The sequence below is a fragment of the Myotis nattereri genome (genome assembly GCF_964212035.1).
Source record: "Myotis nattereri genome assembly, chromosome: 2".
Classification (NCBI taxonomy): Eukaryota; Metazoa; Chordata; class Mammalia; order Chiroptera; family Vespertilionidae; genus Myotis; species Myotis nattereri.
The window spans coordinates 170209248-170707858 of NC_138076.1; the positions used below are offsets into that span (position 1 = coordinate 170209248).

At 39.4% G+C, this 498611-nt stretch overlaps 2 protein-coding genes and 1 pseudogene across 4 annotated transcripts; 2 read left to right on the plus strand and 1 right to left on the minus strand.

Moving 5' to 3' along the window:
* Positions 1–32028: 32028 nt before the first annotated feature.
* On the plus strand, positions 32029–69163 carry DBX2 (developing brain homeobox 2; the record flags this gene model as incomplete). Its single annotated transcript, XM_081082699.1, has 4 exons — positions 32029–32958; positions 49103–49198; positions 62851–63038; positions 68837–69163. Exons 1-4 carry the CDS (start codon positions 32538–32540, stop codon positions 69161–69163), a joined length of 1032 nt encoding a protein of 343 aa, XP_080938825.1. The 5' UTR covers positions 32029–32537.
* Positions 69164–82853: 13690 nt separating this feature from the next.
* On the minus strand, positions 82854–83266 carry LOC308513945 (oligosaccharyltransferase complex subunit OSTC-like; annotated as a pseudogene). Its single transcript has one exon. The product of its transcript is annotated as an oligosaccharyltransferase complex subunit OSTC-like (transcript).
* A 76379-nt stretch (positions 83267–159645) lies between these two features.
* NELL2 (neural EGFL like 2) lies at positions 159646–487333 on the plus strand. Of its 2 annotated transcripts, none has more exons than XM_081083919.1 (21): positions 159646–159822; positions 160536–160621; positions 161060–161188; positions 211024–211174; positions 249401–249574; positions 249678–249774; positions 252075–252147; positions 252318–252400; positions 253262–253390; positions 254869–254971; positions 303343–303434; positions 306663–306765; positions 316013–316141; positions 340691–340816; positions 395717–395839; positions 398778–398873; positions 463547–463687; positions 473637–473830; positions 475005–475181; positions 476709–476933; positions 486610–487333. In XM_081083919.1, the coding sequence occupies exons 2-21, from the start codon at positions 160567–160569 to the stop codon at positions 486658–486660; spliced, it is 2451 nt and encodes an 816-aa protein (XP_080940045.1). In that variant the 5' UTR covers positions 159646–159822; positions 160536–160566; the 3' UTR covers positions 486661–487333. The 2 variants fall into 2 exon arrangements, with proteins under 2 accessions (XP_080940045.1, XP_080940044.1); XM_081083918.1 differs by lacking the exon at positions 159646–159822 and adding an exon at positions 159967–160143.
* Positions 487334–498611: the final 11278 nt, after the last annotated feature.

Consider the following 498611-nt stretch of genomic DNA (forward strand, 5'->3'; position numbering starts at 1 on the left):
AAATTCCAACCTTCTTTAATCAGACAACTTAGGGGGAGCCAGAAATTGTCCGAAGAAGGTTAGTGTGCAACTGAAGATGTCATCTGAGACCAAAGGAGAAACCTTAGGGTTCTATTGATCTCCTTTCATTGTAGGATGGCAAGCATTGGTTTATTATTAGACTAATAAACTGTTACCTAGGAAACTAGAAAAGAGAAGAGGTGGGGAGGAGAGCTAAGTGTGGGTGGAGGATAAAGTTAGAATTTGTTATCAGATAACTTGGGGTAGACAGGAATCCTCAGGGCTGAGCATGGAAAATTGGCACAAACAGAGCCCACACAATAACCCCATTGTGGTTAGGATGCTAGGGAGACAATAAAAGAGACCAAGGGCAGCATGAAGAAATGTCCTGAAGAAAAGCAGAAAGTCTCAATGACCTCAAAGATTTATCTTGGCTATATTGTTAATCTACTAGCTCTTTGAAGAATTTGCATTAATACCTGGAATTATTCTCCTGGGTTCCTCAAATATCCACTGTATTTTGTGTGTGAGAATATAAGGATCAGGTAATAAATGGCTACTTTTGTTCTTCTGCCCTTCAGCCCTCCCCCCAAATATTACCTTCCCCTTACACAAAGAGGATTCATGGTGGCTAAATACACAATGCTACAGCAGAATTGGATGGAAACATACTTACGCCCACACTAATTCACCCTTGCCCAGAAGTTAACCCTGACAGTGGTGAAACTGACATGTTTTTGGACTAGGGTATCCAGATTCAGCAAAAACATCCCATTAAATTTGAATTTCAAATTCAAATTCAACTCAGTGTTCAGTATTTTATTTTGCCATCCTATTTTGGAACTAATGAAGAGTATTATTTTTCTCATACAGGAACTTGTCATATTTATATAGAAAGCACTAAAACTAGTCATTGAAGATTCAATTTATGAAACAATTACTTGGCACTTCCTCTTTGTGAAGTATTGTGGTAGGCTGTGGGGAAATCAAACATGATTAAAATATAGTCACTGGTTCTCATATGCTTATAATCTATGGGAAAAACACTTGTGTAAATAACCATCAAAATACAGGGCAGAAAGAAATGTGCCAAGTAGATTGTATATTAAGACTACAGAGGAAGGGGTGATTAAATGTGAGAAAGAATCTGGGTAGGACTTTGAAGAATACATAGGATCTCTATCAACAGAGAGTGGAGCTTCGAAGGGGTCAGGGGGCAGAAATGGGAACAAAGGCTTGGAGGAATGAATACTCATGGTCCATGTTTGAGAAGTGGTGAGTAGACCAGCATCTGGAGCACAGAATGTGCAGAGAAATGGGATGAAGTCGATGCTGAAACAGGTAGGTTAGAGCTAGATGGATAAGGGTCTTGAACATTATGCTAATAGTTATGACTTGCATGAGCAAAGGAGTAGAGGCATAGAAAGAGCCGACCATTTTCTAAGATGGGAAGAGCATAATCCATCCTGTGGTGCAGGGTGACAAATCCATCACGCTGTAATGATGGACTGGTGAGGCAAGAGGTTAGAGGTATGAAGTTGGTTTAGCAGGATCACTGCAATTATTGTCAAATGAGGATTTATACTCATTTTGGTAAAAGTTAACCATTCACTCTTTAATGTAGTAAAAAGCCTACTTTCTGGTTTTGAAGTGAAGAAGAGCCCCTTCAATGGCCCTTCTGTTGCTGGTCCTGGCCTGTGAGGTCACACTTGGCCCAGACTTGCATTTCTCTCCCTGTAGCTGGCAGCTCTATGCATTGAAGGCTACAATATTCCCCTACATACCTAAGAGGTGCCCAGGACAGTTCCTTGCATAACAGATATCCTTTACTTCTATTGATCGAGAACTTGGACTCACCACTCTCTTCCCCAAAGTGAAGGGAAGTGCTTGTGATGGTTACAGGAATTGGGAGAGGCATGCACAAATTACTGAGCAAGGACTTCTTCCCTCCACAGATTTGTGATTTTCTGTTCTTTGTAGAAAGGGTACTTTTATTTTACTATTACATGTATAATTTCAGAATAATGGTAATGCTATCTTCATTTAAGTTGAATTTCTTTACTGACCACATTTATATCTGTAATTCAGAGAGGTTAAAAAAATCAATACCCATAATTATAACTAAAACTCATTAACTATTCTTAAATACTGAAGATCTTCTAGTAACTGCATTAAGCACTTTACATGAATTATCACATTTAATTATCCCATTAACCCTATAAAAGGATCAGATATGTTTGTTTTAATCCTCACCAGAGGCTATTTTTATAGAGTTTTTTTTAGAGGGAGAAGAAGGGAGAGAGAGAGAAACATCAATTGGTTGCTTCTTGTATGAGTCCAACAGGGGGTTGACCCCACAACTTGGGTATGTACCTTGAATATGAATCAAACCCACAACCTGTCAGTGTACCAGACAACACTCCAACTAACTGAGCCACACCAGCCAGGGTGGATCAGACATGTTTTTTTTGTTTGTTTTTTTGTTTGTTTTTGTGGTTGCTGTTAATCTTCACCCAAGGACATTTTTTGCATTGATTTTTAGAGAGAGTGGAAGGGAGGGAGGGAGAGGGAGAGAGAGGGACAGATAAAGAGAGAGAGAGAGGGAGAAACATCGATGTGAGAGAGACATATTGATCAGTTGCCTCCAGGGATCAAACCTGCAACTCAGGTAGTGCCGTTGACTGGAATCAAACCTGAATCCCTTCAGTGTGTGGGCTGCTCTCCAACCGCTGAGAACACCGGCCTGTGCCAGATACCTTCTCAAGAGGCAATTCATGTGAGAGCAACGAGTGAGTCATAAAAATGTTAAAATTATCAGCGGTGCATCAGAGACACACACACGTTTTCAAAAGATGCCATTTTCATTCATTTGCTATCGATGAAGCAAAGAACACCACGTGCTGGTTCCATGTAGTCTCATGGACCAAGGGTAGGAAGAAAATTAGTAAGACTTTTCTCGAAGTCCATTTTAGGAAGTGAAATTTTCATGGCCATGATCTAGAAATTATATATATATAATGGTATAAAGATGGTATATACAGAATATATATATATATATATATATATATATATATATATATTATATATATATATATAATGGTTTATAATTATATATATACACATATGTAAGGATTATGGTATAAAGATGTTTTCTATAATATTATTATTGGGAAATGAAAAAGACCTACATGCTAATAATAAGAGATTTGTGAATTTTTAAATTTTAGCACAAGGATATTTAGTTAGGATGATGGAAGTTGATGACTTTTTGGTTTATTCTTTAATTTTACTTGGGAAAAGGATATTAAAACACTTTTAAAATGCTCTTCATATAACTAAGACACTGCAGATTATAATATAACTAGAATTTTAAAGAAATTATTTAAATTTCTTAATGTATTATTCTTTGTAATCTACTACATACAGTGGAAGAATAAACATGGTTTAGAAGTTTAGCAGTAAATCTGTCTTTTTAATTAGCAATTAATATTCTCCAAAGTAAAAATTTAAGTAATTGTTATTATATAGGAAATCTTGTATGTGAACTCATGTAAATCAGCCCATCAGATAAGTTTTGTCATATTATTAATGATTTTTTTTCCTCTTTGAGTTTTTCTCATAGACTTGATTCTGGCTGTAGTGAGCCAGTGTTTTTGTTTGTTTGTTTTGTTTTATTTGGAATTTGTTTTATTTTTGAAAGAGAAAAGGAGATTTAGCACCTACCTAAACCATGAACTCTTTACTCCCTGTGTAAATGAAATACCAAATACATATGTGAGCTCCATTGCTGTTTTAATATGCTCCTGTCAATTCTTTAGATAAACTTGGTTTCACTTAGTTTTTCCTTAGCCTAGTAGGCTCTCTGTCTAAATTTTTCTATCCACCTGACAGTCAAAAGAACTCCTGATTTCTGTAAGGATTAAGTCAGGAAGCAGTTTTTAACTACAACAAATTGAAACGTTTGCACAAGGAAGTGTTGCTTTTATAAGTGATGGGAAACTTCAAATTTGATTACAAGCAACCTTTGGCTTCCTATCTGTTCAACAATAGGCCATGTTGTTAAGGGCAATTTCCATGCACAGCATGTGGGTCCCATTTTTTCATCCTTAGACATGGTTGTTTACTGTTCAGCACTGTTTATGCATTTTAATCAGGCTTTTTCAGTCTCCCTTAATAAATCACTACAAAGTGAATGTACCAAAACAAGAGCTGTTATGCAGTATTGGTTGCCCTTACACACTATTTGCTGCCCTGGAGTTTTACTTAGCACCCAAATTAAAGAAAAAAAAAAAGACAAGTAAAAAAATCCATAGCCAACAGTATTATATTTAGAATTGCAACATTTCTGGGTAAATACCCTCTTTGAGTTCCAGTCTTTTAACAGTAGGAGACTGGCTTTAAAATTCAGTTCAAGCAAGAATGACTTAACAATTGGAACCTGCCATCCGTCCTTGGGACTGAAAGTCGTTTTGATGGGATGAAGCTGACAGCCTAGTTCCTGCTTGGCAGGCATTCATATGAAATGAGCCTGTATTAGTATAGATAAATGTTTAGACAGTCAGGTATCTTGCTGTCTGAGAAGAGCATTACTGGTTAAGGCAATAGTAGGCAAAGAACAAGTAGTTTTCGGGCATTTATGCTTGAGTGAGAAAAGACAATGACTTGTTAGCATCACTGGGCAAGCAGGCAAAGAAACAGTTTGACCTATCTCTCTTTCCCTCTAAAGCTAAACTTTTATTTGTTTTAAAATGAACTAGCAAACAGTACATTTTTTGCCTCCAAGAATACTTTCTGATTGTTGAATTAAGTGGATTTTCTTAAATTTGGTTTCTAGCATCAAAGACAGATTATTAGAAGTTATAATATTTTAAAGCCCAGGAATGTCCTCAAGGGAAAGGAAGACAAGATACATGGTACAAGGTAGATTTGCGTTCTAAAACACACATTTCAAATGACAGCACTTAGAATTTAGATTCAATGATCCACACTGACATATTTTAGAATAGTCACTGGGAAATGAATAGCATAAATACAGGATGTCCCTAAGAAATGTATACACACTGTGAATGATTATAAAGTCAATGTTTTTTAACGTACAGTTCATTTTCAAAATTTAAAAGAATCTACACAAAATGAATAAATTTTTTTGCCGATGCCTGTTTACAAACTGATGACCGTTCTTGTCCAGGTACTGCTGATAACATGGAGCAATGGAATCGCAAACATCAAGAACCATTTTGTTCGATACTTGCGTGCCCTCAATTTGTCAACTGTTGTGATTATGTACTGCAAACTTTATCTTTTATGTATCCCCATAAAAAAAGCCCAGTGGCACTTTAGGATAAATTTTCTTTGTTCAAAGCTTAGCCTGGCTTCACCCATTATTTCAAATCAGTTAAACCTGAAAAGGAGTGAAAATTAAGTGAGTTATCAGGTGTTCAAGCGTCCTTTATCTAAGTTGATATAAAAATGTGTTACTGACCAGCCTGTGCACGGCTGCTTGGCGGGGCTACTTTGAAGAACTGCTTTGTCTAATGACTCCTTGTTAGCAATGACTGCTTAGTCTACAATAAGTTCCCTCCTATATACCTGCAGACACTCATGTCTTCTTCCAATTCCCAGCACCCACGGAGGTCCAGCTCTTGGCAAAGGAGCTGTGACCCGACAGGCATTTAATTGACAAGTTTTCTAAACTGTTTCAAAATGCTCAGAAATTCACCCTTCACCTATTCCTTTTTGCCTACAAATTTTTAGTTCTTTAAAAAAAATTTTTTTTCCTGTTTTTCTTTAACCCAGGTTCTCAAGATTTTATTTCTTTCTTCATGATGCCCTGTTTGCTACTGGTTGAGTTAGGGATAAAGTAACCTGGAAAATATTCTTTTCACAACAACTTAATTTCATTTTTCAGTAAGTTTACTACACTTCTTATTTCTTAGTCCATAGTTCTTTGAAGCATAGACTGTTAATTCCTACAACTGACTTGCCCCATTCTCTTCAGTGAATGAACTAATTTCAACTGGGCACATTTTGCACAAGTAAAGGACTAATACATTTCTCAACCCTTTTTATGGCTAGGTGTGATGATGTGACTATATTTTGGCCAATAAGATGTTAATAAAAATATTGTGTGGACCCTTTAAGAAGTTTTCTTAAAAGGAAGGAAGCATGCTCTCCTTCACTAACCCTCTTACTCACTGTCAAGTCCAACTGCCTGTAATATAGATGGGATGTTGGAGCTCCAGCAGCCATATTGACCTTGAGGATTAGAATCATGTCCTATAAATAGCAGAACAGTGAAGTGGAAGGGTCTTGAATCTCTGATAACTTTATGGAATTTGTCATTCCAGTCCTGAGCAATGTTAGTTTTCTCTGTTATATACAACTGAGATAATCTGCCAAGGATGTTATGAGAAAGGAAAATGAAAGGTCAATCTTATTTATAAACATGGATGAACACAGCAAACCAAATCCAGCAGTATCTAAAATGGATAATAGATGGATTATATCATAAACAAGTTGGGTTTCCAGGAATTCTAGGTTAGATACAGTTTGAAAATATATTAATGTAATTTGTCACATTAAAAAAATGAAGAAAAATTATATGATCATTTCAATAGATGCAGAAAAATTCAATCTCCATGTATAATTTAATAAACCTTTTTAGTTAACCAGAATGGTTTACTGGTAAAGGATTTCTAAACTATCCTATAGAGGCCATATGAAAAAATGCTCAAAGTCACTAATCATCAGAGAGATGCAAATTAAAATGACAATGAGGTATCACCTCATACCTGTGAGAATGGCTACCATCACCAAATTGACAAATGACAAGTGCTGGCAAGGATGTGGAGAAAAGGGCACCCTAGTACACTGCTGGTGGGAATACAGACTGGTGCAGCCATTATGGAAAACAGTATGGAGTCTCCTCAAAAAATTAAATGTGGAACTGCCATTTGACCCAGTGATGCCACTTCTAGTAATATATCCCAAGACACCAGAAACACCAATCACTCCTATGTTTATGCCAGCACAATTTATAATAGCTAAGATCTGGAAACAGCCCAAGTGCCCATCAGTAGATGAGTGGATAAAAAAAGTTGTGGTACATTTATGTTATGTAATACTCTGCAGCAGTAAAAAGGAAGGATCTCTTACCTTTTGAGTCAGCATGGAGGGACCTGGAAAATATTATGCTAAGCAAAATAAGCCAGTCAGAAAAAGACAAATATCACATGATCTCACTCATGTGGAATCTAAAGAACAAAATAAACTGACGAAGAAAATAGATCCAGAGACATAAAAGCATGGAACAGACTGTTGAATCTCAGAGGGAAGATGGGAGTGGGTGGGAAGAGATTAACCAAAGAACTGTATGTATACATGCATACCCATGTTCACAGACAATAGTGTGGTGAAGGCCTGGTGGGGGGCAAGAAGGGCTAGAAGGGGTCAATGGGAAAAAAGGGACATCTGTAATACTTGTAACAATAAAGATAAATTAAAAATAAAATAAAAATACTCCATGGATGTCATCACGCTTAATGGTGAAATGTTGAAACTTTCTCTTGAAATAACAAGACAAGAATATCTGCTATCATTGTATCTATCTGACATTGAACTGGAGAGTATATTAAGATACTTTTATGTGCACATTATCAGAATGCCCAATTAAATACCGATTAAATACTGAGGAATTTTTTTGTCTCCATAACAGGAACTCTGGTAAAAAGCTCCCACATTTGCCCAGTGGCTTAGTGATGTCATCAAGGACCAAAGCACTGGTTGGTCCTTGGGATTGTCCTTGTGCAGTTCACAAGGTGCCTGCCACAGCTTCAGGCATCAGAGAGACAGACCAGCATTTGGCCAAAGAAGAATTGCACTGCCTCCTATTCTCTATTTAACATGAAGGGAAACCTATCCTAGAATATCTCTGGCAGACTTTCTTCACATCCCATTGGACAGGATTGGATCATAGGCCAATATCTAACTTCAAGGGCAGCCAGGAGAATAGTTGGTATTTTGGGCCTCTGTAGGGGTGTGAAGGCTCTGTCAACAAAAAAGGCAGAGGAGAATAGGTAGAGAACGTCTTTTGTATAAGGAACAATAATGCTTGCTACAGACAGCTTAAGTAACTCACCCAAGGTCACTTTTCTTCTAAGTGGTAAAGCTGGGATTGGAATCCAGACTGTCTGACTCCAGAGACCACACTCGTGTATGGCTTTGAAAGCAGTGCAGTTTAACTATAACTTAATTCTCCACCCAGAACCCATAGAATAATCTGGGTACATTCATTCTCAGTGCCACTCTCAGTCTTTGTGGTGCTCTATTACAGTATTCACAGCAATTAATTGGCAATCATTGGAAAAGCTTAAATAAGCTAAAATTCATTTGTTTTCCACAGAAGAGTTTTAATTTCACATAGAATTATTTTAGAAATAATTATTTATAGCATTTTGGAAATTTAAAAACCAATCTACTATGAGTGTTTGAAGGCATGTGAGAACAGCTCATCAACTTTGAAAAGCAGTAATATGCATACGAGTCACATGAAAGATTTATAATAATAAGATTAAATATCACTAGGCAGAAAAAGAAACACAAAATAAAAGGACACATTTAAAAATAAAAAAGGGAACATCTTAAAATAAATTTTTCAGCAAAGTTAAAACAGTAAAATATGCTTTTGTAGGGGAAAAGTTTTAAAATTGTGAAATTATATTTCACTTCACAGTGCCTTTAAAATTATATGCGTATTATTAAATGACATAACAGAATACTTATACCTATTTTATCACCTGTTGCAATAACAGCAGGTATAGTGAATTGACTTTAAATATACTTAGGTAGTTTTAATTATAAAAAGAAAAGCTAGTGTTTTATAAGCTTGTGATGTGTGTGTGTGTGTGTATTTTGCATTGGTAAACAAAATGTGAAATTAAGTTACCCTTGGCTCTAATCATTACTATGAGACCAGAATTTTTTGGCCTCCATAGTCCATAGTTGTATTTTTATATTTAAACTAGAGGCCCAATGCACGAAGTTTGTGCAAGGGGCTTGGCCCTCACATCCATGGTGGCTTGCCTTGGCCCTTGCATGTCTGGAAAGACATCTGGAAGGTCGTTCAGCTGTTTGGTCTAATTAGCATATTATGCTTTTATTATCCTATATAATAAAAGGCCAGGGACCATAAGCATAACGACTGGAATGACCGCTCAACCAGTCGCTATGAGGTCCATTGACCACCTCTCTGTCCCTGCTGCCCCTCCCCGCCCAAGCCCCGCCTGCAAGTGGTGGTGGACTGTGTGGCAAGAGGCGGCAGGGCAGAATTGGGGACTGGCTTGCAGTCTGAACAGCTGACCTCTTGGTCCCTCCCTGGCCCACAGGCTCCAATGGATCAGCGATGGTGAATGGGGGAACTGGGATGGTCTGGCTGTCAGGCTGTTGGGATCCCCAGCTCATCCCTGGCTGCTCAGGCCAGCAGAAAAGCTGGCACTGGCAACTTCACCTCCATGCGCGTGTGCCGGGATGGCTGCTGATGGAACGTGCTGCCTGCTCGGGGCTGCTCACGCAGGCATGCCCGCGACCTACAGCCCCGGCGGCAGAAGCAGCATTCGGCCTGGGGACTGGCAAATGGGCAGAAGATGGCCCTGATCGTAGGCTAGGCCTAGGGACCCTACCCGCACAATTTCGTGCGCTGGGCTTCTAGTTGTAGATAAAAAACATGTTAATGATAAGTTGTCTTTTTTTTTCAGTTTTCAGTCCAGTCTGGGCAGTACTTTACTTTCACATATTGTGTGGGTACAGACAGGTGCACAAATAAAAAATGCTAATTCACAGTCCTATGCTGTGTATCCCCCAATGGCACTAGCCAGGTTGTTTAGGACCGGGGAGAGTGAAGTAGAGGGAGCAGGACCACCTCTACTTGGGTCTTCTATGGGTAATCTACCACCATAGTGGATATAGTGCTGAAACCTGGAGCCCTCAGTGTGAATAAAGGGGAGAATTCAATTTCTGTAATTACATTTCTATTGGCCTTTGATGACACTTCTAGGTACTAAGGAGAACAGGAGCCACCCTATATTTGCAGTTTAGGAGCTCATAGTCTATTGTGGGAGAAATGATTATACATACTAGTAAATGAATAGGTAACTGGCAGATACATTAGGCAACTTCAGAGGTATGTAGGGAGATGAATAATGACTAAGAATGTAGGGAAGTTTCTTAGAGGAAGGAGGAGAGAGGAGTGATAAAGCCATACTATGAAGAGGATCAGTTTGGAGCAACAGGTATATCATTGGGTGGGAGATTTCAAATTGAATATGTAGAAGATTTCAGGGAAGTGTGGCTGAGGTCAGACTATAAAGGCAGAGGTCACATTCTCTACCAAATCCCTCTTATGCCATATTTCCCCACAGAAGTCATCATAAAGAAGTCTAAGCCATTAAGGTCTTCCTACATTACCTGGATCCTTATTGTCATTGTACATTCAATAATCTAACCCAAATCCCACCTCAGGTGCTGGGAGTGTTCCTCCATGTTCAAAGAAGGAGTAGTCCCATTACTTACTGAATCTAAACCAAAATCTCACACCCCCCAAAGAACAGAGAGAGCATCACTTATGCCTTCCCATGTGATGGCTGTCCCCACCCCCATCTCGAAAACCATTGGGCCTAGAAGTGCGATAGTTGCTCTTTTACTTCTTTTTGTTTTTTCCCAACAACCATTCTTACATTCTTGTTTTTCTTTCTTTTTTTAAATCCTCTTTTTGAAGAATTATATCAGGCTATCACCCTTCATTCTACCATATTACAGGCATCCATAATCCTTCTGATCACTTCTCCTTGTTCACTGAAAATATTAGCACATCCCTTACTGCTTTTGACATGATTACATAAGACATAATGACCTGTCATCATTCTTGGTCATTTCTGTTTCCACGTGACTGCTTCATCCCAAACTCTGAAATGTCAGTTGTTCCCTGACCTCCTTCCCTCCTATTATCTTGTTCTTCACTCCACCCCGTCAACCTACCTCCATAGATTAAAATACTGTTAAGGTCCTTAAAAATCTCACTCTTGCCAAATATAAGAGTCGGTTTTTTTAAAAAAACTTTACTTAAAAATTTTAAATGAGAACTATGAAGGAGAGTTTGGTCTAGAAGAGCCTAGCTATTTGGTGGAATCTCTGGCCAGCAGTATCCGTTTTACCTGGGGTCTTATTAGAAAGGCAGCATCTCAAGCCCTATCCCAGACTTTGGGCAACCTCTGTTTATCTCAGCCTGTTTCTCTCTAAAATGGGTAATAGTCAGTTCTTGGTCCTCATCTTACTCAGCCTCGCTGCAGCGACTGATTGATTCGTCCTTCTTCTTGAGTTACTTTCTTTTACTTGGCTTCTGGAATACCATATGGTCTTGCTTTCCCTCTTTCTACTTACAACTCTTTTTTAGTCTCTTTTTGCCGGGGTCCAACCCCAGCAGGTCCAGGGGTTCCCAAAGGCATAGACGGAGTCGGCGAAGAAGGAATGACACGGAGACAGCATTCAGTTGATAAGCAGCCTAGCCAGGATCTCCAGCCAAGTTCTGGTCTCGATCTCCAGAGAGGTTCTGCTTAGGATCTCCAGCCAGGTTCTGTGTCCATGGTCTCTTGCTAGGTTCTCCAGCCAGGTTCTGTCCAGGTTCTCCAGCCAGGTTCAGTCACCAGGTTCTAGTCAGGTTCTCTTGCCAATTTCTGTAGTCAGGTTCAGTCCAGGATCTTTTGCCATGTTCTCTCGCTAGGTTCTGTCTCTAGGTTCTGAGGCCAGTTTCTGTCCAGGATCTTTTGCCATGTTCTCTCCAGCGAAGTTCTTCTGTCTCTAGAGAACGTTCTGTGTAGGTTCTGTGCCAATTTCTGTCTCTCTCTCTCTGTCTCGTTACATCCGTATTTATATCAGTTGATTCAATCCTATCAATCTCTATTACAAAGGTTAGGGCGTTTCTTATCTCCATTCCAGGGAGTAAAGATTATGTAGCTTAAGCATGATTGTTCGTAGTTAAAGTGATTAATTACCCGCCTGGCACTTAGTTGAGGGGTTTTATTCCCTCCCTGACTTCAGGGAAAAATTCCTACCTGGGGAAACAACCTTTCTAGGAGAGGCATCCCCTCCCTGACTTCAGGGAAAAATTCCTACCTGGGGAAACAACCTTTCTCGGAGAGGTGACCTTGGTTAAAACACACAGCGCTAAGAGGAGCAAACATATTAAGAACAGTATGCCATATATGCCAGGTCCCTTGAAACAGCAAGCAGGGACCGGCTCCCGGCATCTTTTGCTAAATCCCTCTTCTATTTAATGATCTCTAAATGTTGATGTGACCATATACGCCCTTTTACTATAGTCTTAACCAGTTTACTATACAACAGTTTTAAATTTTTCCAAGATGTAATTTCAGGAAGCTCTGGGTCATCATCCCTAGCTTTAGGCAACTTTATCTGTTTGCCTCTTCAAGCATACAAACATTGTAATTTTCTATGTGGGCCATGACATGAAAAAGATTGGAAAGGACTATCCTGGATGATCCCACCAAAATTCATGGTTTCAAAGACCAATTATATATTGATGATTTCCAAATTTGTATCTTCAGCTCCAACTATCCCTGAATTCTAAACTCCTGTATCCAGTTTCCTAAGTAACATCTTTACCTGTATGTCTAATAGGCATCCCAAACTAAAAATACTCAAAAGTTATCTCACAGCATCTCATGGCATTCAAGTAAAATTTAAAAAGGAGTAATCCTTGAGTCCCAATCCATTAGCAAATCTAGGAGCTAAATTCAAAGTAGTTCCCAAGTATGACACCTTAATGCCTCCATGACTTCCACCCTAGTCCATGTCACTGTTACCCTCACTTGGACTCCTGCAATTCCCTTCCAACTCCCCTAGAGACTGGAGTGAATATTCTACAATGTAAACCAAATCACGTCATTTCTCTGCTCTTGACCTTCCTCTGATTGCTCATAACACTTAGAATAAAACTGAAAGTCTTTTGGAAGACCTATTAAGCTATAAGTGATCTTGTTTCAGACAATCTCTCCAAAATCATCTCCAATCTCCTCTCAGCTAAACATGCTCCATCCACACTGCACTGGCCTCCTACTGTTCTTCAAAACACTAAGTGCACACTCACTTCAGGCCTTGTACTTGCTGTTCCTCAGCTTCTAATCCATTTTCTTAGGTATTTTCATGACATGTGTATTCACTTCATTCAGATTTTTGCCTAAATATTATTACCTCCTTAGAAAGGCCTTTTCAAAAATCCTGACCAAAATAATATTACTTGACACTCAATCTCCTCACTCAGCTTTATTTTCTTTATAGTAGGTAATTGAACCTGCCAACACAATTTATATTTATTTTTTGTTTGTTGTCTGTCTCCTCTGGAGAAAGTAAGTTTGATGAGACATGGGGAGTACTTGTTTTGTTCACTCTTGAGTTCTTAGAACCTAGAATAATACCAGGCATACAGATACTCAGTAAATATTCATTTAATTAATTTTGAAAGAAGGCATGTTGGAAATGCATGCTATATTGGCATGGAGAAAACAGCAGTTAGAAGCACAGAAATTGGCTGAGATACTTTTGCAATAATTCTGGTCAGAGATAAGAATCAGTGCTGAAATAGTGCCTTGGGAATAATTTTCAGAAGAAATAAGGGGGGAAAAACAAGTTAAAAAACCCAAGAAGAGTCATTTTGATGCCCTCTTGGGAGTAACAAGTAGAATGAGGTCCAATCAATCATGGTGGAATGACATTCTGGTGTTAATTAATCATTTTATTTAGCATATATTTCTTGGAACCTATATGTGGCACATATGGATATAGAGTAATATAAGTTCCCTTTTATATAAAATCAGAAATTTGAGTGTACATATTTCTCCTCATGCATGTGGAGCAGTTCGCTCACATGAACAGAACTGACTGACCCAGTCGCATACACATGGAGCTTATTCAGTGGAGAGGAGAGCCATTCAATTAAAATGATATAATTTGAAAATCCTTAAAGAAAATCCTCAGGGTACTTAGAAAGTGAATAACTTGGGAGTCTGACCTTGGCTGGCTGTGAAATTGGGGAATCCAGGGAAGGTTTCCTGAGAACAAGTTATTTGGGCGGAGACTAATAAGACAAGTGCAGACTTTCCAGGTGAAGCTGGACAGAGAAGAGCTTTCTGGCAGCAGAAACAGCATGTGCAAAGGCTCAGGGCTGGGAAGGATTATAACCTTAGGATCTTCAGGTAACAAAATTACTGATAGAACCTATAAAATAAATATTCTTAAATTATTTAAAACCACTTAAAAAGAATTAAAACATGGAAAAAGATCAATATATTATTAAAATGCCCAGGAATATTAGAAAAAAAAACTAGTAGAAAATCTAAAATTAAAATAAAAACTATAGTCATTTAGGTAAAAATTCTACTAATTCAAATTAATTAGCAAATTAAACAGCTGAAGATAGAAATACATTCTGTAATCCATATAATGAAAGCCTAAGCAACTGTTATGGCGGAATGACCAGAACAACCGGTTGCTATGTTGTGCACTGACCACCAAGGGGCAGACACTCAATGCAGGAGCTGCCCCCTGGTGGTCAGTGTGCTCCCACGGGGGCTTGCCGCTCAGCCAGAAGCCAGGCTAACACCTGGTGAGCGCAGCGGTGGTGGCGGGAGTCTCTCCTGACTCCACAGCAGTGCTAAGGAGCAGCGAGCTGAATAGTAAGGAGCAGCAAGCAGGCGGGCAGTAAGGAGCGAGGGGTCTTGGACTACGAGAAGGTAGTTGTTCAACCAGGAGACCAGGAGTTCAACCACTTGCTATAATGTGTGCTGACCACCAGGGGCCAGCAGGGAACATGGCGGGCGTTGGTGACAGTGGCGCTGGCAGCAGGCAGCTTTAGAGGCACTGCCGGCCCTGATGGGCCCTGACAAGAACGGGGCTGCGGCAGGATGGTGGAGCAGGTGAGCGGGTGGCACCAGGCCAAGGCGGGTGTGAGTGTGGGCCCAATTGCCCTGCTGATCACCTTGCAGATGGCGACCAGTGGAAGTGGTGGGGGGTGGGGCTGCTGCCCAGCTCCCAGGCGCTGAAGGAGCCAGGTGGGGGGCCTGGCCCGGATCGATCGCCCCGCAGGTGGGATGGTGGAACAGATGAGGGGGTGGTGCCAAGCCAAGGCAGGGTGCCAAGCGGGGCTGTGGGGCTGTGAGGCTGGGGTGCGAGCTGGGGCCCGATTTCTGCAGGCCACCCCAAGGGACCCCACCCATGCATGAATTCATGCACCGGGCCTCTAATATTTATATAACAGCTTGATGTAATGAATACATATAGCATGGACATAGGAACTGTTGAGAATTGTTTCCTTAAATAGGTCTAATTCTAGAGAATCTTCCAGTCCCTTCTTGAATTGTTTTATTTATATTTATTTGTCTCATAATTTAATTTTATTTTTCCTTTTTATTGAATTTATAATAAAATTATACAGGTTTCAGGTACACAATTCCACAACATATCATCTGTAGACTGTATTTTGTGTTCACTACCCCAAGTCAAGTCTCTGTTCATCATTTTTTTATCTCCCCTATATCTTCTTCAACCTTCCCTCCACCATCCTACCCCACATTGTTGTCCATACATTATATTAGTTTCAGGTGTATAACATAGTGATTAGACATTTATATAACTTATGAAATGATCACCCCAATAAATTCAATACCCATCTGACATGATACATAGTTATTACAATACCAGTGACCTGGTGCACAAAATTTGTGCACATTCAACGGAAGTTAATTAGAGGAAATATTTTGATATTGCTATTTGCCCTTTCTCTATAACAGAAGTGTCAGAGATGAAAGAAAATTAGTAAAATGTATATGACAATCTTCTTCCTGTCAGTCTGGAATGCACCATGGGAACCAGAGTCAAGTCCCTGCCCACCCACGTGTGCCTTGAAATCATGCTAGATCCAGACCTGGCCGGCCCCACCCCTGTCAAGCCCCGCCAGGTGGGGGGCATGGCCTCAGGTTGCCTGACCTGGCGCCAGGGCAGGGGGCGTGGCCTGAGGTCCTCCGGCCCGGCCAGGGGGTACACCTTGAGGTCCCCTGTCAAGCCCCACCAGGCGAGAGGTGCAGCCTCAGGTCCTCCGGCCCAGGACGGGGCAGGGGGCATGCCTTGAGGTCCCTGTCAAGCACCACTAGGTGAGGGGCATGGCCTGAGGTCCTTCGGCCCAGGCCAGGGCCGGGGGAGTGCCATGAGGTTCCCTGTCAAGCCCCAGGGCAGGGGGCATGGCCTGAGGAGCCCATCAAGTCCCACTGGGTGGGGGACATGTCCTCAGGTTCCACAGCCCGGCGCTGGGGTGGGGAGTGTGGCGTGAGGTCCCCCTGCGTGGCGCCGGGGAGGGGGGCACAGCCTGAGGTCCCCCTGTGTGGCACTGGGGTGGGGGGCGTGGCCTGAGGTCCCCTGTCAAGCCCCACCGGGCGGGGGACCCAGCGCCACACAGTCTCAGGTCCCTGCTGATTGCTCGTTAAGGCTTGTTATGGGAACTCAGCCTCCGCTGTGGGCACAGCCATCTTGACTGTTATGACTTGATGGCCAATTTGCATATTCCCTCTTTATTAGATAAGATAATATTGACTATATGCCCTATGCTGTACTATACAATCCTGTGACTGTTTTTATAGCTGGCAATTTGTACTTATTCCCTTCACCATTTTCACCTATCACCCCAAGTCGCCCCTAACTCGCAGCTACTGATTTGTTCTCTGTATCTACGAATTTGTTTGTTTTGTTTTTTCATTCTTCGAAATGTCCATTCATAGACAAATGAATAAAGATGTGATATATATATATATATATATACACATACATATATGTATATATATATGTATGTATATATATATACACATATATACATATACATTCACACACACATACATACAATGGAATATTACTCAGCCACTTTAAAAGAATGTAATTTTGCCATTTGCAATAACATTGATGGACCTATAGGGTATTACGCTAAATGATAATAAGTGAAATAATGCTAAGTGGAATAAGTCAGAAAGAGAAAGACAAATACCATATGATTTCACTTATATGTAGAATCTAAGAAACAAAATAAATGTCTCATAGTTGGATGTCTATTTTTCAGAGCCTTAAATACTTTTGTACAGCCACTGTCCTGACAGATGACTTAAACGATTACAGATAAACACAATTAAATCATATCAATTAATGCTCAATCCAAAAATTAGATCTCTACAAAACATATCTCTAAAGAGAATCAACTGTGTTAAGATCTGGAAAAATCCGTGATTATCTCTTCTAAAGCTCTAGATGAATGAGAAACAAAAGGGAGAACTGAGAATTTTAAGGTTTTCACAAGCTTTTTCTAAAAGTGATTGTTCTGTAACCATGGTAACAAGTAGTCACCTAAATCAATTTTTAAACTGTTCAATAGATGAACAATAACTTCCTTCAGTGAATACGCATTTGCAAGTCAACCAAACAGTATGAGCAACATGATACTAAAAGTCAGTAAGGGACAGATTCACTCCAAAAATGTAATATATTTATAGTGTCAACAAATCAACCACTGTCTTACCTGAGAAATCATATGTCTACAACTACAGATATCAACCCACTTATACCTTTGAAAGTACACCAATCCATGATTCCATATTGCCAAAAGCCTTAGGTATGATCAACAATCTATTCTTCTTTGAGTGACTATGCCTCACCAGAAATAAATTCAGCTTTGTCTTTTTATATCTGATATTGAGCAATGGTTTAATTATGCTTTGACAAATTGAGATCCTCATTTCATACCATACACAAAAACTATTCAGTTAACATCATGGATAGGCTCTGTGACTTTGAGTAAAACAACATATAATGAAACCAATTTTACCATAGACTAATTGATATAAACAAGAGTTAAGTTCTTACTGCATTTCATGAACATTAAATGAAATGACATTACTTGAGGACCTGCTGTAATTGCAGATGAATTAAATATTTACATGTGAAAAGCAAAATTTTTAAACTTTTGAGGGAAAATATGAGACAATATTAATAAACTTCATAAGACAGGTTTAAATCATAAAGGAAAATAATAATATTTTGGTCATATAAAAATTTAAAAATTATACAGTAAAAGACATTTTAGAAGTAAAAATAAAAGCTATGACCTGGAAGGAGAAATTTTAAACATATACAACTGATTCAGGAACAGCATCCTAATCCATCTAAAAACAATTAAGGAACTTCTGGTCAAGATGGTGGTGTAGGTAAATGAGGTACTCGAATCCTTCCATGACCACATCAAAATTATAACTAAACAACAGAACAACCATAATTCAGAACCACCTGAAATCAATTGAATGGAAGTCTTACAACTAGGGAATTAAAGAAGTAGCCACATTGAGATGGTAGGAGGGGAGGGGACATGGAATGAGCTGGTCCCATACCCACATGTAGTGGTTAAAATCAGGAGGGATATTTCAGCTGAGAAGATTCCCTTAAGGGGAGTGAGGGGTCCCAGCCCCATACCAGGCCTCCCAGCCCAAGGTTCCAGTGCAGGGAAGAGAAGTCGCCATAACTTCTGGCTGAAAAAAACAGTGGGGATAGAGGCTGAGGAAGATGGAGGATGCTGGAGTCCCAGGCAGTTCCTCTTAATGGTCTCATGCACAGACTAACTTGGACTAACTCCCTCTGAGCTCCAGAGTCAGGTAACAGGTTGAAAGGCACTAGAGTTATATGGGGAGGAATTGAATTGTCCAGTATCAGGGAGAAAGTGCAGGGCACAGCTTTCTCCCAGACAGAGGCACTGGCAAAGGCATTTTATTTTTTTTATGAGCTCTCCTTCCACATAGCAGGCAGGGACTCTATCAACCTGGTTCACACTGTTTGCCAGTGGCTTTTCCATATAAATGGCCTAAATTGGATCATGCTTCAGATTTTCCAAAAATCTCTCAAAAAAGCAACATCTGGCCTCAGTGTACACTGTACCTCTCACTAAGTAGCTCCAGGCACAGCACTAGTAGCAGCCAGCTTTGGTTCATAGTTTGGCCTTGCCTGGGCACCTCCAAGCCCAGCACAAGTATCAGCCATATGCAGATCACTTTGTAGCTCATGCCCATTGGCCCCAGATAGAACACAGGTGGTGGTTGACCTTGGCCTGCACCTCCCAGGAGGCCCCAGAGCCAGAAAACCCATTGGACAGCTTCAGAAGACATGAAAGCATCACCATCCAATTACCTCCACAAGAGACACACTCAAGAGGTGAACCCAGCAGCACCAGAGCCCTGCTGAAGTAAGTCCTGCTCTGTGGGGTGGGCCCCAGCAAGTTGATCCTCCATGGTGGTTGGAGGTCAGTGGTCAGTAATTGCAGCCAGTCCTTGTAGCTGATTGAACTGGGGGTAAATCTCTCTCATTGCCATGCCAACAACAAATCAAGGCTCAACTGCAGGAGGAGGGTGTACACAGCCTATACTGGGGGGAGGGAGGAGTGGTGTACACCTGGAGTGCCCAGCTCAGGTGAACAGGGAGGCTGTGCCACTGGATCCCACAGGACACCTACTACATTAGGCTACTCTACCAAGCCTGGGAGACATACCTAACATATAGAAACAAACACAGGGAGGCTGCCAAAATGAGGAATCAAAGATACATGCCCCAAATGAAAGAACAGAACAAAACCCGAAAAAACAACTAAACAAAATGGAGACAAGCAATCTACTAGATGCAGAGTTCAAAACACTGGTTGTAAGGATACTCAATGAACTTAGTGAGAACCTCAACAGCATAAAAAAGGACCAGTCAGAAATAAAGAATACACTAGCGGAAATGAAGAATAATAATTTATAGGGAATCAACAGTAGAGTAGATGAAGCTGAGAATTAAATCAGAGATTTGGAATATAAGAAAGCAAAAAACACCCAATTAGAACAGTAAAAAGAAAAAGAACCCCCCCCCACTCCCCCCCCCCCCCGCCCCCTGCCGCCAAAAAAGAAAAATGAGGAGCCTTTGGGACAACTTCAAGTGTACCAACATTCACATCATGGGCTGCGGGGAGGGAGGGGGAAGAAGGAGAAGAGAGTGCACAAGAAATTGAAAGCCTATTTGACAAAATATTGAAAGAAAATGTGCCTAATCTGGTGAAGTAAATAGACATACAAATCCAGGAAGCACAGAGTCCCAAACAAGATGAACCCAAAGAGGCTAACACCAACACACATCATAATTAAAATGAAAAAGGTTAAAGTTAAAGATAAATCTTAAAAGCAACAAGAGAAAAGCAGTCAGTTACCTACAAGAGAGCTCCCAAAAGGCTGTCAGCTGATTTCTCAACAGAAACTTTGCAGGTCAAAAGGGAGTTGCAGGAAATATTCAAAGTGATGAAAAGCAAGGATCTACAACCAAGATTACTCTACCCAGAAATTCTATCATTTAGAATCAAAGGACAGATAAAGAGCTTCCCACCCCTTGACAGTGTGGCTAGTGGTTGAGCATCAACCTATGAGCCAGGAGGTCAAAGTTTGATTCCTGGTCAGGGCACATGCCCAGGTTTCAGGCTCAATCTCCAGTGTGGGGCATGCAGGAGGCAGCCAGTAGATGTTTCTCTCTCATCATTAATGTTTCTATCTCTCTTTCCCTCTCCCTTCCTCTCTGAAATCAAAACAAATATATTTTTAAAAAAGGGATAAACTCTCTGTCTTTATAAAACATAAATTAGAGTTGTTATTGCAGTAAAATCAACTAAAAATAATCAAGGCTTGGATTAGAGTGTTGTCAGATGGTGATAAAGTGAAATCAACAGATTGGAGAAATTTTCAAAAGATGAAAATCAACAAAATTTAGTGAGTGATCGGATATGGGTGTGCGGGACTGGGAAATGTCAAGTGTAACTTGAGGATTCTATTCTGAGTGTGGAAGGATGGTGGCACCATTTCCTAAAATGTGAAACACTGTCTGCCAACATATTGGGATTTATAAACTGTACTTAAGTCTAGCCTTAAATACTTACATTAGAAAGAAAGAACAAAAATTAATTAGTTAAGCCCTTAACCACCAAATTTAGAAAAAAGTATACCGGAATAAACACAAATAAAATAAAAATTAGAAAAGGATCCTATACAATAAAGAGGTAACATGCAAATTGACCCTCACACCCTCACAAGATGGCTGCCTATGATGAGGCTGGCAGGGGGTTAGTGAGGGATGACCAAACAATTGAACAAGCAGGCTGCATGGGGCGACCAGGCTGGCAGGGGGTTTAGTGAGGAATGACCAAATGACTGAAAAGCAGGCTGAGTGGGGCAACCAGACCAGCAGGAGGGGACAGTTGGGGGTGACTAGGCCAGCAGGGAGGACAGTGTGGGTGACCAGGCCAGCAGGAGGGGCAGTTAGGGGCAACCAGGGCAGCAGAGGGGGGCAGTTGGGGGCAACCAGGCTGGCGGGGGGGGGGCAGTAAGAGGTGACCAGGCCGGTGGGGGGGCAGTTAGGGCACCCGGCAGTTAGGGCACCCCAAGGGGTGCCGGATTGGAGAGGGTGCAGGCTAGGCTGAGGGGACCCTCCCCCTCAATGCACGAATTTTGTGCACCAGGCCTCTAGTAAAAATATAACTAACAAAAAATAGAAACAACATAAAATAGGATTAAAAAAAGCCAAATTGATATCTTGTAAAAATTAATAAAATTGACCAACAACCTTTAACAAGGCTATTCAAGAAAAAGATAAAAAGAACAAATAAACACTATTATGAATAAAAAGAGATATAATTAGAAATGCTGCAGAGAGTAGACAGAAACATTTATTTTTTTGCCCATAAATTTAAAATTATTAAATTTTTAGGAAATTCGACTTACTAAATTCAAGGAATATATAGAAAACCAGAGTAATTCTTAATCTTTAAAGAAATTGAATCAGTAGTTAAAATCTCTCCTTCCCCCACTAAACACCTGATCTATTAAGTTATATAAAAAAGTCTTCCAGAAACACTGCTAAAACATAATGCCAATTTCATATAATCTCCAGAAATGAGAAACTAAAAAGGACAGCATAGGAATGCAAAATTATAGGCCAATCTGACTCTTCTAAGTCATGTGCCATTTAACAAGTTCATTGCTGAATGGCTAGTCATGGTGTTTAGGTTAAAGGAAGAAAGTGTAGCTAAAGCAGAGGTGTTGGAATAGGGCTGGGGGAGATTAGAAGGTGGACTGATAGAGTGAAATATATGGATAAACCTGAAAAAAGGGATGGTATTTGAGTGACATAGGGAATGTCACTTGAGAATTACACAATTTAAATGGCTCTCTGTCAAGCAATACTTACTTCAGAAAAATGTGTAATATTACTCTAGTTTCCAAATAAAGCTATGAAACTCAGTAGAGGACTGGGGAACTAGAGAAAAATGTCTATGGGTTAATTTGTGTTTATTTGCCTAAAATGTTTATTATATTTTACATGGGATAAATTCTCAGCAGATAAATGACACCCCAAAGCAAGGCAACTAACACATCTAAATTTGCCATGAAGAGCCTGGATTCATAACCTTACCACCAAGCTTCACAGGCTCTGTGTGTACTTCATGATTTTGGCAGTGGATGTAAAAAACCCAATGTTCATCTGAAGGGACTATTTTGGTGTAAACATTGGGGAATGTGACAAAATTCATAATGCCATGTGCATCCCCCCTTTTGTTCAAAGCAGTAATTCAGGGCAAACCAAGAAAACATTGTAGGATTTCAATATGAATGAGAGGCACCTGTGACTTTGAGGACACAGATAATGAGAAACGGTTGAAAAGACTGCTGCTCAGCAGCATCCAGAATAATTTCCTCAAAATCTTTCAGTGGTCTCACATTTCACGTTGGCCAAGCAGTACAAGTGGAAAAGTGGTTAGAAATGATCAATGAGCAAGTAATGCCAAAGAAACTGAATGGCCTGGAAAGAAACTGGGAAGTCTCCCAGTTACAGAAGAGTCAGTAAAATAGAGCTTGAAGGTAGAATGCAGGGCACGGAGACAAACAATGCCGGAGGCATGGCAAAATAATGCACAAAGAGCCAACAGGGCCAGCCAGAAAAGACATGTGCAGGAAAAGTAGGACAATGAGCATGAGTCCTGCCAGATCAAAATCGAGAACATATTTATAAAAGTCTTTCAGAGGTAAGCCAAATTTTTAGAATTTATTTCAAAGCCCCAGGAGTATTTGGGGATGGGGTGGGCTGGAGGGAATGGGAAAATATTTAAGTATAGAATTGGTTAGAATGTACTTGAATAATGATTATTGAAGTAGTTGAATGTACCTAACTCTTAACATATTCCTCTACTTGCCTTTAAGATAGATAGTTTTTCCTCTAATTGGAGGATTAGAATATAATCTGTCCAAAGCTCCGAGTTGAGTGGGTGTTGGACCGTGGAGAGAATCTACAGTTAGCAGTTACTGGGAAATATTTGTTGCTTCCTGAGTAACCCTGCCCCAGCCAGATTTCCAGTGGTTACTAAAAAGGCTACAATGGTCCCCTTGAATCTTCTTCTGTCAGTTGAGAACAGAACCTCGCTCCTCCCCATCACATCTTCTTTTGAAAGATGTGCAATTGTTGGAGCAGGTGAAGAGGCTGACAATGAGAGGTCAGCAGTTCATCCTGGAGTCCTCCATCCAAAGTCCATATTACAGGGGCTTTGAGAAGGCTTCTCTCTCCACCAACCACAGAGACTCCTGCCCCAAAGGGAAGAATTCAGCTGGTCAGGAAAGAATAGGGAAGAACTTCTTCAGACTCCATTACAGAAGTCCAATTCTTAGTGGAACTACTGTAAGCATGTGTGTTTAAAATAAAAAAGAATTTACTGTTTTGTATTTATTACTTATAAGATTAGAGGAAGCACACTAAATGGGTACACATACAACAGAACCATCAAAATAAACATAAAAGATCTAAAGTGAACTAAGGATAGGATGGAGGTGAGAGAAATACAGGTCAAAAGAGTTAATGCAATCAAACTCTAAAATTAGCTCAACTTCTTGCCATTCCAATCACATCAGCTAACACAAAGAATTATATAGCTCTCACCAACCACATTAGTTCCTCAGGGGAGAAAGAACTTTTTCAGATTCTCAATTCGTAGAAGAATGGATTCCACCTTCTAGATATCTCTCAGATATTCCTGTTTCTTTCCATCATCAGGCCATAAACCCAGCCCAAACTCACAGCATCGTCCATCTAGATTGTTTTAATAGTCTCCAATCAGTCTTCTCCAGATCCTAGCATAGTTTCCAGACCACAAGGTCTTTTAAAATGCAAATATAAGCACATCTAATTTCTTTAAGTAGAAAGTCCAAACTATATACAAGGCACTGCCTGGTCCCACCCTATTTCTCCAGCCTAATGACAACAAAGGTCTGGGCATATGCTCTACTTGGCAGGCTTTCTCCTCTCCTCTCCACTTCTCCTACCTTCTTGAATAGCTAATTCACATTCCCTACTATTTTACACCTGGCTGCACAATAGGCTTACCAATCTGACCCTAAAGGCATTTGAGTTTGTGAAGATGCTCTTTCTTTGGACCAGATCTCGGCATAGGACAAAGTGGTTCTCAAGAAATGAAGATGCTGCAGCAAAATGACTTGAGCCTCTTTGGTCATTCACAATTATTACATTCTTTTTCATAAATATCTGTACCTTCTAAGAGCTAATTAAGCAAATAATTGATATAGAGCCATCCCAATAACCCCACTACCAGGTGTGAAGCAAGTGTTAGACTGAATTCTACGACAGTTTTCACCATTTATGTGCAAGCAGTTACAGAGAGTTACTTATATTGTAAACTCGTCCCTCAGCCCTTTCAAGTTCACACCCCGCATGAAAGACTCCCTTGAAACATGATGGTGATCCAGTCCCGGGATGTGCAATGAGTTCTCCAAGTCAGTGAAGGCAGAGGACTGGTTCAGAATTAGGCCTTAGGGCTCCATTCTGGAGAGTATAGATAGGCTTTCACATAAAGGTGAGAATGCCTTCCTCCACACCTTAAATACCACTTATTTATGTGATGAAAAGTAACTTACAATGTCTACTCTGCTAACTAACACACCACACCATCTAGTGTTAACTGAAGATAAGGGAACTGCCGGGAAAGGCAGTCTCCCATAAGAAGTCTTTCACCCTCAGTAGGCCGCATAGGAATGGGCCTTGAACCTGGAATAATGGCATACCTAGAGGTAAAACTCCACACAACCTGAACTGAACTTATCTCCTCTTTGTAGTACCACAAGGTCTTTTCTCTCATCTTATGAGCATATTCATGTCTTCTCTTAACTTCGGACTCCTTTTAACTTTTCCTCTGTGTTTCTTCAACCTCTACTTTCCCACTCCCTTATCTCCTATTGATCACCCATCATCCAAACTGATTCCATTTGTTTCCAATGAAAAGGCTCTTGCCCAAGTCACTAAGAATCAATTTACTGTTTTGGTTTGAGGCTTTTACAGAATCAGTAAACAGGGGCTAGCAAAAGTAGGTTTCCAGTTGTGAGTACTTGAACCAGAGTTTACCAGGTGTACCAGTTAATAATGTGAATTTTTGTAATCAAAGAAAACATGATAATTTCAAGAGAAACATCAAAAGTACTTTATTCAAAGTAATGTCCATTACTAGCTACACATTTCCCCCATCTTTCAGGTAATTTGTGGATACCGTCCCAATAGAACTGTTCTTGTTTTGAGGCAAACCATTCAGAGACCCAATTTTCCACTTCTTTGTACGTTTTGAAGTGCTGCTCAGAGCCATCGATAGGAACAAGCAGTAATCTGAAGGAGCAAGGTCTGGTGAATACAACGAGTGGGTTAATACTTCTCAGGCAAGATCTTTTAACATGTCTTTTACTGGTTTTGAAGTGTGTGATGGTGCATCATCATGAAGCAAAATTACTTTGCCGTGTCTCCTGGCCCATTCCAGTCATTTTACGATCAAAGTGTGGTTCAAATTGATTATTTCTTGTCAGTGGTAATCAGTATGAACGGTTTCACCTGGTTTTAGAAGCTCATAATATACCACACCTTCCTGATCCAAACACAGAGCATTGTCTTCTTTCTGAAGCGATTTGGCTTTGCAGTCGATGTTGATGGTTGACCTGGATCAACCCATGATTTTGTGCATTTGGGATTCTCAAAATAAATCCACTTTTCACCACCAGTCACAATTCGATGCAAAAAAGACTTTCTTTCATGCCATTGAAGCAACATTTTACTGATGACTTTTTGGCTTTCCATTTGTCTTTCGTTCAGTTGATGTGGCACCCATTTTCCTTCCTTTAAAATCTTTCCCATTGTTGTAAACGATCAGAAATTGTTTGCTGAGTAACGTTTAATCTTTCTGCAAGTTGTATTTGAGTTTGACACGCATCTTCACCCAATAATGCCTGTAATTGTTGGTCTTCAAACGTTTTCGGTTGACCTGGACGTTCTTTGTCTTTCACATCGAAATCATCACTTTTAAAGCGTTTAAACCAGCGTTCACAAGAATCTTGAGATGGAGCATGTTCACCATAAGCTTCCCAAAGTATAATATAACTTTCCGCAATACTTTTCTTCAAAATAAAGTAATGAATTAAAACTTCCCGCAAATGCTCTTTTTTTGGGCACAAAATTCGACATTTTTAAGCGTAAAAATATCTATGATGTTAACACCTTCAGCAAATTTGACATATGAAGTTTTGAAGCTTGTTGTCAATACAACAAAATAGCATACATATCAAATTGCATCTATATCAACATATGTGTAACTCCATCTATTGAAAAAAAATCTTCATTATTAACTGGTACACCTAGTATTCTTGTATTGTTATTAATTGTATAAATAATTATTGTATTAATTTACATTACAACTGGAAACATGCTTTGCCCACCCCTGAATTAATTAAGGCAGGTGAGGACATGCTGTGGAAACCAACTCCTAGTCTTAATGGCCTTGCTTCACGAATGTTTATTTTTCGTGTATGTCATGATCTACTCATGTAAATATTCATCTTTGTTGGCCTTCCAGGTGGTGATTCGGGGACTTTGGCTCCTTTCATCTGTGGTTCCACCATCTCCTCAGCTGGACCTCTGGATCAGGCAGCTGAAGAGCACAGTGTGGACGGCTGTGTGGGTTAAGTGGCAGAACTGGAGAAATACACCACTTCCATTTATTTTTGCTAATTCTTTAGGTTGTTATTTTTTTCTTTTTTTTTTATTATTAGTTAAGGTATTACAAATGTGTCCTCATCCCCCCCATTAACCCCCAACCTCCTCCCCACCCCCGCCCCGCACACTCATGCTCCCATCCCCCTGTTGTCCATGTCCATTGGTTTGGCTTTTATATACATGTATACAAGTCCTTCTGTTGATCTCTTCCCCTTACCCCCACCCTCCCCTACTTTCCTTCTGGGGATTGACAGCCTGATTGCTGTTTCTCAGTCTTTGGGTCTGTCCCTTTTCATCAGTCTATGTTGTTCTCTATAATCCACAAATGAGTGAGATCATGACACCACTTCCATTTTTATTCCATTGGCCATACACATCCTGAAGGGAGGCTGGGAAATGCATTGTAGCTGTTTGTCCAGTTGGAAAAAGAAACTTCTGAGCATATAACAGTTCTTTACCAGAGTGTGGCAGGCATTCCTACTTTCTGAAACTCCCCCTCCTTTCTTTTCCATGACACCATTCTCTTGGTTCCTATCTTCCAATCTTGACTGCTTCTTTTCAGTCTCCTCCTTAGCTTTTCTTTCTTTTATCCCCTACTGTTGGTATCACCCAGCATTCGTCTCGACTCGTTTCTCTGACTACATGATTCTCCCTGGAAGATTTCATAAATAATCATATGTTCATATTCAATGTAAAACCTGCTTCTGGTTTTATAAGTCCCCATCTAGATAAACGGGTGTCTACACCTGGAAGTGATCCTACATTCTTCCCTTAGCCTCTACAACCAAGGGTTCTCAACCACCACACTAATGACATTTAAGGCTGGATAATTCTTTGCTGTGGGAGCAGTCCTGTGCAGTATAGAATGTTTAGCAGCATCCCTGGCTTGTAGCTAAATCCCCCACCTCCATCAAACTATGATAACAAACTCTCCAGACATTGCCAAATATCCCCTGGAGAGGGAGGAGGTCACCCCCAATTGAGAACTGCATCCTTCAGTCCTATAGATTCAACCATTGCAATATTTATCCCCTCCATTTTCCTGCCATTGAGTTTATTAAATTCTACACCATTTTGTGTCTGGATTTCACCAATTGTCTCCTGTCTGGCTGTGGCAAGTTGGCTGACCCAACAGTTATTCCTGACTCAAATCTTCACTGTCACCTTCTGCTAAAGAAAAGTGAAATACTTGTTTTTCAGCCTCCCTTGCAGGGTCAGGTGACACCATTTTGCATGGCAAATCAGGTGAGGAGGGTAACAGTTGAACTTAAAGGTTCCAAGGCTTTGGAATTATCCAGCCTTGGACTGTATCTCTGTCTCATCATTCTGGAAGTTGTGTAGCTTTAGGAAAGTTACTTAAATTCTCTGTGCTCCATCAGTAACTCTGGCGTAACAACAGTACTGACCTTATAGGATTATTGTGAAGATGAACGAGTTAATATTTATGAAGTGCTTAGTACTATACCTGGCTGACTATAAACACTAGATAAATGGTGGCTGTGATAGGGGAATGGCAGTGATGGCATAATACCTCTCTTCCTTGCTAATCGCAAAGGTGACTCCTACACCTCCTATCACGGACCACTGATCACATTGGAAGACACAGTTTAGGGGAGCCTGCCTCTGAAGTTTGCTCACACTGTTCCTTCCACATTACAAGCCCGTCCTCAGGTGTTACTTGTTTTTCTCCCTCACTAGGCTCTGAATGTCTGCCTACAAGGCAAGGACCAGACCTTTCTACTCTCTTTATTAGCGGTTCTCAACCTGTGGGTCTTGACCCCTTTGGCGGTCGAATGATCCTTTCACAGGGGTCACCTAAGACCATCCTGCATATCAGATATTTACATTACGATTCATAACAGTAGCAACATTACAATCATAAAGTAGCAACGAAAATAATTTTAGGGTTGGGTCACAACATGAGGAACTGTATTTAAAGGGCCAGAAGGTTGAGAACCACTGCTCTATATCTTCCCAGGATCACGAGTGCTCGCTAAGTGTTTAATACTCAGTAAAGGCCTGTTGATTAAATCAATAAGTGAATTAACATGATTAATACACACCAGCCTTGCAAACAACTTCCTTCCCACTTAGCAGCATATGCAGAGGGTGGATGTTTAAGAAGCTTTGGGTATATCTAAGGTCAATAAAACACGTATCAGCCAGGTGAATTTTTAAAAGGAAATTTATCTTTGGCCTCACACCTCCAGCTGGCTTTTAAATAAATTGAAGTTATGGACCAAATTATTCTTAGGGTAAAGAGAAAAATTATGTGTGTGACCCCAAACATTTCAGACAGATTTTAAATGGGGGACATCTGTAATCCTGACAATAAAAATATCTTAGTCTAAATCAGTGATGGTGAACCTTTTGAGCTCGGCGTGTCTTCATTTTGAAAAACCCTAACTTAACTCTGGTGCCGTGTCACATATAGAATTTTTTTGATATTTGCAACCATAGTAAAACAAAGACCTATATTTTTGATATTTATTTTATATATTTAAATGCCATTTAACAAAGAAAAATCAACCAAAAAAAAAATGAGTTCGCGTGTCATCTCTGACATGCGTGTCATAGGTTCGCCATCACTGGTCTAAATAAATTTGTCTAAATTTGCACAGGAGAGTGGCAATGGAAAGTGCCAGTTTTAACACTCCATTGACAGAGACACTTTCCAAAATTAGGAGCTCTAAAGGTTGAAAAGTCAAACACCTTTCCTACCTGTCCAGTCTCCATTTAGCAGGCTGTTAATAATGGAAATATAATCATATTTCTAGGGGGGGGGAAGTAACTGTAATCCTAAGTAATTCAGTGTTCCCATGCATGTCTCATTTTTATACTGCCAAGTACTTAAAAATACTCTCTATTTTTTGAGTGCTCGGGTAGGATTTCTCTTGGAAGAGTCCTTCATGTAAGCAATATTCCATCCCAATTGTTCCTGAGCTGGCTCCTATGGGGCTGAAGGCAGAGATGAAACTGCCACACACACACAGAATATCCATTCTGGTAAGCCCAGGCGCACTTGTGTGATAGAACAGGGGGGAAGACTCTGATGCCTTCAGGGCCTGGCAGGTATGGTCCAGGGGTAAAAAGGTTAAGGCCATGTGTAAGAAAATGACCAGAGGAGTGTGAGGGGAGCAGAGGTGAAAGGACTTGAATTCAATTTGTAAAAAACGCTAAGGTTTTTTAACCATTTAACATGGCCAGCTGACCAATTGAATTATCTGCCTTCTTTTCCAAGATTCTTTTAAATGACAGTAAAGAAATAAAAAAAAAAAAAAAAAGGCAAGAAGCCATGAAGAAATCCTGAGAGGAGACACTGGCAGAGAACCATTTTAAGACAAGGCTAGGAAAAACAACAGAAACGGGAAGAAAGTAACAGTTCCAGTGGAGGAAGCTACAACCTTTGGAAGGTAGGGGTTGGGTGTATAACCAATGGATGGTGGAAACCACCAGTATTTCCCTTCCCCACAGCCAGGACTCTGTCTGCCCTCAGCCTTCAAAGTGTCCCCTGTGAAACTTAACTGGAGAGGCCGCAGATGTAAGGGCGGCACAGCTCAGGATGCCCATGAGGGTGAGCAGGGACTTGAAAACAGCTGTTGAGTCTCAGTATAAACTCTGCAATCAAAGGCCCCTCCCTCTCCATCCCAATTCAGAACATTCAATCAAATCATTAAAAAGTAACTGGAAGTGAAATACTGAAAACTGAGAAATTTCTTATAAGGTCTCTAAAAAAAGTTATTTCCTTTACCCTTGTCAGCCGATGGTCACTGGTGCCAATTCAACACTAACAGACTCCCCAGTTTGGGGTGTGTCAAAGAAGGAAACTCAATTCAGTGCACACAGCTCAATTGTGATACAGCACAGCTCTCAGAACAGCACCGCTATGGAGCAGTTCAATAGTGTTACAGCTCCAACACAAAGCAGCATGGCCGTGAAACAGCAAGGCTGTACAGGCCCTGTGGCGAGGTCCCTCTCCAGCTACACAGCTCCCTCTGCTCTGGCCAAACATCTTTGGTATTTCAGCTCCAGCCACTGAAAAGCAACTCTTAGTGGAAAGAGAAAACAGTCTCTCTCAGCCACAGGAGAGCTGACTTATATAGAAAGCAGCCCCACGCCCCTGATTCCTGATTGGTCTGTCTTCATGTAAAAGAGGTTTCCAAATCCTCTCAATTTGATTGGTCCAAAAGGCACTGATTAGTCAGAATAGAGCCATTCTAATTGGTTTGTGAAAATGCTGGATGGGAATATAGCTGCACAGCTCTGATTGGACAGGGCATGCCTCTACCCTATTGGTTGAAATGCATTTCCAGGAACTCCTTTTGGTTGAAATACATTTCTATTGGTTGAAATACATTTCCAGGAACACCTTTATACTAGTAAGGATTGGCTCAGGTGGCAAGAACCCATTGCAGGCAGTGCTGACTGTTCCCTAAAATGTGGTTTTGGTGAGCAGCTCCTGTTTAGAATTGGCTGCTAAGCTGTTTTTGTTTTGTTTACATTTTTAAAAAAATAAATTTGAGCTCATCTAAGTCACTGAGAGTCCTTCTTAGATTATCCTTTTTTTCCCCCCTCAGAGTTCACAGCCTAAAACAAGTAGGGGCCACATTTAATATGCAAAAAGCCCATTCTTTAAAGGTAACTTTTCAAATGTACTGCCACAGCAGTCTCAGTGACACTTGTGACTTTGATAACTACTGCCCTTCCAGACACGAACAACTCCGTGTACTTGTCCTGGATGTCCCTTGGTTCCTAAAGTGACAACAGGAGAGCCAGAAGTCGCCCAACAGGTGGCACGCAGATGGGCCACAGACCACAGAGACTCCTTGCTGGCGCATAAGCGACTTCACGCCCCAGGAGCTACTCCGGCTCCAGAGCAGCTCCCAGAGCTCGGCCTGAGAGGGGGGCCAGGCGCGCCCCGTTCACGTCGCCTCCACGCCCACCTCCTCCCAGCTAAACGTCCCCTCCCCTTGCCAAAGCTCGGACTCTTGGGGTTGCCCGTATTGTTGGTCGCGTCTGTCACTTTGTGGGCCGGGTGACATGAATGGATGAGCTGGACACACCTTCCAGCTTTCTTTAAAAAAAAAAAAAAAAAAAAATCCGGTCCGGATCTGCATAGAAAGCGGGAGGGACGCCCCCCTGCGCCCCTGGAGCCTTCACCAAGGGCCAGGAACACGCTCTGCTTCCCCCTCCCACACTCACTCCTCCCATCCTTTAAAGAAACGCCCGATCCAAATAAATAATACCGTCCCCAGTCTACCGCGTCCTCGGTGGCCTCTCCTCCTTCCCCGGGGTGCGCGAGCTAGAGGCGGGCGTGCGACCAGCCCGCGGGCGCCACCATGCTCCCCAGCGCCCTGGCGGCGCACGCCGGCGCGTACTGGGACGTGGTGGCCTCCTCCGCGCTCTTCAACTTCCCCGCAGCGCCCGGCTTTGGCAACCTGGGCAAGAGTTTCCTGATCGAGAACTTGCTGCGGGCTGGGGGCGCCCCGCCGCCGGGGCTGCAGCCGCCCCCGCCCCACGGCCCGGCGGCCGCTCTAGCCACGGCCACGGCCACGGCCACGGCCGGCGCGCAGGTCCGGCCCCTGCCGGCCAGCCCCGTGCCCCTGAAGCTGTGCCCGGCCGCCGAGCCGGTCAGCCCCGGCGGGGCGCCCTACGGCACGCGGTGGGCTTTCCAAGTGCTCAGCCCCTCGGCGGACGGCGCCAGGCTGCCGGGCCGGGCCCCGGGGGACAGAGACGGCACCTTCCACCCTTCGGCCCCAGGTGAGTGCCGCGCCCAGGGTCCTGGGATCTGGGCGCGCCGGCCCGGCGCCATCGGGGAGCGCGCTGCGACCCAGTGCGCGGCGCAGGGATCCGCTCTGGCCCGGAACGTGCCTAGAACATCCCCCTTAGCCACTTTGGGGGGAAGGAGAGTCACCACCGCTAGCTGTGATTCCCCCCTCCATCCGCATCCCATGCCACCAGCTTCCACTGCGTCCTCTTCTTTCTACAACTTGCCGGGCTCCCTGGATTTGCAGGCCTTTGGGAGAAACCCTGAAGGCACCCGGCGTTAGCCCTAGTTTCATGGGATTTCCCAAGTTGGGCGTTTTTGGCCGCCCTCTCCTTCCCCGGGGGCTGCGAAGCCGCTCGCTGGGAAGTTCCTGGATGGGAGAGCTTCGCGTGCTCCGCTTTGGGGGCATTTGCCACTTAAATGGTTGCGACGGTCGGGGCCTTCAAGAGCCTTAGCCACGATGTTTGGAAGGAGAGTTGGGCAAAGTTTGGCTTTGGCTCACTAAAGCGCAAGGAAGGCAGGTCGACTTTTTCTTCGTGCCGAGTCGATACAGCGAATTGGCACCTGGAGTAGGAAGTTCACCGATAAATGGAATTTTGCCAGAAGAAGGGCATTTTGGGTTTGTTTTAATTCCCGCATGAAACCTAAGTGGTGTGAGTGGGAAGAAGATGGACAATTTAGTCCAATATGAGCTAAAGCGTATGGAGGGGCTGCCGAAATTGGCAGTATAAAAGGGGGAAAGCCTTTTAGAGACTCAGAAGCTGAGATCCAGTTGGATTAAATTTTTTTGGTCTCTGTCCTTAGACGATCTTAACTCATTCTTTTAATCCCGATGGGTTTGTCCAGAATGACTAATAGATGCTTTTTCAGCAGATTGTATTGTCCCAGTAAACTGCCGGATCAAATGTATCGCTAATGGCTTTATAGACTTTAACATGTTTAGAACCTGCCCTGGTCTTCCAATTTGAAATGGTTGCTAACGGAATGGAACATATAGAATTACATGAGCACCGGTCTCATTCACATCGTGTAAAAACCTACATTCTAGGAGGCCTTTTTGCACTCTGGGAGAGGAACAAGTACAGTTAAGGCGAAGTTTATAAGCTTTGGAAATTTGGGCCACTCTGTTCTTTTTGAAGTGGTAGGAAAATTAGAAGCATATAAAGCATGTTCAGGTAGACAAAGTCAGTAAATGTCTCATAAAAAGGACATTTTCAAGAAAATGTAGCGATTGCATAACTTTTGGTGGTTTGGCATTATGTTCATAAAAGTGATTTTCCAAGGACCCTTATATTGCTCCTGATCATGATTTGCTACTCAGCAATGGAAAATTACTTAATTTTAACCTTTGTAGATTTTACAGATTAAATTTAAATAGACCAAATGCTAATCAAATGCAGGTATGTCAATAACTCTGAAAAATAATTTTATATACCTTTTTGTTTCATTCAAAATATTGCAATTTATTGGGAAAAGGGTTTCCTAGCTACATTCTTTTAATTTTCAAGAACATATTCACTCTTGTATGCTTTTTAAAGTGTCAAAATGCAAAAATAATTTTTGGAATAATTACGAGTATAAGAATTTATATTTTCCTTTGAAGTATTCTAATGTAGTTTAAGCATATCTTTTTTTCTAATATTTTATCTAATCCTCATTGAAGATTTTATGTTCTCTTAGTTAATTTTCATTTGGACAAGTAACCTTTTATTTCAAAAAATTATTCTTGTAAAAAGTGCATTTAATTTTTGAAACTAGAAAAAATATCCCAAGAAGAAAATTAAAGCCCTGTAAATGTGTGCCCACAAATATATTGCTTAAAAGGAGCATTTGTGTTCATTTATTTTCATAACTTGACAAAGGATGTAGTTTTTTGAACATTGCCCAGTTTTATTTAAATGACAGATTCTTGCTTTATCAAATATTATAGGAATTATTTTATACTGTGTGGAATTATGGAGTCCTAATGAGCACCGACAATGTTACTTTTCACCTGAAAATTAGATGAGGATGAAAGTGATTATGTTCTATGGAGAGTAGAGAGCACATAGAAAAGCTACTGTTTTCAGAAAGAACAGTCTTTCCGCAAAGGCAGCGAACAACCAGTTATGATCTATTAGACACTAACTTGGGAGTGGATTGCAAAATGTGATTTTTAATCATTTCAGCCTATTGACTACTCATTTTTTTCTCAGCCTTAATTTGTGGAGTGCACCCATATGAATATTGAATAAGAAAATCACAGAATTCTTTTTAAATGCATTGGTGAAATGCAACACTGTTTACCTAGGGGATTCATTTCTGCTTCATTATTTTTGTTACCCACTATTAATTATACTATTAATTATATATTTCATTCATTCAGCAAATACTGTCTTCCATGTGTCAGGCTCCGTTCTAGGCCATTGGGATAATCAGTGAACAAAACAGGTAACTGTCTGCCCCGAGGAGCTTATATTCCATGTTCTTACTGCTTTATGGTTCACCAAGCATTTTTTAAAGATTGTTAGCTGCTTTAATCCTCACAAGAAGCCAATTATTTTTCTACAATGATTACTTCACTTCCTAGTATTGTTTTGGTTTGAAGTATCAATTTAAACATCTGTGAACATGGGGAAAAAAAGAAATTGCCCTAATCTTCACATTCCCTAGATTAGTCTTTCACTGAACATGGGAAACTAATGAGGGATAAAGAGATAAGCTATTACATGTATCACAATAATAAATCAGTTGTGATTTGGTATCTGAGCCTATAAAAGAAATGGGTTTAGGTTAAACAGTAATGCTGATTTATTTACAGTTATGGACAAAGGTGTAGCTGTCAATGCCTTGTCCCTAAAAATTTGCAAGTCTGAGTATTTAGTGCAAGAAAAGGAACACTCGATAGCTATATGTTGCCAAGTTGTTCATATAGAGTAGTTTAAAAACTTTACTTTAAAAATCAAAGGACAGTCCTCAGGGGCTGAGAAGGGCGTATTTAGTACACTAGTAGGTAGTAAAAAGGCTCACCTCCAGGGGTTGGATCTGGGGGACAAAAAAAAGGTTTGGATCTGTTATAGTTCATTAGTGGACACCAGGAGGGTTTGCAAGTAAATCCTAATCATCAGAGACCCTTCCCCAGAAATTTATTCATGTTATTATTTGGTGAATCTTGTGCTAGATGAAAATATTCATCTTTTTGTGTATAAACTACAGTCTTGAAATGTTAAAAGCTGAAAGATTGAAATTTATGTTGGTTATGCCACCAGTTATCTTCAAAAGGGAACAAATGGCCTTGCTTTTTAATAACATTGGTTATTTTAAGCATTTTAGAAAATGTTTGACATAAAGATAATTCATTGAATATAATTTATTCTTTATTAAATCTACTCCTTATGTGGTATATAAAAGAATTAAAACACAAATGTTTATTCTGGATAGGTGAACTGAACGGTTCTTTTATTTTTTTTTCCCAAGCAACTTTGTTAAGTAAATTGTACTGTATAGTACAGAAATGGAGCCAGGTGCCTAGTATATTTTTTCTGGCACCATAAGGATTGTTTCTTACCATTAGTACTTAATGTGCACTCTAGTTTTTTTGTCCAGCCCCCACTCTCAATTACTATTTATGTATTAATCCTTGATTTTGTCTTAAACCTATGTTTTGTACTCCAATTGGTAGTTTTTCCACTTTCACTGAGATACACTGAAAGTGTGAAATAAAATGGCTTTGCTTACATTGTAGGCACTTGGGGGAGGGAGAAGATGAACTTGTGCTCCAGGTGGGGATTCCAGTTCAAAGGAAGACTTATGATCTGATTATTTTAAGCCAGAGTATGTCACTTATTTTTTGTTAACACTGTTCCATAGATTTCTTTTGACAAATTGAAATCGTAGCATCTTGAATGTTGATAATGCTGACCCAGGACAAAGAGAATGAGGAACCCAAATAATGATGGAACCCATTCGGGTGGTTCCTTGCTCAGGTTATCATCCCAACCATTTTTTTGTTGTTGGAATTTGTGGATAATATCGAACCATTACTTACTACATCTGAATATTCTTGTAATCTGATTAACAGATATTTGGAGTTATAGTAACATGTTAATCGTTTCTACATGGATCATGAAGTCAACTCCTTCAGGTTCAAGCAGGTGTTCTCGCAGTGAAGAGAATCAAGAGGGCTCTCTATAGTCCCTTTATTTCTGGTACTGATTGAGTAAGCCACAACCCTTACAGAGTAGTGTCTGAGCTGAAACTACAACAGGGTAATTTTTGAGCATTTAATTTGCCTCTGACTTTCCCAACCCCTAACCCCGTGGTCGGCAAACCGTGGCTCACAAGCCACATGCGGCTCTGTGGCTCTTTGAGTGTGGCCACGAAGTTTCAATCACACTGTACGTGCGCGCCCGCACGTGGTATTTTGTGGAAGAGCCACACTCAAGGGGCCACAGTTTGCCGACCACTGCCCTAACCTATGCTTCTCTACTTCACCTGAACAACAAGGGATCTCAGTTTGTTAACATATGTTGAAGCTATTGAGGTTTAATAATGAAACAGGAGTGAATCCAGAAGAATGGTTTCAATGCCTAGAAAATTGCATATGGAATTATGCAGAAATAAACTTAGGATTCAGAGAGTTCAAGGTGACGTGCAGGAGGCCAAAGTGTGCCGTATGTTGTGGGCAGTTTAAAAGGCTATGTCAACAATGATTTTATCTACATTTGTTTGCTATAAATGTAGCTCAGATGTTGGAAGCAGAGCTGTCTATTGGACTCTGTTAAATTCCTCTATGAGCATGTCACCTCCTTCCTGTTCTTGTTCCCAAGAAAAAGTTCTCTTTTTTGCTCCAAGAAGACATTTTATGGTTAGGTTTGCTGCTGAACAGGGATAGAAATGGTAGCAACTTGAAAGTAAGAGGGTAACATGGATGTGTTCATATAATACTTTGAGATTCTTTGCTATGAAAGTTTTAATAGAAGTGAAGGTTATCTTTAAAATATATAAACAAATGTGTCCTTATGTTAGGGTGAGAGGGGTGTAAATGTTCATTAACTCCCCACTCAACCTACTTTCCACCACCTGTTTCTGTTGTTGATATTGTCCATAATTTTGGAATCCTTCTTATTTTGTCTTTTGAGGGGACTTGATTTGTAGCTCTTAATACAGTGTTTGTCCACTTAATCTTGGATTAACAAAGACTCTCAAAGTTTTTTCTTTATTAACAGTGATTTTTTTTTGGTAGTGAATGTACACAATTTTAAAATCAGTAAATAATATCAAGTTTTTATTCATATACACCTGGAGTTTGTCAGGAATAAAAAGGCAACTTGTAAAAGAAACAATATTATTTTTATCTAGGACTACTTGTTAGCATCCCTATTTAAGACTTCATTAGATCATGCTTCTATTTTATACTCTCTTAGTGGAAAAATTGGATTTTTGCCTTAATGTATAATATGCTTACCAGACTCTTGTATATTTTATTCCAAAATATTTTATTTTACTATCAGTAATGTTTTCACTTTTAATGAAATCTCTCTCTTTCATTCTTTTTAGCCTCCAGTCAATACTTGATTTGGCAATGCTGAGCGGTTCATCACTTTACTGATTTTATATTTAATAGCATTATTCATTTTGTCAACCAGCTATTAGTTGGGAATATTTCAGGGGCACATTTTTTGTGAATTATGTGAACAGTAAACTTACGGCATTAAAATTCTCTCTGAAGTCAAAGATCAAAAAGCTTCTATAAGTTTTTAGACTTTTGTTTCAGAAACAAAGCATCCATGAAAAGGAAACAAAAAAAATATTCAAATCTTTTTCTGTATGTTGCTGAATATTGAATTGCCTTCTTGTTTATAAATATTCTAAAGATGAACTATATGTTTCACTTTTCTTTTACATGTTCAGGCACTGTGTGATAGCAAAATTAATTCTATTAAAGCTGGCTCTTTAAAACTTTAAATCTCGGACACTTTTCTTTTAATCCTCATCTAAGGCTATGCTTCCACTGATTGTGAGAGAAAGAGGAAGGGAGAAGGAGATAGAGAAAAGAAACATATCAATTGGTTGCCTCCATACATGCCCTGACCAGGGATTGAACCCAAAACCAGGGTATGTGCCCTGACTGGGAATCAAACCCGTGACCCTTTGGTGCACAGGACAGTGCTCCAACCAACTGAGCCAAACCAGTCAGGGCTAATCTCTGACACTTTAGATACAGATATGTGAAGGAGCTAGTAAGCTATTCTTTGATAGGACTTATGTACATTAAAAGAGAATAAAGATCATGACTGCTGGCAAGATTTTTAATAGACTTAACCTCAAGCTGGATTGAGTTTAGGTGTGTTGAACCAATTCTACAGTTACTGGTATATTGGGTGTGAAGCCAAAAGACAGTCTGATTCTTCAAAGCAGGAACAATAACTCCTATTTGCCTATATATTTTCTATAGGTGCCTTTGCACTACACATTGATCATTGCAACAAACACTGTCTGGCCTGCAGAGCCTAATGTATTTGTATCTGACCCTTTATGGTAAAAGTTTGCCAGTACTTTCTCCAAAGCATAAATGGCAAATTTCAATATACTATATATTTTCTTCTTTTTTTTAAAACATTGTACAAGTATACTTTTTACTACATGGAGGTGGAATAATGCATTTGTGTTTTTTAAAATATATTTTTATTGATTTCAGAGAGGAAGGAAGAGGGAGAGAGAGAAACATCCATGATGAGAGAGAATCATGGATCAGCTGCCTCCTGCAAGTCCCCCACTGGGGATCGAGCCCATAACCCGGGCATGTGCCCTTGACCGGAATCGAACCTGGGACCTTTCAGTTCATAGGCCGACGCTCTATCCACGGAGCCAAACCAGCTAGGGTTACTATTACTATATTTTCTAAAACGGTTTTAGCAGCACTTCTTTAATTTTATAGCCTAGATTCACATCTAAGGTCTTTATATTACTGATTATGCAATCCCAAGCGATTCATGTAATCTCCTTGAACCTCTGCTTCTTCATTTCAAAATGAGAACCGATGTTAGGGTCAACATTTGACTTTCAAATACACATATAAAAAAATACACATAGCAAAAGCCCATATGTAACATGCAGGGGAAGATGTGGAAGACTCCTTTCCATCATTTCACCATAGGTAAAACATTGGTAAAAGGGTATTGGTGTGTAAGAAACCATCTCCAAACTTAGAGGTTTAAAGGAACAATTTATCATTTTCTCTCTCATTTTGGTGGGTTGTGCTCAACTGGATGGTTCTCCCTTTGATTCTCATTGCAGTTAAATGTAAGCTGGGGCTGCAGCCATCTGAAGGTTCAACTGGCTGGATGTCTGAGATGGCCACTCACGTGGCTGACAGAGTTCCTGGCTGTTGACTGGGTGCTCACCTGGAGCTGTTCCAACACCCATACTTGGACTTGCAAAGTGTTTTGAGCTTCTTATAGCATGGCACCTGGATTCTGAAAGGGAGATTTATAAGAGCACATTGCAAGAAACCCAGGCTGTAACTCAGTGCTTCTTATGACTGAGCCTTAGAAGTTGAATGTCAGTTCTTTTATATCCCTTGGTCAAGCAAGGCAGCAAGACCACCTCGAATATAAGAGAATGGGAAATAGGCCCCACCTCTCAGTGGGAGGAGTGCCAAATGATTAGTGGCCCTTTAAAACCTGCTACAGGGTGAAATCAGGATAACCACTTTTAAACATAATTCCTGCTGGGACTGGGATAGCTGGGAGCTCAAGGAGTCTTCATTAAGGCGTTTAGAGTTTTGAGAGCTACAGATGCTATTCGCTATTCTGTTATGGTATTCTCTTCTGTGACATCAACTTTATAATAAAAAGACCAACGGATTTTCTCAAATTTAGTTCATTTAAAAAATAATGTTTTTATTGATCTTTAGAGAGAGAGGAAGTGAGAGGGATAGAGAGATAGAAACATAGAAACATCGATGGGAGAGAAACATCAGCAATAGGCTGCCTCCTGCACTCCCCCTACTGGGAATCAAGCCCTCAACCCCAACATGTGCCCTGACCAGGAATCGAACCAGTGACTTCTTGGTTCATGGGTCATGCTCAACCACTGAGCAACACCAGCCTGGCCAGCTCATTTTTTCAAGAGGTGTCATGGAGATTCCTTGAAGGGAGAGCAGCAGAGGTAGTGACCATCTTGGATTACTGCAATGAGCTAGGGCTCCACAGGTTGAGGAGAAGCCAAACCCAACCCACCTGTTGGTGTTGTAAGGATATAGGAGAAGATGGTAGTGGGTGTGTCGTTGCCTATTGCTACAGCAAATTGTTAGGGCAGTGGGATCCTCCCATTTAGTTCCTCCTTATTCCACCACATCCCATTCACTACTGCCAGGTGAAATTTTCTAAAATACAGCTTTCATCATATTACCAAGCCACTCACAAAAACTTAACCATCCCCATCTAACTATCAGATCAAATAAAAATATTCAATCTGCTCTTTAAGACCTTAATTCCCACATCTGCATTTAGCTCCTCCAACCATATTGCTTAATGTTCACGCCTTTGAGGTCTCCTTAACCTGCCCCATGTGGCACCACCCTCCTTGCCCTCTTTCCTCTTGTCCATGCCACCTTTCCTTCCTGGCATGCATTCTTTTTTTCTTTTGCTATTCTAAATACCTTCCAAATCAAGGTCCAGATTAAGATGTTTTTCCTGCTTAAAGCCTTCTTTGACAAAGCCTTCCGAAAAATATTCTTAAAAAAAACCCCCCAAAACAAAAAACCTGCTGCTGTATTTCAGTGGAAGTCTGGACCATGCTGCCTTTTTTTTTTTTTTTAAATATGTTCTCTCTTTTTTTAAGAGTTGATCTCATATTACATAATAAAGAGTAAAGGCAATTTTTTTTCCTGTGTTCTTTCCAGTGGTCTCATCCTGGCTATCCATTATAATCACTTGTGCAGCTTTTGAAAAAATGCTGTGCTAGGGGTCCACTCCTGGCCAGCTTGATTTAATCCAATTGGTCTGGGGCGTGGGCATCGGTGTCTCTGGAAAGTACTCCAGATAATTCCCATGTGTGTTAGGGTCGAAACCACTGGTTAGGAAAGCACACTGTATGAATTTCACTCCTTGGGGAATGCCTCATAGTTGACAAAACAACATTCAATTTGGAGTATGGAGAAATGTAAATGTTATTTATTTGACCAGTGGACTTAAAATCTGTAAGTGAAAGAACATTAAACAATATAAATTCTTTCAGGGAGGGAAACTATCCTTCATCTTTTTAGTCCCAACACACAGTGAATTATGTGGCACTTGATAGATTTGCAATAAATATCATTTGCACGGAATTAAAAGTCCGAATCAAACAAGTAGACACTGCATGTGATTTAACTTCTCATGACCTTTGTTTTTCTATTTCTGAAATACTCGAGGGGAAAAAATGCTGATTTCTGTTGTTTTCTGATAAGCCGAAAGGTCAAAGATGAATTTAATTAACTTGCTTTCCCTTGTGATTAAAGGTAAGTTTGCATGTTGATCACATAAATGAATTATTTACAGGTTGTGTGATAAAATAAATAACACATCATTGGATAACTGATATTTCTTAGGCCTTACTACTCAAGACAGATGGTTGCCATTCATCAGTCTCAATTTTGGATTCATTTTACTCCAGATAGTTTGTTCAATTATGTATTATTTTTTAGGTTAGAAGTTTAGATTTTTTACTCCTAGTGCCCATGTACCCAGTACTTGAAGAAGATCATTAAAACCATCCTTTTGAAATTATTTAATTCCCTATTCCTTCCCAGAGGTATTTTTGACCCTTTGGTTACCTTAGACATCTCAGGAATTTTGCTCATTTTTCCTCATCCTTTTTAAAATGTCTGCCCAAATGGTGTAGCATTGCAGTGGGCTCCTGAAATTTATTTAAAGATTTTATTAGTGGTCGTTAGTATTTTTTCTTTGCAATGTCAGCTCAAGTCAGTACCACGGTTTGCTTTGACAATAAATGGTACCCCCATTTAGATACCTGTTGTTCCTCTTCATCAGAAAAGAAGAATGACAATTACAAAAACAATTTATTGCTTTCTAGTCAACTGAATTTTGAAAATAATTTCTCTGTAGCTAGGATTGTAACCCGTCCTAGCTGTGGGATACTTAGATCACAGAACCATCTAGTTGGTTAAATTAAAAAACAAACAAGCCAGTTTATCATTAAGTTGGCTCTAAGTTCCAATCTTAATTAAATATTCAAAATCACTGCTAGAGATTTGGATTCTTTGTCTTCAGAAAAGTCAGAACATCTGATTAAGAAGTGAAAAGTTCATGAAGTTTTCTGTGAATAAGAGATTTAGTCACTTGGCTTTAGACAATTTAGTTCCAAAATTTTTAAGTCACTTGTCTGTAAGTAACAGTTTCCCACAGCTAGATTTGTTGGCAGTATCCTGAAAGTGTGGAGTATCCTGAAGTGTTGTACTAAGAGAACCTAATACCATGCTGTAGAACCCGACAGTGCATCGTTTCCATAGGAAAAGCCAGGTGTTTTTCTCTTATGGCAAGCTTGGGAGATGTGTCCATTTTCTGGGCTCCAGCTCTTATTGAGTAACTGGCAGTCTCTGTGTATGAAATCGTTACCCCTCGTGGCTAATAGCTAAATATTATGCTAAAATATGGATGTTTCTATTGTACTTAAAAAATTTTGCCGAGAACAGTCAGCATTACATTCCAGATGCAGGTCCATGTGAGGTTGAATATTAATGAATACATGAGATAGAATGTGTTAAATTCATAGCCAGTTCAGTGCCTAGTGAATGGTAGGTACTTCTTAAATATTATTATCATAAATATTGTTCAGTAAGCCTATGATGAATTTTCCTAACATGATAAATGATACAGTGACTGCATCTAGAATGCATTGATGGGCTTCGAAGTGCATATCATCCAGGATGAAATTGCCTTGTTTTCTGCCCTTTTCAGAGCATCTTCAAAGCAGTTCCTCATGGCTTACAAAAGTTTTAACACATCTGTCAACTTGTCACTTGGTTTTTATCACACTGAGTTTCCTTTTTTTGCTCTTTGCTTTAAAAAATATGTGGCTTGCGACTATTTTAAATTATAATATATATTTTCCAATGCATTGCGTTGCTTTAAATGGTTATTTCCTAACACCATTCAACACGCCTGCAATGACATGCTCGGCTGGATTGGCAATGTCAAAGTAGGAGCATGTAAAAAAATGGAGCACTTAATTGGAATTTCACAGTGATTTCCGAATAAACCAGCTTAAACAAGGTGTATTTATGTATAGAAACCAGGAATTGACTAATCTCCTGTGTAAATGTATGTGTTAAAGAGGTGATTTAAAATGGTGAAGAAATTCTACACAATAGGACTTTAAGCCTGGTCACTTCACAGGTGGTTCTTAAGCCACTAGAGTTGTCACTGTAGATAGCATGTCATGCTGATTACAGCTTTACTAGTACTTTACAAAGAGGGTAATATACCGCAATATAAAAAACTGCTCAATTACAACTTTATTCCTGGCTAAATTTAACACTAAGAAATAGATCTTAGAATCTCATTGATCACACATGAATTTAATTGATCATTTGTCTAAAATGAACCATTCATTTTTTTTATTCTTTATTTTTTCATTTTTAGGGCTCTAGGGTTATCCTGAGAAAGGTGTTGGCTAGAGTAGTAAAATTTGTAATTTGTACATATCCCACATCATTATTTCAATGGTATCAGTAGTACTTTATATCGAGCAAAAATATGTTTATGCATTTCTAGCTGTCATGATAAATGCAATATACTGAGTCTTTTGCAATATTACTGAGTCTTTTTCTTTCATCTCAGTTTTTAAAATGGCAAATAACACAATAGCCATAACTTAATTATCTATAGAATGTTTACTTTGGAGATAGAATAACTTAGCTAACAGATGAAATAACTTAGCTAACAGAAATTCTTGGGAATAAACACGATGAGGCAAGTTTTATGCACAGAATATATTTCCATTTTTCTAAGTACTTCATATATTCATAGAAATAATGGAAAATGTAACTCTGCCTAAATAATGTCATGCTCTTGTAATATAATTTAAGATGTTAAATTGAAATAAAATGACATCATTACTATGATGGTGCTATAATCAATATTAGAACAACTTTTTTTGTTTTGTTTTGTTGTGTTTTTTTGTTTTGTTAATTCTCACATGAAGACATTTTTTCCATTCCTTTTTAGAGGTAGTTGGAGGGAAAGAGGGACGGAGGGAGGAGGAGGAGAAAGAGAAAAAAACATTGATGTGAGAGAGACACACTAACTGGTTGCCTCTTGCACGTGACCCCGACTGGGGACGAGGAACGGACCAGCAACCCAGGAACATGCCCTTAACTGTGAATTGAACTTGAGACCCTGTGGTATGCAGACACTCTAACCACTGAGTGCACTGGCCAGGGCCGAACAACTTTTGATTATAATGAAATTTAAAGATGCTTTCTGGTGTGGCTCAGTAAGCATGTCCTCAAGTGAGGATTACAAAAAATTTTTTAAAAGTTTTATTGAACTTTTTGCACATGCAAAATAGGTACTTTTCTTAGCTGCCATATTTTCAAATATGCATTAAGACATTTTCTTATTTGAAAATCCAGATATTCAAAAATAAAATATTAATATTGACTGATTTCCATTATATTTTAAAAAAAACCTGAATTTGTGATTAAGTTGCAAGTTGAAGGCATTAAGGAACCTGAGACTAAAATTCTTACTGGGAAAGAGACTTATTCTGATACTAGTGGCCAGGAAATTAATTAGAAGAAATATTTTAATATCGCTATTCGCCCTTTCTCTCTAATAGAAGTGTCAACCAAATTCATGATCGACAATGACAGATCAAAACATATGCGTGCGATTGGTGCCAGAGAGAACTTTATATGTATCACGCATGCGCAAGTCAACTTAGCCTTTTATATTTATATATAGAATAAACTTGCTTAATTAGACCTGCTTTCTGATTTAGCTAAACTTTTTCCAGCCCAGTGAAGCACCCCAACTTCTCTTTCAGGTAATTGTCAGGAACACAGCAGTAAATATCAACACGAAGCAGATTATTATTGTAGATCATGCAGGGATAAACAAAGGGTAAAATATTTAACTGCAGCAGTGTTTGACTATATTCTGCACAGTGAGAAAGCCTGAAGTCATTTTCAAGGGGCACCATTTCTTACTTCTTTTTAGTCGGGTCAAGTTTCTAAGCTTTCAAAAATCTCCATTTTCCAGCTAATGAAAAGAAAATAGGATTCTGCGGAGTCTCCTATCTACCTACTCCAGGACTTCTGTGAGGATCAAATGAGATGAGTCACGAGAAAATGCTTCACAGACATTTGGCTAAACTGTGAAATGTTTGCACCTGGCTATAAAGCAAGTCGTATTCCTGGGCTGAAGAAACTCCAAGGAGGCTAGTTGCGAGGGAGAGGAAGCTGGGCGTTGCTATATGATGTCATTACCCGGCACCCACAGCAACAGTTTCTGGACTGGGCTGGGCTGTGGGCTGCATTTTGCACCATGGGGTCTTGGCAGTGTTGGCTGCGATTTGGTGGGCTGTTGCTTTGTTGGTGCCAGGTCCACGGGGCTGTTTCTCTATAAATGGCCAGTGTGTGTCACAGCAGCTCCTGCATTGAGCGTCTGCCCCCTGGTGGTCAGTGCACATCATAGTGAACGGTTGGATGGTCGGACACTTAGCATATTAGCCTTTTATATATATAGATATCCTTCAAAGGCATTGGTGAAAATAAACACATACTCATTAATTGATTAAAATACAAGTCTGAAATTACTGTGTTCTTAAAAGAAGGTATGCATTTGTATCAAAATAATTTTTACTATAATTGAGAAAAGAGGTGCCTGTGGAGAGCAGCTCAGTGTTTGGACAGGTTCAAGCCTTGGACTAATAAGAGGGCACGGTCCCCTCGTGGCAAAGTCATGTGCAGGTCCCAGCTCGGAGGACGAAGCCCTCCCAGCACAATTATAGCCAAAGGCTATGGTTGTAAGCTTGACCTTATGGTCCAAACCTGTGGTTCCAGGTGGCTGAGTGATGTGGGCTGTGGGAGGTGCAGCAAATGCTGCCAAAACAAAGGTTTATAGAGTTCTCAGGTGCATGTAATTAAGTAGATTCGAAACTCGGGAGAATATTGGAAACATCTTGACCACACCCTTGCTTTGCCTCCTGGGATCTGACTATAAAATAAAGACTTGGCTTTCAGGCTGGGGCACTGTCTCTCCATCTGAGAACATTTCCAGTGTCCCAGCTGGCCCCAGCTGTATTCTTTTGTCTGTCTTCTTTAATCCTTCACCGCCCCTCCTCAGATTCACCACTGGCCGTGCTGGATGTGGTTCAGGTGCCATTGGGTATGAAGGGAGAGTAATAAAAACATTCATTTTGAAGTCATGTGTTAGATTTCAAGGTCATCTGTTATAGAAGATACTGTATTTCAGGTAGTGTCAGGGGAACAGGGATGGGGTCAATTCCTGATCCTCTTTTTTTAAGGCCCCAACATCCCAGTGTCCATGTCCATTGGTTATGCTAATATGCATGCATACAAGTCCTTTGGTTGATCTGTTACATCCCCTCCCCCACCCTCCCCTGCCTTCTCTTTGAGGTTTGGCAGTCCATTCAGTGCTTCTCTGTCTCTGGATCCATTTTTGTTCCTCAGTCTATGTTGTTCATCATATTCCACAAACATGTGAGATCATGTGATATTTATCTTTCTCCAACTGGCTTATTTCGCTTAACATAATGCTCTCCAGATCCATCCATGCTGTTGCAAATAGTAAGAGAGTTCTTTCTATTTTACAACAGCATAGTATTCCATTGTGTAGATGTACCACAGTTTTTTAATCCACTCATCTGCTGATGGCCACTTAGGCTATTTCCAAATCTTAGCTATTGTAAATTGTGCTGCTAGGAACATAGGGGTGCATCTGATCCTCATTCTTTATGTAAGACGATAGGAAGTTTCCAATTTCTTAGATTTGCAGATCATTTATTCAGTTAATGAAAATGTATTGACTCTTTAGAGTGTGCCAGGTATTCTGCTGGGTGTGCCCTAGTAAAAGGAAATTTCCCACCTTCAGGAAATCCCATCCATATTTACATTTATATTTAAGGTACTTAACCAAAAGCTGGCATATAGTAAGTGCTCAGCAAAAAAGAGTTATTAATGTTCTATGACATCCTCTATAGCTATTTTTCATCTACTGAGAAACAGAATTTAAAATTTCATTATTTACAAGGATAATGACAACTAGCCCATGTATATGTATTGAATATATTAGGAACAGCACAGTTTAATAAAATGAGCATAACAGAATTATATGGCAACTCTCTATACTATAAACATGAATGCTTTCAAGTTAACTAGATTTCTCTTGTGATAAAATGTTATTATTCTTCTCAAACACTTTTAAACACAAAAAAGTGATCAGAAAAAAACCCCACTTTTGTTGTAGAATTGCTCAGATTCTGTAATTTATTATTTATAAATTAACTATTATAAAGTTTGGAATCCAACTACATATTTCATAGAACCTTTTGAAAGTAGGTTAAAGTAGTATAATCTCTTTTAGAAATTAAACTCAGCATTCAGATTGTTTCTTGGCAAGTATTATATCTAGAGCTGTGCTATTCAATATGATAGCCGCTAGCCAGATGATCCTACTTAAACCTAACATGATTTAGTGAAGAATTCCCAGGCATGCTAGCTACATTTCCAGTGCTCAGTAGCCCTCTGTGGCAAGTGCATATTGGACAGTGATGCTATAGGACATTTCCATCACCACAGATAGTTCTCTTGGATAGTGTTGCTCTAGGATCATTTAAGTAAGGGAATATTTGCTGCCTGATATATACTACTTACAATTAGGACTACATGGAGATAAACTGTTACATTTGGTTTTGATCATTCCAGTCTTTTCACCACATCTTCCAAATCTTGATTAAATTATTTGGCAAGGACTTTGACAGATAAGGGCTACTTTAAATTCAGTAAAAGGAATAACTAAGTAAAGGCTCGGGAAATGAAGGGCTTTTACTCAGTGACTTGGGAAACTTGGATTTTGAATATTGTCTGAAAGAAATGGCTAATGAGTGATATCAATGCTTTCTCTGCAGCGCCTCCCAAGCCTTTTTTCCTGACTGCCCCGCCATTCTACTCAGCCTGCTGCGGTGGGTCCTGTCGGCGCCCCGCATCCCCCACTGCTTTTCCGAGTAAGTTTTTATGCCTCATCAGCAATGCCTCAGTTATTCTGTAAACCGAAGCAGCAGGATTTAATGTGCTCTGGAAAACCAATTGGTAATGCAATGGCAAGGAGCTAATTCCTCACTAAAAATCACAGCGATCCTATTCAGGAGGCTCCCAGAGATTTATCAAACCTCAGCACACTGAGCAATTGTGAGCAGTTTCTAATGGCATTGAAACCCAGGGCCGACACCAAGGAAAGGACTTGTTTTCCATTGGATATAAAAGATCTCAGAGGAACCACTTTGGCTCATTCTGAAATGTGTAGCAATACCCATTTAAAGAAGAAAAAAAGGAAGGCTAAGAAATTGTGCTGTGCAAAATTTCCATTCAGCTTAAAATGTGACACAGAAAGCCACTAGGTGTCCATAGAAAATAATTTAAAATCGTTAAGATTGTAAAAAGAAAGAAATTCCTCCTCTTCTTGATCTTGAAGAAAGCCAACCAGCCTCATAGGACATATTTGCAAGAGAACTTGTCCTCAAACATTACAAAATTTCAGTCAATTTCAGGGGTGGAGCGAGAATGACAGCTTCCAAAAACTTAAAGAGTGTGCACACACACGCAAAGGAAAAATGGCTCCCTGAAAGTCAGTGGAGTTCACCTTGGTCTTAGATTTCTAAACTAGATAGGAATCTGGAGGCAGAGAATTCGAGTTTATGATAAAGAAGTCCAGGGGAGGAGTGCGTTTATTGCAGCTGCCCAAGGTAAACATTTATGCAGGTTCACCACTCCGTCGGGTGAAAAGTGAAATAAGAGTTGAGCTGGGCCAAAGTCAGAGCTCCATCGTGGTTGAATTCCGATCCCTGCCGCCTCTCTGCGTGTGTTTTATGAATGTTTCAGCGGAGCCGTGGCTCAACAGACTGATTCCTGACAAGTGAGGCAGCAAATGCTGGCCGTTTAATGAGCTGCAAGCTTCTGAGCAGCTCTTTAGGGGGCCGACACTTTCCCACAGAGCACTTTACAGGGCTGGGACCCAGCCACAATGGGCGACAGACCCGTGACCAATCGTCACTTTCACTTGACTCATCCACACGCGACCTCACCACGATTTTTCACTGTGCGGATGAACTTTAGGAACCATTTCACACGGAAAAGGCTTGGGCAAGGGTCAGTTGCCCTTTTGTATGGTCATAAAGCCAGGCTCTGTGTGCCAGTCTTTTCTCCTGTCTCACATTCCAAGTGAATTTCTGGACACCATTTAAGGCACTTGACTGAAAAAATAAAGCAGTGAATGAAACTGACTTTTATAGACTCATTCTAGCTCATCTTCCCATATAACCCTGTCCACCTGAAAGGGGATTTAGTGGATGAGCTGAGTGCATGCAGGACTTGCTGAATACATAGGGCCCATGATCAACTGTGGGGATTGTTTATTAACCAGGACTGATGCACTACTATTTTGGAAGTGACCTATTAATTGTCCATTTAACTAGAGTGTATTGATTCAAATAGAAAAATAGAAACCATGACTAAACCTTTTACTCGCTCCTTCAAGGTGGTCTTCATGAGGGCAATTGAAAACTGTTGGGCGAATTAAGGAGACATTTATCACCATATATTTGAGTATCAGGAAAAGACCATTGGAGCAGAGACTAAAAACCCAAATACCTGATACCCTAGCACAGTGGCATCTCCGTGGAATTAAGTCTTTGGTGTTGTGTTCCAGGGGTGGAGATTAGGAAAGGTCCCATGCCTAGTTTTGGTTACTTCACCTTGATGGAACACAGAGTTCTTCTGCTTTAGAAAACCTCTAGCAAAGGAGCTTAAGTAAGTGGAAATGGACAAAAAATTCCGTGCAACAGGTGGATATTCGTGTATGTGTCAGTGGATGTTTGTATTCATTCTCTAGGAGTGTTTTATTAATGAGTCTTTATTTTTTATTTATTTTTTAAAAATATATTTTATTGATTTTTTTACAGAGAGTAAGGGAGAGGGATAGAGAGTTAGAAACATCGATCAGCTGCCTCCTACACACCTCCTACTGGGGATGTGCCCGCAACCAAGGTACATGCCCTTGACCGGAATCAAACCTGGGACCTTTCCGTCCGCAGGCCGACGCTCCATCCACTGAGCCAAACCAGTTAGCGCTAATAAGAGTCTTTAAATCATGAAAGTACTCTAGTGCCCAGGCCTGTTTAATAAAAAGAGCACATTGAAACTGTTCTAAAGACAGTTCCTAGATAACTTCATCTTCTCAATGGCTTGAACATTTACTTCAAGCAAGTTTGATTTTCTTCTATCTGCTTCTCAGCTCTCCCCACTTTATGCTTTCGGTGTAACTGTTGTAAATTGTGTCGATCTCTGGGGGCTTATAAGTCTCTTGTTTATCTTTTTTTTTTATTTAATAAAGCAGCTGAGATTGAGGATAGAGAATGCTGCACTGGGTTTGTTTTTATTTCTAAAGTTGCATTTTAAAGCAGTTTAGAGATGCCACAAGTGTTTTTAAATAACCTTTGGTGTCTCATTAGTTATAAATCTGAAATGAATTCCTTATTTTCTTGCTTATAATGTTCATTGTATTGGCAGCAAATAATAATGAAATGGTGGATTTATGTTGTCAATAAAGACTTTTACATAAATAACCATGAGGCCAAGGAGCAGTTAATAAGGCTTATGTCTGCACAGTAATCATTTTTATTTAAAGCATTTACTAGATCCCCCTGATTTTTTTCTCTTTTTAATAATAAGAGCACTTTTTATGCCCAAGCATTTAAACTTTTTCCATTGTACAAAAGGAGGAAAATGAACTGTCCAAATAATCTCATATTATGTTTCAGGTTGGACAGCCAAATTTAAGGTTTATACTAAAATGTTTAGTAAGCGATGAAATCAACAGCCCTCATTATTGTTTCACAGTATTAACTTCACTATTTCCCAAAGTGTAGGATCAGATCAACACACCCATAACTAGCAAGTGAAATATCATTTTGACTCTTTTAACATGACTCGGTTGTTTATAGTTGATTTACTTTTTCTGTTAACTTTTAGATTTATGATCAACTCATAGCAATGTGGAAACAATCATTCATCCAGCGCCCTTCCCACATATAATAAATAGTTTAATAGGCTATTTAAGCACAACCCTTACAGTGGGGGAAAATTAAAAGGCAGCAGTAAAAGTTCTCCCCTCCCTCAAAGCAGTGTAAGGAAAATCTTTGATATTACATCCATAAGTTTCTTTTAAAAAATAACACATTTCTCAGCTAAAAGGAAATGGAAAGTTTTGGAAATTATGCAGAGAATGACCTTCAGAAAAACTACCTGAAAAAAGTTCAGGGAGTCTTAATTATGTAGGATAGCTAATTGAATTCATCAGATAATTATTTCTTTTTGTCTCTGAGTACCCAACTTGAACTTGACCTTTTTAGAATTTTTTGCATTAAAAGACAAAGTTTAGATGTGGAGCACCAGTGTAAAAATATGCGCAGGGAAATATTCTGGGACAAGCTGCTCTGCCTTTTTTATTGGGAGATGACCTTCATTGTCTTCCTTTGAGATCATTTTACTCCCTTCTCTTCTTTGTTAAAACTTAAAAGAACATAATACGCTCTCCAAGTTTGAATTTAAGACTTTGTGGAAGGCAGCAGGGAAGGGACATTGCTGTTATTGTGCATGTAGGTTGGTCTGTGAGTGCTGCTGTCAAAGGGGTTAATGCTCTAGTTAGTATTCTTTTTTTCTGTTTAAATCCTCACCTGAGGATATGTTTTTATTGACTTTAGAGAGAGGCAAGGAGAGAGAGAGAGAGAGAGAGAGAGAGAGAGAGAGAGAGAGAGAGAGAGAGAGAGAGAACATGGATGTGAGAGAGAAATATCCATCAACTGCCTCCCTTATTCACTCTGACCAGGGATCCAATCCCACAACCTAGGTATGTTCCCACACAAGCTTTTGGTGTATGAGACCACGCTTTAACCAACTGAGCCACCTGGCCAGGCTCTGGTTAGTATTCTTGCCACCTGATTTGGCTGTTCTCAAAGCTGGTGTGGCTGCAGAAACTGACAAGACCTGTGGAAGTCCATTCAAGGCTGCATAAAAATTTCTTTTGTAAAGATTTCTCTTTAGCACTCTGATATCTTCAGAGGGATGCAGCATTGTGTTCAAATAGGGAAGGAAACCTAATTATTTTGTTGAGAACATAATTGAGTTTGTGCAATAAGTTGAATGTAGGTTTTGACTTCTTGGTAGTGACGGGAGGGGTACTCCATAGATAAATGACACTCGGTCAACCAGGAAGAATGTTTCAAGGAGACAGAGACTCAAAGACAATAGATTTTCCAAGTCGATGGCTCTATTCAGCGTTTCTACAGAGGCAGTGAAAGCATATGAGTAATGTTTCTGAAATGGAGTTCTCTTCTCCCTAAATGTTCATAAGTAGTGGGGGGTGGGGGTGGAGGATGCGGGAGGGGAACTAGTTATTAGTATAGCATGCTTGTTCCTGACCTTGTCTATAGCCCTTGCCTGAACATAAAATCTAACAGGGCAGTGAATAAAAGTCCTGATTTCAGATTTCCCCCAACTAATGCACAAATACAGAACAGGGGAGCGAGCTAATTGGGCGGATAGAACAAAGTAGGGGAGGGTTGTACTTATAGCTCAATGTGTGTCTACAGAATGATGTGGGGATGTTGGATTGTGCTTTTGGAAGTAGACTATCCAGAACAAAGGGAGATAATAGTCCTGTTGGACCCTGTAATGGTCAGATTGCCTACATCTATTCAGTTCTGCAGGTCCACGTTAAAAGGCACGTGGAACAGATTTGCATATAAAAACCAGGTCAGGAGGTAGTCAGCAACTAAAATGGTGAAGGAGCAATATGCCTGGTCAGGAATTTTTTAAAGCAATTGAGTATGTTTTGCCTGGAGAAGAGAAATAATAACATGAAGTTATCTTTAAGTTAGATATATTGTATTTATTACAGATATAAAGGAAAGATTTGGGGCCAAGTGAGTAGAATTTAATGGAAATTGAATTTGGGCTGAATATAAGGGAAAATTTTTTAGAAAATCAAACTGTGTGATAATGAAATATTATTATATAGCGTTCCCAAATTCTAGGTGTATAGAGATTGGAAGATAACTTCCAGCTTAAATAGGGCGGGCTAGGAAAATGCTGTATCTTTTCTCTTCAGGCCTCAAATCCACGAGAATTGCATAAAATGCATATGCATACTCCACAGTTGAAAATAAGAAGGGCCAGGAAGCTCTTCACGGGAGAGAAAATGAGGAAACCCTGGCAGACAGGTGAACAGAACTACAACTGTTCAAGTGTTGTTGCAAAGATGAGTCCACAGAGAAGCACCACTCTATGTTGGAGGAAAGCAACTCTAGGAAGGAGACATGCAGACCCATGGTTCAAAATAACTTACGTTTGAAGAAATAGTTAATGGGCCATTGGCATCCTAGCTGCCCTGGTGGAGAGGCCTGCATTAAACAAATGATCTGTCTCTTTGAGCTCTGAGAAGCTACTATTGAATCTGTATAGAAGGATGAAGGGATGTGCTTCTGAAACGTTGGTTGGTAATCTCTGATGAGCTATCCTGAAATCATCATCATCACCACCACCACCACCACCACACACACACACACACATTTAATCCTCACTGGAGAATATTTTTTCCATTGATTTTTGGAGAGAGTAGAAGGGAGGAAGGAGGGGGGGAGAGAAAGAGAGAGAGGGAGAGAGAGAAACATTGACATGAGAATCAAACCCATGACCCCTTGATCTGCAGGCTGATGCTCTTAATCACTGAGGCAAACAGGCCAGGGTTTTTATATTTTTTTACTAAAAGCCTTAAGTGATGTAGATTCATTGTTGCTTCACAGATGTGTGCTATAACTTTTCTTAAAGTCGCAAGGATATTGGGTCATCACTGAATCTTTAATACAGAGAGCCTGTGTAAACTCAGAAAGAAAACCTGAAACAGTATAGCTTACGAGGAGTGGCCATCATATAGCACTTTTTGAGTTGCTGTGATCCCAAGGTAGCCCAGACTGGGGGTAGAGGAGAACTGGAAACAAGGCCAGTGCCATGGCAGGGCCCAGGTACTTAGAATGGAGCAAAGACATGAATGGTCCAAAACCCTTCACAGGGCTTCCAGAAGCAATAAGGTGAAAGGATATAGGACAAAGGAAGTTGTCCCATATGGGATCAATAATCCAGAGATGCCAGTGAGTCTAAACAGCACACGAAGTCCCAGTACACTGTTCTTGGGAGAGTCTATGTTGGGTTGCAGGGGTAACAGTCAGGGCAGAGCTACACTTCTGTGCCCTTGGGCTGATGTCTAGAAAGTGACCTACCGGGTGCCCTCTTGTTCTCTACGCTTGTTGGCTGTTATAAATAGCAATGCCTGACTTCAGAGTTCAGACATATTTTTTGGAGGTTAAAGCAAAGGGAGAGGCAGAGTTTTCCACTAGTTTATCTAATGCTGTGTCTCTCTATTGCTCTCCCCACCCCCACCCCACCCCCAAACAATATCACTCACCACAGTGCACCTCCATTTGCAGTGCCCTTCACTACGCACATTACACACAGGGGTTCCGGGGGATGATGGTGTGTGGAGGTCATCTCAGGATCTAGGGAATCATGTCTTTTTTAAAAAAATATATTTTATTAATTTTTTATAGAGAGGAAGGGAGAAGGATAGAGAGTTAGAAACATCGATGAGAGAGAAACATTGATCAGCTGCCTCCTGCACACCCCCTACTGGGGATATGCCTGCAACTAAGGTACATGCTCTTGACCAGAATCGAACCTGGGACCCTTCAGGCTGCAGGCTGATGCTCTATCCACTGAGCCACACCCCTTAGGGCAGGGAATCATGTCTTTGAAAACTTTCCCAACAGGTAATTCTGCCATTTTAATTTGACTCTTCCTCACCTCCTGACTTCCTTCTATGCCCACCCATAATGTCCACAGTCTTCGGTATAATTTTAAAGAGCACTGATTGGCCTCACTCTGCTTTGATGTGTGACCTCAATTGCCCGAGTTTTTTCCTGTGGAAAACGGGTGATAATATATAACCCTGGTGATTGTTGTAAAGATTACATGACATGCTGTGTGTAGTTAGCACATATATTAGCACATGTTGAGCCCCAGATATATATGGAAGCTGCATTAGAATATAATCATCATAATGATATCCCAGAGTCTGTATGTAGCACCTTGAATTGGTGGCCCTGGTTTTTAATGCCTCTTTTCTACTCCATGCCTTAAACTCTGCATTTGTTTATTTTTATACTAGAGGCCTGGTGCACAAAATTCATGCGTGGGAGGGGAGTGTCTCTCAGCCCGGCCTGCACCCTCTCCAATCTGGGACCCCTGCAGGATCAGGCCTAAACCGGCAGTCGGACATCCCTCTCACAATCCGGGACTGCTGGCTTCTAACTGCTTGCCTGCCTTTCTGCCTGATTGCCCTTAACTGCTTCTGCCTGCCAGTCTGATTGCCCCCTACCGCTCCCCTGCCGGCCTGATTGATATTTAACTGCTCCCCTGCCGGCCTGATCACCCACAACTGCCCTCTCCTGCTGGCCTGATCACCCACAACTGCCCTCTCCTGCTGGCCTGATCACCCACAACTGCCCTCTCCTGCTGGCCTGATCACCCACAACTGCCCTCTCCTGCTGGCCTGATCACCCACAACTGCCCTCTCCTGCTGGCCTGATCGCCCCCAACTGCCCTCCCTGCCATGACCTGCCTCCTTCACCAGTACCTGACTCCTCTGTGTGAGGTGGTGGAGACACTGGGACCGGCCTCCTCCGTGCAGCATGGAGACACGGGACTCCCAGGCCTCACCACATGAAGTGGCCGCTGGGCCCCACCTTCGCTGTGTGCACAGCCATCTTGTGATGGCCATCTTGTGATGACGTTAGGGCATGATGCGTGAGGGCGTGACACCACCTAGGCTATTTTTAGTATAGATTATTCATTTGTATATTTATTTTTTGTCACCTGGATGTTTCCATACCAGTCAGACATTTGTCATGAACTCAGAAATAGTCGGAGGTATTTGTTGCTTATAAGTTTTCAGTAGCTTCTGAGAGATTTCTGAGTCACCAAGTTCTTGAAGCCCATGTTTGTTTTGCATGTATAAATGTGAGCACATATTCGTAGTTTTAGAAAGTTTGAAAACACTGTAGGTGCATCAGTGTGGTCAGTGCTTAGATCCAGAGAGAGCTTATAAAATCCTCATGGGTCCAACAGGGGAAGGAGCATTGGTGGGAGTGCAGCTCCTTGTGGGACCCGAGGCACATCACTGTGTGAACACAGGCATGACATGTGCATTAACCAGGCAACTAGCAATGAAAGGAAGACTGTGATATTCTTTATCTTTACCATAGTTTTTGCTTGTTCATTGGCTGTATTCGTGTTTGTTATGGACACTGAAAGCTAAGGGCTGGACCCAGGAGTTAGCTCTTTGGCCCTAAAACCACTCCAGGTCTTTTTTTTTCAGAGAATGAGGTCTGGTTTGGGTCCATGACCCCCAAAATGTTAGTAAGTATAACTTATTTGTAGATTCCCTTGATGGGGATTTCCTTTCTCTTGGCTTAAAAGTAATTCATTAAGAAAAACCTATGGGTTTCTGTTTTAGGGGCATTTAAATGTGTTACTCCATTATTTTATTTAAACAGATAGATCTTGGTGAAGAAGGGGCTAAATGAGTAGAATAATGACTTCTACTTATAAAAACCTCTACTTAGAAAAAAATATATAGATTTTTTTAAAAACTAGCCATATAGGTCCATACATTTGTTTTGCATTTCTACATAGATATAAAAAGTTTTATAAACTCAGAAAATATTGGCCTTTTTAAAATGCTAAATTGGTCAGGTCCTACTTGAAAGGCTCTCCCTGTATAAATTATAACCTGGCTCTAAGCTACCTTCCCAGTTTACCCTCTGTGTCTCTCCACTCATACCCTGCAATCTGGAGACACCGGGCTGGGCGAGCTTCCTAGATCCACCATGTTTCACACTTGTCCTCGCCCCACTCACGTGTCTGTGCTGCCTGCTTTGTCTAGACGGCCAGCAAGGGGAGGTGCTGTTCTGGCTGCTCTTCTCACAGGACTTACTCTGTTGGCCTCCGGAGTAAGACTGGGTCAAAACTCGGAAGGAACATGTGTAAGTCCGTGCAGCATGGAGACACGGGAAGACTCAGTGGCTTCTTATCTGGCGGCCTGAATGCTGTCGCTGCTGTGGTCTGTGGGTGTTTATCTCGCGGTGCTGCGACTGCCTGTGTTCTCCTTGGACCTCTTCTTATCAACTGTGAACACCCGAAGGATGGATTGGATTCATCTTCAGTTGCCACTCAGCAGCAACTCAACCACTCTGCCAGATTATTCCCCCGAAGATTGCTCGATCGTTTGCTGTTTTCTTCAGAAAATAGAACCAGACTTCAAATGTAGAGTGGAGATGAATTATTTGTCCACAACTCTCCAACCGTAGCCTGTCTTAGTGTTTATTTTTGCCTTTTCAGTATTTTTCCTCTGCATTTTGCTTAGTTGTAAGCATAGTCTATATCTTTGCTGCTGCCTGATCTTCAAAGTCCTCATCTTTAATGATTCTTTAACATTTCACCGAGTGGATATAGCATAATGTATGTTCCCTTTGAATATTTTGGTTTCTGTCTCTAAGTTTTAATATATATGGCTCTCATAATGATAGAGTGGATATATTTACAAGCTAAGAATGCCAGAATCAAAAATCACGTGAGCAGGCCACACAGTGAGCAGGCTGCACAGGACATGCCCTGTAGTCAGGCTCGCAGTCCGATCATCAGGACAGGGTGCAGGGCCTGTGGCCACAGACAGGAGCGCTGGCTGTGTTTACACATGTTCCTTCCGAGTTTTGACCCATCACGCCTTAGGAGAGAAGCTCTGTGGGCAGAGGAAGGATCCGAGCATTGGGATTCTGAAAACCTTGTTACCAGCTGAGCTCTGTGTCCTCTGGGCAGCATTGGACTTTACCTGCTCTGAACACTTCATCTGTACAGAAGACGTCTGTGGCATGTGATTCTTATAAAAATCAAAAGCTATCCAACAAGGGGGACAAATAGATGTGTGGGATTTTTGCTGTAGGATTGGCCCTGAAATTTTCTTGTGCTGTTTCATCAAATCCTTAGAGCAACCCTGTAAGAGGAGCTGAAAGAGACTAACTTGCTCCAAGTCACGCTGCTAAGTGCTGAGATCCAAACCCAGTTTGGAATTCTGTCCTCCCAAGTCCTTTGTCCCGAAGCTTCCTAGAGAGACATCTCCCACCAGATACCTCTGTGCTCTGAAATCATGCCCAAGTGCCAACCCCAGGGTCTCTGTACCGAGGCAAGTTCAGGGAAGAAAAGCACTTAGAAAAAGATGGACATATTGAGCTGTTTAGAATATTTTTTGTTATTGACCAATATTCCGTTAAACTCATTAAATCTCTGATAAAGAAATAGTGAATACAGTTGCTAAAACCTGACTTCAAGATGTGACCTTGGCATGAGACAGGCCAAAATAGGTGGTTCTATAAATGGAGAGTTGACTAAGACCCTGTGAGAGGATGCATGGATGGGGTGGGTATCAAAAAAGCAGACTTTGTAAGGAATTGGGTGTGTTACATCCCAGGGCTGTGGCATTCCTAAGGAGATGTGAATGTTACAGAGCTGGAAGGAAAGAGGGAGAGGCCAGTGGTTCTTCTGGCAACATGAGAATGAACCAGAATGAGAGGTAACCCAGGGCTAAAGGACTTGCTGGGAGATGTTTGCAGCCTTCTAGACAAATAGGAAAGGGAGCTATCGCATTACAGATGTAGAATTAACCAGATCTATTTATTTATTGGAATTCTCTTTCTAAAATACTTGTCGAAATGTGTGAGTATTGTGTAGGGTTAGGGGCCTTTGATTTGCAATGGGTCTTTCTGGGTTTGAAGCCCTAGCCCAGTGGTCAGCAAACTCATTAGTCAACAGAGCCAAATATCAACAGTACAACAATTGAAATTTCTTTTGAGAGCCAAATTTTTTAAACTTAAGCTATATAGGTAGGTACATTGTTATTAACTTAATTAAGGTACTCCTAAGGCTTAGGAAGAGCCACACTCAAGGGGCCAAAGAGCCGCATGTGGCTCGCGAGCCGCAGTTTGCCGACCACGGCCCTAGCCCATGTGACCTCCAGTAAAGTTACTTAAGTTACCTAAGTTTCATTTTATTTATCTATATAAAATGGGGAGAACAATAGTAGCATTCATAGCATTGATTGGTTGGGAAGTATCCTATATAATAAAAGGCAAATTGTCCCCTTGGGAGTTCGACCGACCAGGAGTTCGACTGCTCGCTGTGATGTGTGCTCACCACCAGGGGGCAGCGTGGAACTAAGGAAGGTCTCAGCCAGCAGCTGGAAGGCCCTGATCATTCCTGATCGCCGGCCAGGCCTAGGGACCCTACCCGTGCACAAATTTCGTGCACTAGGGCTCTAGTAAATGAAATAATGCATTTCAGTGGCTTCAAACAGAGTAAGTATTAGATCTTCACTGCCTATTGGATGATGTCCCAAACTCTTGTAGTCATCTATGATCTGGCCCAGTTCCACTCCATAATCCCTATGCCAGAGGTCCAAATGCCTTCCAGAGCCTGGCAGGTAAAATGCAAGCTAGGGGAGGTGATGGCAAACTGGGGGCCATGTGCTCCACCTAAAGGAGCACCTGCTGCTCACTCTGGTAGCCATTAGCTTTGTGGGAGAGAGCCCAGCGTGGTGCCCTTTGAAGGGATGCTGGAAACCTGGAATTTACATGAAACCTCCCAGTTATTACATGTGGACAATTAAATCAGAATCCTTAACACTGCAACACGAAGCAACACCCATGGGCAGGCTGGATATGGTTGTCAGCTTGCACTCCCTGCTTCAGGCCCCTCCCCAGCCTTGCAGCCGGCTGACTCGTCCTTGGACAGACTTGATTCCCTTGGGCATAGTGCTTTTAGATGTGCCAGCCACTCTGCCTGGATTGGCCTTGGCGCTTTCTCTTCTGAACTGGTTTGTTCTTTTAGACTTGGCTCAACCTAACTATTTTCTCTGAACTCACCATTTCCTCCTTTGTGATGCCGTAGTTCTTACAGTTCATTCTATTGTAGTACTTACGTCTGTAAGCAATGTCTACTCATTCGCTTGTTTATTTAGAAAAAAATAATTATGAAGCACCAAAATGTGTACCGGCTACAGCTGTAAACGAGAGTCCTGCTTCCCTGGTGTTTCTGGAGTGATGGTCATGTGTCAGTCCTCCCTTAAGAGGGTGAGGAGCTCCTTGAGGGCCGGGACCATGTGGTAGTTGTCTGGTTTCCTTAGCAATTAGCCCAGGGAGTCTGATACCCAGTGTATTAGTGTCTTCTTGCCACTGCAACACATTTTCACAAACCTAGCATCTTAAAGCAATACCAACATATTACCTTACAGGTTTGGAAGTTTGGAGCCTGGAATGGTCTCACTGGACTAAAAGCATGGGGCTGGCAGGACGGCATTCCTTCTGGAGGCTCCAGGGGAGAAAGAACCCGTTCCCTTGCGTTTCCCAGTTCCCAGTGGCTGCCTGCATTTCTTGGCTGTGGCCGCATCCTCCTCCATCTTCAGAGCAAGAAGCGTAGCACCTTCAAATCTGTCTCCATGATTTTTTTTTTTTTTTTTGGCCTTCCTCTCTTGTAATCATCTTGGGCCCACCTGGATATTCCAGGATACTCTCCCAATCTCAAGGTCATCTGATTAGCAACTGTAATTCTATCTGTAACATTCATTCCCCCTTGCCATGTCATGTAACATATTCACAAGTTACAGGGATTAGAACATGGGCATTTTGGGGGAGACCGTTATTCTGCCTACCACAGCTGGGAAGATGAATGAATGAATGAATGAATAAATGATGAATGAGACTCTCATAGGGTGGGAACTAGTGTTATGCTAGCCACAGGAAGGCAGAAAAAGTAGTAAAAGTCTCAGACCTGACAGAGTTGGTGATCAACTGAATTGCAGCTTGTGGTGGTGGCTGTGATTGGGGGTTTTCCAAACCTCCCTTCTCAGATGAACCGTTCTCTGACTTTTACAATCTTTCTCTGACATCCCGGAGTAAGATCAGACCCCTTGTTTTGTGCTCTTAAGGTACCCTCCTTCCGCATATTTTATACTTGTGCTGCTAGTTCAATCAATGCCTGTCACTAGATTTCACAGGTAATGAGTGGGATAAGACATATCTGTCTTCTTTCTCAGGGTATAGTATTGAACAGAGTGCCTGGCATATGGTCGGTGTTGAAAAGTTTCTGGAGAGAATAAATGAATGAGTGAATGGGGAAGTAGAGAAACATGAAGTGTTTAAACCACCTGCTTCTTGTTCCGCATGGGAGCTCTGTTACCTGGGACCGGGGACTTTCTGACGTGGCACACAAAGTCGGGAGGGAAAGCATAGGTACTTTTTCCCCAGAGGGGGGCAAAGAGCCTCGATCAGAGTCTCAACAGAGTCCACGACCAACACTTGGGAAAGGAGCCCTGCGCTAAGCGTGCAGAGCTCAGAGACGAGGGAATCTGGCCACCGTACTGACAAGGAGCACACTGACGGGAAAGACGCAGGCTTCTCTGATAACGCTAACTGGGCTTTGCATCTTTTTCCATCTCCAGATGAGGAGAGTGTGCTGCCTCTCCTGGCACAGGACTCTAACTCCAAAGCTCGGAGGGGCATTTTAAGAAGAGCCGTCTTTTCTGAGGACCAGAGAAAGGCGCTGGAGAAAATGTTCCAGAAGCAGAAATATATCAGCAAAATAGACCGGAAGAAACTTGCCATCAACTTGGGACTAAAGGAATCACAGGTACTGAGGAGCAGGAAGATGGCCACTGCTCCCGATTTCTGAGTGAATACGAGAGGAGCCATCCATTTGGCAAATACTTGTTGTATCAGGCTGGACCCTGAAGCATTATTGAAATGATTTTCATAAGTTTTTTAGTGGGTGCAAATATAGGTCACAATTCCTGTTTGGAAATGGATTCTTTTGCCAGAGGTCTAGGTTTTTGCCTCATTAATTCTTGTAAATGTAATGTAAATGCTAAGGATGTGGCATTTACTTCATTAAACTGTTTGCTCTGCTTTTATTTGAGAAAAGCAGGCTACTTAATTCCCTACAAAAACAGGAACCAAGTTCCCTGTCTTTTTCTTAATTTTTAATCCAAAACCAAGGTATGAATGAGTGACTCATAAGTAACTCTTAATAGATTTCATTATTTTGTATTTTGGGTTTATGACAAGTATAGTTAAGCAATTTCAAATCTGCAACACTTGCAAACCTTTCTTGCACATTGATGTTTTATATAATTTTGGATGAGTCTTTGTGGCCTTTTGGGAGGCACAGAATACTCCATTTAAAGATTGGCCTGCTAATTATAAACAAGAGACTAGCATTGACCGTATCACCATATGAAATTAAGCACTATAATCATCCACATTTGATAGGTGAGGAAATGTGGAGAAGTAAACAGAGAGCCAAAGCCCCACCCCAGGCAACCTGACTGGAGTTTGCATTCTCCTAGGGCAGCCGTGGGCAAACTATGGCCCGTGGGCCGGCTGGATCCGGCCAGTTTGAAATGAATAAAACTAAAAAAAAAAAAGACCGTACCCTTTTATGTAATGATGTTTACTTTGAATTTATATTAGTTCACACAAACACTCCATCCATGCTTTTGTTCCGGCCTCCGGTCCAGTTTAAGAACCCATTGTGGCCCTCGAGTCAAAAAGTTTGCCCACCCCTGACCTAGGGCCACTGTGTGCAGCTGTGAAGGGTGTTCACTGCACAGGGCACTTGGCTAAGGGGGACGGCAGCGGCTGGTTCTCTGCTCTCCCAGCTGGCTTTCCTGGTGCAGGGCTACATCCACATGAATTTTTTAAATCCGCATAAAGGCACTGAAGAGCTAGCAGAGGCTCTGCTCTGTTCTTCCTTTGATACAGATGACCTGGTTGCTAACTTTGGCTTTTATTTCGACCAGTTATCTTTGGATGAAATTCTCCTTAACCCTGCTTACTTTCCTTAGGGAAGTGATCTGTTTGTTTCCCCCTCCCCACCCCAACTTTTTCTCGTCCCAGGAAGCAGTATGCGGTGTGGTAGAGGGTCATTGGCCTACATCAGCCAGGCTGTGTTTTGCTCATTGTGTGGTACTGATGAGTTCATTAACCTTAACTAACTGCTCTGTATCTCAGGCTCTAACTTAAAAAACAGGGGGCAATGTAGAAATTCTTTCTATGTCACAGGAATTTTGGGTACGTGACAGATAAATCAGTAGCTATGTCTTGATGGTCTACTGTATGCAAGACATTGTGCTAGGTAAGCAGTAAGAGGGAATATCCGTAAGTACTGATTTAGATACACCACTCCCACCCTCCCCTCCCCCCACCCCCAACTGGGAATTCATACAACCAACTGGGAAAACAAAGCAGAAGCTCATTAACAATGTAAGACCATCGTGTGGGAGACATCATCTGGTAGGTTAGATATACTGCCAAATAAAGGAGGGCGATCAGTGGTCCTCAGGGTTGTATCTCTAGAGCCTCACAGTAATTCCCATCTCTGGAAAGGATAGCCAGATGGCTGGTCTGCATACACGTGGGGAGTTAGTGATGGAACTGTCTGATCCTCAGAGGAATTGTGGGGCTTGAGTGAGGAATACAGAAGGGTGAGTAGGCCTGGCCTGCATCCCATTGCTATAGATAAGAAGCTCCAGAATCAGAGGGGAGAAAATGTGCAGGTTTGGGAGGTCAGGGACCTCTGGTTAAATAGGAACTTGAAGTAGGTATCAAAAGTGGCTAGGTTTGCCCTAGCTGGTTTGGCTCAGTGGATAGAGCTGCAGACTGAAGGGTCCCAGGTTCAATTCCAGTCAAGGGCACATGCCAGGGATGCGGGCTCAATCCCCAGTAGGGGGCATGCAGGAGCAGTCAGTCAATGATTCTCTCTCAACATTGATGTTTTTATCTCTCTGAAATCAATAAAAATATCTATTTTAAAAAGTAGCTAGGTTTGATCTGATGGTGCTCTGAGAAGGGGTGAAAATCTCTGACAATACATATGGTCTTTTTAAAAATTGACTTGGAAAAAAGAATGCAGCAAGCATAGCAAAGAATTTTTTATGAGGGATGAGCATAGTCTCTCCATTCAAGAAGACAAACTGTTGTTATCATCCAGTTCCCATCCATAAGCACATAGTTTTACACAATTGATTACACTGTTTTTAAAATTCAAGTACCTCAGGGATGAATGCTTTTTATTTTACTGAATTTGGTGAACATCTCAGAAGTAATTTAACATTTTGTTACTTGCACATACACCTAATTACACATTTAATACATGGCATCTCTATAGTAAATTCAAACAAAAGAGAAATTGGAAAAGTTAGAAATGAAAACTCATCTACTCCCCTAACAATCCAACTGCTTGGTTACTACTGTCATTTGTAAATGGCTCTTGTTTGAGTTTATTGACATGTCATGTGTTTTGTTTTGTTTTAATATATATTTTTATTGATTTTAGAATAGAAGGAATAGGGAGAGAGAGATAGAAACATCAATGATGAGAGAGAATCACTGATCAGCTGCCTCCTGCATGCCCCCCACTGGGGATCAAGCTCGCAACCTTGACCTGACCGGAACCGAACCTGGGATCCTTTGGTCCGCAAGTTGACGGTCTATCCACTGAGCCAAACTGGCTAGGGCATGACGTGTCATGTGTTTAAAAAAAATAAATTTGTATGTGTGTTGTATATGCACTAACATTGTGTAATGACTACCACGTGCCCTTATATTTGATGTCGTTATCCTGCCAATGACTCTATGAGATAGTTGCTTTTATTATTGCTAGTTTACAAAGGAAGAAGCTGACACCCTTAATGGTGTATGTATATTTTTAAATAAAAATGGGATGATACTATGCAGATAATTTGACTTTTTCTGAAGGACAGTATAAGCCACCTGTATAACCAGCACACAGATTTCACAGTAGAACATTACCTGGGCCAGTAACCTCTGGCCTATCCCCTCCCAGTCACTACCTGTTCCTTCCACCAGCCTAACAGCTAACTGCACAGATCAAATTTGCCTGTAAATAGAATCATTCAGCACATATTCTTTGGTCCATGGCTGCTTTTATGTAACATTATGTTTGTGAGATTCATTCGTGTGGTGGCGTGTAGCAGGAGTTCATTAGTTTTCATTGCAGTGCATCATCACGCGATGTACCAGTTCGTTCATTCTAATGGCAGGCACTTGGATTGCTCCCAGTTTCTGGCCATTATAAAAAGTGCTGCTGACAATGCCTGTTGTTTGGCATTTTGCTTTTTCTCCCCATTCAATGTCACGGATGCATCCTTCCAATGTCATACGTACAGACTTACTTCATTATTTTTTAGTATCTCATACAAACAGTTGCATAGCTATACCATAATTCATTGAGTCATTCTCAACTTTTGTTTTATTTTATTTATCTTTATTGTTGAAAGTACTACAGATGTTCCCCTCCCCTCCATTAGCCAGTCTCAACTTTAAGTTACTTCTAAGTTTCACTATTGCATATCTTCATGCACTTTTAAAATATTTCTGTAAGATAGGGAACTAAGATTGGAATGTATAAGTTAAAGTGTATGTACATTTTAAATTGTGATAGATTAAAGAATTCCTTTCCAAATATATTATTGTATCAAAATACTGAATTATATTTGCACTCTTAATAACAGTTTCTTTTTGCAAATCTTCCGCTACTTATAATTTTTTAAACATTGCCAACTTCACTGGCAATGACTTTTTAAAAATTTTCCTAATTACCAGAACTTGAGGGCCTTTTAATCATTTTATTGGCTATTTTAACTCTTTGAATTGGCCTTTTCATGGCCAAACCATTTTTTTCTATCATATTTCCTTTTTGTTGATATATAGCAATTATTCTGGCTGTTCATCAAAATTTTGGAATATTATGGTTAGTAACATTTTCCTGTTATAGCTGTTGCAAAAATCCCTCCAAGTTTGTGTTGTTGTTTTTTGTGGTTAAAATATACATATCATAAAGCTTACCACTTTAACTTTTTTAAATGTACAATTCAGTGGCATTAAGAACATTCACACTATTGTGCAGCTATCACTTACATTCACCTCAAGAACGTTTTTCATCTTGCAAAACTGAAACTTTGCACCCATTAAACAATGTCTCCCCATTCCTCCCACCCCCAAGCCCCTGACAACCACCATTTTACTTTCTGTCTCTATGAATTTGACTACTCTAGGTAAGTTATATGAGCGGAATCATACTATATTTGTCCTTTTATGACCGGCTTATTTCATGTAGCATAATGTCTTCCAGGTTCATTCCTATTCCTATGGGAGTACATATCAGAACTTTCTTATTTTTTATACGTTCAGTAATATTTTATTGTATGTATATACTACATTTTGTTAATCCATTCATCAATGGATACCTGGATTTCTTCCAGTTTTGGCTTTTGTGAATAATGCTGCTAAGAACATAGGTATACAAATATCTCTTTGAGTCCGTGTTTGTTTGTTTTTTAAATTATAGGTGGCATACACTGTTAGTTTCAGGTGTACAACATAGTGATTTGACACTTGCATATTTTACTATGTGATCACCACAATAAGTCTAGTAACCAGTTGTCACCATGCAAAGTTACTGCAATATTATTGATTATATTCCCTGTGTGTACACTCAAAATGGCTTTTTTACTTTTTAGCTGGAAGTTTATACCTCTTATTCCCCTTTACCATCTTCACTTATTCCCCAATCTTGATCTTTTTTGCTCAGGCACAGTTGGCTACCCTATAGGTAAAGAGGGAGGTTCATAGAAAAAAGAGACTCTTATAGGGTGGTCGGAAGGTATGGCTCAAATTAGAAACCACAATCATAAGTACTTTTAGGTTAATTACAATCAATTATTATCTATTGAGCCTAATTATTCCAGTTTGATAAATTCTGGGAGTAATCAAACTTGGAAACTGTGTAATGCCTGAAGTTTATCAAACCATTGTAAAATATATTCTTAATTTAGTCTCCAAAAGTTCCTGTTGAGATCCAAATGCTTATGAGTCTGGGCACTAGAACGGGACAGTCGTGTATTCTAGTCTAAGCACCCTGTGACCTGGAACTGTTTATCGCTCTGAGCCTCAGTGCGCTTGCATGCTAATGAGGACTTCTTGAAGACATTCTGAGGATCAGATTCCGTAACCCATGTAGAGTGCATGGCCTGACCCTGGTGCAAAATAAACACTCAGATGCTATTACCAGTAGGTAACATTTCCTTTGAATAAATAATTTAGCACAAACTTAAATGATGTAAAATATTGGAGAGAGTTAAATCAGTCTTGAAAGATATTGGACTCATATGATGTAACCAATTTACCACAGTTGTCTTGGTTTTTAAGTATATGTGGGGATATTGTACTAAAGTACTTTCTCAGTTATTTTTGGAGGAGCCCAAGTCAAAAGCCACAAGGATTTTGCTAGGCTGGCTGTCACGATAAGGTTGTCTGTAGAAGGCCCAATAGGAGAAATGAATAGTGTCAAATGCTGAAGTGAATGAATGTCGAATAAGTGAACATTTTATCCAATTATCTTCTCAATAGGTGAAAATTTGGTTTCAGAACAGAAGGATGAAGTGGCGGAATTCCAAAGAAAAGGAAGTGCTTTCCAACAGGTGTGCCCAAGAAGTAGGCCTTCAGGAGGACCCCCTCTCGCGCTCCGCTCTGGGCTTCCCTTCTCCGTGTCCTTCCCTCTGGGACAGCTCCCAACAGCACTCGAGTCCCAGGTGGAGGGAGAATTTCCCAGAACCTCCAGAAAGACTAATCCAGGAGCGTTCGGGGGCACAGCCCCCAGAAGCCAATTCGCTGCGAGGTGCCTTATGTTTGTGTTCAGAAGAAGAAGCTGGAGAGAAGGGCGTACTTACCGTCTGAATGGAAGAGTTCCTTCACGTTAATTTAAAAGAACACTTAACTCATAATGTTTGGACTCTAAAGCCAGCTAGCTTGTGCCTCATCAGTGCCTAAAACCTAACACCGCTGGAGTGATGCAGGAACTAACGCTTTAGGAAACTTTTTCCAGTGTTCTGTTATTTGGGTCTTAAGACTCAGACTTAATTTGTAAGTGGAATAGAATCTCCCAGAAAGTATGATGGAAGTGAAAAATGAGAGTGGTAGTTGGCTCAGTCTAAATATGTGTATATATATGATGTGTCTCTATGTGTATATGTATATAAATAGTCATTGAAATACATTAGTAGAAACACCAGTTCCTCTTTAAATACCGCGTTGAGCAAATTCATCTCCTTTTACATGAAGAAAAACCAACCATTGACTAAATGTTATTAATTTTTAAACAATACTATAAAAGTTGGATTTTAGTCCAAATTTGTATATCATCAGAACATGTTTTTAAAATTTTTCTATTTTCTGGTTTCATTCAGGAACCAGCTGTAAATGAGTTTTAATAACTCAGCATTCCCAATCAAATGAGCCACTGCTGGATACATACATTAAAAGTGTATGTTTAAAATTAATCCAACAGGCAAACTAGAAGAATTTCTGAATGTACCTATTAGTATTCTTAATTTCCAAGTCTCTGGATTTTATCAGGCCATCAGTGAGGGAGGTACCCATTTAACCAATGATTATCTTTTGAGCTCTTTTCTCTAAGGATGGGCCTTAATCAGGGTTTGCAAAGTAAAATGCCTCTAAGGGCCTGTCAGATTAAAAAAAAGGGGGGGGGGGACATGACCCACCTAAAGATATTTGAGTTTTTTAAAATAGTGTGTTGGCCAAACAAACCATCTGTGCCAAGGTATTTGTGACCTCCAGCCAAGACTTGAAGAAGTGTCACAGTTTTTTAAATGTTCCAATTGGACTTCAGAACACAATATCGAAGGAATCTATAGTGATTTCTCTTTGCACTTCTACGTGTATAGACTTGATTTTTCCACTTAGGTGGTATACACTATATATATTAGGTTATTTTTATGTATTAACAAACACCATACAGATGTTTTATGTTTCTGAAGTACCCTGAAATGGTATTATTATAAAATTGCCTTTCTGGTAACGATTTGCTTAGTTAATCTAGAATTTTTATTCCAGGTCCAAGAAAAAATTATGTTTTACTTTGAAGGAAATGAGGCAGAGAAAAGGAAATGATATGGTTTGAACTAGGTTATTATTAATCTGCAGACAAGAAACAGTATTAGAAGTTCGTGATGTGGCATCTTGTTAGTGAGAAAGCTGCATAAAGAGAGTGGCTTCTAATTTGCTTATGTTTTTAACTATAGACCTGGAAGATTTAGAAAAGAGTCTTTCACTGTGCTGTACACCTGAAACTAATATAATGTTGAATACAGCTGTAATTGAAAAATAAAACAGTACAAGAAAAGAAAAGGTAATATTTCAGAAGATAATAGTTTTAGTCAGCATCAGGAAATTATTTTCTATGAATGGAATTTGAATTGGTGTGTGCTGGCTTGTGTCTTTATCACAAGATCTTTTATTTAAAAGTCATCTCAGAAGAAGCTTCTCAGTGCCTCTTTGCGGGAAGTAGAGGCAGCGATCTTCTGACAACAACGTACATTTTTAAATTAAAATGCTCTTCATTTTTAAGTTATTAGTTTCAGGTGTACAACATAGTGATCAGACATTTATATAACTTACGAAGCAATCACCCTGAAAAATGATTTATAGTGTGGTTTCTTTTCTTTATTTGATGTTAACCTCATTTACATTTAATGGGTCCTTTCTATGTGCTTTGCCTTTAGGGTGGGTTAACTCATGACAATAACCTTATGAGTAGGCACTGTTACTATCAGGATTCCTGTTACCCAGACAGGGGCCTGAGGCAATGTGGTTAGGGTGATTGCCCACAGTCATGAGGTTAATAATTGAAATTTGGACCCTGAAGTTTCAAATCTTGAAATCTTACCAACTACGTGGGGGTGCATACCTCTCTGGGATGCATTGTAAGACGTAACATTTTGAGGATTGTAGTGAAATTTATTTTAAAAATTCAGAACCACATTGGACTTTACAAGCTCTTATTTGGGGAATGGTTTTCCTTCAGTATTCTCTTCTCTATTCATTTTAAAGCCGTGGTTCTCAACCTTCCTAATGCCGCGACCCTTTAATACAGTTCCTCATGTTGTGGTGACCCCCAATTTCATTGTTACAAATTGAACATAATTAAAGCATAGTGATTAATCACAAAAACAATGTGCAATTATATATGTGTTTTCCGATGGTCTTAGGCCACCCCTGTGAAAGGGTCGTTCGACCCCCAAAGGGGTCGCGACCCACAGGTTGAGAACCGCTGTTCTATAGAGATTAACTCCATAGGAGCATAAAATGGAATTTTTTTTTTTAAATCACTCATTGCTAATAAGTACTTATCTACAGTCCATTTCTATTGAGAATACTGGGAAAATCAAGTGAGAGAAACTGTCATGGCCATTGATTACTCATGTTTTAGAAGGAGGCTAATGGTACGTAAGTGATCTGCCCCCAGGTTTTACCCCATGCTCAGACTCAGCAGAGGTTTCTTTTTGTAAGATTGGCTTGATATTTGAATATACAAATAAATCTTCTAATTGGTTTCCACTTTGGAATGTGTTAGGCTTAGGAAAGTACTCTTTGGATTAATATATTAGGAATACCTAGGAAACACAAGCATATACACATGGTACACATACATATGCCCGCTATACCTTTAACTTGGCCTTCACTTACCTGAATTGTGGGAAAGAACTGCAGAGCTTGATATTCTAATTGAACAAGGGTCTCCCTTCTCTCTTACATTGTGCTCTGTTAGCCCTCCATTCGCCTACAGTGTACTTACAGGTCTATTTTCCTCTCTTATCTACATGCTATCCTTTTCTCCATGTGATCACACATTAGTATATTTGTTGCTTCCCAGACAAATACTGCTCTAGTGAGCACCAGGACCATAGAAGCCTGGAGGCAAAAGTATTTAAATTTTTTTAAGGAAATTGTCAAATGGATCTTAAGCAGATTAGAAGGACAAAATGGTGAGCACCATCCTCTAGCATCTATCAAGTGGACTACTTTATAAAGCTAAATATAAAGGGCTGGATGTCTGTAAGCAGGTACGGAATGAACACTGGATGTGAAGACAGAGAACACCACAATTACTGATGTTTAAAAGGCAATTCTTTTCTCAGTAATGAGGTGGTTTGAGTGGGGAACCTAGTTATTTAGGCCAATGATTCTTAAACTTTAAAAATCCAGACGCATGAACAGGCCACACCTTCCAATCAATTTTGAATATGTGCTCAGATTTGGACATATATTTCATACACACTCTTCAACATCCACACCTCCCTCTCTACCCCTGAGGATCATTATGCATATAATTTTTTCCACTTTTAAAATATAAAATCACAACTAAATATGCTTGTCCAAACCATACATGTTCCTTCTGGCTTCCCTCATTCCCCATTCTAATGCATCCTTTTATTTTCTTTTTAAATTAAATGTATTGGGGATAACATTGGCTAATAACACTATAAAAGTTTTAGGTATACAATTCTATAATACATCATGTGTATGTTGAGGCATCCTTTTAAAATGTACATACTTCCCAGCGTGCTCCACCACTCATCCCTTGATGAGCAGTGATTTTATCAAGGCCTGCTAGCCTTTTTTAAAAAATTGATTTTATTGAAGTGACATTGGTTAATAACATATAGGTTTCAAGTATACAATTCTATAATACATCATCTGTATCTGCTGGACTTTTAATGCAACAAAGCTCATTACATTTTGTTCATAAGCTTTGTGTTAGATATTGCCTCTGCAGTCATCTGAAATCCACAAATATATTTTTTCTTTCTGGACTTCAACACTTATTGGGCATTGTCCTAGGCTCTCTGTAACCAAATGAGGGACAGCATGGTTCTTCCACTCAAGGAATTTATAATCTAGTCTCCTTGTCAAACAACATTTGAACTGTTCCATGCCACGGGTAACTAGAACCAGTAAATTTGGGGCAAAAAATAATCTCACATCCTCCCAAACACCCATTTCTTCATTTACAGTGGTGGTGGTAGTCATGATAGGGTTAAGTACTCCACTATTCAGAAAAATACAAGCTACTTTGCATTGCTGGAGTTCTATGCTATCCCTCCTCCATTCAGCTACATTGGTCAAAAGAGGAGTCACGAAGAGTCTGGGGGAAAAATTCAATAACTTTCTTTTGTTCATAGTGCACTCTACTGTCTAATTCTTTCTCTCTTCTCAGCCTCAGATCAACCTGTACTCATGGTGGTTGGGAAGAGTGAAGTAAAGGTAAATAACACAAGTAGGGGGATATAAGGATGATGAGTATTCTTGACTATACAAGGAAAGTTTTTCAGAATTAATTTATATATTTTATAAACCATTTCTGAAATAAACAACCTTGTTTAATACCACAATTAACTACCTTAAGGACATAGCAACTAGTCCCACAAAGATGGTTGTTAGCTTCCAGGTTTAGTTGGGTTCCATTACATTATTATTTTGGTTATAAAAAATTATACATGCCCATTATAAAGAAACACACCTGAAAATAGCTAACAAAGAAAAATGTATGTGTAATTCTGCCATTTGGAGATAATCAATTTAGCTCTATTGTGAAAAGTTTTCACTTTTGAATGTATGCATATGTAAATATGTGTGTCTAAACAAATTGTCCTGCTTTTTTAAACTTAACTTTATACAGAGAACATTTTCCCATGCCATTAAAAATTCGTTGAAACTGTTTATAATCGTTGCATAATATTCCATTGTTACTCCTTCACTTCTTGAGGTGGACCAGGGGATGAGGTCAGGAAGTGGGAGGTCATGGAAAGAATGATCATGGGCTCCTGTACTATAAAATGTACTGAAGAATAACAATCCGATGCTTATTATTTCTTTTAACTCAATAAAATCTCAGCAAACATAGAACTATGAAAATTGAGGGAACTTGGGCTTATACTCACAGTGGCGTTGAATATCAAGGAGTACCAAACATACCAAATGGAGAGCCTCTTCCAAAAGATCACTGTAAAGTTGATCGAAACAGCCCATTAATTCAAAATCCAAGGGAGTGGACACACTTGGATTTCAGTACATAGCCAGCAGCAAACATACTAATGTAGGGTAATATTCTACCTCTCTTTAATTGTGCTTTACAGTCATTTTTAAAAATTTATCTTTATTGTTGACTCCATTCACCAGGCTCCCACTCTCCCCCCCCCCCCCCCCCGTGCCTTCACTGCACTTTAGTCTGTGTCCATGGATGAGGCATGTCCTATATAATAAAGAACTAATATGCAAATGGTCATCACACCCTCACGCCCTCATGCCAGAACGGCTCAGACACTCAACACTGGGGAGAGAGGAATGGGGACCAGCTAGGCACAAATGAGCTTGCGAGAGAGGAATGGGGACCAGCCAGGCTGTGGCCCAGGAGAGGGACAAGCTGCCCGCCCCACGGTCCTGGGTGCCAGCGGCTGCACTTGCGCCTGTGGCCCGGGAGAGGGACAAGCCACCCGCCTTGCAGTCCTGGACACCTACGGCTGCAGTCCGGGCGAAGCCACCTGCCCACAGTCCCATGTGGCTGCAGCTGGTCCAGGCAAATTTGGCCTGGGTCCTGTGTGCTTGCGGCCAGCCAGAGGGAGGGAATCCTGGGTCCTGGGTGCGGGGCGAGGCAGAGGCGGTTAGGGGCAATCAGGCCAGCAGGGGAGCAGTTAGGGGCGATCAAGCAAGTAGGCAGAGAGGTTAGGGGTGATCAGGCAGGCAGGCAGGTAAGCAGTTAGGGGCCAGAGGTCCCGGATTGTGAGAGGCAGTTGGACATCCCCCGAGGGGTCCCAGATTGAAGAGGGTGCAGGCTGGGCTGAGGGGCCACCCCCCTGCACAAATTTCGTGCACCAGGCCTCTAGTATGTATATAAGTGCTTTGATTATTCTCTGCCTGCCCCTTGATTTAGCTTTTCCAAGTATGTATTCTTGTTCACAACATGTGCAGAAGTCAAGCAAACTAATGGGCATGCCACCATTTGAAGATGGAGATGGTATGGCTGCTTTGCCTTTTTAGTCTAGACTTCCTCAGATGTCACATCTCTATGGATATTCTCTCAAAGTTGCTTGAACAACTTTTGAAATTATGGGGAGAGTTTTGGGGATCAGAACATTCCAACATTAAAAGGGAGCTTTTAATGTTATTTAAACACAAAGCAGAACCAACAAGTGCTTGATTCTAATCAAAAGCAGAAAAATCAGGCATGTCAAAGTCTAATAAAACATAGTGATATAATTAATTCATGATATATAGCTAATTCTATTAGTATGAGTTTTCATTGTAGTTTCCTAGGGCTGACATAACAGATTACCACAAACTGTGTGGCTGAAAACGACAGAAATGTATTTTTTCATATTTGTGGAGGTCGAAAGTCCAAATTTAAAATATTAGCCCAGCCATGGCCCCTCTGCAGACTTTAAGAAAGTGCCTCTTCCAGGTTTTGGTGGCTCTACAAGTTCTTTGGCTTGGGCTGTGTGACTCCAATCTCTACCTTTGACTTTATATGGTCTTCTTTCCTAGGTATCTTATCACAAATTTCCCTTTGCCTTTCTCTAAGATCACCTGTCATTGGATTTCAAGCTGACTCTAAGTCCAGGATGATCACACTCAAAATCCTTAACTTACTTGCATCTGCAAAGGCCCTTTTTTTCAAATAAGGTCACAATCAGAGGTTCTGGGAGTTAGGATATGCACATACTTTTTTGGGAACTACTATTCAACCCACTATAACTGTATTCTACAATATCATAGCAAAACATCTAGAATAAACAAAAACAAAACACTTCTGTTTGCATTCCCTGTAATGGAATTTGACTTATATTGCTTTGGCTTAAGCTTTTGTACAACCAAGCGATGTACTACTCGCAAGACTATTTGGAGCAGAGGAAGTTTTGTAAAAACTGCCTCCTTTTAGGATTTCTTTCTACACCGGGAAAATTTAAGAAAATAAAGGACTAATTTTTTAAAGCTTTCACATGGATTCCAGATGTTGAACATTTAATCCAAGAAGGTGTTTCCTTATTATACAAATGTGGTGCACATCAAGAAATTGGCATTGTTTAATTTATGACTCACACGTGAGCCATTGTTTTTTGTGATATAGTTATTTTAACTGATTCATAAACTAAACAATGTCAATATTTTGGACACATACCATATTTGTATAATGAGGAAACACCTTCTTACATCAAATGGTCGACATCTGGGATCCATGTGGGAATTTCTTTGAAATTTTAAATAAAGACAAATTAGCATGGTATACATTTTCTCAGAGATGCAGTTAGTTGGTAATCAAAAGACCCAATGGACTTGGTACTACATTGTGGTTAAGCAAATAGGGGTGTTGTTGATAGAAACATTTAATAATGCTTTTACAGCACTATTTTGGGGATGGGGTAAATGGAGGTGTGTAGTGAAACACAATATGAGCAATTTTGAATCAGGGATAAAAAATAACTCAATTAATTGGAGTGTAAGTTATCAAAAACTTTCTGGAGGAAAATTGATAGCACACACAAGGTGGTAAATGAGCCTACTCCTTAACCAGACAATTCTGTTTACTGGAATTACCTTAAGGAAATAGAAATGTGCCAATAGTTTTATATAATAGGATGGTCATCATAGCCTATTAGGCTTTACTTTTTTAAAGCAGTTTTAGGTTCACAGCAAAATTTATATGCTCTCTGCTCCACATACACACAGCCTCCCCCTCTAGCAACATCTAGCACCAAAGTGATATCTTTGTTAGAATTGAAGAACTTACATTGATACATCATTGTCACCTAAAGTTCATAGTTTACATTAGGGTTCACTTTTGCTGTTGTACATTCTATGGACTTTGAAAAATGTATAATGGCATGTATCCACCATGATAATATCAAACAGAGTAATTTCACTGCCCTAAAAGTTCTCTCATAATTTTTTTTGATAACAAGAGGAGATTGGTTAAATCAATTTTAGCAAATTTATATAATGAAGTCCTATGCAGCTATTGAAAATAATTTTGTAGATGAATGGTGAACTATAAAAATGGCCATGATTCATTGTTAAAGGTAAAATTAGGCGATTAAACAATATGTTAATAGCCAAAAATTGTGTATTTGTATGTGTGTGTGTGTGTGTGTGTGTGTGTGTGTGTGTACAGGTTTAGAGGCAAGGCTATACACCCCTATATTAACAGTAGCTGTCTCTGAGTTGGGGTTAAAGATGATGTTTGCTTTCTTTTCCTTGTTCTTTATTTTGCAAAATAATCTGTAAATCATATTACTTTTAAAATTAAAAGCCAGACATTTTGACATGGTTGTCTCACAAGCATCTCAGATTCAAATGAGCTCTTCTGTCTTTTTTTTTCCTTTCCCCCCAGGCTTATAAATATCACCTCAGAATACAATAACTGTGCTTGGGGGCCTTTTATGTAGCCTCTTAACAACTTGGTTCTTCATATGTGATATGATTTTTGTTAGATTACTCCTACGATACCTTTCAGAATAAATTCTTAATTATAATGGTGAACTCTCCTAGAGCTTAGTCAGAACAGCTATTCCTATTTCTAGACCACAGGGCGTTAGAGCTTAACTCCTTAGATGAGCAATTGTGTAGAAGGGATGCCTACACAGAATGCCTTAACCCCTGGAGCCATTTTGCCTAGAATCTAGGACCATGTGGTTCCAAGGCCCATTGCAGGTAGGTGGGACTCGTGTTTAAATCGCTATCAGTTTAGGTATTGTTTTTCTTGATGCCAATTCACATTGTATTTTCAATTCTTCCTGAATTTATTATGTCTGTTCTTCCTTTTTAATGTACACCTCAAATCCCTTCCATTTTTCTGTTTACCTTTTAATAAATAGTTCATATACAGCACAATATTCAGATGCTATATTATAGAATTGTACAACTGAAACCTGTTTAATTGTATTAAGTCATGTCACCCTAATAAATTCAATAAAAATTTTGCAATAGAAATTGGGTACAAGAAATTAAGTATGAGCTCTTATTTCACCTCAAATATTCACTGGTAGTTCCTTCTTTCAATAAATTGCAAAATAAGACAACCAGTTGCAGCAACATGGGAGTCAGCTGGACACTTTCCTCCTCGCTCCCCTCTTGTGTAATTACAGCAAGTCCTCGAATAACTCATTTCATTCAATATCCTTTGTGTTGTAACACTGAAAAGAAAACAAATGCTTCCTGGACAGTCCCAGGGCCACTGTTTGTGTGGAATTTGCAGGTTCCTCCACATCTGTGGGTTTCCTCTGGGGACTCCAGGTTCCTCCCACATCCCCAAAATGCGCTCGATTAGGTGAATTGAGGTATCTACATTGTCCCATTCTGAGTGCGTGGGGGCAATGAAGGGGTCATGAAGATTCTGAGACTCCTGGGTTAAGCAATAAGATGAACAGTGAAGGCATCACTAACGTGGTGAAGTGTGAGGAAGGAGTTTGAATTAGAAATATAATTTTGGACTCGTTAAACTGATCAGTCACTCAGCTGCACGTTGGTGAAAAATGGGTAAGGGTATCTGGGCTTGAGAGGAGACATCCATATTGAAGGTATTGATTTGGGAGCCACCTCAAACTATTTTAAAATTATTGAGCTGGACTGAATAATAAAAGTGTAGGGAGGAAAGAGGAGAAGAGGGCCCTGCGGGGACTCTGAGGAACACCAACAAACTGAGTTTGCAGAAGAGAGCGGGAAGGAATAAGCGGTGAGGTAAGAGGAAAAGCAATGTGTTGTGTCAGGAAGTGAAGAGAAGATTATTACAAGAATGAGAAGGTTAAACGCCCCCTGGAATGCTGCTGAGAGGTAAGATAGAACAGAGAAAAGTTCTTTGAATTTGACAAAAGCAGCCTTAACTGGAATGGTAGGGAGTGAAAACCAGACCGCAAAGGGTTGAAGAGAGAATAAAAAGTGTGAAAGCAGACAGTATAGAAAAAGTCTGAAGCAATTTTGTTGTGAAGGGAAGTGGGGGGAGAGACTGTGAACCTGGAGGGGTTTATCCAATGAAGTGAGTTTCTTTCTTTCTTTCTTTTTCTTTCTTTCTTTCTTTCTTTCTTTCTTTCTTTCTTTCTTTCTTTCTTTCTTTCTTTCTTCCTTCCTTCCTTCCTTCCTTCCTTCCTTCCTTCCTTCCTTCCTTCCTTTCTTTCTTTCTTCCTTTCTTTCTTTCTTTCTTTCTTTCTTTCTTTCTTTCTTTCTTTCTTTCTTAAGTTGGGGCTACTTGAGAATTAAGAGGATAACAGTGGAGTGATTTAATTGAGAGGGAATGATGACAATGCAGAAAAGGAGAGAAGGAGCCAGCCTTGATGACAAAGAGGGATTGGATGAGGAGATAGATGTGGAGGGGGGCCTTCCTTTAGGACAGTGGTTCTCAACCTTCTGGCCCTTTAAATACAGTTCCTCATGTTGTGACCCAACCATAAAATTATTTTCGTTGCTACTTCATAACTGTAATGTTGCTACTGTTATGAATCATAATGTAAATATCTGATATGCAGGATGGTCTTAGGAGACCCCTGTGAAAGGGTCGTTCGACCGCCAAAAGGGGTCGCGACCCACAGGTTGAGAACCGCTGCTTTAGGAGGAGAGGTTACTTTCTCTTTTGGACTCTTAGAGGAGGGCAGTGCAGAGGCAAGTCTGTTTGTAGGTAGAGAGCAAGAAGAGTCTTTCCCCATTTATGGCTTCTCACTGACGTATGAGGCAAAGTCATCTACTGAGAATGAAAGTGAAGGATGAGAAAGGGTGTGGAAAGTTAGAGAGAAAAAAAGAGAAAATGAAAGAGGGATGGGAAAGTGAATCTATCAGACTAAGATTTCTGGGTCTTTTAGAATACCCATTTTTGGTCTGTGATATGAATTTAAAGTGAAACAAATAAATTTACATATATAATTTTTCTCTACCAATTTTCAGATGCCAGATTAACAATCATGGTTTAGCCAGGAGAGTAGTATGGAGGGATAAAAGAGTAAGAGAGCTCAGGGTCTTTGGAAAGCGTGCAATTCTGATGGTGGACCATAGGATTTGGCTAGACGAGGAAAAGGATGAGGCAGGCAAGGGCTAATTGTGAGAAAGTGCTGGGATCAGTGTAGTGGGCGTTTTGGTGAAGGTGAAGGTTTGTAGCTGTGGGGCTACATGAACAAGTGATCTGGTTATTAGAAAGTGTAATATTTGAAATTAAGGTTTTAGAAGTGATGTTGTTTCTAGTACTGATGAAGGATAGGATCAGACCATGGGGATGGATGGCTGGCAGGATGGAGAGAAAGGTGATAAAGAGGTGAAGGAACTGGAAGACTTCCCATTGCTCTTAGGGTGAGGCTGAAATTCTTTATTAGGGTGCACACAGATCTTTGTGAAAAGGCTTCTACTTAATTCTCAACCCAGCCTTATCATTCACCACCATCTCTTCACTCAAGACTTTTTTTAATTGCATCTTGCTCTTAATACTCTCACTGTTCCTTAGGTCTTTCTTTGCTTCTGTTCTTTCTTTCTGCCTAGAACACTCAAACCTCATTGCACTCCACTTTCACTCCTCAGATATAGGCATTTAAAAAATTTTTCTAGGTATTATTTCACTCGCTAATATGTACCTGAACATAACATTCTTGGTGAGACAGTCCCTTTTTTTTCCCTTCTTTCAGATAGACTCTGTACTTCTTTAATAATTACAAGTGTGTTTCCACAATAATCTGTACAATAGTGATGTTTGAAAATCCTCAATGGAGGATATGTTTTTATTGATTTCAGAGACAGAGGAAGAAATAAAGAGAGAGAAACATCGTAGGCATCCCAATCCAGGATTGAACCTGCAACCTAGGTATGTGCCCTGTCTGGGAATTGAACCCACAAGCTTTTGGTGCACAGAATGATGCTCCAATTAAGTGAGCCACCCAGCCAGGGCTACAATAGTGGTTTTTAATATTTGTTTAGACTTGTTTATATCATAGTACACGCTCAAATATCAAAATTTTTCCATTTGTATTTTGACAAGAATATTGGATGCAGAGTTCTATGTATTCCCTCATTTATTTGTTTATGCATTCATTCATTCATTCATTTATTCATTCTTTAACAAATATCTACAAAGTATGTACAATGTATGTGCCAGAAACTCTTTAAGGCACCTGAGATACATCAGTGAACAAAACAGACAGAAATCTCTTCCCTACGTTCTTACACTTTGGGGGAGGAAGGCAGATAATAAATAATGAATATAGCATATAAGTGAATTAGAAGTATGTAACACTGATAAAGGCTCTGGGGGAAAAAGTAATACAGGAGGGCTTGGGGTGGTTTTCTTCCATTGTAAATAAAGGGGTCATGGAAGGATTCACTAAGTAAATAGCATTTGAGCAAACACTTGAAGAAGGTGAGGTATCAGGGAATCATTTCAGGTGGTGGGGACAGGAAGTGCAAGGATTCTAAGTGGGAAGACAGACTACAGAGACAGAGATGCTGGTAACTGGGAGCTTGTGTGCTCTGTTCAAAGGACAGCAGGGAGGCAGTGGAACTGGAGGGGTGCAGGCAACAAAGAAAATAATAAGAGGTGAAGTCAGATAGTAAGAGGTGCACTTCATTATCAGGTTTTTGGCTTTTACTTCGAATGAGATGAGAGTGGGAACAGGGAAGTGACATGATGTGATTTACATTTTCAAAGGGTTACTGTGGCTGTGGGTTGAGAACACACTAAAAGGGAAAAGATAGGAACAGGAAAGTCAGAAGACTAGTGTAACAATCCTCAGGGGAAATAATGATGGCTTGGACAATGGTAGTGGTATGGTAGTACAGAGAAGTGATTGAATTCTGGATATAGTTTGAAGATAGAGCCAAATTAATTTTTTGACAGAATAAAAGTGGTCAGAGACAGAGGGGATAAAGACTACTCCACATTTTTAGGCCTGGGCTCATAAAGGAATGAAATTAAGAAAGGGAAGTCTATGAGTAAGTTAGGTTCTTGGGAGGGAGATCAGAAATCTTAAACATATTGAGTTTGTGGTTTTTTTATTAAAACATTATTTATTTCTATTTTTTCCATATACCTTATTGTTCAGGAAACAGTGTTACATACATATCTGAAATAATACACACTTACACTCTGCTTAAAGGCAAAGCAGCACAGGTAAAGCTGATCAGCTGTCCAGAGTTCTCAACCTTTGGGATCTTGGTTTTTAGTTTTACATCAATTCTTAAAAGTCAGGAATGTCATCTCCAAAAAATGTTAAGCGGTTTGCAAAAAATAATCACTCTGTTAAGTATTATATTTGTATAAATGGAATATATTCTCTTTAATACATGAAAAACTGAGAAGAGAATGCCATTTAACATCATTGGTATGACGTATAGGACCAGGAAAAAATACTGTGATAAGCTTGCCTCTATGATACCAAGAAGATATTCTAGTCTGAGCTTAATATGCTTCCCATGTTTTCTACTAGATGCTTCTTTCCTGCTACTTTTCATCCTTTTACATATTTTATATCAGAGGTTTGGTACAACTTTTAAAACTTGATTAACAGATGCAAATCTAGTATCCAGAGATTTCTTCTCAAAAGGCACTCTAATTCATCAGATAGCCCAGCAGGTTCATTCTCGTGAACATTCTAGCCATGAGAAGACGTAGTAGGGCACAGATGAATCCAGTGAGTAGAAGAAGAAATCTACTGAGTTTTGGAATGTTTGGTGCATTGGATCAGTCTAGGATTATGAAACCTAAACTCCCATTGTGAACAGAAAGTTGGATGTGAGTCCTTCCATAATATATTGTCCATTTACTCTCTAGGCCAAAAAAGCCACTGGTCTCTGGAGGTTCAATAATAACATCATAAATTATTCTTCCAGGGATCAGAAAGTAAGACACCACCAATAGAGCATACACCGTCATGGCAGAGGGCATGTGCCCTAGAGTGGCTTCTTCAGCTTCCGCTTGGGGCATTCGAGCACTAAGAATGGGACTTGGTACAAAGTCTCCATATTGGTGGTGGCAAGGCGAGTTCATGTTGTTAATGCGTTCTTCAAGTGAAGATGTTCAGTAGGTAATTGGATATACAAACTTAGACTTCAGGAGAGAGGCCTGGCTAGAGACATACATTTAGGAGTCATTTTTATATAGACAGCATTTAAGCCCTGAGACTGGATGAGGACGTCAAGGGAGTGAGTATGGGAAGAGAGAGAAGAGAAGAGAAGAGAAGAGAAGAGAAGAGGAGAGGAGAGGAGAGGAGAGGAGAGGAGAGAGGAGAGGAGAGGAGAAGAGAAGAGGAGAGGAGAGGAGAGGAGAGGAGAGGAGAGGAGAGGAGAGAAGAGAAGAGAAGAGAAGAGGAGAGGAGAGAAGAGAGGAGAGGAGAGGAGAAGAGAAGAGGAGAGGAGAGGAGAGGAGAGGAGAGGAGAGAAGAGGAGAGAAGAGAAGAGGAGAGGAGAAGAGAAGAGAAGAGGAGAGGAGAGGAGAGGAGAGGAGAGGAGAGAAGAGGAGAGGAGAGAAGAGGAGAGGAGAGGAGAGGAGAGGAGAGAAGAGGAGAGAAGAGAAGAGGAGAGGAGAGAAGAGGAGAGGAGAGGAGAGGAGAGGAGAGGAGAGAAGAGGAGAGGAGAGGAGAGGAGAGAAGAGAAGAGAAGAGGAGAGGAGAGGAGAGGAGAGGAGAGGAGAGGAGAGGAGAGAAGAGGAGAGGAGAGAAGAGAAGAAAAGAGAAGAGAAGAGAAGAGAAGAGGAGAGGAGAGGAGAGGAGAGGAGAGGAGAGGAGAGAAGAGAAGAGGAGAGGAGAGGAGAGGAGAGGAGAAGAGAGGAGAGGAGAGAAGAGAAGAGGAGAGGAGAGGAGAGGAGAGGAGAGGAGAGGAGAGGAGAGAAGAGGAGAGGAGAGGAGAGGAGAGGAGAGGAGAGGAGAGAAGAGGAGAGAAGAGGAGAGGAGAGGAGAGGAGAGGAGAGAAGAGAAGAGAAGAGAAGAGGAGAGGAGAGGAGAGGAGAGGAGAGGAGAGGAGAGAAGAGAAGAGAAGAGAAGAGAAGAGGAGAGAAGAGAAGAGGAGAGGAGAGGAGAGGAGAGGAGAGAAGAGGAGAGGAGAGGAGAGGAGAGGAGAGGAGAGGAGAGAAGAGGAGAGGAGAGGAGAGGAGAGGAGAGGAGAGAAGAGAAGAGGAGAGGAGAGGAGAGGAGAGGAGAGAAGAGGAGAGGAGAGGAGAGGAGCGGAGAGTAGAGGAGAGAAGAGGAGAGGAGAGGAGAGGGGAGGAGAGGAGAGGAGAGGAGAGAAGAGGAGAGGAGAGGAGAGGAGAGGAGAGGAGAGGAGAAGAGAGGAGAAGAGAGGAGAGGAGAGGAGAGGAGAGGAGAGGAGAGAAGAGAAGAGGAGAGGAGAGGAGAGGAGAGGAGAGGAGAGGAGAGGAGAGAAGAGGAGAGGAGAGAAGAGGAGAGGAGAGGAGAGGAGAGAGAGGAGAAGAGAGGAGAGGAGAGAAGAGAAGAGAAGAGAAGAGGAGAGGAGAGGAGAGGAGAGGAGAGGAGAGGAGAGGAGAGGAGAGAAGAGAAGAGAAGAGAAGAGGAGAGGAGAGGAGAGGAGAGGAGAGGAGAGGAGAGGAGAGGAGAGGTGAGAAGAGAAGAGAAGAGGAGAGGAGAGGAGAGGAGAGAAGAGGAGAGGAGAGGAGAGGAGAGAGGAGAGGAGGAGAAGAGAGGAGAAGAGAGGAGAGGAGAGAAGAGAAGAGAAGAGAAGAGGAGAGGAGAGGAGAGGAGAGGAGAGGAGAGGAGAGGAGAGGAGAGAAGAGAAGAGAAGAGAAGAGGAGAGGAGAGGAGAGGAGAGGAGAGGAGAGGAGAGGAGAGAAGAGGAGAGGAGAGGAGAGGAGAGGAGAGGAGAGGAGAGGAGAGGGGAGAAGAGAAGAGAAGAGAAGAGGAGAGGAGAGGAGAGGAGAGGAGAGGAGAGGAGAGAAGAGAAGAGAAGAGGAGAGGAGAGGAGAGAAGAGGAGAGGAGAGGAGAGGAGAAGAGAGGAGAGGAGAGGAGAGAAGAGAAGAGGAGAGGAGAGGAGAGGAGAGGAGAGGAGAGGAGAGGAGAGAAGAGAAGAGAAGAGAAGAGGAGAGGAGAGGAGAGGAGAGGAGAGGAGAGGAGAGGAGAGGAGAGGAGAGGAGAGGAGAGGAGAGAAGAGGAGAGGAGAGGAGAGGAGAGGAGAGGAGAGGAGAGGAGAGGAGAGAAGAGAAGAGAAGAGGAGAGGAGAGGAGAGGAGAGGAGAGGAGAGGAGAGGAGAGGTGAGAAGAGAAGAGAAGAGGAGAGGAGAGGAGAGGAGAGAAGAGGAGAGGAGAGGAGAGGAGAGGAGAGGAGAAGAGAGGAGAGGAGGAAGAGAAGAGGAGAGGAGAGGAGAGGAGAGAAGAGAAGAGGAGAGGAGAGGAGAGGAGAGGAGAGGAGAGGAGAGAAGAGGAGAGGAGAGAAGAGGAGAGAAGAGGAGAGGAGAGGAAAGAAGAGAAGAGAAGAGAAGAGAAGAGAAGAGAAGAGAAGAGAAGAGAAGAGGAGAGGAGAGGAGAGGAGAGGAGAGGAGAGGAGAGGAGAGGAGAGGAGAGGAGAGGAGAGGAGAGAAGAGGACCAAGGGCTAAGCCCTAAGGTCTGAGAGAAGATGAGTAACCAGGTAGAAACTGAAAAGGACCAAGCATTGGGGTAGGAGGAAAACCAAGTGCATGGGTGTCCCAGAGGCTAATGAAGAAGGAGAAAGTGATCAAGTGGATCGGTGCTAACACCAGCATAGTAAGATGGGAAATCATAAAAGACCATTGGATTTAGCCATGGAAATCTCGACAAGAACAGTTTCAGTGGAATGATGGGTGGGAAAGCTGGACTAGAATAGGTTGAGAGTACCAGATTAGAGGTGTTGGGAGACTGTAGTTATAAGCATGGAGGAGTATTTGCAGGAGAGGAGGGGTCATGCTAATGGGAATGTGAATAGGAATGATGCATCAGAATGAAACAGGAGAGAAAGGACTGTTAACCAAAAGAGGGAGGGGGAGGATGGGGTCCAGGGCACAAGGGCGCAGACTGGCTTTGCATTGACGCACAGACAGCCCATCAATAATAAACATGGGAATGCAGAGTATGGGTGCAGAGGTCAAGTGGGTCGATGTGGTAGAGGGAGTCTGGAGAAATTCATACTGCTTACAATTTTTCAGTGAAGTAGGAAGGAAATCAATTGAGAGAGCATATAGGAAGAAGTTAGAAGTTTACATAGGGGAGTTGGTGTAAAATATTTTATTAGAGAGTGTATTGGATGGACAGAGTTTGAAATATATACTATGTACATTAGATAGAGCTTGATACATTATTACCAAATCTTTGTGTACTTATTAATTTAGGGTTTGTTTGATCCAATTACTGAGAATGTTATGACAAAAATCTCACTGCAACAGGATTTGTCAAGTTGCTATATAGTTCTGTCAAATCTTGCTTCACATATTTTGAAGTTATGTTATTAGTACATGTAAATTTAGACTTGTATTCCCAGTGAATCAAACCTTTTGTCATGTAGCAAACCTCTTTAGCTCTGTTGTTGTGATTGTACTTGGAGTCCCTTTTGTTATATCAACTCTTCCTAGAGTAGTATTTCAGACTTATATTTTTAACCTTTTTATGTCCTTATGTTTTAGGGGTCTCCTGAAATAGTGTGTAGCTAAATGTTTGTTTTAATACAGTCTGCGTGGGGTAGGCATAGGCAAGAAAGGTGTGTGTGTGGGGGGGGGGCACAAGAGAGATTGTATTTCATCAGAATTAGATTTGGAAAAGAAAAAGAAAAAAGGAAAAGATGTGGAAAAGAATATCAAGGACAGTCGGTGGTGGGTTTTGAAAGGAAGAGGAAAGTAGGCTAAAGCCATGGATTAGTTGGCTAAAGGAAAGCAGAGCATAAGAACTATCTCATAGCCCACAAGGGTTCCAGTGGAGGTGATGAGGATACTTGAGATGTTATATGCCTTCAAGATCACCTGTGACTTTCACATGGGGTCGAACCTACAGGGAGCAAAGAATGAACCGACTGCCAATGAGTCCAAATTAATGGTGTGGAATAGACTTACTGGGCTCTGTTCTTCTTGAGCTGGATCTCAGAGGCATCAGGCTTCCAGCAGACAGGCAGAGAAAATCAGAACTTTGGGAGGGAGTGATTGAAGGAATGTTTCACTCTATGGGTCTTTTAATTAAGAATAAGCCCTCACAGATGCTGTTGGTTTCACAGTGCAGTTATCCAATCATCAGCCAAGTATGTATGGATTACACAAGTCAGGCACTGTCTTTTTTGGTGGGGAATCAAAACAAGATGAGCAACAAACCTTAACAAACCTAGAAGGTTTATAACTCCCTTACTTTAAACACAGTCCTTAGACTTTCTGAAGCCATCAACAATTGGGAGATCTTAGTCAAAGATTTTTAGAAAAACAGATCTTTAGGTTATTGCAATTCTCAGAGGGGAGGATGGGATAGGGACACCCATGGATCTGCCTACACAAGAATAACACCAATGTGTTTCATTTTGGGGGGAATCCCAAAGGCCAGACCAGTGTGCTTATCTATGGGGTACACTGGGGAGGTGATTAGGACTCTTGTTCTACACACTAAAGCAGTAGCTCTTAAGCTGTTTGGGAATCTGATAAAAACAGTGGAGCCTCTCTCTACATGAGTGGTTTTCCAGGGACATTTGTAATAGTTGGAGACATTTTTGATAGTCATGGTTGGGGCTATGCTAGTGGTATCTCATGGGTAGAGGTCAGAGATAATGCCAAATACCCTACATTACATAGGACAGCTCCCACAATGAAGAATTATCTGGCCCGAAATGTCAATACTGCCAAGATTGAGACACTGTTTTCTGGAAAAATACATGTCGGTACATATAAAACTTTGAGCACAATTCCAGGGACTTTCTGAATCTCATTAATAGACCTACTCTGAGTCAGTCGACCTCAGGACAAAACTATCCACTGGAAAGTTCTATGGACAGTTGACCCTTGAGGAACATGGGTTTGAACTGTGTTGGTCCACTTATATGCAGATTTTTTTTCAACAAATACGTACAGTACTACAAATGTATTTTTTTTCTTTCTTATAATTTTCTTAATTACATTTTATTTTCTCTGGCTTACTTTATTGTAAGGATACAGTATATGATACATATAACATGCAAAATATGTGTTAACTGACTGTTTATGTTATCAGTAAGCGTCTGGTCAGCAGTAGTCTGTAAGTAGCCAGGTTTTTGTGGAGTCAAAAGTTACAAGCACATTTTTGAGGGTCAACGGCAGCCCCATATCAGAAAGAAAGATAGGCTTCTCTGAGCTTTATTTCAGACAACTGAATTAAATTTTAGAACAGTATCAAAATGTGTCTTATGGTTTACATTCTTTGAAATAAAACACACATTTTTACACAAACTTTCCACTTTATTTTCAAATCAATGTATATTTTAAGTCAAACGATGCAGATGTTTTTTATTCATATACTAGTACATCAAGATGTTATTTTGTATGGTTAGCAATGTTGGGCAACCCTTCTTTTTAGTAAGTCTCCAAAGGGTCATTTAATTTTTAAAGGTGGGAGGTCATATTTTTCCATTAGAAATTGACTAACAGGGTTCAAATCTTGTTCAAGTACACAGTCCCATTAGGATCTGGAGAAAACAAGTAATCTCTTCCTTATTTAATCATGCTTATCCAATATGTAAGTGCTTGGGGGATGACTTAAGTGATGGCTAAATGGATTTTTGTTCTATATATTGCCAATAAAGTTTAGGCTTTAAGCTTCTTTGTAATTTTTGCCTCATTACAACAGTTAAAAATCCCAGAAAATGGTGTAAAGTTCTTTGGTGAACAAGTATGCTAATAATTTTCATAAAAATCTCACTATTTGAGATTTATAAAACTTTCTGTTGCAGTCTAGGGATTCATTAAAAAGCTGATTATATCAGCCTGCATATAAGTTAAAAAGCACATTTTATTGATCATTCAATAATATGCTCTGACTTCAGAAATGTTTTATTAAATACATGCTTTACTTTCATTGTATGGGATTGAAAAGCAGACAAGTTTAAGAAAAAGGCACTCCAAATCATTGAGCAACCTTTAAATTTTTAATGCCATTGAACAACATAAAAGCCACTCCTTGTGCTTTTAACTTTAATTTGTATGTGTTTTTGGTTGAACATGAAGGCATATTATTTGTAGCACTTTCCCTTCTGAATATGGAGCTTAAAATGCTGGGAATGATGATTATGAATGCAGTTAAAATGTTCATTGATTATATTAGTGCTTGAGAAGTGAAAATGGAATACTTGAGAAGGCAATTGTTTGGGTTTTCATTCATTTAGTCATTCATTCAACAAATATTTATTTACTCTAATAAATAAATTCTTAGATTATGCTAATCTAAGAATCTGGGGTAATATAAAATGAATTGAACAGGGATCATCTCCTCAGTCAATGAACTACTTGAGCTGGGAGATAGGATAGGCAATTAATTTACTCATTAATTTGACAAACGCTTACTGAGCACTTACTATGGTACAGTTCTAAGTTCCAGGAAGCTATCAGTGAATAAAACAGCCAGGATCCCTCCCTTTTTCCAAACTTACACTTAGTGAGGACAGTATTGGGAAGATCAGACAAGAGAATACTGTGAAGAAGGCTGTGAAGGAATATGAGCCCTACTACTAAGAACAGCTCTTGTTGAGCATCTGCTATGCACCAGATGCTGTGATAGGCTCATTTAATTCTCCAACATCCACTAAAGCAGGTGTTATACTTAATTTTATAAGTGAGTGAACTGAAGCTTAAAGGGACTAGGGTTGTAAGCTATATGTATTATTGACTGAATCGAAGAGAATTCTATCTGATTATCTTCAGACTAAGATGCCTCTGCCTTATCACATGACAATTGAGGAGCTACCCGGCAGTGCTTTAGGAAGTCCAGTTTGGCAGTATATATAATATAAATAGCAAAAAGGACCCGGCAGTGCTTTAGGAAGTCCAGTTTGGCAGTATATATAATCTAAATAGCAAAAAGGGATGCAAGACAGTTGCAACCTCACTACCTACAAATGTTCTTCTTGATAGTGCTCTACAAGACAGTGTCTGATATCTATGGCACAAATACAATTTGCCTTCTGCATGTTGGCACATGAGTATAAATTTAACTTTACACTTTTTAAAAATGGTATCTTGTAGATACTTCTTTGAGAACATTGTCATCTTGAAAATTATGGAAAAGATCTGTGATCTTATCTGCCTATCATTTCTCATCATATCTGTTAACAAATCCCATCCGTTCCTGGGGAGAACTCATTCCATGTGATTTGAGCGGAGACTCTATCTTCCAGATGCGGAAGAGGACGCATGCCCCACGCCTGACTAATTAGAGCACCCCTGTCCCTTGGCCATAGTGCTTAGTTAAGGAAGAGCTGTCCCTGGTAATCATCTGCCAGAACTACTGGGAAAATTGCTTCATTTTCTGTGGGTGTTTTAGACAGCGTGATGTGGCTCGTGTGGGGTACTACTTCTACTAATAGTAGAAAAGCTGTCCAACATAGGAAGAGTGAGAGCCGTATTTGAGCACTGATATTCTGCCTGAAGATAGAAACCTTCAAACATTTCATTTATGGAAGCTCATGAAATCTCTATTTTGTTGGACTTAGTTTGAGATAGGGTTTTATTACTAGAAGTTGAAAGAGTCCCGACAAACAGAATGACATGACATTCATTTCCTTTCTATCATTTACTGTGCCCTTGACTACAAAATACTTTTAAGTTGGTGAGGTTGAAACTTACTGAACTCAAACAGTTAAGAATACATAGAAATAAATGCAAAATACTTGAATAGCTTGAACAACTAACTGTCTTAGTTAAGTACTTACTTCATATATCAGGGGGAGATATTATATCTGAAAGTTCCCAAGTAATGCAGGACATGCTGGTAGAATGTTGTTGCTTCTAAATAAAATGCTGGTTTTGGGTTATTGAGGCTACTCTAATACTGTTTTCCCAGGGAAATCCAACAAGTCAGCTACAATAGAAGCTTGATAGAAACAGCAGAACTTAGGTTTATTATAAGCAGCTTAGGGTGTTCAGATTTTGAATCACAGAACATTTTCATTCAAGGCAAAGCAAAAAATAATATCTAAAGAACCAAAAATCATGTTGAACTACAGAAATCATAACACCTGATGAGGGATCAAGCTGTGATACTGTATTAACACACTGATGATACTCTGGGATGAAGCAACAGAGGAATACTGCTTTGGGAACTGAACATGTTTACATAAAGCCATTGCCTTTTAACACGCACAGCAGGGTAAGCATTGGGCAAAACCTATTAGAGATCCCAGGAAAAACTGAACAAATATCCTAGGGCAGGGGTGGGCAACCCCTGGCATGCGTGCCAAACATGGCATGCCAGTAACTTTTGCTGGCACGTGAAACCCTCTCTTATAATCTTCCATTTACAGTTTTTTTCTTAATATCGACTTTTTATTTTTCAGATAAATTCAGTGTAGGTGCATCTTAGATAAATAAATAATTTTACATAACAAGTTATCTTAAAGACCATAGACATGGATTGACGAGAGAGGGGAAGAGCAATTTCTATGCCTCTGCCTTAACTCTCCCTGCCTTCCTAGACCCCACCAGTGTTTTGTTTTCATGCACATATGCTTGTGAATCTTTGTTCTCAGTGATGAATTTTGTTAAGTCTCGTAATAGGAGTACCCTGACGGATGAAAGTAGTAGCTCATGCATATCTCTGAAGGTCACGAAATATAAACCTGATGTAAAATCTCTGTCATCAGTGGTTTAGCAGCAAAAGTCCCACTGATAATATCAAACGGAGTCATAAAGTTTTCTGTCGGACTATCAGTATACATGTATACATTAAAAAATGTATTTTTCATCATCATATATTGTGTTTTTGTCGCTCGAAAGAATTTTATTATTTCTTCAAGGTTCTTCACATACGTACACCTTAAGAGATATCAAGTAGGCGTAACATGTTCTCAAAAAATTAGGGGTGGCACGCAGAAGAATTTTGAGTCAGAGATTTTGCTGGTTTTGACACGCACTCACAAAAAGGTTGCCCACCCCTGTCCTAGGGTCTTAGTAGGACTGAGTGAACTCCACCAAGAAGTTCAAGAACGTTTCCATGAACTCAGAGACCAGGGCTTTGTAATTAAGAGTGAAATGCCACCAATAGAAGGTTCTTCACTTTCCTGGAAAAAGAGCAGAAGTTTCCTCCACTTATTATAGTAGTTAAGGAGTTGGCAATATTTTCATGTAATTTATTTTTCTCTCATCTATTCTATTCCCAAACTATGGTATATGTCAATGACATATTATTCTTTAAAAAATCATGATAGCTATTGCTGTTCTATACTTTAAACACCTTAAAATTATTCCCTACCCCAAGTTTATATCCAATAGATCCATTAGAAAGTTTTCTCCAGTAACTGCCTTTCCATTATATTTATTTCATATTTCAATTGATAGACTATCCATCTTTGTCCTGTAGTTCCCTAATTTAACCAGACCTTACAATTGCTCTTCAGATGTTTCAGAGTTTGGGCTACATTTAGGGAGTTTCTGGGGGTGGGGTTATACAATAGAGTTGATACTCTGTATCTACTTCCAGACAGATAATTCTAGACCTGAGTTTATTCATTGTTTGCAGTGTTTTTTAAAGTTTATTTTTAAGTTTTATTGAGGTATAATTGACATATAAACTACTAAAATGATGTTTTGAAATATTTATATACTCATGAAAACATAACCACAACCAAGATAATTAAAATATCTACCTCCTCCACCAGAGGTTCCTGAAGACTTTGATGAAATAAACACACAAATAAATTGAAAGGTATTTCATGTTCATGGATCAGAATTAATATTGTTAAAAATGTCACACTACCCAAAGCTATCTATAGATTCAATCCAATCCCTATAAAAATTCCAATGGCATTTTTTACAGAAAATAGATACAACAATCCTAAAATGTGCATGGGCCCCACAAGACTCCATATAGCCAAAGCAATCTCAAGAAAGAAGATGAAAGCTGGTAGCATCATGCTTCCTGATTTCAAACTATATTACAAAGCTATAGTAATCAAAAGAGTATGGCACTGGCATGAAAACAGATACATAGACCAATGAAACAGAATTGAGAACCCAGAAATTATTTATATATATATATATATATATATATATATATATATATATATATATACAGTCAACTAATTTTGACAAGGGAGCCAATAATACTCAGTGGGAGAAAAGTAATATCTTAAACAATGATATTGGAAAACTGGATATTCATATGCAAAAAACAAATCTGGACTATATCTTGCAACACTCACAAAAATTAAAAATGGATTAAAGGCTTAAACATAATAAATGAAATCACAAAATTCCTAGGAGAAAACATCCAAATGGTCAACAGGTATATGAAAACAGGCTCAACATCACTAATTATCGTGGAAATGCAGATTAAAACCACAATGAGATATCATCTCACCTGTTAGAATGGATATTATGAAGAAAAGACAAGAGATAAATGCTAGGAAGGATGTGAAGAAAAGAGAACCCCTAGCACTGTTGGTGGCCTCTATGGAAGCCAGTATAGAAGTTCTTCAAAAAGCTAAAAATATAATTACCATATGATCCAGCATTTTGTTTCTGGGTATATTTGTGAGGGAAAGGAAATCACTATCTCAAAGAGTACCTGCAGCCTCATGTTGACAAAGCTTTATTAGGTACATCAAAAACACGATCCAACCTGGACAGCATTATGCTAAGCGAAATAAGTCAGTTGCAGAAAGATAAATATCACATGATCTTACTCATTTGTGGAATATAATGAACAACATAAACTGATGAACAAAAACAGATCCAGAGACAGAGAATCATTGATCAGGCCATCAAACCTCAGAGGGAAGGCAGGGAGGGTGGGGGGAAGGAGGAGAGATCAACCAAAGGACTTATATATAATCATATAAGCATAACCAATGGACACAGACAGTAGGGGAGTGCGGGCACAAGTCGGGGTGGGGAGGTGGGGGAAAAATGGGGGGATAAGGACACATATGTAATCCCTTAATCAATAAAGAAAAATAAATAAATAAAAACACAATCCATTTTAAAAATCCATAAATTAGACTCCATCAAAATAAAAAGTGTCTGCTCTTCAATAGATACTGTTAAGAAAATGAAAGATAAACCACAGGCTGAGATAAAAAAAAAATTGAAAAGCATATATCTGTTGAAAAATATTTGTATCTAGAATATATAAAGAAACTTTATGCCCTGGCTGGTTTGGCTCAGTGGATGGAGCATTGGACTGAGGACTGAGGGGTCCCGGGTTCGATTCCAGTCAAGGGCACATTGCTGGGTTGTGGGCTCGATCCCCAGTTGGGGGCATGCAGAAGGCAGCCAATCAATGATTCTCTCTCATCATTGATGTTTCTATCTCTCTATCCCTTTCCCTTCCTATCTGAAATCAATAAAAATATATTTTAAAAAGGAAAGAAAAAAGAAACTCTAAGCTTTAAAACACAAATAATCCATTTTTTTTTGTAAAGGTGAAAAGGTGCTTATCCAAGGAAGATACATGGGTGGGAAATAAGCACATATAAGAAGATGCTCAACATTATTAGTCATTAGTCACTAAAACCACAATGAGATACCACTACATATAAACCTTCCTTATGACCCAGCCATTTCACTCTTAGGCGTTTACCCAGAGAAATTAAAGTAAATGTCTATACAAAAACTTGGAAATACACATTTATAGCAACTTTATTTATAACAGCCCCAAACAGGAAACAACTGAGAAGTCCACCAATAGATGATAGATAAACTAATTGTATTATATCCTTTCAATGGAATACCACTCAACAATAATAAGGAATGAACTATTGATTTTCTACAACATGGATGAATAGGAAAGTAATTATGCCGAGTATAAGAAATCAGCTCCACCAAAATATATGCGGTATACCATGTAACTAATGTTTAGTGGTGGAAGCAAAACATGATATTTTTGGAGATTGGAGCAGGGAGGGATAGGCAGAATGCGTTATAAAGCCATGTGAGGAAACTTTTAGAGGATGGGTATTTTTACTCTTGATGGTATTGATACATATCTCAAAACTCATCATCAAGTTGTGTATTTCAAATTTGTGTTGCCACCCGGCCAGTGTGTCTCAGTGGTTGAGCGTCGATCTATGAACCAGGAGGTCAATTCCAGGTCAGGGCACATGCCCAGGTTTCAGGCTCGATTTCCAGGGGGTGTGCTGGAGGCAGCTGATCAATGATTCTCTCTCATCATTGATGTTTCTCTCTCTCTCTCTCTCTCTCTTAAAGAAGTTAAAAAATATATAAAAAAAATTGTGCTACCTTGTATCCTGTATCCATAGGCTTGGTCCATAACTACTGGGACTGTTTTCTCTAACTCCTTTATTCTATATATACTAAAAGGATAAACACCCATCAGCCAAGTAACAAGAGATTATCTCTATATTCTTTGCTTCAAGACTCTAACACAGTCGTCTTTAACAAAATATGGGAGGTGGATTCGCTAGGTTAGGCCTATTATGCTGTAATAACTAATGTACAACTCCCAAACCTTAGTGGCCTAACACTACAGCTTATTTCTGGTGGCATGCCTTTCATGGGCAATTTGAGGGTTCTCACCTGCTCCAGGGTCCTCTCTCAGGACTCAGGCTGAAGAAGCTGCTCCAGCTGAGGTTGCTGGTCACTGTGGCAGAAAGACAGACAGCTGGACACTCTTTATTACTATGAACTGGCTCTTGAAGTATCTGCTTGGCTCTTATGCCCACATTTCACTGGCCAAAGCAAGTCACACGGTCAATGTAACTTCAAACATGCCCCAAAGCATATCCTATTAGGTGCCCAAATATTTTGTGGACATCACCAATAGTGGCCACAAAAGGAAGGGGACACCTGGATGAAACCAGATTATTGTGATTTTGAAGCCATGGGATATTACCATCTTGAGTATTCGTCCAAAACTGGACCATGGCTGGGAGTGATGTAGAGATATTATTTTTCTCGAAACAGTGCTTGTAGGTTAATATTTTGTAAGGAAGTTTATGATTAAGCTTTCTTGGGTAACATATTCTAGGGGACCAAGGAACTTTTGCTGTGATAAATTAGAAAAACTGTGACCATGTGGAAATGTTCTATTTTCCTAGCTCAATGAGCTGTATAATAAATTTTAAGTTAATCCTTGATGATCTTTAGGTTTTGAAAACGCAGCAGAGTGGCTACTGCTCTGAGTTATGTTGAAAAAAAAACACAAACAAATTCAAAGGGGATTTGATTAAATAACCATTTTCTTCCTTAAAAAAGTCTAGCACTGATTTAGCACTATATAAATTACATCATGAAGAATTATTGGGACATTCTAGATTTAAGCAGGTACTTCATAGAAGTATCATATATTTAAACATTTTGGAAAATGTCTATCATGTGAAGATCTATGGAAATTATTGTAAGATCATATACAGCAATAGAGTAAAACTAGCTGTCAGACATATTTAAAGTCACACAATAAAACAGAAATTCAATAATGATTATGAGAATTCCAATGTGGGGAAAAAATGGATCTTGTGTTTTTCCACTGTTCAGAATTTAAAGAATAAAGGATTGAAATTATATTTTCCTATTTTCAAATGGAGTTCATTATCATTAAAAGAAATCATGACTTAAGTAATAAATGTGCCTTGTATCTTTCGCAGGTCCTTCACTAAGAGCAGTCCTCTTTACCGGGTGTGCCAGATGTCGCTGGATGTGGCCACCCTGGCATCATAATGTTTTATACTAAAAAATTCTTGGCAGGACCTCAGTCCTTTCTTGTACAGGAGAACTGTAGGGAGAAAATAACAGAAATCAACTTCTAAAGACTATAAATCTTCAGTATTTTCTGCTTAATTATTTTAATACAAATTACCCCCCTCTTACCTAGTTGCTGTACAGATTACAAAAAAAAATTTTTGGAACTTTAATCCTTATAAAAAGCCACAGGAATATCATGGTTAAGCATTTCAAAGCTCTTCCATTAATACAGGAAACTGTTAGAGTGCTTTGAACATTCACTGTTTAGTTTCCTAATTATTTCAGCTTGAAAATTTGACCAAGGTTTACTTCAGCTTTGAAAGTTCACACAAAAGTTAAAGGACACAATTTGCCTCAAGATTTATGAAAGCCAGTAATGATGTTGGATATTGCCATATCATTTACAAAAACTTTCAAGTTGATGATAATTCAGCAAATAGATACTCTGTTAATGTTAGTCTGGTTATATTTTTAAAGTTACTCATATAGATCTGTGAGTGGCTCCCTACTTTTATAGGATAATGAAAAGCTTTATAAAAAATGTTTTCATTTTGAAAAATTTCAACGTTGAATGAACACTTGTAGCACATTGCCTAGGTGCATCAGTTGTTAGCACTGCTACTTTTATTTTCTCCTTCACCTCATATATGTATGTATGTTGGTTTATTTTGCAGAATGGGTTATATCTGCTTGGCCATATAAGAGGGAGAGATTCCTTTCTCTTTGCAATCTCTTAGTGCATTGCCCATTGAACATTAGATTCTGTTTTAATGCTTATTAAAAAATAAAAGTATTTTCTTTCTCAACCATCTGGGTGGAGAAGGTTTTGGGTTGTGAGAAGATTGTGTTTTAAATTATTTTTTCACATCAATATATGTTTGTGCAATTATCTATATATATAAAAGCTTAAGTGACTGGCTGACCGGCCAACCGGCTGGCTGGTAGCTATGCGACACACTGACCACCAGGGGCAGACGCTTGACGCAGGAGTAGAAACCACAGGCATGGAAACATGGAATAAACTGATGAATCTCACAGGGAAGGGGGGTTAGGGGAAGGTGGGAAGAAATAAACCAAAGATGTTATATGTATACTAGAGGCCCGCTGTACAAATTCATGCACCTGTGGGGTCCCTTGGCCTGGCCTGCTGGGATCGGGCCAAAACCGGCTCTCTGACATCTCCTGAGGGCTCCTGGATTGCAGGAGGGTGCAGGTCAAGCTTGAGGGACTCCACTGGTGCACAAATCCTTGCACCGGGCCTCTAGTATATACATAAAAGATAATAGCATACCAATATTCTCAGATGAATGATAAGTGCTGAAAAACGTCTTAGATGAAAGATAATATGAAGAGGGGCTTGGTGAGATGTTATCTTCCTTATATTTATTAATAATATTTCCTAATAAAAAATACTCAGATTATCCAATATAGGATTTAAAGATACACAAAATAATTCATTGTTTTCCTTGACATCTAAAATAATAATTACATTATCTATGCATTTCTAACTTTGTAAAGAGGCTGTCTCTTGATTTAACTGACAATAACATTTTTGAAAAGTGGAAGATAATCCAAAACAATTTAAATATCAATTAATTTTCTCATAATAAATAAAGAAAATGAGATTTGTTGTACTAGATTTAATAAATGAATTCTAACACCTTTTCTGCCATATTGTCCTATATAATAAAGAGGTAACATGCAAATTGACCCTCACGGCCTTGCGTCACAAGATGGCTACCCCACGTCATCACAAGATGGCCGCCCCCATGTCGTCACCAGATGACTGCCCCCACGTTGTCACAAGATGGCCATCAAGGGAGGGCAGTTGGGGGCAACCAGGTCTGCAGGGGAGGGCAGTTGGGGGCGATCGGGCTGGCAGGGGAGCAATTAGGTGTCAATCAGGCCATCAGGGGAGTGGTTAGGGGGTGATCAGGCTGGCAGGCAGAAGCAGTTAGGGGCAATCAGACAGGCAGGCAGGTGAGCAGTTAAGAGCCACCAGTCCTGGATTGTGAGAGGGATACCCAACTCCCAAGGGCTCCCAGATTGAAGAGGGTACAGTCTGGGCTAAGGGACACCCCCCCCTCCAGTGCATGAATTTTGTGCATCAGGCCTCTAGTATTAATATAAAAAGCATTAAAATTAGTTTGGGCTACTATAACAAAATACCACAGACTGAGTGGTATGAAAAACAAATATTGATTTCTCACAATTCTGGAGGTTGGAAGTCCAAGATCAGAGTACCAGCATAGTCAGGTTCTTGGTGAGGACCCCCTTCCTGGTTAGACCCACACATAGGCTCTCCTTGGCATATAAACAGAGATCTTGGGTCTTTTCCTCTTTTTATAAAGGCACTAATTCCATCAACTCCAAAGTCCCTACCTCCAAATATCATTACATTGGTGATTAAGGCTTTAATATAGGGATTTTAGTGGAACACAAACATTTAGTTCATAGTACCCATCTGAGGCAAGTAGAGTAAAAAGATCAAGATGTGGGTAATAATGTGGACCCACAATAGTGTGGTTCCTCCACTTCTTTCTTCTTCCTTTTAATATCCTTCCTATCTCTCTCCTCTTCTTTTGTCTCCTCTGTCACCTCTGCTTAGGGATTCGGGCCACATGCTGTGTTGCTTAAAGGAGAATGACTAAGCCATCATCAGGTCTCATTTTTTTCCTGACATGGAATGTGTCTTAGGGACAACCATTGTGAAATTCAGCATGTGGCTTTAAACAATGGCCATTTGTGAATTGTTGGGACTTTTATCCTGGTGGATTGGCAGATAATCAGGTGAGCCTGAACTGGCTTGGAGATGAACACGGTCGTTCAGCAGGGGCACTGAGGAGCATGCATGGGTCTCGAATGTGTTAACAATTTAGAATAATCTGAAAGCAAATCAGACTCTGTCATTCCTTAGCTGCATGATTTTGGACAAAGTGCTGAGCCATTCCATGGCTTACTCGACTTATTTGTAAAGTTAGGGGAAGCCTAATTAGAAAACCCTTATGGACTGTTGAACTTTTTCACTATTGATGCTTCAGGCTTCTTCACAGCACAGCCTGTTGTACACTCCAAAGGCTCTCCATGACTCAGCCTCTAACACCATGGTCTCCAAAGACCAAGAAATCCATCACCATGGCCAGTTGCCTCCTGTGCTTTTTTATGCTTACATTGATTTGGCTGATATATGGCAGGAGGCTAAAAGGCGATACCTTAACTCTGGATCTTCAATTCATAAATAAACAATATATTACTCAATGACATCTCTCCATGTGAGGGTACATGATTAATTCCCTGCTTGAGTCTTCTCAGCTGCAGCCAGACTCAGGAGTATGTGTTTGGCATGCCTGTCATGATGTCTATGTTTTATTACCCTTGTCTTATAGTTTATCAATGGAAGAATGCAAAGAATAAGGCACATAGATTAAGTTCTCCATCCAAAAATATCAACTCTAGCCTGTCAGCTGCTGATATGCAAAGGCCATCATTGTGACATTTTTATTAGACATTAATATCCCAGCATCACCGTTTACTAGCTTGGAACCATGGGCAACTAATTTTAACCATCTGAGGGAAATGTAAGAAATAAGTATATCCTCAGCCCTCCTGTAATAATTTCCTTCAGTCTATTAAGAAAAAATCCTCTGTTAAAATGCTACTATTCTTAGTCTGAAAAATGCAATAATCTAATTAGGCATTAAACCTTAGGCCAAATTTATCAGAGCCATTCATTGGGAAGCAATGTAGCATAATGGTTAAGAGCAGCAGGCTTTATATCTTTAATTCATTTATTTCTTTTCATTCTATGGCCACTCTCATTGTTACTATTGCAATAGTTTCCAAACTGGTCTCTTTTCACTTTTTCCTGAGTATTTCCAAAGTCTAGTCCTAATAGGAGCCAGGGCAATTTAAAAAAACAACTTTTTAATGACAATCGGATTATGTCTCTCTTTGTTTAATTCTTTTCGTAGTATAACTAGAGGCTCAGTGCACAAAATTTGTGCACTTGAGGTAGGGGGATCCCTCAGCCCGGCCTGCGCTCTCTCGCAGTCAGGAGCCCTTGGGGGATATCCTACTGACAGCTTAGGCCCACTCCTTAGGGGGAACGGGCCTAAGCTGGCAGTTGGACATCCTTAGTGCTGTGCTGCCACGGAGGTGGGAGAGATTCCTGCCACCACCACTGCACTCACCAGCCATGAGCCCGGCTTCTGGCTGAGCAGTGCTCCCCCTGCAGGAGAGCATTGACCACCAGGGAATAGCTCCTGCGTTGAGGGTCTGCCCCCTGGTGGTCAGTGTGTGTCATAGCAGCTAGTCGTTCCACGTTTGGTTGATTTGCATATTAGCCTTTTATTATATAGAATTTTTTTTTATATCAACCAAGTTTCTCAGTATTTCTTCCTTTACTTTCATCTAATTCAAGCAGATGGTGGTTAGTTTTGTAATCTTTGTCTCAGAGAAAATATATGGCATGAAAGAAAGTAGAAACGTTCCTCCTAGGTTTTGATATCATGCTCATTAAGGAGAGTATTCTAGATGCCTCCAACATGACAGAGAATGAAGAACTATACAGTGGAGAAAGGTTGCTGTCTTTTCCCCATTACAAAATGATTAGGTCAGAAAGGGTGGAGACAAAGAAGACTTACTAAGATTAGAAATATCAGTGTGTTCTGAATAGATGGGTCCTATGCTTTGAGGTTAACATGGCAGAACTATTCTTTAAATAAACACATCTCAGGGAGTGTTTATCAGTCTAGGAAAATATGCCTGTGCCACAGCATAGCCTGTACATATGCCTGTACAAAACCAGCAAAAACATTTCCTTATACATGGCAGGCAGTTAGCAGAGTCCCTAGATCAGTGATGGTGAACCTATGACACGCATGTCAGAGGTGACACACGAACTCATTTTTTTGGTTGATTTTTCTTTGTTAAATGGCATTTTAATATATAAAATAAATATCAAAAATACAAGTCTTTGTTTTACTATGGTTGCAAATATCAAAAAATTTCTATATGTTACACGGCACCAGAGTTAAGTTAGGGTTTTTCAAAATGCTAACACACCGAGCTCAAAAGGTTCACCATCACTGCCCTAGATCAAAAGAATAAGGGAGAGTGTCACAGAAGTAATTTTGTTGAGAAAGAACCATGGGGAAGGGAAAATGAGGGATAGTGATTGAAAAATCAGCTTCATTGAAATTAATTTTCCACCTTTATCTTAAGCCTGGAGAGAGGAGGCTTCAGTAGGACTATTCCAAGAGCTTGAAATCTATCTCCAGCATTTTGGGAGACCCAGAACTGGGGTCTGATTGCCACAGAAGATCTTATTGCAGGAGAGACCAGGTTGTGAGCCACTCTGTGGGAGAGTGAACACAAGCTGCTGGCAGGGAAGCAAGTGCACTCTCTCCTGCTGTGTGTTAGATGAGGTGTGAGTGCTCCTGGTAGACAAGGTGTGTCCACAGAGCAGAGAGAGCTCTCACTAGAGCTCCTGGAAGTCCTGTCCAAGGGCATTTCCTGGAAGAAACTCAATGGCCATGGACTGAGGGGAAAGAGGTGAGGGGAAGGAGATGTGCTGTCCCATTCACTGAATTTACAGCTAGAGTGGCCCAGCAGAGGAGCTTCTGATGAACTTTCAAAAGCACTCAGAAGTGAAATAGTCATCTGTAAATATTTTTCTGGTCCAAAGAATTGAAGCAATCTCACAACAGAGGTAGTTCAAAATCAAACAACATATCCCTTGTTTTCCCTGGGTGGGAAAGTATAGGATTGGCCCAAGCTGGAGGCAGGTGGACCCAGGACCAGAATAGGGAAGTCTTGGAAAGTAGGAAAAGTACCCACAAGTAGAAGAAAGGCATGGCTAGCGAAGTTACAAAGACAACCAAACAAACTTGACCTACACCCTTATTTAATTAATTATTTATCAAAATTTATTGAGAGTCTACTTACATGACATGGACTGTGTTGAATGCTGAGAATACAGCAATGAACAGGGTACTCAGGGAGCTGCAGCTCAATCTAAAAGGTAAATATATATATATATATATATATGTATATATATATATATATAGTAAATATATATATATATATAGTAAATATATATATATATATATATATATATATATATATATTTGCCTACAAATGTCAGGTGGTCATAATATATTGCCAAATTATTATGACCACCTGACATTTGTAGGCAAATTAGCTATAATTTCACGCTGAAGTTGCTAGAGAGCCAGACCATTATAAATAGGGAAGCAGGTTGTTTACCACAACAGTAGAAGTGATTTTTTTTCTGAAGATATGGGTAAACAATGTGATTTAATAGCCTTTGAATGTGGGATATATATATATCCCACGTGGAGTGTTTATATTATATACATAATAATCTGTATATATACTAAGTGGCCAGATTATTATGACCACCCCATCAGTACTTCGTTGAGCCACCTTTTGCCTTCAATACTGCAGCAATTCTTCTTGGCATTGACTCCATGAGATGTTGAAAGTTGATGCGAGGAATCTGATACCATGCCTGATGAATAGCACTGTCCAGTTCTGTGAGATTTGATGGTTGTGGAACCAGATGCCTGATGGCTTTTTTAACTTCATCCCACAAATGCTCAATTGGATTGTGATCTGGTGATTGTGGGGGCCACCTAAGCAAGGTAAAGTCTCTCTCGTGTTCTTGAAAGCACTCCTGCACAATATGAGCACCATGGCATGGTGCATTGTCTTGTTAGAAGAAGCCATCTCCACTGGGATACGCCATCAACATGATAGGATGAACTTGATCAGCAATGATACTTAGGTATGTTGTGCTATATATATATATATATCCCATGTTCAAAGGCTGTTAAATCACATTGTTTACCCATATCTTCAGGAAAAAATCACTTCTACTGTCGTGGTAAACAACTTGCTTCCCTATTTATAATGGTGTGGCCCTCTAGCAACTTCAGCATGAAATTATAGCTAATTTGCCTACAAATGTCAGGTGGTCATAATAATCTGGCCACTCAGTGTATATACTAGAGGCCCGGTGCATGAAAATTCATGCACTGGAGGGGGCGTCCCTCAGCCTGGCCTGCTCACAGTCCAGGAGCCCTCAGGGGTGGGAGGCGACCCAGCCATCAGGGGAAGGTGACGCCCCCATCACACCTCTGCTGCTGCCACTGCCGGCAGCGCAAGCCTCAGCCGGTCCTGGTTACCTGAGCCTCGGGCAGCCCTGGGCAGGTGGACAGCCGCTATCTGAGGCTTGCCTGTGCCTCAGGCAGGCCCTGGGTGGGCTGAGGGTGGGTCTGGCTGCACCATGCACCTGCTGTCCCCCTGGCTGGGCTGAAAGGACTGTGGGACTCTGGCAGCAGGAGCAAGGAGCGGCCGGACCCACCTGAGGGTGGATCTGGCCGCACTGCGGGCCTGCCACCCCTGGTGGGGCTGAAAGGACTGGGAGACTCCCTTGGGGCTGAGGGGATTGGGCGCCTCCATCTTGTGGCTATGGCACCACCATCTTTTGTGATGGTGTGATAGTCAATTTTCATATTCTGTCTTTATTAAATAGGATATATATATATATTATATCCTATTTAATATATAATATATATATTATATTATATATATTAAATAGGATATATATATATATATATATATATATATATATATATATATATACTCTAGTTTGATGCCTTCACATACTAGATAGGATATTCAGTTATTTTATTCATCAACTGGTAGAATCAAAGTTCCATCTTTTATAATGATAAGCCAATAATTACCCAAGTGCAGGGCTTTCGGGTGAATCTGGAATGAGGGAATGTTGTTTCAGGTCTGAGGTTAGAACAGATCTTCCCATTTTGGGTTTCTTGTAGTGAAAGGCCAACCTGACTTACCTCGCAGACCTAGGTTGAAAGGCAGACATATCAGTCATGTGCCTGAGGCCCCAACTTGGGGAGCTTATTGAATGCAGTCTGGTAGAGCTAGTCTATGTATTTAGGTGTGAATTTACACATTTACAAATCAGCCAGATTTTAATCCATTATGAGTATGTATTTGAGGTCCTACATATTTACCTTTTTGGCTAATATTTATGGTGACATTTCTTCATATAGTTTAATATGTACACATATGCCATTGAATAAGGGATAAATAAGAGACTTATTTTTGAAAGCTGCCTAAAAGAGGCCAGCTCTCACCCTCCCTCAAACATGCTAAGCTCCCTTCTGCATCAGGGGCTTTCTTCTGCCTAGATCCTGTGTACCCTAAATACCTGTGAGATTCCTTTTTTCACTTCCTGCACGTCTCTCCCTCCCTACATGTTGACTCATGAGTAATGCCTTCCCTGACCATCTGTATAAAATCACACTTCCCCATTCCCTATATTTCCCATCTCCTTAACTTGATTTATTATTATTTTTTACCTCTATAGCACTCATCACCACCTGACATTCTATTTATTTACACACTTATTTGGTTATTATCTGTTTATTTACATATTTATTTGGTTATTATTCTCCTTTGAAGAATGTAAGCTCTGTGAGGGCAGGGATTTACTTTGTTTTGTTTCCTGCTATAAACTCAGTGCCTCGGTCAGAGCCTGGCACATAATAGGTGCTTAATAATTATTTTTACTTTCTGAAAGTAAAATTATGTTTACTGTAGAGAATGGAAAAATATAGAAAGATACACAGAAAGAACATGCATCCTCTAAGAGACATCTACTGATAGCATTTTATTGGATTTCTTCTAGGCTTTTGAAAGAATAGATATAATTTGAAATCAGAACTATTCTTTAAATAAAGTTTATATCCAGCTTTTCAGTATAATATGTTGTGACAACTTTCACATTATGCGTGATCTTTGGTTTGTTGCTTTTCCTGCTAAATTATAAAAAATTTGGTTCTGTTATGTGTTTATCATATCGTCCCAGTGTATATCACCATTTAAAGAAATTTAACATTAAAATAAAAGTTTTATTCTTATGGTACTAAATACTTGAAGTATAAAAAAAGTTGACCAACATAATTTTCTAAAAATATAATTTTCTAGAGGATGCTTACTGTGCTGGAATGTCAATATTTCAGATGCTAGGACTACAAGTTTGAGCTGAAACACTTTAATATTGCTTTATATTCAGTCCGTGGGTTGTTGAAGCAGCAACTTGCTTTTGGTTGCCTAGAAAAATGTATGCCATTAAAACACTCTTTATATGCAACCCTGGAAACATATCCCATGCATTATGTATTCATAAAAAGTTAATTTTATTTACAGCTTGTCACATAATATGGAATAAGGAAGCATAGTTCGGATACACTTCAATTGAATTATGCTTCTCTTTTTGACAGAGTGGGGAAATATGTTTGTAAGAATGAATAAACACACCTTGAACTGCCTACTTTTGGAGAAGGAGGCAGAGGGAAGCACATCGACATTATTCTGTTATTAAAACATCTATGGAAATAGACATTTTGGAAATTTAATAGCTGCTTGTTTTCTAAATTGGGTGCCTGAAATAGTTTATGTCAAAACCTGATGACAGTGACTCTAGGAAGCAGGGAACTCCTAGAAAAATATTTTCCAGAGTTGCAGTTTTATAATGTGAATATGGGGAAAGAAATCTGTTGTTGCCTTTTCTGGCATCTGATTCTTTGATGTTTCATTCAAAGTAATTCAAAGATTAGTTGCCCTAATTGGCTGGTATTGCTTATTTCACATGCAGATAGAGACAGCGCTTGCATTTGTAGAACAGAATGTACCAGCACAGCATTTGAACATTATCTCATATTAATATTGACAAACATCCACCCAGAAAGATTAATTTCTCCTCCTCAACAAATTCATTAATTTACAAATCATTAAGAACATAAAACGTGGAATGCTAAACTGAGATAGGAGAGGAAATGAGAGGCCTATAGTACTTTAAGATGAATATCTGTGTCCATCTATGAGGATGCATTGAGGTCTAAGTCTAAATTGTAGTGTTATATCTGTGTGACCCCTTTATTATCCCTTGTAATCCTTAGGCCACTAATTAATTCCTGTATTACTCACCTCCTACCTTGCTATCCTGGAAATACATGTTCCTGGTCACTAAGGGTTCCAGAGAAGAAAATAGATGAAACAGTGGGAATCCATAATTATTACAGAAAAAAAAAAACCATGAGAAAAAAGAAAAAACCCAGCCAGGACAAAACTCTAAGTACATGCTCTGCCATAAAGGGATTAGACAAAAGCCACCATATTAATTAATAATATGTAGTTATTGTGTTTAGACTATATTCTTGATTAGAGGATGGAGAACGCTTTTAGTAGTCAATTCTGTGTGTTTCTGAATTTTTCCTTGATAAGAATGTTAAAAGAAACTAACTAATGAAATCAATTGACCCTATGTGTTTAGCCACATCCTCTATCAAGAATCTTATTGCTAGTTTGGTGTCTCCAGACAACTACTCTAGCCCTCATCTTTTCTTATAGAAAATACTGCAGCCATAGCTACCTGGTCTGTAGAGAACTATTAGGGAAAAAGGAACAATCTGAGATTAAGATGGGGATATTGTGCGGTGAGGGCTGGGGAAAACTGATGCTAATAAAGAAAGAGACCTCAAGTTTAAAAATCTAAGTTGAAGGTGAAACAGTTTAAAGCCAGGCTGAATCAGTGCCCAAGGGTCCAATGTAAAGACAGATGGGAGGGGGAAACTTCTGGGTAGCATCAGCAGGGGGGTTAGAATCATTAAACAAGGTGCCAGATGTGCCTGATGTTGAGATGTTTAAAAGCTGAAGTCTAGGTACAGACACCAATACCAGGCAAAGGGATAGGCAGAGGTTAGGTAGGTAGGTTGCCACTTCCCACTCCATTTCCTCCCCACCCTGCTGACTCTGGTGACTGTAATTCAGGATGAGGCTCTGGAATGAAAGTTCTCAGACGTGCAGTTGGAAGTCCCTTTCAACATATTGGCTACTACACTAGGTGGGGGCTTGGATAGATGCAATTTGATGACTATGAGAACAATTAAAAACCTGTGCCCAGAACAAACTGTTGAACCTCAGAGGGAAGGCAGGGAGTGTGGGTGGGGAGAGATCAACCAATGAACTTGTATGCAAATATGCATGACCCGTGGACACAGACAATCAGGTGGTGGGAGGTGGTGGGAGGAGGAGGGGAGCAGGCTGGAAGAGGGTAATGGGGGAAAAAAGAGAACCTATGCAATACTTTCAACAATAGACAATTTAAAAAACCCCACCAAAAACAAAAACCTGTACCCAAAGTACACAACACAGTAGGGTTTGGGAGTAGTAGACTTTCCCGAGACATCTCGTGTTTCGCCAGGTCTGGCTCTTATTGGTCTAGCGTCTGGGTGGATTTTTATTAAAGGTAGCTGGGGACAGTGCTGAGTAAGACATCCCATCCAGCGCCTTGGAGATTCCAACAGTATTGTTAAATAAAATGAACAAAACAAGTAGTACAACTTCCTTTTATTGAATATACTAGAGGCCTGGTGCGTGAAATTCGTGCATTGGGGGGAGTGTCCCTCAGCCCAGCCTGCACCCTCTCCAATCTGGGACCCCTCGAGGAACCCCTATGGGATCAGGCCTAAATGGGCAGTTGGACACACACAGCACAATCCGGGACTGCTAGCTCCTAACTGCTCACCTGCCTGCCAGCCTGATCACCCCCTAACCACTCCCCTGCCAGCCTGATCGATGCCTAACTGTTCCCCAGATGGCCCAATCGCTTCCAACTGCGGTCCCCTACAGGTCTGATTGCCCCCAACTGACCTCCCCTGCAGGACTGGTTGCCCCCAACTGCCCTGCCCTGCAGGTCATCTTGTGGTGGTCATCTTGTGGCCACATGGGGGTGGCCATCTTTGACCACATGGGGGCAGCCATCTTGTGTGTTGGAGTGATGGTCAATTTGCATAGCGGCTGCACCTAATAAGCATATTAGGGCTAATTAGCATATCCCTATCTTATTATTGTGTTGGAGTGATGGTCAATTTGCATACTGGTCATGACTAATTAGCATATCCGGTTGTGACTGTGAGGGTGTTGTGACCAATTTGCATATTACTCTTTTATTAGTATAGATTCTATTTTTGAAGCACCGTCTATACCAGTGATGGTGAACCTATGACACACGTGTCAGAGGTGACACGCGAACTCATTGTTTTGGTTGATTTTTCTTTGTTAAATGGCATTTAAATATATAAAATAAATATCAAAAATATAAGCCTTTGTTTTACTATGGTTGCAAATATCAAAAAATTTCTATATGTGACACGGCACCAGAGTTAAGTTAGGGTTTTTCAAAATGCTGACACGCCGAGCTCAAAAGGTTCGCCATCACTGGTCTATACCAAGCATGTCTCATTTTCCAGATAAGTAAAAGTGAAGATTAGAGAGATTACATATATTATTTACCATATTGTGCTTGTAAACAACAATGTTTGGATTTGAATACAAGTCTGTCTGATCCCAAAGCCTGTAGATAGTCTGTTATTTTCTAATTGTGACATGTAAGTTTTCTCCTTTAGGGCAACATCTCTGGACATGTGCAAAAGGCTAGAAGCTTCTAGGAGGGAAGTTTTCCCAGCTCAGCATGGCAGGCATGGAGCCTCAGGAGGCATATGCATCTCCTCTAGCTCCAAACGGTTCAGCCTCAGTGCCCAGTGCCGGCTGATGTTCAGCATGAAACCTTCCTCACACCTCGAAGCCATTTCCTCCCGCAGCCCCAGAGGGCAACCTGCAGCAACTCGCCCCTGAGCCCTTCAGGGGTCGCCAGGAAACCCCACCCTTCGGGATCCACGTTCCCAAGATCATTTTAAAAGCTCCAAGGGTGTTGCTGGGGGAGCAAGGCCGAGTGACACCGCCCAGAGCCCCCCCTCAGCTGCCCTTCAGGTGCCCAGCAGCCCTGCCCCTCAGGATGGCGCCTCAGACCTGCCCAGTGCGCACTGTCGGATGCTGCAGGGTAGGTCCCATCCCTACAGCTCAGGAAGAATCAAACACAGGTATCTAGAGGATGAGGCAGCAAGTCCAGCATTTATTTCTGTGTGTCCCTCAACATGCACAGGGTGATTTATTTAAATAGACTTTAGAAGCAGCTTGGGATGCTTAGACTTCCCCCAAAGTAAAAATTCAAGTAGCTTCTGTAATGATCTTAGGTTATATGGGGTAGTATGCGTAAGATTTTCTGGGATATTTTTTGGTGATTCTAATATAATTATGATGACACAGTACATTAGTCATTTCCTTATTGTCAGTTTAATATAACAACTGTAGATTATTATTATTTTGGAATATATATATGTTTTGGTTATCAAATATAGATAACAAGTATATCTCTATGTCACTGCCTCCACTGGAGCTTCTGATATTATGTTATTATGTTTAAAATAGACCAATTTATTTTGAAAAAATTTTAAAAAGGCTGCTGCTTTTAAATGATTGCAACAGAAAAGACTTTGTCGCTATGACTTCATGGAAAAAGATATAGATTCTTAATAAAATAAGAAATAACATTTTATTAGGAATATTCTGTTTAAAACCACCCTGTTATTCCCTTAACTATTTCAAACAAATCAAAGCAAATTTGATTTGTTGAGAAAATATTTACAGGGTGATAGTGCAGCGAAAGTTCTATATAGACATGTTCTAGATAGGAATATGAACTTTGATTCCTATCTTCAAAGTTCAAGGGCAGAAGGAAAGGCAAGTGCCCGAGTAATAATTATTATTAATTTAAAAGAATTAACAGTGGAACTTCATCATCTTAACAAAATAAACCAATAATTCCAGAAATAAAAAAAGAGAAAATGTACACTTTCAATGATGCTGGCAGTACTGCCTGGAGCGAGCACTGCAGGAGCACTTGACTGTGTGGTTTTCCTGGACAGTCTCTATTCTGGGGGCCTCTGAAGTGCAGCATATCACTGGGCTGAGTGTGAGTCTAACTTTTAAAGGTAGGCATGCATGCATTTTTCATATAAAATGGACCCTCAAAGCAAGCCAACTGCTTCATCTGGTGCTCAGCCAAAGACACAGGAATCTGTTCCAGTGTTGGAGGAAAAAGTGGCTGTGCCAAACCAACTCATGGTCTCCCTGGGAGCGCCTGTCAGGGGACTTTTCCAGGGTAATTATTCATGATTTTATTTATGGTTTTAGAATCTAAGAGGTGTGACTCTATTGTAAGATAAGTATCGTCAGAGAAATACACACAGCCTGGAGGTGCTTGAGAGTCAGTGGTCGGCACACTCATTAGTCAACAGAGCCAAATATCAACAGTACAACAACTGAAATTTCTTTTGAGAGCCAAATTTTTTAAACTGAAGCTATATAGGTAGGTACATTGTTATTAACTTAATTAGGGTACTCCCAAGGCTTAGGAAGAGCCACACTCAAGGGGCCAAAGAGCCGCATGTGGCTCACGAGTCGCAGTTTGCCGACCATGGGTTAGGTAGTTTGGCTTTATTTTGCCATCCAGTAGAATGTTAAAGATTTCTGAGTAAAGGAGGTCATAGCACTGGGTTTGGGGAGACTAATTTGGCAATAATATTCTAGATGGACTGGAGGGAGGAAACTGAGGCAGAGAGGCAATTAAGAAGCTATTTTGACTGTAGAGGTAAGAAGTTAATTGTCAGACCTAGGGTGGAGACAGAGTAAGTTAACCTTTTTAACTGACTGGATGGATTAAAAATGGAGGTGTTAAGTTGCAGTGTCCGTGAGATAAGTGGCTTCTTTAATCAGAATTGGGGAAACCAGGTAAAGAACTGTTTTTGGTTATGAAGATGGGAGTGACTTCAGATGAAATGTGAGGTGACTATGGGACATTCAGAGAGATGTGCAGGACAGAAGGCTTAACATGTTTGGTTTGGAGTACATGCTGTTTAGAAGAGACAGCTGAAACCACTAGAACAGATCACATGGCTAGTAAAGATCAACCAGGGCCACAGCAAGAGTTCTTGCCCGAAAGTCATCAGGTTATTATCCTAATTTAATGAACAGAATTTTAATAGCCAAATCAATGCCGGCACTAGAACCAGAATTTTTGGTGGTTCCAGGTCTTCAATTCAGTTGATTAACTTATTTGCCTCCCAGGTTGAAATACAATAAAGAATAAAGTGTGGCTAAATCACAAGTTTAAAAGGCATTCAAGTGGAAAACTGTTGAAAAGGGTAATAAAATAGCATCTACCAAAAAAAGCTCCCTTTGGCATTTTCAACTTTACCTCAGAGCTGCTAAAGAACCTAGTCTTGTCTTTTTCAACAAGATCTCAAATTTTTCAACCAGCTACTATGAGGATTCTTGTATGGGTACAATTGGATTTTCTTTTTGGAAACTAATTTTTGATAAATACCGAACAAACTAGACTATAGATGGATAATTCTGTTTTATTAAAATCCCAAAGATGACACTTTGAAAAAACTCATATTTTAAAAATATGAAACAAAATTGTTCTTATCTCCCTTCGAGGTTTTGTGTATAACACCAACAAGATTTGAGTACAGTTTGTCTATTTAGATCTGGGTTTTAATGAATATTGTGAAAATTACAAGTTTGGATATGCAGTATATACCAAACCACACTAAAAATAACAGTGCTAATAATGATAATTACTTTCTACAGAGCAACAACTGAAAATTAGCTATTTACGTCTGTTATATCTTTTATCCCTTATGATGACTGGATGAGGTGGTGTTATTATCCTTCACAGGAAGACACTGAGATTCAGAGAGGTTTAATATATTGCCAAGGAAATGAGAAACATGCCCACGGTGTCTTATTTCCAAAAGGAAAGGGGAAGGAAACAATTAAGTACCAGATACCACGCCCGGACCTTCGTATAACTGTCTTGTTTAATCAAAAGTAGGAGTTCCAAAATAGATTGTAATATGAACTTCATGCTTAGCACTTTGTAGTATTACAAAAGTACACGTCTGAGTAGCATTTTAAATGAGAGAACTTTGCAGTGCATTATAATGACTTTTCCGCATTTCGGCATTACATTTTATAGGCGATGCTTAAGTCCTTGACCCTATAAAGAGCTAAAGGAATTATTTCACATGCAGACTTTTCCCCTCTTACAGGATTTAATGACTGCTGAAGCATTTCTTCTTTGCAAACCAGCTTGTAAAACCATTGGCTTCCACTTAAAAATAGAGATGCTGGGAATTAGGTTCTTGCTCGGTGAACACATGTTGCAGTCCTAGTGTTAGCCTTCCTTAGTTCAGCTTCCAGGCACGAGCAAGGGCAGGACACATTGAACTTGTTTAATGGTAGCCTCTCTAGAGAGCTTTACTTCCATTTTTTGTTAAAAGTTGGTGAGCGAGTTCTGTTTCTTTTTGCAGTCATGTGACTATCTTGAAGGGAGTGCCTAAATGTAGCAAAGTAAAATAGAAATAAAAGTTATTCAAATAAAACAGAAATTATATTCCAAATTGCTGTTTGTTAATGATTTATAATGAATCCTCTTCCTGAGGCTGCTGCTAACTCTTCTGTAATCAGGTGTTAATATTTTAGGTCAGGGGTGGGGAACGTCTGGCCCGAGGGCTGTATAAGGCCCCCGAAATCATTGGGTCTGGCCCTGCCAAGGCATTAGGGGTGAGGTAATTAAATGCTTGACCAAATATACCAGGCTAATTTTTAAGTTGATAGTTTTGTATGGCCCACATTGCCCTTGGCAGAAAAAAGGTTCCCCACCCCTGTTTTAGGTAAAGAATAAAATCCAGGTGGAGCATCGGGTGGGAACTAAGTTGAGAGAGGACTGGTGAGGAGGAGGGAAGCTAGTGCAAACATACCACCCTGGGAAGTTTGTCATCTTCTTCGGTAATATTGATTTTTCTTCCTTTTTTTCTTAGTTCTCTAGCAGTTAAGCAATCCATCGCTTTAGATTTTTGTTTGTTTAAAGAAAGAAAATTTTAGAAAAAAAATCATCCCAAAGTTCTCCACCCCCAAATTAAAAACATAGATACAGATATAGAGACAATTTTTTTAAAAAATTAACTGTCCTTGTTTGTTCAGGAGATGGAATTTTAAAAATAGATTCAGAGGTTAAAGACCTAAAACAAGAGTTTGGTAAATGACAACCTTGGAAATATCCCAGCACCACTCATTCTTTGTGCTGGTCTGGGTATCTTAAGGAATACCTTCATGATTCTCATCCCGGAGCATGTATCATTGTGGCCAAGCACAAACACTATCATCTGTACCAGTGGTCGGCAAACTGTGGCTCACGAGCCACATGCGGATCTTTGGCCCCTTGAGTGTGGCTATTCCTAAGCCTTAGGAGTACCCCAATTAAGTTAATAACAATGTACCTACCTATAGTTTAAGTTTAAAAAATTTGGCTCTCAAAATCGTTGTACTGTTGATATTTGGCTCTGTTGACTAATGAGTTTGCCGACCACTGATCTATACAAATAAAAGGGTAATATGCTAATTAAACCCAGAGACCTTCTGGACAAGTCATGGTGGTGGGCCGAGGCAGAGGCAGTTAGGGGCAATCTGGTCAGGAGGGGAGGGCAGTTGGGGGCAATCAGGCCATCGGGGGGCCATTTGGGGGCGAGCAGGCTGGCAGGGAGGGCAGTTGGGGGTGAGCAGGTTGGCAGGCAGAGTGGTTAGGGGTGATCAGGCAGGCAGACAGGTGAGTGGTTAGGAGCCAGCGGTCCTGGATTGCGAGAGGGATATCCGACTGCCAGTGGGATCGGGCCTAAACCGGCAGTTGGACATCCCCTGAGGGGGTCCCAGATTGAAGAGAGTGCAGAATGGGCTGAGGGACACCCCCCCTCCATGCTTGAATTTTGTGCACTGGGCCACTAGTACAATATAATTGATTTAACTCAATGAACTTGTGTCGAGTGCTGAATATACACCGTGGTTAGTGTTAAGTGTAAAAGAATGAGTAAGACAGTCTTGATTTTCAAAGAGCTTGTAGTCTTAGTAGAAGCAGGTGGGTAAATAATTATTAATGATTATTCATAGGCAGTTAAGTTTCATATTAGGTTATGAATAAATTGTCATAGAAGCACAAAAGAAGGAGAGGGTATTTGACTCTACACAAAGGACATTCTGTACTCTGCCTTTTGGGGTTTGTATGGTCTACACAGTAGTCTGTAAAATACTTTGAGAAGTATGGCAGGCACAAGGTTCACCCATTTGGGTTTCACCATTTGGTTCTGTGGCAGTGGTGGGAATGACACCAGGTGTTAAGAGCAGTGGGGTCAGTCAGAACCTGGGTTCAGCAACCTTGGTACTTGATTTCTGGCTAAGAAAGAATCCAGAGTCGAGACTCAAACTACAAGAGCACATTGATTTAGAAAATCACAGGGTAGAAGTAGTAACTTGTAGAAGAAATGGGCTTAGAGAACAAGTTGCAGAGGTAAAGGAAGGGCTCTTGGAGCTTGGGAGTGAGGAAGGTAAAGGTGGCATGCCTTGGGGAAGAGGAAGTGGACAGGGAGGGGAAGGCCAGGGCATGCTGCTGTCAGTGGGGAGAGCACACTGGGTCCTCTGTCCTAAGGGTGGAGATTTTAAGGGAGGTCCCCAGGGAGGATCTCAATAGACTATTCAGCAGCTTTCCAGGTGTGCCCTTTCAGGGTCAAATGGTAGGCACCAGAGCAGGGGGTCATTATCTAATGCTTCCAGCCCTGAGGTCAGCCAAGGTATTGCTTGTCTGGTTTTGCTGCTTTTCTGGGCCTGGAGCTGAAATACAGTTGAGGCCTAGATGTTACCTCTGGGGAAGAAAGGTCTAAACTGCATGACCAGCAATATGCTAGGGGAGGAAAGGTCACGCTGGGGGCAAGGTCTCACCCCACAATTGTTCCTTGCTAGGCACCCGGGCTTTCTACCCTGGTGACCCTCTGTACCTGGCCCATCATCCTTGCTCTGCTCACGGCTGTCTAACTGCCCACCACAGTTCTATTCACTAATTTGGGAGCATGAGTGAAAAACCTCTCCTTTCTCTTTTCCCTCGAGGTTATGCTCAGTGTCCTGCAGATGGCGCGAGCTCCCAGACTGGTCTTCCTGGGTACTTCCTCTGCCTTGAAATGACCTGTGTCCTTCACTCATCTCTTAAGCATCTTGAAGAAGGGACTGTCCATCTCTTTACTCCCCGTGCTTAGCAAGTACTTGGCACATTGTCGCCTCTCAGTACACTTTGGTAAATTGCACTAAGTAGAAGAAATGAAGATATATATGAGGCTCTGATTGCCCCCAGCCAATCTCATTTCCCCTCCTACCTTCTTGACTTATTCCCTTCTTCCTGATTATGGATATTAAAGGAAATGCTTCCTTATTGAGTTCTTGAGAAACTGCTGCAGTCATGTTAAGGATTTCCTTCCAGTTTGAAAAGAAGGATGGAGAAGCCAAGACCCCCAGCTTTATTCTTCTCCCACCCCTCACCCTCTTTTCATTCCTTCTTTAGTTCTGGGCAACCTCGAATAAAGATGTTAATTTTATAACACAGACATAGACTGTATGGTTTCTGTCTTATATATATGTTAGTTGTCCAGGCTAATATCTTTCTTTGCTGTTTGACAGACATTCCAGATTAAAGCATTTTAAAGTAATTCATTATTAAATGAAACTAGAGCAGGTGGCCAAGAAATTCAATTACATTTCGTTTCTAAAGAATCAGTGTTTCACTAATTAGATACTCTGTTCCACAAGATGGCGCTATAGTTCTTCCAATTATTTGGAATATAGCAACACAGGGTTTTATTTTTTAAAAAACATTTCCATCTGCCCCTATTTCTTTACATATAAAAGTGACACATAAGAAAGAATGTAAGATTATCCCAGTCAAGGCCAGATTTACTATCTGATTTTAGTCCAGTCCATCAGAATAGCCATAGAATACTAGTAGAGAATAACAGGAATTAGTACACAATAATGACCAGAAATGTATAAATATGAATGTGAATTTATAAATATGAATGTGAGTATGATATAAAGTTTGAATATGGATTAGAAAAATTTAAAAAGCATTATGGATAACATTTGAATGTTCTTTAGTACTACTTGTAGTTTGGGTGTTTGAAATGAGTAGTTGTGTAATTAACTGGGGATTTCTTTGTTTATCCTCATCTAGAAAAACATGTTAGCTATAGCATTGATTTTTTTTTTAGATAATATTTTGTTATTTAGTCACATCCTCAGGTTTTTTCTAAATATTTTTTAGTTTTATTGTTTTTGAAGTTAAGAATTTTCAAATTTGCAAATAAAGTTGCTGTTGAATCAGTTTATAATAATAATGATTGGCCTTTCTATGTGCAAAGCACAGTTTCAACTGGATCTACCCAGGAAAACAAAAATTTCACTATTAAGTTCTTAAGATCCACTAAATCTGAAAAGTAAAGAAAAATACTAAAAATATGTTTAGAAGATTTAAATTTCAAATATTTGGGGAGTGGATTTTTTTTTTTTTTTTTTTTTTTGTAATCCTCACCTGAGGATATTTTTCCATTGATTTTTAGTGAGAGTGGAAGAAAGAGGGAAAGACAGAGAAAAACAATCAGCGTGATAGGAACATATTGATTGGCTGCCTCCTGCCTGAGCCCCACCAGGGCCCAGCCAGGGAGGAGCCCGCTGCAACCCAGGTATGTGCCCTTGATTGGAATGGCTACAGGGCCCTTAGGTCCACAGGCCGAGGTTCTATCCACTGAGCCAAACCGATTAGGGCCGCAGTGGATTATTTCTGAGATTCACTTTGACCATATTGGTCCATTTAATTAAAATTAAATATTAGAGATTTAAATTAATGCCCTAACATTGTCTTGTAGGAATAATAAATTTATTAAATTTAAAATGCCCAGCATGAAAATAAAACAAACACATCACTGTGCAATTCTTAATTATGCCTAATTACAAAGAATTTGTAATGCATTTACATTTATAAAATCAAACTACGTTTGTATTTACGAATTGCACATTTGTAAGGAGTGAATTAGTTAATGTGCTAATTAGAAAACACTTGCAAAAGAGAAGACAGGTTGTAGGTCACTTTTATTCATTTACTCTTACTTGGATCTTACAGTGTTGAGTGGGTGGAAATGCCATGGCTAATTTTAAAATCACTGAATGCAAATTAGCAGATCTGTTGGTGCTTGAAGGGTATATGCCATATATACCCTTATTGTACTACTACTACTACTAATTACTCTTCTGGAAGGTCCATGATACGTTCAGTACATCAAGCACTGATTTAATTCACACAACAGTGGGATGGAACAGGTACCATTATTCTGCTTTCACGGTTGAGGAGACTGAGGCTTAGAGAAACTAGAGAATGTTCCAAGGTTAGGCAGCTGCTGAGTGGGGACTGGGATCTGAAGGCAAGTTCCTGTGACTCCAGAGCCTGTTAACAACTTTAATCACTTATCTATATTGTGTAACCTTAACCACTAACCTGTATCATGTATGGAACTGCCATGTCGTGTAGGTCTTGGTGAAGGCCACCAATTTAATATGAAGTATTATGTTCTTAATGTGTAAGGAATTCTAGTTGTGTTGTTGAAACGATAAAGGTTTTTGCAAAGGGCATTAGTGAAGTTTTTTAAAAAATATGTTTTTATTGATTTTTTATTTTTATATTTATTTATTTATTTATTATTTTTTAAAAAATATATTTTATTGATTTTTTTATTAAATCTTTATTGTTCAGATTATTACATTTGTTCCTCTTTTTCCCCTCCATAACTCCCCTCCTCCCAGTTCCCGCCCCACCATCCACCCTCACTCCCCACCCACTGTCCTCATCCATAGGTGCACGATTGATTTTTTACAGAGAGGAAGGGAGAGAGATAGAGAGTCAGAAACATCGATGAGAGAGAAACATCGATCAGCTGCCTCCTGCACATCTCTCACTAGGGATGTGCCCGCAACCCAGGTACATGCCCTTGACTGGAATCGAACCTGGGACCTTTCAGTCCGCAGGCCGACGCTCTATCCACTGAGCCAAACCGGTTTCGGCTTTATTGATTTTTTAGAGAGAGGAGAGGAATAGAGAGATAGAAACATTGATGAGAGAGAAACATCATGAGAGAGAAACAGTATTGATTGGCTGCCTCCTGCACCACCACCCCCCGCAGGGAATTGAGCCAGCAACCAGGGCATGGGCCCTAACAGGGAATTGAACCGCTGAGCTACACCACTGGGCAGGGCATTTGTCAAGTTCTGATTCAGGCAGCAAGCAGAGAATCTCAGCGGAGTTTCAGGCTTTTCACAGGAGAGTGGTGGGAGGAAGGCTGCAGGGGCAAAGGCAGTTCCTGCTTCCTCCTTTCTCTCCCTCCTCTTTCTTGCATCTCACCTTCTCAATGTACAAAGTGTAAGCTAACCTAGGCTGGACAGAGCGGACCTGATTATATGCATTTTTAAAATACTTAAAACCCGCAGTTTCATTGCCTTCCAGCACTTAGTCAAAAGATAGAATGCTTCCATTCCAAAATATTGTTAGATTCTTAAAAGAAAATAAATCAGTGTTTTAAAATACTCAATAAACTAAAATGGCAACTGAAGGCCTTTTGGTGTTATTTATTAGGGGAGATTTCCCACATATTCTGTTGCTAGGTACCTAAAAGTTATTAAAGGAAGCACTGCTATGAATATCCTTTTTTTATTTTCTCAAAAAAAGTTGGGGGATCATAATAAAATTTATTATGAAAAATTTCAAACATGTATAAAAGTAGAAAAAAGGGTATAATTGTCTCCCATTCACTAGCTTCAACAATGATTAATTCATGGCCAACGTTTTTTGTTTTGTTTTGTTTGTTTTTTAGGTTCTAATTTTTAAAAAAATTACAGTTTACATTCAATATTATTCTGTATTAGTGTCAGGCGTCTAGTATAGTGGTTAGATAATCATATACTTTACAGAGAGGGCCCCTCACCCCACTGATATTTCAAGTACCCATCTGACCCCTTATATAGTTATTATAATATTATTGACTATATACCCTATGTTGAAAATGGTGGAAAGATTAAGAAGTACAAATAGGTAGCTACAGTAAATAACAGCTGTGAATATCTTTAAAAAGTAGCTAGATGGTTGGATGAGATGGATTTGGGTATCTTAGAAAAATACAATTCTTAAGGCTTATTCAAATCCTGAATTAACCTCCAACCTCAAAGATTCTTTGCTTCCCTCGATGATGCCAGAAAGAGCAATTGCAAACACAATGAGAGGTCCAAAGCGGAGCAGCACACCCCTGTGAAAGGGTTTCATGACTTGAATCAGCTTCCTTCATCCACCTGTCCAGAATCATTTGATGGTTACTTACTATTTGTAACATACTCAATTCAAATATTTCTGACTCCTTTGTTGTAGGCACTGTGCGAGGTACTGCAAGTCTTAACTTAGGCACAAAATTAAGTAACAAATTCAATATGCTGGCCTCAGTATGTGATTATATCTTTTTTTAAAAAAAAAATATATATATATATATATATATATATATATATATATATATATATATATATATTTAGAGAGAGGGGAAGGGAGAAGGATAGAGAGATAGAAACATCAATGAGAGAGGAAGTCATCGATTGACTTCCTCCTGCATAGCCCCCACTGGGGATCAAGCCCGAAACCCGGGCATGTGCCCTGATCGGCAACCTCTTGGTTCCTGGGTCGATGCTCAATTGCTGAGCCACACCAGCCAGGCTGATGATATCTTTTACTGTAACTGCTGACTCAAGGGTTTTGGGCTGCACTCCTTGATTTTTATTGTCAGCTTGTTTGAACAGGTGATAGTCTGTCAATTGATAGAGTTGATAGAATTTATGCATTTGGGTGATAAAATTGATTTAAATGTTTGGTGTTTAAAGGATTTGGAGTGCGTTTTAGACATAGATATTCACGTATTTAGGTAACAAAGTGCTGTCATATCTACATGATAGTCCAGTAGAAGTGGTAATAGAAATCTTAGTCATAATGTTTATAATTATCATAGAAAATTTTACTATATTGGTGGGAAGCAGACTTCACATGTGCGTGCTGTAAATGTGTCATTAAAGAGCTGAATCAGCAACTTTTCTAGAAACACTGAAAACACATGTTATCTGGGGCAGGACTTTTCTCTCTGTCCCTTAGTTCCAGCCTACGTAGGATGAAGAAGCTGCACTGGATGGCCTCTAACTTCAAGTTTAGTACTGAAGTTTTATAATTTTAGGCTTTGATTATCCTCCTGTTCTTAGGAATTTGAGGAATTCACTTTTTAAAGTTTACTGCTAAGTAATGCCCAGCAAGTGATCTTACACAGAGTGGACAGTACATTTAGTTGAGTGAATAACATGTGTATATAGCTTTAGACCAATATCAACTTTATATTATTATTTTAATGCCTGGTAATTGAGCATCAGCTATATGCTGGGCACTGATCTGCATATTAGGAACCAAGCAGTAAATTAGGATTAAAATCTCTTTCCTCATGTAGTTTGTAATCTAGTGGGGAAAGGTGGGTAACACATTTGTAAAATAGCAATGATTTTAGGTAAATACTGGAAGGGTAATGGGAGAAACCAGAGGCGGGCAAGTGTGTGTATGGACAGGACGGCCAGGGAAGATCATCCTGTGTGAGGATCAGGGTAAGAACAGTCCAGGCACGGGGAGAAGCTGAGGCAAAGGTTTTGAAGTCAGATGTAGGCTGTCATTTCCAAGGGACACATGTGGATAGCTTGTGACTCAGGAAGTAGCCTGAGATGAGGCTAGAGTTAGGTAGTGTCGAGATGGTGATGGGTCTTCTAGTACTTAGTAACAAGTTTGGATTTTCATCCAAATTGCAATGAGAACATGAGAAGGTGCTAAATTTTTACCGAATTTTCCCATTACATAAATGTATGCACATCCTGCAATTGTGGGTGTTGAGTCACACTTAGCCAAAAATTTTCCTTCCCTCCCTTGTGTCCACAGTGATGATACCCTATTATTTACTCTCTTTGAAACTCATTTCTAAAATTATTTTATTAAAGCAGGAATGGCCGAAACCGGTTTGGCTCAGTGGATAGAGCGTCGGCCTGCGGACTGAAAGTTCCCAGGTTCGATTCCGGTCAAGGGCATGTACCTGGGTTGCGGGCATATCCCCAGTAGGAGATGTGCAGGAGGCAGCTGATCGATGTTTATCTCTCATCGATGTTTCTAACTCTCTATCTCTCTCCCTTCCTCTCTGTAAAAAATCAATAAAATATATTTAAAAAACAAAACAAATTTAAAGCAGGAATGAATGTTTTTCCCTGCTCACAAATCTAGGGTTGCAATATTTCCAAAGTCACTTTGAGAAATGAGAAGCAACTAGGGTGAACTCCAAGAGGAGATGGAAAAATATATTTGTAATCTATTTTTAGAAAATTTAGCATTAAAATCCTTTTTATTCAGTGATATTTTTGGAACAGTGGGCATCAAATCTCTATTTTTTGTGATAAGGAGTTATAGATCTGTGATACCTTTAATATTCCCTTTCATATTATGAATTAGAGTACAGATGGACTCATCATAGAAATACAGATGTTACTTTACATAGTAGTCCCTCCTTATCCAAGGTTTAACTTTCCTCGGTTTCAGTTACCCAGGGTCAATCACAATCTGAATATATTAAATGGAAAATTCCAGAAATAAACAATTCATAAATTTTAAATTGTGTGCCATCCTGAGTAGCATGATGAAATCTCGTGCAGTCTGCTCTGTCCAGCCCAGGACTTGATTCATCCCTTTGTCCAGCCTGTATGCGCCCTGCCTGTCAATCACTTAGTAGCCATCTTGGTTAATCAGTTCCACTGTTGCGGTATTGTGATGCTTGTGTTTAAGTAACTCTTATTTTACTTAATAATGGCCCAAAAGTAGTGATGGTGACAATTTGGATATGCCAAAGGAAGCCGTAAAGTGCTTCCTTTAAGTGAAAAGGTAAGTCCAGTACAATGAGATATTTTGAAATAGACCACATTCACATAACTATTATAGCATATTGTTCTATTTTATCATTAGGTGTTAATCTCTTACTGTGCTTAATGTATAAATTAAACTTTATCATAGGTATGTATACATAGGAAAACATAGTATATATAGGGTTCAGTACCATCTGTGGTTTCAAGCATCCACTGGGATTCTTGGAATGGATTCCCCTACAGATAAGGGGGGACTACGGTACTGGGGTAAAGGACCGTTCTAAATATGACCTCATAATGCAACAGAGAGAAGGAATGTTCAAACTGATGTGCACTGATATTCTGTCAGGAGAGTTTTACTATATAATATGGGACATTAGTGACCTTTAGGAGATAATTAGGAAGTTGATTTATGTTTACTATTCAACTGAAGCTTATATATAGTGGGGTAAAACTTGTTATGACAATAGTGTATAGCTTGGCACAATATTTCCCTCCAAACTATGAGAAGATGAATTATTACATAAAAATGGTAATGTACTGGTTTGAACCAAAGAAAAGTAAAGCTAAATTATATGTTTTGTCATATTAGTGTATGTTTTAGGGGAAGTCAATGTCTTTGAGCTATTTCTTCGCCTATGAAAATAAAATTGAACCAAATGACTTTGAAGGAGGCTTATAGTTTCATTTGATTCCATTTGATTAACACTGACAAATATGTAATATAATAAGGAGATTAGAGGGTAGAGTTTTTGTTATAACTTCATGATCAATTTTTGAGTCAAGAATGGTGGGAGGGAACAGAATAAATACATTTTAAGATGTAAGACTCTTCAAAGATGGGTTGGTTAGAAATAACTTTTGTTTTATAAATAATAAGAAAGCACCTTAAATTTTGTAATTTTTTACTCAAGATTAAGTGAAAATTGAATTTAATAAACATTCCTAATATTTCCCATTTCAAAAGCAGTTACTGGAAAGAAAAGTCTATGTGTTACTGCCTCCTGCATATGTGTTCACACTCTTATGACCTAAAGTTGGTTTTGTGAATTAGTCATGGCTTTACGTCATTGCTATTATTTGTTGCCTCTCTTCTAATCATAAAGTTCTCAATAATACAAAGGCACATCAGAAGATGAAAGAAAGTTCAAAGTTGAGAAGGAAATGATAATTCAGTCGGGTGATAATAACTTTTCTTGTGTTGGTGTTTGTATGTAGATATATTTATACAGGAAATATGAATATTGATAGGCAAGTTGATTTCTTATATGAGGAATATTTATCCAAAAATTACTTGGAATTAACAAATATTCAGAATAAGTGCAAAACGTTTTAATTGCTACACAATTATCATTGATAGACATCTGAAGCATATTAAATTTTATAATCCTCATTAAGTGACATTTAGGATCTCAATGTTAAGAATAAAATTCAGAAGATTTGATGTTTTTCAGTATTGTTTAATTTTTCTTTTGGAAAAATTAGGCAATGGAGAGCTTATGTTCAGGAAAATGAAAACTCCCAGATTACAAAGAAATTAGGGATATATCCAAGTGCTTTAGTTTCTCAAGACATAATCCAAGACCTTTTTTTTTCTTCTCTCTAAATGCTTTCACCAAGTACTCTCTCTAGGTATATGATTCCTAACATTGGTGCCTCTGGCCCAGGCCTCTCTGCCAAGATCCAGACTCATCTGTGACTCTGCCTGTTCAGCATCTGCATGTGGATGTGTCATTGGAACCTCAACTCAACACGATAGAAACTGAACTCTTCTACCCATCCTTTACTGCCCATTATTTCTCAATTCCTCATCAGAAAAAAAGATACCCAGTTATCCAACAGCATGAGCTAGAAACCTTGACCTCATTCTCTATCTACTCCCTCACAATATTCTGATGTTTTGAACCACTTATGCAACGTTTGAATCTATTTCTTCATAGGTAGTTTCCTGCTCTGAGTTATCCTTCTCTCTCCTCTGGACTGCTGTGAGAGGCCCTACTCATCCCTCCTTCCCACTCTTGTCTGCTTACAATACATAGGATCCAGAGAGAACATTTTAAAAGGCAAATACGATCATTTGTTCTCCTTCTGAAAACCCTGTAAAGGTTTCTCATCCTCTACTATGAAAAGGTCAACATGCTTAACCTGGCCTCAGTGACCTCCCTGACCTGGCCACTGCCTGCTTCACCAGAATCACCTTGATGTAGCCTCCCCTTCACTCTTTGGGCCCTAGTCACCTTGACCTATGACTTCCTAAAATATTCTTTCCTGCTTCAGGGCCTTCGTAAGTGTTATTTTCTTTGCATCAAATACTCTTTCCTGTCTGTTCTTCAAATTAGCTTTCATTTGTCCCCAAGAAACAGTTAATTCCTACTTATTACTCTGCCCAGATATAATTTCCACAGGGAAGCTTGTTTTGAGCGTTTTAAAAAGGTCACATCTCCTTAATAAGCACTCTTTGATGCTGTAGCTTTTTTCATTCAACAATTATTTGGTGTCTACAGTGTCCTGTACTCTTCTAAAAGCTGGGGATGGAATGACAGGAGATCGACAACTATTGTAGGACAAAACCAATGAGATAATTTCGTATGATGATGGAGATTAGGAAGAAAAATGAAACTATTATGTTAAAGAATGACTTGAGAGAGGTACTCTGGTAGGATATTTGCAGTTGAAGTTAATGAGCAATAGTATATTTTCTTGGTTAATGTTTGTCTTTTCTGCAAGAACACAAGCTCCCAAGAACTTGGACTTTGCTGCACTTGCTCACACAGTGTCCCCGGCGCTCAGTACAGTACCCAGCACATGGCAGGCTCAGTAAGTATTGTTCACGGATTGAATCACCTCTTGTATTAATTTCAAAGGGATCTCATAACAAAGTACTGAGAAGGGGGGAGGGGGCTTAGATCAACAGAAATGTTTTTCTAGCCCAGTTTTGGAGGCTAGAAGTCTGAAATCAAGGTGTCAGCAGGGCCATCCTACCTCGGAAGCCTTTAGAGAAGAACCCTTCCCTGCCTCCTCCTAGCTTCAGGTGTTTGCCAGCAATCCTTGGTGTTCCTTGGCTTGCAGCTGCGTTAATCACTCTCCTCTTTGCCTCTGTCATTCCATGACCTTCTTCTCTGTGTGTCTGGTCTGACTGTGTCAATATTTCCCTCTTGTTATAAGGATACCAGTCACTTGACTAGAGCCCACCCTAATCCGGTATGACATCACAACTGATTACATCTGTGAAGACCCTACTGCCAAATAAGGTAACATGTACAATATGGGGATAGGGTTAAGTTACAATCTATCTTTTTTGGGGAACGCAATTCAATCCACAATACCAACTTCTCTAAGTTAAGGGAAAATGGAAAGACTTAAGTTTATATAGTATAGTGTTCGACTTATTTTTAAGTAAGTTGTATGTTATGTACAAATATTTGAAAAGGTATTACTATTTTACTTTGTGTAAGCATGATAAATTAATTTTGATTTGTTCTAGACTATTGAGTTGAGCCCTAACCACACCAATTTTCATGCCATCTTAAAAAATCAATACCATGAGATGAACCAAATTCAACTCATGCTCTCTATTCCCTTAGCAGACAAGAGCTTACTTCTTCATATATTAAAAATAAATGAATGTGGAAAGGTATTCATAACACTCACATCATAAAAATTCATCCTGACATTTCTGCAAAGACTGTGTGTAGAATGTTGACATATTTTTGCTATAAAATGACAGTTTTAGTGCAGGTTCTCATTGTGACCAAGGAGATAGAGCAAACAAAAGGAAAAGAGTAAGTTATGGGACTACCCACACACAAAGTGAACCTGTCAGGCAACAGAATGGCAGAAGTGCTTTCTGAACAGGTACAGATGTTCTTTTGAGTTTGATGGGGGGGAGGGGAAGAGGAGGGTCACTAATATTGTCTGCTTTATGCTATTTATCTCAGAAAAGTCACTCTTGATTTTTCCATCAAGGGCCATCTTGCCCTCCCTTGAATGCCATTAACACTTTGTTTTTAGTTTCCTCAAATGACCCTTCCCTCAGACTTACTGTGCACACTGTTCTAAGTGTTTTACATAGATCAACTCATCCCCACTGCACAGTTGAGGAACTGAAGCACACAGAGGTTACATGTCTTGGATCTATTTTCAAACCAGTCTAACTCTTGGGTCTATTCTTACCCATCATGCCACACTGCCTGTATAGCTACTGAATTTTAAACTTATTTGATCCCCTGCCAGATTGTAAGCTTCTGAGAACCTGGACATGATGTTTTTCTTATAGTTGTATCTTTCATAAAATCTAGCTCAGTATCTTGTGCATAATATATACTTTATCCAGTATCTGGGTCCTTGACTTCCATATCAAGTTTTATATGTGAAGACGATCATGGAAAAATAACATCCTGAATATATAGAGATAAATAAGGAAACTGACAAAGGATGGTGTTGGGGCTTCCAGATTCAGTCGTAGTGCTGCTCCCATCCTTTACTCCCTTCCCAAGGCCACACCTGCTAGCTATGAGAATTTGCACTTAGGTTGGGACCTCAAATGTTTTCACTGAGAATAGCTTGTGTTATCCCCTTTAAGAATATTCATGTTTTTACAGGAATTAATCACTGTAATAATTTCTGCCATCAGTCAATAGATGAGGGAGGTATTTGAGCAGTAAAGCTACCTCTAGGCTGTAGAAATTATACTAATTTTTATGTAAAATATTATTTTAGAGATCTGTTTGTAACTTTTGCACTTATTTGCACTCTCTCTATGTATAAATACAAGATTAATTAAAAGCAAATAAAAACTCTGATCTTCAATTTTAAATCTGGAAGTACTGAAATAATGTAGCCATATTGGTATTCACTTGCTTGTAGGATATTCTGCTACATAAAAATTTAAATTTAATTTTGCCTTTTTATTATGTGATATGTACATCACAAGCCTATGGGCAATAGATGAGCTTTAGTAAAGCTAAAAATAAATAAAATGGGAATGTTAATAAACCTGGTAGCTCATTAAACGTTTGGATTCACTGAGTATATATCTATTAATTTTAGATGAGACTACATTAGGAAACCTTTGTTACATGAAGGTTGTAATTAAGTGAATAAGATATTCAAATTCAATACAAAACATCTTGTTCTACATCTTTTTACTGACAATTCTTTAGTGAGAAATTTCAAGGAACTGCAAGACTAAGTACTGATTAAATATGCAAATATAACCATTTATAGTTCTTTGTAAAGAATTAAAATTTAAAAGATATGTCCAAATGAATTTTTTCTCACATCTCATTATTATATTCTTAATTTATTTTAGCATTTGTGAGTTCATCATTTTATTTAGAAGTCACACTTGTCTCTTAACCCTCTTTATTGTTCTGTTCCAATTGTATATTTGAAAATTCTCCCTTAAATTATATTAAAATCATACCCTCCAAATTATTCTTTTGCATTTCTCTGTAGAATATTACTCTTTCTTTTATTTTTATTTATTTATTTATTTAAAATATATTTTATTGATTTTTTACAGAGAGGAAGGGAGAGAGATAGTTAGAAACATCGATGAGAGAGAAACATCAATCAGCTGCCTCCTGCACATCTCCCACTGGGGATGTGCCCGCAACCCAGGTACATGCCCTTGACCGGAATCGAACCTGGGACCTTTCAGTCTGCAGGCCGACGCTCTATCCACTGAGCCAAACCGGTTTCGGCACTCTTTCTTCTAAAAAGTTCTTCAGTTTCTGACCTCAGGTCTTCTTGTGTAAAGACTATTTTACAAATTGTTTTTTTGTACTGCAATCATCCATTAAAATAAGCATCAGCTTGTGAATGTATGACTATGAAAAAAGTGTAATTTACTGGTATTGTCTGTTTTTTGTTTGCTTGTTCGTTTCCTTTGGAATTTGGGGTTATTTTTAACCTTGAATTGTGTATTAGTTTGCTAGGGTTGCTATTGCAAAGGACCACAAACTGGATGTCAAACAGCAGAAATTTATGGTCTCACAGTTCTTGATGTTTGGAGTCCAAAATCAAGGTATTGGCAGAGGTTTCTTCTGAGGCCTGGTTTCTAGGGTGCTCTCTCCTAGCTTTTGATGGTTTGCTGGCCATTCTTTGGTGTTCCTTGGCTTGTAGAAGCATCACCCTGGTCTCTACCTTTAAGTTCACCTGGTGTTTTTTCCTGTGTGTGTGTCTCCGGGTCCAAATTCTCTTTTTTTATAAGGATACAGTCATATTGGATTAAGGCCCACTCTAATGACCCCCTGTGGTGTTGTGATTTACAGTAAGAAATATATATTTGTTCTTGGTCTTCCTTGCTGGCATGGGCTCCTAAAACCATTGGAATTTTCTAAGGTGAGTGTTGAGACTGAGGAAGGGCTTTTGTTAGGTTAATGAGATGACATTGAAAGCACCTAAGGATGGGGGTGGAGCCAACCATCTGATTACAGTCCCATTCCCCAAGCTCTGGGGCTTGAGGTTGACTCAATCACTAATGGCCAGTGGGTTAACCAATGCCCATGTAATGAGACTATAGAAACCACCAAAGTCACAGGTTTGCGGAGCTTCTGGGTTGATGAACACATGGAGGTGCTGGGAGAGTGGCATCCCTGGGAGAGGATGGAATTTCCTTTCCCCATGCCTTGCCCGAGGCATCTCTTCCTTCTGGCTGTTCCTGACATTCTATCCTTTCACAATAAACAGGCAATCTAGTAGGTAAGCTGTTTTTCTGAGTTGTGTGAGTCGCTCTAGCAAATTAATTGAACAAGAGGAGTGGGTTTTGGGGATGACTGATTTATAGCCAGTTGGTCAAAAACACAAAGTAACAGCCTGGACTTGTGACTGGCCTCTCAAGTGGGTTGATAGGGGGCCAGTCTTGAAGGACTGAACTCTTACCTTGTGGGATCTGATGCTACCTCTGGGTAGATAGTGTCAGAATTAAGTTGAATCGTAGGACTCCTAGCTGGTGTTCTGAGAATTGCTTGTTGGTGTGCCTCTCCCTCCTCCCCAAAACACACACACTGGAATTGGTACCAGAATCCTATTTACCTATTATCTTAACTTGATCATCTGAAAGACCATACGTATTTTCTTTTTCTATTGCCGAGAAAACAGGCTGAGGAAGGTTAAAAATGGTTAGAGATAGGTCAGTGTATCATTTAGGATGTTTGTGGCTAAAAGTAACTGAATACCCCAAACGTGGTTTACACAGAGCATTTCTTTTCTCGTGTTGGAAGAGATCTGGCAGGAGGGTGGTTGAAGATCTGGCTAATTAATTGGTTGCGTGGTGTCATCAAGAACTCAAGCTCTTTCTGTCTTTTCACTCTATCATTCTCAGCATGTTGACTGTCTTTGTCGGGTTCCTTTAGCGTCATATGCTCATGCCCTCAATAAGGAAGGTGGAAACTACAAATACGGTCTTAACAGCTTCTACACTGGGAATTAGGGACTGCCTGCAGAGGGGGAAGGGGAACATGAATGACTGTTCCGTACAGTCTGTTATAGGAGGGGTGCTGTTAATCTACTCTGCATGCCACTTTACAAAGGCTATTATTAGAAAGGCTGCTTTTGGAAGTTAAAGACAGATAATTCATATAGTCTGACATAAAATCATTAGTGAGCAAGGATGGAGGAATGAGACCTCATAAGGTGTTTGGATATGAATTGGTTAGAGGTACTTTTAAATGTTCTTTGCCTGTGCAAATATGAAAAGAGGAAAACTAGGAATCTGAGGTTTTTCCGACTGGCAGAAAAATAAACCTATGCAAACAAATGTATGCATATGCATGTACTTGTATGTATGTGAAATTAACATAAGCAGCTCAAGTGATTAATACAAACCATACTAGATTAATATAAAGTACAATAGAAATGTTTATGACTTTATGAAACACCCCGAAGCATTTTGCAAACTTTGGAGTTGATAAAAGCTTAGGATTTAAGGGGTTACTTTCTAAATGGAAAAAGAGAGGCTTATTAGCAAAACAATTTAATAACACGAACATCCTTTTTTTTCTTTACTCTACATGTGAGACTAATGCAACAGAGAGGATGTGCACCTTAGGATAAAAAATGGCATCATCTAATTTAATTGTAAATGTCATGTTTCTTGTTAACTTTCTACTGCTACCAATACCCCATTGATGGTATCTGTCTGAACAAAGTTTTGCTCTGATGGTTCCATCTACTTTTGCAAGCCATGCTTTAAAGGAAATTTATCTAAAGTACAGGTGTTTTGAGTAGAGTGACCAGGACCATGAAACAACTTGAAACCCTGAACAAAAATGTTATTAGTTTTCTACTTCTGTAAATCAAATTACCACAAACTTACTGGCTCAAACCACACTATTAATTACCTCAAAGTTGCCTGGCTCAGGAGTTTGGGCATAGTTTAACTGGGTCCTCTCTGCTCAGGGTCTTACAGGCTGCATTTTCACCCAGCAGATCTGCTGCTGAACTCACTCAAGTTGTTGACAGAATTCATTTCCTTGAGAGTTTATGGCTGCGGACTCTGATTTTTCACTGCCTGCTGGCTGGAGGCCCCAGAGGCCACCTGTAGGTCCTAGAGGCCACCCACAGTTCCTTGCCCTGTGAGCTTCTATAACATGACCCTTCCTTCATCAAGCCCATGGGAGTCTCTCCCACTCGGAATCTCTGACTTCAGGGAGGATCCAGTCACTCTCTTAAGGGTTTTCACATGTTCCTGATTAAGTAAGGCCCACCCGGGATAATATTCCCTTTGATTAACTCAAAATCAACACATTTGGGATCTTAACGATATCTGCCAAAGTCCCTCTGTCTTTGCCATATTGTATTGGTTAGAAGCAAGTCACAGGTCCCACATACACTCAAGGATGTGAACATCAAGGAGTGGGAATCATGGGGCTGCCCTAGAGACCCATCTGCCACATTCACCTGGAGAAGGCTCGGGTGGACAGGAGAGCAACGTTATGGCCATGTGGAATATATCATGTCCTTCAATTCCCAATTCCTTATTATAATCTCTTTTTACAGATGTGGAAAATGAGACTCAGGACAGACAGTTTGGTTGAGGTCACTCAGGAAGGTCACACACCCAGAGCCGGTCTATCTGAATTCAAATCTTTCACTCTCTCCATGTTATAATGTTACCTTATTCTACTGTAGAATCATCAAGGAATCAAACTGAGACTAATGGGTAGAAGCTTTAAGGAAATGGATCATTTGACATTTTCTAATAGTAACTTGATCATGGTGTGAACTTAGTTTAATGCGATGTTTATAATCCTGGCTGCATGTTAGAATCACTAGGGGAGCTTTAAAAGTATGCTGATTCTCAGGGATTCCTCAATTATATCAACAAAATGAGAGTCTGTGTGAGGTCGGCCCTAGTCTTTTGGTGTTTCTATGTTTTCTTATCAATAGATGCCCCATGTAAAAAGTTTGGTTTGAGGGACATCATAATGGAATAAATAACAGGCTGAAGTGATGTTTGAAGGTGAAATGGGCCTTTTTGTAAAATGGTGGATTCTCTGTCAATCAACATGTCCCAGAAAAAATAATACAGCTGTTTGACAGGAAGGTGCAGAAGGAATTTGAGAATGAATGCTTGGTCGGACTGGAAGACCTTTAACATTTCTTCTGATCTTGAGAGTTTATGAGTCTGTGATGCTGGTGTTCAATAAGTGTTAAATATGATTTATAATGGGTCAACCTGAAGGGTCTCAACTTTCATCATTTTCTTGATTTCTGTACTCCATACAAATCCATGACAATCTGCCTGGTGTAGTAAGGAAGGTAGACCAGTTGTTGGTTATAATGCTGGATGCAATAAGAGTGCTTAGATGTGATGGAGAAGAAAAGGCTCTAGAGATTTTATTGGAAAAAAGACTAAGGAAAATTCACAATAATAATAACATTCCAGGGTTCTTGTGCTTCATTTAAACCCATCTTTGATATAATAATTTCCACTTTTAAAAATGTGACTCTAGTATGATGTTTGATTAGTAACAATTTCTTTTTAGCTTAGTTGGATCCAAAATCGTGTCATATACTTGATTTTCTATTTCACTTATTATTCACGTTGTTTTATATTTCAACTGTCATTTATACTTTTTCTTTTTCTCATTTGATTTCCCTTGTCTATTTCCTTTATAATTTCTAAAAATTGATTTTAGAGAGGGGGGTAGAGAGAGAGAGAGAGAGAGAGAGAGAGAAAGAAACATTGATTGATTGCCTTCTGAAGATTCAGAATAAGTCCCAACTAGGAATCAAACCTACAACCTGGGTATGTGTCCTGAGTGGGAATCGAACCTGCCACCTTTTGTTGTATGCGACGACGCTGCAACTGAGCCACACCAGCCTGGGCTAAAATTTTAATTTCTTTTTCAACTTCTTCATCTTCATAACTTGAAAACTGCAGTTATTTGCAGTTTTTATAGTTAAGTTGGTCTGTTGATTGTCTATCTTCTGCTGAGTCAGTACTTGCTATTACTATAAGTGTTACTTGTTAAATTAGGTAGGCTTTTCCAGTACTTTAACTTCGATTTAAGTATACTTGAGAGATACAATGCAGATTTTAGAAATTTAAATATAGTGGGTGATAAAATATTACATTTTGGAAAGTGGTGAGTGTAAATATGAATTAAAGGTGTTTGGAAAAGCTTTCAGGTTACCCAGCGGCAAGGCATCCTCTAGAGTTTGTTGAATATATATGCTACAGCTGTATTTGTAGCATGTTAAAATGAATCACAAGGCTTCATGAGTGATGTCATTTAAGGAGTAAAATGGGCCCACAACTTCATACATATAATTAGCACAAATTACCAAGCAGTGATGGTGGTTGTTTTATAATATTTCCTCCACTTTTTGCATCTGTTTCTACAAAATGCAGACAGCGGAGTCTTTGAGGCGACCATTCTGCATTCTAATCTCTGATTCTCAATAAACTGCTGTCTGTCTGACCTTGGACTCTGCATTTATATTTTGAAGAAGCTTCAGAATAAGTTTCAAATTATTGGAAAGAGAATTGTAATCTCCATTTACTTCAAGTGTATTACTTTCTATTCCCACATGTCCTGTCGGTTCTGCCAGTCACCACTACAATTAAATGGTCACAGATGATGAAGAGTAGAATGGGAGTTCTTTAGAAACACATTACGTGTGTTTCATTTCTTTCTTAGTGTTCTGTGGTGGTTGTTTGAGATCAGATGGTAAACAGAAGAATGGGAAGGCATCCATTTCCTTCATTTGCTGAGAAGATAAGATAACCTTGATTATGAAATAAAGCAAAATGCAATTAAAAGGCAATTAAAAGGATTGATTCTGAGCCCTGCAAATGGTTACAGATATTTTCTCTTTTTAAACACCTTCAGTATTATAAATTTTTCTAATTTAAAATTTGTAAAAGGTGTGTTATTTTTGTCATGCTTTTTCTATAAATATCATAAAGATACTTTCTCTTGAGTTTCCTTTTGCTAAATCTATGCGGTCTCTTTATTTTTAATGCCATCTTCACTGATGGCTCCTAAAATTGTATCTCCAGCTCACGCTTCTCCCCAAATTCCAGGAATGTGTACTCAATAGCCTGCCCAGCACTCCCACTATCATTTAATAGCCACCAAATATTTCTTGAGCAGCAACTGTGTGCTAAGCACTGATCTAGCCTCTGGGAATAGATCAGGGAACCAAAACAGAAAAGTCCTATCCTCATGAAGCTTTCATTCTATTGAGGAGACACAACGAAATAAGGAAAAGATATGGGGTGTTAAATGGTATTAAGTGCTATGTAGAGAAAGTCATGGGAGGAACAATAGGTAATATGCGTGGGGCGGTTTTTTATTTTAAAAGAAGTGGTCAGGGAAGATCTTCTTGGTAAAGATGACATTTGAGCCAAGTACTGAAGAAGGGGAGGCGAAGGAATGAGACGTGTGGACATCGGTCAGGAGAGCTTTCCAGGTAGAAAGAACAGCATGTGCAAAGGCCTGACTGGCTTCTAGAAACAGTAAGGAGGCCAGGGAGACTGGAGTGAGCAGGGGATGAAGAGTAAGATCAGAGCGGGCACATGGATCAGATGATGTAAGGCTTAGCAAGGATTTTAGCTTTTACTTCAAGCAAGATGAGAAACCACTGAGAGTTTTCAGCAGAACTCTTTTTTTTTAACTCATAAAGTTGGAGAAAATTTGGTTCGGTCATTTACTGTTGATGTTCCTTTGGTCTCTTCCCCAAACTGTCTGACTCTTATCGGACAATGCCCACTGGAAAATCACCATGGAATAACCAAATCCCCAATGAACTATCAAGCCACCTTGTTTCAAAAAGTAACGATAAATGATTCTATCCCTTTCTCTTAAAACATTTATCTTCAACTTTATAGTATCCTGGAATTTGACTATATTTATAGCATAATGTTTTGGTGTATTTATAGCTTTGAAAACAATTTGAAATGCTTTGAGGAGGATTAGAATGTGTATAACTTCTGACTTTTAAATATGAATAAAGTTTTGGGAATCTATATTAGTCAAGATGTGCTAACTACTATAACAAACAATCCGAAATCCCAGCAGCATTTATTTCTAGCTCATGCCATAATCCAATGAGGGTCTTTGGGAAGATGGAGGAGGGTCCCTCCTCCACAGTCATTCAGAGATCTACTCTCCTTCCATCATGTGGCTTTGCTGTTTTGTTTTTCATCCTCAAAAGCCTCAAAGCATTCCACCAGATACTTTTGCATCTGGTCATGCAAAGGAAGAGGGAGCATGGAGGTTTCAGGATCTAGGACTGCTGAGTATCACTTCTAACCATATTCTACTGGCTACAGCTCACTCCAGGGATCTTCCTAAACAGGGGGCTTGGGAAAGGTATTCTTGTGTCTTTAGAATAAAAATAAAAGTTTGTTGAATATAGAGCATTGTTTTTATCACAGTGCCTGCTCTAGCTTCCCCCCCTATTTGAGATGTTTAAAGCAATGAAATAAAAGAGTTTTTCTAAAATGACATTTAGTCATTTAATTTTCTATGTCTATAAACTAGTAATCCAAGAGAGTCCTAGGCAGTTGATACATTTGTTTTGAGTGCTCCTGACTGTACATATTCATTTGCCTAGATTTTGAAGATGCTGTTTTAACATTAAAAACACTCCTCTTTTCCACGTCTCCTTTTGTAAGTGTGAACCTACGTTAGTTTTCTAATTGTTTCTGAGGATGTTATTATGATCAGTTTCTGCATTCCGTTCTGTGATCTGGCAGCCCTGACAGGTACTCAGCCAACTCAGTAGATGGTTATTATTCACAGCCATCTTTTCAAATTTCAGAGGATTCACAGCTCCTTTTTAACATTCTGGTTTCACCAGCACTGTATAGATGGGCCTTTTTACAAAGGCATGTTAATAGTCTATACTTGCACAAAAGAACAAATGACATTTTACAGTTTTTCTCTGATTGATCACTCTTGTGCCTAAATATTTTTAGCAGTTCCTATTGTCTTCAAAATAAAGTTCAGAATGATCATGGTTTGCAAAGCTATGGGCTTTACCTCCCTGTCCATCCTTATCTCTTACTTGTCCACCTTATGTATCTAAACTAGATTTTCATTCTTCAGAGATGGAGTAAACATTTTTTTCTGATGTATCATCCATCTAGGATATCCCTTATCCTCTTTTGCCCTTTAAAAAAACAATTTACTGCCTTAGCTGGTTTGGCTTAGTATCAGCAGTTCTCAACCTGTGGGTCTCGAACAATGAAAATACATCCTGCATATCAGATATTTACATTACGATTCATAACAGTAGCAAAAGTACAGTTATGAAGTAGCAATGAAAATAATTTTATGGTTGGGGGTCACCACAACATGAGGAACTGTATTAAAGGGTCACAGCATTAGGAAGGTTGAGAACCACTGGCTTAGTTGATAGAGCATTGGCCTGCAGACTGATGGGTCCCAGGTTTGATTCCAGTCAAGGGCGCATGCCCAGGTTGGAGCTCATCCCCAGTAGGGGGTTTGCAGGGGGAAGCCAATCAATGAGTCTCTCTCATCATTGATATCTTTCTCTCCCTCTCCCTTCCTCTCTGAAATCAATAAAAAATATATATTAAAAAACAAACAAAAAAAACCAATTTACTTACTTTAAAGTCCAGGTCAGACATTCCACCCTCCATGTAAATTTCCCTAGTGTCTTAGTTAATCTGTCACCTTTGTCCTCTATGTTCCTTTAGTACTTTGAATAATATCTCTCTCATAGAACCTATTACATTTTGCTTTGCCCAATAGTTTTCATGTGTATTCATATATATCTTTGTGACTAGACTACACCTTCCTAAGGGCACATACCCTTAAAAATATATCATTGTAGCTTTTAGCACTCTTGTGTATACCTTAGCTAGAGACTTTAAGTAATGTCAATGAATTTTGATTAAATTTTTATAATTATGTTAATTTTTATCAGTTGTTAACAAAGGGTACTTAACTGAGAGATGGGAGATGTTAGAAATCTCCTGTCAGCTTATTTAAAGAAACCTATTGAGCTAACCTCAGCTGGATATCATGAACTAAAATATACATTTTCTCTTTTTTAAAAACTTTGCTGTGTATTTTATATTGGCTTCCACCAGCATGTATATTTAGCAGCCATCAAGAATTGCTTAGTTAAGTGATTTTTGTGAAGTGGCACAACTTTTAGCCTTTAAAGAATTTCATCTCCTTGCTTTCTGACTTAGCTAAAGTAAGACCTGCCCTGATGGGCCCTCGCCCTATCTTACTGGACAGTAATTACTGTTTTAACTACTACTTCTACTTTGATCTTAGTGGAAATCCCAGACTCTTGCTTTTTTTCTTTCTTCATAGCACACTAAATGTGCTATTTTCTCTGGCCAAAATAATCAGAATATCTCACTTCATAAAACCAAATATGACAACATATTTTCTGTTTTTATATGTACATATTATGTTTTATTATTTGTCAAATTGAGTGTTTACCAGTGTCAACATGTTAGATGATAGTGTAACTCCATCTCTATCTGTGTTGGCCATACACTGCCACCAAAGAAAGGCTGACTGGTCCTTTGAGGCTGTGAATGTCAAGGTGGAAGGATGTGACCCAGGGTGGTGGTGGTGGTATCAAATTAAAGGTAGGGGGTGATATATGATTTTATCATATAAACTGCAGAAAAGGAGAATCAACAAAAACCTTATTGAGTGGTGCGTATACAAACTAGAATCCCCTTGGAGTGCACATTTATAAAGGGAAGAGGAGTTAAAAAGAGTTGAGGACTATGGTTTTAGGGCATCTAACTCAACTACATGGGATGGTGACAATCGCAGGGGCAACCTTTTCCTCCATGTGTTTGAAGTGGAGATTTAGATTAAATTGTGATTTTGCATTTATCTGATTTACCTGCAAAAATACATTTTTATTTAATCACTGATGTGAATACTAATCACATAGAAATGAATGCAGAAAATAATAAACAACTTTTAAGCAAAACTGAGATAAATATAAAAGTCTTACATAAAAACTGTGATTTCCTCTTTGCATGTTATCTGTTCCACTTTGTTCCTTTTAGCTGAACTAATGGCTCTTTACTAAATTGTTATACTCTCAACATATAACCCTTTGACCAGAGTTAACACCCACTCACCATGGAAAATAAGTTGCTCATCTAACACCAAGCAAGAACCTAGTTGGCTGTGGTTCTCTAAGGGCCTAGGGAAGAGGCTGCAGGAGAGGACTTCCTCTCTCCATACGCCTTCTTTCTACTTTTTCTATTTCCCATCTTCTGGCCAACTCCAACCAATCAAATGTGAGAACAAGTATCACCTTTCCCCACCACATCCCTTGTGATTTATACCTCTCACCCATGTGTTTACTGCTCATTATATCTTTCAGCTCCCTTCTCAATTGTTTAACCAGGATTTTATGTTTGTCATCACAGGGATAGACTGGGTTCTCACTAGTTTTTTTTGTTTTTTAAATATATTTTTTATTGTTGATAATATTACAAATATCTCCCCTTGTCTCCCACTCCCACCCCTTTTAAACCCTTTCCTCCCAGCCCCTACCCTATTGCCCATGTCCATGGGCTATGCATATCCTCCTATATAATAAAAGGCTAATATATAAATTTCCCTTCAACCAGGAGTTCCACTGGAGTTCGACCAGGGGGCAGGCTGGCCCCGCCCCTTATCGGCCCCCCCTTACCCCAATCAGGGGTGGGATCAGCCTGCCAATCTCCCACATCCCCTCCCCCCAGCCGGACCGGCCCCAATTGGCCCTGATTTGGGCAGGCTGGCCGGACCCCACCCATGCACGAATTTGTGTACTGGGCCTCTAGTAGGTATATAAGTTCTTTCCTTTATCTCTTCTCATCCCCCCAACCCCACATCAAAGTATATCAGTCTGTTCCATACCTCCATGCTTCTGGTCTTATTTTGTTGGTCAATTAATTTTGTTCATTAGTTCCAGAAATAAGTGAGATCATGTGATATTTGTTTTAGAAGTTCTTAAGGAAAGTGCTTTCTCTATACTACCCACCCTCTGCACAATCTCTTTGTATTATGAAAACACTAGAGACCCAGTGCACAAATTCATGCACGGGTGGGACCAGCCAGGGGGAGGGGCCACAGGAGGTTGGCTGGCCAGCCTGCCCCAGATTGGGATGGGGGGCAGGTCGGGGGTGGGGCCATCCAGGGGGAGGTGCTATTGGTGGTTGGCCAGCTGGCCCTGTCTCCTGGTTGAACTCCAGTGGAACTCCTGGTTGAGGGGACAATTTGCATATTAGCCTTTTATTATATAGGATAGCAAGTAGTATCAATAGTTAATTGAAAACTGAATATGCAGTACACTCATTTCTGCTTCTACATCATGTTACCACACTATTTAGGAACCAGAGTATAATTGAGGTATAATTTTATTTAATCTAGACTTTTTGTTTAAAGGCGAACTTAGTTAAACATTTATTTTACTTGCGTAAAGGTGAAGTTAGATAAATGTTTATATTTATTTATTGTCTTTTATGCACTAAATAATTTTAAGTGAACAGGATTTATAAATTATAGCTAAAGGCCCGGTGCATGAAATTTGTGCATGAGAGGGGGTGATCCTCAGCCCAGCCTGCACCCTCTCCAATCTGGGACCCCTCGGGGGATGTCTGGCTGTCGGTTTAGGCCCGATCCTCCAGGGATCGGGCCTAAACCGACAGCCAGACATCCCTCTCACAATCTGGGACTGCTGGCTCTTAACCGCTCGCCTGCCTGCCAGCCTGATCACACCCTAACTGCTCCCCTGCTGGCCCGATTGCCCCCAACTGCCCTCCCCTGCTGGCCCGATCACCCACAACTGCCCTCTTCTGCTGGCCTGCTCTTGCTCCCAACTGCCCTCCCCTGCTGGCCTGTTTGCCTCCAACTGCCCTCCCCTGCCGGCCATTTTGTGGTGGTCATTTTTTGGTGGCCATCTTGTGATGATGTGTGGGTGTTGCGTGAGGGCACAAGGCCCACCTAGGCTTTTATTATATAGATTATGATATATTATCATCTGGTTACCAGTCTACACCTAGCTGAAGACCTTACATGTCAAATTTTAAAGTTTTACAGACATGGTGATAATGCAAGTATTGATGTTAGTAGGTCAGGTTAAAGGAGATATATTCCATTAGACTGTTATGAAATATGTCAGAAATTCAAGGAAAAATGTCATCAAGGTTAAATGAACAAATCAGAAGTTAGTACCTTCCTGATTAGAGATAAATTAGGGGAGGATTTATCTGTTTGCTACAGAAAAGTGGAAATGAAAAAATAATCCAGAAAATGTGAAAAATCATTTTCCAATCTGGTTAGCCTAAGAAGATATATTAAAGTAGAAAAGTCTTATACTTTTTGTTTTTATTTATTCTGATTACAGGCAAAATTCTAAGGATGAACTCTGAGAAATATGAAAGGAAATTCTAAGTCAGAATGTTTTCTCATCTCAAGGCATAGCATTGGGAACTTTGTCAAAAAGACAGACACATTCTGAGCCCATTCTTTGACTGAGGGGCAAAAGCATCCATATGGTAAATATGCAGGATCTGGTTGTTTAGATGCCCTTCTTCCCTACCCTTATTCTATTCTTGATAAATCTCTATTTTTCCTCTGATCATGCTGTATCATAACTACTTGTTTACCAGCTCAGCTCTCTATCTTCATATTCCCAGAATCTAGTACAATGCTTTCTATAAAGTGGATTCTCAATAAATTATTCTTGACAAAATAAACAAATAAGCAAAGGAACAAAGACACTCAAGAGAAAAAGGAAGTCAAATAAAAAGAGAAAATTTCATAGAATCTTAAAACATTTTTTGTAATAACTCAAAAATGTTCTTTTGTGCCTTTTTTTCTTTTCTATTTTTTTTTCTTCCACATATCTGTCTTTGTTTACTTTACCCTTCAGAATTCCCTTTATTGCCATCTGGCCTAATTTCTATCCCTTACATCACACCCAATCAATCCTCTTTTTTTATTTTACTAGTATAGCTACTACTCCCCTGTTAGCCACCTCTGACCCCCAACTCCCACCCTATGGACTTCTTATGGCCAGGGAAATAGACATAAACCTTATTCATTCCTTAGATCAGCAAACATATTGAAAACTACACGGAATCAGGCACTAAACAAGGTGCTGGAACCTCAAAGAGGAACAGAAATTCCTGCGCTCAAGAAAGACAAATTCTAGGTAGAGGGAAGATAGACAAGTAAACAACTTTGTAAAAATGTGTTACAACAGGGATGAATACTGAGTGCTATGGATTTAAAAAATACGGTAGAGAGATGGGAGTATCCAACTCAATCTGTGTGTGTGTGTGTGTGTGTGTGTGTAAAGAAAGTGATAGTCATGTGAGTCTTGAAAGATGAATGCAAGTTTACAAGGCAGGAGTGAGATGAGAGTGGTTGTGCAAAGTGAGAGATGCAAGGCTTTTCCAGATAAAGTAAACAGCATAATACAGAAAACTTAGCTGCTTTTTCACATGGCCTCTTTCTTCATTTATTTCTGCTCTCCCTCCCCTCCTATCTTACCTAACTTACTCCCCCCACCTCCCTGGCTCCAGAAGGCACAAGGGCTAAATAGTTCCTAGAGGGAGGCAGTTGTACTATTAAAGTGAATTAGTCTGAAATGTTTTTAAATAATATATGAGACATTTTGGTGGCTATACTCTGTAAACTGATGTAGAAAAATTTCTGTTCAGTGAGTATTTATTGAACACCTGGCATTTGGGAATTGGTGATAAAAGGGGCATAGTCTCTGTGCCTGCAGTGGTTGCATTCTAGAAGGGAACACAGACATTAGACAAATAGTTTTAAGATGACAAGTCCTAATGCGGAAGTGTAGAGGATGAAGTGGGAGAAAAAACAGGGTATCCATATATTATCAGAGTGCAGAGAGTGAGAGGGAAGGTGACATGACATATTCTAGAGATCTGAGTGAGGGATGGATTGTGCAGAGTCTTGCAGAACAGGGTTACTCAAAGTGCAGTGCTGGTTTAAAACTATTTGTAACTATTTGTGATGGTCTACATGAGATAAAGAGCAAATGTTTAGAAAGTCATTGCATTTTGACATTACCAAAATATCTGAGCACGTGGTCAGTGTGGTTTGCATCTTAAGGTCTATGTAGAGTCTCCTCTAATGGTGCCTTGTGATAATAGAAAAGCATTCTGGAATAAATACCTAGATTAAGAAGCTTGTAGTTTACCACACTCCTTCCTTCACAAGAAAGTCTCATTATGAGAGAAATGGCAGCTGAACTAGATGGTGTGCTCAGTGACATAGTACAAATTGTGAGTTATGTTCATGCTAATGTGTTAAATTCTATATTATTCTCTTTATTATGTGATGATGTGAAGGATATGAAGGCTGATCATAAGCAACTGTTTTGCGTGTAGAGATTGAATGATTATAGAAGGAAAAGGTTCTGTTGAGAAAGTTTGAACACAACAGAAACTCAGTCTGTCTGCAAGATAAGAAATTTGTTTTATCTCAACATTTTAAAGCTGTAAATTGGACAGTACAGATTTGTTTATGTATCTGACATGTTTGATATTTTCAGTGATCTAAGTACATCTATGCAAGGAAGGAATGCAAAATATGTCTCAATAACAGATAAAACTGAAGGGAAAAATTGAGAGAAACTTGGAAGGGCAGTTTCTATAGATTGTTATGACATGTTCCATGATTTAACAGAAAGTATCAGTGGGATAATTGATGATCTGGTATCGCACATCTGTGACTGCCTTACAAAGTTGATTGAATATTTGGATTTTTACTTTGTATCAAAAGAAGATGCATGCATAAAAAAATAGTGGATCCAGATTTCTTTTAAATTTTTGAAAGATGATATAAATTTAACGATGAATTTGCATGATAAATTATAATTGTTTACTGATAAAGGATTAAAGCTAGATTTTCAACATAGAGCATCATTTGCTTCACTTTAGGCAAAAATGAAAGACAAATATCTCGAGCTTATTGTAATTCATTTTCTTTCTTTCCTGTCAATATACCCCTGTGAGACTGATTTTTCTTTTATGCATGTTAATAAAACAAAATATAGATGTATGCTATCCCCTGAGAGTAGCATTATCATCAATCCAACCTAGATAAGTTAACAAGCATAAAACAAGCTCAACTATTGATAGACACAGTGTTCATTCCAAGTGTATGTAATGCAATTTAATACAGGGAATTTCTATTTTCTTTATATTTTTTTGTTATTTGTGATTGTGAATAACAAAAATTATGAGCATAATCAGCAATTCTCCATTTTAATCTCATAATGCACACTTTCAATAAATAGTGTATATAGTTTCTTCAATGTTTCCTATTAGGCTTGTTCTGTTTAGACTTATTGAAATGTAATTTAGGCCTGCTGTTTTCTGTCTTCTAAAATTTATGTTTTAAAAGTTCATTTTGTTATACTTTAAAAACATAAAATTTTAAATATATAATCTGTTGATTTACAAGGATTGGAGACTAAAAATTAGTCTGTCTCTTCAATGAAACTAGAGAAGGAAATGGGTATGTTAGCACAGATAGTTTGAGAAACACTTCTGTAGGCGAGTTTGGGATTTTGAACATTGTCCCAAGGGCAGGAAGAAGCCTTTGAATGTATAATGATAGCTGTTATTTTCATTATTTAGGATGCTGTGTGGACATTCACAATTAGGCAGCTTGGGAGACCCTTGCTGTTGGCCTTTGTAGGTGCTTGGAACAGGAGCACAGCCAATCCCAGAGCCTATAGCACAGTAGTTCTCAACCTTCCCAATGCTGCAACCCTTTAATACAGTTCCTCATGTTGTGGTGACCCCCAATTTTATTGTTACAAATTGAACATAATTAAATCATAGTGATTAATCACAAAAACAATATGTAATTATATATGTTTTCCGATGATCTTAGGTGACCCCTGTGAAAGGGTCGTTCGACCCCCAAAGGGGTCGCGACCCACAGGTTGAGAACCGCCACTGTAGCAGCTTGGTTTAAAATACTACAAGCACTCATGATGTTGTACAACCCTGAGTGCTAAAAAGGCACCAACCAGATCCCAGAAACGTTTGTGTAAAATAATGTTAGTAACTGTCATTTATGTGAGGGGTGTCCTCCTATGCTAAGTTATTCTTAGCAAAATTGTGATTATATGATTATGTATAATTACTAAACATGTGAAAGGTTAATTTGGCTTTGTTTAATTTAGAATAATAGAGTTTTGGAGCTAAAAAGGGGTTGTTATATTTACTTTGATCTCTGATGGAGAAAATGGAGGCTCAAAGAGGTTTTAATTGAAAGAACTGATGAAGAGTTTGGGTCTTAAAGGCAAAGGTTGGAGTTAAGGAGCCACAAATCAAGGACCACTTGAGGCTACCAGAAGCTGAAAAAGGCAAGAAAGGATGCTTCCCTAGCAGCTGTAGACCATGACTTTGATTTTTGATTTCCAGAACTGTGAGAGGATAAATTTCTGTTGTTTTAAGCCATTTTGTGATAATTTGTTATGGCAGTCCTAGCTGACTAATACATGTACTGACATGGTGTCATGGATACGTTTCTTGGTATGTGAATTTCCAAATGAGTTAAATTAATATCCTTTCCAAGATTATGAGGTTTGGGTCTTGGAATCCAAAGGTTAAAATTCAAAGCTCAACTGTGCCACTAACTTATTGTTCACCTTAGACAGGTCACTTAATTTCTCTATGCGTTGGTTTCTTCATCTGTGATAGTTTGATGATAATCATCATAGTATCTAATTTATAGAGCTATCATAATGGATGATCAAATAAAATAATCCATAAAACCTTTAAACTGAAACCCTGGGCTTAAAAGCTGGTAGGTGCGTTTTATGTGTTAGATATTTTTCATGACTATGTTGAGGATGGTAGCATGGTAATGGTGATGAAGAAGATCCTTTGACCTGTCCACTTGGCAGTAGAAATCTGGAATGTTCTCTGATGGTCTGGTGATATTTTACCTCCATGCTAGTCATTCCACTAAGCTATTCATTCACTTGTGCACCTTTGTGGACTGACCTTCACATATGGATCCCTTTATCAAATGCTCACATCGTTAAGAAAGATGAAATCTTACTTCCCATCACATCCATAGTTTCTTAACAAGGTGGTAGCCTCACAAGTTTGCCCTGTGACTCACCTAGTACGGGACAATTACAGGGGTTAGAAAGGGAAGCACAGTATTGTGAACATACTGTTGGAATTAGTTACTGAGACATATTTGAAAACAAGTCTTCAGTCTTTAAATTGTAGTGTCCTTTGCCAATATAGCCAACAAATATATCTATACAATTACTAAAGTATATTGCTCTTAGGGCTCCTCAAGGCAGGGTATGGAATGACATTCTAAGAATTTGAATAAGTGGGAGAAGAAAATTTATTTTAGCTTTTCTTAAACATATAAACACTGAGCCCCAAACTGACTGCCTTGAGTGTGCTGCCATGACTGAGATGCAAGCTTGCTCTTACAGAGCTAGTGGAAACAGTGGAAAATCTTTTTCTGGCCCAGAATCCTGACCCACAGGGGGAAAAAGTCTGTCATGGAAGTGGAAAGAAAATTTTCAGAGAACAGTAACATGTAACTATGTTATAAATCAAGATGAACAAAAATTCAATAATAAGACAAAATGATGATGATGACAACAACACAATAATAATAATATTGAATACTTTGGCTGTTAGGGGACATGGTCCTAACCTACCTGAGCTCCTGAGTGGCAGAGCTGAGTGCAGGAGGCCCTTTGCCTGGGAGTCCTGTGGGAGAACTTGAAGAACATGATCTCTCTGGAGAGCATATATTGCATATGGACCTGCCAGATACTGGAATATGCAGAATTTTAACAATATCTTCTTCCATGGCTCCAACTGCTTACCTGAGTTATCCCCAAACTTGATTTTAGGAAGATCTCTCCCTTGGCTTCAATTACTGGCTTCAGTCTATTTGACTTTGTTATTTGGGTATCTGGTAGATCCAGAGTGGCAGGGCAGAGGGAACAAGAATGGTGTCTTCTGAGTGAGAAACACCTCTGAAGGGTAAATGGCAAAGGTTAAGGGGAATTTGTACACCAGTAAGTAACACTCTTGATTTGAAAGGGTAATAATGGAAAGGATCCCTTTTCCACTACTCTCCTGACAAAATGTGTGCATCTTTAGGGGCAGTGATATTGAGGGGGAGAATTTTTAATTGAATTTAAACTGGAAATTACCTGACAAAAATATAAATTAAATCATCCTGTAATTCAGGCTGGTGTGCTCAGGGGTTGAGCGTCCACCTATGAACCAGGAGGTCCTGGTTCAATTCCTGGTCAGGATACATATCCAGTGGTGGTGAGGGGGAGGGTGTGCAGGAGGCAGCTGATTGATGGTTCTCTCCTTCATGTTTCTCTCTCTCTCCCTTCCTCTCTGAAATCAAGGAAAACACTTTCAGTGGGAAAAAAGAAATAGCTATAGTAGAGTGGTTAAGACAATCAACTCTGAAGTCATACCACCTATGTTTTAAATTTGGCTTCACGACTATCAGTTATGATTCTATTTAACCTCTCTGTGCCTCACTTCTTCATCTGTACTATGGGTATCTCATAGGGTATTAAGAGAATCAGTGAGTTAATGCCCTAAGAATAATTCTGACACACTGTACTCAATATTTAGCACCCTTCACCAGTGCACTCAATATAAGTAGTTACTCTTTCATCGGGAAAAAGATGAGGTTCTAAGAGAAATATGAGGTGTAGAAGTAAAGTTACATTTTTTCACACCTGAATTTTGTCAATTAAAATAACATGTCTACAGAAGGACACCGTATACTACTAGAGTCAAGCTAAAGAAGAAAATAATTTGCTGTGTGGATAAAAGAAGTAGAAAAGCAAAATGTTGAAAAATATACCTGTGATGCTGGTAATATAGTTGTCAGTCACACTGATACATTTTGCTGTGGGAGACGGAGGAAATGGAAGGAAATGGGAAAAGAATGTTTGTGCTTTATCCTAAGTTGGAGGCGTTTTGAGGCACATTCTTGTGTACAATCAATAACAACCTGAAGTACTGAGATAAATAACAAGTGAAAATAAGTTGTCAATTTCTATTCCTTGCTAAAAAATTATGTTATAAAACTGCTGCAAATTTTACACAGGAGGTTTTACTCAGAAACTTGGATCTCCATCAAAAACCTTATAAAAACAACAAAAACAATAAAAATAATCTTATTCTGAGCATTCCAGTAACTGTTTTTATATGTACTTAGCTATACTGTAAGCAGTTGGTTTGTATGAGATGGTTAAAAAGACCAAAGATAAAAGGTTTATTTTTGTGTGTCTATGAAGCACTTGGTTTGTCAGATGGTTGAAAAGACCAAAGATAAAAGGTTAATTTTTTCCTTTTTTGTCTATTTTTTGGTTCATTTTATGTATGTGTGAAACAATGTTGTCCAACAATAAACCAGAATTTTATTTTGCTCAGTTGTTCTCACAAAAGAATTATTTGTTGAACCCATTTTGAATATATAGATAGAAGAGGCAGACTTTTGCCAAATCTTAGCAATACATAGAGTGTTCTGTAGAAGTTAATGAGGATATTTTGCATGCCTTGGAGGGTTATGCCCTCTTGATCAATAACTTCATACTTTCACTCTAGTAAATTCTAAGATATAATAGCTACCATTTATTGATCGCTTACTATTGCCAGACACTTACTGGATACATTTTTATACATTATTCTTGTATTGAATAAATACTGACACCTACAATGTGCCAGGCACTGTTGTATTAAAAATAGAGATGAAGTCCTTGTCAGTGTGGCTCAACTGTTCGGAGTATCATCCTGTGTACTGAAGGGTCTCAGGTTCAATTCACAGTCGGGGCACACACCCAGATTGTGGGTTCGATCAATTGTCAGGGTGTATGTGGGAAGCAGGCAATTGATGTTTCTCTCTCCTCTCCCTTCCTCTCTGTCTCTAATCAATAAAAACATATCCTCAGGTGAGTATTTAAAAAGAAAGAAAGAAAAAAAAAGAAGGAAGAAGTGAATAAAACTTGTGAAAAATGGAGTGGGGAGACATACTAAGTAAGGAAATCTATACTATTAAAAAGGGTAATATGCTAATTAGACTGGGCCAACTGGACATCTTCCAGTCATCCAGTCCTCTTTCCAGACAAAGTCACGGTGGCAGAGGCCAAGGCAGAGGTGGTTAGGGGTGATCAGGCTGGCAGGGGAGCAGTTAGGGGAGGTCAGGCCAGCAGGGGAGGGCGGTTAAGGGCATTCAGGCAGGCAGGCAGGTGAGTGGTTAGGAGCCAGTGGTCCCAGATTGTGAATGGGATGTCCAAGGGGTCCCGGATTGGAGGGGGTGCAGGCCAGGCTGAGGGACTCCCCCTGCCCCGTGCATAAATTTCATGCGCTTGGCCTCTAGTATATAATAAATATAGGAAAGAAAGGAGATAGGAAATGTTGTGTATGTATATATGGGGGGGCTACAATTTTAAATAGGGTCATTTCCTGCCCTGATGCCAGACAGATGTGTCCCAAATAGCCTCACCCTGGTTCTGGAGCTCAGAGGAAGCAGGGCCTTGTAAGTTCAGTTCATGGTGCTGGCCTTTTAAGAGGAACAGCTGGCCTCTGTCACTGAGCTCCAATCTGCACTGGTTTTTACAGCCTGTAGTTACAGGGACTTCTTTTCCCAGCTCTGGGACCCTGGGATGGGGGTCTGGTGTGGGTGTCACTGGGACCTCTTGCTCCTCCAGGCAGCCCCTGCAGAGAAAATCTCCCTCTCAATTAAGAAAGTGGCACACGTGGGTGCCAGACCAGCCTGTTCTGCACCTTCGCACCTCCTACCAGTCTCTGTGCTTCCTCCCTGACGTCTCTGGTTGTAGGACTTCCCTTTATCCAGCTTTCTGGCAGTTCTGGACGATGGTGGTTCTGTGTTTTAGTTGTAATTTTGATGTGGTTGTGGGAGGCGGCGAGTACAGGTGTTTACCTATGCCACCATCTTCTAATTGTTCTCACAAATATCTTTTGAGCAAATGAATAAATCAGGAGAACAAGGCTTAAGTGCTGCTCTAAATTAATTACTTGTGTGATTTTGAACAAATTATGTGACTTATCTGTGTGCTGGTTTGCAAACTAAGAACTCTGTAAGCTTTCCTACTATGTGATTATGTACTATGGCCAGGCTCCCACGTCAATTCATTGCTTAGCACTGTGAATGTGGAGAGTCAGTCCTCACAGGGAAAGAATAAGGATGACCGGAACTCGCCCTGCACCATTCACACATTGATTTACCTGCTCACTCAGCAGCTCTATCTTCCTGTTTGTATTCTCAGTTGCAGCCTTTGGCCAAGACAGTAAAACTAGAGATAGAGGCTGGCCCTAGCTGGATGCCAGACTTGAGTTATTCTTCCTATCAGAGGATTTGATGATAGGTGTGTAGAGACACTCTGGCCCAGCTCACATTGAACCTGGGTCCCTACTAACCTCTAAGACACTAACATAAAATCCTTGTTATTGAGTCACACATTTGGGAAACCTGGTCTGGACTTTCTGTCTAGAAACTACATGTCCATAAAAATGAGGATTCTAATGTCAGTAGCTAAGCACTAGCAAGATTTGTATGATGAGTCAGGAAAGAATTTGAATTATTGTATCTCGAGGCCTGACCATAATAAATTTCCTTTCAGGTGTGGGCTATGTGTAGCCTTAGAAAAAGAAAATTATTTTTGATGATAGCAGAGGCAGAATCAAATAAAAATCTTCCTTTGAAAATGGAATTTTTAATGACTTCTGTATTTACCATTTCTAGAGTTAAGTTTACAGGATGAAGGGAGATATCGGACATAAGTAAAACTGGTTTCTGGATATTATTGAGAATATACTGGCCTTTAGCTTTTCTGGGGAGGGATACTTTGACTCTTAATGTCAGACCAAGCTCTGTATTATAATAGGAAACCTTAAGCAAGGCCAGAAGCTGGCAGATGGGCTGGGCCCACGTGAACACTTCATTCTGCTCAGTTGAACACCGAGTGCTGCAGCTCCCGACAAGAGCAGCCAGTGCTCACCCTGCTTGTCCATTGGCAGTTAAAAATAAGGCTGCATGGTGGGATACGTTTCTAAACCTATGACTCATGGCTTCTGGAGCCTGATAACACTTGATAATCCAGTAAATCAGTCCTGTGCTCAGAACACCATATATATACTAGTGGCCCATTGCACCAAGATTCACGCAATAGGCCTTCCTTCCCCTGGCTGCCGGCACTGGTTTTCTTCCGGCACTTGGGACCCAGGCCTTTGGTCTGGCCACAGCAGCAAGGCTTGGCTTCTCCATTCTGGCTGCTCCCAGTCCCTCCTTTTTTCTTTTTTTTTTTTCCAGTTTCTCGAGCAGAGGCCAGGGCTGGCTGGAAGCCTTCATTGGCCCCTGCGACCCAGGCCCCCAGCTCCTCCTTGAGCAGAGTCCAGGGCTGGTGGGTCACTGGGAGCAACCCAAGCCTCCTGCTCACTCCAGCTCTGTGACCGCCGCCATCTTCAGTCATCTTCAGTCTTTGCTCCGCTCCTACATATGCATATTAACCGCCATCTTTGTTGGGTTAATTTGCATAGTCATTCTGATTGGCTGGTGGGTGTAGCAGAGTGGCGGAGTGATGGAGTGATGGTTAATTTGCATGTTTCTCTTTTATTATATTGGATTAACCAATAAGGCTCACTAACTAACAGTGCTATTGTGTTGTTATTTTTTTGATGTTGTTGTGAGGTATAATTGACATATAATGTTAGTTTTAGGTATATCAGTGCTAGCTAGTTATCTATATTCACATTGTCAGTTCTCTTTCCCTTGCCTTTTCCTATGGAATGGTTTCAATTACCATTATTTTGCACTATGCTAACTATATCTCAAGGGGAATGACACAAACAGGCTAACCCTGATGTAGCACAGTTGAATGTGACAGCAACAGGAAGAACTAGCATTTGTATACTGCATGGCACTTTTTGAAGAGTACTTGAGCCTTGGCAGCCCTGTGATAGATAGGTTTTATTGTGATGCTAGTCTGATAACAGGTGCTGGGTGGTTGTATCAGGCTCAGGAAAGAGGTGGGACAGAGGTGACCCAGAGCTTGTGACCAAGTTCCAAGCTTGCTTCTTTTTGCCATGTTGCCTTTAGAACTATGTTTGAAGCAACACTTCTCTTATTTTCTTAAAGAGTTTCAGTTGAGTTTTGTGAGTAGTTCAAAGTGTATGGAGGTTATAAAGAATGTTAATTGTAACCTATCCTATTCCCATGTCCCAAAAGGGCATCTCTTTTACCTTCTATTGTCAACAAGTGAAGATGAGTGTGCCTTGGAAGGAAAGTCACCTTTGTTAGGTAAATTTTCTTCTCCCACTTACCAGAGACATACAGAAAGAAACTGAGTAGTCTGGCATGAGGCCAAGAGCTGGAGGAGTAGCTTTCTCCAAGAGAGAAGTGATGAAAGAAGCCATTGTTCCTTTTCTGGGCCCTTGCCCCACAGATCTGGCAATCAAACATCATATCTGAGTCTCCATCAATCTCGCTAACACTGTTCTCCCTGCTCTGATGATTCCCTGAGACCCTACCTCACCAACTTACAGTTCCAACCCAGACTGTTTTCAGTGGCTTTTCCATACAAACAGCCTGTCTTGATTCATGATTTGACCTTTCCTAAAATCTCTCAAACAAGCAGCATATGGCCTTGGCATGCCCCATACCTCTAACTAAGGGGCCCCAGGCCTGGCACAAGCAGCAACCTGCCTTGGTTTGCAGCTTGTCCTCACCTGGGCATCAATAGGCCTAGCACAAGTAGCAGCCATCTGCAGATTCCTTTGTAGCTCATGCTGGGTGACCTTGGGCAGGGTACAGGGGATGTTGATCTTGGCTTCCACCTTTTGGGAGGCCCCAGAGCCAGCACACCCAGTGGAAAGCATCAGACCATGTGGAAGCACTATCCTACCTCCTCCATAAGGGACACACTCAAGGTTGAACTCAGCAGCACCAGAGCCTTGTTAAAGTAAGTCCAGCTCTGTGGGGTCAGCCCCTGCCCAGCTGATTCTCCATGGTGCTTGCAGCTGGTCCTTACAGCCAATAAGCCTGGGAGTAAATCCCTCCCATTGAATTGCCAACAGCAATCAAGACTCAAGTACAACAGGAGTGTGTACACAGCTCATGCAGGGGGTGCACCAGAAGTGCCCAGCTCAGGTGATTGGTCAGGCTGTGCCAAAGGACCCTACAGAACACCTACTACATTAGGCCACTCTACCAAGCCTGGGAGATGTAGCAGCTCTACCTAATTCATAGAACAAATGCAGGGGGGCAGTCAAAATGAGGAGACAAATAAATGTGTCCCAAAGAACAGAACAAAACTCCAGGAAGAAACTAAACAAAATGAGACAAACCAATTATTAGATGCAGAGTTCAAAATATAGGTTGGAAGGATGCTCTATGATCTTAGGAGTAGAGTAGATGAACTTAGTGAGAACTTCAATATCATAAGAAAGGACATGGAACTTGACCAGTGTGGCTCAGTGATTAAGTGTTGACCCATGAACCAGGGGGTCATGGTTTGATTCCCAGTCAGGGCACATGTCTGAGGTACAGGTTTGATCCCTGGTAAGGGGTTTGCAAGAGACAGCCAATCAATGATACTCTCTCATCATTGATATAGATAATCTCCCTTCCTTTAGGAAATCAATAAAAACACATTTTTTTAAAAAGGACATGGAGCCCTGACAAGTGTTGCTCAGTTGGTTGGAGCATCATCCTGTGCACCAAAAGGTTGCCAGTTAGATTCCTGATCAGGGCATATACCTAGGTTGCAGGCTCATTCTCCAGTTGGGGGGTGTATGGGAAGCAACTGACCGATGTTTCTCACATGGATGTTTTTCTCTCTCCCCCTTCCTTTCTCTCTAAACTCAGTAAAACATACCATTGGGTCATGGTCTATTTCGTAGAAGTACTCACTGCTAATATAGTGATCCTTCAAACTCTAGTCTTCTTTCTCTCTTTGTCTGCTACTATTTAATTTTAAGAAGTCCATTCATCTGTCAGGTTTAATAGTATTCAGTGGGAGGAAGAGGGTGGAATATGCTTATTCTATCTTAGTAAGAATTAGAAAATCATGTCATTGTTTAATTTTTGAAAGCTTTTAGGTCTTAGTTGTTTAAATATTTCCTATAATACTGTATGCTTCCATTTTCTCTAGTCTTTTATTCCATATCTATAAGTAGTTGTGTGTTAGGTCTTCTAATTCTAATATTCATATTTTTTCATGTTTTCTTTTTTTTATTATTTTTGCCAAATTTTCCATAATATTCTCAGATTTATTTTTTCTCACATATTTTTGTTCACTAATTTTAGTTCCATTTTATCTTCTGCTTATTATAGCAATAGGTTTTATCAATATTGTTTTTCAATATATTTTTATTTTTAGAAGTTCTATTTGCTTTCTTTTGCAATCTGCTTAATCTTTTCTCAACAATACTGTTATTTTCCATCCTCTAAAATAACTCTGATTATTTAAATATATTTTATACTTTTAACCACATTTACTGAGTAATAAAATTATGATTCTGAGTTCATGAGAATTCATACCAATTCTCATTTTCTCTGTGTGTTCCTGTCTTTCACGTTATTTTATTTTAGTGCAATTTATTATTACTAGAGGCTTGGTGCACAAATTCGTGCATGGGTGGGGTCCCTCGGCATGGCCTGTGGGGGTTGGGCCAAAACCAGCAGTCCAATGCAGCCTGCTGCTCCTGCCTGCTGCTTGCTTCCGCTTATCCTGGCCCACTGCGCCTGCTGCCACCTCGCCCTGAGTCAGTCCTGATCTGGAGAGGCTCACGCCTCCTCAGCGACACTTGCCAGCCGTGAGCCCTGCATCTGGCACTGGTCCAGAAGGGGATGGAGGTGGGGCAGGGATGCCATCAGCCCTCCAGGTAGAAGGTGGGGCACCCTTGTCGGGGCCTGGGATCCGGATCCTTCCTGCTGATGTTTGAACCCATTGTTGGGAGCCACCTGGCAGTAACTTTTATATTGGTTCTTCCTTGTGGAGCACTGTCAGGATCATGCCAGTGGTGTTGGTCCACAGGTGCCTGGCCCATTCTTCAGAGATTGGAACTACAGGGCTACTGAGGGAGTGAGTGGCTGCCAGGTTGGAGGGTCACTGGGATGGTTTGGTCAGCTGATTGGCACTCCTGCTGTGGGAGCACACTGACCACCAGGGGGAAGCTCCTGCATTGAGCATCTGCCCCCTGGTGGTCAGTGCATGTCATAGCAACTGGTCGACTGGTCATTCAGTTATTCGGTTGCTTAGGCATATATATATATATATATATATATATATATATATATATATATATATATATTATTTTATTGTATTCTTATTCTCATCAGAAAATTTCTTTTATTCCAGAGATTGTGGATGGTCCCTGAATAGGACTTTTATATTTTCTTCTTCAGGAGATTCTGGGAATTTTATGCTACTTTCTGATTTTAGAATTTCACTATACCAGTGAGGAGTATAATTTTGGATCTTGTATCTGCAAGTGGCAAGTAGCAAGGCTTGGGATTCAACATTTATTATAGGTGTTTCCCACCTATGGTCACATGTAGCTGGCAAGCATTTTTGTCACTTCTTAGGCCAATGTGCAAAACTTTTAAAGTTTCTTAATTTGGATAGTATAATTCTTCAAAGATTCCCCTTTTTATTAGAAGAATCAGTAACATTTTCACATCTTCTGGCTTTGGCCATAATTCATTGTTTCTAGTTCTTGTGTGGACATTAGAATCCTACCCTATTGTCTTAGTGTCCCTACTGAGTCTGAAACCCTATGTCCTACCCTCTCCTAATCATTGCATCAGCCACTCCTTTCTTCACCAATCTCCAATTAGCTCTTTATCCCCTTAGCACGTGAGGATTTTCTTTATTTTTTTAAATTCAAAACTCATATATGAATAAAAAATTCTTGAACATTTTATTTAGCTTTGATATGTATTTATGGTAGAAGGGGAGCTGGTCAGGATCATAGAGTCTACCATTTTCAATGACCTCTTTATTATGTGGTTAGTAATTATATTATTTTCATGTGAATATTAAGCAAACCACCACAAATTTAGTGGATTAAGACAACAAAAATTTATTATCTTATAGTTTTGTAAAAATTTATTATCTTATAGTTTAGGAGTCTAAAATGGATCTCACTGGGCTAAAATCACGGTATTGGCAAGGTTGTGTTTCTTCGGGAGGCTGCAGGGAAGAATCCTTTTCCTTGTAATTTTTAGCTTCTACGTGCTGCTCCTATACCTTGGCTCTTAGCCTTCCTATATTCCTCTATCTTCGTAGCGGGACAAATTCTTCTCTTATTAAACTACTCTCAACTTCTCTCTGCCTCCGTCTTTCACATTTGATAACCTCTGTGACTAGACTGGACACACCCAGGGAATCCAGGATAATCTCTCTATTTTAAGGTCACCTCACTAGCAGTCTTAATTCCATTTGCAACCTTAAATCTCTCTTGCCACTTAAAATAACATTCACAAATTGTAGGGATTAGGACATGGACATGTATTTTTTTTGGGGGGGGGGTGTCAGGAAAGAGGAGGAAGGCATTATTATTCCCACCATGATGATTGCAAGCAAAAATTTTCACATTGTCTAAAGGAACTTCGAGTGTATGTTGATTTTACACATAAGACAATCACAACATGAAGGGATGTGATAAAGGTACCAATATGGTTGTAAAGTTTTTGTATTTCAATTGAAGCGGTGGTAATATATATGGGATCCCAGTAGATGGTGAAAAGTTAAGTAATTTATTGTTTTCCCTAGAACACTATTTTTATTATATATTTGTAGCTACAGAAATCTAAATTTAGTTTATTTTTATTGCATTATTTTGGGTGACACTGGCTCACAAATCCATATGGGTTTCCAATGTAAAACTCAATAAAACATCATCTGCACACAATATCATGTGCCCCTTGCCCCAAGCAAAGTTTTTTTCTATCCTCATTTCCCACTCCCCTTTGCCCACCTCCACCTACCCCCAGCCCCATTTCCCTCTGGCTATCACCACACTGTTGTGTGTGTTATATATAATCTCTTTACCTTTTTTCATCCCGCTCCTAACCCCTCTCCCCTCTGACAGCTGTCAGTCTTAGAACACTAGTTTAAAAGTTTTATAAAAAGATATAGTTAAAAGATGTATAGATAAAATGAAATACTAAAAATACTGGCATTTAGTGGGTAGAGACCAGGGGTGCCATTAATCAACCTACATGGCACAGGACAGTCCTAATAAAGAACTACCCAAGTTAAAAATATCAATAACTCTAAGGTTGAAAACCCCTCCCAGGTGAAGAACCTCTGCCCTAACTAATACAATGATTAACCTATAGTATGGTTTTCCAAAGCTTTGCATTTTACTTTTATAGAAACAACTCTCTATGTACTCATATTTTAATGGTTTCCATATCTATATATCTAAAAGGCTAATATGCTAAGTGTCCCTCCCACTGTCTGACTGGTTGCTATGAAACGCACTGACCATCAGGGGGCAGATGCTCAATGCAGGAATTGCCATGATGTGCACTTGGCATTTACAGAGAAATGGCACCGACAAAGCAACATTCAGCTTTCCCCAAGGGGGACACAGGCCCTGCCACCACTCGAAGTGACAGCCCACCAAATGGCAGCCAACACTGCCAAGACCCCATGGCACAAAATGTGGCCCAAATGTGGAAATGGTGGCTGTGGCTGCCAGATAATGCCTTCATGTAGCAATACCCGGCTTCCTCTCCCTAGCAACGACTAGCCTCCTTGCAGTTTCTTCAGCCCAAGAACACGACTTGCTTTATAGTCAGGTGGAAACATTTCACACATTAACCAAATGTCTGTGTAGCGTTTTCCGGTGCTTCATCTCATTTGATGCTCACAGAAGTCTTGGACTAGGTAGATAGGAGACTCGGTGGAATCCTATTTTCTTTTCATTAGCCAGAAAACAGAGATTTAGAAAGTTTAGAAACTTGACCTGACTGAAAAGAAGTAAGAAATGATGGACCTTGAAAATGACTTCAGGTTTTCTCATGCGCAGAATATAGTCAAACACTGCTGCAGTTAAATATTTTACCCTTTGTTCTCCCTGCGTGATCTACAATAATAATCTGCTTTGTGTTGCTATTTACTGCTGTGTTGCTGACAATTACCTGAAAGAGAAGTTGGGGTGCTTCACTGGGCTGGAAAAGTTTTACATCAGAAAGCAGGTCTAATCAAGCAAGTTTATTCTATATCTATAAAAGGCTAAGTTGACTTATGCATGCATGATACATATAAACAGGGGTCCTCAAACTACAGCCCATGGGCCACATACAAATACAAATATTGTATTTGTTCCCGTTTTGTTTTTTTTTTACTTCAAAATAAGATATGTGCAGTGTGCATAGGAATTTGTTCATAGTTTTTTTTTAAACTATAGTCCGGCCCTCCAACGGTCTGAGGGACAGTGAACTGGCCCCCTATTTAAAAAGTTTGAGGACCCCTGCATATAAAGCTCTCGTTTGCACCAATCACATGCGTGTGTTTCAATCTGTCATTGTCGATCACGAATTTGGTTGACACTTCTATTATAGAGAAAGGGTGAATAGTGATATTAAAATATTTCTTCTAATTCATTTCCTCTCAATGTGCATGAATCTGTTCACTGGGCCACTAGTATCATATTATTATAGTAGCAGGTTAAGCTGAATAATTTTGTGTACAAAATACCACTCTTCTAGAGGGAGCAAAAGTGTGTGTGTGTGTGGGGGGGGGTACTAATGACAAGCTTACAAACCACCAGATTTCAGCTGGTCATATGTGAGAGTCAGAGAGATTGAGGGTACCCCAGATTCTATGATTTGGTAGCATGAAAGTAGGTTAGAAGAACTTTTACATGTAAATATGCATGTATCTGTATATGTACTTTTCTATCTCATTTTATCTTCCAATAGAGTTTTAGGTAATGGGATTATTTAAAATGTATTTTATGGAACTTTTATAGATACTTATTGCAATTCAATATTTTAGATGTAATGCTAAAGATCTTTAATTCCCTGATGAATATTGTTCTTTGAATTAATTCAATTCAATTATATTAATTTTATTTTGTATAGCTTTGCAAATGTAGGAAGATTCATACAACAATACTTTAATATGCAAGTATTGAAATATTTCTCAAAGTTCACAAAATTAGAAATAGAATTAAATGGAACAGTTGATATGGAGAGATAATTAAAAATTAACTTGGAAAAGCTTCTAGATCCTGTTTTTTCCCCCCTAAAAATTCCAAGGGCAAAGCCAAAAATGTCCCACTCATCTCATTACAGTATACTATAGTACACTTTGCTCTGCAGGAGCCTCAGACGCTAACCAGGAGGTATTCTGGTAACCAACTATGTAGGATCCTGTTGGAGAACTCAGAATCTACCTGTACGGATGGAAAGTTAAGAAACTCAGTTGAACGTGTATAGACTAACATTATAATTGCTTTGAAATGTAACATTTTCAATATGGGAGTTGAATATCATTATTCAAATTCACCTCAAAATTTTAGGGCCATGTTGAAAGTATTATATGCCATCGACCTTGAATATACTTTTGCCTGCTGAGAATTAGATCTTAAATGATCTCACTGTTATGGTTCTGGCATGTATGGTGAAAGGATGAGTAGAGAGCATTCATGAATATGATCAACAGTGGGGGGGGGGCTTTTCTCTCTTTCCCACGTTCAGGTTTCTCTCTTTCTCTAGTCCATCCATATTTTTCTGTCTATGTCTGTGTCTATTATCTATCTATCTATCTATCTATCTATCTATCTATCTATCTATCTATCTATCTATCATATATTATTTATTCCTTTTCTGGTGGGCAGATACACTGGCCCTGCTGCCCTAGCCTCCTGCCAGGTGCTTGTCCTGGAGAACCAGAGCCCTGGTCTCCCTGCTGCTTGGCGAGGGGGCGCGCGAGGTCCCGGAGCTGTCCAGCAGTTCCTGGCTAAGTTCTTCCTGGCTCTCTCCGCACCTGGGAAGCTCTCCAGCGCCCCGCCCCTGGCATGGATCCTCCCCTCCAGGGCTCCCAGGGCTACCTAGGCTTGCCGCTGGTCTCCGCCGGTCTTCCTCTAGCGTGCATTGGCAGCCCTCCTCTGCACGCCCCACAGAGGGAGTCCTCTCTGCAGCGCCCCAGGCTGCTCGGGTGCCCCGCGCAAGATCCTTCGTGGGCTTTTCTTTCCTTTGCCAAAAGGGCGGGCGAGCGTGTCTCCTCCTAGTCTTGCCTGCTGTGGCTGTTGGTCCATTCTCTCTGTCTTTCAAGACACGCGCCTGAAATCAAGGGGTAAGAGGAAAGACCACCCATTAACTTAGCACCTTGCATGTAGATCTTTCCATCCTGAGAGGAGGCTGGCTTTGCCCAGGTCAGCCGGGGAGTAAGGGAAGAGGGTGGGAGCTGCAGCCACTCTGGGGCTGGCTAGATGGGTCTTGGAGACCTAGGAGCCGGGTGCGGGAGAGGAACGCACAGCGCCGGGCCTCGCCCTCGGCGGTCCCTCCCTCCTCCTCCTCTCCCCGCCTCCGAGGTCCCGCCCCGCCCTCCCCAGAGGAGCTGTCTCTCCGCCGAGCGGCTTCTGTGCTCTCTCCATTGTCTCTGTCTTTACAACAGGTTTGGGCGCTGGGAAGACGGGCGGGTGCGGGGTTGCCCCATCCTAGGCTTTTCGGGGGGCCGCCTCCCTCCCTCCGGGTGTGCGTGCCTTCTGCTGCCTTTATTCCGGCTCAGGAGCTAATTTCCCGCAAAGCAGCCTCCGGGCAAGTCTCCCCCTCCTCTGGGCCCCCTCCCAGCCGGCCCGCTGCCTGGGCGCTGCGTGTGGGAGCGGTGTGAGCTTGGAGGGTCCAAGTTCTTCACGTGCCAGGGGGTCCTCCCTTTTCTGTTTTAGGCAACCAAGCCGTACTAATCCTACTAATCTGTAAATCCGAGGCAGCGGCAGGAGAGACAAACGCTATTTTCCCGCTTGATTCCAAGGACCGCTTCAATTTTTATTTTTTATTTTTATTAAGAGGGGGACGATGGACTGAGCAGATCCACGCCATGGAGTCTCGGGTCTTACTGAGAACCTTCTGTGTGATCCTGGGTCTCGGAGCAGGTGAGTGGCCCCAGCGCTGGGCGGGGGGAAGGGTTGGCCCCAGTTGACTGGGGAGAGACGCCTGGCTTTTCCTCCGCCCCAAGTAGGTCTGGAGTGGGAAGCCCGGCAGAGGGGGCGGCTTTGGATTTGGGTTTTCTCTGTGCTTGTCTTGGAGACGGAAGGGCAGGTCACACCCCTAGTCCAGGGTCTGAGGGCCCCAGGGGAACTTTGCACCCAGAGGGGTTTGAAGTAGGTCAGGGAAATGGGACGGGGTGCTCCGGTATTTAAAGCGTGGCTGCTGGTCTCAGGTAAGGCTCTCCGCGCGGCCAGGAGGGAGCCGCCTCTCCCCAGTTCCCAATGTTGTTGCCCAGACGCGGTTCTTTGCTGCCCTGGAGGAAGAGGCATGCATTTTGATGGAGCTTTCTCTTTCTTTCCTCCTCCCACTCCCACTGCCACCAGTTTGGGGGCTTGGTGTGGACCCTTCCCTACAGATTGACGTCTTAACAGAGTTAGAACTTGGGGAGTCCACGACCGGAGTGCGCCAGGTCCCCGGGCTGCATAATGGGACGAAAGCCTTTCTCTTTCAAGGTATGAAGAGCTTGCTGAATCCTTGTGCAGGTTTAGTTCAGATAAGCCCAGGGGTGGCCTCACCACTCCTCTGTGCCGCCTCCTGGGCGATAGGATCTGAGCTGAGATGTGGAGGGGTCAGTGTGAAATGCACACACCTTCCATCTCTTGTTAAATGGCTTGGTTTTTTTTTCGCCTCTCCCCCCCTCCCCTTACTTTGTACTCTTGCCAGTTCTAATGGATAGTGCCTTAATTACTGTACAGAAACTCCAATGGCAGATGGTAGATTTTAGAGTCTGGGGAACAATGAATTATAACACAAATGCCTCATTTGGGTAAAATTGATTTAGGGAGGAAGGAGGATAGCTTAATCGTAGTTAAGACACTGCTCTCTGAAAGTTTCAGGTACAATGGTGCCTGGTTGGGAGGAATTTCTTCATGTGGGTAGCTTTCTGGAAACATGAATACCTCCCAGTAGCTTTATCTATTGTGCATCACAAACAATATATCTGGGACAAGATTCCTCATTGGAAGATCATGATTTTTCCTTCTTCATCAATGACAAGAGACAGGGAATACTATTTCTTAACAATTACTTGGAAAATATTTCAAATGTGTGCTAATTCAAAAGTATACTGGCATCACCATTACTTGTATACTTAGGATTTTAAAACTTTTTTTTGAAGTTACGAGGCATTGGCACAAGTGTCTACATTTAAACTCTATTTAATTGTGTTGTATAGTCAGAAGCAAATTCCAATGCATCAAGCCTCGGACTTTAATTTACTAAAGCTTTAGACCATTGCTGGATTTGTGGAAAGATGCTGTAATAAGAGTTTCTAAAAGGTGGCTAACCACATTCAGAAAGATTAGTTTCAGATGGTGAAGGAGAGATGAAGGCAAAGGAGAAATGGAGTTTGGTGTAACATATCTGGTGGGCTGACTAAAGTGTCTTCTCCCTTCCTCACCCCACCTAGATTTTTTCTTTTGTGATTTTGGTGCTATGACTTCAAAAGAAGTGTAACTCATAATTACTAAGGAGTTAGATATGTAAAATAAAACCACCTCAGCAAATCTGCCACCAAGAAATAGGCTTAAAAAAACCCCGTGTTTCCGTGGTGGTGCTATTGCCTGATACAGCCAGTAAGTGTCACCATGGACAATAACACCAAAGCTTATAGTCGAAGGAGGAGGAAATTGACATGTGTTGCATTTATTTAAAACAAGTTTACTTGTACAAGAAATAAAAATGTAATTTTTTTTCATTAGGGTGTGCGCACTAAATGTTTCTGTGACAAATATAATAAAATTATATTTTACTTATTTATTTTTATTACTTAAAGGTCTGTTTTTGGATTGGAGGTATGTTATATCATTTAAAAATAATGACTAAATCTAATAAAGGAACTAAAGCCAGACTGTTAGAAAAATTCAGAGTAAAATAGAGGTGTCATTAGGGTTAAGCTTCTTTTCCTTTTCCTTTCTTTTTTTTATGACTGCTTTTAAATTCTTGTGAACACAATAGAAAGTTATTTCAGGACTGCTTATTTGTGTAACTGGGGAGCTTTACAGAAGGTAAAGCTCCTATTAAAAAGGGGTGTTTAAGTACCTTAAATTGTTCAAAGGTCCTTTAAAATTTATCAGCGGTTCTCAACCTGTGGGTCGTGACCCCTTTGGCGGTCGAACGACCCTTTCACAGGGGTCGCCTAAGACCATCCTGCATATCAGATATTTACATTATGATTCACGACAGTAGCAACATTACAGTTATGAAGTAGCAACGAAAATAATTTTATGGTTGGGTCACAACATGAGGAACTGTATTTAAAGGGCCAGAAGTTTGAGAACCACTGCTTTAAATTATATTAGTGTTCTTCATACTTTCTTCTGAAGAGTGTCTGAGCTGTCGCAAATACAAACCTCCAGGACTGGGCATTTTATGTCCTCATGCTAAACAATTAGACAATTTCTAAGAAATAGTTTCAAGAGATCAATGTCTTTTCATGATTCATTTATTTATTTATTTTTAATTAATCATGATTCATTTTTTAAAGGAATGTTTACTATTCATTTTTATTTAGATTGCTAGCTCTTCAAGTTTGGCATTATACTGCAAATACATAAATCTCATGAAATATATGTTCTTTTAATTGTTCATAGGAACTATATACCGTGCACATTGATGAAGTGGCTATTTTTTTTTCCTTGTTGGTACCAAGTCCAATATTTAGAACAGCAATTTCCAACCTTTTTCATTTCATGGCACACATACACTAATTACTAAAATTCTGCACTACACCAAAAATATATTCTTTGCTGACCTGATAAAGAGAGTAGGTACAGTTTTGATTCATTCACACCAGATGGCTATTGCTGTGTTGGCTGTTATCTTTAATTTTTTTTTTTTAATTTGACAGTCTAAGGGAAAAGAGGTGAGTGCCCCAGACTAAAAAGTTAGGTATAGTTTAAAAATTTTTGTGGCACACCAGTGTGCTCTGTGGCACACCATTTGAAAATCTCTGATTTAGAGTAAATGCCTAACAAATACTGTGTATGAGATTTGAAGAGGTAAAATTTCATTTCCTGCCAAATGATGAACTTTATTTCAAATAGCCAATCAATCAGCAAGTATTTGCTGCCTGCCATGTTCTCAGTAGGCATGTATTCCTGATGTACTGATTATATTCTACTGATTTCTTTTATTCTGAGATTTAGATTCTGAAATAGACAGCAGGTAGACCTTTGGCCTTACTCCCTAGTTACTTTGGGAAGATTTTTTCCCCCCTGTTATTAAAATGTGGAAACTATTTTTAAGAAATCAGTTCTGACTCCCTCCTACTGCTTCACTGGGATTCTGTGGATTTTAGAGAGACAAAAGCTTTCAGACTCTGAAGATTTTACGGATTCAATTTATAGTCAATTGCGAGTGCTGCAGATCTTTTTGTATTGTGTGTAAAATGGCATAGCAAGAATAGTAACAAATTACAAAACCTGTGAGATGTCCTCAGATTTCAAATAAATCTATCAGATAAGTTACTTTGAGTTATCAGATATGTTTTAAATAGGTGAAACAGATTTTGAGCCATCAAATTTTTCCTGCAGTGGTGTAACTGTTTTCTTTTGTTCTTAGCTTTAAAATAATTTCAATGTATAGTTTCCCAGTGATTTTTGCTCATTAAATATTGCTTCTTCTTCTGCCTACCTCATTATTCTCTTTAGCAATTTTTAAGATTCCTGCAATTTAGTACTTTTTGTTTGTTTTCTGTTAATTCTCACCTGAGGATATTGTTTCCATTTATTTTTAGAAAGAGTGGAATGAAAGGAGGGATGGGGAGAGAGAGAGAGGGAGAGAGAAGAGAGAGGGAAATATTGATGTGAGAGAGACACATCGATTGGCTGCCTTCCGCACGCTCCCCCACCAGGGCCAGGGATTGAACCTGTGACCCTTAGGGGCATGGGCCAATGCTCTAACCCAGTGATGGCGAACCTTTTGAGCTCAGCGTGTCAGCATTTTGAAAAACCCTAACTTGCCCTAACCGGTTTGGCTCAGTGGATAGAGCGTTGGCCTGTGGACTTAAAGGTCCCAGGTTTGATTCCGGTCAAGGGCATGTACCTTGGTTGCAGGCACATCCCCAGTGGGGGATGTGCAGGAGGCAGCTGATTAATATTTCTCTCTCATCAATGTTTCTAACTCTCTATTCCTCTCCCTTCCTCTCTGTAAAAAATCAATAAAATATATTTTTAAAAAAAGAAAAAGAAAAACCCTAACTTAACTCTGGTGCCATGTCACATATAGAAATTTTTTGATATTTGCAACCATAGTAAAACAAAGACTTATACTTTTGATGTTTATGTTATATATTTAAATGCCATTTAACAAAGAAAAATCAACTAAAAAAATGAGTTTGCATGTCACCTCTGACACGCATGTCATAGGTTCGCCATCACTGCTCTCACCACTATTCCACACTGGATAGGACTGTAAATCAGTACTTTTTGAAACTATAAATAATTTTTGTAAATTGTTGTGCAATATGAATCTACTATTACTTGATAGTTATACTTTATTATATATGCATTCAAAGGAAAATATGTTCACAAGTCAACTCTTATGCCAATATATGAAAACAAGAGTGAAATTGGGCATTTGGTGTTGGGCCATTGACAAAGGTAACTGCATTAAGGAAAGTGAGTGACAATATTTGTCTTCAGTATGATGGTTAGTGAGCCTATATGGATTTAGGGATAATACTATTGTCCCCAATATAATAAAATAACACAATAACTAAGAGACAGACTCAGAAACCAGACTGACCCAAATGGAATCTCATTTCCTGTTTTACTATGGTGAAATTACTTAATTTCTCTGAGTTTTTATTCTCAATTATAAAATTGACTAGAGGCCCAGTGCACAAAAATTTGTGCACTCGGGGGGGAAGGGGGTCCCTCAGCCCGGCCTGTGCCCTCTCGCAGTCTGGGACCCCTCGGGAGATAACAACCTGCTGGCTTAGGCCTGCTCCCGGGTGGCAGAGGGCAGGCCCAATCCCTAGGTGCAGCCCCTGGTCGGGCTCAGAGCAGGGCCAATTGGGGAGTTGGGGCGCCGCCCCCTGTCATGCACAGAGCAGGGCAGATTGGGAGGTTGTGATTCCACCCTCAGTCACGCTCAGGGTAGGGCCGATTGGGGGGTTGGGGCACCATCCCCTGTCACACTCAAGGCAGGGTGATGGGGAGGTTGCGGCGCCACCCCCTGTCATGCACAGAGCAGGGCCAATCAGGGGGTTAGGGCGCAGCCCCCTGTCATGCACAGAGCAGGGCCCATCAGGGGGTTGGGGCGCTGCCCTCTATCACCCACAGAGCAGGGCCGATCAGGGGGTTGGGGTGCCGCCACTGTCATACTCAGGGCAGGGCTGATGGGGAGGTTATGGTTCTACCCCATCACACACAGAGCAGGGCCCGTGGGGGAGGGGGTTGGGGAGCTCCCCCCTATCAGGCACAGAGCAGGGTTGATCAGGGGGTTGGGGCGCCTTCCCCTGTCAGGAACAGAGCAGGGTGGATAGGGAGGTTGTGGCCCCGCCCCCTGTCACACACAGAGCCGCAGGGTGATCAGGGGGTTTGGGTGCTGCCCCCTGTCATGCTGATCCCGGTGCCAGGAGGCATAATACCCTTTTACTATATAGGGTAGAGGCCTGGTGCATGGGTGGGTGCCAGCTGGTTTGCCCTGAAGGGTGTCCTGGATCAGGGTGGGGGTCTCCACTGGGGTGCCTGGCCAGTCTGGTGAGGAGCTGAGGGCTGTTTTCAGGCTGGGGGTGACTGAAGCTCCCAACCGCTCCTTTTTTTCTTTTTTTTCTTTTTTTTTATTCTGGGCCAGCTTTAGCTTTGAGGCTTGGCTCCAGCTCTTAGGCCTCCGCTGCTGAAAGTAGGTTTCTGGCCTTTGCTTACAATGTTGCGATCCTACTGGCTGAAGCCCGGCAGGTTTCTGGGGTTTTGTTTAGCTTCTATGTTTGTTACATAGTTGCTTAGAGTTGCAGCTCAGAGGCCTGCAGCAGTAGGCAGGGAACGTTGGAGTCCTCCGTCACTGAAGCAAGCAAGCCTCATGTTAGTTTCAAGCTGCCTGGCTGCCAGCCGCCATCTTGGCTGACAGTTAATTTGCATATCTGGCTGATTAGCCAATGGGAAGGGTAGCAGTTGTATGCCAATTACCATGTTTCTCTTTTATTAGATAGGATGTTGTTATGTTTATTAAAGGAGACCTGTTCATTCATCCAAATAAATTTTGTTGTATAATTACTATTATTCTAGGTGTTAGGCATATAACAAATGAAGAAGTGAGAACTTTGTTTTCATAGTGGCTTGAGATAGTCATTACACAAACAAGCACACAGATAATTTAATCATTAAGAAAAATGATATGAAGTAAAACAAAGGGTGTAATGGGACTCTACATTTCCATGTAGGGAGTCACAGGATCCAGTCTTTGAAGAAGAGTAATTTAAGCAGATAGCTGAAGGATAAATAAAAGTAATCTGGAGAAGGGGATCTGTGGAGATTCAGAGAGGAAGAGAAACAAAGGCAATGAAATAGCACGAGCAGAAATTCTGGAATAAGCATGGCACATTTGAGAAAAAGGAAGAAATCAAGAGTAGTGGAAACCTATGGGTTGATATGAAATGAAGCAAATGAATAAATCAGGGACCAGTTTACATGCTAGGTCATCTTTATATAGAGTAATAAAAATTGTCATTATACAGAGATATATTAGGGTGGGCAGAATAATGGTCCCTCAAATATGTGCACATCCTAATCCTGGAAAATGGAGAATATGTCATGTTACATGTCAGTGTGGAATTAAGGTTGCTCATAGGATTAAGGTTGCTAACCAGCTGACCTTAGGATAAGGAAACTATCCAGGAATATTTGGGTAGTAATTACAAAGATCCTTTAAACCTGGAAGAGGAGATAGAAGAGGATGCAATGAGAGAATGACCACATCTGCCATTGCTGGCTTTGAAGATAAAAGTGGGCCATAGGCCACAGAATGTGGGCAGTCTGAGAATCTGGAAAAGGCAAGAAGATGGATTTCCCCTTAGAGTGTCCGGGAGGAACATAGCACTGCTGAACACCTTGATTTTAGCTCAGTGAGATTCACTTTAAACTTCTGATCTCCAGAACTGTGAGATAAGTGTGTATTGATTCAAGCCACTAAGTTTGTGGTGATTTGTTATAGGAATAATAGGAAGCCAGTACAGATTTTGATACATGGAAATGGGGGCCAGCTGTAAGAAATACCTAAAAATGTGGAAGTGGCTTGAGTTTGGACATTTGGCATAGGCTAGAACATGATAGAAAAAGCCTATATTTTATGAAATAGATTCTTAATAGAAAAATGTGGATATTGGTGAAGACTCAGAAGAAAATGAACAGTATGGTAGAGAAATAACGAAGTCACCTTAGCAGTGGTTCTCAACCTTCCTAATGCCGCGACCCTTTAATACAGTTCCTCATGTTGTGGTGACCCCCAACCATAAAATTATTTTTGTTGCTACTTAATAACTAATTTTGCTACTGTTATGAATCATGATGTAAATACCTGATATGCTATATGTGTTTTCTGATGGTCGGGACCCACAGGTTGAGAACCGCTGCCTTAGAGACTACCTAAATGATCATGAACAGACTATTGGTAGAAATATGAACATTAAAGGCACTGCCAGTGAAGGCTCAGATAGACATGAGGAACATGTTATTGGAAGGGAATCCTTGTTAGATAATGGCAGAAAACTTAGCTGAATTGTGTCTTGCAGGTATGTGGAAAGCAAACTTGTAAACAATGAATTTAGATATTTAGCTGAACTGATATATATGCAGAGTTTTGAAGGTGTTTTTTTTTTTCTGCTCATAGTAAAATGTGTGAGGAAAGAGATAAATTGGGGGAAGAAATGTTAAGGAACCAGAATTGATATTTGAGAAATTCTCAGCCTATCCAGATTGAAAAGATGCTAAAGTTAGAAGACTCACTGTCAGGAGAGCCTGCCCTAGAGAGGAAGCTAGTGGTGTAGGTGGAAATCCTTTTGCTAGTACCTCAGAAATAAGGTCAAAATATTTAGTCACATAGAGGGCTCTTTTAAGAAATTGAACCTGCGGCTCATGGATTACCTCAAACATCTCAGCAGAAGCCAGTAATAGAGATGGATTTATCCAGAAATTGTCTGTAGAGGAGCCTCTTTTTCTTTTCTTTTCTTTTTAGTGAATTTATTGGGTGGCACTGGTTAACAGAAGCATACAGGTTTCAAGTGCACAATTCTACAACACAGCATTTGTACACTGTATGGTATGTTCACCAGCCCAAGTCAAGTCTTTGTCCATCACCATTTATGCCCCCTGTGCCCTCATCCACCTCTCCCCACATCCCCCCTTCCCCTGGCAGTCACCACACTATCGTCTGTGTCCATGAGTTTTTTTCTCTTTTTTGCTCAATCCCTCTCCCTGGCCCCTGACAGTTGTCATCTGTTCCCTACCTATGAGTCATGTTAGTTCATTTTGTTGATTAGATTCCACATATTAGTGAGATCATATGGCACTTGTCTTTCTCTGGTTTATTTCATTTAGCACAATGCTCTCCAGATCCATGCTGTTGCAAAGGGTAAGACTTCCTTCTTTTTTATGGCTGAGTAGTATTCCATTTGGTAAATGTACCACAGTTTTTTTATCCACTCATTTACTGATGGGCACTTGGGCTGCTTCCAAATCTTGGCTATTGTAAATAACACTGCAATGAACATAGGGGTGCATATATTCTTTCTGATTGGTGTTTTGGATTTCTTTGGATAAATTCCCAGAAGTGGAATTTCTGAATTATAAGGCAGTTCCATCTTTCATTTTTTGAAGTAACCCCATACTGCTTTCCACAGTGGCTGCACCAATCTGCATTCTCTCCAACGGTGCACGAGCGTGCCCTTTTCTCCACATCCTCATCAGCACTTGTTTGTTGATTTATTGATGATAGTCATTCTGACAGATGGCAATTTTCTAGTGGAGTAAATCTCCATGACACACATGGGAGACCCACAAGGTTCTCGAGAATATTATATCAGCAAAACACTCCTGGCTCTTCCTGAAAGGGGAATTGAGGGATATAATAAAAAAAGGTTGTTAGATTCCAACAATTCTACAAGCAAGAAACAGGCTGATTTAAGTACTCAATTGCAAGCATGTGCCACCTATACTAAAAAATAACATTGACTCAGAGGGCAGAACTGAGAATCCAGAAGGCAGAGCCAAGAGCCCAGAAGGTGGAGACAAGAATCACAGAAGATTATTCCTGGACTTTGAAACCAAGTGCAGTTTTCCTGGCTGGTTTTCAAAATTGCATGGGTCTAGTGTCTAATTTTTCTAACTTCTATTTTTTCCCTTTTTTGAATGGTAATGTCTATAACTTACCCTATACCTATCCCACCATTCTATTTTTGGGAAAGATAACTTGTTTCTTAAGTTTCATAGAGAGGAATTGTGCCTCAGAAAGGATTATACCCAAAGCCTTATTTATACCCAATTTAGATGATGAAATTTGGGCCTTTTGAATTGATAAGAACTCAGAGACCAGATTTAAACTTTGAGTTGATATCTAATGGGTTGAGACTTCTGGGGACTTGGATAGAGTGAACGTATTTTGCATGTGGGATAGAAGTGAATCTTTGGGGGTAAAGGACAGACTGGTAGGCTGAATAATGGTCCTCCAACTGTCCACATACTGAATCCTCAGAACCTATAAATATGTTGTGTGGCAAGGGAGGGATGAAGGTTGCAGAAAAAATTGAGTTTGTTATCAGCTGACTTTAAAATATGGAGATTATCCTGGATTATCTGGATGGGGCCCATGTAATTACAGGGTCCTTTAAATATGGAGGAGGGAGGTAGAAGAGTCAGTGTCAGTGTGATACAATGTGGTACAATGAGAAAGACTAGATTGGTCATTCTGACTTTGAAATGGGAAGGTGGCCATAAGCCAAGGCATGTAGGCAGCTTCTAGCTATAAAAAGCAAGAAAATAGATTTTGCCCTAGTACCTCCAGAAGGGATGTAGCCGTACAGTCATCTAGATTTTAGCCTAATGAGATTAATTTTAAACTTCTGATCTCTAGTACTGCAAGATAATAAATTTAAGTTGATTTAGCATTTAAGTTTGTGGTGATTTTTTTTTATAGCAGCAATAGGTAACAAGTATATATGTTAAACATTGACATTCATTTGTTTGTAACTGAATTAAACTTTTTTTTTTTCAGTCCTCCACAACTATTCATGAGAGTGTATTTGTAAAGTGGTTAGAAATTTGAACTACTGAATTAAAGTTTTCCTCGTCATTTGTGGCTTACAATGGCTTCTTCCACGTAAAGTCAGAATCTTCATACTAAATTCTGAGTCTTTAAGGGATTCCCGTCATCATTTAACTATGAGCTCATGCTGAGAACAAATAGAGTATAATTAACTGCTGGGTCTTTTTATTGAATTCCTATTTCAAAAATATAACCCCCCCTCCCAAAGGTTAGTCCAGAGGTGAGGTGAAAGGGGAAAAATTAGAAAGCATGAATATTTTGGAAGTAGAATGGATAGCACTGAACTTGGTGTTTGGCACCCAGTGAGTGTGGTAGTCATAATTATAGACAGAGGCAAGCATAACTAGAAGTCTCTTGTCAAAAGTGCCAGGGCCCTGGTTGGGTAGCTCAGTTGGTTGGAGTGTTGTCCCAATTCTCCAAGGTTGTGGGTTCAATCTCTGGTTGGAGCACTTACAAGAAGCAACCAATGAATGCATAAATAAGTGGAACAACAAATTGATGTTTCTCTCTCTCTCTCTCTCTCTCTCTCTCTCTCTCTCTCTCTCTCTCTCTCTCTCTCAAATTAATATAGCTTTTTAAAAATGTGCCAGGGATCTCTGCAGGATGCCAACTAGGCTTGATTTGGGAGGAGCTGGAGCAATATTGACGGGCTCTGGCAAGTAGACAACTTTGTAAGTCATGGCTGAGATGCACCCTGGATAGCAGCTGAAATGAAGGACCCCTGCCTTTCTTTGGCTTTCTCTCTCCCTCCGCCCCCACCTCAGCTCATTCTCCTCATGCTGGTCCCAGAACTCATTCTTGCAGACATCTATTCTCTTTCCCATTCTCATTATTATTTTCCCATAACTTAATACCTGCTAACTGATAACTTAGGTATTAGACATTAAGGCATTATGGTGTGATATTTCCTGTTGATTTTACTTCAATTTATCAAGTATTTGTTACACTGCTTCTGTGTGTAAGGATGGGATCCAAAGTGTAATGGAAGAAGGAAGATATCTACATAAATTATTACAGGGGTAAAAAAGAATCCAAAATTTGGGATTTTATCTTAAAGAGTAAAACTAGAAACTATGAAAATTATATGTCCTACTCTATAGATGACAAAATGTAGGTAATCATCTAACTATGAGTTAATTATAAGAAGAAATAGGGTAACATCAAGTGCTGGGTATTCTGGTTTGTTTTTGCAAAAATACCTGAGAACTCTGTCTTAACCCTTCCATGTGAAATCATTGTTTTGAGATATGCATAATTCTTATAAAATTTTTAATTTTTCATGTTTAAAATTTATGTACCTGTGTTAGATCATCGTAAGTTGGTGTCTTTGTGTTTCATTTGAGCACTTCTCTTGTAATGATTTTATTGGCTTCATGAAAATGTTCTTCTTTTGCTGGGATTCAGTTTAAGATTTACTTTGAAGAGATAGATGCCAGTCTATGTAGAAACTCATTTTATAAGCAAACAGTTTGTTTCGTGGATATATTTTTAATGGTAGTTTTTGCTTCACTGTATAAACTCATATTCATTGAAACTCGAGTATTGACCACTGTAATTAAAAAGAATTAGGGAGAGAGATGCTGGGAAAAATGATGGAGCACGACTCTTCCCTTTCTCATTTGGCCAGCTTCCAGGATCTGGGCACTTGGCCAGATATACTTTGAGTTGTTCTTGATGGCACCTCTGCTAACAGTCTTCATTCTGGAGAAGGTACGGGGAGCCCTGGTGACCTTGGGTCTCTCCCTACAGAGGGAAGAGTTAGAATGAGGACAGTAAGCCATTGTTCGAAAGGTCACTCTCTACAGATGTAGACAAAGGGAAATAAATGATGGAGGTAATTCTAAGTTTATATTGATGTGCAGTAATAGGAGTGTGGACTTCAGAAGGAGGCATCTTGGGTTCAGATCTTGTCTCCCTTGTTCACTAGTTGTGTGAACTTGATGTTGTTACTGATCTCCCCTTCAGCTGAGAAAACAACAGTACTGCTTCTTAGGGTTGATGTGTAGATCACATGAATAAAACTGTACCTAACATTTACTAAACATTTACTATATTTTAAATATTGTTTTTATTTTGGAATTAGCACCAGATCATGCCCACTTGCATTTTTTTTAGGGGCTCCCAGGCAGTAATGGTGGATTATTTTTTTTTTTGAGAAGCAAAGGGAAGGTAACTTTCATGTGACAAGGGGAGGACAGGTGAGGGTAAACTGGAGCAGGGGAGAAACTGGCCCTGAAGCATCTTCTGTTCTATTTTTGATGTTTTGGTTTTGGGGAGAAGAGGATATTCAGATTTGGGTAGGGAAGGATGAGAATGAGTGGCCAATTCGGAGAGGAAGGAGTATAATCTGCCCTTCTTCTATCACAGTTTCAGAAGTGGGGAGGAGCAGAGAGAAAAGCAACAACAGGAAATTCGGAGTGTAGCTCCCCTGTCGTCGCCCAACACATTACTTTTCAAGCATATTAAAATTTACCTTAGATTTTGAGTATATGTTACGGGGAGAAATGTTAGGAATTTTGAGAGACAGACAACACAGTTGATGTACCTGCCAGAGTGATCTTGGAATTCTTGGCAAGGTACTGGTGTGGTCTGTTGGTGGGAGCTGGTGGTGGAGGGTAGGATTTCTGGGAACCTTGCATGGCGGTTAAGGGCAGGTGCAATGTTGACAGAACCGTTGGGGTGGTCCTGTGAGCCCTTTCTGAATTGGACTCACTTTCCCTACATTTCCTGCTGCTTCTTGGCTCCTTTTCTTGAGTGTCTTGCTGACATTTTTGTTTATTTCTGCAGCCCAATGTCCCTCTGTTAATTTTTATGCAAGTGGCACCTGGGCCTCTGGTTTTTAAGTGATTTGCTGTCTTTCCCTCCTTCTGAGACTGTCAGTTCTCTAGGGAAAGGATCATGCTCTGTATTTCTCCTGACAACTACCAGCTCCCTGCCAGGTACCTTCTCTGGTTCTTCCTGGTTCTTTTTCCTGATGAGCTTTTCCATGTCATTCAGGACTCGGCTAAGATAACACTTTGACTACAAATCTTTCCTTTGGTGGAATTATTGTTACTTTCTCTTTGCTCTCTTAGCATCCTCTATTAAAACAACCACCTCACTGTATCATTGGTAATCCTATATAATAAAAGGCTAATATGCAAATTGATCGAACTGCAGAACAACTGGCCATTATGATGCACACTGACCACCAGGGTGCAGACACTAAATGCAGGAGCTGTCCCCTGGTGGTCAGTGTGCTCCCATAGAGGGAGGGCCGCTCAGCCAGAAGCTGGGTTCAAGGCTGGCAAGCGCAGCTGCAAGTGGCAGGAGAGTTGGCGGCAGCACTAAAGATGTCTGACTGCCAGTGGGACATCCCCCAAGGGCTCTCAGACTGCGAGAGGGTGCAGGCCAGGCTGAGTGCATGAATTACATTAACCGGGCCTCTATTTTTTATATAAAAACTCTGACCACTTTTATTTTTCTTGCTGCTACTTCTCTGGTCCAAGCCATCATCATCCTTCATCTGGATTACTGCCCTAGCCTCCTGTGTGGTCTTCCTGCTTATATTCTTGCTTCCACATAGTGGAATATATATTTTTAAAAATATTTTTTATTGATTTCAGAGAGGAAGGGAGAGGGAGAGAGAGATGGGAACATCAATGATGAGAGAGAATCATTGGTTGGCTGCCTCCTGCATGTCCCCTACTGGAAATTGAGCCCACAACCTGGGCACATGCCCTGACCAGGAATCTAACCATGACCTCCTGGTTCATAGGTCGAAGCTCAACCACTGAGCCATGCTGGCCGGGCCATGGAGTCGGAGTCTATTTCTAACATAGTTGCCAGAACCCTTTTAAAATCATATATATATATATATATATATATATATATATATATATATATATCTCGAGTTCATATATATATATATATATATATATATATATATATATACATATCGAGTTATTGCCTTGTCCCAAACATTCAGTGATTGCCTATTTCACTCAAGATAAAACTTCTTTTTATGCCCGTGTGAAAACTTGCACTGTCACCACAGTATTTTTTTCTGGTCTAATCTGTCCTCTCTCTCTTGCTCACTTTGCTTTAACTCCACTGGTGTCTTTGCTGTTCCTCAAATAGACAAGGCCCTTTCCTGCCTCCGGGCTTTTGCACTGTTTGCTCTTCCTGGAATGCTCCTCCTCCACTTATCTGCATTTCCCTCCTTCCTTCCTTTAAGTGTTTACTCGTGTATCAATTTTTTTCTTGAAGGCTACTCTGACCACTGAGTAAATTTCAACTGTCTTCCACCCCACAAGTATTTTTGATACCCCTTTTTCTTATCTGTTAGTTTCTATGATATTTATCATCTAACATGCTTATTGCTAAATCCATATTTAGCATATAAATTCACTTATTTATTATTTGAATTGTTTGTTATCTGTCTCCCCTAAGGGCAAGGGTTTTTGGAATGTTTTCTTCACTGATATGTAACACAAGTGTCTAGCATTAATAGAACTTCATAAATACTTGTCACGTGAATATACTTGTCTTGCTGACTAGATCGGGACTCTGAGGCCTGGGACTCTGCCTTGATCATTCCTGTGACTCCTGGCCTATCATGGTGGCACACATGGAATGCTTTAGTAAGCCATCAGTGAGTGGATATTTGTGGCACTGAATTGAGTCCATTTATTCGCGGCAAATCTGACTTTGGTTTGGTGAAATTATTATGTTTTATATTTATATAACTTTAGCAAAGACAGAAGCGCTCTTCTTTTACATTAAAACACTTCCTTTTTTTCTCTAGTCATGAGAAGAAGTAGGAGGATTGAGAGGCACGGGGGGAAGGTAGTTCTGTTTAACTCAGTGCTCTGAGTTATTCTAAGAGGGCTCTTCTCCCGAGATGAAGTGGGCCCCCGTGGAAACAGCAGCATGTAGAACCTGGACATCTGGAATGCTTGTCCACAGTGAGAGTTTAAAGTTTTGTGAGTTTGATACTCATATTCATATGAAAGTATTGAGAAACATTCCAAGGGCAAATAAAGATTAATTTGGATTATTTATGCTATGGCACTTCACAACGCAAATAAATGAAATGAACAGGAGTGGATCCAGAGGACAGAGACAGGGGAGTGGAAAGTTTTCAAAACCATGTCAGATGAGGGAAGGTTGTTAGAGCTTGAATTTTTAGCCTGGAGAATAAAAGACATCAGAGATGTGACCATTATTTTTTTTTTAATATTGAGAGGACAGTCATGTACAGGGGGACTTAGATTTATTTTGTGTTGTTCTAAAGCAGTGATTCCCAAATGTCAGCCTGGCCATCAGTGGTTTATTTGTTTATTAAAACATTTTTTTTTTCAGTCAGTGGTTTATTAACTGCCTTTTTCTTTTTAACTGCCTTCTTAAAAACACTCTCTGGCCCTCCTAAACTATCTAAAGAAGAATTTCTGGGGGTGAATCCTAGGAATCTATATTTTGAAATTTTTTCTTGAGATTCTAATGTCCAGCTGTTTGTAAACCATTGTCTAGAACTCAGCTGTCCAACAGCTACTAGCAATGTGTGGCTACTGAATACTTGAAATGTGCCTAGTACAATTGAGATGCAATGAAAGAATAAAAAATACATATGGGGCTCCAAAGACAGTATAAAAATGTAAAATATCTATATTTTTATGTTGATTATATGTTGAAATAATATTTTGGATATACTTAGTCTGATAGATATATTATTAAAATTAAAATCACCTGCTTCTTTTACTTTTTTAATGTGCCTGGTAGAAACTTAAAATTCTTTATGTGACTCACCTTTGTGGCTCTCCTACTTTTACTGCACAGCAAAACTAGGATCTATACAGAAAGTAAGAAGAGGCAAAATCAATGTAAGAAAAACATTTTCAACAAATAACGTTTTTCAAAATTAAGTGGCTTATTTTATTTATTTTTTTGGAAACACTGCTTTATTTATTTTTTGTTAATCCTCACTCGAGGATAGTTTTCCATTGATTTTTAGAAAGAATGGAGGGAGCGGGGGAGACAGAGAAACATTGATGTGAGAGTTGCCAACTGAGGTATGTGCCCTTGACTGGAATATAACCTGGAACCCTTCAGTCTGCAGGCTGACGCTCTACCCATTGAGCAAAACTGGCTAGGGCTTAAGTGGCTTGCTTTAAGGAATATCCATACTGAGTTTGTCCATCCATCCATCCATCCATCCATCCATCCATCCATCCAATAGACATGTTTCTAATAATATTCAAATAGAGATAAAATGATCTTATTTCAGGGAAAATGTTTCAATGGGTTGGGGATGGGAATGAGACTGAATGATTTCTAAGTAAACTCTAGTTCCAACTGAAAGTAAATTATTGTCTTCTCATTTAATTAAATTTTCTTTTTATTATAACCTTTGTTGTCAGAGCATCTTCTTTTTCATTTATCTTAATATTCTTTTCAAAACAGTTTTTTTTCAAAGCATCTTGGAATGTCTAGTACTGCTGTGCTATGCATTGTGTATCACTTTTGAAAATACTCATTCTTAATGGTAGTGATCCACTTTATTTCTTCTATACACTGCTGTTTTAGTGTTTAATCTATTTTGCTTGTCTACTTAAGTGGCAAATCCCGTTGGCAAGCACTATGTCTGACTGTGTTCTTGCAGTCTAACACACTGTACTGATGGACCATTAAGTGTCCCAGATAGAGTGCCAAACAGATAAGTATTTCATAGTGGAACATATTTTTAGAATTTATTCAAATTTCCAGGAGTAATTGGTAGCTGAACATCCTCACTACGAGATGTGTGTGTTGACATATACTTGTAACTGAGCAGAGTTTTTCCTGGAGACTGACAGATTGTTAAAAGGAAAATAAAAAGGCTTATAAACATGGTTGCTTTTTTCTACCAGTGAGATGCAGGGCTCCTAGGAACTGAATGTTGAACCTGGATGTTTCCCTTGAGCCTCTCAACTTTTTTTGGAGGAGGACATGTTGTTTACTGATACACTTTGGTGTATTCTTACTATGTTTAAACAGATTGATAATTACATTTGATCCTTAAACAATGTTGGAAGTGCCCCCCCCCCATAGTTAAAAACATCTGCATATAACTTTTGGCTCTCTCATCACTCTCTATGGACCCTCATCCCTTGGTATTTGCAGGGGATTGGTTCCAAGACACCTGGGGATACCAAAGTCTTTGGATGCTCAAGTCCCTAATATAAAAATGGCATAGAACAATGCGTATAGTCAATCAGGCCGCCACATCTGAAAAGTCCCAAACTTGGATGTAAAACATCATGGCTGTATATTTATTGAAAAAAACAACAACAAACCAGTGTGTAAGTGGACCTCCATAGTTCAAACCTATGTTGTTTAAGGGTGAATTGTATGCTATAAACATAGATTAATTTAAAGTGTATGAGTACTCCAGAGAGGAAGCTTATATTATGACTAGAGGTCCGGTGCACGAAATCGTGCACTGGGTGGGGGGTCCCTCAGCCTGGCCTGCACCCTCTTGCAGTCTGGGAGCCCTTGGGGGATGTCCAACTGATGGCTTAGGCCCGCTCCCCAGGGAGTGGGCCTAAGCTGTCAATTGGATATCCTTAGCACTGCCATGGAGGCAGGAGAGGCTCCTGCCACCGCTGCTGCGCTCGCCAGCCATGAGCCTGGCTCAAGGCTTCTGGCTGAGCAGTGCTCTCTCTGTGGGAGTGCACTGACCACCAGAAGCAGCTCCTGTATTGGGTGTCTGCACCCTGGTGATCAGTGTGCATCATAATGACTGGTCATTCTGCCGTTTGGTCGATTTACATATTAGCCTTTTATTATATAGGATAGCATTCATTTTTTTCCTGAGACTGATTTTCAAAAGTTTTGTTGAAATGTAATTATTAGGGTTATTGCTTTTGTTCACATTTTCTATCCCCTGATGCTCAGAGTGAATTTATATAGCATACCTAATATATAATTGAATTCAAGCATCGTAGAAAAGCACTGTGACTCTAAGCTTTGTGTTTTTGCCTTTCAATTGAAAACAGGGATTTTTCACTATAGGGGAAGAAACATCATACCCCAAATACAAGGAATAAATGCTTTAAAATTTGTAAAGGAGGGATTGTTGAATCCAAATTTAAGTCCAAAGAATCCAAACTTGGGCTTGTCTAGGCTTTTAGTTCCCTTAATGTCTTATTATTATTCTGCAAGAAAACTCATAGAAATGACTTTACCAAATTCCTTTAACTTAAAATTCAAGGGTCAGAAATAATTAGACCTAGTATTTATTTCTAAATCAAATCTGGGTTGCCTTTACCATATTCCTTACCGAACTCTTTCTGAAATTTGTCACTAATTTCCACGTTAAGAAATAATCGTGAAGAGATAGGATAGGATGATGTTTAAGTTATGTTTTCTATAAGACTATCATGGGTTAAAATCAAGAATTATTTGAAGTTGAAATGAACTGGATATAAGAACTTGAGTTGGAATATGAAATTACAGTGTGGGATTTTATAAGAGATGGAACCTGTAAAGGGAAAGAAAAGAACCAAGAATGGATGTGTATTTATTTCCATTAACCTTGAAAAGACTAAGACCCTGATGCAGAGGTCAATTATTAAAAAAATTGCTACAACATTTTTTTTCATTATCCTTATCATAGATGCCTCTCTACAACAAAGCAGCTCATAGTACATTTTCATCCCTTTGCTGAGGTGGCTGCAATTTTTAATAATTGAGTTGCATTTCCAGTGAAAATAGTATAATTTAAATTGTTTTTTGATAACAGTGTTCTAAATTAGAATATGTTTCAGAGACTAATGGGGAAAAAAATGAATGTTCCCTCTGTGCACCATTGACCAGGCAGGAAACTGTCAAGTGGGGAGAGCCTACCTATTTAATGGATGATTATTTTTTGGTCAGCAAATTAATAAAGCCAGGACAAAGTGGGAAAAGGCCAGATAGGCTGTGGAAATGTGCATGTTCAGTCTTGTTTCCAAAACTTTCTGGGACTGATGTTAATTACATAAGCATCAGACAATGCAGGGTTTTAAGCAGACACTATCCTAGCTGCCTCTTGAAGAAACTAGGGGGAATGTTTACGCTGTTGTCATGTGTGTGTAACAAAGCTTTTCTCTCCTGGGAAAAACACAGAGCAGAGGTGCGAATGCAGAACTACCTCATTTTAAACTTTCTGTAATTCTTGTATAGGCGGGTAACAAGTGTGTGCTATTGGCAGACATTGGAGGATTCATTTCCTTTCCACACTATCTTAATAGAGGAAGTAGGCAAGGAAAATATAACTTGTTAAAAAAATTTTTCAACAGTATATGCTAAGATATGATTCCACAGAAGAGAATTTCCAAATCATTAAAATGAGATATAGAATTTCAGGGAAAAGCCACCCATTAAAACAAAAAAAGGTAAATCCAGTGCTCTGTTGATATTGATAGACAGTAAATACATTTATTTATTTTTATATTTTATTGATTTTTTTACAGAGAGGAGGGAGAGGGATAGAGAGTTAGAAACATCGATGAGAGAGAAACATTGATCAGCTGCCTCCTGCACACCCCCTACTGGGGATGTGCCTGCAACCAAGGTACATGCCCTTGACCAGAATCGAACCTGGGATCTTTCAGTCTGCAGGCCGATGCTCTATCCCCTGAACCAAACTGGTTAGGGCAATACATTTATATTTTAATGAATTAAATGGAGAGGACTCATTGTTAAATCTATAAAAATAGGAGGGAAGACAATGGGAAATATGACATAAATGTTCCAAGTTCTAGCTGCAGAGAGGTTTGCTTTTAATTTGGGAAAGTAAAATGGAATCTATTTACAAACGAAAGATAAATGTTTTTCAAGGACAAAATCTGTCCTTGTGGCATTGTAGGTACTGAGGAAGAACAAGGTACGGCCTCAGATGCCACAAAGCAGATTCAGCTGTCAGCCTGTGATGCGTGAAAAGCCCGGGTACTGCTGGCTGTGAACAGGGCCTCACTGGTGCAGATTGCTGCCAACATTTGGAACTTAAATAGGCCATTTTGTGCATGGCGCATCATCCCTCTGTAGGAGGAATGGGGTTTATAATAAATGTTAGTCAGCCACTATTTCCTCCTCCAGATAGACCCATTATGCTTTTTTCTTTTTTTTTGCATTTTGATTTTGAAAGCACTCTCATCTTCAAAGCTGTAGTTTGTGTCTGTCTATAGCTATAGCTGTAAATAAACAAATTACTGACATAAAAGTGAAAATGACAGCAAAGCCATAAGCATGCTGCTTAAAAAGATTGAAAAAAGATAATACTTGACTTCATCTATATTATTCTGTTTAGTATTACCAGGTACTAGCAGTGGTTGGTTATGTGGTTTTTGTATGTACAAATCTTGTTATTGACATGCAGTCAAAATCAAAGAATCCAAATTTGGTCTTGTCTGAAGTTTTAGTTCATTTCATGTTTCACTTTTATTCTGACAGAAAACATACAGAAATGCCTTTACCAAATCTCTTACTAAATTCTTCCTGAAGTGCACCATTAATATTTATTTATGACTGTGAATTCCTCACTCCTCTCAATTTATTGTGGTGGGTGGTGGTGGATGAGTTTGGAAGACTGACCCAATTGGATATCGTTTACTGTTTCCAGAATAGCATTGTGCAAACCAGGTGGGTCCAGGTATTTCTACTATAAACAATAGTGTTTAGGAATCCCTTGTTGATTCTTTGAATAATAAAAAAAGAAGTGTTGAGAAAGTACTTGATGAATGCAATAAGGATGCTATTCTAGCCTAATTTTATTTATAATTATATAAATATGTAATATAATGTAGATATTTTAATTATACTATATGTAAGATAATTAGACTACCATATCCTGATAACCCCAAGAGCCAAATCATATTTGTCTGTTTCATCTTAGTCCCTTCATCTGGATTCACCACTTGCCTCCTAAATTGCACTTTATCCTTACTGATCTCTCTGGCTCTTCTCTTCGTGGATGTTCACATTATTGTCATGTTGCCAAAAGTCTAGAGAGCTGCTGTGGGAATAGGCTGCCTTTAATGGTATTGCCAAAGCTTTGCTGCAAGTCCCTATCATTTCCAATTATTTATCCATTTATTAAATGGAGACCTTTGTTGAACAGAAATATTTAATTTTGATAAAGTTCAATTTATGATTTTATAATTTTTTAAATGATTTGTGCATTTTGTGTCTTGTCCAAGAAATCTTGTATCCATTTAATTTTAAAACCTCTTAATTTTTGAGTTCCTTTTTTCTAACATGTAAATTCAGCTGAGAGAAACAGATCTAAATCACCTTGAAAAATTTAAAGCAAACCGTCACACAAAGCATTGCTTACATGGGTCAGGCAAGTAACATAAATGAGTTCACTGAGCCAGGTATGAGATGATAAGGAGGAGTGAGATCAATGGCTAAATGAAAGGTGCAGGCGTCACTTAAAGCTATTCAAACTCAAGTTTACTGGAGATGGATGGGCCGGTGGGAGGTTGTGACCCCTTCCTTAAAGAGTTGTTGAAATGGATTCTTATTAAATTATTTCTGTCTAGTGACCGCTGCTTAAAGCATGCACTCTTTTTCTGGTGAGAAGGAGTAATCAGTCTGTTGATTTAAAAAAAAAAGCCCAGTTTCTCAGATAGTCTGTCCCTTCAGCTTTTTTCTAAAATGATGATGGCTCATGAAGAGAAGGGTATATAGCTTTGGCGACTTTATACCTAAAGGAGAAGTATCTTCTGGTTCCTCTCGCTATAGAGTGTGTGTGTGTGCGCACGTGTGCGCATTTTCTATGTGCATCTATCTCTCTGCTACTCTCTGGGCTGCTCTCCTGTGCCCACCTGTAGCTACTTGTTCTACTGGCAATGGTGGCTCCAGCCTTTGCTGCTGTCATTTGCACTCTGGCTCTATGTTAGCTCGGTCAGAGCCCACTGGCATCGGGTGACTGCCTAATCTTAGCCCTGCTGGTACTATGGAGCCTCCTGAGGTCTGGTTCTAACTTCCCCCCTTGATTCTAGCCTGGCTGGCCTGCCCCTCTGCATTGCTCTCTGTAAGGCCACCTCACTGGTTCTCTGGCATGCTCTCTGGCGGGGTCCCTAACCAGACCTTGGGAAAAATAAATGTCAGGGCATCCCTCCTCCCTGCCCCACTGCACTTCTGAGTTTACTTTGATGTAGCTATGACCCAAGCTGATACAGTGCAGTCTCCAAAGCCATTACTTTCCCAAGTTCAAAGTGCAATGGGCAAGAGCCCTCTGCTCTCTTTGATGCACTTCCTTATTTATTGCAACTCCTTCTCTCCAGGCCAAAGTCCCCAAAGAGGAAAATCCTCTTTTCTCTTTTTCAAATTTTCTTCACAAGCCTTTGTAGTCTTGTAAGGTGTGCTTATTAATTTTAGTTTTTTTTTTAATTAACAGGAATCTTCTCCCCTCTGCTCCCTTGCTGTCATTGGTGGGACATATTTAGTATACCACTAGCAAACTCTATGAGCCACATTCAACAAGCTTGGCTGTTGAGAACTTGAGAAATGTATAGAATCTTCTGTGGAGATAGAAGCAGGCTTGTGAATCTATAGTCCTGCAAAATCTTATTTTTGAATTAAAGACATTGAATATTACTTAGGCTTTTTCTTTGCATTTCTCCTGTCCGGAGCCACTGTCTTCCTCCCAGGCAGAAGGTACTTAGGCTAGCTAAGGGGAATGCATTTCAAAAAGCACATAATTAATTTATAAAATACTATCCCTGTTACACATAGGAAAATAGAAATAAGTCCACTGTGTTAAATCTACTGTATTAGTCTCAGTGGAGTTAAACAGTAAATAGCAATAGGATATATGATCACAGTATTCAAGGAATATGCACCTTAGTTTGGAAGATAGGGTTCATAGAAGTAAAATACAGATGTAAATAAGACAATAAGCTAAGACACTTACTTCATAAGATAATAATCTAATACACTGACTTCATAAGAATGAAGATTCACATTGTCCATTCTTTACCCTGTTTGCATTCTTACTATGCCAGTGATCTTGGCCTGGGGTGAGTTACTGCCCTGCCAATGGTAATAATGGCGACAGTGGTGACTATGTAGCTGAGTCCCTAACCCATGACTGTTGTTCTCTTTCTCTCCTGCCTTGTCAGCCTTGGAGCTATTAGAAGCCTGAGTTCCGGCATCGGCATTGTACATATGGGGGAGCACTTTGCCTGGTGATAATCAGCTTCTTTTTCTTCTTCTCTCATAAGATATTCTAAGATTAAAAAGCTGCCTTCAAAAAGCCTGTGGCTGACACTGGCTTCAGAACATTATTGTTTGTGAAGTGTCAGAATGCCATGACAGATAGCGGGATTGTTTTTAATTCTGGAAAGTGCTATAACTGAAAACCCCTAAGTGACATTTGTATGTATCATACCTACAGAGGTCAAATGGAAAATGAAAGATCATTTGGACAACTTAAACATTATTGGCCTGAAGAAAACTAGGAAAAATATGTTACAGGATTTATTTTGCATTGATCATCTTAAATGGGTTCCATTGCTTACAATGCGATGTCATAATGCTTTGGCATATTGTCTGAAAGGAGCGAGTGTGGAAGAAAAATTAGATTTTTTTTTTTCACCTGGAAACTGGGCTACTCAACTGTTGCAGCAACTTAAAATGCAAGAGATTGCAGCAGGAACAATATTGACATGACAGATGATAATGGTTCTAGAGGAGCTGTGCTGATCAATATTGCTCAGTGAGCCATAAACTGAGAATTCTCTTACAGGGGTTGATATGATTAGACCACAGTGGCAGTAAAGAAGCCATTCCCATCTCTGGTATTGAGAATCTTCATAAAAACAGAATGTCCACCACGTAGATGCCTACACCGTAGGCTGCCGGGCATTACTGGAACTTTTCCTTAAGATAAATGCATCGTTAACTATGATGGTTCCAAAGAAACTTTTGTGGTCTTTGGGGGTCAATAATCTCTGAATATATACTGAACCACAGATGCCATGAGAGCAATTTACAGACATCTGGCCTATAAGTTGTCTCTTAAATGGCCTTAAACCATGTACATGGCCAAGTCGGTGACTTTAAGGGATCCACTCCAATCATTAGTCCATATGGTTATTAGCGCTCTTTGAGGGAATGTCCCAAGTCCACTTATGCTGTGTTAACATTTTATACATCAAGGATGAGTACTGCCCTAGCATGGAGCTTAAGTCATTTTCTAATCTAAAGTCTTGAATTTTAAAAGCTTTCAGGATTAAACCCTTGATGTAGAGACTAACCAAGGCAGCCAAAGAAAAAGTGCATCTTGGCTTAAAAACTTCCCCTGGAAATGGAGGCAAATTGAATTTTGAATACTTCCTATTAAATGAAGTGAATACTTGCTACTAAACTAATGATGTATTTACAGTTTTGAACTGAATTTTAAAATTGAGACATATTTGTGCTCATCTTCAAAAATATTTTTTAGGTTCTAATTTGTATATAGTGCACTACACAGATACTAAGTGTAATATGATGAGTTTGATAAATGCATATACCGATGTATCTCAAATCTCATCACCCCAGGTACTCCAGCATTTCTCATACAAAAACAGTTCCAAGCTTTGTTGTGCCTCTTTCCCGGTGATCCCTGCTATTTCCCCTGGCCACCCCCACCTTTGAGGAAACTCTGATTTTTATAACCATAACTTGGTTTGGCTTGTTTTAAGTGCTTCATATAAATGGGACAACATGTAGTTTCTTATGTCTAGATTCCTTTGTTCAGCATAATGGTTTTAAAAATTCATCCATGTTTGTAGATCTGAAATTTGCCCCTTTTTATTTCTGAGTAATACTTTATTGTATGAATGTATCATACCTTATTTTTCCATTCTTTGGTTTGGTTTCCATTTTTGGCTACTATAATTAAAGCTGCTATGGAAATTTCTGTACAGGTCATTTTTGTACATATGCTTCTATTTTTCATAGTAAATAAGTAGGAGGGGGATTGCTGGCTCAGAGAGTAGGTGTACTTTTAACTTAACAAGACACTATTGAACTGTTTCCTGAGCATTTTTATCATTTGTGAGTCCACCAGCAATGTCTGAGTGTTTCAGTTGCTCCATGCTTCCTCTTAACTTTGGTGTTGTCTGGGTGTTATTGATTTTTAGCTAGCCTAATCCTATATAATAAAAGGCTAATATGCAAATCAACCAAACAGCAGAACTACCGGTCGCTATGATGTGTACTGACCACCAGGGAGCAGACTCTCAACGCAGGAGCTGCCTTCTTGTGGTCAGTGCACGGGGAGCAGTCCTAAGCTGGCAGGTGGACATCCCTTGAGGGGTCCTGGACTGTGAGAGGGTGCAGTCTGGGCTGAGGGATGCCCCTCATTCCACCCCACCCCTCAGTGCACAAATGTCATGCACTGGGCCTCTAGTGAGTAGATAGTGATATCTCCTCTGGCTTTCATTTTCATTTCCTTGAGGATGAATAATACTAAGTATCTTTTCATATGCTTATTTGCCATTCATATATCTTCTTTTGTGAAGTTTCTGTACAGTTTGTTTACTTACATTTTATTGATTTTTTAAAAATTTAGGTTTTTGGAGTCCTTTACGTATTGTTTTTATAAATTCTTGATCAGATGCACACACACACAGACACGCAGTTTCTCTCATCTGTAGTTTATTTTATTAATGGAATCTTTTGATAAGTGGAACTTTTAGTTTCCTAGGGTTGCTGTAACAAATTGCCACATACTCTGGGGCCTAAAACGTTTATTCCCTGAGACATTTCTTCTGTCACAGTTCTGAGGGCCAGAAGTCCCAAATCCTGGTATTGGCAAGGCTCTCCTCCCAACTGCTGGTAGATCATGGCAATCCTTGGTGTTCCTTGGCTTGTAACTGCAACTTTCCAATATCTGCCTTTGTCTTCATATGGCCTTCCCCTTTGTGTGCGTGTCTGTGTTTTTGTGTCTACGTATGTTCACATGGTCTTCTTAGAAGGATATCAACCACTGGATTTGGAGCCCACCCTAATCTTCCTAATCCAGTGTGATTTAATTTTAGCTAATTCCAAATAAGGTCACATTTTGAAGTTCTTGTGGACATGAATTTTGGGGGGACACTATGCAACCCATAGAATTGCCTATTTTGTTTTTAAATGAACTGTTTTGGCGAACAGAAGTATTTAATTTTGATGTAATCCAATTTATCTTGTATTATTTTTTGGCTGATGCTTTCTGTGCTCTGTTTAATAAATCATTGCTTATTCTACCTTCTCAAAGATATTCTTCTGTGCTTTCTCCTAGAAGTTTTATAGAATTTACTTTTTATAGTTTTCACATTGAGGTCTATGATGCATATTGAATTTATTTTTATTGTAGGAGATGACATTAAAATTATATATTTTAATATGGACATTCAATTTTTTTTAGCATGATTTATTGAAAACATGATCTTTTCCTCATTGAATTGCCTTGGTACTTTTGTCAACATCTATTGAATATATAAATATGCCTTTGTTTCTAGACTCTGAACTTTTCTGATTCCACATTGTCCCATAAGTCTTATAGTAAATCTTGACATCAGGTAGTGTAAGTCTTCCAACTTCTTTCCTCCCATCTTCCTTCCTTCTCTCCCTCCGTTCCTTCCTTTTTAGAATCTGGCTATTATAGGCCCTTTGCATTCTAATGGATTTTGTTGTCTTCAAAAAATGCTGAAGTGTGTTTATTTATTTATTTTTTTGATAGACAGTCACTTTATTGGAGGGTTGACATTATTCTGTGAAGGCTTGCCCTTAGGTCTTGTTAAGATGGCCATTACTCTAGAACTGGAGTGGTTTCACTCCTAAGGCATAGGTTTTCTGGGCTTGAATGCTCTTGGGTTCAGAGAGGTCTCTCCACTTTAGAGGCTCATAACCCAGTGGCTCCCAGCACTGTGTGACCTGCAGAATCTCTAGGAGCTGCTCTCTGCCAATATATGGAGTCTCACTCACTGACTACACAGCTCAGACACTGGCCAAACTTGGACACAGGGTTCTTGGGATTTCCTATGTGGAGTCCCAGAGCTATTCCTCTGCACACCTCTCACTCTCCTACCTCTGCGCCCTCTGCACACCTCTCGCTCTCCTACCTCTGTGCCCTCTGCACATCTCTCGCTCCCCTACCTCTGTGCCCTCTGCACACCTCTCGCTCCCCTACCTCTGTGCCCTCTGCACACCTCTCGCTCCCCTACCTCTGTGCCCTCTGCACACCTCTCGCTCCCCTACCTCTGTGCCCTCTGCACACCTCTCGCTCCCCTACCTCTGTGCCCTCTGCACACCTCTCGCTCTCCTACCTCTGTGCCCTCTGCACACCTCTCGCTCCCCTACCTCTGTGCCCTCTGCACATCTCTCGCTCCCCTACCTCTGTGCCCTCTGCACACCTCTCGCTCTCCTACCTCTGTGCCCTCTGCACACCTCTCGCTCCCCTACCTCTGTGCCCTCTGCACACCTCTCGCTCCCCTACCTCTGTGCCCTCTGCACATCTCTCGCTCTCATACCTCTGTGATCTCTGCACACCTCTCATTCTTCTGCTGCTTTGTCTGTGAGCTCCATCTACTTCTCTGGGTCTCAGTTACTAAAGTGCACCCAGGCAGAAAGCTGAGGTTCTCTCAAGGATCTTAGCCCCATGCTTTCTGCTGTCTAATGACTTAAAGTAGTTGCTTTCTCTATTTTGTCTAATTTTATAGTTTTATAATAGAGGGTAAGTCTGATGACTGTTGCTACATTATGGCTAGTACAGCAAGTCTGTTATCTTTTTGGAAAGAAAAATGTAAATAGTATTACCAATCAATTAGATTCTTAAATATATCTAATATTTAAAATCTGATTTTTAAAAAATATATATTTTATTGATTTTTACAAAGAGGAAGGGAGAGGGATAAAGAGATAGAAACATCGATGAGAGAGAAACATCGATCAGTTGCCTCCTGTACACCTCCTACTGGGGATGTGCCTGCAACCAAGGTACATGCCCTTGACTGGAATCAAACCTGGGACCTTTCAGTCTGCAGGCCAATGCTCTACCACTGAGCCAAACTGGTTAGGGCTAAAAATCTGATTTATAGAAAGTTGAGACAGGTACATGATCTAGAAGTAAGTAATGTGAAAAGGACCACGGGGTATGCGAAAGGAAGTTCAGTTACTTCTGGCAATCAGGGAGATTGTAGTAATTTTGAAATGTCATACTATAAAGCCTGACAATTTCTCTTCCCTTCTCTCCACTGTACTTTCAGCTAATAGGTGTCTGAGGCATTGCCCAGTACATGTGTTCACTGGTCTATTTGTTTTAAATGGTTGAATTTTAATAAAATTATTATGGTTTTCCCTCAATAGGTCATTATGCCAACTGAAAATCACTACTTCAGCATATTAAAAATATCCACCTTAGGTGTCTGACTGCTCCTAGTGTTTTGCAAAACTGCTATCTTTTCAAATTCAGACATGTAAACAACTACCTTAGAAAGGCATTTTCAGCATTTTATAAGATATCTCTTTCCCATGAGTTTGACCTGTTCCTACCTTGGAAAGAAAAGGAAGAAAATGAATTGCTAGATTTCCTGTGGCACCTTTGACTTGCTCATAGTGCAATTTGTTTTAAGCCAGAGATCTATAAAAAAGGGGGGGGGGGTTGAATTTTCCTTTGGTCAGGGAGCCTCTATGTTTCATCCCTTCCTTAGGGTTTGTTAAGAGCAGATACAGTATGTATTATGTCATCTAGAAAGAAAAACAAAGAGCCTTGCTTAGGACAGTACATTTCATTATTAAAGCAGTAGATATGCATTTTGCAGCTACTGCGGGCCTGTTTTGATGTATGGAGAGACATTAACTACTTAAAAGAAAGGCCAGCCCTGTTGGCCCTGTGGCTCAGTTGGTTGAACTTCATCCCCTGCACCAAGAGGTCGCCTGTTAGATTCCTGGTCAGGATTGCAGGCTTGATCCCCAATTGCAAGAGGCAGATGATTGATGTTTCTCTCCCTTTCCCTTCCTCTCGCTCTAAAAAATTTTTCTTTTAACTAAAAAATAAAAAGGAAAAGTCACTATTGGAAGTGACTGAGATGGTTTAATCAGTAGTTCACAACCATCCTATCTAATAAAAGAGAAACATGGTAATTAGCCATACATCCGCTACCCTTCCCATTGGCTAATCAGGGCATTATGCAAATTAACTGCCAGCCAAGATGGCGGCCGGCAGCCAGGCAGCTTGAAGTTAAGATGAGGCTTGCTTGCTTCAGTGACGGGAGACTCCAACGTTCCCCGCCTGCCGCTGCAGGCCTCTGAGCTTGCAGTTTGAAACATTGTTACAAATTTAGAAGCTAAACAAAACCCCAGAAACCTGCTTTCAGCCCACAGGGATCTCAGAGCTGGAGTTGATACAGTGTTTCGATTATAGAACCCAAACCAGATACCTGCTTTCAGCAGCAGAGGCCTAAGAGCTGGAGCCAGAGCTAAAGCTGGCCCAGAATAAAAAAAAGAAAAAAAGGAGCAGTTGGGAGCTTCAGTCACCCGCCAGCCTGAAAACAGCCCTCAGCCCCTCACCCAGGCTGGCCAGGCACCCCAGTGGGGACCCCCACCCTGATCCAGGACACCCTTCAGGGCAAACCAGCCGGCCCCCACCCGTGCACCAGGCCTCTATCCTATATAGTAAAAGGGAAATATGCCTCCCAGCCCCGGGATCAACGGAGCTGAGAGGCCTCCTGGCACCAGGATCAGTGTGACAGGGGGCAGCGCCCAAACCCCCTGATCGCCCTGAGGCTCTGTGTGTGACAGGGGGCAGGGCCACAACCTCCCTCTCCGCCCTGCTCTGTTCGTGACAGGGGAAGGCGCCCCAACACCCTGATCAGCCCTGCTCTGTGCCTGATAGGGGGAAGCTCCCCAACCCCCTGATTGCCCTGTGGCTCTGTGTGTGACAGGGCGCGGCGCCCCAACCCGCCCCCCCCTCCCCCAATGGGACCTGCTCTGTGTTTGACGTGGTAGAGCCATAACCTCCCCATCTGCCCTGCCCTGAGTGTGAGAGTGGCGGCACCCCAACGACCCCCCCTCCATCGACCCTGCCTTGAGTGTGACAGGGGGAGGTGCCCCAACCCCCCAATCGGCCCTACCCTGAGCGTGACTGAGGGTGGCATTGCAACCTCCGGATACACCATGCTCTGTGCATGACAGGGTGGGGCGCCCCAACTCCCCAATCCGCCCTGCTCTGAGCCTGACCAGGGGCTGCACCTAGGGATTGGGCCTGCCCTCTGCCACCCGGGAGCAGGCCTAAGCCAGCAGGTCATTATCTCCCGAGGGGCTCCAGACTGCGAGAGAGCACAGGCCGGGCTGAGGGACCCCCTCTCCCCCCCGAGTGCACAAATTTTTGTGCACCGGGCCTCTAATGTATATTATATAAGCCTTTTCCAAAGCAGGTGGCGGGGGAGGGGGGAAATTCTTGGTACCTAAATTAATTGTATTATATTGTTCCTTAAATTGATCTAAATAAAAAAACAAAATTTGAATTCCTGTGCTAATAACACTTGCTCTACTTTTAAATCAAGGCAAACTTACAATTTACAAGCAAAACTATAGGTACAAATTAATAACATTTGTTTAATATGTTGGATAATATTGTGCTGAAAAACAAAATTATTGTTTACAACCTAAGTATGATAATGACTAGTGGGAAGTAATTCTTTTAAGCCCAATTCATGTACTGATGGATGACTCAATTCTCCCGTCACTTTACTATGAATACTGCCAAACTTTTCTTCTTAGGGTAGTATTTGGTGATGTCACTTGGGCATCTCTTGGCCTAACAACCATCATTTATGTGTTATTTACATATATCTTTTCTCATTTGTCTATGACAATTATACTAGTACATGCACTTATAAACAAATGCAATTATAAACAAAAACATGAAGGCAATCACTGAAATTTCATGGCAGTCCTCTGGAAGATGGTTTTCCAGATATTCAACAGTGTATTAATACTAATCTTAAAAAATACTATCATAGTAAGTCACAAGGTGATGCAGTCCTTGTGGTTAATACATGGACTGTTAGGAATGCATTTACATGCAGTTTAATAAATAATCTTGTAGAATAATTTAAAGAGGCAAAGATTGGATTCAGGGAGACCAGGAGACTATTGCAACAGTTCAGGAGGAGGGTACCAAGAACTTTAAATCAGCCTTAGCCAGTTTGGCTCAGTGATTAGAGCATTGGCCTGTGGACTGAAGGGTTCAGGGTTTGATTTCAGTCGAGGGCAGGTACCTCAGTTGCAGGCTCCCTCTCTCTGTTTCTCTCCCTCCCTTCCACTCTCTCTAAAAATCAATGGAAAAATATCCTCGGGTGAGGATTTTTTTTTTTAAAGAACTTGAATCAGATTGGAAGTGGTGGGCATGGAAACAGAAAGACAGTGAGTGGTGACTTATCACTAGCTCCATCCAATACTCCAGTTGAGTTGAAAGATTTTATTTGTTCATTCAGTCATTCATTTCTTCATTGTCTTTTCATCTCTGGAGAGGTTGTCTCCTACAGAGACTAAAAATATGATTTTTGTCATCTGTCATTTCCTCATGGGTTTGTTGAGTGAGATAAAAATGTGAAATCTTGCCCTGGCCGGTTTAGCTCGGTGGATAGAGCATTGGCCTGCGGACTGAAGGGTCCCTGGTTTGGTTCAGGTCAAGGGCATATGCCTGGGTTGCAGGCTCATTCCCCAGTGCAGTGTGTGTAGGAGGCAGCCGATCAATGATTCTCTCTCATCACTGATGTTTCTATCTCTCTCCCCCTCTCCCTTCCTCTCTGAAATCAATCAAAAAATATATATTTTTAAAAAGTGAAATCTTCGTGCATAGTCGGTTCTCAATAAGTGTGGGCTATTGCTAATCCATTCATATTTATTGAGTTTTAAATTATGCCAGAAAATGGACTAAATTGGGATAGATAAGACCTGAGTATCATTTTCAAGGAGCTCCCAGTATAGCAAGGGACACCGCTGTGCGGTCATGTGAGTAAACCCTGCAGCATGGTGAGCTCAGCAGTGGTTAGCTCCGCGGCACTCAGTGGACTGACTCTCTGAGGAACAAATCACCACCTCCGCCAACTCCAGCGGGGGCTTCAGGACTGCCTCCTGGATGGAGCAGGGTGCTTGACTGAGCTGCAACTCAGAGAGCATTTATGTACTTGTTGACAGTCCTGCGAGGTAAGGAAGGACATCCCAGGTAGGGAGAGGCACAGCATGTGCAGAGAGATGGGGAGTTCAAGAGCGTGGTGCTTGTGGTGTGCAAGTGGTTTGGTGTGGACTGAATACAGAGCACCCATGGGGGCGTGGCCCAGGATGAGTCTGAAAGCGTAGTGGCCAGAAGACAACACGGAGTTCTGAGAATTAGAGTGGAAACTCACCTGTGGCGTCTCTCTTGCAAGTGTGTGCCATCGGACATGGGAGGAGCTGAGGAAACCTGGGTGAAGCAATGCGGCTGCCAGAAAAGCAATCCAAAGCTGTGTCCCCAGATGGCAGGCAAATAGTGTTATCAAGAGTGAGGAGAGCAGAATTATTATGGCCTTTTCCAGTAGACTCATTATAGAACCTTTTCTTTGTGTCATAGCCTTGACAGCAACTGATGGAATGATGGTCCTCAAGTGAAATTTCCCTGAGTAAAATGTGTTAAACGTTTGAAAGAAAATTCCAATAGTGGAAAGAGCTTTGAGTTAAATTATTGCAAGGACACATTTCATATTAGTATTTCTGCATAGAATGGAAAGCCTTTTTGGACAGCATTTTGTTTTAATATTATTCAAATATTGATATGATTCTTAGGATATGCAGGATTTTCCTGGTTTTATGTAATAATGCTTCTGTTCTTAATCGATAGGTTTGAAGAGAAATCGTATGGATGCTTGTTGTAAACAATTCCTTTTTTATGACTTGTGTTGCATGTCATCCGGATATAATAGGTCATCTCCATTCTCTTTTAGTACAAATTTCTTTCCCATTACTATCATCATTGTAAGGAACATGAAAACGTAAACATAGACTGGCTTTTCTATTAATGATTCTAGGGCCTTAATCTTCTTTAACATTTTAGTTTGTGGTTACCAAGGTTGCCAAAGGGGCACATAAATATTCTGCAGGAGTGTCATGAGGACAATGCTGGAGAATAATCCTTCGCAGATGGTGTACAGGAATGAGAGAAACTTTTAACAAAGATCATAATGAGAACAGGAAGTGGTGTAATATAAATCCTCACTCACATGGCACAGATTGAAGTGTGCGTGGGGAGGTGTGGGAGATGCACAAAATTAACCCCCTCATCACGTGCCATCTCGCAGTCATCAGGTCCTCCTCCTCCTCAGATGTTGAAGCTGTGCTCAGACCAGCAGAAGAAGATTTCAGAGTTCCACACATTCCCACTTAGCTGGTGAACTCATTTACAGTTATGGCTATTGAAAGCTGATGATGTGCCTGCTGAGATGACTGTGCACATCCATATCTATTAGAGAAGTGTTCTGTCCTTCCTGGTACTTTTCTGTCTCATAAGGTAGTAAAAGTATGAGTATTTTAGTTCTGCTAGAAGAGCTGTAGGCATGTCCTGTTATCTGGCATTGAGGCTTGCCCATTTATCTGTTTACCTTTATTCATTTATTCACACACACCAATTTATTCACACATATCAATGTGGGTTATTTGAATATCAAAGTGTGTGTGTGTGAGTCTATATATGTGTGTGAGAGAAAGAGAGATAGATATTAATTGGATACTTATTGTGTGCCAAGCATGTTCTAAGTGGTAATATATTAATTCTGACAATGATCCTATATACTATTATTATTCCCCTTTTACAGGGGGTAGCCAAGTAACCAAGGCCCAGAGAGGTTAAATAACTTGCTTATGCTATAAAATGATAGAAATGACGTGGGAACCCAGTATACAATTACTCCAGAGTACACACACTTATTCAAAAATGATTATCCAAAATGTAGATGTATTTGTGAAATGAAGGATCAGTATTTAGAATTTGTATATCACCTATGTAACCCATATTGACATTACTTACAAAAAACACTTTTCACGATTGTCCCTTGTGAGTAGTTGCTGTTTTTTCAATTTGGTCAACAATGTAAGTGCTTTTACTGACCTTTCGATGTATCTATCCTGTCGACAATTTCAGACATCCCCTTTGTACTTTGGGGTACACAGTGATACCAAATTCTGGTGCTGTATTTCTCAGTGGGTTTTATTATCTTTAATAAAGGGTATTTTCATGCTGCATCTTCTAAATGTTATAGACAGGTAGAAGGGTTTGAAAATGAACCCCTCAGGCTTCAGTCTCTAGATACATTTCAAAAATGAGAGAGATTAGCTCTGTGGATTGTGATTTGCTCCTGTTGTTCTCAGAGAGTCTGGGCTTCTGTCAGGTGCAATTGCATCACTGCAATCAAGGAGACACCTGTACCATTTCACAAAAGCCATCTTGCTCTTGGGGCTCACGTCTTCAGGGAACTATTCACAGTGATTTGTACTTCCACTTTAGGATGATTTTAGGATTTATAATAAGACTGGCACAATATCAGTCCTTAATGCAGTATAGAAATGTGGAACTGATTTAATGAGAACAATTTAATCCATATTTTACTTCCGTGAGGAACAATGCTGTTACCAAAAGTGGGACAGAAGAGTCAGGGCCTTAGCAATCAGAAAACCAAAATGTAGGGCTGAGTAATTCAAAAATATTTGAAAAAGTATCTGGAAGGTATGAATCCACTTGTTGAGAAAAATACTTTTAAATTACTCTTTAATAGTGTTTGGCTTCACAGGTAGCTATTCAGATACTCAGCTCTGGCGACAATGAGATGAGACGATGCCGGAAAGTGCTCAGCATCGTGTCTGGCTCAGAGCGAGCAGCCACTAAACGCTAGCCGTTGTTTGCTCACCCAGCAGCTGCGAGTAGAGGCTAAGAGCACAGTCTCCACAGTGGACTACCTGGCCTCAAATCCGGCACTAACAGTTATCAGCTAGAAAACCCAAGCAGTGGTTCTCCACCAGAGGCAGCTTTGTCCCTCAGGGCACATTTGGTAATCTGTGGAGGCATTTTTGGTGGTTATGATTGGGCTTGGGGTCCTACTGGAGGCCAAGGATGCTGCTAAGCATCACACAGTATTTAGAACAGCATCCCCACAACAAAGAATTACCTGTCCTAGTTGTGAATAGTGCTGAGGTTGAGGAGCCCTGACTTAGAACAATTAACTAATAGTGCTCACTTCACTAATAGAAAAAAAAAAAGCCCTTAGAAAGGTGCCTCAAATAATAAGCACCCAGTAAATGCTGGCTCTTGTTATTCATTCAAGAAATATTTGCAGAGGGCTCGCTGTGTGTCAGGTCCTGTCCTAGAAGCTTCCTGTAGCCATAGAAGCAAAACAGGCCCGGTCCCCACCCTTGAGGAGCTTGCTGTTTCTGACTGTAGGGGTCGCTGTAGAGGCAGCAGCATGTCATTGTTGGGGCCACCTCATGCTCTATATGCCTCCCCTCCCTTAAGTATAAGATGTTTCTTCTCATTAAAAAAAAATCTCTTTTAAACTTAGAAGAATCCACCAAAAGAAGAAAAATATTAGTGCCATCACACCTGAACTTCAGCATCACAAACCTCTCACATTGATCCATGTGCAGACACTGCCAGTACTTCCAAGCAGATTCTGAGAATGGGGAGGCCTCTTTCACCAGTGGCATTCCAGTTAGAGAGTCCTCTCTCCTCCCCCACTGGCTGTGAGCATCCAGGTGTCTCACCATCAGTGCGGGGACCCCTGAGTTTTAGCTCTACCTTCCTCCCTTCATTTTTTTTCAGAGTTGCCAGGAGCATCTCAGGCTCCTGATCTTGCTCCTGTGACCTACCATGGCTCAGGGAAGGACAGTCCCTATTCCCTTTTATAAAAAAATATATTTTATTGATTTTTACAGAGAGGAAGGGAGAGAGATAGAGAGCTAGAAACACCGATCAGAGAGAAACATCGATCAGCCGCCTCCTGCACATCTCCCACTGGGGATGTGCCCACAACCCAGGTACATGCCCTTGACCAGAACTGAACCTGGGACCCCTTAGTCCGCAGGCTGACGCTCTATCCACTGAGCCAAACCAGTTTCGGCAGCCCCTAGTCCCTTTACAAATGACGTTTAGGGAGGAGACATTCTTGACATCCTAAGTTTGTGGTTTCACCTGGAGGCCAAGCTGAAGGGTGGTCTGTGTCAGCACTTTTAGGCTTGGGAGCAGAGGCCTTGCATGCCAACCACTTCCAGTTCTTGAGCCAGTTCTGACAGGACTGGGACCCCACTTGAATAGAGTGGGGTACAGCCGGTGGAATTCACGGAGCTGATGACTGGTACCTGTTGTTCCTAAGAAGAGCCCTGTGCTGCTACATGCCTCCTGAGTCATAGCTTTTCCTTACGCCCCACTCTGCTGGTCCGGGTCATAAAACTGGGCTTCTGCTTTGGTTTCATTGGAGCCCTGCAGTTCTCTGAGTGACAGTGCCTCTGAACAGGCTGATTACAGAACAATTATCTGTCCCTAAACACCTGTCTAGATTCTTTCCACTTCCCACCCCCTCCTCCTCTCTACCTTGGGCTCTTGCAGTATAACTACTGGTAAGTCCATGAGAGCATCATGCTTCTGCACTCCTCCCTGCTTTGTACATTCTGTTTCCTCTGCCTGTATTTTCCAACTTAAGCTGCGTCTGAGTTCCCCTTTACCTCATTGACTATTAGATATTGAACTGCTGGCCCTTCTTCAGCATCTAGTCTACAGATTACTCAATTGTCCCATACTTCTAGCTCATCTTGGCTCCCAGAAGTCTCCCTTTCTTATTGAGGTACCAGGTATTTCTACTGGATTCATAAACCAGAATACTCTGCTAAGGGCCCAACTGTCACGTATAATATTGCTTCTGTGTAAAAATGCAGGCCAAAGTCTTGAAAACTGATCTACCAATGGTGTTTTAAAACAGCCAAATTTATAAGTTGTAGACTGACCATAGCAAAAGTTATATGCATGTGTGTATGTATACATGCACACATATGTATTGATATATTATATTTATATCTTCTGCATTTATGTATGTATTTTATGAAACGAGGGAAGAATGAACAAGAATTTCTTAAAAATAAGAAATCAAGAAAAACAAAATTAGAGTATATTCTTATTGAGTGAATATGAAATTGTATGGATAAGGGAGAGAGGGCATGCAAATGAGGAAATATGTGAATGAAACGTTGGATGTTGGTATTTGAATAGGAAACATGTTGATGTTTGGGCCTCCTTTCCTAAATTCAAAATGGAAATATATCTTTCACATATCTATATGTACTTCAGAGCCATATCTAAATGTGATACTAAGGTAGAAATATCCATTTTATCTTCCAAATGCTAGATAGAAAACACTTTTGTGGATGTGGACGAAATGTGTGAATTAAAATAACATTCAAATAGGAAATTCTGGAATGAAGAAAAACAGCTTGTTTTAAACTGCACTCAGAAACTATGGTTTCGATAGAGTTTTAAACCCTACTAATTTTTCTTGCCTGGACTAATGAGATAGTTGGACCTAGTAGTTAGTATGGGCTGTGCCTTCCGGGACCTGTCCACGAACCTTTGTGCAGGATAAATTGTGTGTGTGTGTGTGTGTGTGTGTGTGTGTGTGTGTGTGTGTGAGATTATCAGGTATTGCCTAGAGCTGTGCAGCGAATCCAGGATTAGAAACCGTGCTTCAGTGGAGAATTAGGAGGGATGGGAGTGACTTATTGTTACACAACCAAGGTAGGTATGTTGTTTTCTCTTCCAAACCTTGAAAAGGAAAATCAAGTTAACTCTACTCAACAAATATTATTGAACTCCTCTCATCTTGGACTGTTATTGTTGGTAATTACTGGGATAGAAAAGAAGTGTTATGTACAGTTCTTGCCCTCCAGGAGATTAAAATCAGTCTTTCTGAAGATATAAGACTGTCATATAAAGCAATTAGACAAGAAACAAATATATAAGGTGGCACAAAGTGCTACACTGAAAAATAATGGTGGTGCATAGTAAATAATCAGAGCTGTGGAATATTGTTAAAGGAAAATAAGTGTTGAGAAGATGGGATGTGACATGTTAAGGCCAGATTGCAGTATAATTCCAGGGTTATTTTAATGCCTAGTTCTGTTTTATAGAGTGTAAAATATAGTGAAGAAATTATAAGTAGACCACTGTATAAACTTTTTGCCTGAATTGTTTATAAAAATCTAATCTTACACAGGAGAAAAGGACATTAATTTGTGTCCTGAACATTTTTTTGTAGATTAATTCACAACTACCCCCAAAACTAATAGTAGAGCTAAGAGAAGACAAACCTAATGCTTGGTCATTGAATTAAAAATTATTTTTTCTGCTCTAGATGGTTTTGCTCAGTGGATAGAGCATCAGCCTGGGGACTGAAGGGTCCTGGTTCAATCCCAGTCAAGGGCACATGCCTGGGTTGCAGGCTCCATCCCCAGTAGGAGGCATGCAGGAGGCAGCCAATCAATGATTCTCTCTTCATTGATGCTTCTATCTCTCTCTCTCCCCCCCTCTCCCTTTCTCTCTGAAATCAATAAAAATATATTAAAAATTATTTTTCTGACATTCCAGAAATTTACAAAATTTCTAAGATTGTCAACCCACATAGCAATCATATGAAGGGGAAGTTTTGAACCTTACCATCTGTTTTTCCTTTTTCTAAGAACACACTCATCTCAGAATGCTACAAAAGACAACTTCTTTTCATAAATTTAGGATTCCCATGTCGACTTGTCAGTTCATATTCCAAGGGGAAAGGAGAGAGTCTTTGGTCTTAATATATAGCAATATAAAACACTATATTGTAAATTTTGTATGTATTACAGTTTAGTTCATTGTGATTACCATTCCTCCCTCCCTCCCTACCTCCTTCCCTCCTTTCCTTCCTTCCTTCCTCACCCAAGGACTTTTTTCCATTGATTTTAGAGAGTGTGTGAGGGAGGGAGGAGGGGGAGAGAGAGAGAGAGAGAGAGAGAGAGAGAGAGAGAGAGAGAGAGAGAGAGAGAGAAATATCAATTGGTTGCCTTCTGCACGTACCCCAACCAGGACAGGGATTAAACTCGAACCCTAGGTACTTGCCCTTAGCTGGAAATAGAACTCGGGACCCTTCAGTCTGCAGGTCTATGCTCTAACCACTGAGCAAACAAGCCAGGACTTCATGCCATCTTTTAAATCATAATGTTAAACTAGGTGGCAATGCAAAGGAATATTTAAAAGCAAAAATAATTCTGTAACCTTACTTATTTGAGCTAACAAGGATACACTATTATGAAAAGGCATAGAAGTAGGTGGCAAAGTCACCACCAATAAACAAGACAATTGACCACACTTATTGTTTTCTACATGGACGGTGCCCAAAAGAAGTACAAAACTGGCCCCTGCCCTGGGAAAGCTTATCACAGAATGACTCAAAATACACATATCCATGGCAGAGATGAAAGCAGGTTAACAGGCTGGATTTGCCTCCTTTCTTTTCTGCTTTCACAGCATCTAGACTTGCTCTCACTAAGCCTCTTATCATACTGTTTTGGTCTTCCTTTCTAGATTTAAACATAACTAACTAATGGAATAAAAATTGCTATCTATTTAGGGTAAATTATATCTGTATTTGCTTCTTCCAGGGGTCAGTTAACTATGGCCCTGCAGGCCAGATTTAGGGCCTAGTTTTGTATGATCCCTTGAGCTGAGAATGGTTTTTACATTTTACAATGATTGTAAAGAAAATAACATGAAAAAGAATATCTAGCAGAGATGTATGTGACCCGCAAAGCCTAAAATATTTACTCTCTAGCTTATACAGAAAATTTTGCTGATTTTTGTTTTAAAGAATGACACCCCCCCCCCCCCACCAACATCTCAATGAGTCACAGGAAACTTTTGGAGATGTAGTACTTAGGAATATGCTAAGCTCCTGTAGCAAAGAGACCCAAAATGCAGTGTTCAAGTAAGAAAGAAATTTATCACTCAACTAACAACAATCTAGACGTAGGCAGGTGGTTCCAGGGCTGATGAGTAGAACTGCCATGAAATCATTTGAGGCTCCATAATGCCCTTGTCCGCACTGAAGAACTTGGCTACCACAATATCCCTATTCCGCTCTGAGGGAAAGGAGAGTGGAGAGTAATCCATTTCCTTTTTACTAATGAAGTCTGGATTGTAACACATGTCACTTCTATTCACATCTTGCTGGCCAGAATTTAAGTCACTTGGCCACTTTAGCTGGAAAGGACTAGGGAATGTAGCTTCTAACTGGACAGCCATGTGGTCAGGTGGAAGTAGGAAGTTTTGTTACTGAACAGAAAAAGAGAATTGTTGCTATAAGAGGACAACTCGTAGTCTGCTAGGGTGAGGTAGACAGTTAGTATTATCGCATTATTCCCGATATTTATTGTTGAATGCTCAGCAGGTAGCAAGTTCTCAGTATATCTTTGTTAAATTGAGTTAAGTCAGCAGGAAACTGGAGACAGTCCTTAGCCCAGGAATGGGCATTGAGGGAAGAGGCAAGCTTGGTGGATTAGTGTAAGGCTCCTGGGAACAGAAAAATCAGTAATGAAGATTATAGAGCTTCTAGTCAGGTGAAGACCAGAGATAAGCTTAGATAGGAAGTGAATCTTATGTGCATTATCCAGGGGTGTATCCGAACCTCAACAAAGCAGATGCGTATGCAGAGCAGAGGTTAGAGTTCAAGGCTGGGTAACTGAAGCAATAGCTCAACTTTGTAGATTGGGCCAACATAGCGGGGCTGGGAAATGATTTATTTTAGAGTCTGCACAAATTACCAGAGCTCTTTTTTTTTATTGAATTTCTGAGCAACAAGACTTAATTCTGAGCCCCACTTTCGATTTTCTGTCATCATTATTATACCTGGCTCAGAAACCAAGGGGTGGCAGATACGGATCCCAGAGAAACAAGGGCAGGGGTTGATATAGGGCTTGTGTCTGAACTCTGGATTGAGAACAGATTATATGTGCCTTGTGTCCTTTGATACTTTATAACCGTAATGCTGTTTTCTTTCTTTTTTCTTTTTTTAAAAATATATTTCATTGATTTTTGTACAGAGAGGAAGGGAGAGGGATAGAGAGTTAGAAACATCGGTGAGAGAGAAACATCAATCAGCTGCCTCCTGCACACCTCCTACTGGGGATGTGCCCGCAACCAAGGTACATGCCCTTGACCAGAATTGAACCTGGGACCCTCCAGTCTGCAGACCGACGCTCTATCCACTGAGCCAAACCGGTTAGGGCTGTTTTCTTTCTTGCAGTGAAAATAATAATAGTTAAAAAATAGCACAATTTTGATAGGGTGATTAATCATGATAATTGATATTTCGTGTGTTATTATTCTAAAATAATTTGATTTTATTATCATTAAAGAAGGATTACAAAAGCAGAACAAACTCCCAAAATTGATGTCTCAGGTCAAATTGGCCTATTAGGTAGAAGATGAAATTGTGAATTTCAGCACTTCAGCTCTGCATAATTGATGGGCACTACATTCTGTCTCTTTGACTATTCAGCAAAGATTCTGCTAGAATCTGTTTGTGCATGAGGTTGCAGAATTTGTAACCATCACATTTTATAGATGTAAAATATACTATAGCTCTCTATTGCTTTTTCTTATCAATCAATAAGTATAATCAAACAATAAATATAGATAATAGAAATCTCACCTTGATACTGTTATGTTTTCTCCTTTTTAAACAAATAATTCTACTGGAGCTGAGCCCCAAACACTGGCACATATGTGGATAAAAGGATAGTCAGCTTTTTGAATGAACACTTTTTTTTTCTTCTTCTACTTCTTAGGGACAGTATGAATATTTGATTAGACCTCAAGGAAAATATAGGAATGACTTGTGATTCAGTTTTCATTTAAAAATCAGTATGTATATATCTCTCTTGCATTTATAGTTACTCTCTTAATAGCTTTATAAAGAGTAATTATAAATGTTTTTAAGATTTAGCTAGGTTCTAGATGTGGGATAATTTACAAGAAGGAAAAACACCTACTTCACGCATTTATACACTTAATATGAAGGTGAGTAATTGGATAGTTTAAGCAATAGCTCATATACCAATAACTGGTATTAGTATACAAAGGTACAGCTGAGCCTTTTGATCTACTGTTAAGGCTAAGCCAGTGAAAATTTATTGTTATTTATTTATTTTTATAATAAATGTAAACATTTTATTTACTCGGGGTTTTAATAGCTTTAGTTAAGGCAGAAGCATGTTTCATAAAGTATGATAGTTCATGAATTTAATTTTTCTTATGTATTTAAAACATTTGCACATGATAGCTGACAAAGTGTATGCTCTCGTTTAGGTTCAATTTGATATAATATTTTGTTTGGATAAAGGTCCAGCAATTTACTGATTCTTTTCAAATAATTTATTTAAAATTTTATTTATTTATTTAAGTTAAAATTATTGGGGTGGTATTGGTTAATAAGATATAAGTTTAAATTTTAAAAAATTTTAATTACAGTTGGTACACAATACTAAATTAGTTTCAGGTATATAACAATATTACTGATTCTTAAGACTGTTACTTATGTTCAAATGCTATTGAGGCTGCCATATATAGATAATGAGCCATTACCAACAGAGGAATACATTCAGTCTATTAAAGTTGTGGTAAGCATCAACATTGTCATCATCGTCATTATCATCAATTCATCATCATTCCTGTTATTTGCTTAACATTTCTGCTGATTTGGTCTTAGTCTTGAGCAGAATTGCAGTTGGAAGAAGAGATGATAAAGAGGATACTGTTTTGGCTCATTTATCCTCTTGATTTTACTGGTAACAAAACAGCTGGTAATTTCACTAGTGGGATTCTGAGGGACTGCTTCACAGGAGCCCAAAGCATTAATCTGGTTATAAACTCAAGTGCCAAGTTTAATTTTAATCTACAGTGAGGGTTATAACAGTGAGCTAAAACAGAATACTCATATTGGTTGATCTCTACTGCTCTCTCTGAAGGAAAATGTACCTGGAAGCAAATTGTTATCAGAAAGTTATTTGTTAGCATGGAATCAAAACAAACAAAATGGATGATCTTAATAAGTTGTATTATAGCTGTTATATATAAAATGTTAATACTTTAATTTTAAGCTCCAAATTATAGCGACATTTTGTTTGTAGTCCTAGATCCTGACGACATTTTGTTCTACATTATTAATGGAAATTCCAACAAATGAGTCATGAATGGTTTGCTTAAAGTCAACCATGTAGTTGCTAAATCCAGGAGTAGAACCTAGTTTTGTTTTTGTTTTATTGAATAGATGGTTGGTGCTTATGTTTTTGATTTTATTACTGTATGTAAGTTTTTATGTGGCTTCATATTCACAATATTAAGACAAAAATATTTTTGTAAATAGTACATGAATATATATATGTATATATATGTGTGTGTGTGTATATATATATATATATATATATATATGGCACTGAATAAAAGTATAATTAGCTGTAGAATTGAGAGACATTTTTGAGATTGTTTTGGGGTTACTATCCTGATTGATGAGAATAGTAAAATGTAGTAGGGAAATTTCCAGGTTGACTTTCCAATAGTATATCCTTGCAGTCCTTAACCTAGTATTGAAAGGGCATACAGAGGTCTAAAGAGTATGTGGCATCATTAGATGCAGGTTTGCTCCATTAAAAAGTTGTGGGTTGCTGATACATTTTGCACAATAACTTTTAATGAAGAATTATTTTTTTTTAAAAAAACTTTTGGTTTTGAAATGCTGAGAGATTACATGATATAAGTAGTTCTGTAGATTTGAAAAGCCTAAATTGCTCTGAAGATCAAGATAAATGTATTTATCTTCAGAATATGTTTTTATAAAAGTTAACTTAAAATGAGTTAACTTAAAAGTTAACTTTAACTACTCTTCAGAATGTGCATTACCATTATGTTGGTAGGGCATTATCTCTATTTATTATCTATATATTAGAGGCCTGGAACACAAAATTCATGTATGGGTGGGGTCCCTAGGCCTGGCCAGTGATCAGGGCCTATTGGGGCCATTTTGTCCAGTCCTGATTGGGGCCGGGCTGGGCTGGTTGGGGCTTGCCGGCTGCCCGCTGGCTGCCTGCCGGCTGCCTACCAGGGCCTATGGGTCTGCTGGCTGCTGGCTGCTGGCTGCGGGGGATGGACCAGGGGAGGTTGGCTGTGGGAGCACACTGAACACCAGGGGGAATCTCCTGTGTTGAGTGTCTTTCCCCTGGTGGTCAGTGCACGTCATAACGACTGGTCAACCAGTCATTCCAGTTGTTCGGTCATAACAGTCACTTAGGCATATATATATATATATATATATATATATATATATATATATACTCAGCGACCAGAACGGTGGAATGACCAGAACGACTGGAATGACAAGTGGCTATGATGCACATTGCGGCAGCCAACCAGCTTGATCTGAGCCCTGAGCAGCCCCCAACATCCCAATCGGGGGCAAGGCTGGCCGGCCAACTGCCCATAGCCCCTATTTTCTGTCAGCCAAGCAGGCCAGCCGGACCCCACCCATGCATGAATCCATGCACTGGGCCTCTAGTTGTGTAATAATAGGAAACACGTTGGCCTCAGTTGGGATCGTAGATCTACCATTTGAATTTGGTGGGTTCATTCCTATCTCCTATCATAAGTGCTTTGATAGTTCTGTTGGAGGAAGTCATTGAGAGGACATGACTGCTAGTTGACTCTTGAGCTGGATCCAGGCAACTGGAGGCTTCTCACCTCCTTCACTGTCCTAGGAGGGCATGTTCTCTCCACCATTCCCACAGTAGGAGCTGGTTTCAAAGACACAACTTTGAGAGAACAATGTGTTGTTGAGACCATCTTGACTGAATATGTGACTGAAACCAGTTAATGGCTCTATATAAACTTTTAAGATTCTTGTAGGCACGGACAGAGTTCTACTTGTCTTTCAGCCTCCAAGACAAGTCTCCTATGTAAATTCCTTTGCATATTAAATCGGCCGCCTACCAATCTGGAGTGGCCTGCCTATTTATTCAGTTTCTCCTTGCCCTCACGTCCTGGGGCCAGTTTCAGGTTTCACCTGGGAGTCTCCGAGGTTTCCAACCAAGTTCCCAATATAGTAAGTTCATAAAAATGACCTCTGATTTTGAGTCACTTACAGTGATAATCGCAAGTGTCTCGGCTTCTCTGTGCCTTTCTCCCCTCACCGGTAATTTCTATTTAGATGGACCGAATACTCCCACTTATTCCATGTGCTGTGAAGCTTAAATGAGATTGTTTATGTTTAAGGACTTTGCAAACTGCATATGCAGCCTTAATAAAATTTTAATGGTTTTTAAGATGGTTACTATTATTTTGCCTTGAAAGTTTGCACTCTAAAGACATGGATATATTGAAGGGAGAGTAAGAGCTATGGACAATCACTATAACAATAGTTCTAATTTGGTATATTTATAACCTGAATTTAGAAGACAACAACCTTTCATAGAGACTGAAACAACTTTGGTGAGTGGAAACATTCTCAATCAAATGCACCATGCCTGGGATTAGACTGTTTTTATAATTGAATTTGAACGTGGTACTTTTATTAGTCTGGTTATGTGGGAGGAAATCAATTGAGGTTTCTACACCCTGCAGATGGGATAGAGACCTGTCAGTGGGCAGAGGCTTATCTAATTCATGATGGCAGTTGTAGTGATGCAGTTTAAGTGCAAAAGAAAATTCTTACCACTTTCTTTGGTACTGAAAGATGAACAGATCCCGTCTCTTTACTTTTACTACTAATGCACTTCAACTGCTTTTAAAAGCTCCACTCTGACTCCCTTTTTCAGTAAACACCCATATTTGCTATCACATACATAATTGCATTGAGCTACATTCTATCAGCCTATTTCATTTTTATTATTTTTGTCAAACCAGAGGATATTTTTTCCATAGTGAATTTTTTTGGAGATAGTGGAAGGGAGAGACAGAGACAGAGGGAGAGAGAGAGAGAGAGAAATCCATGTGAGAGAGACATATGATTGGTTGCCTCTCATATGCCCTTGACCCAAATGGAACCATAGACCCCTCTGTCTGTGGGCTGATGCTCTAATCACTGAGCAACACTGGCCAGGGCTATTAGCCTATTTTAGAGTTACCAGTATTCTCTCTCTTCCTCTCCCTTCCTCCCTCCCCCCTCTCTCTCCTCTTTCTCCTCTTATATGGGTCATTCATAACATATTTAAATCTCTAGAAATTCTTACTACATGAACTCATCACTCCATCCTGGTAGTCCCATGACTAAAAATGAATATTTTGAACTAATTGCTTCTGAGCCTCCTTATTTATTAACAAGTGCTTTAAAATGCCACTAGTTGTTTTCTGTTTTCTCAGTGGGATTTTTAGTCTCTGCACACAATAAAAATGGAAAATGTTGAGAAAAACTTTTAATGTTAAGCAGTTCTCCAATTAGAAGGATCCAGTGCAGCATGGGCATGTTGCTAAGTTTTCCTGTAGGTCTTCGTAGTAGCATTTACAGGCTCTTTTCCTCAGCCTGCTTTTCTCTGAAGCGGCAATTTTGTCAGCCTTTGTCAGTTCTTCTTTAAAAAGAAATACAGTTTACATTGATTTTTGCCCATAAAAGAACGATCATTTGTAGTTATCTAGAAACAGAGAGTAGTAGGCAGGATTTTACTTAAGAATAATTTGATTGCCAAAACATTTTATGTCCATTTTCAAATGTGTAAACTGATATTGTGTGACTGAGTTTGGAATAGGGAGACTGGAAGTGAGCTCAGAATATTGCCACGATGGTATTATGGCTTTTGGTCGTCTTAGTGGGTTCCATAGTCTCACTGCATGTAAGAGTAACACTAATCAGTATCATAGTCCTAATCGCCAACTCATGGTGTTTACATGCCGCCCGAGCTAGCGTAATCTCTGTAGCTGGCATTGGGACCTCAGAGTGTGTTCTGATAACCTCTATGCTTTATTTTCTATGCTTATTCCTAGCAGGAGGCCTTGTTGAGAAATTGCATAATACATACCCGAATTAAATGATTAATTCTGAAAACTGAAATGAAGTAAAGTTCATTCTCACATGGTCATTTCCTTGACTTGATTTTCTGGTGAGGAACAGAATCAGGTTGTATAGTAATAACCACGGGAACCCAGAAATCCCTCTGAACGTTATATAATCCTTGAGATGAAAATAGAAGGCAGGAGTGCTAATTTTACAAATTGGAAGCAGAAACGCAAATGGGGAAAGTGACCTTTCTTAAAATCACTTCTAAGCTAGTGACTTACAGAACTAAAAATGTTATCTTATATAATTACTTTTTTCTGAATCATTTTCTGTGTCTTGCTCTCGTCTTTGCCTGTCTCTCTGTGAGTGGCAGTAGAGCACTGATAACGAATGCCACGGTCGGAGGTGGTGCAGTTTAGAGGAAGTAATACTGGGCCAGAAATTGTCACCCCGTTATACCTGTAGCATGCTGCGTGCCTTTGGGTGAATCCTAGGCGTGTTCCTTGGCTCATGGAGAAAGGAAACAGGAATTGTGGCCCCATCCAGTTTCCAGGGCTTTGCGAGAGCAACATGGAATGTGGGTTTAAAACCACTACATTGATTATGGCAGATATTGCAGGTCATTGTTAAATATTGGAATTGTGAATATGGGAACGGAGGAAGTTTCTTTTTGAAAACAACAAAAGTTTCTTTTTTCCTAAGACTTTGAGCAAATCCCCTGGGCCTGACTTCATTGACCTGGACAGGTGCCCATTCCTGCTTGGAATACTGTGGACATGAGTAAGAGATGCACTGATTGCTGATTGGTCCGGGTACTTTCAGCACGGACGAAGTTGTAGGTTAAGAGTGGGGAGGGTGAATAGGTGTCTTTTATATTTTTTTCTTTTCTCTTTAACCAAGAGGCTAAATTGATGGTGGTGACAGAAGCAACGACAGGTGTCTATTCCATAGGCACATGAGGTCCTGCCAGTCCAGCCCAGCCTTCCTCTCCCGCCCGTCGGTCCGTCCGCGATGGCTGCTAGTCACTGTTTTAGACATGGCATGCCCTTTCACAAGCTCTGCTTTTTCACAAGCCAGTCCTATGATCGAATGCTTTTCCCTCTCCTTGGTAGCTGGTGCATCCATGATCAAATGCCATCTATTTTATGGATCCTTCCCTTTCAGCGGTTCTCAACCTGTGGGTCGCGACCCCTTTGGCGGTCGAACGACCCTTTCACAGGGTTCGCCTAAGACCATCCTGCATATCAGATATTTACATTATGATTCATAACAGTAGCAACATTACAGTTATGAAGTAGCAACGAAAATAATTTTATGGTTGGGTCACTGTATGAGGAACTGTATTTAAAGGGCCAGAAGGTTGAGAACCACTGCTAGATGATGTTGGCTGCTTTCCCTCCATGATCCCACAACACTTTGTGCTCCGTGTGTTACAGCATTCCCTTCATTGTATTGGGATTATCTGTTCCTTCCTCTAGTCTATGGGTATCATTTATTTTTTATTCTTTTAAATTAAATCTTTGTTGTTGAAAATATTACATATGTTCCCCCCCCCCCCCATTTACCCCTTATGGCCCACCCCCACCCCACACCCCGGGCCTTCACCACCCTATTGTCTGTGTCCCTGGGTTATGCATATATGCATACAAGTTCTTGGTTGATCTCTTCCCACCCACCCATCCCCCCTCCCTTGCCTTCCCTCTGAGATTCTATGGGTATCTTGAGGGCTTCTCCACATCTGTATATTCCCAGTGATGGGTACAGACCAGGCGATTACATCTTTATTCCTGAAATGTATAGGGCTAGAATGTTGGGGAGTTTTGGATTAATCCTATAATCTGTTTCATGAAGGTTGTGTGGTTCTCTGAGATTCCTGCTGCACTGCTCCCAAAGAATGATCGGAAAGGCGCGAGAGAACTTTGAGTTGTCCCGTGACTGGGGGTTGGGTGCCACGGGCGTTCCTGGGCTGGCACCCAGGCATGCTAAATGTTCTGCAGTTCATGGGACAGTTTAGCACGAGGTGGGATTGTTCTCTCCAAATGCCAGTGGTTCCTCCGCTGAGAACTACTTAACTAATCTACCTAGTCTAAAGCATAGAAAATAGGAGAATGATTTGATCACAAGAAAAACCAAAACAAAACAATTTCTCTCTCCCGTAAGTCCTTTGCACACACTATGAATAGGAGAGCCTTATGCTCAGTTAGCAGATGGCTTAGATGTTTTTTTCCTGTCCACTGAGTCCAATTCTCTCCCTATGTGTTTCCCTATATCCTTTGGGTGGCAAGGTTGGAGTGCAAGGCTATTCCAGGTGGAAGCACTGGGCACAGGTTTCTGCACTCCCTTGGCTAGGCTTTCTCTAAGCCAGAAGAGAGGCACATGGGAATTAAGTTCTATGACAGTCTTTCCACAAATATGGTAAGATAATTTGATCTTAATGTTTCATCCACTTCACAGAAGGCTGAGAGTGACTAATTACAATGATCTTTTAAACAATCTATTTAGAGAAAACCTTCTGGCTAAAGACATCACTGTGGAACATGGCACATAGATTTAAATCCAATTTTCTGTCATGAGGTGTCAGAAAAACTAAATGTCTTTATCGTGGTCTTTTAGGTTCCCGTCTAGAAAGTACATCTTCTTTGTTCTCTGTTGACACTGATGTGGTGGTAGTGTCCAGGATATAGGAAGTGTACAAGGAGAAAACTTGAGAGTATACTTTCTTTTTCAAACTGGGTTCTTTGATTCTTTACCTCAACAGTGACATTTTGGAAAAGAGATTCCTGAAACACAAGCTCAGTAATTTGGTGGTTTACTGTCTGGTTATAAGTAGCCTAAAGTCTTGTTGAAAGAGTTTATCAGGGAAGTCAGAAACTTGGTATTTATCATTGTTTCTTGAAAGATGTTGCATCTAAAGGGCACTTTGTAAAACCAAATTCTAGTCGATTTAGTGTTTGTTTCTCTTTCAGACACTCCCAGAAGTATAAAAGCATCCACTGCTACAGCGGACCAGTTCTTTCAGAAGCTGAGAAATAAACATGAATTTACTATTTTGGTGACTCTAAAACAGACCCATCTAAATTCCGGAGTTATTCTCTCCATTCACCACTTGGATCACAGGTAAGTGTGGCTGCTGGAGTTTCCTGTGTTTTTATTACATCCGGTTAAATGAGCACATGAAAGAGAAGCAAACAAAAGCAAGACATGCTATATCCAAGATTGGGGTAAACAGCTACAATAGTTGTGCTATGTTATGCAAAATCACAAACAGAAGTCATGGAGATCTGCCCCAAAGCAGAGGGAGCTGCTTTTGATGTTGCTAAGAGCACACAGAAGTCACCATTCCTAAAACAAATTTACCAAATCACTGAATTCCTCATGAGACACCTTCCTCAATGTCAAATGTACTTGTTATTGTGACTACTTATATTCAAAAACACTATTTTCTGTTTCTTTAGGAAATTGCCTGGGTTTTGAGTTTAATAGTCTTAGAATTTTAGCCCTGACAGGAAACTTTTTGTTCAATACAGTTGTGGATTGCAGCGGTTGAAGCTGTGTCCTTGAATGTGAGTTAAACCAGAATGCTGTCTAGTATTTCCCAGCTTCTCCGGTGTGCAGAAGCATGAGCAGGAGAGCAGGTGGGACTACTGGGTAGGAGCCAAAAGAAATTCATTCATGTCACCTGGCATATGCATAAATTGCTATTAAATAATACCAAGCAACTTAAAACGATTCATTCCTTCCTGAAAGAATAACTCCAATTCTGCCAATGGAAGTTTCTTCACGTTCATCATTTTGAGTACCTGCATGACCCCTTACTATCTGTGGACCTTGGGCAAATCACATCACCTCTCTGCACCTCACTTTTCTCACCTGTAAAATGAGGATAATAGTAGCTACTGTATAGGTTGCTGTGGAGATGAAAGAGTTTAAGTATGTAATGTGCTTTATGTTTACGAAGGTGTTAACGATCCTTTTCAGGGGCAATCAGAAGTTTCTTGGTTTCTCTCATCAGAGACGAGGCCACCTTGGACTTTGCAAATCTTTACGAAACACTAAAGGGCAAACAGAAGCAAACGTATATGGAGAACATGGAGAGCGGGGTTCCTAGCCACCCTCTCTCTGCTTACACTCAGGCTTTACGGCATCACGTAGTTGATAGTGACAGAGTCAGGACCCAAACCCACTTCCTCTGATTCTTGAGTCCAGTGTTTTCACACGTCCACTGTGACATCTCCTAACCTCCCGTCACCCTGAAAGACTGTGTTATTGTTCATGTTGTTCTTTTTTCCCGTTATTGTTGCGGAAGTGATCGTTCTTTGTTTCGTCATTTCCTTTGTCACTTATTTATTTATTCTCTGCTTTCTTTCACACAAAAAGTTTAAGGTGGCTTATAGAGATATCTTTGGGGCAACAAGATGAAAATAAAATGAATTATGTAAACCAGGGCAAAGAAAGAATTGAAACCCAGCTGGGTGATTAAGACAATGCAACCATTCTTGGTTCTGAGACCAGAGTCGTATTTCCCCAATGGCCTTCTATGGGCAAATGTAGTATCTTTAGAGGGACAAGTTCAGGGGGTTTCCTGTCGCTGGTGACATCACGCCACATACACTTTGGAGAAAGCACATCTGCATGGATGCCAGTGATGTGCGTCTCCGAGTGGAGGTCTTTAAAATGGGACTTGGTTGTGTGTCTGAAAGTCCTGTACAACCAGGTTTCCCTGCTTAACACGCCAGCAGTGCCTGCTGTATGAAACCCTGATAAAGGATCATGTCCTTCAAGAAATACTCCATGTAAATTGCTTTCCTCAATTTGGCTTTTGAGAATAATATCGAATTCAAGTTGGACTGCTGTGATAAGTATCCAAATGATAGGTGTGTTTTTTGTGAGAGTTAATGTTGAAAAATGCCTGTCAAAATGAATATTGATCTGTTATCCTCTGACTGGCAGGGGTTAGGTGCAGGCCCAGCTCCCCATAGGTTCTTCCTAGCTCCTGGGAGAGCTCTTCTGCACGCTGCGGGAAGCTAATTTTGGGAGATGGGTGAGTGAGGTCCTGGCGCTTCATCAGAGCACGTTTTGCCTGCTTGGTAGGAAGCACAAGAACAAGAACTGGAGCTGTTCCTCTGTGAATCAGGCTTGGTGAGTTAGACCACAGAGTGCCTGCTGGAGAACCCTGAGAGACATTCACATTATTAGCAGAGTTGAAGTGCATCCGTTTCTCTGCTCTTCATGTCAGTCTCTGGCTCCAATCTTATCTCCATTTGGGCTGCTTCGCAGCCTGCCCTGGAGCCAGATTAAGTAGGAGGGAGGCAGTAAGAACTAGACCCTGGGCAGTGCCTGCTCCGGCACTGGCAGAGTTGGAGAAAGTGATATCATTCAGCAGGAGTATAAATGCCAGGCACAGTGGCCAGTCTGCTCACCATCTGTGTGTCACCCGCCTCCTTTCTCTCTGCTCCACTCAGATCCCCATGAAGCTTTCACTGACCTTTCAGCTGAATGAATTTCTCCCTCCATTAGCCTCCAGTTTTAAAAACTGAGCCACTCCTTTTGGCATTCTAACATGTGACACCTTCTATTGTTCTTTAATGTTTCACACATATACATATGTATTAATTGTATATGAGACATTAGAAATATTCACTGTTTTTGATCACAATGGTAACAAATATTTACTGAGGATTAAACATTTTAAATTATAATAAAAAATTTGGTAATACATTTCAGGCTTCAAAATTTAAAAGGCACAACAAAGATAGAGCCTACCCCCATCCCTATACCTGACTACCTAGTTTTTATCCCGGGGGCTGGGGGAGGTGGGGTGGGGGTGGAATACCACTATTACCAGTAAAGATATTTTGAAAACAAGAAAAGCATAAAGTAGAAGTCAGCCAATCAGAGGTGTGCTGGAGAGGGCTCATACTGGCATATGAGTTGCAACTTTGTAAGCCACTTGATATTCCTGTGGTAGGTTGAAAGAAAACCATGTGTGATTGCTTACACTTTGGAAATCAACAAATGCTATAAAGCAGGGCTTTTTTTTTTGGAAAATGCATTTTTATTGAGAAATACTTTTTAAATAAGTGCTTTTAAAATTTTTCTCTTTGATCTTTCCCACACAAATGGATAAATGAACCAATACCTTAGACTTACTTCTCTAGAGCGCAGAGAGCCAGCTGTTGCACTGTTACCAGCACCACTGCCCAAAGTCCTGGAATCTGGAGGTAACCACCATAACAACACTCTGAGATGCAGCTTTCTAATCCTTTTCAAGGTGTACTTGGGTGTTTGTGTACAATTTTACATAGTTGGCAACAACTTTTGATTAGAGTTGAAAGCTTTTTTTCAACGACTGCACATTAAACTTACAAACTTCATTTTTATCATGCTGTCATACACAGTTAGATGCTAAATAAATATTTGGTGGATGAAGAAATGAGTGAAACATCAAGAGAACGATCATCATGCCTGACCATTATGGCTCTGTGGTTGAGCGTCAACCTATGAACCAGGAGGTCTGATACTTGGATAGGGCACATGTCCGGGTTGCAGGCTCGGTCCCCAGTGTGAGGTATGCAGGAGGTAGCCAATCAATAATTCTCTCTCATCATTGATGTTTCTGTCTCTCTTTCTTCCTCTCACTTTCTCTCTGACATAAATAAACATATATTTTAAAAAAGAGAGAGAAAGACCATCATGACTGCACCAGAAATCATAAATGACCTCACAAAGTTTTCACTAGACTAGGGCAAAGGTCCCGGGAAATGTTCAGGTTGCTATATTGATGGAGGACACGTAATTTATCCTGAAATGTCATTAGCTCTTGCGTGAGGATTTCACTAACTGGTAGCTACTACCTCAAAATGGCTGCAAGTCAAGTTCTCAGACTAATGAGCTATATAGCAACATCTCAAGCACTGTGTTAAAGCTGGAAACCTAATCACACAACTTTGTTGGTTTGGACATGTGAGACTAATGGGCACACTCTGGATTCTAGGGTATCTGAAGTGAGCTCAGAGCAGGACAAAGAGTAGGAAAGGCAGACATCACAGCATCTCGGAATTGAAAGAGGGCGTAAGTCAAACCTAGGCACTGAAATACAGTTTCAAACAGTGACATTATGACGAAACTACTGGAAACCTCATCAGCAGTGTCCTGGTGTTCTGTGAGCAAAGGCTCATTTGGCTTTCCAACCGAGTTGCTGGTTTCAAATGGAGCTTTTCAAGTAGGGCCTAATAATAAAAATTAGACCACAAACTTCATGTGAGCACAGCACAAAAGCTTGTAGGCTCCTCAGCCATTCTGTGTATATTTAGCCAACAGCAGTATTATCTAAAAACAATAGATAATAATATATAGCACTTATGTCTGAAAGAATTAAGACATTCAGGCAGATCAAGAGAGCATCATTATAACTTTTCTGACTTTTGTATTTTGAAAGAGAAAAAATAAAAAGTAAAGAAAGAATTCTAAGATATTGGTTCACTTACCCATTTATACAGGAAATACAGGAGAGATATATGAATGCAGTAATAGCTCATTGAAAAGCAAAATATATTTTAAGTAAAAATGAATGAGAATATTTCCCTAAATTTTAAAAGGACCCTATTCTCTTCCATGCTTTATAAAATGGTAGTTTCTTCAGGATAAATAAAATCATTTTGTCATCCTTTGGTATAGATTGGTATAGTCACCTGGACTGTGTTCTGTAGTTTATAGTACTTATCTCTATTTACAATAGTCTTGGGCTTTAGGTATATAAATTAGTTCTCATGGAGTTATTATTAGGAATTTTCCTGATAGCCAAATATTATTTATACTTCTAACTTTGAATGCTTTGCAAATAGCATACATGGACATAATTTGTGGCAATGACTTTGCAAGTAAATGCAAAACTATCTTTAATTTGCAATCATCTTCTATATTAATAAAGTTGAGGTGAAATAAATGAGATTTTTCTACTTTCTTAGTATTAATTATTATACATTCGGGATGAGTAAGAATGTATTTATATATGAGGCCGATAAAATGTATCTTCGTATTTGTGAGTGCTTGTCATATATTAAGCCATTTCTCTTTCTTGACATTACTAAGTAAAAACTTGCTGGCAATATTTGCTTGGCTTAATGGTTCTGAACTAAAATGATCACTGTTTATTGTGAACAAAATTAACAGACTGACACAACAGCTACTATGCTCTTTACTTTTTGATTGTACTTAATAAATACCATTAAAGAGAATTGGGTTTATGAGTAAACATTTCAAACCTCAATTTCTATGTAATTAAAAAAAAATTACTTATAATTGATTCACTTTAAGTATGTTTTTATATCATTATTTATCTTTAAGGAATTATAGCTTTAATGTGTATTTTAATGCCTCCATTATTATTAGGGAAGTTGCAATATATATTCTAATGTGGTTAAGCATACTATATCATTACCCAGGAGACATGGTGAGTTCATCAAAGAAACTGAATTAAACTTAAGACTCAGAAAGCAGATGTGATTTCTCATATTTCTTATATATACCAAATTTGTGTATAGATGGAGTGATGGAAGGAAGTACTTTAATATTATAGAGGTATTTCATGGAACACACATCTTTTTTGTTGTTGTTAATTCTCAGGTGAAGATATTTTTTACTTTGATTTTTAGAGAAAGTGGAAGGGAGGGAAGGAGGGAGGAAAAGAGAGAGGAGAGAAGGGAGAAGAGAGGAGGAGAGAGAGAGAGAGAGAGAGAGAGAGAGAGAGAGAGAGAGAGAGAGAGAGATGGATGTGGGAGAGACAAATCAATTGATTGCCTCCCACACCCCAACCAGGGCCAAGGATCAAACCTGCAGCCCAGGTACATGCCCTTGACTGGGAATCAAACTCATGATCCCCCTTTTTTTTTAAAAAAAAATATGTTTTTATTGATTTTTAGAGAAAGAGGAAGGGAGAGGGTTAGAGAGATAGAAACATTGATGAGAGAGAAACATCATCAATTGGCTGCCTCCTGCACACACCCTCACTGGGGACTGAGCCTGCAACCCAGGCATGTGACCTGACCGGGAATCGAACCCACCACCTCTTGGTTCCTGGTTCCAATGCTCAACCACTGAGCCACACTGGCCAGGCTAAACTCATGACCTTTTGATGTGTGGGCCTATGCCAGCCGTGGGCAAACTACGGCCCACGGGCCGGATCTGGCCCGTTTGAAATGAGTAAAACTAAAAAAAAAAAAAAAAAGACCGTAACCTTTTATTTAATGACTAGAGGCCTGTTGCAAGAAGATTACTGCAAGAATAGGGCTTCCAGGGGCTGGAGTGAAGCAGAGTGGGGAGCGAAACCCGCTGAGGCAGGGTTCCCACTCCGAGTTGCTGCATTGCCCCTCCTGCTCCCAGCCTCTCCTGCTGGGTTCCCCCACTCCCCCAGGCGCTCCTGCTGCATTTCCCCTCCCCCTCCCAGGCGCTGTGGTGGGTTTCCCCTCCTGCTCCCACCCACTCCTGCTGGGTTTCCCCTCCCCCTCCCAGGCACTGTGGCGGGTTTCCCCTCCCCCTCCCAGGCACTGTGGCGGGTTTCCCCTCCCCCTCCCAGGCACTGTGGCGGGTTTCCCCTCCCCCTCCCAGGCACTGTGGTGGGTTTCCCCTCCCCCTCCCAGGCACTGTGGCGGGTTTCCCCACTCCCCCAGGCGCTCCTGCTGCATTTCCCCTCCCCCTCCCAGGCGCTGTGGCGGGTTTCCCCTCCCCCTCCCAGGCACTGTGGCGGGTTTCCCCTCCCCCTCCCAGGCGCTCCTGCTGCATTTCCCCTCCCCCTCCCAGGCGCTGTGGCGGGTTTCCCCTCCTGCTCCCACCCACTCCTGCTGGGTTTCCCCTCCCCCTCCCAGGCACTGTGGCGGGTTTCCCCTCCCCCTCCCAGGCACTGTGGCGGGTTTCCCCTCCCCCTCCCAGCCGCTGTGGCGGGTTTCCCCTCCCTCTCCCAGCCACTGTGGCGGGTTTCCCCTCCCCCTCCCAGGCGCTTTGGCGGGTTTCCCCTCCCCCTCCCAGGCACTGTGGCGGGTTTCCCCTCCCCCTCCCAGGCACTGTGGCGGGTTTCCCCTCCCCCTCCCAGGCACTGTGGCGGGTTTCCCCTCCCCCTCCCAGGCACTGTGGCGGGTTTCCCCTCCCCCTCCCAGGTGCTGTGGCGGGTTTCCCCTCCCCCTCCCAGCCGCTGTGGCGGGTTTCCCCTCCCCCTCCCAGGCACTGTGGCGGGTTTCCCCTCCCCCTCCCAGGCGCTGTGGCGGGTTTCCCCTCCCCCTCTCAGCCGCTGTGGCGGGTTTCCCCTCCCCCTCCCAGGTGCTGCCCCTTCCCCTCCAAGCCGCTGCCCATCCAGCTCGCAGCCACTGTGGCTGGGCTTGCCCTCCCACCTCCCGCCTCCCACCTCCACAGCCTTGGCTCCATTTCTGTCCTCGAGGCCCCTACTTAGCTCCCTTCTGTACCGCTCAGCCTCCATTTTGTCCTCAGTCTTTCCTCGCAACTGGTATATGCAAATTAACCGCCATCTTTTAGCTTCTATAATTGAAACATTGTATCTTTTGGAGCTGTTGCTTCAGGAGCTCAGAGCCGGGCTGCGGCAGGCAGGGAACATTGGAGTCCTCCGTCACTGAAGCAAGCAAGCCTCATGTTCCGCTTCAGCTGTCTGGCTGCCGGCCGCCATCTTGGCTGGCAGTTAATTTGCACGTTGCCCTGATTAGCCAATGGGAAGGTTAGCGGACATACGCTAATTGCCATGTTTCTCTTTTATTAGATAAGGATGTTTACTTTGAATTTATATTAGTTCACACAAACACTCCATCCATGCTTTTGTTCTGGCCTTCTGGTCCAGTTAAGAACCCACTGTGGCCCTCGAGTCAAAAACTTTGCCCACCCTGGCCCTATACTCTAAAGCAACACTTGCCAGGGTGCACTTCTCCCTTTTATGCTGGAGAAGCAAGGTATTCTTTTCTTTCCTATCAGCATTCCACTCTTTCTGCAGGGCCAGGAAATGAATTGGTTGGCTGCTGCAGTAGCAACCATGGACTAACCAACTCATATCCACTCCCATTGTACATTGTGGGTATTTACCTGCTAAGGCAATGATGCAGAGGACCAGGGGTATTTCTAGGCTTCCATGCCCAGTTATCAGGCCCCTGATATCAGAGGCCATGACAAGACCCTCTGCCGCATCCATTCTGGAGCTCCTTTGCATCTACTTTCTTCTCTCCAGACGACAGAATGCCAGTACCTTGGCTGTTGTGTAGGCAATTGTTACTGAGGCTCAAGCTCCCATATTTTAAGAAATCAACCTGGTATGTTCCTGCTCTAATATTTTTATGCTTCCTACTTCTGTGTTGCTGTGCTATTACTTTTCATGTGATAGTAAAAATTAATTACTCATTAGAAATAATTGGCTCACATAGATACTAATGATCAGTTTGCAATTTTTAAAGGTTCTTTTCTCAGATGAAAAAAAATATGTTTATTTATTGTCAGTATTACAGATGTCCCCCATCCCTCCCCTACCCCTCTCCAACGAATCCCCACCCCAGGCTTTTATCACACTATTGTCTGTGTCCATGGACTATACATATCCTATCTAATAAAAAGGGAATATGCTAATTGACCCTCATGCCATTGCAAAGATGGCGGTGCCCACAGCCAATAAGGAGGGAATATGCTAATTGACTGCCCCACCCTCAAAGATGGCAGCAACCAGAGCCAATAAGGAGGGAATATGCTAATTGACTGCCATGCCCTCAAAGATGGCAGCGCCCACAGCCACAAGATGGCCGGCAGGGGAGGGCAATTGGGGGCAACCGGGCTGGCAGGGGAGCAGTTAGGCATCGATCAGGCTGGCAGGGGAGTGGTTAGGGGGTGATCAGGCAGGCAGGCGGGTGAGCCATTGGGAGCCAGTGGTCCCAGATTGTGATAGGGATGTCCGACTGCTGGTTTAATGGAATCAGGCCTAAACCAGCAGTTGAACATCCCCCGAGGGGTCCCAGATTGAAGAGGGTGCAGGCTGGGCTGAGGGACAACCCCTCCCCTCCAGTGCATGAATTTTGTGCACCAGGCCTCTAGTATGTATATATGTTCTTTGGTTCATCTCTTCCTGTCCCCCCAACCCCCTCCCCTCTGAGGTCTGTCAGTCCATTCCAGGAATCCACTGTTCATCAGTTTATTTTGTTCATTAAATTCCACATATAAGTGAGATTAGGTAATATTTGTCTTTCTCTGACTGGCTTATTTCACTTATCATAATAGTCCCCAGGTCCATCCATGCTATATCAAAGGGTAAGAGTTCCTTCTTTTTTTACAGCTGCATAGTATTCCATTGTGTAAATGTACCAATATTTTCCTAAGTACTATTTCTTCACTTTGTAATGGAAAGTTTAAGAAATTTTCTTTGGTAAGTTCTTATGACTTTATTATGTCTCCTTTTACCAATTTTGAAGATGTTGGTATTTCTAAATTTTAGGGCATAGCAACTTTCTCTGATTGCCTTTAAGTTATAAGCTTACCATCACTAAATGATTTAATACTTAATCCCATATACAGAACCTATACATGAATGAAGATTATTTTTAGTTATTAGCCTAGAATTCTTTTTTAAAGAAAGATTAAACCTATAAAATGAATTTTATAGTACTTACAATATAAGTACTTTTTGCAATGTCAGCACTTTTGGCAGGGATATTTAGTTTTTGTTCTTTTTCCCCTCATAATGAAGCCTTGTAATTAAACATGACACTGTTAAAGGTTCTACTTTCCTAAGAACACATTTTTCCTTAAGAGGATTTTTATATTCTGAATGTTAGGGAAAGAAAACAAGGCTATTTTTAAAGCATAAATACAGGTTCTCTTTAGTAGCTAGTATGATGTGCTTGCTAAAAACAGAGCCTAAACTTCTCTGATGCTTGAAAAACTGACATTTCTATCTTTATAAGAAACTTTAAGAGGAAGTAGTGTTTTGGCAAAGAAACAAATTAATTAATATTTTTTATTATTTGTCAATATGGTAACTGTAAAATTTATTTGAAAATCCTTTTTGAAAGAGAAGATATTTTTATGCATTTGTTCATTTATTTAGAAAAACATTTAAGTCCTTCAGAATTGAGACACACATGGAAGTAAAAAAACAATTGCATTATAGTCGTAGAGTATGGTCTGCTTAGCAGCGGTTCTCAACCTGTGGGTCATGACCCCTTTGGCGGTCGAATGACCCTTTCACAGGGGTCGTCTAAGACCATCCTGCATATCAGATATTTACATTACGATTCATAATAGTAGCAACATTACAGTTATGAAGTAGCAATGAAAATAATTTTATGATTGGGTCACAACATGAGGAACTGTATTTAAAGGGCCAGAAGGTTGAGAACCACTGGCTTATGGCCTTTCACCAACTGTCTTGTCATAGCACTGATAAATCAATCAATCTATAAGTGATGGTTGGGTATACTATATGCCCTTTCTTGGAGGTGGGTAGCTGTGCCTGATACATTGGACACAGCAAGGGGTTGTAGCCAAAATTGGTTGAGTTGGGTTTAATTAAAACTTTACTAGTTCCTCAGATGATAACTCCAGGAAAGTCCTTTTCCCTTTTTGAACCCAAATTTCTCAAAGAAGGCTGTTAATACTCAATTTTGGGGGTTGTTTTGAGGTTGATGTCATATTTTCTGTGTTTTTTAAAGTAACATATCCAGTGCTTCTAATCATGTAGTTAATCCATATTCACTGTACAAAATTTGAAAACTATCCTATATAATAAAGAGGTCATATGCAAATTGACCATTACACCCTCACAAGATGGCTACCTATGACCAGGCCAGCAGGGGGGTTAGTGAGGGATGACCAAATGACTGAATAAGCAGGCTGTGTGGAGCAACCAGGCTGGCGGGGGTGGGGGGCAGTTGAGGCGACCAGGCTGTCAGGGGGTTGCAGTTAGGGGTGACCAGGCAGGCAGGCAGGTGAGCGATTAGGAGCCAGTGGTCCAGGATTGTGAGAGAGATGTCCACCTGCCGGTTTAGGCCCTACAGACATCCCCTGAGGGGTCCTGGATTGGAGAGGGTGCAGGGGGACACACCCCTCCTCCGTTCACAAATTTTGTGCACTGGGCCTCTAGTGGAAATATAAAAGAAAAAAACAAAATCATAATCACTTTACCAGAATAACCACTGTTAACATGTTATTTGTTTCTAATCTTTTTAGATGGCATAAAATTGGAGATTACGACATCATTCTAAATAGATATATTACATTTATTTTCCAAAATTATTAAAATAGATATTTCTGAAATGTGCATTGGTTTTTATGATATTTATCATATTGATATTCTGTAATTTATTTTATTAACCTATTTTTGGACATTTAGATTATTTCTCATTTTTCAGAATTATAATTAATGCAGCAGCACTGCATGGCATGAAGTATGTGCTTGATCTCTGATAGTTTCCTTAGGAAAAATTCCAGGAAATGCAATTTGTTGGGTAACTGGTTATAATAGGTTTTTTTTTTTTTCTGCATTAAAAAAAAATACACATTGTCGAATTAGCCTCAAGAAAACTTGTACCAATGTAAAGTTCGACACACTAAGTTTCATTTCTTTGATTGCTAGTGAGATTGAACATTTAAAAATAACTTTGCTGTCCTATACATTCTTTTAATAGACATTATTTTTTTTATTAGTAGTATTTTCTTTTTTTTAATTAAATCTTTATTGTTCAGCTTAAATCTTTATTTTCCCCCCATAACTCCCCTCCACCCGGTTCCCACCCCACCCTCTGCCATTACCCCCCTCCCCCACTGTCCTCATCCATAGGTGTACAATTTTTGTCCGTCTCTTCCCGCATCCCCCACACCCCTTTCCCCCCCGAGAATAGTCAGTCCACTCCCTTTCTATGCCCCTGATTCTATTATATTCACCAGTTTATTCTGTTCATCAGATTATTTATTCACTTGGTTTTTAGATTCACTTGTTGATAGATGTGTATTTGCTGTTCATAATTTTTATCTTTACCTTTTTCTTCCTCTTTTTAAAGGATACCTTTCAGCATTTCATATAATACTGGTTTGGTGGCAATGAACTCCATTAGCTTTTTCTTATCTGTGAAGCTCCTTATCTGACCTTCAATTCTGAATGATACCTTTGCTGGGTAAAGTAATCTAGGTTATAGGTTCTTGCTATTTATCACTTTGAATATTTCTTGCCACTCCCTTCTGGCCTGCATAATTTCTGTTGAGAAATCAGCTGACAGTCGTATGGGTACTCCCTTGTATGTAACTGACTTTTTTTCTCTTGCTCCTTTTAAGATTCTCCCTTTGTCTTTTGCTCTTGGCATTTTAATGATGATGTGTCTTGGTGTGGTCCTCTTTGGATTCCTTTTGTTTGGGGTTCTCTGCACTTCCTGGACTTGTAAGTCTATTTCTTTCACCAGATAGGGAAGTTTTCTGTCATTATTTCTTCAAATAGGTTTTTAATATCTTGCTCTCTCTCTTCTTCTGGCACGCCCATAATTTGGATATTGGTGCGCTTGAAGTTGTCCCAGAGGCTCCCTACACTATCTTCATATTTTTTGGATTCTTTTTTCTTTTTATTTTTCCAGTTGGGTGATTTTTGCTTCTTAGTATTTCAAATCTTTGACTTGAAGCTTGTGATCCTCTAGTCTGCTGTTGGATCTCTGTATAATATTCTTTATTTCAGTCAGTGTATGCTTAATTTCTAGTTGGCCCTTGTTCATATCCTTGAGGGCCTCACTAGATTTCTTGAGGGTCTCACTAAATTTATCAGTGGTTTCTAGAAAATTCTTGAAAAACCTTATAAGTGTGGTTTTGAACTCTATATCCAGTCGTTTGCTTTCCTCCATTTCTGTCATTTGAGACCTGTTTCTTTGTCTCTGCATTTTTTATGCTTCCCTGTGTTGATAGAGTGGCTTTCTGTGCTAGGTGTCCTATAGGGCCTACTACAGGGGTGGGCAAACTTTTTGACTCGAGGGACACAATGGGTTCTTAAACTGGACCAGAGGGCTGGAACAAAAGCATGGATGGAGTGTTTGTGTGAACTAATATAAATTCAAAGTAAACGTCTTTACATAAAAGGGTACGGTCTTTTTGTTTTGTTTTGTTTTATTCATTTCAAACTGGCTGGATCCGTAGTTCACCCACGACTGGCTAGTAGCCCAGACTCCCCAATTACCTGAGGTGGACACTCTTGGTGCTCCACTTTGTGGGCTTTGTGCATAGTCTTGTTGTAGTTAAGCCTTGATTGTTGTTGGTATAACTGGGGGGAATTGACCTCCAGGCCAATTGGCTGTGAGAATCAGCTGTGTCTACAGTGGGAGAACTTTTGTGCTGGAGACAACCTTCTGGGGCAAGACTTGCTTCAGTGGGGCTTTGGTGTTCACTGAGTCTGCTCCCTGAGTGTGTCCCTTATGGATCTGAGGAGTTGTAATCTGGATGGTCCCACTCTGACCACTGGGTACACTGGCTCTTGGATCTCTAAGGAGGTGCTAATTTAGCCTCTGCCTGAGGCTACCCAGCAGGAGCTACAGAGATATGTGCAGATTCCTCTTATTTGTTTGTGATTTGGAGATGCCCATATAAGGCCCAGCTGTGAAGCAATGCAAGCTGCTGTGGGGCCTTGGGCCTTCTTTTGGAAGCTATCGGTCTCTCTGACCCAGCTGCAGTTTGTTAGGTAATTTTCAGATTGCAAAGGGCCAGGCCTTTCATATGCAAAAGCCTCTGCACACAGCTTGGGTGGGGTGGGGTCTCAGGGAATCAACAGGGTGGAGCAAACAGCTATGGCTGATCCTCAGTCCTACCCTAAGAGGCCCCGCGTCTCAGTGTCCCAGTCATCGCTGCAAGCACCTCTGAGAGAAAGCCGCCCTCGAGTTCTGACCGATGCCAGACAGCCCAATTCATCCCCGTATGAGTCTGGGTCCCCAGAGACTTGCCCGGAATTGGAGTTCAGAGTTCAGAGCGGGAGCGAGTTCAGAGCAGGAGTGTGTGTCTCCCTCCCGATTGAAAAAGACAACCACACCCTCAGTTGCCAGCCCTTTCCACGTGCGCCTCTGTACCTCTGCACTTTACTTCCACACCTCCTCTGAGTCTCAGTGTGCTTTCCTCTTTCCTTCTAGTTGCAGAATTTCTACTCAGCCAGCCTTCCTGTGGTTCTGGATGATGTCCGTTCTGTCTTTTAGTTGTATTTTTGAAGTGGTTGTTCGAGGCAGCAATTTCCGGTGTTTACCTATGCCGCCATCTTGGTTTCTCAGTATTTTCTTAGTAGTTTGTGAGTTCTTCATATAATGGCTAACAACCTCTTGTGTGTCATAATTTTTAAACTTGGCGTAATTATTTATTTTTCTGTTTGGTTTGATGCCCATTAAGTTTACATTTTGTAGTTTTTATATTCTCGAGATAAAATAATTTTACTTATCCTCATTTAGTCCTCCAAACAAACCTATGAGATAGCAACTAATATCCTCATTTCAGAGATGATATAATTCAGGCACAGAGGTTAAATAACTTGACTAAGTTCTCATATTTATCAACTAACAGGATTTTCACCCAAAGATTGACTCTAATGTTCTATCCTTAATTGTTTATGTCTGTTAGCTAATTATTCCAACTAATTTATTTCTTGAAGATTATTTGTTTAAAAATGGCTCCCTAGCCTGTTATTAGGTAGTCTTCCTTTTTTAGATATATTGTTTGCCATTTATTTTAATCTAACTCTTGAACTCATCATCAAAATTTTAGTGTAAGAAATGAGGCTCTAAACATTTATCTCAAACAAGTACTTTTTTCAACATCATTTATTTAACTCATCTCCCTCCCTTCACCTAAAAGTCCTCTCTTTAGCATAAATGGGATCTTCTATTTATGTTAAAAATTATTTATGGTTTATCTCTCTTCTGTCTCATCAGTCTGTTTATTTTGGTTCTAGTACTATACTTCAGTTTTTTCATATTATAAATATAGATTTTCATTTTCTTATTGATTTAAGTGAGCATCATTTATTAATGATATTAACCCCATCTCATCTATAGTTTTTTTGCATTAAAGTCTTTGTGGTGATTTTTGATGTACTAAATTCTTTATTGATATTCAGTCAAAGCAATAATTTATATCTCTAATGGCTGGGATTATGTTAATGGGGTAGTGAAGAAAGAATGTTATTTTCTTCTCCCAAAAAGAATATAGAGAAGCCAATTAGAAAATGTAAGGAAAATAAGAAAATTTAAAATATCCTATGTGAGAAATGTATCATCTAATATACAAAAATGAAACAAAATTTGCATGACTTTGGGCAGTTTTGGGGAAGTAAACAAAAATAATCATATGTCTTCAAGGCTACTGAAGACAGATCTTTGGATGTTGAAGAGTTTCTGTCAATGCACTCATCCTGAAGAAGAGGTTATCTCAGCACAGTATTTAGCTCTGCAGTGAATACTACATACACATGCAAATACTGTTGATTAGCTTATTATTGATCTTTTAATCAGGAGTCTGAAAAGGGGGCAATAGTACACCTGTATTTTAACCTTCCATCTTTATCTGCCCCACTTCTTTCAATGAACGATGCATTTTAATGTCTTTTTTCCCTGTCTATAATAAGAAAAAGAAATTGACATCTTAAACTTAGATCTAGGAGCACTTGTCTAGTATAATCAGATGAAGGTGGTGGTCTCAGTGCCATTTACCCAGCAACCCATTCTTTCCACCCTGATTTGTACTGCCAAATGTAATACCGTGTGCGTCAGTGCCAAATCCCAAATCCCAATGAAATACCGAGTTTCCATCAATGCTGCGGTTTGTTTTGGGGCCCTGTATTCTGGTCCACTGATCTTTTTGTGACCTGCAGCAATGCCACACTACTCTAATGCTGTAGTTTTACAAGACTTGCTATTGATAGTCGAGGTCTCTGTTCTTCCTGTTCACATTTTTTTGCTATGTTTGAAACTTCATTCTTTGGTATATACTTTAGAAATAATTTGGTAAGTTCTATGGGGAAAAATCTCACTGGATTTGTATTGGAATTACATCATATTTATAGGTTGATATATGATACATTAACATTTTTTTAAATATATTTTATTGATTTTTTACAGAGAGGAAGGGAGAGAGATAGTTAGAAACATCGATGAGAGAGAAACATCGATCAGCTGCCTCCTGCACATCTTCTACTGGGGATATGCCCGCAACCCAGGTACATGCCCTTGACCAGAATCGAACCTGGGACCTTTCAGTCCGCAGGCCGACGCTCTATCCACTGAGCCAAACTGGTTTGGCAACATTAACATTTTTATGATGTTCAGTTTTGTTATGATGTGACTTATCTGTCTATTTTTTTCATGGCTTTTTTTTTTTATCTTCTGTATAATTGTCTCCATAAAGGGCATACATATATTTTGTTAGATTTATTTCTAGGAAGGTTATAGGTTGTGCTGTCATTCAGGTGGGATACTTATTCTTCTTTTATAGTTTCAAATTTGTAAAGGACTTTTAAGTTACTATATTACCAGAAAAATGGATTCTGTTTTGTATCAAATGTAACAGTCCAATAGTATTTTAATTGCTTTCTCTTTTGTCTTTTGGAGAAAGTTGGACTCTTTGGATACAACTCAACATCATAAGAAAAATTTTAGAGTGCCATCAAAGTTCACTTAATTCTCTTTTCTTAATCTGACATTTGTTGATATGCACTGGCATTTCCGTGATCTTTTCCAAGATGAATGTCGAGGGGTTATTGTAATATATTTAATTCTTTGGTATTAAAACTCTTCTTTTAGTATTCTGATGTCAATGTGAAACTTCCCTAATGCTCTTCAGGCCTTTGATTGATCACTTAAAATTGTTTTACAAAGGACTCATTTAAAAATTGTAATGACCTATCTATAGTGTATTATCAAGTGACAGAAAGTAGAATTCAGCTTGTTTGTAACTTGTCTTATTTCCTTTAGTTACTGTGAAGCATGTCTTTTTAGAAAGCCATGCAAAATATTATTTTGGTGTCCTTATGACAATGGAGTTAATGATATCTCAATTACTTAAGAAATATTATTTTCTTTGTTCTTATGTACACTTGAATTCCATTAATCTTGGGGAGGAGTAATATATTTTTGTGGTTGAAAATATATATTGATGTGCTTTTTAACAGCTGGATAAAAGTCATTCATATTTTGCCTTTTGTTTTCAGTGATTTTATTCATTTAGTCTTTTGAAAGAAGGAGATGATGGACATGTTGTCATATTTCCTTTATACTTTCCCATTTGTTTATTTAAAACTCTAGGTGTAGTAAAATTATATTTGATTATTCTTGAGGAGGCTGAATGCTCCACAGAAAACATGAATTGCTGAATATTTCAGCTTAAATTCGTTTAATTTAGCCAGTAAAAATGCCCTGAACAGCACCAAACTGAAGTAAGATATGTATTTTGGGTGAACAACATCTGAACAATTTGATTTTGCAAATGAAAAATTTAAACTATATGGAAGCAATAAGCATTATATTTAAATACTTTTGCTAATATGACTTGTGAAAAAGTGGCTATCATTTCTAAAATTTATTGTTCTTTGAATATTAGTAAATTTGTACATTTTTCATATATTTGTTAGTAAGTTGTTGGTGTCCTGTTTGACAAATGCATTCTAAATATTCTTTTCCTTTCTTATATTGGGGGTCTTGTCATTTTTCTTGCTTATTTTTAAGAATTCTTTATATGTTAAAAATGTCAACTTGTATGGAATAGTCACAGGGACATAAAGTACCGCATAGGGGATATAATATACTAGAGGCCCGGTGCATGACATTTGTGCATGGGGAGGGGGAGTCCCTCAGCCCGACCTGCACCCACTCCAATCCGGTAGCCCTCAGGGGATGTCCTACTGATGGCTTAGGCCCTCTGCCGGAGGCGGCCGGGCTGATCAGGGGAAGGCGCCGCCCCCATCACCCCGCTACTGCTGCCACTGCCCGCTGCCACTGCTGCCAAGGTGTTTTCATCAACATGGAATCCAGTTCCTTCAACAAAAAAAATGACAAGTTTCTTTAGGCATTTTTAAGATGTCTCTCTCATAGGATATGACATTTCTTTCTTTCTTTCTTTCTTTCTTTCTTTCTTTCTTTCTTTCTTTCTTTCTTTTTTTTTTTTTTAATCCTCACCTGAGGATAGGTTTCCATTGATTTTTAGAGAGTGTGGAAGAGAGAGGGAAAGACAGAGAGAAACATCAATATGAGAGGGACACTTTGATTGGCTGCCTCCTGCATGAGCCTTGACCTGGACCCCGGCCAGGGAGGAGCCTGCAACCTAGGTACATGACCTTGACCAGAAACGAACCCAGACCCTGCGGTAGGCAGGCCAAGGCTCTGTCCACTGAGGCAAACCGGCTAGGGCAGGATATGACATTTCTTAGCCCCTCTAGCAGTGGACCTTCATTTTTTCCTCCAGGAATGAGGTAGAAAAACCCTAGATCACCTTCCTGGATTTTTATTACCCAAATTACCAAGAACACTGTGAATGGCATATGGGGAGCTTAGCCAATGAGCGGCCAGAAAAGGTGTTTCCTCTGCAGCTCATGTGCAGAGATGGGACTGCCGGCGCGCTGTGGCTGGAAGACCCTGTTCTCTGCGGGCCTGCGCCATCCGTGGCTTGCCTCACCGCACACACAGTCCCCTCCCGCCCACCTGCACCGTGCAGCCTCCTCCTGAGCAGTCGTGACGTTACGGCGTCCCGGACAATTTGCATATTACCTCTTTATATATAGTTGGTGTTAGGTGGGTAGTAGATTTATTGGGGTGATCACTTAGTAAGTTATATAATGTCTAGTCACTGAGTTGTACACATTAAATTATTATAATATTGTATGTCAGCTGCAAAATTGAAAACAATTTTAGATATATTTTATTGATTTTTTACAGAGAGGAAGGGAGAGGGATAGAGAGTTAGAAACATCGATGAGAGAGAAACATCGATCAGCTGCCTCCTGCACACTCCCCACTGGGGATGCGCCTGCAACCTTGAAAACAATTTTAAAAAAGAATGTCAACTCACTGTCAGTCATATAAGTAGGAAATTTACTGGGTTAATGTTTGTTTTTAAATTTAATTTTTTGAAATACTTTTAACCTATATTATAATAACTGTACAAAGAACTCCTACATGTCCTCTTACCAGATTTCTAATTGGTAATATTTTTAGCTCATTTGCTCTCTCTTATTCTGATATGCCTTTTACTGATAATATTTCCTCCATCACCTTTAAATATGCAAAACAAAGATACTCTTTATATAGCCAACATACAACCTTCCAATCAATAAATCAACACTGACATCACAATATGATCCAATCTTCAGACACCATTAAATTGCACCTACTCTATAAATAAATAATGTCTCTTTTTTTCCTTCTTGGTCCAGGATTCTATCCTATCCATGAACACATTCCATTTGATGGCCATATCTCATAATATCCTTTAATCTGGAGCAGTTCCAGTCTTTCCTTGTTTTTGGTATCCCTTGTGGCCTTAGAAGTCAGGCATTTTATTCTGTAGGATCACCCTTGAACTGGGTCCATATGATGTTTTCTCATCACTCAGGCCATGCATTCTTGTTAGGAATACCATGGAAATGATGATTCTTCTCAGTATCACATCTGTAGGCACACTATGTCAATCTGTTTTACTGCTGGTGGTGTTAACCTTGATCACCTGGTCAAGTTGATGACCTTCTAGGTTCTCCACTTGAATAGAATTCTTTAATTTGGATCACTATTTTTAGCGAAATATTCCCATGTTCTGTTCCTCATTAGACTATCACCCATTTTCCTTAATATTTTTCTACTGTGCCCACCTGTATCAGATCCAATTGTTTTTTTGGGGCATAAATAAAATGATAAATTTAGACATTGATACTCATTTTCACTCTTACATTTACTTTCTAGTATTATAAAAACTGATATTATATGTCATGTACAAATATTCTTAAAAACAGTAACGCAAACTTTTAAAAGTGCATGTCAGCATTTAGTATGTTGACCATTATATTTTTCTTTAATGAAAATTATTAGACTGATGGAAGTCAAAGAGAACATCTTATTTCTATAAATGTGATTTGCCTAGCTTTTCCACTTTTCTCTTGATAGCTTTATATACAGCATTGCATTCATTAAACTAAAATACCTTTATGAAAATAAAATTAGATTGTATATAAGATTATATTCGAGGCATTATTACTAAGGGGTTTTACATTAAGCCTGCATGACTGTCCTATTTATGGTTTATCAAAATTTTCATTTTATCTAGCTATTGGATTTTCATTTTTTACATTTCTAACAGGTTGAAAATGCATGTTTTCTTCACTTAAAAAAACTGATTGTTTTCCATCAGCCGGTAACTGAAATATGTATGTAACAAAGTCATTCCAGTCTCCAACTTGTCAGAATTCAAGACCTATTGCAAGAATTTTGTTCAATCACCTTAAGAAAAATAGTGCTTATTTAGCTCTCCATTTCTAAGTAGCTTCCATAATGTAGAGTGATATGAACTATTAAATATAAAAACCCGTATGACTATGTCTGGTGATGTAAAATGAAGATTTGGCAGGTTATTATCCTGAGGAGGACTATTCAGTAAAATAGTAAAAACGAGGAAATAGGAAGCTCTCCGAGTGTCTGGACGTTGCCTCTTTTCCCCAGTGACCTCTGTGCCTAGCACAGTCCTTGCCTTATGCGTGGCCAATAGATATTGCTGGATGACTGAATAAGAAGTGCAGAGCATCTGCTGATATCAGGTTTCGTGGTAGCTGGATGATTTCTTAGGTGCACTGCAATGTTTTCTTTGCATTATAAGCATGAGCACACTTTATTAGGTCCCTACCCTCTGTCAGGCAGTCCTCTAAACACCTAAACATGGATTAATCTCAGTAAGTGCTCATCACAATCTTGAGGCAGGTACCATTATTATCCCTAGTTTACGGATAAGGAAAGGGGGCCCTGAGAGGTTAAGTCTCATGTCCAAGGTTACAGCAAGTGACAGAATCCACATTTGAACCAGGCTGTATGGCACCAGAGCCCATTCTCCTAACCACTACCTTGACAACTTTTCTCTTTGCTTGTTTTATTTTATATGTCTTTATGTACATATAATTGCCATATACCATTGTATTAGTTTCAGGTGTACAATATAATGATTTGATATTTATAGACATTGCAATATGATCACAATAAGTCTAGTTATTATTAGACGCTATACATGGTTCCAAAAATAATTTCTCCTTTTTTCCGTGTGATGATGACTTTTAAGATCTACCCCCCTGGAAACTTTCAAATTTGCAATACAGTATTATTAACTATAATCATTATGCAGGATTATATTTTATACACTACTAGAGGCCCGGTGCACAAAAATTTGTGCACTCGGGGGGGAAGGGGGTCCCTCAGCCCGGCCTGTGCCCTCTCGCAGTCTGGGACCCCTCAGGAGATAACGACCTGCTCACTTAGGCCTGCTCCAGGGTTGCAGAGGGCAGGCCCAAACCCTAGGTACAGCCCCTGGTCGGGCTCAGAGCAGGGCCGATTGAGGAGTTGGGGCACCGCCTCCTGCCATGCACAGAGCAGGGCAATCGGGAAATTGTGATTCCACCCTCAGTCATGCTCAGGGTAGGGCCGATTGGGGGGTTTGGGCACCGCCCCCTGTCACACTCAAGGCAGGGTTGATGGGGAGGTTGCGGTGCCAGCCTCTGTCACACACAGAGCAGGGCCCATCAGGGGGGTTGGGGCTCCATACCCTATCATGCACAGAGCAGGGCCCATCAGGGGATTGGGGAGCTCCCCCCTGTCACGCACAGAGCAGGGCGGATCAGGGGGTTGAGGAGCTCCCCCCTGTCACTCACGGAGTAGGGCCGATAGGGAAGTTGGGGCACCGCCCCCTGTCACACACAGAGCAGGGCGGATCAGGGGGTTGGGACGCCACACCCTGTCACAATCAGGGCAGGGCCGATGGGGAGGTTATGCCTCTACCCCATCACACACAGAGCAGGGCCTTTGGGGGGGGCATTGGGGCGCTGCACCCTGTCACACACAGTCGCAGGGCGATCAGGGGTTTGGGGAGCTCCCCCCTATCAGGCAAAGAGCAGGGCTGATCAGGGGGTTGGGGTGCCATCCCCTGTCACGAACAGAGCAGGGCAGATAGGGAGGTTGTGTCCTCGCCCCCTGTCACACACAGAGCTGCAGGGCGATCAGGGGGTTTGGGCGCTGCCCCCTGTCACGCTGATCCCGGTGCTGGGAGGCCTCTCGGCTCCGCTGATCCTGGTGCTGGGAGGCAGATTACCCTTTTACTATATAGGATAGAGGCCTGGTGCACAGGTAGGGGCCGGCTGGTTTGCCCTGAAGGGTGTCCTGGATCAGGGTGGGGGTCCCCACTGGGGTGCCTGGCCAGCCTGGGTGAGGGGATGATGGCTGTTTGCAGCTGGTCACACCCCCTTCAGGGTGGGGGTCCCCACTGGGGTGCCTGGCCAGTCTGGGTGAGGGGCTGAGGGCTGTTTTCAGGCTGGTGGGTGACTGAAGCTCCCAACCGCTCCTTTTTTTCTGTTTTGTTTTTTTTTTAATTCTGGGCCAGCTTTAGCTCTGAGGCTTGGCTCCAGCTCTTAGGCCTCCGCTGCTGAAAGCAGGTATCTGGTTTGTTTCGGTTGTATAATTGAAACATTGTTTCAACTCCAGCTCTGAGATCCCTGCGGGCTGAAAGCAGGTTTCTGGGGTTTTGTTTAGCGTCTATATTTGTAACAATGTTTCAAACTGCAAGCTCAGAGGCCGGCAGCGGCAGGCGGAGAATGTTAGCTTCCTCTGTCACTGAATCAAACAAGCCTCATGTTCACTTCAAGCTGCCTGGCTGCCGGCCGCTATCTTGGTTGGCAGTTAATTTGCATATCACCCTGATTAGCCAATGGGAAGGATAGTGGACGTAGGGCTAATTACCATGTTTCTCTTTTATTAGATAGGATAGTCTCATGACATTTATTTTATAGGTGTATATTTTTACCTTTGACCCCCCTTCACTCATTTTACCTTTCCCTAAACAATTCCCCCAGCAACCACCAATCTGTTCTCTCCCTCTCTTTTTGAGGTTGGTGGGTTTTTTGTGGGGTTTTTGTTGTTGTTGTTTTGTTTTTTAGATTCCACATATAAGTTAGATCATATTGTATTCATCTTTCTTTGTCTGACTTATTCCTTCCATGGCAATATTTTATTCTTTTTTTATGGCTGAAAGTATTCCATATATATATACACACACCATATATATATATATATATATATATATATATATATATATATATATATGGAATACTCTTTATTATTTATTTATTCATCAATGGACACTTAAGTTGTTTCCATATCTTGGCTATTGTAAATGGGGATCACATGCCTTTTTGAATAGTACTTTTATTTTCTTCAAAAAACTGATAGTTTTTCATTAGCCAGTAGCTGAAATGTGCATATAACAAAATCAATACCTAGATTTTCAGTTGCTGGATCATATGGTGATTTTATTTTTAATTTCTGGGGGAACCACCATACTGTATTCCATGGTGGCTGCACAGTTTACGTTCCCACCAGTAGTGTGCTATCTGCTTGTTTTAGAGCAGCACCATGGCCTTCCTACTTCTTCCAAAATCCAAGAACTTCATTGACAGGGTTAGCACACGTGTTTCCTAGCACACGTGTTTTGAAGACAAAAATCATATGTATATATATTTTCCTATTGGGCTTTTTTGTTTTATAAAAGTCTTTATTCAGAAGTTTTCTTTCTTACAATTTACTTTATCTCAATAACATCCCCATAACATATCGAAAGTTGATAGCAGTATAAATAAAGCTGGTGTGGTCTGCATGATTGGGAAAATATTTTTCTTTTTATTTTTCTAATTGCCTCTTTCTAAATCATTCATGCTACTATTTAATAATAGCTCAAATTCAGGATCAGGGTGTTTTTCTTTTCCTCTAGTTGGGGGTGTCTGGTACCCTTTTCAATTGTGAACTCAAAGTAATAGGTTCACTAAGAGCAAAATGTCGCCTCAGTGGGTGACCCATGGATCCTATTGCCTTCTTCTTAGGCTCTTATTTATTCTGAACAATAGAGAAGACATGGTGACCCATGGAGCATATCAGAGAACAGCTGCTGCAGCGCTGACAGTTTCCTCTCCCCTGTGAATAATTCCTTTCTTTCAAGTACAACCTGCCTGGAACTCCTAGCTGTCGTACATGCTCCGGTGCATTCCCTTTATTGTCTCCCCATAGTTTCAGAATGTGTTACACAGAAAGCTGCTGCAACTTCCTTCACAGGCCCTTTTTATCAGCCTAAAGAATTCCTATTGATTTTGAGGACCTTAGGATATAGCAAATTGTTAGCTCAAGAGGGATATTGAAAACCAGATAAAATGCTGCATGGAATAATGGGGCGTCCTGGGTCTCTGGAGTTAGTCACTCCAGATGGATGTGTCTTTAAAAGTATCTTGAACCATTTTTAGATGAAGGTGAAGATGAAACGTTACCATCTTGAGAATATCATTTTCTTCCCAAAATATTGTTTGTTCTTTGAAATAGTGCAATTGCATGCACACTTTAATACATGTGAGAAACCACCTGAGTATCTGGAAATTGAAGAGAGCATTGGTCTATTCTCTTGGGAACACACACACACACACACACACACACACACACACACACACCTCTCAATTTATTCAAAAGTTTTTCATAATATCCTCCAATTATTTTCAGTACTTATGGAATCTGTATTGATATGCCCCCTTTTTTAATTCTTGATATCGGTCTTTTCTGCATCCCTTTTTCCTGATTAGCCTTACTAGGATCTTGTCAATTTTATTAGTCATTTGAGAGAGCACTTTTAAGCCACATTTAAAAAAATACTGAGTGCTTTGTCATTGCTTTATTCCTGTACATTTATTTTTCCCTCCTTGTACTTCTTTTTAGGTTTACTTGTGTTCTTTTCTCCACATTCCTGAGATGAATGCTTAAACCATTGATGTTTATTCCTTTATAAAAATAATTATACTTTCATGGCTATCCATTTCCCTCACCACAGCATTATATGAATCACATTTTTATGCTTTATTCTTTTAACTTACAATTCAGATTGAAATATTTTCTAATTTTATTTTTTGACCCATGGATTATTTAAAAGTTTGTTGCTTAATTTTAAAACATCTCAGGATTCTCTCATCTTTTCATTACTGATTTCTAACTTAATTCTGCTCCTAGGTATGACAATGTAGTGGACATCAGACTACCTTTTCTATTGAGAGAAGTTAAAGAAATAATTTCAGAAATAGAACACATGTATTGTACAAGTATAATATTCAGGTTTATTTGAACAATGGAGCCATGGGACAATGGAGAAATATAAGTGTGCCATACATTTCTAGCATTGCTTTGTAGATGTTTATGGATTTGCTTATATTCTTGAAGCTATAGGAAGAAATAAACTTGACTAATACTGCAGAATAAAAGAAAGGAAAGAAATAAAAAAATTAAATGAGGAGACATAAGCTATCACAGTAAGAATATGGCAAATATATCAATGATCCTTCCAGAAGATTTGGTTTTCCTGTGAAAAGACAAATACTCTTACATTGGATTGTAAAGATATGATCCAAGTTTTAATTACTTACAGGGTCATACTCAAAAAAATAGAATTTAAATAAAGGAACAAGAGCAAATAAGTGAAGCAAGTTAAAATTAAAAGAAAGTTGGCAAGTAATGTTATTATCAGACAACTGATTCAAGATAAAATATATTAAGTGGAAACTAGGGTTATTTTATATTGACAACAATTTTAAAACTTATGAAAAGCAATATGGAACCAAAATATAAATAAAAAAGGATTAAGATATAAAGATAAATAATGGCAAACTGGAATGTAGTGGGAGATTAGTAAGACTGCATTAAAATTTGACTGATCTAATAGACAAAAATATAATTATAAGAAAAGGATAAAATGATCAATATGATTTAATACCTATAATAGAAATATAGAAATTAAATGTATTAAATAATACTTATACACAAGTTCATGCTAATAATTCATAAATTTGGATGTAATGAATGATTTTCCATGAAAACACAAATAGAACACCTGCTCAAGAATGCTAAAGAAAATCTAATTACTGGTAATAATAGAGGGATTAGAAAAATTTTTCAAAGAATTAGATTCTTTCATCCTTTCACTCTGAGGTCACCAGACTCTGACTTTATTATTTTTTTAATGTAATGTTTTCAGACATCCAGGGAACAGATAATACTTTGGCTATGTAATTTGTTCCAGAGCATAGAAAAGAGAAGGGAAGCTTTTCAATTCAGGTGATCTTAATCCTGACTCCAAAATTTGAGGATGGAACACACACACACACACACACACACACACACACACACACACTATAATACAATCTCATATATGAATAGAGATGCTCACATTATTAAAATAGTAGCAAGTGAACTCCAGAAATATATTAAAAATAAAATACCGGGCCCAACTGAGGCCTTTTATATTAATTACATGAATGTAAATGTTCTAAACCAAATATTTGCAGTTGTTAAAATTATCTAATAGTAAGCTTGCAAAAATAACTGAAAATCTATATTATAATTAATATGAGGCTTCACCGAGATGGGTGGGCATAAAAACGTGTGTGTGTGTGTGTGTGTGTGTGTGCAAGCGCGAGCACGCTTCTGCTTATGCATATATTTTATGAAAGAGCAGTGATGCCCATTATTGATGAAATGTGTTGCTAAATGAGTCATCTGTTATCTGTTGCCATATAATGATTGCAGTGATCAATGTGGCTATATGATTTCCAACAATTCCATATAACCCACATCCTGGTGATTCTACCACCTTTTCAACTGTCCCTCCCTCACCTGCATGTACTCACTTTGGTCTTTTTCAGTTTAAATTGCAGTTCATCTTTAGAATATCTCTAATGTAGAGATGGTGGCGTCCTCTGTCCTATTTTATTTTAGTACTTGCATTGAAAAACCAAAACCCTGTTGACTCCATCTCTCAACCTCAGTTACACTCTTGCAGCTGAACTTGGCTATAGAACACAGAACGATGCTGACTGATCTTACTCTGCATGCATGATCACTCATCTTAAATGTGCCCTTAATGCTGCCCTGTTTTCCTAGTCCATTCACGCTCTCATTCTGCTAGATGACTCTCATATCTCTCCTCGTTCCTTACATGGGGAACACCTCCTCCCTCACCCTTGCTTAGCATATAATTTTGTTTCCTAAAAGCAACTGGAAGAGAGCTTCCCCATGCTATTGCCACCTCTCATATAAACCCACCTGCATCTTTGCTGATATATTTTCTCTTCACTCTCTCCTTTTAGTTGGGTTTAACATCCATGACCTAGCAAACACAGGCCACTCCAGCTGCATATTAAATTGCATCTCCTCTCAAGGACATTTGCTCCAGGAATTTACTCCTTCTCTTGCATTATTTTGTTGCTTCCTCTCTGTTGGATATTTCCTTCATCATGTAAATATGCTATAATATTTAGAGTCTCAAAAACAAAACTGAAAACCAAATCCTAAAATCCTCCATTGACCTAACTTTCCTGTTCAGTGACTGTTCCTCTGTCTGCCTTGCACTGTCTTCAGTTCCCCTCTCGCTGTATTGAACCCACTCCAATGAGGCTTTGGCGTTCTCTGCTTCACAAATATGCACTTGTCAAGGTCTCCACTGATGTCCATGTTGCTAAATCCACCCTTCAATTCTGAGTCCTCATGCTGTTGGGCTTTGATTATTCCCTTCTTCAAAACAGGTGCTTTGCTTGGCTTTCATGGCTCGCACTCTTTTGGTTTTGCTCCTCGATCTCTTGGCTCCCTCCTCCTCCTCACACCTCTAGCATCTGCATGAAGGACTGTTTCAGGGCTTGATGCTTAGATTTCTTCCTTATATCCACTCACTTTGTAGGTGATCTCATTCTGTCTAAAGGCTTTAAATACCATCTCTATGAAACGACTTCCTAATTGTTTCCCTTATCTTGATCTTAGTTCTTGGACTCCAGACTTGTATATCCAGCAACACATCTGAATCTTCACTGGCGTGTTTAATTGGAATGCCAAAAGGTACATGTCAGAAACCAAGTCATCATCCTCTTTCTCAAACTTGTTCTTCACCAGCTCAGTAAATGGCAACTTCTTTCTTCTAGTTGGCTTAGGCTAAAAACCTTGAAGTGTTTCTTGATTCTGTTTCCCTCACACTGCACATTTAATCCTAAGAAAGTTTTTATTGCTCCCTTGAGAACATCATCTTCAGAGTCAGACCCTTTTCATCATCTTCCCTTGGCTAAGCCATCCCTAGCAATAACCTTCAAAATCATCTCCTTGCTTTAGCCCTTGCAACCTCCCAAGCTCCATAAAGTCTATTTCTGACACTACAGTCAAGTTGGTCATATTGGAACTCAATTCAAAACCCCCACATGGCTTTCTACCTACAGTAGCCAAAGTCATCTTGTTAATGATCTGCCTTCTTGGATTTTTTCTGGTATATTTTTGACCCAATTGCCTACTATTATTTCTCTAGCTACACAGGCTTCAGTGATAGTCCTTGAACTTGCCAGCAGGCCCCTGCCTCAAAGTTATTGCTCTCCTGCAGGGTGTCACTAGATGTCACTTTTTCAATGAGACTTTCCCAGAATCCTTTTTAAAATATCACCTTCCATATTCCTTATCCTCCTTACTTTAATTTTCTTCATAGATTTTATCACCATGTAACCTATTAGTTTTATATATTTTACTCCATTAACTTTATATTTTAATACACATTCAATGAGGGCTGGTATTTTATATCTTTGGTTTACTTTTCCATTCCCAGCACCTGGAACAAAGTCTAGAAAGAAGTAGGCATTCAAAAAAAACCAAAAAAAACAACCTGTTGAATGAGTAAATGAGCGAGTGAATGAATGACTATAACAAGTCCATTTGAAATGTGTATGCCATTTGAACCAGTAATTTCATTTCTAATAATTTATTCCAAGAAGATAACTGCTCAGGCACACAAAGAAACATGTGTTGAAGCATTTTTAAAATATATTTTATTTATTTTTTACAGAGAGGAAGGGAGAGGGATAGAGAGTTAGAAACATCGATGAGAGAAAAACATCTATCAGCTGCCTCCTGCACACCCACTACTGGGGATGTGCCTGCAACTAAGGTACATGCCCTTGACTGGAATCGAACCTGAGACCCTTCAGTCTGCAGGCCAATGCTCTATCCATTGAGCCAAACCAGTTAGGGCTGTGTTGAAACATTTTTATTAATAATGCAAAACTGGAAATAGTAATAGGAAGTTGGACATTAAATACATTGTGGTATAGGTATACTGAAGAATGCCATGCATCCATTAAAGGGATGTGGCTTTACTTTTATTGACATGGAAAGACATTTGCAGTGTATGGTTAAGTTACAAAGATTTCAAAATGTCAATATTGATCATTTCTTGACAGCTGGATCATTAGTGATTTTAATTTCCTTGTGCTTTTATGTATTTCCTATTTTTCTAAATAACCTATTTATATCAGAAAATTATATATATATATATATATATATATATATATATATATATATATATATCAAGTTGTCAAATTTTTCACAAGTACCCATAAGCCTTCACTCTTTCTGCTTATTTTTCCCATAAGGTAGGAATACTTAGCTTAGAGTCCATCAATGGACTTCATGGAGTCTGTGAACCTGTTGTAAAATTTGTAAGCCACATTTTCTACGCACTTTTATGTGTGCATTTTCAGATTATTAAAGTAGTCCACATACGTCAGTATGTCTTCCTCAACCTACATGAGTGTGCTCTTTTTCATTCTTTTTTTAAAATTTTGTTTTATTGCTTAAAGTATTACAAAGAGTAGTACTTATGTCTCCTTTTTTTTCCTCCTTGATAACATGGAGAAGGCCCAGCTTCCTTCAGTTGGCCACTTCTTTCACCGCCTTTTTCTCCAGTGTTTCCCTCGTTTCCATCTGCTTCGTCTCAGTAACAGCTAAGTGAGTTGAGGTTATGAGAGGACCTAGCATTAAGTAGGTGCTAACCTTTATCCAGGGACTTATTTTAACTCCTTAACTCTCATGGATACCCTTGGCTGAGGAATATCCATTTATTACTAGTGCATTATAATATCTCTTCTTTCTCAATACTTGTATAAGACCTTTCTCAAGTGTTGTTTCTAAAATATGCACAATGCCATTAAATCCCTCCCTGCCTTGGATCATAGCCCAAAGTATTTTTCTTAGAATTTGTAACTTATTGGCCTCATCACTGATAGTAATAAATTATCTCCATTTCATGAGTAGCCATTTTTTCTTTTATTTTATTGTAAACTATGTAGGGTAATTAGATGAAGAGGTAATATCATCATGTTGGATTCCACGGCTTCAATCATGAATTAACTCCATTTGCTACTGAACTTTCCCTATGGTGATATAATTTTGGCTCCTAGCTATGTTATTTATGGAGAAGCTTTGTTATCCTCACTGATCTAGCTACATTCCTCTTCTTGCAGCATGACTTCTATAATAGCGTTATAATTAGTTTTGAAATAGTTCAATTAATTTTCACAATAACGTGTTTATTACTGGACATCGCTAAGCTTCAGTGTTATTGGGCCTTCTTCATTGTTATAGCCTCAGTGCTCTTAGTAAGTGTTTGCTGGAATAAATGAACTACTAAATCATAGATTTAAAAAGCCCTCCTCTTCTTATGCTCTAGTATAAGGAAGTTTTTTGTTTTATAAAAATGAAATGATATCAGGAAGTTATGCATTGTTAATCACTGGATGCATTCAAATAAACTGGATGGCCATTTGATGGGAATATCATAGACGAGATTCAAGCATTGATATTTGGGTAGATTCTCATTAGAATACTTTATGTTTGAGATTCAGGTTTGTTTCAGTTAAAATCCACCTTGAAAATTTGCTGATGTTTATGTAGCATGAATAGATACGTCATAGGAAGTCTAAATCATGATCATGACCTGTATGGAGTGCTTCCTCTTCTCAGGAACTGTGCAAAGTAATCATCTACATCGCTTGTTTCATTGAATTCTTACAATGATTATATTAGGGTACAACTCTTATTCCTATTTGATAGGGGCGGAAACTGAGGCTTGGGGGAGATTTTTAACTTTCAGGTTATAAACTGTGGAGAGAGGATTAAGATTCTGAGGTCTTTTAAATTGCTGCATTCTAGTGCCTGGCTGATGACCAAATACCATTAAAAATAAACAAAATTATTTAACAAAAACAGAATCAATGTGGTTCTAATGAGGGATGCCAGAAAACACCTTTTTCTCCCAACTCTTCCATCTCCCCCAACATCTGAGGGAACCCTTGGAAGTAGCAAGGTAAACAGTCCATTTTCTATGACAAATGAACAAATCCACTAACAATAATTTTGGCTCTACTACTGGACTCCACTTTTCCCATTTCATTGGTTATGCTAGGACCCCCATAATACTAATTGTCTCACTTAAAGGGTATTCAAATTCTTGTTATTCACAGAATTGGCTATCAGAGGCTGGACTTTATAAATGATGCCTAATTGGGATTATTGAAAAATACTAAGAATAGTTACTGTTTATTGAGTTCTTACCATGTTTCAGACACCCTGCTTTATATGGATTATCACAATGAGTTCTCATTTGACAGATGAGGAAAATGAGACAGTGAGAGATCAGGTCATAGATAGTGAAAAGCTGATCTGGGTTTTTAGTTCCAAAGCCCGTGCATATAACTCCTTTGTAATTGTGCCATCCTCAAACTACCCTAAAGCTGTATTTGACACTAGAAGTGCATGTGGCTTTTTTTCAGGTGACTAATTTACAACTGACTTATAGTTTAAAGCACTGAGATGATCTGATCTTTTTTCTATTTAGGTTTCAGTTGAGGCAGCAGAAAAATTCTCATCTCATGTTGTGAGCAACCTTTTTGTCAGATGAGAGGTGACCTTATTTTTATCCTTTGATCATGAGTTATAAAGGAGATTGTTGAAATGAATGATGCCCTGCCATGGCTGCCTACTTCTCTGAAGTCTAATCTTAAATTAGTATGTATTTCTCTCAGTGCAAAAGATGAGTGAGTAACAAGGCCATACTTATTATAAAGGGGGAACTTTATTTCTGATTTTAGTTGCCCCCCAAAATTATGAATAACAAATCAGGGAGACACGATATGTTCAAGTGTGACAAATTATATTCTTGGGATTTAAAATGTGACTTTTAAGGGAGTACATGCTCATTAAAAATTAAAGGGAAAATAAAGGACAGTACAAAGAAGGTTAAAAAAAATCACTCATACTTCCATCACTCCAACAATCACTTTTTAAAATGTTGATACGTTTTATCGCATTGCATATTTTTCCTGTGATCAAAGGGTAATAGATCAGTTGGGGTTCTCAGTTGTAAAGTGACTGTGGAGGTGGTGGATGGGAGGGCAGCGGGCAGAGCTGATGGGAGCCTGAGGCACCAGAATTGGGAACAAACAATAACTAGAGGCTCCCTGGTGGGCCAGCAAGCAGGAAGCAGGAGGCACAGGGACCTTAAAGGAACTGACTGGATGCTGCTGCCCCTGCACAATGCAGGTTCTTTCCCTCTCTTCCTGGCTGCGCTCCATTATGCTTCTGAGTCTTGAGAAAGTGTCTGATTGCTGGGGTGTGTCATGGGCCTGCCCCTGGCTGTGCCCTGGGAAGAGGGAGGATTTGACCTCTTTGCTTTTGGAAATGAGAAAGATAGCTCATGTGCTGTCTTGATCGAGTGTTTTGTTTGTACACAGTAATGTTCCAAGTGCTTTCATAAATGAACTCTTTCAGATCCTCACAGAAATCCTTGAGGCAAGTACCATTCACATCGTCATATTACAGCTGAGTAACCAAATGAGGTAGAGAGAGGAGAAGTGGCTTGCCACTGCTATGAGGGGTGCAGGGAGGTGAACCCTCAGGCTTTAGGGCCTGGGTGTGTAAGCACTCTATTCTGCTGGGCCTGTGGGCAGTAGGGGGAGGGGAAGCAGGCCTGCCTCCCACTGAGATGGCACCAGTGGGGGACAGTGGAGCTCCAGAAAAGAGTATGGTTGTTACTAGAACAATGATTCATTAAAATAGGCCCAGTATTCATTGCAGATACTTTTAAGTTATACTAGTAATTATGCAATAGTCATATTTTCCTGGGTTTTAATGTCCTCATACAAGTTTATTCATCTTCTAGTGACTAGTTTTGAAGATATGGATCAACTTCTTTTCAATCTGCTTTTCTTATTTTAATGAGGGCTAACTTTAGTTGAATACTAACCATGTGCTAGACACACTTTTAAGTGTTTTACATTATTGTTTATGTTTGTCTTTATTAAATGTTTTTGTGTATTATACATTTTTGGACACCCTGTATATCTATTTCATTTCTAAAAAAGCTGAATGAATGATGCTAATGACTGTTGGTCAAATATTTAACTTTTGAAAGGTTGTTCTTGTTTATAGGGGCATAGTGTCAGCCTTATTGCAATGTAAGGTTAGTTTAGTGCCTCAAGTTCAGGAATTCAATATAGGTACCATTTCTAATAATAGCTAGAGGAGAACAGCAATAATAGGATTTATGCCTCAGTGGGTTAAGAACTGACAAGTATATAGCAATAGGCCACTGTGTTTGCTGATGTTATTTTTTAAAAAATGCAAACACCTCTTTCACATTATAGAATTTACTAGTTGAATTAATTAAATAATGAATACTTGTTATCAAATAATAATATAGAAAGGATTCTGTTCTTGACTACTTGGTTTATTTTGAATCTTAAAGTAGAATTGTACTATATATATTACATTAAAAATTAATATGTAATTAAGAAAATTCAAGGTTTAAAAATGTGTGAAAGGTCCTTCACAGTCTTTCCCCTTAGCCGTATCCTCAACTGAGGTAACTATTCTTAACATTTGATATGTTCTTCTTGATTTTTTCTTCTGTAAACACACACACACATAGTTTTTGCAAACAAAATGGGATACTATAGAATTTTGTTGTTGTTTACTTAATAGTAAACTATGGCATTGTTTCATTTCTGAACATCATTCTTTTATAGAATGGCACAGTGTTTTAGAATATGAATTTATCATAATTACTCTGAGTGAATAGTTGGCATTTTATCAGGTTTTTAGTATTTTAAATAAATCTTTAGGCAGAACCTTCTGCATGCATCATTGCTAATTTGTGCTGTTATTTTGCATAGATTTTTAGATTTGAAATTACGATTTAAAGTGTATGCACATTTAATAAATTGATAGTTTTACCAAACTGCTTTCAAGACGTCCCTGTAAATTTATTTTGCCACAAATAGTGTACCAGAGTGTTTATTTTTCTACATTTTTATTGACACTAGATATTATTACTTTTTTTATTATTGCTTATCTGATTGGTAAATCCATTAAGTTGCTTTTTCTTATTGATTTGCAGGTACTTTTCATTAACCTCTGATTTATCATGTATTTAACCTTGTCTCATAGAATGTCATTTGTTGTGTAATTTTATTCTTTCTGTTGAGAATTTTTTGAATGCTATGTAGTTGACATGTAATTAATCGATGTTTTATGGTTTCTGTTTTATTCTAATTTCTTACCTCTAATTTCTTTTTTATGGCTAATTTCTACCATCTATAGATTATTCCCAGCAGAATACAAAAATGTGTATTAGTAGTTCTTACCAACTGAAATTTCTTACCTTGACAGTGTCTTTCAATAGCTACCCTCCCGAGGTGTCCGTACTTGTTATCTCTTACTTCCTTCTGCGCGTTCTCTCTGGAGCCTACTTCAAGAAATCTTTATTTTCCATAGAATTTTCTGAAATAGCTTTAGGGTCACCAGAAACCTGTTTTGTTAAATCCAGTGGTTCTGCCTTTATCTTATTTGACCTATTAGCAGCATTTGAAACAGTTCATTACTCTCTCTTCCTTGAGGCATCTCCATCATCAGGCCTTTGGGACACCACTGTCACTTTTCCTCCCCTACTCTCACTAGCTACAATTACTGTTTTTTTTGCTTGTTTTTGCTGGTTTCTCCTCAAAATGTTAAAGTGTCCTTTCATTTATAATAATTTCCAAGGTATTCCCTGTGTCTTGATGGCTTTCAATACAATCTGCATGCCTATAGCTCCCTACATTTTTATCTCCATTATGGACCTTTTTCCACCTCAGACATGTCCTCTTTTTTTCTTCATTCTGGAATATAAATCTCTTTTTAATTAAAGTATAGTTGACATATATTATATTGGTTTCAGGTGTAAAACATAGTGATTTGACATTTGTATACCTTACAAAGTGACCACTACAAGAAGTCTAGTAACCATCTGTCATTGTACAAAGTTATTACAATATCGACTACTTTTCCTATGCTGTACTTTACATACCTGTGACTTACTTTATAACTCTAACTTTGTAATTCTTAATCCCCTGACAACATGGATAGACCTAGAGCAGTGATGGTGAACCTTTTGAGCTCGGCGTGTCAGCATTTTGAAAAACCCTAACTTAACTCTGGTGCCGTGCCACATATAGAAATTTTTTGATATTTGCAACCATAGTAAAACAAAGACTTATATTTTTGATATTTAGTTTATATATTTCAATGCCATTTAACAAAGAAAAATCAACCAAAAAAATGAGTTCGCATGTCACCTCTGGCATGCGTGTCATAGGTTCGCCATCACTGACCTAGAGGATATTGTGGGGAGTGAAATCAATCAGAGAAAGACAAATATTATATCATTTCACTTTTGTATGTAACCTAAAATAAGCTAAACAAATGAACAAACAAAACAGACTCATAGATTCAGAAACATATCTTAGTTACTAGAGGATTGGGCAGTGAAGGGGGTAAAAGGTGAAGGGGATTAAGAGGTACAAACTTATAGTTCTACGTGTCCTCTTGAGTGTTCATGAGGTTCCTTAAACATAACCTATCTAAGTTTAAAACTTGATTTAAATTATCTTACTTTTTCTTCATTTCAGGATGTATTGATTTCTTCTTCATTTTTGCTGGATATAGGATTCTTAGCTGACAGCTTTTTCTTTCATCACATAAAAACTATGTGCCACTTCCTTAAGTCCACTACCATTCTAATTTCTTTTCCTCATATATACAATGTATTGATTTTTTTCTGTCTGCTTTTAACATTTTGCATTTGCTTTTAGAATTTTAATTATGATGAGTATTTTTAAAAATTGATTTTGTTTGGGGTTTGCTTACATTCTTGAATATGTGAATTTATGTCTCTTGCCAAATTTGAGAAGTTTTCAGTCATTGTTTAGTCAAGTACTTTTTCACTCTACCTTCTTCCTCTTCTTTTATGGACTCTAATTACATAAATCTTAGATCTTTTGTTATAGTCTCACAGGTCTCTGACACTTTCTTCATTTTTCCCCCAGTCTATTTTCTTTCTATTTGTTCAGATTGAGTAATTTTTATCTTTCAGTCAACTGATCTTTTCTTGGTGCCCTCCATTCTACTGTTAGCCTATCCTTTGAGCTTTTTATTTGTTATATTTTTTAATTTTAAAACTTTCATTTGATTATTTATTTGGGTCTTCTCTTTCTTTGCTGAGGCTTTCTGTTTTTTCCTTGTTTCAAGTGTGTTCAAATATATTTGTTATTGCTTTTTTAAAGAATATTTTTATTGATTTCAGAGAGGAAGGGAGAGGGAGCGAGACATAAAACATCAATGATGAGAATCACTGATCAGCTGCCTCCCACATACCCCCTCCTGGGGTGATCCTGCAACCCAGGCATGCGCCCCTGACCCAAATTGAACCTGGCACCTCCCCTCTCCCCCCGCCACCCCCCCCCCCCCCCCGCCAATTCATAGGCTGACACTATCTACCGAACCAAATCAGCTAGGGATGTTATTGCTTTTAAAAAAATATATTTTTATTGATTTTAGAGAGAGAGAGAGAGAGAAAGGGAAAGGGAGAAGGGAGAGAAAGATAGAAACATCTATGAGAGAGAAACATCTGTAGGCTGCCTCCTGCATGCCCCCTGATGGGGATCAAGGTCACAACTCAGGCATGTGCCCTGTCCGGAAATCCAACCGAGGACTTCTTTGGTGCATGGGTCAATGTTCAACTGAGCAACACTGACAGGCTGTTAATGCTTCTTTTTATCAGTGATTCTATAAAATGTTTGTCAGGTAATTTAATATCTCTGTCATCTTGCTGTTAATATCTATTGATTGTCTTTTTGTCATTAATATGACATCTTTTTGTTCTTGGTATGGCATATGATTTTCAATTTAATCCTGCTCATTTTTGCATCATGTTCTGGGACTTGGATATTATTTAAACTCCTTGTGTTAGCTAGATTTTTCTGACACTGCTCTGTCAGAGGATGGGAGAGTGCCTTCTTGTTACTTACATGTGGAGGTAGAAGTCCAATTCCCCGTTTGGCCTTCTGTTGAGAACTGAGGGGGAAGCTTCTAATATTCCTGGGTGGGAGTAAAATTTCCAACTCCCCACATGGTCTCTACTGACACTGTGGTAGAGAGGATCTTATTACTGCTGTGTGGTTGAAAGTCCTGACTCTACTAATCTTCCACTGACAACGTCACAGTTGGGAGCCGGCAGTGTGCTTTGTTACTACCAGATAAGGATGCAAGACCAAGCTCCCACTCATGTGTTCTCCACTGATGCCGTGGGGAGCTTTATGACTGGCCACTGGGTTAAAAGTCTTGGTTCTCTACTTGTTCTCTCTCACACCCTACTGGAAGTGTTGAGTATATCATGTTTGCCTCAAGAGGATGGAAACCTAATGTCCCCTCTTGGCGTTTGCTGGCAGGGTTGAGGGCATGACTACTGTTTTTTTTCTTTGGTGTTTGACTAGAATAGAGTGATTGTTGTCTAAAAACTTTTATCTTGCTAGTCTTCATCTTTTCTGGTAGTTTGGCTAGGGAGAGCAGGCTTTTTCTTTTATTTCTTTTCCGTTTTCTTTCTTTCTTTCCCTTTTTTTTTAATTGCATCTGTTGGTATTTTCAGGTTGCTGGCTTCTTCAGTTCCAAGTCTGTATATATGAGGCAAAAGGAAAACCTAGGAAACTCACCATTGTTTGGTTCCTCGGGTCCTGAGGTCCCTCACTGTTTTTTCTCCTCCATCTTTCAGACTCTTCTTATGTTTGTTTTATAATATAATGTGTGGTTGTAGTTAGTGGGAGGGATAGGGAAAGCATATCTATTCCATCTTTCTGGAAGCAGGAATCATGTCAGTCACATTTGAACTTAACTTTCAATGGGCTCCATACGGCTCTTCCCTGTGCAGGTACCTGGAACTGGAAAGCAGTGGCCATCGGAATGAAATCAGACTGCACTACCGCTCTGGCAGTCACCGCCCTCACACGGAAGTGTTTCCATACATTTTGGCTGATGACAAGTGGCACAAGCTTTCCTTAGCCATCAGTGCCTCCCATTTGACTCTACACATCGACTGCAATAAGTAAGTGAAATGTTCTCAGTTCAGAAAATGGAAGATGCTAAGAAATGACTGCTAACTTACATCACTTATCTGATGTTTCTTTCCCCCACCTCTCCCCCCCCAGAATATATGAAAGAGTGGTGGAAAAGCCCTCCACAGACTTGCCTGTAGGCACAACGTTTTGGCTGGGACAGAGAAATAATGCACATGGATATTTTAAGGTATCCTTTGACTAAAGTCTGATCATAAAGTATAAATATAAATGCTTTCTCATGAGTTTAGAAAAATTAATTTTGCTTTTTATGGTGAGAAACAAAATAATTTTACTTGTGTAGATTTTTCTATTTATGTTTTATTTCTTCTTTGCTTTTAGCTGACATGATATTTAGCTGATGAACACTACTTTCTCTTTTTGCCCTAATGAGTTTTATCTTTAGACATTATATAGAAGACCAAAAGGCTGAAATCAGGGCAGTTAACATATCATTCTTGAAATTAGGCATTCAAAGTAATAAAAGCCTAAAATATTAGTATACAAATAAACTCTCCCCCACTGAAGTATAACTTTTGATGATACTTTCACCGGTATGTTATTAATAAAGGATTGAAAGCTTTTTAATATGCATTATTCATGGGCTCCTTATACACCAGAAAGTGAGAAAGGAATATATATATTTAAGTGCACAAATCTACCAAAAGTAGAAAGCAACCATAATTTATATCTTTTTTTAGTGTCTACTAAGACACACACTCTGTAGAATCTCACATTGTAGAGGATCTAAAAGACATACCGTTTAATTATCTGTCTTTAAAGGATGAAGAAATAAAGTCCATAATATTTCTTGACTGTAAGCCCATAAGTATAATCATTTCCCCCCAGTGACTATGATATAGAAGTGACCTGGCAAATGGCTGTTAAATAAAAGAATGACAGGGGTGTGTGTCCAACTCGTGAATTTTTAGGTAGACTAGGTACCAATAACTTTACAAATGTATTTTAAGCAAGGCTTATAATCCTAGAGAGGTGTTTTTAAAAGTTAAACATTGTCTGTTACCTGGGAACCAGGTGCTTTGAATCTGTTATTTCATCTCTCCTAGGCATGCTGGCTTTGATGCATAGTCTTTTTCTCCTCTTTTACATATGCATAAGCCTGCTCATAGAGCTTAGATAGCTTCTCCGAGTCAGTCATGGGGAATTGGTCCCATTTTTGCAAATCCTGAAAATTCAATGCTGTTTTCCTCTGTAAGGGATTGCAAATGTGTGCTGTTAGTGCCAAGTCTCTTCTCTATTTAATCATAACAGTCTTTCCCGTGGAGCCCAGATGTGGTCTCAGAATCCTTCTCAGACATTGATTATGTGACTACTCTAGGGATCCTGCTTTTTATTGCAGATTCTGAATGGTGCCTACTAGAACTGTGCAGTGCGCATGCACACAATAACTTTGTTCTTATGTTGTCTCCTCCAAGTGATAGGAGTCTGTATATAAATTGCCTCCTTAATCTAAATCCAAACAGACAACAGATCCAGCCATTGCCACAGTACACTAAAATATTTATCATTCACATTGGCATTCTTTTTGTACCACACTATTAATCAGATTAAACATGTAGGAGCTATTTGGTAAATCTGTGTTCAAAATTGTCTTGAAAATATGTTGGTACTACCATTCCTGTCATTAGACATTCTGCTTGCATTTTTCAAAGAGATAAGGTGAAATATTAATAAGAGAAAATGTATAAAATTGGTGCAAGAAGAGAGGAGGGTGGTGGGTGAGAGGGACAGCTGGAGTGTGTCTGATGAGGTCATTCCTGACCTACCATTTGACCTTTGCTTTAAGAGTTCAAAAGCTGGAAGCTAATTATACCTTAATGACTAAGGACGCATGTAAATTTTGCCTATAAACATGTAATAGGGCCTTCCTTCTGTGTAAAATGTGTTATTTTCAGCAGGCATTTAAAACAAATTCATGCTAAACTTTCTGTACTCTGAAGGACTCGTCACTGAGTCTTACATAGCTGTTTAATTTATCTATTGTCCTTTTCAAGTTGAGAAAAGTTTCAAAAAATTGCACTGAAAAATGAGAAATGCTCAAATGATCATTGCTTTCATAACTAGTTTTCTATTCTTTTCTTTTGATGATTGCAGTTTAAAATTAGTATCATCTTCACTGTTGGTGAAACCAGAAATGAGTTTTAGGTTGATTTTTAAAGGTCATTTTCAAGCCTTACTTCAGTGGCTTACTACAGATAACTTCTCAAAACATTGCCTCTTAATCATATCTTGACATTTGATCTTAGAGGTTTTAAAAATGTTATCAATAAGAGAATCCATGGGTAATCATCTATTTTTCCTTATGTATTTCTTTCCCTTTGGTTTGAAGTCAAAACAATATATTAAAAAAGATTTTACTCAGGGATTTTGATGATTCTGTCCTGTGATGTTTTCCTTCATGAATTTGACTGTTGAACATAATTTGAATAGATGAAAGTAATGTTTTCTTATTTAATTTTTCACACACAGGGAATAATGCAAGATGTGCAATTACTTGTCATGCCCCAAGGATTCATTGTTCAGTGCCCAGATCTTAATCGCAGTAAGTCCATTAGTTTTTGCACTGTGTGATTGAGAGTGTGCTTCTTGCTTAATTTGGTCCAGGTTGTCAGTGTGAAATTGGAGTTCCCATATATGAGTTGTCAGCATAGGCTTAATCAGATTGAACCCCTTATAAATACAACGTGACCAATTTAGTGTTTGCAATTTCAGCTTGTCCAACTTGCAATGACTTCCATGGACTTGTGCAGAAAATCATGGAGCTGCAGGACATTTTGGCCAAAACATCAGCCAAGGTAAAAGCTACTTAGAAAATCAGTATGGGTGAGCTCAAAAACCCTTGAGGTTCCTTATAGGATTTTTTTTTTAAGCACAGGTGTCTACCTTTGGGATTTTTCTTATGCTGTATTCTTTGCTGGGGTTAAATCTAAATCAAAATCCCTGTCTAAGGAAAGGGCTTATAAGTATTCAGCGCTGGCCATCTGTATAACAAATGATTCAGTAAGTCAGGATTGAGGCAAATTACCTATTTTTACACTGTTTATTACAACAGGATTTAGTGTTCATTTTATTGAGTTTTCCTTTCAAAGGAAGGAGATGGGAGGATATTGCAAAGAATGTGGACATTGGGGTTATGTCAAGGAAATGGTCCCACCAATGCTTTCTACACTGTGCTGCAGCTGTAGCATAATTCACTCAAGTTTGCCTACAATTTCATCAGGCTCTTGTCCTTTTGCATAGTACTTACTAATGATTGAAAATCATATTGTATATGGATGATGTGTGTCAGGCACAATATAAGTTCTAAAACTTATGATCTCACTTGAGTTGACATGTTTATGAAATTAAATGTTTTTAAAAGTGGAAAGTGCTTCTCTGTATTGTGGCTGATGCTATTTTGACTTAGCCTTCATTTATATCTGTTAAATTATGCTACTTTTTCAAAGGCAAGAGGAAATTTACAAAAATAAGAGGGGGAAAATCCTTTGCTTTAAATCAAAGGCATAAATATATTTATAACAGATAGTTGATGGGCATAGTATAGCCATCATTACTGCTGTATACAAAAAAAAAAAAATCAGATACCTGCTAGACTATTTTGCATTTCTTCCTTGCTGGAGTGGTGAACAATACAAACCCCTTCCTTTGTGCCACAGTTGTCTCGGGCTGAGCAGCGAATGAATAGGTTGGATCAGTGCTATTGTGAAAGGACTTGTACCATGAAGGGAACCACCTACCGAGAATTCGAGTCCTGGACAGACGGCTGTAAGAACTGCACATGCTTGGTATGGCTTTCAACTCTTTTAAAGACGAAGGAAACTCGGATGCCCCCACTCTTTAAAAATGAATTAAAATAATGTAATCATGAAAATTTTAAGAGCCTTTTCCTTAAGAAAGGCACCACACTGAAGTGCCAGCAAAACCAGTCAAATCTGAAGAACTGTGTACTGCATTATTAAAGATACTTCCTAGCCTATAAAGGTTTCAATGGTTGTGGAATGCTATAAAATTTAAATTTATTGGTACACTTAGCAATTTAAATTGGTTTAGTAAGGTGAGTCTCAAAGGATTCTATCCTGTGATCCTTAACATTTCCAGGAATTTCCCCCTCATGTGTTTATTAATGCATTTTAATAAAACTGAATGCAGCATGAGATATTGTGACCAGATTGGTCCATATAAACAAAGGGTGGAGTTTAATTAAGATAACCTTTAAAAGTTTGCTGATACAGTGGAATACAAATTATAGAGTTTAAGTATATGATTTCTCCAATTGCTCACTAATAAAGTAGAATATGTAGTACATTATTATTTCAAAAATACGTGTTTAAGTTCAGAGAAAAGGTCACAACTAGTTTGGTTTTGAACTTTCAAATTCCACATGAATTCATCTGTTGAAACTGGTTAAGTGGAAAGCAATCAAAGGTCTACCTGAATTAGTCTTGTAAAAAAATTTCCCACCAAGTTCACCAAGTTTATTCAAAAGCAGGATATCATGCACGTAAAAAAGTCAAAGTAGCTCACCCGTGTGTATGTGTACATTATGTGACTTCTATTCAGGGACATATTATGCTCCTACTAAAGTTATAGCACTTTGTGAATACAGGAAAGCCTTCCCAACTTGTTAATTGGGGTCAAAAATCAAGCTGAATAAAACACGGATGTGGTATAGTGAGGTCAATAAAACAACTAGAAAAACAGCTAGCAAGCTGGGAGTCCTGGATCACCTCCAGGAATCAAATTCCTTGCCCTTTTGATTGTAGTTTGGCACCTCTTGTGGTGATCGTGGGCACCACCTCATGTGATAGTCTGTGCCGTCTTAAATACCCATGGGAGGATTCTAAGTCCTGAGACTAGTCTTCAGGATGGCACAAGTTACTCTCCTGGTTTGCTGATGTGCATTTGTGAGTAATCTGGGGAGACATGAGGGTCCGAGGCTTACCCTTAGCCTGCTATTTCCTGGTCAGTGTGTGCCTTTCCCTCCACCCATGTCCTCATCCACCTGGCTACACAAGGTGAGAGCTCTGGCTCAGTTATGATCAGTTGTTGGACAGAAGATGGGAGCCAATCACCAAGTGTGTTATGACCCAATTTATACTACTGTGGGCCTCTGTTACGGGTGTTACTGTATACTAACCAAAGGGAATAGTGGTATTTATGAAATGTTATGGGAAGAGTTTGAAATTTAAGAAACAGATTTAAAAATAATTGAAGACTACCAAATTGCAATCTGGAAATTCCCTCACTACTGTTTTCTTCTCAGAATGGAACCATCCAGTGCGAAACTCTGACCTGCCCGAATCCCGACTGCCCGCTGAAGTCGGCTCTTGCATACGTGGATGGCAAGTGCTGCAAAGAATGCAAATGTGAGCATAACTTTTATGATGAATACTTTCTCTGGCAAAAATAAAGCCTTGTATTTATAAATATCCACCCATCATTGGTTTAATCTTGCCAAGCTAAGTAACTTCTAGAAATGATGGAAAACAGAAAGCGTATCTTCTCTCTTTTGCTTGATCAGTTCTTTCCCATTTAAAAGGCTCTTTTCTATTTTACCAGCAAAATGTTTTCTTGGAGGAATCTATCTGCATAATGGCAATAATAAAAAGGTGGAAGAAACTGAGTGGAAGGTATTTCTTTCATCACACTACTTGATATAAATACCTTCCAAGTAGGTCAAGAATGGTCTACTTTTAGGCATGATAACCAAGAAAATCCATGATGCAAGTGGCATTCAACAACAGATGATACACCAGTTTCCTTAGCCCAAACTACGGAAAGAAACATTATTATAGGATCATCCAGCATGGACAAGGCCATGGCCTTTTATTCATAAAAATAGGCTCACACCCCTGGGTAAGAAAACTGTTCTGCTGTTTAGCAGCCATGCAGTTCACTTCTGATGTCAGAAAATGCTCTTTGAATTCATTTCTATCCAGAAATTGGGTCTATATCACCCATTCAAAAACAGAAAGCATTGCACCTGTGTTACTTGTACTTTAAAAGATTGCCCTTAAATCCTTGTTTAAAGGCACATTGAAAATTTAGCAGTTATTATTCAAAGGAATAGTAACATATGTGAAAAGTAAGTTGTTATAAAGTGTGTTTGTAGAATATATAGGGTTATGTAAGTGCAGTATAATTACACACACACACACACACACACACACACAAAGACAGAGATTAATGGGCAGGGAGGGGAAAGGAGAGGGAATGAATGTTTTGCTAAGGTTATTAGGTTTACGCTGCCCCACTGCCTTTGCCATACCTTAGTCATGCCTACGTAGTATGCAATGTGCTACTGCTGGTGACAGCGACAACTGTCAGTGGAAAATCAGAAGGTATTTTTGTAGTTCATTGATTTAATTTTCTCGGGAGCTCATTTCTATTTAATTTAATTAGCCTATACATTGATGCCAATCCATTTCATGAAAGTGTATTAGCCTAGTCAAGTAGATTGGGCTGAACCAGGAAGAATTCAATGCAATTGTTCTTATACATGTCACTAGCTAATTTCCTTGGTGAGGAGTCATTTTTTTTCTTGCACATGTCTTAATAACTAAACTTGTGGCAATATTCTGTAATTTCCTTTGTAGAGAGTTGGAGGTGGGAGGAGGAAGAGCCCTCTATAAAGCTTTCTATTTATAAAACATTCATGACAGTAGCAGGAGTTATACTTTTTTGCTTTAACTTCTTTTATTCTTTTTTCCACCAATACTCCTAAATGGTTCCCTGTGAATATGATATATTTACTTTAAGTGATACCAATTTTATTAGAGACAGGCTGATTGAAATAATGGATCATCGTGATAGATGCATTAGTCAGAAGCACTGCATTTCAATTCTGATTTTACCATTTGTCTCTGTTACCAACAGTAAGCTGCCTACTAAATCAGACTATACTTGACATCATCCCAACAACATGCAGTTAGACTCACTGAAATGGTAAAATATTTTGAGATTCATTAATGCAAAGTGATTCTGGCAGACTTTGGTGTTAATAATTGAAAATCGCCTGTGTTTGCCTCGTATGTAAAATAGTGAGAGCTGCACGTAAGTAATCAGTGAGGAGACCACAGCATCACTGAAGAAATGCCAAAGTAACTCATTTGAGTATTTCATTTTATGTGATTAAAAATAGTAAGGACAATGCGACTTTGTCTTTCTGGTCGTGTTCAGTGACATTAGTATCGTGGAATATAGAGGATTTGTGCCTATGTCTATTTGTATTTTAAGAATTTGAACTTCCAGTTCTGAATTCAGCATTTTACAAGAGCTAGCAAGACATTTTCATAGAATTATTTTCCTGAGGGAAATAAGCATTTAGTTTATATAGTAAATATTCTTAGAGATTTTGAGGACTGTGTCACCACATGCACAATCTTATCTCAGTCACTAAAAATACTTCGAGAAATGTGCTTCTTAAAAGTTTTGCAAAAACTTATCTTTTAAAAGATAAATGACACTTAAAATAAATTAAGTAGTCATTAACTGACTTGTTTACCTTGTTCAGATTTTCATATATTCCAAAAGTGAAAGAAGCCAATAGTTATACATGTGTGTATCTCGCTATTTGTTACATATGAGAAGGAAACAGTCTCATTTTCTTATGTTAATTTTTCCAGTTTTATCACTGTTATGATTTATGAGAACCAAATTTCAATGGAATAGAAGTTAAGTGCTATGAGTTTTACTTCTTAAAACAAGAGCATAAGCCCTTGCACTCATCCTATCACTGAAACTCCCTTGCTCAATAGCCTTTTTAGTGACATCAAATGAACAAAATACACTCTCTAGTGAGAACTGTTTAAAAATATTAACCACTCACTGTTTCTAAAGGCCTTGGACAATGAAACGCATACCCTAACTGCTGAACATTCCTCTGTCGGGATGGAAATGAACAAGGCAAATGCGTGTGGCCAGCCACTTTTTGGTGTTCTTTCTTTAATGTTTGCAGGCTTGCTTCATCAGACTTGTTTGTGCAACTCTGAGCAGCCCTATTTTGCAGTCTGCTTTGTATTTTCCCTCTGTAACTTCAGCTCCAGCCCTTTATCCAAATATAGATACTGATGAATAGTAAGATGGTTGTTCTTCTGGGAAGGGAGTCAGAGAGAACCAAGCTGTCGCTTTTCTTTATTTAATCTACATGAGCAAAGTGTTGGGAGGAGGGCCTTATCCTTTCCTGCCCCTACCATGGAGCTAAAGCGGTGGAGTTAAACAGACAGGATACAGTCCAAAGGCAGAATGTCAAGGCTGAATCGCCAACTATAATGAAGTCATATCATTCCCCTAGGTTAGGAGGCGCATACTTTGTTCCTCATTTGATCTTGGCAACAAGTCCATAAGGGAGGCATTGCCTCTGTCTTCTAATAAGAGGAGTTACGTGACTAGTCCAAGATACACAGTGCGTTAGAAGTCCCAGAGAAGTTCCGTATGAACGTGCTGTGCTTTGAAAACCTGTTTCCTTCTTTAAAACCATCTTGATGCAATTAATGTAAGTGATCTACCTTTGTCAATTAGTAACCAAGTTTACCATACAAAGCCATCGGGAGTCCTGGCTACGTCTAGGTTGAACTGCAGAGTAAGCACAGTTTGCTCTTATCTCTCAATCTTTCCCCCTTTCAGCCAATATCACCACATCTTTTTAACCCAGTCTTAGCCTCTCAACTAACCAAAAGCAAGACTGACTGATACAAATTAAAGATAGTTCTAGAAAATTTAAAGTGTAAATATGTGGCTGAGGTTAACTCTGCATTGGAGGAGGTCAGACTAGTTAAAGGGCATAAAATCTCAGCCCAGGTTAAAAAATGACAACAAAGAATTAACAAAAAATAATTGACTGAAGTTTTAGGAAATGGGAAGTTATGGAAAATCACTAATATTAGAAAAAAGCATTTAGTGCATTCACTTATGTTCCTTTCAGTGGATTGTAGATTCCAGTTTGAACACAGAGCTCTGTTTCACAGAAAAGGTGGTTTATCAAATAGGGAATCTGAAGCAAATCTGAACTAATGCTATGTCTTTTATAGAAGAGACTATAATTGTTGTTTTTTTGTTTTATTTTAAAAATAACAACAACAAGGAAGACAAATTTTATTTCTATTTCTAGAGAGGCATCAAGTACAGGAAATGTGAAGATGACTATCCAGATTGGCTGGAGCTTGCCTAGTAGCAATAGTTATTTTAATTGCTATATTCTCAAAGGCCAGATTTATATGAACAAATTAAAACCATCAGTCTCTGGATCGAACAAAATAAGAGTTTTAAGACATAATGTAGATCTCATTTTATATTCCCTGTTCTGATTAGATATGGGATTGTATTACATTTAATTTTAAAGGCTCTGTCAGCTTAGATAAAATGGAGTAACTATGGTATCTTCGCACATTGATTAGTTAAGTAAGTGGGTTATAGAGTTAGATTTTTCTTGGTTTGAATTCTGGCTTTACCACTTATTAGCTATGTAACTTTCGTAAATTTGCTTAAGCTGTCAGAGTTTCAGATTTCTCAACTGTACAATGGAGAGATCAATTATATCTATTTTATAGGGTTGGTGTGGGTTGGTTCTGAGGACTGAGTGGGTAACACATGCAAAGTACTTAGAAAAATGTTCCCTACTGTCGTTTTTATTAAAAGAACCATTCATGTTTTTATTGATGAAAATACAAAGTAGTGAAGCTGTCGCATTGAGTCATAGATCTTAAAGCTATACAAGACCTCACAGATCTTGAAAACAGCCGTTTACTTTGGGGAGGAAGGTTTCATTATCCCTATTACATGGGATAAATGTGTCCAGGGAGGTTAAATGACTTTTCTAAGATAAAACAATTAGCAGCCAATGCAAGATAAATGCCCCCTCCCCCTCCAAATTGTGTTCTGATGTATGGTACCACTCTCCTCAAGGCCATTACCTTTCTCAATATGTTGGATAGGTCGTGACCAAGGTTGACCCTAAGAACCAATTTATCATGCATTATCCATTCTTTTGTGTCTGGCTTCTTTCATTCAAAATCCTGTTTGTGAGATTCATCCTTGCATGTTGATGTTAAACATTCATACTTACCGTTGAAAGGCAGTTGAGCACTTTCCAATTTTGGGCTATATACATAATTCTGTAAATATTCTTCCCGTGGTTTTGGTATTATGCATGCCTGATGGTATATAACTTAGAATTGTTTGGTCGTAGGGTAAAACTGTTTTATTCTATGCAAATCTGTTTTTCCCTTTGGCAAAATTGTTTTGCCACAGTTTTCTAAAGTGGTTATACCAGTTTACCCTCCCACTAACAATGTGTGACCATTCCAGTTGCTCCACACCCTCACCCACCCACATTTAGCAATTTTGGTCTTTTTAATTTTAGGCATTATGATAAGTGTTGTTGGTACATGATACTGTGTTAGAGTTTAAATTTGCATTTTCTTAATGACTAGCGAAGATGAGCACTTTTTTCATATACTTATGGGTCACTTTCATTAATTTTAACTAATATAAAATGAGTAGATTTTTTACATGAGTAGAATATTTACATTTTCTATAGAGCATTACTCTTTATTTTGGCAGATATGGTTTTTGGGGAGGTTCAATTCTTTTATTTTCACATTATGCAAATAATGTGGATGCTTCTAGCTCTGTCACTTAAAATGCAAACACAGTAGGGACAGGGATTAAATGACTGCCACTCAAGTAATTTGGGAATTTTTTTAAAAAGGTATGACAATGTAATTAAGCTGATACAGAGACTTTTGAACATGTGAATATAGGGGTGGGAACAAAATCAGTGGAGTATAATTCACCAGCAATCTCTTTGTTCTTAAAGTAAGGAAACCCAATTTACATAATTTATATAGGATACATTTAAAAAGAAAATAATTTTGGAGCATCATAACCAATAAACTTAGCTGTCTCTATGGTGATGCTGGGAGCATGAGAAATATGCACTTTATGCTGGCGGTTCTCGTGCATGAACACAATTATAGATGAGCTGGCGTTACAGAGACTGGCTACATGACCAGAATGTCAGTGCAGACTGAGGGGATCTATGCAATAATGAAAAAGGTAGAAATAGCTATCAAAAGGAAGATGTGTGGTTTTACATATTCGATGCAATCTTTTTAGAAAGTTTCCTGAAAGTCTACAGTTTTAAAAAATACTGTGATAGCAAACAATTAAATGAGCTGAGGGCTAATGATGCAACTGTAAATCACATGTATGTCTTGGTCTAGATTCAGTCTTTTTTCACCAAAGTAACACTAATTTATTATTTAAAATAATATTGTGTAAATAATAGAATTAAGACACTTTTTTGTTATTATAAGTCTGTGTGAAAAAAATGGCCAAGAAAATAGTCTTCTTGTGCATTGCATAGCTAAGATAATTGAGCTTATGATAGGGAATATTTGCACTAAAGACAAATAGCAGAGTTTTAGAAAAGATTTCATCAGAATAATTATCTAGGCTTCCTAAACACTGTCATTAATTTTGTGATATTTTAAAATAAATTCTTTAAGAAAGCATTTGGTATACTGCTATCTTTTATACATCATAAAGACTGGTAAATGTCAAATCAGTGGGAAAATACTGAACAGGCAATATATTAATAAGCAAGAATAATGAACAATATAGCCTTCAGATTAATGACTATATGAGACACCACATGATATATTTTAATGATCATTCAAAAAATGTAAATCTGTTAATACTCAGCCAGTAGCAGAGCTTGGATGCCAGGGAGAGGCAGGGTAGAACGAAAGAATGATGACAATGTCACAGTGATTTAGCCATTGTGTCCTGTACTCCACAGTCCTGAGTGGTGTAAGTTGCTTGATGTCATTTTTCTTTCTAATCCTTGTACAGCATTTTTAGCCTTTTCACTAAACACAATGCATGTTTACAGTAAATATCCAAGCTATCCAAAAAGACATAGAAGAAAATGTAGGAATCTCTCTTTTTCTCCCTTCCCCCCAACTTCTATTCCTTCCACTCCAGATGATTTTTAATGTATCCACTCACATATGCATGTGTAGACTTTTTATATATATGGCACATGATATCATACATTTTCCTGGACTTTTATCTGGGAGGTGTTTCCCGTATTGATTAACTGTTAAAAATAGCTGCATATTATTCTAATGAATAATTTATTATATTGCTATCTCTCCCCTCTTAAAGAATATTTTGGTTGTTTCCAATTTGTTGTTATCTTTCTTATGAAAAACAATATTTCAGGATGTCATTAATGCATAATCTTGGTGCACTTTTATGTGGTTTTATCTATAGAGTAAATTGCTAATAGCAGAATTACCTAGTCAGTGCTTTCCAAATTGCTCTACAAAAAGCTGGTCCTGGGCAGTATTCCAAATAGGGAGCAGTGCTGGGGAAACCCGGAAACACCACTTTCTCTTTGTTTCACTAGTTCTTTAAAAAGGGCAGAGTGATACTAATTCATGGGAGATCCTCTAATGAGAGGTCATGTATGGAAGCCTGAACTTTCTTGTGTTACCACAAACAGTGGTGTCTAGTGAGCTCATATGAAATGACTGCTACACTCAATTGCTGTTTTACATCTTCAGTAAATTCCATAGATGGCTTCAGATTATATTGAATTTATGTGCTTTTCTGAGATAAAAGTGGTTTTCCAGAAGACGTAACAGTGGGTACTGCCCTCTGATTCTGAGGCATTAAATAGGCTGTGCCTATTTAACCATGTTCTATTCTAAAATAATAGAGCCCACAGCCTCCAGTTTTTCACTGCGAATTGTAATTTTTCTTTATTATGAAGAACGATCATGGAATTAATGTATTTTATTATTTTTCATGCCCCATTACATTTTCTCAGAAGAGTTTCTGTGCCCATTAAATGACGTTGCTTAAGTGGCTTAAAACTTTTCACAAGAAAGCTTTATGCAAAGCTGTCTCTAATAATCATCAAATGAAACTGTCTAGCATGGTTTTAGGAGATGCTGTAAGTGATCAGAAGGCTAGTCCTCCATAGTAGTGTAAGGCTTTGAAACAAGTGACAGACTTTGTGATTTATAGCAAAGCAAAGAGCAATCAGCTAGATATCATTCATATGAGACTCATTTTAAGAAAGATGAAAAACACTCATCTTATGCAGAAAATGCAATTTCTTATCTTCAGCATGGTTAGGTAGTTGTTTTAAAAATGAGTTTATTTTCTTCTCAATAGATATCATACAAAATCGCATTTGAAATCAGAATAGGGAAATATAAGATACATGCAATTTAAAGTATCTTACAAGTTGATTTTGGCAATTATGGGAAAGTAATAACTCAGGAATACCAACTGCATAATAAAGGTAAATGGGCATCATAGTGCTCATTGTAGAGAGAATAAAGCCACAATGCCTGCCATCTCCGACAAAAAGTACAAAACAGCAACTCAGCCACACTGGACTTCTCACTGGATGCCTTCAATGCTGTATATGGTCTGGTTCTCTTGTATATATTTGCAGATTGTACAAAATTAGCATAGATTGAACATTAAGTGAAGAAAACACAATGATGTAGGAGTTCAGTGTGAGGGAGAATCAGAAAGGGATTCTTTTTTTTTTTTTTTGGTTTAGTAATGGTTGTAACAGAGTACAATTCAGGCACATTTCTTTTTATACAGAAGTGGTCCCAAAATTGAGAACTATTTAGCTATAAAAATGACATATGAAATTGCTTTTAAAAATTGTCCCTGGAGTTGGTGGTAGTAAGAATGGAGCTCCATCAGAAACTTTAAAGCTTTTAAAGAGTTGTCTCACGTATTTTTGGGTGACAAATTCTGTTCCCTTACAGCTCTCCTAGTTTACAAAGCTGTACAGCATGTTACTGTACTATACTGAATACAGTAGGCAATTGCAATACAATGGGAAGTGGTAATATGTTCATTATGACTGCTATGACATCACTGGGCAATAGGAATTTTCAGCTCCATTATAATCTTACTAGAGGCCCGGTGCATGAAATTTGTGCACTTGGGGGCATCCCTCAGCCTGGCCTGTGCCCTCTTACAGTCCAGGAGCCCTTGGGGGATGTCCACCTGCCGGCTTAGACCCACAATGGATTATATTTCCAAAATAAAAAGGTAGTTGAGATGCTGGATAGGCAAAGAAAGATGAAAGGAGGGAAGGAGGGTGGGAAAGATGGAGGGAGGCAAGAAAGGAATAAAGAAGGGAGGGAAGAAGAGAAAGAGATAGAAAAAGAAAGACAGAATTCACATTGTCCTTACTGCTTAGTCTGCTTGGCTAGTGTGGGCTTCAATGGTAAGACTATACATCAAACAATGCTGAGTAACTTTCAAAGCATTATAAAAACACTAAAGGCCCTGTGCATGACATTCATGTACTGGGGGGTCCCTCAGCCCAGTCTGTGCCCTCTCGCAGTCTGGAACACCTAGGGGGATGTCCGCCTGCCAGCTTAGGCCCACTCCCTGCGAGGGGTTGTTAGTGCTGCCATGGAGGCAAGAGAGGCTCCTGCCACCACTGCTGTGCTTGCAGCTATGAGCCCAGCTTCTGGCTGAGCGGTGCTCCCTCTGTGGGAGCACACTGACCACGAGGGGGCAGCTCCTGCATTGAGCATCTGCCCCCGGGTGTTCAGTGTGTGTAATAGTGACTGGTCATTCCGCCACTTGGTTGATTTGCATATTTGGGTTCATTATATAAGATGGTACCACCATCCTATATGCTATGTTTGAAAAGGGTGTTCTAAAAAAGAAACCTCACAGGTGATTTGATCATAAATTCTTAACTGGGTAGGTCATGGTGGGTAGTTACACCTCATGCTTATAATTTCTTTTAAAAATATATATATATATATTTTAATTGATTTTGGAGAGGAAGGGAGAGGGAGAGAGAGAGAAATAGAGAGGAACATTAATGATGAGAGAGATTCATTAACCAGCTGCTTCCTGCGTGCCCCACACTGGGGATAGAACCTACAACCTTGGCATGTGCTCTAACCACCAGGAATTTAACTGTGACCTCCTGGTTCATAGGTCGATGCTCAACTACTGAGCCACACTGGATAAACCTTTAGTAAAAGGTTTATCTTTGCCTTAAGCAAGCCCTGTCCATTGTTTCTTTGTATCTAAGTTAATACACCTTTGAAATAAGCCATCCTCAAGAGAGCAAATAATCTTAATTATTCTCTAATCCAGTCCCTGCCTTGCTTTCTCCCATCTTCATGTAATCTTTCTTAATTCCAAGTGCATAAAAGAAGCTGCAGACTGCCATTGGAAGCATTTTTCTCAGTCTGTTGAAATCTTGCTTCCCTCTGTTTGGCTTAACTAAATTTTTATAAAAATTCTCACTCTAAAATAAAAGTCCCACAAACAGTTGTTCTGTATGTATATGCCTGATAACATATAGGGATGTTATTTATGCTTTTAACTGTTGGCAAGTGACCCCAATGACCCGTGACACATACTTTGGTAATTTTGCTGAGATCTGAATTTTTGTCCAACAAGCTATGAGGCATCTCCATAGGGACACATCACTTAGCTCAATGATTCTCAAATTTTAATGGGGAAGTGGATCATCTGGGGGATCTTGTTAAAATGAAAATTATGATTCAGTGGCTCTGGGTTGGGGCCTGAGAGTTTGCATTTCTAACCAGCTCCTGGGTGATGCCCAAACTACTGACACAGGAACACATTTTAATTAGCAAAGGTTTAGATACTGGGTGTTTTCCTGGTTGCTCAGGTTCTCAATAAAGCTTTAGTTTTCTCTCTTGAGTCTCAAGTGTGCAGTAAGGTCTCAGCATGCATGTTTCAGGGTTATGTTTTTTTTAAAATATATATATTTTATTGATTTTTTACAGAAAGGAAGGGAGAGGGATAGAGAGTTAGAAACATCAATGAGAGAAACATTGATCAGCTGCCTCCTGCACACCCCCTACTGGGGATGTGCCCACAACCAAGGTACATGCCCTTGACCGGAATCGAACCTGGGACCCTTCAGTCTGTAAGCTGGCACTCCATCCACTGAGCCAAACCAGTTAGGGTATCAGGGTCATGTTTTAAGCTGACATTTATTAAGTATTTTCTGAGTAAGAATTTAACATGAACCCGCTTGCTTATTATAATGGCTTCCAATTTACAGATGAGGAAAGGGAAGCTTAGGGAGGTTACTTCACTTTCCTGAGATGAGCAGCCAAGGCAGCACCACAATTCGAACACACACAATGTTTTTCAGATACTGCTTGAGTGATGTGTAACATTTCATTAGTGGAAATAGAAAATTAGTTCAATTGAGGAAGTAAAATTTTATGATGTTCCAGACACAGCAATAATCATATGCTCAAAGGACATGTAAATACTTAGGAAATAAAATTTTATAACACTTATTTCCATGTAAGAAAGGAGAGAAAAATCAAATTACCCAATATTTATAACTAAAATAGCATGTCTTTGTCTATTATAGAGAGCACAACTTTTCATGACTTTGTGCATTCCTCAGATATAAAGTAGAAACTGTTGATTCTGATAGTTCAGGAAAAGAAAATTTAAAAGCTCATGATTTCTGGTGGGATTTCTATTTGATTTTAGTAAAGGAAGAACAGGGAAAGCACACTGAATTAAGACTTAAAAGTACTCACTGAACATGTCTAGACTTACCTGGATTATTAACTGCAATCCTTGAAAGTCAATGGCCATGGAGAATTCTTCCTTCCTGGTTCCCAAATTATTTTTTAAAAGTTTTCTTTGCATTTTCGTTTGAAGAAGTCTATTTCTAAATACTCTTGGTGGAATAATTCACATCAGTCTGATTTCCCAGGCCTTTACTAGCTTGCTACTGTTTCATAAGATATATAGTTTTCGTTTATGCCAGGTGGCTCTACTGAGATAAATTGCGCTGTCTCGATGTTGAATTGAACTGTTCGCAACCAACTTGTAATTATTCCTGTCCCACATACTTTGAAGTCTGTTTTTTTTTTATTTTTATTGCAGATCTTGTAAGAATAAGATGATTAATAAAAGCAATCCAGTTCTAGAAAACTTTATTACAATGCATTTTCTACAAACTTAAATTCCCTTTTCTCCTTTGTGAAAATTCGACCCTTAGAACTGTGCTCCATGCCACTTGCTTCCTGGGGTTATTTGAAAGATGGTCATCTAGGAGGGCTTAGTGAGCCTGCACAAATGTACCTCATGATGCTAAAATCAAGTGTGTGCAGATAGCCCTAGGTAGCCTCTCAGTTTTTTTCAATCTATTCAAGCCTTTTTTGACCATTTTCAGGTCCTTGTAGTTTATTGAATAGTATTGTAGTATTTTTAAGAAGACATGAAGCATGAATCCCCTTGCCCCCCTGCCCCAGTCATTAACGTTAGATTTGGGAAGCTAATTCTTTATTATACTTGGAGGAAGAGGAGAAAATGCAGCAGGCAGCACATTTTCTTGAAATTATTTTGTCATCTTTTTAAGACACAAAAAAATTGAGCTTTTCTGACCACAAATTAGGTCATCTCACTGCAAGCGGTATTAAGAACTTCTTATTTATGTTTTGCCTGTTGTCAACCTCCAGCAATTCTCAGGCCCTGAATCTCGGAAGGTCACTTTTGTTTGGTGATTGGGAAGAAGGGAGGGGGTGGGCTAGTATAGAATAAGATGAGAATTGTAGTTGTTCACTGATTTATTTCATTTGTTCATGTCCCTTCAGACCCAGTTTCCTGAATGCTGAAGGACTTAGAGCTGAGGGAGACAATCGCTAGAATGTGAAGTGGAATATAGGAATTATATTAACGGTCCTGGATGAGTTTCCCACATACTCAGGAATGAATTTAGGAGCTGGGAAGCTTGGAATGATCATAGAGATAGTAGTATTGGGACGACTGTTCTAGCCACAGGGAAGTTAAGGGAAATAAGGGTGAAATTGTGTGTCTTACCACTGAGTATCTTTTCTCATTCTTTTGAGAAAAGTTATTAAGTGCCTCCTATAAATTAGTCTTTGCTAAACACAGTGAACAAAATAAGACTGCTTTCTGCCCTCAAAGTCCCAACAAGCAGGTGGAGAGACAGACAGTAATCATAAAATGATCAGGTATGCAATGCAATGTTGCAGCAGTAAGATGTTGATAAACCACCTGTAACAAGTGAAATTCACTTTGATGGGTGATCACGGAAGGCATCTTTCAGGAAATGTTGTTCAAGTTGAGATCTAAGGAACAAAAAGCATTACACTAGTGAAAAGAAGAAGGAAGACATGTGCAGGCCGGGAGAATTTACTATGCAAAGGCTCTGCATAGGGAGGTAGAGTGTTGTGAAGGGAAGCTGGTGTGGCTGATGTGTAGGGTCAAAGGCATGATGTGAAATGCAGCTGGAGAGGTTAGAAGGGGGCAGAATAAAGAGTTTTATTTTTTCTTAAGGAAAACAAGATGTAAGCTACATATTTTAAGTGAGGTTCTTATGTGGAGAAGAGATGATGTTGGCTTCATTAAGTGAAAGTGATGAGAAGTTAGATTCTGGATACAGTTTGAAAGTGGATTTTCTGAAGGCTTAATTATGGGTAGGAGTTGAGATGACTTCAAGGCTTTTGGCTTGAGGGTGCAGAAGGATGGAGTTGCTATTAACTAAGATGGGGAAGGTTGCTAATTGAGCCAGATTTAGAGAATGCCTAAGATATTTAATAGGTATATTAGCCATTTAAATGGAAATGTAGAGCAAGCAGTTGTATATAACAGACTGGAGTCTGGGACCCAAGATCAGAAGTAGAGGTGAAAGTCTGGATTGTTGAATTCTTTCATATATTTGTTGGCAATTTGTATTTATTTTTTAAATTACGTTTTCATTTACCTTTGTATTTTTGCTTCTTGACTTGATAGAACTTATTTTATAATAACATTTATCTGATATCTTTTGCAAATATAGTTCATAATGTTTTTTCAGTTAGTATTTTTGAACATAAATATTTAAAATTTGATGTGACTGAATCTTTTAAGTATGCTGAAAAAAAGGACTTTTATTCCTTTTATTTATAAAATTACTTATCTTCTAACCTCTGAATGGCCTCTCATTTTTCATTTTAAACATAAACATTCTGGGATTTATTTTTTTAGACATGCTATAATAATTCTAGTTAGCTTTTTTTCAAACCAGTTAGCAAATAATTCTAGTATCATTTATTGGCTAATTATTTTGTTCACTAATTAACATCACAATTAACCTTAGGTTAAATATTTATATGTTAACATTCATTTGAGTTTATTCCTATGATTTATATTACTTTCTATCAATATTTGTTTCTCATATTACTGATTATACAATATTTTAATTATTTTAGCTTAAAAATATGAGATATTATCTGGAAAAACAAATCTACCATCATTCAAAAAGATTTTCTTTGGGTTATTTTCTCTCATTTATGCATTCTGCTGACTTTTACATATAATAAGAATTATCAGTCCTTAAATGATTTTTAAAGCTCAGTCATATGTGTGTCTGATTCTGACACATACTTTTTTTTGAGATAATTCTTTGAGGGATATCACAGAAAAGTATTTGTGGCTATTCTTATTTGTTATTTCCTATGTACTAGTGAAAATAGTCTAATGGTTTAAGATTTTTGAAATATTTCAGAGTGGAGTAGCTTTGGGTGTTGACAAGTTCAAGGTCATGGATATGTAAATGGGATGCTTAAGTGATGAGGAAATGAAATTCACTATATATGAGAAGGCAAGCAAATTTAGATTCCAGGTGTTGAACATATTTCCAAAGGGCATTCAAAGGTTCCCAAGACAAATTGGAGAGGAAGATTATTTTTCAGGTTCCAAAGTCCCGGTGATTCTGGTGTAGAGAGATGATCTTAATGAGAAGAGGTAGTAGTGTGTGGAAGAGAAAGATGTCATAGATATCAAAGGAGAGTGGATTCTTACATGAGGATGAAAAAGTATTTCCTAAGTGGCATGCCTTCCAATCAATGTAAGCATACATGTAGTGTGGGAAAATAAAACACACACACACCGCTAAATGTGATGATTTCAGAGAAAGAAGCGTTATTCTCACTGAAAATCCTAATTGCAACTAGAGTAGGGAAGTGGAGGGAGTATTTTGTGAGGAGTTATGTTATAGAGGGTATATATGGATAGTGGTTGAGGTGGAGGATTGGAAGCTCTGTGGGTTAGTTGGCTTTGCTTTGTAGCAAAACACCCCCAAAGTTAGTAGCTTAAAACAGTAATTTGGTGGGTTGGAAATTTGCACTGAGTTCACCGGGGAATTTTACTTTTTTGTCTTGATCTGGTTAGTCTAATCTTGGCTGGGCTTGCTTACTCATTTATAGTTAGCTAACGAGTTAGCTCAACCTGTCGGTTTATTGTGACCTCATGTTTTTTTGTGTGGCTGGGATAATTGGAGCCTCTTTCCATGTTTTCTTTCAACCTAATAGGTTAGCCTAGGCCAGTGAGGGGAACCTATGACACGCGTGTCAGAGGTGACACGTGAACTCATTTTTTTGGTTGATTTTTTCTTTGTTAAGTGGCATTTAAATATATAAAATAAATATTCAAAAATATACATCTTTGTTTTAATATGGTTGCAAATTTCAAAAAATTTCTATACATGACACAGCACCAGAGTCAAGTTAGGGTTTTTCAAAATGCTGACACGCCGAGCTCAAAAGGTTCGCCATCACTGGCCTAGACAGTGGTCGGCAAACTCATTAGTCAACAGAGCCAAATATCAACAGTACAATGATTGAAATTTCTTTTGAGAGCCAAATTTTTTAAACTTAAAATATATGGGTAGGTACATTGTTATTAACTTTGTTAGGGTACTCCTAAGGCTTAGGAAGAGCCACACTCAAAGGGCCAAAGAGCCGCATGTGGTTCTCGATCCACAGTTTGCCGACCACGGGCCTAGCATTGTTCATATGATGGGTACAGATTTCTAAGGAAATCCAAGCTTGCAAAGCCTCTTGAGACCTAGCCTAAGAACTTAGTTGGACGTTATTGCTTCTACAATGTTTTCTTGACAAGGTCAAGTCACAAGGCCAGTACAGATGATGGAGGGCCTGTGAAGTCACATTGAAAGGGGCATAGAAACAGGGAGCAAAATATCTGTAGACATTTAAAATTTTTCAACCCTGGCAGGATGATTTGGAGGATAGAGAGATACAAGGATGAAAGCAGGAGAGATGTATGTGCTTGTTGCTTTCAAATTGGAGAGCTGTGGTCAAGAACTATACGGTGCGAAGTGTGTTGGGCTTCACTGACTTCATGGATCTGGTTCTTGCTCTGGCACTAGCTTTCAGCATTGGGGCAGCCACATTCTCATGTAATATCAAGAGCTTGGTGAGCCCGATTGGTGTGGCTCAGTGGTTGAGCGTTGACCTATGAACCAGGAGGTCACAATTCAATTCCCTGTCAGGGCACATGCCTGGGTTGCGGGCTCAATCCCCAGGGTGGGGTGTGCAAGAGGTAGCAGATCAATGTGTCTCTCTCATCATTGATGTTTCTATCTCTTCCCCTCCAAAATCAATTAAAATATCTTTAAAAAAATAGCTTGATGAAACTCGTGGTCAACCGCCATGTCTGAATCCATCCCTGAAGTTTTTTTTTGTTTTGTTTTTGGACTGTATTTCAAATAGAACAGAATGGAAATGTGGTATGGTGCCTTTAAAAAATACCAGCTCAGAAAGGCAGGGATCAGTTGTGGTTAACTCCTAGGTTTCTAATTTCAATGTGGAAATTGGTCCCAAGTGAGTGGCAAGTAAGGATTGAGGCTTTTGAACAATGCTAACTCATGTTTATATAGGGTGAATTGAGTTATTCTATTTCACACAAGGCAGGGTGCATTTGTCATTTATCTCTGTACTTGACACACTATCTAATACATGTTAAATGCTTGTTGCATCATTTATTGAATAAGGTGTTCCATATTTTGACCCCTTTTCCAAATTTTGGTTGTACTTTGCCTCTTCAGTACATATTAACAATAAGTTTAGATTATTATACTTGTGCATCTTTTGCAAAGAGTACAATTGATTGTACTTTCCTTTACTGTGTCAAGTTTATTCTTCCTCTATTTTGATGTGGGGCTTTAATAAAACAGAGCAACTAAGGGATATGTGTGCCAAAGCTAACAGCATTGATGGATGAAAAGGCATTCATCTCAAAAAGAACAGAAACAATAGTCTTTTCTAAATTCTTTACTTTGTCATGAATGTTGCATACTTTCACTCAAGGCAAGTTAAAACCATTTCCAGATTTTAAATACTTTGAGGATAAAAAATTTCCCAAGCAATTCAGTTTTTATAGATAATATATCAGGAAACTAAAAAATTTAACTGGGATTGTCACTTTAGATTGTTCTAAAAACAATATGTGTTTTCATATATGCAGGATTAATGTTGGGTCTCGTGTGTGTGTGTGTGTGTGTGTGTGTATGTGTGTGTGTGTGTGTTTGTCTATCTGTCTGTTTATCTATACTGTATATACCCTATAACAAAAAGTAGGCTTTTCCATACATGAAAGGAATATGTTCTACCAGATAAACAAAGCATGTTTGTTTCCAGGTTTCACTATTGTAAAAGTACCTCCATGATTATTATGAGGTTGAATCTAAAGAACAAAATTTTATAGATCAACATCACACAATATTTGTAGAATTTTGACACATATTGCTGAATTGTTCTCAAAGGTTTTACCAATTCACACTTCAGTAATATCCGAGACTGCCTGTTTCTGTATGCCACTCCAGCACAAAATATTATCATTAGAATGAATATATTTTCTAATTTGATGTATATGGCGTCTTATCCAGTGTGACTTGAGCATAGTGAATGGGTGTGAGAATGTAAGTACAATATTTTGGGATACAGGTGGAGAGAGAAGTAGGTAGCCAGATAATGCAGGGGCTTCAGGTCATTTGAAAGAACTTATTGTTTATCTCCAAAGCATTAGGAAACAATTGTTGGGGTTGTGTGTGATGATGTATTCCATTTTAGACAGATTATTCTGCAGCAGTATGGATTGAAAAGAATGGAGGTGGAGGGATGTATGAGCATTAGTTAGAAAACATTAACACTAGCCCAATATGGAGAGGTAGGATAATGGGTGTGGAATTGGAAAGAAGTGAATGGGTTTTTTTTTTTTTAAATATATTTTATTGATTTTTCACAGAGAGGAAGGGAGAGAGACAGAGAGCCAGAAACATCGATGAGAGAGAAACATCGATCAGCTGCCTCCTGCACATCCCCCACTGGGGACGTGCCCGCAACCCAGGTACATGCCCTTGACCGGAATCGAACCCGGGACCCTCCAGTCCGCAGGCCGACGCTCTATCCACCAAGCCAAACCGGTTTTGGCAAAGTGAATGGGTTTTATTGAATATGTAAGAAGCAGAATATATTGATTATGGTGATTGGATTTGAGAGAGAGAGAGAGAGAGAGAGAGAGAGAGAGAGAGAGAGAGATTGATTGCAGATGAGTTTCAAATTTCAGATGTGCAAGTGGATGGATGGCTATGCTGAAGTGGAGAGCACTGGAGTGCAAACAGGTTTAGGAGAAAATTATGGGTTTAGTTTTAGTTATATTGAGTTTGAGATGCCTATGGATATCTGAGAGGAAATATTGAAGTTTGATGTATTGATTTGTAGTTTAGAAGAAATAGGTCTGAATGGGAGATATGTATATGGAACCCATCTGCATATAGATAATAATTGTAACCATGAGAATGGTTAGACTCACCGAGGGAAGGAACATAAGGAGAGGGACCAAGTCTTGAAGCATTCTGCCATTTAAAATCTATAAAAGGTGATGAGCCTGTAAAATAATCTGAGAAAGAGTTGTCAGAGATTTAAATGGAAAATCAGAAGTATTTTGTAAGATGGAAACTAAAGGAAAAAAATTTTTAAGAAAAAGGAGTGATACGTGATAACAAAAGGTGCTGTGAGAGGACAGGAATGATGATTCCCATTTTTCATCAGATTCAAAATATGGAGGAGGCTGCCATAGTGAGGACAGCTTTGGTGGAACGAAAAAGAAGACAGATCAGAGTGGGCCATGGGGAGTGGATGGGAGGAAAAGTAGTGGTTCTTTTTTTGCAATAAATTTGGCTATGCATTGGAGGAGAGATGAAGCAGGTACTGGAAGCACATGTAAGGTTTGGGGATTTTTAATATGAGAGGGAATAGGGATGGATAATATTGAAATGTTGGTGGCAGGTATCAATGGGGGGGGAGAGGAAGTGAGGGAGGAAGAGAGAGGTGTGTAGATATAGAAAATCGAAGGGGTGGAGTAATTGATGGTATCAATTGAGCAGGAAGGATAGGGTTCAGAGCAATTGGAGGGTTTTGCCTTTGTAGTGTACAGAAACCTCTCCTATACAGAAACAGGAGGTAAAGGAGAGTGGGTGGATTCCGATGTAGCTAAATGTGCAGAGTTGGTGGAAAGGAGGTCAGAGGAGTGGAGTCTGTATTTGGTAGCTTTCATTTTATCTGTGAAATAGGACCCAGGGTGAATTACTGGGGAGAAGAAATAGAGTCAGAGGTAGGGGTTGGCTGAAAGATGCCTGTTTAAGAAATGTTGACTAAGTTGCTAACTAGATTTTGTACTATTCATCCATCTGGTTATATAATTTTCCTTTAACCTTTTAACAACCCAGATGTAGGCATGAGAAAAATGAGTGGATTCACCCATGGTTGGGATTTGGATACTTTCTGGATACAGATGTTTATCGTATTGGCCAAAAAATGTATCCAACTTAAAGACTTAAGAGATTTAAATTGGATAGAAAGAAGGTAAGGTTAGTTGAGAGCTAATCAATAAGGGGAAGTTAGTTTGTATTGAATTGGAAGCACCAACCAGATTTTAGGGAAAATGCAGTGAGTGCAGTTGAGGAAGCAACTTGGAAGTGTAAGGAGTTTGAGTCAGGGTAGACTGGTGAAGAGCAGTTTTGAGTGAGGTAAGTGCAGAAAATGACTATTATGCAAGTGAGTGGGGAGGGAGAGGCCCAAGGAGCCAAGAGTCAGGGTGCTGGATGGGCCAATCATATGAATGTCATAATCTTCCAGTATGTTGCAGACATTTGGATGGAGAAAGAATATATGATCTGAATTTCAGAGTCTGCAATGAATGAAGCGGAGGTTCCAATGGTGTGTGTGTGTGTGTGTGTGTGTGTGTGTGTGTGTGTGTGTGCTAAATGGTAGGAAAGTTGGTGATATGAACCTCAAAGAACATATTTTTGTGTGTATGTGATAAAGTAGAGAAGTGACCCCCAATTGTACCTCTGACCCTAAAGTATAGACTGTCTACTTCATGGTATATAGGTATGTATTAGTTTGCTAAGTCTTCCATAACAAAAACCACAGACTAGGTGGCTTAAACAACAGAAATTTATTTTCTCCCAGTTCTGGAATCTCAAGTCTAAGATCAAGGTGTTAGAAGGTTTGGTTTCTCCTGGTGTTTATCTCCTTGGCTTGCAGATGATCACCTTCTCCGTGCCCTCACATGGTTTTCCTTTATGCCCGCTCACCCCTGTTGTTTCTTTGTGTCTGAATTTCCTCTTCTTATAAGGACACTAGTCATGTTGGATTGGGGCCTATGCTAACGACCTCATTTTAACATTTTCACCTTTTCAAAGGTCTTATCTCCAAATATGGATACATTGTGAGGTATGGAAGGTTAGAATATATGAATTTTGGGGGGATACAATTCAGCACACATCAATGCAGTATCCATGGTAGTAACAGAGCATCCTTTGAGAGGGCCATAAGAGAAGGACTACTTCTGTGGGGAAACCAGAATTCAGTCAAGGATGAATGACCAAGTGGATGAAGCTATAGATGGGATAGAATTAAAATTACAGAGGACCAGGTGAGTTTGGCAGTGAGGAGAAGATTGTTGGATGCAGATAGGTATGTAAAAGAAGAATCATAATGCACTATAAAGGTTGGTAAATGAGTGAATGAGTGAATGAGTCAAGTTCACCTGGTTGCTTCAAAAGAGGGGAAAAAGGAGACATTTGACTTTTTGTTGAATTAGCTGCCTCATTTGTCAATAGCAAATCCTGATGGTAAAATAGTGGGTTTGTAGTGTTTTTGCAGTATTTTCCACTATTTTCTGCTGCTGAGTGAATAGATTTTTTTTTACTTTAACTTTTCAATAGGTTATTATTTGTATGAAGGAAAGCTATTGATTTTGATCTTATTTTATAAGTCAATTATTGCTTTAAATCATTTATTGGAGGGTCTCTTTTCTCCAGGTAGTCATTTATGCCTTCCATAAATAGTGATCATTTTGTCTCCTTTCCAGTGTAACTCTAATCATATTAATTCTAATAGTAGTGGTAACTCTGAAAATCCTTATGATATATTGTTAAGGACTAGAATTTACTGTTAGAAAAGTTCTTTGGTGGTCTAGGTAAAAATTAATGGAACTTAAACCAGAGTTGGTGGCAGTGAAAATAAAAGAAAAAGATTAGCTTTCATAACACTTGGCTTTTGACTGAATACAGAATCAGTCAGCTGGAAGAAGACAGCTAAAGATGATTTCAGCATTTCCATTTAGATAAGAGAAACGTAAGGAGAATGCCTCCTAAAGGTGTTTCACCTTTAACTATAGGATTATTTCTTTATGATAAATATTTGGAAGGGTAATAACTGGGCCAGAGATTATTTTTTAAGTACTTGTAATGAAAATCTGCCAAATTGTATCCAGGTATACCAGCTATGTTACCATATTCCTTCATCAGCATGGGTATCATCTTTTAAAATTTTGTATTATATTCATAGGAATAAAATGGCATCTCACTGTTCCTTTATGAATTCTTAAAATGGCCTTTCCTAATTTGAGGTCTGACAGATATTCTGTTAATTTTCCTCCTGATATTATTTTAATATTAAAATACATTTCAAATTCATCTTTGCTCAGAGTGCGGGGTTTGGATGACTTTTCCTCCCCAAAGAAGGAACTAGTTTTTGTAACTCCAGATGAATAGCATTTTGAAAGAGAAGAATGTGGCCTAGGGATTCCGTGTGAAGGGAATAGCATTAAAGCAAACATTATTTATTAGAAATGTTAATTTATTAGGAGTAAATTTAACAAAAATATTTATTAAAATGTATTAGATGCAAACCCCTCACCATGACATTTAAGGCTCTAAGCCAGCAATTGAAAACTGGCAGCAAGCAAGGCATTATCATACTAGCTGATATCTACTGAATGCTTACTTGCATTGACCACTTTATATGCACTTTAAATCATTACCTCATTAAGTCCCTGAAACAGTCCTATTCCCTAAGAACGCAAAGTATTAAAAGGTTAACTAACATATGTGAGACCATGACCTCTATCCATAGGGCATTTAACCAATCTATGCATTGTTGGTATATTTTACCAACTCCCTGTTTTGTTTTGAGCCACACTGACTGCACTGTTAATGCTAAAGTCAGAGAGGGAAAATAGGATAGAACGAAACCCATCCTTTTTTTTAATGAATAACTCAGTGCTTCTGTGTTTCAGGCAGAGGTCGAAGGATGGGGGACAAGCTACTCTCTGTAATTAGTAGATCTTACTTTCTTTGGGGAAGAGAGGCAATAAATAGAAAATGAATTATAATGATGTGAGGTTGGAAGTACCAGGAAGGGACAGTCAGGATAAGGGTATGGAGCACCACAGGACAGGGTGCTGTGGTCTCTCTAGCAGGTGTTATTTGAGCTGAGACCTGAATTAAGTGGAGGAGCCAGGCATGTAACTATTTCAGAGAAAATACATGCCAAGGCTCCAGGGCAGGCAAGTGCTTGGCCGCACATGTTCAATGAACTGCAAGGAACCCAGGGCAGTGGGATGGGGAGCCCTGGCTACCAGGTCCTGCTGGACCTTGTGAGACCTGATAAAGGCGTGAGATTTCACGCTCAGCCTGCTAGAGGTGCCGGTGAGGGCAATGCGGAGGTAAGCCTGGGTGCCTGGGCGGTGGCAGTACATGGGAGGCTATGGCCATACATGATTTGGCCACTGACTGTCCTTTGGAGGAGGAGTCAATGATGCAGATATTTTGAGGCTCAGTTGAGGTAACTGAGAATGATGGTGCTGTGTAGAGAGGAAAAGATGGTGTTCAGAAGAGGATGCAGTCTGAAGGTAGGAATTTCGATATATAGTATAGAGAGAGGAGTAGACGAGGAATGATTAGAGAGGTAGGGGGGGAGCTAAGAGCTGAGTGCTGGACTGAGTCTGTGGGCACTGCCCAGGTCTTTCTGAATTGAGATTTATTGGTCCCCTAAGAAGGCCATGCCACGTGTTGGGAAGCACAGCTGTAGAGCGGTGGTAATTAAACTGCCGTTGAAATTAGACCTGGAGTCTAGTCTCTGTCACTTTCGAACACTGCGAGCTCACCTTAACGTCTTTGTTTGTTTCTGTGTTTCTATGTCACCTATGCTACTGGAACAAAGTAAGCCCTGGTTAGATGGTGCTGCTATGATCACTTTAAATATGGAGTGATTACTTTAGATAATGTATAGGAAATAACTTTCTGAGTATGAAAAAAGTAAGGGTGAGGTGTTAATGATGTAGGTAATACTGAGTTCGTTGTCTTTTCTGTACTCCTTCCTGACTGAAATAACTCTTTGTACTATTTTTAAATTTTAGACAAATATGTAGAAGTCTAAGTTTTATAGAAATGTGCTGGAACCGGTTTGGCTCAGTGGATAGAGCGTCGGCCTGCGGACTGAAGGGTCCCAGGTTCGATTCCGGTCAAGGGCATGTACCTGGGTTGCGGGCACATCCCCAGTAGGAGATGTGCAGGAGGCAGCTGATCGATGTTTCTCTCTCATCGATGTTTCTAGCTCTCTATCTCTCTCCCTTCCTCTCTGTAAAAAATCAATAAAATATGTTTTTTTTTTAAAAAAAGAAATGTGATAAAACAAAATGGTGGTTTTACAATTTTTCCAAAATAGTTCAAATTAAAGGCTTAGATAATGCTCTGATTAATTGAAGCTCAAAATGAATTAATTTTATAGCTTTATAGTAAAACTAGTGGCCCTGTGCACAAAATTAGTGCATGGGTTGGGGGTTCCCTCAGCCCAGCCTGCACCCTCTCCAATTGGGGTCCCTTTGGATCGGGCTGAAACCAGCAGTTTGACATCTCTCTCGCAATCTGGGATCGCTGGCTCCTAACTGCTCACCTGCCTGCCTGCCTGATCGCTCCTAACCTCTCTGCCTGCCTGCCTGATCGCCCCTAACTGCCTCCGCCTCAGCCCCCACCACCATGGCTTTGTCTGGAAGATGGCCAGTCAACCCAGGCTAATTAGCATATTACCCTTTTATTAGTATAGATAACAAGTTTACATATTTTAAATTTTGATGAACTCCTCATTTTCACCATAAATTTCACTAAACTAAGGAAGCTTAAAAGTTATAAATGTTTTATAATGTGTATAGAATTATAGACTTAATATTAAACATAGGAAAAATATGAAATGATGCCTGGGCCACATATGTACATATTTAATCTAGCGGTAGTTTCTGGTTTTGTGTATTATCAATTTGTTTCTTGAAAAAGAAGTTGAAATTACATGTGTGTAGTTAATAGCTAAGGCTGGTGAATATTTTAAAAAGGAAGATAAACAGAGTGCTTCAAATTTCTAAAGAAATATATGTAAAATAGTTATCGTAGAGGCTCCAGGCCCAGATGCTTCCGGAGCCTGAGCCACTTCCTTGAGGCTAAAATAGTACAAGAGTTAATTACAGTTAGAAAGGAGTACAGGAAAGAGCGGGAACTCAGTTTTACCTACATCATTAACACCTCACCCCTCTTTTTTTAGACCTCTGTCTAAAAAAGAATATACAAAATAAACTACCGAATGGAAAAAATATAAATTGGCCTATATGTCTTTAAAGAAAAAATAATCCATCCACAAACAAATCAATACTTATCAATACATCTGCTATTCCTTTCTCTTACCCTGAAATTATATTTTATTTCCCATTACCCTTAATAACTCCAGTGTTCTGATTGGTCCTCTTTGACCTACACAGAAGCCTGCCTAAGCATTCAATGAACGCTTTATGAAATTCTGTGGAAATTTAATCTGCTCTCTGAGGTCCTTTTGGGAGCTCTATTCTGTTTTCTAATTTTTAGATTTAAAGGCTGTTGCCAAATCCTGATTTGTATTTTTTCTCCTGTCAGTAGTATTTTAGGGAGAACTCAAATATTTCTCACTCTTCTTTTATAGTTACTCTTGTTACAATTTTCTTTTGATGTCGGACCACATTTAGAAATGCAGAATTCCAATTAAGTCATCTAACATGACTGCATTCATACCCTGTTATTTTTATTTTTCCATTTAAAACATTTTAATGCTTGTCATCAAGCCCTCATAGAAAGAAGCAGGCTTGCCTGGAAGCTTCGGTCAGCGCTGCCACTTGTGCTGTCTATCATGGTGCTGGGCCGGTGGCCCTGGGAAAGAAATGCAGAGTTCTTCTGATGCGTGATGCCTATCTAAATGTAGTGAGTTTTCTGGCCGTGCAGGTTCCTGATTCCTCTGTCTTCTGGGAGTGCAGTTCACCGGTTAATGCACACCTGTTAATAGCATAAATGGATTTTAGAGTTGTTTGATTTTACTTGTTTTATACAATATAGTCAAATGAAAGCATACAACCACATAAACCCCTAAAAACTTCTTGTTTCCTATCCGTGCATTCTCTCTCCAGCATTAATGTATGAAGAAATGTCTACCTTATTATAAAAGTTTCAAAAGAATGTGTCCTACCATGAAATTTTAATAAAACTTCCTCTTATTATTTGTCAGCTCTGCTAGGTAATTATGGGCGCCTCTGAACACCATCAGCTCTGGAGACCGTAAAGAAACACACCTCCCCTTTCTTTTATCTTTAGCAATACACGTGTTGAGCTCTATTTTATTTTTGAAAAATGTAAAAGGAAAATCTAATTTCCTTTGGGTGGCTTTCTTTCCCTTTGAAGAATGATACCTTTCTAGTTCTAACCTCTAGCAGAGAAGAGGACTTTTCTTTTTTTAAAAAAATATTTTTATTGATTTTAGTGAAGAAGGGAGAGTGAGAGAAAGGTAGAAACATCAATGATGAGAGAGAATCATTGATCAGCTGCCCCCTACTGGGGATGGAGCCCACAACCTGAGCATGTGCCCTGACCAGCAAGCAAACCATGATCTCCTGGTTCATTGGTCGATGCTCAATCAATGAGCCATACCAGCTGGGCAAGAGGACTTTTCTTGCACAGAGTTTGGTATATGTGCTTAGAATCCCCTCCATAATTTCTTATTTTTCTCTTCCTTCCAGTTTCTTGCTGGTTTTCATCGTTTACATAATTTCTTTTCCCCTTCTGTGTCATAATCTTGTTACTTGAGAATGTTTCCCACCATTCCTGTACCATGTTCATGCACCAGGTGACTGGTTTTCCATACTGTGCAAAATAGTGCTTCTTATGTTGGGGCCATTTCTCTTTTTGGGCATCGGTTTGCCTTTCTCTGTAACTACATTCTGAATGATTTTGTCAGTTTTCCTCTTCTCTCACCACAATGGTTCTAACAATGCCCTCACTACCCCCGCCCTCCTTTCCTGCTCCTATGGCCACATCACCTCACTCTTGTTAGGTAAGCATAACCTCATCATGCAAATACATGTAATGCTCCTAAATGCCATTAATTCGATAGTAGTCTTTCTTTTGAGGAGGTAACTAAATAGTTTCTTTTATAGGGGATGGAAATGTTAAACCAAATAACATGTGTGACCAAGAAGTGCCACCTGACTACTTCAGTAATTTTTTTTAAGTGCCTTTGATGGGAATCGAACCCAGGGCGTTCTATCCACTGAGTCAAACCAACTAGGGCCACTTCAGTAATTTTGTATGTGTGCTACATATGTCCTGTCTGGGGAAAGCCAGAAAGAAAGAAAAATAGCCAAAAGTATATTAAAATAGAATCATTAAAAAATAACAGGACAATAACAAATTTATATTCTTTTTTTTTTCAAATATCAGTATTCTTGAGAAAAGGGATAAGGAAATATAGAGGGAAATGGAGATAACATTGAAAAAACATTGACTTTAGTATGTGTAATAACTAATTTTTAAAGGATCTGATAATGCATTATTTATCTTCTCACCTTTATGGTAGCCCTGGGTGTACCGAATCCTTCAGGGAAATTTCTTTTACAGTTTGCCTTTAGTTAAACCTGTTGGGAGAGACCAAACCAAAGTAATAGGCAGCTTTAAGAGGTTCATTACCTGTCAACCTTTGATTCAAACCTTTTCAATACTAACAAAACACCAGAGGTAGTCCTTTAGAAGTCATCTTTCTGTTGAGAGGATGGGTTTCATCATGCCAGGTTAATGTGGCATGAGTGGTATTAATTTAATCCTCAGATCTCAGCTTCTATTAGAACTATTTTGGCTTTCATAATCTCTAAATTATTTATGAATGTGCACGGATTTACCTTAATACAAGTCCTGTAAAGTGGAGTAATATTAACTTTGTTTTTACTTTATTTAAATCTATTTCTTTCTCTTTCCTTGCCTTATTATTTCCTCTTTGGCATTTAATTTTATGTCTTGAATACTTAATTTGGAAAGCTGATCCTAAATTCTGACCATTTTAATTTGGTAACTGGGTAGATCTTTTCTACTGTGCAAGTTTGAAATTTTTGGTTTGTGTAAGCCTAAGCTGCTTGAATGTTTCTAATCCTATTCAAAGAGCATGCTATGCTTTATATCAGTGATTTTCAACCGGTGTGCCACAAGAATTTTTATGCAATACTTGACGATTTAGTGAGGGGCACTTTCCTCTTTTCCATTAGATTGTCAAATAAAAATTCACAACAGTCAACATAACAATAGCCTTCCAGAATGAATGAATCAAAAGTATACCTATGTTTTGGTCAGATCAGCCCCCCAAAATATATATATATATTTTGGTGTGCACAGAATTTTAGTAATTAGTTTACGTATGCCACAAGATGAAAGAGGTTGAAAATCACTGCTATATGTCTTTTTTATATTTACCCACCAATTTACCGTATGTTTAATTTCTGATTTGGATTATTTGTGTGTATCCTGTTACTTAGTTTGCTATATTAATCTATACCATTTAGTCATTTGGCTTTCAATGCATTGTGCAATGCAGTAAATAAAACAATGAAAATGCACCTTATTAGGTTCCCTGAGGAATGGTGTTCTAACAATAACAGCAAACCCATATTGCTACTTTCCTTGAATTAATTTGATTCTTTTAAACTGCTTTAATTGTATAAATTATTTATAAATCAAGGGGAAATTTTTCACTTTTTTTCTGTATTCTAATATGAAACTGAGATTCTCTGAATTAATTGCTATAATAAAGAAACATGAAGGATTTTACTGCTTCTCTCAATTGAGTATTAGACCATTCAGATTGTCAAATTGGCTATCCTATATAATAAAAGCCTAATATGCTAAGTGACCATTCATTCGACTGTTTGTCCCAGTGCTATGATAAGCACTGACCACCAGGGGGCAGACGCTCTGACCAGTAGGTTAGCTTGCTGCTGGGATTCTGGCAATCAGGCCTGGGTGAGATGGGCTGGACATGCCATGGAGCCCTCCCCCGGTCCCTCCCGGCCCAGATCGTTCAACAGTGGGTTGCCTCTGCCTGGCCTGCATTCTCTTGCAATCATGGACCCCTCGGGGGGTGTTGGAGAGCTGGTTTTGGTCCGATCTCCACAGGCCAGGCTGATGGACCCCACCGGTGCACGAATCCATGCACAAGGCCTCTAGTAAGATATAAAAAAAAACCAGATTATGCCACTGCTCAAAACTATCTTTAACTCCTACTTTATAATTTCTTTTTAGTCTAGTTCAGCTATTTTCAACCAGTATGCCACAAGAATCTTTAAAACATACAATATCTGAATATTTAGTCCAGGGGTGCTTACCACTTTTCCCTTAGATTTTCAAATAAAAAAATTACAATAACCAACACAATAATAGCCAACTGGTGTGAATGCTCTGCCTTAGACCATAAATATACAGGTCATATAATAGACTTGCATCTTACTAGTCATGTCATATGATAAGCTTGCATCTGATTGGTTAATTTTTGCTACTAGAAATCCTTATATACAAGTATAGGCATCTGATTTTTTAACTAGTCACTTTGGAGCAAAAAGGATAGGCAATTACTATTATTAATTTTTGTAAATCTATCAAAATTATACCTGTTTTTGTCAGATATGCAAAAAATACCTTTTTTACTAAGCTGCGGAATTTTAGTAATTACTTTATGTGTGTAATGAAATAAAAAAGGTTGAAAATAACTGCTCTATTTAATTATAGTGCCATGAAAACTAAGCATTTCTCAACATTTAGTCTTTTCTATGATCCCTTTTAAGCTATATTATAGGTATAATACCAATAATTATTTATTTAGGTGTGGTTCCTTTGCATGAGTAATACTTAGTATTTTAAGCATTAAAAAAGAGATAAAACCCTGGCTAATGTTGTTGAGTGGTTAGAGCACCAGCCTTTGCACTGAAGGGTCAAGGGTTCAAGTCCCGGTAAAGGGCACATACCTGGGTTGCAGGTTTGGTCCCGCATAAGCGAGGCAACCAATCAATGTGTCTCTCTCACATCGCTGCTCTTTTCTCTCCCCACTTCCCACCCTTCCTTCTACTCTCTCAAAAAATCAATGGAAAAAGTATCCTTGGGTGAGGATTAGCAACAACAACAAAAACACAACAAAAAAAGGAAGAGATAAAGTGTGTTGAATATATTAGATAGGACCTTTAATTTTATTATTTCTGTAAAGCATAAGATCATTAGGAAATGCAAAAGAAAGAGTGATTCCTTGTCTATAAACCTTAAAGTATATAGAAAAATAATGCACTTACCAATGATTTCTGAAATCATATCTACTGTGAAACAACTGAATTTTTTATGGTTGCTGACTACATTTCAGATACAAAGAAGTATAGAGGGACAATTTTATTTTAATATTATCTCTTTAATCATGTTATCGTTATCTGTATCTTGGATGAGAATATTGACAAGTGTGCCCATCAATTTGAAACTTTTGAAAGAGGCTATGGTAACTTTTACTCTTTTATTGGTACAGAATAACTTGCTGGTAATTTACCCTCTCCACATTTTGTAGGGTTTATTGCTCCTCTGATGAAAAACGCTCATTTTACAGATGAGGAAATTGGGAGTCAGAGAAGAACCATATAACTTATAGGTTTAAAGCCTGGGCTCTCCAGAAAGGCCACCTGGCTTCAAACCTGTCATTGCTACTTACCTTCTGAGTGTCTTTGGTTAGTGAAGTGGATTTATTGGCAGTGTTAACATATATGTACTAGAGGCCCAGCGCGATTGAAATCACACGTGAGGAGGTGCCCTGCCTCGCGCCGTGGGAGGAGGCCTCACGCGGGTCGCCACGGGAGTCAGGCCGGACCACCATCGCGGTGGCTGGGACCCGCACCTGACTTCCGGCCCAGGCTCCCCCTGCACCCTTGCCTGTGGCCGCTCCAAGGCTGCCTGAGCTGATGTGGCGGCTCCGCCAGCTCCAGGCCCCCCTTGGCCCCTCTGCCTGTGGCTGCTCCAGGCCGCCGGGCTTGGGCAGGCCCCCCATCTCCATCTCCACTCCAGACCTCATCTGCGCGCACAACCACCCCCTGCCCCTTCGTCCCATTACCGCGTCCTGGGCTAATTTGCATATTACCTCTTTATATATTAAGAATATATTACTCTGAAACTTTGCCTGGCACATAATAAGCTTCATATAAGTGTTACCTATTATTATTGCTATAATTTAAAAACAATTTTATTGGGGTAACACAGGATTATAAGACCATATAGGTTTCAAGTGAACGTTTCTATGATACATGATCTGTATAGTGCATTGTGTGCCCACCACCCAAAGTCAAATCATTTCCGTCACCATGTATTTGGCTTCTTTTACCCTATACTACCACCCGCCCCCCACTCCCCTCTGGTAACCACCATACTGTTGTCTGTATCTACATGCTTCAGTTTTATATCTCACGTATGAGTGAAACCATATGGTTCTTAGCTTTTTCTGACTTATTTTGCTTTGCATAATGTTCTCAAGGTCCATCCATGTTGTCCCAAACGGCTGTATTTCATCTTTTCTCATGGCTGAGCAGTATTGCATTGCATATATGTACCACATCTTTATCCAATCATCTATAAAGGACATTTGGTGTTTTTTTTTCCATCTCTCAGACACCATAAATAATGCTGCAATGAGCATATAGGGGCAAATAACTTTGCAAATAAATATTTTAGAGTTTTTTGGGTAGATGCCTAGATTATCCATATCAGTCCTGGATCAGAGTTTTGATCTTTTGTCCATTTGGTATGACCATGACACATGTTGCCCTCCTAATATGCTGTGTTGACTATATCCTGCCTCTCTCTGAGATTCTAAGGCACAAGCAGAAAACTGGGGCATGTGTGAATTTTAGACTTTCCCTTAGTGCTGCAGAGGGATACCTGCATGCCAACTGGTAACTGTACAGAAGAAACTAAATCTAATACTAAAGAATATTTAGCTCATGTTCATTTGATAGACAAGGCAACTCAGAGAAGGTATGCTAGGTTCTCATCTCTGCTTCCCTTTGCTGCTTTTTTTCCTACCCTTTACTACCACCCGCCCCGTATTCCCCTCCTTTGTGTGTTGGCTTGATCTGCAGAATCATAGCAAGATGACTATAACAATTCTAAAAGTTACAGCCAGCAGGATGAAGGAAGTATCGGCTCTTTACACATCATTCTTAAGGGCAAGAAAACTTTTCCCAGAAGTCTCTTCTTAGGTTCCCCTCATTTCTCATTGACCAAAATTAGGACTCATGCCCAATGCTGAACTTATCATTAGCAAAGGCAATTGGGCTACCATGTTTAATCTAGACTAATAACTTGGATAGAATAAAGATAGGAAAACTATTTTCTGTAAAAGGCCAGACTAACTATTTTTGGTTTTGCAGGTCACATGTTCTCTTTTTGTGGCTATTAAACTATGTCTTTGTAGAATGAAAATAGCCATAAACAAAATGTAAACAACTAGCAAGGCTGTATTACAATAAAATCATGTTTATTGACACTAAAATTTAAATTTCATACAATTTTCATATGTCATAACATATTACTCTTGTTTTCATTTTTTTCACCAGCCATTTAAGTATGTGAAAACTGCTATTCTTAGTTCCAGGCTGTATAAAAATGGTGGTAAGTGGACTTATCCCGTGGGCCATAGGTGGCCAACACTGAGTCAGCCCCCAGGACCATACAAGCCGTTTTTACCAAACAAATTCTAATGTTGATACGTGTACATGTTCTAGGAAGTTCCTATTTCATATCATTTAGATACATAAAGAATAGTCATTTTTCTTTTCTGAAAACACCTTTGGGGAAAAATGCATGGGCCTTTGTTTATATTTTTCATCTCATGCTTTGATTTGAATGCTTGAGATGCAAACACAATACTAGTCTTTCATAGTAACTTTACAATTCAGTGAAAGGGGATAGATTACAATATAATGTGCTGGTGCCATGTTAGGGATATGTAGAAAGTGCTGTGGATTGATAATAGAGGAAAACTCTCTGATTTGGGCAATTCACAGAAGGTTTCCCAAAGGATGATATATTTGAATAAATCAGAACTTTGCTATAAGGTCTTCCTTGAATAGTAGCACCTAGTTCCTGTAACTTCACTATTGAGTCCCTCTGCAGCTGGTCTATATTTTTATCTTGTTAGCTTGTACTTGGTAACACATTTCTTTGTAGCCATCCTTTTGTCCTTTTTGTCCTCATTTGTCCGGGTTTTAATTAGGTCATGAGGGCCTAGAGAACAAGAATTCTGTCCTGTTTGGATACGGAGGGTGGGTATGCAGAGATATAGAGGAAGACTTAGTGTAAACATCAAATGACAGTCTGCAATTAATGAAGAGCAAAACCCATGTATAAAAATCAGCGGAAGAATGATACTCTGTGGGCTGATAGGCCTTTAATGACTGAGGTCGATCAAAATTGTCGAGCAGCCAAGTAGCAAAGCTCTAAGTGCTGGATTCATGTATTTATCATGGAAAATTATTGCAGAGCAATAAAAAATATGTGCCAAAAAAACAATTACAGAAAAAGAGGTGATTTGGAATTAACATAACTACCAATATCTTTAGAAATGTCCTGTATGAAAAATTGGAAAGGAACATGGAAAGAATGGTCAAATAAATACTGAGTCTACCTATTAAAGAGGCATAATTTTAGCAACGAAATAACAAAACAGGTGCTTTGTTATTATAAATAGTTATTGATTGTGAAGTAAATGTGTGCTGGCTAACACTGTTTGATTGATCCAATTATTACAATGTCCAATACTGCTGTATTCTGAGCAATTATGCATAACCAAGAAAACAGATATTTAGCAACTACACATGGGACACTTAGAATAAAATAAAATACTAAAAAAAGGGTATCTTAAAAAAACATACCCTTCACTCTAAGAGTGTGGGGTATCTATTTAGAATTTTTTATATATTATTATTTTTTTCTTTTCATATTTATTTATTTATTTATTTATTTATTTATTTTTATTGCTTAAAGTATTACAAAGAGTATTACATATGTCTCCTTTTTTATATATTATTTTTATTGAATAAAGAAAATATTGTTCGCTATAAGTGTCTTGATAAAAGTTTGAATAGCTAAAAATAACCTTATAATTTTAGGTAGTTAGTTATGGCATTAAAAATAAACCATGGCAGTAAACTGGTCAATGGGTACATAAGTATGAGGATATTTACTTTGTGACAGTAATTTAAATAGATAAATTTATAACATAAATTAGGGTATTTTTATTACTTTCAATAAAAATTAACTTTATGCTTGCATAAGTAAGTTTGAAGGCAGTATTGCATTATATGTTATTTTCCTTTTAAATTCATGGGGATGGTAGACTAAGTGTAAATTAGACATGTGCTGATTCTATACCAGTAACTGTTATTTTTATATAAAATTGTGCTTTTCAAATACCCTTTGCAAAATATTATCAATAAGAATAATTATTATAAAAGTTTAAATTATTAGACAATTAGCCTGGGCAAATTTCCAATATTAGATATGTGGGGTGACATTTTCTGTTCTCTCTTTGACTACTGTTGAATTTGTCAGAACTACATGTTGGCAAAGGTTTGCTTAGTTTAAAAGTACATATATGACAAGCTGGTGTTCACTCCTTGTTGCTGTCATTTTTCTTAAAAAAAAAAAAAAAACAGAGCTGATTCCAGCATAAATTTGTTATTGAACACTATTTAGCCTAGTATTTACTTTGCACTTTAGAACTCTAGAGTCTTAGTTTTTGCCTTGTAATTTCTATGTAGCGTAGCTTCCTGAGAGTCAAAATTTTTTTGTTTGCTTTTTTTTCCATTACTCAAGGAGATATATTAGAAAAAAATATGGCCACAAGAAACGTCTAAGCTTTTATTGCCTATGTTTTCTTCTAGGATTTCTATGGTTTTTGAGTCTAATATTTAACTCTTTAATCCATTTTGAGTTTATTCTTGTGTATGGTGGTGTAAGAGGGTCATTAGTTTAATTTTTTGCATGTATCTGTTCAATTGCCCAATACCATTTATTGAATAGACTATCTTGACCCCATTGTATGTTCTTGCTTCATTTATCAAATATTAATGAAACATAAAGGTGTGGGTTTATTTCTGGTTTCACTATTCTTTTCCATTGATCTATATGTTTTTATATCAGTATCTTTCTCAAGATTGGTGTGTCTATTTAGGGTCTTTTGAGGTTCCATATAAATTTTTGGAATATTTGTTCTAGTTCTTTGAATATTTGTTCTAGTTCTATGTCTTTGGTATCTTGAGAGGAATTGCATTGAATCTCTAGATTGCTTTGGGCAGTATGGACATTTTAATGATGTTAATTCTTCCTATCCATGAACACAGTATATGCTTCCACTTATTTGTACCTTCTTCAATTTCCGTCCTCAGCATCATAATTTTTTGTGTACAGGTCTTTTACATCCTCGATTAAATATATTCCTAGGTATTTTTTTAGACAACTGTAAATGTGATGTTTTCTTAGTTTCTCTTTCTGATAGTTCATTATTGGCGTTTAAAAACGCAACTGATTTCTGGATATTTATTTTGTATCCATCTACTTTACTGAATTCATATACCAATTCTAGCAGGGATTTTTTTAAAACATATTTTATTGCCGAAACCGGTTTGGCTCAGTGGATAGAGCGTCGGCCTGCGGACTGAAAGGTCCCAGGTTCGATTCCGGTCAAGGGCATGTACCTGGGTTGCGGGCACTTCCCCAGTGGGGGATGTGCAGGAGGCAGCTGATGGATGTTTCTCTCTCATCGATGTTTCTAGCTCTCTATCTCTCTCCCTTCCTCTCTGTAAAAAATCAATAAAATATATATTTTAAAAAAAACATATTTTATTGACTTTTTACAGAGAGGAAGGGAGAAGGATAGAGAGTTAGAAACATCGATGAGAGAGAAACATCGATCAGCTGCCTCCTGCATACCCCCTACTGGGGATGTGCCCACAACCAAGGTACATGCCCTTGACCGGAATCGAACCTGGGACCTTTCAGTCCGCAGGCCGACGCTCTATCCACTGAGCCAAACCGGTTAAGGCTCTAGTAGTTTTTTGGCGGAATCTTTAGAGTTCTCTAAACAAATGTACCATACCAAACTAAAAACTGTTTACACAGCAAAAGAAACCATCAACAAAATGAAAGGCAACACATTGAATGGGAGAACATATTTACCAATGATACTCCTGATAAGAGGTTAGTATAAAAATTTATATAGAACTTATAAAACTCAACACACAAAAAAACCCCCAAACAATCCAATTAAAAATGGGCAAAGTACCTGAATAGACACTTCTCCAAAAAGAACATACAGATGGCCAACAGACATATGAAAAGATGCTCAACATCACTAATCATCAGAGAAATGCAAATTAAAACCACAATGAGATATCACCTCACACCCGTCAGAATGGCTGTCACCAATAACTCAACAGCTGTTGGTAAGAATGTGGAGAAAAGGGAACAATCGGGCACTGTTGGTGGGAATGCAGATTAGTGCAGCCACTATGGAAATCAGGTGGAGTTACTTCAAAAAAATTAAAAATGAAATGGCCTATGACCCAGCAATTCCACTTCTGGGAATATATCCAAAGAAACCCGAAACACTAATTCAGAAGAATAGTGCACCCTATGTTTGCTGCAGTGTTATGTACAATAGACAAGATTTGGAAGCAGTCCAAGTACCCATCAGTAGCTAAGTGAATACAAAAGCTGTGGTACATTTACACAATGGAATACTACTCGGCCTTAAAAAAAAAAAAAAAAAAAAAAAAAAGACATCTTACCTTTGGCGGTGGCATGGGTGGACCTGGAGAGTATTATGCTAAGTGAAATACGCCAGTTCCTGAAAGACAAATAACATATGATTTCACTTATATGTGGAATCTAATGGAAAAAAATAAACTAGCAAAAAAAATAGAAACAGACTCAAGATACAGAAAAGAGACTGACAGCTGTCAGAGGTGAGGGGTGTTGGAGGGACTCAGTGAAAAAGGTGAAGGGATTAAGCAAAAAAACAAACAAACCCAAAAACCCACAACTCACACAGAAAGGCAATAATATAGTGCTTTCCAGAGGGAAAGGACTGTAGGGGAAGGTGGAAGAGGGTAAAAGGGGATAAATGGTGATGGAAGGAGAATTCACTTGGGGTAGTGACCACACAATACAATATACTACAATATACAGTTGATGTATTATAGAATTGTACATCTGAAACCTGTATAATTTTATTAACCAATGTCACGCCAATAAATTCAATAGCTTTTTTGTTTTTGTTTTAGCAGCCCTTAATAGAGTTGCCTGCTTCCTTCCTTCCTTTATATATCTATTTTTCCATATCTATCATCTATTTATTTCCTTGAGTGCTTGTTTTTAATTTGCTTGACTTAGATTTTTATTACTGACTAGAGGCCTGGTGCCCGAAAGTTTGTGCACTCTGGGGGTCCCTCAGCCTGGCCTGTGCCCTCTCGCAGTCTGGGAGCCCTCAGGGGTTGTCCAACTGATGGCTTAGGCCTGCTCCCCGCAGGAGGCAACCAGTGGGCTGATAGGGGACGGCTTTGGCTGGTGAGCTGCTGGCTCCAGCCCCCATCTCCCCACTGCCGCCAGTCGCCGCCCCCGATATCCATCCCCTCCTTTTGCCCACTGGCACCTGCCTTGGCTGGCCTGGTGCTGCCCGCTTGCCATCCCCGCCCCTGCTGACTGGTCATTCTGCCATTCAGTCGATTTGCATATTAAGCTTTTATTATATAGGATTAATCTGAACATCAGTGTTCAGCAGAGCATTTATACTACTTTATTTTTAATCAATTAAAAAGTGAAAGTAAACACACACACAAAAGATGAAAGCTGAGAATGGAATTTTCTATTCTGGTTAAAGGAAGTCTAAGTTATTTGAATCAACCTTTTTTGAAAGTAAGAAAGGAGAATAAAAATATTTAAAAAATCAAAGACATCAAGCAGTTGAACAAAATGGCAAGATATTACCAGACCAAAAATGAAGAGAAACCCAAAGAAGAGAGCACAGTGAAATAAACAAGCAGTGAAGCTACCTTGCTGTGAGGAATTGTGTTCATTCTTGGAAAATTTGAGTTTTCTTTTTTTTTTTTTTGGTGGTTGGGGTGGTCTTAGCGCAGAAAGGGGGCAGAAATAAAGGCCCAAACAAATATATAAGATGACCCTCATCACAACAAATTGAACTTCCAAAAGGCTGTGTTGCCAGGACATGAAGCCTGAAACAACAAACAAAAGAGACAGAGAGCAAAGATGTCAGGTTAAAATGAAGCAATACTTAATATAGTACACACAAGTCTGCTTATTATGTTTGAAGAAATAATAAGGTAAGTCTGGGTTCATCTTCAGGCAATCAGAAAACGTAAAATAGCTAATTTGATAAAAAGGAACAGAAACTTTAGAAATGAAAATACGATAAATGGAAATAAAATATAGCCTCAACAGATGAATTAAATAACAGAGTAGGCAGAGATACATAGAGAACTAGTGAACTGAAAAATAGGTCATGAGAAATATCCAAAGGTCAGAAGAAAAAAAATTTTTTTAAAAGAAGGAAGATACTGAAGTGGCAGAAAAAGAGACAGGGAAGGTATAGGAGAATGTTTAAATGAGAGTCCCAAAATGAGAGGGGAGGAAGATGGCTGAGAATTTTCTGGAACTCATAAAAACACCAATCTACACATTTAAAATGGATCATAAACCTAAATGTAAAACTTAAGCCAAGCTAATTTCCACCATTTATTGAAGTTTTCCCCCATCATTCTTTTCATATTAGCTACTCTTAAGTTTGGTCTCAGCTAAAATTTCATCTCCTCAGAGAGGTAGTCCCTGAGCAACCCGAAGTGTTCCCTGATCAAATCTAAAATGTCCTGGAAGTTATTCAGTACTCAGATTTTTGCCTGTTTTCTTTACTTAGTGTTATCTGCAATTATTGTTTATTTGCCTGGTAGGCTATCCTTGAATCCTCCTCTACATTGTAGATTCTGTGAGGGCGCGGTCCATATCTGCCTGGTCACTGCTGCAATCCCAGTGCTGGGCGCAGTGTATGGCATACCGTAGCTACTGAGTATTCATTGAGAAGATGAGAATGAACACTTCCATAATTTTCTTCTTTATAAATGGAGGTGAGAAGAAATACAGCAATTTATATGGTAGTATCTTTGAAGGTCAGAAAGATTATGGGAAACCCTTTCACTTCTTAATTCCAGAGACTTTTGGAAGGAATGTGATCAAATTTTGACTGATTACTATGAGAAATGTTAAGTTTGGGATAATTTAATTCTTAATTTCCAGACTTAATGTGTTTAACATTTTAACCTCAATGTTTTATTTAGCATAGCTGTAGAAAATTTTACTTAATTGGCCCCACAGAGGGAAAATCATTTGAAAATAGGGAAAAGTGATGTATTTTAACAAATATTTTGTCCCACAATACAACACAGCTATAGTTAATGAGTTTCAATCTCCAGTCTTACAGGGTCCATGACTTTTCTCTCTCTGACTCTGTGTGTGTAAAAAGAAATACTTCTTAAAAATAAAATAAAAATTGAGTGCTTTGAGAAAAGCTGATAAACTCAAACTGCTAAAAATATATGTTCTTGAATTAGATGTCAGTAAGACAATGGTAAAATGTTGTGGAAGGAAACAGTATTAGGACCATCCCTCTTCAGATTGCTTAAATAAAAAACAAAACATTAGAAATTGTAGACAACACTTTGTAAGTTTTATTTATTTAATCAAGACTAGTGAAGCACAAAGAATCTGCATTAAGGAAAAGTGTTCTACTTCAGAACATTGTTGAATGTGTGTGATTTGTGTTTTTAATTAAAATGTTTACAGTACATATTTATTGCTGTCTATGACTTCTCACTTTAACTGATTTTTTTCAAGCAATGGGTCAAATACCTCTCCAGAAAACAGGATAAAAAGGCTTCTTACTGAATATCTATGTGATTGTCCCCATTTAAATGTTAATTGTATTTTTCTCTTTTCCTAGTTCCTTATTCTCTTGCACAGTAAAATAGTTTTCAAGCTTAGCTGTACCTGGACAGCTTTTAAAAAGAGTCACAGGTCCCACCCTCAGGAATCTTATTAATTTATCTGGCATGCAAGTGGGGGGGTAGAGTTTTAAATGTTCCTCAAGTTCTTGTAATATAAATCCACAGTTGAGAACTGTTGGTCCAATAGGTTGGGAGCATATACATTGGATAGGAAATCAGTTATAATAAATCAGTTCCAGTTTATACAGGGATCCTGACTAGATGTTCATTAGGAACAGGCACTAAGTACGTTATTATGATCACTATCTGATTCTGTTATCTGAATATATCATGAGTCATCTTTCTCTCATTCAAATCTCCTTCAGTGCCATGTTCAAATGCTCCTCATCTTCATGCATTTCCAGTTCCACCCTTGCGAGACGTTGCTTTCCTCCCTGTTTCAACGCTGCTTCTGAGCAGGCTGCAGTTAGTGGCCTGGTTAGTGTTCGTGTTTCCTGAGCTAGGCTGAATTCTCCCCGAAGGCAGGAGGCGCCTTCCCAGGACAGTGGCTGGTGGGCAGAACGTTATCACTAGTGCTTCTCATTTCCACCAGATGTTGCTGCTCTCGCTGCACGTCTCGAGGAGATCATTTTCTCTGTGCTTTCCTTTCTCTTGCTCCCTCTCAACCATACTTTAAAAATTGTCCACCCCCTGCTGCTCCCTCTGCCCGCCTCTGTCCTCAGCGTGCTGTGCCTTCTACATGTCTTGTTCTGCATGGATCTGGCTCCCTTTAGCCTGTGCTGCTTCTCTTCCCTTGGCTCAGATGCATGGCATAATGCAAGGAGTTATTCATATACCTCTTCGGAAACTGCATTTAAAATACGTCCTCCTGAGACAGCTACCCCCGCAATTCTTTCCCCCTTTGTTTTGCCCAAACATCAGAGGCTGTTTTAAACCAGTGCAATTACTGTTTCAGGGTTTTTACTTGTTATCTCTTAATGGAGCACTAATGTCTGGTTTACAATGAAAAGAATCATGCTTTACAATTTACAAAACCTTTCTATGCTCAATACCTCCTTCACTGTAATATTGGGGGGGGGGGTGTCTGAAAGGTGCCAGCTGTTTTGGAAACTGTTCCACAAAATTAAACCAAAGGTTAGGTGTTCAAGTTTTGCCTGAGTTCATTGGATTTTCAGTGGTGAGGAAAGATACATGGAAAGACTGTCAGATGAATTCCAGCCCTGGCTTTGAAACTGACAACGTGTGAACGTTTCCTTATTATATTACATGTTATGTTTTCTTTTAAAGTGATAAAACCTGTCACCTCATGTTGTGTTCATGTTCTGTCACTTTCAATGGTATTCATGTATGAACATGAATACTGTATCTTTCTCCAAGTCTTTACCTCCACTTATTAAATTTATTTTTCTTTTCCCCAGGAGATTAAATGAGTTGATTACAGTGTCTTTTTTAGAGACATCATTCTATGCTATCTAAGCCAGGATCAACACTAAAGCCAGTGATGGAAAGGTAGCTCAATGAAAAGAATTTCAGAATAATACTTAGTCGCAATTTAAATGGATAAAATTAAATTTGGGGCGAGAGCACTGGATTCTTCTTTCCTCCAGCTATACTAGTAAACTTAGCCTTTCTGCTCCTATCCTTTGAATATCCAGTTCTTGTGTCCCCTGGATATATAGCCCCTGTAACCCAGAGGCTGATCTGGACAGGGTGGTAGAATTTTTGCTTTTGTTCTATCCTGGAAGTTATTTTTGTCGTTTGCCTCCTAACCCCCCACTCCTGCTAGATTTATGGTGTTCCAGGGCCGTTTCTCTTTTTGGAAGAATAGTTCACTGACCTAAATTAAGATCCCCTAGGAGACGTATTCGTGGGTAGGTCCTTCAGAAGTCCAAGGGCATGATATATAAAGAAAAGAGAAAAGAGAGTTGTGCGTCTACTTTCATGATCTCATTTCCTAAACTCTAATATTAGTTTTGCAAACAACGAAATTCCCCCGAAATGAATGAGATTCTTGTTAAAGGAAGTGATAATGTATGATTAATGAATTTGTGTATTATTTAAGTAATCTGAAATCTTGATCACTTTAAATAGCACCGACTTCAAAAAATTGGTTTTATGTGGAGGAAGGAGGCTTTGCATCGGATGGTCCAAGCCTATTTCCGTTGTACATGCTCTCTTGTTATTCCTGTTAGCTAGTTACTGCTATAAATGGTAGCCAGCTACTTTTCTTTCTTTTTTTTTTTTCACTCACCGGTAGACAAACCTGCTCACATTCAGGCGCTTCCGCTCTACTGCAGTGGAAGGTAAGCTGCCAAATTACCGAAAGGGCAAAGTGTTTCTGGGAGACCCAATTTAGAGAACCTTTATCATAAGAAGCAAGATCAAAGGATAAGGGCATATTTAGAGGAAAATGTGAATTTCAGAGAGGTCCAGTTGAATTGTTTTCAGGCTTTTCATCAAACAGGATGCTGGAAGAGAACTGAAAAAAAAAAAAAAAGGAACAAACCTTTAGAGTTCATGCCGGGTGCTGTGTAAGATCCAGAGATGAAGACACTCGCTGTTCCTGTTTTTATGTAGGAAGATTTTAAAAAATGTACAACTCCCTAGAGAAAAGGCAAATGTGTTGAGTGCCCTAAAAGAGATGTAAGCATTGTAGAAGAGGGACAAATTAATTTATAGCTGCTAGTGCTCAAGACTTTTATTACAACCAAATTGTTAACAGTTGACTCCAAGTGAGTCCATATTACAAAAAAGATTATGGGCTGGATAAATGCAGCACAGTTTATTTGGAATCTTTAGTAATATCAAAACACTTTTAGATTGCTTTTTTGTTTAACTCCACAGAATTTTAGGCTCCCTTGTGAATGCATTTTTTTGTGCATTTTAAAAAGCTAAAATATAAATATGAATATGCATATTTACAGTTAATGAGATATTTTCTCATCCAACAGCTTTGATTTGTGTATCAGTCACTCTCAAATATCATGTTGGCTTAGAATGAAATAACTACTATTGTACCTGGGATGTTTAAGAGCTCTCCCAGAGGAAATTAAAATTTCAAAGAGCACCATAAAAAAGCTACTACTAAATACAATTCTGCCTTTACAGATGGCTTAAACAATTTAAAGATCTCTGATACCACCCTAGCTGGTTTGGGTCAGTGGATAGAGCATTGGCCTATTGACTGAAGGGTCCCGGGTTCAATTCGGTCAAGGGAACATGCTTGGGTTGTGGGCCCGATCCTGGTGGGGGACATGCAGGAGGCAGCTGGTCAATGATTCTCTTTCATCACTGATGTTTCTATCTCTCTCTCCCTCTCTGAAATAAAAATATTTTTATCTTTAAAAAATAGATCTCTGATACCTAGTGTTTTCAAATATAATTTTAAAGGAACCACAAATCTCCTTTCCCACCTATGTGAATTATAACTGATTTTGTTCTTAGTATCTATAACTTTTAATTTTATGTTGGATCATTTTTAAAAGTGTTGATACCAATTGGGAAGTTTAAAGTTGACAAATGGTTTTTCAATCCAGTGATAAAAAGGAAAAGTTACATATGTACTGAGGAAATGTTTTGAAGTGAAATATAATATGATGTCCTTTTGCTTTTATATTCTAACATATTTTTCTATAGATTTGGATATTTCTTTCTACAGTGTTTTGTAGAAGTTGATTGAAATCTCATTAGAGGGATCTGCATTTTCTGATTGTGCATCGATAACCAGTAAATCTGGATTTTAATGTGTAATTTAGGGTGTTTTGAATTTTACTGGCTTCTGTCACTTACCTGTTTCTCAATCTGCACTATAAATTACTTTTCACTTTTTTTTTTACAAGTGATGACTTTCAGATTTGCATCTATACCATTTCCTGTCTTTCTAATTCTACCTGAAAGTTAAAACGGGAGGGAAATGAAGTGAAAATACTTTACATTAATTGCTTTTGCAGAGTCTTTCTTAATTATAGCGCTAGTAACTATGAAACTAGTGATGTTGAATATAGCCCCAGTTAAATACATATGCCAATTGTTATGTCATCCTACTGAATTTCCCCAAGTTCTAAATATGCCCCCACCTATGGCAAAGAGTCCGTGCACTGGACAGCTCTGGGTGCCATAATTCCCATAGACCAGGATATGAATGGTACCCCCTGGAGTTATACAAGCAGCATCATTTATCACAGTCACAGTAAATGTGCATTTAACATTGATTAATATTAATAATTTTTTTAAAAAATATTTTTATTATTTCAGAGATGAAGGGAGAGGGAGAGAGATAGAAACATCAATGATGAGAGAAAATCATTGATTGGCTGCCTCCTGCATGCCTCCCACTGGGATTGAGCTCACAACCCATGCATGTGCCCTGACCAGGAATCAAACCTCGACCTCCTGGTTCACAGGTTAATGCTCAACCACTAAGCCACACCAGATGGGCATATTAAAAATTTAAGAGTAGATATAGTTGTATGGGTTAGTCTGATTTCACAGGGCCTACCTTCTTTGTCTGTAAAGTGATAGACCTGTATTTCATGATTATTTTCCTAGAAATTTCATATCTTAAAATACATATATAATATATACATGCACTATATTTAATAAATAATTTAAACATAGATGTTTAAAAATGTAGCCTAGTTGATAGAGTTCTTCTTTAAGCTGGTAAATGATTTGGGGTATAGGAATCCAGAATTATATCGGAAATGTAGTGTGTATATGCACACACGCAAACACTTGAGCATCCGACCTGGGGAAGCCTTTGACTATGAACATGTGAATGCAATTACATTAAAGAACTCAGTACAGCAAAACGATTTTTTGTTTGTTTGTTTTTTGGTTGGAGAATTGATTTCTTTTACTTTATACCAGGGGTGGGGAACCATTTTTCTGCCAAGGGCCGTTTGGATATTTATAACATCACCAGAGGCCCAGTACACAAAATTCATGCACTCAGCGGAGGGACAGGGGAGAGTCTCTCAGCCTGGCCTGTGCCCTCTCACAGTCTGGGAACCCTCAGGGGATGTCCGACTGAAGGCTTAGTTTGACATCCTTTGTACTGCTGTGGAGGCGGGAGAGGCTCCTGCCACCCCTGTGAGCCCAGCTTCTGGCTGAGTGGCACTCCCCCTGTGGGAACACACTAACCACCAGGGGGAAGCTCCTGTGTTAAGAGGGATTGAGGTGAAATCATCACCCCAAAATCTCCCAAGGGGTTCCGGATTGTGAGAGGGTGCAGGCCAGGCTGAGGGACCCAATTGGTGCATGATCAGGGCTGGGGGGGGGGGCGGTGGGGGGGGATACGGGAGGGACCACGGGAGGACTCCAAGGCGTGTCCAGCCCAACTCGCTCAGTTCCGATTGGCAGACCCCAGCAGCAAGCTAACCTACCAGTCGACTGTCTGCCCCCTGGCAGTCAGTGCATGTCATAGCAAGTGGTTGAGCGGCCTTAGCATATCCTTGGCATATTATGCTTTGATTGGTTGAACAAACGACTGGACGACCAGACGCTTAGCATATTAGGCTTTTATTATATAGGACTTGCAGATCATATAAAGTTATCTATTTAAAAATTAGCCAGCTATAGTTGGTCAAACATTTAATTAACTCACCCCTAATGCCTTGGCAGGACCAGGTCAAATGATTTTGCAGGCCTTTTATGGCCTACAGGCTGTATGTTCCCCACCCTTGCTTTATACTCTACTAGAAAAAGGTCAGCAGGCAAGTCCATTTCCGTTAGGGAATTTTAGAGACTTTCTCGCAGACATTGTGGTAGCCATGTGATTATTATTATCTCTGAGGCTTTGTTCGTCATACTTGCAGGGGCCTTGGTTAAAATCGGATAGTAGGCCTACCCTGCGTTCCTTCCTGTTTGGACACTTGCTCTCAGTTCCTTCCTCTTGCCTTTGGCCTACCTCATTTTGAAAATCTCTGGTTCCTTACAGTGAATTTGCATTTTTTTTAATGTCTCCATTTTTTTTCTCTTAAAAAGTATTTGTTCTGTGTTGCACTCTCTCATGTCCTTCAAAACCACCTATTCCTGTAAACCGGACCTCTCTTCATGCTTTCAAGTGAATTTATATGACAGCCACCTGTGCTGGTTATTCTTCCCTCACCTCCTTCTCTTCCCAGGTCCGTGCCCCAGGAGCCAGATTTCTGCAGACTGCATCACCCTGGTCTCCCTGCCAGCTGGCATTGGATAGGGTTTGCCAATGGAAGGCACAAGCAGGAAATTGGAAAGCAGGAGGAGAGGCAGGAGAGAGAGTTGGCCATGTCTCTTCCCTGCTCCTTCGCTGCACCAGCCTGTATTTCTGGCAGTAGCTGAGTGTCGCATGATCACGCTCTCACTCAGCAGCCTCTCCTTCGTGACTGGCTCACATCGGGCTCCAGTAAAACCATTTCCTTTCCTTGTTCCTTAGCCCGAGGGTGAAGATGACTTCCCACTTGGCAGAGTCTGGCTGCACCAGCTTTTATTTGTTGCCTTACCCTTTGCTAGTTGTCCCCTCTTAGAAGTTCACCACTCAGCCTCCTGTGCTAACATTGGAATTGATGAGTTTCTCAGTTATAGCACTTCAGTCCGGCTTTCGTTGTAGTCAGTTGTGCATGAGCCTGTCTGTCCTACTGCAGAGTGAGGGCCTGAGTCAGCCCCATTCATCTTCCCCCCCCCCCCATAAATTATTATTATTGTTATTACTTCCCTTGAACATAAGAATATGCATTTCTTTCCATATTCCTAAAATCAAAGTAAAACATATATAAAGTGCATAAAATGCACTTATCTTAATATTGATCATTCATCTGGCTACCAAACCATAGTGGGAGCTCAGCACAGGTCTGTTAAATGTATTAATAAATAAATATGACTTTTGCCCCTTCAATCTACTCCTAAGTCCTAAGGCCATCCTAGTGGCATTTTCAGGATTTTTTGTAGTATTTTTAGGAAAGATTATAGATTTTCTGAGTTCAAGACAAAAACCACTCACTTTGGTTCTCCCTGAGCCAAGTTCACCCTGTTTGTGCTCATTGCTTGGAAGGATATGAAGCAATTGTGATCTCGTTTGTTTTTGTGCTTCCTCCCTCTGCCAAGCTCCATTTGGTGCCCTATCGTCCCACAAGTTGCCTATTTGAATCTTTTGAATTAAGAGTTTCTAACAGTCGGTCCATCTGCTCTGCTTGAATATTAAATTATCATAAGACTTTGTATGAGGAGAACTTACCCTTGTGTTTCTTACAGGACTTCCTCTCCCCTCTGCTCTGAGAAAGGCTTGGAGCATCCGTTTTTTCCTTCAACATACCCTTGGACTTAAATAGGCTGCAGTTATCAAGTCATATAATAGGCTTAGAAATCTTTGAATGGCAGTTGCTGAATGGGAGTACGAAAGTTTTATTTGTTCTCATTATCTTATAAATTGTGCTACTTATTAGGTGTAATTGAACACATGCCAGATCTTGGCATTTTGAGGTTACTGAATCTCATAAGAAAAGAGAAAAAAAGCACACTTAAAAATTACATGTTGGAGAGATATATTTTATAATCAGGTTCATTAAGTAAATGCACATGCTATTTATTCACATGACAGATAGTATGCAGCTGACAAATCTGTAGTTTTATGTTGAATATTCATGAGTGAGCAAGCTTCAGCCAGTTTTTAAGTAGTATAACTTATGCATGTGAGTTGCATTCTTTTCCAGCGCGCTCCAAAATTTTAAGATCAATTCGCCAGTGATACATATTGTATAGTGAAATTATTAATAAAAGCTGAGTAAGGAGATTGGTTGTAGGATGACATTTAAAAAATATGCATGCTTTCCATTATGTAAGTGTGCATAAATAATCAGTTAATTTTCAGCAAAGGTGAAAGTTGGTTTATGCTTTAAATATGAATATTTATAGTACCATATATATTTATATTTAATGTTATTAATAGAAAGTATGTCTAATTTCTGTATTAAAATTATGCTGTGCAACTTGATACTTTAAAAGTCATGGGGATATATAAATTCTGAAGATAAAAAACCTTCCTTCTAGTCTTACAATGAAATTTAAAGGAAATATACACATTGACTTAGTAAAATTCATGTAGTTAAAAGTGAACATTGAATTTTGTACATAGGGTTAACATACTAGAATTTTAAAAGTGAACATTGAATTTGGTACATAGGGCTAACAGAATCTTTTCCTGTCATCATTTCCACTGGTCTTTTGAAATAATTAGCTTGAGGTGATGGGGGTGTTGTAGGGCTTCCAAGCCTCTACAATGCTGACTGTCATCCTTTTAGAGAAAAACAACAGTTAGTTCAGAGTCTTAGAAGGGGTCTAAGCCAGAGACTGATACTGAAGGTTAAGCCTCAATGGCTTCAGGGAAAATCTGTCTCCGTTATGGTGAGGAGTAAACCTGGGTAGTGTGAAGCATTCCTTTCAAAACAAGCACACAATTTCCCTTTGCTAAACACTTGTATGAATTTTAAGTAAATGTTTTGAAAGTCTCAAAGAATTATTAGACACTTTCTATACATTTTCACTAATTAAATTGATGTTTTCCCCATCGAATGAATGTGAAGTACTCTTCCAAAATTGCATTTAATTGTGATGGAAGCAAGGCAGGCCCAGATTCAACATCCTAGATAGGGTGCCCTAACCCATATGTCCTTAAACATAAAATAATACCAACCCATGACATGACATATACATGCATGTGCTGAAATTAATACAGCTTCTTTTGAATTTTCTGTTTGAAAGTTCTATAATGGTATATAAAAAATGAGGTTCTCTTTCCTCATATTTGTGTTGACCTTGATTTGGAGCCACCCTATGCACCCGCTTAATATCCCAATATGTGAGACATCATCTAGCGGCAGATGATTGGCTGAGAGTCTGTTTATGGGCATTCCTTTCTCAGAGTCTAATTCTGACTTGCCATTGCCATTGCCACTTACCCTTTCTGTCCCTTATTTTACTCTCTGAACTCAAAGGGCATGATGGTAACTCGACCCTGCATGTGCCTTATGTTAGATTGAATTTAGGTGTATACTTACTCAAACACCGTGGAAAGGCAGGAGAACAGAAAACTATTGTTGCGGAATAATCTGAACACTTGGAAACTATTTTTCTCAATGAAAAATAAGAAATAAATATGTATGTATTTTTTCCCCCAAAGCAATATGCCAATTTCAAGGGCGAACCTACTTTGAAGGAGAAAGACATACAGTCTATTCCTCGTCCGGAGTATGTGTTCTCTATGAGTGCAAGGTAAGAAAACTTTTCACGAGTTTTTCAAAACTATTTCAGTTATACAAACACAGTTAATGTTTCCTTAAAACCTCACCCTTGTGATACCTTTAAAACATCTAAGGGAAAATTTAAGATATAGAGTTCAAATATATTGAAATTCCCATTATTTTGCAAACATGTAAATTAATAGTTGTAAAATATTTTTACCAATATATAAAAATGCTTTTTTGTAAAATTAAAGTTTTATGAAGTTATCTTATATTTTCTAAATTCAAATGAGCTCCTTATTTTCTGTTTTGAAGAAAATGTAGCTAAAGATAGACAGCCCGTTGTCACTTGAGGTTTTGACCCTTGTAAGAAATATCACTCAATCTAATTAAAAACAAAACATAAAAATTACCTAAAAAGAATTAGCTGTTGGATGGAGATGAGGCTGATATTAATCTTAATCCCTTTGGGAGGAACATCTTACAAGATTTGAAAGGGAATTATTTTAAAATTTACTGCCTTGGCCTCTTGAAGTATGCTTCTGAAGCAAATTCAATTCTTTTTAACTCTGCTTCTTGATCTGCTCATTGAAAAACTGTTTCAGAACACTTCATATTTGCCTTTTATAAACTATAATGTTATATTTCTTGACAATAATGTATTTCAAGCCACATTCTACCTGAAGGAAACTGTCTATATATAAAGTTTCTGCTTTAGGGTTTCATTTCTATTTGAATTTTAATTTTCCTTTTTAAATGCCTCCCATACATGAGTTTTGGGGATGATTTAGTACGTATAGGTTATGTAGAAATTTAAGTTAAATGATTTACCATGCTGGCACCACCAATAAACGGCAAACATTTATGAGTTTTAAATGTTGGGGAAAGGAAAATCCTAAGAATTTTGCCAAGATAATTGAATATAAAAAAGCCAACTACATACTTCAGGCATCTTAAGTTGAAAGACTTTTGGGATAAGCAAGAGGAGACATAATGAGGCAAGACTGTGACAGATTTGATTTCTAGAATATGAAAGCTCTGCTTTCTTCATGCTCATTGTAAAGTATTCTAGCTACTCCTTTGGTTTTGAATGGGATCTCCTCTGATGTGGGAGCTGACGCATAGGAAGACTGTTAGCATGGATTACTGACCTGTATTTCAAGGGGGCCCGGCTCTCTGTCAGCATTCCTATCCCAGTGCTGTTTTGAGTGGAATAGGTCCCACTATACAGTAAGAATTGGAGGAAGGTACAGTGACTCCAAATTGAGAAAATAGAATCAGAGGAAAGTCACTTTAAGGAAAGTGGAAAACATTCATCAGCTGGCTTCTAATGGTAAACTCTAACTTTGAAATATCAGCTCTAAATTTAAAATTCTCAAGGGTGACTGAAGTTTTCTACCTAATGTGTGTGGGTGTGTGTATTCTTTTTATCTGACCATTGTGTTTCCTAATACTAATCATTGTGGTTTAGAAATTTACTGGGATAGTTGATTTTAAAATAGCTATAAAATGCTTTAATTTTAAATTGGTTTAGTGAGAAGTCTTTATAGACAACTCTGGGTGCTTAGTAAATATTTTATTTGCTCAAACAAAAGGCACCATTTCCTACCCTCTAATGCTGTGCTGTCCAATGGAAATATGATACGAATAACAAAGGTAATTTCTATTGGGCTAAATTTTCTATATTTAACTTCATATATCAAATATTATTTTAACATGTAATCTATATAGCACTCTTAATGAAATATTTTACATTATTTTGTCATGCTAAGTCTTCAAAATCTTGTGTAAATTTTACTGCATTTGCAGTGTTCAAGAGCTCTGTGGAGCTGGTGGCTATTGATTATACAGCACAGCTATGCCAGATTATCATAAGCTTTTGTAGTTCTTGACTAAATTCTGAACAGTAAGGACTTCCATTGTTTCTTTTCCCTCAGGTCCCTTGGCTTCTGTATTTACACCTCTACATAATTGGCAGCTCTCTTATGCTTCCATTTTCTGGGCTGTCAAGTCTAATCCTTCTTTGTTCCTTTGCTGTCACTTTTGTGGCCTTGAAAATGTGTCCTGGGAGTATGGGTAACACAGAAAAACACTGTGGTTCTGGAAATAACATTATCAGAATGGATATTGCTGTCAAGTCAAAGGAAGACTAGCATTTGACTCCACTGTATATACATGTCCTGCCACTTTCTTTTTTTTAATATTTCTTATTGATTTCAGAGAGGAAAGGAATCTAACCATGACCTCCTGGTTCAAAGATTGATGCTCAACTACTGAGCCACACTGGCTGGGCCTGCTACTTTCTTGATAAGAGATTATGATTTGAAGATCTTTTTCATACATAAACCGGGAAGAGGGAGATGTTGAAATGAATACTTCTCCCATAAACGCAGTTCTTACAGAAATGATAACTAAAAATCTAGTCTGTTGAACAGTATTAAGTGTACGCCTGCAAGTTTCAACAGTTATTTTATTACTTATGCACCAATAAGCATAATATAACATTGTTAATGACCCAGTTTTTCAGAGGTTAGAGACTGACAGTATAGAAGCCAAATGTTTGCTTTGAGAGCAGGGCTGATACATTTATCAGAAAAGTATTTTGTATTTTGGTTTCTCCTTGAGAAGGATTTTACCTACTTTGATTGCTAGTACTGTAATAAGACATTGATTTATTCATCTCTTTAAGGAAGTTTTTTTTGAATACCAAATACATGTCAGGAGATATTCTAGGCATTCATTCTCAGGAGATATGAATCAGGCCATCATTCCCCTTATAGTTTTGTTGGGAGACCACCAATAGTCCTCCACAGAGACACCTGTGAGAATCTCCTTACAACAGTTTAGAAAAATTTAAAATGAGAATGTTAAAAAGCTCAGTTTTTATTTATTTATTTATTTTCAGTGAGCTGTTGATCTGATTCAAGCTGTGTCTTTGCCACATTGTCATCTGGATGTGCAAATGTGTTGTAAAACCTGCAGAATTTTTCAGGATTACCCTGAAAAATGATCATGTTTGGCATATTGTAGGCATGACGGCAGTATTCATTTTAAAGTGCTTTCCAAGCGCTGATTGTCCATTTCAAAGGCTTTCCCCTTGTGGTTTAAGATCATTAATGAGCCTGTGGCCTATGCAGCGGTTCTCAGAATGAAAATTTTTGTTTTCTATCAGAAGAGCCCTTCCAGATACTGGATCTGAAAACTTCTCAGGAAGTCCTAATTCAGAAGTCGGAAGCATTTATTTTCTGTTGTCTAACAGGAGCAGACCATGAAGCTGGTTGAGAGTTCAGGCTGTCCAGCTTTGGATTGTCCAGAGTCTCAGCAGATCACCTTGTCTCATAGCTGTTGCAAGGTTTGTAAAGGTAAGACGACTTTTTTGTAAAGAAGGTTTATGTGTATGCGTCACCCTAGGAGGCTTTTTTAACCGAGATGAAAGACACATTTTTATAAGCAAGTTATTTCTAAAGACTAGTAGTATTTCCCTAAATGCGTTCCTGATTTGGCACACAGTAGATAGTCATGAGGTAGTTATTATAGTAACTGAGTAAAATCAGAGTGCTTTCTACTCACCTGTCTCAGGCCCTGGGTCTCTAAACTTCCCTCTGTGCCCTGGTCTGTTTCAGCATGACACTGCCGAAGAAATTTACACAACGGTGCTGACTCATTTTATGTTTGTGTGTTTGCTTCTCTTCAGTTTGTTCTTTTAATTTACTCAGCATGATTCCCATCTGCTTACTTCAGATCCCGCTCTTATCATTTCCATTCTCTTCACTCATGGGCGTCTATGCCACCAAGGAGAGAGAGGCCATTAGACATGTTTTGCGTTGCTTCTGTGATGAATGGCCTAGGACTGATAAGTAGAAGGGATTTGGATTTTTAGTTCAATATAAGAAAACAGTGAATTTTACACTATTCAGATATGCAATGGGACACCTTAGGAGGAAGAGAGTTCCCCATTACTAATGATTCTTTTTTTAAAAATATATTTTATTGGTTTTTTACAGAGAGGAAGGGATAGGGATAGAGAGTTAGAAACATCGATGACAGAGAAACATCGATCAGCTGCCTCCCGCACACTCCCCACTGGGTATGTGCCCGCAACCAAGGTACATGCCCCCAACAGGAACCAAACCTGGGACGCTTGAGTCCGCAGGCCAATGCTCTATCCACTGAGCCAAACCGGTTAGGCCTACTAATGATTCCTACACTAGATATTCTACTGTAGATTCAAGTATTACACTAATGAATTGATTATATGGAACTTTTTATGATTCCTACCAATTATCAAATTATATGTACCTTCCTGTATTATCTTGAAATTTTATGTTTGTGAATCCATTTCCTTCATTGGACTATGCACCTTGAGGGCAGGGCTGGGTCTTTATATTCACCTCTATATCCTTAATGCCTCAAACCTAATACGGGATATAGTTGGTGTTAAGAGCTCCTGTAGTTGGCACTATATAGCAAACTGCTCTCAGTGAGCTACTAACACTTGATTGAATAAGGAATGGGCTTTATGCTAATGCAAAGGAAATCTTAAACAGAAAAAAGTAAAAAAGTAACATGCCATTTTGTTTCCTTTTAACCTAATCTATTAAAAATAGACATAAGATACCCCCTTCCCATTTTTAGCAGGGTGGTGCAGTTTTTTCTTTTTATTTTCTTCCTCCATCCATTCAATTATGAGTTTTAAAACCTCAATTCTCTGAAAGGCTCTTTGGGAATTTCAAAGTTGTTTAAGACTTGGTTTGCCCTTCAAGGAACTTTAAGAGTAGCTCTCAGCAATGAAGGGACACTACCAAAAAAGGAGTGTAGCCAAATGGACAAACAAGAAGGGTCATTAAAAGTTTCATCCTCCCAGCACCTAACTGGTGCCTTGCACAGAGCATGTGTGACATTTGATATGAATCAAGAGCTCATTCCAGTCACTTGATTTGGGAACTGGACAGTTATAGGAGCTATCCCAGTGCTTTTCAAGCTGAAATGTACATGCAAATAACCTAGGGATGTTATTAACATGCATATCGTGACCCGTAGGTCTGGGGTCGAGCCCAAGAATCTGCATTTGTAATAAGCTCCCGGGTGATGCTACTACTGGTCTGTGGGACCACATTCACGTAGTTACCTGTTGCTGCATAAAAAAGTGACCCCCAAAGCTCAGTGGCTTAAAACAAACACCCCTTTTATTATATCTCACAATATTGTGGGTCAGGACTTCAGAGAGGGGTTGGCCAGGACATTCTTCTGCTCCACATGGTGTTCACTAAGGTCACTCTGCTGGAAGCGGGGCTGGGGTGGAAGATTCTAGATGGCCTCACTATATGCTGGGCATGTCAGTAGCGATGGCAGGAAATCTGGGCACAGCCAGAAGAACTCTTTCCTTCCCACATGATCTCAGGACTTCTCCCTATGGTCTCTCCAGTAGAACAGTAGTCAGACTTCTTAAATGGCGACTGTTGGCTCTTAGAGGTTAGGTCTAGAATTAAAACAGCAGCACTTCTCCCATATTTCATTGGTCAGAGTAGTCACAGGACAGCCCAGGTTTAAGGGGAAGTGGAACGGAGCTAGCCACGATAGGAGTGCTGAAATTGTGTGGCTACCTTTAATCCACACTGGTAGAGTGGAGGATACTAGAGAGGTAAATAGTATAAAAATTAGCCAAGGTGGGCTAGGATGGGATTTGAATAAGAACCTGAGATAGGGCCTTTGAGATGTCAAGAGAAGCTCCAGTCACATCCATTTCTTTTTAAAAGAGCCATGATATAAAATTAAAAAAGCAAGTTAGAAAATGAAAAACATAGCTACAAAAATTGTTATATTTAGCCCTAGCCGGTTTGGCTCAGTGGATAGAGCATCAGCCTAAGGATGACCAAAGGGTCCCAGGTTCGAGTCTGGTCAAGGGCATATACCTTGGTTGCAGGCTCCTCCCTTGCTGGGGCCCTGGTGAAGCTCTTTCAGGAGGCAACCAATTGATGTGTTTCTCCCACATCGATGTTTCTCTCTGTCTTTCCCTCTTTCTTCCATTCTCTGTAAAAATCAATGGAAAATATCCTCAGGTGAGGATTTGCTGGGGTCCAACCCCAGCAGGTCCAGGGTTTCCCAAAGGTGTGGACAGAGTCGGTGAAGAAGGAACAACACAGAGGCAGCGTTCAGTTGATCAGCAGCCTAGCCAGGATCTCTAGCCAAGTTCTGGTCAGGCTCTCCAGCGAAGTTCTGGTTAGGATCTCCAGCCAGGTTCTGTGTCCATGTTCTCTTGCTAGGTTCTCAAGCCAGGTTCTCCAGGTTCTCCAGCCAGGTTCAGTCACCAGGTTCTAGTCAGGTTCTCTTGCCATGTTCTATCCAGGTTCTGTAGCCAGGTTCTGTCTCTAGGTTCTTCAGCCATGTTCTCTCGCTAGGTTCTGTCTCTAGGTTCTGTGGCCAGTTTCTGTCCAGGATCTTTTGCCATGTTCTCTCGCTAGGTTCTGTCTCTAGGTTCTGTGTGTAGGTTCTGTCTCTCTTGGTTCTGTCTTCTAAGTTCTGTCTCTAGTTGTCTTCTTACATCTGTATTTATACCAGTTGATTCAATCCTATCAATCTCTATTCCAAAGGTTAGGGCGTTTCTTATCTCCATTCCAGGGAGTAAAGATTATGTAGCTTAAGCATGATTGTTCATAGTTAAAGTGATTAATTACCTGCCTGGCACTTAGTTGAGGGGTTTTATTCCCTCCCTAACTTCAGGGGAAAATCCCTACCTGGGGAAACAACCTTTCTCAGAGAGAAGACCTTGGTTAAAACACATAGTGCCAAGAAGGTGAGCAAACATTTTAAGAACAGTATGCCATATATGCCAGGTCCTTTGAAACAGCAAGGATGGACCGGCTCCCGGCAAGGATTAACAAAAACAAACAAACAAACAAACAATAAATAAAGGTGATTAAATGTTTAAAAAATTATTGTATTTAAATTGTTTATAGTTTTAAAAGTTAATGTGTTCACACAGCACACTCAAAGCACAATGACAAAATATTCTGTGACCTATTAGTATACCCCCACCACCTAAGATTCTTATATAATAGGGATGAAATGGAGTCTTGGTATCACCATTAAAAAAAAAATCTGATAAATTCTCTTAAGCAGCCAGAATTAAGAACCACTGGCTTAGATAATACTGGAACTGAAATTGGACAAGTTAGCCCTTCTTGAAACAGCGCAATTTATAATAAAGGTTGCTTCTATTTCTGACTTCAAATATACAACCAACTGAATTCTCCTGGCATTCTCTGACTTTTAAACTAAAAAAAAGGACAAGTTCTCTAGGCTTACATTTTGAGTCAACTCCTACACTTACACGCTGTGACAAATTCATTTGTAATGAAATTGGCCTCCGGTTTCCAGGCCTCTCTGCCTAGTGCTAAAGATGCTGTGCTCACACCTGAGACACTTGTTCAGCAAGAGTTAGTCAGTATTCCCTGAGGGCAGAGCAGGAGATTAAAGTCTTGACCTTCCCACTAGGCTCTGCCAGTGACTGGAAGCCAAGCTGTGCACTGAAATGAGGCTCCAAATCTCCAGGCACCAACTCAAATCCAGCCAAGGCTGTTTTCTAGGTACCCGGCAGTTGGCTATCTTCTATAGTATCATCTCAGAAGCAGTGCAGACTTGATGTGGGACTGTAACTTAATGTGATACAGTTTTCATATCTGCGTTTTCCTCTTCCTCCCTGAGCAGCCCCTTTCTCTATGTGCAGCACCTCCAGCTTTTCACTGGATACCCCACTTTAATTTGGCATTGACTTCACTGTGACTTATAATTATAAGTAGGAGGAACATTGATATGCAGAAGGCTGAGGGGGTGTAGATTGTTCTCTCCCAACTTCTGGATAACTCACAGCTTCCCACATTATTCAATCACACCTTTCGGATTCTTATTATCTTTATGTTACCAATAGCATTTAGTTAGTTTTTTATATCAGTTATTAGTCATTGTTTAAAACTTTAGTTTCATTCCTAAGAAATGGTATCCAGGAAATAATGGGATTGTTTGCTATTAGATTCATGTATTTCTTATACACATGAAAAGAAATCCATTGCCATTAGTACTTTTAAAAAAGGTTCATCCAACAGAGAACACACTGATGGTTGCCAGAGGGGAAGGGTGTTGAGGAACTGGGTGAAAAAAAGTGAAGAGATTAAAAGTACAAATTGGTAGTTACAATATAGCCACAGGGATGTACAGCACAGCATAGGGAATGTAGGTAAATAATACTGCAATAATTATGTATGGGGCTGGGTGAGTATTGGAAATATCAGGGGGATCACTTTCTAATATATATGATTTTTCCAACCACAATCCTGTACTCATGAAATGAATACAAGAATATTGAATGCACTGTAATTGAAAAATAAAATTTAAGTTAAAAACAAAACAAAACGCACAACACATCATCCAGGCATATGAATCAAACTTTGGGAAAAATCAGGATTATCCATTGTCTTGCAAATAATACCTAAATAAGTTTGTATTCTTTGAGGTGCAAAAGATAGAACACCTACTCCAACTGACTTAAACCAACAGTGGAACACGTGGCCCCAGTAAGCAGCTTGAATCAGATTGCAATCCCACCCCTTTCTCTAGATGCATCTCTCAGTCTGTCTACTCAGAGGTGGCTTTATCTTTAGGCTCTTTGTGTTCTCAGGTAGACCCCTGACATTCTCAGGCTCACATCATGATGATACTTAAGTAAGCAGCAGAAAAGTTCAATATGCTCATGAGTTGGACAAAAGACCCAGAATTGAGTTTCCTCTGTCTTTATTAGCCTGGACTGGATCTTGTGCCCAGACCTGGAGAAATTGCTGTTGCCAGGCCTGAAGAATGCCTTATCCTGTGGGGCAGCAGAGGCCATTTCCTTATGCGCACACAGGCTCTTCCAGAGTACGACTAGCTTGATTTTATTTTCTGAAAAGGATGAATAGATGCCTGAAGCCAACAAATATTCACTTCAAAATCAGTGGATTATCTTTCTCCTGATTATTAAGTATAACCTTTGTTATGTCTATATTGTTCTTATAGTCTTTTGTATTCACCCTTCCCTTTTTATCCAGTTACACAGAAATGCATGCTAATATTTCATAAAACTACATTTAATAAAAGACACAGAACTCCATTTGAAAAGCTTACAAAAGGAATAGAAAACTTGGTATCTTTGATGTTAAAATCCAAAGGAAGAAATGAAAGAAAGGCTAGATTGTATTATATTATTGATCCATCCATTTATAACTAATATTTGAATTTTCTTCTGTGATATGTATCTCAACAGATTTGTTTTATGGCTTATTAGTAATATCCTAATTGCTTTAATTATTAACAAATACCATACTATTATGCTTTTACATAGATGATCTCATTTGAATCTTACATTTTTGAGAGGAAGATATTATCCTAATTTTACAGGTGAGAAAAACTGAAGGTTTTAGGAAGGTTAATTAACTTGCATGGCTAATTGACACAGCCAGTAAGTGGTAGATATACAAGTAAATCCAGGTTTCCCAGCCTAGCTTGTTTGGCTCAGTGGATAGAGCATTGGCCTGTGGATTGAAGGGTCCTTGGTTCAATTCTGGTCAAGGGCACGTGCCCAGGTTGCAGGCTGGATCCCCAGTAGGGGGTGTACAGGAGGCAGTCAATCAATGATTCTCTCTCATCATTGATGTTTCTCTCTCTCCCTCTCTCTTCCTTGCTGAAATCCATTATATAGTCAGTGAATTTATTTGTTGAGAGAATAAATCAAAATAGCTATCTGACATTGTCTAGAGTAAATTTGAATTTTATTGATGAAATTTTCAGTTTTCAAGTCTCTGGATTAATAAAAAAAAAATACACTCTCTGATAAAAGCTAAAGCACTCCCTAACTAAACCCAACAGTGAAAGTAGCATCACACTTATAGTTGTCATCTTGTAGCAATTAGACACTGTATGGTGAGGCTGTGCACAATATTTGATGCTGACATGAAGGGTCTCGCCATTACTTAGACAGAACAGGAATGGTCTGTAATAGATTGGGTAGAATCTGAAATATGGGAGAAGAGAAAATGCAGCAAAGTGAGAAATGGAAAGATAGTTTTGAAAAAATATAAACTTATGAGAGAAAAATCTAAATATATTAGGAACTGTACCTGTTCCTAGTCCCAGCCCTCTACAAGTTATTGAAACATTGCAGTAAAAGTATGCACAGTTTAGCACTGTGTTGGAAGACAGTGTCCTAATTCTCTGTGTGTCTAAGGAGTGGGGCAGTTTTTGTTTTGTTTCGTTTTTGTGTCTTTGTTTTAATTTAGAATAAACATGAAGTGATTTCTTGGAGACTTTTCATTTTAGGTTGATGATATGATGAACTATTGGGATAGTGAATGGAGATGACTTTTTTTATTTGAAATTATTCCCCCTCAGGCATTGTAAAAAGGCAATGGAGCATATTTTAAGAAATATGGTTTCAATTTAACTATTTAAAGAAGAAGGTAATAAAAAGACCCTATAAGAAAATTTTTTTCCCTTAAAAATGAACTTTCTACTTCTAAATGTTTTAATCATAAGGATTTATATTGTGAAGAATCTTGGCAAGTGATTTCAATACTGTGATTCACTATATACAGTAGTCCCTCCTTATCCATGGTTTTGGATACCTGGGGTCAACAGCAGTCCAAAAATATTAAATGGGAAATTCCAAAAATAAGCAATTCATAAATTTTAAATTGCACAGCATTCTATGTAGCATGACGAAATCTCAATCCACCCTGCTATGTCCTGCCTGGGACATGGATCAGCCCTTTGTACAGTGCACAAGCGCGCATGCGCACACACACACACACACACACACACACACACACTGTACACATTACCCGCCTGTTAATCCCTTGGTAGCTGTCTTGGTTAGGAAATCAACAGACCTGGTATTGCTGTGCTTGTGTTCAAGTAACCCTTATTTTACTTAATAATGGCCCCAAAGCCATTCACATAACTTTTATTACAGTAAATGTTATATGTTATAATTGTTCTATTTTATTGTTGTTGTTAATCCCTTACTGTACCTAATTTTTAAATTAAACTTCATCATGAGTGTGTATATATAAGAAAAAAACATATGAACATATGATGTATAGGGTTTGATACTATTCCGCGGATTTAGTCATCAACTGGGAGGGCTTTGAACATATCTCTCCCAGGATAAGGGGGGGACTACTGTATTTTTTGGGTCATCTTTAAGGATATGTTTTAATTCTGGGTGATATTTAGTCATTATGGATACCAACTAATCAGAATGCACAGCAACCTTTTTGCTGTACCAGATATACCTGTTGGCTGTAGTATAGCTTAATCCACCTTTTTACTGAATCACTGCGTTTTATGGTAATTTGATTACAAATAAGGTGAGTCTGTTTAGAACTTCCATCTTCATGATTTGCTCATGTAAAAGTCTTTTCTTGGCTGTAGGCAGGTGAGTTTATTCTAGTTACATGCAATATATTCTAGTCTTTTATACATGAACTGAAATTGTCATTCATTAAACAATGTATAACTAGAGAGATAACTTATGCATCAGGCGATTTGAAAATTGTTTGAATGATGTATAATCATGTAATTTCCATTAAGTATGGATTCCAGTGTTCAAGCTTTTCATTTCAGCATCTCAGATTATTTTTGAACAAGGGATTCACACAGGAAAAGGAGATCCTCAGAAATTGCACATGATTGGTGTCACTGTTTATAAAATTTTCCATTTTTCTTTCTTCTCATAAAGACTCTGGAATCTGTGAAATCTTTGTAATTCATAAAAACTTTCTTCTTCTTTTGAGTGGACATATTTTGCCTGGCAGATTTTGAGAGAAAATTAGATTGAAGTGGTATAATTTTCATTTTTAAATAAGCTTTGATTTTTTTTTTAAGGATACTGGCTGGCTGTTTCATTTCTTAAATACACAGTGTACCCATTTCATCTGACTTGAATTTTATTTTCTTTTTTTTTAATATATTTTATTGATTTTTCACAGAGAGGAAGGGAGAGAGATAGAGAGTTAGAAACATTGATGAGAGAGGAACATCGATCAGCTGCCTCCTGCACATCTCCCACTGGGGGATGTGCCCGCAACCCAGGTACATGCCCTTGACCGGAATCGAACCTGGGACCTTTCAGTCCGCAAGCCGACGCTCTATTCACTGAGCCAAACCGGTTTCGGCCTGACTTGAATTTTATTATCCATAGTTACTAATAATGTTCCAACACCAGTTCTCAGATCACTTTCTCACTGTATTATCTCCTGTGCTGTATATCTACATTTTGGACTCTAAGAATCTTTGTTGCAGGTAATGGAGGACTGTTATTAGAATATTAGGGACTAGGTAGCATTTACAAAGACTGAAACAGACATAGATTAACTTGAAATAGGAATTAATTGAGTTTACACAAAAAGAAAAAGTTTTTAGTACACATAGCACGTGGTTCTGTAAACACTGGATAAAGATATTACTTTAAAAATCATGTGGGGAAAGATTGCTTCTAAATCAAAAGGAATTATGAAGTAGACGGGGTTTATTGGCTTTGTCATGGTTCATTTGCCTCCATAAGTTCCTTTTTTCTTGTAGGTTATGACTTTTGTTCTGAAAGGCATAACTGCATGGAGAATTCTGTCTGCAGAAATCTGAATGACAGGGCCGTCTGCAGCTGTCGAGATGGTTTTAGGGCCCTTCGAGAGGACAACGCCTACTGTGAAGGTAATCCTGGTGACGATTTGTAGCTCAGATGGATAAGTTTCCTAAGATTACTGCATGCCAAATTTATTAATTTCCCAGGTTGCCAAGTTGATGGGCCCATTAAAAGTGGTGAATTTAATTTGAAGCATATTAATCAGCTAAAAGTAATTTATCTTTCAAATTAACGTTTTTCAGCTATCTGCTATATGTCAGACTAATAAGTTAATATGGCTGGTTTCTTTAATGAGAACAATACTCCCACTGTGAAATTGCCTTCTTTTTTTCTTCATAATTAGATGTTCAGGTAGTTCACATATTGACACATGATAACTGTGGCTTGCCGTTAGAATTGTGGGCAGATTTTTCCAGACAATGTTGTGTAACAAAGGCAATCAATTAACCAGAAGATAAAGTGCCCACTGCTATTTCTGTTTGCTAACGTAAGTAATCTCAGTAGTTGCACTGATGCTTTGTGGTATTTAGTAAATAGCTCCAATGGAATAAATGGTTCCCTCGTTATTTTTAAAAATCTCAACTAATACCCAAGGTAGTTTATTCTCTCATGGAAACAATCCAAATACAGTGAGGAAGTCCTTGGCATTTATAAATACTGTGGCTTTAACTATTCATGAAGTATCTAGAAGTGCATGAGATGGAGTAATTTATGATTTGCCCGAGGCACAGATGTGAATCATTCTCATTAACTGTGTGCCTAGCCAGTGGGTCTTGAAATGAAGAACACTGATACAGTGGGTCTGGGCCTTTGGAGTGTTCTAGACTTGCCCTTTCCAAATGTCAAAAATGTGCCAGTGGTCCTTGGAGATGGAAAACCTCCCAAGTATAAACATTTAACCTTTGCTTAGCTACACAGTGATTTATTGGCTGTTGGGAAACCAATTTCTATTGTTTCCTATATCTTTCAGTAGATTTTTTTTCTTGCCTTAAAAGTCAGTGTTTATTTGTTAAATTGACATTTTTCTCCAAAGTATTCCTTTAAATCAGTGATGGCAAACCTTTTGAGCTCAGCGTGTCAGCATTTTGAAAAACTCTAACTTAACTCTGGTTCCGTGTCACATATAGAAATTTTTTGATATTTGCAACCATAATAAAACAAAGACTTATATTTTTGATATTTATTTTATATATTTAAATGCCATTTAACAAAGAAAAATCAACCAAAAAAATGAGTTCGCGTGTCACCTCTGACACGCATGTCATAGGTTCGCCATCACTGCTTTAAATACTTCTGACTCAGTTCTAAATAGACTATTCCTTTTTTGCCTAAGGAAGGACATATGGCTTTCCTTCCCCATTCATAATGAAGATTTATTTAAAATTCTTCATTTTGAAAGGTTATATATAAGAAATGTATTTAAAGTTACTTAGTAAAATAATGTATTTTAATTACAATATTTAAGAGTTCTAATATGTAATAAGCCCCACTATACTGTTAATATGTATAATATGAAACCACATGATACAAATTCATGTGATACCTCTTTTTGAAACTTACTTTTATGATAATTATTTTTTATTTTAAGCTGCTGCTTTTGTTGTTGTTAACTATATTCACCTCATGTAATAAGTACTTAGTGAGCACCCACTTACTGTACCCCAACCATTTTTCTAGGACTAGATGGAAAATGGTGAATAAGTCTCATACATTTCCTGTGCTCAGGAGCTTACATTTTGTAGGGGGTAGAGTGGAGGGGGGCAGAGACTATGTGAGTAACTCCTGATACAGAGTAGGCAATTCCAGGTAGCAATAAGTAATAGGAAGAAGAGGAAACAGGATGGTGTGATAGAGAGTGACTGGGGAGTAATTTAGGTAGGATGGTCAGGGAAATCCTCTGAGGCTGGAGGAGGGAAGGTTGACAGTTGACTTGAAACTTGATGCTAAGGAAGCAACATTGAAAGATCTAGAACAGAGCATTCCCACAAGAAGGAATAGCAGGTAAAAAGGCCCTAAGTAGGAACCATCTTGGCTGTTCTAGAAACAGAAAGAAGGATAATGTGATGAAGCAGACAAGTCAGAGGAGAGGCAGTTAAGAATTAGGCAGGGTCAAGACGATGTCAAGAGGACTCTCAGGAGGGGAATGACATGCTCAAACTTGGAAGCACAGTTCTGCCTGCAATGTGTTCGATGAAATGTTGGTTTGGATGTGGCGGGGAGAACAGAATTGCCCACAAGAAGACTGGTTGGAAGGCTACTGCAGGAGTCTAGGCAAAGATATTGGTGGCCCGGATTGAGAAAGTGATAAGGGAGAGAAGGAGGAGAGAGGATATTCATGGTAGAGCCATCTGGAATGGATCAGACTAAAAAATGGTTTGTAAATTGTTACATCATATGTATTGGTCATTTAAGGATGTAATCTTCAAAAGTTAAGAAAGTGATGGAAAAACTTGGTTTATTATAGAGATATTGAATTTTTTATACATGAAGACATTTAATATTATATCTTCTGTTACTCATGTTAACAGGCTTTGTAGTCTTCTGATCAAATTTGGTTTTATTTTGTTATTGTTGTTGCTAACTATAAGGATGTTTTGACTTCTTAGAAGCAACATTAGAAAAAAATGTTATGCAATTGCACGTGCTGTCTATCAGCTGGTCTTATAGAGTTCTGGTCCTCTAAGAAATATTCCTTTTCATTATATACAAAAATGAGCAAGTAGTAATTTGTAAGTAATGTACATTTTACTGAATCCGTGGGGTTGTTTAATTGAAATGATTGATTTTTACTGTTTACTTGATCCGTGTTAAGATAACACTGGAAACATTGAAATTCATTTATTCATTTGACACATATACATTGAATACCTACTTTGTTCAAGGCCAGGCTAGAGGTGAAACAGTAAATAAGATATAATAATGACTGATATTCTTTTAGGCAAGAAAGATAATAAATAGATCATTACACCAAAGGACATTGAATTGCACATGCGGCAAATGCCCTGGAAGAGAAACAGGTTAACAGGGGTCTGATCTGGGTGGGTGGTAGTGCTTGAAGAAAAGATGTTTTTGTTTTTTGTTTTTCTGAAATCTGAGGAGTAAGTAAAAATCAGCCAGGCACATAAGTAAGAGTGGGAAAGAAGGGAATTTCCTAGGTGGAATAATCAGCGTGTCTAAAGGCCTCTAGGTAGAGAGAAGGACTTTGTAAGAACTGACAGATGGCAGAGAGCAAGGAAGAGGTACCTGATGAGACTGAAGGTGGGAAGCAGGGAATTAAAGGACACGATAAAGACTGAGGTTTCCTGATAAGAACAAGGGGAAGCCAGTGACAGGTTTTAAGCAGAGAGGTGCCATGATCATATTGTGAAGGCAGAGATCAGGTTGATGTGCCTATAAGCCAAGGAACACCAAAGATTTCCAGCAAAGCATCAAAGTTAAGCAAGAGGCATGGAACAAATTCTCCTTCATAGCCCTCAGAAGGAACCAGCCCTCGGACCCCCTGATTTTGGACCATTAGCCTATAGATTTGTGAGACAAATTTCTGTTGCTATGGCCACCAGTTTGTGGTACTTCATGGTAGCCCTAGCAAATGAATGCAATCTGAAAGAAATACTTTTTGCTTCTTGGTTTAACCATCCATGATTTAATTATCCTTCTGGACTGCTTAATTTTTATTTTTTCCTTGAGGATTTTCTTGATAGATTAAGTGAACATAGATTTAATTTCTCAAATCAAATTTTAAATTTTGTCTGACTGAAGAATTAGTAGCTTGTTCTGTATTGTCCAGTTGTTATATATATAATTATGTACAATATTATTTATTAAGGGTTTCATATATATGTATTGATATATATTTCTCCCACCTATAATATGTGTCTTGATGTCATAGATTGTTTATTTTTCTTGAATTGTTCCTAACTTGTAAAATAGAGAGAGACAAGTAGAGTTTAAGATACATTTGTTTATGGTACTTGTCTTTCTCTGACTGGCTTGTTTCATTTAGCATAATGTTCTCCAGGTCCATCCATTGCAAATGGTAAAATTTTCTTCCTTTTGACAGATGAGTAGTATTTCATTGTGTAAATGTACCATAGCCATTTTAACGTACCATATGATTTCACACATATATAGAATTCAATAAACAAAGTGAACAAACAAGCAAAATAGAGACAGAATCATACATAGAGAGTAGGTAGACAGCTCTGGTGGTGGAGGGTGGTGGTGGGGATGTGGCGGGTGGGGGGTGGGGTTGAACAAAAAAGAAAAAAAAGAGAAATAACTTATAGACAGGGACAACAGTGTGGTGGGGGGCAGGGGGTGGAGGTGGAAGAGGGTATAGGGGAATAAATGGTGATGGGAAATAAATAGGTTTTGCAACTAAAAAAAAGATATATTTGTTTATTGATTGTTTGAAATGCTTAGATATGCGGAACAGATGGGTTCCTTTAGGCTACCTTACCACCAAAGAATTTTTGAGGACAAGAATTGAACTTAGTGAATGAGCTGATATTGTGTAAAAAAGTCTAATTGCCATATTGATTTTTATAGTTAAAAAGGGATTCAGTTGTTTTAAACTGGTATGTATTGGCCTTATAATTTATTTTGAGTAGTACAAAAAAAAAGAATTTATTCACTTATAACAGTCATTATTTATTAAATTATATGTATACTGATAAATGGCATGCATAGTAAAAGGACCACAATACCTATTTTATTCTTTTTTAATCCATTGAATCAAAAGAAATATTGTCTCCTCCTACCTCATTTCTGCCTTTTTAATGCAGTCCATTAGCTAATGATATCTTGTCTACCTTTTTTCTTGTTCTGAATTTCAAGATTCTAGCCCATGTAGTAATGTGAATATAGATCTTAATGGAAACATGCAATTTCTCTGCTTCTATTTTGATTCTCCTGTCCTGCTATTGTTTGTCATTAAGGCTATAATGAAAAATACCACCAATTTCTAATAATCATATGTTTCTTTTAGAGGTATTTAAAATGCCTTTTACATTCATTCATCTTATTTCATCCAGCAATCCTATGATGGAGACATGATTAGAATCTCCTGTTTTGTGGTTCAGAAAGCTGAAGAGCTTGGAAATGAAATGATTAGCCCCAAATCATTTATCAAGACAATAAACAGTAAACCCAGGGTTCAAATTTATGGCATCTATCTTTAAATTAGATGTTTTAAAATGTTTACTACTTTTAATTTACTCATTATATAATTAAGCTAATTCTTGTTTTGATAAATAAAAGTTGTATTCAGATTTTTCTTTAGACAAACATTTTTTTAAAGCAGTTAATGGGCTTCAAAAATTGAATGTTTCTGAAAAGAAAAAGAAAAAAATCTCTCTATTCCATCCAGAAAGCATCTCAATGGTATTACAGAAACTGTAATGAGCTTAGCCCATGATAAATAACCCACACAGGAAGACAATAGGAAAACACACTCCCTCTCTCTTCCCCTCCTGTCCTTGCCCTCCCTCCCTCCCTCCCTCCTTGTCACCATCCCACCCTTTGTCCTTGTCTTTCCTCCCTTCCACTCATCTCCCTCCCTCCCACTACTTCTCTCTCTCTCTCTCTCTCTCTCTCTCTCTCTCTCTCTCTCTCTCTCTCCCAATTAGTTTAGTGATGAATTCCTGATGTAGCCAGTATCTGCATATAATTAACTATGGATACAGGGCTATTCTGAGAGGATTTCTTCAAGAGTAAGATGAGTAATAGCCTTACAGAGTTGCCCCAAGAGATATGAAGGGAAGAATGTGGAATGAGTTCATTTTTTTTTTTAATTCTAAACCCAGCACACAAGTCCCCCCCTGGAGCTCATGGGAGGCATGTTTAACAGAGTGGGGATAAATAACCAGAGGACAGAGCCCTGTGGGATTAATTAGGGAATTCTAGCAGACACTGTAGCTTTCAAAACTATGGTTAATGATGCACTCTAGGTGGTGTGTTCTGGTAGAGTGTCTTAAATTTAAAAAGTCCAAGGTTGCTGTATTAATGAGGGTTCTCCAGAAAAAGAGAGCCATAAGGACATACAGCACTTGCCCCTTTTCTGCAGTTTCGTTTTTCATGGTTTCAGTTACTCAGTCAACCATGGTTGGAAAATATTAAATGGGAAATTCCAGAAAGAAACAATTTATACATTTTATATTGAGCCCCATTCTGAGTAGTGTGATGAAATCCCTAGGTGTCCTGCCCTGGACATGAGTCATCCCTTTGTCCAACACCTGCCCATTTAGTCACTTCATAGTTGTCTGGGTTTCATATCTACTGTCATGGCGTTGCAGTGCTTGTGTTCAAGTAACCCTTATCCTATCTAATAAAAGCCTAATATGCTAAGTGTGCAGTCATCAGTTCAACCAATCAAAGCATAATATGCTAATGATATGCTAAGGCCACTCAACTGCTTGCTATGATGTGCACTGACCACCAGGGGGCAGACACTCCAACTGGTAGGTTGGCTTGCTGCTGCGGTCCAGGCGATTGGGACTGAGCGAGATGGGCCGGACACACCCTGGAGCACCCCCACGGTCCCTCCCCAGCTGGCCAACGTCCCACATCCCTCCCTGGACCTGATTGTGCACCCTTGGGGGATGTTGGAGAGCCGGTTTCAGCCTGATCCCGCAGACCAGGCCAAGGGACCCCACTGGTGCATGAATACGTGCACTACACCTCTAGTTTTACTTAATAATGACCCCAAAGTACAAGTTTAAGTTGCTGGCAATTCAGATATGTCAAAGAGAAGCTGTAAAGTGCTTACTTTAATGTGAAAGGTGAAAGCTCTTAACCTAATAAGGAAAGGGAAAAAAATTATATGCCGATGTTGCTAAGAACAAATCTTTTATCTGTGAATTGCCTAATTTATAAGTTAAAATTTATCACAGATATATGTGTATAGGTACTGTCTGTGATTTCAGGAATTCATTCACTGGGGGTCTTGGAACATATCACCCACAGATAAGGGGGACTACTGTATATCCTATCTCATAAAGAGGGAGTATGCAAATTGACCATCATACCATCACAAAGATGGCAGTGCCCATAGCCACAAGATGGCCGTGCCCAATCCCCTCAGTTCTGCCAAAGTCCCCCAGTCCTTTCAGCCATGCCAGAAGGGTGGCAGGCACATGGTGCAGCTGGACCCACCTTCAGCCCCGCAGCTGCCCAGGGCCAGCCCGAGGCGCAGGCAAGCCTCGGATGTCGGCTGCCCAGCCGATGCCCGAGGTGCAGGCAAGCCTTGGGTGTTGGCTGTCCAGCCGCCCAGGGCTGCTCGAGGCTCAGGTAACCAGGGCCGGCAAGGCTTGCACTGCCGGCAGTGGCAGCAGCAGAGGTGTGATGGGGGTGTCGCTTTCTCCTGATCACCAGGTCACCTCCTGCCCCTGAGGGCTCCCAGACTGTGAGAGGGAGCAGGCCAGGCGGAGTAACCCCACCCCCTCCAGTATATGAATTTTCATGCACCAGGCATCTAGTAGATAGATGGAGATATAGAAATGGAAATAGATAGATGATAGATAGATAGATAGATAGATAGATAGACAGATTGGTTGATTGATAGATAGATGATAGATAGATAATAAGAACTGGGTTTATGTGATTGTGGAGGCTGAGAAGTCCCATGATTTACAGTCAGCAGGATTCCCAGGAGAGCCAGTGATATAATTTCAGCAAAGTCCAAAGACCTGAGAATCAGGAGAGCCCATGGTGTAAGTTCCAGCCCGAGGACAGGGCAAGACCAATCTCCCAGCTAACCAGGCAGTTTCCCTCTTACTCAGACCTTTTGTTCTATTCAGGTTTTGGACTGATTGGATAGGACTCACCCACTTTAGGGAGGGCAATCTGCTTTACTCAGTCTACCAACTTAAATGATAATCTCATCCAGAAGCACCCTCACAGACACACCTAGAATGAGGTCTGACCAAATGCTTTGCTACCCCATGGCCTCTTCAAGTTGACATATGAAATCACCATCATAGTTACAAGTTAAGAAAGAGGCATAGGCCCAGCTGGCATGGCTCAGTGGCTGAGTATCAACCTATGAACCAGGAGGCTGTGGTTCGATTTCCGGTCAGGGCACATGCCCGGGTTGTGGGCTCGATCCCCAGTGGGGGGTGTGCAGGAGGCAGCCAATCAATGATTCTCTCTCATCATTGATATTTCTATCTCTCTCCCTTCTTCTCTGAAATCAATTTTAAATAAAGAAAGAGGTTCTCATGCAAAGAAAGTTGAAGAAATCAAGGCTACCCATATACTATTCTTTTGAAACAAAACATTGTAGTTGTGTGACTTTCATGATTAGCTGTGATTTCTCCTCTCCACCCCAAAGAATGCATTCCTCTAGAAAATACTCGTAGAAGTCTGTGGGAGTTTATGATCACTTCAGATGATGAATAGAAAATAAATCATAAATCAGTCATCAATTAATGATACATCGTGTATTAAATAGGGTTAAGAACAAGCACTTTTTTTTCTCTCTGAGATGGATCCATAGGCTCTTCTTGGAATTTTGATTTATGATTGGCTTCTATCATTAGACTTCACATAGAGAATCTTTGTTCAGCATTCATTGATTCACAGTATTTGTTGAGTATATACTATATGCTAGGCCTTGAGTGGGTACTGGTCACACAGCCATGAGCAAAGCCAATTAAGCACTTGCTCTCATGGAGCTGATTTTCTACTGAAGGTGACATTTAAAGTCAATGTCCATTTTCTAGACACAGAGAGAAATGAGAATTGTGATTGATGTTTTTGTGCTTTGTTAAAATTACTAGTCCTGGTCCTTATACTCTTTTGGGAGTTTTTAGGACCTTAGTCCTCAGCATGCTGGTCTAAGAAGAACCAGCAATATAGATCATCACATCTGAGAGCTGGTTAGAAACACAGGATCTCAAGCTTTGTCTCAGACCTACTGAATCAGAATCCGCATGTTAACAAGATCTCCAGGTGATTCTTACACCTCAGAAAATGTGAAGAGCCCTGGATAAGGCCTAGCATTTATTAATTTATCATCTTAATGATTTGGTAGCTATCCAGTGTTTCTCCGCCATATGCTCACGTGGAGAGGAATTTCAGCGTTCACAGTCTCAGTTTATTTTTGTCAAGATACAGTGTGGTGTCCTCAGTCTGGTTTCTTAGAGTGTGATTCAAGCTGCATCAACATCACCCAAGGAGCCTGCTGAAAATGCATATTCCTGGTGCAACCTTAATTTTTCTTAGGGATGTCAAGATTGGGTCTCAAAAATCTGTATTTTTACAAGCTTCACAGGTGATTGTGTACATTAAATTTGGAAAAAGACTCTTCTAATTTATATTGACATCCTTCTAAGGATGAACTTTCAAAAATTGTTTCCTTTTTTTAGTTTTTAGTTAAAGTGCTCCTGTCTAGAAGGTGAATTGTTGAGCCTGTTTGGTCATATAATCCTGTGTATCACAGCGGTGTTGGTTTAAACCAGGGTTTCCCAGCCTTGGCCCTATTCACATTTTGGGCTGGAGAATTCATGCTGTGCTGCCCTGTGCATTTTAGCACGTTTCGCCTCCCTGGCCTCTGCCCACCAGATGCCAGTAGCACACCTGTGTCCACCTCCCCGCCCCCTCCTACCCCAGTTGTGATAATGAAAATGTCTTCAGACATTGTCAAATTTTGTCCTGGAGGGCAAAATTGTTTCTAGTTGAGAAACATTGGTATAAGCTAACTAAAGAATAAAAACATGGTTAAATGGCATATTTGCATCACACATGGACACAGACAATAAGGTGGTGAAGACCTGGGGTGGGAGTGGGGGTGGGCTAGAAGAGGTCAGTGGGGGGAAAAGGGGACATATGTAATACTTTCAACAATAAAGATTTTTTTAAAAAATTAAAAAAATAAACATCACCTGATTAAAAAACTAAAAACATGGCTACATGTGAGCATGACACCTACCCCCAGTATCTGTTTATATTATTTGATTATCTTTAGGGATTTTGGTTTCATGCCAAGAATGAAGAGAAGTTTGTGTACAAGCATGTAAGGACTGCTTGGGCCTTTGGGCTGGTTTTCACATTGAGTGAAGGGAGAGACATAATGTGATGATGGGGAAGAGGATAAACTCTTATATTTAGGATTAGTGGCCCAGTGCACAGATTCGTGCACATTGAAAGGAAATTAATTAGAAAGGTGGCTGGTGGGTCAGGACTGGTCAAGAGGGGCCAGACATGCCTTGGAGCCAACATCCCACGGTCCCTCCTTGGCCAGGTGCACCTGGGGCGGTGCTGCGACTCAAAGGATGTCTGTGGCTCAAAGGGCATCTACGGAGTGACCCCGGCAGGTGGGGACCCTCAGCCTGGCCTGTGGGGATTGGACCAAAACCGGCTCTCCAACATCCCCTGAGCGGTCCTGGAGTGTGAGAGGGCAGTCTGCAAAGTCGCTGTCGCTTGGCAGCTCCTGCGTTGAGTGTCTGCCCCTGGTGGTCAGTGCGTGTCATACCTACCAGCCAAATGGTCGGTCTGTCCTTTAGCCTTTTGTATATATAGATAGAAACAAGGCTTCCATAGGGCATAGGTCCCAAAGAACAAAACAAAATTAGATAGGGCTTTTTTTATTTTGTTTATTTTTGAGTAGCTCTGGACTTGCTGGGAAGACTGGAAATAATGCTGCATGGTGATGTCTCAGAGTTTTGTAGCTTTGGGGAAGGGAGCTTCTTTGAAAGGGACCAAAAGAGGGACACAGAGCTATGTACTAGCTTTAGCAGAGACACAGAGAACATGGAGAAGGCTCAGGGGATGCCCGGGGACAGGGTTGTGGGCTGTGATGGTAAGTGTGTGTTGATGTATTCCTGAGCCCGGAGAAACGCCCAGGGTACACTCAGAAGTAGCTGGCGAGATGTTGAAGGGAGGCCTCAGATTCATCAGAGCCAAGGACATTTGTGTCCATACCCTATAGCATTACTGACTTTCTGGCATGATCTTAAGTTTTCTTTGTCCTCACCATGCTCACCAAATTGGTCGCCTTTGCATTTCTTTGTAGTATGATATGATGGAAACACTGTCTGTCAGTGTTAAACAAGCATTTATAATTACTACCCATTGCTAGTCAATTGTTTCAATGCTGAAAAGCAGATCAGACCAAGTACTTATTTTGTTTGTATATATTCCCTGTGCACAAAGAGTCATTCTGGTACCTAGGTGGATACTTTGTAGATTTATATGTGCAACCACCTGCCATTATTTTTTAAAATAGACGTCAGAAGAAATTTTGGGATTTAATAGACAAATTAATGTAAATTATTTAATCGATCAAATAAAAATCTTTCCGTTTTTGACAAATGGGGGAAGTTCTGATGTTATGGAAAGAACATTATGCAAAAGATTTGAATTTTATTCTTACCTCTGCTAACTGGGAATTTGTGCAAATCAATATCTCTGAGCCTCACTTATTAAATGGGGAGAATGTGTCTCATGAGGTTGATGGAGAGTGGAGGATAAATGAGATTAAGTATGTGAAATTGACTTCCAGAAAAATAAATCCTTGGTAAAAATTTGTGATTAAACTGTGTTTCTTAGGTATATTTATTACTACCAGTATAGCAGTCAATTAATGCAACATGCATTTATTTTTGGAACTAAGATATTACACCATTAATATATTGAAAACTTTAGGTAACAATACAATTAGGGTCCATATAATAATATTATTTTCTATTTTAAGCCAATTATAATAAGATCTCTGGCTACTTCAGTAACTAAGTTACCATGGTTTATTTCCAGAACCAAATCACTTCATGCCTAATTCCTTTCTGGTCCGAATAATATTCTAACCAGTTCTTCAATATAGAGTAGGTATTATTTTTCCTCACTTGCAAATTATGTGATAAGATTTTAAATGTAACGATGGGATTTATGTTATTTTTCTGTAAATGCATAACAGATTAAAATACTTGATAATTACATATGCATGTCCCTGTTTATCATTATCAGGGAGAAAATTTCTGCTTAGAATTAAACAATTCATTTTAAATTAATTGCAGGTGTCTTAGGTGAAGCAGCAGTTCATTATCATTTTTGCACTAGATAAATGAAAATTATTTCTCTCCCTGGAAAAGAATTAATTTGAAGTGAAAAGAGGCATCATATGATTAAAATTTTTAATAATTTAATTGATGAAAAACATATTTTTGTAACTCCATTAAGTTTAAGGTCAAGTATAACTTAGATATTAAATTATAAATACCGGCTCTTGTCTTGCCTTCCAAGATTTCAAGTCATCTGTCCTAGTTATATTTGTTAAAAAGTGTTGAAGTCAATTTAACAAATGCTTGGCTTGAAATGAAGCACAACTATTAGCATTCCTTTTACCATTCTCTCCCTCCCTGTATGTATTCATTAGCTTTCAAAAAGAAGAACCAACTTCAATATAAAACAAGATTATCATGTGCATTAAGGATATATGAATAAAGGACTTGGAGATAGGCAGTGGAACTTGGAGCATGATTAATGGGAGGAAAACAGGATAGCCAGAACTATATCAGTATTGCACAAATAAAACAATTCAAATGTTGATCCAATGGTCTTGAGATGATGTTTGGGACCTGTTGGCACATGTGATGCTGTGAAGATAAATGAAATGGTATGGCCAAAGCATCAGACATTGAAGAAAATGTTAGTTTTGTTATTAATATTATGAATAGAAACAAGAACATTTTTTTAGGGGAAAACTTATTCCCCTGCAGATTGTGGGACACACTAAATGAATGTGACAGAGAGGAGTGAGAGATTTTAGTTATGTGATGGGGAATGACTTGGCTTATTTAGGCAAATGACTATTCCTGAGCAAAAAGGAGCCCATGCATTTGGACCATAGGAAGCTGGTGCTACATTGATTGAACATGAAACTTTGGTTAAGAGGCAAGCACATTATGGTACTAAATCACATCTCTTATTCATTGGTATGATATAAAAATAGATCCCTGGGATTTTAATAATACATAAAAATATTTTTGTTTTTCCCTTTTATTCCATTTTAAATTTCCCTCAAGTAATTTTTTTCTTTAATATGAAGAATGTGCTCCCAAATATATTTTTACAAAGTGTTCATATCCTTAAATAAGAATGTGATGGTGAAGAAGTGGAATTGAAATTGTAGAACATGTGTTTGTTGATACTGAGCTGTGAGGTTATACCTCCTAATCAACATTAAACATCGATTAACATTGGCAAATGTAGCAGTGCACCTTAGTCAGTGATTTATGGCTACACAAGCCATTGGAAACTGGAGTGGCTCCATATCTTTCATGCAAAGACTGAAGTAATGTTTAGACTAATCTAATAACTCTGAATAGGCAGCGATTTGGATATTGTAATGAGTAAAACCCGTGTTTTCTGGCAAAGTAAATATATATTTATTAAATTAGTTTTTAATATTTGAAAATACTAATCTGCCTTCTTGGAAAGAAGGCTATTCAACTTGATGAATTTTCAAATTCAACACGACAAGGCAATCTTTCAAATGAGCCTGTCTGTTCCTTAATTTCAAGCAAGTTGGATTCAGCCAAAACAGTTCACTAACTAGCCATGAATAAGCACTGACAAAAAGTGCAGAAGTAGAAGCAGATGGAATCCCCATGGCCCGGAGGTTAGGGAGATATTGTGGAGGAATTGGGACTTCATCTGGGTCTTGAGCGAATACAATTTGGATTGGCAGAGAAGATAAAGAGCAAGACATGTTTTGGAGTTTTTCTGCAACAGCAGGCTTTTATCCACGAGTGTTCTTAGACTTAACTGCAAAGATAGGGACCAGATTGTGGAGGAACAGGGGTTATATGGAGTGGTTCTATTCTAGGCTTGCCAATCACGAGCTTACAGCAACCATTTGTGAAACTTCTCAACTTTGAACAGGTTCCTTGACTGTGAGAAGGGGTAACTCTATCTATTTTCTGCAGGTCATAGGGTTATTGTGAAAATTAACATGTCATACATATGAACATGCACTATAAGAATCAAGTGCTATGGAAATGTCACGTGATAGACCTGCTCATGGTTAGCAACCTTAGCTGGGGGCTGTACTCTGCTGAAGTATTTTAGTATGCATCCCAGCTCAGTTTCCTGTTCTTTCCTACAATGATTATTTCAAACATTTACCATTTCCTGTAAATCTTTGGTTCTACCCATTCTTCTGCTCTCAGAAGATACCTTCTTTACCGACAAAACATAAAACAGGAACAGTAACTTCCTCATCCTCCTGCTCCCATTACATAAACCCAGATGCTTCAAACTAACCCTTACTTCCCTCTCCCTAGTGTCAGTGGAATAGATACCACTCCTCCTAGGAGTAATGGGTCCATCTGAGTACTGAATCCCATTTCTTCCTGTCTTCAGAGGAAACTTGCCACCTATTATCCTCTCAGCATCTTTCTATTCACTCCCTCCCATCAGCATTTAATTTTTTTTAATCCTCAAGGATATGCTTTTTTAAAAAATTGATATTTAGAGAGAGAGGAAGGGAGAGCAAGAGAAAGAAAAACATTGCTATGAAAGTGAAACATCAGTTGGTTGCCTCCTGCACGCACCCGACTGGGAATGGAACCCGAAACCTGGGCATGTGCCCTGACTGGGAATCAAACCCATGACCTTTTGGTGTATGGGATGACGCTCCAACCAACTAAGCCACGCCAGCCAGCGCCCTCCAGTCAGCATTTAAATATGATCAAGGTTTCCCCTAAACCTGCATCTCCTTCTAGCTATTGTGTTATCACTCCTCTTCCTCTTTATAGCCACATTTTTTAAAGGTGTGATCTACTTTCAGTGTCTCCATTTCTTCAAGCTATGTGCTCTCTTTAACCCACTTCCATCTAGATTTTTCATATCGTATCCCCTCCAAACTACTCTCACCAAGGTCACAGATAGCTTCTAACTATATTGTTAAATCAGACATCTTTCATCTGTATCTTGCTTGACCTCTAGGCAGCAATTAATTCTATTGATCACTCCCTCCTTCAAACACTTATTTACCTTCCCTTCATGGTACTACATTGTATTGATCAGGGATCAGAGTTGCAAACAACAGAATTCTCTCTTGCAATTTAAACAGAAAAGGAATATATTGAGGGATGTTAGGTGGCTCACAATATATATGGGAGGGCAGTTTAGATGATGTTCAACTAAGGCGACACCGATCACACATGGGCACAAATCCCGCTACCCTGGCCTCTTAGTGTTGACAACACAAGTCACACAGACATTGCATGTTTTTCACTGATGATGCCCAGGACTGGACTCCAGAAGCCAGGCCACTGCTACCACCCTCAGTGCTGACTGCTTTCTCCACTGCACCTGCTGGAAGATCTCACAGCCTTGCTTAGTCATGAGTTCTCTGCTGAGCTGGCTTTGCCTGAGTGCTCCTGACTGCAATCCTAGCTGCCAAGTACACTGAAAATTTCAGTTGTGACCTTTTTCTTGGGGAGATGGGGATTTCCTCAAATATAGAAGGTTTATTGAAAAGGTGGGAGTCAACCACTATTTTGACATTTGTCTGCTCTCAACACTCTTCTAATTTTGCTGCTACCTGTCTGAGCCATCTTTCTCAGTCTCCTCTCTTTAGTTGCCCCTTAAACGCTGAAGTTCCTCAGGGCTCCATATTAATTTTTTCCTTCTCATTCTGTACCTTCTCCCTGGGTGATGTTGTGTAAGACCATTGTTTTAGTTGCATTCTCTGTACTTAAGACTCCCAAATTTTGACCTCCAGTCCTATCTCTCTCTCCTGAACTCCAGGCCCACAACTACCTCTTGGACACTCCTACTTGGATATGCCATAATTCCAACTTCCATATGCTCAAATTCAACACAACTAAAACCATCCTTCTCTGTCACCCACATATATTCCTCCCGTTCCCCACATTAGAGATCCACCCAGTTGTTAAGTAAGGAGGATGTTATCATTGGGAGCTTCCCTCCCTCATCTGTAGGTATCCAGTCAATCTGAAAGTGCAATCAATTGTAGATCCCAGACATATATATTTTGAATCTGTCACACTCTCTGTATATTTAACTATAATATACTGTCCACAGATATAGGAACCCAGATTATTAAGCGAGCTTCCTCCTAGCTTTCAGTTTTGCTCTTTTCTAATCCAGGTCTTGCTTAGCAACTCATGTCACCTCATTTGACTACATAACATTCTTCAGAGGTGAAGCCCAACACCGTCCCCCTCCTCCCGCCCCCCCCCCCATGCATGTGCTTCTATGGGTGTAGAATATCTCTGGAAGACTGCACTGGAAATTGGTAACAGTGGTTGCTTCAGGGATTGGGAGTGGGAGAACTGAGTGGCTAAGAGTCAGACTTATTTTTATTGTGCATTCTATTGTGTCTGTAAAATTGTATTCCCTGTGCACATATGATGTATTAAAAACTGATTTAAAAAATGGTTACTGGCAATTCCTTTAAATGTTAGCTTATTTGTAAATGACATTTTAATTTATTCTTTACTGATTTTTCACTGAGCAGCCTATTTACATTTGCTAATTTTTTATCTTTAAAAAATACTCTTATCTTCCCAAATGTTTGTCTCAATTTTTTTCCAAATTTTATTTCTCAGAACTTAGCCTTTTTTTATTGATCTCTTTGCCAACTTTGCCATGCCAGTTTTCCACAGCCAACACTTAGCAATAACCCATACTGATCGGTATTAGGTCTTCTGTATGTGGAATTCTTGCAGTTGAGCTGCATGATTTTATTGGCTGAGCAAGAAGGCATTAGTGTTCATCAACATATTAATATAATTTCTTTACAGGGCAAAATGAGATAAATGCTGTGCCTTAGAAACACAGCATGCTTTTTTCTAATGGCATCAGTAAAAAAGGCATTATGGGGGAGCTAGCTAGGTTGTGTGGCAGAAACACAGAAGAGAGGGAGCATGTGTGCCCACTGCCTCTACAGCTAGTGTGGAGACCAGTAGGCCAAAAGGAATATTAATTTGGCACCTGGGGTCTGGAAACAGCGTTCTCATTATGATTGCCAATCGTTAACTGTTTTACTTTTGCTCTAAGAGGGTATTAAAAAAACACAGATCTAATTCAAATATTCCTTTCCTAAAAGCTTTCCTATCTCACATTGGGATGAAGTCCGAAGTTTTTAATGTGACTCACAAAAGTGTCGTGATAGGATCCCTGCTATCTCTTTAGTTTGTCTCTGGCATCTTTGCCTCCATTTCGTCCATCATAAATGACTGGGGTTCGGTTAGATGATTTCTAAAGTTCCTTCCAGATCTGAAAATCGGTGATCTGCAATAATTACAAAGTTGGCCTCAGCTTTCAGATAGGATAAAAGGGAATTTATAAATGTATAAATTTCTGTTTTAAAGTAGATCAGCTTGAATTATCCTGAGGCAAGAGAAGTTGTTCAGGTAGAAGAGATACTGTTTACTTCTGCTTTTTAAGTTTGGTGGAGTATGACTGTGCATCCTACAGGTTTCTGGAGAATCAGATTCCCTACTGCAACCTCATACTGAAGCATGAGGACTGGTAATGATGGGAATGTGCAGTCTGTGCTGTTGTAGATAACGGAATTAATGTCCAGACAGTGAAGTGCCTGTCAGGTTTATAACAGAGCCAAGGACTGGGATCTAAGTTTCTTTATGCCCACTGCAGTGTTTCCACTATGCAAGACTATTTCATCACCATGGCTTATGTTCACTGTTCCCACAAAAAGCCCATGTAGGAGTAGCTATGTACTGGGAAGAAGGTTGTACTGCCAAGTTGAACTCCGGGTCAGACTAGTATGAATAAGGATACTTATTTTTTCCCTTCTAGATAAAAAGCCATGAAAGGATTAATTCAGCAGATACTTCGTGAGAGCCAGCCATTGTTCTAGAACAGATCCTCCTGAATCTTATATTTCAATATAAATAGACTAGAGGCCCTATGCATGAAATTTGTGCAAGAGTAGGCCTTCCTTCCCCTGGCTGCTGACACCAGCTTCCCTCTGGTACCCCAGACCCAGGACCGAGGCTTCCCTCACAGCTCTGGCTTCATCCGGTCTAATTAGCATGTTACGCATTTATTATTATAGATAACAGACATATTAACAAATAATTTAATAGGTGACTTTGGATATTTTCAGACATTGATAAGTAATATGGAGAACTAAGTCTTTAATTTAGTAACCACCTAAGACTCAGACTTTTATTCATTTATCAACATTCTTCTCTCCTTGATTGTACCTCTCTTATCAACTCCACGATTGCACCAACTTACCAACTCTTGTGAGATTTATTTTTCTGTGCCATTTCCCTACTCCCTTTCTTCTAAATGTGTTAATGTCTTTATATCAGAGTAAATATTAAACCTTCCTCATATTTGTTGTATAATTATGTGTATGCACATTGTACCTCTTATCCCATAACTGTATTTCCATTTCTTCTTTCTGCGCAAACTCCAATCAGACGGAAGATTCAGTTTCTCAACATTTTATATGCTCCTGCTTGTGCCGGCTACACTAGACTTGAGTCTCTTCAGTACTCCCACTCATCTTTGAGCATCTCACTTTGACAGGAAATTCTCTTCTGTGGCAGCCCCTCCAACTTTGTGCAAATCTGTCGCCTTAAGCCTACTTCAAAATCCACCTCAAGCCCTGCTTCTCCCGTCAAATGTCTATGCCCTAGTCACCAACCTTCCTCTAAATACCACCACTCCTTGTAGTGCATGCTTTTTTCTTTTCTTTTCTTCTCTATTCATTTCTTTTTCTTTCTTTGTTTGTCTCACTTAACATAAACCACCTCATGATGTTATTTATGTAATTATGTTCTGGCTTCTTAATTTTGGTATCAGCTCCTCAGGTTGGGGGAAGGAAAAATTATAAAATGATTTATATCACCAAATATAAATTCCCAAATGTGTTCTACATTAATAGGTGCTCAGAACAAACAAGCACTGTGATTTAAAAAAGTTGGTTGCTGCCCATTTAATGCACTTCGTATATGTTCCTGTTGTATAGTATGTATCACTTTATAACGTTGTCATTTAAGTATTATTTCTCCAGCTAGAATTTGCCTGTTGCCTAATGTAGAACTTGGGCATGGTGCATGTCCATTATATACTTGTTGAATAAATAAATTAACTTTTTAAAGAAAAACTAGATATTCCAGAGCTGTAATTGGCTCATGTTCATTGTGAATTTAAGAAGGGGTGTGAGGGGGGAGTACAGTAGTATAATGGTCCTGAGCCTTATTTGACTATGCCAAACTCTGTTTCCAAGGAGCCATGAATCTCTAGAGATATTGCTCTCTAAAATGCAGGCTGAAAATGCAGAATGCTCCAAACTGGATGATGATGGTGGTGATATTACTGTTTCCTGGATTATAAACCCTTTCAAGACAGGGTCTGTGCTTTAACTCTCTCTGTACTAAATTTTGAACAGATGGTAAAAGCCACATGGTCCAGTGAAAGCACCCTTTGCTGTTATCTCTATAGCACATCCAATTCACGTTTGAATATTTGGCAGGAAGATATCTTCTGTGGCAACCCTTTCCAACTTGGTGCAGTTCTCTCTGCTTAAGAGAAAGTTATATGGAAGCACACTCAGTTCCCCATGCTACCCACCTGTGTTGTAGTTCTAACTCTTAGGGTCGTCAGTATGACCCAAGTCCAGGAAAGACTGGGGCAGAGAAGCATTCAATAAAGTGTAGAGAACTGAATCGAACTCTGAAAATTTGACTACGTTTTTGAATTGGGATTTGGAACTAAAATAGACCCTGGACTAAGTTTGAACGTGATTTTACATCAGCTTCCTTTTTAGTTTTGCCATTTTTGTGCCTGCGATATCTGCCTATGTCAGTGGAAATGACATTTATGTAGCTTTGCAGTTGTGGTATGTAAATGTGGCTCTTTGGGAGTTCTTTTTCTGAAGATTGGGCATGAGAAATTTAACAAGGCAATTGGTGATTAGGTGTACAGTGTTGAGATGATATGTTTTGGTATTTTACTTATTTTCCCCTCACAATAGTGCTTTAAGAAATAGGCATGACATTTCATATCTTTTGGTCTTGGATCCAATATTTCTGTCTGATCTAGATCCTTCAAGTTCCTAAAAGGCTTCACATTAACTAGGTCCCTTGTTTTTGTTTATGACCCAACTTTGCATTTTCTCTGACCATATGTTAGCTTAAAAAGGAAACATTTACAAAAGGAAACTGGTAGCGCAGTGTCTCCCAACATGTAGACCCAACAACAAACAGAGTGTTACCCTATAGCAAATTATTCCTATAAACCAACTTCTCCAATAGCGTGTGGCTGTAACTAGGGTCACATTAACAGAAATAATCCTAAGTCACTGTGTCTTTTCCCCATCTCCTCCTATAGGATGCACTACTGTCCACGTTCCCGCTCCTGTAGTATTCTTGGAAAAGATGCGGATGCGTCCTATACTCATGAGTTTGGTTTTCCACTTTTGGTAGCTACTCCTGCTGGGCTAGGTGTCTTTCCTTAGGAGACTGCCTAGAGCAAGCATGTCAAACTCAAAGGCTAACACGGGCCAAGTAAACAAGGTTTAAGTTTATGTGGGCCACAAAAAAACAAAAGCTTCAATTTTCATAGAAATGTAGGTTTATTTCAATAGAGACATGCTGACTACAAAGGGCTGAAATAAATGAGTAATCATTAACATAAAATAATAGGACATTTTAATAAAAATTAATATTTTTTCTTGAACATTAACTTACCAGACACCAAATACCTGCACAAATTTATAAGCGTAATGCAAATAAACCTATTTTTCTTGTTCTCCGAAAGTGAAATATTTCCTGTTGCACACACCAAGCAAGTAGGTCCAGGACTAATGATGTGGCAATCGGCTGCTAAAATATTCGTTGTTAGTATCAGTGGAGAGAAATGGTGCGCCTGTGCGTAAGGTGTGTAAGGGAAATGAATGCAACATGATTATAGTAACCAGTCATTAGCAAATGTTGTAGTTTGTAAAAATTAAGTTACAAATGTTTATTAAAACGTTTCTTATATACCGTTATATTGGCTGGGCCACAAAAATATTCATTGTGGGCCACATGTGGCCCGCGGGCTGCGAGTTTGACGTACTTGGTCTAGAGAGAGGTGCAGTGCCTTAAATAATTAAAGCTCCCTCCTCCAGGATTAGCCCTGCTCTAGGCACTGAAGCCACTTCCTTCACTCCCCTAGGGTCTGTGGCCTCTCACAGGAACTACTCTTCTGAGCAGATTCCACAGTGTATTCAGTAATTCTTCCCTCTGAGAACCAAGGTGTCTTCACTGAGTCATGTTCATTATTCTTGGTTGTTTTATCCCCAAAGGTGAACTCTTCATGCCTTTGTGCACGTGAGCTTCATGGCCATCCCTCCAGCTCCCAAGCATAAGCCCAGAGGACTCCTGCCATGGCTCTCAGTAGCTTCCTTTTCTCCACAGCACCCTCTCAGAGGAGTGGGGTTAAAGTCTATTGATCAAGCTGAACACATAGATAATCCCATCATTCCTATTATGATCTTAAGACCCTGGAAGCAAATGAGTTTTTCATCATATTCCCCCAGGTTGCTTGTAGTTTAATTTTCAGACTGTAATTGAATGTGGTATTTTCCTTGCAGAGCAGTGCAAACATTGAGAAGTAGCATGTTATCATGAAAAGAATATTATCCTATAAGTCAGAAAATCTGAGAGCCGTTCTTAGGTCTTCCTTAAGCTAGCCTTGAAGCATTTATTCATTCATCCTGTAACATTTATTGACCCCATAATGTCCTAGACACCTTACAAGGTATTGTGGATACAAAAATGAATTAAATTCTCAGTGCTTCTTAACACGGTTATGCATTAGTCCGGGGCTAATCAAATTGTGGTCTGCTTGCCAAATTTTATTCCCCATATGTTTTTATAAATAACATTTTATTAGAACACTATGTACATATTGTCTATGGTTGCTTTCATGCTACAACAATGAAGTTAATAAGTTGCAACAGAGATCCGATGATTCCTAAAGCCTAACATATCTAGCATCTGACTCTTTACTGAAAAATTTTGCTGGCTCCTGCATTAGATTCATTATGGAGAATATTTTAAAAAATTGCCGGTGTTTCACCATGAGAATTAAATCAGAATTTGGATGGAGTGGGGGGTTGGGAGTTGACCCAAGAACCATTGTTTCTAAAAAGCATCCTAGATAAAGTAATGTGCAGTCAGAGTTAACAAACGTAAACAGATGATCCCTGCCCTCGAGGAGTATATGGCTTATTGGGGAGAAGAGGCTCACAAAAATTAAAAACGTAAAATGGATGGATCTAAAATGTAAACATTTACAAACCTCCAAGGGAACAGTGCCTAGGGAGCATTTTACTTCATTAGGGAAGTTTTCACAGAGAGACATTTAAACAGATTTCTGACAGATGCGTGCACCGGTGGACCAGAGCCACTGGGTTGTAGTAGGCTGAGAAGGAGTAGAGAGAAAGCATAAGCCAAGGCCCATAGTTATGCAAGAACATGGCCCATTCAGGGAATAATCAGAAGCTCAGTGTGCCCAGAGCACTGAGGGGGAAAAGGAGATGGAGGTCATAAGATACAAAGATGGAAAAATAAGAGTTAAACTGGGAAGAGCTTTGTATGCTAAGAGGTTTGGAATTTATTGTTTGGACTTTCATTTAAAAGTTGAGTGGAAAATTGAGTCTCTTCAGCGGTTCTCAACCTGTGGGTCGTGACCCCTTTGGCGGTTGAAGGACCCTTTCACAGGGGTCGCCTAAGACCATCCTGCATATCAGATATTTACATTATGATTCATAACAGTAGCAACATTACAGTTATGAAGTAGCAACGAAAATAATTTTATGCTTGGGACACAACATGAGGAACTGTATTTAAAGGGCCGGAAGGTTGAGAACTACTGCTCTAGGTCTTAGTTTTTCCATCTGTAAAAAAAAATAATGTAGTTAGCTCAGATGATTGCCAAGAGACCTCTGACTCTAAAATATGGCTTCCTGTGGTTGTGTCAATTATTTCTTTTGATGCTCTCTGGACTGGGAGCATAGTTGAAGTTATATGAATAGCACGACTTCTTCGGTAGTGGCCCACCTGGCTATGTCCTGTAATTGATCCATTTCTCTTAATAGTACAAATGAGGACAACGTTACTTTATGAATTCGTCACAAGGATTTGAGGAAGCAGACTTCTGGTGGAGAATAACCTTGCCTGGTCAATGCATTAAGGCCCTTAATTAAGAGTTTTACATAATAAAAAAATATTTGTAAAATACTTTATGTTCCATGCATAGAGGTGCTATAAAATGGTGACAGTTTTATTGTCAAAATTCACATTCTTCCCAATTAGTACTAGTGCCTATTATGGCTTAACATTTGTAAGTCTTTATACTCAAAACTTGGTGTATGAATTAATATAGAAGTTCTTCACTATGATACCTTATTTTACAGTTTCTCATTTATATCAGGTCTCTACATTGTAATTTCATCTCTGTCCTGACATTTACTGGGATAGCTGTATCTCTACTTGTATCTCTAATAAGCTACATGTTATTGGTTTCATATCTCTAAGTGAAGTTATTGAAGTCCTAGTGTATATTGAATATTTTATTCACCTCTTGCAGGGTCTCACCAAGTGTACAGAACAGCCAGTGAATCAAAAAATAATATATGATAGCCTCAGTAATAGAAGCTTCCAAGACTGTAAGGCAGCCCAATCTGTACTTCTGATTCTGTTAATCACACACAGGTAGATGAATGCACTGGAAATTTCCAATTATATTTAGAATGCTGCAAGTTGAAATACGTAGACATGTTTGAAACCTCAGAAAGAGCTGCTGGAAAAACTTTTATAGTTTCTGTCATTTGAACACCAAACATTCCTATTAAAGATGTTTTGAATACCTTTTTTAAAAAAAACTTTTAACATATTTTTATGGATTTCAGAGAGGAAGGGAGAGGAAGAGAGAAATAGAAACATCAATGATGGGAATCATTGATAGGCTGCCTCTTGCACGCCCAACTGGGGATTGAGCCCACAACCTGGTACGTGCCTTTGACTGGGGTCGAACCCAGGACCCTTCAGTCCTCAGGCCAATGCTCTATTGACTGAGTCAAACTGGCCAGCACTTGGATACTTTTTAAAAATGCTTTTCAATTAGTAACTATTGTTACTCCCTACCAAAGAAAATTATGAGAAACTCTAGAACAGGGGTGGGCAACCTTTTTGTGAGTGCGTGCTAAAACCAACAAAATCTCTGACTCAAAATTCTCCTGCGTTCCAACCCTAATTTTTTGAGAACATGTTACACCTACTTGATATCTCTTAAGGTGTACGTATGTGAAGAACCTTGAAGAAATAATAAAATTCATTCGAGCGACAAAAGCACAGTATGTGGTGATGAAAAATACATTTATTTTTAATGTATACATGTTATGTAAAATTATTTATTTATCTAAGATGTACCTACACTGAATTTATCTGAAAAATAAAAAAGTCGATATTAAGAAAAAAAATGTAAATGGAAGATTATAAGAGAGGGTTTCACATGCTGGCAAAAGTTACTGGCGTGCCATGTTTGGCATGCGTGCCAGGGGTTGCCCACCCCTGCTCTAGAATATTGGCCACTATTGACTTCTTTCCCCTACCTTTTCTTCACAGACATTGATGAATGTGCTGAAGGGCGCCATTACTGCCGCGAGAATACCATGTGTGTCAACACCCCAGGCTCCTTCATGTGCATCTGTAAAACTGGATACATCAGGATTGATGACTATTCATGTACAGGTAAATAGTGGCTCCTTATAAAATCATATTTTTCTATGTCTTCAATTTCTTTTTAAAGTTTCTAAAAGAAATTCTAACTTTGTAGAAGTCTTCCATAAATATTCTCTTACAACAAAACAAGTCATAAGCAAAAGCATATGGTTGTTGTTGTTTTTTTTTTAAATATATTTGTATTGATTTCAGAGAGGAAGGGAGAGAGAGAGAGAGAGATAGAAACATCAGTGATAAGAGAGAATCATTGAACGGCTGTTTCCTGCAATGTCCTGTATTGGGGATTGAGCCTGCAACCTGGGCCAAGAATTGAACCATGACCTCCTGGTTCCTAGGTTGATGGTCAACCACTGAGCCACACCGGCTGGGCTAAAAGCATATGGTATTGATTTTGGTAGTTAATTGTGAGTCTGAGGAAAGTTTTATACTCCCTGATAGGAAGGTAAAGATCAACTTAAGAAACAAATCAGTATTATACTAATTTTAAACACAAACAGGACTTATACTTGTGTGAATTCTATGGCAAATCTGAGAAACGACCCATAAATAGAATCTCCTTTAAATGAGAGTAGATTTTTGAATAGAGAAATAATAACATAAATAATTTTATATCTTTAAGAAATAGATTTTGGAGTGCTGGGAAGTGGGAATATTAAAGAGAATTGACCTTCTTCATACCTTTGGGTAGTACAGTTGAATAACTACATCATAAAATTTTTGCTTGTGTTTGTTTTATAAAACATCATATCAGGACCTTATAGTACTATCAAGAGTCCTGTTCAGGGATATAGTGAGTGTTCATAATGTTTTAAGATAGTCCTGGGATAAGACAACTTATTAACTTCATATTGTATAGGTTCCTACCTGTAGAATGTGAAAGAAAATGGTGTGGAAGAGGAGTTTGAAGACTATGGGGTCTGAGGACATGTGGGTGCCAAATAAGACATTCCTTTGAATTTCTTTTTTATTTTTATAAGTATATGTTAGAAAAAAACACACATGTAGAATCATAAAACTGGAGAGCACTTAAAATGTTATTCTTATCACTTTTTACTGTACCTCCAACTTTATAATTTTTATCTGAGGGATGTGTAAAGAATACTTAGAGTTTTCTAGGGAAAGTGGCTTTTAACACTTCCCAGTAATAATATGAATCTATAATAAAACTGCTACCTTATGCCTTTGTATTGGTGTGTCCCCTTTAAGTACTATATTATAGTGATCATACTGTGTGCTACTTGATATCCCATTCATCAGTTAGAGCAAAGGGAAGGGCCTGCCTCAAAATTCAAATATAGTATTTATAGAAAAAATGATAGAAATAAAAATTAATGAGAAGTGACTTCCCAATCAATAGAGAATAACCAAAGATATTCTGAGGGAAGAAAATATATAGAGTTGCCAATGAATTTACAAATTCTTGCTTTTTTTTTTGTCAGTTCATCCCAAATATTTCCACAGTATGGGAAAAATTGTGCACTTTTTCTTTAGACAAAATTTAATCCCCCTTAGTGGCAGTGTCTTGAAGAAGGACTATGGAGATATTTTCTACATAAAAAAGGAATAGAAAAGAACAAGTTTCAATAAATACACAGTTTGTGGTAATATTGGTAATATCGATAAGTCTAGTTCCAAAGTAATGGTTGACAGCAACAACAAAAAAACTATCTGAGATGAAATGGCCACTCCCAGAGTGTGGTATTTCAAGATGTGCTCATTGAAAATAAGAGCACCAGCAATTTTCTGATTCCTTGGCTTTAGGGACTTAAAAAGCTGTGTACATTTTTGTGCTTCTTAGTGATTCTTTGTTTTCTTATATTCTTTTTATTATTTACTTATTTTTTTAATTTATATATATATATATGTATATATATATACACACACACACATACATACATACATACACTGAGTGGCCAGATTATTATGACCACCTGACGTTTGTAGGCAAATTAGCTATAATTTCGCGCTGAAGTTGCTAAAGGGCCAGATCATTATAAATGTCTGAATAGCACAACATACTTAAGTATCATTTCTGATCAAGTTCATCCTATCATGTTGATGGCATATCCCAATGGAAATGGCTTCTTCCAACAAGACAATGCGCCATGCCACGGTGCTCGTATTGTGCAGGAGTGGTTTCAAGAACATGAGGGAGACTTTACCTTGCTTAGGTGGCCCCCACAATCACCAGATCTCAATCCAGTTGAGCATTTGTGGGACGAAGTTAAAAGAGCCATCAGGCAGCTGGTTCCACAACCATCAAATCTCACAGAACTGGACAGTACTATTCATCAGGCATGGTGTCAGATTCCTCGCATCACCTTTCAACATCTCGTGGAGTCAATGCCAAGAAGAATCGCCGTAGTATTGAAGGCAAAAGGTGGCCCAACAAAGTACTTACTGATGGGGTTGTCATAACAATCTGGCCACTCAGTGTGTGTGTGTGTGTGTGTGTGTGTGTGTGTATACACACACACACATTGATTTCAGAGAGGAAGGGAGAGGAAGAGAGAGAGATAGAAACTTCAATGATGAGAGAGAATCATTGATCGGCTGCCTCTTGCATGCCCCAGACTGGGGATTGAGCCTGAAACCCGGGCATGAACCCTGACCTGGAATAGAACTGTGACCTGCTGGGTCATAGGTCAGTGCTCAACCTCCGAGCCAGGCCGCCTGGGCTGCTTTCTTATATTTTTAAAAAATGTTGGAGATTTTGAGTGAGAGCACATGACACACAATCGGGCCTCGTGTTGAATGAGTAGCATTTCCCAGCAGCAGGCTATTTTCAAGGGGTTCATTACCATTCCAAGCCTGTCTGCTGGCTGTCAATTCAGGGACCAGCTTAGCTGTCACCCCTTACGGACAATTTCTTGCTTTGTCTTTACCTCTTTCAGTGCATTTCCCTTACAAGCACAATCCCACAAATTACTGTTAATTTTCTATTACTTTGGGAAAAATTTCCCCTGAGATTCCAAAGTACCTAATGGTATAAATGAAGTGTCTCTTTGTAGGAATGCGAAGGAAGACCAAATTTATTTTAAGAAAAGCTGTTCAGGCCATGATTTTTATGCCTCAGGAACCAAAGCCAAGAATTTCAAGATCTGGCATATGATGGATGAATTTCCTTCCTGATATGCCAGTATTTCCAACTAGCACCACTATTTTTCTATGCTTCTACTTAAAGAAGGGAGACTTTCTTGACCTTAAATTTCCTATCTGCTACAAGTAGGTCTACAAATATGAGAATTTACATTTTTACACAAAAGCTGGGTTTACTAGGGAATATGAGTGGATTTTATTTTGTAGTCCCAAGTCAGGTGATTTTTGACAAACATTTTATGTTAGACTATGCAGGGTGGGCACGTATTCAGGGTTCCTGGAAAGGAAGTGGATGCTTACATTCTACCACCTTGGGGCACTCTCCCTCCAGGGAGCATGCCTGCCATTCCCTTTCCTCTGCCATCCCCCCTCCACCCCCCCCCCCCCCCCCGCAGGCATGTATCCCCTAACCTCTAAGGGACCCCATGAGACTTGCAACCAGGGAAACAATGGGCAGAGGCACCTTGTCTGGGCTAACTAAGCCTTCGAACCTGTTACCAAGGCCCCGTTTCCTCCGACTTCCCAGTGAGCCAAGCAGCCCAGCCCAGGCTCTCCTGTTGCGTCCTCTATGTCCTTCCTGTTTCACTGCCCTAAGTTTATTTTTGCTGCGGTCAATAAATTCTTGTTTGCTTTCCTACGAAAAATAAAATAATTCTTTTTTACCATTTTGTATCCCTCTCTCCCCACACTTTAATATCAGCATCTGCACAGACACCATGAAGAAATGACTCTTCTGGTGGGGTTTTGTCCTCAGGGCTAAAAGGTCTAGCCAGTTTGGCTCAGTGTGTAGAGAGCATGGGCCTGCAGACGGAAGTGTCTCGGGTTCGAGTCCAATCAGGGGATGTTTCTCTGTCTGTCTGTCTCTTCCCCTCCCTTCCACTCTATCTAAAAATCAATGGAAAAATAGCCTTGGGTGAGGATTAATAACAACAACAACAAAAAAATGAGCTTCCATAAGACCAGAGCAGGACTTCAGTTCTCTGATAAAGATTGGGCTTTATTTTCTCTGAGTTTTAGTAACAAATACATCCTTGCAGTAGGAGGCTTTCCAGAATAAATATGAAGACGCCACTGCAGAGCTCTTCTTTGGTTTGCGGCTGAGCTCTTGGAGTCCTGATTTTGTTTTGCCTCTGTATTCCTGCTCCTTTTCCCTATTGAAGAGCTCCTTGATAAAACCTAAAAACACTGACATGCTCAACTCTGTTCCCAGAGGTCTCTCAAACTTGCTTTCCCCATCTGAAATTAATCATAGACATTCTAATTTAAAGAAGGCTCAAAGAGCAATACCCTGTACTTTATAGTCAAGAGCTTTGATCAATAAAAGAAGCCTTTTTTTTACTTTATAAGCCTATAGCTCTGGGGTAGAAATTATGTATGCCACAGAGTAATTACCTTCCATAGTTGGTAGAATTGCCATTTTTTCTTTCGCTTTCAGATGATGTGAATTATATTTTCCTCGTGATCATAAAATTTTGGAGATGGAAGAATTCTTAAGAATAATCTCACCCAATCTCTTAACTTTCATAAATAGAGGGAAACCAAGGCTGAGAGAGATGAATATTACTCATACAGTTTGTGAGAGGCAATGAGGGGCCAGAAGATAAGCCTCTTTATATTCATCATCATTTGTTTAATTTGCAACCCAAAAAATAAATAAGGGGAAAAGATTTATATTTTATGTAGAAACACATTATTCAATTTATAATATTCATTAATTAAACTGCCTTTCTTAGCAATTGTTTCAGTTCATTAGCTTAACTCTAAGAGAAATTTTTCCCCTACAGATTTTATAATAATAATCCTAAATCAGAATCAATAGAAGAAACATAAATCACAATTTTCTAGGCCTCTGGCTCTATCATACAATTACACTAATGACTCAGTTGTGCCATTTACACAAATGATGCAGCAGTTTATAATCTTCTGAACTCATTAATATAATTTTCCTTCCAGTGAAGGTATATTTTTGTCCTAATTAAGTCTTCATAATCTACTTCTCACATTTTTTTTCCCTGTTCTCAGAGAGGAAAGAAAAAGAGAGGTGGGGAGAGGAGGAGGGACAGAGAAAGAGAGAGGAAGGGAGAGAAAGAGAGAAGGGAAGGAGGGAAGGAAAGGAAGGGAGAAAAGACAAAGGGAAGGGGATGTAAGCGAAGGAAAGGGTTTGGTTCACATGAGCCAAGATATTAAAAGGGCATTCTTCAGCAACTCTGATTGTAAAGACAATTTTTATGCATAACAAAGTTTCTTGTTAACTTATCTTGACACATGGCTTTCTTGGGTCCCTCACATAAACATTCATTAAATTCAGCAAATATGTTTGATCTTGCTGGGCATCTCTTCTTGGAATTGGTCTTATATGATGAGCAAAGAATACAATTTCTAGAAGCAAAGACAAAATCCATAATTTTGGAATTATCAAAGGATAAAACATATTCATTTTAGATCTTCCTGATATGTCTCCGATTATTATAGTAAGAAGCACACAGTTCCGGTTCTTCCTTGTGTGTGTTGAGGAGCTTGCTGTCTTCCCACTATTGTACAGTTCTTTAGAGTAGGATCAGGAGAATGGGAAAGGTGGCCATAGGAGGGATGGAAAAAGTCTCGTCCAGCATAGGGAGAAAATACATTTTTTAGGACAGTGGTTTTCCAGCAAGGTCAATTTTACCTTCCCACCTACCGGAGATTATTTGACAATGTCTGGAGACATTTTTGCTTATCATAAGTGAGGGGCAAGGGGGCTGCTACCTGCATCTGGTGGGCAGAGGCCAAGGATACTGATAAACATCCCATAATATTATTATTAGACTAACTATCCTCTTAAGAAAATATCTTATTTTTCTGGGACCTGAAAAGCTAGGAGCTTTTTGCTGGTTGCCTTCTGACTGAGTCACTAATCTCTATCCCACCCTGGTGACCCTTCATAACAAAGAATTACATGACCCAAAATGCCAACAGTGCCAAGGCTGATAAATTCAGCATTAGGTTCACCCAATCAAAGTTGTAAGCTATGCACTTTCTTTTTTAACTTTTCGCATTTTTCTTCAGGTTTCTTTTAGGCACTTCGCTCACTTCTTAGGGGGCCCAGTGTCCTCCTATTAGCCTTTGGCATGACAAAAGGGACCCTTCCCAATAAGGCCCACTCTCCCTCAAGTTCATTCCTCTCCTCTCCCTTATTAAAAACCTCCTCTTAGCTCAGCCGGGGGAATATTTTGCAATGGCACAGTTGCAGGCCTCAGCAGAGGTGGCAGAGGGGATTGCTTAGGGCCCTTTGAACACCTATCCTAATGCCTGCTCAATGTGCTTTCGACTGACCCCCTGCTTCTCTTACCCGGGTCCTTCTGATGCTGGCTCTGGTCCAGGTCTCATACCAAAGAAGGTCCATAAAGTGTCTAAACTGAGCACAAGGAATTCTACTTGATACTTGAGTTTTGTTGTTAAAGAGCCTCCTGTGGTGTTCCCCAAGGAGTTTTACTTCTAAAAGGACTTAACTTTTTATAGCATTGAATACTCCTAGTGCTTACATTTTATGATCCTATAGTTACTTTTTTTGCTCTAACATGGTCACTATTTTTTTTTTTTAAATCACTATGGCCATCCTATGTGTCAGGCTCATTTAGTTTGGTGTTTATGGAGAAGAGTCATTGATTTTATGATGCTATTGTTTTGTTTTGTTTTTACTGTTGGTTTCCTAGCATTTTAAAGAGCCTGGGGTACTATTGGGATGCACAAAAGGTTACAGAGAAGGATTTGCTACTGGGCAACTGAAGCAAAGATTTTCAGTCAGTTGTAACCCATGCGTGCCCCTTCCTCAAAGGGCTTCCTCTGGTATGTTTCTCTCAAGTTTCCTATCAAGCAATCCTAGAAAAGGTAATTTGCATAAAGTGTTTAAAGAGATAGTATTGCAGAAAGCCAGCAATAGCATTATTGTTTTTTATTCCACATTCTTCCAAAAAGAATTTAAGTTGAAGCTGGTAATTTATTGTATGGATGGATAATAACTTTACTAGTATTCTCAGGTATTTAAAAATAGCTCTGGATGGATTTATCAAAATTGCACTTACAGAACAACACAGATAATTCATTGTGTGTGTGTGCCATGATAATTACTGTGTATAAATAGTAAAGGAAGCAAGAATACTGTGGACAATGGCAGAGAGACAGGGGAGGGGGATGGCGTGCACAAGAAACACCGATCAGAGAGAAACAAGGCTAAAGAACTGGAAGTGAAAATAAGCATATCAGATTTCACCAAACATCCTATATAAACAAGGTTATGTTACTTGTAAAATGCCTTGGCAGCTTATCTTTAGTAAAATGCCTAGCAAAGGAGAAATCTTCAATAAGTGTTGGCTACTATAATTGTTGTTACTATTACGATTAGGCAAGCTCTCCTCTTATTTCCCTGGGACCCTTTCAACCGGGCACTGTTATTTTCTAACTGAGTTATTATTTTCGTAAAGCAGATAGCTTTGCCAGAGCCACGGATTCAACATGCTATTGTTTATTCAACTGTACTTATTATGCACTGTGAATAGCGGGTGTAAAAAGAAAGAGAGCCGTTGGTGTAACTGAGTAGCACTTCTTCCTTCCATAGGGGGATTTTCCCTAGGATCTGGGAGGTTCCTATTGTTCTTGTGAATGAGTGTTAGGTTGGGATACCCTGGGGCGAGATAGATGCAGCCAGGGACCTACCCTGGATACTAATCTGCCCAGAGTAGAGAATATGGCCTCTAAGAATTAGAGAGTCTGGCCAGTTCTCAGGCAGGGCAGATTCTCGGAGCCTGCTGCTTCTATGCGGATTTCTTTTCTAAAGAATCACAGTCAGCAATCAGACAATCCTGCCATCTGGACACTAGTTGCCATGACTATTGGGAAAGACTTTTGCATTTTTATGAACAGCCACTCCACATCTTGTTCTTTTGGAGTCGGCATTGCAAAATACGGTAAAATGGTGCTATATTTCATCCAAGATGAAAATCAGACAACTTTCGGTTTTAGAAAGGTAAAATGTGGCCCCTAATGCTAAAAGATGCCTCATTCATCTCCTGTAGCTCACTGAGTATTATTACACTGTGTAGTCATCATTGGGTAATTTGAAAATATAAACATGATTACAAAAATTAAGATGTCAAGCCCTGAGACTCCAAGAATTCATAATGAAAAGCTATTTGTAAGCATGCATAATCAAGAGAGCATCTCTAGGAGAATGTGCACTGTCGTTACCAGGAAGGGTTAATATTAGAAAACTTCAGGCCACGCCTGGAAAACTTGCAGAGAACAGAAGCGAGACGTGTCTGCTCAGTTGGTGAGGAGGCCAAGGCAATGTGCTTATCTCTTTCCTGAAACACACGTGCACGCATACAATTAGCAGCCAGCTCTTCATGAAACGGGCTCCAAGGCCCAGGGAGCCGAATTGCCTTTATAAGATGAAAAGCTTGGAAAGAGGAACGTGCTATCTGAATCTGTCAGCTCCGACGTAGCGGTTTCCAGGCTTGTCGGAGCCTTTAGGCGGCATCGCGGCGCAGCCTTGTCCCCATGTCTGACCTCCAGCTGGCTGTGGTTTGATCATCGGAGCACCCAGTGGAATGTGTCCATACCAGCCAGCCTCTGTGCCAGCTCACCTGAGCACTGCCTCATTAGCCAGCCTCACCTGCTTTGACGTGGTTAGTCAGGAAACCCTAATTCACCTTTGTCTCAGATGGCTGTAGTATTTGAGTTGTATTTTTATATGGAAAGCACAGAGCTGAAAACGCACATGGGGGATAAAAAGATTATACATGCCAGGAGTGTAATAATAGCGGTGTCTTAGCAACAGGCAGCTGTGGAGGGCAGGGTTATTGAAGTTGAGGTTCAGCAGATGCCTTTCATTTCCTCCCTTGATTGTTGGCTTTGACGTGAGAGCCAGAATGGAAGTGTGACCTTCCTGTGCCTCCTCGCTTTTCCAGTGCTCCATGGGTGTGCTGCCGAGCTGATCTGGCAATGGGTGTGTAACCTCCTGTTGACATTGCTGGTGTCGATGCACTCATTTCCTCCCCAGTCCAAGGTACCTCATCAGTGTCACATGCAGATCATGGGTCTGGGCTCTGAGGGTGAGTTTCTTCTCTCAAATCCAGAGCCTTGTCTCTGCCATGTGCTTCTGCTGGGGTGAGGCAGAGCCAAACTGATGGCTTGGATAGTGCTTTCATCGTCTGCAGTTGACACCTACCTCAGTGATTGGTACTTTCTTCGTATAACGTCTGAAGCCATATAAGAGGCTTCCTTTTGCTTAAACCAAGTTCTTTTCTCAAAGGGAATAACATTGTATTAGTTATCTACTACTGCATAACAAATAGTTCCAACATTTAGCACCTTAAAACAATACATATTTATTGTCTCATTAGAGGCCCGGTGCATGAAATTTGCACACTTGGTGGTGGGGGGGCGGGGGGGGGGGGAGAGTCCCTCAGCCTGGCCTGTGCCCTTTCACAGTCCAGGAGTCCTTAGGGGATGTCTGACTGACGGCTTAGGGGAGCGGGCCTAAGCCGTCAGTTAGACATCCTTAGTGCTGCCATGGAGGTGGAAGAGGCTCCTGCCACTGCCATTGCACTTTGCCAGCCATGAGGCTGGCTTCTGGCTGAGCGGCATTCCCCCTGTGGGAGTGCACTGACCACCAGGGGGCAGCTCCTGTGTTGAGTGGGATCGGGCCAAAACCAGCTCTCTGACAGCTCCTGAGGGGTCCCAGATAGTGAGAGGGTGCAGGCCTGGCCGAGGGACCCCACCAGTGCACAATCAGGGCCAGGGAGGGATGCGGGAGGTTGGCCAGCCAGAGAGGGACAGCAGGAGGGCTCCAGGGCATGTCAGGCCTGTCTTGCTCAGTCCTGATTGGCTGGACCCCAGCAGCAAGCTAAACTACTGGTTGGAGCATCTGCCCCCTGGTGGTCAGTGCACGTCATAGTGACTGGTCAACCAGTCAACTGTCTTCCCCCTGGTGGTCAGTGCACGTCATAGCGAGCGGTTGAGCAGCCTAAGCATATCATTAGCATATTATGCTTTGATTGGTTGACCAGACGACAGGACACTTAACATATTAGGCTTTTATTATATAGGATAGTGTTGGTGGGTCAGGAATCTGGACATGGAATAGCTGGGTCCCCTCTACTTCAGGGTCTCTCATAAGGCTGCAATCAAAGTGTCCTCAAGAGCTAGGGAAGGATTTTTCCAAGGTTACCTATAAGGCAGATTAAATGTCTCACTGGCTGTTGATATAGGGCCTTGTTGACATGGCAGCCTACTTCATCAAAGGTAGTAAGAGAGAGAGCCTGCTAGCCTGATGGAAATCACCATCTCTTGTAACCTAACTGCGGAAGTGACATCCTATTACCTTTGCTGTAATATACTGGTGATAAGCAAATCACTATGTCCAGCCCATACTAAAGACCAAATTACACAAAAGCATGGATATCAGGAGGTGGAGATCCTAGGGGCCCATCTTAAAGATTGCCTAGCCCAGCTGGGGTGGCACAGTGGTTGAGTGTTGACCTATGAACCTGGAGATCGCGGTTCCATTCCCGGTCAGGGCACATACCTAGGTTGCAGGTTCAATTCCCCAGAGTGGGGTGTTCAGGAGGCGGCCAATCACTGAGTCTCTCTCATTATTGATATTTCTATCTCTCTCTCTCCTTTCTTTTCCTCTCTGAAATCAATAAAACTATATTTAAAAAAATGAAAGGCTGCCTACTACAGACATTGAATATTATACAAAGTGTTCAGAACTAACCCATTTCAGCTAAATACTGATAGAGAGCACCAGACTGAAGGATAAGAGTAAAGAGAGAGAAGTAAAAATGTGTTGTGTAAGAACTGCGCATGAGTGATTGTGAAAACTTATGAGGTGTCACACATTTCTTTTACTTTTCTTTACACCAGAGCTTTGATATGGATGCATGGTAGTGTTATTGTTCAACTTAATAGGTAGAGATAGTGGAAATGAATCACTACAGCACATTGTGGCACATTCTGTATCAAAGAAATGTGCAGAGAGCTGTTGGGAGCTCAGCAAGGCAGTGAGTGATCTGGCTTAAGCCTCGCTATGGGCAGGCATCACCAAGTGGCATTTAAATTGAGATGTTTAAGGACAGAAACAGACATCTCAGAAGAGGAGACATTTCAGCAGGAAGGAAGAGTGGATACAAAAATACAGGTTGTTTTATAATAGCAAGTTTAGTGTGACTGGAATTGTAGGAGATAAAGTCAGATAATCCCATAGAACATTCCAAGATAGGGTTTCTGGAACATTTCTCTCAGTTTGTGCATATTCTAATTGAGGTGTGCACATTGAAGTTATTATGCTTTTTTTTGTTTTATATTATTTTCCTTTGTGCTAGAAAGCTGTTTATTAAGTTGATGATATGTCTAACAATCAATGATGACCTTGAATCAAGGTGATATGTTAATTCATTTCAAAGAAGACAGAATGCTGTGTTGATATTCTAGGAACTCCCTGAAAGCAAAGTTTCAGTGTGGCCTAATGAGATCTGATTTTAGAAAATTTTTTAGAATAAAATCGTAACCATTAAGTTACTACCTGAGGCATTTTTATACAACAGATTTGCAAATACATGCTCATTAAATGTTCTGAAATGCAACAACAACAAACTACAACAAGATAGGAAATAGCTAAGCAGTCCATGGAGCCTCTATGTTTAGTTAGTTCAAATCAAATTATAATCTCCCTCGGCCCCTCTTCTCCACAGACATTCTGTGGTATTTTAGCTTATGGGTACTAGCTTATTTAGGCTTTTTGGATTGAGTCCTTGTTCTGCTATCTACTAGCTGTCATCTTGAGCAATTTTCCTAACTTCCTAGCCTTCGTTTCTTCATCTTTAAAATGGAATGATAGTGCATACCTTATATGTTGTTTTTAGAATTCAATGAGAAGAAGCAGGCACAGTAATCAGCATGACAATTGGAACATAAGCACCTGAAAGGAATAGTTGTTATTATTGCTCCCTTTTGTGGTAAACAGAATAATGGTCCTCAAGGAGGCCTGCATCCTAATAATCCCCAGAACCTGTGATGTGTTACAGGGCAAATCTGGTTAAGGTTAAAGGCCTTGAAATGAGGATATTATCCTTAGTTATCCAAGTGGGCTCAATCTAATCACATGAATCCTTAAAAGAGAAGAACTTTCCCTGACTTTTGTCAGAGGGAGATGTGATATGAAAGAATGGTCAGAGAGATGCAACATTGTTGGCTTTGAAGATAGAGCCATGAGCAAAAATAGCTGCTAGAGCAGGGGTGGGGAACCTTTTTTCTGCCAAGGGCCATTTGGATATTTGTAACATCATTCATGGACCATACAAGATTATTAAAAACTAGAGGCCTGTTGCACAAAGAGATTCGTGCAATAGGCTTTCCCTTCCCCTGGCTGCCAGCACCGGTTTTCCTACAGCACCCGGGACCCAGGCCTTCGCTCTGGCCGGAGCCACCTTCGGTCTTCGCTCCGCTGCTTCATGCCTACATGTGCAAATTAACCACCATCTTTGTTGGGTTAATTTGCATACTCTCCTGATTGGCTGGTTAGTGTAACAAAGGTACGCTCAATTTACATACTTGTCTATTATTAGGTAAGATTAGTCTACTATATTTGGTCAAACATTCCATTAACTCACCCCTAATGCCTTGGCAAGGTCAGACCAAATGATTTCGGGGGCCTTATATGGCCCCTGGGCCAGTTGTTCCCTACCCCTACTCTAGAGGAACGGCTTCTAGAAGCTGGAATAAATAAGAAAACAGCCTCCAAATAGGAATGCAGTTTTTGTATTCATGATTACAACATCATGATTTTAGCTTAGGAGACCTGTCAGGCTTCTGGCCTATAGAACTATAAGATAATGAATTTATGTGGTTTCAAGCCATTGAGCTTAGAATAAGTCGTTATGACAACAATAGAAAATGAATACACTATAATTATTAGCTAACACTGTTGAATTGTCCAAAATGATATTTTAAAATTGTTCTCAGTTCCCATCTATTTTCTAATTATTAGAAGCAACAATTCAAATTTTTAAAAAATATATACAAATTTTTATTGATTTCAGAGAGGAAGGGAGAGGGAGAGAGAATCATTGATCGGCTGCCTCCTGCATGCCTCACACTGGGGAATCGAGCCCACAGTCAGGCCATATGCCCTGGCCAGGAATTGAACCCTGACCTCCTGGTTCATAGGTCGATGCTCAACCACTGAGCCATGCCAGCCAGGCAAAATTCCTCACTTTAATGATTGAGGTACTTTTTTTGTATTTGGTTTTGGTATAAATTTAGGGGCACTCATTATTTTAACATTCGCCTAGTCTGCTTCTGGTAAACACAAAAAACACACAGTTAACACAGAAATAGATCATACATTTACCCAAAACATAGTAAATCAAATGTTTATGTAGTATATTTCTCATCTACCTTTCTTTTTAAACCTTCTGAAATTAACAACAGGAAGGAAGTTGGCAGACACTGACTCTGAAAGCACTATGAAGAAGTTCATTTGTAGACTTAGTGTGTTGTTGGGAATGGCTGTTGCCATAGATCAGTGATGGCGAACCTATGACACGCGTGTCAGAGGTGACACGCGAACTCATTTTTTTGGTTGATTTTTCTTTGTTAAATGGTATTTAAATATATAAAAGAAATATCAAAAATATAAATCTTTGTTTTACTATGGTTGCAAATATCAAAAAATTTCTATATGTGACACGGCACCCTAGTTAAGTTAGGGTTTTTCAAAATGCTGACATGCCAAGCTCAAAAGGTTCGCCATCACTGCCATAGATCTTTGGGATGGAATGCAGGGTTGCTGAGGATAACCTTTAAATTCAGAAAGGCTCCATGCCAGCAAGACTATATCCACTCACCAGTTAATGACCTGTGGACCTTGTTTGTCTCTTAGTGGCAATATATATTTGACTTTTGGGGCATTTTAACGATCCAACATTTAAACAGTCAAAAGATTTTATTATGAAAATCTGGCTTTCTCCATTAGTTTGGGGTCTGCATTGCTGTACCCCAGCTTCCAGATGCAGACAATAGTGGCAGCTCTCTTAGGAGAAGAGGCCTCTCCAGGTTCCCAGTCCCCATCCCCCAGTTCCTCCGACTCAACAGTTCTCGGAAGAAAACACCGAATGCCAGAATCCTCACAGCCAGTCGGCTCCCTCCCTTACTGCATCTGCCTGACCTGTGAATTGGAGTACTTTTAGTTTTCAAACTATGATTTATGGTATTAAAGTGATCATAAATATGGTCATCTTAAGCCATGGAGATTTTAATACAAAAATAATGTCAAAGCTTTGTCTTCTTTATGAGTCACGTTCCTACTAAGTTCATAACTCACATTGACATAAGCCCCAGAAGAGCCATCAGACACGTCAATAAATTTTGAATTCATCTGCACTGATTTTCCTTCTGAAATTAAACTATAATAACCTTAAACAGTACAGTTACATGCAATATATATATATATATATATATATATATATATATTATTATTATTATACTGTAGTGTCAGTTAGCCAATTTTTAAAAGTCCTAAAATTTTCACTCATTGCAAAGAGGAAATTGTTAGACCAAGAAACACATAAAATTTGTCGCTAAACTAGAAAGGGTACCTTGGCAGTGAAATTATTGAATACTGGATGTTATTTTGTCTTCTAATGGCCAGTCTCTTCTTTGATAGATGTGATATTTTTCAAAAGTGGGTAGCAGTAAATGGCTTGTGGGAAGATGACAAAATCTTACATAGAATGTAATTATCTGAGGGAATGCAATGCCTAGATAGCGTCCGCAGGATTTCACTGTGAGTTAACTAGGGAAAGAGGGTATGTTACTGCTTGCAAGTTCTTTGCAAGAGGAGTTGGTCCTGTAGCTTTCGCTTAGATGATATTATTGATGCTTTTAATTTTTTTTTTTGCATTTCTTTGCACACATTCTAGTTAGTGGTATTACCTCTCCTTTAGCAGTAAAACTTTCCACATTTCTATGCAGAATCTGTGAGTCCAGTGATAAGCAACTGGAAGAGCATAGTGGCAAGAGCCCACCAACTGCCCTCTCTCACAGGCAACTCTCTCCCATGCTCTCAGCTTCCTGTCAGCAAACAGGGGGAAAATATGGTTTGTATGTCATAAAGGCTTTTAGTTGAAAGTAAAAGGAAACACTGTCTGTCTTAACCATAAAGGGATTTTCTGCAAACGTGTGAGTGGCATAAAGAATACACATAAAGCTGAAGAGCAGCCTGGAAATGTGCAGAGATGAAGGCATCTCTGAAGCCTTCGAAGCTGTAACAGTTTTTTCAAGTTGGGGCAGTCATAGGATGTTGTCACCCTGCTGCTGGCGGCTGCTGCAGAATGCTGTGGGGATACACAGCACTGAAAATGAATTCTAACTATCTCTTTCCCTTCCGGTCACCCGCTCTACGTTCAGAATTCCTGGGCAGAACTACATGTAGTTTTCTTAGTTTTAATCACATGTCCAGGCTTTAGTCACCAAGTGGCAAGAGGTTGGCAGGTGTGTCTTGCTTTCTTCTAGCTTCCATAGTGGGAGGGGTGCCCTGCCTCCTACCTAGTCTCACACAATGGATGATATTTCCAAAATAAAAGAGGTGTTTGAGATGCTGGTTAGGCAAAGAAAAGAGAGGGGGAGGGGAGGAGGGAGGGAGTCAGGAAGGGAAGAGGGAATGAAGGAGGGAGGGAGGAAGAGAAAGAGAGAGAAAAAGACATTCACATTGTCCTTACTACTTAGTCTGCTTGGCTGGTGTGAGGTTCTATGGTAAGACTATACATAAAAGAATGCTAAGTAACTTTCAAAGCATTATAAAAATACTAGAGGCCCAGTGCACGAAATTTGTGCATGGATACAATTCCTTAGGCCTGGCCTGCAATCAGGGCCATCTTCCCCAGTTGCCCGCAGCTGGCCCTGCCCCCCACTGCCACCTACCCCCGGTTGCCTGTTCGCCTTTGGGTGATCGGTGCCTGACGGCCGGAGGAAGAGATGGAGAGGACGGCTGTTCTCACCCGCTCGCCAGCCCTGCCACTGCTATGGGTGGCCATCAGGCAATCAGAGCCTGCTGGCTGGGGAAAGGGACCAAGAGGTGGTCAGTGCGCCTCATAGTGACTGGTCCAGCGGTCCTTCTGATTGTTCTGCCTTTGGGGTCAATTTGCATATTACCCTTTTATTATATAGGATAGAGGCCTGGTGCATGGGTGGGGCCACCTGGCCTGCCCTAAAGGGAACCCCGGATTGGGTGGGGGTCCATGCTGGAGTTGGGGCCAGATTGGGGAGGGGCTGTGGGCAGTTTGCAGGCCAGCCACACCCCCAACTTTGTCAGGAAGGACGTGCGGAAGACCTCTGGTCTAATTAGCATGTTACCCTTTTATTAGTATAGATAAGGTGGCGTTATTATTATTCTCACTGTCTCTTAGTTCAAACCTTCATTGTTTTTTACCTGGACATTTCAGATATTCTTCTACTATCTCATGGTCTGTAATTTTTTTCAATTGCTAATTTAGTAACAGTTTATTATTATTATTACTATCATTATTATTTATACTTTTTAATCCATCTTGGCATGGATGGCATCATCTTCCATGCCATTTTCTTTCTGTGCACTTACTCATGACAAATAGAGCTGAATCCTAGAATAGCATATAATGTTCTTGAGTTCTGAGAACCTTCAGTCTTTGGGGACATTTGAGCTGATATTGACATGAAAAATACTGACATACCAGCTCATACAAGTTATTTTAGATTACTGTCTGATATGACCAGTCACAGAAAGAAACCACCATGGTCTGAGCTGGCTGTCCCCCTGTCTCATTTATTGAACAAGTTACCCCCTGACTTGAGGTGTTGGTCAGGCATTCAGCTACATCCTGGAACAACTGTCTGTCTCCTCATCAATACTGTCAGCTTCAAATACAAAAGACAACTTCAATTTTATAACAACATGTGGGAAATGCTCCCTTTGGTTCCTTATCATGAAATTCTGCTTTCCACGAATGGTGTGGAACACACGAACGTTTATGTTATGCAAAGACATTTGCTATACGTTGTCAGTCATCATGGCATTGCCCTTTGATTATGATTTTATCACATGTTAGACTCCCCTGCCTCGTCCTAGTCCCGCAAGAAAACCGAACAGCTCTATTGCCTAAAAGTAGGAGCTGCAGCTCCTGGCCTCTCCCCTTCACACCACACAATGGACCACACAAGAGCTGGACAACCAACAAAAAATAGTGTTTCTCATTAACCTCATCGCATTGCTACTTTGATTTTTATTTGGCTAGAATGTTAGACCCCCTACTTAACCCTTTATGGCAGATTTTATCATACTGTTCTCTGAGAATATTTTTGCTGATGTGGCTTTTATTTGCCCAAACAACTTTCTTTACCTTTTTCTTTACTTATTGAAATGCTATTCAACTTCCATGGCCCAATCAACGTGGTATCACCTGTATGAATTTCCTTTGAATCTTTTCATTAGAAAGTGTAAGTTAATTTAGCTGCTAATGCATGATGCTGAAGTGGATTCATATTCACCTCCTAGTCATAGTGTGACATTTTTAAGATTTCATCATCTGTGTTTCTATAGCTCTTAATGAAGTCTGTTTGGTTTTGTTGTTAGTTGTTTACTCACTTGTCGTCCCTATTAAATTATATGTCATTTGAAGAAAGGCTTTTTGTTTTTTTTATTTTCACTCCCAGAGAATAAAATGTGGTCAATTCTATACATATTTCTTGAATTGTCTAAAATTGGTATCCTATCTCTGTTAGAATGAGGAGCAAACAAGTGATTCCTAAGGTATTCATACAATCAAGGCATTTTTGTGTTTTCAGTAGTTTTATCAACAGAATTCATGAATAGGTCTTAGAGCTAGACAGCCTTTACTGTATACAGGATGTATAGCTATCATCTTGCAAATGCAAGATATTTAATTAACATACCCATGAGGCAGATATCCCTGCTGCACAGATGAGAAAGCTGTGTCTAAAAGAGGCTGAGTAACTTACTGAAGAGTTCAGTTATTATAAGTTGGGGAACTTTCTTAAGTAAGAGGAAAGAATGTTTGGCTACTCTCCTCTTCCATCATTTTAAGGAAAGCAAATCTATACCCAGAGTGCAGCTATCTGAGCAAAACATGCAGTTATGAACTTAAACTATCTCCAAGACTCATCATTCTCAAGTTCATGTCCCTTAGGTTATATATCAGTACCAGGTAGAATTGTGGTAGCGGACCCTGCCATTTACTCCTCCACTTGGTGTGGTGAACACAATACAGTGTCCAGATGATGTGTTGTAGAATTGTGCACCTGAAACCTGAATACTTTTGTTACTAGTGTCACCCCAATAAATATAATTTGAAAAAAGAATTGTGTAGGTGACACTGCTACCTACTCTTCAGCATTTCCCTCCATGCTTTAGGTTTCCTATAGCCTCACATTTCTCCTAGATGATTAGAATAAATGTATGCTGTTGTACCTTGATATGTCCAGCAGAACTCATAAAGCCAGACATTCGTTAAACAACTAATTATTGAGTATTTATACATCAGATCAGTATTATCATACCTATTTTACATATGAAGAAAATTAAGCTAAGAAATGTTAAGTAGCATCCAAAATTTGTAAGCTTTTAAGTGGTAGGGCCACTCAGGGAGGAGAATTACTGTAAGTGTCCTAGTAGTAGTTTGACTTAGCGATCAAAATAGCTACACGGATCAAGAGTGATTTTAAGCTCCATTGGGTCAAGTTTTCTCTGACTTTGCTTAAGTTGAACTTGGCACTTCATATTTAGTAGACAGTATAGTACTGTTCACAGGTATCTCTCTGGAGTCAGACCACCTGGGTTCGAATTCTAATTATGCAGCATATTAACTGTGTGACCTTCAGAATGTTACTTAACTCTTAGTGACTCCATTTTCTTTTCTATAAAATGGGAATGAAAATAATACTTCACATTCAATGTGAGAATTAGATGAATTTAATATGCATATATATATTAAAATTTATAGCAATACTGGTATAAGTGTTTTTTTAAAAAAATATTAACTGCTATTTGGGAGACATGTTTGATGCTTTGAATGATACAAATATATATACAAGACATATACCATCGGGGACTTTGTGATTTATAAGAGGAGGTAATTAAAATTAATAAAAATATTAAGCCCTGACCGGTTTGGCTCAGTGGATAGAGCATCGGCCTGTGGACTGAAGGGTCCCAGGTGCGATTCCAGCCAAGGGCATGTACCTTGGTTGCCAGCACATCCCCAGTAGGAGGTGTGCAGGAGGCAGCTGATCGATGTTTCTCTCTCATCGATGTTTCTAACTCTATCCCTCTCCCTTCCTCTCTGTAAAAATTCAATAAAATATATTTTTAAAAAATATTAATTGGTTGCTAAACAGAGTTATAAGCAATGTGCTATGACCATTTGCTTGTATAAAATTTTAAGGATGGATGAAAAATGAGGGGGAAAGGAAATGAGGAGAAAAACATTAGCTAGGAGTTAGGAGGTAAGGGGTGTGGGAAGGGACCTATCACTTTCTACCTGGAAAATTCAACCAGGTACCATAGCTTCCTGAGACTTCTTCTCTCTTGGTAAAATGGAGAAACTATACCCACCTTATAAACATATTGTAAGTATTAAACGTGTTACATGCTTAAGCTGGCTGTAAAATAACATATGGCTAATGAAATACTATGAAATTCTAATCTTTTATTCAACTATAGAAGAGATTATTGTAGCCAAGGACAAGTTGGAATTCAGAATAAGAAAACATTTTTGTCCCAGCCTAACCTCATTTTGCCTCCACTACCACCCATTTGCTGAAGGCATTGAGGCCACTGGATTCCTTGCTCACTCCCATACCCAATTCAATTAAATGTCCTTGGTTTTAGTTTTCAAAATAGGAGCTCAACTCCAGACCCTTGTCGCTATCTCCCCTCATTATACAAGTCTAACTCACCCCATTATTGTCACCATTACATTGGCTTTTCACCTTTGCTATCTCTAATCTGTTCTGTGTACAGCAGCCAGAGCAATCATTTAAATAGAAAGATGGCCCATATTATGCCCTGGCTTATTACCATTCAATGGCTCCCATTAGAAACCTATGGTGCAGCCCCTCCCTACCTCTCCTGCATTGGCTCATTCCAGTCTCTGTCCTGCTTCTCATGTTTCATCTCATTGACCTCTCCTTATTCTGAAAGAAATGCTAAACCTCTTCCAGGATTTCCTATTTTTCACTTGGAACAGTTTTCCTCCCTTTCCTTTTGCACAGTTGTCTTTTTCCCCCATCCTTTAAGGTTTTGACTTAAATATTCCCACTCCATCTAAATAGCCTCTTCCCAATCCCCTATGGTTCTCAATCTTATAGAAACGAACACACACAAGCCCTTCCATATGTCTTTTCACTTGTGTATCTTTTCTGAGCTCCTATACATTCCACAAAGGCAGGGAAACTTTGTTGGTTCCGCTTTGCTCCTCACTGGATACCCAGGACAGTTTCTAGGAGGTGAATGGATATCAGTAAATATTTGGGTTCATAATTTATTTGACAAATATGTGTTGATTAGCTACCAAGAGCATCAATGCACACCACATTGGCAGTTTAGAGAATTAAAATAATTATATTAGGGAGTGTAGAATGTTACAGATGTATAACTGTATCTAGTCGGGTATAGGATGCCTGTAAGCTTATTAGTGCTTTCGGAAGACAGACAATCAAGTAGTTACCAGAAAGCTGCACCTGCATCAAATTAAGAATTTCTCCCTTGTGCCAAACTTGACCGATTCTACTTGAGGAGGGGTTAAGGCCATGTCCTGTAAACACCAGTAGGTAACTGCCATGACTCTTTTATTTCTTATTTATATTGCCTAGAATTTATCTGCTATATTACACAGAATTAAACTCAGTTAGATGCCACACAATGAGCTCATCTCTCTGTCAGTCCTGCTAGCCCTTTACTCATGTTTATTGCTCTTTACTAAACCAAGCCTATTTTATCTGTCTTTTTCTTCTACTGCAGCATAATGACCTGAATGTGTTATTCCCAAGTTATCCCAGAAGAGGGATAGATAGGGGTTGTTAATCTCCCTGCACTAACCTCTGTATTTATAGTGCATCAATAACTAAATCTCCATTTGTAATGGTAGTAAATATAAACTTGAGGCATTTTCAACCTAAATTTTCTTCTGGCATTATTCCTTTCTACCTTGTTTTATCCTATCAAACATCTCCCTGATTAGATTAGATTTTCCTAGTGAATTAATTGATTTTGTTCCAAGTAGAAATGCTTACCTAAGTTTATAACGTTTTAAAAAGTCTTCTAAGTATTTTGTGCTGGTCAGGTGGCTCAGTTGACTGGAGCATCATCCTGTATACCGAAAGGTTGTGGGTTCGGTCAAGGCACATACTTAGGTGGCAGGTTCGATCCCTGGTAGGGGCACATACGGAAAGCAACCATCCATGTTTCTCTCTCACATTGATGTTTCTCTCTCTCTATCTCTCCCTTCCTCTCTCTCTAAAATCCATGAAAACATATCCTAGGATAAGGACTACAAAATAATAAACAAACAAATAAATAATTAAATGTCTTCTAAATATTTTTAAAAGTATAAATAAGATTTTCTTTTAATATTGCAAAATCTGTGTGTCTTTCTTTGTGCATGTAATAGAACCAGCCCACCAAAATAAGTTATTTATCAATAGAAATTCTGTTGAAATTCAGGGGAAACACATTTTTAAAAGCTTGAAATTGATGAACTTACATATGGTATATTTACACGAACCACTAAATTTGCTGTTTTCATATTATTGCACATATAATTTTTTCCTAATACAGATTTAATAGATGCACCCAGTAAAATAAATACAGAAAAGCCTCCAAATGAAGGAAGGAAATTAAAATCTCCCAGTATCCCATTTCCTAGAGATGGTGGTAGTAATACTTCAGAAATAGTTTTTATTCTTTTATGTATGCTTGTAATGCATGTGTACCTTTTAACTGTAAATTGAAATTATACCATTTATACTGTTTTTTAATCTTTTAAAATGATCAATTTAGTATGAATTTTTTCTCATATCAGTAGTATTCCTACAGGATAATTTATAATGGTGGTGTAACATTCTATAAAACGTAAACTCTATTTACCTAGTCATAAAATGTTAACATTTTAAGTTCTTACCAAAATTTCACTCTTACAGATATGTGATGCAGGAATTTTTGTAAGCCTCTCTGACAATTTCCTTAGGCTCTATTTCTATAAAGATAATTATGAAACCCCAGTTCTGTACATTTTAATACTATAGAGATATATTATCAAATTGTCCTCTAAGACTTTGTACCAGTTTATTTTCCCACCGGCATATATAAGAAGGCTCGTTGTTGCAAATCTCATTTGTGCTGGCACCTTTTCTCTTTTTATCTGTCAACTTAGTAGGTTTACAAATATCTTATCTAATAAATGAGTAATATGCAAATTAACCATCACTTTGTGATAAAGATGGTGACACCCACAGCCAATAAGGAGGGAATATACAAATTGATGTGACAAAGATGGAGGTGCTGGCCAGAGCCAGCGAGCCAAGCTGGCCAGAGAGCGGATGCAGGAGGCTTGGCTTCCTCTCTGGCCGGCTTGTCTTCCTTGGTTGCCCCAGCCGGGTTCATGGCCGCCACCCAGACAAAGCCACAGTGGCAGGGCCGAGGCAGAGGCAGTTAGGGGAGATCAGGCCAAGAGGGGAAGGCAGTTGGGGGTGATCAGGCTGGCAGGAGAGGCCAGTTGGGGGTGAGCAGGCTGGCAGGGGGGGCAGTAGGTGGCAATCAGGCCAGCAGTTGGGGGTGAGCAGGCTGGCAGGGGGGCAGTTACGGGTGAGCAGGCTGATTGAGGCAGTTAGGGGTGATCAGGCTGGCAGAAGGGGCAGTTGGGGGTGATAAGGCCAGTGGGGGGGCAGTTGGGGGCGAGCAGGCTGGCAGGCAGAGTGGTTAGGGGCAATCAGGCAGGCAGGTGAGCATTTAGGAGCCAGTGGTCCCAGATTGCGAGAGGAATATCCGATTTCTGGTTTAGGCCCGATCCCACAGGCGTCCCAGATTGGAGAGGGTACAGGCTGGGCTGAGGGACACCCCCCTCCCCCATGCACAGATTTTGCATATGTATACTGGAGGCCTGACACACAAAATCATGCGTGGGTATGGTCCGTAGGCTTAGCCTGTGATCAGGGCCATCTTCCCTGGCTGCCAGCAGCTGCCCCGCCCCCCGCTGCCACCCACCTGGGTTCCCAGTCTGCCATCGGGCGATGGGAGCCTGATGGCCAGCAAGGAGGGACTGAGAGGTCAGCCATTCCCAACCGCTTGCTGACCCCACCCCTGGACCGGTGGGTCAGGGGCCTTGGCCTGGCACCACCCACATCCCCCACCACCCACCAACCCCGGTACCCCATTAGCCACCGAGCGATTGGAGCCTGACTGTCAGGGGAGGAACTGAGAGGTTGGCCGTTCCATCTGATCTCCAGTCCCGCCCCCTGCCACCACTCACCCCAGTTCCCTGTGTGCCACCGGGTGATGGGAGCCTGCCAGCCAGGGGGAGGTACCCAGAGGTCGACCGTTCCCGCCAGCTCACCAGCGCCAACCCCTCTGCAGGTTGCCCTCTGTGTGTGGGGCAACCGGCAGGGCAGGGGCCTTGGCCTGGCATCCCCCGCATCCCCCGCCACCCACCCCCAGGTCCCCATTTGCCATGGGGCGATGGGAGCCTGCCGGCCAGGGAAAAGGACCAAGAAGTGGTCAGTGACCTCATAGTGACTGGTTAAGTGGTTATTCTTCCATTATGGTCTCTGGGCTTTTATTATATAGGAGATATATATATATATATATATATATATATATATATATATATATATTAAATTAACTGTAAAATTCAAGCACATTTGCTTTACGATAAAGAGGGATTTGGAATATATATATATATATATATATATATATATATATATATATATATATCTTGGTATTTTCAATGTCTTTTATTACCAGTGGACAGGAACATTGTTTTGTCACGTGTGTATTGGTTTTTCCCTCTTTTGTGGATTGTGTATTCATATCCTTTTGTCTATTAATGTTTTACTAATTGGTTACTAATGGATTATATGATTGTTCAGCCTTTTATAGGTTTGAAAGCCTCATTATCAGACTAAAATTTACCTGGAAACACTTTCCTGTATGCTACCAGTCTATTCTACCTGCCCACACCTATCCCTGAGGACTCATAAAGTGAGTTGTGGAAAATGCAATAGTGACCTCATTGGTCAATTTATTTTCACTTCACAAAAACCTGTAACCTGGGCAAGAAAGGCAGTATTATGCCCATTTCACAGGGGAGAAATTTTTTACTCCAAATTTTAAGAAACTGGTATCACAATTTTTAACTTACCAGAGTCCTGATTAGCTTTTCAGATGCCAAATCTTCAGATCTTTCTGTTATGTCACTTCACCTGTGTTTATGATTTTTTTCCTTTCTCTACTCATTATAATGTATTTTCCCTCACTACCTTTTCAAACAACATAGCAGCACTAACAGGGGTGCTTTAGTCAACATGGTTTAGTTTGCCCCTCAAGTCATCGGAGACTGGCTTTATGTCAGATACTGGGAACCACTCGGTGCCTGGCAGAAACTGAATCATTGCATTATTCTTCATTTTGTCCAAATCCTTTTTTATCGTAAAGCAAATTTGCTTGAATTTTAGAGTTAATTTTATTGCTTACTCCTAGAAGTAAAATGTTTTCATAAGTAAGCTAAGGGAAAAGACATATGATTTAGCTGACAAGGAATTAAGATCCCGTTTGCATTGTTTCTGGTTCATGTGTTAGATATATATTCTGTACTTACACATTTGCCTCACTAAATATATTTTTAGTATTAAGATGTTAGTATTAAACTCACCATTTTTCAGATATGTGCTTTGTTTCTTTGTGTGGGTGTGTAGTGTGTGTGTGTGTGCGTGTGTGTGTGTGCATGTGTGTGTGTGTTTGCTAGCGGTGGTGGCTTTGAATGGAGTGAGCCATGTGCTTCTTCTCAGAGACATCTGGTTCCAAGAGAATGTAGCTGTGAGAATTCTGCATAGGAGCTGGTATTTCTGGAACAGTTTTTCCCCCTTTATAAAGTAAACCGTTCTCTCCAACCCTACTGCTCTTAACTGGTTCAGTGTTAACATTTTAACATCCTCAGTGCCTTGTTGTCATCCCCAACCATGTTGGATTCCAAATACATTTGGAAACAAACATTCTAGAATAGAAAAGCATGCACCTATTGTTTATGCTTTATTGTAGAGTTCCTGGTTGGTAATATGTTGCACTAAATTTACCCACCTTGTTTCTCAGATATTTCTAAATGAATAAAATGCTAACTATGTTGTAACAGACAAAATACAATCTGTAATATCATTCAGTCTAAAATGCTTGTTGCTAGGCAACCACATTCCCAAAATAGTATCTGAAGCATGCAATGTCAGCATAAGATATCTAAATAATATAGAACATGGAAAGTGATTTTACAGATTCTGAGTTATTAATATGGTTTTACAAAGCTAGAGAATAATTAAGTACTTAATTTAAAGCTTTTGGAAATTCATGGAGGCAGAATAACTAATTATTTATAGAAACAAACAGATCAGGGTTCAAATCCCAGCTCTGTTATTTAATTGCTGAGTGACCATGGGCAAAATACTTACCCCTTGTTCCCTTCATTTTCTCATTATTATTATTACAATTAGGATAAAAACATCTACCTTGTGGGGTTGTGAAGAGTCAGTGAATTGTGCTTCACATAGTTTCATAGTAAGGGTCCAATAAATTAAAATTATGATGATCATGATGATGATAGCTTGAAAGCTCAGGAAAATCATTTTTTAATCCTTTTATATTTATGAAGCAATTAACACATATTTATAGAGCATTAGCCTTGAGTAATAAACCATACAAATAAGTTATTTCCTTAAAAGAATTTACAGCTTCTTCTGGGAGGTAGATATACACTAGCGAAAAGATAATGACTGCCAGGCATTTCCAAATGACCTGAGCTGAGATAAAGGTTATTGTGACTGAGGGACTGAGGCCTTGTATTGCAGCATGGTGAGCATGGAGGAAGGCAGCATGAGGTTAGAATGAAGGGTTAATAGGATAGGGCCAAGTCATGCAGTGTCTAAACCAGCGGTTCTCAACCTGTGGGTCGCGACCCTTTTGGCGGTCAAACGATCTTTTCACAGGGGTCGCCTAACACCATCCTGCATATCAGATATTTACATTACGATTCATAACAGTACCAACATTATAGTTATGAAGTAGCAACAAAAATAATTTTATGGTTGGGTCACAACATGAGGAACTGTATTTAAAGGGCCAGAAGGTTGAGAACCACTGGTCTAAACCCATGGAAGGTGTTTGCGTTTTAGTCTCGGTATCATAGTAAAACATTGGAGTATTTTGGCAAAGAAAATATGGAATCTGATTCATGTTTTAAAGACATCCCTGTAAGGACTACCTGGAGAATGGTTTGGTTGGAGGTCAGAGTGAAACTGAAAGGTCCAGTTAGGAGGCTCTTTGAGGCAATAAATGGCAGTGACCCAGACCAGGGTGATAGCCACAGGAACAGAGAAAAGTAGGCAGATTCAAAACACTGAGGGAGAATCACTGGGACTGGGACTTATGGGTTGTACAGATTGAGGGAAAGGGAATAGTCAAGCAGACCTCATATTTCTAAGATTGAGCAGCTGGGTATATAGTAACAGAGAAGAATGCATGAGATGTCATGATTAGCAAGGAAAGGGAATGGTTTTTAAGGAAGGGAATTGCAGTGAAGGAACTAAAGGTCTTTTTAGGAAACAGCAAGTGGCCCAGTTCAGGTCATCAGGTCAGGATGTTGCGTGTGTGTGTGTGTGTGTGTGTGTGTGTGTGTGTGTGTGAGTGATGGGATGAGATGGGTGAGATAAAGCTAAAAAGGGGTTAGTTTCATGAGTTCATAAATATCAAGCAAATAAGTATATGTAGCTGTGTGTGGTTTATCCATTTACATTATTATTTACAACCATAAAGTCTACCTGTAGACTATCTCTTCTACTTTTCCCTCTAGGCCGGCTTACTGTTCATGGAGGGTGATAAGAACAGAGAAAGAACAAGTTGGCTATCCAGTAGGGTAGCCACTGGCCACATGTGGCTGTTGAGCACTTGAAATGTGGCTTGACTAAACTGAGTTGTGGTCAGGTGTAAGATGTACACCAGATTTTGACGACTTAGCATGAAGAAAACTAATTTTAAATATCTCGATAATTTTTGTATTGATTATATATTGAAATAATATTTTTGGATAGATCGGGCTGAATAAAAGTTATTAAAATTAATTCAATTAAAAATTTAATGGTGCTACTAGAAAAGTTAAATTGCGCATTTGTTCACATTGTATTTCTGTCGGGCAGTGCTGATCTAACTGCTTCTAACACATGCCCACTTACCTGTGCCACCTGAAGAATGTGCTTCCATTCTGCCAGCCTATGGTTTCTTAACAGCAGGGCTCCTGATGAGTAGAGCAAGTGAGATACTGTGGATGAACCATTCCGAGATGATTGACCAGGGTCCTTGGGCGAATTAGAGGTCAGCTTTATCCACAGGAAATTCATCAATCTGCTACAACTCAAAATATGGGATATCCGCAAAATATTCAATATCTCTGCTGGTTTCTCTGCTCCTTTTGTTTTTTGCTCTCCTTGTAAGATTTTGACATTTCTCTTCAAGATTTGCATGGAAGATTTTCCCCATGCATTTTCTCTAATCAGTTATTCCCACTCAAATCCATATGTTGTGCATTTTCCTGCCATCAGTCAGGTGGTGTCCCAAATGCTAACCATCATAGAAAGTGATAATATATTGAGGAATTTTGTATAGCCTGAATACCTCTTAAAATACTCACAAGGTCATTTAGATCACAGGCATATCTGTGATATAATGGTGCATATTATCATTATCTGCAATGGCACTGTAGAGACAGAGTGATGGTTATTGAGCATACAAGAAAAAGGAGTTGAGCATCGGGTCAGGATAGAACAACCCTAAAAACCACTTCTGTTTCATTGGTTAAGAAAGACTATATGAAGAAGAGGATGTTTCAAGAGTTATTAAATGTATAGAGCTGGCAAATTAAAGGTGTCCATGGGTAAGGATGCCTCGTCAATTTGTTGAGCGAGAAAATTCTCTGGGGTGAGAGTAAAAGAGTCACTGGTCTAGAAGAAGCAAAAGATTGAGGGCAGTAGCGAGAACGAGGGAACCTGGAAAAGGACTTTTGAGGTATGTCAGCCTTTGAAATCTTTGTTCATAATATAACCTAAAGGCCCCAAGGAGTGGGTATAGAGAAATACTGTTGGAGTAATTTTGAAAATTAGAGAGGCAAGTAGGTTAGTTCTAAGAGGATGCATTTAATTACAATGTATACTATTTTTCCCCATATTTTAGTTTTATACCTACGTCTTTCTGATCTTGTGAGGCTTGTTTGGTATCAGGTCTTGCCCAAACTAAGATTTATCATTTGTTTATTGGTAATGTTTGAGCCTTTGAAGATTTTGCTTCCAAACAATGAAACAATTATTTAAATACCTGCCCTCTTGATATTTTCACATGAATGTCCTCCAAGTATGTCAAACATGGTCCAGTTAGTTGCTCAAGCCAGAAGTCTAGACTTGATCTTTGATATCTATCTATCTATCTATCTATCTATCTATCTATCTATCTATCTATCATCTATCTATTATCTATCTATCTATCTATCATCTATCTATCTATCTATCTATCTATCTATCTATCTATCTATCTATCTTTCTATTATCTATCTCTCTTTCTCTCTCTTCCCCTCATAACCTAATCTAACATGTTAGCTGTTTTATCAATTCTGTCTCTAAAATGGATTTTGCCTCTTTCCATGCTTCTCATTTCCCATACCCCACTGGAGTCAATGACCCTATTCTTTCACAGGATGTTTATGACAGTCTCTTTAATACCCTCTTTGCCTCCATGCTTGCCCTGCTCCAGCCCATTTTCCACATTGCAAAGTGATTTAAAAAATACTTAATATCTCTTGGTGGCTTTTCATTGATTTTAGGGTAAAAAAAATAGATCGCTTATTAATGTGTCCAAAATGGCTCTGCATGACCAGCTTCTGCCTACCGTTCCAGCCTTATCTCATCCAGTCCTTCTGCCTTGCTTTACTCTAAATACACAGCTTTTCTTTAGGTCTCAGACACATGAGGCTCTTTCCTGCATTTGGGTCTTTGCACACCCAACCTCTCTGCCTGCAACAGTCCTTTCTCCTGTTTTTTGCTGAACTATTTATAACTCATTTTTTTGATCTCAAAAAGTTATCTGGGATCACCCAATTTAATACTAGTCTATCATGCTATTCTTTCACAGAACATCCAAAATGTTTTCCTTCATAACACTCACTGTGGCTTATATATTCCTCATTATAAGCCCCACAGGCACAGAAAACATGTATGTGTCTTCACCAGTGTATAGCCAGTGTATAACAGCAGTGTCAATTGTTGGGTAAACAGAAGGGTTAAAAAATGAAAGACAGGTGGTAAATAATTATTCCCTCTAGTAATAATCAGCACTTGCTTTTGTAAAGTGCTTTACTGTTTGCAGAGTATTTCACATACATTTTCTTATTTAAAGTAGCCCTATAAGTTGTATAATAGAGAAAACTGGATCCGTGTCAGTTATATATAGGGTATGTAGTCAATTAAAAGCTCTATTTTAAGACAGAGCTTTTTGGCTGTCAACATTTAATTATGCCTGAATACCTTTTTCCTCAGGGTAAACAATTTTACAGGGTGATCTGAGTGTAGGAAGAAAGGTAGCAATTTTTCCTATACAGTAAAAGCTCTTTCAATGGACCATGACTTAACCAATCACCAGATAAACTGATATTTTCCATAAAAAGAGAGCTGTTTCACAAAAAACAAATTGAATATATAGAAAAAACTTTATTTAGTCAAGTCACTTAAAGTGTGTTGTCAAATTAGGTACGGGGAAGAATACAGTAAAATATGAGGAAGAGTCTTAGACACCTATGATTCTTCATTAAGATTGCTCTGCAAGTGTCTTTAGTTTCTCATTCCACTTTAAATAAATTAAATCTTGAACTCCTAAAGAATGCATAATTGGTTTCATTTATGAAAGGAAGATCTTGAGGAGCTCAAGGCAAAAGACTTGGCCTTTATTAGGGACTGACAAGCAGATGCTCATTTGCATATTTTAAGTTAAAATGTTTAAGATATATATGTATTACTTTGTGATTTCTCTCTTCCTGGGACTCTCACTTGACTCTTGGTCACATTGGGTAGAAGAGTTTCTATGGATTTGACATTGTACGGGATAGGGAGGACCCCACAGATTATGTGAAGAGCATGGTTTGCTAATCGGCATCATCGGCATGTCTTTACTACTACTCACCTCTCATATATTGCTGTCTTTCTCTCTTCTGAATTTTCCCACATGGAAATCACCAGTTACTTTCAAATGCCTGCTTTAAATCCCTTTGCTCATGTCTCTCTGGCATTGTGTACTGTTATCCTGGCCTCTTAATCAAACCTCTCCTCCTCTTGGCTTATACTAACCACGCTATTCTGACTTTTCTTTTGCCCACCTGAATGCTTTTCCCCTCCTGCTCCTTTATGGTTCACATATCTTCTTTCTAATATCCTGTCCTATTTCATATTCTCTCTATTTCGATTTTCTTATACACACAATTTTCACTGGTAGTCCCATCCACCAGTTTAGTCAAGAAGACTATTATTCTCTGTGGCCTAGTTACAGCATTCTTCTTTAGTACAAAAGCTGTAGGTATAGTTAATTGTAACCAGACCAAAGGAATTAATGAGATAATTTTAAGGAAACTAGATTATGGTGCATTTAGTCAGTATACCCCTTTCCCAGATAAAGAAGAATATATCAAATTCTACTTCCTTTGGTTTTCCTTCTCCAGGCTTCATGCTCTTTTACTTCTGCCTTTCATATTTTAATACTATTGGATAAATGTTGGTCAACATCTCTTTATCACTTTGTTCTTTTGGATTTTTGTCTTTTTAATTGGATTTATTGGCTAATAAAAGTATATAGGTTTGCTTAATCCCTTCACCTTTTACATCCAACCCCCTCCCTGCCTCCTCTCTGACAGCTATCAGTCTGTTTTCTGTAATATGAGTCTGTTTCTATTTTGTTTGTTAGTTTATTTGCCTCATCCATAAGATGGGAATAACAATAGCTATTTTATGTGGCTGAACAAAATAAATCACATGTAGTTCTTGGCACATTATAAATGTTCAACAAGTAGTAGCTAAACTAAGTCTGGATATAAATACCAGACAAATGAGAAGGTACTTTCCTGTTCATATCAACTCTACTTGATTTTACCAGTATAACTTATATATGCCCAAAGTGGTAGAATGTTAAATATTCAAATATGCATATAGATATTGCTTTTGCATGGATAATGAACCAACCTCAACATAATTAGTAACATAGGACCAAGTAATAGTGCTTCACTGTTCATTATAAATGTAACCAAGAGATCTGTTCCTTAAAAATGTAGTCTTTTTAGTTGAGTCAGTACCATTTATGGGAATCTTTCCAGAAGGACAAACGTAGATTTGAAAATAAATTTCTAGAATAAACATATATTCTAAGATCCTTCATGTACTTATAATTCTAGGTTAGAAAATAATTGCAGTGCAGTTAAAAATTTATGACAGTGTCGGCAAATATAACAGGATGCAAGCCAGCTTCTGTGGTTGGCGGTGATGTCTAGAGAAAGCAGTTTGCTAATAAATATTTTCAGTTTGCATTCTGATTCAATTACCATGATATTCATAAAAATGAATGAGGAAAGTAACCTTTTAACCCAGAAGTTCCAGAGAGAGTTGCCAATGTATTATCTTATTGTATGTGCCCAATTCATCTCTGAAATGTGGCTACCTTGTATTAATATATGTGACTATGAATGTGACATCTTTATATTTCCAAATCAACTACCTCTGACATCTCTGTAGCTCTCGCCTCTGATTCATTACTGCAGGGGCCACACAACCCTTTATCCTCTTCCCAAATACAATATTTCTGTAACTGGGTTTTCATCTTTCAATCCTCTAAAAGTCCATCTGGTTTTAAATAATTCTATTGACTAGATAATCCTATCAGTAGGAAAAGTGTTTTCGATAAAATTAAAAAAAAAACAACATTCTCCTGAGATGACTTCCAAGTGATTTTTTAAAAGATACATTAAACTCTGCCAACCCCATATTCAGTGACAGTTAAGATGCTGGAACTGAAATTATATCCTTTCATGCTTCAATTTGACAGTGACAATTTAGGCTATTTGTGTAGAAATAGTTCTCACTTATAAGTAAAATTAATAAAGTAGAATGCAATTATATTATTGGACTCCTTTTTACCCAAGTGTAGATATGCTTTGTATAATATCGTGTCTCTTGAAATGTAATTGCATTAAAATAAAAGTCTGATATTATACAGCTATTCTACATTGACTAGAGAAACTGTTAGTCTTATCCCTCAACTGCATATTTACTAGCCTCCAAACCTAGAGAATTTCAAATTTAGAGTTATGAAGTGTGATAAAAGGCCTAAAGAGAGTAAAAAAGCTCTTCAATCTGAAGGATACATTGATCCAATTCATATTTATTAAAAACCTGCTCTGGGCTGGGCACAATGCATATCATACAACTCCTGTGCTTACTGATGTTACCATCTTGGGTTGGGGAGGTTAGAAGACTAATAAGCCAGTGGATGAATATTACCAAAGGCTAAATATTTGCTATGAAGGAATGCTATATAGACCAGCATTGGGGACTGACTTAAATTATGTGATCAGATAGGGCCTCACTAGAGGAAGAGACTGGGTATGAACATTGCAGGTGTAGAAATCAGCAGGTTCAATAGTTTCCAAGCACAGTGCGGACCAATAATAGAGGGCAGGTCTCAAAGCTGGGAGAGTTATATGGAACCCAGTAGAATTGGAGGTTGGAATAACACATTTTTAAAATTTTTATTTTTCTATTACAGTTTACATTCAGCATTATTTTGTATTAGTTTCAGGCGTACAGCATAGTGGTTAGACAACCATATAGCACTTTACAAAGTATCCCCCTGATATTTCCAGTACTCAACTGGCACCATACATAGTTATTGTCTATAACTAACAATTATTGACTATATTGCCTAGTAACATTTATTGACTATATTTTCTATTCTGTTCTTTACATCCCCATGACTATTTTACAACTGCCAACCTGTACTTCTCAATCCCTTCACCTTTTTCACCCAGTCCCCCAAACTCCCTCCCCTCTGGCAGCCATCAGCCTACTCTCTGCATCTCTGAGTCTGATTGTGTTTTGTATGTTTATTTAATCGCCCCGATCTCAGCTTGCGGGAAACCACATTTTGACTTGGATTGTGTCACATTGCAAATGGCTAGGTGGTTTGCTACTCTCTCCATATGAGTGTGTCTGCTGCAGCTCTCTAGCAGCCACTGGATGACTGCAAAGTCTAAAACCCTCAGAGACAATTTACTGATTTGCCTTACTTTTACTTCCAAAATTGATTCTACAATACCCATTACGTTATTTAACCTTGCATGCTGTTATATTTTGAAATGTAAAATGTTCTCCTCTTAGTACATTAAGATAGAAAGTGTATGCGGAGATTTGTACCCTTATCTTTACTCATCCTTCTGGATATTCATATGGCACTTCCATCTTGATGTTTGGATAGCACTTCTTTACTCTATTTTTTTTTTTTACAAAGAAAAAAGAACATTAAATTAAAAAGTTAAGGAGGGTCCAATTCTGTTGCGCCCCTATGCAATGAGGAACTCTGTTTCAAGTCACTGTGTCCTTGAATTGCATATCAGCCCTATTTTCTCATCTCTGTGTTTCACTGCTGAGCACATTCAACACTGATTAGCAAGTGCATGTCCTTTGCTTTTGACCTCCTCACCCACTTATTCATCAGTTTCTGCTGCTGATGCCAAACTATGTTAGAACATGTGAACCCAATAAGGACACGATTAGTTCCATTTAAAGATAATCAGCCTTCTGGTATGGTTTCCAGCAATATATTAGAGCAGGAACTACTTATGTGCAAAATCAAAATCATCTGGTTACTAATGTTCTTCTATTGACATATTGATGTTATTTATAGAAAGAAAAAAGTGTGTTCTTTGAATGTGTTTGCAAAAAGAGTTTCTACTACTTTCTCCTAAGTGGCCGCTTTTTAATACTATGTTTAAATGACACAATGTGCTAACCCAAGTCTTAAATTGGGAATTTGATAATTGTCCTTTACAAAAAAAGGTGGGTTGGGATTAAGATGTATCTGTGGCAAGGATGTCCCTGTGCATTTTTCCTTTTTATTCTGACAGCCTACCTGTAATGTGTGAAGGATTTTGGCTGGCAGACACACTCAGAGCAATCAACTATCACTATTGTTTGTGTCTGTATGTATGCTCAAATATCTTTACAGTTGAAAGGAGATAAGTAACAAGTCTGGTGTACAGCACACCCCTCACCAGGATTTAGGCAGATGCTTTATTTATTCATTTCTCTCTTGACTTTTTCCCTACATCTGCTTTTCTATGAAGTAGTCTGCACATCTTTATAACCAGTGAGGACACGTTCTTGATTTAAAGCAAAACTTGATTAAAAAGATTTACATTTCAATGCAAAAAAGTTATGTCAAAGCAGAATGGATACATACTACTTGAATCTGTTAAGTAATAAATGTCTATTTAGATTTGGGCTTCATTTTAAATGTTTATTTAGAAAGATACTGCCCAAAATATGTAGGCAGAAATTTTTAGTGGATTGATACGAAAAACAGTTCTGAATTTCATAAAGCGATCACTGGGGAGACGGTACAGTCATCAGCAGTGATTACAGCAGGTAATTGTGTCATTCCCCTGTTACAGACCACTGAATATGACGAGCAGGGGACAGACCAGCTGTCACACCCTGTTAGCTTTCACGTTCCGGGATTTACAAAATCACACTAGGACTCACGCCTGGTGAATGAAAGGAAAACAAAAATAAACTAAGATTAAAACTATTGCAGCTTTTATAGACTTTTCTAGAAAACAAAGGGTACCAATTTCTATACAGTTGAAAGTGAACATGCGCATTTATCTTCTTCATGTTTGTTTCTTATCGTCAAAGGCTATTGGGCTGGAAGTACATACAACTAAGACCCAATCCTGCTGTTTAGTAACTGTGATGTTGAATTAGTCGTTTAATCTTCTCGAGCCTCAGTTTCTCCATGTGGTTAATAAAAAAAAAAAAATGGTGAAGGATACAGTCTCTCAAACCCAATTTCTTTTGTAAAATTCTCGGTGTTTCTACTGAGAATAAACTCTTTTAGGTACTATGGATACACCAGCGAACAAAACAGGGTTTCCGCCCTCATGAAACTTTTGTTCTAACGAAGAAGATAAACCATCAATACGTAAGCAAGCCATTCTGTATAGTTTAACGTTAGCTAGAGGAAGATGCTGTGGAAAAGGAACTCAGGTGAGGAAGGGGTCTGAGACAAAGCCTCTCTGAGGAGGTGCCCTGGGAGCAGGGGCCTGGAATAAGTGAGCAAGTGAACCATGAGAAGGTGGGTTAAGCATCTCAAGAAGAGGAACAGCAAAATGTTTTGTCTTTTGAAGGAAGACAGAGGCAGGAGGAGGAGAGGGGTAGGAGATGACTTCCGTGAGGGCACAGCAAGGACTGTGGGTTTATCCAAACTGTGAAAAGAGTCCAGGGGATGGTTGAAAGCAGAGAGATGCCATGATCTAGTTTAAGTTTCCAAAGGATCCTTCTGCCCACTGTATGGAATAAGAAGGCTACAGGTGTCTACGTTTGCACTTTAACAGAATAGATTCAACTATCTTGGTATATGTATGGCCATTTTTATTTATCTATTTTTTTTAAATGTGTTTTTATTGATTTTAGAGAGAGGGGAAGGGAGAGGTGTAGAGAGACAGAAACAGCAATGAGAGAGAAGCACCAATCATCTTCCTCCTGCACACCCCCTACTAGAGATGGAGCCAGCAACCCAGGTGTGTGCCCTGACTGGGAATTGAATCCGTGACCTCTTGGTTCATGGGTCAACATTCAACCACTGAGCCACCCTGGCCAGGCATTCTTGTCCACTTTTAAAAAATCATGTACTTTATGGGGACATTTTTTGAAAAGGTGTTAGAGAAAAATAATGATTGCAATTGAAATTTGTTTGATGTTTTTAATTACCTTTGAGTTTCATTTTTCCTTAGATAATGTAGAAGTGGCAGAAGTAATCACAAAGGAGAAAAAATGCTCATTTTCTTTGTGTGGGCATGCTTGAGCGTTTCAACCCAATTCAGGAAAGATTTTGAGATGTAATAATGTATGGCTAGATTTGATTAACCACGGAAATGTGAATACTACCCTAGCTATTTTTTCCCCTCTAAAATAGTTGAATAGGGGTATAAAGAGTAGAGTTCAGGAGCATAAATCCAATCAGACCTGAAGAAAAGCCTTTCATTGCACATACTCAGCATCCAGGCCAGAAGCTGCTTATAACATTTTAGAGGGAATTTTTTGCTTGGCCTATCTCTTGGCCTATCATGCCAAACTGATTTACTTTTTCAATGCATGAAAACATTCAGTCAACAAGCATAAAGGGAGCATTAACTTGCGGTCAGGCACTCTGCCAAGCACTCCGCTCCTGCATATGCAGGAAGTGTGTCTGTGATCACAGTCTTGATGAGGGAGCGAGCTCTCCTCCTAAGGCCGCCTTTACCCATCACAACTACACTCTCTCTCCACTTAGAGGTCTTGGGTGGCTAGGGAGGTGGTTGGTGATCAGTATGGCAGGGCTACCTCCACTTTAACCATTCATTGTTTTGTAAATTGGGTGTAACAGCAAAATGCATCCCCCTTGTCCTCAAGGAGATCACAACCTAGAAGCAAAGATCCCTCAGTAGAGAGGTAGCTGTAATGCCGGGTGCTCAGTACTATGATAGAGGGGGCAGGGCAAGCAGAGGGCACACATTAGGGGAAGATGCTGAGCCCTGAAAATGGTGAGGTAGTGGCCGAAGGAATGGGGACTTAGAGAAAGATGACAAATCAATCTCTGCGTGCATACTTTCTGTTTCCAAAATAAATCTATAATTAACACCAGTATTGTACTTTTCCTAACATTCAGTTAGATAGATAGATAGATAGATAGATAGATAGATAGATATATGTAAATTTTTTCCATCTTCTAGAGATTTCTGTTTCCAATCATGATCTCAGTCTTATCATTTTGTTTTGCCCAGCTCTGGGACTTGTAAAAATGGTCAGAGTCCACTTTCAAAATAATCATTTTGATTTAGTGTCTTAGTCTGTTCAGGCTGCTATAACAAAAATGCCATAGCCTGGGGGGCCTTAAGTAACAAACATTTATTTCTCACCGTTTGGAGGCTGGAAGGCCAAGATCAAGGCGCTGGCAGATTTGGTGAGAGACTGATTCCTGATTCAGACATTGTCTTCTCGCTGTGTCCTCACAAGGCAGGCAGGGGGTCCCTTTCATAGGGGCTCTGATCCCATTCAGGGGGGCTGTCCTCTCATGATTAATCACTTCCCAAAGGGCCCACCTCTAAATACCATCACACTGGGGATTAGGCTTCAGCCTAAGAATATAAACAGACACAAACAGTTAGTCCATTACATTTAGTTTATCACTCTGTTTTGAGGCACAGTGGATTAGGATAAAGGGTGGAGAGTGCAGAGGCCAGATTGGCAGGCAGAGGAGCAGGGTCAGTTAGTGAAGAAGTGGCTAACCTGCTGCAGAGACCTAGCAGGTAGTAGTGCCAGCCATTCTTTGGTGGCTACAGATCTTTCCCAGGTCACCTTCCTGCTTTTCTCCTTTTGTCCACTTTACCTGGGACGTTCTGAATGAGTGAATGGACTTTATCACTCGTGGGTAGACATGTGGAACACAAATAAAAGAGGGAGCTTTTCAATGCACTTAGGTGCCAGTTGTAGGAGATCTGGCCCCAGAGAAAAGAGGGGAAAGAAAGCAGCAATGAGGGAGGTGCACTGGAATCAGAGGCGGGGTGGGGGTGGGATAGGAGCGGTGAATACAAAGAGCAGGTATTTTCCCCAGAGCAGGACATTGCCGATTGTAATTAAAGTATGTACTTACAGTTGAGAAGAAAATTATAAGTTACTGTTTTTTTTATGTAATTGGTACTGTGGAATAATAAAAGTGAAATGAGTAAATTGGAAAGGAGTGTCAATAAAGCTTGCAATCCAGAAACAAGGGCAAGAAGCTGAGAAGGCCAGTAGTGAAATGAGGAGGGAAAGTAAAGGTAGTTAGGATGACAATCCATCCCCATTTGTTGTTATTCAGCTGTTCCTCAAGCTATACATCTTGTCTTGACTTCTATTCACATTCAAGCAGCAATCTGATCGGGATCCCAGAGGCCAAAGGCTTAAGGACAAACAGTGGGGAGAAGGGACAGGTTGTCAGCTCCCTGAGGTGTGGTGCTCAGGATTCAGGGAAAGTGAATGATGAGTTGGCAGATTAAAGTCTTTCTCAAGCTCCTGTGGACACTTTCGATGATTCCTGGGGCAAGCACTCCTCTCTGTGAGAAATAGTGAGAACAGAATTGCTGCCTTTGAAGGAAACTCATCACGTAAAAGTGAGTGATTCTGAATGAGGTGTAGAATAAAAGCCATTTCAAATTCTTGAAAATCATATATTATATAAAAGGAAGAGGCACTCTAACCATATCATCAGAAGAGAAAATCCTTTTTAGATTTTAAAAGAGATGGCTTTCTAAATGACAAAAAAAAGAAAGGTTTTACTGTACTCTTAAATTGATTCCTACCACTCAAGAACTGAACAAAACACAGGTGCAAATTCATCACCAACTTGCTACCTAATATCTATATATACCTAGTCCATATACATTATATATATATACTACAGCTGGTGTATGAAAATTTGTGCCCTTGGGGGGTCCCTCAGCCCGGCCTGCTCCCTCTCGCAGTCTGGGACCCCTCGGGGGATGTCCATCTGCCTGTTTAGAAGCTGGCAGTCAGACATTCCTCTGGCAGCCCAGGGGCCCTCAGGGGATGTCCAAATGATGGCTTAGGCCCACTCTCCACAGTCGGACATCCTTAGCGCTGCTGCAGACGCAGGAGCGGCTCCCACCACCTACACTGCGCTCACAGCCATCAGCCCGGTAATACATTCATACAAATGCATATAGGTACATATATGCCCACACAAATAAACATTTATGTTTATTATTTTATGCAAAGCAACATCGATAAATATCTTGAGGGCAAATATTCTGCCTTATTCATCTAACAATTATGACTCCTACATAAGCATAATAGAACTGAACACATTTATAAAACCAATAAACATATTGCAAACAAACATTAAAGGATACTAGGTCTAAAATGTCAGAGGTAAATTAAATGCTCTGAAGCACACAATAAACACAGAAGTATAAAATAAAAGTGCACTATATATATATATATATATATATATATATATATATATATATATATATCGATCTATCTATTTATCTATCCATCTATACACTAGAGGCCTGTTGCAGGAAGATTCCTGTAAGAATAGGGCTTCCTGCGACCAGAGTGAAGCAGAGAAGGGCTTCGCTCCAGTCTCCGCTGCCCTGTTTGCTTCTCTGCAGCTTCGGTCCCTTCTGAAGCTCTTGGCTTTCCTCTATGCTGTCTTCAGTCTTCGCTTGGCTCCTGCATATGCAAATTAACTGCCATCTTTTTATGGGTTACTTTGCATACTTGCTCTGATTGGCTGGTGGGTGTAGTGGAGGGATGGTAAATTTGCATGTTTCTCTTTTATTAGTGTAGATATTAATCAAGGATGTTGAAGAACAATATATAATTTGGAATATAAAATAGCCTTGTATCTTATATTTTGTGTGATAGAGACTCAAATAATATGCTCTAAAAGAGAATAATTCTGTAATGAACTTCATTTTTAAAATTAACTTTTGCTTATATGTGAAATCCAAAGAACAAAATAAATGAACAAACAAAATTGAGACAGATTCATAGACACAGAGAACAGACTGATGGTTGCCATAAGGGAGGGGTGTTAGAGGACTGGGTGAAAATGATGAAAACATTAAGAAATACAAATTGGTAGTTAAAAATTATTCATGGAGATGTAAAGTACAGCTATAGGGAATATAGTCAATAATATTGTGATAACTATGTGTGGTGCCAGGTGGGTACTGGAAATATGGGGAGTGGGGGACACTTTGTAAAGATTGTTTAACCACTATGCCGGGCACTTGAAACTAATACAAAATAATATTGAATGTAAAATGTAATTGAAAAATAAAATTTAAATTAAAAAATAAGAATAAAAATCAAATAAAATGAAGTCCCAAAGTGAAAAAGTTAATGGCATTCCTTGCCCCATAGTCCTAACCCTTTAAAATCTGAGAAATCATTTTGTTTTCTGTAAATTGGAAGACAAAAGATTAGAATACAGTGTCTGCTTCATGTGTGGAAACCTTCTAAAGTTGCCTTAAAATGCATTCAGAAGACTGTTTGGGTTTGAAAACTGTGGTTGTTTTTCTTAGATAACCGTATATTTCAGAAGTTCCTTTTTATATTGCATTTGATCTTGTGATAGTTTTTACTGGTGTAGTTTGTTGACTATTCTCTCTGGTCTTATTTTTAAATTTTTATGTTTTTATTGATTTCAGAGAAAGGAAGGGAGATAGAGAGATAGAAACATAAATGATGAAAGATAATCATTGATTGGTTGCCTCCTGCATGCCCCCCACTGGGGATCAAGCATGTACCTTGGCAAGGAATCAAACCATGACCTCCTGGTTCATGGGTCAATGCTCAACCACTGAGCCACACCTGCCAGGCTCTCTGGTCATATTTTTTGCAGATATTAATGCAGGCAGGCCTCAGAACTGCCAATGAAAGAATAGATCGCATGGGGTTAGGTAGGGGCGATTTTATTCACCAAGAGAGGTTTTTTATTAGCTTAGTGAAAGCCTTTTCCTTCTTTCAAATAAATGGCAATAAATGGAAAAACATGCCTCTTACTAAATTTAGGGGCAGCACTCACATGAAAACATCACACCAGCAACCTTGAACTTTTGTCTTGGTGAAGTTAACCATCACGATCTCTTAAGCAACGCATAGGTACTGCTCTAAATGTATACTCTCCGGTATGTTGCATGGATTTTTGGTGAGTGCAATGAACTCCAGATGTTTAACACTTGGAGAAATTGAAATTATTGATTTCCTACAGATTGAAGCCTGACCATTATCCATTTGTTCACATTTAACAAGTGCCTAAAATGCGTCAGGTGTCATGGCAGTAATTGAGGATTCAAAGCTCTAGAGTAGAAATTCCCTGTTTCAAGGCGTGTCCTGAGGGGGTGGGAAAGAGAATTAAAAATCCCTGGCAGTGTGATGAGGCTATGTAATGCTAAGTCGTGGAGCATTCACCTGCACTAGGACTATTCTGAGTGCTCTCCAGACGTTGCCTCATTTAAGCCTTGCAACTCTATACAAAACATACAGATACACATTCCCTTATCTGCAGTTCTGAACTCCGAAAAACAACAGGCAGCTGTGGAACTTGAATGTTTATTTTTAAAATTCACTTGATAGCGAAGTTTGATCTGAGGTGATGCTATTTCTCATCTCTCTCCGCTTTAGTATGAACAGTCATACTTTTACTACAGAAATATTTGATTACTGAGTACTGCCCCAGATCCTGCTGCAGATTTTATTCTTGTACTATTAGTAGGTCCATTTAACAGAGGAGAAACTGTGATGTAGAGGGATTAAGTAATTTTGTCCACAATCTGACAGCTAATAAAAGTCAGAGTCAGGATTTGAACTGAGGCAGCCTGGCTCCAAAGTCCTTAATCTTTGCTACACATTCTGGCTTTTAAATGTTATGATGCAATTACGTACAAGACTCTATGGGCTCTATGGGGCTCATCTAAATTAGACTGAGAGTTTTAAGGAAGATTTTCTGAAGAAGAGGGCATTGTTTGATTTGAGTGGGAGAGGAGTAGGAGAGTTAGGCAAAGACACTGGGGAAGGGCAAAAAGCAGGCACACATATGTGAAATATACCGGGATTGGCTGGTATGATACTTGGCCTTTAGTAGAGACTCAATAAATTATACTAATAAAATAACTCAATAGGGGAGTTGTAAATGATGCAGTTTGGTAAGAGCAAATGGTCCTAATGTAAGTCTTCATGAGTAAACAATACTTTGATGGTACATTAAAACAAAAGTGTGTCACTTAAAAAAAAAAAAGGTAAGAGAAAACTGGGGGGAGAGAGAAGAAATCACACTTTGAAAAGTTATTATGGTCCTAGCCAGTTTGCTTAGGGGTTAGAGCATTGACACCTGGACTGAAGGGTTCTGGGTTCAATTCTGGTCAAGGGTATGTACCTTGATTGCAGGCTCGATCCCTGGCCCCAGTCAGGGCGCATGCGGGAGACAACCAATCATTGTGTCTCTCTCAAGTCTATGTTTCTGTCTCTCTGTCTCTCCCCCTCCCTTTCACTCTCTCTAAAAATCAATAGAAAAAATACTCTTGGATAAGGATTAACAAACATTTATTCTGATAATTGTTTGGGGATCGAACAAAACTGGGGTAATGTTGCCATCATGAGGGTATGCAGTAATCCAAAGGAGATATTTTAGATTTGGGCAATTGCACATCAGTGGGGATGGAGATGGGGGAATGGAAATGAGAACTGCCCAAAAAGTACTGGTAGAATCCAGATGAATTGGACCTTGAATGTGATGTGTGGGAGGAAGGAGAGAGAAGTCTTTGGTGACTCCCAGATTCCTGGCTGGAGAGAGAGAAAGGCTTAAGGATAGATTTAGGCATCGATTTATCTGTGGATGTGAAATTTGAGGATGTTCATTCCTGATGACCTGAAGGGTTTTTTTGTGAAGTTGTTGATGGGATTATGTGTGGAGAACAAAGGGGTGAAGATGGGGCAGGCATTTGAATAAAGAGCAGCATAGCCACTGAGGGGAGTGGGAGAGGATGCAGGAGATATACGGGTTGTCTATAGCAGTGGTTCTCAACCTTCCGAATGCTGCGACCCTTTAATACAGTTCCTCATGTTGTGGTGACCCCCAACCATAAAATTATTTTTGTTGCCACTTCATAACTGTAATTTTGCTACTGTTATGAATCATAATGTAAATATCTGATATGCAGGATGTATTTTCATTGTTACAAATTGAACAATTTTCATTGTTACAAATTGAACATAATTAAAGCATAGTTATTAATCACAAAAGCAATATGTAATTATATATGTGTTTTCCGATGGTCTTAGGCGACCCCTGTGAAAGGGTCGTTCAACCCTCAAAGGGGTCGTGACCCACAGGTTGAGACCCGCTGATCTATAATAACTCAAATATTTTGCATTAGCAGGTCCCTCTGAATGTTTTGCATGTTAGATTGAGACACACACCTTTTAGTGATTGATTCATTCTTTAACAAATATTCATGGAGACCAATTTTGTTCCAGTCATTTTATTGGATGTTGAGGGCAATTGATGAATTAGACCCAAGAGTTTACCATTCTAAGTGGTTATCTAGCAGACAGATTTTGAGTGGGGAGTGTTTACTCAGTTTACTGTCGCCATCAGTAGAGAAAATTCAACTTCCTATATGATTTTTATTTTTATATTTTGACTTCTTAATTCTATTGTCTACTTTGCCATAAAAACCAATCCAAACCAAAACAAGAATAACAAAATCCCTAAAACTAAGAAGCCCTCTAACTTCTATTCAGCTCACCACCATACTTCCCAGTCACCCAGATTTGAAACCTGAGTTGTTTTAAATGCCTTCTTCTCCTTGGCTTAAAAATTGACTCACTGTAGGACCGCCAGTTCTGTGTCTGAATCTGTCCCACTTTCTCCATCACTTTGTTCATTCTACCTCAGGGCCTCTAATCAATAGTATCATTCCACAAAAGCATAGGGACTGGGATATATTAAATCCTATCGAATAATAGACAAAGATTGAAATTGGCCGTACCTTCGCTACACCTCCCATTGGCTAATCAGTGAGATATGCAAATTAACCACCAACAAAGATGGCTGTTAATTTGCATACATAGGCACAAAGCGGCAGAGCGAAGACTGAAGGCGACTCCAGCAGCCGGAGCAGCGAGAGGCTTGGAGGCGCCTCTGGCCGGAGAGAAGGCCTGGGTCCCGGGTGCATTAGGAAAACTGATGCCGGCAGCCAGGGACGGGAAGGCCTATTGCACGAATCTTTTCGTGCAACAGGCCTCTAGTGAGTACATATAATCCCTTCCTTAAAGGGATCTGAATGTTATGATTTTGGTCCTAGCTTCCCAATTATACTTCCAGTGTCCTCTAGTACTTCCTATGCTGCACATGTGCATTACTCAGCACAGTGATATGCATTCAGTGTCTGTCTGCTTGCTTTCTTCCACTTTCCCTACTCCTCTTCCTCTTCTCCCTTCTCTTCCTCCTTAACCTTTTGCTTCACCACAGTCTCAATTCTCCATAATAATCTAACCCTGACTCTAAGAGAGAAGAATTAAAGGAAGAAAGATTTAAAAAGACAGATAAATGCTACCTTGCTAACATGGGACACCCACTTTGATGAGGAAAGTTAGTCTCTCCTCATCTACACATTGCTGTTCATTTCCCCAAAAACCAACTCTAATTTTATCATGCTGCATGATGAATGTATAGTACAGCTCGAAGTGGTGTTAATTACCCACCAGATAAAATCATGTTGTGTTCCTAACCCCACCCACACTTATTGTTACTACTAGAAGCCCAGTGCACAAAAATTTGTGCACTCGGGAGGGTCCCTCAGCCCAGCCTGTGCCGTCTCACAGTCTGGGACCCCTCAGGGAATGACCACCTGCTGGCTTAAGCCTGCTCCCCAGGGGATTGGGCCTAAGCTGGCAGTCAGACATCCCTCTGGCAGCCTGGAGCCCTTGGGGATGTCCACTTACCAGCAGGGAGCAGGCCTAGCTGCAGTCGGACATCCTTAGTGCTGCTGAGGAGGCGGGAGAGGCTCCCACCACCACCGCTGTACTGGCAGCCGTCAGCCTGGCTTGTGGCTGAGCAGAGCTCCCCCTGTGGGAGCACACTGACCACCAGAAGGAAGCTCCTGAATTGAGCATCTGCCCCCTGGTGGTCAGTGTGTGTCATAGTGACCAGTGATTCCCAGTTGCTCTGCTGTTAGGGTCAATTCGCATATTACCCTTTTATTATATAAGATAGAGGCCTGGTGCATGGGTGCGGGCCGGCTGGTTTTCCCTGAAGGGTGTCCTGGATCAGGGTAGGGGTCCCGCTTGGATGCCTGGCCAGCCTGGGTGAGGGGCTGAGAGCATTTTTCAGACTGGCCATATTACCTTCAGGGTGGGCGTCCCCACTGGGGTGCCTGGCCAGCCTGGGTGAGTGGCTGATGGCCGTTTGCAGGCTGACCACAGACTCTTCAGGGTGGGGGTCCCCTCTGGGGTGCCTGGCCAGCCTGGGTGATGGGGCTGATGGCTGTTTGCATACTGGCCACAGCCCCTTCAGGGTGCGGGTCCCCACTGGGATGCCTGGCCAGCCTGGGTGATGGGGCTGATGGCTGTTTGCATACTGGCCACAGCCCCTTCAGGGTGCGGGTCCCCACTGGGGTGCCTGGCCAGCCTGGGTGAGGGGCTGAGGGCTGTTTTCAGGCTGGCCACACCCCCTTCAAGGTGGAGGGTCCTGCTGGGGTCCCTGGCCAGTCTGGGTGAGGGGCTGATGGCTGTTTGCAGGCTGGCCAAGCCCCTCAGCAGGGGCTCTCACACCATGAGGGTGTATCCATCCTGGGTGAGGGGCTGATGGTTGTTTTCAGGCTGGCCACAGCCCCCAGCCACCCAAGCTCCCAGTGGAGGCTGGCTGGAAGCAGGTATCTGGGATTTATTTAGCTTCTATAATTGAAACTTTGTTGCCTTTTGTGGAGGCCACAGACGGGAAGCTTGGCTTCCTTCGTCACCGGGACAACCAAGTCTCCTGCTTGCTCCAGCTCCGTGGCTGCCAACTGCCATCTTTGTTTAGGTAATCTGCATATAGTCGCTCTTATTAGCTGGTGGGCATGGCTTGGGCATAGCGAAGGTATGGTCAATTAACATATTTGCCTTTCATTAGTGTAGATTCCCTTCAGTCTTCTCCTTGGCCAGCTCAAGCACTTCATGGCCCCGCCAACCCTATGCTTTTCTCTTTGCACCTGTGTTCTCTCTTCATGGGGTGCTCTTTCCTATCTTTACCCTTTTTTTCTGTCAAAACCATTGCTATCTTTCAAGACCCATTTGCTTGGCCTATTTCCTACATAATACTTTCCCAGACTCCTGTCAGTCCTCATCTCTTCCTCTTTAAGCCTCTTTGCTTATAGGTCGTAGTTTTTTAAAACACTGAAAGCAAATCCTGGCCTTGTCACTTCCTAACTATATGATGTTGGGAAAGATATGTATTTGCTGAAAGAAAGTTCTGTGTTCCCATTTTTTACAATAGGAATAATACTAGTACCTCCCTGAAAAGACTTTTGTGACCACTGAAGGGGGTTTGCATATAAAACTCTTAGTGCTCTAGTCTGTAGCATGTAGTGAGCACTTGGGAATTAGCTGCTGCCATTGTTGTTACTATTATTACTATTTTCTCTTTAGAGCACTAAACATCTTCCTCAGAATATCACAGTTCTCTGTTCACATCACCGGTCCTCCACTAGGTCAAAAGTCCCTGATCTCACAAGCCCCCGTCAGGACCCCCCAGAGCATGGCATTCTTGGAGCAGAAGCCTCGTCAGTGTGCTTGCAGAGGGTAAATGTAAATCATCTGGCTGTCAGTCACAAGAATGTTGTTGCCCTACAATGTGTTCAGACAGAAACTTATTTCACAAAACACAAAATAAAACAAAAGTTTTCACCATGAAATCAGATTTTAGATTACCTTTACGATGATGGTCAGGGTTCAGAAGAAATGAGAATGTACTTTGGTTGTTAAAATTCTTGATCAAACAAGGATTAGGACAGGAAGCTGAGCATAACAATGGAAAGACTAGAAGAAAGTAAACCAGGCATGTCTGAGGGAAGCACTCTGAACAAATTTCTAGTTGCCAAACAAACTGAAGAATAACAAGAAGTATTGAATCGGTCTGGTCAGTGAACAGGAAACTTGAGTCGTGAGCAAAAAATATGTAGGTATTAAAAATGAGATTCAGTGGTTTTGCTGCTAATGTGGACATTGAGCAGGTTTAAAGTATCATTTCCTAGCTACTTTAATGGTGTTAAAAATGGATTTCTGTTAAAATGACATTGTAGTAAATAGATTTTTCTCTGTAATAGAAAGTGAGTAAGTAAGGAATCATAAGAAACAAAATGAATGAGTAAGTATGATAGCAGTCATTTTTTTCTTGATGTAACCAGTGAAAGTAATGGTATTTTGGGAACCAGAAAAATGTTCAAAATGTATTTGATTTCAGAAAAGATTAGGAAGAGGCCAAATTCTGTGAGTCATTTAGATTTTTCTCCACAGAACTAAATTAGAAAAGAGGATATTATGTAGGTAGTAAAGGCAAAAGAAATTTTCCCACTGGTATAGATGAAGTAGATGAGACGGTAACTAATATTTATCTCATACCTATTATTTGCCAGGGTCTTTACATTCATCATTGAAGTTTATTCTTTACAGAGCTCTCTACTACGGGTCCTCATTTTCTCATTTTAAACTTGGAAAGATTGGCTAACTTTTCCAGGGCCATGCAACTAGGAGCTAGGTCATTCTGCCCCCCTGCTATTGTTTGTTCAAACAGTGTATCATTTTTTCATTTTCTTTTTTACTTTTTCCTTCCTATTTACTTAGGGTCCTAGAGCAGAACAGTGATAGAGGGTGTTTTAAACCAGTTAATGAATTGTAAAAGTATTCCCTAAAAATCAGTAGTCGGTAGGGCATCCATGTTTCGGTCGCAGGGATTTGTGTTGCTGGTGGCAACGAGCACCATGTCTTCATATGCCAGACCACTAAGTATCTGAGGAAGGAAAGAGGGAGAAGGGAGGAGAGAGTTCCAATTCTTTTTCATAGGTCCACACACCACCTAGGGGGATTGTTGAGTTGTTATATAGGACATTCTGTAAACTCAGATTGTACTCATTTTGAAAAACTTTGCTGTACAGAAACCATGTTGTGACTATACTAAGGAGCTGAGCACACGTCCTAAGAGTTGTTTTCTTTGTCAGAATAGAGGCAGCATCTTTCATCTGAGGACTCACAGTTGTTGCCGTCCTTTATGGAATAAAACCAGAGGTCTCAGTATTGCAGACCCGTGGGCTGTCTTGTTCTGATGCTCCTCACAGGCCAGTGCAGATAACTGCATGTTTACTTTGGTGGGGACACATGTGAATGGAATTCATGGATGAGCTTCTACACACACCTGTCCGTGGCAGCATTTCTGGTCTATAGAAACAGAAGGAGAAAATGACTAAGCAGCTGAACATTTTGAGATAAACCACCATTCGAAATGTATAGTTTGATGATAATATTATAAGTTCCTCAAGTTTAATTTACATTTCTTTGAGCTTTCTTGCTTATTCAGTCTTAAGTCTGTGGGAGCTTGCTCTTAGGTTACTAATAATCAGATAAGAGTTCAGACCAGAGATAGTTTGTTGCTATGTTTAGAACTATATCCTGCCACATTTGAAGAGAGAATTTATTCAATGTATAACTATATTCTAGGAACCTTTTTGGCCAGGAAAAGTGAAGCAGCTTTATTTGTAGAACTTACACCTGTGTGTTATAGTAGCTGCTGTTTTCCCAACATTTCTAGATTTGGACAGAGAAGAAGAAGCAGTGTAGACAATATAAATCTTTTTTTTTAATCCTCACCCAAGAATATATTTTTATCTACTTTTTTAGAAAAAAGGGAGAGAGAGAGAGAGAGAGAGAGAAACATCAACATCAATCGGTTGCCTCCCATACTGGAGATTGAACACACAGCCTTTTGGTGTATGGGACCACACGCCAACCAATTGAGCCACCCAGCCAGGGCAAGTAATTCTTGAATTCTCACCTGACTCAACCAGCAATGACTTTCTCCTTTGGTCTTTGCAACCCTCTTTAGACAAAATACTATTTTAGTATTTCTTATAATGAAGCCAGTGCCCAAGGCATTTGTGTTTTTGTCTTATCTTTCCAACAAAACTATAAGCTTTTTGAGAGCAGCTACTATTTATAACTAACTTTTTATCTTAAGAAGATTCTAATATACAATAGATATTGAAGAAAAAAATATTTAATTGATATGTAAATGTATTTAAATAATTACTTTTTACTATTTTTGTAATATTTGCATTTGAATCATAGTGAAATTCTTGATCAGAACATGTGCTATGTGTATTGTATGTCTGTGTTGAAATCATAATGAGAAAAGCTATGTAAATTTTAGAATGGCCATTTTTTTCTCTAGACAGTACATTCATTCTGGAAACAGCTCAGTATTAAAACCAAATTTAAAGCTCAATTTAGGTCAGGCTATATATTCTTATGACTGATGACATATTGGGTGTGGAGTCTTAAAATGGTTTTACATACATTAACTCACCCAGGTTAGAAGTTAATCACTGAAACTAAGTGATTAGTTAAGTATTATTGTTATATTAGAGGACTAGCCCGTGATTGAAATCACACAAGGAGGCGCCCTGCCTCCCGTCTCCCGCCTCCCGCCTCCTGGCTCCCACCTTCTGCCTCCCGCTTCCTGCCTCCTGCTGCTGCGAGGAGGTGCCCCACCTCCTGCCTCTTTGTGCGGTCACCCGTGCACACCTTGCTGCACACGCAGCCTCCTGCTGATCGGTCGTTATGGCATAGTAGTTTTTTATTATATAGGATATAACATTTGCGTTTAGGTGAATCTAAATGTGTATATTACATCTATCTATCTACATATATATATTCACATATACAAACACACATATCTATCTACACTAACAATAAACAAATATATAAATTGACCATACCTTCAAAACATCCCACAGCCAATCAGGAGGGAATATGCAAATTAGCAGGACAAAGATGGTGGCAGCCACGGAGCAAGCCTGAGAGGTCAGGAGGCTTGGGTCTCCCCTGGCAATGGAGGAAGCCAACCTTCCCACCAGCCTGGGCTAGCCGAAGGAGGGGCCTGTGGGCGGTGGCCACAGAGCCAGCCTGAGTGTGCAGGAGGCTTGGGTCCTCTGGGCCGGCCACTGAGGGAGGGGCCTGAAAACAGCCATCAGCCCCTCACCCAGGCTGGCCAGGCACCCCAGCAGGGACCCCCACCCTGAAGGGGGTGTGGCCAGCCTGAAAACTGCCCTTAGCCCCGTGCATCAGGCCTCTATCTATACTAATAAAAGGGTAATATGCTAATTAGACTGGGAGACCTTCCAGGAAACCTTTTGGACATTCTTTTGGACAAAGCCACCGTGACAGGGCTGAGGTAGAGGCAGTTAGGGGCCAAGAGGGGAGGGCCGTTGGGGGTGATCAGGCCAGCGGGGGGGCAGTCAGTTGGGGGTGAGCAGGCCGACACAGGGGGCCAGTTGGGGGCGAGTAGGCCATCAGTGGGGGTCAGTTGGGGGTGATCAGGTTGGCGGGGGCGTAGTTGGGCGAGCAGGACAGTGGAGAGGAAAAGTGGGGGCGAGCAGGCTGGCAGGGGGGCAGTTGGGGGCGAGCAGGCTGGCAGGGGGGCAGTTGGGGGCGAGCAGGCTGGCAGGGGGGCAGTTGGGGGTGAACAGGCTGGCATGGGGGGGCAGTTGGGTGTGAGCAGGCAAGCAGGCAGAATAGTTAGGGAAAATCAGGCAGGCAGGCAGGTGAGCGATTAGGAGCCAGCAGTCCTGGATTGCGAGAGGGATGTCCGACTGCTGGTTTAGGTCCGATCCCACAGGGACAGACATCCCTCGAGGGATCCCAGATTGGAGAGGGTGCAGGCCGGGCTGAGGGACACTCCCCCATACATGAGTTTCATGCACCAGGCCACTAGTATATATATATAACCCTAATATGCAAATAAACCAAATGGTGGAACAACTGGCTGCTATAACATGCTCTGACCACCAGGGGGTGTGTGCAGAACATGGTGGGCATTGGCAGCAGGGGCAGAGTGTGGAACATGGTGGAAGTTGGCCATGGCCGGATGGTGGAACAGGTGAGCAGGGGGTGCCAGACCAAGGTGGGCGCTGGTCGCTGTCGTCAGGACGATCCTCTAATGGTTACTGAAAATTCTTTGCTCCCATGCACTGCGGTCCCGCCTGGCACTTGCACCCACTGGTGGTTCCGGCCCTGCGCACACCCACAGCTGGAGCCGGAGCCACTGCTTACTCCTGCTGCTGGCGCCTGGCACTGGCCCCAATCACTATGTGCCCTCAGTGGGTGCAAGGGGTGGCTGCTGGCCCTGATTGCCCTTGAGGGCTTCTCTGCCTCCCCCTGCTCCTGAGGGCCGATCAGGGCAGTAGCCACTGCTTGCACCATCTGACGGCGCCGGCCCCACTCTCACCTGCTGACCATGTGGAGAAATTAGGGCTAGCGCCAGCAGCAGGTGTGAGTGGGGCTAGTGCCGTCAGCATGTGGAAGCAGTGGTGGCAGAAGCAGGGATGCTGGCAGACAGGAGACCAGGGGCTGCAGCAGGTGGGGCCAGGTCAGGTTGTGGAGGATGGGCCGAGACCCGCTCCTATGCCTACCGCAGCCTCGCAGCCCACAGTTCCTTTTAAGGTGCACAAATTTGTGCACTGGGCCCCTAGTGTGTGTGTGTGTGTGTGTACACACACAGCGATACCAGGTAGCAGTGGCAGGCGCAGTGGGGCAGGGATGAACAGGAGTGGCGGGCAGTGTTGGACTGCTGGTTTTGGCCGATCCTCACAGGCCATGCCGAGGGACCCCACCAGTGCACAAATCCATGCACTGGGCCTCTAGTAAAATACAATTACAGAGCCTTGTATATGGGGCCAGGAAAACAGACAGCAGCCCCTAACTCTGCAGGAGGAGGAGAATAAGTTACATAAAACATGACATTTTAGTGATGTCTTTCAAAGTGGTAAGAATTTCCCAGGAGAATCATGGGGCAGGCACAACAGGCATAGGGAACAATATATGTCAAGGTGCCATTGTATTTCAAAACTTGGAAACTGTTTTTACCCTTGAATTGTTTAAGAGCACACCCACTCATTTCAGTGACTCTGAGTCAGTGACAACAGAAAAAAAACAAATCCCAGGTTGTGTAATTATTTAATGTTTATTGAACACTATCATACTCATCACTAAACTGAATCTTTTTAGACCCTACTTCCACCCACTGAGTACCTTCTAATTAATAAGACAACTGAGACAGGAATAAAAGCAGCATCTAATCGATCGGCAGCTGTCTTAAAAGGGCCTGTGGCCGTTCATATAGAGCAGTGATGGCGAACCTTTTGAGCTCGGCGTGTTAGCATTTTGAAAAACCCTAACTTAACTCTGGTGCCGTGCCACATATAGAAATTTTTTGATATTTGCAACCATAGTAAAACAAAGACTTATATTTTTCATACTTATTTTATATATTTAAATGCCATTTAACAAAGAAAAATCAACCAAAACAATGAGTTCGCATATCACCTCTGACACGCGTGTCATAGGTTCGCCATCACTGATGAGGCTTATAGATGCAGTGCTGCACTTTGAGGTGCTCTGGGGTCAAGTTGGCAGCAGGTTCGGATTTAGTTTGCTTCAGGCAGCTGAACTCAAGGTAGGGGGGCTGCCCATTCTGGTGCCTGGAAATTTTATGGTGGCCCAAGCATAGCCCCAATTGGGAAACCCGTGTGTGATCCAGATGTTTTCTAAGCTGTTGTCAATATGTGATTCATAAAAACTGTGAAATGTTGTAATACTAGATAATCAGAGGGAAACTTGATACAATTTGGGAAAGTTCAGCCAGAAATGTTGAGAATAAAATAAATATCTGTTCATGCAATTATAAAACCTTACTGATTGAAATCACTCTTTCCTATGAAAAATTGTTGGGAATAATCTCTAAGATTATTACAGGGCTATCATTAAAATTGTCAAAATTTTGTGCTTATGTAACACAGGACATATTAGTTTGAAATATTAATCTTTTTTTTAAAAAAAACAAAACACAGAGAATTCTATTTTATTAGTTGAAATAAGTCTAATCTTAACTGTATATGCCAAAAGAATTTTTTTCCAAGTCCCAGGTATAGTACTATTATGACATATTGTCTAGAATACAAAGAGTTCTAAAATGAAAGGTAATTATTTATTTTTGCTTTGATGGTTTACATTAGTGATTTTCACCAGTGTGCTGCAAGAATTTTTAAAACATGCAATACTTCTTTAGTCAGGGGCACTGATCTCTTTTTCCTTAAATTGTTAAACGGAAAAATGACAACAGCCAACATGACAATAGCCATCCATTATGAATGAATCAAAATGATACCTATTTTTTTTTATCAGATTGGCAAAAAAATACAATGTATTTTTGTTGTGCGTCAGAATTACAATAATTCGTGTATGTGTGCCATGAGATGAAAAAGGTTGAAAATCTCTGGTTTACATCATAGTGAATTAATAGCTTGCCCAATATAAGCATATTAAAAAATATATTTAATTTTAATTTTCAAATATTATTTTAAAAATAATATTTATATAAGAGACCGAGTAATAAATAAGGATTTTGGATGACTGAACTAATTTGTGTGCATTTTTCACTTATATTTTATTTCTACTCGTTTTGATTTTGATGTTAGATCTGTTTTCTTTCTCGTATTCCCTGTACTTACTCCTTACATTCACATTTTTGCTGAACACTGAGCTGCAGTTCTGAAGTTATAATATTCCTGTGAACTGGGGCAGGCTACTTAAGCGTGCTGAGCCACCACCGACTCATCGTTAAAATGGTGAAAATGGTGTTGGTCCTGACTCCCTTCCAGGGGTCCTGGAGGATCAAATGCTTTCTTGCTTACAAAAATGTCAAGCAACACACCGTTAAAGGGAGTACCATGTTGACTGTATATTTTAAAATTTATATTTGTTCGTATTATAAAGACAAGTTTGCCTTAGGTAACAGAAGTCTGGTACTGTCTTCGCAGGAAGAGGGAACTTACTCGGGAGGTCAGATATTTCCCTTGCAGTTTGCATTTGCATCTTTGTGCCTGCAAGTGTGGATGTGGGTGTTAACCTCCCCTCGCTCCCAAAGCTTCAACTCCGTTATCCTGGAGGTCACAATTCACAAAGCAGTGCAATTTCACATTCTTTCCTGTCTCCCTTCTCATGCTACAGGAAAGACTTAGGTGGCAGATGTGTTTAATGAGAATAACTCCCGAAATATTAACCACAGAGACTATACAGAGCTAGCTTTGGGATCTCCTTCTGAGAATTGATACCCACGCTTCCTTATTCTCTCTCTCTATTCCTTCCATCCATGGGCCTTTGGTCCAAATCCTTTTGCAATCAAGGTTTGTGGACATGTGAACTACATATGTACTTCAAGAGGAGTGTACAGTACTTTAAAATAGATGCTATTCCTTAATATGTAATTTGTGTATACCTGTGTTTGGAAAAGATACTATATAGTAACCAAGATGCAGGTACAGTTTAGAAATGTATCTCTGAGTAACAAGATTGTATTCCTCATTTCAGAACATGATGAGTGTGTCACAAATCAGCACAACTGTGATGAAAATGCTCTGTGCTTCAATACTGTCGGAGGACACAACTGTGTTTGCAAACCAGGCTATACGGGGAATGGAACCACGTGCAAAGGTAAAAGTTTCAATGCCAACACCTCTTCCTTTCGGCGTAATGTAAGCCACCTTTACCTCCCTCCACCCCTTCTCATCATGTTATCTGCCTCCTGTGCACTGTCCACACACATTGAGAACTTCGCAGTGTGGCTCATAGTCTTCTTCCTGGTTAACATCAGTGGTTAATGGGCCAAATGGTTCAACAACTTTGACTTAATGTTCCTTGACCTCAACCACAGTGATTTGATTTTCATCTCTATTCCTTGATCACATCCTGGACATTTTGTTGTCTGAACCCAAGTCCCTCTGCTTCCAGTTTGCCTACAACCCTTGAACTTCAATTTTTCTGACCCTTCATTTTCATTCTATTTACCGGTCTCCTTCTAGGTTAAGATTTTTTTTTTTTTTTTTAGTCCAAACATGACCATCTTTTTTTTCTTCTTCTTCTTCTTTTTTTTTTTTTTTTGGTAGCATCGTGTTCAACTGTGAAATATCTGTATTTTGAGTCAGTCTCACGGGTTTTCTTCTCTGCCTAATCTCTTGAGCTGTTGATAGTAATTAACTGGGAATTTTAGATCTCTATATTTTAGTTTCCCATTTTAGCTCCTTTGTCAATACCAATCAGTAATTCTTTTAAATGTCCTGTTGGGCTCAGATTTTCATTTCCATCAGTGGCTATTCCAGCTATAGTTCACCACCAAATGGCAATTCACTCTTTCACCAATGCCCTCTGTACCTTCATCAGATGAGCTTACCACCTACTTCATTATGGAAATAAAGGTTCTATTTTGGAACCTCCGCCAACTCCCATAGGATAAAGTCCATATTCATTATTATGTCATATAGATTTATTTTTGACTTGTCTAATTTAGGCATTTTAAGCTTCAAACTGTCCATTTTTTAAATGTAGTGTGTCCATCATCCTGGAGTTTATTAAAATTAATTTGCTACAACACTGTGTGTGTGTGTGTGTGTGTGTGTGTGTGTGTGTGTGTGTGTGTAGGAAGTAACAAAGGGTGGCTGTTAATGCAATGGCCTGTGAGCATGGGTCTTAAGACCTGATCTACAATAATACATGGGATGCAAATATGGATGGGCCAGAGGATTACTCTGGTTTGTGAAAGCCTATGGAAATCTTTGATTTAGAGCAAGCATGTCAAACTCAAAGGCTATCACAGGCCAAATAAACAAGGTTCAAGTTTCTGTGGGCCCCAAAAAACAAAAGCATCAATTTTCATAGAAATGTAGGTTTACTTTGATAGAGACATGCTGAATATGAAGGGCTGAAATAAATGAATAATCCTTAACATAAAATAATAGAGCATTTTAATAAAAATTAACATTTTTTCTTGAACATTAACTTACCAGACAATGGATAACTGCACAAATTAACAAGCGTAACGCAAATAAACCTATTTTTCTTGTTCTCCAAAAGCAAAATATTTCCTGTTTCACACACCAAACAAGTCAGTACAAGACTAATGATGTGGCAATTGGCTGCTAAAATATTCGCTGCTAGTATTAGTGGAGAGTAATGGTGGGCCTGCACATAAGGCGCGTATGGGAAATGAATGTAACACGATGATAGTAATCAGTCATTAGCAAATGTTGTAATTTGTTATTAATAATTATGTATATAACAGGATATTATAAAAATTAAGTTACAAACATTTTATTAAAAATGTTTCTTACATACCGTTACATTGGCTGGGCCGCAAAAATATTTGTTGCGGGCCACATGCGGCCCGCAGGTGGTGAGTTTGACATGCTTGATTCAGAGCATTGTGGAAAAGACCCTGTGAACGTAACAAGCTGGTCTAGTTCATCTGTGACAGATCTTGCCAGGCTGAGGGAACAGCCCCTGAGCCTCACAGAGACAACGAACTTGCTAAAGTGGCAGGGGGCTCAGTCTCATACATCTTGTTTTTCTCTCCTTCTTTGAAGGAAGCACATCTCCAAAGATCACCTTTACAATGTCGCAGACCTTGACTATTTTTTTATACTCACTTGCAAATCCACTCTAAGACAACAGGCTCTGCAGTGTCTTTGCCCGTGGTCCTGGACCCTGACCTATCCTTGGGATGGGGATGCAAGACTGCTTCTGAAGATCACTACAGCAAAGTCTTCTTACTCTTGGCTAATCCATCACCAGGACTGATTTAAACCTTTTTGAAAGCTGGGGCATCTCTCTAATACAGTGGTTCCCAACCTTCCTAATGCCAAGACCCTTTAATACAGTTCCTCATGTTGTGGTGACCCCCAACCATAAAATTATTTTCGTTGCTACTTCATAACTGTAATTTTGCTACTGTTATGAATCGTAATGTAAATATCTGATATGCAGGATGTATTTTCATTGTTACAAATTGAATATAATTAAAGCATAGTGATTAATCACAAAAACAGTATGTAATTATATATGTGTTTTCCAATGGTCTTAGGCGACCCCTGTGAAAGGGTTGTTCGACCCCCAAAGGGGTCGCGACCCACAGGTTGAGAACCACTGCTATAATATTTTGGCACTTTGGCCAGTGTGTGGAATGATCAGAGCCTCATAGGATTTAGTCATTTCCTATTTTCTTATTGTTTTCTCTAGACAGTGGTTTGCTCCTTAAGAAAACTACAGAGGATATTTTACGTTTGATTTCAAGCTGGATTATTATAATGATGTGAAATCCTAATTCTAATTCATTTGCTGTTGTGTAAAGTTACTGTTTTTTAAAAACAAAACAAAACAGAAAGTTCAGTATTTTATTTTACAGGTGAAATTTCTTAACACTAGAAAGAAGATTGTTTTAGAAATGGTGCTGTTTGGAAAATATTGTGTGAATCTGAAATTAGAATAGCATTTATAATTTGATGTCCACATCTCTAAGGAAATAAAGAAAAGTTGGATTTAGAGCATCTTGAACTACTTCTATCTAAAGTGCTAATGTCATGTATCTGAATTATTTTAGCATTTTGCAAAGATGGCTGTAGGAATGGAGGAGCTTGTATTGCTGCTAATGTGTGTGCCTGCCCACAAGGCTTCACCGGGCCCAGCTGTGAAACAGGTAAGAATATCATTCCATCTGCTAGAAAACGAATTTTTACACTAATGTACAAAGTAATCCATGAGGAAAATAATGTTTCGTGTGGGCTCTTAGAGCATGGAGCTATTAATAAGGAGCTGCTAGGAGGGAGGAGGGAGGAGGGAGGAGGGAGGAGGGAAGAGGGAAGAGGGAGGAGGCAGCGGGTTTCAGTGATGCATATTCACTAGGTAGTTCCCCAATCTGACTCTAAGGAGATTTTTCAGCTATTATAACTAGAAGCATATTAAACATTTTCAGCAAGATGTGTGCGATTGCCCAGGATTTTATACTTCACAATTTATTTTACTAATTTAGAGCTCATTTTTCCTGGTATCTATATAACTATATCAAAACATAGACTTCAAGCTCATGGCCAACTCACATCCTAGGATGCATTACCTTCTGCGTTCACATTTGAGAATTTTTAATAAATCTTTACCTAGCCCAATCAATATTCAGTTATTGCTTATTTACAAAATATTGAAAGTTTTCTACTCATTTAATCATTTCTCATTTAAGTCCATTCTACTTACTCTTTCTGGTGGGTACTAATACTAGAAACTTAAAAAAATATATTTTATTTTTTAAATTCTTTATTGTTTAAAGTATTACACATAGTATTACATATGTCTTCTTTTTCCCACATTGACCTCTCCCTGGACACCCCTCTTCCCCTGCACATACCCTCACCCTCCTAGTGTCTGTGTCCATTGTTTATGCTTATATGCATGCATACAAGCCCTTTGGCTGATCTCTGTCTCCCCACCCCTGTCCCTCCCCTGCCTTCCCTCTGAAGTTTGAGTCTGTTTGATGCTTCTCTGTCTCTGGATCATCAGTTTATGTTGTTCATTATATTCCACTAATGAGTGAGATCATGTGATATTTATTTTTCTCTGACTGACTTATTTCGCTTAGTATAACGCTCTCCAGGTCCATCCATGCTGTTACAAATGGTAAGAATTCCTTCTTTTTTACAGCATCATAGTATTTCATTGTGTAGATATACCACAGCTTTTTAATCCACTCATCTGCTGATGGGCACTTAGGCTGTTTCCAAATCTTAGCTATTGTATATTGTAAATTGTGCTGCTATGAACATAGGTGTAAATATATCCTTTCTGATTGGTGTTTCTTGGGATATATTTCTGGTGGGATTACTGGGTCAAATGGAAGTTCCATTTTTAATTTTTTGAGGAAATGCCATACTGTTTTCCACAGTGGCTGCACCAGTCTGCATTCCCTCCAGCAGTGCACTAGTGTTCCTTTTTCTCCACATCCTCGCCAGCATTTGTTGCTTGTCGATTTGTTGATGATAGCCATTCTGACAGGTGTGAGATGGTATCTTATTTTCGTTTTGATTTGCATCTCTTGGATGATTAGTGACTTTGAGCGTGTTTTCATATGTTTCTTGGCCTTCTATATGTCCACTTTAGAAAATGTCCATTTAAGTCCTTTGCCCATTTTTGATTGGATTGTTTATCTTCCTTTTGTTAGCATGTATGAGTTCCCTATAAATTTTGGAGATTAAGCCCTTATCAGATATAACATTGGCAAATATGTTCTCTCATGCAGTGGACTTTCTTGTTGTTTTGTTGGTTTCTTTTGCTGTGCAGAAGCTTTTTATTTTGATGTAGTCCCATTTATTTATTTTCTCCTTAGTTTCCATTGTCCTAGGAGCTGTATCGGTAAATATATTGCTACGACATAGGTCTGATATTTTGCTGCCTATGGATTCTTCTAAGGTTTTTATGATTTCCCGTCTTACATTTAAGTCCTTTATCCATTTTGAGTTTATTTTTGTGTATGGTGTAAGTTGGTGGTCTAGTTTAATTTTTTTGCATGTGTCTGTCCAATTTTCTCAATACCATTTATTGAAGAGACTGTCTTGACTCCATTGTATGCTCTTGACTCCTTTGTCAAATATTAATTGAGCGTAATGGCTTGGGTCGATTTCTGGGTTCTCTGTTCTGTTCCATTGGTCTATATGTCTGTTCTTGTGCCAGTACCAGGCAGTTTTGAGAAAAGTGGCTTTGTAATATAGCTATATTTCTGGTATTATGATCCCTCCAACTTTGTTCTTCTTTCTCAAGATTGCCTATGAATTTTTAGAGAGTTTGTTCTAGGTCTGTGAAATATGCCGTTAGTATTTTAATGGGGATTACATTAAATCAGTAGATTGCTTTGGATAGAATGGACGTTTTAATGATGTTGCTTCTACTAATAAATGAACACAGTAGATTCTTCCATTTGTTTATGTCTTCCTCTAGCTCTTTTTTCAGTGACCTATAGTTTTCCAAGTACAAGTCTTTTACCTCCTTAGTTAAGGTTATTCCTAGGTATCTTAATTTTTTTGGTGCATTGGTAAGTGGGATTGTTTGTTCTTTTGTTTGTTTGTTTGTTTGTTTCTCTTTCTGTGAGTTCATTATTGGTGTAAAAAAAAAGCCATAGATTTCTGGATGTTAATTTTGTATCCTGCTACATTGCTGAATTCATGTATTAAATCTAGTAGTTTTTTGATGAAGTCTTTAGGGTTTTCTATGTTAAAAATATATTTTAAAAAATACATGTAGTTTATATATAGCTTATGCCCAAGTAAGATGTTTCTTCAGTTGAAAATGCACCTTGAGAATAAAAAGAGTGTTTTGAGTAGGAGGTCCTAATGAAATCATGTTAATAGTAGTCTTGATTACTTTGGGTCAAGTGGGTCCAGCAGATGACCTCAGAAAGTCTGGTTATAATTCCCAGGAGAGAGCTGCTGCCAGCAGTGCCTGGTGGTTTCCATCTCAGGGCGCTTTCTACAAATCTGAGTGCCATAGAAGCAGTGCATGTTTTGCCTCAATCCTACTTGCAAAGTCATCAGGTTTAATAAAAACACCAATTGGTCAGGATGTGAGACAGAAAACGTTCCGCTCCATTTGGGAAGTGAGCATTTTGCTGAACAGGTACTGCCACTGTTCACAGAAGGATGCTCACAAGAGGGCTTGCATCACTAGATCATTTTTTTCTACAACTTCCTCTATGTCAGTGGTTCTCAACCTATGGGTCACGACCCCTTTGGGGGTCGAACAACCCTTTCTCAGGGGTCGCCTAAGACCATCGGAAGCGCCTAAGACCATTGGAAAACACATATATAATTACATATTGTTTTTGTGATTACTCACTATGCTTTAATTATGTTCAATTTGTAACAATGAAATTGGGGGTCACCACAACATGAGGAACTGTATTAAAGGGTTGCGGCATTAGGAAGGTTGAAAACCACCGCTCTATGTGGTGTTTTTCCAACTACAATTGGTTACAAAGGTTTCTAATAGAAAACACATAGTGACTACCCTTAATTCGTGGTACTCTTTTTTAAAGGGATCATGTCCTAAATCAGGCATTCCCAAGCTCATCGTGCATGTGAATCACCCATAGAGCTTGTTAACTTGTTTAAAACACAGATTTCTGCCTGACCAGTGTTGCACAGTGGTTGAGTATAGACCCATGAACCAGAAGATCTCTTGGCCTTTGATTCCAGGTCAGATCACAGGCCCAGTCCAAGCTTGATCCCCAATACAGGAGGCATCCAATCAATGATTTTCATCATTGATGTTTCTCGCTATCTCTACCTCTCCCTGAAATCAATAAAAAATAAATAAAATAAAATACAGATTTCCAGTAATTAACTATCACAGGATTTGCTAGATCAAAATCAGGTCCTTTCAATCCAATGTTTCTATAAGGTTTTTATCCTGTGATCTCCAGTAGTACACCCACACCAGGTACAGTGTGATCCTATGTATCAACCAGCACCTCTGGAGACCATGTTTCCTGAATACAGTATTTTGTACTGCTTCTGATGCACTGAAGTACTGACTTTTTCAGAGCATTTTATTCATGTGGAATTTTGAAATAAAGACTGTCTCTGAAAATCTGGGATGAATAATGGCCATGTCCAATTTCACATGTCATTCTTCCACTGGAAAAAAAATGTGATGAGATTATAAAAATCCGGAGTGATATAAAATTAATTTAAGTGATGTAATATTTAATGCCAGAGCTAAAAATAACCCAATAGAATATTTAGCTTTCTCTACTTAATTATCCTTGAACTTCCAATCTAAAAAAAAAAAAAAAAAGATGATTCCAGACTTATAGTAGCTATCTATAACAGCCTAGGGTTTTGAGGACAGACATGGGTTCATAATCTAGTTGTACATTTACTTTTATGTGGTCTTGGTCAAGTTACATAACTTCTCAGCATCTTATACTCTCTATGCATCAACTTATTCTTCACAAGTCTCCTCCAAGATAGATATTTTCTCCATTTACAAATGAGAATATTGGGTTCAGAATGATTACATTTTTTCCTAAGTTCACAGAATTAGCAGCTTGATATAAATGCCTTTCTACTCCTAAACCCAGGCATTTCCTCTGTGTCAGTACTTTTCCCAAGTTTCTACTAAAGTCACTAATGCCAGAGGAGAGAGAGCACCTTCACCCAGGGAGGGCCCAGAAAAGCCTCAAGGGGAAATGAAATGTCTTCAAAACCAATGGACAGAGACAACAAGGGGTTGAGGGCATGAGTGGGTGGGATGAGGGGTAATGTGGGGATAAGGACACATATGTAATAACAATAAATTTAAAAAAAAGAAAAAAAGAATCAATCTAAAACTCAGTGTTTATTGCAAAGTTAAAAAAAAAAACCAAAACAAACAAAAAAAACCATTATGTTTTATCCTGAAAATTCATTCCTTTCTATTTTATAATACATGAAAATACTTAACATACATACCACTGAGTAAAGTTAGTGTTATAAGGCACTGGGTCATAGTTTGTCTCTGCCTTCTAGGATCTTACAGCCGAAGATCATATTTCACTATTTGGGAAGCAAGCATTCCTGCCTCCTATCTGGGAAAATGTAATACTACTATTTGCCTCAAAGCATCTGTCCTAGTTACTGCTCCAGGTTAACTCCTAACCCCTCACCTTCCAACACCATCACTTTTGTGGATGGAGTTATACACAGCAGTTGTACCCTTAAAAATAACTTTAGGTGAGGAGAGACCTGTGTAAAAAATAATCTGTTCACTCATTTATTCCACAAATAATTTATTTAGGATATGTTATATGCTGAGCACTGATCTAGAAACGATGTAGCAGTGAACAAAATGGAGGCCTTGTCTGCATGGACATTTTGGTCGAGGGATATAGAGGCACTACAGATAGGAAAAGGAAGAAATACGTAAAATATCATTAGGTAACAATAAGTGCTATAAAGAAAATAAAAAAGATAGTATAAAATCATTTTATTGACCTGTGGACCGACACATGACAGGTGTTATTATTATCGATATTTACTTAATTAATAAAGATAACTAACATCAGCTTCTGTATCGAGTTCCAAAATTTCAGTGGTTGCTATAAAAAGTATATTATTGCTCACTCACATCTCAGTTCAGTCTGTCAAATGTGGATATGGTGAGAGTTCAGGGGGAATGGGATTGGGATTCCTCAAACCAAGTCCCTGGTTGTCTCCATTATATGGAAAAACCATGAGGATGGACACCTAATCACAGAGATTCAGGGTGGTAAGACCATGTAGTTGAGCCAAAAGTCCAGGAAGATGAAACTGGTTTGCTTCCCCCACCCAGCAGGGCTTGACAGGGGTGGGGCTGGCCGGGTCTGGGTAAACACAGGTGGGTGGGGACTTGACTCTGGGTCCCACGGTGTGCCCCAGTCTCTGACAGGAGGAAGATTCTCATATACATTTTATTAATTTTCTTTCATCTCTGATACTTCTATTGTAGAGAAAGGGCAAATAGCAATATTAAAATATTTCCTCTAATTAATTCCCTTTTAATGTGCACGAATTTTGTGCACCGGGCCACTAGTGTCAAATAAGGCCCTTCAAGATTTAGCCTCTGCTTATCTACCTTTTTGTCCCTCTGTTTCCTAAACTCATTCCCATCCCCTCAGACATTGAGTTTCATGGGGGTAAAGAGTGTATCTGGTACCTGTTAGAATCTATGAGACATATTATGTGGCCTGCAACTTATTAAGCATTCCACAAATATTTGGTGAATAATTTTTTTTAAAAGGCATAAATAAGTGATCAATTAGAAGAGAAGGAAAAAAATGATGTGGTTGTTTCCATACTTGCTGGACATTTTCGAGTATTAGCTTAAAGAGGCCTTCAGGGTCATTTCTGCATTTTATATGGCAGGTGAGGTAGTCAAGGCTCAGAGAAGTGAAGTCACTTACATACGGTGCTTCATGGTAGGTACAGATCTGCAATTTAGAACTCAAGTGTTCCAATTCCTGGTCCACTGTTTCTTTTTCCTTCTTTTCTCCATTTCTTCCTTCCTTCCCTGTCAACTGCCAACTAATCCTGTTGTCTTTAACAATGAACACTGTGGCAGTTTTCCGCTCCCAAGGTAGGGAAAATATCAGATTGTCAAGATTTCCTTAGTAGAGAAATGGCCTACATTTGGCCTGCTGATGTGGGGTGCTGTTTGAGAGCCTAGAAAGGAGATTAATTCCTGGCCCAATGGCCATCTGCTGGGCCCTCACAATGGAACTGCTCAGGATGAAGTAATAGGATTTACTGGGTTTTGAAAGACAATTTCAATGTGCATGACATTTACTAACTCTTGTTACTTTAGTTGAGAAAGTCTCCCCTGAATGACCTCCCCTAATTTATTTATTCTATTTATGCATCATGTGTATATTAGTGAAATGTTTGAATCATTTACCAACTCCACAAAGGGGCTACATGTATGCTTTTTACTGATTAAAATTAATTTTTCATGGCTTTCTTTTTAGCCACTGTGTAAAATCACCCACATGCACAGCACAACTTCATTTTTAATTAAACATCCTAATAGTCATCAGGTGTTTAACTTGGATTTAACAGGGTGATCATTTCTTGGATAACAATGAAATGTATTAGAAATCTATGTGCTGAGGCTTACCAGCTCTATCACTGCCACCCTGTATTTATTGCACAGTTGCTAAACCTCAGCAAACGTGTTTGATTGATCTAATTAATATGCAAAGCTGTCTGATTATACTAAAAGTAAATATTTCAGTCATGAGTGAAAGTATAACTCTAAAGATTTGACAGTTCCCTGCAAGTAAATGCTGACTTGAATCACATTAAATGTTTATAACTGGGGAAAAGTTGATATCAAATGGCAAACCAAAAAAAAAAAAAAAAAAAAAAAGCCGCAATATCAAAGCAAAGGAGTTCAGACACTGTGGTGATAAATGGCTTCTCCCCCCCCCTCCCCCCCCCGTGTTTAAAATAACGGGTTTCTTATTCAAACATGAGATGAGATTTTAATTATTTTTAGTCAGTAGTTAAATGAATATAAATTTAAGGTGCAGTCCTAAGTGTTTCTGTATCTTTTAATATCTGTAGTTTCAAAATGATCAAAGGAAGCATGTGATATCTGTGAATGTTGCTTTACTTCAAGGGTAACTTCAAATTGATCAAGGTTGATTGATTTTTAAAAGTTTATGTTATTGCTGTTATAGTACAGGTGGGAAAAATCCTTTGATTCATCTATAGTAACAATTATTTTGCTCGTAGTATGTACAGTTAGCATTTATTATTAATAATGTCAAATTATATTAAATTCTCAGATATGGTTAGATTAGCACATTTTTCATCATTAAAGCAATATATTGATTTAATTTTGTAATTACATAGCTTTTGTTTAAAGGCATATTTTTCAGAAATTTACATTATTTTATATTGCTTTACATGGGCTATTGAAAAAATTCAGAAGCAAGAGAAAATTCTCAAAACATTTCTACATAGCATATCTTTTTTAAAAAATTAAATTGACTCAGTAACATTCCATTGCCATGTATATCTTTTTCTTGGGGGGGGGGGGAGACTGAGTAAAAATTTTGAAAAAATATAGTTAAAAAAATAAAATAAAAAACTTTACATACCTTTGCTTTACCAATAAAAGTGATTTTTTAAAAAGCATTTTTAAAAGTTATTTTGCTCTAGCTAAACTTCATATACAAAAAAATCATTAAGTAAACTTTATTGTAATACATAAAATTTGGGATGAAGGAAGTTCAGCTCTGATCTTTTCAGTGCCTAGTGACATCGTTTTCCCAGATCTGAATTTCTTAAGGGAAGAGACAGGACCATTGGTGAATTCTGTGATCTGGGAACACAACTGTTGATCCTCCTGAGATGGGATCTTCAGTCATGCTTGTTGAGACCCATATGAACTTCCCACTTGGTCTCTAATGATAAAAGTGATTGAATTACATTGGATGAGTGAGTGTGTATTTGTGAACTTTAGATGAATTAGGGATTTAGATCACAGCATTACTTTTTCCTGTTATAAATTTTTTAAAAAGAACAAAAAACTGTCACCAAAGGCTTTTGACCATACCCTACATGTGAGTTAACTTGGGTGCTCAAGGCATATCTTCTGTTTAAGTTGGTAAGCCTTCCTCTGAAATAATTCTTGATTTGCTTAAGTTATGCCAAAACTTGGTCTTCCTTGAAGCATCTAACATAGTTGTCAAAACACAGAAATTGAAGTCAGAGAGACATGGGCACAAATCCTAGTGCGGCTATTGACCAGCTGTGTGGCCTTTGCTGTGTTACTTTATTTTCCTATGCCGTTATTTTCACATGTATAAAATGAAGGTGATAATGATATTTTACCTCATGGGGTAGTTCTGGAGATGAAATGAAATAATGTAAGCAACGCTCACTGCATCATGATATCTGATGTGTGTATTATACATATTAAGTAAAATTTTATATACATAACTCTTTGAAGTGTTAGACATCCTTGAGTTAACTGGAAGTACCCTAAGATGTTTATGAAGTAAGGGTTAAGAATAAGAAATGATTCTAATTTTTGATGCATTTATAAACCAGCTTTAAGTATAATTTTACCACACTTTAATCACTTAAAATGTTTAATTTACCAATACACATTCCTTGCATTTCTTAAAACTGCCTTATTATAGCTCTAATGCAAATCTTAAAAAAATTAATGTTTTTTAGAAATCTATCTTTGTACTATTCAAAAAGTATTTAAATCTCAGTTTTAAATCTCAAAGTCATTCTTCAACTCCTTCAGGTTAATTGGAAAAAAAGTCTTACTCATTCCTTGTATCAGTCAGGTATGTGTAATAGATAACAACTGTGATAGACAAATTTTTCATATCCATATTGTAATGCCTACCTAATTAATGTTGGAAATGAGGACACATCATGGAGTTAAAGTAAGAGAAAAAATGCTTTCAAGCTGTTAGAGGAAATCTCTTCAAGAAAAAAGTCAAGAGAAATTATTTGGGAATTTGGAAAAGATCTTCACTTTTGCTTTAAATATATTGATAATTTTTTCATGGATCACCTTTGAATATAACTTATATTGTATTATGCCATCGAATCCCATTCTACTGGCATCTGGGTTCTTTGAGAGTAGAAGTGAAGCCTACAATTTCATGTTTCTCATAGCTTAGCATCATGCTTTACACATAACAGGCAGTCAGTGAATATTAATAAAATATAAATACATTCTTGCATTTGATTAGGAAAAAACAACTGCACCGGATAGAGGAAATCAACTTTAACAGTTTCATGCATTGCTTGGCTGTTGATTCTAAGTTTAGTATGAGGCCAAAGTATAATGTGCTAGCTCTAAGTGAAAATGTAAACATAACCTGTGTTAGTAGAAACAGAGTACATAAAACTGTATAAGTAACAGTCTCCCCTGAATCCTGTATTACTTATTCCATAGTGGAATCGTGTATTTACTGTGGCCAGCAGATTTTAAGAGGAGAGGTCACTGGCAAATTGGAGTGTAATCAGGGAAAAATTATCTGGAAAACGAAAGCCCTGATGGGTATAAGGGAATATTTCAATAAACCTTACATGTTTAACCAATAAATTTAAAAAGATTAAAATTTGAAGGTGGTATGACATAATTCTTAAGTATATGAAGAGCTAAATTAGTACTTGCATTTCGGATTAGATTATTATGTGAAGCTCTAGTGTGTAAAACTAGTAAATTTACTGAGAGGCAAGTTCGAGCTCCAAATACTAAATAGGCTGGTCCCAAGAACCTCAGAGAAATGGGATGGACCAGCCTGCAAGCAGACTCTAGATCAGTGATGGCGAACCTATGACACGCGTGTCAGAGGTGACACGCGAACTCATTTTTTTGGTTGATTTTTCTTTGTTAAATGACATTTAAATATATAAAATAAATATCAAAAATATAAGTCTTTGTTTTACTATGGTTGCAAATATCAAAAAATTTCTATATGTGACATGGCACCAGAGTTAAGTTAGGGTTTTTCAAAATGCTGACACGCCGAGCTCAAAAGGTTCACCATCACTGCTCTAGATGACCAACTGTGAGAAGCACTTAGGGCCCAGAGGATTTTGCACTGTGTCTAGATTGCCTCGATTTATCTAAGACTCTTGTTACAATTTTTCATAACAGTAGCTGTTTCAAACTGCGTGTCTAGGGCACTTCCTGTAATAATGAAGAAGCAGTATAGTATGATGGCTAAGAGTTAAGAGTAAGTTTGGCAGATGGCTCTCCGGGTACAAATCCAGGCTCTGCCACTGACTACTTGTGTGGACTGGGGCAAGTTACTTAATTTTTATGTCTTGGTTTCCTTGTTTAAAAATGGAATGATAATAATAATACCTATTTGATTGTATTGTTGAGACGATTGCATTTGTTAACGCATACAAACAGTTATAGCAGTGGTTCAGTAAATGTTAGCTATTATTATGACCTTGTCCCTAATCTTTACAACAACCCTCTAAAAGAGTTACTATTACCGGAGGAGGAAACTGAGGTTCAAAAAGATTAAGTTATTTGCTCTGGGCTGTACAGACAGTACAGTGAGGAAATAAGAAATCATATCCAGGGCTAACAAACTGAAATAATCTGTTCTCTTTCTGCTCTGACATTTGGCCTCCACTGCACCATAAAGGTGACTAAAGGGCCTTTGTGAAATATAGGTGCCAAACGATCTAAATTAAGCATTTATTAAGCTCTCATGTGTACACAGCAAGCATGGCCTGTGAATGAAGATGCAGAAAGTAAAAATGCAGTATTTTTCTCTTGGGAGTTAATACCTCTGACTGCCTAATGCACGGGGTAGCACTTTATCTAAATGACAAGGAAAGAGCAGATGGGAACAAAATAATAGTAATACCTTTTAAGTGATTGGTAAGTGCTAATCTTTTCTGGTATGGGAACCCCAGAAGAAATTGCTCTCAAGAAGAATAAATGCGGGAGCTGGAATCCCAGCCATTGTAATTTTCAGGGGATAGCTTCGTGATAAACTCCTCCTGGTGGGGCTCAGGAGGCAAGCAAACAGCTGATTAAATGTGTGAAAGTACACACTCCGGTGTTAGCCGGGGTTTTCATAGCCAATTTTCTCAATCTTCACGTTTGAAGATAATTATAAGGCGGGGTAAGAGTGAACTTGGACCTCTTGTTTAATCAAAGTAACAAAACAAGTTACAGGAATTCTCTGATTGTTTCAGTCTTTGAAAATATGGAGCCTTTTGTTGTCCTTCTTAGGTGAGGCGTGTTTTCATTTGCCTCGGGCAGCCTTTGAGATATAAACCACTCACTCAGGCATGTTTTTTTGCTTCAGACGTTAAAAGGCTCAATTCCAGTCTTAAAATAAACATTGCCTTTGTGCTTTTTATATAAAGCTGAATGCGTTTTTAGTGCTTCACTCATTTTCTTTAAATTTTTTTTATTCAAAGAAAAGAAAATATGTTGACCGCAAATGTTTGTGTTTCTTTTTGCTTAAAATTCAAGTCAATCAAATGGCCTCTCTAAACAAGACAATTTGTTATTTATTATGACCATCTCAGTTTTGACCATTTATAACAAAAATAGATTAATTAAAATACAGCGGCCTATACTGTGTAAATAGTCCTGCATATGCAAGAATAAGTTACATATTACAAGATGCTAAAACGTTTACTTGGTGAAAGATGGGAAGGTGAACCTTTCCATAAATCATAAAACTTAATTACAAAAACTTAATTACAAACCAAAGGGTACTGATTCTGTTACAGGGGTAATTTTGTACCCTAAATTGAGTGAGAGGCAAGATTTAGTAAGTATCTAAAATCAAGCATCAATCAATTAATTGTAGCTTACATAGGAGCAGCATGGAGAGAATTGTTAATTTTGTTGAAACTATTAATACATATTCATAATATATCATCTGAGAGCAGATCTTTATCTTCAAGTTTACATTCTTGAAAGGCAAAGAGAAGGGAGACATTTGTTCTACACTTGCACTCAGTTACTGTGGACCTCACCCCTCTACGGGAACGGCTTTCCTGGAAATCAGATATAACTTCCTAATTTCTGTTTCCAAGGTGTTCAAATTGTTTGACCTTTCTGCAGAGTGTTCACATTCATTGCAGCAACCCCCTTTGCGTTCCTTGACGTGACATTTTCTCCAGCCTGTATTGTATTGCCGCAGAAGTAAGTGCATTGCCCAAGGTGTCATAGCTATCCATTTGAGTTTGGAGTTAAACACAGGACAGAGGACATCCAAAGCCCATCTGAAAAGCACAGCGCTGAATTCCCCGCATGGGCTACTGCACACGTGAGTTCCTACTGCTGCTGCTCTTCTGCCTGTTGGACTAACTTTCTTGCATTTTCTTCTTCTCATCTCCTGAATGTGGAGACTAAATTACACACTTGATCTTCTCTCTTCTTTCTTAATGCTATCTTCTATGGGAAGCTCGACCACCCTCACATCTTCAAAAGGAGTCATCCAATGCAGACCCCTACCTTGGCTTAACTCCCACGTGCCAAGGGGCTGCCTTCTAGTTCCTCCTGGACAGTCTGCACTTGGACTTCACGGCGCCCTGCTTCCCTTCCTTCATATTGGAACCACCCAGGCCTGACAAGCCACCTGTCTCCTTTTGCCAAACTGACTCCCCTCCCCTTCAATTACCCTGTATTGGTATTCATCTTCAAGCACAGGAACATTCTCTTAAACTCTTATGGGGCTTTGTTCAGTGCTTCATGGAAATCAAATCCCGTAATAGATTCTATGACTAAAAAAATTGGGTTAAATGTAGATAAAGGAGATAACTATTATGACATTCATAAATAGGCTACTTAAAAATTCTGCTGAAATAGGGAAATCATGTCGCACCGTAAGCAGGATGTTACCTATGTGGCCGGTATCTCTGAAGTGATGAGCCTGGGCTGCATTGTGGACGATGTGTACCTGTGTCATTCCCAAAGACCTGAAAATGCAGCGTGTCACCTTTCCTAATAAGTGATGTTGGCTTTCATAAGGAGGTGTGTGTTGGAAGAGAGCAGATGCTCTTGGTTGATAGGGGAAGCAGCTATAAGCCTAATTAATGACTTACTAATTATAGCTCTCAACACGGTTCTGAGAAATGTGGCCGCTCATATATGCAAAAACAAATCACCAGTACTCACTCGTACATTGGGTTGGGCGGAGTATATTTTGCACTATGAGATATGAGCTAAATGGGCATTAGGGACTCAATGAAGGAAGTGTGAAGAGAGAGAGACAGGGATACATTCCGAGATGGACTGGGCCTGTGAAGAAAGTGAGACTGAAACTGGTCACCAAACATTTCAGTACCAGAGATAACCATTCAGTAGGGAAGAGTACGGTGTGTCATAGGTGGAGCAAGCTGGCAATTTCAGGCATAAGAATGGGTCTGTGTAAAGTTTCTGGGAGCGGAACTCAGGCATTCTGGTGGAGAAATTTGGGGTTGCTTTTGTTGTTACAAGCGAAATCAAGAATAATTCTTAAGAGAAACCTTGAAGGCCAGAACCAGTTTGGCTCAGTGGATAGAGCGTCAGCTTGCGGACTGAGGGGTCCCGGGTTCGATTCCGGTCAAGGGCATGTACCTGGGTTGCGGGCACATCCCCCAGTGGGAGATGTGCAGGAGGCAGCTGATCGATGTTCCTCTCTCATCGATGTTTCTAACTCTCTATCTCTCTCCCTTCCTCTCTGTGAAAAATCAATAAAATATATTAAAAAAAAAAAAGAGAAACCTTGAAGGATGTACTTTTAGCAGCATTACTTAAAAATAGTGCTTCTTTGGCCTTGAAAAGACTTTCTGGAGCAAACTTTTTCATCCTTCTCTTTGAATTTCAATGCCATAAGGGCGTGTTTTGGTGTCCAGCAGTTCTTTTTTTCACTGAACTGACTGAGAAGAATGAGCAGGATAAGTTTAGACTTGAGAACAAGTTTGCAGAATGGAGGCAGGCCGACATGGTGGAGTGAGCTTTGGAGTCAGGATGCTGGGGTTCGCTCTGCAGCTCCATCACTCACAGACTCTGTGATGCTGAGTGACGGCGTCTTCCCTCATCTCTGTTTCCTTCCCTGTGAGGAGTTCAGAATGGTAGCTTTTTGATGAGTATGTTTATTACTTGAGCTAATTCATGCAATACACTTATTAACACAATGCCTGGCACAAACTATGTGCTAAATAAATGTGAACTATTAAAATTAACTGAAGAAAAGCATAGAGAAAGTTACTTAGATGCATTCTACTAGGGAGTGAGGGAGGGGAAAGTGGAGAGTTATTGCATTGTGAGTACTGATTGAGGTAGTTGTAACTTTATATTTAAGTCAACACAACACACAATAACTGGTGTTTTAGTTTAAGGGTATTGGTTAACTTGTATTGCATGTGAGGTGGTTATGCATTGATTCCTTTCACACTCATGTACTAGCACCTACTTTATGCAGGGCACTGTTTTACGTACCAGAATATGGTGAGGAGAGAATTGGACAACAAATTTTCTCTGATGAAGCCTATTCCAACTCCCCCGCCCCTCAAATATAACCCTTATATCTTAATAATTTAAGGTATAAATAAATGGTTATATAAATAATTTAATATGCTATAGGAGAAAATGGGCGATTAGCTACTTCAATGCACTTATTATTGTACTTGACATAGGAACCCTGTGAAATAATTTTAGTATTCCTATTTTAGAGAGGAAATAGCCTTAAGACACTTGCAGTACAACTTAAAATGTAGAGTTTTTTATCATAGTATGAACTGTATCTAGCATGGCGAGGAGTGTACCTGAGGAGGGGCGGTGAAGGATTAAAGAAAACAGACAAGAGAATACAGTTGGGGCCAGGTGTATCACTGTGCCTGGATGAGGAAATAGTGAAACAGCCTGTAAGCTGAAGCTTTATTTTATAGTCAGATCACACAAAACAAAGCAAGGGTAAGATGTTTACAGTGTTTTTGCGAATTTCAAATCTGCTTCTTTTCTATTGTTGCCATTCTCTGAATTCTGTAAAGCCTTGTTTTGATAGAGTTCAGCCTTGCTGCACTCCCCCGCAGCCCACATCCCTTAGCTACCTAGGACTGCAGGGTCGGACTACAAGGTCAAGCTTACAACCATAGCCTTTTGGCTATAATTGTGCTGGGAGGGCTTTGCCCTCCAAGCTGGGACTTGTATGTGACTTTGCCACAAGTCAGTCTGAGGCTTGATCCTGTCCAAAGGCTGTAGCTGCTCTCCACAATAGCAGTTATTTGGTAAATTCTGTAAAATGATTTTAAGTATCTTAACAAAATGTGGGAGAAATTTAAGCATCTGATGGGTATATAGATAATACCACTCTGATTATTGGCTATGAGAATAATTCATTTCAAAACTTAACATAAAAACATTTGTTTTAAGAAATCATACATATACACATCTATATGATACTACAGGTATCTATCTTTCTAGCCTGTCTTCAATGTCTGTTGCTTCTACCCCACTCACTAGAGCAGTCTTTTCAATCAGAGGTGATTTTTTCACCCACAGAACACATGGCCGTGTCTGGAGGCAGTTTGGGTAGTCACAACTGGGGAAATGGGGAAGCTACTAGTGTGCAGTGGCTAAAGGCTAATGGTGCTGCTGGTCATGCTGTGCACAGCACAGAGCCCCATAACAAAGAATCACTCGAGTTAAGGTTAGAAAACCCTACATTAGAGGTAACCACTATTAACTGTCTGGTGTGTAAGCTTGCAGATCTTTTCCATGTATTATACACATGGGAATATGTTTACTCATTTGCTATGGAAATGGGGTAATATTTTACATATTATCCTGTGATTTTCTGTTTCTATTACTTCAAGTTGGGGGTCTTTCAATCAATACAGTTAATTCTATTTCCCTCTGACGAACTACACAGTGTTTTCTATGTATGTGTAAATGTATCATCATTTATTTAACTCTGTTCCTAATGATGGGCATTTAGGCTATTTCCTTTTTTTTTTTTTTGATATTTCAAAGGATTGTAGTGACATTCTTACATGCACATTTTTGTAATGTAAAAGTAAAGTAAAGTAGAGTAAAAGTATATACCCAAGTTATATACTCACCAACTGTCTGTGAGAATGACAGGACTATTTTCAACTTTGTAAGTGTGTTTTCCTTAAAAGGAATATAACATAAGCAAACAAGATCATGCTCGACTTCAAGATGTTTCGACAGACAAAGCCACAAAAAGCTCATCAACCTGTATCAAAAAACATCATAATGGTCATTAGAAAGTAGAATGTAATGATCACAGAAATGATTCTGTTGCACGAGCAATAACATTGGGAGTACTAACACCCTTGGCAGGTGTACCCTCTGGCTACACTGTGCTGGGAAATTTACCAGAGAGGTAACGGATTCTGGATGCCTTGTTTCCCTGATCCACTGTGTCATCTCCTTCACCTCACCACCTAATAGCTGAAGTAACAGCAATTGTCCACAGAATTTATAGCTACTTGGCTTTTCAGTCCAGCAGAGGAAAATAAGCCAGAAAACAAGTCACCCACTGAAATCATTAGAATAGAAACCATGAATAGATGAATTCTAAGAATGAGAATATTTTTGGTCAGAAATGGAATCAGGGAAACATGAATTAAATAATCTCTTCCCATAAACTTTCCCAAACAAAACAGCTCTATACATAAGGCCCAGATACATAATACAAGAATGTCTTGCTTAACCCCCTGCTTTTTATATGAATCTGAAAAGGCTGGTTATAAAACAATATAAATTTGTTGGCTGAAAGAGTGTTGTCTAAAAGATGATCTCAAATTGCATGCTTGTTTTGTCAACACACCATAAGGAAATCTCTATCACGCTGTCATTGATATGACATTTCTCACACTTTTCTCTGTCAGTAAGCTATTGATCCTATAGGAAACTTACTCTGAATAGGCACTGGGGTTACAGTGTTGGAAAAGGTAGAGGTTTCCTCTCCTCATGGAGCTTACATTTTAGGAGGAGAAACATACATTTAAAAGTCAATTCTGTAGTTATTTACTATCTTTGTGCTAAGAATTGGAGGTGATATGAAAAGATATAACAGGATACCTGACCTAGTCTAGGGAGGGAGTGGGGGAGGCATCCTTGAAGAAGTGATAGGAGAACCACTTCACTTGTACCTTCGAACTCTTACAACATTTTCTATCACACGTAGGGTACACTTCCTATATTCCTAGTGTTTGTATTTATTGTTAAAAAGTAAACTTCCCTATAGAGTGAAAGCTTCATAAAGAAAGATGATGACATCATAAATATTTGTCTTTTCATTAACAGTTAGCACCGTTCATTTATTTATTTACTCAGTCAGCAATGCCTAAGATGTACTTATTACTATTCTCAGCCCCCGGGTGATGGTAGTGACCTGGCAAGGTCCTGCTCTCACAAGGTTTACATTTTGGTGGGGGATTTAGACAATATACATAAAATAAATAACATGTAGTGTTAAGTACTATAAAAAATACGTACACTGATGTGGTAGAGTGTGAACATTAGGGGTCAGGGAAGTCCTTTTTTTTTTTTTAAGAAATGGGGTTAAAGCTTTGAGTTTCATGCCATCAGACTATACAGCTTCCCAACCTTCCTTGTTGTTCACTTCATTTCATTCACTGAAGATTTCCAAGTCTGGCAGACCATCACCTTCCTACGTGCTCTCCTTGGCTCTCACAGTTACGCATGTGGATGACCCAGCCATACCACAGCTTTTCAGTTCTTTGATCTTCTCCCCTCCTCAGCCCTGCATTCCCATGCTCATAACATTGACCTTGCCCTCACCTATAACTACATCATCCCCCAAATCTTACCTTCAAGCATCTTATTCTTGGTCTACTCTCACCTATCCACCCATCTCCCATACTCTACTACCTCCACTCCATTATTGTTTGACTTTATTGAGAACATTAATCCTTTTATGCAAACACTTTTCCACTACTCACCTGGATTCCATGGTTCATCAGTCTCAACGTTTCTTCATTAGCTCTCTTAGCCTTTCTCCCTATGTTGTATTACCCAGCAAACCCAGCTCTTGTCAAATACAGCCCTGGCTTCCTCCACTCTGCTCCTGAGCAGCTGACTATGGCCGAAGTAAAACACGCACTTGCACTGATGGGCCAGTCTCCGAATTCATGAGCACAGATGACAAAAGGGAATGCAAAACTATCATTCCTTAGAATGTTATTTTCCACTCTCAGGAATAACCACTTTATGCCCATTTTTGTCCCATCAGGCTTCTAACAATTCTATCAATTTACCTTCTCAGAACTACTATCGACCCCCTACTATTGTTGACCTTATGTTAACTTCTTGGATACCTAATTGAAAAGGAAGAATTCGCCTTGAAAACATTTGGGGAAACTCCACACCCTTTCTCAAAAATGGCTGCTATAGCATTGTGTTTATTTAGCATGAGCTTAAAATTTTGGTGAAATTAAATTTTAAAGATTTCAGCCATGACTGGATACTCTATTTTTCTTTTCAATATTTACATGTAATTTGATCTTGCATCTTCTTTTGCCCAATGCAAAACTTTCAGTGTATTTCTATGATCTCTGTGTTCAAGTTAAATCCTATTTTCAATCCTATTTTTCAATTGACTTGTATTACCTTGTTGTAATATTTCAGGGGGAAAATAGCTCCAAGGCATAACGTTCACTTCAAAAAGGACTCTGGCCTTACTGGCGGGGCTCAGGTGGTTGGGCATAAGTCCCCTGCATTGGAAGGTTGCTGGTTCAATTCCAGGTCAGGGCACATGCCAGGTTGCCCAGTAGGGGGTGTGCAGGAGGCTGCCAATCAGTATTATGTTCTCACATTCCTGTTTCTCTCTTCTCCCTTCCTGTCTCACTATGCATATTTTCATTCAAAATGCATATTTTATTCTTTCAACTAGTCTATAAAAAGACAAGTAGTTAAAATGAGTCAATTAATGATTTTACATATAAATTTTTAAGTATTAAAAGTTTTTTTTATAGTTAAGACTCATTGTACCAGAATATATTTTTCAATGTGTGGGTTAATTGTCAGTGTTTAGGCGACTATAAAGAAATCATTCCAGATATTAAGAGGTGTGTTTTACAATAAGATCTTTAATGAACAGATAACTTCTCAGTTATGACTCGTTATAACCCTTCATTCGTTTATCCTTCCTTTAATTTATCAAGGGGCAATGTAGATTGTAAAGTGAAATTGCCTTTTTGCTTTTAAATTAAATTTCTGTTAAGATGAAGTGTTCTAACTACTTTTCCTGTAATTAAAACCAACGTACACAAGAGTAGTTGCCCATTACTGGTACATTGGTGAGCAAAAACTGATGGCTTTATGTATAGGCTTTAATTGAGAATTACTAGAAAGTTTTATTTATTCACTGAGACCTAAAATTACATGCATATGTAAATAACCTAACATAGAAATAGAATCACATAATTGAAAAAACCTTCTAGAAGTTTAAATGTAAGTAGTCTTAGGCCAACACTTAAATCTTTAAAGAATTTGTCTCAAAATGAGGTTAACATGTAAATGTTTTAGTCTATTGACCATTTCATATTAATTTTCTTTTCTATACTTACTTAAAAAACATTGCAATAATTTAAAATTCAAACTTAAGCTACTTCTACTTCTAAGGGCATTTATTATATAACAAAAGATGAAATATATAGCTCACAAGCAGTAAAACACTCGGAGGTTTCCGTATAGTGATTTTTTAAATGTAAAGCCAATTTCCAGAAGTTCAACAGGCCTTCTAAGTTTTGTTTCCTATATTAGAACATGAATATGTCTGAATAATAATTTATATTTTAAAAATGAGGAGTGATTTAGAACTATATCATTTAGCTAAGGAAGTAAATTGCTTTTGGCTTAAAAGTAAATTAGGTTTCCATGTGATTTCTGGGGAATAATATATATCAGAGGAATAAATTCATGCATTGGTTTCACTATGGTATCAGGTTTTCTTAAAATCATTTGTAGATTTACTTATCTATAGTACCCATATCTTATTACCACAGAATGGTTGGTGAGTATTGGCAGACAATCCATGAATTTGACCCCACTTTGCATTATTATTTTTTAAATATGTTTTTATTGATTTAGAGAGAGGGAAAGGGAAAGGGGGAGATAGAGAAACATCAATTGGCTGCCTGCTGAATGCCCCCTACCGGGGATTGAGCCTGAAACCCGAGCATGTACCCTGACCTGGAATTGAATTGCTGACTTCTGGGTGCATGGGATGACTCCCAACCAACTGAGCCACACCGGCCCGGGGCCCGCTTTCCAATCTTGAAATAGACCAGTTTCTTGGAACTTCAGAAGGTTCACCAGAGGCCATTTTCTGAGAGACAAGGTCTATGTTGTATGAGAAGAAAAGATGGGAGAGAGCGCATCTGAGGTTAATGGAACGGCATCTGTCCTACCTCTGTCCCTTTAGAGTACTTTGTGCTGCCATATCTGTGGTGGTTTTCTGTAAGCACCTGCATATCTGTAAGTGTTGACTCCCCTGGCTCCCAATTCAATCTAAACAGACACCTCTTTCTTCCTAAAATCAATGTGAATCTTCCACATCGCTCTGATGAGCCTGTAATAGAAAAATCACATTATGCAGTTCAAGGAGGTTATGTCAAAATAGGAGTCTCTAATGAAAATTGAACCTTAATTTGAAATGGGTACAAAGCCCATGCAAACTGACTTATGAAGAAGTGTCCCCTCTAAACACTTACTGTCGTAGCACATTTTTAAAAAAATCTCTTTATTGCCCCAAGAACCAAATCTTATTTCTTGGCTTAAAAGACATCTCCTGGAGAGCTTAGATGATCCCATAAAAATAACCTCATAAAAATGATGTTGTTATAAATATTTGAATATGGCTTAACAGTTTCATGGAGCTATGAAATACATTATGTCTTTTGACCCTCTAAGGAAGCCCTGTCTTTATGACAGATGTTCCCTATTTTAGAGGTGAGGTACTTTAGGCTTAAAGATGTTACCAGATTTCTTTTTTCTGGTCTCACACAGCCAGAAAGTAGCAGAACTAGCAATTAAATGTATTTTCTTCTGATTCCAAATGCGCCTTAAAAAACAACTAACTCTGCTGATCTAATACTGTGAGAGAGAACAGTTTAACAGTGTTAAACTAAACAGCGTTAAAACTAAACCCATACTTTAAGGAGTAGTGCTAAATAACTCCGCATTACGTAGTAAGGCATCCGGATAGCTGCAGACATAAATTTTCGATGCAGCGCCCTACAGGACCTGTTAGAATATGATTCTGCTCAATATCAGTTTATTACAGCTGCTCAGGGGTTCCTGATGAACAGGTATGAAGCCGGGATGCTAAGTATTGCACTTGTTTCAAAGCACAATGGTACCTTTCATGCCTTTTGGCACATAGCAAGCTGGGGTTTGAGGTACATGCTTGCCCATACACTTGAACAGATTCAAAATTAATTTTTGAAAGAAAGAAAAACTGATCATAATTGTAAGTAGTCCCATGGAACCCCTGCAAAAGTAAGTGAACTAATTCAAACTTCTGACTTTTTACTAAAATCAATTTGGCTGCCCATGTGCTTGAATCTAAAGCAATATGTTCTCTCCTCAATCACAAAGCAAAATAATCACATTTCAAAGACTAATCATAAAATTAAAATTGGAAATGATTTTTGATCTAGCACTTGCCGAAAGCTGGCTTAAAACCTTTGATATTTTTAGAGTGATAATTAAAATGAAATATCAAAATCCATTTCTCTCGTTTTTTCTGAGCTTCATCCTTGTATTGAGTAAGGTAATAAAAAAAAAAGGAATATAAAACAATACCTTGAGAAAGGCCTTACTGAGTTATGATTGAATTTAGGAGAGATAGAGAAAGTAGGGACTTTTTTTTTCTGTGGCAAATCTGTAGTAAAACTTTGTCCATCACCTTAAGACATTTCTCTTATAAATTACTTTTAGGATTCAAACCAAGATAGTCCTTTTCTTCAGGAAGACTTATATGCAGCATTTTGCTGGATGTTAAAAAAACTCTTCTTGTTTCCCTTTGCAACTTTGTTGCCAGGAGACTCTCTTGCCTCCTGTGCCTGACTCTCTCCTGGGAGGCTTTGGGGCCTTCAATTTTAATTAGTTATACTTCCTTTCAGAAGTGTGCAAGGTGTACACCTTGATTGACACACACCTCTAAATTGTGAATCAAATCAAATCAGGGTCTAGAAGAAAAAAAAGAGTGGAATAGCCTCCTTATGACTTCACTGTGGTACTCTCATTGTTTTTAAGCCATTTTATTTTATTTCTCTTAGCTCTCTCTTTATATCCTTAGGAATTTTTTTTTTTATATCTGGATCAATTTCTTTACTTTAAATTTATTTTCAAAATTGAAAGTTATATTGTTTACCTATACCTGAAATACTCTGTGATAAGATGAGGGTTGTTTTGTTTCTATATATTTAAATATATATTTTGTTTTTTAAATATTTAAAATTATTTATGCTATATTTTAAAGGTTTTAAGTTTTCAGTGTTAATAAAAGGAAAAGCATGAAGGCAGTTAGTAAAGAAAAAAATACTGGTCAAGTGCAGTTTTAGAGGAGAGGCTCTAAGAACAGTATAAAGTAGTAGAATCAGAAGGAAATTATGAGTTAAAGCAACATTTCGACTTCAGCAAGTGAAGTGGGGGGCGGGAGGTGAGGAGGAAACTGTGCAAAGAGCCTGTGATGGGGGCCATAAGGCACATTTGAGGAGTGGGAAGAAAGGTGATGTGCTCAGTGCCCAGACCAGGGAGAGCCTGGTGTGAGATGAGGCTTTAGAGGCAAGTGGAGCTCAACAATGAGGGCTTGTAGGTCATTAATATGCTGGTCATTATCCTTCCATCAAAGAGAAACTATTTGATGTTTTAAATACGGTCAGGCATGTGTGTGAAGAAGAGTTTGGAAGGGAATAGACATGGAAGTGGGGGGAATAGGTGAGTACTAAAGGAGAGAGAGGATGGAAGCTATGACGATTATGCAGAAAATGAAAGTGCATTGATCTCAACTGTGTAGCAGGCAGCATGTAGAGTGCTTTATATGCATTTTCGAAAACTAGCTGGAAATTTGGGGTGCGCTGTCAGAGTAAGTTCACATTTCCACTTCGCCTCCAGTCCCACTGCATCAAGCAAGCACAGTGCAATTCTAAGATGTTAGCCAAGATATTAGAACCCACTAGACATCCAAAAGGCAAAACCATAGACTAAGACAATCTTTCGACATTTCCTGATAAATTACTCTTGTACTTCCTATCTCTCTGATGCCAGATACAGGCAAACATCAGTGCTCTGTAGCTCAGACACAGCAAATCAAAAGTCCACTTCCAAGCCTCTAAGAACCAAAGATCCCAGGGTTTTGTAGAATTACCTGCCTGCAAGTACCTAACAGAAAGTGAATCCTCAAATGTCAACTATTAGTTACTTAAAATTCCAAAGTTTTAAGAACCTTTAAAAGGAATTAAGAATAGTAGATAATCAGATGGTATTCAGTTGTGCTCACTACTTTTTATTTATTTTACTGAGTTCTTTGTTTATTAAGCAAATGCTTGCTTTAGTGACTACTATGTGCAAGGCACTGTACTTGACATTGAAGATAAAAGAAAACATGAACATTGTTGCCCAAGTAGAGCTTTTGTTACAGACAGGAGAGGCAGACAATGAATAATATGTATAACTAAAACATATAGTATGTTTGATTAGACAAATATAGCAAATAAGATGTGTCTGACAATTTTTGCTATACTTATACTATGGTATGAATAGTATAGTTTGGGTCCTATAATACGTAATGCTTGTCTTAAAGAGAAAAGTAACGCAGAGAAGGGAAATGGTAGGTATAAGTACATTTGGAGGTTGCAATTTTAGATGTCTAAGGGAGTCTGACATCATCGTAAATACCTACAGGAGATAAAGGAGCCAGCCTTGAAAAAATTTGGGGCATGAATATTTTTGGCAGAAGTGCAAAATGCTAACATTTCTTCATTCAAATAATATATTTTCCTTCGTGCCCATTATAAATGCAGATAATCAAGTTTGTGATGATATTTAATAAAAATGATATTGTCACCCTGGCCAGTTTATCACTCTCTACCTCATCCTTCCTCTCTGAAATCAATAAAAAATATATATATTAAAAAAATGATATTGTCACAGAATAAGTAGCTTTTTTGTTTCATCTCTCCAAACTCCATTTTACATGGCATACAAGACATTTAATGATATTTATCACAAGATATATGATATTTTAAATATTTCCCCCAAGGTTAAAAAAAAGAAAGCAATTATAAAAATAGTTAAGTGTTTGTTGTAAATATTAAACTGCATCTTTTTCAATTTAAGGCAAAGTTGATAAAAGTTCTGGATGTCAAAGATGAACATATCACCCCACCTCCAGATTTTAGTTCATTTTTATTTTATGCATTTCAATGTTTATGAAATTTAAAATCTCTTTTATTACCATAATTTGCATATATTTTTCAAATGATGGAAATATAATTAAAAAAACACTGCATTATGTTTACCAGTCTTCCATATCAATTACTTTCATCCTAATTACTTAAATCTTTTTCTTTCCACCTATATATTCTATGAATATGACCAGACTTTCTTTTAAGTTGAAAACTTTAAGCCATATATATTTCATTATTTGCTTCAGTAGAGATGCTGTGGTCCTTATTTTTATTTCCTCTATACCTGCAATTTTCTTTTTCTATTTATTTGTTTTTCTAATATTCTATTATTTAATAACTACATTGCTATTAAGTGTTTTTGGGAAAATCCTTTTGGTTTGGGGGTTACGCTTTTTTCTAGAATGAATATTTTCTAGTTTTGTTTTGTTCTGTTTTATTATTGTTTCCATGATTCCCTTTCCTTGCATTTTACTCATACTTGGGCAGTTTGGTCCAGATTTTCTATTGACTTTTTTCTGCTCCATCAGAAAACTGCGTAGTGGCTTCCACACTATGATTTGAGGACTGGGTATTTTGTGTTCTGTCCCAAATTTTCTCTGGCTTGAGGGCCTGGTGGTCAGAGGGAAGAGCTCAGCTGAGGGAGTGTCTTGTGATATCTGAGCTTTGACCTCACTTCTAGGCTTTCATCAAATGTTTGACATGTCAGAGTTCTATTCTCAGAGTCAGAGAACAGTCCCATTCCTATGGAAATCCTCCCTTGGGCTCCGGGCTGGCATCTGACACCTCAGTCTGTCCTCCTGCGTGGCTTCTTGGAAATGGGAGGCATGGGAACCTGACTCCAGTTGGCGGCAGGAACTCAGGTCTCTCTATGTATGTAGGTCATCCCATCACGGTTTAGTTGTTGATTTTTGCTGTGGTTGTTGTTAGAATATGTGCTGTTGTTCATTCTATCATCTAAACTGTAAATCTCCAATCAGCCATAGTTTAATCTAGCTTTTTCATTTACTTGTATATAAACAGATATAAAACCAAACAGCACTGAAACACAGTTGTCCCCCCAAAAAATCTTAAAATGGATAAATATTAAAACAACATATTTGCTTAAGTAAATTTCTAGTATGTTTACTAATTGGCTAAGTTTTGTGTTTATCATATTTTTAAGATATCAAAATTATTATCAAAAATAAACATTTGAATCATTTGATCTTAAAATATTAGGTATAAATAAAATATGTGATGATGGACTTGGAACAATAAAATTTATTTGAAGAGAGGAAGAAAATATGATATGACCTCATGATCCATTTTTTTCAAGCTATGTGCTGTCTTACCAGCAAGATAGAAAGTCCATATCACTTTTTATATGATTGCTCTCTGTCTTCCTCAACTTTTGTTTATTGTACATGTATATGGCTGCAATGATGTATACATCCTATGAAGTTCCAATGGTTAATATTGAGCCATAAGTTGCTACTAAAAGTTGAAAACTTAGAAGCCATTTTAGATAAATGCCATTCTATAATCAACCTTTTGTGCACTTTATTTTTCATATTGTCATGCAGCCCAAGAGATCTGTGTAAGGCTGAGAGTAAAAACGTCTCATATTGCAGCTATTATGTTGAAATGCTTCAAAACTCATTTGATATTTCAATAATGACATTTACCAAATATGGAAATATCAGCATTGTAAAAAAAAAAAAAAAGCATTCATTCATCTGGCAAATATTTATCGAATGCCTACCATGTGGCAGGAACTCTTAAAGACTTTAAAATGGAGGAGATGAACAACCAGCCTGTGAAAAAATAGTAATGACTTAATTGGGTCTTTGATAAGTGTTCTCGACTCTAGCCACTTCAACTCAGTCATTGCTGATCTGAGACCGTATATGAGTAAACGGCACAGGCTAATTGCCGGCTTGTGCCTGTATCAGATGTTCTGGGTGACAAATCCATTTACACTAGGCTAAGCCAAGGAGGCACCACTATGCATTAAAATATATAAAGAGGGAGAAATGAGTAGCTGGAACTCCTTAAAGATTGCTCCATTTACTATTCCACCATCGAAAGAGAGGAAATGCTTGTAAAGGCGATTGAAAGGCTGACCTCCATGGTAGATTTTCTTCTTGCTGCTACAATGGCTTTTGTTCACACAGCTGTTTTCAGAACACTTCATAAGACTCCACCTGGCTTTTTTCTCTTAATATAAAAAGTATGTGCTGTGCTTCGAGCCTATTCATAAAACACAATAGGCTTGTTCTGACCTTGATTCCTTATGGAAGAACCCCAATAGGGGTTGTCAGTGCAGTTTCCACGGCTAGCTTAAAATATTAGCTGTCTTTGCAGGGCAAGAAAGCAGAACCACACATTTGCTAAATTTGTTTTGGACAAAATGCATTTCTTTCCAGTTCTTGAGACCACATGGCTTTCACTAATTGACACTGTACTCATGGGCTGCAGGTAACGATTTTGCCCAAGTCTGAGATGCGGGAAATGGAAGCAATTTAAGTTCCCAGGTCAAGTTGGCAGTGAGATGAGTGGAACATTATAATTATAAAAAGAGAATCCTTATAAGCAGATATAAAACCAGAACATAACTCTTTGAGCCGGAATTCAAAATTATAATGATGTCCTATCATTTAATATATACTTTTTTTGTTTAAATTTTATGGACACTGACATACTCCCTGGCAATGGTACCAGTAAGAAAGTACACTGCATACAAGTTAAGAAAAAAACACACAACAGGTTGAAGCATACATCCATGCCTAATTAAGTGTCCTGAATTATCAGTTTCGATGGTTACAAGTATTATCTTCTTTGACGGTATTGGCCACACAATAGGAGACTGTCACCATCCCAGGCGTCTGTGGGTCTGTGATTGATCAATTTCTGACAACAAAGGAATGTTCACAGGGCTACATGGTGAAGCAGGCACTGGAAAAATCCCTTTCACGGTGTGTCCACCTAATTGAGGAGCACCACTGTCTCCACACATGACATGGCAACACGATCACATTTCCTTTGGCTCACATTCAGTGGGACCTGTGGGGGTGTGCAGAAATCAGTGGGGACCAGGAGCCTGGAAAATGACATACTTGAAGAATTAATGAACTATAATTTCGTATTACATTCTCAATCACATTGTGCTTCCTTTTCATTAATGGAACTAAATTGGTTTTCCATAGACAGAGTACTTTTTTAAAAAAATATATAATGATGTTTTTGCTCAGATTTAAAAAAAAAAAAAATGTTACCTGCTTTTCGGATGAGCCTTGTTCTATTATGAAGCATGTCAGTAGGAAATTTACAGAGAAGAACTTATCTGCTGTGCTAACTCAACCTGTTGAAGTGCCTTGAAATCAGTCTTTACATCTCTGGCTGAAAACAGTAACTAGTAATTCCCTAGTTCTTGCTCTTTGTAAAGAGCAAAATGTTTTCAGTTAGTGCTCCCTGATAGAGTGATAATCAAAGTCTTCTTTGAATGGAATGGAAAACTTCTCATAAAATTTTCATAGTTCAAAATGTAGTTCATATTCAGAATGCTTTCAATATTTTCAGTTGCTTCTTATTATCTCTGGGTCCCAAGACATAAAAGCCTTTGGACAGTATTTATACTTTTTAAAAATGAAATCAAAACATAACTAAAATTTGTAGAGAGGTCTAAACCAGTGCTATTTATAAATAATTAAGATTATTTTCATTGTATGTGATAGTGATTAGTTTTGTTCATCATGGTGGGCCTATTGCAAATACTGCTTTCTGATTAACAGGCTAGCTGTATGACAGTGTGCTTGATGTATACACACACGGCAGTGTGCTTTATGTATACACACATCGTAGTGCAGAATCACAAATGAATTCTCTCAGGATTCATGTCAGAAACAATTCCATCAATTTCTGGGAAATATTATTATCACTAAGTACACATCCTCACATTGTAGCCTTTAAGAATCAGTTCATATTCCTTTCCTGTCTAGATGATTCTCTTTTTTTCCCCTTTTAAATACTATAGTGATGATATGAACTGTGAAAGGAAAGAATATAATGACTTATAGATGAATCAGATCCAAAGGCTTTTATGCTTCCATGCTTTCACCCTGTGTTTCATTTCCATGATATTAAGTCTCAAATCAAAATTCAGTCTGAGAACTAAAGCATCACAAATATGCCAATAACATAATTACATAAAAACCAACACATAGTTTTTGTTACAGTGTAAGTTATTATTTGGAAACAAATTGTTTAAGGTTAGTTTTTCATTATGTGATTCTGCACTCTCTTTGACATTGTAATAATGTGCTAGGTTTGAGCTTTTCTCTTTTATCAAGAATGTGTCATCCCTTACACACACTGAGTTCCATTTCCTGCCACCAAACCATTTCCTTTACCCTCGTATATCAAATCAAATTCCTTTTTAACCTTCCTTTCATCCATACAGCATTTAATGATTCCAGTCTTCCCATTCAGGCCAACCATACACAATATATTTTGCCTTCTTTACTTCTGTAATTATGTAGTATTCAAATCTTTATTTTTTGATTAGTGTGATTTTACATTTATTTGTGTGTATTACTTGTGTTTCACTGAATGAATACTCCTTTCATATTTAAAAATTCCCCAACACAAATACATTTTGCCAGTAACATTTACCAACTTTTCTTTTCAAATAGCTGCAGAAGTCCTCATCTGTACAGGGAAGAGGTATATACCTTATAATTGTGAAAATTAAACGGGAAAACTGATATAAAACATGGAGCATAACATGGGCCTATTGTGGCCATATTTTAACACCCTGCTCATTTCTATGCCTTTTGACTTTTTCTCTCATGCTCCATGTGCTAGTTCATTCTATATGTTGTCCTGTCTTTTTCCAAGTGAGAGGGCCCTGATATGATTTTACTAGAAGCTGAGATATTGCTTGAATCTCTTCCCCTCCACCCATTCCTGTAACCGCTTCCTTGAGTCAGACCCTCTCCTAGAATACTGTGATAGTAGCTAACTGGTGTCTGTGCCTCCCTGCCCTCTGCAGCCTCGCCAATCTTTTTCCATGCCACAGTCAGAATCATCATCCAAAGCAGGGGTGGGGAACCTTTTTTTCTTCCAAGGGCTGTTGGATAGTTATAACATCACTCACTTAATATAGTTCATTTAATATAAATTTATGTTGCTATGAAAAAAGCTCCTAGACTTATTGCATTCTGAGGCCCACCTGTGGTTGCCTTGGCAGGGCCAGACCAAATGATTTCACAGGCCTTATGTGGCCTGTGGGCCAGACATTCCCCACCCTTGTTCTAAAGCACTCTTGATTGTATTGGAACCTGGCCTAAAAATCATCAATGGGTTCTGAGTAATGTTACAGTAAAGACCAAGCTTTTTGATGTGCATTTAAGTACCTGACCTCTGCTTATTTCTTTAGCCTTGTGTCTTGCAGGTTCCTTCATCCTACCCCTAAAACACACACACACACACACACACACACACACACACACATACACATACACACACACACACTCATGAGCACAAACACACATGTTGGCCACTGTTCCTCACAGAAGCCGGGATTTCTCCAGCCACTTGGTTTTTATGTGTTTCTGTCTTTTTCCATCTGTCTTCTCCTGTCTCATTTCTGTGTACTTTTTAATTTTAACTTAAATATGTCTTCCTCTGGGGAGTCTTCTGGGGCCCCAACATTTTAGCGTTTCTGCATACACTAAGTTTCTATACCAAACCATGTGTTCCCCAACATTGTAAGTACCTATTTGATCATTGTTCTCTCCATTAAACTAGCAAACTCCATGAGGACTTTGTCTACATCATTTGCAACCGTATCGCCAACTCTGGCATATGGTTGAGCACAGAACAGGCACTCAATAACTTGCTTTTTCTTAAAAGGCACATTTTTACCCTTAAAAAAAAAGGCTGGAATAATCAGTAGACAGTTCCCGTACCATCAAAATGGGTCTGGATGAGGGCAAATGGGCAACTCTATGTAGATTAGGTGGTTGGGTCCACTTAGACCCAGGAAAGATATTTCTGTACCTCAGCTAATGCTATGGAGTGGAGGCTGGTTCTCCATTCTGGTGAAAAGTAGGAAATTAATAGGAAGGAAACCTACAGTAAATGCAATATGAATAATGTCATAAATGCCTGCATGCTTTTTTTCCCCTCAGATTTCTAGACTTTGTCCAAGTACAAGTGGCATCATCATTCCCTTACATTAATCTTTCTTCCAATACTGTATCCTTTCTTCTTCACTTTCTCGTCACCTTTGTGTTATTTAGAAAAATTCTGAATTGTGGAGGTCATTCAACTCTGATTCGTATTTCAAAAATAATATTTGTAGATCCTGATTTGAAAATTAGAATCTGGTCCTAAAATAGGGTAAGTTTGCATCACCTTTATATTTGCTCCTATTTTTTGTTCACAAGAAATTTGGCATTAACATTACATCTCATTGGCTAATGTACCTGAAACCAACTGGAAAGATATTTTAAAAAATTTAAAAAGAAAATGGCATGGACAAATGAGTGTTGAGTTAATCAAAAATTTTAAATACTTTCAGTTAAATAATTTAAGTGCCATTATTTTTCTTGACTAATGAAACATATAAAGTTTTTATGTCTCACTGATACGTGTAGTATAATACATATAACACTTAATAATTTTTAAGGTACTTTTAGAAAATAGGTACACTTGTCCCTGTTTTTACAGATGATGAAACTGGATCAACTATGTTAGCTAATTTGTCTTAGATCACAAGTTATTAAATGGTCAGTGCTAAGATTAGAACTCAGATTTCTAATTCCAGCTATAGGGCAACCTCCCTAGCTATAAGTACATGTTCTATTATGATAGTCCCTATTGTTATCATCAAACTTTGTGTGTGAAATCTCTATTGGATAAAATACAAAACAAAATTAAACCACATATAAACCCTGTGATCAATGTCTTGTTTTCTTTTTCTAATTAAATTTACCTGTTTCTGATAATATGAATCTACAATCCATGTCATTTCTCTTCCCTGACATTATCGTCTCTTTATATAGTGGGATATATGAACACTAATTATATATTGGCTTCTAAGGTTTTTCATTTGAATTTTTAATTTTCTTAGGAGCAAAGTCTGTTCTAAATTCTGAAATATCTATTGTCTAAAAATAATTCTGTACACTAAAAAATCTGGGAAATATCCTTGGCTTCTAATCACTCGCTCACTACATCAAATTAGTCACCAAGTCATGTAACTTTGCTTCTTAAATTGCATTTGAATCCATTTAGGAAGTCTTTCCCAACCTCTCTCTGCCACTGCTCTTATCATCTCCCACCTGGACAATGGCCAGAGCCCCACAGCAGCACTGTGGTCCCTCCTTTTGAAGTCATTCTCCAAGCTGACATCAGAGTAATTGCTCTACAATGCAAATCAGTCACCATCCCACCTCCTGTGATCCCATATCACTTAGGAGATAGATTCTAAACTTCTTAGCAATATGCAGCCATCAGAATCTTATCCCAACTTACCACTCTAGCTTCATCTTCTCCCACTTCCCATTCCTATCTATAGTAATAAAAGGATAATATGCTAATTAGACCAGATATTTTCCAGACGTCATTCCGGACATCCTTCCTGACAAACCCGGGCTGGAGGGAGGCCAGCCCGGGTCCCGGGTGCCTGTGGGTGGCCCGAGGGAAGCAGCCCGGGTCCCAGGTGCTGGAGGGAAGCCGGTGTGGACAGCTGGGGAAAGGAAGGCCTACTCTTGCATGAATTTTCATGCATTGGGCCTCTAATAATAATCCTATATAATAAGAGAGGGATATTCTAATTAGCCCTGATATGCTAATTAGTCATAGCCAGTATGCAAATTGACCATCACTCCAACACACAAGATGTCCACCCCCATGTGGCCACAAGAAGGCCTGCAGGGGAGGGCAGATGGGAGCAACCAGGCCTGCAGGGGAGGGCTGTTGTGGGGGACCAGACCTGAAAGGGAGGGCATGTGTGGGCGACTAGGCTAGCAGGGGAGGGCAGTTGGGGGCAATTGGGCCGGAAGGGGAGCAGTTAGGCATCAATCAGGCTAGCAGGGGAGTGGTTACAGGGTGATCAAGCTGGTAGGCAGAAGCGGTTAGGGGCAATCAGGTAGTCAGACAGGCTAGTGGTTGGGAGCAGGCAGTCCTGGATTGTGAGAGTGATGTCCAACTGCCCACAGGGATGGGGCTAAAGGGGCAGTCGGACATCCCTTGAGGGGTCCCAGATTGGAGAGAGTGCAGGCTGGGCTGAGGGACACCCCCCCCCCCCCAGTGCATGAATTCTGTGCACTGGGCCTCTAGTAAAAATAATAATAATAATAATAATAATAATAATAATAAATAATTTAAAAAACTGTAATTGAGAATATGTTATGTGTTTTAGGCAATGTGTTCAACACTCCATATGTATTCCATATTTATGCCTTACAACCCTAAGAAGCAGTTGTAAAATCCAAGGCAGACACTGGAACTCAAGCAGTCTGATGTTAGAACCCTCTCTAGATCAGGCTTGTGTTTCATGCCCCCATGTTGTTGCACTTGTTCTGACCTTAAGTACTTTCCCCCAACATAGAGCTTCCTCTGAAACTTCTCTTCATTTCTCCAAACTTTTAATCTTGACAACCCTCTCATACAAAAGTTAAAATTTAGGGATAATTCTTTCATCAGTTCTAAGATGCACATATTTCAAAATTAACATTTCCCAAGTCAGGATGCATCTTACAACTGATGACATACTCTTATTTAATTGGCAGCATTTTTTTGTGATACATAAAATAATGTGTGACTTACTATCAATAAATTAGTTAGATTTGATAAATTAATGTAGAGTTCAACATCAATTTTGATATTAAATTTCTTAAAGGCTAAAACAAAAAAGGAAAGAGTACTTGGCCTGGCCAGTGTGACTCAGTTGGTTGGAGCATCATCCAGTGCCCTGAAGGATTGAGGGTTCGATTCTCGGTCAGGACACATACCCAGGTTGCAGGTTCAATCCCCAGTCAGGAGGCAACCAATCAATGTTTCTCTCTCTTATCCATGTTTCTTCCATCCTCTCTCTCTCTAAAATCATTATTTTTAAAAAAGGAGAGAGTACTTTTCAGAGATCTGAATGCTACAGGGGGAACATTCTTAGCTCCTAGGGCAGTAGCTTTCTAACTTCAAGACACACACAGATCACCTGAGGACTACTTGAAAATGAAGGTTTTCAGACTCCATTAACTGGGATTCTGAGTGTATAGCCTTAGGGCAGAGATAAGAAATCTGTATTTTTATCAGGCTTCCTCAACGGATTCTGATTCAGGTGGTCCACAAGTTAGGGACCACTGCTCTTTTAAGGGATGCAAAGCTGTTTTTAGAATTTGGCTCTCAAATTCTATATCTTCAGAATGGGAGTGCCTTGATATAAGGCAGTGGTTCTCAACCTTCCTAATGCCGCGACCCTTTAATACAGTTCCTCATGTTGTGGTGACCCCCAAATTCATTGTTACAAATTGAACATAATTAAAGCATAGTGATTAATCACAAAACAATATGTAATTATATATGTGTTTTCCGGTGGTCTTAGGCGACCTCTGTGAAAGGGTCGTTCAACCCCCAAAGGGGTCGCGAACCACAGGTTGAGAACCGCTGGTATAGGGGATAATGCCAATTGATAATGGCTTCATTCCATGGCCAGTGCACAGGAACATTTTCAGACTGTCTTTGTGTAGCATTTGATGAAAGAAAAAACGAGAACATACGCTGAAAACATATGTGGCTTTGGGGGAAAACAAAAATGACGCAGCTTAAATATATTGCTCTTATCTAAAATAATAGAACAATTACTAACAAACTGTGTGTCCTGGCAGTCTCACAGATAATTTCATATATCATACTTATAGATAGATAAGTATTTTACATATGTATTTCGTGTGTTTGTATGTATCTACTTTATTAGACAGTGAGCCTGGCGGGGCACAGGCTTTGTCTCCATGCCCTCGGGGCATAGCCCTGTGCCTGGTGTACTGCGGATACCCAGCCCAACCATGTGTTTTCACAGACATGCCCTCATAATAAAATGCTGCACTTTCTTGACAACACTGTGTAAATACTAGGAGCTGAAACAGCCCTGAGGACTATTAAAATGCTCATATCACTTAGCTTTTCCTTCAATGACTGCAATTATAAGCCATCTTCAATATTTCTGCTTCTTCCCCAATAAAGAAGTTCCTGAAGATAGCTTGTTTTGCTGCCCCCTTACAAAAATATATTTTGATTTCTAATACTTTATCCCACAGATGTACTTCACTCAAATGTACCATAGCATTTGCCTTCTGACTTGAACACACTCACAACGTTAGGGACAACTTTTAGTTTCAAGTAATAAGTCAGCCCTGCTAGTCTTTCATTGCTAAAGTGATATGGCTGCATGAGCATGAAAACAGAAATATTTCAGCATGTGCTACCAAGAAGTAGTTCATGAAATCATGGAAATATGTTCTCATCTCCTTTATGTACTTTTCTCCAAATAGTTGGCCTAGGGATATACATCAGTATGTGCTGTGTTCTTGACCTGAAATAAATATATTAAGAGGGCTGATAACCATGGTGGGAAGTTTTCAACAGGAAATAATCATAGCTTTTTGGGACCAGAAGCAAATGGGTTGTTCTTTACATTTTGTAATATTTGCAACACTAACCTTTTATTTCTTTTGACCCATCTGCCCATTTATTTAGCAAGTTTAAAGACAAAGAAGGCCATTTTTACTAGAAAGCACCAATAGAACTATTTTATAGTTCTAGTGAAAATTAGCATAGATAATGATGGCCCTGGGGCACTGTAAGGTCCTTCTAAGCGCAAAGAAAGATGGAGTTAGGTTTGGCAGAGTTTTAATAGCTAGTGGGTTTTCTTGCAATTATTTGGAATATGTCCTTGAATGGCATAAATGATGACCTACTTAATCAGAATCACTCTTCAGTTAAGCGGAGCCACCCTTTTTTCAAAAGATGATTGAATGATGGCTTCCTGAGGTTAGTATTAGTACATTTATGCATATTCAAATAATACACTGCTTTTAAAGCAGTGTTCTCTGCTTTAAATTTAAAACTCAGGGTTTTCTGGTGACAGAGGCAGGAGTAGGAGAAAATATTTCCACCTGTAACCTCCCTCTCCTTTCTAATGATCCACTTTTGTTTACCATCTATCTTGTTCTATCGTGACTATCAGAGAAGATTAAAATAATTTGTTTATGAACTATTTTTCATTGTGAAATGAAATTAAAGTTCTTTTATCTATTCTGTATTTTATATCATCAGTCTTTCCTTTTTTTATTGGTCCCTTTTTGCCGGCTTATAAATATATTGATTTTATTATCTTAAAATATTGCTTGGATCCTTGCTTTTCTTTTTCTTTCAAAATACCAACATACCCCTCTCCTTTCCTTCCTGAAATGAAATCTGTACTCACTGTCTTGACTTTATTGACTTTCCTTCACTTTTTAACTTATTTCATTTTGTATCTTCTTTGCTCCCATCTGAATCACTATATTCAGTGACCTCGCTTCCTTTTTCAACTAATTTAACCAGTTTGATACTGTTGACTGTTCTCTCTTGAAATTCTGTCCTCCTCTTCCTGGCTGAGGGTATTGCTCATCATTTAATTCTTCCTCAGTCTTATTCTATCTTAAATATTCTCCTTTAACAATGCCATTCTCTCATCCACTTTCATGGCTTCCCTTACAGCAGTGTATATCTGCATTTTGTTTCCAACCTCTCTTGAACCCTCCATCTATGTTTTCAGTGGCCAACTAGACATCTTTGCCTACATGTCTCATAAACACCTAATGCTCAGTAGCAAAGTGATCTTCCATTATTCTCTCCCCCTTACTCTCAATTTGCAGTCACCAAGTCTGGTAGAGCCTTCCTCTTCAGTAACTCTTTATCAATCCTGTCTGCTACTGCTCTAGTGGTAGCATTATCTCTATTTGCTGCCCCTACTGACCTTCCTTCATATAATTTAGCTTTCTCCCTTTTCTCCTCTTCTGATCTACCTCCAAACAGGTTTGGCCATGTTACTGCCCTTTGGGGGAGTGGCCCTTGGGGGAGTTCCAGATCAGAGTTTGGTAAATAATTTGCAATCGAAAAGGGGTCACTCTTTGCAGACAAAGAAGGGTGACAGTGAAGAGATAATCTCCCCAGTGCAGAGAATGGGAGCCCAGGTCCAAAGCAGGAACTAGGACATTTGCGGGGGAGTCAGGAAGGTCTGTGGGAGCTCGTTATCAGCTTCCTGCAGTCATCAGCATGCTGACTTTCAGGGGACAACTCATGAGTGAACAGCCTATATTCCAAACAGGTTGAGAACACCCTATATGTTTGTCTCCACATTGCTTTCAGAATAATATCCAGAATTGCAGCTCCAGCAAGTAAGTCCCTTCACCATCTGGCCCCAACCTGTATCTTCTACCTTGTCTCATATCTTCCCCTGACATAAATATGGACCTGCCACCTAGCTCTTTGTCATTCTTCCCTGTCTATACACAGGCTGTTCCCTCTATTTGGCATTCCTTCAGCAGCTTGTCTTTTTAATTGTTTCAGAAGTCATTTACTTACCTAGCCTTTCTGGCAGAGTCTATACCTCTATCATAACCCTTGCAAGTTCATTTCCAGTGCTTGGTTAATATGCTTGTAGCTTCTAAATTGATTTCTGAAGAGTTAGGTCTCACCTAGGTTAGTGCTCTTAACAAATCTCACCTCCCTGGAAACGGCCCCATAAAAGTGCCAGTGTGTCTCTTTATTGAAAATAATTCCTTGATTCCCTCTTCTTCCTCAGTTTCAGTGATCTTGTATCTGTCTCCTCTCCCTGTTCCTAGCCCCTTTGGACTGATGACCAGGGGTGGTGTTTGTTTCATCCCTACATGCTTCTCATGGACCTGGGGCTCACACACTCCTGCCACCTTCAAGGGCAACTCCATCAGGCCTGTGCCCTGGTCAGGCTTTCAGACCAGCCCTCTGGGGAAGCACCTGCTTTCCTGGAATGGGGCCTAGGTGACTTGTTGCTGAATTCAAGGTGCCCAAATGATGTCTGGAGCTTATTAGACTCTAATAATATTTGTCAGATTGAGTTGCACAGAAAAAACCTACAAGAAACTACAAAGACCCTTATTCCTTCTTGTATGATGCCAGCTACACAGGATTAGAATCATCAAGTCAGAGAGACTGTGTCCCTTCCCCCTCTGTGTATAGGGAGGTAAAAGAAGCTCAAGAGCTTATTTTGGCAACGTATCCATAGTGCAGATTGGTGCTCTCTTACTGCTGTGCTCAACAGCGTGGACCTGGAGGCAGCGTGCACCATGAGTGTGTGTAACTAAAGCCTGTGAGCCCTAACAGCTTAATCTCACCGGATTTCCAGGGCCCTGTACCCAGACGTCCCCTCTTCAATCAGTCCTCCACTGCTCAAATAAGGGAAGTGGGCAGTGAAAGATAAATGCTATGTTATCCATCCCCAGGCAGATTTGCTGTTGGATTTGTCTCCAGCATAGATGGACTGCTCAGAAACTCAGTCAGGTTGAATAACACAGCAGGCAAGCCTGAGGAGCTCTGAATTGGGGGGATTCAGTCCAAATGCTGTGGCCTCCTGCCACGCTGGCCTCCTCAACTTTTAGTAAAGAGAGCCTGAGATTTATCAGGGGTTGAAAGGCTATTGTGATTCCACTCTGGGATTCTGATGTTAACTCTTCACTTTGGTGAATGAGGCGGCTGATCTGTTTGCAGTCCGGTCTTTGAAGTGGAGGATAGTGTCAACTGGGAATCAGGCCTAATGAGCTCAGGAAAGCCTGTGAACATTAATTCTGCTCCCGCAATCAATTTTCATTGTCAGTAATAGGAGCGATCAAAGATTTGTAAAAAAAAATAAAATAAAAATAAAAAAGGCTGTCCACTCTAGGATTATGGGCTCAAATAGAGGGTTGTTGGTGGTAAGACATACACACCAATATAGCTACAAAGCAAATCTGTTATGTTAGGATACATGATGAATTAGTAAGTGCTATAAGTATTCAGAGAGGGGAAAATCCCACCTCAAACTAGGCCTGACCTTCTAGTCTTTTTAAGATTCTACTTCTCACAATTAAGTTCATTGATTTCCAAACAGGTTGAGTAGTCCACTGCCCACCAACCCTTCCTATGAACCCCAGTCTGATGTGGCTACCCCAGGCCCCCAAGCAATCCTTTGCTTTTAGCACTATCTTGGGAGCAACTGCCAGGGAGACTGACCTGCTGATTCAATTAGTATTCAGAGTTGTACTGCTCCTTCCCAATCACACGGTTTGCCCATTCTCAAAATGAGGCTTCCCACATTGTTTCTGAGACTGTTTTTGCAAAATTTCTGTTTTGTTTTGTTTTTTAACATGAGGCTAAAATATCATGTTCCTGTTAAGTAACTCTTTGTTCTAATGCTCCTGTACCTACCCCCTCCCCCCCAATTCACACAGCCTCCCTTGATACCATCCCCTCTTTTGTTTTCCCCAGTTTCTCTAATCGATTTTCTAATTTTTATGCTAATTTTGGTTCCTTTCATAAGGAAAATTTGTTAACTGGAGTACTAGATTATTTGTTTAGTTGTTTAACCAATAAATGATTAAAAATCAATTTCTGACCATTTTATGGTTATGTGCATCAAGCTGAGGAGCACAGAGTACTTTTTAAAAAAATATGTTTTATTGATTTCTTACAGAGATGAAGGGAGAAGGATAGAAAGCCAGAAACATCGATGAGAGAGAAACATCGATCAGCTGCCTCCTGCACATTCCCTACTGGGTATGTGCCCACAACCAAGGTTCATGCCCTTGACCGGAATCGAACCTGGGACTCTTGAGTCCACAGGCCAACGCTCTATCCACTGAGCCAAACCGGTTAGGCCACAGATTACTTTTTATTACATATTTTAATAACTTCATTGAGTTAAAATTGACATATGATAAACCATACATATTTAAAGTATAAAATTTTATAAGTTTTGATATATATCATACATCTATGAAACCAACACCACAATCAAAACAGTGAAAATATGTATCACCCCCTGAATTTTCCTAGGGCTCCTGGAACTCCCCCATCCCCAGGGAGCTACTGATTTGCTCTCCGTCACTAGGTTACTTTGCATTTCCTGGACTCAGTCTTCATTATTTGTGGACAGGGCATCCAGGTGGTTAGAGAGGCATGTGCAGGTAAATACCTAAACATACCATGGCTCAGTTTGTGGGTCTGCCAACTGTAAACAAGGAGGCGTTCATTCAGAATTTTCAAATGCGCCGTTCTTCTCAAAGTTTCACCATCAGAATGTCACATGATTTTATAGCTCAAGTTTGGAGTCCATTCTGAAAATTTGCCTGTATGTGTAAATATTTTAACGTGCCTCCAGCCTCCACCACCACCATAAGGTTGTTTCCTATTTAGAGTACATCGTATCTGCAACCTGAAGTCTGTCCTCTGTGATGGTGCCTCTATCACTAGAGTCTAAGTCAGAAAATATTGTGCACATATTTCAGTCCTATTTGGGTGGAGCTGTTGTATGTAAATTATCTAAGATGCAAGATTTTCAGGCATTAGGTTCCAGAAGAAAACAGCTGCGTGTGTGTGTGTGAAATAGTGTGTATAAATCAGCTGTCTTATTAATTTAGACACTTAAACCCTTCTATTCTCACCATGTCCAATTCATTGTCCTCTACAGTCTTTATGGTTTACTTTCTAAAATAGACTAATTATTTTAAGCATTTATAGTGTGTAAATCATAATATATTTGGATTTTTAAATCCTTTGCATTACCCTTAGTTATGGTAATGCTGCTTAATTTTTTTAAGAACATTTTTTTTATTTTGAGGACAAGAAAGGACTTTTTATGTATTTGCTGAGGAAGAAATTCTAGACTATGTTTAACAGGGTTTCCTGTCTGTAGATATGAAGCCAAACAACAGTCTAAAACTAGCAGAATTATTCTCTTAGAAATTTGCTGCCTTAGGGTCAAAGGTTATATTAAGTTGTGGATCAACCAGGATGATAGAGGTGAAAAGACTCATTTATAGGAAATGTTCACCTTTAACCAAGCCTCCATGGCCCAATTGAAATATGAAGATAAATAGAGTAGATAATAGAAGCAGACCAAATAAATCCTTGGCAACGAGGAGCCCAAATTACAGGTCATATTTTATGGCACATTGGGGATCTTTGGCCAATTTCAAAATAAAATTTGAAAGTCACAGCAATAACTTGAAGACATTGAGAAAAAATAGCACTATTATTAATGCAGGGATTTGGGGATGGTTTCCTTCCTTAGAATGTAAGCACAAGTAACGAGTTCAGTGTTGTTGTTTTTCAGGTTTTCATAAACTCTTAACATTGTCTACCAAAAATCATTTGGTATATACTCTCCTTGTGGAGAAATTCTGTATAATATGAAGAGAGCTGGTAATAACAACTATTGGTAGAAGTCTTTTAAAACAACAACTGGAAAACACAATAAACTTGTACATAATTTTAGAATAATTAGCTTCATTGTAAGAGACCCCGTTTTCTGTGAAATTCCAGATGGTCAATCTGAATGAAGAGAAAGTTTGGGTCAATCAGTTCGAAAAATAATTATTTTGAAAAAATATGTAGAGGCTTTTTAGAAACCCTTCTAAGAGATGATTTATGGGGTAGCATCATCTCCTCATAAAACACCTGTTTTTTTCCAATACCCTTAACCAGTCTATCCATCAGGGATTTTCTCTGAATTTTCCAGTCTTTGCTACAGTTTACAAAATGGGTGTCTCCCTTTTCTCTGTGTGAGCTGGGCCTGGGTAATGGAGGGGGGAGCGAAGGACCTTCGGAGAGGAGAATGCCATGCCATTTGTAGAGAAGAGGGGAAGGGAGGTACACAGGAAGCACACATATTACTGCATCAGGTTGTACTCCTGCTAAACAGATCTATATTTCTTGCTACATTACGAGCTTCTCAGAGTCAGGTCCCATATTCTCTTCACTCATGTATGCTCAAGGTCTACTAAATAGCAGGTTCTTAGTCAAATGTGTTGCATGAATGAATAAATTAATTAATATAAATGGAGACACCCATGGCTTATGTATATTATATACGCTTCAGAAAAGATAGCACCCATGTTCAAGGGGGAAGAAACAAGAAGCAGAGCACACAACAAATGACACTTAGATTTCCTGTGTCTGTGTGGTAGAGAGGTAGAGTTATCAGGTAGGTTACGAAGGGCACGGTATTGAATTAGGGGAATATTAGCAGTAATAACATATAGAGCCAAAGCCAAAATGCATCATGTTTTAATCACAAAGGAAGTTTATTTCTCATGTAACTGTCCAAGGTGTTTCTGTTTGGTGGGAAGTTTAGGGAATACAATTCCTTCTCTTCCCCTCCCACCCCCTTTTCCCATTCCCTGAGACCTTGTTAACTTTATCCAGTCATCAGAATGGAAAGAAAGAAGTGGGGGGGCGGGGGGCGGGGGGCACACCTACTTCCTAAAATCCTTGACTGCTCATATCCCATTGACTGAAACTCAGGTAGTCTGGCTGTGTGCCAAGGAAGAAGAAATACATTTCTGTTAAATGTTAGCAATCTCTGCCACCGAATACATACTATTTTTCCCCCTGGATTTATCTGATTTGTAAGCACTATGATTCTCTATTTTTTCAAAATAATGAAATTAAATACGTAGATAGGAAAATGTATAGCCCATGAGGTAGAATTCATCAAGTAATTTCCCAGCCTATTAGATTTTACATTTCTATTTAATTCTCTAGACATAGGATATATTAAAGTGGAAAAAATTAGAGAAGCTATCTCTATGGCTTAGGGAGAACATGCCACTAGGGCATAAATAAAGCTTAGTTAACAGAAAGTTTTCATATCTTTTTAAACATCTGCTAAAGGAAAACAGAAGTATAGAGTGATCAATTTCATAGTTTTCCATTACAGCAATTTTTAATGTATTATACTTGAAATAGTTCCAGTTAAAATGTGGGACAAATTTAATATTTATTATTTAGCTTTAAAGTCCCAAATATAATTTCTAAGTAGTTATCGTTAGTGTAATTCTAAAAGAAACTATTGGTTAATTGAAAACAAAATGGAAGCTATCAGTATATATTATTTTCTTTAAACCACATAAAAGTTGAATAGTTTAATTTTTAGGTCTGCTTTCATAATGTTTTCTCTTTGATTTTAAAGTTTCAAGGTCCTTCTTGTTTTGTACTAGTCACTGTGAGCTAAAGTTTAAAAGACCAAAACTTATGTTCTGAAATCCACTACAGAATTATTTTCTTGGAAGAAATACAATTTCTTAAATAAGTTCATTTTATGAATGTTCTTTCAATTGCTCTGAAACACTCATATGTGAATCCAAATGCTTCCCACTCAAGAATCAGACCTCTTTGTTAAGGATGAATGCACCCGAGTTCAACAGATATTTCTGAGGGCTACCGTAACCAGACTGTTTCCTAGGAACAGAGGGACTTAAAGACGATAATGTAAGACTCTGGCTCTCTGAGGGCTCTCATTTGGAACCCAGCTAAGTGTCCATCAGTGGGTGAATGGATAAAGAGGATGTGGTGCACAGGCATATCTCATTTTATTGCATTTCACGGACATTGTGTTTTTTACAAATTGAAGATTGGTGGCAACCCTTCATTGAGCAAGTATAGCAGCGCCCTTTTCTCAACAGCATTTTCTGACTTCATGTCTCTGTACAGCATTTCGGTAATTCTCACAATATTTCAGACTTTTTCATTATTATTATATTTGTTATAGTCATCAGTGATCAGTGATCTTTAATGTTACTGTTTCAATTGGTTTGGGGTGCCATGAGCTATGCCATATAATGCAGGGGCAAATTTAACTGATAAATGGTGTGTGTGTGCTGTCTGCTCCACTGACGGCCATTCTCCCATCTCTCTCCCTGTCCTCGGGCCTCCCTATTCCCTGAGACACAACAAGATTGAAATCAGGTCAGTTAATGAGCCTGAAATGGCCTCTACATGTTCAAGTGAAAGGAAAAGTATCTCATTTTAAATCAAAAGCTAGACATGCTTAAACTTAGTGAGGAAGGCATATTGAAAGCCAAAATAGGCCAAAAGCTAATGCTATGGTGGTAATCATATTGCAATGTATAGGGTGTCCCAAAAAAATGTACACACAATTTGAATAATTATAAAGACAGTATTTATTAAAATACATCTAATTTTCAAATTTGAGCTATCAACTGTTAAAATGTGTATACATTTTTCAGGACATTCTATATAAGTGTATTAAATCACCACAGTATATACTTTAAAATTACACAATGTAATATGTCAATTATATCTCAATAAATATGGGTGGTGGGCAAGGCTAACAGGCACTGAGCTAACTATGATAAGTTCAACATCAAATGCAGCAAGAGAACTGGAACCCAGAGAATTGGAATGGCATCTGGACAAATAAGATCTGGGAAGACTTTGATGAGCCAAGGGAAGAAACATGTGCTCAAGAGAAAAGGAGCCTTATAGTCAAAAGCTTGGAGGCAGGAGAGTCCAGGTCACATGTGGGGAAGGAGGGGGCAGTACTTGTCTGGAGCATAGGATCTGTGATCTGTGGAGGGGATGCAGTGGGAGGGAGACCAGACGGCCTTGACCAGCTTCCTGAGACATTCACTTGCGTGAGGGGTGCCTATGAGCTACTCTTCTCATCCATCCTGGTTTTATTTATACACTCCATATTTTTGTGTAAATCTTTTTAAACTATAAAAGCAAAGTATATTTAATTTAACAAGATTTATAAAATGAAGAAATGTGCAAAATAAAAATAATCTGCAGTATTAAAAATTGGAGCTAACTGCTATCTTATTCAACATGTGAATACATATTTACATACTAGAATATTTTACCCATAATTTTAATTCTGCTTCTTTTTATATGATATTTTATCATGTGTTTTCCATGTCATTAATTTTCAGAAACATCATTTTAATAAGCTATATAGCATTCCATTTTTATCCATTTACCATAATTCAATCACTTCCTCATCACTGTGCATTTAGATCATTTTCTTTGCTTGAGCAGCTTAAAAATGAGCTAGTATGGATAAAATTAGGCTTCCAAATGCCTCTGTTGTTGACTAATGCACTGAGATTACTAGCAGGGCAAACTTCTTACCAACCCCCTTTATCACGTTGGCTCCTGCCTCTGAGCAGCGGCAGGATGAGTACCTGGGGACCACGTGCTTCCACAAAAAACTACAAGTAGCTCGTGGTGGCTCTGTTCATATAGAGATTATTTTTCTTTTGGGTCCCTTCATCTCATTTCTTTGATCACTATCTATAGTAATAAAAGCATAATATGCTAATTAGACCAGATGTCCTTCCAGACGAAGCCAGGGCTGCGAGGGAAGCCCGGGTCCCAGGTACCTGCCAGCAGCTAGAGGGGAGCCCAGGTCCCAGGTCCCGGGTGTCAGAAGGAAGCCGGTGCCAGCAGCCGGGAGGGAGGAAGGCCTACTCTTGCACAAATTTCGTGCATCAGGCCTCTAGTTTAAATATAAAGAGGAGAGAGAGAGTAAATAATGATGTAATGGAAACTAGATACAAAAGATCGATAAAATACCTGGTACTTAGCCAAACAAATGTCAGTTACTTCCCTCCTTTCTACTCCATTATATCAGGTACTCATAAAAATATGGACTAAAGGATATATATATTTTTTATTTTTAAAAATACACTGCCCAAGTACAGAATTAGGCAGTGTATTTTTACTTTATGTCCGTAAGATCAGGCACTCAGGATTGGAAACCCTTTGATCTAGCATTTGGTTTTGCCTTAGTGACAAAATTGGGTTGTACAGTTGATATGATTGATCATGAAGAAATAGGTTGTTAAAGGAAATAAAAAATATAATTAGTCTGGAAGAAGTTTGATTAAGTGACCTCATATTGACAGGATCAAACAAGTTGCCATCAATCAGTGTGGTTAAGAGGTTTTTAAAGCTCCATAAAAGAGCAAACCTGTCTTTAAGAAACCTATCAGCTGGTTTACTTGATTATAATTGGAAGGAATTAAGATTTGCCCAACTCTTTTTTCTTTTTGGCATTTTTTCCTTTCAATTACCTATGTGGGAGAGATGTGACGTTTTATTAGAGGCTGATAAACCTGAATCAAGCTAATGGGTGTTTCAGCAGAGATGGAAGCAGTTATTATAATAAAATGGTTTGGAAGTAGAGAGTCTGTCAGAGCTCTGACACTCGCTGAAAGCCAGAAGAAGCTGTCCTTCGGTACCTTTCACGGTTAGGACCACTCAGAGCCCCATCAGGTGACTTCTTATTCAGATATATGGAAACCATACTATTCTACTTACTTGTTTATTGGCATCAGTGAGCCCACCTTCCCTCACTGATGTTTGTCAGTTAGCTTGCAAATAAATACAGAAGAACTATTTTGATTGTCATATTATCAGTCCTGGAATTCCATTCAAAGCAAATTTTCCTGAATAATCAGTAAGTGAGCTCAGCAAAATGCGTATTAACAATTAGTGCTATCTTACTAATTAGAAAGCATGCAGTTAATTATTACACAAAGACAATCTAGCCCTCTTATTCCTACTAGATCAGCTTCTTTCTTGTCCTTCTGGAAGTAATCGAGGTAGATCAAGTAGACAATCGAATCCTCACTGTTAGAAAGTGGCTCAGAAGCACAAGGATCAGACTTCCTATTTTTGCCCTGATTAAGAGCAGTCTACTTATTAGTGTAGAGCCAGCAGATGCTTCATACTCAGGTTATTGTGGGAGCCTAATTATAATATCATCTATTATATGAAAAAAGCATGCCTATCTTTACAGTAGGTACTTGAGTACAATGAAATAAGTGAATAAATGTTGTAAGTAATTGGCTAGTATTTGCAAGGCCTATATTATATCTGAAAGTTTCTGCTGATGGTGTTTTACTTTAGTGGCCTAGTTTCCCTTTATCAGAGTTCCAGAATGAGATAATGTCTTTTTTCTGAATTCACCTATTTCTTCATCGGTACTATTCCTACAGGCCTCATGATATCTACCTTGTATCTGAGTTATTTGTGCTAATGCTGTGTTTTTTTATTAGACTGTGAGCTCTTGTGTATATCTCCATAATGTCTGCTGTATTTTTGATAGACATTTGATATGTACTTGTTAAATGAATAAGTAAAAATATATTAAGTCTCATATCCAATGCCTTAGCTACCTTGTAAAAAATGAAGACGCTGAAAAGATTTTTAAGTTTTAAGAGGTTTCCAAAATTTCATTTTATTAAATGCTTGGTTCAACTTGTTGCTCAGACATCAGAGGGACTTTCAATTCTATGTTAAACTAGAAGCATTTATTCTTAACTATAAATCAAGAGGTTATTGGAAATTCTCCTTAACATCATTGACAGCCCTCTCTTCTCTCTTGGTTTTCCCACCTCCCTGCCAACAGTTTCTCCTGCAGTCCCTCTTCCTTGATTCTTTCTTGGCTCTCTATAATCTCGACTTTAGTAGTTTCATCCAACCTGTTCCAATTTTAGTAGCATCTTGTAGTATCAATTCTGATTGAGACCCTAATATCTCCAGTTTTTTTTAAATATGTTTTTAAAGTGTATTTTTATTGATTTCAAAGAAGGTACAGGGAAAGAGAGAGAGAGAAACATCAGTGATGAGAGAGAATCATTGATCATCTGCCTCCTGCATGCCCCACACTGGGAATCAAGCCCGCAAGGGCATGTGCCCTAACCAAGATTTGAACCATGATCTCCTGGTTCATAGGTCGACACTCAACCACTGAGCCATGCCAGCTGGACAAGTTTTGATCTTTTTCCAGAACTCCCATCTCATTTTTCTTTTCATCTAGACATCACTACTAGCATAATTGCTGTCCTATTATACTCAACATTTCTAAAATGAAACTTCTGAATGTTTTTTAAAAATGTCTTTATGTTTATGAAAGAAAAGAGACATATGGTTAAAAAATAGCAAACACCATAAAACTTGGAATGAAAAGCAATAGTCCCCTGATACTTCCTGATCAGTTTCTAGCAGCCTTTATGAGTTCCTCATCTGAACTACAAAACAAGAAAATGACCTGACAGACTTATTTCTCACATGGCTAGTACCATACCAGCTTTACAGTAGAGAAGTTAATTCATGACTTACACAGCATGCCTTAGTACATCAGGACTTAATTCTCTCATGAAACTCCAGTTGAGACTAGGTGCTAAGAGGGACCACTTTCAATTATTCTAATATGATTATACTATGCTTTAATTGGTCAATTTTAGACATTATCACTCTAAAATATGCTATGATAGGTGAGAGTTTACCTCCTTTATATCACTACCCTTCCATTCATTCTAATGTAAGTTACCTTTTCAGCCTTTAGCAATATATATTTTCACCTTCATTTTTTGTTTTATCTACTATAGATAGTTTTTCTTGATTCCTCACTATGTAAAATGAAGAAATTGGTCCTGCCAGTCACCTCCATTTACCAGCCTGTCTTCTGCTTTTTCCCAATTTCCCTTTCCAAACTTCTGTCTTCTGTCTTTTTGTATTTCAGAATTGATAGATATATTCTTTTCAGTAACCATAATGAAATACCCCATGCCCTCTATCAGTTGGACCTAAAATTTGAAAATTCATATTGTTTATTGCCGGGGTCCAGCCCCAGTGGTCCAGGGGTTCCCAAAGGTGAGGACGGAGTCGGAAAAGAAGGAAGGACATGGAAACAGCATTCAGTTGATCAGCATAGTTGGGTTCTCCCTTTATTCTCCTGTTACATCTGTATTTATACCATTTGATCCTATAAGCATACCTCTATAGTCACATCATGGTATGTTTTGGGTCCTCCCTTGACCTTCTACAGTTCCTTGTTTCATGTCCATAGTTTCTTATCTGACCTTTGCCAAAAATCCCATCTCCATCTAGTTCTGTTGATTTTAATCCTATCCATTCTATTCCAAAGGTTAGGGCTAGTTTGTTATCTCCATTCCAAGGTCACTACTCTAGATTATCCTAAGTAAAGATTATGTAGTTTAAGTGTGATTGTTCGTAGTTAAGGTGATTAACTACCCGCCTGGCACTTACTTAAGGGGTTTTACTGATTTATTCCCTTCCTTAGTCCTGTTAATCCCTAACTCCAGGGAAAAATCCCCACCTGGGGAAACAACCTTTCTCGGGGAGGCGGCCCTGGTTAGAACACATAGCGCTAAGAAGGGGAGAAAACATATTAAGAACAGTATGCCAGGTCCCTTGAAACATACGCTGTGCAGATGTTTCTTCCCTGCAGCGACTGCGTCAAGCAGCAAGGATGGACCAGCTTCCAGCAGTTTATGTTATTGTGACCATGTAAATATTGTTTACCAGAGAGATAATAGTATACATGGTGGGGCAGTTGTTCTTATAGAAAAATAATATAATAATTAATAAATAATAATACAATAATAAACTCTTTTGCATATTCATAACTGTAAATCTATTTTGTCCCATCCTGTGTACATATATATAACATAATGATTTTTGAGAGAGAATAAGGAAGGGAGAGAGAGATTGAGATTGAGAGAGAGAAACATTGACCCACTGGTCCACCCAATCATGCCTCATTAGTTGCTTCCTGCAGCCCAGTCAGAACCTGCAACCCTCAAGCACCTGGAGAGGCTCCAACCAACTGAGCAGCCCATTAACTATACACCAAGAGGCAACTGGGCTATAGTATTTCTTATCTTTAAAATATTTTATTTTGTTTTTTCTTGAAGTTTCTAATCTATAATAATAAAAGTGTAATATGCTAATTAGACTGGATAGGCCAGACCTCTTCTGGATGTCATTCCAGACCCTTCCTAACAAAGCCGGGGCCCAGGTGAAGCCGCCCAGAGTTCCGGGTGCTTGCGGCCAGCCAGAGAAGGGAAGCCTGGGTCCTAGGTGTGGGGGCTGAGGCAGAGGTGGTTAGGGGCAATCAGGCAGACAGGAGAGCAGTTAGGGGCAATGGTAGGCAGGCAGGCAGGCAGGCAGGCAGAGGCAATTAGGGGCAGTCAGGCAGGCAGGCTAGCAGTTAGGAGCCAGCAGTCCCAGATTGCAAGAGGGATGTTCCCTGAGGGGCCCTGATTGCCAGAGGGTGCAGGCTGGGCTGAGGGACCCCTCCTTCCTGTGCACAAATTTCGTGCACTGGGCCTGTAGTCTATAATAATAAAAACGTAATTTGCTAATTAGGACGGACAACCTTTCAGATGAAGCCACAGTGGCAGGGGCCAGAGGTGGCAGAGGCAGCAAAGGCCCCCTGGCCACCGTGGTGAGCGGGGGCTGAGGCAGAGGAGGCAGAGGTGGCAGAGGCCCCCAGCTGTCATGGAGGGCAGGGTCCGAGGCAGAGGTGGGCACAGTGGTGGCAGGGGGTAGGAGGGGGAGTCCCTTGCATGAATTTCATGCATCAGGCCTCTAGTTGATAATATTTTTCCTTTAATACTTCATCATGCATTTATTATTTTAAAAAAAACCTCTTCATTATATTCTTCAGTCTATAGACTTCTGTACCAGGCTGCATTCAATCAGGAAAACAGCCACTATAAGTAGTATGGGAATAAGGAGTTTTATCTAGGAAATAGCATTTACAGATGTGGAAGGGGTTGGAGGAGTGAGGTCTGTAAGGCCACAGCCAGAGGATTTGGAAAACATTCAAGAATCACTTCAGACTGCCACCTGAGAACTGGTAAAGAAGCCAGAGCTCCCAGGAGTGAACCACTGACACCGACTGCCATGACTTCCTAAGAACAATGGCTTCTTCTCTGCTTCTTTCTAGTGAATTTCAGGAGTTCCTCTCATTAATGAACTCTAACACAGAATCAGACAGAGAAATGGCTTCTGGGAAATGTAGTCCCCAGACTTAGAAATAGCAAATGGTTGATAATAGTGTACGTGCCCTACAGCTTTTCCCCAATCTGTTTCCCTCCTAACATCCTTCCTGAGTGGGAGATAGAATCAAGGCAGAGGTATGGCACAAACCTCTGACATATGTTTTAAAAGAATCACCTGGCTGCTATGAAATCAGAATGGACTATAGGAGGAGAAAATGGAACCAGGGATATTCATTAGGCTGTTATAATAACTCAAGTGAGAAATGAGGGTGACATGGACTGCACTGGCAAGCATGAAGAGAGTTGGAAGTGATAATTTGATTCTGGATATAGTTTGAAGCCATTGCCAATAGGGTTTGTTGATAGATTTGGTAAAGAGCTATGAGTGAAAGAGAGGAATTAAAAATAAAGCTACAGTTTTGCTAAAAATTGATGGTACTGCCATTTTCTGAAATAGGGAAGGTTCAAGAAAGAGTTGTTTGGTATCTGATTGGAAAAATGGAGTGAGAAATGGAATATGCAGGTCTGGAAGAGAAAATAGGCATCTGGTTGAAAATTTGAATGAGTTAATGTATTATTTTCCTCAAGCTGCTATAAAGAGGGTCCCACAAACTGGGTAACTTAAAATAAGAATTTATGATCTCAGTCTGATCGATGCTTCTCTGTCTCTGGATCTGTTTTTGTTTATCAGTTTATGTTGTTCATTATATTCCACAAATGAGTGAGATCATGGAAAGTAGGGGAGGGTGGGGGTAAGGGGAAAGATTAATCAAAGGACTTGTATGCATGCATATAAGCCTAACCAATGGATACAGACACCAGAGGGGTGAGGGCATGAGTGGTGGGTGGTGGAGGGGCAATGGGGGGAATGGGGGGATAAGGACACATATGTAATACCTTAATCAATAAAGAAAATAAATTTAAAAAATTTTTAAAAAGTAAAAAAAAAAAAAAAAAAGATTTGTGATGTCATAGTTGTGGAGACTGTAAGTCCAAAATCCATGGTATCGTCAGGCCATGCTCCCTCTGAAGGCTCCAGAACGAATCTCTCCTTGCCTCTCCCAGTTTCTGGTGGCCCCAGACATTCTCTAGCTTGTGACTATATAATTCCAATCTCTGCCTCTGTCTCCATGTTGACTTTCTTTGTGGTTCACTCTGCACTTTTCTTATAACGACCCCAATCATTGGATTTAGGGCCTGCCTAAAGATTACATACTGAGATTCTTAATTATATCTGCAAAAAAACCTATTGCTAAATATGGTCACATTCTGAGTCCAAGCAGACATGAATTTTGAGGGAACACAATTGAATCCACTATAGGTATTGATGATGTTTAGGTGTTTAAAGACCTAGTCCTGGATAAAATCACAAAAAAAGTTAGTAGATAGAAAACAAGAGATCTGAGAATAGATCTCTAGGGAACCCAAACTTCTAGAGATTGTAAAGTTAAGATATGGAAAGAAGATCAAAATATAGAGGCCATTGTGGTAAGAGGAGAACTAAGAAAGTGGTGTTTCTTTGCAAAGTGAGAAAAGTTTTTCAAGGAGTGGTGAACTACTGATGTAGTCCTTTATTTTACTGGACTGTATCATCAGTAAATCGTATTTTAAAATGGTGCCTAAAATGTGCATAAGTTTTCTGTGGAATTATATATTAAATATATTTATTCTGCCTTCAGACAGTTATGCTGAGTATAGAATTCTAGGGTCAAAATCATTGCTTCACTGTCTTATAGCATACAGTGCTGCAAGTGAGAAAAATGATGCTTGGCTGTTATTTCCCTTCTGGAAGTTATTCAGATTTGTATTTTATTCTTATTGTGAAATTTCACAGTGTGTGTTTAGATGTGGGTTTTTGTTTCACTCATTTGTGAGACAGTGTTGTGTATGGGGTTAGGGTTTGACCTCTGTACCTAGAGTGTCTGTGTTCAAATGCCAGTTTTGCCTCTCACTACCCTTAAGGAGAATTACTTAAACTCCCAGTGTCTATATTTCTTCCTCTTTAAAATGGGGATAGTGATAATATTTCCTTCCTCATGAGACTGCTGTCAGCACTAAATGAGTGTATGTAGGTAAATCACAGAGAACAGTGGCTGCCACATAGAAAGCCTTCACTGAGTATTGACTGTCATCTCACTATTATTGGGAGACTTTGCTGGGGCCTTTAAATCCAAAAACTACAGATCTATGGAAAGTTCTTCAATTATTATTATTTTAAAAGATATTTTCCTTCCATTGATTTTCTCTTTTCTTGGTATGAAATTTGTCTTTAGTCAGAAGCTAATACTTTGGGGTTGATGTCTTTGCTCTTACTGTATCACACTTTTCATCTATTTTCCATGTTATACTTTTGAAGATACTATTTCTACTTGCTCTTCCAGGCCTTATGTTGCACTTAGAAATTTCTAGCTATCACATTTTTAATTTCCAAGAACTGCTTCTAACTCTCTAATTATCCCCTACTGGGGATGTGCCCGCAGCCAAGGTACATGCCCTTGACCGGAATTGAACCCGGGACCCTTGAGTCCGCAGGCTGACGCTCTATCCACTGAGCCAAACCGGTCAGGGCAAGCAGTTTTATTTTATATGACATATATATTTACTTATTCCTTCTAAACTCATGTTTGTTTAGAACATGTTTGTTTCATCCTTTTTATGGATGAAATAATCTCTCAAATCTATTTGAAAATATTAATAAGAAATATTTTAAGTTCTGTTCTGTGAATTTTTTCTATTTCCTTTGAGATTAGTTTTTCTGATGGTGTATCTTGGTTATTCTCTTATATTGTTATAAACTTTTCCCCAGTATTTCTTGTTTTTTGATTTCACATTAATGTTTCAAGGGTGACGAAATAGAAACACTGACTTTGAGCTTTGATAATGAGGTAAAGTTTATTGACTGGCAGACTTACAATAGGGGAACTGAAAGGGAGCCAGTTATTTACACTCTGAGATCTCTACATGCTGAAAGGCAGGGGGCTTTGTTCCAAAGGATGACAACACCAGCTGCCTTAGTTTCCTTCAGATGTTGTATTTACTTATTTTTTACAAAGGAACCATTCACTCTGGCCTCAGGGGTGATTGCTATCTTGAGGCAGTCTGCTCCAGGTGGGAGGAGGTGGGTGGGTTGACTGTTCATCACTAGACTTTTAATTCACCCAGCTACTCTCAGCTCCAGGTCTCAGCAGCCCTGCTTGGTATGTTTTAAGTGTTATTAAATACTTTGATTTAATAGTCTTATCTTTAAAATAAAGACAAAAATCCGCCCTCAGATCTTTATGAAAAGGTATACAAAGAAATCTAAACAAAATCATAAAATGTTATTATAACAAGCAGGTTTATTTTATTTATTTATTTTTTAAATATATTTTATTGATTTTTTACAGAGAGGAAGGAGAGGGATAGAGAGTTAGAAACATCGATGAGAGAGAAACATCGATCAGCTGCCTCCTGCACACCCCCTACTGGGGATGTGCCTGCAGCCAAGGTACATGCCCTTGGTCGAAATTGAACCCGGGACCCTTGAGTCCGCAGGCTGACGCTCTATCCACTGAGCCAAACCGGTCAGGGCAAGCAGTTTTATTTTATATGACATATATATTTACTTATTCCTTCTAAACTCATGTTTGTTATCATTTTTTAAATTCTTTATTGTTTAAGGTATTATTTCAAGTAGCTTCAGATTCCTTCAAGGCAGACTCCTGCCCTCATCAGCTGTAGGACTGCATCACTCCATATCCAGGGGTGGGCAAACTTTTTGACTTGAGGGCCACAATGGGTTCTTAAACTGGACTGGAGGGCCAGAACAAAAGCATGGATGGAGTGTTTGTGTGAACTAATATAAATTCAAAGTAAACATCATTACATAAAAGGGTACGGTCTTTTTTTTTTTAGTTTTATTCATTTCAAACGGGCCGGAGTTTGCCCACGGCTGACTGGGCTGTGGCTTCCTTGGCTCTGACCTATATCCCATTTTCTAAGAAAAGACAAATATGTATTGAATTTACTTTCCCAGCTGGTAGTGATTTCGTTTTATCTGTGTTTGCCTAAACTTTGTTATTTTGACAGCATGTTTATAAGATTGGGAGGAAGAAGAGATTTTCAAATGTTTTTAATCAGAAGCCTTGTGCTCTTCCTGTTAAAATATGTATATACACCTATATGCAATGAGCACATTCTCCTCCACTTAATATTTAGTCAACATTTTGACATAAATTTTTGAAGTAGGTTGAGAAGTGTCATCGTACCACCTTGTTACTGCAGCTCTGTGAATGCTTTCAAGCTGACACCTGCCTGCGTCCCCCCTCTGACCCAGCTGATCGCAAAGGTGGGGTTGCCACCTAGTTACTGGATATTACAGAAATATCACTCATTCATTCAGCAAGTGTGTATGAATCTGTAACAATGTATTAAATACTTTGCGAGGTGTTCTCAAGGTGTGGTTTAAAAAAGTACAGAAGTAGCCTCGGCACATATGCAGTTTACTCAAAATGACAAGCATTAAGTTACTATCCAAAGTAATATTTTCAAACTGTTGTAATATTTAGAAACTTTGGGGGTGAAGGAAATGTTTTATATATTAGTTATGGGAGTGGTTGCGTGTGAAAATTCATGAAATTGTTGTGACATTTTTGTATATAAATTTTACCTCAGTAAAATTGGATTTAGGTCTGAGGATCTAATGTGTAGCATGGTGAGTAAAGTTGATAGCACTGTATTGTATAATTGAAGTTTACTAAAGAGTAGAACTTAAATGTTCTCAGCACCCCCCTCGCACTCCAAAAAGGATAAACATGTGAGGTGATAAATGTGTTAATTAACTCAGTGGGGAATCCTTTCACAACATATCCATATATCAAATCATCACATTATACACTTTGAATATACACTTTATAATTTTGTCAATAATACCTCAGTAAAGTTGGAAAAAGTAAAGTTGGTTTAAAAAAATGAAGGCAAAAATTTTTTTAGAAATAAATATGGACAAAATATGCATAACACATCCTTTTAGATACTGATAAAGACTATAATATAAAACTATAAAATCATTAGAGAAAGGGGAAATATATCATGTGTATGGATTAATGTAAAGATGTCAGTTCTCCCAAAATCAATTTATAGAATCAATGCAGACCTTCTCCTCCCCTATTTTTTTTTTTTTGGTTTGTTTATTTTACTGGTGAGAAATTCACAAATTGATAGACAAAAAGCCAGACTCAAGGAATTTTTGAAAGGGAGGAAGAAAGATAAGGAAGACTTTCTCTAGAATTGAAGTTTTTCTAATTAAGTCAGTGTACTATTTGCAAGTTTAGAACAAAAAATATCTTGTGATAGTTGCTGTTAAGGCAAAATACAATGAACTCATGGGGGAAAGTACAAAAAACAATGGGCAATAGAAGATCTAACATAGCCTTTGAGTCAGAAAGGCTTTCTCAAGGAAATTAATTGAAGTATGAGACACAGTCAGAAGAGAAATAGTTAACTGGGTGAGGGGATGAGAATAAAAGAAGAACATTCTAGGCAATAGGGTCTCCATATGCAAAGACTCTCAAGGGAAAAAAAAATGATAATACTCCAGAAACCACACATAAAAATCAGGTTCTCTTTATCTTTTTTCTTCTGTATGGTATGTACGGAGACATGTGGACTGTAAACCTGACTGGGGTGATATCAATGCAGGGGACATGAAAGAGCCTTGTATACCAATCCTATCTAATAAAGAGGGAATATGCTAATTGACCCTCACACTGGTGCACACAGCCAATAAGGAGGGAATATGCTAATTGACTGCCACGCCCTCACACAAAGATGGTCGCCCCCATATGGTCAAAGATGCCTGCCACAAGATGGCCAGCGGGGGGGGGGGGGGGGGGGGACAGTTAGGGGCAATCGGGCCAGCAGGGGAACAGTTAGGCATCGATCAGGCCAGCAGGGGAATGGTTAGGGGGTGATCAGGCTGGCAGGCAGAAATGGTTAGGGGCAATCAGGCAGGCGAGTGGTTGGGAGCCAGCAGTCCCGAATTGTGAGAGGGATGTCTGACTGCCCAATGGGATCAGGCCTAAACCAGCAGTCAAACATCACCCAAGGGGTCCCAGATTGGAGAGAGTGCAGGCTGGGCTGAGGGAAACTGACCCCCCCAGCCCCCAGTGCATGAATTTCGTGCACCAGGCCTCTAGTTTAAGATAAGCATTAAAAAAAAGAAACCCACGTGCTTCTTTATCCCTATTTCCACTGTTTTCCCCCCCTAATTAAAATCATTATTACTTTTTTCTTAAACAATGAAAAACAGCTGATAAGGTTATGAGACTGCCTCTAGTCTTGCCCAGTCCTGTCTGTTCAACATGTAGGCACTGCCTGTTTTTCCCAAACTGTACCTACACCACGTCACTCTACCTTTAACTCTTCAGTAGCTCCCAATTGTCCACAGAAGAAAAGATATTCTCTGGCCTGAACCCAACCTGTAAAACTGCATTTACCTCTGCTCCTTTTCAAATAATCAACTGACAAGTGAACATGTTTTGTATACTCTGAAAGGTTATTTTAGAGGTGGAGGTGGAATTTACACATATGAAACGCCTGTTATGAGCCAGGTATCACTTCTATGAGGCCTTGGACAGCTAACAGAAGCAGTTAACAGCAAACTGTTGAGAGAGAAAGAAGGATTATTTGTAGTTCAGAAACAGAAAACTCAGAGAGGTTTAATAAAATATTCAGTGTTACACAGCTAACAAGCCGAAGAGCTGGACTTCACTCACTTTAAGGTATACACTGAGATATCTCAAAGCATTAGCTGTTTCTGATTGGCCAAGTGTTGGTTTTGAGAGGCAGCCTAGTGTGGGAGAAAGAGGCTGCACTTGGATTTGAAAGAGTTCTGGTCTATTGTGTGACCTTGGACAGTGTGTTTGCTCTCACCCTTCTTTATCTAAAACATAGTGATAAGAATATGGTTATTAGGAGGACTAAATGCTGTAATGATGACATTATATTGTGCTTTTTTAAGGATCAGTCAATAATTTTCTAATTATGAACTACAAAGTAATGAAAATTTTCACTAAATCTACAATATCATTACCCCACTTGTGAAGAGTATATCATGATTTTAAACATTTCTTTACATATGTTGATAATATTTTATTTTCAAAATGCTCATTTGAGAAATCAGTCTTATAAAATTTTGGACAGTATTTTATTTCTAAATCTTCTATAGTTATTACAAATACTATAATGCTCAAATGAGTTTGCATTCCTTGAGCACTCACATCTATCTAAATGTTGAAAGCAGATACCCCACAAGCTGAACAAATGAGAGAGGGAAATGACCTTGTGATTAAAAAAAAATGCTGCAGATAATCTAGAAAGCAAATAATCCACATGTGGGTAATTAAAAGTTGATTAATTTGTTTTGAGGATGTTTACTTGCCTGCTGTTCATCAATGTAATTTAACTACCAGGGCATAGTATAGTTATGTAAATAGTTCAAGTATTATTTTTATGAGAAATGATGCCAGGTTTTTATTAATAATAAACAGTATGAAAGATGGCACTTATTATTTGACTTTGCCATTAAAAATAATGTGCTCACTTGAAAAAATTGGATTTTCTTTTCATTCTTATAGAGTAGCAACTAATCAGTTTCTCTTAGCTTTAAAGGGGTGCAGGATAAACTAATGATTAGGGTCTAGTTTAGGTATGGATAGTTCTAGGCATTTGCACACTTTTTATTGTCCTTAGTTATGTTGTTACAATACAAATCACTTATGCCTGAGAGATTATCACTCACATATCTCATTTTATAACTGCATTTAATTTTACAAAGAAATATTTTGTCATTTTCTAAAGTGAGCCTTTAAATGCGATGGCAAAAGCCGTTTTCAGTAGCTCCCTCTGAAGCCAGCAGCCTGGGTGCCCCTGTAGCAGGTCTTCATGCCCACACCAGCGGGAAACAGAGGAAGCAAGGCTCGGAAATGTGTGAGCTTCTCTGTGCTCACACCCTTTCCCTTCTTGTTTTTCTGCTTGTTGGTTTGTTTTGGATGATCGCCTCAAAACATATGTGCTTTCTAGAAAGTCTATCCTCAACAGTGCCTTCCAATTTTATTACCTAAGTCTATTCTGATCCCTGGAGTCTGACTGCTATTGATGGCTGTTGCTGGATGGCTAAATATCTTTTGGATTTTAGGTTCTCTGTGCTTTGGGACAGCATCTTAATATCATCACTAGCGGGCTGTTCTAAATGTAGCTACTGGAAATGTTCTAATTGCCCCTCAGGAAGTGGGAACTAGTTCCTCTCTAAGATATAATATGGAATGAAATTATAGTTTTTCATAAAACTTATTTTTAGTTGTTTATGTAATGTGCCTACAGAGTACAAAATTTAGATCCTTATAATATAGACTGAGTCATCTGAGCTTATAGACTCTTGTATTCTCTTTTTGAATACTTTTATTCAGTTTTGAAAGTAATATGTTCAAAGTTGATAGTTCATATGTGGAATAAAATAATAATTTTCTCTCCTAGGTCTGTTGTTCTCTGTATATTTATCTCAAATAGAAATTTTGGTTTTACCTGACCTAAAGAAAGTACCCCAGAAAATAAAATCTTCAAAAAAAATTCTACTGCTTTCTGTTATTACACAATATGTAAAGCGTATGTCTGCATCCATAGTTATAACTCAGTAATATCCACATTTGTGTGTGGGAAAAAATACTGAAATCTTAAATTGTGGATCAGATTGCAAGTCTTCACTTGCTAAATACTTACTGAGCAACTAAGTACATCGAATAATTTGCAGGTGAGGCTGTTTGTTTTATCTCTGACTTCAAAAAGATCCATGAGCCAAACAAACTTGCCTTCTGGTGAGAAGTGTGTGCTTTGGCAATTCAAGCAAACTTTCATTTTAAATGGTCTTTCACCAAGGTCGAAAGTTTGCATAAAGAAATCAAAATTATCAGAAACATGAAAGTATAAAATGAAGCAAATATATTTTTCTAGTTTTTCTTTACTATCCTATATTATAGCAAGTATATAATTTGAACTATAACACATGTATAGTTAACAAATCTATCCTATACAATATCCTTGTATATTTTGTAAATTGAGTCATATTTTAAATAAATTAAGGCCTTTCACTACCTAAAGACTTACTCAGGCCCTAACTGGTTTGGCTTAGTGGATAGAGCGTCGGCCTGCGGACTCAAGGGTCCCGGGTTCGATTCCGACCAAGGGCATGTACCTTGATTGCGGGCACGTACCCAGTAGGGAGTGTGCAGGAGGCAGCTGATTGATGTTTCTCTCTCATCGATGTTTCTAACTCTCTATCCCTCTCCCTTCCTCTCTGTGAAAAATCAATAAAATATATTTTTAAAAAAAGAATTACTCAGAAAATTTTTCTGAAATGTGAATAAGTGTTCCATATCTTGCCATTTTCTAAACTCCAGTCACTTGTATATCCCTTCATAATTTTTGTCATATTTATATGCCAGTATTTATTTAATAATCTTTCTGTAATCCCTCTCCCTTTTTAAATTTAAATTTTGCTAGTGTACTATTAGTATCACTTGCTATATGGAAATAATTCAGAGATATAAATATGTAGCCATTAAAATAAAGGATTTGCTTATTACCACCTAATACTATACCAACGGTAATAGATATAGACTATTTTGGGAAACACTGTGCTACATGAATGTAAATTCAGATTTTTATAAATTTAATATTTTTAAAAAATAAGGATAATTTAGATAGATAGTAAACCTAGTGAGGGCAGAAATTACTTCTGGTTTGTGCATGTTGTTTCCCCACCACTAAGTACTTGGCCCATAATTGGCATGCAGTAAATAGTGAATAGTAAATTAACAAGTGATGCATACATTTATGTATTCATCTTCTAAATAACACTCAAACTGTATATGAAAGTACATATGGCCCATAAATGTTGTATCCTCAGTCTTCAAAATACTGAGTAATATAATGCAAAAGATTTCTATTCATTTTTAATGAGCATATTTATAGATCAAGGGAGGTTGCTGTCTAATCTAATAAAAGACAAACATGCAAATTGACCATACCTTTGCTACACCTTAAGCCACGCCCACAAGTCAATCAGAACAACTATATGCAAATTAACCCAACAAGGATGGCGGCTGGCAGCCACGTAGTTGAAGCGAGCAGGAGGCTTGGTTGCCCCAGTGATGGAGGAAGCCAAGCTTCCTGGCCAGCTCTGAGCTCCACTGAAGGCAACAAAGTTTCAATCATAGAAGGTAAATAAACCCCAGAATAAATAAAAAAAAGAAAAAAAGGAGAGGCTGGTAGCGTCCGTCGCCGGGGGGCTTGGCCAGCCTGAAAACGCTCCTCAGCCCCTCACCCAGACTGGCCAGGCACCCCAGGGGTGACCCACCACATAAAGGGGGTGTAGCCAGCCTGAAAACAGCCATCAGCCCCTCACCCAGGCTAGCCAAACCTCCATGGGGTGAGGGTCCCCACTGTGGGGGGGCTTGACCAGCCTGCAAACTGCCATCAGCCCCTCACCCAGGCTGGCCAGGCACCCCAGTGGGGACCCCCACCCTTAAGGGGGCTTGACCAGCCTGCAAACAGCCATCAGCCCCTAACCCAGGCTGGCCAGGCACCCCAGTGGAACCTCCACCCTGATCCGGGACACCCTTCAGGGCAAACCAGCCAGCCCCCACCCATGCACCAGGCCTCTATCCTATATAATAAAAGAGTAATATGCAAATTTGCCCTAACAGCAGAACGACTGGGAATGACTGGTCACTATGACACACACTGACCACCAAGGGGCAAACGCTCAATGCAGGAGCTTCTCCCTGGTGGTTAGTGCACTCCCACAGGGAGAGCTCTATTCAGCCACAAGTCAGGCTGATGGCTGCCAGTACAGCGGTAGTAGTGGGAGCCTCTCCCGCCTCCTCCGCAGCGCTAAGGATGTCCAACTGCACCTTAGGCCTGCTCCCCACTGGCAAGTGGACATCCCCTGAGGGCTGCCAGGCTGCCAGAGGGATGTCTGTCTGCCAGCTTGGGCCTGATCCCCCAGGGAGCGGGCCTAAGCCAGCAGGTGGACATCCCTCGAGGGGTCCCAGACTACAAGAGGGCATAGGCCGGGCTGAGGGACTCTTCCCCTGAGTGCACAAATTTTTGTACACCGGACCTCTAGTCCTATGTAATAAAAGCATAATATGCTAAGTGTTTGACCCATTGGTTGACCGTTTGGTCTACTGCTCAACCGCTTGACCGCTCAACCAGTCGCTATGACACACACTGGTCGGTAGATGCTCTGACCAGTAGGTTAAATTGCTGCTGGAGTCCGGCCAATCGGGACTGGGTGAGAGGGTTGGACATGCCCTGGAATCCTCCCATAGACCCTCCCCGGCCGGCTGGCCCTCATCGGCCCCGATTAGGATTGGGCAAGATGGCCCCAATGAGGCTCGATCACCGGCCAGACTGAGGGAGCCCACCCATGCATGAATTTGTGCACCAGGCATCTAGTATTGTAAATAAAAAGAAGTTTAAGAAGTTGGAGATGAGGAAGTATAGGAGTAGGAATTGTGTTTGAAAAGAGTGATGAGAGAAAATAAATTGAATATATATATATGTGTGTGTGTGTGTGTGTGTGTGTGTGTGTGTGTGTGTGATGGGATCTGAGGTAACTCTGCAACTATGTTCAGGCAAGAAAATGGGGCTAAATTAAAGGACTAAATATAGATGCAAGAGTTGCTTCAGTGGAGAAAGCTCTCTTCCATTAACAGCTACTTCCAAATCACCAACACTAATGACCAAATTGTTCTAAAATGAGATATTCTAAACATACCCCTTCTGGCCTTCTTCCAAGAAACTCACTTCTAAAGCTTAAATCCCAACCTATTTTCTTTTGTCCATGCACTTAAGAAATGACATAATCAATTTTCTGCATCATTTGCGTTAGAAGAAAAGACCATGTAAAGCTGAATGAGCAAAGGATGTTGGTCCCATTTATAATCAGAGGTTCATCAGTTAGGGAGGCCTTTGAGATACAAATAGGCTGTTTCATAAAACCTATGAGGCCTTAGTAAGTGGAAGCAATCCACATGTGTCAGGAAGTCAATGGTTAGCTAATTTGCTCACTAGAAATTACTTGGACGGTGGGAACAACTGCCTTGAAGAACTGATTCTTCAGAAGAGGAACCACAGAGACAAAACATCCATAGTTCAGAAATAATATTAAACTTTTGCAATAATATAAGATATCTATTTTTTGGCCTATTACCTAATCTAACAGAATAGTGTGTGCCTTGTTTTAGTGTGGGGACTCTGGGCTTATCAGAACTAAATGAATGTTGACTTATTTCGCTTAAAAAAACACACACACACAACTTTATTCATTTATTTTAAAAAAATTGTCTCTTTTGCCCTAACCGGTTTGGCTCAGTGGATAGAGCATCTGCCTATGGACTGAAGGGTCCCTGGTTCGATTCCGGTCAAGGGCATGCACCTTGGTTGCGGGCACATCCTCAATAGGGGGTGTGCAGGAGGCAGCTGGTAGATGTTTCTCTCTCATCGATGTTTCTAACTCTCTATCCCGCTCCCTTCCTCTCTGCAAAAAATCAATAAAATATATATTTTTAAATTGTCTCTTTCAAAATTGAACATAGGAAAAGAAAATGAAAGAAACATATACTTCCAAGAATTTGGAGTTAGATGAGCCTGGACTAGGAAGGAAATAGTTTGTGCTGAGCTATAGTGGACCATCTGGGGTGCAGGACTCTAAATAGTAGCTGGATTTCCCTTCAACACAAGGGACATCATCGTGGTGGTCACTGCATCAGGAACTGTGACGCAGGTGTGGGAAGCATAGAAGAAAATGCTATTCTACCTTGGCAGTCAGAGTCTTCAGTCACCACACAAGGCTAGAAGATGGGAGAGGAGTGCATGTGAATATTTTCACAGCTACTAGTACCGTGGTGCAGTGCCATCAGATCACTGAGGGTCCGAGTCAACCCCAAAGCACCCAGAACCCAGAGATATTTGAGAGGAAAGGGGCATTCTGTAAGTCAACTCTAGGAATTTTCCCTCTATGATCAAAGGAAGAGACTTGGATGGGGTTGTGTGTTCCCATTATTTAGCAAATAGAACCAGGAGAATAAAAGGCTCCTAATATTTGGAAATATTAATAAACCACTGGAGGAAATATATGAGACTCAAGATACATACCTTTCTTTGTGTTGGGAATTTTGCCAATTTTAGTCTGTCTACTTGCAGGCAGCCGTGAACATATAGGTGATCTTCATTAAATCACATATAATTGTTTTACCTCATTTTGTTTCATTTTTCTGATATGCTATCTACTTGGCAAGATATTTTTTGAGGGTTGAATAAGCTAATATATGGGAAACCCATTAAATAGTGACAGAAATTTGAAGGATATTGATGCATGAATGCTATAGCCATATGTTGATGATGAGGTTGTAATAGGGTATGCCGATAGTAATAAAAGACCCTAAAATCCCAATGGCTTAGTGCAAACAGGTGGATTTCTTGCTTATACTGCATGTCCATTTCAAATAGAGAAGGAAGGTGCCCCACATCATCCTCACTAGGGAACTGCAGCTGATCAGAACATTGCTGGTCATTGTGATGGGGAAAATATACATGTGAATCACACACTGCATCTCCAAGGCTCTGCGTAGCAGGGACAGATGTCACTCCCTAATTAGCTTTAGGAAGTCCCGGGGCAATCCTAGCTTGTGTCCAGAAGAGCTGGAAATACTTGGTGAGTAGCACTAATGACCATCACAGATAATTTCTTTCCATTTTCTGCAGCAGGATGACTTTTGCAACAGAGAAGCTGTCTAGATGTTTTTCCTCTACTAATACCACTACAATTTTTCTGTACAGTTTCCAATAACAAAGTGGACTTTCACAATTTTATGTGTCCTCGGTTTTTAGGATTTGCTGGTGCTAAAATGTTAATAGAATATCTTTGTTTCTTTGAGATAAAAGCAGCAAGTGTATAACAGCCCATTTTTTTTTTTTCCACACAGACATTGATGAGTGCTCGGATGGCTTTGTTCAGTGTGACAGCCGGGCCAATTGCATTAACCTGCCTGGATGGTACCACTGTGAGTGCAGAGACGGCTACCATGACAATGGAATGTTTTCCCCCAGTGGAGAGTCATGTGAAGGTCAGTTCAGGAGAGGACCTAGAGTTTAAAACTCCTCTTGAACCTGAGGAATTTGCAGTAAGGTGTAGGTAGTTGTCATTGACCTAATGTTTAAGTTGGTGATTTTTGTTGGGTGCTTATATGGCAGTGATTGGAAACATGTTAAAATCTAACTTTTGCTTGCTAACTATGATAATCAGTTTTTAGATTATTAAAATTTGTGACGCTAAACCAATTATTTATGGATATTTGCAACCATTGAGTGTGTTTTAGAATGAATAAGCCCATAATATCAGATACATTTTGGAAGTGCCCCCCAAAATAGGACCTCCAAGAAAAGCTTGAAAAATAGATGGGGAAAGCAGCATAGAGAGAAAAAGGGGGTAATAGGGATATGATAGTGATATAGCCAAATATAAAATACATAGTACATGATAACATATCACTTGCCTGGCAAAGTAAGAGATGTTTAGTGAATGTTTCATGTTGAATACAGAAGATATGATTCCTGCTTGAAAGAGGATTTTAGTCTAATAGGAGCAGAAAACTCAACCAGATTATACTCAACTAGAGGCCCAGTGCACAGATTTGTGTACTGATGGGGTCCCTCGGCCTGGACTGCGGGGATCAGGCTGAAACTGGCAGGCCAACATCCCCTGAGGGGTCTTGGATTGTTAGAGGGCACAGACCAGGCTGAGGGACCCCACTGGTGCACAAATCTGTGCACCAAGCCTGTAGTATGTATATAAGATCTTTGGTTAATCCCTTCCCACTCTCTCCCTTCCCCCCTTCCCTCTCAGATTCATCAGTTTGTTCCATGTTTCCATGCCTGTGCATTGAGCTTCTGCCCCCTGGTGGTCAGTGCATGTCATAGCTACCAGTTGAATGGTTGAATAGTCACTTAGGCATTTATATATATGTAGACTAGGGGCCCAGTGCATGAATTCATGCACCTTGGAAGGAACTGTGGGCCACAAGGCTGTGGTGGACATAGGGGCAGGTCTCGGCCCATCCTCCATGCCCCCACCCAGCCCCTCCCACAGCGGCCCCCAGTCCCCTGTCTGCCAGCAACCCCACTCCCACCACTGCTGCTCCCACATAGTAAGGGTGCTGGCCCTGCTCGCACCCGCTGACAGCGCAGAGCAGAAGGGGCTGGCACCAGCAGTGGGTGCAAGCAGGGCTGGTGCCATCAGCAAGTGTGAGTGGTAGCTGCTGCCCCAATCGCCCCTCAGGAGCAGGGGGACGTGGAGATGCCTGCAGGGGCCATTGGGACCGGTGCTGGACACCGGCAGCAGGTGGTGCATGGGAGCAAAGAATTTTCAGTAACCACCAGAGGCTTGCCCCAATGACAGCAACCAGTGCCCGCCTTGGTCTGGTGCCCCCACTTACCTGCTCCACCATCCTGTCATGGCCGATGCCCACCAAGTTCCGGGCTCTGCCACCTCCTGTCGACGCCCACATGTTCTGCATGCGCCCCCTGGTGGTCAGTGCATGTCACAGCTACTGGTGGTTCAGTTGTTCTGCTGTTCGGTCTATTTGCAAATCAGGGTTTTCTATATATAGACAACTTACCATTAATTTTGAATCCATTTCAGTGAATTGACAAACAACTCTGCTTTCCTGTACCCTTGTCAAGGGGCACAGTTTTTAAACAGCAGGCAGAGCCCAGTGAATAATTGCCAGGGAAACCACCCACACTGGAAGGATTTGCCATCAAATGTAGGCACAGGAATGGAGAATAAAAAAGATCTCAAAAAGTCATTTTCTCCATTTGTATTTACACTTCCATGGAGTAACAGCCTGAGAGAATAATGTGGCTAAAATGACAAAGTCAATGAAAGCCTTGGAGAAGCTAACTTAACAGTAGTTGACACCTAAATGATACGATGTCTTTTATCCCTGTGCCTCTAAAGGTTTTCACACAGAGAAAAGTGAAACAGACTTGGGTGATAGATGCCAAAGCTCCCAGCATGCTTTGCCAGCAGCCACAGAGCTCTGGACCTTGAGCAGAGGAGCCATCTGGATTTTTCCGTAGGAATGGGAATACTAACACCTTACCAGGGGCTAAAGCCTGGCATCTGCATATAACCGTTTAACTCTGGTCTCAGGGCTTTCCCTTGCCCTTGTTAATGTTCCAGAGTAAGTACTTCCAGCCCCGTAGAGAATTCCAAGGACCAGAGCAGATCAAACTGTGATTTGGCTCTTCCCCGATAAACTATTTTGCCTGTATTCTGTAGTATATTATGAGAAAGAAGCCTTCCCTTTCTCTTTTATTTTTGATTACACACAAAAAGGATGAAAATAAGCTGATTATAAATAAATTATACAGAAACATATACATGAAAGCTGAAAATGCATCTTTAGTTCAACCCCCTTCCCCCATCCCTTCCAGTTCTTCTCTAGGGGTGATCTGTGTGTCATTCTGCTTGGTATCCTTGCGCATCCTTTCACATATGAGTAGAAAACCGCATACCTCTGCTGACTATCTTACTTTACTTTACACTTGTAACTGCACTCACTGTTTTTTAAAATGTATGACCACAAATCTCAAGTGGGCTATATTTGTTATCTATTGATGCATAACAAATTACCCTCCAAACTACTTAGCAGCTGAAAACAACAAAAATTATCTCACAGCAGCTTAGATGTAAGCCTCTGGTTTGGGGCTTCTCATGAGGTTACAGTTAAGTGGTTGGCCAGTCCGTGGTCTCATGTTGAAGACCTGTCTGGGGGGGGATTGGAGGTAATGGGAATCTCTTTCTGAGGTCACGCATGTGGCTATTGGCATGCCTTGTTTCCTTAGCACATGAGCCTCTCCATGGGGCTGCCTCCAGACACAGCAGCTGGCTTCCTTCTCCTGGAGTAAACAATTCAGGAGAGAGTAAGTGCCCAAGATGGAAGCCACAGCTTTTTTACAACTTAACCTCAGATGTGACATGTCATCACTGTTCCTACATTTTGTTTGTTAGAAATGACTCAATAAGTCTAGCCACATTCTGGGGGAGGGGATTATATAGGAGCCTAAATATTAAATGCTGAGGATCATTGGGGGTCATCTTATAGGGCCGTCGGCATTGTCCAGCATTCCTGTATTATTTCCTTAGTAACTTTCCCCTGCAACTGTCTGATACAACCCTTGCATACCTTTTCCAGTCTCCTCAAACCTTATATAGCACTTCCTTTCTCTTCATTTTTCTGTTGATGGTTGTTCTTCTTATTTAACTGAGAAAACAGAAATACCTCACTTCTGCCCCAGGAGTTATACCGGATAATTCTCGCTTACCTCTTTATCTGCTGCTTTCCCTCCCTCCTGTTTCACTGAATGAAGTTTTATTTTTCCTATCAAAAATTAAACCCTCCATTGTAACTTGCATCTCATTCCTTCTCACCTACATGAGGTCTCTGCCCTTGTACTATCCACTTTCTCTTCGACGTCATAAATACTCTTTTCCTACTGCATCATTCTCATTAGCGTGCAAACAGCCTGGAGTAGCACCCACATTAAAAAATAAAACAAAAACAAAGAAATTGTAACTTTCCTTGACATCACCCGATTCCCTATTTTTCTGTTCCCTTTTAGAGTAAAACTCTTTAAAAGATTTTTCTAGCCGTGTTACCTGTGCTTTCCTGCTTCCAGTGAAGCTGAGTGCCACTGCTGCCGTGAATGCTCTCCTTCCGGGATTAATAACCATTTCCATTTGCCAATCCCACTGGTCTGTTACTCTCTTTGCTTGATGACTCAGCCATTTGGCCCAGTTGATCATTTCTTCCTCTTGAAACGATTTTCTTCACTTGGCTTTGAGGACAGCACTCTCTCCTGGCTTTCTCACAGACCCTACCAGCTTCTCCTTTCACGCACCACAGAGTAAAATCCAAATCCTAACAATGATTTACAAAGGCCTATATGATATGGATGCATGGCTTCCTTGACTCTTCTCAAATACACCAAACTGATTCCCTTCTCATGTGCTGTTCTTTTTGCCTGGAATGTTCTTCCCTCACATCTTTGCCTGCTTTAAAAAAAAAAAAAAAAATTTTTAATGTAGATTTTCTCTAAAATGGCTTCTCCTGGACTCCCAATTTAAAATAGCATCTTACCCCTGACACTATTCACTTACCGTTTCACTTTTCTTCACAGAGGTTATAAATTTCCCTGAAATGTTTGTAGATATTAATTTGTTTCCTTCCTTATTGTCTGCTATAGAGCATAAGTTTCAAGAGTCATAGACTTGCCTTGGCCAGTATGGCTTACTTAGTTGGAACATTATCCTATACACTAGTGATGGCGAACCTGCGACACGCGTGTCAGAGGTGACACACGAACTCATTTTTTTTTCGTTGATTTTTCTTTGTTAAATGGCATTTAAATATATAAAATAAATATCAAAAATATAAGTGTTTGTTTTACTATGGTTGCAAATATCAAAAAATTTCTATATGTGACACGGCACCAGAGTTAAGTTAGGGTTTTTCAAAATGCTGGCACGCCGAGCTCAAAAGTTTCGCCATCACTGCTATACACTGAAGGTGGCGGTTTGGTTTCCAGTCAGAGCACATACCCTGGCTACTGGCTCAATACCCAGTCAGGGCATGTACAGGAGGCAACTGATCCATGTTTCTCTCTCTCTCTCTGTCTCTTCCTCCCCCCTTCCTCTCTTTAAAAGTCAATATAAAAGCATATCTTCAGGTGAGAGAAAATTTTAAAAAAGAGTCATAGAATTTGTTTGCTTGTCAGTCATCAGTGCCTATAGCAGTAGAACCTAGTAGATGATATCTTTTATTTTTTCTAATGACAAAGATATGAGATGTATGATAGATGATATTTTAATCAGAAGTGTGTTAGGAACATAACCTATGTTAAAAGTAGATATATAGTATGATTGAGAGTAGCTAAGTTAGAAGTAAATATATATTTATGTATATATAATAATGATCAGGACAAAACATAATTTGTGCATTCATGAGTATTAAGAAAATAACAAGAAGAATTAAACTAGCCATTAAAGTAACACATAATAAAGATGAGGATAATAAAGTAAAATATTCTATGGGATGCTTACACAGATGCTTACACAGAAACAGTTGAAATTCTTATTTTTTCAAAACCATAATTCTGGAATGATTATTCTTTTGTTATCTTCCAATAGAATTTATAATGATTACCACAGAAATATACTACCTTTTCAGAAGTCAGTGTGCTCTGAAGGAGTCTTTTAAAAGAACCCACCTCTGCTATAAAAAATTTTTTAAAAAATTTAAAGACTAAAATGCTTCTTCTGAACACCTATCCATTTATTGCAATTTCAGTGATGTATAGAATTGTAACATTAGTACATGGAAGGGTGCAGTTTTAAGAGGATAGTTATTTCTGAGAAGGTGCCATGTTTTTGTTGTTGAACAATAAAAAAGAGCATTTCCAAGTGGACAAAGCCACAGCAGTAGATTTACAATTACTATGAAGAATGAGATTCATACTTGAAGACTTCAGTAAATAACTATGCACCATTTCACTGTTTTTTAGGCTTCAGTTGTACAATCTACAACATGCATGTTGGTAAGCTACATTCATACAAAGTGTATGCTGTTTTGTTCATTCATTTATCTCAGAGGCATAGACACTTAATCCTCAGGTAGTATGCCAGAGTAACATTTTCCTTGTCCACATCATCATTTCTACTGAGTCCATATTTTTTCCATAGTAATATTTTATTTTCATGCCCACATTTCACTTTCTTGTCATTGCTCTCAGCTTGTAGAAGAGATAAAATTTGTATAACAAAAACTGTTACAGAAGATAGAATGTAGTGAGTATATATATATATTTCTTTATTGATTTCAGAGAGGAAAGGAGAAGGAGAGAGAGATAGAAACATCAATGATGAGAGAGAATCATTGATTGGCTGCCTCCTGCATGCCCCGCACTGGGGATCAAGCCCACAACCCAGGCATGTGCCCCTGGCCAGAATCGAACCTGGGACCCTTCAGTCCACAGGCTGATGCTCTATCCACTGAGCCAAGCCAGCCAGGGCTGTAGTGAGCTTTTTAATAGAAGAGAAAGCCTCAAGTTTGAAAATGATAAATATTTCAGAAAAATATAAATTCAGGGCTATAAGAAAACAAAGAGAGAAATTATTTCCTGTTTGGGATCAAGAAAGGCTTGAGTATCTAGCCTTTGTTTTAGGACTTCAAGTCGGGTTCGATTATTCGCAAGGTGAGATAGGAAAAGAGAATGCAAGCAAAGGAAATAAGTTTCAATACCTTATGAAGAAGTTTGAACTGGAAGTCTGAAGGACAATTTTTGAGAAAGGAAATGATGAAAGTATACCTTCACTAAATTCATATTTCAGCCCAGTCCTTTTTCTGAACTCCAGCCCATATATCCAATTACTTACGGGTAAGACAGTTCTACTTGGAAACCCCGAGGAAAGTGTAATTCAGTTTTCTAAACTAACTCATGTCTTTCCTCATCCCTGCCACCCATTTCTACTCCTCAGCAAAATCTTGCTTTTCTCTCTGGAAATATCATCAACCACATCTTCTAGGCCAGAAATCTGAACATCGTTCATGATCACTCCCTTTCCCTAATCTTAAAGCCAAAAAGTCACTATGTTGCTTTGTCTTTGTCGTTTTCTTTCTTGGAAGATTATATCGTCATTGTTTCTTCCTGTGCATCCTCACTGCTCCCCTTCAGTACGGCACTGTGCTTCAGAGCACAGACTTGGAGACTGACTGCGTGGTCTTTCCATACCTTACTGACTGTGTGACCTTAGGGATGTTATGCAACACTTATATGCCCAGTTTCCTGATCTGTACAAAGGGGATAATAACTGTCCCTTCCTCAGTGTGGTGAGGATTAAATGAGCCATTGCATGAAAGTACTTAGAATCGGGTAATACCAAGCACTATATCCGGGTTTGCTTTTATGAGATGACCGTCTCTTGCCTGGACAGCTGAAAGAGCCTATTGATTATTCTCCTGGTTTCCAATTCTAATCCACTCAAATGCCTTTCCCAATATGAAACCAAAGGAATCTTTCTAAAATGGATATCTGATTATGATTTGTTTGAATTCTCTAAAATGACATTATATTGCCTTTATGATAAAGTTCACATTTCTTAACATGACCTTTACCTGGGCCCTGTCTACCTCTTTAGCTGCATGTTTACCGATTCTGCTCACCCTGGACGTTCAAGTCATATCAACATTTCTATTCCTTAAATACATCTCGATGGCTCTAAACATTGTGTCTTTGAAAATACTTGCCTCTGATTTGACCACTCCTTACCATTTCTTTGCTTGAGTAAAGTTTATTCATAGTTTAGTTGTTACACCTGGGGAGTGTGTATGTGGGCAGAAGATCCTACAAGAGCTACCAAGGAAGCATGTGATAGGAGGCAAGTAAAGAAAATTCACCAGGGAGAGGGAATAAACGATGTCAAATGTTGCTGCTCGATCAGGTTAGATGAGAACTGAGACTTGACCATTGGATTTAGTGACATTATTTTTTAATCACTCACTAAAGGAGTTATCGATATTTTTAAGGTTGGAATTTTTACATTCCATACTTGGTTTTTCAAAGCAGAATATATTCCTTTCATGCATATTTAATTTAGGAACCATACATTAAGTAAAACTGAATTCCAACATTCCATCTGCCACTCAATTGAAAATAGCCTCTGCCATGAGAAACCCAGTGTAGAGAAGCAGAAGAGGCAAGATGAGTTCAAATTATTTCAAATCCCATTGGATAACAAAAGATAATGCTTAGTCCATTACGATGTTTCTGCCTACACATTTCTCCACGTATGACAAGTGCATGCCAGCCTGTTGTGAGCAGCTTTTTAGTCTACTTTTTTAAATTGTTATGGGTGTCCCTTGTTTCAGAGCATGGAGGTCCCTAGACATCTCTTCTTTGTCTGCCGAGGACTCCCTCTGCCCAGAGGGGAAAAAACATTACCTTTTATCAGAGCTTTTACTTTAAATGTCAGGCAAAATGAAAAGATTATAAAAATCCAGCCATAGCCACTGATGGAATATTGTTGTTAATAGCATGTATTTAAAGCGCTAGGTAGTAAGAGGTTTTTGTAGAATTTGTGGTCAAAGGGACCAAATAGCTTACCATTAATGTTTATCCTGCTTACTATAATTCCAAATTATAAGAGTATTTAATGGGAGATGAAGATCAACTCATCAAATATACCTTATTATTCTGAATAGACCAAATATAGAGCTACTTTAAAATTTTTATTCCCATTACCAGGAGAACATTTTATCTGCTCTGAAAAAAAATATATTAATTAGTGTACTTTAAAACTATTTCAAAGTATCCTCATACTGGCTAACCATTCTCCTTTTGATCATCTATAATAATAAAAGCATGATATGCAAATTAGACTGGACAGCCAAACGTCCTTCCAGATGTCCTTCTGGACAAAGCCGTGGTTGTTGCAAGGGCCGAGGGCAGGCAGCCATGTGGCAGCCGGCAGCAGTGGCAGGGTGATGGGGGTGGTGCCTTCCCCTGATCAGCCTGGTCGCCTCCTGCAGAGGACATCCCCTGAGGGCTCCCGGACTGTGAGAGGGGGCAGGCTGGGCTGAGGGACACCCCCGCCCAGTGCATGAATTTTCGTGCACCGGGCCTCTAGTAGTCTATAATCATAAGCAGTATTATCCTTGGCAAATCAACCTAATAATAATAGTTCATTGTAGCTACAATAAAAAAATCTTTCAGCCATTGTCTCAATTCATAGGTTTCTTGAGATGGGAGCTAATAAAAAAATTAAAGTAAATAGAGAGGCATATATCATGTGGCTTATTTTCAGGGATGCATATATAACAAAACTTAAGTATTTAAGATTTTAAATATGGCTAAACTATAATGTTGATTAGTCCATGTACCCAATATTGTTGAAATCAAACCACTTAAGAAAGATATTTTCTAAAGTCTGTTTTTTAAAATTTGAAGGAAAATCAGTGTATATTCCTCCCACTTAAGAGCTACACATTCCGTCTTCTCTCTAACCCACTTTCCCTGTTAAGATTTAATTCTTTCTTCCTGGACCTTTGCTCAGAGGAAACAGATGAAATGGGAAATAACTGCTTACTGCCACTCATACTATATCCTTGAAATGTATTTTGGCTTGTGACCTTTAAATTATGGGGATAAATAAAATGAATCATGTCTCTCCTATGGCCCTGATCTGTGGGTCATGATGCTTGCTTTTCATCTGTATGAAAATGCTTGAGGCTGTGATGGCCATGGACTGGGTGAGGTCGGGTGAAGAAGGGGCAGTTGCCAATTGAGTCAGGCAGGAGATGAAATGATCATCTGAAATGGAAAAGTTAACAAGTGGTGGATTCTTTGTGAGAGACATGGTAATTGTTGATGGTACCTTGCCCTTCTGTGGGTGAAGAGAAGGTATAAGGACAATGTGGAAATTCCGAGTCTGTAAGGGAAGAACACCTAAGCAGAATACTGAAAAGAGCTTATATGTGGGAGCCCTGGCTGTGTGAATAGGGCTTGAAATTGAATAAAATGCCTCAGGCTTTCCCTGACATTTTATCTCCCACTAAGAAAGGATTTTCTGTAGGTACCATTTAAACATTGAGAATGATTTCCTCAATGAAAAATCATAGGCACTTTTAGAATTTCACTGCCACCTATTTTTGTTTGATAAAGTGAGTCCTATTCTTAACTTTCAAAAAACGTGTTTCATAAAGCCCAATGGTATTTACAGAGATATAAAAGTCAAAAATGTAAGCAAGGTTATTTGGTGTTTGAAATCAAGCGTGACGATTTTCCTGTGAAATCCCTAGCTGATGAGCTATGCTTTAGTCAGCATTTAGTAGGAAGTGCATGCCAGTAAGATGAAAATGAATGTATGCTCCATGTCAGGACACAACTTGCCTGACTGCCGTGGTTGGAACTGAGCGTATTCTAAGCACAGGGCCTGCTGCCTTTTCTTGGCCGTAGATATCGATGAGTGTGGGACCGGCAGGCACAGCTGCACCAATGATACCATTTGCTTTAACTTGGATGGTGGATATGATTGCCGATGTCCTCATGGAAAGAATTGTACAGGGGACTGCATCCATGATGGAAAAATTAAGCACAACGGTCAGATTTGGGTGTTGGAAAATGACCGGTGCTCTGTGTGCTCATGTCAGGTTAGTATCAATAACAATTTTTCATCATTTCTATTGAGGTGTGATGTGCATAGATTTCAAGTGAACAGCTTAATGAACTTAGAAAAATTCATATGTCCATATAGCCACCATTAGTATTAATAGAATGTTTTCATCTACCCAAACAGTTGCCTCTGTCCTCTCTTAGTTAGTCCCATATCCCTAGCCCCAAGAAAACACCTCATTAAATGGAACCATATAGTATATACTCCTTTGTGTCTGTCTTCTTTCTCTCGGCTTTATGTTTTTGACATTCATTGGTATTCATGGCATATATCAGCAAAGCAATCCTTTTTATTGTTGAATAGTATTCCATTGTATGCAAATGCCACAATGTGTTTATCTGTCACTTGTTGATGAAATGTTGTTGCTAACTATGCTATTGCTTTCATAGTCACACCACATTTGAATGAATGCATAAATGAAGCCAGAATGGACATGCGATGGCCTAGGAATGAAAAATACCTATTTGGGATATATTTTAGTTTTAGTTAGATGTTCTGTTACATGTAACCAGTTAATAATGGAGACTTAAATTTTAGTTAAATGAATAATACTATGTACCAAGGTCTCAACTCTTATAAAAGAAGTTGAAAACAGTTTGTACGAAAACATGAGGTCGAAAATATTCCATAAACTTAATAATATGTAAGACTTGTTGACTAGCTACTAAATACACATGCCCTAACAAAACAAAATTTAGTTAGCATTCAAATTACTATCCTCATAAACAAGTACATGTATGTTTACATATACACACACACATACACACACGTATGTATATATGTATATATATACATTTATGCATTTATATAAACATAAGGATCATGTAGTGTTTATTATTGTATATAGGACATTTCTGGAAAATTTCTTTTTCTGAAAATAGTATGTAGAAAGGAAATGGAAAGTTCTCCAGCATGAGTAGTTTCTGTATGTTAGCTACAAAATGGAACTTTAAAGAAAATCAATTATATTGGATAAACAGTGCAAATTATCTCAACTTTCAAATCAACATCTAAGATTTATATATGTATATATAAAATATGTGTAATATATATTATATATGTGTGTGTACACACACAGACATGCACATATGTATGTTAGTATATTGAGAGATGGAAGCTTTGGATAAATGCTTTTCTTCCTTCTCATACAGAATGGATTTGTGATGTGTCGACGGATGGTCTGTGACTGTGAGAATCCCACAGTTGATCTTTTTTGCTGCCCTGAATGTGACCCAAGGCTTAGCAGTCAGTGCCTCCATCAAAATGGGGAAACCTTGTACAACAGTGGGGACACCTGGATCCAGAATTGCCAACAGTGCCGCTGCTTGGTGAGTTTACTGCAAGAAGTCCAGGAAGAGTTTAGGCCCAGAATCTAAATAGGAAAGCAACCTTGCCCTCCCCAATCCACCAGGACACAGCACCTGGCCATAGTGTCAGCAGTTACAACAAGTGAGCCAGGTTAGGACGACAACCTATGCGTCAGGACCTGAGAAGGATACTCTGGGGTAGACAGGATGCACCACGTCGTGTATATTTCCAGAGAATATCCGAGCTCAGAAGAAGAGAAGACTCTGCCAGCTTCCCCGGTCTCACTCAGGGTGGCCTTACTCAGGCTCCAGCATCCAGGACAGATACCTAATGGCATATAGTAGGCACTCACTAAGTGTTATGAATATAACAGTGGCATTCAGGAAGAAAATTATTTGCTTCCAAGTGGAACTTTTGTTAATCCATTTCTATCAGTCATACTGAGACTTTAAAAAACAAAAACAAGAAGAAATCACTCTTTTCCCTTCTAAAGATTGTTACTGTTGGTGCTCTTTTTGGGGGCACCCAGTTTTAGACATAATATGGGTATATTATAAAAACTTATTTGAATGTTAGAATTAAATGTCTGTATATATTTATGAAACTTCTACTGGAAATGATAGGTCAAAAAGAAAATCTAGACTTGATAAATAAAATACCAGTCATTTTTTTTCATTTGCCCAATTTCTTCTTTCTTTCTAGTGGTGCAAATGAAAAAGGAAAATTTGGTCTATGTGTCTTTATGGAAGAAAGTTTCACAGATGCTACATTTAAAGTTATGGCTAGTTTTCTTTCTATTTGTGTGAGGATATTTTTAAGGTAGTGCTTTCTTTTTATACTTTCAACCCCCAAAAAATCAATTGAGAGAACAAGGTCAGCTTCTGTGCCTGAAGGCTGCTTTCATCTCCAAAACCAGGAGATTCAGAATTATGGAGAAAATAGGAAACAGGTAGGAACTACATTTTAGAAAGACCCAATTCATACAGCTTTCCCAGGTGGAAAAAAAATGACTAAAATCAGTTCCTAATTTGCCCCTTCCTCCCACCCCCATACCTAGAAACATATAAACGAACAAGAAAAACTGTCATATTTCTTACATATTTCAGTTTATTTTCTCATAAATGGACAAAATTTTATTTTATGCAGAAGGGAATAAATGTGAAGTTAGGGGGGGAAATATCAAAAGAATTTTAAAAAAGGATGGTATAGGCAACAAGTTTAATAAAAATCTCTTCCATAAATAGTTCTCCTTTTTCATGGGAAAGAAAGGGGCATGCAAATTTGATTGTTTTAAGAGAATGGTTTTTGGTTTTGTTTTATTGTTGTTCTTGTTTAATTGATGAAGGCCAGTTTAAAATTCAGCTGCAGGGTAAGCCTCCCGGCTGAGTGCACGATGCTCAGCCTATGAGGTCTGAGCATACATGTCCCCCAGGTCCATTGCGTGTGCAGTGAACACCATGCTCCCTCCCTCCTGCCTCCTCCCCTGCCCGCCGTCCCTGCCCCTCTGCCCTGGCCCCTCCGCCCTGGCACCTCTGCTTTCCTTACAGCAAGGGGAAGTGGACTGCTGGCCCCTGCCTTGCCCAGAGGTGGAATGTGAATTCAGCGTGCTCCCGGAGGGTGAGTGCTGCCCGCGCTGTGTCACCGACCCCTGCCAGGCCGACACCATCCGCAATGACATCACCAAAACTTGCCTGGACGAGATGAATGTGGTGCGCTTCACTGGCTCCTCGTGGATCAAACATGGCACGGAATGCACTCTCTGCCAGTGCAAGGTAAAGCCGTTCCATCCAGGGAGGGAGCTCAGAGATAGTAATGGCCTAACCTGGCCACGGGGATGTATTTCATGTCCTATTTATTGTTCCAGGGGAGGTGGGAAGTGGTGATCAGCTTTGTTAGTTCCAAGGCTGAAGGTCATGTGCATCCTTCAAGAATATACGGTCATGGAGCAGGAGGCACAGAAAGAACAACCAGAACAGAAACGACCTACTCGACCTAAAGTATCTAACTGTACACATATTGAAAAAAACAGACAACAACACAAAAAACCCTACAACACCAAACTTCATGTTACCTCTTTCATAATAGAACACAATATTATTTTATTGATTTTTATCTGGTCCTTTTATAAGGATTGTAAGATGCACCAACCAAGTAGATATATTGCATTTTCTAAAGTGGAAATCAATGAGGCAAAAATGGGCATAGTTCTTGGTTTGTGGTGATCAGTTACATTGAGCTATTATTTTAAGATCTGTTATTTACCATATTTTATTCCTACAGTTGGACAAAAATCATTACAAATATTTTTCTTCCCATCATAAGGAAAGAGAGCATTGTGTTTCGTCAGCAAGAACACACCTGCAGAGAACGTAGACATAGTCTGTAGAGTGCATAGATAGTGACAAACTTGGAAGCATTCTTCTTTGATGATTGTAGAAACATTTGATTCAGAGGTCATTGTTCTTCAGAGTCATAATTTTGGAATGAACACTAAGACTAAGTAAAAATCTGGGAGGCGTAAAAAACAACCAGAAAGCAAAGATGTCCGATTTTTCCTGGCATAGCACAGCCAGATATCTATAACCACTCTGGTTGTTGAAGTGACCATTTCCATTTAAAAATAATTTTTCCTAGAGCAATTTAATTCAGATTCACTTCGTACAAATTCTTCCTATGTGGCCTGATGTAACAGGACGAAGAAATGTAAAATGTGTTAAGTCTGGAGAAATTATTGTTTATTTTAACCCCAAATTTCTAGCTCTTTCAATCACACAATCTGTCAATCAAGCAGTTTTTTGAGTGAACATTTAATGCTGTTTTCTGAAAGTACATTGGCAAATTTTACTACTGCTAAAAAGTTACTAATATATATATAATTATTATATATAAATATATATATAATAATATATATGCAATGTAATATATATATATATACACATATATATATATGAAATATGGGTACATTTAACAGTTCATATCTAGAAACTTAAGCATTAGTGACCAATAGGGAAATAATTTCTGACATTAAATTACCAAATAAATTTGAGTCCCCTTATACTCTTAATCTGTTAGATTATTGTTCTGAGCAGTGACAACAAAAATGTATACCGGATAAAGAATGAAAAACACACAAATATGGCTCAGACAGATGCTTCCAATAAGAAAAATGCATTCAGGAATAGGCAGAAAAACAAAATGTTTTCTGGGGCAAAGAGCATGAATGAGCTTGTCATTCACTGCCTTATAAACAACTACAAGGATTTTTTGGCTCATGGTAGGAATGTGTTCCAGAAAGTGTATTTTTGGCATTAAACTCATTTTTGTCAGGTAAATGCTGATTCTGAGAAGTTACTAATTCATGTTGTTTTCCTTTTCCCTTCTTATTAAATATGAGTTGTAAGCATCTGCTCAACTTTACCAAATTTATCCTGAATACTTATTTTTATTATGTTTATGTTGTGTTCTTTTAAAAATAAAATTTATGTAAAACGGCTTCCAGATATTGTGCTGGAGGTGAGCATTCTTCATAATTTGGTGTTTTCAGAGCACCGTTTTTACTTTCCTTTCTGTCCTACCCTTCTCTGGGTTATTCATTTTAGTCAATAAAAATGAATTGCGCGGGGTATTGTGCTAGCAGCAAGGCTAAAATGATAAGCAAATACAGACACGATAATTCCTGGAAATTATTGCCTAGCTTCTTATTGTCTAGAGCTGTCTGTCTAATGCAGTAGTCAGTAGTTACATGTGGCCACGTAACTTAATTAAAATTAAATAAATTAAAACTCAATTTCTCAGTCAACTAGCCATATTTCAACTTCTTAAAAGCCACATGTGGCTAGTGGCTATCATATTAGATAGAACATATAGAGAACGTGTCTGTCAGCACGCAACCTTCCATTGGATAGGACAGGTCTAGAGGTGAATGCAGTGTCTGGAATCAGAGTAAACACTCAATAAACATTGACTGTTATTGGAATAAATAGACATTAATTAAGTCATGAAACAGAAAAAGACATTACAAACTGTAATGGATACTCTGAAGAAAAAGGGCACTGGGTTGAGAGGCTGTACAGCATGTGAACCAGTTACTGCTTGAGGAAGTGACACTGGAGACGAGATCTGAGGAGTTAGGAGTTAGCTGGATGGAATGATTTTTAAAAAATCATTCCCTTTTTTGTCTTCAAAGTTAATTTACTTAGGTTAAAAAAATGTTTTCTCCACTCAGAAGTTTGATTTCTGAGTCAAAAATTAATTACTAAGGTTGCCTTTCCTAAATCTAATAGATGCCCATCCTATGATGGGTCAGAGTGCTTTCAGGCAATTATACTTTTGAGCTCCAAACAAAAGAGAGCTGTATCATTGAGAAATGAGGAGAGAGGAGGGATTAGAGGGCCCTTCCCTCTAATAAATAAAACACTGAGCAGGACACTTTGGAAATGATAAACCGAGGCGGGGGCGGGGGTCAGGGACACTTTTAACTTCTAGGGAGAATCTAGATGTAATACTGAAATAATTGAGATATTAGAAAAAAAATAGAATTTTATAAGAATGATGCTCCTAACTTCCTAAACGTTGCCTTCATCTATCAAAACAACAAACTTAAAGTTTTGAAGGTGGACCTCTGTACTAACATTGGAATAGATAACTAGGTCTGTCTATGAAAACAAATATCCCATAAATGGGCAACATTATAATGAAGACTTTAAGGGATGATCAGGAGAGCTTGGAAAACCAATAGAGAAAGAAAGGAGTATTCCATACATATTTGAATAACTGGACAACAATTTGAGGAAAGTCATTTTATATGCTATTATGTTCTATATCAAAACAAATTCTGTGTGGAAAAAATATTGAATATTAAATGGAAGTCTAAACAAAGAAAATATGATTAAATATTTATCAACATTGTAGAAGGGAGATTCCTTTTCTAACTTCGACGTGATAAAATATACCTCAAAGAAAAGTTAGGGCTTCTGTAGATAAAAAAAATTATCAAAAGAGCAAGTTAAAACTGGAGACTGGAAAAATATTTTTAGCAGATATGATTTCTTTATTGGCTTTCAAACATAAAAATTAATAACACTTATTTTCCCATAAATAAATCAGCAATGGATGAATAAACAATTCATTAAAAAATAGAGATATTAAAAAAGAGGAAATCTTTTGACCCTTAAATAGTTGAAACAAATGTAAACTAAAATAATGAATCATTATTTTCCCATAAAAAATGTCACAGTGATTTCCAGTGCTGACAGAGATGTACTGGAGTTATACTGCAATTGTAATTTTTAGGCACTGGTAGGGACATTGAAAAATGCATGTCAACAACCCACATATACACCTCCTTGCCAGCTCCCTGTTCCCACACAAATATCTTTTGCCCTATTAATCTCAGTTTTGTGAATCAAATTTAAAGAAATAATCTAAAGTATGCAACAATCTGTATGCATGAGAATATTCACCTCATAACATTATTTGTTATGTAGAATCAAGGAAGAAACCAAAATGTCCAGTCGAAAAAGGGTTAGCCCTAGCCATTTTGGTTCAGTGGTTAGAGCGTTGGCCTGTGGTCTGACAAGTGGCAGGATCAATTCCCGTCAAGGGGCATGTAAATCCATTGCAGGCTCGGTCTCGTCCCAGGTCAGGGAGTGGAAGGGAGGCAACCAATTGGTGTGTCTCTCTCACATTGATGTTTCTTTCTCTTATACTTATCTAAAAATGTCTTTTATTTTTGAAGATATTTTTACTAAATTTAGGCTTCAGAATTGACAGTTTGTTCCCGTCACATTAAAGGTGATTCTCTATTGCTTTCTGGTCTCCATGTTTTCTGATGAGGCTTCAGCTATCATTTGTATTTTTTCCTTATGCAATACTTCCTTTTTATTTATTTATTATTTTATTTTGTTATTAAACTTATTGGGGTGACAGTGGTCAACATGATCATATCGGTTTCAGGTGCGGGTTTCTCTGTTGCAAGATCTGTATATTGCACCGTGTGCCCACCACCCAAAGTCACATCTTCTCGTGTCACCTTATATTAGGACCCCCTACTCTCCCCATCCCCTTCCCTCTGGCAACCACCATACTGCTGTTTGTGTTCATGAATTTCAGTTTTATATCCCACATATGAGTGAAATCATGTGGTTCTTACCTTTTTTTCTGACTGAATTATTTCACTTAGCGTATTGTTCTCAAGATCCATCCATGTTGCTTCAAATGGAGCTATTTCATCCTTTCTTATGGTTGAGTAGTATTCCATTGTGTACATGTACCACATCTTCTTTATCCAGTCCTCTATCACAGGACAATTTGGTTGTGTCCATGTTTGGCCATCATGATCATGCTGCAATGCACATAGGAGTGCATATATCTTTGCAAACATATGCTTTCAAGTTTTCCAGGTATATACCCAGAAGAAATCATATGGTAGCTCTATTCTTAGTATTTTGAAGACTCGCCAGACTGTTTGCTGTAGTGTGTACACCAGTCTGTTTTCCCACCAGCAGTGAATGAGTGTCCCCTTTTTTTCCCACAACCTCTCCAACACTTGTTATTGCTCATCTTGTTGATAATGGCCCCTCTAACAGGTGTGAGGTGTTATCTCATTGTAGTTTTGATTTGCATTTCCCTAATTGCTAGTGAGGTTGAACATTTTTTCACGTATCTATGGGCTATTCGAATGTCTTGGGAGAGGTGTATTTTCAGGTCCTCAGCCCGCTTTTTGATTGAGTTGTTTGTTTGGTGTTGAATTTTATGAGTTCTTTATAGAGTTTGGAAATTACATATTTTGTCTTCCACATATTTTCCCTTTTATTCTTCTGGGACTCTAACTACATATATGTTATATGGTTTAAGACTATCCTGAAGGTCACTGAGGGTCTATATTTATTTAGATATTTTTATCTTTGTTTTAAGGATTAGATAATTTCTATTGCTTTGTCTTCAAATTTTATGACTGTTCCTTTTGTCACCTATAACCTGTTAAAGGCATCCAGTATTTCAGATATTTCACTTATTTCAGACATTGCACTGTAAAGTTTGAAAATGTCCATTTAATTCTATTTAAAGTTTCATTTTTCTGCTAAGATTTACCATATGTGTTTTTTTTTTCATTATGACCATCTTTATAAGAGATGTTTATAATAGATACTTTCCGGTTTTTGTCTGCTAATTAGACCATCTGGATTATCTTTGAGTAATTTCTATTTACTACTTTTTCTCTTAATTAGGTGTCACCTTTTCTTGTTTTCCTTTACATGTCTAATAATTGCTGAGGTTTATTGGAAATCATGGATAATTTAGGATATAGAACTTATGTTCTATTAGTTTCCTCCAAAGACTGTTTTTGTTCTAGCAAGTTGCATACTACTGGCCAGTCACCTTGCATTTAAGGAGGCTTGGATTGAGGCTGGTTGGGCGGATCTAATCCAGATTTACCCTTGTTCTAGGTTGAATTTCTTAATCTTGAAACATTGTTTTGCTCCTAATTATGGCCCTTTTGGGATTTTAATGAAAAGCCTGGCTTGTTTATCAATCAGCACCTGAAATTTCTGCTCAGATCTTTCAACTTTCAAGCTATGACTATTTTAGTATTCTCTGTAATTCAAAACCAGACAAAGGTTTGAGGGAAGTTTATAGTCTGATGCGCTTTTTTTCTGGATATTTTCTCTTGAATTTCCGGACAGTCCAACAGCCCTAAAAATTGTTATCTGGCATCTGGGGCCTATCAGATTGTAGCTTTTTGAGTGAATCACAGTTATCCTAAGACACACAATCTAGGCAGTACCCTAAGGGGAAATGCCAAGTAAAAATGAATCTCACACAGTACATTTCCCTTCTTTTAAAGATTGAAATCCTCTGTATCTGCCTGATATTTGTCACTCTCCATTGCTTCAAATAGTTATTTTTTTAAATATATTTTATTGATTTTTTACAGAGAGGAAGGGAGAGAGATAGAGAGTTAGAAACATCGATGAAAGAGAAACATCGATCAGCTGCCTCCTGCACATCTCCTACTGGGGATGTGCCCGCAACCCAGGTACATGCCCTTGACCGGAATCGAACCTGGGACCTTTCTGTCTGCAGGCCGATGCTCTATCCACTGAGCCAAACCGGTTTCGGCCAAATAGTTATTTTTATATTTTGTCTAGACTTTATAGTTATCTATCAGAGGGTTAGTCTTTTATAAGCAACTATGCCATTATTGAAACCAGAACCTCAATGGGATATTTTATTAAAATAATTACTATCCTTCGTGTATGAACTTGACAGGTGTCCAGTGATATGGTTTGTAGGCTATCTTGTTACAACAGAACATGTTGATATGGAATAAGAAAAATATTCCTGGAAACTTTGAGAAAATATAAAGTCCCTTTCTAAGAACATGTTCATGACAACCATAGCAATGGTTTCTTTTGTATAGGGTTCTAGTGCTAGTGTTACATACTCAATGGCAAAAGGCTCCAGAAAATCCCTAACTCAATGCTCAAAAGCCACACACTTTGAGAAACTGATACTCTCCGGCACCGGTACATCCCTCCTCGTATTGGGTCACTGGATTGGGAAAGGGCATGGAACCAAGTTTGGTCAAAAAGTCTCTTCCTCTGATATGATGACAAGGCTTCATCATGCCACTAGAGACTCAAGAGATGGCGGAGACTCTCTCTTGCTGTGAGAGTAAGAGCTCTGCTTAAGAACAGTTTATAATGGGAGAGGATGAGGTGAAATAGATAATCTTCTTGGATAAAGACTAGATTTTCTTTATTTGGTGTGCTTTAACAAAGCCTAAAATATCAAAATCTTTTCTTTTCTACTTTTTATCTTACAGGAACAGACACTTTTGATTTTATCATATTAAGGTATAATACATTTTCAGTGTTCTAAAGTCAATTCTTGAGAGAAAATATCGACTTGAGGATGAGTTTTAGAGTCAGACTAACCTGAATTTTTATTCAGCTATACCATTTATTAGCTGTGTGACGTTGGATATGATATTTAAGCTTTCTAAACTTCAGTTTCTGAATCTAAAACATCTATTAATAGTGAACTTACTGGGAATGCTGCGAGGTTGGTAATGTGTTTAAAGTGCCTGGCAAAGTGTCTGACAGAGAATGCGCTCACGCAGTGGAGGGATATTATCACCTTACAATTGTAGTGACAGTCTTAATCATCATTATTTGTTAGCTAGTTGAGGAAAGTAAGGTGCAAGGAATTTAAAAAATAAGCTATAGTTCCATTGTGTATATGTACCACAATTTTTTTTTATCCACTTGTTTATTTCTTGGCCATAAAAAAGAATAAAATCTTAACCATTTGGGATCACATGGATGGACCTAGAGTGTATCATGCTAAATGAAATAAGTCAGATAGAGAAAGACAGTTACCATATGATTTCACTTATATGTGGAATCTAAAAAACAAAATAAACAAATGAACAGAATAGAAACAGACTCATAGATACAGAGAACAAACTGATAGTTGCCAGATGGGAGGGGAGTGAGGGAGGCTGGGTGAAAAAGGTGAAGGGGTTTACAAGTACAAATTGAGATGTGAGAGTGACATCTGTCACCCCATTGATTGCCATGGTTGATTCAGCTGATCTGGCTGACTAGGCGGGTGTCCCCCTCCTTCCTCACCAATCCATGTGCATCCCTCCCTAAGCTGCATGCTCCATAGTCGAAGAGGAGAGGACCCGTCTTCAGTCAAGGGTATACAAGTAGCTGTGCTCCCCTGCTAGAACCTCCAAACATGCTCTCAAGAAGTACGAATTGGTGGATGCAAAATAGTCATGGTGCTGTAAAGTACAGCATACAGAATATAGTCATATTACTATTGTAATAACTATGCATGGTGTCAGATGGGTATGAGATTTATCAGGATGACTTAGGAAGTTATATAATGCCTAATCACTGAGTTGTACACCTGAAACTAATATAATATTGTATGTCAACTGTAATTGAAAAAAAAAAATAAATAAATAAAAAGAGTAAGATAGGATTTTTTTTCTTTTTTGTAATATACTATATTATTTCAGTATTTTGTTATAAAAACTAATTAAGCATTTTGTTCCTTCCTTGCCCGCCCATTTTTCTAACTTCATTTCTACATCGTTTTCTTCACCAACTTAAGATTCTCACCCAGAGCTTTTCCAGTTTCTTAACTACACAGAACTCTTCACATCAACTGCATTCCTTGTGCTTTTGGCCTACCTTTTCACATAGCTGTCTTGAGGTCCTGGCTTAAATATCACTTATACAGAGAAGTCTCCCCCCATCATCCAATTTAGTAGCTAATCTTGAATACTCTCATGCCACCAGCTAGTTTGTTTCTTTTCTAGAACTGTTCATAATTTTTTATTGTATGCTTGCTTGGTATTTAGTAGTTTTCTCCCCTCTCAGAAAACTAGAAGGCCTGCCCTGTGAAGGTAGTGAGCATGTCTGCTTTATTCTTCACTATATCTAGGGCTCTAGATAGCAATACCTATTTTGTGAATCCTATATAATAAAAGGCTAATATGCAAATTGACCGAACTGTGGAACGACTGGTTGCTATGACATGCACTGACCACCAGGGGGCAGACACTCAACACCGGAGCTGCCAACTGGTGGTCAGTGCGCTGCCACAGCAGGAGCACTGCTCAGCCAGAAGCCAGGTTCACAGCTGGTGAGCACAGCAGCAGTGGCGGGAACCTCTTCTGCTTCTGCTGCAGGCGGGCAGTGAGGAGCGAGGGGTCCCCGACTGCAATAGCCCCAGACTGCAAGAGAGATGTTTGACTGTGGGCTTAGGCCCGATCCTCGGATCCTCAGGGGGATCGGGCCTAAACCTGCAGGCGGACATCTCCTGAGGGGTCCCAGGCTGCGAGAGGGCGCAGGCCAGGCTGAGGGGGACCCCCACACACACACGCCAGTGCACGAATCTTATGCACCGGGCCTCTAGTCTATATATATAAAAGGCTATTATGCAAATTGTCCCCTTGGTAGTTCGACCAGGAGTTTGATAGCTTGCTATGATGTGTGCTGACCACCAGGGGGTGGCGCAGAACAAAAGAAGTCCCCGGCCAGCAGCTGGAAGCTGGGGAAGGAAGGCCCCTGCTGGCAGCTAGAAGACCCCGATTGGCCCTGATCGCCGGCCAGGCCTAGGGACCATATCCGGGCACAAATATCATGCACCGGGCCTCTAGTAAATAAATAAAAGGATGAATGTGACCTAAGAGGATGCAATGGGGTAAATAAAGCTAGCCTATAATTTGCTACAAGAAACTGGACATAATTAGTTCTGTTACAGTACAGACATGAAAAGTGATTGGGCCATTGAATTTCTAGTGGTACAGAAATAATAAATAAACCATACAGTTATGTTCGTGTGTACCGATCAGTAAGTGTGAGCATTTACTAATGGCTTAAAAATTCATACTGTGCTTTCTCTCCCACCCCCTCCTCTATTTTTTAGAATGGCCACATCTGTTGCTCAGTGGATCCACAGTGCCTTCAGGAACTGTGAAGTTAACTGTCTCACGGGAGATTGCTGTTCAAAGAACGTTCTTTCATTAAAAAGACCAAAAAATAAAAATAAAATAAAAAGGTTAAACCTTAAAGTGGATGATTTGCGGGCAGCTAGGTGCAGCTTTGTTAATAGCTGAGTGAACTTTCAATTATGAAATCTGTGGAGCTTGAGAAAAATCACAAAAGGAAAATTCTTGGGGCAAAACTAGGCCAGAATTCTGTCTCTACTGTGTCTGACATCACCGTGTGGAAGAATGGGTGTGGAACACACACCACGACTTCATGACCCCTGGATACACAGCCTGGACCTGGCAGAGCTCTGAAAGCCTCTAGTTTCACTGGTGCAGAAAATTTTTCTCTAGATCAGAATCTTCATGAATCAGTTAGGGTCCTCACTGTCTAAAAGAAACCGCCAGGCAGTGAATGAATTATATTTTCAGAAGCAAAGCAGAGAAGCTATAACGTGTTATGTACAGTATACACTCTGAAAAGCAACCTGACACAAGTTATTGTAATGATAAAAATAATGCACAGGCATGGTTACTTAATATTTTCTAACAGGAAAAGTCATTCCTATTTCCTTGTTTTAATGCACTTCATATTATTTGGTTGAATTTGTTCAGTATAAGCTCGTTCTTGTGCAAAAGTAAATAAATATTTCTCTTACCTTATCACGTGTCCAAGTATCTTATTTAATGTGTTCCTTTTTCCCACGGATTCGTTAGCATACAAATTGCTCTCTCGTTCTGCTGATGAAACTCCCACCATGCGATTTGCAAATTGAAAGGTGATTTTCACTGACTTATATGCCTGTGCCGGGGTGGGATGAATGCCTTTATTCTACCTCTCCAATCACCTTTTCTACCCTGCTCTGCCTCTTGGGGGCTGATCTGTCTAGACCAGTGGTTGGCAAACTGCGGCTCGCGAGCCACATGCGGCTCTTTGGCCCCTTGAGTGTGGCTCTTCCACAAAATACCCACTTCTGCGCATGGGCCACGAAGTTTCAATCCCACTGGACGTGCGTGCCCCCACGTGGTATTTTGTGGTATTTTGTGGAAGAGCCACACTCAAGGGGCCAAAGAGCCGTGTGGCTCGCGAGCCGCAGTTTGCTGACCACAGGTCTAGACCATATGAATAGATTCTTTTGTCCTCTGGATTCTGGTTTGGTTTGACCAGTGAAGACCGCTGGCAAGATATCAGAAGGAGGTCAAGTCTGGGCATTTAGTCCACAGGCTGTCTTCTGGCCAGGTCACTCTCATGAGTAGGTGTGTCCCCTTACTGAAGGCTGCACCCACCCCCTGACAGGTGGCCCTCTGTTCAGCTGTGCTCCCTGGGGTCCCATCACTTCTATTTGCTTTTTGTGACTTAGGGATAGGAACAACTATGGCCGTTTTCGTCCTCAGGAGGTACCTGCTCTATTTCTTGTCGGTTTCTTATTTTCTGTCACATCTTCACAAATGGTCCCTTTGTTAAACACTGGTAAGTTGGCATGCTTGAGTCTGCCATCTGCTTCCTGCCAGGACTCTAACTGATACACACAGGAGGGGAGTAGTGGAGAGAAGTGGGTTGGGAAGGTCTTCAAGCACTTCAATATAAAAATGTAAAGAATCCCAATGTGAAGAAGAATTATATTACATGTTAAATTGTTAATGTACTAGAATCTCAGGAAGAAAGAAGTAAACTGGCTGATACCCAATGTTGCCCTATTCATGTATTGTTCTAGAGTGAAAGGAAATAAAAATATTACCACATTAAATTTTAGTTTCATACAGACTTTTTCTTTTTAAAATATATTTTTATTTATTTCAGAGAGGAAGGGAGAGGGATAGAGAGAAACATTGGCTGCCTCCTGCATACCTCCAACTGGGGATGGAGCCTGACACCCAGGCATGTGCCCTGACCAGGATCGAACCGTGACCTCCTATTTCATAGTTTGACACTCAACCACTGAGCCACACCAGATGGGAGAGACTTTTTCTTTAAAGAAAAAAAATGAAAATGGATAGGATATGACAAACCCAAGCTATAGAAATGGTAAAGTGACATTTAACTATCCCTTCACCATTGCTGTGGAAACAATCTGACATGAGCTGAGTTGAAGGATAATTTATAAATGTCTTAATACTTTGGCATGTATAATATTTATTGAATATGTGAATTCAAGTATCTCTCTATATTCCCTGAATTTATCATAAATGAATTTTTCTTCAGCTTTTTTATATTTAAAATTTCAGCAGAGCATAAGGTTTATTTTTATCACCTGCTATTTTCTATGGTAAATAGCAATACTGTCCAAGAGGGTATTGATTTGTAGTTTATCCATGTGATTACTATTTTTGTATATAGGTTTGAAAATTCATATTAAATCTTCCTGAAAATTAATATATGTTTGCATTTATGAGGGGAGTAAGAAATAGTACACACACATACTCGTGACCTACATCCATATGCTTGTATATATTCATCTCTAGATATTATGTGCCTTTTGAAAGAAGAAGCAAGGCTGAAATTGCATATTATCAATGCATTATAAATCTTTGTAGGGCTCTGAGCACTTTTGTGGTTTGCAGACATTTATTTCTATAGACTGCTAAAAGAAAATAAACTCTCATAATATTGAGAAGAATAGAGAAGGAAGAATATAAGATTATGTTCTTCCAAGGACCATTAAAGCAATAAATGTGTTTAGATTGAATTTTTTTCCCTTCAAGGTTTATCCCATAAATAATAGATTCCCAGGAGAATTACTGTTTATCCCGGCAAGCAGTAATCAATTGCTTCTTAAAAACTTTGTTCCTTGAAAAAGAGGTGGTTAGTACCCTATTTTTTACTCTAGAGGTAATTGGCAAAATGCCATGGTTGAATTATTCCACTGTTATGGGAAAATGAGAGCTAAGAAGCATGAATTTAATTTGAGGGTACTTGGCTCTTTTAAGAGCAGTCTTGGTTAAAACAGTGTTTATTATATTTTTTTTTCTGAATAAAAAGGCACAAAAACATTTAAGTGTGATCCTTTGGTAATTCTTATATGGTAACCCATATCTCTCTTTCAAAATACTGCTATATTACTTCTTCCCTTTACCTTTTGTGCTGGTAAAGAAAATGATGGGTTTGTCTGATTACACTGCAATATCATGGAACTCCTTTCATCCTCCCAATAACTTGGTTAACTATAACCAAAGTTGAGATACCCTATAATTGCCTTTAAAAAATGAATGGGCCAGCCAGTGTTGCTCAGTGGTTGAGTGTCGGATGTCAAGGTTCCTTTCCCAGTCAAGTCATATGCCTGGGTTGCAGGCTCAAGCCTCAGTAGGGGCCGTACAGGAGGCAGCATATCAATGATTCTCTTTCATCATTGATGTTTCTATCTCTCTCTCTCCATCTCTCTGAAATCAATAATATATATTATTGATATATATATATATATTTATATATATATATACATTATATATATTATTATTGATACACACACACACAGACATAATGAACAGAATATCACAGCTCTAAAACAGCAATCAATACTCTGAGTATTGGAGTAGCAGAGGTTATTCAGTTGAACAATGCTGAGGTTACATGTGCTGAATAAAAAAATAAGCTCCCATTCACTAAGCATTACCTCAGCTATCAAAGTCAACATTGCTGCCTACTTAGGAATTCCTCTGAAGGTCAGCGGGTCCCACAAAACACCTTCAAGTCCTGGTCCTCTAGCGCTAAGCATTGATGAGAACAACTTTTTTTTCTTTCTTTTTTTCTTTTCTTTTTCTTTTTTAGCAAACCTTATGTTTTTAAATGTGAACGTTCGTGGTACAGTAGTAAACTGAGCTCTGAGAGACTCCTGCCGAAAGGGTGCCGAAGGCAGTAAGCGAGCGCTGTGCTCTGTATGCCCCGCATTCACTGTGGAGCCTGACGCTCCCCTTTGCAGGGGTTCTGTACAGTGAGGTGGGCTCATTGTGTGCTTACTGACCTTTCATTAACGATGCACTGTTTTCTGACCTAGAATTCAATATCTTCCATAAAGGAATTGTCACCTCCTTGCAGAGTAATTGCCCTTACTTAATAGACCTGCCGGTAGAAAAGCAGGAATGCTTTGAACTGTAGTGGCCCTGGAACTGTAGGAAACTAAATTGTCCAAGAATAGGATCATTTGGGGAGATTTCAATATGATAATCTGAGTTGCATTTTCCTGTGTACCTCGTACTGGCCAGGAAGCTGGGGCAGCTCTTCCAAACCTTCTGCCTTTGTACTAGGATCAAATTCTTATTCACAGAGCCAGTTTGCATGACAGATTCGGAAATTCTCTTTTATTGTGAATGACAAATGACATAATATATTACTGTCACCACCAAAATATTGCATTTAAAACATGCTTTCCTATTTATCTCCAGTGTTAGTTGTTTTAAAATAACACTCTGGAATGAATGTGATTATATGGTAGAAGTAGAGATGATGTCAAGTTAAATTTTGAGCAATTTTCTTTCTTTTTCATAAAAACAGAACTCTAAATAGGGAAAATGTGGAAAATAGAAATTTCTAAAGTATATATAAGGAATCCAGGAATAACTCTATCAGGAGAAATTCATGGCCTTATGGAGAAAAATATCAAACCTCATTGAACAAGTATTTTTGAAGACCTACCATGTACCAGGCACTGTTGTAGGTACCATGTGAAGAGCTTACACAATGAACTGATTTCCTTGCAACAGTCAGTGCACTACAGCGCCGAAGTGCCCAGGTACTGCAGTGAATAAAGTATGAACAAAGCATAAGCACTTCTCATGGAGTTCATGTCCTGATGGGGGAAATACAGTTAACAAATACACAGATGCCATGTCAGGTTGGGGGTAAATGTTATGAATAAAAATTAAGCTGGGTTATGGGAGTGACACAGATAGGGGTGACAGTTTAGATAGGATGGGCAGGAAGTCCTCTCTCAGATAAAGTGACATTGGAGCAAATATTTGAATGAAGTGAAGGCGTGAACCATCTGCATACCTGGAGGGAGAGATTTATACACAGACGAAAGCGGTGTGTGAACAGGTTCAAGATAGGAGTATGGTTTTATGTGACTTGAGTGAAGTGAGCAAGCAACACTTACAGAAGATGTGGTCAGAGGGGTGGCTGGTGAGCACATCATGTAGGTATTTATTCGTAGGCCATGGTGAGAGAACCCTGTGTTTATCTTCAGTGAGATGGGAGTCCTTAGAGATGGTTGAGCATAGCTGTGGCATAATCTGATTGACAATTAAAGGGAGCACTCTTGCCATTGTGTGGGGAATAGACAGGTGAGTCAGGGGAGGGATGGAAAGATGGTGAATATGGAAATGGGAGGTAAATTTATACTGCAGAATTTTGGACAAGACGCTAAGAATTTGGAATAGGATGGTAATAATGAGGGTAAAACAGAGTCAAAGGGACTTAATATTACAGAAGATCCAATTACGTGAAAAAATGAGCAGGAAGACTAAATATCATCAAAATGTCAATTATCTCCAGTATTTCTAATAAGGAAAAAAAAAGGTAATCTTAAACTATTATAAAAAAGCAGAGTATTTTGAAGAGTTATATTAGGGAGCAGGGGAGATGTGTTCTACTATATATCAAGATGGTATAAAGCTATAGGAATTGATTCTTTGCTATAGGAATAAACAAGATAGATGACATACACACACACACACACACACACACACACACACACACACACACACACATATATATCCTATCTAATAAAGAGGGAATATGATAATGCTGCCCTCAAAGATAGCAATGCCCACAGCCACAAGATGGTGGTGCCCAGTCCCCTCAGCCCCCCAGTCACTTAAGGGTGGCCTGAACCGCAGGCAAGCCTCAGATGGTAACCAGGGCCGGCGAAGGTTTGCACTGCCAGCAGTGGCAGCAGCAGAGGTGTGATGGGGCATCGCCTTCCCCTGATTGCTAGGTCGCCTCCCACCCCTGAGGGCTCTCGGACTGTGAGAGGAGGCAGGCCAGGCTGAGGGACCACCCCCTCCAGTGCATGAATTTCATGAGATCTGGTGCATGAAATTCATGCACTGGGGTGGGGGGGCTGTCCCCCAGCTCAACCTGCACCCTCTCCAATCTGGGACCCCTTGGGGGATGACCAACTGCCGGTTTAGGCCCACAGGGATAGGGCCTAAACCGGCAGTCAGACATCCCTCTCACAATCCGGGACTGCGGGCTCCCAACCGCTTGCCTGCCTGCTTGCCTAATTACCCCTAACCACTTCTGCCTGCCAGCCTGATCACCCACAACTGCTCTTCTCTGCTGACCATCTTGTGTCCACATGGGGGCAGCTATCTTTGACCACATGGGGTGGCCATCTTGTGTGTTGGAGTGATGGTCAATTTGCATATTATCTCTTTATTAGATAGAACTAGAGGCCCGGTGCACAAAAATTTGTGCACTCAGGGTGGAGGGGGGTGCCTCAGCCCGGCCTGTGCCCTCTCGCAGTCTGGGACCCCTCGGGAGATAACGACCTGCTGGCTTAGGCCTGCTCCCGGGTGGCAGAGGGCAGGCCCAATCCCTAGGTGCAGCCCCTGGTCAGGCTCAGAGCAGGGCTGATTGGGGAGTTGGGGCGCCGCCCCCTATCATACACAGAGCAGGGCGATCAGGAGGTTATGATTCTACCCTCAGTCACTCTCAGGGTAGGGCCGATTGGGGGGTTGGAGCACCATCCCCTGTCACACTCAAGGCAGGGTCTATGAGGAGGTTGCAGCACCACCTCTTGTCATGCACAGAGCAGGGCCAATAAGGGAGTTGGGCATTTCCCCCTTTCACTCACAGAGCAGGGCCCATCAGGGGGGTTGGGGCTCTGTACCCTGTCACGCACAGAGCAGGGCCAATCAGGGGGTTGGGGTGCCGCCACTCTCACACTCAGGGCAGGGCCGATGGGGAGGTTATGGCCCTACCCCATCACACACAGAGCAGGGCCCGTGTGTGTGTGGGGGGGGGGGGTTGGGCGCTGCCCCCTGTCACGCTGATCCCAGTGCCGGGAGGCATATTACCCTTTTACTATATAGGGTAGAGGCCTGGTGCATGGGTGGGTGCTGGCTGGTTTGCCCTGAAGGGTGTCCTGGATCAGGGTGGGGGCCCCCACTAGGGTGCCTGGCAAGCCTGGGTGAGTGGATGATGGCTGTTCGCAGCTGGTCACACACCCTTCAGGGTGGGGGTCCCCACTGGGGTGCCTGGTCAGTCTGGGTGAGGAGCTGAGGGCTGTTTTCAGGCTGGGGGTGACTGAAGCTCCCAACCGCTCCTTTTTTTCTTTCTTTTTTTTTTTATTCTGGGCCAGCTTTAGCTTTGAGGCTTGGCTCCAGCTCTTAGGCCTCCGCTGCTGAAAGTAGGTTTCTGGCCTTTGCTTACAATGTTGCGATCCTGCTGGCTGAAGCCCAGCAGGTTTCTGGGGTTTTGTTTAGCTTCTATGTTTGTTACATAGTTGCTTGCAGCTCAGAGGCCTACAGCGGCAGGCGGGGAACGTTGGAGTCCTCCGTCACTGAAGCAAGCAAGCCTCATGTTAGTTTCAAGCTGCCTGGCTGCCAGCCGCCATCTTGGCTAACAGTTAATTTGCATATTGCCCTGATTGGCCAATGGGAAGGGTAGCAGTTGTACGCCAATTACCATGTTTCTCTTTTATTAGATAGGATATATATTAACATTAAGACCTCAGAAATGATCCCATGCACTTATGGATACATGAAATGTTTTGATGATTACAGTGAAGAAGTGAGCCTATAGAAATGGTTATGGGAGAAAAAAACATAAAAGTGTATAATTAGCCCAGCTGGTATGTCTCAGTGCTTGAGCATCGACCTATAAAGCAGGAGGTAATGGTTCAATTCCTGGTCAGGACACATGCCCAGATTGTGGGCTCAATCCCCAGTGTGGGCTATGCAGGAGGCAACTGATCAATGATTCTCTCTCATCATTGATGTGCCTATCTCTCTCTCCCTCTCCCTTCCTCTCTGAAATCAATTAAATATATTTTTTAAAATGTATAATTATTTCATACAAGTCAATTCTACATAGATAAAAGACCTAATTATGAAAAGCAAAATAAAGTTATGAAGAAATTTTGGGAGAATGCTTTTTTGTTTTAATCCTCACTCAAGGATATTTCTTAATTGATTTTAGAGAGAGGGAGGTAGAGAGAGAGAAACATCAATGTCAGAGAGAAACATCAATTGGTTGTCTCAGATACACTCCCTGCCTGGGGATTGAACCTGAAACCTAGATATGTAACCTGACTGGGAATCAAAATCACAACCTTTTGGTGTAGGGGATGACGCTTCAACCAACTGAGTCACCCAGCCATGTCTAGAAGAATGCTTTTTTGACCTCAAGATATTTTAAAATAGACTCAAAAAACATATATAATAAAATTATAATTAAATTCTACTATATGAAATATATGAAAATACAGGCCAGAGACTAGATAAGATATTATATATGGCATTGTATATCATCACAAAGGATTAGTTACCAGAATATATATTTAAAAACTCCTAAAAAAGAGACAAGAATCAAGTATCCAATAGAAAATGCTAAAGACAAACAAGTATTCCTCAAGAAAGAAAACCCAAAACAACTCATGGACATGAAATTTGCTTGGGCTCTCTCAAGTAAGTTATATTAAAACCATATGGTAATATTGAAAAAAAATGACTGAATTAAAAAGGAGGATAACACCAATTGTGGGAGAGGATGTGAAGCAACAGGAACTTGCGCACCAGTAGTGGGATTGTACATCACACACACTCCCAAACAACTGTGGAGTACAGTTTTGCAATATCTAAATTTGCAGCCCAAGTGTCCATCAGTAGATGAGGGAATAAAAAAGCTGAGATACATTTACACAATAGAATACTACTCTGCCGTAAAAATGAAGAAAATGTTGCCCTCTGTGACAGCATGGATGGATCTGGAGAACATTATGTTAAGTGAAAGAAGCCAGTCAGAGAAAGACAAGTACCATATGATTTCACTCTTATGTTGAATTTAATGAACAAATTGAACTACCAAGCAAAAGAGAGACAGGCTAACATATAGAGAGCAGGCAGACAGCTCTGATGGTCAGGGAGAGGAAGTTGGGGGAAGGGATGGGGAGGGATTGAACAAAAAGAAAAAAAGAGAACTCATGGACATGGACAACAGTGTGGTGATTGTGGGGGGTGGAGGGGGGTGGAGATGCAAGAGCATATAAAGGGGATAAATGATGATGGAAAAAATTAAGTTAAATTAAATTTAAAAAAGAATTTGATGATGCACACTCCTTGTGACCCAGCATTTACCCCTCAGTGTATGATGTAGAGATGCGCTGTCCAATACAGTAGCCACCAGTGGCTATTTAAATTTAAAATAATTAAAATTGAATTGCAATTTAGTTCCTTAGTTACATGAACACCTTTCAAGGGCCCAATGGCTAGTGGCTATTATATTTGATAGTGCAATGACATTTTTTCATTATAGAAATTCTATTGAATAACATTAATATATCAAAATTCTCATACACATGTACAAAAAGACATATAAAAGATATATGCACAACATCATTATTTTTCATAACAAAATCCTAGAAAGCATTGAACTGTCAATCAATAGGATCACTGATAAACAAAAGGTGATATGTTTATATTTTGGAATACTCTAGCAGTGCTTCTCAACCTTCCTAATGCCGTGACCCTTTAATACAGTTCCTCATGTTGTGGTGACCTCCAACCATAAAATTATTTTTGTTGCTACTTCATAACTGTAATTTTGGTACTGTTATGAATAGTAATGTAAATATCTGATATGCAGGATGTATTTTCATTGTTCACGACCCACAGGTTGAGAACCGCTGCATGAAAATGAATACAAACTCCATACAGCAACATGCATAAATCTCAAAAACAATCTCAGAGACCACAGCCCACAGGCCAGAAACAATGTTTAGGTTAAAAAAAAGTAAGGTGTATAAAATACAGGCATAACATAGTATTTATATAAAATATTGAAATGTGCAACATTAAGTATTATGTAGGAATATACAGGGGCAGACAAAAGCAGGTTAACAGTTGTGAGTACCTGAGTTTATTTTCTTGTATTATTTATTTTTGCATTTCCTATTTTTCTATATGAACTCCTGTAAGTCTACTTTTGCCAACTCCCTGTATTTATTCAAGTATAAGTATTTTAAATGCATAGTAATGATACATATCAAATTAGGGAGCGGTTGTCTCTGAGATGCGGAGGAGGGGTGCCAGATACCCAGGGTGCATAATACTGCTGGTCACACTTGATTATCATTTTATTCTGTATATTTCAGGTATTTCAAAATAATGCTATTTATTGCTGACATTCTGATAAGTGAACTTACAAAATAATTAATTGTGTTTTTTTTTTCACTTCTATTTCTATTCTCATGCTAAGCCAGTTAGGTTTTCACATGTATATATGGAAGTCACAGGACTTGTGGAAGCAAGGTTTTCAAAAATTATACATGGCAATGCCAGGTATAAAAGGTCTCCATTTCTAATTATTTAAATGAATACAGCTCTTTTTTAAATGACAAATAGTAAAGAAAAAAAATTATGATCTCACCACCTTTGCCACTATTTTTATTTTTCTTTGCTCATGCTTACATATTTTACATTGTTGCAGTCACATTATGGTTTTTATTTCTAACTTTTGCATAGCATTTTATTATAAATAGTGTGTATATCTTTAGGTGTTCATAAAATTTTAATGACTGGTAAATATTTCATTGATTTGTTAGAAATATAATTTATTTCCTTCTAAGTTTTTCACTGTTGTAGATGCTGCTGCAATCATACCATGTAAGTTATTTCCTTAGACTGTATTATCAAGAGTAGATTTAATGAAGCAAGTTGTGAACAGGTCTAATGATGGGGTTTAGCTTGTTTTATTGCTTTTCTAAAGGCTGTGCCAATAAACAATGCCACTGGCAATGTATGGAATTATTTTTCAAACAACCTTGCCACCATTGCATATTATAAATTTAATTTTATTGTTCAATAGTGTTTCCTTATTAGGTATAAAATGATATGCTACTGTTGATTTTAATTTCTTTAAATAACTGAGGTTAAACTTATGTAGGCATTGTCATTTTCTACTTATCTTCTTTGTTAATATATTTCTGTGCTTTGATGTTTTTCTTATAAGTCAGAATAAAATATTTATACATAATTGTTAGAAATCCTTTGACATATTTGCCAATGTTTTCCTCAATATATTAAATTATTTTAATAGTTTATTTCTTATCATTTTTACCATAAATTATGGACATATGTATCATTAATGGTTACTTTTCTAACCTCTTTATTTCTTTAAAAGTCAGATTATTATACCTCCAAATAACTCCTTGTGCACATGCCAAAAATGAGAAACTTACCACCTCCAGAAACCATCCATTCCAGTTTTGGAATCCTCTAAGTTCTTCTGAACATCAGCTGAAATCTATGTACCATAAATTTCAACAATTTGGGTCATGTTCATTCTAGTTCTACTCATTTAACCCTTCTCTGAAACTTCCCTTCAAGTAGCCGGCTAGAACCCTCTTCCTCCACGATGAAATTTCTCGAAGTCGTTCAGTCTGTCCTTATGAAAGAACTCAAATGCTCCCTTCCAGATGTTCTCTGGTCATTCATGTACCTGTGGATGTGTCAAGCCTGGAGCAGAACTCCAAATCCCTTCAGCCAAAGCCACCCTGGGCTCAGGACCTGACACTGCACCCTGGGACTCCTTTACTGGAGTTCTCTATCTTATTGAGAAGAAAAAAAAATTTCTCTCCCAATTCACCAAATGATCTCTTCCGATATATTTGAAATATGTAAAATGCTAAGTAAGAGAACATTTATATTCAAATTATATTCTCCCAAGTGTGTTTATGAAATCATCTTTCTAAGATCCTATTCAATGCTGTGTAGAATCGCATTCTGT

Bases quoted from the DNA above. Each gene is read 5' to 3' on its own strand.
- NELL2 (XM_081083919.1), top strand. From the start codon at position 160,567: ATGGAGTCTCGGGTCTTACTGAGAACCTTCTGTGTGATCCTGGGTCTC. The intron at 463,688-473,636 runs GTCAGTTCAGGA...TCTTGGCCGTAG, and splicing joins CAGTGGAGAGTCATGTGAAG to ATATCGATGAGTGTGGGACC. The intron at 475,182-476,708 runs GTGAGTTTACTG...CTTTCCTTACAG, and splicing joins GCCAACAGTGCCGCTGCTTG to CAAGGGGAAGTGGACTGCTG.